Genomic DNA, 530,871 nt, shown 5'->3' with positions numbered 1-530,871 from the left:
AATAAATTACTGTTTAACCTTGTATGTCCAAAACGCAACCTAGATATAACTGTTTCCTCTTTTCTATTTCGTCCCGTTCTCCTCATTGCACCAACTTTTCTTTGAATACTGTACAGCCATCTACCAGTTCTATCTTCCTCCCACTGTCTCTGCCATCTTTCCTTAACCTTTTGTTTAATAATAGATTTGATTTCTTCTCTACTAAATGGAACTAATATATCAATATCACTATATTTTGAAGCTTGTTTTGCATATTTATCAGCCAACTCATTCCCTCTTATTCCTATATGTGATGGTATCCATGTAAATATAACTAATAACCCCATTGCTTGAATTCTATATGTTATTAACTGAATTTCTAATAAAAGATCCGGTCTACTAATAGCATGATTATTTTTTAATGAATATAATGAAGAACTTGAATCAGAGCATACTATGCTTCTTAATGGACGGACTTCCTCAATCCATCCTAAAGCTAAAATAATTCCCATCATCTCTCCAGTATAAACTGATACTCCATCAGTAATTCTTTTACAGTTTTTAACTTTGAATTCTGGAACAATGAAAGATACCCCATTACTGCTATTTGAGTTTTTAGATGCATCTGTAAAAACTTGGACATATCCATAGTACTTACTGTCTAAATATGAATAGGAAGATTTCTTCTGTGCTCAATCTTTTCTTGGTCACCAACGTGTCAGCGCCCCTAGCGGCCATGTGTAGAATTGCACGGACTAACTGAAATAACACTACAGAACTTATTACGATGAGAAATTAAAGATTCAAAATGAAAAAAAATGTTGGGGTGCCTATTTTCTTGCTTCTTGGTTTTATTTGCTAACTTGTTTTTCACCCCTCTACAGTAACTCTATGTTGCCTCCACAGCTATGTCATGAGTTCAGCCCTTCAGCTCTACCTTGACTGTGCTAATTACTCATTACCCTCACCTGCACTGTGCTGCTCCCTATTTAAACAGCTGCTCCTCACCAGCTCAGTGCGATATTGTCTGTTGCCACCGTCACAGCTTTCAAGCCTTGTTTCATGTTCTTAAGAGTTTTCTGATCCTTCCTGTTTTTTTGACCACAGATTTTTGCCTAGTCCTTCTGCTGTAGGAAAAGTTCTGACCTCTTGTTGCTGAACCCTGCCTGTCTCTGACCCTGCCTCCAGTCTTCTGATTACTGGATTTTTATTGCCTGAGACCCTCCCGTGCATGACCCTGAATGGATTCAACGACTCAGCCTCTGGTTGGTGGATTTTGTCCCTGCCGTCTGTTTGTCCCCCAAAGCCTCCCACTGTCCATTCACCCTACCCTCCCCAGGCTGGATTCCTGACTCCTGTGGATCCCTCATTCCTGACCTACCAGTGTGACCACACCCTGTAAAGCCCCTTCTACAACATCATTTTTGTAATAAAACGTTTGGTGAACCGTACACTTGTTTTTGGCTGCGTTTTGGGTTCTGGCTAATTTTGCTCTGTTGCAAGCTACAACATTTTTCTTGTACTTATTCTTCACATTCGTCTAACTTGTGATTGTCACCACATTTTGGATATCTCTGCTTCCCTTTACAAACTATGTGTCCATACCTTTGACATTTTGAAACAACTCAGTGGTGAAGTTGTTTATCTTCACCAATAAAGTGAAGATAAAGAAAGTTGTTCGCTAGTAAAACCTGACCGTGGGGATTTAATAGAATAGCAATCTCCATCCGCTCAAATTGGTCTCTTCTTTTTGAGGGTGAAAAAAAAAAGTCAAACACTGAACCTCACCAAATCCATGCTAGCTAGTATTTCTCTGCTGCTTCCCAGGTCAGATATAAGGTCTGACCTGAAACTGAGATAGCCTATTTTGATTTGTGGCAACTCTTTTTCTTCAAATTCAATGAGGATTGACAAACTTCCTACTTTTCCTCCATTTATTGTTTTTGACAATCTCTTCAAGATCTCCTCTGATGTTGCTTAGTACATCAAATTTTGAATGCAATTACCGCCATCTAGTGGACAGGAGGTTTCCCTCGTCCTATATCGCAATTTTCTATTTAATCGCTGTAGGCTCAATAGAAATAATAGAAAACCGTCTCATCTTGATCTACTCTGTCATATGTCTGACTCCTCCAACACACATCACTGTCTGGTGTTTCCCCATCATTTAGAAAGATGTGATAATGGAGCTTCTCATTATGCATCTTCTTTCTATATTTGTCCACTCACGATTGTTAATTTTTTTTTGAGAAACTGAATGATCTATGGAGGTATCTTCATATCACCTTTTTGAAGCTTTTTTTATGCTGTAATAGCTATGTTTTTTTTCGTACTTGTTCTGGGACCAATTTAAAAAAAACCTACTTGGCCTATGAAAGTAGTCAGATGATTTGTAGAAAATGGATGTATCATATTTCCAAAACTTAAAAAGGCGTTTGTCTGATCAAAAGGAAGATTTTTCAAACTTTTTTAGTCTCAATTGAAAAATAGAAACAAACTTAGTGTACTAGTATACTCAGCAATCAGAACAGGAGTTATGTCACACTTCCTTTGAAAATGCATGCTGTTTAAGACAATAATTAAAGGCAGATTTGGATGGTGTGGTTATTAACATGCCACCCAAATCGATAGTAATTTCTTGCTAATAGATTTTTGTCCTAATTCAAAATTTTTAAAATTGAATCAACTGCCTGTAAAGCACAGGGTATCAGACATTAAATTCTGAAGTCTCATTTTTAATAATAATATTCAAAATTACAATATAAGCTTGAAGTATTTCACTCTGTGTGTAAAAGTATTTGAGTTTGACTTTCTGACATGAGTGAAAAACAGAACTCTTTCCAAATATTTCAATTTTCTGAGATGTACTTGTTAAAAGGATGAGTGGAGAAATCTAGCAGGACATTCTTGGCAAGAATCAGAAGTTGAAATAAGTGTGGATTTCCAAGCAGGACAATATGCTGAAAACAAAGGCTAAGGAATTCCTAACTGGTAAGAAAGTAAAGTGCAAAAATTGCCCACTTGGTCACCTGGCTTGAATTGTAAGTCTATAAAAAAAGCAAAAATCAGAATGTATGAACCCCCAGAGCCTTCAAAAGTTGAAGACAGATTTTAAGATAGAATTGTTCAAACTCATGCCTGAGCAATCCAAGTGACTAACTCTAAATACAGAATATTTTGAAGTACTTATAAGAAAGGCTTTTTCACAAGGTATTTAGGAAATGCTGTTGTTGGTCAGAATCAGACATGCTGACAAAGAAACGGCATCGCTTCACCGTGACGCACCTCAACGCCCCGGTATGGCCTGCTCACTGTTTGCTCTCTGCTTCACCTTAACCTAACATTACTACCAGGCAGGTTCGCACTGCTGCTGACGGGATCTGGGCTGGAAGTGAGCCGCTCTGAATAAGTTACTACCTCTGAATGTCTGGATGGGCCTACCAGCAGCTAGTTTTCTTTGCCTTGATATATCTCAGTGTTATAATTTTACATCTCTCAGAGGTGCTAACATTGAAAAATTATGTAGAGTTAACCCGTCTGTGTCAAGACTCTGGGTTTTTGGGTTTGGTTTTATGTACTACCCTTGTAGTGTTTTCTAGTTATCTTATTTTGTTACTCTAGGTTTAGTTATTCTTTTATATCCGAGTCTACGTCTGTCCCTCGTAGTGTTTTCTAATTAGGTTTGTTTCTTTGTTTAGTCCTTTTGCTTATTCTAGTTTCTGTGTTTCTGAGTTCTAATTATTACTATTAGGTCAGCCTGGTTTCTGTTATAGTTTCCCCCTCATGTATTTGTCTCTTTCTAGTTCATCGTGTTTTTTTTTTACTCGTAGTGTTTCTTTAGTGTTAGAATTATTTCCAGCTTCCTTGTGTTTCCTCCCTCACTCTTTTCTGTTCTCCTTTGCATCTTCCCAGCTACCCTGTGCCACCTTCACCCCTCAGCCCGGCTCCTGATCCAACCACTCTTACCTGCAGTCAATTAGCTAATCAGCTCAGGTCTTTGTCTGGCGCTTAACCTCCCAGTACCCATCCTCTCCCACTACTCGTCCTGTCCTCATGTGACAGGACTATTCCTGTCACATGAGGAAGTGACAGGAGTAGTCCTGTCACTTCCTCATGTGTTGTCCTTGTGTTTTCTTCTTGCTGGTTTTCTTTCCTTGGTTTTGTTTTGCAGTTCTCCAATTGATCTTTGTAAGTTTCCTTTCTTTACCCTTCATTAAATCTCATAATTCACTGTCTGCCTCAGTTTCCTGCATTTGGATCCAACTCCAACCACCTACACAAAATTACACTGAACGTTTTTGATCTTTAAAGCAGTCTGCTATGGTGGTTAGACATTTTATTTAGCATTTTATTTTAAATAAAATTTTACTAAATAAAATAGCATAAAATTAGCTTATTTCATAACCAGCGACAACTACAGTCTCAGATCAGCACTCTCAGCAGTAGAAACAGCAAGTTTATCATTATACCCTTTTTAACTTTGAGCCCCTGCCCATTAAAAGGTCTTTGCACGGCCCTGCATTATCCTAATTAATCAGGCAGATATTTTCTCTGTTTCAACCATCCGACATACCAAAGTGAGTGAATAAATGTTCATGTTCATTTTTCAGCTAAGATTAGTAAAATTTACTCAGGAAAGTTCACCTAGACCATTTGGGACCAAATGTTTCTTGAAACGGCGTTGAAGTCAAAGTCCTACTTGTTTCGTTTTTTGTTTACGGCTTTTAAGCCATAAGCAAACAACAATCAACTTTGTGCATTGTGTTTGTTCTTCATTTCAGTGTTATTAACTTGTAGCCATAATGTTTAACTAATGAATTGGATAACTGCATCAAATAAGAGATAAAGCTGTAGCGCTTCTTCACGCATGCTCCTGATTCGTCCATGCTCAGGGCTTCTCTGTGGCAGCTGTCGTCATCACATCAGACGTGTCGTGGTTGCAGTCTGGTGATGACCTGAGCTTTGATTTGTGATTACTCATCAGGTAACCTGCATGTATATTAACCTACGAGGCCCATGCAGCTAAATTCTATCGAATAGTTCTCCTGATTTATTTCTACTGTTAAATTCTTTCAATTTGGGTTAAATTGATATAATTCCCATCTGATTGTGTACTTCTCGGTTTTATCTCATTCATCCATCCCTGCGATGCTAGTCTTCTGGTGAATAACTTAAGTCTTGGCTGCCATCCTGATGTGTTGCGTGCTTGTTGGTGTCGCCCTCAGACAGATGGGTGCTTTGGGTCGCGCCTGAGATGAGATAGCGTCCTCTCTGTCTCCGTCGAGCTGCTGCAGAAAGGCGCACGCAGGAAAGACGTGGGCACCTTACTACTGGAATTTCATAGCCTATTGTTTTTGGAGCCTTGCTAAAGGAAGTATTCTCCCTGTTCTTCCATCTAACACCATTTTTGGATGATGATTCCGCTGTTCTTCAAAGATGATGTGAGTTGAATCGGAAGGGAAGCTGCAGAGGAGCTGTCCGTCTCTCTAGGTGCTGATGCGGCTGTGACAGGAGCGAGTATGGCCGCCGGGAAGTTGTTGCTCTACACCGGGCTCTCCTTGTCTCTTTGTGCCTTGGGCATGCTCGCCGTGGCAATGTGCTCGGATCATTGGTACGAGACAGACGCCAGAAGGTACAAGGAGCGATGCCGAAGTTTCTCCAGCCGCCGTAAGGACCCGGGCTTTATCTATATCCCCAACAACAGCCTGCCGCTGCGGGCCAGCCGAGTCAGCATGCCTCGCTGGGAGGACAAGGTGCTATTGGCCCGAAACCGAAGGCAGCTGTTCGCCATGAGCGCCGCAGACGAATGCAGCAGGCAGTATAACTCCACCAACATGGGGCTGTGGAGGAAATGCCACCGGCTTGGCTTCGACCAGGTGATCGAAGATCACATTCGCAAAGGTAAGTGTATAAATTGGGAGAAAGTTGTGAAGAAACATGTTATTTCGGGTCGCTGCGCAGCATACGTGTGTTGCGACATTTAACATGTAAAAATAAATTAGGCCACCGTGTGGTGACTGGCCACTTGACCAAAGGGCGAGCAAGGGCATCAGCATGCGAATAGATGGCAGGAGGCTCTGGCTCTCTGAGCGGACAGTGGTTATCATTGAGTTTGACATGACGGGGAGCATTGCGTGTGAACTTTCAACGGATGCGATGTGACGCTTGCCTCAACCACACAGTGACATAATCATGGGATGCATGGGAGTGCTAGCTGAAGCTCTCTACGTAAAGCAGCGAGGTGCCTCCTAGGATGTGTGGTACATATGGAGGTCTGTAGCACATAGTACACACTAACTAGATAAAAGAAAGAAAATCAGATTTTGAGTTGAAATTGCCTTTACAACAAACTTTTACTTATAAAAACTCAAAAGCAAAACTGACACATCATTAATACCCCATTTGTTTACGTAGACATCCATGTTCTTTGTCAACTTGAAAAAGTCAAATTCCACACGAAAGTCAGCAACTACCCGTCTCTGAAATAAAACACAAGCATGATCTGTTTAAGTCCATTAATTTTGTTCTTTCTTGATGTTCATATTGCAAGTTGTACTATGAAACTTGTTACACCAAATAGAGGCACACATTTCAGCTGGGTGTTTTTTTCCCCTTTTTTGTCAGAGGTAAGGCATTTTGGCCTACACATGAATTAATATACCAATCATGTATTTTTTCAGATGTTGGTAAACTGTAACAGCAGACCATCTTCTGTGCATTCCTTCAGGTCCCAGAGCTGTCTCAATGTCCATCTTCACAGGGGGTTCACAACTTCAGAATATCCGGAGGCCTTTTCCTTTCTGGAGCACAGAACACGTGCTGAATGCACGGATGGCACATTCATTTAAAAAAAATGTATCTGATGTTGAAGTGCAGAAACACTGTGTACACCGTGTTCCAAATTATTATGCAAATTGGATTTAAGTGTCATAAAGATTACATTTTTTGTTGTGCTATTAAATTTATAGATGGTATTGTGTGTCAGGGCTCTTTGAATCTAATTTTAATATAATTAATTAATTTCAGAGAGCTCAATTAAAGGAAATCTACTTAAGAAGGATGTTCCACATTATTAAACAGGCCACAGGTTTCAAGCAATATGGGAAAGAGAAAAGATCTCTCTGCTGACAAAAATCATCAGATAGTATAGTGCCGTATGACAAGGTATGAAAACATTAGATATTTAACGAAAACTGAAGCGTTATCGTACTGTGAAGAGATTTGTGGCTGATTCAGAACAAAGATGGGTTTGTACAGATAAAGGCAGAATGAGGAAGGTTTCTGTTAGACAAATTCATCAGATTAAGAGAGCAGCTGTTAAAATGCCCTTACAAAGCAGCAAACAGTTATTTGAAGCTGCTGGTGCCTCTGGAACCTCAAGGTGGAGGATCCTCCAGAGGCTTGCGGTGCATGAACCTACTATTGGGCCCCTAACCAGAGCTCACAAGCAGAAACGGCCGCAGTGGGCCCAGATGTACATGAAGATTCATTTTCAAACAGACTTGTTCACTGATGACCACTGTACAATCCTGGATGGTCCAGATGGATGCAGTAGTGGATTGGTGGTGGATGGTCACCACGTCCCAACACGACTGTGACGTCAGCAAGGAGGTGGTGGAGTCATGCTTTGGGCCGAAATCATGGTGAGAGAGAGAGAGCTGGTTGGCCCCTTCAGAGTCCCCGAAGGTGTGAAAATGACCTCAACAAAGTAAATGGACTTTCTGACTGATCACTTTCTTTCATGTTCAAAAAGAAGAGCCAGACCTTCAGTATCAAAATCATCTTCATGCATGACAATGCAACCATCTCATGCTGCAAGGAATGCTACTGTGCCATTGGCTGCTATGGGCATAAAAGGGGAGAAACTCATGGTGTGGTCACCATCCTCCTCTGACCTCTGACCTCAACCCTATTGAGAACCTTTGGAGTTTCCTCAAGCAGAAGATCTGAGGGTGGAATGCAGTTCATATCAAACCAGCAGCTCTGGGAAGGTATTCTGACATCCTGCAAAGAAATTCAAGCAGAAACTTTCCACAAACTCACAAGTTCAATGGATGCAAGAATCCAATGTTAATTGATCCAATGGAACTCGGTCTGTTAAGATGTTTTGATTGAAATAGCTTTTGATTTTAGTACATGTGACCACTTAATGCTGCACATTCAAAGAATGACTGTTTGAAGTTCTATATAATCCATAAAATGTTTAGAAAATCTGCTGTGCATAATAATTTGGAAAAGTGCATTTTGAGCTTTTTATTTTTGAAAAAAATACTGTTCTCATGGGAAGCTTTGTTGAGTAAAATTTGATTTATACTGTAATAGTTCATGACTTGAAAATTATACTGACCATCATTTGCATTGACCATTTAAGAAAATCAGAGAAAATATCACTTGCATAATAATTTGGAACATGGTGTATATTACTGGTTTGAAGTTACTAAATATGTTTGATTATGATTCACCTAATTAGGTTCTAATGAAGTTGGATAAAGTTGTGTTCCTTCTAATCTGTGTAGTTCTAGTTTTAATCAAATTTCCCATGTTTCCACATACGAGTCACTAAAACGGATTGTTTGGGAGGAGTTCTGGTGCCACTCACAATGCAGACAGTGTCAGGGTTTGCGTTTTCTGTTTTATTTTGTTTTTCTTTTTGGTTTGAGTTTTTTCTTTCTGCCATTGGAACCGGCATTCCTCATGACATCCACCAGACGTCGCCAACATGCAGAGCTCCTGGGAAGCTGCTGAGTTCAACCCGTCTACACACCTGCAGCTTGTTTTGGAGGGCGTGAATTATGGATTTAAGCAGCAGCTCCTCTTCTTCTCATCGCCTGAGTGTTTGCTTACTTCGGTAACAACTCGTTCCAGAAATAGGCTCTCTGTGATCTGCTCCGCTCTAACCCTTTGTTGTCTTCCTCGTCAGATATCCTGCTGTTCTCTCGCGGTTCTGGCGAAGAACAGTCCTTCCCGAATTCCGTGTGAGTCTGTGCTTCCCTCGTTGTGGATTACCTACCTCCTGTGTCCTCCCTCGACGCTGTCGGTGCTACCGGTCAGACGCCACTCCTCGTGTGCTCACCTTTTCCTCTCGTCGATCCCTCTCCGGTGGATTCCCCTTCGGAAGCGTCCGGGCCAGGTGGTCCAAGCCCGAACCCAGTCGGAGAAAGTATACATCGAACCACAGTCTGAGCCATCCCGCCAGCGGTACATACCTGTCCGTTCTCCAACTAAAAGAACCCCGCCCAGGTCGCGGCTCAAGTCTCCATCCCCTTCCTTCCAAGTAAGACACACTCTGGATTATTCCTGAAAGATTCTCACCTTACTGTTCTAACCCTGCTTCTCCTGTTGGTAGCAAGACGACCCGGTCATCAGCTCCAGTATTCGCTTCCTGACCCCTCCCCTGACTTCAATAAAACTTATTATTGTGCACTTTATCGATCTCTTCTGCTCGTGTTCTTGCATGTGGGTTCGTAAACTGAAACTCATCATGACAGAACACTCAGGCCATGCTACGACCTCCGCAGACGCGATCAGAAGAGCGATATCAGACCAACAAGCCCTCATTCAGTCCCACGATGCAGCTCTGAGAGAGCTGGGAAATCGCCAAGCCGAAACTAACCGACGATTAACTGAACTCTCCAATTTCCTACAGAACTCAGTACCACAGGACGCAAACCAATCTTCTGTTTCCCCATCTGCTCCGTCATTAGTCCCGGATCTGCCCGTCCGCTCCGGGTTCTCTGAGGTCCGCCCGGCAACTCCAGATAAGTTTTCTGGTGACATCAAGAAGGTAAAAGGATTTGTCCTTCAATGCACCATTGTCTTTAACCATTCGCCACAGAGTTTTCCCAATGATGACCGTAAAATTTCTTATGTATTATCCTTGTTGACGGGCCGAGCCTTAGAGTGGGCCGAAGCCCGGTTTACCACAACAGCTAATTATGGATGTACCTACCCCGAGTTTCTAAATGAATTAAAACAGGTTTTCTGCCAGGAAACTGAAGGAACATCCTCTTCCAGAGACTTGCACTGGCTAAAGCAGGGTCAGAAAAGCGTTTCTGATTTCGCCATAGATTTTAGGATCAAAGCGGCCGCATCTGGCTGGAACGTTATAGCTCTCAAGAGCGCCTTTTTTCATGGTCTAAACAAGCAGATAAAGGACGAACTAGCCACGTTGGATGAACCAGAATCCTTGAACGATTTCATAAACCTAGCTATAAGATTGGACAACCGAATCTGTGCTAGAGCCAGGGAACGCACCCGTCGAGTCTCTTCTCCACGCGCTTTTCTAACCAGCAGTCGTCCTTCTGCTCAGCACTCACCTCCTCCCCCAGCCCCAGGTGTTGAACCCATGCAAATAGGAAACACGAGGCTCACACCCGAAGAGCGTCAACGGAGGCTACGCTCCCGGCTCTGCATTTACTGCGGTGAGCCGAACCATGTGATCGCTAACTGTCCTGTACGTTTAAACCCGCAGGTCCGGCAGTGAAAGTGGGGAGACTGCCGGCATCGTCCACTCCTAAACCCCGTCTCACCTTTCCTGTCACCCTATTCACCGACAATGACTCACTTTCAGTGTCAGTTCTCATTGACTCCGGTTGCGAACAAAATCTCATCAGTTCCGACATAATTCACCAGCTCTCCATGCCTACTGAACCGCTACCAGTTCCTCTCCGTGTCGCTGCCCTGGACGGGAAGGGTCTACCCCAGATAACCCACCGGACCAAGCCACTACGCCTGCTAATTTCTGGTAACCACACTGAAGAGATCATTTTCTATGTGTTTCCCACAACCAGTTCCCCCATAGTTCTAGGATTCAACTGGCTATTCACGCATAACCCCCAGATAGATTGGGTTGAGGGAAGGATTGGTTCCTGGTCTTCCAAGTGCCACACCACCTGTCTCCGTTCCGCTGTTCCTTTGCAGTCCACACGTTCTACGATGGATGAGGTTGATCCGCCCGACGTCACCTCCGTTCCTAGTGAGTACCATGAACTCATTACTGTTTTCAGTAAAGACAAGGCCCTCTCTCTACCACCTCACAGACCATATGATTGTGCCATCGACCTCCTGCCTGGGGCCCCTCTACCTAACAGTAGACTGTATAACATCTCCAGGGCCAAACGCCAGGCCATGGAGGATTACATAAATAAATCCCTCGCTGCAGGTATTATCCGTACCTCGTCTTCCCCTTTGGGTGCTGGTTTCTTCTTTGTGGGGAAGAAGGATGGTTCTCTTAGGCCCTGCATCGACTATAGAGGCCTAAATCAAATTACCATCAAGAACAAGTATCCTTTACCTCTGCTCTCCTCTGCCTTCGAACCTGTTCAGGGGGCAACCGTCTTTTCTAAACTGGATCTTAGAAACGCTTATCATTTACTCCGTATCAGGGAGGGTGACGAATGGAAGACCACTTTTAAGACCCCTATGGGGCACTACGAGTATCTGGTCATGCCTTTTGGTTTGTCTAACGCCCCCTCTTTCTTCCAGGCCCTTGTGAACGACGTCCTCCGAGATTTCATTAATGTGTTTGTCTTTGTCTACTTAGATGACATCCTCATCTACTCAAGGACCCTTGTTGAGCACCAAAGACACGTCCGTCTAGTTCTCCAGAGGTTACTAGAGAACAAATTGTATGCGAAAGCCGAAAAATGTGAGTTCCACCGCCCATCAGTAACTTTCCTGGGGTACGTCCTTGAGAGCGGACAGATCAGAGCGGCAGAAGACAAGATCAAAGCAGTTCTGGACTGGCCTCAGCCTGAAACGCGTAAACAACTCCAACGTTTCCTAGGCTTTGCCAACTTTTACAGAAGGTTCATCCGGAACTATAGCCAGATAGCTTCCCCCCTCACAGCTCTCACCTCCACAAAAAGGGTGTTTAGTTGGACTCCACAAGCCGAGGCCGCCTTCACTGAACTCAAGTCGCGGTTCTCCAAGGCCCCTGTCCTGGTTCAACCCGACCCAAGTAAGCAGTTTGTAGTGGAGGTTGATGCATCCGATATTGGGGTGGGGGCCGTTCTGTCCCAGATCACTGAGCAGGATCAGAGATTACACCCGTGCGCTTTTTTTTCCCGCAGACTCTCTCCAGCTGAGAGAAATTATAATGTGGGAGACAGAGAATTGCTGGCCATAAAACTGGCTTTGGAAGAGTGGCGTCACTGGCTGGAGGGAGCAGAACACCCCGTTCTAGTCTGGACCGATCACAAAAACCTGTCCTACCTCCAGTCAGCTAAAAGATCCAACCCACGCCAGTCTCGCTGGTCTCTGTTCTTCGCACGCTTTAACCTTTCCATTTCCTATCGTCCAGGTTCAAAGAACGTAAAGCCAGATGCCCTGTCCAGGATACACTCCCCTGACGATTCGGAGGAAAGCCTGGCTCCCATTCTCCCGCCTAGTTGCACGGTCGGAGTAGTAACGTGGGAGATGGAGGACATCATCCGCCAAGCGCACCAAACCGAGCCTCCTCCTGAAGCCTGCCCTCCAGGTAAACTCTACGTTCCCTCCGCTGTCCGTGCCCGCTTCCTACAATGGATTCATGCCTCCAAGTTCTCTGCTCACCCTGGAGTCAGTCGCACCATAGGGTTGGTCAATCGCAGGTTTTGGTGGGGATCGATACACAAGGACGTTAAGGAGTATGTCTCCACCTGCGCAGTCTGTGCACGCAACAAGTCGTCCAACCGACCCCCTGCGGGCCTCCTACAGCCGTTACCCATACCAAGACAACCATGGTCCCACATCGCTGTCGACTTCGTCACCGGACTCCCAAGGTCCAAAGGTATGACCACCATTCTCACAATCATCGACCGTTTTTCCAAAGCCTGTCATCTCGTTCCCCTACGCAAACTACCCACCGCTGCTCAGACAGCTAAGCTACTTATCAAGCATGTTTTCAAGCTGCATGGAATACCCCAGGAGATCCTCTCCGACCGCGGGCCCCAGTTTATCTCGCAGGTCTGGCGTCAGTTCTGCTCTGCCCTGGGAGCCAAGGTGTCTCTCAGCTCCGGGTATCATCCTCAAACCAACAGGCAGACTGAACGTATGAACCAGGAGCTGGAGGCCACCCTGCGATGTCTCACCTCTACCAACCCTGATGATTGGGCTCAACACCTTCCGTGGGTAGAGTATGCACATAACGGCCACACTTCTGCAGCTACTGGTCTCTCTCCTTTTGAAATAGTCCTGGGATACCAACCTCCTCTCCTCCTGTGTGACGAAAGCGACATCTCTGTCACGTCGGTCCAGCACCACATTCGCAGAAGTCACAAGATCTGGAAGGACACCATCTCCGCCCTCAACAACTCATCCGCTATTAATAAACGACTCGCTGACCGACGTAGGATCCCTGCCCCGACATACTCCATTGGTCAGAAGGTATGGTTGTCGACATGTGACGTTCCCCTCAAATCTATGTCCAGGAAGTTGTCCCCTAGATTCATCGGTCCATTCGAGATACTGGCGCTCGTTGGTCCCTCGGCTGTGCAACTCCGACTTCCTCCATCCTTGCGTATTCACCCGACCTTCCATGTGTCCCAAATTAAACCTGTTCTCTCCAGTGAACTTTGCCCTCCGGCCGAACCCCCTCCTCCCTCCCTGGACAGGCAGGGCCACACCATTTTTGCCGTCCGTCGGCTGGTTGCCTCCCGGCGGCGGGGTCGGGGCTACCAGTACCTCGTCGACTGGGAGGGCTACGGCCCTGAAGAACGATCCTGGGTCCCTGGATCATTTATTATGGATAACACCCTCATTAGGGAGTTTTGGGACTCTCAGCCCTCGTTCTCTGCTCGGCCGCCAGGTGGCGTCTGTTGAGGGGGGGGTACTGTCAGGGTCTGCGTTTTCTGTTTTATTTTGTTTTTCTTTTTGGTTTGAGTTTTTTCTTTCTGCCATTGGAACCGGCATTCCTCATGACATCCACCAGACGTCGCCAACATGCAGAGCTCCTGGGAAGCTGCTGAGTTCAACCCGTCTACACACCTGCAGCTTGTTTTGGAGGGCGTGGATTATGGATTTAAGCAGCAGCTCCTCTTCTTCTCATCGCCTGAGTGTTTGCTTACTGCGGTAACAACTCGTTCCAGAAATAGGCTCTCTGTGATCTGCTCCGCTCTAACCCTTTGTTGTCTTCCTCGTCAGATATCCTGCTGTTCTCTCGCGGTTCTGGCGAAGAACAGTCCTTCCCGAATTCCGTGTGAGTCTGTGCTTCCCTCGTTGTGGATTACCTACCTCCTGTGTCCTCCCTCGACGCTGTCGGTGCTACCGGTCAGACGCCACTCCTCGTGTGCTCACCTTTTCCTCTCGTCGATCCCTCTCCGGTGGATTCCCCTTCGGAAGCGTCCGGGCCAGGTGGTCCAAGCCCGAACCCAGTCGGAGAAAGTATACATCGAACCACAGTCTGAGCCATCCCGCCAGCGGTACATACCTGTCCGTTCTCCAACTAAAAGAACCCCGCCCAGGTCGCGGCTCAAGTCTCCATCCCCTTCCTTCCAAGTAAGACACACTCTGGATTATTCCTGAAAGATTCTCACCTTACTGTTCTAACCCTGCTTCTCCTGTTGGTAGCAAGACGACCCGGTCATCAGCTCCAGTATTCGCTTCCTGACCCCTCCCCTGACTTCAATAAAACTTATTATTGTGCACTTTATCGATCTCTTCTGCTTGTGTTCTTGCATGTGGGTTCGTAAACTGAAACTCATCATGACAGACAGAATCGTTCACCATGTCAGACAGCTGTTCCCTGAGATGTCTATGTCAACAGAGATGAGTAATCAAATGTTAAAGCACAAATATGTACACCAAAAACACAAGCATACTGTTGTGGAGAAGTTATACACTCCCAAATAATTACTTGAATTAACACAGTCATATTTACTTTATATGTACACAAACATGTTTATCATTGATAGACATACACAATAATAACTTGTGTAAATTGTAAATTGCATACATTTAAAGACACAAATCTAAATAATTACTTGCTTTGTAAGAATTAGACCTACACAGACAGGGCCGAGCAAACTAAGCAGCCACATAGGGCCCAAGGGCCACTAAGGGGCCCCCTCAGTGGAGCTGAATTGTTTTTTGTAAAAATTTCTATGTCATTATAATAACAAAAGCACACAATTTCATTATGAAGTGACTTGTTTTATAATAGTATATATTTGATAATGTATGTAGAAATCATTATTTTAAGTTAGCAAAACAATGTCGCAGAAAATGACTTATTCTTCAAGGAGAGAGAAAAGAAAGAGGAGGAATAGAAAAAAGCCAAGATAAAGGTATATTTTCATGCATCTTGGCAATGTAATGTTTGTCAAAAAAATTGTGCTTGATAGCAACCTTGAACGGTCCGAACATTTATGCTAGTGTCTTTGAGTTTGTGTGAAACTGAGTTTTGACTTTCAATGAGTTGATTGATGCTCTGTATATTTCTGAAGGGTTTTTTTTTTTTTTTTTTTTTTTTTTTTTACTTCAAAACAGCATATTTGATAAAGTTAGATAACAATAATTAAAACTTCTCAATGTTTGACATTGTCCAGCAAAACGTTTCTACATCAGGCTACATGATTACTATATTAATAAATCAATGAGCTTGTTGAAGTGAACAAGAACATCAATAATAAGATTCCACAGAGCTACTCTAAGCTGTAGTTGGAGATATGTTGTTTGTACCAAGTTTTTTTTGTCTGAAATATATAAATATAGCAAGAAAGTCACTGAGTTTGCCACAGTGGGGTGAATATTGTTAAATGTGCAGACATGACCTGGTGGGCCGGTCTGTTAGTCAAACCTCTCACTGCAGAGCAGAAGAGGACAGAAGCTGTTATTTAAACCTTTGCTGAGGAAGATAAGATCAGGGGATAAGATGGGCTTCACATGTAAGTATCGACCAATAACTGATCTCCCAAAATTAAGGAAATCAATGCCCATAAATCGACTGGCCAACAAATCGGCTGGCCTATAAATGTATATTATACATGCATATACTGTAAGATATAATGTAAACAATACTGTCAGAGATGCAATAAGTTTATAGTAGGTGTGGGAATGATCTAATCATCTGATTGCAGCAATCCACATTGTTAGCAGAGATAGTGGGCCCCAAAACCAGATTTCGCTTAGGGCCCCATGGAATCTTGGGCCGGCCCTGTACACAGACGTAAAGTCATTGAAAAAATGATATTACCCTAGTTTTTGTCAAGTTTCTTCATTTTAATGTCTGGTACTATATTTTCCATGTCACTGTGATTGTATATAAGCAACCATAAATTATAATACAAAGCAGAGTGTGTGATATACATGTACACTGCTCACCTTAACGCGTTGCTGATTGGATGACAGGAGTGGTTATTGAAGTTATGCAGTTGTGAGGGCTACTCAGCCGACTGCTTGAGGCCCTGCTCTGATTTGGAGTGCATCGGGTTCTAGAGGTTTTAACTGAAAAAGGTCATAACTCCTGGATCGTAGGTAGTTAAAGGCTAGTTGAGTCTCCTTTGACACCAGCTTAGACAGTTCATCTCTCCTAGACCTGCTTTACATTATATAGGACGTTAGACAGAGAGCTGGTCAGTAGTCAGCCCATGGGTGTTGTGAGGTTTAGGGCGGGGCTGGCTATTGTGTAACAATGGTCTGTGGATCTTGGAGTGCTAGAAAGATGGCCTGTGACACAGCTGTCCAAGGCTTTAGATTCTCTTTCTCTCAGCTACCTCAACAAATACAGCTCAGTCTTAGTTGATCCATCCAAAGCGTCTGAATATTACAGTTTCCTTATTATGTACAGAAAAGTCTGCACCTCATCGCTGCACCATAGCTGATAGCTTCAGAGGTGTCCCGAAAATGCAATCGGAAACCTACTTCAGCGGTCGCTTCGTCCAAACTATGTGTAATGGCGATTGTTTGTCAAACCAAACATCCAATAAAAGTTCCATCAGCCACTATAAGGCACTGGGGTCAAGATTCTTCACGCAGGCAAAAGAAGTTCAATGTCCAAACTTGTTGATTATCTTGGTTGCTTTTATTTTCCTTTTCAGCAAAAATTTACAACGTTCAAACTTTCCTTTGTTCTCCTGTCTACTTCTGTTGCTCTGTTGCTCTGGTAAAAACCAAGGGCCCCAAACCCAAATGCCTGCTGGTCCTTTACCAGGCGCCTACACTTATAGAAAGTGGATTGATCCACCTTACTTCCTGTCTTAGAAAGCAAATAAATAAGAACAAATAATAAAACAAAAGATAAATAGAATCAACAATTATTAACCTGCAAATAAACTCTGCAAATAATACAAAAACTAGAAATTTAAGAATAAACTAACAAAATTCAAATGGATAAAGAAATAAAGAATAAATAGCTCCAACACTATGAAAAGCCTGATGGTGGACCGCAGTGTCCATGAGAGCTGTTAACTGAAACATTCTGTCTGAGCGCCCACATAAAAAGTAATAGTCAGGAGTTATAGCATTATTTTCTAATAAAGTTGCTAAGTTTCAACGTCATGATAAATTGGTTGTAGGTCAGCATCTTTGTTGAGGCCAGTAGAGTAGATTTGAGGTATTTTCACATCCCTTGCATCATTAAGGTTCAAAGATAATATAAAACTACTCATAATCACACAAAAAAGATCCATAAAACAAGAAAATACAGCATCTTATCAGTTGTTTTGTTAAATTTCCTGTAACTCATTTAATTCAAGCTCTGATTTTATTTCATTTTTTTGCATCAGTTTTTAACGTATACCACAGTGGTCCTTAAGCCATCAGAAGTCCTTTGTCTCATTATTCATTTCACAGAGTCCACAAACAATTTTCTATTAGGGAAAAAATAATCTATATCTACATCCTGTTTTCCTTTTGTTACTTCCAAAAAACCTCTAATCTGTTCTAGACTGCAACCATTAGTAATCTGACCATCAGGAATAGAGGAATCAGAAAACACTCTATCCCCAGCAGAATCACCTTCTCTTCCACTCTTTTTGGTAACACTATTTGACGAGGTGTGCATAAGACTGACATGACACTGTCATAAACATGACATATCACTTGTCATGAACATGAAGGAGTCTTTATGAATGTCTATGTTGTCATGAAGTGTCAGTCAGTAAATAATGACACTTTTAATGCAAACTTGCTTTAAAAGTTGCATTAAAAGTACCAACTTTGCATGATTTAGCAAACAATGTCACTTTAGTGGAAAGTTGACCGTTTTAATGGACTTTCTATGCAACCTTTAGAGCAACTTTGCATTAAAAATGTCATTATTTACCGAATGACACTTCATGACAACAGTCGTAGAGATTCATAAAGACTCCTTCATGTTCATGACAAGTGTTATGTCATGTTTATGACAGTGTCATGTCAGTCTTATGCACACCCCGTCAAATAAAGTGTTACCCTCTTTTCTTTTTACTGCCTTTTTTTTAGGTTTTACCCCTTCAGTTTCTTAGGAATCGCCCTTTAGTCATTTCCCGAATCTGAAGTTGGTTTCCGATTGCAGCTTTGTGTCTCTTAGGATAATATCCTCATCTGAAACATCTCTAGACCATAAACATTGTAAATCGTACTCTATGTCTCTCGTCTAGAGTCCACTACCACTCTCGGAACTGCAGAAACTGTAAAAACAGCTTTTTCATCCAAGAAAGGCGTGCACAATTTTTCAAAAAAATTCTCAGGACCTCGAGAAAATAAGTCGGGATATTGAGAAACTAAGTCAGGATTGCTTCTTCTTTTTCCCTCCAGATCCCCTTACGGGCTCCGTAGCTTAGGTTTCACTCTGAGTATAATTATGTACACCAAGTACTTTCAAATAAGAAAACAACATTTCTTTCTTTCCTGATTTTCTTCAGAAAATGCTACATCTAGCTTTCACAAAGCAATAAAATAATAGAAAAACTTAAATCCTGTTGTCTGGATAATATGGCAGTTTTGAAGCCATATAAGCACTGAGTGATGGCTTTCTTTTCCTACTAGGGTTGTCTCAGTCGATGGAGTGATTGTTCCCACTGAAGTCAAAGTCATGCTGCTTTTTTTAAACATAAAAATAAGACAAAAATTTTTATCCAATATCATGTGCATTCAAAATTATGATTTCTGTACGATTCCTTGTAAAAAACAAATACTACTTGAAGCTAGACTAATCATCAGTATACTTAGGGATTTATTAACTTGAAATATGTTAGTTTGTGCTTAGTTTAGTTTAATTGTAATTAAATTGCAGAAAATCACAAATTGAAGTGAACTAAGTGTACTTTCACATGCGTTTTTGTAACAATTAAAGTTCTACTTTGCACACAGCTTTTTATGTAATATGAACATGCTTGATTAATATATCTTAAGTGTATTATTTTTGTGATCAAATTACATTGGGGGGGAACCGTCAGATAATGCTTCTGCATGTTGGTGTTCCCACTAAAGCCTCTTTTTTATAGGGGGGGGAGGGGGGGGGGCTCTGATTTTACCTTTACAAAAATCCTACAACGTCCTGCAGTGTGTGGTGTGTTACGTGGTGGTGTGTTGAATACGCCCGATCTAAAATCGGACGTATTCAACATTGTCTTGGCGCGATTGTCCCAGCCTGTGGGGTTTTCCCTGATTGGGAGCGAGAATCAGAAAGTGCGGTGACGTAAGAATCCTAAACAATTGACATGGCGCAACTGAGAGTCCGGTGGACATCGGAGGTGATATGTGGAAATGTTTATTTCTATATGTAAAGGTCATTTTTATACATGTTTATTATATGTGGTTATGTTTATTTAGTTAAAAATGTTAACTACAAACAAACATAACTGGCCTCCAAATCATAGTGCAGCAAATAGAGCGGCTGCTCCCGCCGTCTTTTATCAAACGCCTTTTCTTTTTTATCGCTTAAAATGAGTCCACAAACTGTCACTACTGCTTCTACATCGTCATGCGTGTTTGATTATTCTAAATTCATGTATAGTATTGTCATGATGGGTGCGTTTTTCAAGCCCACATGCAGAACACCACACAGGAGAGAAATGTGAAATAAAAGATAAATTTATTGAAAAAACACTGCTGGCAGGAATAGTTGGCTCGGGTCGGGTCCAGGGAGAGAGGCTGGTTCAGGGAATCAAACAGTTCACTAGAGAAGCAGAGGGAGGTGATGAGTTCAGGTTTGTAGGAAATGACAACGTTAAAGTGAAGGGGCTGATCTTACTTGTGATCGGCAGGTTAGAGAAGTGGGAGGGTAACTGCAGCGTCCGGGGTTTGTTCTCAGAGGTTCCAGGTGGTAGTTTGTCTGACAGCGGGGATCCAGGAGGCAATGGGAGTACGTCGGAGGGCGGACAGGTAGGCTCAGGATCAGCGGATGAAGAGGAGCCAGGAGGAAAACACCTGGAGGCAGGAGAAGCAACGAAGAAAAACTTTCACTAAGAGTGGGTCAACAAGGCAAAAACAGAAGCAAGCTTCTAGGGGCTCAGAGGTACCGTGACTGGCTAACACTCAGGCGCCGAAGGACTGGCAGTCAGCTCCTCTTGAACCTCACACTGATGAGCCAAACCCGCATCAGGTGTGGGATGACGTCATCCACGCCCTCCGACGGATGGTAAAGGCGCCATCTAGTGGTGGAGAAAAAGGAGTGCAGGCACAAAACTCCACAAAGGAGCTAAAAGACCCCGGAACATGACAGTACCCCCCCCTTAACGGTCGCCACTTGGCGGCCTAGAGGAACTGGAGGAACGGTAGTCCGTAATGAGGGATGGATCTAAGATAAAGGAACCCGGGACCCAGGAGCGTTCCTCCGGACCGTAGCCCTCCCAATCGACAAGGTACTGCCAGCCGCGCCCTCGCCGACGGGAGTCTACGATCCGGCGGACAGAATAAGCGGGATGGCCATCAACGTCACGGGGGGGTGAAGGGGGCTCGGCTGGAGGGCAGAGTGTGGTGGTCTGGACGGGCTTGACTTGAGAAACATGGAAGGTGGGATGGATGCGGAGGGAAGCAGGCAAACGGAGACGGACAGCGGAAGGATTGATGATGGTTTCGATTTCAAATGGACCAATGTAACGAGGAGAAAGTTTCTTGGACATGGATTTGAGGGGAATGTCTGGGGAGGATAACCACACTTGCTGACCGGGGGTGTAAGTGGGAGCAGGTCGCCTTCTTCGGTCAGCTTGACGCTTGATTTGAGCTGCAGTTAGGTTGAGGTTGTGGAGAGTTGTGTTCCAGATGCTGTGACAACGGCGGATGTGATGACGGACGGACGTAACAGAAATGTGTTCTTCATCAGATGGGAGTAATGGAGGTTGATAGCCAATAGATGCTTCAAAGGGAGACAGACCGGTAGCAGCTGAAACATGACTGTTGTGTGCGTACTCTACCCATGGGAGGAATTGGGACCAGTCGGAAGGGTTGGTGGATGTGTAACAGCGGAGCATGGATTCCAGATCTTGATTGAGGCGTTCAGTTTGACCGTTTGACTGTGGATGAAAACCAGATGTGAGTGAAACTTTGGCATTCAAAGCAGAGCAGAAATTTTTCCAAACCTGAGATGTAAATTGTGGTCCTCTGTCCGAAAGGATGTCTTGGGGAATGCCATGGAGACGGAAAACATGTTTCACCAGGAGCTGAGCTGTTTGAAATGCAGTGGGTAGTTTGCGGAGGGAAATGAGATGACAGGCTTTAGAAAAACGGTCTATAATGGAGAGTATAGTGGTCATGCCTTTGGAAAGTGGTAAACCGGTAACAAAATCTAATGCAATATGGGACCAAGGACGTTTTGGAATTGGGAGAGGCTGAAGAAGCCCAGAGGGAGGTTGATGGGATGACTTATTTCGGGAACAGGTGGTGCAGGCTAGAACAAACTCACGGACGTCTTTATGAACAGAGGGCCACCAGAATCTACGGTTTACCAGAAAATTGTGATGCATGGATCCATTGGAGAAATCGGGCTCGGACAGATAATGGAACAAAAACCTTATTGGGAGGACAGTTCTCTGGTGCGGGCTCGGACTGTTGTGCTTGCTTAATTATGTCTTCTATCTCCCAGGTGACTGCAGCGACAGTGCAGCTGGGAGGGAGGATGGTGGCAGGAACCTTCTCGGAGTCATCGGGAGAGTAAAGACGGGAAAGAGCATCAGGTTTAGTGTTGCGAGAGCCAGGGCGATAGGAGATGGACAGGTTGAAACGAGAGAAAAATAAGGACCAGCGTGACTGTCGCGGATTTAACCTTTTAGCAGATTGAAGGTAGGATAGGTTTTTATGATCAGTCCAGACCAGCACTGGGTGTTCTGCCCCCTCCAGCCAGTGTCTCCATTCCTCCAGAGCCAACTTAATAGCAAGGAGTTCCCGGTCTCCGACATCATAATTTCTTTCTGGAGGGGTTAATCTGCGTGAGAAAAAGGCACAAGGGTGAGTTTTATGGTCATGGGGTGAGATTTGTGATAGTATAGCCCCCACACCAGTGTCAGATGCATCTACTTCGACAATAAATTGTTTAGTGGGGTCAGGTTGAACTAATATGGGAGCGTGAGCGAAGAGGTGCTTGAGACGTGTGAATGCAGCGTCGGCCTCCGGGGTCCAGCTGAAAGGGATCTTTGAGGATGTTAAGGCGGTTAGCGGTAGTGCGGTCTGGCTGTAGTTCCGGATGAACCGGCGGTAGAAGTTAGCGAAACCCAGAAAACGTTGGAGCTGCTTGCGGGTTTCGGGTATTGGCCACTCCAGCACCGCCCGGATCTTCTCCTCAGCCGGCCTGACCTGTCCGCCCCCTAATACGAAACCCAGGAAGGAAACAGATGTCTGATGGAATTCACATTTTTCAGCTTTAACATAAAGTTTGTTCTCCAATAGTCGTTGCAACACCAGACGGACATGGTGTTTGTGCTCCTCAGGGGACTTTGAGTAAATCAGGATGTCATCGAGGTACACGAAAACGAAAATGTTTAAGAAATCTCTTAAAACATCATTAACTAGAGCCTGGAAAAAGGCTGGGGCATTAGATAGTCCGAAAGGCATGACCAGGTACTCGAAGTGGCCGATAGGCGTCTTAAAAGCAGTTTTCCACTCGTCTCCTTTGCGGATACGGAGGAGGTGGTACGCATTTCTCAGGTCGAGCTTGGAAAAGATGGTTGCACCGTGGACGGGTTCGAAGGCTGATGAGAGAAGCGGCAAAGGATACTTGTTTTTAACCGTGATGTTATTTAACCCTCTGTAATCAATGCAGGGCCTCAGAGATCCGTCCTTCTTCCCCACGAAGAAGAAACCCGCCCCCAGTGGCGACGAAGACGGACGGATAATACCGGCTGCTAATGATTCTTTGATGTATTTTTCCATAGTTTCTCTCTCAGGTCGGGATATGTTATATAAGCGGCTAGATGGCAGAGGGGCTCCGGGGAGAAGATCAATGGAACAGTCGTATGGGCGATGAGGTGGTAAAGAGAGAGCTTTAGTTTTACTGAAAACGGCAGAGAGTTCATGATATTCAGCTGGGATGGAGGACAGGTCGACAGGGTCCGCCTCCTGCTGCTCCGCCGGCGACGAGCCCGGGGGAACAGCGGAGCGGAGACAGGAGGAGTGGCAAAACGTGGACCAGGACGAGACATGCCTGTCTGACCAGTTTATTTGGGGGTTGTGTTGTTGCAACCATTGATAGCCGAGAATTATGGGAGAGTGGGAAGTGGGAAAAATAAAAAATGAAATCAACTCACTGTGATTGCCGGAAATGACCAGATGGAGTGGCTTGGTCCGGTGAGTGATCTGGGGTAGCATTTTACCGTCAATGGCGGTAACGCGCAGAGGAACTGGCAGAGATTCACATTCAATTGCCATTTGTTTGGCGAGGGTCTCGTCGATTAAGTTCTGCTCACAACCAGAATCTATGAGAGCGGATAGGGGAAATGACTGATTATTATAGAGGATCGTGGCTGGGAGTAACAAGCGAGGGGAATTATTTCTTGGGAAATGGTCCGCCAGCCCCTCTTGTTCTACTGGCGGACCAGAAGGTTTAAACGGATCGGACACTTGGCGAGATAATGACCTGGAGATCCGCAGTAGATACAAAGACGGGCGGAGATACGCCGCTGGCGCTCCTCGGGAGTGAGACGAGTACGACCCACCTGCATGGGCTCAGGCTCCGGAGGAACACTGGGTGGTGAGACCGCTGTAGCCGAGGCAGCGATCTCCCGATCTTCCCCTGGCGAGCTCCTCCGGTCCCTCTGTTTAGCGCGGGTGCGGAGTCGATTGTCTAGGCGGATGGTTAAACTGATTAATTGTTCCAGTGTTTCTGGTTCGTCTAGAGTCGAGAGCTCATCTTTAAGTGTGTCGTTTAAGGCGTTATAATACGCACTCTTTAAAGCGGCGGCATTCCAGCCTGTGGCAGCCGCCTGTATGCGGAAGTCGATGGCGAAATCCGCTGCAGTACGTTTACCCTGTTTTAAATTCCATATTTCACGGGAGTGGAACGATTTGTCGGAATCATGACTATACTTGTTTAAACTCCTTCAAGAAGTTATCAAAGGAACAGCCGTAATTGGAAGGATTAGGGAAACGGGTTTCTGCCCACATTAATGCTTTCCCAGACAACAGGGAAATGAAATAAGCGATCTTAGCTCCATCTTGTGAAAAACTTTGAGGTGAATGGTTGAAAATGATGGAGCATTGTAATATGAAGCCGTTACACTTATTTCGATCACCTGAGAATCTTTCAGGAGGAGGATGTCGGACATCCGAAAACAAGGGCTGGACAGCTGGAACCGGATCAGGAACGGGGACTGGAACTGGAGGCTGAGGAAGAGACTGTTGAAGGAGAGTGGTGAGATCTGCTAGACGTTGATTAGTTTCGGCATGGAGAGTGTGATGTTGCCTTAATGCGGTCTCATGGGTTTGAATTATGGATTGTTGTTCTGACAGTGTTCTCCTGATAGCGTCTGCTGGGCTGATTTGTTGGCCTGAGTGTTCTGTCATGATGGGTGCGTTTTTCAAGCCCACATGCAGAACACCACACAGGAGAGCAATGTGAAATAAAAGATAAATTTATTGAAAAAACACTGCTGGCAGGAATAGTTGGCTCGGGTCGGGTCCAGGGAGAGAGGCTGGTTCAGGGAATCAAACAGTTCACTAGAGAAGCAGAGGGAGGTGATGAGTTCAGGTTTGTAGGAAATGACAACGTTAAAGTGAAGGGGCTGATCTTACTTGTGATCGGCAGGTTAGAGAAGTGGGAGGGTAACTGCAGCGTCCGGGGTTTGTTCTCAGAGGTTCCAGGTGGTAGTCTTGTCTGACAGCGGGGATCCAGGAGGCAATGGGAGTACGTCGGAGGGCGGACAGGTAGGCTCAGGATCAGCGGATGAAGAGGAGCCAGGAGGAAAACACCTGGAGGCAGGAGAAGCAACGAAGAAAAACTTTCACTAAGAGTGGGTCAATAAGGCAAAAACAGAAGCAAGCTTCTAGGGGCTCAGAGGTACCGTGACTGGCTAACACTCAGGCGCCGAAGGACTGGCAGTCAGCTCCTCTTGAACCTCACACTGATGAGCCAAACCCGCATCAGGTGTGGGATGACGTCATCCACGCCCTCCGACGGATGGTAAAGGCGCCATCTAGTGGTGGAGAAAAAGGAGTGCAGGCACAAAACTCCACAAAGGAGCTAAAAGACCCCGGAACATGACAAGTATGTTGGGGGGTTTTACTGGATTTTCTTCTGGAATCGATTCTGTGGTGTGTTGCTCCTGCCGTGTGGCTGGACACACGAACCGATCGAACCTGTTGGACTTTTACCGGCTCGTGTCGTGTGTGGTCACAGAGGTTTGGAAAATCGGCCGACAATCCTTAAATCGTGCCGTGTGAACCAGACCTAAAACTCACAAGCTCTACTCCTCTCATCTCGTCTGGACCACTGTCCTAACGCTCTCTGACTCTGGTCACTATGGTAACGTTTACATATCCCTTCAAAATAAGATACAAAATACAGCTACGCCACAAAAACCAACATTTTACTTTAGAGAAAATTTTAACTGATAACGACTAAAGGGAACCCTGAGCTTGTTTCTCTGCAGCCAGAAGGTCCCATCTGGGAGTGATGAGAGACAATGACACCTGAAGTGTTGCTTATGCACAGGGTGCTTGGCAGTGTTGTATAAAGTACTGAAATCTCAGAGTCAAGTAAAAGTATAAGTACCTCTCCAAAATATGACTTTGGTAAAAGTCGAAGTCACTGACTGAAATGTTACTTGAGTTAAAGTCTTAAAGTATCTGAAACTTCTTGTACTTAAGTATGGAAATTACTGTAAAAATGGATGTACTCAAGTAATGTAATGAAAAGTACAAGTAAAAAGTAAAACAAAGCAAATGCAGTTTGAATGACATTTTTTATATTTTGGTAAACTTGTCAAATACACTTAAAATAATGTACCCAACCAAGTGCAGGCAAAATTAAACCTGCTAATAGATTGTTCCAGTTTTAAAGAGTAGCACATGTTAATGGTTTTGAACTTGCATGCCTTTCCTATGTTCGTTAAATTTAGTCTAAATTGCTATCGCTATGGCTTCTGCCCCCCCTTGAACAGAGGAGTCTATGTAGCCTGCTACAGTCAACATTAGGCCTAAGCTAAATACACCACGTGTGGAACTGAAACAATGCCAAACAAAGTTCATTTATACAGGTAACGTTATGCTCAAGATTTCTCAATAGTGCCTAGTGACCAAGCTATAGTTACTGACACAGGAAGATTATAACCATTTCATAAGAAGTTACCTCGATGTGTTTCTTCAAGTTGGATGGGGAGTTTTTGTAAGATAGAATTTCCACATCTTTGGGCAGGAATAACATAAACTGCATGCGGTACGACGAATCTTTAACACCCACGAAAGAGTATATTGTGTTTAAATAAGGCCATGGGCTCTCATCACCAGCTGGTGGTTCCCCTGGAGCCGTGTCTGACGTAGTTGCAGTCGTTGTGGTCTCCGTCTCCTCCTCCATGTGGCTGCTGCTGATTGTGAGACTTGCTTTGTGTTTAATGGGAGAAGCGAAACAGGTGTATCCTATTGGTGGTGATGAACAAGCCCAGGCAAGCAGGCTACGGACTTTGTTCGGTAGCCTACTTGCTACTTGCTAATCAGTAGGTGGGGTCAAAACATTTGCGTTTCTCTCTCTCGCTTTTTTGTAACGAGTAACTAAACCACACATTGAAAATGTATTGGAGTAAAAGTACGCAATTGAGTTTGGAAATATAGTGAAGTAAAAGTGAAAGTCATCAAAAATTTTCATACTTGAGGAAAGTATGAAGTACTCCAAATATACTTAAGTAAAGTAGTGAAGTATTTTTACTTCGTTACTATACAACACTGATTGCCAATATACCATCACAGAATTGTACAAATTGTCAATATATTCAAAGTTTAAGAAGACAACATGCTTAAGAAAATTAGCACAATATATGTACTGCACTGTATGTACTGCTCCTTTTGGGCTCCTTTAGTGACCCACATTTCATTTCCAGTTCTTGTTCAGTTGTGTTATCGTCTAGGTCAGACTAAGAGGTCTATTATCAAGGCCCTCTCTACTTTTAAGCCAACATTTCGCGAGTAAAAATGGTTAATTTGAAAAGCATTAACTGGGATAGGATGATGATAGGATTACTGCTGATCTGCTTGCACAATGTAGCCACTTTTTACATCCCTATACAGCTTAGTTTTGTGTTTAGTTTTGATTATTTTGGGGTTTTTCTTATTTCTGTTTGACCCCTCGTAACCCCCCTTTAGCATGCTCAAAAACTCACCGTTTGGATAACTAAAAATCGGCCATGCCTTATGAAGAGACTGACCAAGTTTGAAGCCGATTAATCGAAATCCCTAGAATTTCAATCAAATACGAAGGCTGTAAACGTCAAAAATGGGGTCAAAATTGGAACTTAAATCCAAAATGGCCGACTTCCTGTTGGGTTTAGACCATGGCTCCAAGAGACTTTTTTGTACGTCCTGACAAGATACACGTGTACCAAGTTTCGTAATTCTAGGTTAAAGCATGGCTTGGGGCTGATCATATAAAATATTCTAGGGGGCGCTATAGAGAAATTAGGACACGCCCACCAAATTTTATTATGGATTTCTGTCGGGGGGTGGATAAGGATGCATCCTAATGAGGTTGGAGCAGCTCGACCCGAAACTGTGGAATTCAGAGCCAAACGTATGACAACAGCGTTACAGGTCACTTCGCCACGCCACCACGCCCACCTGCTCCATCGAAGCTGGTCAGGGTTGGAATCCACAACACACCAACATGTGTTCTGTCTCTGGACACAGTTTCATGTTGATTAGGTCAAAGGGGTAAGATAGCGACCGTTCACAGTAAAACATGACACTTCCTGTTCTCAGGGGGCGTGGGCTAAGTGACGTCATTATTTGACCATTGGGTATTGTAGGACACCTAGTGTTGATCAATTACTGAAAGTTTGGTGCCTCTGTGTGTTTCTGTGTAGGAGATATAACAGTTTCTTTTTTCATAGCGAGTAGGTGAACTTTGACGAAATCGGCTGTGGGAGCAAAAATTAGAAAATGGAAGACACACAAGACCACTGATAATCTTCCTTAATCAAGGGGAACTACACGGGGGGATCTAGTGAAAGACCTGCTGGGACTAATATAAACTTTATCAGTGCAGTACTGATAAAGGCACTGCAGTTCCCCTGCTTAAGCCATTTCATATCAGGGTATCATATTGAGGTACATTTTGTCTTTGACCTATTGAAATAGGCACTTCTAGGCATTTTTCAATTTAATTCAAATTAAAATTCAAAAATACTTTATTAATCCAGAGAAATTAAATAATTAGACACAACTGTGATCCATAACCCCTGTGAAAATCAGGGTCTACTGTACTGTAGACTGACTGACTGGTTAGGAATTTGGTAAGGAATTTAAGGAACAGACTCATGCTAACTTTATCATTGATATGAATATTAATAAATTATGTCTTATCAGCAGATCAGTTTAAAGGTCTACTTCCCAGAAGTGGGAGCAACCGGGACAAACAAACTTCCCAGAAGTGGGAGCAACCAGGACGAACAAATCCATCCATCCATCCATCCATCCATCCATCCATCCATCCATCCATCCATCCATCCATCCATCCATCCATCCATCCAGTCATTCATTCATTCATTCATTCATTCATTGTAAAAAACAATTCTCTGCAACAAAATACACAACACAATGGGGTGCCTCTTTTTCTACATATTTTCAGCCCATGTTGATAATCCAGACTGCTGGCATATGTCAGCTCAGTTAGTAATGGTGTAACTGGGTAACATGTGTGATCTCCCGCTGTAGGAAGGGGCAGGCTATTCTCCTACTGTTTATCACAAGGCCACACAAATAGACTGATTAAAAAACCCCAGCAGGAGACAAAATGCTCTGAGACACTAGTAAAACAAAAAAAGAAAACGGGGGAAAAATGATAGGGATGGCTGTACAGAGCAGGATGTGAACGAGCAGAGGATTATATAGAGCGGGATGGGGGTAGGGGAATGAAGCCTCCTCTTGTACCATCTGTCGTTGTGTGAGCAGTAGTCCTGAGTTCTCATCAAGATATTTCCAATCCATCTCAAGCAGAAAAATCAGTGAGAGGCCTGGGATTGGTTTACCTCCCAGAGGCCCTGTATCATAGGAAGGGCTAGATTAGGGTCCCTGGGAGCCTTGGGGTTCCAGTCAATAAGCCAATTGACTAATAGAAAGTGATGGAGAACAAGCAGCATGCCACCTGCTCCGTGGAATTGGACGTTGAATGGTGCTGCAGCTAATCAAAAATTGTCAGCTAACTTATCCATCAACATTTTTACTGACTAGTTATTTAAAAGTGTTTAAATCCATCATCTGATAGTGCACCTTTTGATCTCAATATCAGCTAATTTTATGGAATCGTCGCAGTCTGCACCCCTGTGATTTTACGCTGATGCCTACAGTTTCAGTCAATTTGTACAATAAATCAAAATACTGAAATGTCAAACTTTAAAAATGTTAATTTCTTTCTGACATTTTTTTGCTTCTATTGATCAGTTTACACAAAATCGATCACATTTGGACTGGTAGAAATTAATGGATTATTCTACACTGAAGAGAGATTATTTGAAAGACTTTTACTGATTTGCAAATCTCTTACCCTATTTTTCAGACCAAAACAATTGCCACCTCTGTATTTAGTGCCATTAGTATCACTTTGGACACTTCTGTTGTTGACCTTCATTGCCCCACAAATACTGTTCTTGAAAACATTCCCATTTGAAATAGGCTTTTTCTAAATTCAAAATTTTTTGTTAGAATTTCTTCTTCTTCACTAGAAGCAAGTTTCTAGAAAATTTAGTAAAGGTATATACCCAACAGGCATGATGTGTATGATTCTGTGAAACTGAATCACTTACTGAAAAGGGTGTGTTAAATTAGTTCAGTTAGTGAGGTCATTGATTACTAATATCAATATTAATATTATCAATATCAAAATTAATATGATTATTAATGATTATTATCCATTCACCATTGTCATTTTGGGTTCCTGTTTTGCTCATTTCTGGCTTCCTATGTTTCCTGTGTTCTCCATGGTTTTTGACTGTAAGTCTTTTTGTTCTTCATTTGTTAATTAACTATTACAAAATCTACTCTGTGCCTTCATCTGCTGCATTTGTGTCCACCAACTAACTCTAGAAAGGGTATATGTTAATAAGTTTCTTGGTGTAATAATAGATGACAAAATCAGTTGGAAACCTCATATTAAACACTTACAGAACAAACTAAGTAGAAGCATATCCTGGCTAAGGCTAGACATATTTTGAATAATATATCACTTCATATTCTATTTAACTCTCTGATTATGCCATATTTAACATATTGTCCAGAAGTGTGGGGAATTAATTACAAATGCTCTTTACATCCTCTAAGTATCCTACATAAACGAGCCATTAGAATAATTCATAATGTTGGTTATTACGAGCATACAAACCTCTTATTCTTAAAAACAAGAATTCTTAAATTTCAAGAGCTGGTGGAATTTAAAATTGCTCAAATTATGTTTAAGGCATTTAATAAACTGTTACCTGAGCTCATACAGAACATGTTTTATGAAAGAGAAGCGGGATATAACTTAAGGGGTTACTCAAACTTAAGGATTCGTAGTTTACAAACAACAAGAAAGAGCTTTTGTATTTCAATTTATGGCAGGGGTCGGGAACGTATGGCTCGCGAGCCAGGTGTGGCTCTTTTGATGGTTGCATCTGGCTCGCAGATAAAACATAAAAAATTTAATTTGGATGGATTAAAACAAGTTTTTATCCATCCATCGATTTTCCACCGCTCATGTCCTGTTCAGGCTTGCTATTGGCTGCAGGAGCAGTCCATTATTTTAATTGGATGATAATAGTCTACATTGGCTGTTGCTGGGTAAACAGGTAAATGCCCCCTTTTGAATCAGTCTGCTCGGGCATTAGCGCAAAGCTAACCCTTCGACGAAGAACATGGCGAAAAGAGAAAAAGACGAGGAGTGTCGTACATTTCAGGACGAATGGACCGAAGAATTTGCCTTTGTGGAGAGAGCAGGTTCTGCGGTGTGTCTAATTTGCAATGACAAAATTGCGTCGATGAAACGGTCGAATGTAAAGCGGCACTTCGACACACGCCTTGCTACCTTTGCGTCAAAATACCCGGCGGGAGACAGCAGAAAGAAAGCGTGCCAAGAGCTACTGAGCAGCACCATGTTTGGATCTACGTATGCATGTGAGCAGTCATTCTCACATCTTAACATCAAGTCCAACCTACGATCACGTTTAACGGATGAAAGCCTCAACGCTTGCATGAAGCTTAACCTTACCAAGTACCAACCAGACTACAAAGTCATCAGCAAATTCATGCAGCACCAGAAGTCACATTAATGGTGAGTATTATAACAACATTATTTTAAAAAATTAATTCAGAGGCTTATTATACTCACATTTAGTTGAATTCAGTCTTAAAATATATTATATGGCTCTCACTGAAATAAATTTCCAAATATTTTGCTTTCATGGCTCTCTGAGTCAAAAAGGTTCCCGACCCCTGATTTATGGGGTAAAGTTATGGAACAAGTTAAATAAGGAGTCAAAATTTAATACAATTTAAAAGGAAATATAAGGAGGTCGGCTGTACAGTGGTGCAGTTAGTAGCACTGTTGCCTTGCAGTAAGAAGGTCCTAGGTTTGATTCCTGGCCAGGGGTCTTTCTGCTTGGAGTTTGCATGTTCTCCCTGTGCATGCTGGGTTCTCTCCAGGTACTCAGTCCAAAAACATGACTGTCAGGTTAATTGTTCTCTCTAAACTCTCCCTAGGTGTGAGTGTGTGTGTGCATGGTTGTTTGTCCTGTCTGTCTCTGTGTTGCCCTGCAACAGACTGGTGACCTGTCCAGGGTGAATCCCGCCTCTCGCCCAAAACGTTTGCTGGAGATGGGCACCAGCACCCCTCCTGACCCCACTAGGGACAAGGGTGTTAGAAAATGGATGGATGGATATAAGGAGGTCATTTTCACAAGATATAAAAATATGGGTGAGATAGCACTAATGTGTATGTGTAAATTGAGGCTAACGCATATGAGTGTGTAGGTATGAATGTATGGATGCATATACTTAGACATATGTAAACCCAGATAAAATTGAATTGTAATTAACTTGTTTAATTTTATTTTTGATTTGATATATTAATGAGGGTCCGTCTGAAAATATTATAAATTATAAATAAATATTCCTTTTCGAGCATGTTAAGATTACTGTGTTACAACAAAAATCTGTCTTTTGCATTCCTTATTCTTGTGCATGATTTTACACTACTATCATGTTCAAAATAAATAAAGGACTGAAAAAAGGAAAGACATTAACAAGACTAATCAAAAGAAACTAACACAAAATAATAATGAAACTAAAGTCAAATCAAACTGAAAAACAACTCAACAAGCCGGGATACTAACACCATCTGCTTTGAGTCTTTGACTCTCCAGCAATCCCTCAAACTTGCTGGTTCTGCCATGATAGTTGGAGCCTGTTTTTATCTGTCCCAACGCAACCAGACCAAGACAAACAGTTCACAACTGGCATTAATGGAGTCAAACTCAAATATTTTCATACTGTGGCTGAGACTTTCTGATGCTGTCAGGATGAAAACCAGGTTTCATTGGACATTTTTGCATGTTAGAATGCAGTTCTTCCAGCCCACCTCCAGAATCTGGTTTGTTTAATCAAGTAAAGAAAGTTCTACAGGTCTGTTAAAAGAGGCTACATCAATCAGACCCTTATTCTGCCTGCCCACAGAGTGCTCGTCTGTGAGGTTGGAGCGCAGATGAAGGGAGCTTTGTGGTCACAGCTGCCTCCCTCACAAGTAAGGTCTTTTTGTGGCTCAAGACTGCTGGATAATGCAAGAACTATGTTGTATAAAAGGTCTATTATAGTGCAAGATGGGCATCAAGGTCCTGACTGCATATTAAATAAAGGTGGTAATTGCCTTAAATTTGTACTCTCTCTTTGTTGATATCACTGCCACTCTATCACAAATGCTAATACACATAAGGGACTGAATGAGGGCATCATCATTCTCGTGTTTTTTCATAACAATGAAGAAATATGAAGCTCCTTTCCCTGGGTCCTGAATATTTCCCCTTCCAGCCCATTCCCCAGGCATGGACTGATTACACTCAGTCCATGCTTGACAACAGTCCAAGATTGACAGATGTGATTCAGGCAGACAAAGCCATTGGCTGAGCTAAGTGAAAGAGGGAGGAGATGAAGTGTTTTTCTAAATGTTAGGAGGTCAGACAGCACAGTTTCCTGTTCTGGCCAAACAAACAGAGACTGTGTTCTCCATAAACTCCACAGGCTGGGAGTGCTGGCCCTACCGTCCAAATAGGATATGAACAAGAGGTTGTTGATGTAATTCTTGTTGAACATAATTGATTTCAATTAGAATGGATTTGTTTTTTTCTAAATGGACAATGTGATTAGTGGATCTCTATTTTGTAGTCCCCTTTTTCAATCTATTGTAATGATTTAGGATTTAGTCTTGTAACTTAAAGGGATCCATGACTAGTTGTAACAATAGACTTTATTTGAGAAATATTTATTTCAGATGTAAAACAATACAGTAATAATACTGTAGGTTGTTTAGTTTTTATATTTTTTAATAAAATATTGTCACACAAATGCTGCCATGTTGTTCACACTGCAATGGATTCTCGGTAAACAGCTATGAGTAATGTCTTTAAGCCTTTTCAAATTGAACCGGAGCATGTTGAAATCAATGGCAATGTAGAAATCACAAGACGTAGTGAAGATGAGGGAGATCAAATTCAGGAAGACGACAGAGTTGACCATAGGAGCTGATGTTTTGCTGCTGTTGCCACCTTCAACTTCTGAAATGAACGAATGAATGACACATACCGCTGATTGGACTGTGTGATCCGGTAAGTATTTCTATAGCTCTGTTTACGGTTTGTTAACAGGGTCCATTATTTGTCTGAACTGTAAATGGTATGGCAGTAGTGCCACCAGTACTACTGTCGCAGAGCTCCGTTAGCATTTAAAAGATCTTACAGCGCTGCCTGTCTCTGATATTTCTTCCAGCAGTTTTCACTCTCTAGACGGCAGCAGCAGGATTCTTTGCGGATAAAAACTGTCAGCACTTCACTTGCTTTTAGCTTTTGAAGGTAATGATCATCTGTTGGAGCCCTTGTCAGTTTTGCTAGTACGGATGACTCAAAGTCTTCTGGATAGAAATGTTGAGGATACAAACAGGTCCTTTGGAAGTTATGTTCGACTCTCTCCCACTGTGCTCTTTTCTTTTTCCAGATGGGAAGCAAACCAGACTAACCTTACTCTTTTTTTTTTTTAAATCACACCCAACAGTAACGCAGTATGACATTATGTAAAATTACATCAGTCAAACACAACATGATAAACTGTTGTTTCTCATGGATGGATATCAGTGACGTGCGGTGAGGTTCATAGCTGGTGAGGCACTGACGTCATCAGAATCAGATTTGCAAATAGATGCATAGATTGACAGCAGTTTACAGGTTATGTTTCACTTCTGCATCCTTACACATACAAACTGTAGCTCACAAAATCTATCGCTGCACTTGACTTGCTTCCCGAATTGTTTAGCCTAGCTCGCTGTCACTTACTCGGCAGTTGAGGAGAGAACAAGACGAACGTCTGGGATCTTGAGCGCCCCCTGCCATGAGGCAAGAGAACTGCCTGCCTCACCTCGAACCTGTTCTCTGCCGTTTATAATCGCTCATTACACGAAACACGTTACACAAACACAGTTGGTGACAAAAAGCACTGTACATTATATACATAAGCTAAATTATTGGAAATAAGTTCACATATTAAATTTGTTTAAACCATTTTATTGACGCCGTACAGCAACATGCTCTCTCCGCTTAGCAGCCAGCGCAGAGCCAGGGGTTGCGCAATCCAAGGTGAGGCAGAGCTCGCTGCTGCCTCACCGGCATCGCTTCCAAGCATTTGAATGGGAAAATAAGAAAATTCAGCGATTTTGAACAAATAAAAATCGAAATTGGTGAAGCTACATGAAAATTAAATATTTTTTAGTACAAACCACCGGATGAATATAACAATTTAAATTACTTTATGATTATATATTTTCTTTCTTTCCATGATGGCTGGTGAGGCACTGCCTCACCTGCCTCCCCTGACCGCACGTCACTGATGGATATATACGTTACTCAGATAAAGTTAGCCTTGCTGTGTTTATGCTGTAGATTCCTATTACAGAATGGACTCAACAGCATCATCAACCCAGCAGGTTAAGTAGGTAACATTTTGTTATCCAAGTTTTCGTTTTGGCTTAATAAACAAAAAAAATTTTTTAAAAAAGGTAGTGTGTTTTTGTTTTTTCATTTTTTGTTTCAAACGAAAAAGACTAACTGCCTGAATATACCATGACCAAGATTCAAACAAAGCAGGGCTTTTAATTTTTCAGTACACTCACTTCAAACAATACATTCTACAGCAGACAACCAAGCGTGCAGGTAAAAACAAAACAAAACAATGTAGAACTAAGACTTGTGGTTCTTGAAAGCAGATAAAACTCAGGCCACTACCCCACAGCTGTCACAAATTACTGTCTACAGAGACAAAGTGACAGCTGAGGAGTTTCTGTGTGGTAGCATCAAAGCTTCTTCCAAAGATCAGAGAGCAGATTGCAAAAGAAACTGCAGGCGTTCTTCATGTGGGTCAACTCTGTGATGAACACTTGGGTTAGCATTTTGCTCAGGGCTGTCTTAGGTTGGCTCTTGCTGTCTAACTGTGGGGAGATTTGGAGGACCAATCTGTGAAACATGTTGGAAGTTTATTTTATGATAAATTACAAATTGACATCGGACCACTTTTTTCAGTAACGAGTAATCTAATGCGTTGCTATTTCATATCTAGTAGTTACTTATCAAAATCATTTTGCGTTACTATTTTGTTTTGGAATTTAATTTTATGTCCTCTACGCGTCTTGTTGAGTGATCGCCGTTTTTATGCGACAGTATCAGCAGCAACGGAAACGTAAATAATGGAGGGAAGAGGGAGATTTTGTTGGTAGAAAAACAAGAACTATTTTGAGTTTCTGTCGCCAAGTCCGATTATCATAAGCGGCTGTGAGCTGTTTTTTTTTTTTTTTTTAAGTCGCTAGCAAATTTAATGAGTCGAGGGTTGCGCTTTTTGGGCTCGTTTTTGAACGTGAAGTTGCTCATTTGGGCTTGGAAATAAGCAGACAGAAACCCCAGAATGTGTCTGACCTCCAATTACTTTTAGTCAGGCTCTCCCTGCCCATCATTTCCCGGATGATCTGTCCCGCTGTGTCTTTGTTAATGTCAAGTTAATATATTACCTGTGAATTATGTCGAGCTATACAGAACATTGGAAACATCGAGACTAATATGAACAGCGCAATAAACGTGAAAACAGCCACGAATGAACGAGTCCGTAAAGTTGTGCAACTAAACGGCATTATAATTATTAATATTAAGATAAGTGTCACAAATCTGTGCAGCAGCCATCTGAACTGTGGAGCCGCAGGAGGAGCGCTGTGTGCTGCGCTCTGACACCAAATGCAGGGCCATAACGCACAACCTGGAGGCTGGGTTAAAATCCTTCTTAGAGTTTTCCAGACAATAGTGGACCACACAAAAACATGCACAAATTACTAACGTTGGGTTTTTTTGTACTGTAACCATTAAAAAATCTCCCCTTCAGTTCAACCTTATAAGTGGAGACACATTGTCGATGTTATAAAATAGCTTACAATTAAGTACTGGCAAAGATCAATGTAATTTTCACAGCGTTGTTGTTAGCAGCTGCTGAAAGTAAAAAAGTTACTTTTAATGTAACTTAGTTACTTTTGTTAAGGAATCATGGCTATTTTTGATGGTTTAATATAGTTAAGCTAATGCCATGTGCGTATAAGTAGACCAACATTCCATTTGGACAAAAGCAGATGCAAGGCAGGAGTTCACAGATAAACATTCTTTTGGCAAGGCTGTAATTTAGACCAGCCATAAAACACAAAGCTCTTGAAAGGTTTTAAATTAGGAGGCCATAAAGAATATCTTCCCCGGCTCGCAGGTCAGAGGTCGGGGGTTTCTCAGGAGCTCAGAGTTGCATCTGGAGTTGACCACAACTTAGGAATCTTGGAAAACACTTAGTTTAATTTCTGATATACCTCTTAATATTAATAGCAATAGTGTGTTAGATTAAAATATATTACCCAAGTTACAAGTACTAATCTAGTTAAATGGAATGTATTTGAAAATGTACTAACTATGACAATATCGGAAACCAAAAGGGAATGGTTTGAATGTTATGTTTTACAGGATGAAAAAGACTTCTATCTCATTATTGTTTGTGATAAGGTAAAGATTCAAATCTTTGGAGAAGCTGACTGCAGAGGAGCAAGATAGGTTTTGTGAAAATAACTTATAATTTTAATAACTAAAATGACTCTTGATATTTGTCATTAAAACTCAGGGGAAGGTCTAAGTATTTGCCAAGGTAGCTCTTGGTTGGTCAAAACAGAGGTACGCCCTATTTGCATATATTAACAAAGAGAAACGCCTTCACTAGAAAAGGGAATGCTCAGTAATAAGAATTCAGACAACTGCCCTGTTTTGCTTTTAAGCATCAGCTGTCTCCAAAGGCGCCTTTGTTCTTTTTCTTTTAATTATTTTGTCTCAGGTAAAGAATGTACTTCTGTGTACTCTGAAGTTTTCTTGTTAAATTCATACGGTGTTTTCTATTGAATTAAACTCTGCATTTCTGTGACGTCATTGTGCCTCGCCGTCTCCTTGCCAGCCGTGACGACATCCGCTCGCGACCCGGCGAACAGGAGGGAAAGCAGAGCCATGCTGTTTCCAAAACTTAAGCTAACCAAATAACTTTCCTTCCTTAATACTATCCTTTAGGAATAAATCTGCTCTGCTAGTGAAATGCTCAGAGCAACAGAGACACTTTGCGGCTAGCAAAGCATGGCGGGCTGCCAGGCTTACAATAGACTGGGGGAAAACCTGTGGTTAATAATCTCACACAGTCTACTTTCCTCTCTCGGAGGACAAAACTGTTACAAATTGACACTTGTCTTTTTCTCTCTATATTTTTTTGAAAACCTGACTGTAATTTTTTTTGGCAGCGTAGTAACTTCCACAGCCATTCTTGTCTTCCACTGACTTCTGCTGAACACTGTCAAGTGTGCCAAGCAGGAACGAACCAATTCATGCAGGTCCAGGGGGTGTTCAGGGCAAATATGAACCTGTGCTTTTTGGTCTGGGAGTGGTAACATTTAATTTTTACTGCTAAAAACAATTTTTGAAAACACAATATGATTAATTTTGTAATTGACAGGGCCCCAATTTTTCTAAATTTCTATTTAAAACAAAAAACAAAACAATTTTATTGGGGGCCCCCTGTCGGTCAGATTACCCCGGTAAGAAGGAGAGGAAATGTTTATGAAGACGGAACGTTTCATGCAGGCAGGAGGGCAGGTGTGTGTAAGTGTGAGTCCGAGTAGGGGAATCCAACATTAAGCTAGCAGGCAGTCAGAAAAATACTGGGATAACACAGGAATGATGATGCCACGTGGTATTAATGAAGAACACGTTTTGAGATGTTTTTAGTAATAATTAGAAGAATTATGAATTTCAATATAAAACATAAAAAGTAAGGGGAAACAAATAGAACAAAAAACAGCCATTAATACATATATCTAAAAATGTTTTTAAAATGACTAGACACATCTTCAATAAATATTGGGGGAGTTGTAGCCAAAATGTAGAAGTGTTCAACATAGGAAATGATTGCAAGAATGCCAGGATTGTGTAGTTAAAGTTTGCTGTTAGTAATTACTTCAAATTAATTTAAGTTGGATGACCCTCCATGATGTAATGGAGAATTTAATCTAAATAAATACATGAACATTTGTATAAAATGTACTGTATAAAATCATGTGGATTTTATACAGTACATTAAACACTGTTGAGTTGTTTTTTATTAGCCTTTGTTGTTTGAAGTAGTAGTTATTACCTGTAGTAATTACAAGTAATTACAGCCCTGGTAATTACAAGTAATTACTACATGTTTATCCTGTTATGATAAACCCATATCACTCACTTGAAGTAAGCTAAAAGTTCTGAAGAAATCGAAGAATATGATCCTCATAGTTCTGCCTGCTCTGTCCAGATAAGTGGGTTTGTTAAACTGTGTAAACTGTTCAGTTTTGTTTGCTACAACTGTGTAGAGAAACAATTATTGTGTAAATGTTTTCAACAATAATGTGTTGAATCACTAGCACAAGAAATATGTCAAATTGAACAGAACATGTCACCCTTATATAGACATGTCACTTTTAAAAGAGTATGCTCCACTAATCTTAGACTTAGATTAGATTCAAAACTGCTGAAATAATGAGTTCCCTTAAATCAGTGCTTCTCAATTCCAGTCCTCAGGCCCCCCTGCTCTGCATGTTTTAGCTGTACCCCTATTTCAGAACAGCTGATCCAAATGATTGCATTACCTGTTCTGCAGGTATCAAGTACTGCAGAAGCCTGTTAATCACTCATAGATTCAATCCAGGTGTGTGGCAGCAGGGAAACACCTAAAACATGCAGGGCAGGTGGGCCTGAGGACCGGAATTGAGAAGCACTGCCTTAAATCAAGGTTAAAAACCCATCCATTTAGGGTTGCCTCTAAAAACTGAAAAATAATTGATTTAAGTCTGTATTCCAACTTTTCATTGCTTTCCTTTATTATGTCATTGCGATGTAATGTTTTTGTTTAATGTTTTCTTCATTTAAAGCTCTTTGAATTGCCTCGTTTGAAGCAATATCCTGGACATCCTGTTTGGTTCAGAGAGTTGTTTGTCTAACCTACAAACTTCCACATGTGTACAAGTTTTTCTAGCCATAGCTCAAACTACTCTGAGGGGCACATCTTTATGGGACCACCGTGGAAGCCTTGTTTTTCCAGCAAATCCTGCTACACATAACTTTTCAACAGACTTTTAGTGCCAAATTTGGGGAGTTTTGAAGTGTGGTCATGCCTCAAGCAAACAACTGTTGTTTTTTGTGTGGTTTTGTTTTATCTTGTTTTGGTCAGTGGCTAAAAACAGCCCTGGTTATAATTATAATTTGTTTATTCAATATAATTGCTTGAGTATGTTGAAATTGTAAATTAAAATGGGATATGACCATTTCCAAAGGATTCTGCTCAGCAGAAATAACTAAGTGTTTCATGTCTACTGTCTGTTGAAGTTGTCTTTCATAGTGGATTTCACATACATGTGATTCTGGATAATTTTCCATATTTTGTCATTTAATTTATTCACAGGTTCAATTGCAAGATGCTCCTACATCAAGTACCATTACTCGTCAGCTGCAATACCCAAAAATCTGTCCTACAACATCACCAAGACAATACGACAGGATGAATGGCACTCCTTACGTAAGTCTGCAGAAAGCTCTACTTTTCTTTTCTTAAAAACGTTTAAAAATGGACCTTTCTATGCCAAAGGTAAATCACTTTGCTAATGATTTAAGAAATAGGACTAATTGTTCTAAATCTTTTTTAAATTCAAGATATTAAGTGCTTTAACAACCAGTGATTGTTTCATTTGATCATTTTATTGTCAGGCATTTTTGACATTTTTGACATTCAGATCCTCCGGTTGTAAGAGCAGGGGATGGGGTAATTGGACAACTTGAAGGGGTGTAGGGAAGGGGGGGAGTTCATGATGCCCCCCACAAGATGCTGCCCCGGGCAGTTCCCCATGAGTCCCATATCAGAAGCTGCCACTGTAAATAAATAATGACATACAGTCTATGACTTAATTCTTAACATTGGGGCTAATCAACGTGGCATGGTGTGGAAGTTATTGAAGCCTGTTTCTGAGTTTTCTGAGTCAAATTAGTATATTAACTTGAATATTTGGCAATGTTATTTTTATGTTTGGAGATTCTACTGTATGCGACATGCTCTATTTGCAGGATAAATGCAATAATCATGAATAAAATTATAATCTGTTTAGGAAACTTTGCTTTGTCATAAATATAGGCGGGAGAATTTAATAAGATGTGCACACATAGACCTATGGCAGTTGGTAGTCTGGGGTGCTAAAATGTGTTTGGTACACATCATCATTGTCCAATAGGACTTTTACATACTAACTGTTTCTTTCAACAAACACAATGTTTCCAGTATCTCTGTATTTGGCCTAATACAGTGTGATGGCTTTCATGTGAACAGCTTTGCATGCTTTTATTTTAATGAACGCAAGAAGAAAAGGCTTGCTGGTTTCATGTTTGGAGTCCACCAGCCCAGTCCCTGATTCATAAATACTTTAAGTGACATTCCTCAAATTATAAAATAAAAAAGTCAGTAAACAGTAAACCTTGGTTCACATGGCAAAATTTAAAAATAAGGGGGGCGTGCCTTGGTGGCGTAGTGGTTAGCGCAACCCATGTTTGGAGGCCTTCAGTCCTCGACGCGGCCGTCGCGGGTTCGCCTCCGGACCCGACGATATTTGCCGCAGGTCTTCCCCCCTCCCCTTTCCTGTCAGCCTACTTTCATATAAGGGATACTAGAGCCCACAAAAAGACCCCCTGGAGGGGTAAAAAAAAAATTAAAAATTAAAAACAAGAACCACAGGGATGATACACAGCTCTATATTACAACCTTAACAGGTGACCATGAACCCATTGAAGCACTGAGTAAATAGAACAAAACAATGTGGGGAGGTGCCATAATTTTCTTCATTAAAAAAACCCCACTGAAGTCATTACCTTTGAGCCAAAAAAGGAGCCATCCAGAATCAGCACATCGTTTCAGTTATTACAGCTAGAACCTAGTAATCAGGCTAGGTTCTAGCTGAGCTGACTATGTTTATGACCAGATTAGGTTCAGGTCTGGTCATAGACTCAGACCTGAACCTTCAGAGACCCGCAGACAAATACAAACTTTACCTTCCATCACCCGAAGAACATTCCAAGAAATAAAACACTAAATACTTTTGCAGGTTTTATCACTGAATGTGAGGATTTGGTTTTCTGTGTGTCTGCCCCTTGATTGTTCACAGCTGTCCCTTGTTTCCCCTGATTAACTTCCCTGTTATTTAAACCCACCTGTGTCTCTTGTTCCCTGTCTGATCCTTGTCATTGTCTTTGCTGTCTTTTGTCGTCGTTGCCTCGTTCCAGTGCTACCAGTGTTGAGTTCCTTGCCTCTTAGTTCACCTGTGCTGCCTGGATTCCTGTTAATCTGTGAGAGCTTTGATTAAATCATCCTTTTTCACACCACAACCTGGGTCCTCCGCATGAATCCTCACCTCAACAAACTCGTATTTTGACAGAAGGACCTACAAGTACTATGGTGAGGATTCGTGGTCAGAGCACAAAATTAACATAGATCCAGCAGACCTGATTTTTGAAAGGGACTTCAATGACTTAAAGGCCACTATAAAGGATTATGTTGGAGCCATGGGCAAACCTTACTTCATCTGCAGACTTCTCGGGATTGCCATTAGAATGGTCTTAGAAGACTGGGCTCCGCACCTCCCTTCATTGGACTTGAGCTGTTGGAGGAGGCAATGTGGAAGCGAGAGGGAGCTCTGACCATAATGGCTGGAAAGCCGCTTCCATCTAAACTAGAGCTACTGGTCTCATCGTTTCCCGCTGTTCCAGTACCTACAGCTCCAGCCCCAGTTAGTGGCCCATTTGCTCCGCCCGAGCCCCCCAGTGCTTCTCCTAGTGCTCTTCCCAGTGAGTCTCCCCGCGCTCCATCCGAGTGTCCCTGTGCTTGACCAGGACTATCCGGCAGAGACCCAAAAGAAGAGGAAAGCCTACCGCCCTTTCAGAAAACTCCATTTCCAAACCCCGCTGCCAGTCAAGCTCTGTTTGTTTTTTGACGGTGAAACGGTCACATATAACAGCGCGGCGGACACCATGAAGGATCTGAAGAAGAGGGGTCTCGCTCCTGATTGCAGCAGCAACGATGGAGAAACTGGATAGACTGTCCTGGGAGATGGTGGAGGCCAAACAACGCACCTCCACAACTCTGGGCACGCACATGGAGAGAGAGTACGGAGAAAACTCAGCGGATTTTGTCATGAGGTTGGGGACGCAGCCTCCTCTCCAAGATAAGCGCCACTCGTTAAAACTCATGCGGTAAGATTTGCAATCACAGTGATCTGATCCAAAGAACCAAATATTTTCATAAAGAGACACTGTCAGACATTATTATAATAATCTCTCATTTACTCTTAGCTAATGTTAACAAGAAATACGTTACTGATTGTAAAAAAAAAAAAAAAAAAGACAATACCTGACCGATGTTGTGGGAGCCAGTTTAAAGGGTCCGATTGTCCACTGAGCTTATACTCATACCCAACCACAGTATGTCAGTTTGCATTGAAGATACCCCCATGAAAAACGTCTCACTGGATCTTTTCTCTTCACCCAGGACTCCCTAACGAGTCATTTTGTCTTGGAAGTCGTTCCTTTAGTACGTTTTCAAGTTACAAGTTCTTTGTTTTTTATTTTTACTTATATTTTAATAATAAGGTCTCCTTGGATACTCCTTGGAGTTAGAGGGATCTATTCATTTAAAGATTTATGTCCCAACAGCAATATAAATGTAGAACTATTAATGTTCACGGGTTACAAAATCCAATCAAAAAAGGAAAGCTCATAGCTAAGATGAAGAGAGAACAGCAACTCATCATCATCTGGCAAGAAACCCATTTAACAAAAGAGAACCATGAAAAATAATTTAAAAAAATGGGGTTTAAATAGACATTTTATTCTTCCCATCCAAATGGACAAACTAGGGGTGTGGCAATACTAATTGCAAATAATGTGGACTTCCGGGTATCCAAACAGATTACAGACAAAGAAGGCCGTTTTGTTTTGGTGAGGGGAACACTAAACTCAAATGAAGTAACTTTACTCAATTTATATAGACTTTCAGGACATGATAAAACATTTATTGATCAAATATTTGATCTCATATTGGCAGAAACCTCTGGTGTTTTGATATGTAAAGGGGACTGGAATGCACAGCTGCATCCTTCCCTGGATTCCTCAAACCCTTTAAAAAAAATCAACTCTGCATCACTGTATATAAGAAAAATGTCTAAAAAGATTGGCTTAATTGATGTCTGGAGGGAATGTCATTCATTGGCTAAGGAGTTCACCTTTTTCTCTCTCTCATGCCATTTACTCAAGAATTGACTATTCTTTTCCTATTTACAGTAGAGTAGACAGATACAGGGTCCTGGACTGTATTATTGGAACAAGGGATGTGTCACTCTGGGGTATACTTGAAATTATATTTAGATGCTCATCCTAAGACAACATGGAGATTTAACACAGCTCTGTTAAACAATAATAAATTTGAGGAATTCATTAAACAATTTATGAAATATGTAGAATTTAATAATGGCACAGAAATGTCTCCAAGTACATTATGAGATGCAGCAATAGCAGTACTGCATGGGAAACTTATAACGTGGGCATTAAGGAAGAAGAAAGAAAAATCTGAGCAATTCAATGACCTGAGTAAACAGCTAAACAAATTAGAGCAGAAGCATATTGAAACCAAAGACCCTACTGTACTACAGCAGATTGCTGCGATAAAAGTGGAACTAAATACGAAGCTCAACGACAAGGTTATACTTAATCTCAAATATATTAAACAAACTTATTATGAAAATGGACCTTGAGCAAAAAAAATATTGGCCCGACAACTAAAACAACTACCAGACAGATCCATCTTTAAAATTAGAAAAAACATTCCCAACCAGATGTGTTTCACACCAGACAAAACACATAAGTCATTTGAAATATATTATAGGAAATTATATAGTCAACCCTAATTAACTGAGCTTCCCTCAGTAAATCAGTTTCTAGACTCTTTGGCTCTCCCTTCAATTGTCATGGAGCAAAATAAAAGGATATCTGCAGATATAACACCAGCAGAGGTCAATAGGTAAGGCACCAGGAGGAGACGGATTACCAGCTGAAAGGTATAAAAGTTTTGGGAAGTTTATGACACCTTTGCTGTTAAAATGTTTTAACCATGTGCTTAAAGGAGGTGAGACTCCACCATCCTGGAAGTAAGCAATAAGCTCCATTATACCAAAACCGGGAAAAGATAAAAGTGAGTGCAGCTCATACTGGCCCATTTCAGTCTTGAACATTGATTATAAAATATTCACTTCAATAATTGTCAGTACACTATAAAATATTATCCCTGAACTGATAGATACAGACAAGACAGGACTTATTAAAAATAGACGTACACAGGATAATGTGAGGCGAGCGTTACACCTATTCGACATTATGAGCAGAAATAATTTGAAATCTTTAGCAATCAGTTTTGATGCTGAAAAAGTCTTTGATTCTGTACAATGGGAATATTTATATCTGGTTCTATAATGTTTTGGCTTTACTAATACAATCATAAGTTGTTTGAAATCAATATACAATCTGCCAGTAGCCCGGATCAAAATAAATTGCGGCCTTTCAGGCACAATCCCTCTGGAACAAGGATGCCCACTTAGCCCAATTCTCTTTACACTTTTTATAGAGCCACTTGCTCAAAAAATTAGGGAAGATACAGAAATTAAGGGGATCCTATTTAAAGGAAGTGAATACAAATCATGTCTATACTCTGAAGATGTTCTGGTGATCCTATCTGACCCAGATGCCACTCTCCTAACCTCATGTCCTGCCTCCACCAATTTAGACTTCACTCAGGTTATAAATTAAATATTGAAAAAAACTCAGACCCTGTGCTTTAACTAGTCACCCCGGGAGTCTACAAGTAATCGGTTCAAATTTAAATGGAAAACAAAAACAATTAAATATTGTCAGGTTTGACACCTATTAAAGACAAATTGAACAAACACAGAAAAGACGAGAGTTAGATTCTTTTTGATCTCGCGAGGAGAACGGACAGAGATGTGTTCACAGTTACAAATCTCCAACCGCTCTGAAACACATTTGTCCGCTCTCTTTTTATTACTTTCAGAGTCCCTATCACAGAGAACACTGCAACTCTAAAGGGTGGGGACAAAACATTTCATTACTTAGTTGCAGTGCTAATGACAATCACTGACTAAACACATGTTATCTTGCATTAAGACACAGAGTAAAAACAGAACAAGTCGTACATCTTCAAGGCGACGGTTCTACAGCTATCTAACAGTTCAAAGGAAGAAGCCGTTAATATTACTAAAAATCTAAACAAAAAATGCAAAGCAAATTATGGCACTATGACTATTAAAGTAAAAAATGACTTTGACAGATGGGCTGTCTTGACGCTCGATTTATACAACCAAATAGAAATCCTAAAAATGATATTTTATTTTTTTTTACCTCAACTGTTATTCCTTTTTCAATATTTCAGTAGAAATTCCTACCAAGCAGTTTAATGAGTGGAACCAGACCAACTCCAGGTTTACATGGCAGAATAAGAAACCAAAGGTATGATATAAAACATTACAATTACCAAGAGATAAAGGAGGAATGTCACTTTTATGTTGGGAAAATTATTATAGAGCAGTACAACTGCAGTATACAGTTTACTGGTGTGAAGAGGGGATGACGCAAAAAGGAAAGAACTAGGATTCAGTCAAATTGACATCTCCCTACAAGCTCTGCTGGATCACCTCAAGACTACATATTCAGATGAGTTGTGTGTTTCTACAAAAGTTCCTCTTGCATCTGGCTCAGAGAGTTCTGTAACCCTCTTTTAGAGAGGACAACACGATTATTAAGATGGATTGAGCACGATAGAGATTTTGTGCCAGCACAACTTGACTTAAGATTCAAAGAATTGACCAGAAAAGGTATTACATGACACTACGTATCATGTAATACACGTAGTGTATTGCAGGAAAAATTTAATCTTGACAAACGAGACTTTGTCAGATATTTGCAGCTCAGACATCACTTTAATAAAGACATTAAAATATTGGAAAAAATTATCAGGACCTCATTAATATCTGTATTGACACCAATAAAGGTAAATCTTAGAAGAAGAGGTTGTCCAGAATATATGTGTGCTTAGAAGCCAATAAAAAACATCAACATTATATATGAAATATATACTGAAAGGGAGACAAAAATATACGTGTGCTTAGAAGCCAATAAAAAAACATCATCATTATATATTAAAAATATATTGGGAAGGGAGACAAAAATAATGCTGACAGAGGATGAGTGGATAAACATTTGTCAAATTAACTCCACCACCACCAGTAGCTCAGGACATTGGAGGGAATTTTTGTGGTAGAATATTGTCAGTTTTTTTTATAACCCCCAACAGAACATACTCTCAGACTGGCAAAGTTGAAACTGGGCATTGTTGGGGATAATGTAACAATGTGATGGCTGACCACTTTCATATTTTCTGGCGCTGCCCATTGATTTATTCCTATTGGTTAAAGGTAGTCAAAGAGATAAGGGTAATTCTTGATTTTGAAATTGAGCACAAATTTCAAACTATATATTTATGTAATTTACCAAATTAATTCAACTTTCAGGATAAAAACCTTTTGAATATACTACTGATAGAAGGGAAGAAATTAATAAGAAAATGGCTTAGTGGGAGCTCACCAACACTGAGAAATTGGTCAGCCACTGTAGAAGAAATATGTGAAATGGAAATGCTTACCTCCATAAAAACAAAATCCAAAAATATTGGTTAAAATGGTTAATACATAAGAATTCGAAAGTAAGTTGAATCTGTATCTATTCTTTATTCAGGGTGGTAAATCTGGATTGCTGCTGGACAGAATGACAGGACTTGGTAAATCTGGAAAGAAATTCCCACCAGTTTGACTCTTCGTGGAACTTCATGAACAATTGTATCCCGATACATTGTAACCTGTTTGTCAAAAATCTGTCTGTTTAGTTTTACCTTTTTGTGATGCATTGCTGTTTCCCTCCTTTGGTGACCTATCTGTTCTGAGTGCCGCTTGTATCCGCGATCTCGTTCTTTCGGTCATGACCCAAAGCTCATGACCATAGATGAGGGTGGGAACGTAGATCGACTGGTAAATCAAGATCTTCGCTTTTAGGCTCAGCTCGCTCTTCACCACGACGGACCGGTACAGCGCCCGCTTGATGACAGACGCTGCGCCAATCCGCCTGTCGACCTCCCGCTCCCTTCTTCCCCCATTCGTGAACAAGATCCCGAGATACTTGAACTCCTGCGCTTGGGGCAGGACACCCCCCCTGACCCGGAGAAGGCACTCTACCCTTTTCCGGCTCAAGACCATGGCCTCGGATTTGGAGGCACTGATCCTCATCCGCTTCCGGCCGCTTCACACTCGCCTGCGAACCGCTCCAGCGAGAGCTGCAGATCACGACTCGATGAAGCCAGAAGGACCACATCGTCTGCAAAAAGCAGAGATGAGATCCCAAGGCCACCAAATCGGATCCCTTCAACACCTTGGCTGTGCCTAGAAATTCTGTCCATGAAAGTGATGAACAGAATCGGTGACAAAGGGCAGCCCTGGCGGAGTCCAACTTTCACCGGAAACGAGCCCCACTTACTGCCGGCAATGCGGACCAGACTCTGACACCGGTCATAGAGGGACCTGACAGCCCGTATCAAAGGGCCCGATACCCCATACTCCTGGAGAACCCCCCACAGTGCTCCCCGAGGGATACAGTTGAACGCCTTCTCCAAGTCCACAAAACGCATGTAGACTGGTTGGGCAAACTCCCATGCACCCTCCAGGACCCTGCCGAGGGTGTAGAGCTGGTCCAGTGTTCCACGACCAGGACGAAAACCACACTGCTCTTCCTGAATCCGAGGTTCGACTATCTGACGGACCCTCCTCTCCAGGACCCCTGAGTAGACCTTGCCAGGGAGGCTTAAGAGTGTGACCCCTCTATAATTGGAGCACACCCTCCGGTCCCCCTTTTTGAACAGGGGGACCACCACCCCAGTCTGCCAATCAAGGGGAACTGCCCCTGATGTCCATGCAATATTGCAGAGTTGCGTCAGCCAACACAACCCTACAACATCCAGAGCCTTAAGGAACTCCGGGCGGATCTCATCCACCCCCGGGGCCTTGCCACCGAGGAGCTTTTTAACCACCTTGGCGACCTCGTCCCCAGAGATTGGAGAGCTCAACCCAGAGTCCCCAGGCTCAGCTTCCTCAATGGAAGGCATGTTGGTGGGATTGAGGAGGTCTTCGAAGTATTCTGCCCACCGGCCCACAACGTCCCGAGTAGAGGTCAGCAGCACATCATCCCCACTATAAACAGTGTTGGTGCCGTACTGCTTCCCCCCCCCTGAGACGCCGGATGGTGGACCGGAATCACCTCGAAGCTGTACGGAAGTCTTTCTCCATGGCCTCTCCAAACTCCTCCCACGTCCAAGTTTTTGCCTCAGCAACCACCCGAGCCGCATGCCGCTTCGCCCGCCGGTACCCATCAGCTGCTTCCGGAGTCCCACAGGAAAAAAAGGCCTGATAAGACTCCTTCTTCAGCCTGACAGCATCCCTCACCAAAGGTGTCCACCAACGGGTTCAAGGGTTGCCGCCGCGACAGGCACCGACAACCTTGCGGCCACAGCTCCGATCGGCCGCCTCGACAATGGAGGCACGGAACACGGTCCACTCAGACTCCATGTCCCCCACCTCCCACGGGACGTGTTCGAAGTTTTGCCAGAGATGGGAGTTAAAGTTCCGTCTCACAGGGGATTCTGCCAGACGTTCCCAGCAGACCCTCACAACACGTTTGGGCCTGCCAGGCCTGACCGGCTTCCTCCCCCACCACCGGAGCCAACTCACCACCAGGTAGTGGTCAGCGGACAGCTCTGCACCTCTCTTCACCCGAGTATCCAAGACATACGGCCGCAGATCCGATGACAAAGTCGATCATCGAACTGCGGCCTAGGGTGTCCTGGTGCCAAGCGCACATATAGTGCTGCTTGAAAGTTTGTGAACCACCTGAACATGGTTATTGTGTTTTCTAAAGAAGAATTATTATAATCGTGTGACATGAACATCCAAATCTCAAATTGTAAACAGACCTTCCAAATAAAGGAAACAAAGAAAAAATATAAATGTTTTCATTATTTATTCAACAAAAGTATTTTATCCGTCAAAAAACAGCAAATCTGCCAAATGCAAAAGTATGTGAACTCTTTCAGTTAGTACCTTGTGGCAGTAACCACAAATGAGTGTCTCACATCTGCTTTATGGGATTTTTGTCCACTCTTCCTTGCAGAACTCTGCCAGTTGAGTGAGGTTGGCACGACATCTGGCATGTACTGCGCGTTTCAGATCTTGCTACAGCATTTCTATAGGTAGGATTGAGATCTGGACTTTGACTGGGCCAATCCAGAGAGCGAATCTTCTTTCTCTTAAGCCATTCTTTGGTACCGTTGCTGGAATGCTTTGGGTCGTTGTCTTGTTGCATAATCCATTTCCGTCCCAGCTTCAACTCCCTGACTGATGGCAGGAGATTCTGGTCAAGAATTTGTTGATAATCCTGGGAATTGATGGTTCCCTGGATTATATGGAGTCGTCCAGGTCCGGAGGCAGAAAAGCAGGCCTAGACTTTCACATTTCCACCACCATGCTTCACTGTTGGGAGGACGTTCTTTTCTTTAAACGCAGTGTTTGCTTTTCTCCAAACATGACGCCTGTGATTATGGCCAAACAATTCAATTTTGGGCTCATCCGTCCAGAGAATGGACTTCCAGAAAGCCTGTGGTTTGTCCAAGTGCGCTCTGGCAAAGTTTAAACAGGCGGCTTTGTTCTTTCTTGAGAGCAGAAGCTTCCTACTAGCAACTCTCCCATGAAAGCCATGTCTATTGATATTTCGCCTGATTGTACTGTACATTGGCAATGTACTCTTGAAAAATGTAAATATATTGAACACAAAGTAATTTTTTTTCAGTCGCAGTGTGCTGTATTCGATCCTTCTGTAAACTGATAGCAGTTTACAGAAGGATCTTCTGTAAACACACTACAGTACTGACATTGTGCCAAGTGCAGTACAGTACTTCAAACCAGTACACTACAGTACCTGTACACTACAGTACTGGTTTGCAGTACTGTAGTGTGTAGTGAAGCATGTAATGTACAAAGTAGCAATGCAGAATAATAAAAGACACTGACAAATAAGTAAATGGTGTACTTCATTAGCAATTATAGTAAACCAAAAGTTTAATTGGAGCATACTGTGATCACACTACTAATATTTAGTATATATAATGCTTATATTTAAAAGACATTTTAAGTATATTTTAAATGTCTGTTGCTCACAAAAATTGTACATTTAAGATATACGAATCAAGCATGTTTATATTATATGAAATGTGTTATACTTAAAGTATACTAAGTATCAGAGGTGTGACCAAGTCACTGTGTTGCAAGTCTCAAGTAAGTCTCAAGTCTTTGTCCTCAAGTCCGAGTCAAGTCTCAAGTAAAGACAGGCAAAAGTCGAGTCAAGTCTCAAGTCAGGAACCTTTAATTTCAAGTCATTTCGAGTCGTTTTTATTTTATTTTTTTTATAATTTGCAATTATACATAAAATTCAAATAATAGACCATTTGTTCATTTTAAAATATGTATTTATCTCAAATGATAGAACATGTGTAGCTGAACACAAAGTATAAAAAACATTTTTAAATTGGACCACTTTATTGCCCAGTTCTGTTAAACTTGATATTCAATAAAAAAAGACGAAAATGCTGACATTTCCACAGCACAATACAAAGAACCATAACAGCAGTTTTTTCCTCTTTTATCTGACCTGTCAAAACAATATATTGTCAATATAATTTCTCAACGTAGATGTCTTCAAATACATCAACCATCCTTAGATGATACTAGACCCGGCTCATCATCATGATGGGACAGAGAGACTCTGTTCCCTGTGTTCAGGTCCAGAATCTGCTTTCTGTTCCGGAGCCCCGCTCACTATCCACCGGCTTCCTGAGCTAATACGGTGCACATTATTTGTGGAGGCATTTGAAGGACCGGATTTATGGTAAATCATCACCAATTTAACCCGGAGTACACATGCTAACACGAAGTTAGCTAAAGTCAACTATCTTACAGCAAAAGAAAAGTGCCACCTACCGATCTTTGTGAAGCTTCAAATGCCGGACAAAGTTGGACGTCGTGGCATCTCCATCCGATATTCTCTTCTTGCATGTTTTACAAGTTGCACTTCGTTTTTTAGTCGAAAGTTCATAACCTACGTAGCCAAAAAAAATTACTCGCGGAAGCATATTCGACCGGTTATTTCGTATTTCGTTCCCTGAGCTCTGTAGCTTTGCCGCGTTTTTTTAAACGTCCAAATCCTGTTAATTTGATTGGTTGTGCTGCAGCTACATACACATACATAAGGAGAGAGGAAAACCATAGTGACGGTCTGCGCATATTGATACGGAATGAGTGAAATTAATTAATGACGCCACTTTATAAATAATGTGTTTTAAATTTTAAGACTTTGAGTAAAAAATATCAAGTCTTTTCAAGTAAACAGTTTCAAGTCGAGTCAAGTCCCAAGTCAATGGCATGAAAGTCAAAGTCAAGTCCGAGTCTTTGAGCATTTTTTCAAGTCAAGTCTCAAGTCGTGATTTTAACGACTCGAGTCTGACTCGAGTCCAAGTCATGTGATTCGAGTCCTCACCTCTGCTAAGTATACTTTTGGTAGCTCCAAAAAAAAGCATGTGATAGTACACTTAGTACACTTTAAATTGTGATTTTCTGCAATGTAATCACAATAAAAATACATTAAGCACAAACTAGTTGTTCCAAAATACATTCTTCAAGTAAAATAACCCTTAACAAACTTGAAGTATATTGATGATTAGTCTGGCTTCAAGTATGCTCAAGTATGCTAAGATTTAATATACATAGCATATATTTTTCACAAGGGTTCACCTGATCTGCAGAATCTTAACAGCACATCTGTAGTCAAGTGCTGCCTCATTTAAACTCAGCTTCAACATCTGAAAGTGTGCAAGGTTCTCGCTCTTCATCTTCAGTAATTGGTGTAAACACGTATTAACTATAGGAATTCCTCTCTGCTTGTGTCCCACCTCAGACCTGCGACGAATGACAGCTGGTTTCATGGGCATGGCAGTGGCCATCATTCTGTTTGGCTGGATCATTGGCTTGCTCGGCTGTTGTTGGGATAGAGGTCTCATGCAATATGTGGCTGGCCTGCTCTTCCTCATGGGAGGTGAGTGTAGAACAAAGTGCTAGTTCAAGTTAACTGTTTCAGTCTCTAGCAAAAGTGGTACCAGGCCATTGTTTTAACTAGACTAAAACATATTGTCATTTTTTATTTGACTATTTCAATTCATGGTAAGTTGATAGTTGTGGTTAGCATTAGCCTGACAGAAGCAACTACTAAAGATTAAACTTAAGCTTGTTTACATGGACATAAATAATAGGAATTAGTAGCTGATCAGATTAAAAATGCAAACAGCCCAATTGGAATATTATGGTCTGATTCAGTTCCATCAGAATGAAGTTGTAATCCAAACAAGAGGGTTGTTTTATGCCAATTGATAATTGAACTATGATCAGATCATATCTTTCTGACTGTGGAAAACTGACATGTGTGAGCCATGTCAACATAACATGCTCACACATGAATAACTTTAAAAGCAATTAGCAACATCCTATAACTGTTTTTAAATGTGTTTAAATAGCATACCCCAAGATTAATGAGACAACCAATCTCAAGTGAGCAAATCAACGCTGTTAAATTTTATTGTCAAGTGGCAGATTTTTTTAGTGATTACTTACCATATTAGTCGCTAAATTTTAGTGATTAATTTTTAAAAATGCCTTGTTTCATTATTATATTACAAAACACTGCCACACCTCAAAGTTTTGTGTGCAACAAGATATGTTACCAGGGCAAATGTGTATTTTCAATAGAACTTTACTAACTTGAAAATTCTGCTGAAACGGCATCCAGTTTTCATTTTTTACTGGAAAATTTAAAGTTCTAGTTTATATTCTGTTTCCTAGGAGGGTTCACAAAGGCTGTCTGAGTTTATACTTCACTTCTGAGCAGAAGTGAAGTATAAACATAGTGACAGTGCCAACGCCCCAAGTGTTGTGTAGCAGTGTGTCCCATTTATAGCATGGGCAGCCAGTGGAAGCTTCACACACAGCATAACAGCTCAGCTTGGCAAGAGGCAGCTGCACACTCAGCTATGATCAATCTTGGATTAAGGCTGTGCCCCTAGAGTTTTATAATGAATTAGCAATTAAAAGCCAATTATGTTTCTTGGCAATAAAAACATAGAAAATATGCTTAGTCACTCTGCAAGAGCCAAATCACAGTTAAGCAACACACGGGACCACAGCCAGTCCAAATTTAATATCTGTTTCTTCATCTGCTTTAGCCAAGAGTCCAAATAAGAGCTGATAATTAAAATGATGTATCAACAAATATATGTCAACAACATTTTAATGTAGCATGCTAAATTCCATAGCATGTAATGTTATCTTGTCTCAACTTTTGTGCATCATTAAATCTACTTAACATTTATGCCACAAAAATCTATGGATAGAAACTTAGCCGACAAAGAGTTACGCAATTCTTCATGTACAGCTGGTTTATCTGCTATAAATGATCTATAAACTGTCATTCCAGGTCAATGAGCTGTAAATGTGTGGGTTTTTTCCAAACATATCATTTTGGTTTGATTGTTTACCTTTCTTTACTTTTTATTGTGTGGAACTATGGACATTTGCAGATAGGAGAAGATGAAGAGGAGGGTTGTGAAAAATAATAAGATCAGAAAAAGGAAACAAAAAATCATCAAGCTTTCCCTTTCCTGGCCTTTTTATTCGTTTTTATCCTCCTCTCCCTTCACTCCTTCTTCTATACTTTGAATCCTTTTTTCTAGTAGTCCAAATCCCATTTGGGAATGTGCTGAAAATCTGGCCAATCAGATCAATCAGTGCAATTACCGCCCCCTACTGAACTAAATGCCAATCTATGCCGACTTCAAATCAGACTGGCATGGCTGGTGTAGAACTGAAATTATCAGTTCTACCCCAATTGAATAGAATAGAATAGAACTGCACCACAGGGACTAATGCAAAGACGCCAAACACGGGTTTAAATTCAGGTCAGCCCAGGGCCAGGCCCTGCAATACAAAAGCACCTTAAGATGATCAAACTTGTCCTTTAAAAACTCAAAATGTGAGGAGACATTGATTGTTAATCAATAACTGTGCTAAACATCAACTTTTGTTCTACTTCTGTTGTTACAGGAACTTTCTGCATTATCTCCCTCTGTACCTGTGTTGCTGGCATTAACTTTGAGCTTTCCCGTTACCCGCGGTACCTGTACGGCCTTCCTGACGACATTGGCCATGGCTATGGATGGTCTATGTTTTGCGCCTGGGGAGGTCTTGGCCTTACCCTCATCGCTGGTTTCTTCTGCACCCTGGCTCCCTCTGTTCAGCCAATGCCCAGATCCACTTGTCCCAAAGCCCGGCAAGAGAACGGCACCGTCTGCTAAAGCTGGAAAAAGTGAACAGACCAGCTACATCAGTTGATTAAAAAAATAGACAAACTGTCATATCATGTCATCTGCCTACTTATCATTGATCAGTTCTGGGTTCAGAGTTTTTAAATTGAGTGTGTGTTTGAAATGGGTATCTTGATAATCTGCTATCCTGATCATACAATGAGAAACTCAAGATCTTAGAAGAAATATTAAAAAAATAATTCTGTCTTTTGTTATTGTGGGACAGATGTGGAAATTGACCTTGGATAGGAAAATATTCCAAGGATTTAAAAAGGATTCAAGGAGAAAGTAACAGACTGATGTGTGGAGCCTGTCACCTGAATTTGGGCTGTAACTGTAAAAATGGACAGTAACAATTTGACAAAGATGTGTTCTCTCTACTTGCCTGGTGTAATGCAGTTGGTTTCTTTAGAATTCTCACAGGAACCGGATTGAACCATTTCAGGGTTATCGGCTGAGTAAACTTTTCTGTGCACCATGCAAAGTTACATGTAACAAATGAGCAGGATTAAGATACAAACTCTGCTGTTGTTAATTATTGTCTGGAATATTCCAAAAAAGTAACAGGAATTTTCATATTGGATTGCTTTTATTCTGTACAGGTGCATTCCTTTGCCTACAATGATCTTACATGCCATTAAGCATTTTGAACATACAATTTTTACTTAATTTTTTATTGATTCCCTCAAATTGTGAACAAACAGCAGTTTACTGTCAGAGCAAATGTCTTCTGTGCTTTTTTTTCATGAGTATGTATGAGTATGAGCATGTTAGAAAGAAGGTGATTTTACAGTCTATACAAAAAAATATTTTTATTTAATAAAGTAGATACATAGATTGAGTATGTAAAAAATCTATTTCTTTTAGTCTGAGTTACTGATGAATCAATTTAAAAGGGAGCATATTCACATTAATATGTTGCTGCCCTCAGAAGGAGTGAAAAAGCATGTAGGTTTTTTTAACTCATGCTTTGATGTTGATTTCCTGGACAACTGTCCACAATTTCCTCTCTCTATTGTGTTCCATGTCACAAGAAAGCACAAATGTATCCAGCTGACGTATTCTAGACCCAGGAGATCAATGTCATGTATCAGTAAAATCTTTACTCACCTTAGTCACCATCAATGAATTACACAGATTTGTCTGTGGTCAGTGGTATAAACAATAGGACTGATGAGTGCTTGTTAAATGCAGCCACTGGTTTTATACGATATGTTGTCTTAGAAAGCACAAAGCAGCAGCCAGGCCTTACTGACACCAGTATTGTCAGTAAGGCCTTTTTTCCACTGGCATCTCTACAGTGTGGCTCGACTTGGCTCAACTCTACATGGTTTAAGTGGTTTTCCATTACAACAGTTCTAACAGTGAAACTATCATGGTTGGATGGTACCAGAGTTTGAAATGTAGTGTGGCATGATGTTGTACAAACTGCTGCAGGTGTTGAAGCCATGCATGGTATTGGGGTAGAAGCAGTGGAACTTGGAGTCCTTAATTTTGACTCTCTCTTAATTTGGAGAGTTACGGAACTCTCCCTTAATTTGGACTCTCCAAATTAAGGGAAGTGGAGACATACCTCTCATAGAAAGAGCTTCTGGAAACACAAAACATACATAATGTGTAACTGCAATATATGAAAGAGACTGTGAATAATCCAAGCAGAGCACACATTGATAGCAAGTTAGTATTGCCTTGATTCAAGACACAACACCATAAGTTTCAGAATATCCTTGTTCATTCAAAGTAAGCTCACCACTGAGGGACAAGTTGCATAGAAGAGTCTTTAAGTCACAAAACCATCATCCATTATGGAATACAGTAATGATATGCTTAAGTTCAATCAACTCTACCTGTTACTGGTTGGTGTCTGTAAATGGCGTCTGTTCCGTTGAACCACTCCGGTCGTTGTGGTCCTTGTTGGTCCAGTAATCACTTTACAGGGTTCTAATCATCTTGCTGTGCACTGGTACCTGTAGGCAGCCATCAACAGAGTCACACATATCGCTGCAAATCAACAAGACAGTGAAAAGTGATTTACATAATAAAAACATAACACAATAAATATACAAAAGAAAAGAAACATATTACATTACAATCAGTAACAGATAATCTTCTGATGCTGCCTTCTTAGCCTGAGTTGGTACATTTGGAACTCCTGCAAAGTGAATCATAAAAATGGGACAGGTATTACTTAACTGTTACTACTGGGAATACCTTTATAATCGAGTAAAGTTAAATTGAGCCATACTGAGTAGGTGCCAGTGGAAAAGGGCAATATGGGTAATCTCATATGTGCATTCCATGCGCTCCAGAAAGCAAATCTTGAAAACTGATCAATGTTTTGGAATAGTCAATATTTGAAACATATTTATCAAGTGTTGGATTACTTAAAATTCTATTTGGGAGTAGAGAAATTGGTGTAGTTCCCTGTTAAGGTTTTCATGTGTAATAAATAAATTTGGGTAAGCAATTTAAACACTTAAACTTCTATTGCCCCTCTGAGATTTCTTTAGTCACAGTTCCATGTGGCACATTACTAAGAAAATTTTCTTATAAGGCTAAGACTACCTGGGTTAATGTGAAAATCTTTTAGCCTAGAGGCTCTTGAGTTTACTTAAAAACAAACAACAACAAAAATGGGGCAAATCTGTCATGGGGTCAATGTAGGGAACATCAACAACTCTTTTCAGAAATGCCGTTTTTGGAAGTCGTGAAAATAATACAGATGCTTGATTTTTTTTTTCCCTTTAGCTTTTATTTTCCTAGTACAAAGTAAAAAATGTAAATCATGAATGACTGGTATTAAGTCAGATTTGACTTAATACCAGTCAAACTTGACTGGTATTAAGGAGGAAGCACCTAAGAGCATGGGCATCACAATATTTTAAGGAGCCATTCATTGTTGTGCTCGAGTCCTACAATAGACTAAGAAGAACACATCCCTTTTGATTTGGTTTGAGATATTCTATTCTATTCAACCTCACGCCTAAAGTATTTACATTCTACAGGTGCAATTTGACTTTTAGTTTACTTATGTAAACAGTAAGCAGAACAACACACTTCACAGATTAAATTGTACATTAAAAGTCCCATGTTCAGACATTAATATTTATAAGAACCTGCCATAACTATTTTTTTGCTATCATAGATGCCATCTATAAGGCCTCCCACTCAACATGTCATCAGAACTGATCTAAAAACAATAATAAAAAGAATCAGCTCTCTTAAAAAAAAAACAGCATTTACTGTTTGCATCCTGATCACTTGAACATTTGTGTCTTAACTTGTTGGATTGTTGTATCAATGTCTGTGTTCCCCAATCTTAGAAAGTATTTTTGTTTATTTTTAAGGATTCATTGAATAAAAGACCCAAGATTTAAAAATTTGAATGACTCATTACTAAAATCTACAAGGGTGGTTTAATTATAAGATGGCTTAAGAGCCATCTATTGAAAGACAAAATAAAAGTAGAAATTGTCTGATTGTGCATCAGTTCAGTCATGTTCTATATTAAAATAAAGTAGAATTGTATTTAGTTCACAGTACCAGTTGTCTTTGTGGGTTTACTGGGAAGAGATCTCACAGCAGAATGTTTCAGGAAGTACATGAAGTGTCATGATGTTGGTTGTTGAAGATGGACCCAAATGCAGAGAAACAAAGGCAGCGGCTGAGTTCTTTGTTGATTTAATGATGAATGGTTGAAATAATGATGTGCACTTACAAAAATACAAAATCCAAAGTTGCAACAAAAATGAATCCAAGAGAACATCAAATCTAGAGACACAAGGAGAAAACTTAGTGATTTCTTTAGAATCACTAAAGAAAGATCTCACAGACGACTGAGGTAAGTGAACATGAGGATCTGACAAGGAGTGGAAGTGAATGAGAGGCTAAAATACTGGGAGGTAGAGAGCTAGACAAAACCAGGGCTGATGAGCTTAATTGATTGCAGGTGAGAGTGATAAGCAGGAGCCAAGCTGAGGGCAGGGAGAAAATGGCACAGAGAAACTACAAGGATCTACAGGGGAACACAAAAAAGTGGTAGAAGTAACAAGTGAGCTAGGAATAAATCTATTACAGAGAGACACTAAGATAGGGACAGTAAAATGACCAGAAAGCAAAAAGAACATGAGAGGAAAACTGAGGAAACCCAAAATAGAAATAAGGCTGATCTAAAGATAAGAACTAAGGAACACAGAGCTAGAGTAACTAGAAGATCTAAACAAAGAAATAACCTAACTAGAATCACTAAAGAAAGACAGACAAAAAGACTAACTAAACCTAAAGTGGCAAAATAAGAAAACTAGAAACACTACTAGACTAGACTAGAAGGACTTAATAACTTAACTGGAACCACCATTGAAGGTATACCTAGGCTCAGACATGTAAGAATAACCAGTGTTGTATAAAGTACTGAAATCTCAGAGTGAACTAAAAGTATAGGTACCTCTTCAAAATATGACTTTGGTAAAAGTCCAAGTCACTGACTGAAATGTTACTTGAGTTAAAGTCTTAAAGTATCTGAAACTTCTTGTACTTAAGTATGGAAATTACTGTAAAAATGGATGTACTCAAGTAATGTAATGAAAAGTATAAGTAAAAAGTAAAACAAGGCAAATGCAGTTTGAATGACATTTTTTATATTTTGGTAAACTTGTCAAATACACTTAAAATAATGTACACAACCAAGTGCAGGCAAAATTAAACCTGCTAATAGATTGTTCCAGTTTTAAAGAGCAGCACATGTTAATGGTTTTGAACTTGCATGCCTTTCCTATGTTCGTTAAATTTAGTCTAAATTGCTATCGCTATGGCTTCTGTCCCCCCTTGAACAGAGGAGTCTAGGTAGCCTGCTACAGTCAACATTAGGCCTAAGCTAAATACACCACGTGTGGAACTGAAACAATGCCAAACAAAGTTCATTTATACAGGTAACGTTATGCTCAAGATTTCTCAATAGTGCCTAGTGACCAAGCTATAGTTACTGAAACAGGAGGATTATAACCATTTCATAAGAAGTTACCTCGATGTGTTTCTTCAAGTTGGATGGGGAGTTTTTGTAAGATAGAATTTCCACATCTTTGGGCAGGAATAACATAAACTGCATGCGGTACGACGAATCTTTAACACCCACGAAAGAGTATATTGTGTTTAAATAAGGCCATGGGCTCTCATCACCAGCTGGTGGTTCCCCTGGAGCTGTGTTGTGGTCTCCGTCTCCTCCTCCATGTGGCTGCTGCTGATTGTGAGACTTGCTTTGTGTTTAATGGGAGAAGCGAAACAGGTGTATTCTATTGGAGGTGACGAACAAGCCCAGGCAAGTAGGCTACCGAGTTTGTTGCAGTCAATCAGTAGGTGGGGTCAAAACACTTGCGTTTCTCTCTCTCTCTCTCTCGCTTTTTTGTAACGAGTAACTAAACCACACATTGAAAATGTATCGGAGTAAAAGTATGCAATTAAGTTTGGAAATATAGTGAAGTAAAAGTGAAAGTCATCAAAAATTTTCATACTCGAGGAAAGTATGAAGTACTCCAAAATATACTTAAGTAAAGTAGTGAAGTGTTTTTACTTCGTTACTATACAACACTGAGAATAACTGAACCTATGGTGATGAAATAAACATTACTAGTGAGGCTGAAATAAGGAATAACTAAAAGGATAAAATAATAATCTAACTATAACCACTAAAGAAAGCTCGACATGGACTTAGACATACAAGAATAACATAACCTAAGACAACTAAAGAATAAAGCTAACTAGAAACACTATGAAGGTTGAAAATAAGGAAAGCAATAACAATACTAATAACACTCAATACCTCAAATAATAAAATCAAAAGGACCGTGAAGGCCAAACCTAAAGAAAACTAAGACATAATGATAAATAAGGTCAAAACCAAGTCCAAAAACCCAGAGTCTTGACATGATGCAGTTTCAGTCTCATCCATAAGAAATAAAAACATGAGAACAAATTACAGCACACATTTGTTTGATTATTCCCTCCCCAATTCTGATATCTGCTACACATATTGGCTACCTGACAGATCCGTACATTCTTTGAGTATAAATGTCATAAACAATGGTGTCAACACGTTAGGAAAACGTTGCTCTAACCCACTGGTGGGCAACTCCAGGCCTGGAGGGCCGGTCTCCTGCAACTTTTAGATGTATCTCTACTTCAACACACCTGAGTCAAATAATGAGGTCATTAGCAGAACTATGGAGAACTTGACTGCATTTAGGAGGTGATTCAGCTATTGGATTCATGTGTATTGGACCAGGGAGACATCTAAGTTGCAGGACACCAGCCCTCGACGACCAAGATTGCCTACCCCTGCTCTAACCTGACCTCTTGTAACAAGTGATCTAGCATGTTACTATTTATAATCCACTAATCAAATTAAAGTTACTCCAAGTCACTGTGTTACTATATTTTCATTTTATTTAATAAAAACATATTTTTTTTCTCTTTTTCCTTGGAGAGTTATGTCTCATGTGTAACACCAGTGACACAAAAATGAACAGTAGAGGGACAAGAGAGATGCACATCTTCCAGCTGTTACGACTGGCTCAAGGTCATAACAAAAACAAAAGACCATGCAGGAGTTAAAGTTCAGAAAAAGGAGTATTTATTAACAAAAACAACAATGGATTGTGGATGTCAGTATCAGTGGTGTAATGCAAATGCTGGGATGTGTTGTATGAGCGCATATGGAAGTGTTGAGGTGCAAAAGGAGGGGAGCTGAGGCCGACAACAGCGCACCACAAGCGTCAAGAGCAGGCAGAGTGGACACCAAAGGAGACACAGAAGTGGAGACAGCCAGGCTTAAATACTCTGTGCTCCAAATCAACCGGACCAGCAACACCTGCAAAGGGGAAGAGCACAAACAGACAAAAGCACCTGCAACCCAGTCCACAAGGCCTAGGGCCGTAACACTAGCTGATGGATTTTTCATTGAGTAATCACTTAGACTTAGACTGACTTTATTGTCATTTTGCATGCACAGGGTGTATACAGAACGAAATTTCGTTGCATACGGCTCAGGACAATGTTTGGAGCTTCCAATGTTGTGAGGTTACTCCAGAATAAAATAAAATACAGTATAAAATATGAATATAAATATAAATATAAAATATAAAGTGCAGGAATGACAGTAAAATATAAGTTATTTAGCTCTGTACATGTGCAAGGTATAAAGTGGAGACCAGTTTTTGAGTGCACTCCAGTTAAGAGTTCAGCAGTCTGATGGCAAGTGGGAAAAAGCTGTTTCGGAACCTGGTGGACCTGCACCGCATGCTGCGGAACCTCTTTCCAGAGGGCAGCAGGGAGAACAGTCCATGGTGGGGGTGTGAGGGGTCACTGATGATGTTTCGGCCTCGGGACACGCAGCACTGGGATGAAATGTCCTGAATGGAGGGAAGGGGGGCCCCGATGATCCTCTCTGCTGTCCGCACCACTCTCCTCACGTTCTTCCAGTCGGAGGCGCTGCAGCCTCCACACCACACAGAGAGGCAGCTGGTCAGAATGCTCTCTATGGTGCTTCTGTAGAACATCTTGAGGATGGGCGGGGGCAGGTGTGCTCTTCTCATCCTCCGTAGGAAATACAAACGTTTCTGTGCCCTCTTGACCAGAGACGTGGTGTTCACAGTCCAGGTGAGGTCGTTAGTGATGTGCACCCCCAGGAATTTGGTGCTGCTGACCACCTCCAGAGCCGAGCTGTTGATGAGCAGTGGAGCATGGCTGGGCCGGTCCTTCCTGAAGTCGACGATCATCTCCTTTGTCTTGTCAACGTTCAGGACCAGGCTGTTGTCTCTGCACCAGTCCACCAGCTGCTCCACCTCCTCTCTGTAGTCCAGGTCGTTGTCGTCTCTGATGAGGCCCACCACCGTTGTGTCGTCCGCGAACTTCACGATGTGGTTGGTGGCGAACCTGGGGACGCAGTCGTGTGTCATCAGAGTGAACAGCAGAGGGCTCAGGACGCAGCCCTGAGAGGAGCCTGTGCTGAGGGTGATGACATCGGAGGTGTGTTGTCCGATCCGGACTGACTGAGGTCTGTCGGTGAGGAAGTCTAGCAGCCAGTTGCGCAGGGGGGTGCTGAAGCCCATGTGTCCCAGTTTTCCTGCCAGATGCTGTGGGATGATTGTGTTAAACGCTGAGCTGAAGTCCAGGAACAACATCCGCACATGAGTGTTCTCATGTGCGGCGATCTGTGGGGGTTAGCGTTTAGCTTAGCTGTTAGTCCACTTCGACAGCCGCGCTTCCGCTGCCGGTCGCACCGCCTTCGCTTTCTCCTCCTCCGGCTAGTGCTGCTAGGCGAGTCCGCTGCGCTGTGGGCCACTGGGTCTTGCCTCCGTAGCACTCCGAGGTCACGTAAACACTCCAGAGTAGTCGTATTTATGAGTCCGAAATCACTTGATGATCGTAATTCCAGCTCACTTTATCATTTGCCTCACAACAAGCAAGATAAATGCTCTGGTAGCACATACAAGCTAGCTACCAGACTCTGATATATTTCATTGCTCAAAATACATTTGATTATTGGACAGAAATGCATTTACATAAGTTGACTGGCAATTGACCTGGTTCTGCCTCTTTCTAAAGTATAAAACAGATAGTAAAATAGAACTCAGCAGTTTTACACTCAATACAGCAGTTTGACCAACAAACGTAAAGTCTAAAAAACTGTTTTGTTCATCTTGAACAACTCTCTACATCAATGCAACAGTTTGCCCTACAAAAATAAATAAAAGCGTCGTTGGGCGACCCTAGCTCAGCGCCGCTCTGGCCTATTGGCGACCGCGGGGGTTCCAGTACCGCCACCCGCTCGCCACTGCAGACGCTCTCGCGCAGTTCCCGCGCCCGTCCGCCAGGCGACACACGTCGATGCGTTCGGCAGCGCTCCCCGACGACATACAAAAAATCTGGTGCAGATCAGCAAAATAAATGAGTCTGGCTGCCCTCAGTCTAATAATGACTGAGAGGATTCTCAGTTTCTCTGTCTCCATGTTGTTAAGACACCGGATCGATGGTGAGGAGGAAGGGGCGGAATCTGCGCCTTCTGTCACATTATAGGCAAGAATATATTTTTTCCCAACATACACTTGTTTGGTACAAATCCACTCTCTCTCTCACTCTCAATACAAACTTAGGTCTGATGTTGAAGTTAAAAAAAACTGTTTCTATTTATTTTTTCTTAATTGTCTTCGCAATAGCGGCCAAAAAAAATAAAAATAAAAATAACATTTAAAAAAAACCTCCTCGCCCCTAAACACAGAAATAGTTCGGCTGAAGAGAAAACTTCCGACTTTAATTTTATCAGGTTGCCCCAGTGCTGGACTAAATGCCTAGTTCGCTACAGGCAACTTGAGTCAGTCCCACCGACAGATATAAATAATGTCAGTTATCCTGATATAAAGACAGACATTCTTATTTCATATATCCTGGTATAAAGAAACCTTCGCACCCTGCAGACGGGATCTGGGCTGGAGGTGAGCGGCTGTGGATAGAAGTTACTGTAGAACCTCAATCTGCTAAAGAAAAGCTTCGGCCCATAGCATTTGTGTTGGAAACGGGTTTTGGCTCTTTGTGGGGATTTCCTGTTTGTCTGCTGCTTCCCTCGTCATTCACTAGATGGTGCCAAGAGGCTGCATTTACCTGGATGAGTGCCTGCTGTCTGGTTTCAGCGCATCTGTGATCAATCACCTCGTTATCTAAGAGTATATGAGGGGCCGTTTAGGACAAAAACTAGGGTTAGGGTTACCTAACTGACTGATGTTGGCCCCATTTTTGAGTCGGTATCCGTAGCCAGTCTTGTTGATAATTTGGCTGAGGGGGTTCAGGCCTATGCAGACAGACAGGGGACAGAGCATCTCCTTGGTATATGCCACATTTGATGGACACTTGTGCAAGTGGTTTGCAGTTGGCTTCAAGGGTGGTTTTCCACAGTTTCATCGAGGGTGAGTCCCACTTTGTAGCAGCTGGTTCATTTGGTCTGCCAGTCGCTCATGGAGGGCAGTGAGTTTCTTTAGCCAGTAGGCATGGATCATGTCAGGCCCTGGTGCTGTCCAGTTTTTCATACCTGAGACGCCTATCTCTTTAGGCGGCTGGCCAAGGCTTGGAGCCTCTGTTTGGCAGTTTCGAGTGCTTCAGGTATGGGCATCTGCCTGTACTTTCTGGGTACTGGTCTTCACATTCACATTCTCAATGATCTCTGATCATTGGCTTGTAGTTAAGTCCCCACAGTTCTGACATCCAGGTTCCTCCTTTTTGCCGTAGCATTTGTGTTGTATCTCGTCAATCTCAAGTTGTGATAGCAGTTGCCGTTTGCGGATGTTGGAACACTGAGCTACTAGTTGTTTAGCGCTTAGTGTTGACTGGGGATGTCGAAGTAACCATTCCTTCACCAGTCTTTGCAACCTCTCTGATTAGGGTTACTTGAGTAGTAGCATTCCAACAGATCCACATTTTCATCTCTCGCCCATTTCCGTCTTGTTCCAGTAGCCCATTTGTCATCAAGGTGCTCTGGTTCCCCAACACCTGACGCAGACCTTGTTTGGCCGGGCGACGTCTGAGCCGGCATGTTATGCATTTTTGTGTCTCTCATGGTATGAGGTAGGCAGTAGCTTGAAGGGTCTTGCCTAAGGACCCAGACTGGATTCGAACCCTGCCCTCTCGGGTGATATACCGATGCCTTATCTATTGAGCTATCCAGCCAGCTTGATATATATATTGTCAAGAAAATCCGAGCTCATCCCACTTCCCCATGCTGGAGATTTTAGTTTAACAGTAATAATAAATAAAGTTATCTTTAAAATGAATCACTCAAGTGACATCAAGGCCCAACAGTAGACTTAAGTGTCAATAAAGTTAGTTTAACAGTAATAATAAATAAAGTTATCTTTAAAATGAATCACTCAAGTGATATCTAGGCCCAACAGTAGACTTAAGTGTCAATAAAATAAATCTGGTTGTGTGTGTTGTTTTTGTCTCATGCAAACTTTGCTTTAATTCTACTTTTCTCTATTTAATCATAAGAAATCATAGTCAGTCAGAGAGAGTCATGAAGCAAGAAAAGCAGGTTTCCTGGAAAAAGAGGAAGTAAGTTCCACCCTGCAGATTTATAAAAAATAGCTGAGACTATTCCTTATTTTAAATCATGAAAGTTTAAAGGATGAAATCTAAACATTTTGGTAATTTGATAAGATTCAAAGTAAAATACTTATATTAATATTGGTTTACTTGTGATAATATTTACACGAACATTTGTGGGAACACTTACAAGAAAAACAAGTAACTGTAACTTTAGTATTAAATAATTAGAATCATGGATTATTCTTGGTTTCTTTTCAGAAAAACATCTGTAATAACTCACATTAAGATTATAATAAGTATAATTAATAAGTTATGGTTATAAAATCATAAATGAATGATAAATCAGAGAAGCTGAAGAAAATAAATGTGATATAAGTTATGGTTATAAAATTATAAATGAATGCTAAATCAGAGAAGCTAAAGAAAATAAATGTGATATAAATGTGATTTTGACATTGAACTTGAAATGGTGTAAAAGGTGTAACTGCAATTAAACATCACTGATATGTTGGAGGTAGAGAGTAGGTGAAAGGTGAAAGGCAAGGAACTAACAGGAGAGCAGAGATGATCAACGCCTTATTTAGAGGGTAGGTGAAAGGTTGTGCAGGCAATGGACATAGGAGGTTGAGCAACCCTGAGACATTAGCACAGACATCAGGAAATGTCTGTAAGACAGTGATGGATATGAGATCATCTGTCTAAGCAGTCAGAAACCCTATAAAAGGTGAGTGCAAAAGAGGAACCGTTCGTTGGATCCTCCGGGCAGCTTCGAGCCAAGAGATGGACAAAGAACTCTGCAGCTGAAGAAGAGCCGGGGCCACGGAGCCGAAGACTGTCCGGCCATGGGGACCAACCCGTCAGCCCCACAACCTGTGGCTTCAAATCGCACTTCTCTCATCGGCTGGGTTCAGACCCCAAAGACAAAGATGAAGACAAAGGCAAAGACAAAGAAGAAGAACTGGTGCCTTCCTTCCTGCCAGCACCAAGTCCTGTGTGACCTCACCATCCATGCGGAGAGGAGGCTCATCAGACCTACAGAGATTCCTGCCTTCGCTGATCAACATCTTCCTCCTGCTGCAACACCTTCTTCATCATCAGACCTGCGGAGATCCTGGCCTTCATCGATCGGCGTCTTCCTCCTGCTGCAACACCTTCTTCATCATCAGACCTGCGGAGATCCTGGCCTTCATCGATCGGCGTCTTCCTCCTGCTGCAGCACCTTCTTCATCATCAAGCCAGGTCTGGGGTTCGAAACGTCAAACTCCGTCCGTCTCTCTCAAAGGTTCCCTTTTTTTTTTTAGTTCTTAGTATCAGCAGTAGGGAAAGACAGACTAGATGATTGATTTTACTTATTTGATTATTTCTGCTACTGAATTAAGCTGTACTGACCCTTGCAAAACTGCCTTATTAATAAAATATTTAGCATAAAGAAAATCTAAAAGATGTTGTGGACATTCAGTTAATGAGTCACCTTAAAGTTCTTTGATGGTTGTAAAATAGCTGTGATGTTTGATTCTGGAGAGGAAAAAGTTTAAAATGTTTTTAAGTTGCTGGTAGCCCAAATTTAAAACAACATCCTTGGGACTCGCCCGAGTCACTAAAACCTACCTGGTTCAATAACAAATGCAAGTTGTAAAATAGAGAACGAGCGACCGTTAACAGGTGTGCTCTGTGAAACTAGTTGGCTGTAGGCTGCTCAGTCTGGCTAATTCACAGGGGGAAGAAGGGTGGGACACCTGGATGTAGGCCGTCAGAAAACCAGGCGAATCGTTTCTCGAAACCAGCTTAAACAGAGTTTACTTCAGTTCTGGATAGGGTAAATCCCGGCAGATTTAGGAAACTCAATTAACCCGTTAGATGGAGAGCTGGTAGCACATCTCCCCTCTCAGAAGAGGAAGCAGAGAGTGAGAGAGTAGAGACAGAAAGGAGGGGGGGGGTGTTGCGCAACAACAAGTGGCGCCCAACGTGGGGCCCAGACTAACGGAGTAGGAGGGCCCTATGCCAAGTCAGTAAAAACAGATGTGAGGATCTGAATAGCTCACTTGGTTTGTTAACTCTTAGGGAATAGAGTTAATGGTGACTGATAAGGCCGTCAGTCACAACCCTTGCAGTAACTGTATGGCATACAGGTGAGGGAAAGCTTCTACTGAGGATAAATGACCGGATCCAGACAGTGAAGCTAGTAGCCAACATAGTCTAGACCCATCCCTGCTCGAAGCGCAAAGAGAGGCTTTGGGGGATAGACAACTCGAACCGACAGAGAGACGGAGTGATGGATGATCACTTCGAGGAGGAAAATCTGGGGAAGAAACCGGAGGAAGCCGGCCGTCCAGATCGTTTGGAAAAGGAGGAGAACTCAACAGAACTGCATCAGCTTTCTGCACAGCTACTGTGACTCAGACCTGAAGCAAGGGGGGACGTTGGTTCCAAGAATGAGGAACTGAAACATCAACCCCTGACAAAGGAAAGTTGGCTCAGTCTTGCTGGAGTGGTTCGTGATGTAATGCTGACAAGAAAAGAAAAGACCAGCCAGCAAGCATGCACAAGAAACAGAGAAAAGTATCATCAGCTGACGATGGATGAGGAAGCACACCGCGTCCTCCACTGCAGCCATCGCGAAGACATCCGGCAACAGAGGAACAAACACCAGCAGCTGACATCATCACACAGACGCAGACATGGTTAAAGACATCCTGCTGGACCCGGAGCTTGAAATTGAGCCAGCACAACCCACCAGTAAGAAACGACCGCAAGCGACATCTGAGAAGCCAGGACAACTGGAAGGGGCAATCTACACCGATGGATCCAGAAAGGGGTCCGACCAGTCGGCATACTGGGGATTTATTCTGAAGCAAGATGGCAAAGAGAGATGCCGTCAGAAAGGAAAAGCTCCCGGTAGTGCTCAAGCCGGAGAAGTAACGGCAGTACTGGAAGGATTGCTGGAGCTGGTGAAAAGGAAAATCAAGAGTGCCAGACCCGAGAGAAGCAGCTTGAGAGTGCGAGAGGGAAACAAGTAGCTCATCACAACTTATGGAAGAAGAAAGCAGAACTGAGGCTCCGCCCGAAACTTGAGGTGCAGCGACAAGGCGCACACCTGAGAAGAAGCCCTATGGAGGGGCAAAGATGACGACCTTTCGTGCCACTAAGAAAGGTTGTCTCTGCTGGTGTCGAGGTGGGACAGAACACCTAAGGACAGGTGGTCCTAGAGTAGCACGGGGACCAGGTAGTACGGTGCGTGCATAAGGCCCTCGAATATGCAGGCGTGCTACACCCCCGTGAAGAACTGAGCAAGCAGGACTGCTGGATGTCCCTTCAGCCCATCCGATGCAGCTGTGTGACTTTGAGGTATGTGGTCGATACGCAGGGCACCCAGGGCAGCGGATGGAAGGTTTGTTCATCAAGAGCACAGTCCCATGGGGTTCAGTCTGCATGGATGTAGCAGAGCCAATGGGGATAACAGGAAAGAGAGGTGAGAAGTACCTCTTGGTGCTGATGGACACAGTGACAACTGCTAGAAGAGCAGGTCTTCCCCTGCAGAGGAACTCCGTTCACGTCACAGAAAGCAGGAAGGCGAAGACACTTCTCCTTTTTGCTCAGAGAAGGAAAAGGGAAGTTGCAGCTCAAAGTGTCACTGAAAACAGGGCAGAGAGTTTGGATTAAAGCTCAAGATCGGCCTGCAGCTACGGGGATCAAGCTGAGATTCAACGCCCAAGATTTTGTAAAGTAAGTACTGAACTTCAACACAGTACTACTGATGAAGAAAGGGGTCCATGAGGAAGCAGTGCTCAAGCCAGTTCTTAGCTACAGCAAACCAGAACATTACAAGAAGATGGCCAGAGAATCAAGCACCATGCCATCCTACAGTAGACTGGCCACTATTACAGGAAGGTTGCCGTTCAAAGAACAACTTCAAGGCTTTGGACTGGGAGGGCCGTGAAGAAATTGGACTATGCTAAAGAAGAACTCCTGTCACAACCTGATGGATTAAAATGGAAAAGGATCATGATTATGGATAAAGCGTCATGATGCTTATGCTTTTTGCTTTGCTCTGCTGAACAGCCAGAATTTGTTTTTTTGAGGCCTTCTGTTTCAGCCCATCTTCCCTTCCCTAAAGAACCATCCCACATCCTGAAGAACTGACAGTTCATCCAGCGAAGGTTCCTGTAGAAGAATCAGAGCGATCCAAGTTTTCTTCGACATTCATCACCTCGTGGGGGAAATCAAAACTCCAAGGAGGGGGTGTCAAGAGAAGTGGAGTTTTGATGACTACACTGAGCCCTCTGTGACAACTGCGGATGAAGAATCTGCATCTTCACATCCCAGACGAACATCTTCTCTTTCCAGGGGATGAGGACGGCGAACTGCAGGAGGGTGATGGACTCCCAGCATGTGAAAGGTCTGACCTCGTGGAGGGGGTGTCAAGAAAATCCGAGCTCATCCCACTTCCCCATGCTGGAGATTTTAGTTTAACAGTAATAATAAATAAAGTTATCTTTAAAATGAATCACTCAAGTGACATCAAGGCCCAACAGTAGACTTAAGTGTCAATAAAGTTAGTTTAACAGTAATAATAAATAAAGTTATCTTTAAAATGAATCACTCAAGTGATATCTAGGCCCAACAGTAGACTTAAGTGTCAATAAAATAAATCTGGTTGTGTGTGTTGTTTTTGTCTCATGCAAACTTTGCTTTAATTCTACTTTTCTCTATTTAATCATAAGAAATCATAGTCAGTCAGAGAGAGTCATGAAGCAAGAAAAGCAGGTTTCCTGGAAAAAGAGGAAGTAAGTTCCACCCTGCAGATTTATAAAAAATAGCTGAGACTATTCCTTATTTTAAATCATGAAAGTTTAAAGAATGAAATCTAAACATTTTGGTAATTTGATAAGATTCAAAGTAAAATACTTATATTAATATTGGTTTACTTGTAATAATATTTACACGAACATTTGTGGGAACACTTACAAGAAAAACAAGTAACTGTAACTTTAGTATTAAATAATTAGAATCATGGATTATTCTTGGTTTCTTTTCAGAAAAACATCTGTAATAACTCACATTAAGATTATAATAAGTATAATTAATAAGTTATGGTTATAAAATCATAAATGAATGATAAATCAGAGAAGCTGAAGAAAATAAATGTGATATAAGTTATGGTTATAAAATTATAAATGAATGCTAAATCAGAGAAGCTAAAGAAAATAAATGTGATATAAATGTGATTTTGACATTGAACTTGAAATGGTGTAAAAGGTGTAACTGCAATTAAACATCACTGATATGTTGGAGGTAGAGAGTAGGTGAAAGGTGAAAGGCAAGGAACTAACAGGAGAGCAGAGATGATCAACGCCTTATTTAGAGAGTAGGTGAAAGGTTGTGCAGGCAATGGACATAGGAGGTTGAGCAACCCTGAGACATTAGCACAGACATCAGGAAATGTCTGTAAGACAGTGATGGATATGAGATCATCTGTCTAAGCAGTCAGAAACCCTATAAAAGGTGAGTGCAAAAGAGGAACCGTTCGTTGGATCCTCCGGGCAGCTTCGAGCCAAGAGATGGACAAAGAACTCTGCAGCTGAAGAAGAGCCGGGGCCACGGAGCCGAAGACTGTCCGGCCATGGGGACCAACCCGTCAGCCCCACAACCTGTGGCTTCAAATCGCACTTCTCTCATCGGCTGGGTTCAGACCCCAAAGACAAAGATGAAGACAAAGGCAAAGACAAAGAAGAAGAACTGGTGCCTTCCTTCCTGCCAGCACCAAGTCCTGTGTGACCTCACCATCCATGCGGAGAGGAGGCTCATCAGACCTACAGAGATTCCTGCCTTCGCTGATCAACATCTTCCTCCTGCTGCAACACCTTCTTCATCATCAGACCTGCGGAGATCCTGGCCTTCATCGATCGGCGTCTTCCTCCTGCTGCAACACCTTCTTCATCATCAGACCTGCGGAGATCCTGGCCTTCATCGATCGGCGTCTTCCTCCTGCTGCAGCACCTTCTTCATCATCAAGCCAGGTCTGGGGTTCGAAACGTCAAACTCCGTCCGTCTCTCTCAAAGGTTCCCTTTTTTTTTTAGTTCTTAGTATCAGCAGTAGGGAAAGACAGACTAGATGATTGATTTTACTTATTTGATTATTTCTGCTACTGAATTAAGCTGTACTGACCCTTGCAAAACTGCCTTATTAATAAAATATTTAGCATAAAGAAAATCTAAAAGATGTTGTGGACATTCAGTTAATGAGTCACCTTAAAGTTCTTTGATGGTTGTAAAATAGCTGTGATGTTTGATTCTGGAGAGGAAAAAGTTTAAAATGTTTTTAAGTTGCTGGTAGCCCAAATTTAAAACAACATCCTTGGGACTCGCCCGAGTCACTAAAACCTACCTGGTTCAATAACAAATGCAAGTTGTAAAATAGAGAACGAGCGACCGTTAACAGGTGTGCTCTGTGAAACTAGTTGGCTGTAGGCTGCTCAGTCTGGCTAATTCACAGGGGGAAGAAGGGTGGGACACCTGGATGTAGGCCGTCAGAAAACCAGGCGAATCGTTTCTCGAAACCAGCTTAAACAGAGTTTACTTCAGTTCTGGACAGGGTAAATCCCGGCAGATTTAGGAAACTCAATTAACCCGTTAGATGGAGAGCTGGTAGCACATCTCCCCTCTCAGAAGAGGAAGCAGAGAGTGAGAGAGTAGAGACAGAAAGGAGGGGGGGGGTGTTGCGCAACAACAATATATATATATACACTGCCTGGCCAAAAAAAAAGTTGCCACCTGGATTTAACTAAGCAAATAGGTACAAGCCTCCTATTGGATAAGCAGTGTATATATTACAGTATATACACTGCCAATGTGAGAATTCACAAATAATTCTTACATTGTGTGTGAATTGTGAGACAGTTATTTTTTGTTTTTAAGCATATGCACTGACTGATGGCACCTTTTAAATTTCGTTGTTCTTGTGACAATGACAATAAAGATCTATCTATCTATCTATCTATCTATCTATCTATCTATCTATCTATCTATCTATCTATCTATCTATCTATCTATCTATCTATCTATCTATCTATCTATCTATCTATCTATCTATTAGGGTAAAATGGCAGCAATTTTACTTATTTCATTACTTCATAACCAGAGACTTTCTCTCTTCTGGTCTATTTAACAGCTACAGTCTCAGATCCACTCAGCCCTCTAGGACTGCCAGCAGCAGAAACAGAAACTTTATACTTGTTGGGGAAAATATAGACTACGTTTGCTTTGCATTTCCCCGCATGATGGCAATGATATAGTTAGGGTGACCATATTTTACTTTGGGAAAACCAGGACAACCTGCAGTGGCGGGGGGGGGGGGGGTTGGTAAAGCAGAACACAATGAGGAAGGGTGGGGGGTTACACCAGAACACCTTGGAATGGGGTGGGGGGGCGTTCTAAAAGCAGGGAAACTCCATAAATTTGTGCTTTGGCATGTTGTTGGCGTACTGACAGCCACGCTATCTATCTTCTGATTAAGAACATGGCTGCCCGCACTGACGCGGCTCAGGGAGTACGTCACACGCAGCGCCGTGCGCAGTGCCCTAGTGCCTGTAAATTTAATGGTCCAATTAAGGAAATTTAAAAAAACAGGACATTTCCTCACTTTCTGAAAAAAACCCGGGACGCCCGGGACAGGACGTGAAATACGGACATGTCCCGGGAAATACGGACGTTTGGTCACCCTAGATATAGTGGATCCAATTAGATTCTTGATTAATATGGGTTGTTGCTATGTTGTAGTATGGAGTTTTTGTTCAATGTGCCCCTTTTGTAAATTTGAGCCCCTGCCCCTCCATAGGTCTCTGCATGGCCCTGCATGTTGGGCCCATTATATTGAAACCACAAGGGCCCCATAAAGCGTTTACCATTTCTGTCCCATTCCCAGTTAGCCCACATAAAAAAGGACAAGGGCCTACATATCCATGCCCAGGTCCAACCCATGTACAGTCAACTCATGCTTATGTCATGTGGGTTCAATATGGTCAGCCCACATGGGCTTCTCATGTTGGGCCCATGATACTGAAACCACATGGGTCCCACATAGGGTTGCCCATTTCTGTCCCATTTCCAGTTAGTCCACATTACTGCTTAATAAGGCCAATACATTTAGCCCAAATTGGCCAGCCCATATGGGTTCCATTTTAGGTTAGCTATATGGGTCCCATGCAGTTAGCCCAGATAAAACCCATGTCCACTCATAACCCATGTAGCTCACAACAAACCCAAGTGGGGCCCACACATGCATGCTGTCTGGGGGGGATGAGACTTGTATTTTTCTGTGTGATTCGTATTTGTGAGAGACTCATTTTTTGTATGCGTGAGAGTTGTCACGGAAGAGGCGGGGCATAATTTGGAGATCAGATCATTCGTACGTTGATACCACAGCGAAGTTAGCTTCAAGTTGGATCCGATTTATGAACGCTAATTTCGGCCAGCCGTTCTCTGCCGCTCCCGTCTCAAGCGCTCAGAGGTTCACTCAGGGCTCTAACGCCCCTTACTCCGGCTCACTTAGAGCCTAAGTGAACCTCCGAGCGCTTGAGGAGGGAGCGGAGCGGAGCTCTAAAGCCGGAGTAAGGCAAAAATGAGTCTCTCACACAGAAAAATACAAGTCTCATTCCCATTCATTCATTCATTCATTCATTCATTCATTCATTCAGCCTAGTGTTAGTTCACACACACACACACACCCACACACACATACACACACACACACCACGCCCCCCCCTACACATACATTTTCGACCTATCATTCAGAATAGTATGTCTGTATGCTTTGTGTGTATGTGTGTGATATTTTAGTAGTGTATATGCGCATTTTTAGTATTTTGTGTACGCGTGTGAGAGAAAAATTGTATGTGTGTTTGACATTTTAATAGTATATATGTGCAATTTTAATATTTTGTGTGTGTCTGAGTCTTTAGTAGTGTGTGAGAGACAAAATATAGTTTTTGTCCTAAAAGGCTCCTCATAGAAGTAGCAGGGCTTATTTATTAAAATAGCAACAAATTTGCTTATTCATTCATGCTTCCTAACCACCACCCTTCATGGTCATGGAGGGCTGTGTTGTCTCAGATTAACACAGCCGTCTACCCTTGCAGCAGCATAAACAGCAACATTATACCTGTCAGGGAAAACATAAACTATATTTGCTTTGCATCGTCCCCACATGATGACAATGATACAGTATGTGCCAATTAAATATTAGCTTCTTGATTAATATGTGTTGTTGCTATGTTGTTGTACGGTGTTTTAAGATCTTGTTCAATGTGCCCCTATTTAATTTTGAGCCCCGGCCCCTCAAAAAATGGGTGTGTAGAAATGTAATGTTTGTAGAAATTGTAATTGTGTGTGTGTACTTTTATTTTGTATTCGTAATTTTTTAATATTTGTTTATGCATTTGTCCACATATTTACAAGTACTCGGAGTTACGCACAAATTTTCTTTTAACGGTTTAGAAATCATGTTTCACAGACACAACTATTCAAAGTTACACACAAAAATTCTTACACAGATTACAAATCCAGTATTAAACACTCAGATATTTTGAGGCTATTTTTACTCCATACAATTTTGACATCCAAAATGGTGGACCAGTCATTGTTTAGACATCTGTACTGCAAAAAACTGCAAAAAGCAATTGATTATAAATAAATAGTGTAAATATTTTTGCTTTCCATAGTCATTGCTCATTGGCTGTTTTAAATCTGTTGAAGTTACTTCAATACTTTACATTTGAAAATAATTTTTTTGGGACAGACATAGCTTGCTCTGTGAACTTTACCATATTTCCAATGGCAAACTTATGGTATGATGATCTTGTCAAAAAATATAAATAAATGAACTAACATTCAACTTAACAGTTCCTCCGGGGAATGACTCAGCTAATTAAAGGCTTGATTACATATTCAGCTGTTACTCAAACCGTCTCTGATTATGAATGGCTGTGATTTATAGACAAAAATGTAACAAGAAATTCATAAGGAATGTCAATTTGTCTCCCTTCTACCCTGAACAGAAAACATTTGTTTAAAAAAATTATCATATCTCTAGAGGAGAACCAAATCCTTCTTTTCCACTCCCCCCTAAAAATACTTCAAAATTATGCATGAACCTTATCCTTGCCATTTTCTACAAATGATATTCAATATAAATACAAATTCCTGTGTATTTTGTGACATGTATTGAGAACACTTTTTTTCAATTGCAATTTTATTTATGCTTTTTGAAAGACTTTAACAAGTGGATCTTGTATAACAAATTTATTCCACTTTTTAAAGTTTTGATATAATAAAATTGCTGTGGTATGGGGTAGCAGGAATCTGTATCATTGTCAAATGAAGTGTTGGGTCCTGCTGAAACTTAAGGTGGCAGCACATTTCTCAATAAGGTCTGACTCTGGGACTAGGATGGACAGAAACCAAGAAGAAGAGTCGTTCCGTTTTGTTTACTGTGTTAAAACGACAAGGCTAGTGACCCGTCTGCTTCGGTGAAATGCTGCCTCACTATTTAAACACCAGTGTTTAGTTCTCTTATTTTGAATGAAATGGTCGGAAGCTGTAAACTCACTCCCGGAAGTTTTTATTTTTCCTGTTTTCTGGGTGTAGAAAGAGAAAAAGTCGTGCAGACGTGCTTAGCTTAGGTTGATCGTATGTTCGAATAAAACCTGTAGGGCGGCCGAACTGACCTCACATGGACCCGAACCGAATTATCCAGGCTCTGAAGGGCACAATCGACCCGAATCTGAGGTTAGCGGCGGAGAATGAGCTTAATCAGGTAGGGGAAGCAGTGTTTATTTCTGCGTCTCTCTGCGTTACCAGGCCTGACAAAATAGTTGATGAAACTGACCCCAGGCAGCTGGAACAAAAGATTCCGAGCCATTCTGGCAGGCAGGTGGCCCCGCGGCGGTGAGCCCGAGTGTTCGTTGAGCTGCTGTTCCACAGCTGTCTGGCCTGCTGTATAAACATCTCAGTACAGTTAGCAGGAAAGACTCTCGGGAAGAAGTGTTTTAATATCAGCCAGACAGTGTAAGGATGCAATCAATGAACTAAAGGATATTCTTTCACTGCTGTCTAATTTCTATGTACGATGTAAGACAAAGCTTAGTTACCAAAATAATTTTGGTATAACGATATCCATGTGTATTAAAATAATCACTTTTGCCGATGTTGATGCGACTTTAGAACTTTAGTAATTCTCTTTGACATGCTGTCCGGGCTAAATCCTGATCAATGTTCTTCTCTTTTTTTGCATCTATTTTTGAAATCTGACCACCATTTATAAACAGGGTTAACATTTGGACCAGTAATCTGGTTTTTATTCCTTGTAATGTGTGCTTCATTATAATTTGGTGGTAATCCACAAATCAAATGAGATGGTTGCCCATAGATGTCTTTACCCCACTCTTTCTGCATGCTAATGTTGTTGGGCAGAATTGTGAGGGAGCCCATACTCTTGTAGGAGAAGTATTAAATACGGGATGCACTATCAACAGCACACAAGGCTAATTAATCACATTCATGTGGATGGTCAGTGTGTATGTGTGTATCACATACTTAGATATCACATGGCACATGCTATATACTACAGCACACCTTCATGGTTCTAATGGGCTCCATACTGCCAGGTGATCAGGGCTGTTTTAGTAGCAAAGGTGTTTTATAACTTAACTGTACTGTAAAGTTTTCCGCAACTTTCTCCATTACCTGTGCAGGGCTCCTTGTTCTTCACAATGTTGTTTGTTCTCTGATGTGCTGTAAGGCAAACTTCTGAAAGGAGACACAGAACAGCTTGATTTAGATTTTAGATTAAATTAAACACTAATGGACTATGTTTACTGAATCGACGAGTTTAGAATTGAGTTGGAGGGAATTTTATTCAGAGATCTAAATGTAAAGAGGGTGAATAAAGTAGGTGGCACATTTCTGTTTTTAACACATACATTTCTAACAAAACACAGTGAGATTTATGAAAATGTCTATGATAAGAAACACACTCCAAATATTTATACAAATTAATAATAATAATTTGCAATTACTTATTTAAAACAAGTCTTTATCGTGTGAAAGAACTGGTGAAGTTTCTCATCAATTTCTTTTCAAATTTGAGAGGACGTCTCCTTACTCAGGGTTTTCTGCCTCCCTGCCCTTTCCTGACCTTCTCTATAATGTAGCCAGGACTTTCAGTTTAACTTGACAAACTTGATTTTTACTGCCTTTCTGACAGTAATCATCTTTAAAAATGACCATGATAAACTTACAGAACCAGCTGGTAGAAGAGTAGCAGAATGTGCTAAGCAGGTTTTGGAAGAAAAGAAAGCTGGCTTCATATATAGGAGATATTTTCAACCAGATCAATACGACATTCTCATTTCTTACATTAAGGTTTGAAAGGATAAATGGTTTGTTTCATTCTTTGAAATATTAGATGGAAGATGGATAAAATGGTTCATTTTAAATCTGAGCTAAAAGTTCAAACAATCTTTCTTTCTGTGTTTCAGTCCTATAAGATCATCAACTTTGCTCCCACCCTGCTTCAGATCATTGTGTCAGAGCAGGTGGAGTTTCCTGTCCGCCAAGCAGGTATGACTTTAAACTCTTCAGCTGTCTTTGGGGTCAACTGTTTAATTTTTCTCCAGTATTGAAAAGGTTCAAACCTTCCCACTAGTGGAGAAATATTTGTTTTAACAAATTTTAATATGTTTTACTGACTACAGGTGGAAATTAGCTTTTGTAGCTGCAATGTGGCACAGCACATCTCTGGTTAATGTATGTTGTTCATTGTACCGTTTTTGAAAAATTCATTCACTGATTTTGTGCTCAATGGAAAGATATTTTTATTTCTATATTCTTTTTTTATGCGTTTCCATGGCAGAACGGACAGATGCAGCGGCTCGGAGCTCCTCTCTTTGTCAGTGTTTTTATGGTGCAAACAGTACGTAATTGAGGACTTTATACAAACGCACAACATAGTCACATAGTCCACAAGCCAGGCTTCTCATGACATTCATCCCAACGGGCAGGTGTAAGACACGGCGACATGAGAGAAAACAAAAGTGAGGATGCAGAGCTGGCGCCTTTTCACAGTTATGAGAGGGCCACACAAACTGCCTCTGGCCAGCATTTTTCTCTCAAATGCCCTCATAAATAAGATGGATGAGATGAAGCTTCAGTTGGCAGCAAACAGACTGGTAAACGACAGTTGCATTTTGCTAATCACAGAGACCTGGCTCCATTTATCCATTCTGGACACGGCTATCGAGCTGGCACAGCACATAGATATGTTCTGTTCCATTGTGTTCTGTTGCTGGCTTATTTGTCGGATGCGTTGGACACTTGACGTGTCAAATGCCCAAAACGCTCCAAACCACGCCGCAACGGGCCCTCAATATTCCACATAGACTTTGAATGTAAATCAGACGCGCCTGTGAACCCACCATTACAACTCAAGGATCTGAATGTCATCCATCTGGCCATCCATTTTTTTACACCCTTATTCCTGGTGGGGTTGGGAGGGCCTATCGCCAGCAAGACACTTCGGGTGAGAGGCGGGGTCACCCTGGAAAGGTCCCCAGTCCATCGCAACACAGAGACAAACAGGACAAACAACCATGTACACCCTCACAACTAAGGAGAATTTAGAGAGATCAGTCAACTTTACAGTCATGTTTTTGGACTGTGGGAGGAAGCTGGAGTACCTGGAGAGAACCCACTCATGCATAGGGAGAACATGAGAACTCCATGCAGAAAGACCCTGGGCCTGGAATCAAACCAGGACCTTCTTGCTACGAGGCAACAGTGCTACCAACTGTGCCATTGTGGAGCCTGAATCTGAATGTTAACAATACCTAATACATTATCACACCAACACCCCCTCCAATACCGTCTCTGTGAGTTTATTGTTGTCATGGTTACTGCTGTATACATTCCACCTGTTGCTAACTCCAGCACAGCTTTTACCCATTTGAATAATCCCCTCAGTCTGCAACAGAACAACCATCCAGAGTCAGTGTATGTGGTCGCGTGTGATTCTAACCATGCTGATTTGAAAGTTCTTCCTAAATTCCATCAGCACATTAAGGCCCTGTTTACACAACAACAATTTTGGGTGAAAACGGATGAGTTTTGTTGTGTTTGTAACGTCACGCAGTTGTGACGTTACAATGTGAAGAGTTGGATGTTGTCTTGATATATTTGTTATTTTTTATATATTTAGAAATAAATATGTTAAATAGTTTATTATTAAAAAACAACACACACAAAAGTACCAAAAATTGGTACCGTTAAGTACCAACACCGATTCCCAGGTACCGGATATTGGTACCGAATCGATTCAAATGTCATAGGTACCCACCCCTATGTCCAACAAACCGCAGAAGGTCGTTGGAGTCAAAAAAAACTTGTCTAAGCAACTTTTGTGTACATTTCTTTAAACAGCACAAACTGCAAAACTTAGCTAACCTGCCAATGTGTCACTAGTTCAGAATGTACCATACCATCATCTTTCCTCTGCCAAGAAAGTACAACATTAGCAGTCTCAGTGACTACCGTCCAGTGGCACTAAGCCATAATAAAGTGCTTTGAGAAACTTTTTCGTAGTCACATCACTTCTCATCTGCCACCCAAACTAGACCCACAAGAGTTTGCATACAGAACCAACCGGTCTACAGAGGATGCCATTGCTACTGCTCTGCACACCACATTGAGACATGTGGAACAGCAAAGGAACTATGCGACACTGCTCTTCCCGAACTTTAGCTTTACTTTTAACACCGTCATTCGAAGGAGACTAGTGAGGAAACTGCAGGACTTTGGTCTCCTCCATAACATCTGCTTCTGGATCATGGACTTCATGACAGAACGCTCCCAGAGGGTGAGTAAGATCCCACCTGTCCTCAGCGCTGAGTGTGTGCTAAGTCCCACAAGGCTGTGTGCTAAGCCTCCTATTCTAAAACCTCTACACCAGGGGTCTCAAACTCCAGTCCTCGAGGGCCGCAGTCCTGCAGCTTTTAGATGTGCCTCTGCTGCACCACACCTGAACAGAATAATTAGGTCATTAAGGCTCTGGAAAACTGATCTACACAAGGAGGAGGTCATTAAGTCATTTCATTCCAGTGTTTTGTACCTGTGGCACATCTAAAAACTGCAGGACTGCAGCCCTCGAGGCCTGGAGTTTGAGACCCCTGCTCTACACCCATGACTGTAGCTCCACCCAAACAACACCATCACAAAATTTTTTGATGATGATGCTACGGTGGGGCATATCTCTGGAGGAAATGAGACCGATGAGATGGAACAACTGTCAATTTTAGGAGGCACAAACCAGGCATTCAGCCCATCATTATAAATGGGTATAGGGTGAAGATGGTACCAGATCTCAGGTTCCTTGGCATCTACATCAGTTTATAATAAACTTGGGGAAACCCTGTGACATCTGCTATGCCCCAATGCTCTCTCCAAGTACATCCTCCTTGCAAGCAGGTGCAGTCATTCCACCATCATGGCCCCCTTCCCTCACTTCTATCCCATACCAGCCTCCTGACCCTACCTCCTTCTCCAAGGCAGCTTAGTAGCTCCTCTCATTTCTTTCCCTCCAAACAGCTTTTTTCACACTAAACAGCTGATCAGGTGAGGGCAGAATTGAGGAAGCTTCGACCCCAAAAAGCTGCAGGACTCCACAGAGTATCCCCTCGGTTTCTCAAGATCTGTGCTACAGAGCTCAGGGGACCATTACAACAAGTCTTCAGCCTGAGCCTGCAACTCGGGAGCGTGCTCACACTCTGGACGACATCATGCATCATTCCTGTCCCTAAGATCAGCAGGCCCAGTGAGCTGAATTACTGCAGACCGGTGGTACTCACATTACATCTGATGGAGACTCTGGTGAGGCTCTTCCTCAACCACCTCGCTAAAGAACGCTTGCAGTTTCCCTACCGGGCAGAGATCAGAGTGGAGGATGCCATTATCTACATCCTACATCGAGCCCACCTAAGATATGGGAAGTGGCAATGTCAGGATTCTCTTCCTGGATTTTTCAAGTGCTTTTAGTACAATTCAGCCCCTTGCACTTCTGGAAAAACTTACTAGAATGAGAATGGACTCCTGCCTGGTCATCTGAATTTCCAGCTACCTCACAGTCAGGATGAATAATATCATGTCTGACACTGTGGTCAGCAACACTGGAACCCCGCAGGGGACGATACTGTCACCCATCCTCTTCACCCTGTACACCTTAGACTTCTGTTATAACTCTGAAGCATGTTCAGAAGTATGCTGATCACACTGCCATCATGGGGTGCATCAAAGACAATGAAGTGGAGTACAGGAGCCTGGTGAGAAACTTTGTTGTCTGGTGCCATAAAACGGCCTACAGCTAAACACTTCCAAGATGAAGAAACTGGTTATTGAGTTCAGGAGACACAGATATAAATATCTTGGCCTGTGGCTGGTCAACAAGCTGGACTGGACAAGCTACACAAAGCAGCTCTATAAGAAGGCCCAGGAGGCTGAGACCCATTAACATCTCTGGAAAGCTGCTGGGGTTATTTTACCAGTCTGTTGTCACCAGCATCTTGTTGTAAGCTTTGGTGTGCTGTGGTGGCAGTGTCTTTTAAGACCTTTCCAAGTTGGAGAAACAAATTAGACTGGCTCAGTGGTCGATGCAAGGCTGGACTCTCTGGCAACAGTGGTAGAGAGGAAAACATTACAGAAACTCCAGGCTATTATAGACAATGCCAGCCACCCTCAACACACTGTCACCAGCAGCCAGGAAAGCAGGCTCAGTGGGAGATTGCTTCTTCCAAAGTGCAGGAGCAACAGACAGAGAAACTCCGTTGTCCCTCGTTCAATTAAACTTTTTAACTTCTCACTGGAGGTTGGAAGGAAGGCTAACAGGAGTACAACAGAAAGAGAGGGACTATGCGATTAAGCTGTTAATGTACTTTAGAAAAAAGTTCTATCCTTCTTATTCATGCACCATGACATTAAAAAGAATTTTGATGCTGGAACTGCTTTATACCAGATGGTTTTCTTTTAAAATGTGTACTTACTTTTTCTCCCTATCGTTGATGTCCATTTAAGTGTATCAGAACTTACTGCAAATTTAATGAACAGTCTTTACAGAGAGACAGTTCTCCAATGTTTTTGGTTGCTTTATTAAATCTCACTGTTTGTGTATTCTTAGCTGCCATCTACTTGAAGAATATGGTGAGTCAGTACTGGCAGGACAGGGAGCCATCTGTGGGAGAGGTGGTTTTTCCTTTCAACATTCATGAGAATGATCGACAGCAGATCCGAGACCACATAGTGGAGGGTATCATCCGTTGTCCAGAGTCCATACGGTACACATACACACACAACATCCCTGTTGTACTAAGTGCCTTCATAGCCCACACCATGACTTTAACCAGTACCAGTTCTATCCCTATCTTTAGCCAGGATTTCAGAAATGGAGTTCTGCCTCAATATGTAACACATATAGACAATGGACAAGAGGCCAAAATTTCACATTTTGGTCCATTTCAGGATAGCAAAGTCTATCCATGTTGTTTGAAAAGACACATGTCTCTAGATAATATTGTTACTATTGTTTGTCTGCTATTCAATTACTGCCACATTTATTTTAACCCAGCAGTAACACTAGAGGAATTAACAACTGTAATACTCAACACACTCTAAGGCAGTGGTCTCAAACTGCATTTCGCAAGGGCCAGATAAAGTTAAATAAAAACAAATGAATGCAAATATACTGTATAAGTTTAGAATTTTAAAAGTCAGTGAATTTGTATGACCAGTTATTTCAGTTTATAATTTTCAGTAGTCCCTTAGGATCTTCTGCATGACTGTCTCTTGCACTCTACTTAATGCTGCAGTATGTAATGTTTATAAAAAAGATATATTTATTTACTCATTTATTAAAAGTATCACTGTGTCCTGGCAGTATAAGACAGATAATCTGTGAAATAAATTGAGCTCGTCTGCCTTCTCCCTGTGGACCTGCTGTCATCTGAACAAATACATTGCTCTGTCAGACACAACCAATCCCTCGCCTTTGCTCTCTGCTACGCTACACCTCAATGGAGCCTACCATGAATGCTCAGGCCAGTTAGCATGTCCACCAATGACAGCAGAAAAACAGTTTTATTGGAACATTCTGTTTTTTTCTCCACCGCTAGCATATTTAGAAGCATAAACACGAGGTTGATTGACAGTACTAAGACCCCCCTTCTAACTATGGTTGTTTTTGACTGGGAGCAGTGTAATTCTTCAGACAGCTCACCTCCACCTTCAGGATGAGATGAGAGGTGAGAGAACTTAATTTTTATATAGATTGTCTAATATTACAGTATTGTGGCATGGTGTCAATTTTAACAAATATGTAAAACTATATTTTTTGCAAAAGTTAGCATGGAGAAGTGGCAGCATCCTGGGTGAAAAGGGTCTTTTGAGATGCTTGAGTAGGTAAGCTGAGTAGATGTCTTTAATTCTGGGAAAATGGCATCTGGGTCTGCTGTTGTACACTTGGAGTACCTACACTGTACAGCAGTAAGTCAGTGTACATACCACACCACCCCAGAGTTCTCAGAAAAAAAAAGAGTCTCTGCTGAGCTTGTCCTGCCCTTTGGAATATATATCTACCATTATTTCCATTCTAAAGAAACACTGTCCTATAGAAAACAACAATTATAGGTTGATGGCTATAACTTCTTTTGTCATAAAATACTTTGATAAATACAGGTGCTGGTCAAAGTATAAGAATATCATGAAAAAGTTTATTTAAATCAGAAATTCCATTCAAAAAGTAAAATTTCTATATTATATTAATTCGATACATATAGACTGATATATTTCAAATGATTATTTCTTTTAGTGTTGATGATTAGTACTGACACTTAATGAAAACTCCAAATTCAGTATCTCAGAAAATTTTAATATAGTGAAAAGGTTCAGTATTGAACCTTCATGAAAAGGTCCACTAAGGTTCCACACACTAATCAGCTAATGAACTCAAAACACCTGAAAAGGGCTTTAAATTGTCTTTCAGTCTCTGTAGGTTACACAATCACGGGGATGACTGCTGAGACTGAAACTGACCTTTGACACCTTGCACAAGAGGGCAAGACACAGAAGGTCATTGCTAAAGAAGCTAGCTGTGCACAGAGCTCTGTGTCCAAGCACATTCATAGAGAGGTGAAGTGAAGGAAAAGATGTGGTAGAAAAAAAAGTGTGCAAGCAATTGAGATAACATCATCCTGAGAATTGTGAAACAAAATCCATTTAAAAATGTGGGAAAAATTCAGAGAGTGGACTGCAACTGGAGTCGGGGCTTCAAGAACCACCACACACAGATGTATGCAGGACATGGGTTTCAACTGTCGCATTCCTTTTGTCAAGCCACTTCTGAACAAGAGACGGCATCGGAAGCATCTTGCCTCAGCTAAAGACAAAAATGACTCTGGACTGCTGCTGACTGTTCTCTGTTATGTTATGTTCTGTTATGTTCTCTGATGAAAGTAAATTTTGCATTTCCTTTGGAAATCAAGGTCCCAGAATCTGGAGGAAGAGAGGAGAGGCACAGAATCCATGTTGCTTGAGGTCCAGGCAAAGTTTCCATAGTCAGTGATGGTTTGGGTGCCATGTATTCTGCTGGTGTTGGTCCACTGTGTTTTCTGAGGTCCAAGGTCAACACAGCTGTCTACCAGGAAGTTTTAGAGCGCTTCATGCTTCCTGTTGCTGACCAACTTTAAGGGGATGGGTTAGGGTAAGGGTTAGGGTGGTTAGGGTTAAGGACCATGGTATCCCTGTTCTTAATTGGTCAGCGAACTCGCCTGACATTTTCTCCATAGAAAATCTATGGTGTATTGTGAAAAGGGAGATATGATACACCAGACCCAACAATTCAGAAGAGCTGAAGGTCACTATCAGAGCAACCTGGGCTCTCATAACACCTGAGCAGTGCCACAGACTGATGGAATCCATGCCACACTGCATTGCTGCAGTAATCTGGGCAAAAGGAGCCCCAACTAAGTACTGAGTGCTGTACATACTTTTCATGTTCATACTTTTCAGTGAGCCAACATTTCTAAAAATCCTTTTTTTGTATTGGTCTTAAGTAATATTCTAATTTTCTGAGATACAGAATTTGGGGGTTTCATTAGTTGTGAGTACTAACAAATGAATATAATATACAAGTCTCACTTTTTGAATGGAATTACTGATTTAAAAAAACTTTTTTATGATATTACAATTTTTTGACCAGCATCTGTACATGGTATCTGTCTTTAAATCTGAAATAAATCCAGAATTAGATCTACCAAAGTCTGCTTATAGGCAAATGCTGTAGCTGCTCTCCAATATATTTTGGAACTATATTAAACCGATTTTAGAAAATATTTCAAGAATACAGGTTCACAAGGTTTTTCATCATGGGCAAAGCTGAGGCTGTTATAGTTAACAGTCCTCATAATTCTGCATGAAAATCTCCTTTGGTTGACATATGGATGATATGGAAATTATTCAGACCCCTTTGAAATTTTTGTTCTCTTTCATTGCAGCCATTTGCTACAATCAATGAAGTTATTTTTTTCATGACTGTACATTCAGCATCCCATCTTGACAGAAAAAAACCCAGAAATGTAGAATTTTTTGTACATTTATTAAAAAAGAAAAACTGAAATATCACATGCTCGTTCAGACCCTTTGCACAGATTGAGTAGAAGCATCCTTTTGACGTAGTACAGCCATGAGTCTTTTTAGTAACAATGCAACAAGTTTTTCACACCTAGATTTGGGGATCCCCTGCCATTCTTTATTCAGATCCTTTCCAGTTCCATCAGGTTGGATGGTGAATGTTGGTGGAACCATTTTTTTAAAGGTTTTATTGGCTTTAGTGGTCTTTATTTGATAGTGAATTGACAGGAAAGTTTGTAATGAGAGAAGGGGGAAGACATTCGGCAAAGGTCACCGGGCCAGGAATCGAACCTGCAACAGCCACATTAAGGTATAAGGCCATTTTTTAAGGCCACTGTGCTCTTATGAACCTTAAGTGCTGCAGAAATTCTTTTGTAACCATGGCTAGATATATGCCTTGCCACAGTTCTGTCTCTGAGCTCCTTGGGCAGTTCCTTCAACCTCAAGATTCTCATTTGCTTTGACATGCTTTTATACATTCTGAACTAGTGACACTTTTGCAGGTTAGCTAAGTTTTGCACTTTGTGCTGTTTAAAGAAATGCGCTCTTGTACAAAAATTGTTTAAACAAGATTTTTTTGTATGTCCAACGAGCTTCTGTGGTTCGTTGGACATAGATGTGGGTACCTATGACATTTGAATCGATTCGGTACCAATATCTGGTACCTGGGAATCGGTGTTGGTACTTAACGGTACCAATTTTTGGTACTTTTGTGTGTGTTGTTTTTTAATAATAAACTGTTTAACATATTTATTTCTAAATATATAAAAAGTAACAAATATATCAAGACAACATCCTACTCTTCACATTGTAACGTCACAACTGTGTGACAAATTTCTTTAAAGTGAAACCTCTTCAGAGCGACTAACACTTCAGAGTGTTGTCTTATTGAACAAATTAAAATCCAACTCCATGAACTCCTATTTGTCATTTCCCCTCACTTGCATTGTAAATGTTGCTGTCGCCATCAATAAATGTATTAAACATTTGTTCGTCCATTGTTGCTTTTTACAGATGAAGAGTTGCTGACGGATGCAGGCATGCTAATGGAGGCTAAAATGAGTTGTAGGTCTGAGGCTGTCGAAAATTGTGCACTCTTCAGCCTTGAGAAAAATCTTGTGCTTAACCAGGTGCTTTCTCAAACTAGACTTAGACTGACTTTATTGTCATTTTGCATGCACAGGGTGTATACAGAACAAAATTTCGTTGCATACGGCTCAGGACAATGTTTTGAGCTTTCAATGTTGTGAGGTTACTCCAGAATAAAATACAGTATAAAATATGAATATAAATATAAATATAGAATATAAAGTGCAGGAATGGCAGTAAAATATAAGTTATTTAGCTCTGTACATGTGCAAGGTATAAAGTGGAGACCAGATTTTAAGTGCAGTCCAGTTAAGAGTTCAGCAGTCTGATGGCAAGTGGGAAAAAGCTGTTTCGGAACCTGGTGGACCTGCACCGGACGCTGTGGAACCTCTTTCCAGAGGGCAGCAGGGAGAACAGTCCATGGTGGGGGTGTGAGGGGTCACTGATGATGTTTCGGCCTCGGGACACGCAGTGCTGGGATGAAATGTCCTGGATGGAGGGAAGGGGGGTCCCGATGATCCTTTCTGCTGTCCGCACCACTCTCCTCACGTTCTTCCAGTCGGAGGCGCTGCAGCCTCCACACCACACAGAGAGGCAGCTGGTCAGAATGCTCTCTATGGTGCTTCTGTAGAACGTCTTGAGGATAGGCGGGGGCAGGTGTGCTCTTCTCATCCTCCGTAGGAAATACAAACGTTTCTGTGCCCTCTTGACCAGAGACGTGGTGTTCACAGTCCAGGTGAGGTCGTTAGTGATGTGCACCCCCAGGAATTTGGTGCTTCTGACCACCTCCACAGCCGAGCTGTTGATGAGCAGTGGAGAGTGGCTGGGCCGGTCCTTCCTGAAGTCGACGATCATCTCCTTCGTCTTGTCAACGTTCAGGATCAGGCTGTTGTCTCTGCACCAGTCCACCAGCTGCTCCACCTCCTCTCTGTAGTCCAGGTCGTTGTCGTCTCTGATGAGGCCCACCACCGTTGTGTCGTCCGCGAACTTCACGATGTGGTTGGTGGCGAACCTGGGGACGCAGTCGTGTGTCATCAGAGTGAACAGCAGAGGGCTCAGGACGCAGCCCTGAGAGGAGCCTGTGCTGAGGGTGATGACATCGGAGGTGTGTTGTCCGATCCGGACTGACTGAGGTCTGTCGGTGAGGAAGTCTAGCAGCCAGTTGCGCAGGGGGGTGCTGAAGCCCATGTGTCCCAGTTTTCCTGCCAGATGCTGTGGGATGATTGTGTTAAACGCTGAGCTGAAGTCCAGGAACAACATCCGCACACGAGTGTTCTTCTCCTCCAGGTGAGCCAGGCTCAGGTGTAGGGCGGAGGAGATGGCGTCCTCAGCGGAGCGGTTTCGGCGGTAGGCAAACTGGAACGGGTCGAATGTGGAGGGGAGTCTGGAGACGATGTGTTCTTTTACCAGCCTTTCAAAGCACTTCATCATGATGGGAGTCAGTGCCACAGGCCGGTAATCGTTGAAAGAGGTGACTTGAGGTTTCTTTGGCACCGGAATGATGGAGGCAGTTTTGAGACAGGCTGGCACTGTGGCTTGGTCCAGTGAGGTGTTAAAAATGTCTGTTAGGACACCAGCCAGCTGACCTGCGCATTCCCTGAACACCCGCCCAGGTATGTTGTCGGGGCCTGGGGCCTTCCGTGGGTTGACTCTTTTCAGAGTCTTCAACACATCGGCTCTGTCCAGGCAGAGTGCCTCCTCTTCCTGGTGGGGAACAGTTTTCTTTGCCGGAGTACTGTTCAGTGCCTCGAACCTCCCAAAGAAGTTATTGAGTCCATTTAGAAAGTCAGCATCAATTTCACCCACTGGGGGGGAGGATGGATTGTAGTCTGTGATCGCCTTTATGCCTTGCCACATACTTCTGGTGTTGCTGGTGTCGTGGAAGAACTCCTGTATTTTTCGACTGTGGGTTCGCTTTGCTAACCTGATAGCACGGTTCAAGTTGGCTCTCGCTGTCCTCAGTGCCTCCTTGTCGCCAGACTTGAAGGCTGAGTTCCGTGCTTTTAGCATTTCACGTACCTCCTTAGTCATCCAGGGTTTTTGGTTGGCCCGGGTGATAATGTTCAACTAGACATGTTTCTACCGCTGGCCTTGTACTTTGTGTCCCAAATATTGCAACGAGCACAATTTGCATTGCATTTTGAAAAGTGGAGCCATACCTTTGAGCATTTTCTACCTGTCATGCTTTCTTTGTTTACTGAACTAGTGGCTGCTGACATCATTACATTCTTGTGTGTGCTATGCTGCATTCAGGACAAGCATAAGAAATCCCCCACTCTTCCTCCATACTGTCACAATGATGCGTTTAGGTACCGAAACGTGGTACAGTCTGATTTTATGTGAATAGGTACTCGGTAGTACCGTATGATTTCGGTCAGTACTTATAAAAGTATTGAATTTGGTACCCATTCGTAGTTGGACATAGAACTGTGTAATTGTATCGATTCTATAATATTTATAGATATTTTTTTCCTCAAAGTATTGATTTTCATCCGTGAGTATCGATACATTAAATCCTACTTTGAGTTTTATGTCAAAACCACATGAATTAAATGACAGCTATCACACATGACATTTTTACCCAGTTGCACATCTACATTAAAAATGTAAATTATTCATAAAAATGAATAAGATAAAAAAGGTTCCTTTTCTGCATAACCAAATACACAAAGCCACACAATTAACATTTAAACAAAGCAAATATATAACAAATGTATAACAAAAACATTTATTACACCATTCAAATCCACCAAGTCTATGGAACAGACACAAAATGTCACCAAAATCAATCTGTCCCTCTAAAATCTTTCAGAAAATCTTAAAAATGCACCGAATCGTATCAAACTGTATTATTTGCTGAATATCGTGATGTATATCATATTGTGATCAGAGTACCAAATATTGTAGTGTATCGTGAGATTAGTGTATCTCTACAGTCATGGCCAAATGTTTTGAGAATGATTCAAATGTTAATATTTACAAAGTCTACTGCTTCAGTTTTTATAACGGCAATTTGCATATACTCCAGAATGTTATAAAGAGTGATCAGCGTAACAGCAATTAATTGCAAAGTCAATATTTGCCTAGAAAATGAACTTTATCCCCCAAAACACATTTCAACTTCATTGCAGCCCTGCCTTAAAAGGACCAGCTAACATTGTTTCAGTGATTGCTCCATTAACACAGGTGTGGGTGGTGATGAGGACAGGGCTGGAGATCAATCTGTCATGATTAAGTAAGAATGACACCACTCTTACTTAAGGACACTTTAAAAAGAGGCTGGTGCTTGGCATCATTGTTTCTCTACTGTGAACCATGGTTACCTCGAAAGAAACACGTGCAGTCATCATTGCACTGCACAAAAATGGCCTAACAGGAAAGAGAATCGCAGCTAGAAAGATTGCACCTCAGTCAACAATCTATCGCATCATCAAGAACTTCAAGGAGAGAGGTTCCATTGTTGCCAAAAAGGCTCCAGGGCGCCCAAGAAAGACCAGCAAGCGCCAGGACCGTCTCTTAAAAGTGTTTCAGCTGCTGGATCGGGTTACCAGCAGTGCAGAGCTTGCTCAGGAATGGCAGCAGGCAGGTGTGAGTGCATCTGCACGCACTGTGAGGCGGAGACTCTTGGAGCAAGGCCTGGTCTCCAGGAGGGCAGCAAAGAAGCCACTTCTCTCCAGGAAAAACATCAGGGACAGACTGATATTCTGCAAAAGGTACAGGGAGTGGACTGCTGAGGACTGGGGTAAAGTCATTTTCTCTGATGAATCCCCTTTCCGATTGTTTGGGACATCTGGAAAACAGCTTGTTCGGAGAAGACAAGGTGAGCGCTACCACCAGTCTTGTCTCATGCCAACTGTAAAGCATCCTGAAACCATTCATGTGTGGGGTTGCTTCTCAGCCAAGGGAGTTGGCTCTCTCACAGTCTTACCTAAAAACACAGCCATGAATAAAGAATGGTACCAGAATGTCCTCCGAGAGCAACTTCTCCCAACTGTCCAAGAGCAGTTTGGTGATGAACAATGCCTTTTCCAGCATGATGGAGCACCTTGCCATAAAGCAAAGGTGATATCTAACTGGCTCAGGGAACAAAACATAGAGATTTTGGGTCCATGGCCTGGAAACTCCCCTGATCTTGATCCCATTGAAAACTTGTGGTCAATCATCAAGAGACTGGTGGACAAACGAAAACCTAGGAATTCTGACAAAATGCAAGCATTGATTGTGCAAGAATGGACTGCTATCAGTCAGGATTTGGTCCAGAAATTGATTGAGAGCATGCCAGGGAGAATTGCAGAGGTCCTGAAGAAGAGGGGTCAACACTGCAAATATTGACTTGCTGCATTAACTCATTCTAACTGTCATTAAAAGCTTTTGTTACTCATAATATGATTGCAATTGTATTTCTGTATGTGATGACAACATCTGACATACACACATGAAAACCAGAGGGCAGCAGATCATGTGAAAATATAATATTTGTGTCATTCTCAATACTTTTGGCCATGACTGTACAGCCCTAGTTGGACATGGCAGTTTTTTTCCCCAGGTCTCAGTTTTGTACCATATGGAACTTCAGAAAGGTTAGATATCCTCAGGGTTTCCTCAAGAAAACTTGCTAAGCTCAGGGGTCAGGGCACCAGAGGCCCACCTTGTGTATGTATTAAAAGTCATTAAGTTGACAGGAAATGTAAAATATCTCTGAATAATTTTATGTTACAGGAAGACATTATTGGTGAAATGCTATTTAAACTCGCAACTATAGAGTCTTAAAAACAAGAAATCAAAAAAATACATTTAAAATAAATATCAGTTATTTGCACTTCTGCTAAATCCAAATTCAATTAACAGCTCCTTATTCCCCCCGTCTGGTGGCGGGGAGAAAGAATTCCATAGGAATGGTGGGAGGGGAGGGAAGGGTAGAGTAATACTGGAAACCAATATGGGACCACTGCAGAAAAAAGAGATAAAATATTAGATTCTTGATTAATATGGATTGTTGTATGGTGTATTAAGATTGTTATATGTGCCTTTTTTTAACTTTGAGCCCCTGCCCCTTTAAAGGTCTCTTCGTGACCCTTCTGCTTGACTGCAAGTAGGCAAAGCATTTGATATGGCACAGTTTGATGATTTGTTGCTGCAAAAATAATAATAAAAATTGTCATAATAAAAAAATAATAAAACTACAAGGCGAGCGTGACATCTCCACAGTCTGAACCACTGGTCCACTAAAATACCGGCCAACCGGGAATACATACATAAACTTTATCAGTGCAGACACAGAGTCACTGCTGGTCAGCTTGTGTGAGTTGTAAACACACACAATTATTTGTTCACAAATATACAGTGGAGAAAAAAAATATTTTGTCAGCCACCAATTGTGCAAGTTCTTCATATCATCGGTAGACTTCAACTATGAGAGACAAAATGAGAAAACATATCTAGAAAATCACATTGTCCGATTTTTTTAAAAATAATTTATTTGCAAATTATGGTGTAAAATAAGTATTTGGTCAATAACAAAAGTTCATCTCAATACTTTATATATCCTTTATTTGCAATGACAGAGGTCAAAGTTATTCTGAAAGTCTTTACAAGGTTTGCATACACTGTTGCTTGTATGTTGGCTCATTCCTCCATGCAGATCTCCTCTATAGCAGTGATGTTTTGGGGCTGTCGCTGGGCAACACAGACTTTCAACTTCCTCCGAAGGTTTTCTATGGGGACGAGATCTGGAGACGGGCTAGGCCACTCCAGGACCTTGAAATGCTTATTACAAAGACATTCCTTTGTTGCCCTGGTGGTGTGTTTGGGATCATTGTCATGCTGAAAGACCCAGCCACGTTTCATCTTCAATGCCTCTGCTAATGGAGGGAGGCTTGCACTCAAAATCCCAAGTTACATGGCCCCATTCATTCTTTTAAATGGGGCCGCATCATGTGCACTGATGTTGCCACCCCCATGCTTCACAGTAATTATTGTGTTCTTAGGATGCAACTCAGCATTCACTCTCCTCCAAGCACGACGAGTTGTGTTTCTACCAAACAGTTCTATTTTGGTTTCATCTGACCATATGACATTCTCCCAATGCTCTTCTGGAACATCCAAATGCTCTCTAGTAGACTTCAGACGGGCCCTGATATGAAATGGCTTAAGCAGGGGAACATATCTGGCACTGTTGTCAGTACTGCACAGATAAAGTTTGTTAGTTCCAGTCTTTCACTAGATAACCCCGTGTAGTTCCCCTTGATTAAGGAAGATTATCAGTGGTCTTGTGTGTCTTCCACTTACTAATTTTTGCTCCCACAGTTGATTTCTTCACACCAAGCTGCTTGCCTATTGCAGATCCAGTCTGCCCAGCCTGGTGCAGGCCTACAATTTTGTTTCTGGTGTCCTTGAAAAGCTCTTTGGTTTTCACCATAGTGGAGTTCTGAGTGTGACTGAGGTTGTGGACAGGTGTCTTTAATACTGATAAGTTCAAACAGATGCCATTACTACACTTTTTAAGTGTACAATTGGCTATTCCTTTCAATAATTTTGGACATTTGATGTAATGTCTTTGGAAGCTTCTCATAGTTTTATTGATAACATCTGAGTTAATTAGAGATGCACCTTAGGGTGTAATTTAAGGCACACCTTAAATGTACCTTAAATTCCCAAGATGTTCCTTGTGTAATCTCATGGGAAAGTCAAAAGGAATCAGTCAACATATCAGGAAGAAAATTGTGGACTTGCACAAATCTGGTTTGTATTTTTGTGCAATTTCTGGATGCCTGAAGGTGCCTCGTTCATCTGTACAAACAATTATTGCAAGTGCAAACAAGATGAGGTTGTCTATCCATTGTGCAGACACTGGTTCTGTGTCCCAGAGATGATGCCTGAAATATGCACATCATTTTTAGTGTACACCAAAAAATTTCATATTTATAAAACAATATATATATGCACACCAAGATACAATTTTCCTCCAAAAATTACAACTATACCTAAAGGTTTGTGCTCAATGTTCCGCCTCAAGTTCTTCCCTGAACACACAAACACTCAACCATTAGTGGTCAATCCATAGCACCTCGTGAACCACCTGATGGTTAACACTTCTAATTGAATAAAGATGGTGTGGTTCTGGTGGGCTGGTCTCTCCAATACTGGACCCAGTTCAGCTCATAGGGAATCTAAATCCCTAAAATTATAAGTCATCAGCATAGGTTAGAAGGCCTTGGTGATCCCTGAAAATGTGTTCCCTCCTGATTCTCCCCCTCAAAACAACATCCAGTAGCGCCAGTGCATTCATTGCACAGCATTTAGATATTTACAGCGACTAGTGTGAATACTTCACACCTTGTCAAAATTGTGTAGGATTCATACTAAAAATTCAGATTTGTAAAACTGAAAGGAATAAAACTATTGTAGGTCTCATCCTGTAGTCATTGGGGAGAAGAATGCAAAGAGGATGGATGGATGAATTGAATCGTATTGAATTGAATCTGACAAGGGTACTGTTTCTGCTGTGTACGTAATCTGATTTGGGCCTCTATCACAGACTAAATAGGACATCTTAGTTACCTCTTTGGTATTAATAATGTCCTTTTCTTTTCCTTTTCTCTATACGCCCCAAGAGCCCAGCTGACCATGTGTCTGAGAGCCATCATTAAGCACGACTTCCCAGGACGCTGGACCGCCATTGTAGACAAGCTCAGCATGTACCTGCAGTCTCAGAACAGCGGCACCTGGTACGGCAGCCTGCTGGCTCTCTACCAGCTTGTCAAAACATACGAGTGAGTAACCTGATTTAATGCAATAGTCAGTTTCCCCTAAACCCAGATCTCTTAAGGACAGCATAGGTCATTAGGACTACAGCATAGGTCATTAGCACTTTGGGAATCTCAAAGATTCCCACAGTGCTCTCTGAGAGCTCCTATGTTGGTCTAATAATCTCTCCAGGAAGTTCTGGTTTCAGAGTGTTTCATTCAGTTGCTAAGAGCAACTCTGAGCAAGGATCTGACAGAAATGTCCATCTTAGTGAGAAGGTGTGGTTGACCCCGTTGCTATGTGTGATGCTGTCTTCTATAGACTGGGATTTCTTCTTCTTCTTGTACTTGTTTAAAGGTGGTTGGCAAACAGCTAAATGCTGAATGGAGCATTATCACCACTAGGCAGAAGGGTGGACCAAATACTCCACCCCTTTCACCCTTCACACAGCATGAGCATGTTTGATCACATTTTATTTACTTCGTCATTATTGAGATTTGTTGTGGGTTCTCACATCTGGAGATTTTACTATGTCATCTATTTGATATCAATGTGGATGCTCGGCTGTCAATCATTGCGATTGTCAAGCATTTGTATTGGTCAGCTTGGACACAAAGCTACAAAGCGTACTCAATGTTGAGCTCAATTTTAATACTATCTCAGTTTAACCAATTTCAAAGATTATTTTGACATTAGCTGATATTGTCTACTTGGTAATGGGAGTTCAAGGGCTGGCCTGTGGAAAAGATACCTTGAAGGTGTGAACAAATTGCGCCAACAGGTCATGAGCCAATTATTGTACATGGTTAGAAATGCTGATCAGGTCATTTCTATTGTAAAGAAGGTAGTTCAGTTTAAAACTTGAACATTAAACTAACATTGACTTTTCATCACAATGTCCACTCATTCCTTCATTTAGTATTCAACAATAAATAATGTCCATTGAGGATTGAATTCAATGTGAGTCCATGAAGTTTAGCTCATGCATTTTTCATTTTCATCGCCCACTGGTTGCTTTAAAGCAGTGGTCTCCAACCTTTTTATCACCGCGGACCGGTGATAAAAAGGTCCACGGCAGCTGACGTGGCGCAACCAAGAGTCCGGTGGAAATCGGAGATATGTGGAAACTATCATCTGCTTAAGGCAATTTTGGTAAATAATAATAAATAATAATAAATAATGGATGTTTATTCAGTTAAAACTGTTAACTACGAAAAAAATAACTCACCTTCAAATCATAGTGCAGCAAATAGAACGGCTGCTCCCGCTGTCTTTTATCAAACGCCTTTTCTTTTTGTTTCGTCTTTTATCACTTAAAATGAGTCCACAAACTATCACTACTGTTTCTACATCGTCATCTGTGTTTGATTATTCTAAATTCACGTATGGTATGTTGGCGTTTTACTGGATTTTCTTCTGGAATCGGTTCTGTGGTGTGTTGCTCCTGCCGTGTGGCTGGACTCACGAATCGATCGAACCTGTTGGACTTTTACCGGCTCGTGTCGTGTGTGGTCACAGAGGTTTGGAAAATCAGCGACAATCCTTAAATTGTGCCGTGTGAACCAGACTTAAGACTCACAAGCTCTACTCCTCTCATCTCGACCGCTCCTAACGCTCTCAGACTCTGGTCGCTATGGTAACGTTTAAACATTCCTTCAAAATAAGATACAGATGCGCCACAAAAACGAACATTTTACTTTTATGAAAATTTTAACTCACGATAAAGACTAATGGGAACCCTGAGCTTGTTTCTCTGCAGCCAGACGGTCCGATCTGGGAGTGATGAGAGACAATGACACCTGAGGTGTTGCTTATGCACAGGGTGCTTGGTCTCTAGTGGCGAAGCAGTTTGAAGGCTTCATTCCCTCATTAGCGAGCCGGTCGCCGCATATTATGCAGAGCTTGGAATGTGGGAATCACCTACCGGGATAAATCCATTCTCCTGTCTCTTCTCTGGCCCTTTTCCCCTTCACAAAGAAACTTTCCAAAGACATCTGATCTGTTTCTTACTCATTTTGTTGCTTGTGGGCTCAATGTTGGCGCACAAGACGTAACCGAGAGAATCCGGTTAAAAGATTTTCAAAATAAAAGATCCTCAAGACTCAAATAATACATAAAACGGATATATTTAATTATTTCTTGTGCAGCCCGGTACCAATTGGCCCGGGGGTTGGTGACCACTGATTTAAAGAATCTTTATTTCTATATAGGTTTTCTGGATCACCTCATTACATCCAGTATTCCCATAAACTACAGCAAAGATGCATTTTAATCCAAGACTGAAATCAAAAAATCTGCCTGGGCTGCCAACCATCCATCTACTTAATGCTGATGGTGATTTTGTCATTCACCATTCATTCATTAATCAGGAAAACTATTAAAACAGTGCGTCGGCCCCTTGAGTTGACTTCCACATGTCTCGCCATCTCTCAGGTATTCTGAGGGAACGTCAATGAGTAGGGATTATGTTAGGGATGCTCTGATCAGGTTTTTTGCTGCCGATTCCGATACCGATCACCCATAAGGGCCGATCACTGTCGATCACCGATCATTGCCGATCACATGCATTGGCTGATCATTTTTCGCTTTAGGTATAAATGCTACTATATGGTCTGACAAAATAAAAAAATGATCTGGTAATAAATTCACCTAATTTAGACATAAAACATGTAAAATACTTGCAGTACAATACGGCAGCTATTCAGTCAAAAGGACAACTGAAAAACCTGCAATCAGTAAAATATTTAACAGTAAGGTTCTCTGTACCCTAAATTATACATGGGTCGAAAAAATCTCACAACACTACATACAGTATATCAAGTAATGTTAAGAAAAAAAAACATTCATTCAAAGTCAAATGCAGGTTGCATCAAAATAAACAATACTGAGTTACTGAATCAAGACTTCCTGAGGCCATGGCTAGCTGATTAATGCTGGTTCTGATTGGTTGTTTCTGACTGAGCAGAGTAATTCTGCAGGACACAGGAGGAGGGAGAGGAGTTTTTTTGTTTTTCAGAATTATCTGTCTTACGTTAGGACAACAAAAGTTTTTTGTTTAAGTTGCATGTCGCAGCTTTAAGCAGATGTTTCGTGTGAGAGTTCACTGCCAGGTGGAGCAGAAATGGCACTACGTCTGTGAAATATTGCTACCAGTATCGTGTAGTGGCGGTCCAACAGCGATAGTGGTCCAACAGCAACAGCGGTCTTACATTGCCAGCTCGAAGATGTAAATTATTTTTTGGGTTATTTGTTTAGCTTTCTGACCGTTATGCTCTTCCGAGTGAGTGTTGGTAGTTGTGCGCTGCTTTACCTTCTGCCTGGCTGATGCGGATGTTTATTTTCCTGCAGTGAGCCTCAATATAGACAAACTCCGTCAAGTTTTTGTTTTTTGCCATATTAAATTCGTCACAATGATGCATTTTGACATGCTTCACCCCTGAGGTAATTTTTCACCGCAACACGCAAACGTCCCCATTCACTCTCAGAGCATTATAATTGCACACGGCATTGCTTAGGATTTGTTGCTGTGCGCTCGCGCAGTGTGAAGGAAAGAGGAGATTAGCTGCACACACAGGCTGCGAAGTGAGATACAGGTGATCGGTTTGTGTGATCGGCAACAAGAGACCATGATCGGCAATGACTGATCATACACTTTTTCACAGAAATCGGCCGATTATGATCGGTGGCCGATCGATCGGCACACCTCTAGATTATGTAGCATCATTGTGTACGTATCAGAAGGATCTGACATATGGACGTAGTTTGTGCAGCTCAACAACCTTGGCTGAGATCAAGCGCCCCATTGTCCCAGTCAGGGATGGAGCCCCATCCGCTCATGGCCATGGGAAAGCAGGCCAACCGTAGCTCCATTAGCAATTCTGAGATCTCTTGTGTGAGATGTCTCATGACTTCAGGAGACCCTAATTTCTCTGAGTCTCCTTGAGGCCATGCATTATTGATGCTTCAGGAGCAGAGTTGTTAGGAGTTAATCGATCATACATCTCTGAACATACATGAGCTAATAAAGTTAGGTGATGGGGTAAAATCAGTTGGTCAAAACATTTTAAGATTAACTTGAGGCAATAACTTAATAAAAATAAATTGCCTGTTAGTAAAATGTTTTAAAAGCACAGCCATAGTGAGTAATAAACTATGTAAGACCAGTAATAAAGTGACTGCATTTATTTGATGGGAAGTAGCAGTTCCAGCAGGTGCCACCGCTGCCAATGCTTCAGATTTCAGAAGGAGTCTGAGGTTAACTGATGTCTCTGCTGTATATGTGGGCTTTAGGTACAGGAAGGCAGATGAGAGGGAGCCGCTACTGGCAGCCATGCAGATTTTTCTGCCTAGGATTCAACAGCTCATCAGCCAGCTGCTTTCTGATGCGACCATTTTTTCTGTCCTCATCCAGAAGCAGGTCCTCAAGATCTTCCATGCTCTTGTCCAGGTAGGATTATGTTGGTTTGTTTGTTCAGTCCAATGACATGGTCCACCTCAGAGCTCATGCTATCTCTAACATTACTTAGGGTGTTTTCACACCCGATAGTCCGGTAGACTCGGTTTGATTGGGGATCAGACTTGCAACATTTGTTACATTTTCAGGACTCTAGTTTGCATTCACACTACATTGTGTCAAACGACTCAAACTAACTGAAAAACCTGTTCCCCCCGCTGCCTGTGGTGGCGCTGCACCAAGAACTACCGAAGCAATCGACACAAAAACCTCTGAAGAAGACATAGAGTGGAGGCCCTTTTTGGTAGGACTCCACAATATGTTGCGGGCTGCTAATGGGTCTAGTGTTAAGAGTAGCATCTGGTTCATCATACCAAGCAAACTTGTCCTTCGCGTCTCCTGAACTTCAACTTGTCCTTAGCATGTCACGTATTTTGATGTATTGATGGCAAAGTCTTTTTTACCTTAGTGCGGTACTGTGCAAATGTATGAGGGAATCCCAGTGCCTCCATTTTCACACTTTTTAGCTTGAAGAAGTGTGTGGTTGCAAGTAGCTGTGATATATTTTCTTCTGACCATATTTGTATGAGGGCTTTTATCATACAAATATGATAAAAGCACCCCATGTCTGACTACGAGCTATTTTTTTCCACAAATGGTAAAAATGCTCGTTTGTTATGGTTGTATTGACACAGAATGCCCTGCGCTGTAGTTCACTTCCTGCGTTTGGAACCATTTCTAGTCAGGTGGCATTCAGATATATTTTCAATCATGCAAAAGTTCACTTCAACCGGATTGAGACCTAGATTTTTAGGCAGATCAGAGTTCATTTTTTTAGTCTGTTTTGGAATTCAAATTTGCATTCTCACCTCCCAAAGGAATCTGACTTTCTAGACAAACAAATTAGAGTCTGATTTAAGACGCTAATTCTGGGCTGGTATGAATGCACCCGTAATCCCCAGAAAAGTTAAACATTTTATCTGCGACAAAAAAACAATTACAACAGATTCATCTTTTCAGATTTTCATCAGATTTATAGCAATAATTTTAATAATAATGCATAATAATAGTGCACATGATGTCATCAGTTCTATTGTTGCTAGCATACAGATACAACACCCCAATTCTTTTGTGGCAATATCTGATTTTAATCATGCCTCACTGATTTTAATCATGCCTCACTCTCTTCAGCACTGCCAACATTTCACCAGTTTGTCAACTGCTCCACCCAAGAAAACAATGTATGTATGTGTATGTTTCCAGAAAAAGACCTCCTCTGGGGAAATCTGACCATAATCTTGTTTTTCTCTGCACTGAATACAAACCCCTGGTGAAGAGACTACGCATTAGGAAGATGGCTGTTAGGAAATGGTTATCGGAAGCACAAAAGGACCTCCAAGCTTTGAAGCAACCAATAGGCGTATGCCACATGGAGATGACATCAATATTATGACTGAATGTGACTGAGTGTGGTAACCCCTGGTGGCCGTAAGCCGCTGAGACTATATACACGCTTATAGTCGCAGCAGAGGAGAGAGGAGTAGAGAGAGACAGCAGAAACGGGCTGCAGGTCCGGTGTCATATTAAGGTTGAGGAAACAACCAAACAAGTCACCACTTCTGAGCCTAAATCTCTCCAATTCCAGATCTCTGGTGTGAAAGCGATCTTTCCTGCCAACAGCCATCACCATCTTCAAATTTTGAATAATCTGAATTAATGAACTACAACAACATTTAATTTCCCTTTGGTATTAATATAGTATTTTTGAATTGAATTTGAATTTGAAAGAACTCAGTTTGTGGAAAAAATGGTTTCAGTTTATTTTTACAAGATTCTTTTTACAGTAATTTGTCAAAAATAATTCATTAGATATTTTCAGTGGGATTAAACTGGAATGTCTGCTAGTAACTTATAAAAATGAATTACCTTTGGTACAGCAGAAAATTTGGGTTTTGTAATGAGGTACCAGTATTAACCTTGATGCTGTCCCACAGTACTCGCTGCCCCTTCAGCTGATCAACCACACTGTGATGACGCAGTGGATGGAAATTCTGCGATCCATTGTGGACAGAGACGTACCTGCAGTAAGACAAAGAAACAAGTTTAAGCTATCTCTTTAAATTGTAAATTATACTGTACAATAATTTATATTGGTGATACTTGACAAAATCACAGTAAATCTTCGTAATGATTGGTTGCGGTTGCAATGGAACAATGTGGAGTAGTTCAATGAGTGTGAATAAGGCACTGTAGAAGTTAAAAGTTAGTGTTACAGGAAAACCATGTTGTATTAAAGTAAGAACTCAAATATCTATTTTCATGTCAGTCACCTGTACAAAACTCTAAAGCAACTTGTTTTGTTAATGGTGTTTTGTTTTTTTTGCAACAGTACAACAGGACATTTGATCATGATTCTCTTACAAGAATAATTTTACATATAAACAGTCTTCATTCATTTTTGCTAGCTATGGCAGCAAAAACTCATGCAATGAAGAGTTTTTAGGTCTTCCATCTTGAACTTACAGTGGGCTGTGTTTGTTAGGAGACTTTGGAAGTTGATGAGGATGACCGTCCAGAGCTGGCTTGGTGGAAGTGTAAGAAGTGGACTTTGCACATCATCACTAGACTGTTTGAGCGGTAAATTTCAGAGCAGAAAAGCAGAGTTAGATTTCACACCAAATATGAAGCAACTGTCATCCTCACTTGTTTGATTTTAACCACAGGTATGGAAGCCCTGGCAATGTGACCAAGGAGTACCAGGAGTTTGCTGACTTTTTTCTGAAGACCTATGCAGTAGGCATACAACAGGTTAGCTTGTGTCACTGAGATGCTCTAACACATAATAGACCCTTGAGATATTTTGTGCCACAAGGTTTTTCATTTTCTACCATTTTTGCTGTGTTAAATAAACTATAATGGTTTTGGTTTTATCATGCAGGTCCTGCTGAAAGTGGTCGACCAGCACCGACGGGGTCAGTATGTTACTGCTCGGGTTTTGCAACAGTGCTTCACCTACCTCAACCAGGGTCTTTCACATTCACTGACATGGAAACAGATGAAGCCACATATGCAGGTACATGTACTTTACTCATAGGATGTTTTTTTTATTATATAATAGAATATACTTTATTGATGTAAATATTAGTAAATACAAATATAACCATAAGCAATATAAATGTATTTTTAAAAATATATATATGTGATATTGTAAATATTTTAAATATGATTAAGTATAAAATAAATAAATAAAATAATCACAAGAATGCCCATGGGAATATATTAATCTATAAATGAGTCTAGAGAAAGATTTGATTAAAGACACTCAGAGTTAGGCATTTTATAATATGATGGCTTCAGGCAGGAATGATTTTCTGTGGTGCTCTGCATTTTGGTGCTATCAGTCTTTGGATGAAGCTGTTACTATGTCCGGCGTGTGGTTGCTACAGGAACACCAGTGGTATTTAAAGGATTCTGAAAACTGAAAACATTTTACAGCTGATTGGCTAAGCCTCTGATACAGTCTGTATTGAATAACTGTTCTTGTTGTCAACAAGCTTACCTCATTGCACAATAAGGTAATCCAAACCAGCTCTCCATCTTCAAGGGTCCGGACTTCCAGGCCTGGGGAACCCTCACAAACAGAAACTACGATGTACCCCTCCTCTCGCCACTCAGGTCGCCAGACATGTTCCCAGACATGTTGCCAGTCCATCACAGGGCAACACATAGACAGACAGGACAAAAAAGCTTGATTCTTGCATAGGTTATCTGTCTCATGCTACACTGTCACAACATAGTGACAGTTTCAACAAATATGTAATAAAATATTTTTTATAAACGTTACAAACAGCAGCTTTAATTATGAAGCTATCAGGTACAGGACACAGTTTAATTCAGCAGCAGAAAGAAGATATTACACAAAACTTGAACTCACCAGTTATACTTAAATTCTGTCTTTTCCTAGAAACTGAGGTTGAGATACCTTTTCTGATGTAATACTTTTTTGACCAGGAGAAAGAGGAGTTCAAACCATCATGGTAATTACCTCCCAGGAGCCCATTAAATTGTGGATGGAAACCCAGGCTAATATTCTAATATTCCACCCTGGTGGGTGTAATTCCAGTAATCCAACAACGATTCTTGAAGTTGTCTTCAGCAAAAGCCCCAAAAAGTAATCCCACCGTGAACAGAATTTTGGAAATAATTCAAAATTCAAATCCTCAACAACTGGGAGCTTGGCTGTCCTCTTAACTAAGCAAAACTCTGCTCTGGCTTGTTTCAAAGAACTGCAAGATAAAATTCATCACAATGTTTGCTCCCAATGTTGACCAACATTCGGAGCAATGTTGACCAACCAATGTTGACCAACATTGGGAGCAAACATTGTCCAAAGAATGTGCCAGGGAACAAGCACTAGTACTTCCTCTGCTCACTCTTCTATACAACTTGTAGTATAAGGTTTGGCGTACATGACTTCTCTGTTTAAGTGTTGATATTCACAAACTGAGGGTAGTGACCTGTAATTATGCCTTTCTTTACTAGAATCAAACCCATTCTTCTGCTTTTGGTAATCCATGATTGCTCATTCTGGATTTCCCCCAGCCGTTTTTATGACTTCAATATTCCCCTCTCAGTCACATTGCCTTTTCTCAGCCTCTTTCCTTCACTATCCCTATCATAATACTTATAGACACATTGCAATGTGATGTCACACATGCAAGATTCTGCCATCCAGCTCCCTGCTGGAGAGCAAACAATAAGTCGCCGACAATGAGTACCATTGGTTGTAGTTGTCAAGTTGTCAACATAACACATTAAACATTCAATGTGTACGTTATTTATGAAAGAAAAAGGGACTTGGCGCTTTGGTACTAATTGTCAACACTACGACAACTAGGTAACAAGGTCCAAAGTAGTGTGGTGCATGTAGATTCTAAGCTAAAATGTGGCGGAAAGTTATTTGCAGCTGTCGTGTAGTTCCATGGGCCCCTACACGAAACGCCATGTCTCCAGTAACGGCCCTCAGTCTTGCAACCCTCTGGACATGTCCCATTAAACTAGGCTAATGTGATGTTAAGATTGAAGTAATTAAACATGGCAAAAACATGACCGATGGCAATGAGTACAAACATTCCAAATTCAATGTGATTCTGAATAACGCCAATCAATCATGATAAACACATTGCCAATTAAAAGAAAAAGAAGAAACAAAGAAGTAAAGTAGCACTTGTGAATTTGTTAATACTCATTTTAAGTAGATTCTGTCGTTTGTTTTGTAAAGACTTCCTGCCTTAGGAATTTTTCAGATTTCTAGTGTACTCCAAGTACATCTGTCCTGTTTTTTTATCCCCATTATAAAAAATAACTCCCAAGTATAAAAATGTATCAAAATTATTTTCCAAATTTCATTATGATTAATAGAATTTGAAGCATTTATTAATAATAAAAAAAAAATTCTAGGATTTTAAAACTTTTTTTGATGTTAATGTTGTAATGAAAAATCTTTAGTAAAATCCTTTTACTGTGCAGGCAGATGATTCTGCTAAAAATTTAATTTCATGTCAAAATATAATTCATTTTGGGGGGTGCTGAGGTGGCGCAGGGGTTAAGCACAACCCACATATGGAGGCCTTAGTCCTCGATGCGGCTGTCACAGGTTCGATTCCCAGCCTGGCGACCTTTGGTGCATGTTTTTCCCTTTCTCACTACCCACTTTCCTGTCAATTCGCTATCAAATAAAGGCCACCAGAGCCAATAAAAAATGTATATATATAATTCATTTAATTATTGGTATTTTAGAAATATTTTTGCAGTATCTCCTGTCTAAATAAATTTACCCAATGCAGCAGTATTCACTTTTAACCCAGAAAAGGAATTAGAACAAACTTAGAATCCAGAGAAACAACTTTAAACTGTGGATAACACACTATTTAGACCAATACTATACTTTTTAGATTATTCTAGTTTATCAGTATTTTTAGAAATTGTGGAATAATTTCCACAAAAAGAGTGAGCTAAAGGCTTTAGCTCACTCTTACTATTAGTAAGAGTAGTACTTACTATTTAGACCAGTATCATGCTTTTTAGATTACTTTTTAAATTACTATGCAGAGAGACTCCTATTCTTGCAACCCGAAAAAGGAATTAGACCAGAGGATACTTCCCTATAGTTATACTTTGGATCAACATTATTAGATTCTTCTTTTTTTATTTTCATCTTGTTTTGCTCTTTCCTTTGGTTTGTTATTTTGTTTGTATTTCCTTTTAATTCATGTAAACCACTTTGAATTGCCTTGTTGCTGAAAACCTGCTATATAAATAAAATTACCTTACCTATTAGCAGTTCCACAAATCGTTTTGATAAACATTAACTTAAGAGACATGAAAGCATACCTATATCTTGGCTTTTTTTTTCTATTCGTCATCTTTCTTTTCTCTGTCCTTGAAGGTTAAGTCCTTTTTTTGCTACATTGTTTTGCTAACTAATCTTCCACGGTTATGTGGAGGATTGGAAGTGTTCTGCACATTGAACGGCAGCTCATGTTACTGGTGAAGTGTGAGGTACCACAGCCACCAGTGGACCTCCAAAAGCAATTTGTTTTTAAATTTTTCTCTTTGTCCATAAAATAATGATTTCTACATACATTATCACAAATATATTACTGTAAAAACAAATCACAACTTCAAAATGAAATTGTGTGTTTTTGTTATAATGATGTAGAAATCTTTACTAAAAAAAATCAGCTCAATTTTGTTAATTTCTTCAAAGATTTTCTGTTTAATCAAGGATCACTTGAGATTTGAAATCTATAGAAATAAAAGGCATATTTTTAAGTTTCCTTATACTTATCCATATTTTGATTATAAACAAAACACTTGCTATCTCTACTTGCTTTGAAAATAGTAAAAAAATTACTACATTTATTAGCTATAGGTTAAACAATAATGACGTCAAACTTTTATAGCGCGATTCAAGACCATTAAGACACCCCATAATAAAATCAGTCATTCCCATTCACACACATTCACACTCTGATGGTAGTAAGCTGCTGGATTGCAACAACAGCTTCAGCTTGACAGAAACTGGTTGAAGGAAATTACATATTGTTGTAACTCATAAATTTAGATTCTTCAAAGAGTTATTGAAGATCATGATGGCTGTTGGCAGGAAAGATCTTGTGCAGTGGTCTGTACTGCACTGAATCTGAAGAAGCCTCTGAATGAAGATGCTCTACCTACCCAAGATAGTCTTGAAGAGGATGGTCGGTGTTATAAATAATTTTCTTGATCCTATTAAGAATACTCTTTCATCACTATTTCCAGAGATTCCACAGTCGTCCCTTGAACAGAACAAGCCTTCTTTATAGGCTGTTGAGCCTGTTTGGGTCTCTGGCTCTGACGCTGCTGCCCCAACAACGTACAGAAGAAGAGATGACACTCTCAACAACAGACTTACAGAAGATCTGCAGTATCTTGCTGCAAACCTTGAAGGATCTTAGCTTCCTCAAAGAAGTACAGTCTGCTCTGTCTCTTATAGATGCTTCACCGTTGTGTCTCCAGTATAGTCTGTTGTCCAGATGAACAGAGAGGTATTTATATTCCTCAACCACCTCCACTTCTTCTCCCATGATGGAAACAGGGTTTGATCTCCTGAAATCAACAATCATCTTCTTTGTTTTGCTCACTTTTAAGATGAGATGATTGTTCTCAACAACACAGATGTTGATTTGACATCCAATTTCACTTCAAGATTGTGACACTGGTCATCTCCCCAAAATGAAAATCTCAAAATATTTTTATAAGAGGTTACATTTTTTAAAACATGGTTACGTTCTTCCTTTTGAGCCTTATTTTAATTTTGAAACAACACTATATGCACATACAGTACAGTGTCCAAACTTTTAGTCTGTACTCAGTTCAGACCAAAAGTTTGGACACACCTTCTCATTGAATTCAATGAGAAGGTGTGTCCAAACTTTTTGGCTCAACTTTTTTTTTTCTTACTTTCAGACCTGGTACTGAATGCAGTGTTTAGTAAGGATCCATAACAACCTTTATCTTTTTCAGACTATATGCCATGAGGTCATCTTCCCTCTAATGTGCTACAGAGATGAGGATGAGAGGCTGTGGCAGGAAGACCCCTATGAGTATATTCGAATGAAGTTCAGTGAGTGTTCACTGAGACAGAGACTTACAGTCAAGTCTCTGTCTAGACTTGACTGTAAAAATATGATCTATTTAACACACAGATAAAATATGTTAAAATCTGATCATTTTGTTCATTGAAACCTACCATTAAGGTTAACTGATGGCATGTGATTATAGCATAATTTGGTTTCACCTCTGTATTTTATTCAATGAGCATATGCTGAGTCTCCATTTACAGCAAAACCAGTAATAATAATAATAATAATAATAGATTTTATTTATAATGGCCTTTAGATTTTTAGATCTCAAAGGGCAAAAACAAAACAAGCAATTGTAATGGATAAAATTGCCTCAATAAATGAATACATAAGAGATTATTATAAAATGAAAAAAAGTTGAAACCTCAGAAAATAAATGTGTTTTTGTAAAACTTTCAGTTTGATTTAATCCCGCTGCTCTGCTGCCTCTAGATGATCTGGTTGTTTTTTCTTGTGTATTTCTTTATTGCAGACATCTATGACGACCATTCCCTTCCAGCAACCGCTGCACAGAGTCTCCTGTGTAAAGCTGCTCGCAAGAGAAAAGAGGTCAGGAGGATTGTGGGCCTTTGGTGCAAATATTGCACAGTTCAGGTTGGCCTGGTAAAATAATTAACTCCATAGACATTTTCAGTTTTTTTAGATGAAGCTGAAGAGGCAATATTGAAAATGAAATTAAGTGCTGGAAAATAAAGATACACGATCAAAGAATGCTTGGATAAAGCTACAGTAAGTAACTTTTATGAAAAAAAATAAGTTTTTTACATATTTGATAAAGCGATCACTCTGAGAGTATGGTGAAAAACAGATCATCTATAAAAAAAATCAAGTTACTCTGCCTTTTCCCATTGCTCCCAGTACTAACTGCAGAAATACACCACTCTGTCAGATATGACCGATTACGGCCAGTAGTTGTTTTTCTGCCATTGGTCCATTAAGCAGCGTGCACACAGGATTGATTGTCAGCGTTAAGACCTTCCTCCTATCTCTGATTGGTTCTTTTTGACTGGCAGTTATGCCGCATTTTTGCAGATTGCAACAGTAGCAAGGTGGAGAGAAGGTGGAGCTTGACTTTTTTTTTCCAGAAATTATCTGTCTCATACCATACTTTCCCCACATAGTGACAGTTTTAGCAAATATGTAAAAAAACAATTTTTTGCTTGGATGATGGTGGTAGGAGTTTGTCCCTCAATTGGTGTGTTGTTAGTTCAGTTATCGCTTTGTCTGCCTCTCGTTGTGTCCTTGGGCAAGACACTTACCTGCTGGTGGTCAGAGGGCCCGGTAGCATGGTGCATGGCAACCATGCCTCTGTCAGACTGCCCCAGGATCGCTATCTATTTTCCCCAAATATTATCCTATTGATATGAAACCTATACCAGCAGTTCATAGAACATGTTTGATTATGTAGAAAAAGTTATTTCACTCTTAGCTTTTTATTTCTTCAAATTAGGAGGGGGACCCATTTTTTTGGCAAAGCTAATTATTAGGCTGCCAATATAGGCATCCCCTATCTATTTTTCCCACATATTGTTCTATTGGTATGAAACTCATACCCTTAGCTCAGAGAACAAGTGTGATTATTTAGAAAAGTTATTTCACTCTTAACTCTTTATTTGTGCAAGTTAGGAGGAGGATGCATTTTTTGGCACGGCTAATTATTACTATGCAAGCCGATATATGCCCTGTCTATTTCCCCCAAATATTATCCTATTGATATGAAACTCATACCAGGAGCTCAGAGAACAGGTGTGATTAGGCAGAAAAGCTTAGATCGTTCTTAGCCCTCTATTTGTCTGAGTTAGCAGGAGATGCATATTTGGCACAGCAAATTTAGCCTGCCGATATTTGCATGCCCTGTTTTTCAGCTCAAAAGGTGTCATACAGATATGAATGTCACAGATTATATGTGTCATTATCTAGAAAATTTCATATAACACATTACCATCCAATATTTTCACATTGCAGGACATGCATTCTGGAAAGGGACCTTTGGAGGCCCCCAATGACCTTCAGGGCATGCAATTCTCAGCAGGCGTGCATTTCTCGGCATAACACCGTTTATTTGCCATAATGTAAGCTCAAAGTGCAACAATTAGCATACCAAAGGACTGTGTTAAAAATAATAATGGATAAGTGGCTTAAAACCGGATCATTCAAAAGAAAAGCTGCAGATACTGGTGGAAAGAAAACAACTCCAGGACTATTTATATGATCAAAGGAAGCGAAGTCACAGCCGCTGAGTGTTGATGTGTCGTGTCGTTCACTAGCAATTTGTTCACTTCTCTATGCGATGAGCGGTAGGACTCGTCTCAGTTAGTGAGAACTGTTCTTTGTTTTTTAGGACTTTGCTTGCTCATGATGCTCTGCTTACACGTCAACAACTATTGTTATTTTTATTTAATAGATAAATACAATTGATAGACATGGGTTATTATTTTTGTATTTAATAGTGCAGAAAAAGATTCAAGTCTATTTTTCTTTAATTGTGGTTCTAAATCACAAATAGCCCTAAATGTTATTAATGCACACAACACTTGGTAGTAAGTTCTTTTCTATTTCCATGTGTTTGACGTCATTAGAAAACGTAAGACTCCACACTTTCAGAATCTGTGAATAACTCAAAATGCCCAAGTAGACCTGTTCATGTCTTTGTCGTGGCCAGTCACATTTGCTAAACAGTACCACTCTTTTAATTAGGATGAACAAAGAAAACAACAATACATGAGTTAAGAGAGTAGTATTTTAATATAAGGTTGCATCATATATTAAGATGTGTTATCGCAGGGCAATTTCAGGTTAGATGGTCCGCGAGTGTTTGTTAAATGGGAATTGTGGTCCTTGGACTGAAAAAGTTTGAGAAACACTGATGTGATGTAAGGGAAATACCTTGCATTTCATTACAGTTGAACTAATCGAAAGAGACATTTAAGTCAGAAATATGGTGGTCTTCCAACTTCTATTGTTGTCTCAAATTAGTGATAATCAATCTGAATAAAGTAAAACTTTACTCAGAAGCTGTATCCAAAGCAACACCTGTAGAGCTCCAGGCTCCATATCTTCCTCAACTTCTTTTCAACCCTATTCTTCATTCTTACTACTTTCTGTTGTAGTTTGGTTTTTCTACTCTTCCAGCCTGAAGCGACTGCTTTTTTCTGTTTAGGTTCAAGTTTATTTGAATCACAGATGCTGAGTTGTTGCTACAGCAAGTAAAAAAGAGGCAGAAACACAAAAACTAAAACATATTAAGGAATTATGCTTACCTGACATTTGAAATTGACAAATAACTGTCCATAAGGTTCCAGTGCTTGACTAACCAAAGGGCTTGAAAGCCAGCAGTCAGTGATCAAAAGAGAGTGATCATCTCTTTTCAAATCATCATATTAATGTTGAATAAAAGTGACTCAAGAATGTTGCCTTCAGGAACCCCAAGTCTAATCTGTCAAAATTTAGCACGAATAATTGAAAACAAACTTCCGGGGAAACTTTGTAGGCGGAACTCCTTTGTTTGTTTATCTGAGAAAATCCACAATAAATTTGAACTTGTACATTTAACTCTCTTTTTTTTTTTAAGTCATGTAAGTTGTATTCTACTTTGAAAAAGAGCAGTTGAACTCAATCATGAAAAGTACAAAATTAAACTACATTTATTTCTATAATGAATGGATACAGACTTTGGGCCTAATCCATAAATAAAGATGTTCAGAAAGGTTTGACTTTGCATGTTTTCAAAACATAACTTAAAGTTGATGGTTTCTGCTTGTCAGATTCTCCCTCAGATGATGGCGTTCTGCCACAAAATCCTGGCAGACCCCTCTACTGACCCCCGGAGTAAGGATGGAGCACTGCACTGCGTTGGAGCTCTTGCTGAGCTCTTACTAAAGGTATATGAGAGTCCAGTTCTGTTACTCATTTAGAAAATATGACTGAGTAAATCCTGATATACATATTTGAGGTATTGTGTGTTAAATCTCATCTCAAAGAAGAGAATATACAGGGAGCAGATGGAGTCAATGCTGCAAAACTATGTGTTTCCACTGCTCAATTCTCCAATGGGTTACCTTCGAGCCAGGGTGAGTAACGGTCCCATCCATTCACCCAGTTTTCCTTTTTTGGAAAAGCTGATCTTAGTCTTTCAAAAATACTGTGAGTGGATTATACAAACCTGGACATTTCTGCTGTGATCTACCAGTCATGTTGGGTGCTGCATTGCTTCAGCCCACTGTGTTTCCATAACGAGCTGGTACTTAGGAACGCAGTGGAGCTGGTCAGACAAGACCTTATAGACGACAAAGAGATGCCTGTTAAGGTGGAAGCAGCCATTGCTTTGCAGACACTTGTGAGCAACCAGGAGCAAGGTGCATTAACCAACATTTTGAATGTTATAAGTTTCATGATTAAAGGAAAAAGCACAATCCTTACACTGCAACCTCTGCTCTGTGTGTAGCCAAAATGTACATCAGGCCATGCATTCGCCAGGTGATGCAGGAGCTTCTACATGTGGTTAGAGAGACGGAGAATGATGACCTTACCAACGTCATTCAGAAGATGATTTGTGAATACAACCAAGAGATGGCTGCTATAGCAGTGGACATGACACAAAACTTGGTAGGAACAAGTTCTGTAAGTGTGTTAGACGTTGTCTAGCTCTACCAAACTCTTACTGCACTGCAAGTTTTGTTTGAAGTGCATCTGACCTCTAGTTGGTGGAGAAGCACCATTCAATTTGAGTCAATGGTTTTTCCACCATAATTCATTAAATAAAGCAAAACTAAGAACTCACAATTTATGGTGTATAAATGGGTGAACCAATATTTGATTCACTTTTTTTAGTTCAGTTAAAATTATAGAGTCAATTTTAAAACCTAAATGGGGAGAATGTAATTCCTTTATATTGTTATGGCTTCACAATAACTACCTCTTTCAAAAAAAACTGCTGCAGATTTTTCTGTGTTTATGAAAGTAGTAATATTGACTCTTTGAAACTATTTCACCTAATCATGTTGAGGTGCCATGATCGATGTCTGAGAAGTGAGGTATGAGGATGTCGACTGATTGTTTTCCCATGTTGTTTTATAGCCATGGCCTCTAGTTGTTCAACTCAAGCTAATTTGTCTGTGGAAGTAGCACACCTAGTTGGGGCTCATAGACAGCTGTATTTACAAACGCTGGAGATAGCCAATCCATACCCTCCCATAATGTCACTGTGTCGTAATGGTGTTTCTCCTTTCACTGGAGCAGACTTAACAGTATCCAAAATCATACATGGCTGGCTACCTAATGGCGAGGCATTTTCTGTGTAGTTACTAATGATTAGACATGTATCCTATCCATAATCCAATATTTGATGGCATCATACTAGTCTACCTTTCTTAGTAAGTATCTGAACGTTAATCTTCTTACCTTATAAAAAGTCTTTGTGTCAAATCCACAAATACACAGACGGGTGCGAGTTCTTACAAATGATGTCTACCTCCCTGTCATCTTTTCTTAACAAGAGGTATACGATAAAATGACAAATTTGTTTGCCTCCTTGTCCGTTTGTGAAGCTAACCGAGAAGCTCCTGATGAAAATTTTTACACTGAAATCAAATACATAAAAACATTATTAGGCTACCAGCTGTCTTGGTTTTTTGACAAGCTTCACAGAAGTTGACATCCGCATAAGTCGTCAACTCTGTCATGGCAGTGTGTGCCATTTTCTGAAGAGTGACATCACAATAGAGGGAGCTGAGCAGACACATGGGAGGAAAATTTTCTCTAACAGTGCAAACATGACTTTGTGTTTCCTGCCACCAGGCGGAGATTTTTACCAGAGTTCTGCAGAGTGAAGAGTATGAGGAGAATGAGGACAAGACTGTGATGGCTCTGGGCATCCTTAGCACAATAGACACCATTCTTACTGTCATGGAGGACCACAAAGAGGTATCTCCCACACGCTCATACACCCACCAATCCTCAGTAAAAAAACATAGAAAACATAAACTGTTTAGGGATATTCATCTTTGACACTAAACATTTTTTATTCACCAAACACATTTTCTGCAGCATAATTTGTTTCCATTTTCAAATTTACTGTTGAACTAATGCCTCTCTCTCTTCAATCAGACACTTGATGTGATTGACACTTATCTTTGGCTTTAAAGCCAGACTGAGTCCTGCTATTTCTGTTGTTTATCCTCAGGCTTTTTATTATTTTATGCCATTTACTTTTCTTTGGGATAAAGTTTACTTCAATTAAATTTTTTTTCTGTTAATTAGCCTGCAATATCTCGGGAAACACACTTTTATTCAGACTTGCCACTTAAATGTTACTTACTTTTTTGACATGATTTATAAATAATTAAGACTTTAGCTGTTTTAATAAACTAAATCTGTTCAAAATAACACAACTGAATGACCTGTATGCATGGTAATCTATGTATATAAAGCATTTGCATAATGCAATCTCAACACTGAAACTCTTTCTTCTCTAGATCACTCAGCAGCTGGAAGGGATCTGTTTGCAGGTGATTGGCCTGGTGCTGCAGAAGCCCATCATAGGTATGGCAGGTGTGTGTGCACAGGAGGTGTTGTGTTTTTTATTCTTTTCTTAAGAACATAGATCCAGTTCAGCATCAGGTTTACTCTCTGTTGAAGTGGAAAAATATGAAACTATTATTAATATTATATTTGTGACAATCCCACTACACTGAGTATTAAGCAACAGATTTGTGAGAGTAGGCAGCAACTTTCATACATAGTATAAATTGAGAGTAGGCAGCAACTTTCATATAGTATAAACAAATTATTCAGAATTTGTCTCAAGTCGACTATAGTCTTAATCTCACCCATGCTGGTTGATGCATAGTCTACTTGTGATAAATGGACCAATGTTGTGCTTATCTAGCTAACCTAGTCAGATTCATTTTTCAAAATACTTTTATACACAATCCACATTCACTCAGCCAATATCACTAATGTGCACACATTCAAACACTTGTACACAGATCAGTAGGCAACTTGGAGTTAGTGACTTGCCCAAATGTGACCAACTGGTAGAACTGAACCTAGGTTGGTTCGTCCGTAAAGCTAAGCATCTAAAGCACAGCCGACCACAGTGTTCAGTGTTGCTTCAGTGTTCCAGTGTTCCCACTTACCTGTATAAATTCACCTTCAGCACTCTTCTCCACCATTCACTCTGAACCTGCCACCAAGCAGCAGCTCCTAGAGGAGAAAAGACTACCGTACTTCAGGCATCGCGCCAGTCATTTTAAGGATGCTTATTGGTCCCCCGAAAAACGACAGAAACCCAGACATCAATCAATAAAATCCTCCCAGGCTGAGCTTTAAAATTAGACGTTATGCTGCTAACACTTAGCTTTTGTCAACAACTCATAGGTGTAAGAGACCGCTGCGCGACGCAAATAATAACCCGGCCGGAATTATTCGAGGAATCATTTCAGTCGTAAAAGATACACTTACTCAATATTCGATATAGGTATATGTCTATCTTTCTTTCTTCCAACAGTTTTTTTTTATGAGTCGTGTTGGCTGAGCCATCCATACCATTTTTTGTGTCATTACATTTTTAGTTTACTTTGGGTCACTTATCCTCTTCCATGGACATCGCCTAAGCATTCTCTCTCTCTAGCTCAGCTTTATTTAAGGTCCAAACTTCTTGTCTGCATCTTCACTGCGAATTATAAATTTGTGTTTCCTGTTCTTTGCAGAGTTCTATGAGGAAATCCTGTCTCTGGCCTTTGGCCTCACCTGTCAGACCATCTCTCCTCAGATGTGGCAACTGCTTGGTGTTCTTTACGAGGTCTTCCAGCACGATTGCTTTGACTACTTCACAGGTACTTGCTTATAAACCTAACAGCACGGAACAGATAGGAATGTATACTGCTTTCAAAATCTATTATAATTCCTTACAGGACAGTGATGTACTCCAAACCTTTAAACATGAAATTTTTTTTATTCTGAAATACTTTTAGGAGACTTGTTGACTTAGCTGTTAAATTTCAGACATAAGAGTTTAATTGATCCAAAAACTCTCATAAGAAAATGATTTCAATATCAAATTGGACTTGATTTTTTATTTAGATTAGATTAAACTAGGAGTACTAGGTTTTTGATTTCTCCCCAGACTTACTGAAACAGTGCCAAAAAAACCAACGACTCTGATGGCTCAAATTAGCATCCATTCTTCAATTGTAAATGTGGTCGTTGACCATCAGGCCAGAAGGTAGGAGTGTGAATAGTCCATGTTGGGGGTGGGTATCTATGATACCAACAGGAGATCAGATCTCCTGTAGGTAATGCTCTTCAGTCTAGTTTTGAAGCATACATGAAGTGTTTTTGCAGAGATGTGACCTTTTGCAGCTGATCCATGATGTTGTGCTTCATTATCCAGTCTAAGTCTAAGGAACAATTGTGCAACTGTGAGATGCGTTGAGGCCATTACCAGGGTACTTATAAGGTAATGGCCTTATTTACAGAACAAAAGCAATCCTTCAGGTCATTTGGCCTATCTCTAGACTGCATAGACTGCATGTCAAAATGGACTAACTCCAGCACTTCCAGTGTTAATTACAGAAAAATTCAGTTGTAAAGTTGAGCTATTTGTTAAAAAATTCTTGGACTTGGTTATAACAGCAGCCATCTACAAGTGCAGTGTCATTGACATCACTGTTTTTATTTCATTTTCAAAATAATTTGGTTACTTTTTTCTTTAATAGTGTTAAACCTTTTTGTTTTTTTTAATAGTTGATCAATTTTATTTGTGTTGCAGATATGATGCCTCTTTTGCACAACTATGTTACTGTGGACACAGATATGCTCCTGTCCAACCCAAAGCACTTAGAGGTCATCTACAGTATGTGCAAAAAGGTAAGACTGGAAAAACGTTTTGCTGCTGTGCATTGTGTTGGTCCCAGCCTGCCTGATGATGTTCAACATCGTCTCCATCCTAACATCCTGCAGGTGCTGACTCTGGACGCTGGTGATGATGCAGAGTGTCATGCTGCTAAACTTTTAGAAGTGATCATTCTGCAGTGCAGAGGCAGAGGCATTGAGCAGGTCAGAAGCAGCTCCATACCCATGTATTTATGTGGAGACATTTTAAAATGACATTTTATGCTGCTCCTCATTCTTTAATTTTAGAAACCACCATATTAAAGAATTTTTATATTATTTCCACACCATCAGCACTTCCACCTACTCTTTTTTCTTGATGTTTAGGAAAAGACCAAAGGTATGGTTAACATCCACGTTTGTGTATTTTCTGCTCTAGTGTATCCCTCTGTTTGTGGAGGCAGTGCTGGAACGTTTGATGCGGGGGGTGAAGTCCAGCGAGCTGAGGACCATGTGTCTGCAGGTGGTCATTGCTGCCCTGTATTACAACCCAGCTCTGCTCATTCAGACTTTGGACAACATGCACTTTCCTCACAGCCCACAGCCCATTACAGCCCACTTCATCAACCAGTGGATAAATGACACTGAATTCTTCCTGGGGTAAGGGTAGAATCAGCATGAAAGCATCACATCTTCTATGTCCTTATTTAATAAGTAGTATAAAAATGTTCACTAGATGCTTTTTTACCTATTGTGAATTATTCATTGCACAAGTTCAATTCCTATATTGGCCAGGTGAGTGCAGTAGAATACTACACTAATACATTTTATAATGGGAGTTGCTTAATTTTCAACAGCACACTACCTTGTGTAATGAGTTGAAAAGCAAATTTCATGTTCATTTAAAAGTATCTTTCTATTTGGGTTTATTATCTTTCACACACAGAGAACTTTATCTATGTGTATGCTTTTCAAACATTGGAAAGACATTTTACTCATTTTCCTTTTCAGTTGTGAACTGGCATGAATCTAGCTTGCCACAGCTGGATTCATGCTCATAATAAATGATCTGTACTTGTTCAAATCCAGAGAATCCCAAAGCGCCTCACACTGCATTCAGTCATTGACCCATTCACTTACAGATTCACATGTTGATGGTGGCAAGTTAGTGGAATGTAACCACTGCTCTTGGGCAGTCTTGACAGAAGTGAAACTGTCCTCCACTGGGCTCTCTGACCACCACAAGTAGACAAGGCAGGTGAAATCTCTTGCCCAACAGAGATCGACATAGTCAAGGCTGTAACCGGCACAGGATAAACTCCTACGGCCATTGACACCATTGCAGCATGACCAAAATTGTAATATGTGTTCTTTTTTAGAAAGGTTTCAAAGTTCTTTAGCTATGCCACATTCTTACTTATTATGTGATGCAGACCTATAGGTCTGGATGCTGCTACAGAAATCAGCAGTCTGATTCATCTAATCAGACTGCCTTCTTCCATCGCTCCATGGCTCTGGTTCAGTTGGTGCTTTCATCATCAAACATTGTTCTCTTGTACTCCTCGAGGCGCGAGTCAGTTTTAAGCTGCACAAACCTATATTTACTAGTGCTTTCTGTTCTGTCTTCTTCTGTTCTTTTCGCAGGTTTACAGTTTTTTTGTAGATTCTGTCAGGTGCAGACTGTCCACTGGCTGCACTCATTGACCTTTATCAAACCTACTCCAATATTTACTCCTTCTGATCTTTCTCCTCCTTTCTCCTCCTTTCAGCTCTCACAGGCTGTTTACTTGCTATCTAATACCACTGCCATGCCAGTGACATGCCCCTAGATACCCACACACACCCGACATTTATTGTTGAGCAGCCCAATTTGAAGTTTTTGCCCACTTCTCTCCTCAGATTCCATGACCGTAAGATGTGCATCATCGGTTTGACCATGTTGATGGAGCTCCCCAGCCGACCGACAGCGCTGGAAAGAGTAGCCGGTCAGATCATCCCTTCCATCCTGCTCCTTTTCCTGGGTCTCAAACACATGTATGCATCCCGTCTCATCAACAAGCCAGACCTGCTTGCCCATGCAGCGGCTCATGATGAAGATCAAAATGGTAAAAAAAAAAAAAAAAAAGACATAGCTGAGACTAAGCTATCCCTTAAACACATGAAGCGCCATTTTATTAAAACTTTTTTAATTTAAGTGCATGTTTCACTTGAGGATCCATGATGATGACTACAGTGAGTGATTCATTTTGTCTGTGAGCAGAAGAGATCCCCAGTGATGAAGATGAGGTGAATGAAAGCCAAAATACCATACATCATCAGTCCAGCATGGCAGCAGGCCAGGGAGGTGACAACGACGATAATGATGATGAGGATGACTACTGGGATGAAGATGCTTTTGAGGGAACACCCCTCGAGGAATACAGCACTCCTCTGGACTATGACAACGGAGAGGACGAGTACCAGGTCTTCACCTCCGCCCTGCTAAGTAAGTTATGATTCATAAGTAAGTCATGTTTGTGTCTGAATAAGACACAAGCAAAGGGACACACTTCCTTTTTTTATAAAACATCCCCACCATCTTTTTTTCACTGTTCTGCAATACCTAATAAATGAAAATGGATTGTCTCCCCTCCCAGGATATTTTTTAAATAAATACATATTCCAATCCCCTTATTTATATTTATATTTATATTGTATATATTTCTTACACTGTTTGCACTATTTTTGGAGTTGACTTTAATTTCATTGTGCATGTGCACAGTGACAAACAACTATAAGTTCAAGTAGAAAGATAACCAATCTCTAGCAATGCTTTAATGACTGTTGACATATACTGTGGATCCCAGAGAAGGTTCCTGCAGTCAAAATGCAAATGGCTGTTTGCTTGTGTCTTACTTTATAGGTTTCTTAATCCACACCTCTGTACTGTCTACTGTTCAACCTACAAAGAATTCCACATGTGATTCTATATAATATTAAATTACATTGACATAACTGGACAGTTATTCAAACAGTTTTGAATATTTCATGTGTCATTTAGCCAACTCCTTTACCTGAATAATCCACAGGCAGTAGTGACTGCCTGTGGGTTATTCAGGTAAAGATAGTGTAGATATGTACAGTATCTACTCTTTGGATAAATATCTAAGTAAACCAGTGATTCTAAACCTGTTTTTCACAAATCTCTCAGTAAATCCTAAGGTTTCTGAATACCACCATCCTTATATGCAGTAATACAACAGGAGTGTGTGTCTGTGTGGGGTGGGGGTGCATGTTTCAGGAATTCAGAACAGCAATGCTCCCTGGTACCAGTGTTTGATGGCTCCACTTAGTGACGATCAGAAAAAACAACTCCAGGAAATCTACAGCATCTCACAGCAGAGAAGGAGCACCGCTGCCAAGGGCCACTGGTGAGATAACCAAAGCAGAGGTGGATTCAGAGAAGAGCAGAGCTTCAGACTTCCTGTTAAAAAACTTGCTCTGTTATGATGTTCAGTGATTTTAATTTCTCTGCCACTATCAGGGCCTCTGGTCCTACAGCAGCTTTCTGAAAACCTCTCCTGGGCTTTGATTTCATTTATTTATTCCAAACAGGTTTTTCAAAACAAGAAAAAAACAATCAGTAGGACAGATTAAACATGTGCATACATAATCAAGAACAAAATTACTTGTTTACCGCTATTTTTCTGTTTGAAAAGGAGTATGAAGAAGCGAACACTTATTTAATCCTACCCTTATTCTCAATTACTTAGCAACAGGATGACAGAGTTCTTTTCTACTCTGTTGAGTTTGATCTTCCCATGAACTTTTGTGTTTTCAGAGCGCCGAGGAGACAAATGTCCTGCTGTATCAAAGCACTGGGTCAAAATAAAAAAATAAATAAATAAAAAAGAAGAGTAAAGAGAAGCTGACCTGACTTGAACTATGATTTCTGTTCAGTCTGCTGTTTAAGAACAGATCAACCCATATCAGATGAGCGGGATTCAAACAAAACCAGATTGGATGAGGCTGGACTTGGGAGAGTTAAGGACCTGATGCACTGCTGTAATCTTCCTAGCACCACAGGATTGCTGTTCTAACTGTATATGTGTGTGAGGACATCTATAAATCTAATTGTATGTGACCAGCAGAATCCCTGCAGATATTTTGTGTGTGTGGTCCCATTTTTTCTGTGGTGAAAGATCAGTCCTTGTGTCTGAGAACCTCTACAGCATGAAGTCATCTCACAATGTGTCTTGACACTGTGAGCTTGTCTTTGTCTCTGTTCCTGAACATGCATCATCTCATGAAGCAAAACGCCATTTCCAGCAGGACACTGTGTGTACTGTGTCCAGGACAAATGTTCACATTTGTCCTGGACAAATGTTTAAATGTTTGGAGACAGAAATATTTCAGGAGGCATTTTTCTCTTTGTTTTGTTTTTTTGTAAAATTCTTCAGTTAATTTGGCTAATCTGAGAAAATCCAAAAATTCTCGTAACACTCTGCTGACTTGGTTTGGTTGTGTTTGTACTCCTGCAACTATATTTTGCTCAATATTAAAATTAATTCATCAGTCCTAAATGTACAAAATGTGAGGGTCAAATAGTAAGCAAGAACAACTGTTCAAATATTTGTTTGCAGTCCTGGGAAAGATGGAATAAAATAAATTCATCTTTCGTAGGAGCATTATGTCACACTTGAAATATTTCTACACTTTCAACTTTTATTTTGTGTAACTCAGAATGGTTGGTTTATTTCTGCCACTAGAAGGTGCTACTAATACATGTTGATGGTTGTTTGACATTAATATGAGAGAACTTTGTGTTTTTAATATTAAACCATTAAATATTTGTCAGCATTTCCTTTGAACTGCATGACTTGGGGTTAAACGTTTTGGGCCTCCTTCCACAAGGTGCTCACAACTGTGAATATTATGTTCTTCAGTGAAGTGAAGTATATTTTTGACTTCATATTTCAGCAACAGGGCAGTTCAAAGTGCTTTACACATTAAAACTATAATACAGTAACCAATTATGAAACAAGCAATACATATGAGATTTTGTCAAAATGTGATATTGTGAAGAATAGCCATAATCAAACATGCAACAAATACATTGATCACTTCTAGTTATTATTAATCAGCCTGTTCCAGATTTGTGGGGTGTAAAAACTGAATGCTGCTTATCCTTGTTTGGTTCTGTGGGTACAGAGTAGACCTGAACCAGAAGAACTGAGTGGTCTGGAAGGTTTTTACAACATTGCATTTTGGTGCCAGGTCATTCAGTGATGTATAAACTAACAACACTATTTTAAAGTCTATTCTTTACTTCGTTTTAGTTAGGATGCTAGCTGCAGCGTTCTAAATCAGCTGACTTTATGCAGGTCTGTGAAGACACTGTTGAAGTAATCAACTCTACTGATAGGTATTTTTTCAAACCTACATTAAAAGAGAACCACAGACAACGTTTATTAACCAAGCTTCTGCAGAAGGAGAAAACATAGCAAACCACTTCTCCATGGTGTTTACCATGCGTTCTGACTCCCTGCAGCAGAGCCTGTCTTTTTATGAAGCAGTAGAAAGAAGGGAGTCGAGAGTGAAATTTGGGAGAGTGATAAATCAAAGAATGGCTATTCTGAAACAAGGAAGAACTACATTCTACACACAAGCAGTTTAAGGAGTAACCCAAGATAAGAAGCAGCTGCACCTTCAAGGTTTAGGGAAAAAGCAAGTTTTGTCTTTCACATGGTTTAACAAATTCCTCCTCTCTGGGGTGTGAATACTAAACCTATGAATGAAAAGCAAACGTAACTACTTATGTAAGAATGATAACAAAACATAATTATTCTAACATCTACTAAAGATAAACACATGGATGAGTTCCTCTAGATTTTTGGGACGTTAGTCCTTTAATCTTAGAAATGTTGTTAAGGGATTAGAAGGTCAACTTTGTAAGCAGTGTCCTGCCACTGAGAAGCCAGTGGCAGGACACTTTTGTGAGAGCATCACACTTAAAGTGAAACATGGTGATAGTTTGATTTTTTTTTTTAATGTTTTGCTTCCTTAAAACCTGGACAATTTATCATATTTAATGGAATCAAGAATTTTGCAGAAAAGGAGAGTGGACAAAAATCCTCAGTGGTGTTAAAAGACTCATTCCCAATTAATGCAAACTTTTTGTCAGTTGTTGCTGCTATGGCTGGAATAACTATAGATTCGGTGGGCCAAATTCTTCCAAAGGATCATGTTGGTTTGGATAATGTTTTTCTCCTAATAAAAAAGGGTTACATTTCTATATTTAAATATTTAATTGTCAGATGTAATACTCTACTCTTTCAAAAAAAAATGTCATGTTATGTTCTGGAAGATGAAAATTATTATGATTAACAGAAGCTAGAAAACATATGTCTGTGTATTTTATTTTATCTGTAACGTGTTCCACTTAGTGAATTGCGTGACTGAAATAAATGAACTTTTTACTGAAAAATCTAAAGCTAATTATATTAAAGTAAATGTAACTTATTTTTATAAGGGTGCATGTGGCTGTATGTATTTGTTCCTTCAGTTATTTGCAGTACAGACCCATTGAGTAAATTAGAATATTGAAAAGCCCATTTATTTTAGCTACTTTATTTATTTTAGCTACTTTGTCACTAAGTGAAACACATTCTAAATCCCCATGTCCACTCGAAGACTTCGTACTCCAGCGTGGAGAAACATAGGCTGATCATTTGTTCTGCTGTGTTGCTGCTCATGTGGAGTCGATAAGTTGGTGGCGCTCACACTGCCTGCTCTCAGCCCTCGCCCTCGGTATGCACAGACTTCTCTACAACTGCCGCAGTTCTCAAGCCAGGGGTAGCATATATTTGCGCATGCGTAAGAAAGTCTCGAGCTCAATGAAGATGACGCATTCAAGTGCTCCACTTTGGCTCGCAGAATTAACACTGTCACTTATACACAGCTTCCATCCAGCTCTCATCCCAATTCATCCACGTAAGGCAAGTGGCCTTATAGCTATACAGCAAAATCAACGTCATTCTGCTTTAGTTTATTAGCATTAACTTAAAACAAAGTTTTGTTTTCATATGCATTTTTACAACATTTCTCTGAATGGGGAATGAAAGCATGTAATACTAATAAACAAACGCCGATATTGGAATCAGTGGGTTATTGAACAAATACATGGAATTAAAATCATTAATAATTACTTCACATAATTAAAATGAGAACAGCCAATCAGCCACATTTAATTCAGGAAAAACTGAAAGGAGTAAGTTTTACATTTTCTAGTAGGAGTATACAGCACATGCCGGCGCTAATGTTCCAAATTGCCTACATTTTCGGACTGAACCTGAAGGCAGCACAACACATCCACACTGTCTGACCTCAGCAAACTCAGCCGCTGCCTGCCCGACGGTATGGTCGTATTTTCTGGCGTGTTTGACTTTCACCTCAGTCAAGCGGTGCCGCGGTGGAAACCAGGCCCGACATGACTGTTTCGGGGCGAGAGAAGAAAGGCCACCAGCAGGGGCGGCTGCTTCTCCAGTTGGAAGTGGCGTGGGCTGCAGCTTGCTACGTCGCACTGCTCGTTCTGTGCTCGCTGTGCTACAGCAACTCTCTCTACGGGGAGTTAGTGCACGATGATGTGTGGGCTATCGTAAACAATCCGGATGTCCGACCGGGCTCCAGTTTGCGGAACATCTTCAGGAACGATTTCTGGGGGAAAAGGATGGCGGACAACACTAGCCACAAGTCCTACCGACCTTTATGCATCCTTACCTTCAAGTAAGTTCTCACTCCAACCCCTCGCTTTGGGTTGTTGTCACTTACGTTGTGGCTGAATTTCGTCATGTTACTACTATACCACATTCCATATCAGTGTTTTAATAAACAATTGGGAACCATTTCTCAGCGGGGACCGTAAATGCGACATAAATTGGTTTCTAAAAACTCAGTAGGAACACCGTGAAACTTAAGGGACAAACTCCACATTCTTCCAAGCGAACACCCCAAACTCTGAGGCAGGGCCGGCCCAAGCCTGCATGGGGTCCTTAGGGAAATTTGGTTTTGGGGGTCTTCTATTTCTGCTGCTAATGTGGACAGGCTGCAATCAACAGTCAGATGATTAGATTATTCACACACGTGCTAAACATATTGCATCTCTGACTGTTGTGTTTACATCGTATCCTATATGCAATATAGGATGTATTTATTGGCCAGCCGATTTCCTTAACTTTTGGGGCTCGGTGATCAGCCGATATGTCCATGTAAACCTGATGTTGAAATCTCCCCCCTCAGCTCCGTTTCCAGATGGTATCGAGGGAGACTGCTGTCCATCGATTTGCAACAGTCTCATTTCCCAGGATATTGAAGGAGTGATGGATGTGGAGCCAATGTAACATAGTTAATGTATAGAATTCCACTTTTCATTACTTCCAAGTTTGGGTTCATGTGTAATGGTTGAAACAGCACCCCCTCCTGGTGGTTGGCAGTGTTAAATATAGTGAACACAGACATCTCGTTACCAGTTCATGAGAGATGGGCCCGAAGTAGGTGCACTGAGTTTAACGCTCGGTAAGATGTTATGTTAGTTTGATGCTAACATGAAATGCTATTCCTCGTAAGGTGCTGTACCCGCTGTGATGAACCTGATTCCTGATCAGTCCATATTCTGTTCCGTACAGATTATCAATGTTTCATCTAATTCTGTCTTCTGGCCCTTATTCACACAACGCAGAAGTGTTTGAATTGAGCTAGTACCCGATCACGATTATCGAGGTTACACCCACAATAACTTTGTTTCCAGCTTGAAGCCTTGAAGTTCATTTAAGTTTGTTTGGAAACTGTTTGCGCTTGCTGGCTATGTGCTTGTTCTTCTACAATCTTTGCTGGAACAGTGATCTCGTTGTTTATATTGTCCTGGGTTTGAGGCCCGGCATTAACAGTGTTGAAGAGATTAGCAGTGAAAACCATTTCCCAACTTGATTAAGAGCGGATCTGTCTTGTTTTAAGAGATAACACCCCCAAAAGATATTGTGGTTGTCAATGAAGGTCACTGAGCTGGCAAAGCTTTATTTAATAAACTACTTGTTAGTCATAAACAGTCTGTTGTAATTCTCATATTACAGCAGACTGTAATATGAGTCTGCTGTAATATGTAAAATAATAATATATTACTTAATATTATTAAGTAATATTAAGTAAATATTATTACTTAATATTTAATAAGTAATATTACTTATTAAAAGTAATATTAATAAAGTGTTACTTTATTAATACTTACTTAATAAAGTAAGTGTTATTTACTTTTGGTATTATTTACCAAAAGTAAATAATACTTTTGTTATTGGTTCACTGAAATCTTCATTTTCAGATTTGCAATTGCGCTTAGACAATGCTGAATGTCATTTTTCAGAATTTCTGATTTTTGTTTGGCCAGATTATTGGCTTTGCGGAAGACGGCCAGATTTATATGCCCCTAAAACTGCTAAATGGTAAAAATGACTGTATTAATAGAATGCTTAGCTGAAATTAGATCAGGGATGGACATACATTTTCTTCACCTCCATCATAGCAAAACTCAAATCATATTATTTGGTCAAAACATTTGTACTTAAAATCCAGACTCAATACTTGGTTCTTTACCTCCATTTTGTCAGACCTCTGCCAGAAATCTTGGTGTTATCTTTGATAGCTGTTTAAAATTTGTCAAACCAATTAGTTCCATTGTTAAATCAAGTTTTTACCTCCTGCGGATTTTAGCAAAGGTGAAATCTTATTTTGTTATAAGGATTTTGAAGGAATTGTCCATTCCTTTATTGCATTGCAATTGAATTATTGTAATTTATTATTACAATAATAATAAATTATTATTATCATTATAATAATTTATTATTATAAATTGATAAATTATATATGGATAAATCCCTGATGCAGCGTCTTCAAGTGATCCAGAATGCAGCAGCTCGGTGATTTTGAAGAAAAAATAATCAGAATTGGTTAAGCTAAATGAAAAATAGGTACTTTATAGTACAAACCACAGGGTGAACAATAGCAATATAAACTTTTATTATATATTAGGCCTGTCACGATAGCAAATTTTGCTGAGCGATTAATTGTCTCAAAAAATTATTGCGATAAACCATAATATTGTTTGAAGACCTTTTTACACTGATGTAATGTAAATGACGTAATAATGCATGCGATTTCCTGCCAAAGATAGATACACTTTATTTTCAGAAGAATATTTAACACTGGAACTGATAAACAAAATAAACAAAACAACCAAAAACAAAATGGATTCTCAGTCTCCATTAACAAAAAATGTACTTGATAAAAACTAAACAACATAAAGCCAAAGTGGAAATAAATACTGCATTCAACCAAAAGAGTGCAGATTATGAAGTCTGTATACTATGTTGCCCTTCAGTAATAATTAGATTTAAATAGAGAAGATGGGCACATCGACTACCTGATGCAATAGTTCACACTACATGATTTTTGCTCCTCTTACAACAATCTTAAAACGTTGGTCTTTCTAAGATTGTGTGGTGTGTTACGGTAGATTGTCGTTGCCGCTCCGATCTAAATCAGGGTTTTTTCCCGGACTGGGAGCTTTAACTACACCTGTTGAATGTGACAGGTAGCCAATCAGAAAGCCCGGATTCTCCTCCGCGCTTTCTGAGGGGAAATTACGGAAGGGAATCCCAAACAGCTGACACGGCGCAACCCGAAGTCCAGCTGACATTGGAGATGATATGTGGAAACAACATTAATGTTTATTCAACATGCAAAGAATATAGAAATGACAAGAGGAGGAGATGGAGCCAAATTGCTACTGCAGTTGATAAACCCGGTAACTTTTCAGCTGTTCTTCGTTAACGTGACCTAAATAGGTTCTAATGATTTTCATTCAGTCAGGACTTTACACTGATACTAGCCACATGCATTGCAGGTAGATTGTAGTAAAGCATTGATTAATGCCTGGTTTTAAAATTAGTTAACTGAACTTGTAGCCATTATTTTGTGCCCATTGTTGGACACCACACGGCAGGACCGAACCCGATCGAACCGTTATAGCTAGGATTTCTGTCGGCTAATGTTTGGTCTCTCAGGTTTTGAAAATGGGCCAACAATCGGCCGACAGCTCTAAGATCGTGTAGTGTCCGCTGGGCTTTACACTAAGGAAATGAGGAAGGGAGGGTCAGTGGAGAGCACCGGAGTTGAGCATTTTTTCATTCAGTGTCATTAACAGAAAGAGAAAAAGGCCGGAAGAGACGATAATGCCAATAATTGAAATGACGTCGATAGTTTTAATTTATCGTACGATTAATCGATTTATCGTTTATCGCGACAGGCCTATTATATATATATTATCTTTTCATTTTGACGGCGGAGGCAGAGCCTCACCTGCCTCCCCTCATCGCACGCGTATATATATATGTATATATATAGAGAGAGGCTCTGCCTCACCTGTCATAGTGAAAAGATAATATATGATAAAATAGTTTCTATTGCTATTTTTTATAATTATATATTATTTCTCCATGATGACAGGTGAGGCTCTGCCTCACTTGCCTCCCCTGACCGCACGTCACTGAGATGGATGGATGGATGTATGTATGTGTGTGTGTGGGTGGGCGTGTGTGTGTATGTATGTATGCAAAAGAAGATGAGAAAGTAAAGATATTTTCAAGAGTTATAACAATGCACACAATGCAATCATAAAGACAAAGTAATGACAAAAGAGAGATAAAGACAATAAAATAAACAGTATGGACTAGCTTACTTTCTGAGATAAAATAGTCTGCACATTCTTAATCACAATGGCATTTTCTGATATCTTTAATTAAAATTCAAAACTACTTTATAATTAAAAAATTAAATAAAGTAATCTAACTCATTAATTCAAAGTCTTCAAAGAATGTGTGGACTATCTGTCCAGAATAATAACATAATGCCAGAATAGTAAAGACTTATGAATGTAATAAACTGGTGAATTATGTGTAATAATAACCTGACATAAATACTGCCATGACCTTCATAATTCTTGCTATAATTACTGAACTCATCTTGACCTATCAAACAAAGGTCACTGCAGACCTTTCTTCAGCGTGTGTAGATCCACCAGCAGCCTTGCGTATACCAGGACGTTTTGAGAAGAATGTACTCCGAGCTCCCTCATGTGGATGTATTCCTAAAAAGCTAAATGCATGAAATGGATAAAATAGTTAATGAGGACTAATACTTTCTCCACAAGCAACTGTCTGTATTGAATTGTGAATGAGGCAGAGGAAAGGCCAAAGTCTGTTCTGTCCCTTTGGCTGTATGTGTGGCCACATAGGAGCCTTGTATAGTACTAATAATTGTGAGTTAGAGTTGAATGTAGCTCTCTATTAGGTTCCTATTAGAAGACATCTCATTAAGTTTTAAAATTGAAAAACAAACTTAAATAAATGCCTTAGTTAATGAGCATGATCTGAAAGAGCCCATGGAGCAAGATGGAACAGAATGCAGAAAAATTTTAGGGATAAAAAAATAATCAAGTCTGAGACTTAGACTGACTTTATTATCATTTTGCATGCACAGGGTGTATACAGAACGGAATTTCGTTGCATACGGCTCAGGACAATGTTTTGAGGTTCCAATGTTATGAGGTTACTCCAGAATAAAGTAAAATACAATATAAAATATAAATATAAGTATAAAATATAAAGTGCAGGAATGACAGTAAAATATAAGTTATTTAGCTCTGTACATGTGCAAGGTATAAAGTGGAGACCAGTTTTTGAGTGCAGTCCAGTTAAGAGTTCAGCAGTCTGATGGCAAGTGGGAAAAAGCTGTTTCGGAACCTGGTGGACCTGCACCGGATGCTGCGGAACCTCTTTCCAGAGGGCAGCAGGGAGAACAGTCCATGGTGGGAGTGTGAGGGGTCACTGACGATGTTTCGGCCTCGGGACACGCAGCGCTGGGATGAAATGTCCTGAATGGAGGGAAGGGGGGCCCGGATGATCCTCTCTGCTGTCCGCACCACTCTCCTCATGTTCTTCCAGTCGGAGGCGCTGCAGCCTCCACACCACACAAAGAGGCAGCTGGTCAGAATGCTCTCTATGGTGCTTCTGTAGAACGTCTTGAGGATGGGCGGGGGCAGGTGTGCTCTTCTCATCCTCCGTAGGAAATACAAACGTTTCTGTGCCCTCTTGACCAGAGACGTGGTGTTCACAGTCCAGGTGAGGTCGTTAGTGATGTGCACCCCCAGGAATTTGGTGCTGCTGACCACCTCCAGAGCCGAGCTGTTGATGAACAGTGGAGCGTGGCTGGGCCGGTCCTTCCTGAAGTCGATGATCATCTCCTTCGTCTTGTCAACGTTCAGGATCAGGCTGTTGTCTCTGCACCAGTCCACCAGCTGCTCCACCTCCTCTCTGTAGTCCAGGTCGTTGTCGTCTCTGATGAGGCCCACCACCGTTGTGTCGTCCGCGAACTTCACGATATGGTTGGTGGCGAACCTGGGGACGCAGTCGTGTGTCATCAGAGTGAACAGCAGAGGGCTCAGGACGCAGCCCTGAGGGGAGCCTGTGATGACATCGGAGGTGTGTTGTCCGATCCGGACTGACTGAGGTCTGTTGGTGAGGAAGTCTAGCAGCCAGTTGCGCAGGGGGGTGCTGAAGCCCAGGTGTCCCAGTTTTTCTGCCAGATGCTGTGGGATGATTGTGTTGAACGCTGAGCTGAAGTCCAGGAACAACATCCGCACATGAGTGTTCTTCTCCTCCAGGTGAGCCAGGCTCAGGTGTAGGGCGGAGGAGATGGCGTCCTCAGTGGAGCGGTTTCGGCGGTAGGCAAACTGGAACGGGTCGAATGTGGAGGGGAGTCTGGAGACGATGTGTTCTTTTACCAGCCTTTCAAAGCACTTCATCATGATGGGAGTCAGTGCCACAGGCCGGTAATCGTTGAAAGAGGTGACTTGAGGTTTCTTTGGCACCAGAATGATGGAGGCAGTTTTGAGACAGGCTGGCACTGTGGCTTGGTCCAGTGAGGTGTTAAAAATGTCTGTTAGGACACCAGCCAGCTGACCTGCGCATTCCCTGAACACCCGCCCAGGTATGTTGTCGGGGCCTGGGGCCTTCCGTGGGTTGACTCTTTTCAGAGTCTTCAACACATCGGCTGTGTCCAGGCAGAGTGCCTCCTCTTCCTGGTGGGGAACAGTTTTCTTTGCCGGAGTACTGTTCAGTGCCTCGAACCTCCCAAAGAAGTTATTGAGTCCATTTAGAAAGTCAGCATCAATTTCACCCACTGGGGGGGAGGATGGATTGTAGTCTGTGATCGCCTTTATGCCTTGCCACATACTTCTGGTGTTGCTGGTGTCGTGGAAGAACTCCTGTATTTTTTGACTGTAGGTTCGCTTTGCTAACCTGATAGCACGATTCAAGTTGGCTCTCGCTGTCCTCAGTGCCTCCTTGTCACCAGACTTGAAGGCTGAGTTCCGTGCTTTTAGCATTTCACGTACCTCCTTAGTCATCCAGGGTTGTTGGTTGGCCCGGGTGATAATGTTCTTAGTGATGCTGACGTCCTCTGTGCACTTGTTGATGTAGGCTGACACAGTCATGGTGTACTCATCGATGTTGATCTGGTCATTGTAAGTGGCTGCTGCCTTGAACATCTCCCAGTCAGAGCACTCAAAACAGTCCTGAAGTGCCTCCATGGCCCCCTCAGTCCACACTCTCACCTGCTTCACTGTAGGTTTTGTTCTGATCTGCAGGGGCTTGTATGCAGGAATTAGCATAACAGATAGGTGGTCTGAAGAGCCAAGGTGGGGGCGGGGGGCTGCTCTGAATGCTTCTTTGATGTTGGTGTAGCCAAGTCTAGAGTATTCACTCCCCTGGTTGGGAAATCCACATACTGGTTGGCCTGGTTAAAATCCCCAGCAATGATGAAAACGCCCTCTGTGTGTGAGGATTGCAAATCACTGATGGTCCGGTAGAGAACACTCATAGCCTCTTTAGTGTTAGCACTGGGGGGCACATATACGGCAGTGATGCTAACCACAGTAAACTCCCTGGGCAGGTAGAATGGTCTGCAGTTAACAGTCAGAAGCTCGATGTCCGGGGAGCAGTAACTGGCGACAGTCATGGCATTTTTACACCAGTTATTATTGATGTAAATACACAGCCCCCCTCCTCGGGTTTTACCGCTGAGAGCGCTGCTCCTGTCTGCGCGGAATGTAGCGAGCCCCTCCAGGCTAACAATGTTGTCCGGTATGGACGAGTTAAGTCATGTCTCCGTCAGAATGAGAGCGCAGCAGTTCCTCAACTCTCTCTTTGAAGACAGTTCTAGTTGCAGATGGTCTATTTTGTTGTCCAGAGTGCGGACGTTGGAGAGGAAGATGGACGGAAGCGGCGATCTGTGGGGGTTAGCGTTTAGCTTACCTGTTAGTCCACTTCGACAGCCGCGCTTCCGCTGCCGGTCGCACCGCCTTCGCTTTCTCCTCCTCCGACTAGTGCTGCTAGGCGAGTCCGCTGCGCTGTGGGCCGCTGGGTCTTGCCTCCGTAGCACTCCGAGGTCACGTAAACACTCCAGAGTAGTCGTATTTATGAGTGTCATATGCTAACTTACTGAGTGAATGCAAAGTTTGTAGCGTTTTAGGCGGCGTATTTTGCTCAAATACTCGCAAGTTGTCGAGAGCCCATGCAGCCGCAGCCATACAGGGCGCTGCCATCTTGGTTACCTACTACTTGGAGTTATGAGTATGTGGATAAAAAAAGAGTAGTCTTTTACTTCAGGATTCAGCAGACGCCACACATTGACCAGTAATTGTATCTGAACATAGTCCTTTAAGAACAACGCGGGCTTTGCGGTTGGATACATACACTGCTGAGGATTTATCCAATTCAGGATCAATTATGCAATTGAAATCACCTGCCAAGACTCCCAGGCCATTACAATATTGATTAAACAATAAACCTTTTTCGATTATAAAATTAAGTAAATCAGTATTAGGAGCATAGACATTGAGTAAAGTTATAAGATGACCAAGATTTTTTTTTTCTTTTTAAGGTTTTGTTGGCTCCATTGGTTTTGTTGGCATTTATTTGAAAGTGGTCACTTTCTAATTTAGGAAAAGGTGGCTGAGGTTCGTACAGATGTGAAGTGGATTAATAATCTGTTATTTTTAACTTCTCTATATGTTTAGTTGTGATTCATATGGTGTTGAAGTTACACTGAAAATGAATAAAGCTGTGTTCCTTCTAATCAGAGTTTTCCTCGTTTTGATCAAACCTTCCATGTTTTCACATTTTGGTCACCAGTTGTATTGATTGGGAGCTTAAACTCATAATATTCAAAGAAAAACTGCAAAAAAGAATCCAGTAATGGTTATAAGTACTGGACATATTTTCTCACTTTCTTACATTGAAGATTCTCCAGGAAGAAGCCAAACAGTGAGTGGATAGAATGATGTTGTACAAAGTACAAATTAACCAACTTGACTTGTATTTTGGGTTCCCCTTCTTCTGTTCACTGGGAGAAGTAATCAGATGTTATAGCACATAAATGTAGATTAAAAACACAAGCATACGAATGTGGAAGTTACATAAACAGAAGGAATTATTTAAAACAGACAAAATAGTTTATATGTATACCAACACTTTTTCTCATTTTTTTACCATTGAAACATACACAATTATAAATAACTTGAATAGTCATGTAAATTAAAGACAAAATGTAAGTACTTGTAAGTTTTAGACCTATGCAGACATTCAGCCATGGATAAAATACCACTCTTGTTTTCTTCAGGTTTATTGTTAATTTTCATGTCCTGTTGTTGGAGCTCTTATCAGAGGAAGAAAAAGAAAATGATTAACTTATTTGACAGAGAAGGGATCTGTGTGATAATTAACGATGTCTGATCCTGAAACTCCTCCTGCGTCTGAGGACATGTTAAAGGTGCGCGTTCTTTCGCGCAGAGGCAGACTGGGTGCCTGTACTAGAAAGATTAATGAAATCAAGACTTTGATGACGGATGCAGGAAATGTTGATGCAGTCAATGAATCAGTGCAAGCAGTTAAGGAACGCACACAGCACCTTATGAAAAGGTTTAAGAAGAATTTTTATTGATTAACTTATCTTTGCTAATGTATTAAGGTTACAGATCTAAATTGATAAAAACAATATATCTATTGTAACTTGTTTATTTATGTGTTTTGTTTAGACCCTCCTCCTTATCAGGTGGCCTCCTGCTGTGATTAAGCAGCGGAAGCAGCTGCTGCAGGGCATCTGATTGTTTGGTTAAGGAGCGAGGGGTGAAATAGTTTTTCCACCGTACCAAATAAAGGTTTCTGTTATTTTTGTACATTGAGAAAGTCACCGTTTGCCACCAGAAAACTTTCCGCGAGTGCTTTGTTTTGGATGAGTCGGAAAACCCTCCTCCTAGAAACTACTTTGGTCCTATTGAAGTAAAAAGGGGACGAGCTCAGGTGAAACGATGGGGAGTCATATTCACCTGCCTGGTGAGTCGAGCTGTCCACCTGGAGATGGCCAATTTCTTAACCACAGACTCGTGCATAAATGCTATACGCAGATTCATCTGCAGAAGAGGATCAATGATGAGCATCAGAACAGACTGCGGGACAAACTTTGTGGGAGCACAAAAGGAACTACAAGAAGCATTAAGAGAGCTAAATCATCAGAAAATCCAAAAGGCTCTTTTAGTAGAGGGAATAAAATGGATTTTTAACCCTCCTTATGGGGCTCACCACGGAGGAGTCTGGGAAAGACTAATACGTCTAATCAAAAAGACCCTCACATCTGTTCTAAAGGAACAAACACTGGACGATGAAACCCTGTCAACAGCACTATGTGAAGTAGAAGCCATCCTAAATGACAGGCCAATAACTTCAGTGTCAAATGACCCCAATGACTTAGAACCACTAACACCAAACCATTTACTCCAGCTGAAAGGGAAAGCAACCATACCACCAGGAGTCTTTGACAAAACAGATCAATATTCAAGAAGAAGATGGAGACAAGCACAGTATCTTGCAGATCTTTTCTGGAGACGTTGGATAAGGGAGTATCTCCCACTCATGCAAGAACGAAGCAAGTGGAACAGCAAAAAGAGGAACTTCAGCCCTGGAGATCTGGTTGTTATTGTGGATAACTCGGCACCAAGGAGCGCATGGACAATGGGCCGTGTTATGAGGACTTTTCCAGATGCCAAAGGCTTTGTTAGAAGTGTTTTGGTTAAAACCAAAGCCAATGTTATCCAGCGACCAATAGATAAGCTCTGTCTTTTAATGGAGGCAGCAGGATGAAATAAAAGACTTTCTAATATTTACTATGGACTGCTTTAAGCATTAGAAATGTTGAGAGGCTCTAGATAACATTTATAGACAAAAGGATTATGAACATTGATTTTTAAAGATCATAATTAAATTTCTGTCATGTTTTTGCTAGATACTAGGCTCCTATGAATATTATTTTTGTAAATTGTTACTTTGCTAAGGCTAACAATTTGGGGCCGGGATGTTGGAGCCTATTAAGGATTGGATTAACTTATCTTTGCTAATGTATTAAGGTTACAGATCTAAATTGATAAAAACAATATATCTATTGTAACTTGTTTATTTATGTGTTTTGTTTAGACCCTCCTCCTTATCAGGTGGCCTCCTGCTGTGATTAAGCAGCGGAAGCAGCTGCTGCAGGGCATCTGATTGTTTGGTTAAGGAGCGAGGGGTGAAATAGTTTTTCCACCGTACCAAATAAAGTTTAATTTTACATTTTTTGGAAAGTCAACTCGGAGAGTGTTTCTGTTATTTTTATACATTGAGAAAGTCACCGTTTGCCACCAGAAAACTTTCCGCGAGTGCTTTGTTTTGGATGAGTCGGAAAACCCTCCTCCTAGAAACTACTCTGGCACCTTTTGATTTTTGATTTTTGTTAAAATCCAAGAGTAGCCGTAACACCTGTATAGCAAAGAGTTCATAACATTTAATTAGAGAACTGATATCTATTTTATCTATTCTTAACCAATTATTCTTCTAAAAATATCCATTTTAGAAGAATAGAATATCGTATATCCAGCTTCCTCCCACAGTTCAAAAACATGACTGTCAGGTTAATTGGTCTCTCTAAATTCTCCATAGGTGTGAGTGTATATGTGCAGGATTGTTTGTCCCGTTTGTCTCTGTGTTGCCCTGCGATGGACTGGTGAACTGTCCAGGGTGACCTGTTGACCACTGGAGATAATCACCAGCATCCCTCCTAACCCCACTGGGATAAGGGGTTAGAAAATGGATGCATTGAGAATATCATATAGTAGAGATATGTTTTATTATCTGACAACAGGAGAAACTGTTCCTAAGGAATGTGCAACGGAGTAGGATACCCTCTGGTAGGCCTGTCGCGACAAACGGTAAATCAATTAATCAGATAAATTAAAACTATCGACGTCATTTTAATTATCGGCTCTTCTGGCCTTTTTCTGTTGATGACACCGAATGAAAAAAGGCTCAACTCCGGCGCTCTCTACTGACCCCGAAACCCCCTTCCTCATTTCCTTAGTGTAATGCACAGCCCACACGACAGGATCTTAGAGCTGTCGGCCCATTTTCAAAACCTGAGACCAAACATTACCCGACAGAAATCCTAGGTATAACGGTTCGATCGGTTCGTTCCTGCAGTGTGGTGTCCAACAATGGGCACAAAATAATGGCTACAAGTCCAGTGAACTAATTTTAAAACCAGGCATTAATCAATGCTTTACTACAATCTACCTGCAATGCATGTGGCTAGTGTCAGCGTAAAGTCCTGACTGAATGAAAATCATTAGAACCTATTTACGTCACGTTAACGAAGAACAGCTGAAAGTTACCGGGTTTATCAACTGCGGTAGCAATTTGGCTCCAACTCCTCCCTTTGTCATTTCTATATTCTTTGCATGTTAAATAAACATTAATGTTGTTTCCACATATCATCTCCGATGTCCGCTGGACTTCGGGTTGCGCTGTGTCAGCTGTTTGGGATTCCCCGACGTAATTTCCCCTCAGAAAGGTGGAGGAGAATCCGCTGATTGGTTACCTGTCACATTCAACAGGCTGAGTTAAAGCTCCCAGTCGGGAAAACCCCTGTGGTGTGTTACCTACCCTAACACACCACACACTCTTAGAAAGACCAACGTTCTAAGATTGTCGTAAGGGGAAAAATAGGAGCAAAAAATCATATAGTGTGAACTATATGCTGTGGTGGCGCAGGGGGTTAGCACGTCCCACATTTGGAGGCCTTAGACCCGCGGACGTCGCGGGTTCGACTCCCTGTCCCGACGACCTTTGCCACATGTCCTCTCAGCTGGCTGCCTGCAGATGCAGCTCCCGTCTCTGTGTGTGTTAATCTGTGTATAAAAAATTCTTGCTGTAACTGCGAAATAATTTCCCTGCTGGTATGAATAAAGTAATAGTGATGTGTCAGTCGCTAACGATCCGGCTCTAAGAGCCGGCTCTTTGAAGTGAACGATTGGAATCGGCTCCACAATGGGAGCCGTTTTAGGATCCTATTTGGGAGCCGGGTTTTTTTCTACAGTATATCGCTGTCTCTCCGCCTCCCTGTCGTTGTGCTTGTGCTCTGCAAGTGCCAGAGCCGATAGTTTTTCCCCACATCGTTTTTTTTTGTCCTGCGGTGCCTCGCTGTCTCTCCTCCCCCTTCTCCCTCTCCTTGCGCGTTTTGCTCTTCTGCCAGTGCTAGAGCGGAGAGTTTTTTTTCCCTCGGTCGGTCCACTGCCCTCATGTCAAGCGTGTGCTCCACACATCTGACCAATCACACATAACACTGAATATTATTTGATATTTGTATTGTGGCACCTTTTCTGTTATGAAGTTGCTTTGATACTTTTTCGTATTGTGGTGGGTGTTTGTATTTATATTTAACTGTTTAATTTATTTTAAGTTATTTTTGTGGAAGTGGTGCTATTTTGTGATAATTTAATTGGTTATAATAAAAGGTTTATTTATAAAGCATTGTTATGCGGCATTTTTACTCATCATAAGTGCTTAACAATGTCAATAATGAAACAAAATATTATAAAATTAGGTTTAAGCTATTAATTAATTAATAATGTCAAAAATATATATGGGGAGCCGAAAGAGCCGGCTCTCCACAGTAAGAAGAGCCATTAGAGCCGCATCTCGAAAAGGAGCCGAAAATCCCATCACTATAAAGTAATTCTTCTTCTTCTTCTTCTTCGTGTGAGAGGAGGGTGAGTGGAGAGCGGAAGAAGAGTGAGAGAGAGAGCGAGTGTTTACTTTTCTATCTTTGTTTTGTCTTACTGTTTTTTCACTGGGTGTTCATATTACTTGTTTAATTGTTACTTTGTGTTTAGTTCAGTCACGCTTTAAGGGGTTTTGTGGGTTTGGGGGTGGCCGTCAGGCCGGCGTCTTCAGACGCCATGGTGGTTGGTGATGGGAGTGTTTTGTCCTCCACGCTGACACGGAAGAACGGCGTCAAGGTGGGTGCCGGTTCTCCGTGCAGCGTGGAGGAAGTCTGTTTGGCGGTGGGTAAAGACATTGGGTATGGGGCAATTAAATCGGCGGCTAGGATGAACGGGGCGGTTGTTTTGTTTGTTGAAAAGGTGGAACAGGCTCAGCACTTGGTGGAGGTGGGCGTTTCTGTTAATGGCTTGTTTTTGCACGTTTCACCTTTAACTTTACCGGCGACTAAAATTACACTTTCAAACGTTCCTCCGTTCATTAGTGACGAGTTTTTAATTAAAGAACTGTCACGACACGGAAAAGTGGTGTCGCCGATTCGAAAGGTTTTATCTGGTTGTAAGTCACCTCTGCTTAAACATGTTGTGTCGCACAGACGACAGCTGTTTATGTTATTGAATAGGAGGGATGAGGAGCTAGATTTAAGGTTCCATGTTAATAAGGTTGATGGATTTGATTATATGTTGTTTGCTACTTCGTCACATATGAAGTGCTTTGGGTGCGGTCAGGAAGGCCACATTATAAAAATGTGTCCAGGCAGAGCCGAGCCGGCTCAGCCGGCTTCAGCAGAGCAGCAGCAGCCTGCTGCTGCTGAGCGGGAAAGAGAGCCACTGGGTGAGGCTACGGCGGCGGAGGATTCCGCTACTGACGCAGGTGGACCCGCGTTAGCGGAGGGGGAGCCCACTGCTGACGCGGAAGTACCTGCGGTGGTGGTAAGAGAGGATGTTGACAGCATTGTTGGGAATGATAGAACGGTAGAAATGAGTGTGTGTGAGAACATTAATGAGAGCAGTGTGTTGAGTGGTGACGGCGAGAATGGTGAGAAAGGTGAAGGAGTACAGAAAGATAGTGAGCAGAGAGAGCAGGAAAGGGTGAGGGGTGAGAAGGAACAGTTAGCGGGTGGAGCTCAGGGTGAACAGAGAGAAATGCAGGTAGATGAACAGGATGAAGGAAAGAGTAGTGTAGAGGGGGTGGAGGGAGATGTAGTGGAGAAAGAGAAAGGACTGACAGATGATGAGAGAGAGGTGGAAGCTTCTGCCCCAATAAAAAGAAGGAGCAAAAGAAAGAACGTGGTGGCTGCTGCACAAGCTAGCAAACAGGCCTGCAAGCTAACTGCAGAAAAAAAAGACGGGTCAGACAGCAGTGACGCTGAGAGCTGGTTTTCAGACACCAGCGATGTATCGGTTACTCAGTCAAGTACCAAAGAACCGAGATACCCTGTTGAGGCTTTTCGCATCTTTTTACGCCAAACGAAAGGCTTGAAAGGTGTTAAACTCGAGAGTTATTTTCCAAATCTGAGAATGTTTTATTTTTCTGCCCGATATCACATAAAGAACAGAGAGTTGTCCGGTTTTGCGGACACAGAAGTGTTTAGACTGAAAAAAATAATGTCTAAGGTCAGAAAACAATTCTGAGCATTATGATGTATGACAAGATTTCATTTTTTTCCTTAGTTTGTTGTGTGTTTTTTTTAACCCCCTACCCAGTATGGATTCTTTTAAAGTGGCATCTTTAAATCTTAATGGGGCGAGGGAGGCGGGAAAACGGGCATTAATTTATCAAATGATGAACCAGAAAAAGATTGACATCATTTATTTGCAAGAAACACATAGTAATTGTAATACTGAAACGGACTGGGGTAGAGAGTGGAGAGGAGAGGTGGTGTTGAGCCACGGCACCTCACAGAGTGCGGGAGTAGGCTTCCTCTTTTCCAAAGCTTTCACCCCGAATTCCATGGACATTGAACACGTTGTTCAGGGGAGGTGTCTTTTAGTTAGAGCTTGTTTTGATCATTTTAGCCAGGTTTTTATTAATGTTTATGCTCCCATTGTCAGTACAGAGAAAAGGCGTTTTTTTTGAGAAAATTGGGGAAAGGTTGGGAGATTGTGGGTCAGAGGATTATGTTTTTATAGGTGGGGATTTTAATTGCACTGAAAATGATGTTTTAGATCGAAACCATGCAGAGCCGCATCCGGCAGCCCAACACGTTTTGAGGCAGCTGGTCTCATCTCACGGCCTGGTGGATGTATGGAGAAGGATGCACGCAGGCTCCAGGCAGTACACATGGTCCCACATTAAAGATAACAGTATCGCTTTAGCTAGACTTTATCGTATTTATTGTTTTAAACATCATTTTAATGTGTTTAGAACATGTCAGATTGTGCCGGTGGCCTTCACAGATCATTCGTTGCTTCTAGGTGCTGTGTTTATTAGAAACATCTTACCTAGAAGCGCGTACTGGCATTTTAATTCGATTTTAACTCATGACTGTAGTTTTAAGGAAGTTTTATGTCATTTTTGGATTGGTTTTAGACAGAAAAAGTCTGATTTTACCTGTCTGAGACAATGGTGGGATTATGGGAAGGTCCAAATTAAGCTGCTGAGTCAACAACACACTGTTAATGCCACTCGAGACATCACCGGATCTATTAGAGATCTGGAGATGAATATTGTGGACTTAGAACGCCTTAGTGACTCCACTGGAAATCGAGAGTATATTGAAGCTCTTAAATCTAAAAGGCTAGTCTTAGCCAACCTGTTGGAGAATAAAGTCCAAGGCGCATTGGTCAGATCTCGGGTGCAGAACATCGCAGAGATGGATGCTCCCTCCAGCTTTTTCTTCGGCTTGGAGAGGAAACACGGGCAGAGGAAGCAGATACATTTGTTGATGTCGGACGCGGGGCAGCAACTGAGTGAGCCGGGACAGATCAGGAGGAGGGCGGTGGAGTTCTACAGTTCCCTATATCGTAGTGAGTACGAGGAAGATGAGGAATTGTATGAGGAGTTTTGTAGTGAACTGCCTCAGGTCTCTGAGGAGACTAACGCTGACCTGGAATGCCCTCTGGGGCTCCAGGAGCTCCACGCCGCTCTCCTTAGTATGCAGGGTCAGAGGTCCCCGGGTGTTGATGGGCTCACTGTAGAGTTTTACAAGGCCCACTGGGACCTTCTGGCCCAAGACTTGCTTGAGGTGTATACCGAAAGTCTGCAAACCGGCTCACTCCCCCTGTCGTGTCGCAGGGCGGTAATCACCCTGCTGCCCAAGAAGGGCAACTTGCAGGAAATAAAGAACTGGCGCCCCATGTCCCTCCTCTGCACCGACTATAAAATCCTCTCCAAGGCCCTGGCCACCAGGTTAGGGAAAGCTATGGAGCAGGTCATCCACCGGGATCAGACTTATTGCGTCCCCAGCAGGTCCATGGTAGATAACATTTACCTAATTCGGGATGTTTTGGAGGTCTCTGGTTCATTGGGTTTACAGACTGGCTTGATTTCATTGGATCAAGAAAAGGCGTTTGACCGCGTTGAACACGGCTTCCTCTGGAAAACCATGGGGAGGTTTGGGTTCGGCGAGGGTCTGATCGCCATGATCCAGGTGCTGTACAGTGGCATTGAAGGTGTGTTGAAGGTCAACGGTAGCCTGTGTGCTCCTTTTAGGGCGCGTAGAGGCGTCCGACAGGGCTGTGCGCTGTCGGGGATGCTCTATGCACTCTCCCTGGAACCCCTCCTCAGGAAAATTCGCTCAAATGTTCATGGTTTGGTTTTACCTGGTTTTATAAACAATAGAGTTTTATCTGCTTATGCTGATGATGTTGTTGTTTTTATTAGAGACCAACAGGATATCAGTGTTTTAACCAAGATTACGGACCAGTTCTCTGTTTTATCTGCTGTGAGGGTGAACTGGGGCAAGAGCGAAGCCCTGGCTATCGGTGAGTGGTCCACGGGGCTCCCGGTTCTCCCTCAAGGTCTGATATGGAAAAGAGATGGTTTTAAGTACCTTGGTGTATTTTTAGGCAGTAAAGAAATTGTAAAAAAGAACTGGGAAAACACTGAACAAAAAATACAAAACAAACTGTCAAAGTGGAAGTGGTTGCATTCGCAGTTATCATATCGAGGCAGAGTGCTTGTATTGAATAATCTTGTCGCTTCCCAGTTGTGGCATAAACTGGGGGTGTTGGACCCACCATCCGGCCTACTTATGAAGGTCCAGGCAGAGATGGTTAAGTTCTTCTGGAACGGTCTACACTGGGTGCCGCAATCTGTGTTGTTTTTACCGAGAGAGGAGGGGGGTCAGGGCCTTGTCCACCTGGCTAGTAGAACGGCGACATTTCGTTTGCAGTTTGTACAGAAGTATTTGACGAGATTTCCTGTGTGGAAAGATGTGGCCAGTTGCATTCTTAGACGTGTGAACTTTCTTGGGCTGGATGCTGCTTTGTTTTTTATTGATTTTAGTTTTTTAAAGTTAAAAGGGCTGCCCCAGTTTTATCAGAGTGTTTTTAAATCGTGTGCCTTTTTTAACTTACACAGATCAAACACGAATGATTCACTGTATTGGCTTTTAGAGGAGCCATTAGTGTGCGGCGCACGGCTGGATGTAGCAGACAGCACAGTGCCGGGTGTCGCTGGAATGCTGTCCAGGGCCGGAACAGTGACCCTGCAGCAACTCATACAGGTGGCTGGACCGGACTTTGAAAACGTCCAAGAGGTCGCTTCGACGCTGGGGGTCCGGTCTGCCAGATTTACGCGACGTTTTCTGGAAAGAGTGAGAGAGCGCCTGATGGCTGAGGAGAGACGACTCCTGCAGCGGTACGTCGCAGAGGAGTGTCACCCGGATCCGTCTGATTCTTTTCCAGATGTGCTTTTAGATCCGGACTTTGAAGAAGACGGCGGCCCCCTCCTTCGAGACTCGGGGGGGGGGGGGGGGGGACTGGATCTGTGTAAGACAGACTCGAAAGTACTGTACAGATGCTACATTAAGATTCTGAACAAAGGGACTCTGTACAGAAGGCCCGTTAGCGTGTGGACCGACAGACTCGGAGGATCTCGGCTACAATGGAGGACTTTGTACAAGCCTCCAATACGAAAAAGGACTGGCGATATGCAGTGGAGGATACTGCACGGTGCCATTGCCACAACCTCGTTTTTGGCGATCATCAGTCCCGGCGTGGTGAATGAGTGTCCTTTCTGCAGGTTATCTGAGAGTGTTTTTCATGTTTTTATAGATTGTGCACGATTACCTGTGTTTTTCACTGTGCTGTCGACATTTTTTAGTCTTTTTAGTGTAGTTCTCACCAGTTCTGTTTTTATTAATGGGTTTCCTCACAGTAAAGCCACAAGATTTAAGTCACGGATTTTAAATTATTTATTATCAGAAGCCAAGATGGCAATTTATTTAACTCGACGTGATAAGATGCAGGCTGGACCTCATTTGAGTATTATTGATGTGTGGAAGATTAACGTGAAAGCCAGACTGAGGCTGGAGTTTTGCTTTTACAAAGCTACCAGGAACCTCAAAGAGTTTGTGGACCTGTGGGGGTTTGAAAACAGACTGTGCTCCATTTCAGAACAGAACGAATTAGAATATAACAAATTATTATTATAAATGTCAATTATTGTGCTGCTGATTGTTTGATTTGATTTTTATTGTTTAATAAATGTTGTGTTAAAAATCAAAATCTTCTTCTTCTTCTTCTATTGCATCAGGTAGTCGATGTGCCCATCTTCTCTATTTAAATCTAATTATTACTGAAGGACAACATAATATACAGACTTCATAATCTGCACTCTTTTGATTGAATGCAGTATTTATTTCCACTTTGGGTTTATGTTGTTTAGTTGTTTTTTTTAATGTGAGCTTTTTGTTAATGGAGACTGAGAATCCATTTTATTTTTGTTTTTGGTTGTTTTGTTTATTTTATTTATCAGTTCCAGTGTTAAGTTTTCTTTTGAAAATAAAGTGTATTTACCTTTGGGAGGAAATCGCATGCATTATTACATCATTTCCATTAAATCAGTGTAAAAAGGTCTTCAAACAATATTATCGTTTATCGCAATAATTTTTGAGACAATTAATCATTGAGCAAAATTTGCTATCGTGACAGGCCTACCCTCTGGAGATGATTATGCAAAGAAGGATTCTTCATAGGATAAAGAAAATTATGGACAACACTGACCATCCTCTTCACACAACTGTCTTGGGAAGGCAGATCATCTTCAGTCAGAGGCTTCTTCAGATTCGGCTTCAGAAATCTTTCCTGCCAACAGCCATCATGCTCTTGAATAACTCTTTGAAAAATCCAAATTAATGAGTTACAGCATTTAATTTCCCTTTGGAATTAAGTATTTTTAAATTTGAATATAAATCAAACTCTGCTCAAGGCCCCAAACAACATTATTATTATTATTATTATTATTATTATTATTATTATTATTATTATTATTATTATTAATAATAATAATAAAACTCTGCTGTAAATTCAATCATATGCACTTGACTATTACTTTTGAAGTCCTTTAAATTTGTCTGCTTTTGTACCACTTAAAAAAAAAATAACTGTTCAATTTGATTATTATAAAAATCAATGTGATATTAATGCCCATGATGAGTGTATGCAAACTTTTTGCCTGTACTGTAAATGTCCAGCTGTGTGTGGATGTGTTACAGAAAGTGACCTGTTTGTGTCCCTGTATATTTGAAGTCTGTTAAAACATTTTACTACTTAATATAAACACTAATGTGTTGATTACGAACACAAACTAATGGGGGCTATTTTTATCCTACAAGCTAGTTTTATTGATTGACTGTTTTTATATCTGTTTTTCTTCTGATCAGGTTGAACATCCTCCTGGGTGGCATGACGCCTCTGTATTTCCATATCATAAATGTGTGCTTGCACTGTGCCGTTACCTGCCTGCTCATGTACACATGTGAACGTTGCGTGTTTGAGAACCCATGCCTGGCTTTCATCACGGCACTCCTCTTTGCTGTGCACCCTGTTCACACGGAGGCGGTGAGTACAGTTCAATACCTGTTCTCCATCTATCACACTCTGTAGAATTTTAATTAGTCGTTTTTGCAAAAAAGGGTTTTCTGATAAACAGAATTTCAAGCATTAGAATGTAACTGTTTTAAAAAATGAAAATGATTTACCTTTCAGCAGATGCTTATTCATTCAACTCTATTGTAGTTTTTAAGATGAAACTCATTAATAGGTATTTTGAAGGTCCTGGGTTCAAGACCCGGCCTGAGGTCTTTCTGTATGGAGTTTGCATGTTTTCCCTGTGCCATTGCTTCCTCTCACAGTCCAAAAAACATGACTGTTAGATTAATTGGTCTCTGTAAATTCTGTTTAGGTGTGAAGGGGTGAGTGTACATGGTTGTTTGTCTTTGTGTTGCCTTGAGATGGACTGGCTACCTGTCCAGGGTATACCCCGCTTCACAGCTCCCCTTGACTCCTTGCAAGTATAAGTGTATTAAACAATGGATGGGTGGGTAAATCACTATATTTAAATAAAAGTTTAGTCAGCTGTGTTAAAAGTTGACTAAACATGGTTTTCTCACTTTACTAAACTTAAAGGGGAACCTCTAAAGTTGTTGAATAGAAAGATGAAAAGAATAAAATATGTGAAACACTTAATCCCCATGAGCACAAAGATGCTCAGGGCTGCAGAATTTACTTTCTTCTTCTTGTCAACAAAGTGGACACTACTGTGATATGGCTCTCTGCTGTCAAGATGGTCTGCACTACATGGTGAAATATTGCTGTTAAGTGTGCTTCCGGTTCAGCTTTTTTCTTGTTGTAATGCAGGTGGTTATGGTTGCACCCAAAGGAATAATTCTGTAAAATCTGCCCAGAAGACCATCAGCTGCTCTCTGCCTTCTCTTGAAGAACTCCACAGTTCCTGCTGCCTCAAGAAAGCCAAGAACATTTTAAAAAACTCCTCACACCACAGTCACAATTTGTTCCAACTGCTACCATCTGGCTGCAGATACAGGAGCATTAAAGCAAGGACAAACAGACTAAAGAACAGTTTTATACCCGGTAGTCATAAAGGCACTATTTATCACCCAATTTCGTTATGATCCATATAACTTATTGCATGGTTTCTATAATGACAATAAAGACTATTATTATTATTAAAACATGGCCCATAAAGTGAAATAACTCAAGAATGTCATCCAAATCAGCCTTACCAATCTAAATATGATGCTTCAGTTGGCATTACGTCTTTTTCCATCATAATGGAAAAAGATCATTGCCATCAGTCATTTTTGGCTTAGAACTTGCAACACATTCTCCCTCCCGACTTGTCATATATTGACGAGTTGGGACGATTTCTGACCATGCGTTGCATATTGATGCAAAGGGTACCCCCTTCGCATCAATATGCGACGACTTGGGCAGGGTCCTTCGGCGTCACATGTTGATGATTTGGGTAGGTCATGTGTTTTACGTGGATTATTAACGCGAAGGGTTCTCGTAACTGCTGCCGAACCTTCAAAACCCGACGATTTGGTTAGGTTTAGGGCAAAAATTACGGTATGGGATAGGGTAAAACCCCTCACGTCACATATTGACGTGAAAGGGGTACCCCTTTCGCGTCAATATGTGACGAGGACGGACCGTCCCATGCGTCAATATATGACGACTTGGGAGTGAGAATAGGTTGGAACTTGATGCTGTTTCGAAATGTAAAGTCATTCACGGCTGAATGAGCACTATTAAGGTGAAACTTAAGGAGCTTGGGTTAGGTTAGGTTTAGATTAGTGTTTATTTCAAAGCACAATCGCATAAAGAGCACTTTATACCCCATTTTATGCCCTTTTTGGATTGTTTCATTTTCCTGTTCAAGGAAACTGTTTCATTTACAACTGGTTCTGCTTAAGGATGAATTTACCATCTTAGCACCACTTTAGGTATTAAGATGCAGTTAGTCAGCATGGGGCGCAGCTCTGATCACTGCCTGGTCACTGGCATATTGCACTCCGGATAGCCATAGACGTAGATCGAAATGTTATGTATTGTAATAGAGTTCAAAAACAAAAGTTCTGCAACCCTGAGAAACTTTCCACAGGTATCTACAGGTTTTCCTTTTAGTGGCTCGGTCTTGAGCCATTTATCCCTTAACTATTTTTAAACACAATCCTTTGGTAAGCTAACTGTAGCGTCGCACTTTCAGCTCATGTCACAATAAATCAACTGTTGTGTACATGTAATACCTCTTGGACCACTAGGGGCACCCGTGGACCACAGTTTGAGTAAGACAGAGATAGACGGAACACAGCAGCCTGCTGTATCTGACGCATAGTGCAAGTGTATCTTTACGGACAAACTGTAAAATTACATTTCTTATTGAAGATGACTACATAAACTAAAAACTAGAATATACACATTTGGTAAATGTCTTTGTGAGCCCCTGCTTTACTATTTTTATTGCTGAATTGAGTATAATTTTAGATTTTTGTGTATTTTATTCCCAGGAAAATGTATAAGGTCGTATGCACAAATCGAAAATTAAATATAGTAGCCATATTTTAATTTAGACCATAACTAATTAAAACTTTTAACAATATAACAGCAAGAAAGATAATGCAATAATTAATGAGGTCAAATTTTATTAATTTGAATGTGTTCTTTGGCTAACGTCTCTCTTCTGATTAAAATTGTAAATTGTGTATGATCAAATCAAGTTTTATTTGTAAAGCACCTTTCAGCAACAAGGCATTTCAAAGTGCTTTACAGTACATACAACACAGAAATACAAAGTCATAGAACACACAGTCAACAACATTACATTTGCACATCAGATTATTGTTTAATGTTTCATGATAAATATGAAACATTAATTCATTGATTGATTTCACATTAATCAATGAAATTTAATGTTTCATGATAAACATGAAACATTAAAAACTAGAGTATACACATTTAGTAAATGTTTTTGCAACTCTAAATAGCTGGGGTTTTAGTCTAGATTTAAAGGAACTCAGTGTTTCACCTGTTCTGCTGTTTGTTCCAAATTTGTGGTGCATAGAAGCTGAATGCTGCTTCTCCATGTTTAGTTCTGATTCTAGGGATGCAGAGCAGACCAGAACCAGAAGACCTGAGAGGTCTGGAAGGTTAATACAACATTAGCAGATCTTTAATATATTGTGGTGCTAAGCCGTTCAGTGATTTGTAAAGTTACAATAGGATTTTAAAGTCTATTCTCTGAGCTACGGTGAGCCAGCGGAGGGTGTTAAAACTGGTGTTATGTGGTCTATCTTCCTGGTTTTAGTGAGAACTCCAGCAGCAGTGTTCTGGATCAGCTGCAATTGTTTGATTTTTTTTTTTTTTGGCAGACCTGTGAAGACACTGTTGTAATACTGTTGGGAACCACTGCAATAATCAATGCGACTGAAGATAAACGCATTGATGAGTTTCTCTAGATCTTGCTGAGACATAAGTCCTCTAATCCTGGAAATTTTCTTTGGGTGATATAAGGCCGACTTTGAAACTCTCTTTACGTGGCTCTGAAGGTTCAGGTCAGAATCCATCACTATTCCCAGGTTTCGGGAATCGCTGGTTTTTAGCTGCAATAAATGAGACTGTGTATTGACTGTAGATTAGGGCTGTTGTAAACGAATATTTTAGTAATCGAGTAATCTATCGATTATTCTTACGATTAATGGAGTAATCTAATAAAAAAAGATCAAATAAAACATTGGTAAATCTAACATAACAGCAGTATTACTATCGCAACATCAGTCCAATTTTTCACATTTGAGCTTCCCTAACAATAACTTTTCTTCTGTAGTTTAGAAAATTAACCAGGGGGTGCTAGTGAGCAATGGAGAAGTAGGCAGCGTTTCCCTAGAGCCCCTGCAAATTTAGAAATATTTTTGGCGCTAACTTGACATTTGGACAATTTTACAATAGGTTGGGAGAGAGAAAAGTCTAGACTTCATTTAACTGCACCAGGACATGATGAAAGCAAATTTGAGGATGCATAACTCCAACAATGACAAGAAAGCGAAAGAACTGGGCCCAGCCACCCCGGTCTCGCCTGAAGGTAGCTATCCGATGGCTAATGCTACCATCCTAAAGGCTATAAACTCTCTCCGCACAGAACTACAAGTTACCAAGTTTGAAATTTGTCAGACAATAGACACTCGCATTGAAGAGGTGTCCGCCACTATCAGAGGAGAACTCCTTGTCCTCAAAACCGAGACTCAAAATGCCATTCACGTGCTGAAAACGTCCAACGACCAACATTGCGTATCCATTGCTGAACTACATCGAGCGGCCACACAGTCAGCAGATGCCATAACTGCGCGAGAGTTGGAGATAAAACGTCTACGGACAGAAACAAATCAGCTAACAGAAAAATACATGGATCTTGAAGGAAGGTCCAGACGACAAAATATACGGATTGCAATGTTAAGAGAAGGGGCAGAGAAAGGCGCAGAATTGAACGGATTCGTCTCGCAGCTCCTGAAAGACGTGCTGACTCTGGATGACTTACCGCTGGTGGACCGCGCTCATAGAGCTCTACGAAGGCGTCCAGCCAGAAGACACAGGACCTCCTCGGGCGTTGGTGGTGAGACTCCATTATTACCGCGAAGTTACAATGATCCTCCGGAAGGCCATGACTCAGAGGGACCTCGCCTACTGCGGGCAGAAGATCCACATCTGTCCTGACTTCACTCCCGAGATCGCGAAACGCAGAACTGCATACAACGGTGTCAGAGCACTTGTTCGGGACAAGCCGGGAGTTCGGTATGGACTTTTATATCCTGCAAAGCTGAGAGTGACTTTCAGAGGAACAGAAACAATGTTCACAGACGCGAAGGAAGCCCAAAGGTTCGCGGAGCTCCATTTTGGCACGGGTGGGGATGACGCGGGCGACGCAGTGGCGGACACCTGATGCAGATGTGGAGTGGCTGGATTCTGGTAGTACTCAATGTTGGACTGTCCTGTGATGTTTAATCAGCTTAATTTATATAATGTTTAGAATCTTCATCTTGGTTACATAATTAGATGCCTTAAGTTTCGTTGGCAATTTGAAGTGGGCTGATATTTATAAATAGTAGCTTATATAACCTGACATGTTTTTCAGACCATTTCTTTTCAGCCGCTCAGATGTTAGTTTGGTGCTTGAATTTTATATTTTTGCAGAGCCTTTTTCAACTTCTAATTAGGAGTTAATAGTAAGGGAAGTTGTTACTTGAGTAGGTTAATGTGTCTTTGTTGTGTGAGTGTTACTCTTAATTTATTTTTTCTGTTTATCCTTTTCTTTATAACTTCCTTAGAGGGGTCTCACCTTACTTTGCAGGTGGTTCTTAGTATAGGCAAGTCAGTAAGTATTTTGTTTGAAGGGGTGGGCTGGGACTTATTTATGATGTATAATCATCTCTTTCACACTTATGAGGACCTCTATATTCTTTTTCATTCTAATCTAAGTTATGGAGGTTAACACAACACAAACAAAGAAGGGCGACAAGTTACTTTGGTCACATGGAATGTTAAAGGTTTGAATAATCCTGTTAAGAGAGGTAAGATATTAGCACACCTAAAGACATTGTCCAGTGATGTAATTTTTCTTCAGGAAACCCACTTTAATAAGAATGAGCACATAAAACTGAGATGCAGGTGGACAGAACAAGCTTATCATTCTACTTGTGCAGTGAGAGCTAGAGGCGTGGCAATATTATTCAAGAAAGGTACACCTTTTACCCATAAATCAACCATATCCGACAGGGAAGGCAGATATTTAATATTAGTTGGAGAATTGTACTCTGTTCCTATAACTCTGGTTAATATATACAGCCCCAACGTAGACTCTCCACTTTTTACAAACATCTGACATTTACCCAAATACCTGACATTTCGCAGACTAATCTAATCATTGGAGGGGACCTGAATCTTGTTTTAGATCCATACTTAGACCGCTCATCAACACGTAGAGCACCGACCTCTAATGCTAGTATTTCCTTAAGGAATACCTAAATAACTCTAATTTATTTGATACCTGGAGGATTTTTAACCCACAGGGGAAAACCTATTCATTTCACTCAAATGTTCACAATGTGTACACACTAATCGATTATTTAATGATGAATGCAAAATTATTGCCCTATACTAGTGAAGTAAAATATCACAATATAGCTATTTCAGACCACGCCCCCCTTTCTCTGGATTTACATTTAGATAATTTGAACCAAACTGAAAGAACATGGAGGGACAACTGTTGAGGGAGCCAGAATTCTGTAAGTTTGTCAGAGAGCAGATACGTTTTTCTTTGAAATGAATGACCTTCCGGGAACGTCTCCTTCAATACTGTGTTAAACTATGAAAGCCTATTTAAGGGGAGGTATTATATCTTTTTGAGCAGCATGGAGGAAAAGGAATCGTGCAGAGTTGGTGGATTTAGAGCAGGTGTGCTGTCAGGTTTAAACACCTATTGAGACAGATTAAACAAACACAAGAAAGACAAGAGAGTTAGATTCTTTTGTACTCGCGAGAACAGCCAGAGATGTTTTCAGTCACATGTCTCTTCCGTTCTGAAAACATGTGTCCGTTCTCCCTTTTTATCACATAATTGCAACGCAAATGCTAGTCACTAACATAACACATGGTATCTACACACTAGATTATTCTGTTCCAGACACAGGGTACAACAGAGCAAGTTGTATGTCTTCATGGCGACAGTTTTATAGCTATCCAACAGGTCAAGGATGCAGAGGTTTCTGCTGAACGATAACCCTGTTGAAAACAGTTGTCTCTGCTCTTCCTCAGAGAGGCCTTCTGAGAAAGGAATCAAAGTAATTCTACAACACAGAAACTTTCTTTATGCTAAGATTGAAACAAATAAAGGCATACAAAGACAAGAACATTATAAAGGCACATGAAACAACAAATATTTGATAATAATAAATACAATTTACCTAACATGTGCCCAAAGTGGGTCCTCGAGGGCCGGCATCCTACTTGTTTTAGTTCTCTCCCTGGTTTAATGCACCTGGATCCAATGCTGGCTCTCCTTCTTAGAAGGCCTAAGATGAACACTGACATGCTGAAAAAGTTGTTACTACCACTAGGGAGAGAACTAAAACGTGCAGGATGCCGGCCCTCGAGGACCCACTTTGGGCACCCCTGATGTAGAGCAACAAATTAGGCGTCTGGACAAGGATAACGCTACACACCCCTTTACAGAAACTCGTAAAAAAATTCTTTCACTGAGGTACAAATATAATCAATTATTGTCAGACCACATTACTAGAGCTTTCATTTTTACTCAACAGAAATATTTTGAATTTGGGGAAAAACCTAATAAATTATTGGCTAGACAATTAAGGAAAATGGAAAGTGACTGTACAATTAACAAAATTAAATCAGAAAATGGGTACATTTTAACCTCACACAAAGGCATTAATCATAGATTTAAACAGTTTTATGAATCATTGTATTCCTCCAATGCTGCAAAAGATGATTTAATTATACAGCAGTCTTTAGATAGTTGTAATCTCCAAACTTTAACTGAGGAAGACAGGAGCTCTCTTAATTCAAATCTCTCATGCATATATATTCAGGTTGCTATTAAATCACTGAAAAGTGGGAAAACAGCTGGTCCTGATGGATATCCTGGGGAATTTTATAAAGAATTTAGTGAACTTTTATGACCATATTATTATTATTATTTTTTTTTTTCAAAAATCTGTTTATTGTCTTTTACATTTCAAAAGAGACACAGACAAATAACTCACAAGTGCACAAAACACCTAACAAAACCAAAAGAAAACACATTAACAACTTAAACATTCAAGGTGACAAACATTAGTTGATTGCAGTGAGACAGAGTACTTTAAGTTTGTTATCTCAGGGGTGTAATTTGAGACTTAGTCCAAGAGATTTAATCACAGTCCACAAGCTAAGTATGAGGTGATGGCATCGTCCTTCCTGGTTCTATCATCCTGACGTCAGTGTTTCCGTTTCATACATTTTTTGAGCAAGTGAGTACATTTGGAATTAACATAAAGATAACAGACTTACAGCCACTATAAGAATATAAGCATAAGCAAAATTAGCTAGAGTACATTCAGTCAATCATCATTATGAGTATTTATATTTTCCAAGAATAGCAAAAACTTTTCCCATATCTTTTTGAACACACAATATTTACCCTTAATCATATAGGTGAGTTTCTCCAAGGCAAGAGAGCTTGATAATGTAGACATCCAAGTCTTTAATTGGGGTCTGGTTACAGATTTCCAGGACCTGGCTATACTATATTTAGCCTGCACCAAACAATAAATTATAGATTTTTGATCAACCTTGCTTATTTGAGTTTGAGTGGGAAAAATTCCTAAGACACACAACCTAGGACAGGGATTGAGTTTAGTACCGACGATAAGTGAAATTTTATCCAAAACCTCCTTCCAAAAATTCTGAATATCAGGACATTCCCAAAGGCAGTGAATCAAATTGCCTTTATCTCCACATTTAGCACATGTGTCCGGAATGTTGGAATTAAATTTATTTAGTAATGTTGGAGTAACATATGTTCTCATCAACCATTTGTATTGGATTAACTTGAATTGAGTATTAATAGATTGTGTCTGTGCCTTCAGACAGGCTCTCTGCCATTCCTCTACTGATATATTGCATTTCAAGTCGTCACACCAGGCCAATCTTTTGTGTTCTGAGGATGTCTGGGAGCTGTCTTTGATGATGTTATAAAAACGGGATATTAGGCCCTTCTTCAAATGGCAATTTGTTGCCAATTCTTCTATAGAAGTAAGACTAGGTAATGGTAGAGACCTTTGAGTACCCAAGACAAAACTTCTGATTTGCATAAACTTAAAAAAAAGTTTAGTTGGAATGTCAAATTTCTGTTTCAAATCTTCAAAACTCATCATAATCCCTTTATCAAATAAATCTGAAATTTTGCATAAACCTTTAGCATACCATGTTTTAAAACCCATGTCTTTCCTACCTGGTTCAAATGTCATGTTGCCCCAGATCGGGGAGAATTGGGATAGTGTTGGTATTTCATTTTGTATTTATGTACATCATACCATACTCGGATAGTGTTTTTAACAAATGGGTTGGAAGTATTTTTTAATAACTTTTTGCATTTCCTTGAGTATAGATATGAATTTAGGGATAAGGGAGTGGTATTTATATTTTCTATATTTACCCACGACTGAACAGTTGCTGAAAACCAACAGGATGCACTAGAGATCTGAGCAGCCCAGTAATACCACTTGAAATTTGGCACACCTAGCCCTCCTCTGTCATATGGAAGATATAATAATGATAAGCGTAATCTGGCTCGTCTGTTGTTCCAAATGAAGTTATTTAGGATGGTCTGAATTTTTGTAAAAAAAAAACGTCGGGAGGATTAAGAGGGATAGCCTGGAAAAGATATAGGAATTTAAGGAGAACGTTCATTTTGAGAATATTTATACGGCCAATCATAGATATCGGTAAGGTAGACCATCTATCAAGTGATTCCATTGTTGAGTTAACCACCGGTGTGTAGTTTGCCTGAACCAGATCATCTATGTTTGGAGTAATTTTTATGCCTAAATAAGTAAGGCTGTCTTTTGCCACCTGAAATATTGTATGAATTGGAGGATTATTTCTTTCAGCCTGTTTTAAAAATAGGATGGTGGATTTAGATTTGTTAAGTTTATAACCGGAAATATAACTAAACTCATTGATAGTTTTAAGTAGTTGGGGGATTGAGCAACTTAGATTGGACAACATTAAAATAATATCGTTGGCAAATAGTCCAATTTTAGATTCAATATTTTGTATTCTGACACCATGTATGTTTTGATTATTCCTTATGGCAATAGCCAATGGCTCAATTCCCAGAACAAAGAGGAGGGTTGAGAGGGGACAGCCTTGACGCGTGCCCCTACCTAGAGTAAATGATTTAGATACAATGTTATTAGTTATAACTGAGGCAGAGGGTTTATTATAAAGTATTTTAATCCAGTTTATGAAATAATTACCAAAACCAAATTGAGAAAGAACTTTGTAGAGATAATTATGTTCCACTCTATCGAATGCTTTTTCTGCATCAAGTGAAAGCAAAGCTGTATCAGGGTGTTCATATTTAGCATGAATTATATTCAGTACACGACGGATACCATGGTGAGCTTGCCGCCCCTTTATAAATCCGTTCTGATCAGGGTCAGAAAGGGATGGTAAAAATTTCTCAAGTCTGATTGCTAGAACTTTATATATTATTTTGGCATCAGAGTTTATAAGTGAGATTGGTCAGAGGGATTCGCATCTAGTGGGAGATTTCCCAGATTTAGGTAGAACTGTTATGATCGCATTTCACAAGGAAGGAGGTAATTCTTTAATGGTATAACTTTCTAATAGCATATTATAGAGGGGCTGCAGTAGTTCATTTTTAAATATTTTATATAGGTCCAAAGGAATTCCATCTGGACCAGGTGATTTTCCTGATTTTAATTTATCTATTGCATTTGAGAGTTCATCTATAGATATTGGCATATCCAGTTCTGATTTAGCTGTTTCACTAAGTGTGGGGATGTTTACAGACTTAAGAAAGGAGTCTAGTGTTGCTTGTGGTATGTGCCCTTTAGACGTATATAATTTTGAGTAATAATCTTTAGAGATCATTAATTTTTTGAGGATCAGTAGTGTTTTCATTTGCAGTTGTAATTCATTTATTGCCCTCTCATTCTGCAAAGCTTTAATGTGCCACGCTAAAAGTTTTCCTGCCCTCTCTCCCTGATCGTAGTAGGATTGTTTCAATCTGAATATCTCTGATGAAGCTTTGTTAGTAGATAGTTTGTCATATTTTGCTCTCAATATTAGCAGTTCTTGTTGCCTTTCTTTAGAACCCTTTAGATTTATCTCAAGCTCAGTCACTTATTTGTTCTTCAAGTTTTAGCATCTCCATGATAGTTTTATTAGCTTTATTTCTTGTGTAGCTTATCATCTGACCCCGTATAAAAGCCTTAAAGGCTTCCCATTACGTAGCTGTGGTCTCAGATTTATTAAGGCTGAAGTAATCATTAATATTTATCTCAATATATTTCAGAAATTTGGGCATTTGCAACCAGTGGGGTTTTAATCGCCAAATAGGATTACGTTTAAACGCAATTAAGGGTGAAAATTTAAGCATGCGTAGTGAGTGGTCAGAGATCAATATGCTTTTGTAGGCACAACTTTTAATTCTGGTAACCAAGGAGTTTGAAATTAGGAAATAATCTATACGGCTATAGCTATTATGGGTAGTTGAGTGGCAAGAATATTCTTTCTTTGTTGGATTCTGTACTCTCCATATATCTCTTAAGTTTAGTTCAGACATAAAATGTTGTATAACCCATCTACTTTTAGGGTGTTACAAATCTAAACCCGATGATCGGTCGAGATTAGGATCTAAAGTACAGTTAAAATCTCCACCCAAGATTACATCACCGTGGAACGCTATAATAGAGAGAAACAAATTATTGTAGAAATCAGGGTCATCTATATTAGGACCATACAGGTTAACCAAAATTAAGTTTTGGTTCATCATTGAGGCTTGGATTATTATGAATCTCCCAACAGGATCTATGATAGTCTTTTTTATACAAATAGGTAAAGATTTATGAATAAGAATTGCCATGCCCCTAGCATGTGGAGAAAATGAGCTTGAAAATACTTGACCCGGCCATCTTCTTCTTAGTCGTGCAACTTCATATGTAAGTAAGTGTGTTTCTTGGATAAAAACCACTTTTGGATGGTATTGTTTAAGTCTATTCATTACTTTTTTGAGCTTGATCAATTTCCTAAGGCCTCTTACATTCCAGGAGATCACATCAACAATGGACTCAGTACTCATTTGCTTAATGTCCATATATCATCTCTTTCTGTTTTTTGTCTCAACTGTAGGAACTTGCAATTTACAACTTGAAGAACATTGCACCTTGATAACACTGAACATTTACAAACACAAAAGACTTTCCTGAGATTTCCCACCAGTGGGAATCTCCACCTCCCCTTCCCCTCTATTCTGTGACTTGGCTATGCTACCACAACCTTAAACTGCGAACCCCGACCATGGTATCTAAAAATTGTTCCCCACCGCTTAGTCGAAATGTGTATCGTCCAGGATCACCGATCAAATGGAGTATTGATCCTTATTAAACCTTGCTGGCGCCATCTAGCGTGTAAATGTGGTTACCTGTCAGTTTGTTGTCTTGTTTTCCGTATAAATTCCTCCACCTCCGTTGGCGTGTGGAAGAGGAAGCGATTATCATGGTGGAAAATCCTCATCTTTGCTGGGAATATCAGTCCAAAGTTTATATTCAGATTACGGAGCTGTTGTTTCACCCGGTCGTATTGTTTCCGTTGTTTCACCACATCCGCGGACAGGTCAGGGAAGAACATCACATGGCAACCGTTGTACATCACCTTTCCTTTCAGACGGGCTGCAGTCATCACCCTCATCTTGTCTTGATAGTTTAGGACTTTCATGATGATCACGCGTGGCGGGCCGCCAGGAGCTCTCTGGCCCTGCAGCCTGTGGGCCCGCTCGATAATGGGGGGGATGGAAACGCGTCCCGCCCCAGGACCTCCATCAGCCAGGTCTGCAGAAAAGCCACGATGTCCCCTTGCTCTGTTTTCTCGGGTAAACCCACAAGCCTCAGGTTGGATCTCCGGCTTCTGTTTTCAAGCTTGTCCACCTTCAAAGCGAGATCCTGGATTTTCTTTTGTATGGTTGCTTCTTTGCCTGTTAACGAGGCGACGCCGTCCTCCAGGTTGCTTATGCGGGATTCTGCAGAGGTAAGCCTCTCGAGGAATACTCCAATTGTGTCTTTAATTTCTTGATTCGAAGTTATAACCTCCCGTAGTTGCATGGTGAAGTGAGTTTTCAAAGCTTGAATTGCTTCCAGGAGGTTAGCTCCAGAAGTCTGGGAGCTAGTGTTAGCCTCCTCCATGTGCTCGGTTTCCACTTCGTTGCTAGCGTCTCCTTCGGATCCCTCTTTGCTGGTTGTTTTCGCTTTTAATTTGTGTTTACTCGGCATCTTGGCAGGTTGAATTGAATCCCAGAGAATTTGCTCGTACGAAAAATATCTTAGTGGTCTAGATATCTAAATGCAGGGTATATTGGTCGGAGCTCAGAGCCGAGCAGCTTCTCAGTAAGACGCCATAACCGGAAGTCTTTTATGACCTTATTTGCTACAAATGTACACCCAAGCAAACTCAGATATTATCCTACCGCCTACTATGAGAGAAGCCACTATTATACTAATACCAAAAAAGGATAAGGATCCTGAGGAAGTAGGTAATTACAGGCAAATAACACTGTTAGCCTATGATCAAAAGATACTAGCCAAAATTCTAGCTAATAGGTTGACTTTATTAATGGATAAATTAATTCATCCTGATCAGATGGGTTTTATACCAAACAGACACTCTTTCTTTAATTTGCGACGTCTTTATAATGTGATCTACTCTCAGAGTGAGGACACTTCTGATTTGGCTGTCCTTTCCCTCGATGCGGAAAAGGCCTTTGACCAAATAGAATGGTCCTACCTTTTTGCAACCCTGAGAAGATATGATCTTGGTGAACACTTTGAAAAATGGTTAAAAATTCTTTATCATACACCGTGTGCAAGAATTGTCACTAATAAGACACCATCTCCTGCATTTCAATTACATAGGGGCACCAGACAGGGCTGCTCGCTCTCACCCTTACTTTTGCCTTAGCCCTAGAACCCCTTGCACAATCAATTACAATTTGGCTAGATCGCAGTTTTACACAATCCAATTGGATCACAATGGAAAAAGAAGACTGCAGCCCTCATGAAATTGGTGCTCTTATTCTGTCACCCACAAGTATAGATACCTTGGCATACAACAATAACCACATCATCCACAGTACTATACGTATTTGGAAACAGATAAAATCACAGTTTGGTATTGAATCTATATCTACCTTATTACCAATAGCAAAGAATCCCTCATTTGTCATCTCTGCAGAGTATCACAATTTAGCACTCGTCTTCAGCAAAACTAAAGCACAGTCACTTCCCCCTCATCGACCTTTCGAGTGCGCCATAGACCTCCTCCCCGGAGCCCCACTGCCCTCCAGCCATCTCTATAACATTTCTCGACCCGAACAGGAAGCCATGGAGACTTACATTAAAGACTCCTTGGCGGCAGGAATCATCCGTCCCTCATTCTCTCCTTTAGGAGCGGGATTTTTTTTTGTTGGAAAAAGAGATGGATCACTGAGACCCTGCATTGATTACCGGGGTCTTAACCAGATTACCATTAAAATAAATACCCATTACCTCTTCTCTCCTCTGTTCTAGAACCAGTTCATGGCGCCACGTTTTTTTCTAAACTCGACCTACGCAACACTTATCATCTGCTCCGCATCCGCCAAGGGGATGAATGGAAAACAGCATTCAAAACTCCCTTAGGTCACTTTGAATATTTAGTTATACCTTTTGGTTTATCCAATGCCCCAACATTTTTCCAGGCCCTAGTAAACGACGTTCTCCGAGATTTCCTAAATATCTTTGCCTTTGTCTACTATACTAATTTATTCCAGAAACCTCACAGAACACAAGCAGCATGTCCGGATGGTCCTGCAACGTCGCTTAGAGAATAAGCTTTTTGTGAAGGCAGAGAAATGCGAGTTCCACCAACAATCTGTAACATTTTTAGGATTCATACTTGAGGGCGGGCAGGTCCGACCAACAACAGAAAAGATTAAGGCGGTTTTGGAGTAGCCGGTCCCGCAGACCCTTTAACAACTGCAACTTCTTGGCTTTTGCTAACTTCTACAGACGATTTATTCGTAACTAGAGCCAGACAGCCCTGCCCCTCACCACCCTCACTTCCACTAAAACACCGTTCCAACGGATCCCCGAAGCAGAGAAGGGGTTTCTCCACCTCAAGTCTCTGTTCGCTGATGCACCGGTTCTCATACAACCAGACCCTAATAAACAGTTTATTGTGGAGGTGAATGCCTCCGAGACGGGGGTAGGTGCTGTACTTTCTCAATTTTCCGCCTCCGACAACAAAACTCATCCCTGTGCATTCTTCTCTCGTAGACTCTCACCTGCGGAACGAAACTACAATGTGGGCGATCGTGAGTTGCTGGCCATCAAGCTGGCTCTGGAGAAGTGGCGGCATTGGTTGGAGGGCGCTGAACATCCAGTACTGGTCTGGATGGATCATAAGAACTTGTCTTACCTCCAATCTGCCAAACGACTCAACCCCCGTCAGACCCGTTGGTCTCTGTTCTTTTCAAGGTTAAATTTGTCCATTACATATTGCCCCGGTTCCAGAAATGTTAAACCAGACGCCTTGTAAAGATTGTACTCACCTGACGACTCTGAAAAGACCCCGACCACCATCCTTCCTACTAGCTGCACCGTTGCTTCCGTGACCTGGGAAATGGAGGACATAATCCATCAAGCTCAGCAAACTGAACCAGATCCTGGAACCGGTCTCACTAATTGGATCTTCGTACTGTCTGCTGTCCGAGCTCGTCTGATCCATTGGTTGCATACAGCTAAATTCGCTGCTCACCCCGGAATCAGTCGCACCACAGCCCTCATAAATCACCGTTTCTGGTGGCCCTCCTTACATAAGGATGTGAAGGAATATGTACTCGCCTGCTCCACCTGTGCCAGAAACAAGCCATCACATCAGCCACCAGCCGTTCTTCTTCAGCCCTTACCCATACCTAAACGTCCCTGGTCGGACATCTCCATTGACTTTGTTACTGGACTTCCCGTTTCCAGAGGTATGACCACCATCTTCACTAGTATTGATCGCTTTTCTAAATCCTGCCACCTCATCCCTCTCAGAAAACTCCCCACAGCCTCCCAGACAGCGCAACTCCTCATTAAACATGTTTTTCGACGTCATGGCATACCTCAGGAGATCCTGTCAGACCGTGGTCCCCAGTTCACGTCTCAAGTTTGGGAACAATTCTTGGCGCTAAAGCCAGCCTAACGTCAGGTTATCACCCACAATCTAATGGGTAAACCGAGAGACTGAATCAAGAGCTCGAATCTACCCTGAGATGCTTTACGTCTACCAATCCATCCGACTGGAGCCAGTTCCTGCCTTGGGTAGAATACTCACACAACACACACATCTCCGCAGCGGCAGGTCTTTCTCCGTTCGAAGTCTCCTTAGGATACCAGCCTCCAATGTTCCGTCCGATGAGAGAGAAATTTCTGTCACCTCCGTGCAGCACCATATCCGTCGCTGCAGAAACATCTGGGATAGAACTGTCTCCACCCTCAATCGCACTGCAGAACAGAATCGCCACTACGCCGACTGGAGAAGAAGACTCGCCCCACAGTACACTCCTGGACAGAAGGTTTGGCTCTCAGTTTGTGATATTTCCTTTAAATCCCTGTCTAAAAAACTCTCTCCAAGGTTCATTGGTCCTTATGAAATTGACTCCGGACTCAGTCCTACCGCTGTCTGTCTCCGCTTGCCGTCTTCTACGTATTCACCCCACATTCCATGTCTCCCAAGTTAAACCTGTCCAGACCAGTGTGTTGTGCCCTCCTTCCGAGCCCCCTCCTCCTGCCCGAGACATCGATGGGCATCCCGCCTTCACTGTCCGCTGGGTCGTGGACTCCCGTCGGCGAGGTCGCAGGTGGCAGTACCTCGTCGATTGTGAGGGCTACGGCCTGGAGGAGCGCTCTTGGGTACCCGGTTCTTTTATCCTGGATCCGGCTCTTATAACGGCGTATCGATCGTCTCTGTCTTCTGGGCTGTCAGGTGGCGGCCGTTGATGGGGGGGTACTGTTGGGTGCTGGAGTTTAGTCTGGTAGGGAGCTTTCTTTTCCACCAGGAGCCATGAGGTTGCGGTCTGTTGGAGGATCGGTTCCGTGCACCTGTGCGTAATCGGCGTCGTGATCTCCAGCATAAAGGAGCGGGCGGCCGGTTCTCCAGCACTTGAGTGTTAACCTTTAATGGTACTCTGAGCTAAGTCCCTATTGTTTCCCGTCTGCGTTTTCGAGCTACCTGAGTTATTCTGGTGTCTTCTTACAGGTTCTCCCCTCATGGTACCGTGGAGAAAAATCCCTGAAGAAACCCGCATACAGATCCAAGAACCTCCGTTGAAGACCGGTGGAAGGCCATCTACACTGGCCAAGATCCGCTCCAGGTTGTCTGCCTACCTACCTGCCCGCCCTCCAACGATTCTCCCATCAGAGACCGCAGGGAACCTCTTTCCAGAGGGCAGCAGGGAGAACAGTCCATGGTGGGGGTGTGAGGCGTCACTGATGATGTTTCGGCCTCGGGACACGCAGCGCTGGGATGAAATGTCCTGAATGGAGGGAAGGGGGGCCCCGATGATCCTCTCTGCTGTCCGCACCACTCTCCTCACGTTCTTCCAGTCGGAGGCGCTGCAGCCTCCACACCACACAGAGAGGCAGCTGGTCAGAATGCTCTCTATGGTGCTTCTGTAGAACGTCTTGAGGATGGGCGGGGGCAGGTGTGCTCTTCTCATCCTCCGCAGGAAGTACAAGCGTTTCTGTGCCCTCTTGACCAGAGACGTGGTGTTCACAGTCCAGGTGAGGTCGTTTGTGATGTGCACCCCCAGGAATTTAGTGCTGCTGACCACCTCCACAGCCAAGTTGTTTATGAGCAGTGGAGCGTGGCTGGGCCGGTTCTTCCTGAAGTCGACGATAATCTCCTTCGTCTTGTCAACGTTCAGGATCAGGCTGTTGTCTCTGCACCAGTCCACCAGCTGCTCCACCTCCTCTCTGTAGTCCAGGTCGTTGTCGTCTCTGATGAGGCCCACCACCGTTGTGTCGTCCGCGAACTTCACAATGTGATTGGTGGCGAACCTGGGGGCACAGTCGTGTGTCATCAGAGTGAACAGCAGAGGGCTCCGGACGCAGCCCTGAGGGGAGCCTGTGCTGAGGGTGATGACATCGGAGGTGTGTTGTCCGATCCGGACTGACTGAGGTCTGTTGGTGAGGAAGTCTAGCAGCCAGTTGCGCAGGGGGGTGCTGAAGCCCAGGTGTCCCAGTTTTTCTGCCAGATGCTGTGGGATGATTGTGTTGAACGCTGAGCTGAAGTCCAGGAACAACATCCGCACACGAGTGTTCTTCTCCTCCAGGTGAGCCAGGCTCAGGTGTAGGGCGGAGGAGATGGTTTCCTCAGTGGAGCGGTACTCTTATAAAAAATTTCTACAATCCAGCTTTTGGTTTATGTATTCATATTCAGTGAGTTTAATAGATGAACTCTCACCTTGACAGACATTTATAGCTTTTGTGTTTATGTTAGCGACGGGATTTGACACCTTTGTCACACACAGAAACACATCTACAGGGGCGCAACTACATACTTTCTGAAGTGTATGCAAACATGTTATCCCTCCCCCCCAACGACATAAACTTGTACAACTCATTTTTAATTAAAGTATCAATAATAATAAATGTACATATATGTGAATAAATTGCTGCCTACAGGGCAATTAAAAAAGAATGAAACAAAAAATGTTGCAATATTTCATCATTTAATATATTTGAGCCAAAGAGCCACTTCTGTTAGCCTGTGTCTAGAACCGCCTGTGGGCTGCAGGTCTGAGGCTTTTTGTTAGCATGTTTTCTATCATTCTTATATTTTGATAGGAAGCCTTATCCAAACTGACAACCCACATTAATAAAATGGTGAAATAATATTGACCACAAAACACTGTATTTATAAAAGATATCAATGTTTTTCCTACACAATCCTAACACGTTTTTAATGTTCTCCTCACAATATTTATTTATTTACTATTAATCTATTTGTATGAGTTGTTCTTTAAATAGCCATTTATATTATTTTTCGGTCTCAGGAAATGACTGAGGGATGAAGAGACTGATGTCTGGTTCTTTAGGTTCTGACGGGTCTGCGGTTCCTCTCCTGACCCATTCTGTCTGATATCAAACAACCCAGTGTGCGCCACTGAATATTGCCAACACATTTTTTAATGCCTGTGTCTTCCCACAGGCTAAACAGGAATATACACTGCTCAAAAAAATAAAGGGAACACTTAAACAACACAATATAACTCCAAGTAAATCAAACTTCTGTGAAATCAAACTGTCCACTTAGGAAGCAACACTGATTGACAATCAATTTCACCTGCTGTTGTGCAAATGGAATAGACAACAGGTGGAAATTATTGGCTATTAGCAAGACACACTCAATAAAGGAGTGGTTCTGCAGTTGGGACCTGTCAAGAAAATCCGAGCTCATCCCACTTCCCCATGCTGGAGATTTTAGTTTAACAGTAATAATAAATAAAGTTATCTTTAAAATGAATCATTCAAGTGACATCTAGGCCCAACAGTAGACTTAAGTGTCAATAAAATAAATCTGGTTGTGTGTGTTGTTTTTGTCTCATGCAAACTTTGCTTTAATTCTACTTTTTTCTATCTAATCATAAGAAATCATAGTCAGTCAGAGAGAGTCATTAAACAGGAAAAGCAGGTCTCCTGGAAAAAGAGGAAGTAAGTTTCCAGCCTGCAGATTTATAAAAATAGCTGAGACTATTCCTTATTTTAAATCATGAAAGTTTTAAAGAATGAAATCTAAACATTTGAGTAATTTGATAAGATTCAAAGTAAAATACTTATATTAATATTGGTTTACTTGTAATAATACTTACACTTATATTTGTGGGAACACTTACAAGAAAAACAAGTAACTGTAACTTTGGTATTAAATAATTAGAATCATGTATTATTCTTGGTTTCATTTCAGAAAAACATCTGTAATAACTCACATTAGGATTATAATGCGAGTGATTAATAAGTTATGGTTATAAAATCATAAATGAATACTAAATCAGAGAAGCTAAAGAAAATAAATGTGATATAAATGTGATTTTGACATTGAACTTGAAATGGTGTAAAAAGGTGTAACTGCAATTAAACATCACTGATATGTTGGAGGTAGATGGTAGGTGAAAGGAAGGGAAAAAGGGGAACTAACAGGAGAGCAGAGATGATCAACGCCTTATTTAGAGAAAAGGTCGTGCAGACAACGGACATAGGAGGTTGAGCAACCCTGAGACATTAGCACAGACATCAGGACATAATGTCTGAAGGACAGTGATGAATGTGAGGTCATCTGTCTAAGCAGACAGCCAATAAAAACGCCCCAAAAGGGTGGATAAACCCTATAAAAGGTGGGTGCAAAAGAGGAACCGTTCGTTGGATCCTCCGGGCAGCTTCGAGCCAAGATCGAGATGGACAAAGAACTCTGCAGCTGAAGAAGAGCCGGGGCCACAGAGCTGAAGACTGTCCTGCTCATGGGGACTAACCCGTCAGCCCCGCAACCTGTGGCTTCGAATCGCACTTTTCTCGTCAGCTGGGTTCAGACCCCAAAGACAAAGATGAAGACAAAGGCAAAGACAAAGAAGAAGAACTGGTGCCTTTTTTCCTGCCAGCACCAAGTCCTGTGTGACCTCACCATCCATGCGGAGAAGAAGCTCATCAGACCTACAGAGATCCCTGCCTTCGCCGATCAACATCTTCCTCCTGCTGCAACACCTTCTTCATCATCAGGCCAGGTCTGGGGTTCGAAACGTCAAACTCCGTCCGTCTCTCTCAAAGGTTCCCTTTTTAAGTCCTCAGTGTCAGCAATAGGGAAAGATAGACTAGATGATTGATTTTACTTATTTGATTATTTCTGCTACTGAATTAAGCTGTACTGACCCTTGCAAAACTGCCTTACTAATAAAATATTTAGCATAAAGAAAATCTAAAAGATGTTGTGGACATTCAGTTAATGAGTCACCTTAAAGTTCTTTGATGGTTGTAAAATAGCTCTGATGTTTGATTCTGAAGAGGAAGAAGTGGAAAATGTTTTTAGGTTGCTGGTAGCCCAAATGTAAAACGTCATCCTTGGGACTTGCCCGAGTCACTAAAACCTACCTGGTTCAATAACAAATGCAAGTTGTAAAATAGAGAACGAGCGACTGTTAACAGGTGTGCTCTGTGAAACTAGTTGGCTGTAGGCTGCTCAGTCTGGCTAATTCACAGGGGGAAGAAGGGTGGGACACCTGGATGTAGGCCGTCAGATAACCAGGCGAATCATTTCTCGAAACCAGCTTAAACAGAGTTTACTTCAGTTCTGGACAGGGTAAATCCCAGCAGATTTAGGAAACTCAATTAACCCATTAGAAGGAGAGCTGGTAGCACATCTCCCCTCTCAGAAGAGGAAGTAGAGAGTGAGAGAGTAGAGACAGAAAGGAGGGGGGGGGGGGTGTTGCGCAGCAACAGACCACAGACCACTTCTCAGTACCTATGCTGTCTGGCTGATGTTTTGGTCAGTTTTGAATGTTGGTGGTGCTTTCACACTCGTGGTAACATGAGACGGACTCCACAACCCACACAAGTGGCTCAGGTACTGCAGCTCATCCAGGATGGCACATCAATGTGAGCTGTGGCAAGAAGGTTTGCTGTGTCTGTAAGCGTAGTGTCCAGAGGCTGGAGGCGCTACCAGAAGACAGGCCAGTACACCAGGAGACGTGGAGGAGGCCGTAGGAGGGCAACAACCCAGCAGCAGGACCGCTACATCCGCCTTCGTGCAAGAAGGAACAGAAGGAGCACTGCCAGAGCCCTGCAAAATGACCTCCAGCAGGCCACAAATGTGCATGTGTCTGCACAAACGGTTAGAAACCGACTCCATGAGGATAGTATGAGGGCCCGACGTCCACAGATGGGGGTTGTGCTCACAGCCCAACACCATGCAGGATGCTTGGCATTTGCCAGAGAACACCAGGATTGGCAAATTCGCCACTGGCGCCTTGTGCTCTTCACAGATTAAAGCAGGTTCACACTGAGCACATGTGACAGACGTGACAGAGTCTGGAGACGCCATTGAGAGCGGTCTGCTGCCTGCAACATCCTTCAGCATGACCGGTTTGGCAGTGGGTCAGTAATGGTGTGGGGTGGCATTTCTTTGGAGGGCCGCACAGCCCTCCATGTGCTCACCAGAGGTAGCCTGACTGCCATTAGGTACCGAGATGAGATCCTCAGACCCCTTGTGAGACCATATGCTAGTGCGGTTGGCCCTGGATTCCTCCTAATGCAGGACAATGCTAGACCTCATGTGGCTGGAGTGTGTCAGCAGTTCCTGCAAGATGAAGGCATTGAAGCTATGGACTGGCCAGCCCGTTCCCCAGACCTGAATCCGATTGAGCACATCTGGGACATCATGTCTCGCTCCATCCACCAACGTCACGTTGCACCACAGACTGTCCAGGAGTTGGCGGATGCTTCAGTCCAATTCTGGGAGGAGATCCCTCAGGAGACCATCCGCCACCTCATCAGGAGCATGCCCAGGCGCTGTAGGGAGGTCATACAGGCACGTGGAGGCCACGCATAATACTGAGCCTCATTTTGACTTGTTTTAAGGACATTACATTAAAGTTGGATCAGTGTGTAGTGTTATTTCACTTTAATTTTGTGTGTGGCTCCAAATCCAGGCCTCCATTGGTTAATAAATTTGATTTCCATTGATGATTTTTGTGTGATTTTGTTGTCAGCACATTCAACTTTGTACAGAACAAAGTATTCAATGAGAATATTTCTTTCATTCAGATCTAGGATGTGTTATTTGAGTGTTCCCTTTATTTTTTTGAGCAGTGTATATCGTGTTCTTCCATTTTCTCTGCTGTAGCTCGCTAGCTTCGAGTTCAGAGATTTCTTCCGTTACGGGCAGCTCTTCGGTTCTGTCTTGCTTTTTATAGTTTTTCCGGCTTCTTCTCTTGCTTATCTCACTCATGCTCTAGATTTATCTATCGAGTTCCAATTTTGTTGTGGGCATTTTTACCCAACTCTGGAGAGCTAGCTGACTATGATCCTATTCCCTCCGCCATCTTGAATCCCACCTTTATTTGTTGTTTTTAAGACTCCGTAGTTGTGCATTACCATTTCACTGACAATGTCTTCTCATAACATATATAATTACCCAGTAATATTTTTACATTTCCTGTCAACTTAAGACAACCGGGCTTAGCAAGTTTTCTGGGGGAAACCCTGCTCTCTGTTAGTACCATTTTCCTGATTTTGTTAGCTCTAATCTGTTTATCCGTTTAGGAGTATAATAAAAGAAATAATGTGCTGTGGATTTTTTTTAATATACATAATAGCTTTGAATTTAGCAAATGATTAAAGTATTATTAAAGTATCCCCATTAATCCATGAAAGGTAATACCACTTACTGTTATCTATTGTTTTAAGTCCAAGAAAAGCATTTCTAAGTACATGCTGTTGGGTGATATATTTATTGAACAAAAATTGTGAGATTGAAGCATTCAATGGCTTAATGGAAGATAAAATACAATTTTTGGTATTAGACTTGCAAAGGTCATTGATCATCAATTCCAATCCCTGGATAATTGTTTTGTGTATGTCTAAGTATTATATTGGTAGTCTTTCTGACCTTCACATTATCAGTGCACAACTCTGTAATTGCAGTTTTTAGCTGAACTTGTAACATAGAGGGTGTTCTTTAAAATCTAGCAGTTTCTTCAGCAGCCTACTGTACTTTATTTCCCTCTACTTTAGCAGATTAACTCTTCTGAAATCTCTGCATGTATGTGTTGCAGGTGTCTGGCATTGTGGGCAGAGCTGATGTCTTGGCTTGTCTGCTGTTCCTGCTGACGTTCCACCTCTATATTAGGTAAGGCAACTCAGCGTCACAGTGTCCTCATTTACACAAGCTTATAAAGTTCCCCTTATTGGAACTTTGGACTGACACATCGCTAGATTCACCCATGCAGTTACTTCATTGGTATTAGGGATGCAAGTTATTGAATAATTCATCTAAAGTTGATGCATCAATTGACTAACGATTGATACGCAGCTTTTTCTCTTTTTTTCTAAAAAAAAAAAGTGTTTTCTCTTGTATCAAGGGAATTGACAATCTTTCATAACATGAACAGAAAACTTTTCATAATATGCTCAACTCTAAAAAAAAAAAAGCATCATTGTATTAAAAAGTGTTGTTAGCTGTATTAAAGTCTGAATAAACAGAAAATGTTGACCTCACACATATGAAATATAGTAAAACATGAGCCTATTAGGATGCCTACTAGAAAAAGAAAATAGATTCTTTTCATCATGGGAGATTAATAACAGTTCATCCCCAATGAACAGAGAAATATCAAGGACGGCATACTTTACTTGCCACGCCGTGTCAACAAAATGGACAGATACTGCTTGAGCTTATTGTGTGTTCATATTTTGTTGTTGCGCAACACCCACGCCCCTCCCTCCTCTACTCTCTCACTCTCTGCCTCCTCTTCTGAGAGGGGAGATGTGCTACCAGCTCTCCATCTAACAGGTGAATTGAGTTTCATTAAATCTGCTGGGATTTACCCTGTCCAGAACTGAAGTAAACTGTTTGAAGCTGGTGTCGAGAAAGACTCGCCTGGTTCCTGGCGACCTTCTTTCAGATGCCTCACCCTTCTTCCCCCTGTGAATCAGCCAGACTGAGCAGCCTGCAATCAACTAGTTTCACAGAAAACACCTGCTAACAGTCACTCTCTCTTTATTACAACTTGCATTTGTTATTGAACCAGGTTGGTTTTAGTGACTCGGGTGAGTCCCAGGACGTTGTTTTACATATAGTTTTGGGCTACAAGCAACCTATAAAACATTTTCCACCTTTTCCTCTCCAGAATCAAACATCATAGGTATTTTACAACCATCAAAGAACTTTGAGGTGAATCATTAATTGAATGTCCACAACATCTTTTAGATGTTCTTTATGCTAAATATTTTATTAAAGCCTATCTATCCCTAATGCTGACACTGAGAACTAAAAAGAGAACCTTTGAGAGAGACGGATGGAGTATGACTTTTCCAACCCCAGAACTGGCCTGACGATGAAGAAGGTGTTGCAGCAGGAGGAGGAGGTTGATTGACGAAGGCAGGGATCTCTGTTGGTCTGATGAGCTTTCGTCTCTGAATGTATGGTGAGGTCACACAGGACTTGGGTGCTGGCAAGAAGAGTACTGACTTAGAGCGGCAGGTCGTGGGTATTAGGATGACTTTCTCGTGTGTAGCGTTCCTCAGCTTCTTGTCTTGCAGCTCTGATGCTCCCTTCACCTTGTCTCATGATCTTTCTGGTCCTTTGAGATGTAGATACGCTGACCTCATGGAAGGAAGGCACCAGTTCTTCTTCTTTGCCTTTGTTCTTTGTCTTTGCCTTTAACTTTATCTTTGTCTTTGGGGTCTGAACCCAGCTGACGAGAAAAGTGCGATTTGAAGCCACATGTTGTGGGCCTGATGGGTTGGTCCCCATGCGCTGGACAGTCTTCGGCTCTGTGGCCCCGGCTCTTCTTCAGCTGCAGAGTTCTTTGTCCATCTCGATCTTGGCTCGATGCTACCTGGAGGATCCAATCAAAGGTTCCTCTTTTGCACTCACCCTATGTAGGGTTTATCCACCCTTTTGGTGCGTTTGCATTGGCTAGCACTGTTGCTGTGCTTGTTTCATTGGCTGACTGCTTGGATAGATGATCTCATATCCATCTTTGTGTCAGAGACATTATGTCCTAATGTCTGTTCTAATGACCCAGGGTTGCTCAACGGTCCTCCTATGTCTGTTGCCTACACAACCTTTTCTTTGAAAAGTTTAAGTTGTTCAACAATCTGTTTCCAAATAAGGCAATGATCATCTCTGCTCTCCTGTTAGTTCCCCTTTTTCCCTTAACCTTTCACCTACCATCTACCTCCAACACATCAGTGATCTTTAATTGCAGTTACACCTTTTACACTGTGGCAGGGTTCTATTATGACTTGGTCAAACATAAATGACTGGTCAAGGCCGGAGATCACGTTATTGAAATTTATTAAGCATTTCTTCAGGTGAACAAAGGTGGCAGGTGCAAAATATATACAAAGGACGTCCAAGGCAGATTAAAATCAGACAGACAGCAGTACATTCATTGTCAGAGTCCATCACCTTCAGTGTGACTTCTCAGGAGTCTAGCCACCGACTGCCTCCCTGTGGAGCAGAGCCCTGCTTTTAAAGCCACAGGCTCTGTCCACAGGAAGTCCAAACAAGCAAAAAAAAAACAAAAACGTCTTCTTACTCAAACTCTTAAAGTATACATAATAATAATAATAATAATAATAATGAGAGAAAAAAAACAAACAAACTTGTAAACAAAATACAATACTCAATTTAATAGAAAACACTCAGTACGTTTTGATGACATCACTAAGTCATCATGTGACTCCCTTCCATCACGCCACAATCCGGAAACAACCATGCTTGAAAATAGCACCGGGAAAATGTTTAAAGCTGAAAACAGGTTTGGATGAAGTAGTAGAAGTAGAGAAGTTACTACTCATAAGTGCTGCTGTGATACGAAAGAAATCTGTTTATTTTGAACTGGATAATGTGTATTCTGTTCTGGGATTTCTCCGGTTGTTTTTTTTGGATGGTTGATATCTGAACGAGTCAGTGGAGTTCCAGAAGGAGGGTCCCGCCGCCATATTTGTGATTCGGACTGAAGCTTGGAAAGACGAAGAGACTGGTCCTGCTGGAACTGGATATTTTGCTTGGACAACAGATAAGCTTATTGAACAAGAAAGGGGGCCCCCAATCCTTTAATTTTTTTATTCCACAAACTATTTGTTCATGAACATTTTCAAAACTGACAACTTATGTGCACATTGACGGAACTGACTGAACTGTTATATTGAAGCACTAACTGGAATATGTCATTTCTTTGTTGAAATGAGCTTTAAAGCGACTGCTTAGAAAACCTACCCTCAATTTTCTGAATATTAATTTGATATTTTTTATAAGGGTGGACAATTTAAGTTTTATTCCTTAATGTTATCAAGGTAATTAGTGTTACCTGAATTCTTTTTTTTGTGGGGAAAGAAAAATAAACTTGAGTTGTTAAAACTTATGTGCTTATTATCCTCCTGTGTGACCCTAGAACAAAAGTAACTTTCCTACTGAATTTATTGCTAATTAAATTAAGTAGTGGTTACATAAGTATTTTACTTTGAATCTTATCCAATTACTCAAAATGTTTAGACTTCATTCTTTAAAACTTTCTTGTTTTGAAGTAAGGAATAATCTCATCTGTTTTTATAAAACTGCAGGCTAGAAACTTACTTTCTCTTTTTCCATGAAACCTGCTCTTCCTGTCTCATGACTCTCTCTGTCTGACTTTGATGATTAGATAGAAGAAAGAATTAAAGCAAAGTTTGCAAGAGACAAAAACAACACACACACAACCAGATTGATTTTATTGAAGTTTAAGTCTACTATTGGGCCTAGATGTCACTTGTGTGATTAATCTTAAAGGTAACTTTATTTATTGTTACTGTTAAACTTGTCATGAAGTGGTGTGGTGAGGCAGACGCAGCGGACCCAGGTAAGATGAATAATGATTTTAATGAAAAGCACAGTCCAAATAACCGGCAGCACACACATTGACAACGAATTGACAAGGACCCGACGAGGAACAAGGAACACAGGTGGAGTTAAAAACACAGCGGGTAATCACAGAACGAGACACACCTGGGAACAATCAAGGGGAGGACAGGACAACGAAGAGACTCAAGGACACAGAAAACTCGAAATTAACACACAGAAAACACAGAACACGACAAAACTAAAATCTCTAGCATGGGGAAGTGGGATGATCTCAGGTTTTGTTGACAATTTCTAAACAGAACCACATAAAGCGCATTTTGCATTCCACAGACTATGTTTGGACTGTTTCACTGACCATCAGCGCCTTCTTTTGCATGGAGGCCAAACTATAATGTGGAAAGAATATATAAACAAACGCTCTTAGTTGATTGATTGGAACTCATTTTAATCTAATCCCATTAATTGACAGTTAATCCTAAATTGATTGTTTGCATCCCTACCTGGTATAAATAGCAAATGATCAAATCAATTACATACACTGGCAATACTGCATCACTGTGGTGCCAAAAAACAGAGACCTATTTGAAAAGCTTTATAAGCCTCCAGGAAGATGTTCAGGAAACATAAAGGTTCATACCTCACTGTGGTGTGGCCATGATCTCCTGATTTCTCATGCCAGGCACTCCTGCCCAGTGCACTATCGCCTCCAATCCAAATCCTGTGCTCCAAATGCACATTTGGAAGCTGAACATTTGGTCTGACTGTCATGAAAATAATCTTCTCGTCGCTGCATAAAAACACATTGTTTGATATTATCAGAACACACAAACCTCCCCCTATCTCGTGGGAGCACTAAAGGTCAAGCATGGATCAAGGATGGAGCATGCGAAAATGCATGAATATGCCCTGTTGTGATTCTATAAGCCCATTAGAATTGTGATAATTCATTTCATTTACCTTATTTTTCGGACTATAAAGCGCACCATACCAAAAGCCGCATCTACAAAGTTTAAAAAAACAAAAAGCAACTGGAAATGTACATATATAAGCCGCACTGGGCTATAAGCCGTTGTGGTAAACTGAGAGCGGTGGTTTAACACAAGGACGCAGCAGAGGGCTGAGGAGTCATTCTGGAACCCACTTGAATCTAAATTCAACTAGAATTGAATTTAGATTCAACAAGGCTGAAATGAGGAAGTTCTGAATGCGTCCTTGCTGATACTTGCAAGGTGTATGTGATAAAGTCCCTTGTGAATGTATGTAAGGTGTTGTGTGCATGGGAAACTCACTGTAAATGCTTTAAAAATGAGGTTGTATTAAAATGTGAATGTCATTGTATTCTCTGGTGTCACAGGAGTATTGATGAATGGGTCTCCGAAGACTCGTTCCCTTCCACTGTGTCTCCAGGGTCTCTGCTCATCAGCTTGTTTCTGGGTACCTGTGCAATGCTGGTCAAGGAAACAGGAATCACTGTGTTTGGAGTGTGTCTGCTCTATGATGCTCTGGTGCTGTGCCGCAAGCCTCTCACACAGTAAGCACAAAGTCCTTTTTTTGTTGTTAAGCCCAAGCAGCACAAGTGCTGTGAAGGCCTGTTCTATCCATACTATTATTATTCTGTCAAATAAATTAACTTTTTGGACGCTTAAACATATACAAAAATGCCCTGAATTGGTTGGATGCATCAGTCATTTGTAAAAATGACTGATTTTAGGGAATTCGAAAAAGTTGCAGCAGGAACAGCTTAACAGCTCCCCAGGCAAATTGCAAAATACCTTCTGCCTTGGCCTAACTTTATCATACAAGCATGAAACGGGACACATTTGTAAAACTCCTCAAAACCTTCAGAAAACTCTCTTGCACCCATTTAGTCCAAACAGAAGTCGGCCATCTTAGATTGGCTGACTTTTGGCCATTTATAGCCTCCACATTTGACTGAACTTCTCCGAGATTTTTTGCTCATCAGATAATGGGGATCTAAATTTATCAAATTAATGAAGTTTTGAGCATGTTAAAGGGGTGTGACCTCAAAATCTTGCCATAAAACATAAAATGTTATCTAGTACACCAAAACTCATTGAGATGCTGAACCTTCAGAGATTAATTCGTCATTAGGGCTGGGCCATATCATTCATAATAATACCAGTAAAAATATATATTGTGATATGCTAATTTCTTTGTGTAAATACGTACACTGGCTCCCCCTGACATCTGATTTGCCCCATCTGATTGATACCCCCCCCCACACACACACACACACCCTCCCCCCATGACTGACATGTAACAACACCAGGTTTATTCCTATACAGTATTTGGAATCATTCTAACCCACTAATATGCAAAGAAGAAAAAGAATAATAAATATATGAAAAGAAAATGTATAAAACTATATATAAGGCCATGTGATAATATATATAAATAGATTTATATCAGGCATGGACCCAGCCTGCAGTATTCTCGTACTCATAAAAGCAAGCCGTCCTGTTCTGCTGGATGTTCCTCTTGTGCTGCGCTGCGGTGCAACTCTAAGGTTAAAGCACACTTCATACCAGGTGATGGTAAAACACCAATAATTTATTTACTGATCCTCCACAAAAAAGACAGAAAAACAACTGAAGAAAGGAGAGGGGAGCGAAAATGTTTGTAGTTTGGAGCAGCGGTTGCGCTACATTTTTTCGTTGTCCATCATATGATAAGTTAATTGCATTTTATTTCCGTTATGTAGTCATCAACTTTTTCTCTGCAGTAAGATAAGAGCGTTTTTGAAATCAGTTAACATTTCATCAATTGAAGTGATCGGAATACAGCAAGACTCTGATTGTTACCTCATCCCGCACTCATCCCCCTCTGCAGGAGAAAAATCCTACAGAAGTGGATCAGCTGTGCTTTACACTCCAAAGTTGTTCTCTGTGCGTAAAGTTGAAACTGGCTGCGCACCAAATGGTTGGATGCGCGTTATCACAGTCTGGATAAAAAACAGCAGAAACTCTCTGTACTTATCAAAAGGAGGGTGAGGAGGGAATCCGACAAATTAATTTAGTTAAGTTTTTATTGGTTTTGTTTTTAGACCACCATTAGCGCAGTGTAACTACATGTTGTATATTTGGCGTTTGTCACCTGATGTGTGATTAATTGGAGAGTAACGGTGGAGATGCGTGCGCATTTACTGCGCTTGTTAGAGTCTAACGGACATCTGCACTTTCATTTCTTTCCTTCCTCAACAGTCAGCTGCTGCTCCTCTATTTAAACTACAATATGTAGATCAACACAACTTGATCGCGTTTTTTCTTTAGGCTTTCTTCATGTACTGCAGGCTAAATGCGCCAGAAGCCCAAGACCCATCAGGCAAATAGTTCTGATAATCCCGGAGCAGATTTCAGGTCGGATCTAAATTCTAGCAAAAAATGCATCTTTTAATTTGATAAACCATTTGAAGACTAAGCAATCTGTGTTGCTCCATTTGTGTTCTGTTAAAACAATCAGAGAAGAACCAACCTGTTCTAAATAATACACATTTGTCTTCAAAAGTTCTTGTGTGAAATATCAACTTGTTTAATTGGTGATGGTATCAGCAAGTACTTAGACCAGGGGTGTCCAAACTTTTTGCAAAGAGGGCCAGATTTGATAAAGTCAAGATGCCCGGGGGCCAATAGTTTGTTCGGACATTTTTTATCTACAAAAGTTTCACACACCGTTATAAAACAATTTTCATTGTCACAATTATCTTTATTTTTCAAATGACAAAATAACCAAATATAAGCCACTCAGGCAAATGAGAACAACTCTAAAAACACAAATTCTGCCTTTCATTCATATCTGGAGAGTCAAATAACATTGAACAAACTGTATGAAATACCTTAAATTTACATGAGTTTAAAAATATCTTTGCCTCAAGAACATTTTAAACAGGAGTTATAAGTAATGCAAAGTTGTCTGTTATTATTAAATCTTAAAACAAGTGAATTTTGCTCTTGTCATTTACAATATCTACAGGTTCATAACCAAATCTTACTCAAGAGTTTAATAAAAATAAGTGCCATAAATCCAGGTGCATAAATGTTTTTTGGCTCTTCACTGCTGATAGTGACAGACGTTGCCGTTCAAAACACTCAGTTTCATGTCCTCAGCTCTCAGTGCCACACTGTTACTGCCAGGCAAACATTTTTCTCAAAATCTTGCTTCTTCTCAGGGCAAAATGTTCTCCACCATTTTCATAACTCAGTCTTTGATAAATGTACCTTCAGTAGAAGGTTTGCCATGTTTAGCTATTAACATTAACTTCATAGCTTCTTTGGTATTTTCTTTTGACTCACAGGCCCAAAGAAATCGCTGTTGTGATGCCAGTCCAGCTTGGAGCTGCTTCAGTTTTTCAGCACGGTCACTTCCTGTTAGCTTGTTGTATGTGTTAGCATGTTTAGTCTGGTAGTGTCTCTTTACGTTGAAATCCTTAGACAAGGCAACCGTCTCATTACAAATTAGACAAGCACAATTGGCTTGATTTTCATTGAAGTATTATAATTCCCATCTCTCTTGAAAGCGGCGGCCTTCACTGTAAACTGGTTTTCTTTGCAGTGGCCATGGCAGAAATGAGTGGAGAGCGGTTCGCTGCACGGAGGCAGAGACTGATAGTATTAAAGTGGTGCTGCCACCATTTGGTGAAAGGAGGAATTACAGTTTCAAGTTTTATGATTTATTTATTCTGTTTCACGGTGCAGGCGGGCCATAAATAATACATTATAAGACCGAAGCTGCGGGCCGTATGAAATCTGACCGCGGGCCGTGATTGGCCCCCGGGCCGGACTTTGGACATGCCTGACTTAGACTGTAGACTTAGATTAGCAGAAGAAAGACTAGATCTTGATTGTCTTAATATGAATATGTGAACTGTTAACCGAATAGGTTTAAATATTCAGCAAAATTATTCAAAAACAGACTGTTGTAATCAATTTACTCTACATAGGCACACATAGGTATATATACACACACATACAGTACATGTGTGTACCAGAGGTTGCATTAACGGAATATTTTCCATATTTGACCTGTTATTTCCTTAAATGACCGGAAAATTTAAAGCCCGTTCATCATTTCGCAGGTTATAATTAACACCCTTGACTGGTGCACATGGGCAGACAAGTATAGTAAAGTGTAGACTTTACACAGGCAACTAAAATCAATTAATAAATAAAATCCTTTCTGAATATCATCTCATGGACACTGAACTAAATGCTTCTTCTGACCCAGAGCTGACAGCGTGTTGAAGAGTTATGGACCGGACGCTTTGGAGCGTCTGGTTCAGAAGTGCATTCCAAACCTTTGGTTGAAATGGCGCCTTTCATTCCGGTCTCCATTACATACAGAACAGAGAAAACTAAAGAGAATGCAACGTTGAGCTAATCCATTTATAGTCTAAACAGGAGCCGGCAGTTAATAAATAAATAAAGGTGCATCAGTTAGCTATGCGCAGTCCGCTGCACAACCAATGCGGAGGCGACTCCGACCCTGCGAAGAATTAAACTTAACTCACTCTGCGACAGTCTATCACTCAACAAAATGAGTCTTCTAGGTGCACGTTACCCTCCTGCACCCAGAAGAAGAGCGGCTCTCAGGAGGAGCATGGCAGATGTAACACCTGTCCATTTCGGGGAAGCGAAACCACGCAAAAAGATCCTGGTAAAAGCGCATGATCATTTATTAGAAGTTATTGGGGCAACAGTCAGTGGTTTGTGTCACTACGGAGAAAAGGTTAGATGAGTTCATCTGCAGATCCCATTGTGTGATGAATATTAACTAAACCACATAAAATGCGGTTAAATAGCCTATGTTAACATGATTATAATTTGACTGGTAAAAATAGTACATGACTGATTTTTTTAATGTTGTTGGTCGAAATGACTGATAACAAAAGTCTATCGCTTTGTTCTCTAGAAAAAAGAATCTAAAAACCCTCGGTTTCCTGTAGACGCTGCCAAACCCTGCAGCTCTACTATTTGAGTCTCCAAGTCCCTCAGAGATCTGGTTATGTCTCTAGTGACATTGCAAGTGAACTGTTGACACAACTGCTTAATTTGACATTTACCATAATCCCACCACTGTTGGACAGAAGAAAAATCTGATTTAGATTGTTTATGACTTACCCAGAAATATTCAAAAGCTGTTCTTGTCATGGTGAGTTTCAGTTTACGAACCCACATGCAAGAACACAAGCAGAAGAGATCGATAAAGTGCACAATAATACGTTTTATTGAAGTCAGGGGAGGGGTCAGGAAGCGAATACTGGAGCTGATGACCGGGTCGTCTTGCTACCAACAGGAGAAGCCGGGTTAGAATAGTAAGGTGAGAATCCTTCAGGAATGATTCAGAGTCTGTCTTACTTGAAAGGAAGGGGATTCCACCGGAGAGGGATCGACGAGAGGAAAAGGTGAGCACACGAGGAGTGGCGTCTGACCGGTAGCACCGACAGCGTCGAGGGAGGACACAGGAGGTAGGTAATCCACAATGAGGGAGGCACAGACTCACACGGAATTTGGGAAGGACTGTTCTTCGCCAGAACCGCGAGAGAACAGCAGGATATCTGGCGAGGAAGACAACAAAGGGTTAGAGCGGAGCAGATCTCAGAGAGCCTAGTTCTGGAACGAGTTGTTACCGAAGTAAGCAAACACTCAGGCGATGAGAAGAAGAGGAGCTGCTGCTTAAATCCATAATCCACGCCCTCCAAAACAAGCTGCAGGTGTGTAGACGGGTTGAACTCAGCAGCTTCCCAGGGGCTCTGCATGTTGGCGACATCTGGTGGATGTCATGAGGAATGCCGGTTCCAATGGCAGAAAAAAAAAAAAAAACTTAAACCAAAAATAAACAGAAAAGAACGCAGACCCTGACAGTACCCCCCCCTCAACGGACGCCACCTGGCGGCCGAGCAGAGGATGAGGGCTGAGAGTCCCAAAACTCCCTAATGAGGGTGTTATCCATAATAAACGATCCAGGGACCCAGGATCGTTCTTCAGGGCCGTAGCCCTCCCAGTCGACGAGGTACTGGTAGCCCCGACCCCGCCGCCGGGAGGCAACCAGCCGACGGACGGCAAAAACGGCGTGGCCCTGCCTGTCCAGGGAGGGAGGAGGGGGTTCGGCCGGAGGGCAAAGTTCACTGGAGAGAACAGGTTTAATTTGGGACACATGGAAGGTCGGGTGGATACGCAAGGATGGAGGGAGTCGGAGTCGCACAGCCGAGGGACCAACGAGCGCCAGTATCTCGAATGGACCGATGAATCTAGGGGACAGCTTCCTGGACATAGATTTGAGGGGAACGTCACGCGTCGACAACCATACCTTCTGACCAACGGAGTATGTCGGGGCAGGGATCCTACGTCGGTCAGCGAGTCGTTTATTAATAGCGGATGAGTTGTTGAGGGCAGAGATGGTGTCCTTCCAGATCTTGTGACTTCTGCGAATGTGGTGCTGGACCGACGTGACAGAGATGTCGCTTTCGTCACACGGGAGGAGAGGAGGTTGGTATCCCAGGACTATTTCAAAAGGAGAGAGACCAGTAGCTGCAGAAGTGTGGCAGTTATGTGCATACTCTACCCACGGAAGGTGTTGAGCCCAATCATCAGGGTTGGTAGAGGTGAGACATCGCAGGGTGGCCTCCAGCTCCTGGTTCATACGTTCAGTCTGCCCGTTGGTTTGGGGATGATACCCGGAGCTGAGAGACACCTTGGCTCCCAGGGCAGAGCAGAACTGACGCCAGACCTGCGAGATAAACTGGGGCCCGCGGTCGGAGAGGATCTCCTGGGGTATCCCATGCAGCTTGAAAACATGCTTGATAAGTAGCTTAGCTGTCTGAGCAGCGGTGGGTAGTTTGCGTAGGAGAACGAGATGACAGGCTTTGGAAAAACGGTCGATGATTGTGAGAATGGTGGTCATACCTTTGGACCTTGGGAGTCCGGTGACGAAGTCGACAGCGATGTGGGACCATGGTCGTCTTGGTATGGGTAGCGGCTGTAGGAGGCCCGCAGGGGGTCGGTTGGACGACTTGTTGCGTGCACAGACTGCGCAGGCGGAGACGTACTCCTTAACGTCCTTGTGTATCGATCCCCACCAAAACCTGCGATTGACCAACCCTATGGTGCGACTGACTCCAGGGTGAGCAGAGAACTTGGAGGCATGAATCCATTGTAGGAAGCGGGCACGGACAGCGGAGGGAACGTAGAGTTTACCTGGAGGGCAGGCTTCAGGGGGAGGCTCGGTTTGGTGCGCTTGGCGGATGATGTCCTCCATCTCCCACGTTACTACTCCGACCGTGCAACTAGGCGGGAGAATGGGAGCCAGGCTTTCCTCCGAATCGTCAGGGGAGTGTATCCTGGACAGGGCATCTGGCTTTACGTTCTTTGAACCTGGACGATAGGAAATGGAAAGGTTAAAGCGTGCGAAGAACAGAGACCAGCGAGACTGGCGTGGGTTGGATCTTTTACCTGACTGGAGGTAGGCCAGGTTTTTGTGATCGGTCCAGACTAGAACGGGGTGTTCTGCTCCCTCCAGCCAGTGACGCCACTCCTCCAAAGCCAGTTTTATGGCCAGCAATTCTCTGTCTCCCACATTATAATTTCTCTCAGCTGGAGAGAGTCTGCGGGAAAAAAAGGCGCACGGGTGTAATCTCTGATCCTGCTCAGTGATCTGGGACAGAACGGCCCCCACCCCAATATCGGATGCATCAACCTCCACTACAAACTGCTTACTTGGGTCGGGTTGAACCAGGACAGGGGCCTTGGAGAACCGCGACTTGAGTTCAGTGAAGGCGGCCTCGGCTTGTAGAGTCCAACTAAACACCCTTTTTGTGGAGGTGAGAGCTGTGAGGGGGGAAGCTATCTGGCTATAGTTCCGGATGAACCTTCTGTAAAAGTTGGCAAAGCCTAGGAAACGTTGGAGTTGTTTACGTGTTTCAGGCTGAGGCCAGTCCAGAACTGCTTTGATCTTGTCTTCTGCTGCTCTGACCTGTCCGCTCTCAAGGACGTACCCCAGGAAAGTTACTGATGGGCGGTGGAACTCACATTTTTCGGCTTTCACATACAATTTGTTCTCTAGTAACCTCTGGAGAACTAGACGGACGTGTCTTTGGTGCTCAACAAGGGTCCTTGAGTAGATGAGGATGTCATCTAAGTAGACAAAGACAAACACATTAATGAAATCTCGGAGGACGTCGTTCACAAGGGCCTGGAAGAAAGAGGGGGCGTTAGACAAACCAAAAGGCATGACCAGATACTCGTAGTGCCCCAAAGGGGTCTTAAAAGCGGTCTTCCACTCGTCACCCTCCCTGATACGGAGTAAATGATAAGCGTTTCTAAGATCCAGTTTAGAAAAGACGGTTGCCCCCTGGACAGGTTCGAAGGCAGAGGAGAGCAGGGGTAAAGGATACTTGTTCTTGATGGTAATTTGATTTAGGCCTCTATAGTCGATGCAGGGCCTAAGAGAACCATCCTTCTTCCCCACAAAGAAGAAACCAGCACCCAAAGGGGAAGACGAGGTACGGATAATACCTGCAGCGAGGGATTTATTTATGTAATCCTCCATGGCCTGGCGTTCGGCCCTGGAGATGTTATACAGTCTACTGTTAGGTAGAGGGGCCCCAGGCAGGAGGTCGATGGCACAATCATATGGTCTGTGAGGGGGTAGAGAGAGGGCCTTGTCTTTACTGAAAACAGTAATGAGTTCATGGTACTCACTAGGAACGGAGGTGACGTCGGGCGGATCAACCTCATCGATCGTAGAACGTGTGGACTGCAAAGGAACAGCGGAACGGAGACAGGTGGTGTGGCACTTGGAAGACCAGGAACCAATCCTTCCCTCAACCCAATCTATCTGGGGGTTATGCGTGAATAGCCAGTTGAATCCTAGGACTATGGGGGAACTGGTTGTGGGAAACACATAGAAAATGATCTCTTCAGTGTGGTTACCAGAAATTAGCAGGCGTAGTGGCTTGGTCCGGTGGGTTATCTGGGGTAGACCCTTCCCGTCCAGGGCAGCGACACGGAGAGGAACTGATAGTGGTTCAGTAGGCACGGAGAGCTGGTGAATGATGTCGGAACTGATGAGATTTTGTTCACAACCGGAGTCAATGAGAACTGACACTGAAAGTGAGTCATTGTCGGTGAATAGGGTGACAGGAAAGGTGAGACGGGGTTTAGGAGTGGACGATGCCGGCAGTCTCCCCGCTTTCACTGCCGGACCTGCGGGTTTAAACGTACAGGACAGTTAGCGATCACATGGTTCGGCTCACCGCAGTAAATACAGAGCCGGGAGCGTAGCCTCCGTTGGCGCTCTTCGGGTGTGAGCCTCGTGTTTCCTATTTGCATGGGTTCAACACCTGGGGCTGGGGGAGGAGGTGAGTGCTGAGCAGAAGAACGACTACTGGTTAGAAAAGCGCGTGGAGAAGAGACTCGACGGGTGCGTTCCCTGGCTCTAGCACGGATTCGGTTGTCCAATCTTATAGCTAGGTTTATGAAATCGTTCAAGGATTCTGGTTCATCCAACGTGGCTAGTTCGTCCTTTATCTGCTCGTTTAGACCATGAAAAAAGGCACTCTTGAGAGCTACAACGTTCCAGCCAGATGCGGCCGCCTTGATCCTAAAATCTATGGCGAAATCAGAAACGCTTTTCTGACCCTGCTTTAGCCCGTGCAGGTCTCTGGAAGAGGATGTTCCTTCAGTTTCCTGGCAGAAAACCTGTTTTAATTCATTTAGAAACTCGGGGTAGGTACATCCATAATTAGCTGTTGTGGTAAACCGGGCTTCGGCCCACTCTAAGGCTCGGCCCGTCAACAAGGATAATACATAAGAAATTTTACGGTCATCATCGGGAAAACTCTGTGGCGAATGGTTAAAGACAATGGTGCATTGGAGGATAAATCCTTTTACCTTCTTGATGTCACCAGAAAACTTATCTGGAGTTGCCGGGCGGACCTCAGAGAACCCGGAGCGGACGGGCGGATCCGGGACTAATGACGGAGCAGATGGGGAAACAGAAGATTGGTTTGCGTCCTGTGGTACTGAGTTCTGTAGGAAATTGGAGAGTTCAGTTAATCGTCGGTTAGTTTCGGCTTGGCGACTTCCCAGCTCTCTCAGAGCTGCATCGTGGGACTGAATGAGGGCTTGTTGGTCTGATATCGCTCTTCTGATCGCGTCTGCGGAGGTCGTAGCATGGCCTGAGTGTTCTGTCATGGTGAGTTTCAGTTTACGAACCCACATGCAAGAACACAAGCAGAAGAGATCGATAAAGTGCACAATAATACGTTTTATTGAAGTCAGGGGAGGGGTCAGGAAGCGAATACTGGAGCTGATGACCGGGTCGTCTTGCTACCAACAGGAGAAGCCGGGTTAGAATAGTAAGGTGAGAATCCTTCAGGAATGATTCAGAGTCTGTCTTACTTGAAAGGAAGGGGATTCCACCGGAGAGGGATCGACGAGAGGAAAAGGTGAGCACACGAGGAGTGGCGTCTGACCGGTAGCACCGACAGCGTCGAGGGAGGACACAGGAGGTAGGTAATCCACAATGAGGGAGGCACAGACTCACACGGAATTTGGGAAGGACTGTTCTTCGCCAGAACCGCGAGAGAACAGCAGGATATCTGGCGAGGAAGACAACAAAGGGTTAGAGCGGAGCAGATCTCAGAGAGCCTAGTTCTGGAACGAGTTGTTACCGAAGTAAGCAAACACTCAGGCGATGAGAAGAAGAGGAGCTGCTGCTTAAATCCATAATCCACGCCCTCCAAAACAAGCTGCAGGTGTGTAGACGGGTTGAACTCAGCAGCTTCCCAGGGGCTCTGCATGTTGGCGACATCTGGTGGATGTCATGAGGAATGCCGGTTCCAATGGCAGAAAAAAAAAAAAAAACTTAAACCAAAAATAAACAGAAAAGAACGCAGACCCTGACAGTTCTGAAAGCTCTATTGTTTAAAAGAGCTGTATTAAAATCCTAGTAGACACTCTGTATATGAACATTTTTAATAAACACAGAGCAACAACAGTGATCAGAAAAACTAACAGGAATAATTTGACAATTCTTAAATATATTCAAATGATGTTTAAATGCATATATACGATTCAATCTTGCCAAGGATAAAAGATTATCTTTAGAATGACTCCATGTATACTGTCTCTGATTCCTGTTGAACGCTCTCCACACATCAGAAAGGTCAGAGGTCGCAGGCAGCTGCCTGAGCCTCCGAGAGGATTCAGCCTAAGGCTCTAAGTGGTTCCTATCAAGTAAGGGATTTTCAGTGCAATTAAAATCTCCACATAAAAACAAATAATCATTATCACTACAATCATTTACAGTGTCCTCTAAAATATTCAATAGAAACATTCTATCCACCCCTTAGTTGGAGCATACACATTAAGAAAAACTAAATTCACATTTTCATATTTGGCTTTAACTTTCAATAAATTACCTTCGATTATTTCCTCTGCTTCACAAAAAATAGGCAAAACATTCATAAAAAAGCCAATCACCACACCGCCACTACAGTTGGACTTGTGACTAAAAACAACCTCCCTTCCACATTCCTTCTTCCAATCACTCTCATCAGCAGTGCTGTGTGTTTCTTGAATTAACATTATATCAATTTTCTATAAAGCTATAAATCTAAAAAAATTAGCCCTTTTCACTTCATCTCTGGCACCATTTAAATTTAATGTGCCTATTTTAAAATCACACATAGAAATGAAGAAACAAAAGAAAAGACACGGAAAAACATAAAATATTTCTCTAAATATCCTCATCTTCATCAGCAGTAATTGCTTGGGCTCTGACTTTCAAAATCAGTTTCTTTAAGCGATAAATTTCTTGATCTGTTAACACATCATCAACAAAATGTCCAGTTTTCTTTGTTAAAACCAAAGAGGATTCAACAAACATTTTTAAATCTGGAAAATATTCTTCTACATTAATCAGCCTAAGTCCTTTAGTTTTTTGTAAAATCTTCTTAATTTCAGCAGGAGGATACCGATTCTGCTAATCCTGGTTCAAAGGCAGGTTACTATCAGACTCCAAACTGCTCTCTGCTGCTTTGTTCGCTCTCTTAGCTCTAAGAGCTTTAGTGCTGCTGTTAGCAGGTCCAGAACTTTTCCTTTTCTGGGACAGTTTCAACAACTCCTCATCAAGCATGCTGTCATCCTCACAAAAGCTTTCACAAAAAACTTCATCAGTTCTTTTTTCCCCTGAATCTGCATCAAAACTACTCACAGATTGATCATGTTTCATCTCACTATCAGTGATATCAACTTCATTAGAACAATCACAATCTATAAAGGATCGCACTTCAGGCTGTTCCTCTGCAGCTACAACAGAAGGATCACCAGGAACCCCGGAACCAGCAACATCAAGACCCACACTGACTACCGTCAAACCACCAGTGGCCGCGTGGCCCGCATCGGCGGCACCGCGTGGCCCTCTCCGGCGGCACCGCGTGGCCCTCTCCGGCGGCACAGTGTGGCCCTCTCCGACAGCACTGTCACCATCACCAGCATTCACCAACTGTGTATTCCAAAGCTTTTCTGGACACGATCGAATTACAGTATATGACCTTCTGCAACCAAAACATTTCATGTTCTCTGAAGAGGCAAAAACCATATAATTAAACCATCTACTCTGAAATTAAAGTACAGGTTTAGCTCATTAGCTGTGTCCTTAAGGATCATAAATACCTGCCTTCTATGACACACCGCGTTTAAAAAGTGCATATTTACAACCTAAAGAAACCATCTTTATGGGTGAAACTAGCTGTCCATAGTGTGACAACTCCTTAACAAGGAGATCATTTTTAATAAAAGGGTGTGCATTTGAGATGATAATCTTTTTAGCTGGAGTAACCAGCGGGAGATCCGGTGTGAAAGTGTCATGAATGATGTCATGAAAGAAGACTCAAAAAACCACTCAGTCTAACACTCCATTCTCTTGCTCCAGTCACTCCGAACGAGAGACCGACCATTTGTTCCCCCCCCAAATTTAAAAGACTAGCTCCGCCACTGCCGACGTCTTCCCAAAAAATAAATAAATAACTAATAAATAAAAATAAATAAATAACTTGAAACATGGCACCACCAAGATATAAGAAACATAAATATTTTCTGATGGCCTTGTCAGCACCCGGTTGACTAGAGGCGTACGGTTACAGGACTACTCAGAAACATGGCAAAGAAACTTGCAAGCTTCAGCTGAACACATCTGTTAACTCGTAAACATTTAATTGAATCAGTTGAAGCGAGAGTTGAAAGTGCTTATTGCTCCGTGTCCCGAATCAGATATTTCTTTAGGAAAAATATGAAGCAAATTTCATTCATTGTTGGTAAAGCAATGAAAAGGCCCTTTCATCGCTTTGTCAAGCTTTCTAATGATGTCAAACACATAGAAATAAAAAAATGAAGATATAGCTATTTGAATGTTGGCATTCTGCAGACAAGATTAGGGAGAGAACATCCCTCAAACTTTCAAAATTGTTGCCAAGATCATCAAATCACCTGCCTGGAGATGTTAACAGAGGCTGTTCATTTACATTACTTTGCAATAATCCCAGCCCCAGCACTGACTGTAAACTGGTATGACTGGGAAGGTGTGCAGACAAAAGTTGGCTTTTGCTTGCACATCTCCAGACAAAAGTGAGCTCACTTAATTAGAAATATATAATTTTAGTGATAAGCTTTTGTCCCATTTTTCAATAACGTTTAGCTCCTGTCTTGTTGTTTGTGAATCCTGAACTTTAGCCTAAATACAGACTGGAGTGACTGTTTCGTGGCACTGGAATTCACTTAGAAGAGCTGGTCCAAGTGGATAGAGAGTTTTCGTAGCACATTTTTTACATCGAGAAACTCAGTAAATATAATCCTCTTAAAGCAGGGGTGTCTTACTCCAGTCCTCAAGGGCCCGTGTCCTGCAACGTTTAGATGTGACTCTGCTGCACCACACCTGAATAGAATAATTAGGTCATTAAGGCTCTGGAGAATTGATCTACATAAGGAGGAGGTAATAAAGCCATTTCATTCCAGTGTTTTGTACCTGTGGCACATCTAAAAACTGCAGGATAGCAGCCCTCGAGGCCTGGAGCTTGACACCTGTGACTTAAAGCAGTAAGGAATGGAGTAACACTTCTGTATTGGAACGCCCCAAACTAACCGCCCACAACCCTCCTTACCGGCCAGTAATAACTGACGAACAAACACACACATTACTGCATAAACATTCACCAAAGTCTACAGAAAACACACACACAATCAATTAAATAAACATAATGATATGATAATAATTAGTAAGAGAAATAAATAAATTGAAAAAGGGTTGGAGTGTCTCTACTCGACTTCCACATTCTGAGTATAGTCAAGAAACGTAGTATGCCTCAGAGGCATAATTTACCTTTGAGGAAAAATCTCAGCTTTAAATTGTAGAGTACCTACTAGACTCAGTAAATGTGATGGAGTAGAATTAACTGACGGACCAGAAGATTTTGCTGTTTCAAAACTTTGGACAGACCTGAAACACCAAAAATGGCTGACAATGGGTTAGGAACAATAAGCCAAGCTTATTTTGGCAAAAATATCAAACCAGTAAGTCGTCAGCTTTGTACATGACCAAATCATATTAACATGTTTGGTCAGAGATATGCTGCATCTACCACAAGCCTCACTGACAGGGTGGAACATTCGGTCTAGTCTGGCATAGGTATATGAATACTACATATAACTTTTCATTGGATCATTCTCACAGTTGACGTTTGGATCTTTTTTGTGCCCACAAAAAAGTCCATACTGATTTGCCAAATTAGAAAACAAAAGTTAAAATACAGATCAACTAGTTGCCAAAAAAATCAAAGTCACCTATCTAAGACTACTTTGGCTTTTAATAGGATAACCTGTTTTTGCTCCACAGTCACCTTTTGAGTTCTAGACCCAAGGACTTCCCCCACTTCTGCACTCCCTTCATTAAACGGGCTTGCCTTATCTCTGGCTATGTGAGTATTATTTTATAGTGATATTTCGTTTACTATTTTTGCATGTCTTAATCACTTTATGAGCACTGTTTGAACACATGATCGTCTTTTGATGTTTTACTTCAATAAAAATCAGTTAATTTATATAGTTGCGATTAACAAAGTTAATGTTAACTTATTTTACATACAGATCCAGTTAATATCCAGATATTGTCTAACTTCAGTTCAAATCAGTCAAATTAATTCCATCTCAATTATTTTACTCTTTCCTCCATTAAGACTCTGAAGACCATTATTCTTTGTCCAGAGGTTTAATGATGTAGAAAGTGTGAAACTGAAATGAAGTATAACAAGCAATACAATTACAACATGTACAATTGTAATCTTCCATGTACACTGTCTCTATAGTGCAACATAAACTACATTACTTTAGATGCAAGAAAAACCATGACTGCACTCTAAACATGTTGCTTCAACAATCTGAGAAAGTTAGAGAATAAAGTTATCTCATGTTGCAAAGAACTGGAAATAAGTAAAGAATAAACAATATAAATACAGATAAAACCAGAAAAGATGAAGGACGGAGGCAGATGCATGTGGATTACTGTCAATCGTCAAGCAACATGTATACATCCATAAACTTCCTGTGATGTCACTGTTGGACTATTCACAAAATCACTTTTAGGTGGTGCTAAAGATACACTTGCAACAACTCTAATGGCATAATCATATAGTTACAATCAGATTGCAGTATGTATAATCTAATGTCAACTAGTAAAACATTACTTTTCTAGGGAGCTGGAGGAGGGAGTCTGACTTTCCAGCAGTCCCTTTCCCTGAGTAAGCAAATGAAGAATGTGGAAAGTAACAGTTTCCTTTTAACTGGAAGACCCAGTATGACGCACCCTTTACTGTAAATATCTTATCCCTAAGCAGTCATGTGACTACTGGAGGATTCTGGGTTGCAAAAACTTAATTTTCAAAGTCTCTTTGTACTTGGGCAGCAAATGTGACCACTAACCTAATTTTGAAACCAAAATTTTTTTTGTTACCAAAAGTCATTTGGCAATCCTATTCCTCAGACATGGTCTATTTCACTTAGAGCTTTGGTTTGTCAAATATCACATCAATATTAGGAGGGCACCAAACACCAAACTGAGGCCCTGGCCCTCGTGCTCCTTTTTCCTGATGTTGCAGTCGCTACATCTACCACAACGGCTTTTCCTCTTTATCCACTACTCTAAGCATTGAGTCATAGGCTTTCTTGTAACACAGGTTTTCATTGTACCCTTTCATTGTACTCTGTTTCATTGTACAGTTGGCTCACTTCCCTCCTTGTTACCTTGATTTTAGCCTCTTATAGCCAAGGATCACTGACTGGGTGGGGACTTGTAGTTAAGTCCCCACAGTTCCTCCTTTTTGCCGTAGCATTTGTGTTGTATCTCGTCAATCACAAGTTGTTATGGCAGTTGCCATTTGCGGATGTTGGAACACTGAGCTACTAGTTGTTTAGCGCTTAGTGTTGACTGGGGATGTCGAAGTAACCATTCCTTCACCAGTCTTTGCAACCATTCCTTCACCAGTCTTTGCAACCTCTCTGATTAGGGTTACTTGAGTAGTAGCATTCCAACAGATCCACATTTTCATCTCTCGCTCATTTCCGTCTTGTTCCAGTAGCCCATTTGTCATCAAGGTGCTCTGGTTTCCCAACACCTGACGCAGACCTTGTTTGGCCGGGCGACGTCTGAGCCGGCATGTTATACATCTTAGTATCTCTCATGGTGTCTCGGGTGATATACTGATGCCTTATCTATTGAGCTATCCAGTCAGCTTATATAAAAAATAAAAAAAAAATTCCCTTCTCACCCACCGCGGGTGGTTCTTATCCTCTGAGCTTGGGTCCTCTACCAGAGGCCTGGGAGCTTGAGGGTTCTGCGCAGTATCTTGGCTGTGCCAAGGACTGCACATTTCTGGACTGAGATGTCTGATGTTGTTCCTGGGATCTGTTGTAGCCATTGGTCCAGTTTGGGGGTGACTGCCCCGAGGGCCCCGATGACCACAGGCACCACTGTGGTCTTCACCTTCCAGGCCCTCTCCAGTTCCTCCCTGAGGCCCTGGTATTTCTCTAGTTTCTCGTGCTCCTTTTTCCTGATGTTGCAGTCGCTTGGTATTGCTACATCTACCACAACGGCTTTCCTCTGTTGTTTATCCACTACGACAATGTCTGGCTGGTTCGCCATCACCATTTTGTCTGTCTGGATCTGGAAGTCCCACAGGATCTTAGCTCTGGCGTTCTCCGTCACCTTTGGGGGTGTTTCCCACTTTGATCTCGGGGTTTCCAGTCCATATTCTGCACAGATGTTTCTGTACACTATGCCTGCAACTTGGTTATGTCGTTCCATGTACGCTTTCCCTGCCAGTATCTTTCCCCCATGCTGTTATGTGCTGGACTGTCTCAGGGGCCTCCTTGCACAACCTACACCTTGGGTCTTGTCTGGTGTGGTATATCTGGGCCTCTATTGCTCTGGTGTTTAGGGCCTGTTCCTGGGCGGCCAGGATGAGGGCCTCTGTGCTGTCCTTGAGTCCAGCTTTTTCCAGCCATTGGTAGGATTTACTGATATGAGCCACTTGGGTTATTTGCTGGTGGTACATCCCATGTAGGGGCTTGTCCTCCCATGATGGTATCTCTGGCACCTCAACTTCCATTCCCTGTTGTCTGAGATATTCACTGAGCACATTGTCTGTTGAGGCTTTGTCCCTGATGTATTTATGGATCTTAGTTGTTTCGTCCTGGACTGTGGTTCTCACACTCACTAGTCCTCTGCCTCCTTCCTTGCGGCTCGTGTACAGTCTCAGGGTGCTGGATTTGGGATGGAACCCTCCATGCATTGTTAGTAGTTTTCTAGTCTTAATATCCGTGGCTTTTATCTCCTCCTTTGGCCAGCTAATTATTCCAGCAGGGTATCTGATTACTGGCAGGGCATAGCTGTTTATCGCACGGATTTTGTTCTTGCCATTGAGCTGGCTTCTCAGGACTTGCCTTATTCGTTGGAGGTATTTAGCTGTGGCTCCTTTCCTTGTGACCTCATCGAGGTTGCCATTTGCTTGTGGTATACCAGGTACTTGTAACTGTCCTCTATGTCTGCTATTGTTCCTTCTGGGAGTGAGACCCCTTCTGTGCGGATGACCTTCCCCCTCTTGGTGATCAGCCGACCACACTTCTCTAGTCCAAATGACATCCCAATGTCCGTGCTGTAGATCCTGGTGGTGTGGATCAGTGAGTCGATGTGTCGCTCACTCTTGGCATACAGCTTGATGTCATCCATGTAGAGAACGTGACTGATGTTGGCCCCATTTTTGAGTCGGTATCCGTAGCCAGTCTTGTTGATAATTTGGCTGAGGGGGTTCAGGCCTATGCAGAACAGTAGCGGGGACAGAGCATCTCCTTGGTATATGCCACATTTGATGGACACTTGTGTAAGTGGTTTGCAGTTGGCTTCAAGGGTGGTTTTCCACAGCCTCATCGAGTTTGCAATGAAGGCTCTCAGAGTCCTGTTGATGTTATACATCTCTAAGCATTCAATGATCCAAGTATGTGGCATTGAGTCATAGGCTTTCTTGTAATCAATCCAAGCCATGCACAGGTTGGTGTGTCGGGTTTTGCAGTCTCGGGCAGCTGTGCGGTCTACGAGGAGTTGGTGTTTGGCTCCTCTGCTATTTATACCGATACCTTTCTGTGCCGTGCTTATGTGTTTGTCCATGTGTTTGCTTATCTTGGCCGCTATGATGCCTGACATGAGCTTCCATGTTGTGGAGAGGCAGGTTATTGGTCGGTAGTTGGGTGGGACTGGACCCTTTGATGGATCCTTCTGGATTAGGATTGTCCGCCCTTCAGTTAACCATTCAGGGTGAGTTCCACTTTGTAGCAGCTGGTTCATTTGGCCTGCCAGTCGCTCATGGAGGGCAGTGAGTTTCTTTAGCCAGTAGGCATGGATCATGTCAGGCCCTGGTGCTGTCCAGTTTTTCATACCTGAGACTCTTTCTTGGACATCTGTCACAGTGATGGTTACCAAGGCTTGCTCAGGGAGGTTATTATGGTCCTCTCGTAGAGAGATCAACCACTGTGCATTGTTGTTGTGGGACGCCTCCCTTTCCCATATGCCTTTCCAGTATTGTTCAGTCTCCAGCCTTGGTGGGTCTACTCTGTTGTTATTACCCTGCCATTGAGAGTACACCTTAGCTGGTTGAGTGGAGAAGAGCCAGTTAATCCTTCTGGATTCATTCTCCCTTGTGTATCTCTTTAGGCGGCTGGCCAAGGCTTGGAGCCTCTGTTTGGCAGTTTTGAGTGCTTCAGGTATGGGCATCTGCCTGTACTTTCTGGGTACTGGTCTTTTCATTGTACCCTTGTGGAGCTCTGTCAATTGGCTCACTTCCCTCCTTGTTACCTTGATTTTAGCCTCTAACCGTCTTTTCCATGGTGGGTATTGGGTCTTATGGCTGCTCTTATAGCCAAGTGTCTCAAGGATCACTGATGCTGAGTTGTAGATCAGCTCATTGGTTTCTGTTATGGTGTTGGTAGGGATTGTTCTCAATGCTGCATTCACATTCTCAATGATCTCTGATGGTACTTCACTCAGCCAAAGGAGGAGCCGAGGAGGTCTGGTTGTCATTCGGGTCATGATTTTCTCTCTCAGGTCAGCAGCCGTCTCGTTCAGCTCTGATTCGCTCAATGGGGCCGTGTATCCCCTGACTGGGTGGGGACTTGTAGTTAAGTCCCCACAGTTCCTCCTTTTTGCCGTAGCATTTGTGTTGTATCTCGTCAATCTCAAGTTGTGATGGCAGTTGCCATTTGCGGATGTTGGAACACTGAGCTACTAGTTGTTTAGCGCTTAGTGTTGACTGGGGATGTCGAAGTAACCATTCCTTCACCAGTCTTTGCAACCATTCCTTCACCAGTCTTTGGTATATATATATATATATCAGTTAAGTATGAAAAATAAACATAGAACTGTTCAGAGAATTAATTTCCAAATACAGAATAATATGAATGAAAATGGCATGTACAGTAGTGGAGCCCATACAATTGCAGGAACTATACGCATTCAACCCCAATCCCAATGCCAGTCTTATCTGTTTTGTCTGTTTATAAATGGCCTAAGAACAGCTGTACTACTAATTTCGTACAATAAATCAAATCTAATCTATTTATCTAAGGAGAGTTTGAAAAAAGCAAACCCTCATTCCACTCAACCAATGCTTCCAAGCATGGAACCTAAGTCAACCACGTTGAGGACCATAGCATCATGACTTTCATTTTAATGGAGTAGACAGACGCATGGTGAGCGTGCTCCGGCCTTACTCTTACTTCTCTAAGCTCTTCAATCCTCATACTGTTCAGGCTATGCTCGCCCTGTAAGTGAAGCCTGAAAAATATAATGGGAAGGATATAATTCTCCTTCCCATTCTTTCCATTCAAGCTGACAAGGTAGATTCAAATTGCCATCTAAAGCACAGAAGGCTGCCAAAAAGGAGAACTCTAATGCACATACTTTTCAGAAGTCTGAAGATTTCTGGGTTAAGATATCCTTTTTTCATTATTTTAAATGTAATATTATGTCCTGAGAAAATATATCATTGTTTTTTTATGAACTCTAATCCATGACATTTCATTCTGTGTAAGGAATCTACATGATCTATGGGTTTCACTTTCTGAAAGTGATAGAAAATGTTGAGGGAGCAAGGATTTTTCAGGGGTGGCAGCATACATACATGATGCTGCCATCACTTGTTATATATACTGCTCAAAAAAATAAAGGGAACACTTAAACAACACAATATAACTCCAAGTAAATCAAACTTCTGTGAAATCAAACTGTCCACTTAGGAAGCAACACTGATTGACAATCAATTTCACCTGCTGTTGTGCAAATGGAACTTTGTACAGAACAAAGTATTCAATGAGAATATTTCTTTCATTCAGATCTAGGATGTGTTATTTGAGTGTTCCCTTTATTTTTTGAGCAGTGTATATATAACAAGTAAATCAAGTACATTAAGTCCAATGAGACATTATATACATATGTATTTATAATGTCTCATTCGCACATGTGTACATAAATATACTGTATATATATATATATATATATATACTGTATATATAGTGTCTCATTCTCACGTTTAGTGTACATAGACCTAACATTGGACTTAATTTACTTGTTGCAAAATATTTTTAACTTGCATTATTTCAAAATGAGCTTCGTGTAGCACTGATGATTAAATATAATTTCTTAATGTAGTATAGTTTTTAATCTTTACATCTTTCATACTGCTTCTAATTGATATGTATTACTGGATTGGACAGCGACAATTAGTCGCTATGTGATACATTGTGTCCATAAAACCATTCTATTCCAATGCAGGATGAGCAGAAATCTGTCACAAAAATATTAGTAGCGCCATCATTTTTTATCAGATATATCTATTAAATACGGCTTAAAATAAACCTGAGAAAACTGATGTTTGCTGCATGAATTCTGCCTGAAACAAACCTATAAACAGTTTGGTTTCTGTTAGTTCTGTCAAGATGCAAGAAAGGGCTATTGGGAAATCGTTTTATTTTAAATATGCTGTAGGAGCCGTAGTTTGATGACTGTTATTATCGCCACATTTTACGAACAAAGGAGGAAATTAGTTCAGTTTTTGTCGCTTGTTTAACTTTTAGGAATAGCAGCGGCTGCAGTGCGCCACAATAAAGGTACAATAAAGCTGATAAACAGGTGAAGAACAGAACTAGATAAAACCATTTATATTATGCTTTTTCTCGCTCTGTATGTCTGCTTTACCCTACACACACACACACACACACAAACACTGACCCGTTGCCATGACAACCGACAGACAACAGCTCAACGAGCAGAGAGAGCGGAAATACGCCAGTTTCATGCGCCAGCTGGGGTGGCAACAGGGGTGGTAAGGCTCTCAGTTGGGGTGGCAACTGCCACACCAGTAGATCCGCCCGTGACTATTGCTCTTAGTTTTTTTTAATGCACATCGCTATACTGTAGGTAATTGCCAGACCTTGGGATTGTTTTTAAAATGCTATCTGTCCTTCAGGTGGTGATGATAATGTCAGTTCGGCTGTGGCTCATGGGAGGATCCATGCCTCTTTTTTCAGAACAGGACAACCCTGCCTCCTTTTCACCTCATCTGCTTACCAGGTTAGTCCACACTCTCACAAACTATAATAAAATAACTTGACTGCATTCAGATCTGATGAGAAAAGATGGAAGGGTGACTTTTTCTTTTTAATTCATTTGGTTTTATACAATGCATGACCCCTTAAAAAACATGGCTCTTTATCTAAAACAGACAGAGCAACTGGTCTCTCTACCGCCCTCCGCCCTCCACCTCTCAGCATGTCAGACTGTTTTTACAAACATTTCTGAAAGAATGGGTCGCTCTCAGGAGCTCAGTGAATTCCAGTGTGGATCTGTGATAGGATGCCACCTGTGCAACAAATCCAGTCGTGAAATTTCCTCACTCCTAAATATTCCACAGTCAACTGTCAGCTGTATTATGAGAAGATGGAAGTGTTTGGGAACGACATCAACTCAGCCAGAAAGTGGTAGGCCACGTAAATTGTATCGGTCAAAAGTCGAAGGAACTGATTGTCGACTGTAGGAGGTGTAAACCAGACATTCAGCCCATCATTATAAATCGGGAGAGGGTGGAGATGGTGCCAAATTTCAGGTTCCTGGGCACCTACAACATGAGGGTTCTGAGAAAGAACCACCTGAGAACTGAGCTCTTGGTGTCCTTCTATCCCTGCTCTGTGGAGTTGGCGTTGAGTCATGGCATCTCACCGTGGTTCCCCAGCTGCACTGCAGCAGAGAGGAAGCAGCTCCAGAGGGTCATACACACTGCCCAGAGACTGATTGGCTGCCCTCTTTCGTCTCTGGAGGAGATGCACAGGACCTGCTACCTCCAGAGAGCCCGCAGCATCATCAATGACCCCTCACACCCTAGCCACCACCTCTACAAACTCCTGCCCTCAGGGAGGTGTTTCAGGGCAATAAAGTCAAGGACAAACAGATTGAAAACAGTTTCTACCCAAGAGCTGTTGTTGCTCTAAACACAGCAAATCCATCTAAAAAATGGTTTATTTTTTCTTAACATCCCAGTTGTTTGTGTTTTATTTTTATTTTATTTATTGAAATATACTTATTTTATTTATTTGACTTGCCTTTGAGAGTTACTTTTCAAAGTTGTGTTTTTTTTCTTGCACAATGACAATAAAAGGAGTTTTGATTCTGATTTAAATTAGTGTATGTGAGTAGATGTATTTAACCAGGGGAATCTAATTGTTGGGGCCTGCCATGCAAAGCAATGGCAGGAACCTATTACTATTCTCCCAATTCTTTATTTTTCATCCGTAACCGTTAATGCGGCTCATACCGCTGCGTGCACACCTACAAATGAGGTATCAAAACGTGCAGAAAATTCACGCCATTGGAGCTATTACTTTTGGTGGGATTCGGGGTTAACATGGCGACATAAAAACTATGAAAAAAACCCCATTATAAGTCAATGGGAAAAATCCTTCAAATACCCTATTTTTGAGGATTTTCTGTGTCGTCACAAATTCACGTAGAAATGCCATTCAAATTTCATTTTGTAGATACGGCCGCGATCTCTTCGAAAGTGAAGACGGCTCGTCGATACCAATTACGGTTTGTCCACAATTTGTCTCTAAGCGACCCAAAGTTTTTCATTTTTCCTAAAATTAGAGTGAGAGTCAGGGCCTTTAGATCTCGGCTAGAGTGAGAAATGAAGAGAATTTTTCACCCCAAAATAATTTTTAACTCGCCCTCACGCCCACAAATATCGCACGATTGGTATCAAAATCGGTCCTCACATTGATACGCATGTCTGCTCCGGTAAAATGTTTTCGAAATTTATCCAGACCGTACGGTTTTCTGTCACGGTGCTTCAGAGCAAAGTCATGCGACAGGATTTTCTGAGGCTGTCTCAGGCTCTCTCCCATATATTTCTCAAACATTTCAGATCTGGGCAAACCATTTCTTTCTCTCATCGCTGTAAATGCTCTGAGTGAGGTAGAGATATGAATCTCGGGACTATCGCAGAAGACACATAGCCCTCTCATACGCTTCAAACGGTTTTCGAATATGTATTACGGTTCCCGAATGGAAAGGAGTTGTTTCCAATGCTTTTTTTGGGTAAAACTGGCTGGCTCAAACAGAGAATTGTTTCCCCAAGCCTCTCTCACTAACAGTTCACACTTTGCTGAGAAAATTATTTACCATAGCAACGGAACTCAAGAGGCTATTGGCTGCTGATTAGGACTACAAATACGCATCACTGTAGTTCTAACTATAGTGGAACACTCAGTTGAAAGAGATCAGGACTGAACTGGCCTTTAGAACTACTTGCTGCTATGGGCTGTATATAACTGATTTAACTCAGTAACTGTTACACATGGGATTAGTTTGGAACTTTAAAATGAAGCATAATAATAATTTCAAAATAAAAGCCTTGAATATTTTTAAATCAGGTAATTGCTCTGTTGAGCATTCTATAACTGATTTAACCCAATGACTGTTATACATGGGATTAGTTTGGACCTTTGAAATGAAGCTCAACAAAAAAATTCAAAATAAAAGCCTTGACAATTTTTACATGAGATTATTGCTCTTTTGAGCATTATATAACTGATTTTATCCAATGACTGTTATACATGGGATTAGTTTGGCCCTTTCAAATGAAGCATACTGAAAATTTCAAATTAAAAGCCTTGAAATTTTTTAGATCAGGTATTTGCTCTTTCGGGCATTATGTGAATTTTTTATCCAAAGCACTGATACACATAGGATTAGATTGGTGCTTTGAAATGAAGCTTAACAAAAATTTCAAAATAAAAGCCTTTAATATTTTTACATCAACTACTTGTGTTTTGAGCATTATGTAACTGATTTAACCCAATGACTATTACACATGGGATTAGTTTGGCCCTTTGAAATGAAGTTTAACAAAAATTCCAAAATAAAAGCCTTGACAAATTTTAAATCATACTGAATGGTGCAGTCCACCTTACTTAACGTTCTTGTGATTCTCCACATGCTATTGATTACATTGCAGCGTTCTTTAGCATCGATGCTAATTTCTAGCATGACAACGCCGGGCCCATACCGACGGACATGCTTTGGCAGGCCCCGGTTAAATTTCTTCAGAAATTTTCTAGTTGTAAATGAAAACTCCAGTTCATATATTAATTGATTTGAATTGTTCACTTGTTGGGTAATAAACTTTTTTTCATTTCTTCTTAAACATCTCATTTGTCTCATAGCTGTGTGTCCTCTTCACCAAATAATTCACTCTATGCCCTCTACTGACAGGTTTCTTACCTACTCATACCTGCTGTCCTTTAATGCCTGGCTGCTGCTGGCTCCCGTTGTGCTGTGCTATGACTGGCAGGTGGGCAGCATTCCCCTTGTGGAATCTCTGGGTGATGTGCGCAACGCGGCCACCATACTGCTGGCTGCAGTGATGATTGCTCTCTGCTTGCACTGCCTCTTCTCACTAAAGGTAAGAGCCAGATTGTAACATGTGGTTGACAAGCGGTGTCTTAGTCCAACTTTCTTGTTACTTTACCAACGAGTAGTTGTTCCCAACTGTAGTTTGTCTAGAAGCTCTGGTTCATTTGGGGAGGTATGAATGCAAACTCTAATGCAGACCAAAAAAGCAAACTCTGGTACATCTAAAAACCTCGGTCTCGGTTGGGTTGAAGTGAACTCTGAATACATGTGAACACCAAGCGGACCGGCGACCGCTCCAAAAGTAGGAAGCGGACTATTGAGCAAGGCATTCTGGTCAATATATTACTCTCAGATAGCGGAGGCGTTGTATTGGTTTCCATGGCAACGAGTTTGCATGTAGAGTAAAGGCAACACAGAGAGTGAGGAAAAGCAGACTATAAGAGGGTTAAAGTTGTTTTACACCGGTGTTAATTTACTTTGTTGGGGTGCACTGCTGCCGCTGTAATTTTTAAGCTTTCATTAAACCACAAAAACTGGACTAATCTGCTTGTTTGTTTGTAGAACTTGGCATAGGAGCCATGGTTTAAATTTTAGCAAACTGATGTCAACAGCGATACAATTATGTAAAATTAATTTACTAACCAACATAAAAGAAAAATTTTCTTAGCCCTCTCTTTTATCTTGACAGAACTGACAGAAACTAAACTGTAGATTTATTTCCACAAATGGAATACATATTTTACATATCAAAGGTAAGGTAAGATCATTTTATTTATATAGCATATTTTCAGCAACAGCAATTCAAAGTTCTTTACATAAATTAGAAGGAAATACAAATAAAACAATAAACCAAAGGAAAAAACAAACAAAAAAAAGTATGTTAGTTCTCCATGTTTGGTAAGATTTGTGAGGCATAAAACTAAATGTTGGTTCTCCATGTTTGATTCTATAAAGTAGACGGTGCTAAATGTTGATGAGTAGTTTTTCTAGATAAGCTAATAGTAGTTTCTCTGGACTCTAAGTTAGTTCTACTTCCTGTTCTGGGTTGAGTGAAGTATATAAACTAAATGTTCCTGTTCTGGGTTGCTAGGCAGGCTAAGAATGGGTACACCAGGAGTTTCTCTTTTTAATCCTCTGAATCTTACTGTTCTAACTAATAGGTTTGATTCCTGTTCTAGGTTGATTGAAGTATGTAAACTGATAAGCTGTGAACTTTTTATTCTAAAAAACTTCATTCCTGTTCTGGGTTGAGTGAAAATATATACTAGATGCTCCTGTTGTAAGTATAAGTATTCCATAATTTATAAGCTAGAAGGAATTTCTATTGATAGACTAATAGCAGTTTCCCTGGATAATAATCTAAAAAGTATAAAGCTAAATATTGGTCTAAAGTAATGAGCACTTCACAATTTCTAAAAGTAATAATAAACTAGACAGAAAGTCAGGACAAGAAATGACGCATCAGGAGAAAGAAGCACAAATAGCAACATTCAAATAATACAAAGACATGAGCCGGTGTTCTGACTATCAGTGCTACCTCGTCAGATTTTCTTACCGTAGCACAGATAGATAGCTAAGTCTATCTGTCAGTGCTACGTGTTCAAAACTGCTACTGTCATGTTTACAAACAGAAAACTATAGCGGGTTGTGTTAATGTTAAATATATTAAATAACATTATTTGAGTGACTGAAGTGGAAGCTTAGGAGTTATGCTTAGCTTAGCATTGGAACAATTTATATATATGACGAAACCACAAGAAGATCACTTCCTTCATCTGAATATCCTACCCGTTTAAAATGAAAAGCTATAGATGTATTACCTAATCCTTTTACTAGAATATCCTACCTTTTAAAAAAATATTTTAAATACAGAGGTGTTTGTAAGAATAAAACACTATCAGACAGGGGAAACACGTTTTTATTGGAATTAAATTAAACACAGATCACTGCAGATCTTTTTTGTGCATTAATATGTTGTATGTCTGTTATTAGATGCACCACAGCCACAATGTCTCCATCGAACTGCGGAGGTCACTGAAATGATGGGATATGATTAATATATACTAATATTACACTGCTATTACACAGCTTCAATCCCATATAATATTGCAACAAACATCTATTTAGCAAAGTTTAATAATAAAAAAAGAGTGTAATTAAACTAAAATATTTTTAAAATATAGTTACAAAATAGCCCACAAAACAGTATTTTGTTCTGATTAACTGCCAAACATTGACTTGTTTATATTGGTAATAACTTTTGTCAAGAAAATCCGAGCTCATCCCACTTCCCCATGCTGGAGATTTAAGTTTAACAGTAATAATAAATAAAGTTATCTTTAAAATGAATCACTCAAGTGACATCAAGGCCCAACAGTAGACTTAAGTGTCAATAAAGTTAGTTTAACAGTAATAATAAATAAAGTTATCTTTAAAATGAATCACTCAAGTGACATCAAGGCCCAACAGTAGACTTAAGTGTCAATAAAGTTAGTTTAACAGTAATAATAAATAAAGTTATCTTTAAAATGAATCACTCAAGTGACATCTAGGCCCAACAGTAGACTTAAGTGTCAATAAAATAAATCTGGTTGTGTGTGTTGTTTTTGTCTCATGCAAACTTTGCTTTAATTCTACTTTTTTCTATCTAATCATAAGAAATCATAGTCAGTCAGAGAGAGTCATTAAACAGGAAAAGCAGGTTTCCTGGAAAAAGAGGAAGTAAGTTTCCAGCCTGCAGATTTATAAAAATAGCTGAGACTATTCCTTATTTTAAAGCATGAAAGTTTTAAAGAATGAAATCTAAAACATTTTGAGTAATTTGATAAGATTCAAAGTAAAATACTTATATTAATATTGGTTTACTTGTAATAATACTTACAGTTACATTTGTGGGAACAGTTACAAGAAAAACAAGTAACTGTAACTTTGGCATCAAATAATTAGAATCATGTATTATTCTTGGTTTCTTTTCAGAAAAACATCTGTAATAACTCACATTAGGATTATAATAAGTATAATTAATAAGTTATGGTTATAAAATCATAAATGAATGATAAATCAGAGAAGCTGAAGAAAATAAATGTGATATAAATGTGATTTTGACATTGAACTTGAAATGGTGTAAAAGGTGTAACTGCAATTAAACATCACTGATATGTTGGAGGTAGAGAGAAGGTGAAAGGTGAAAGGAAGGGGAAAAAGGGGAACTAACAGGAGAGCAGAGATGATCAACGCCTTATTTAGAGAAAAGGTGAAAGGCAACGGACATAGGAGGTTGAGCAACCCTGAGACATTAGCACAGACATCAGGACATAATGTCTGTAAGACAGTGATGGATATGAGATCATCTGTCTAAGCAGACAGCCAATGAAAACGCAACAAAAGGTGGATAAACCCTATAAAAGGTGGGTGCAAAAGAGGAACCGTTGGTTGGATCCTCCGGGCAGCTTCGAGCCAAGATCGAGATGGACAAAGAACTCTGCAGCTGAAGAAGAGCCGGGGCCACAGAGCTGAAGACTGTCCTGCTCATGGGGACCAACCCGTCAGCCCCGCAACCTGTGGCTTCGAATCGCACTTCTCTCATCGGCTGGGTTCAGACCCCAAAGACAAAGATGAAGACAAAGGCAAAGACAAAGAAGAAGAACTGGTGCCTTTTTTCCTGCCAGCACCAAGTCCTGTGTGACCTCACCATCCATGCGGAGAAGAAGCTCATCAGACCTACAGAGATTCCGGCCTTCGCCGATCAACATCTTCCTCCTGCTGCAACACCTTCTTCATCATCAAGCCAGGTCTGGGGTTCGAAACACCAAACTCCGTCCGTCTCTCTCAAAGGTTCCCTTTTTTAGTTCTCAGTGTCAGCAGTAGGGAAAGATAGACTAGATGATTGATTTTACTTATTTGATTATTTCTGCTACTGAATTAAGCTGTACTGACCCTTGCAAAAATGCCTTACTAATAAAATATTTAGCATAAAGAAAATCTAAAAGATGTTGTGGACATTCAGTTAATGAGTCACCTTAAAGTTCTTTGATGGTTGTAAAATAGCTCTGATGTTTGATTCTGAAGAGGAAGAAGTGGAAAATGTTTTTAGGTTGCTGGTAGCCCATATGTAAAAAACAACATCCTTGGGACTCGCCCGAGTCACTAAAACCTACCTGGTTCAATAACAAATGCAAGTTGTAAAATAGAGAACGAGCGACCGTTAACAGGTGTGCTCTGTGAAACTAGTTGGCTGTAGGCTGCTCAGTCTGGCTAATTCACAGGGGGAAGAAGGGTGGGACACCTGGATGTAGGCTGTTAAAAATCAGGTGAATCGTTTCTCGAAACCAGCTTAAACAGAGTTTACTTCAGTTCTGGACAGGGTAAATCCCAGCAGATTTAGGAAACTCAATTAACCCGTTAGAAGGAGAGCTGGTAGCACATCTCCCCTCTCAGAAGAGGAAGCAGAGAGTGAGAGAGTAGAGAAAGGAGGGGGGGAGGGGGTGTTGCGCAACAACACTTTGCAGATGGCAAAGTAAAGCCATTTACAAGCTGCCTGTCATGTAAAGTAAAAACATGAAGTAATACAGCAGCTTAATGAAAGCCAGGTATAAAATAAATTAAATAAAGCTTACCTTAATCTTTGACGAAATAAAACACATGAAATTAAACTTCCACAGGTAGGACGTATTTATAAGAAATTTGCTGAGTAAGCAGTATGTGATGTAGCACCGATGTGCTCATGCGCATTACCACAAGGTAGGACAGATTTACGGGTAGCACAGATAAACAGAACACCGGCAAAAACTGGTACAAGCATGCTATATATTTATACAGTATGTAGTACACTTAAAATTAGTATACTTAAAATGTACTTACACAAATGTAAGTATGTTTGAAATATACTAAAGTATTTTTTCACTAGGATTCAGTTAAAAACTATTAATTTCCTGTCCAATATCCTCAAAGTATTGTGGAGATCTGAAAAAACAACATCATGTGTCCACATGAGGGATTATCCATGGTGGAAGGAATACATGTTACAAAAGGACTCTTTGCTCTGGGTTGATCAAGAGTAACAAGTCACTGTCTCCAGACTTTGCTGAAGAGGGTGTGCAACATGGACATGGTCTTCCAAGTGACCAGTTGAGGTTGAGACTTGAATGTTGCCAATCAGGTATTTTCTGCACTGGCAAGATCCTCTTCAGTTGGAAAGCAGAAACAAAGCAAAAGTTTGAATGGTGCGCTACATGAATATCTTCTAAAGTCAGCATTCGTTTAAATGTTTGTTTCACCCTTGTTGTCTTGCACACATGACTCAATCAGTCATCACAGTAGCTACAACACTGACAGGTTTCTATATTATCAACAAAGCCTGAAAATGCTTTTTAAAAATACAGTTAAATACATCTGGCATTGTTTACTACTGTAAAATCAAACGCTAACCATCTCTAATTTGCCTTGGCAAGACTGTCTGAGTCTTTAGGTCCAAGCTTAAGATTGGTTCAACAGTGTAACCATACAGACATGACTCAGGAGGCTAGAACTTCAACCAGGCTACGTTGTCATTTCTGATTGAAAATTCAAAAGTTCTTAAACAGGTGTTTGCTGTTGACCGACATGATCTCTGCAACTGGACTAAAAACACAAACAAAAAACATCAAATGAAGACATGTTTTTCCAAGGAATTTTCTATCTTCGTCCTTCCGTCTTCCCTTATTCTGTTTTGCCTTCTAACTCCTCTGTCACAGCTTCACTCCTCTTCCTTTCCTTCTCTCTGGCTGTTGACCCCATTCATGACCTTGCCCTTTACTGTAGGATTTTTAACATTGTGTCATGCTCTGGCTAAATACACCATATGCTTGCCAACAGATGGTTTGTGAGATGCACTTCCAATCTATTTCAGAAAACTGGTTGAACGTTGGTTGAGCTAATGCTTCACACATTATTTGTTAGAAAAATTCAAGATTTACTTGGGAGCAATTTATCAATTCAGGACAGATTTAGAAAAAATATCTAATAGAAAGGTATAAAAATACTATTGACATTATGACAACTTGTTCAAGCCCTTTGCATGTTAACACTTAAATGATGGACTTATGCTTAAATGTTGTGGAGGTCAAGACAATTCAAAAAGGAGCAGTTTAATGCTTTTTGAACAACATGATTAAAGCAACTGAAAATATAGGAAAAATCAGAGAGGCATCCATAATCACTTGTATGATGTACAAAAGCATTTGGAACTTGCTCAATGGAACGAGAAACTGTTTTTTTATGTACACATGTGACACAATGATTTGAAGTTTGCACAAGTAGGAGAATTTAAATTATGTTCTGAGAAATGCACCCAAGCTACTGAGAAAAATTTAAAAATATTTAAGTTTTCCTTATCTTACAACCCCTCAACTGTCATAAAGACACCACTGTCCTTATGGACCTAGTGACTTAAATGTAGGTATTTTGGGGGTGACTGTTAAGAGGTTAAAGGAAAATGTTAAATATTGGAAGTACTACCAAGCTTTCAATTGACTTCTGAGTATTAAAGCACTGAAACAAAAGCTAAAGTGTTCTTCACAGTTTTAACTAGAACTGCTGGTTGTTGTATCTGTGCGGACTGGACATATAAAGAGAAAATGTTTCCAAAATGTGCAGATAGACAAAATGAATGAAACAGGAGAACTAACACTAGGCACACCATCAACTGAAGGAATGCTCCTGCTAGCTTAATGGTTCTGACTCCATAATGGAAGTAAAATAATTTCTTAAATAATTTTTGGATTTTTCATAAGGACATAATGACCATGACTATAATCATTTAATTTACTAATAGTTTTTAGATATACTGTTTAAAAACCATATGTGGAAGTAGGACAAGTGCTCCAAATTAGCTTACAGTAAGCACCATAATACAAGCATGGGACTGCTGTTTTATTTAGTTTGTCTGTCCCTGTCAAATAAACCTAATAAATAAATGATGTTGACTGAATGGTTGACTGAGGGGTTTTGAAACTCTATTACATTTTCCTCACAAGTGAGTGCTGTTCTACTTATGTTGATTGTGTTTTTGCTCTGATCATCCTCTTTTTTTCACCTACAGAGGCAGGAGAAAAAGGAGGTGTTGGTAGGAATTTTTTTTCTTGTATTTCCCTTCATTCCTGCCAGTAATCTTTTCTTCAGAGTGGGATTTGTTGTGGCTGAGAGAGTTCTCTACATGCCCAGGTGAGTGTGTTATATTTTTTTAGAATAGAAGTACTTTATTCATCCCAGCAGGGAAATTACTTCGCAGTTACAGCATAGAGACAAGACACAATAACAACTACCACTGAGTAGTAGTTGTAGATAAAATAAAAAATAAAATATAAAATGCTGTTAATATAAGAAACAACTTAAGAACAGTCCTTGCAAAGATTCAAAAAATGCAGATCTCCTGGGTTACTGACTACTTGACAGGCAGGCCACAGTTTGTCCGTCTGGACAGTGTCCTGTCTGATGTGGTGGTCAGTGACGTAGGAGCTCCACAGGGAACTGTGCTTTCTCCCTTTCTCTTCACCCTGTACACCACTGATTTCCAGTACAACTCTGAGTCATGTCACCTACAGAAGTTTTCTGATGACTCAGCGGTCGTCGGGTGTATAGGGGATGGAGGGGAGGGGGAGTACAGGACACTGGTGGACAGCTTTGTGGAGTGGTCTGACCAGAATCACCTGAGGCTCAACATTAATAAGACCAGAGAGATGGTGATTGACTTCAGAAGGAAGAAGATACCTTCACGGCCACTAAAGATCAAAGGGGAAGTGGTGGAGGAGGTGGAGGATTACAAATACCTGGGAGTTGTAATCGGCAACACATTGGACTGGGCATCTAACACTGACGCTGTGTGCAAGAAGGGGATGAGCAGACTCTATTTTTTAAGGAAGCTGAGATCCTTCAAAGTGTGCAGCAAGATGTTGGAGACCTTCTATCACAGTGTTGTTGCCGGTGCCATCTTCTTTGCTGCTGTGTGTTGGGGAAGCAGCATCAGAGCCAGCGACTCTAATAGACTAGACAAAATCATCAGGAAAGCTGGCTCTGTACTGGGACTAAGGCTGGAGTCCCTGGAAACTGTGGTGGAGAGGAGGACACTGAAGAACGTTCTGTCTATTATGGACAATAAACAGCAGCCTCTCCACCACATAGTGGACAGACAGCGGAGCACCTTCTCACATAGGCTGCTCCAGCTCCGCTATCATAGGGACAGATACAGGAAATCCTTCCTGCCACATGCCATCTCACTGTACAATAAAAGCTAAATCATTGTTCAATCAGTCGTTGACACCCATCCTCCGCAGCTTCTCACCCAGTAGCAGAGGCTGGATGGTGTTGAAGGCACTGGAGAAATCAAAGAATGTGATTCTCACAGTGTCTCCTCCACCATCCAGGTGAGACAGTGCTCGTTGCAGCAGGAAGATGATGGCATCGTCAACTCCTAAGTGGGGCTGGTAGGCAAATTGCAGGGGGTCTAGAAACGTCCTCACCCTAGGCCTCAGCTGGGCCAGGACCAGTCTTTCAATGACCTTCATCACATGAGATGTGAGAGCAACTGGTCTGTAGTCCTCTGGGTCGGATGGCCTTGGCTTCTTGGGAACAGGAACCACATGTGATGTCTTCCACCGCAGTGGGACTCTCTCCAGCCTCAAGCTCAAGTTGTACATGTGTGCCAGTACGGTGCACAGCTGGCCAGAGCAGGTCTTCAAGATCCGTGGTGTAATGCCATCAGGTCCTGCAGCCTTCCCCTGGTGTAATTGCTCCAACTGTCTCTCAACCTGGCCTGTAGTCACCGTTAACTGGGGGTAGGTGTTGTTGTCTGCAGTGGAAATGGGGGAGGAGGGAGGATGGAGGGCTGAAGGAGAGGTGGTGTGCAGGAGAATGCCCGTAGGTGGTTTGAACAACTTGGGGCAGTGTGGATGTGTGGGGGGATGGTGGTGGTAGGGGAGTAGCAGGAGGTGAGCTAAACCTGTTGAAAAACTGGTTAAACTGGTTTGCTCTATCCAGGCTCCCAGATGTCTGTGTGTCTTTCCCCTTCACCCCAGTGATGTGCTTCATTCCTTTCCACACATCTCTCACACTGTTCTGCTCGTGTTTGGACTCAAGCTTCCTCCTGTAGTTGTCCTTGCATGTCCTCAGTGTCTCTCTGAGTTCACGCTGGACTCTCCTCTGCTCCTCCTTATCTCCAGACCTGAAAGCCATCTTCTTTTTGTTTAGAAGTGCCTTCAGGTCACTGGTAATCCAGGGTTTGTTGTTGGAGAAGCAACGCACTGTCCGGGCTGGCACGACATTCTCCTCACAGAATCTGATGTAGTCCGTGATGCAGTCAGACATGTTGTCGATGTCCTCCCCATGAGGCCCACAGATCACATCCCAGTCTGTCGACCCAAAGCAGTCCTGCAGTGCCTCAGCTGCCTCCTGTGTCCACCTCCTCACTGTCCTGATGCGCACAGGCTGCCTACTCACTAGAGGAACATACTTGAGAGTCATCCTTACCAAGATGTGGTCTGACCTGCCAAGGGGGGGCAGGGCTGTGGTGCTGTATGCATCTTTGACATTAGCATACAGGAGATCCAGCATTTTGTTTTCCCTGGTGGGACAGTCAACATACTGCTGGAAGTTGTGTAGAGTTTTGTCCAATGAGGCATGGTTAAAGTCACCTGTGATGACCATGAAGGCGTCCGGGTGTTGAGTCTGGAGTTTGGCTGCGGTAGAGCTGATGACGTCACAGGCCACCGCTGCATCAGCTGATGGGGGAATGTAAACAGCGATCAAAATGGCGGACGTAAACTCCCTCGGTAAATAATACGGCCGCATTCCCACAGCCAGAAGTTCAATGTCCGGGCTACAAATCTGTTCCTTCACATTAACATGACCGGGATTACACCACCTCTCACTCACATAAAGTGCAATCCCGCCGCCCCTCTTCTTCCAACTCTTGGAAAAGTCCCTATCCCCCAACACCAAGGAAAATCCAGGGACCTCCACGCTGTAGTCCGGAATAAGCGAGTGTAGCCAGGTTTCCGTGAAGCAGAAGATACTGCACTCCCTGTACTCCTTCTGGGTCCTAACCAGCGCCGTGAGTTTGTCTGTCTTATTCCCCAAAGACCTCACGTTCCCCACAATAATCGCCAGTACCGCTGGTTTGTGCCGTCTCCTCTTCTCCCTCCGTTTAACTCCAGACCCGCAGCCCTGTCGTCTCCTCCGTAACTCCTCTGGGACCACAGGCCTGTCTCCGGGCAGCAGCAGAGGCTTACACAGCGCAATCAGCTGTTCACGCGAGTGAACAATGCCGCTACTCCGTTCGGTGAGGTTCTCCGTAACAAAGAGTATAAAAAGTAGCAGAAGAACGCGGAGAACAGCGACAGAACCACATCCAGCCATTGTGGAAAGCTTAACTAATGATCTATGGGTTCTTTAAGCACGGATCCTTAATCGGTTACAGCAAATATACACAGATTATCACACACGACGGGAGCTGCGTCTGCAAGCAGCCAGCTGTGCCGGTACCAAAAAATAACAAAAACTTGCTTAACAGCAATATCTGGGTAAGAGACGGTGCAGAACTTTTATAACTGTCCTTTTGTATCTATCAGAAACAAATATATATAAATTGATCTAATATAATATATATTACTGCTGCTGACAGAGGTGGAGGGAAGTGGAGGGCTGTCTTGATCTGAGACAACACAGCCCTCCATGACCATGAAGGGTTGTGGTTATAATTTCTTTATGTCAGAATATCTGATATAAAGGTATGGAGCCCTAAACAGTGTGTACAAAAACAAGCTCTTCCCTGATCTGTTTATAAAATAATATAAATGAAGATGTAAAATGAACACACTAGAGTCAAATATTCAGATCATTAGCAGGACTTTGGAGAACTTGACTGCACTGAGGAGATAATTCAGGCATTTAATTGAGGTGCTTTGAACCAGGGACACATCTAAAATTTTGAAAGAGATGATTTGCCAAAAAGCATTAAAAATTATTACCAACTAAACACAGCATAATCAGCTCATCCCAGAAAGCTACCATTGCTCAATTCAGGGATAACTGGAACAGGTTGATTGACATGCAAAGCCCCCTGAAATGTTGCTGTGTCTTCAGTCAGCAGTTTTCAAAACTTATTTTGAAGAGTTTCTTTTGTAAGCCAACTAATTGTCATGAAGTGCGGTGCGGTGTTGGTGGTGAGGCAGACGCAGCGGACCCAGGTAAGATGAATATGATGATTTAATGGATAAAGTCCAGAACAACACAGTCCAAACAACGAGCAGCAGGCACAAGGACACACTCACAACGAATAGCACAGAGATTGACGACGACAAGGACCCGACGAGGAACAAGGAACACAGGTGGAGTTAAATACATGGGAGGGTAATGACAGAAACAAGACACACCTGGGAACAATCAAGGGGAGGACAGGACAACGAAGAGACTTAAGGACACAGAACACTCTAAATAAACAAGGAAAGCCACAGATCCTGACACTAATATCTTCAATCATAGCAACCTATGTTACACAATGTTATCCTGAAACTTACCTGACTCCTTGTTTCCTCTGTCTTTTTCTTCTGCAGTATGGGGTATTGTATTCTTGTGGCTGCTGGTCTAGGCCGACTCTTTTCAGTTGCAGGCCGCTGGGGCACCACACTCCTCAGTGTCTTCATGTTGCTGCTGATCCTGCTCTTCTCCTGGAAAACCGTCCAACAGAACACCGTCTGGCTCTCCAGGGAAGCCCTCTTTCGGTGAGTGTGTCTCTCCGTTTCTGTGATTTATAATAGGTACAGTTTCTACACACAAAAATGGTTCTATTGCCGTCAGTCACTGATGTTGGGCCACTTTTTTTAGTAACGAGTAATCTAACGCGTTGCTATTTCAAATCCAGTAGTCAGACTACAGTTACTTATCGAAACCACTTTGAGTTACTGTGTGTTACTATTTTCTTTTGTAATTAAATTTTATTTCCTCTACGCGTCTTGGGGAGTAACCGCCATTTCTATGCGACAGTTATCAGCAGCGACAGAAACGTAAACAATGGAAGGAAGAGGGAGATGTGCATTTTGTTGCTTGAAAAACAGGAACTATTTTGAGTTTCGCTCGCCAAGTCCGATTATAATAAGCAGCTTTGGGTTTTTTTTTTTCTAAAGTCGCTTGCAGGTTTAATGAGTCGCAAGTTGCAGTTTTTGAGCTTGGAAATAAACAGACAAAAACCCCAGAATTTGTCTGACATTGAGTTAGTTTTAGTCAGACTCTCCCTGTCCTTCATTTCCCAGATAATCCGTCCCGCTGTGTCTTTGTTAATGTCAAGTTAATATGTCAAGGGGCTCTAAGTAATTACTATTTAGAGAAGTCATTTGCTAAGTAAAATATTTTTTCTTTGCAGTATTTCTCAAACCTTTTTAAGTCAAGGACCACTTGCCCCATTTAATAAACACTCATGGATCACTTAACTTAAAATTGCCCCTGCAATAACACAACATCTTAATATCTATAGCCTGAAATGAAAATATTAGTCTTTGTATATATATTTGTATACCGCTGTCTAAGAAAAGCACAACACATCACAAAGGACACTTCTCACCCCGGACATTCTCTGTTCACACTGCTGCCTTCAGGCAGAAGATACAGAGCAATCAGAACCAGAACCAACCGTCTCAGAGACAGTTTTTACCCGATAGCAATAACAAAACTAAATGCAATCAAAAACAACCATTAATCATCATAAATGATGTATGTGAAAATGTGGCTATTCTTATTTATTAGTTTTTTGGGTTTTTTTAACAGTTATTTGTTAATTCTTACATTGTGTGTGAATTGTGAGACAGTTATTTTTTGTTTTTAAGCATATGCACTGACTGATGGCACCTTTTAAATTTCGTTGTCCTTGTGACAATGACAATAAAGATTTATCTTATCTTATCTTATCTAATCTGAAGGGTGGTGCTGTTTTTAAATGTGAATGGCCACAATAAAACCATAAACAAGTATGCTCTGGTTGTTTTGAGTTATTTACAGGCTTTGAAAGGATACATTCTAAGCCCTCCAGTGATAGAAAACACATGGAAATTAAAAAAGTTCTTTATTACAAGTGTTGTGTGCACTAGTAACATTTTAGGGCTATTTGTAAATTACAAGCACAATATAAGGAAAATAGACTTGAGTTGCACTAGCAAAAATAAACATTTTTGTTCAGCCAGTAGATAGCCCAACATAACAAATTTTACATTAGGTGTTAAGATGCAGTTATTCAGTGTTGGGTCAGCTCTGTCCACCACCTCGTCACTTTCATATTGTATTCACCACAGCTGCAGACTGTGATTTATAATAGGTAAATCACAGTCTGCAGATGTAGCATGCTTTTTTGAAGCATGCTACATCTCGTTGCTTGTACTTGTGACAGTGCAATGACAATAAAGTTGAATTCTATTCTATTCTATTCTAATTTGTGGCATACTATGTATAGTAATATAACAGTGTTCAAAAACCAGAGTTCTGGAACTCACCCTGAGAAACCTTCCACCGGTGTCTGCAGGCTTTCTTTGTAGTGACCTGGCCTTTAGCCGTTTTTCCATTATTATTTTTAAATACAATCTTTTGGTAAGCTAACTGTAGTTGCACTTTGAGCTCACGTCACAGCACATAAAAGGTTGTTTACATGCAGTCTGCGGGTCTGACAGGGAGGATTCGATGGCCTCGGTCCAGCTGTCCGGTTGGCTGTCCAGGCAAATTAAGTTCTGCAGCAAAGCAGCCATAAAATCCGTTGTTGATCCGTCGGGGATACCGATCACACGTAGATTGTTCAGCATTATTGTTGTTTAAAGCATCACTAGTTCACAAAACAATCATACTCAAGTAAAAGACACAGATCGTTAATCTTTTTTTGAAGGATTCTTTTTATAAATCTTTCTTCTGCCATTTCAGCTCTGGTTTGAAGACTCTGCCTCACAATGCCAAAGTCCACTACAACTATGCCAACTTTCTGAAAGACAGCGCTCGACATGAAGAAGCTATTTACCACTACAACAAAGCCCTCAGGTGGGACTCTGTGTGAACTGAAATATTCCGTTAAGCTAGAATGAAGGCTATTTTGTATAAATCAAACTGAATTCTTTGTTAATTTAGATGTTATGTAGCAACAAACCTGAACAATGTCTTTTTCAATGTCTTTCAGCAATACTTTCAGCAAAGTCAAAGTTTTTAAACTTCTATATAGCTTCATACCATAGTTGTAATTATTTATTTCATTACAATTGTAAAACCAAAGGTAAACAGATTCTAAGAGTAGTGACTCCACATTTTTGCCAACGTTTGTGTTGAGTAGGGCCTATTGTCAACTGTACTGAACTATTTTTATTTATTTTTTGAGTTGGCTCTGCCAATAGCATGTGGTGGCACAAACTCGTAGCACATCACATGTCACATGTATCCTTGAACACTCTTATTAGTTAGGAACTTTTCACAGCTAAACATTTCACACTAACTGAGAAGAACATCGATTAATTTGTCACCATCAGTTTGGATGCTCACTATTTCTGTTTCTTTTTTTCCCCTGCTTTTCAATTCAGCAAAAATTACACATTTCTGCTGAGCAACAAATGCTTTTTTCACAGCAGTCATTAGTTTAAATGATATGCTGGGTTCTCATTTTCCTTCAGAAACCCTGGTTATGAGAACCATTGTTTACTTTAGCTAGCAGTTTAATTTGCTAACTTTCTAAGCCTGGTGACAGGAAACAGATGTTACTGGAAGACCTTGTTGACAATACTTAGTGTCTTAAAAACAACAAGGAAATAAAATTAAAATAACACTTTTTTTCATGTTTGTTAAATCCTATTTAAGTTTTCAGCAAGTGGATCTTAAAACATCATGTAATGCTGGTTACATATACAGACAATGCAAAGCATAAATAAACTAAGTAGCTGATTACTAACATTTTAACACAGGCCATACAACTGGAATTGTAACATTTGTTCATTGCGAATGACAATGCTGTTAAATTAGATTTAGTGATTTCAGTATATATAAATTAAAATATTTTAAATTGTTTAACATTTAAATTAAAAAATTTAAGGAGCTGGCAAGGTTAATTTGTAAAAGTGCAAAAAACAATCTTCATAGTTAGAATGTTGTTACCATAAAGCGCACAGAAAACTTGCTAAGCCTGGTGGTTGGGGCGCTCAGGTGGTCCACCAGTGGCCCACTGTGTTTTTATATTAAAAAATGTTGACAGGAAATGTAAAAATATTACATTGACAATATTTAAACACAACTAAAGAGTCTTAAAAACAACAAACAAAAAGTACACTTAAAATAATGAATTTTGTTTTATGTATTCTAATAAAGCAAGTGGATCAGCCAGTGAATCTAGAAACATTATGTAATGCTGGTCACATTTAGAGCCGTCCTAAAGCATAAATGAACTCAGCGACTGCTAAAGCCCCCCCCAGACCTGCAGGGGACCCCATAAATGCAAACATTTGAACACAGACCATAGAGCTAGAATTTTAACATTTGTTTACAGAGAATGACATTGCTGTTAAATTTCATTTAATGCTTTTATCAGGGATTAAATATTTTAAATTGTTTAAGATTTAAGTGTAAGATTCTTCATATTTAGGCCCGAGCAGCAAAGCGCTGCTAAGGCCTATTGTTTTCATACTGTTTCTTATTCTTATGATTCTGTCCCCCTCTTTGGGGGCCTTTTTGGGGGCTATATCATATTCAAAAACTCACCAAACTTGGCGGACACGTCAAACCTGTTTAAAAATTTCGTATTTTATGGTCGTCGCAAAAATCGCAAAAGAAACGACTCAACGGCGCCAGCTAGCAACTTTCAGAAGACCCTCTGCTATTTATTCCCTTACTTCATTGTAGAGACATGAAATTTGGTACACTTGTAGAGCTCCCCAAGACACTCAAAAATTACAATTAATGTCATAGTGCAAGTATCACAGGAAGTCAGCCATTTTGGATTGAAGTTCCAATTTTGACCCCATTTTTGACATATGCAGCCTTCGTATTTGATCGAACTCTTCCTAGGGATTTTGATTGATCGGCTTCAAACTTGGTCAGTTTGTTCATAAGGCATGGCTGATTAAAAGTTATCAAAATGGTGAGTTTTTGAGCATGCTGAAGGGGCGTTACCAGGGGTCAAAGTTGACCTACTCGGCTGGAAAAAATAAACTGTTGTATCTCCTACACAAATACTCACAGAAGCACCAAACTTTCAGTGACTGATTATCATCAGGTGTCCTACAATACCCAATGGTCAAATGATGACATCACTTAGGCCACGCACCCGGAGAACAGGAAGTGTCATGTTTTACTGTGAACGGTCACTATCTTACCCTTTTGACCTAATCAACATGAAACTGTGTCCAGAGACAGAACACATGTTGGTGTGTTGTGGATTCCAACCCCGACCAGCTTGGATGGAGCAGGTGGGCGTGGCGGCGTTGCAAAGTGACCTGTAACGCTGTTGTCATACGTTTGGCTCTGAATTCCACAGTTTTGGGTCGAGCTGCTCCAACCTCATTAGGATGCATCCTTATCCACCTGCCGATAGGAATCCATAACAAAATTTGGTGGGCGTGGCCTCATTTCTCTATAGTGCCCCCTAGAATATTTTATATGATCAGCCCCAAGCCATGCTTTAACCTAGAATTATGAAACTTGGTACACATGTGTATCTTGTGAGGACGTACAAAAAAGTCTCTTGGATCTATGCTCTAAACCCAACAGGAAGTCAGCCGTTTTGGATTGAAGTCGTCATTTTCTCTTTTTTATAGACGTATCTGATCGAACTCCTCCTACAGTTTTTCAGATACAGACTTCACAATCACTCAGCACACTCTTGAGAGATCAAAGGTAAAAAGTTATCAAAGGATTTCTCGTACATCAAAGCATGTGGGCGTAGCTAAGTGTCAAACTTTGACTATTTGCCATGAAACATCAAGGTACAATAACTTCCAAATGCAAGGTCACACTTTGTCATTGAATTCAATGAGAAAGTGTGACCAAACTTTTGGCAGGTACTGTATATCTCCTCACTACATCAGCCGATTTGCACCAGTTTTTTTGTGAGTCGTCGGGGAGCGCTGCCAAATGCATTCATGTGTATCGCTTGGTGGACGGGCGGGGAAAATGCGTGACAGTTTCTGCGGTGGCTGGCGGGTGGCGGTCCCGGAACCCCGCGGTGGCCAATAGGCCGGAACGCCGCTGAGCTGCGAGGGCCGCATGACGCTGCTGTGCGGCTTTAATTTGTTTTGTTGCTACAATCTGATGCTATGAGGATGATTTTTGTGTTTGATTTTTGTTCAAAAATACATCTCAGTAAATTACATTGATTAGTGACTGCTTCTAAGCTCGGCCAATTAAACTATACTCCCTGCCCCAGATTTCACTAAATCGATTTTGAAACTGTTAGTGGTGCTGATGTCCTTAACAGGAAGAGGGGCCCCTAAATAAATTCTGCTCAAGGCCATTTACAACATTGAACCAACCTTGCATGACAAACTGTAGCCACTGCGCTGCACAGCTCTGCTGGATTGATCTAAAGTTACATAGTGTTATGCCTTTGATCTCCTTGGAGCCTGAACATTCTTGGCAAAGTAAAACAATTTCACTAACATGTATGTGAGGCCACATGAAGTTAGATTGTAAGGTACAAAGCTAAAACAGAAGTCCTGTGTTTGCTGAATTCAAAGCTTTTATGTGTCACTTGTTATCTACCTTGTTCATCTCTGCTGCTTTTGAAGCAGCAGGGTAGCAAATGGAGCTATAGTTACAAAAGTAATCTTTCAGTGTAATTTTTCAATCCTGCCTAACATTCTACATAACCTGAACAACCTTTGCAGTATTCCTGTGGTTGTTCAGGAATCCTACAGTCTACCAGTCAGTAGTCTGTAGGATCACAGACTACTGACTGATCTGAACACAACTTTGCAGTGTGTTGGAAAAAGAACCATTTTTTTGTCTCCTGTTCCTTCTTATTTCAATAAATTACTGTTTGGGAAAACAAAACCTTGTTGTGTGTGTGATACACCATAAAGTTTATTCTCTTATAAAGTAGATTTTAATCATCACTTGTTTATATAGTCAAGAAAATCTGTTTAAGAGTATAAGCCACCACATAAATTATTAGTATTGCAATGCATTATATATGTGGTTTTTTTAGACTCAAATTGACCGAAATACCATGTCAAATCCAAAAGGAGAAAAAAAAGGAACCAAAATGAAGACAGTGTTTCAACAGGAGACCTAGAGTGAGGAGCCCCGGCCCCTCGCTCCTCAGATGGACCACCTTTTGTTACACATCTTTTTGTTGATGAGCCACTGTTGTATACACTACAGAGAGTGGAACCCCCAAATGTTTTTCAGATTTCTTGAGGAAGGTTTGTTCAGGATTTTCTGATAAAGGCAATTTTCCTTGAAAAAGTCTAAGCTCAAATCTTCACTCCTTGGCTCACAGGTTATACCCCCGTCACGCCAGTGCCATGAACAATCTGGGAACTCTGACTCGCAGCCCAGATGAGGCAGAGCGTTACTACAGGAAAGCCCTGCAGACCAACCCTCATCATAACCGGGCTCTTTTTAACCTGGGAAATCTTCTCAAGTAAGATTTAATCACAACAGAGATCACAATAAACAACATCTCCGGGGGAGGTAGGTGGAGGCGGGTCCTCGGGTGGGACAACCACAAGTCTGGAAAAAACTAATTTTGGAAGTCTTGCATGCTGCATTTTTGTTGAGCACATTAGAGCTGTTATTCCAACTTCAATACCATTTTGAATCTCAAGATCAGCTCATAGGATCAGCAGGTTTTGTGATGTGATATTAATTTTGGAACATCATCAGCAAATTTGACTGCAAGCTGAACAAGACAAGATGCCTTGTGACCCTTGACCCACACCACTCTGCCAGCATGTGCTTATAACTGCACTGAGTTGAATTTACATTCAATGAATAGTATTGCACAGCTTTACATAGTTCATATGCAGTGAGCTAAAGAGTGCATGATGTCAGACCCATTACAGTTGGGTGAAAGACCTCCACAAGTGCTCAGTTTTAAACTGTGGATGCCACTGCCTGCTGCTAAAAGAGCAGCTCAGAGCTCACACAGTGACATGTAGTGGTGAGCAATTTTGTCAATAGGGAAGCAAACAATTAATTGACTTACAATAAATTGTTGATTACTGGTTTATTATATTAAAATTAGTTTCTGTCGATTTACTAACATCATCCACTCAGACCTTCTTTCAGTGTTGTAGCTTGGGAACCATCCTGAAGAGAGCGCCATTAGTCATTCTTAAGTGGAGCCACTTGACACACTAATAAAGATGGTGGGGCTATACCAAAATGGGAAAGACAAACAGTCCAAACAGAGTCGAGAGTGAGATGCAAAATACACTTCATGCGGTTCTGTTTTGAAATATAAATACTTGACAAGCTCCTTAAGCACTCAGTCAGCTATGCTGCATGACAGAACACAGTCAAGTTTCCATTCAAAACTTTATTACAAAGGCGAGAGAATGTAAAGACAGAGGAAAAATTGACACATAATGGAAAGAAAACAGCCAATAGGGCAGTCAAGATTCATCCAATGATTTCAATATCTTATTATAATTCTTCAAGGCAAATTATCTGCCGCAAAGTGTTGTTAAATTATGTTTTACCATTTAGCATGCCGTGTTTCGGCCTGGTGATTATTTATGTTGCACAACTTTCTCACTTCTGCCTATGAATCCAAACAGACTCATAGCCATTGTTGACGAATGCTAAATACTAGCAGCATAAAGTCCAATTTTGAAGTTTGGTCCAAGTATTCCGGGGGGATTTCATTGATTGATTATGATGTCTGCATTTGTCATTTTTCGGAGGGGGTGAATATTCATCCTTAAATTGACTGGTCCGATAACATGGCTTTCTCTAAGCTGCTGCCTTGTGTCTATGTAGGAGCAAATGGTGGCGAAAAGCGAAGTGGGTATAAGCATACAGGTGGAGAAGAGACATGCTGATATAGACAGAACTAAGGCTGGCTGCAGGAACAAATTACACCGTGTTCCAAATTATTATGCAAGTGATATTTTCTCTGATTTTCTTAAATGGTCAATGTAAATGATGATCAGTATAATTTTCAAGTCATGAACTATTACAGTATAAATCAAATTTTACTCAACAAAGCTTCCCATGAGAACATTATTTTTTTCAAAAATAAAAAGCTCAAAATGCACTTTTCCAAATTATTATGCACAGCAGATTTTCTAAACATTTTATGGAATATATAGAACTTCAAACAGTCATGCTTTGAATGTGCAGCATTAAGTGGTCACATGTACTAAAATCAAAAGCTATTTCAATCAAAACATCTTAACAGACCGAGTTCCATTGGATCAATTAACATTGGATTCTTGCATCCATTGAACTTGTGAGTTTGTGGAAAGTTTCTGCTTGAATTTCTTTGCAGGATGTCAGAATACCTTCCCAGAGCTGCTGGTTTGATATGAACTGCATTCCACCCTCAGATCTTCTGCTTGAGGAAACTCCAAAGGTTCTCAATAGGGTTGAGGTCAGAGGTCAGAGGAGGATGGTGACCACACCATGAGTTTCTCCCCTTTTATGCCCATAGCAGCCAATGGCACAGTAGCATTCCTTGCAGCATGAGATGGTTGCATTGTCATGCATGAAGATGATTTTGATACTGAAGGTCTGGCTCTTCTTTTTGAACATGAAAGAAAGTGATCAGTCAAAAAGTCCATTTACTTTGCTGAGGTCATTTTCACACCTTCGGGGACTCTGAAGGGGCCAACCAGCTCTCTCTCTCTCACCATGATTTCGGCCCAAAGCATGACTCCACCACCTCCTTGCTGACGTCACAGTCGTGTTGGGACGTGGTGACCATCCACCACCAATCCACTACTGCATCCATCTGGACCATCCAGGATTGTACAGTGGTCATCAGTGAACAAGTCTGTTTGAAAATGAATGTTCATGTACATCTGGGCCCACTGCGGCCGTTTCTGCTTGTGAGCTCTGGTTAGGGCCCCAATAGTAGGTTCATGCACCGCAAGCCTCTGGAGGATCCTCCACCTTGAGGTTCCAGAGGCACCAGCAGCTTCAAATAACTGTTTGCTGCTTTGTAAGGGCATTTTAACAGCTGCTCTCTTAATCTGATGAATTTGTCTAACAGAAACCTTCCTCATTCTGCCTTTATCTGTACAAACCCATCTTTGTTCTGAATCAGCCACAAATCTTCACAGTACGATAACGCTTCAGTTTTCGTTAAATATCTAATGTTTTCATACCTTGTCATACGGCACTATACTATCTGATGATTTTTGTCAGCAGAGAGATCTTTTCTCTTTCCCATATTGCTTGAAACCTGTGGCCTGCTTAATAATGTGGAACATCCTTCTTAAGTAGATTTCCTTTAATTGAGCTCATTAGACAAACTAATCAACCCAGCTCTCTGAAATTAATTATATTAAAATTAGATTCAAAGAGCCCTGACACACAATACCATCTATAAATTTAATAGCACAACAAAAAATGTAATCTTTATGACACTTAAATCCAATTTGCATAATAATTTGGAACACGGTGTATAAGGTGGGCATCCCATTTTTTGAGGGTTTGTTTTTTCAGAACAAACATCTTTTTGACTTCAAGCTGAAAAGTGGTCATGTGACCACTCCTACAGTATTGAGGGGGAAAACAATCTCAAAATCCCAAAATATAGAAAATAATTAAAAACAAGGTTGAAATCAATATAATTACAAGCAATGATTCCGCAGATAATACAGATTGTATTCATCATCATGGTGAACAATAAATTCTCAACTTACTGAACCAAATCATATTTATGGGTTAATTTTACTGTCATAAGTCGAGAGCACACATTTTCAGTATGGTAGCAAGATTTCATGTATTTTGTTCTCAAAACTTTTAGTAAGGGAGGGCGGTGTATTGTGAGCCATTTTTTACATTTGTTTCCCTATAGGCAAGGTAAAATGATGTATCAGTAAAATGTAAACATTTCCTATTAATTTGGGATGTTTCCTAGCTATGGAAGTTATCAGAATATCGTCAAGACAAAGGACAATGAAAATATGATTGTTTTAAAAAAAGTGGTCCTGTGTCTCACTTTACCCCAGATCAGGGGTAAAGTTAGACAGACCAGAAAAATCAATGGGGAAAATTGAACCATTTGGGGGTAAGCTGATACTCTTACGTTTTCCACTTTAATACTACCATAACACATGTTGTAACAATTTGAATCCTGACTGACAACCTAACCTTCAAAAACAAAAAAATGTCAGACTAGGATCAGTGTTATGGAGATTGGTTAATTATAGTTAGCACTTGAAAGTAACCCAAAGTATTAAAATGTAAATCAAATACAACATAATATACTTCAAAATGTTTTAATTAACATTCACAGTGTGAGAATCATAACACAGGACCTTTAGCTAGTATCTGGGTGTCAAGAGCAAAGTACAAGCAGAACCAGCTAATGCACAGTCTGGGTCTCAGAACATGGACCCATAATCGGAACCAGCTAGAACACACTACAGACTGGGGCTCAGAAAATAGGATTATCATAACCAGCTAAAACAGCTCGGGACTAAGGACAGAGGCTGGACACACCTGGATTAGAACATCAGCCTCATACTCAATGACAATGCCTACTCTACATTCCAGCCCTGAAAGTTACAGGGAAAGGTGAAGAGTTGCTCTCTCCGTGTGGTTCCTCCAGGCCTATTAGGTTGAGGCAGCTTTTTCACAACATCACCTTTAGGAACATGTGCCACATCATTTTCTTTTATAACAAACGTGGGTCTCTCCCACTGTTTGTTTCCCTGGATTCTTCTGAGGAATTGTTTAAGGACTTCGTCATCCTCAACATTCTTAACCATGCCAACATAACGGAGACTCCTGTGTTTGGTGGAAAAGTTAACTAAGACAAAGTCACCCACACTCAAATCTGTGTTTTCAGGATCACTTCCCTCATCCTCAGAGCTCTCATCATCAAGTTGAACAGGGACATCACTTTCCTCAGAGCTGCTTTCCATAATATTCCTTTTGGGTGCTTTCTTTTTCAGTTTTCCCTTTTCTTTGCTATTTTTATTTTTCCGTGCAAGTTTCTTTTGCCTCTCTTCATAAGCCTTTTCTATTGCCTGCTTCTCCGGGGTATCTGTTAGGATGGCCGTCTTCACACGCTTTCTTTTGGTTTGTACTCTGGGGGGACATTTGGGAAATGGTAGAATTTCAGGAAGAGACACACATTCATGTCGGCTGGGAACATCTGAGTCTGCTGGCGAGGCACATCCATGTGGACCTCGTGGAGTGGATGGATTGGTATCAGTGACTGGGTCATCTTCAGGATGTGGACCATGCTGATCTTCTGAAGTGGATGAATCAGTAGGTGCAGGCTGCAGCTCAGGGTTTGGCCGGTCTGACATCATGGATGGTGCAAATGCTTCCTCAGGGAAAATGTCTCTTTTATACGGGAAAATCCCAGTCGATTTAAATCCTGAAATGATATTCCTTGGTGTTACTGCTGACAAGAAGGCCTCATTCACAAGTCCTGCAATCTGGTAGATGGAGACTGTTTTGCCAGGGTTAGATCTCATCCACCCATCAAGAGCTTGGTTGTACATGGTCTTGAAAGGGCCATACACGGTTACGTCAAGAGGTTGCATGTGATGGGATGTGTGAGGTGGAATGGTGAGCAGAACAATACCGTTGCTCTTTGCTTTTTGTACTGCCTTGAGTGAAATGTGAGCTTTGAGATTATCAAGGATTAGCAGAATGGGACGATCAGGAGTGCACTGAGTGTGCTGTATCAGGTGATCAAGAAACTCAGGCCAGGTGTCTTCATTCATCCATCCTGTTCTGGTGGAGGCACCTTTGGCTACTGGAGTTGCTCCTATCAGGAAGTCATCCTTAAACCTAACTCTGGGGAAGACAAACATAGGAGGTATGGCATTCCCAGCAGCATTCACTGCACACACCTCAGTCACTAGTTCTCCCCTCTCAGATGATGTGATAGAACCAACTTGCTTTTTTCCTTTCTCTGTCACAACCTGAATCAAGATAGAAAGTCTAGAATCAGGGACAAATGTACAATCAGTAGGTTGCTATTGGTCTAAAAGTACATTGTATTTAATTTCATTCCAGTCATTTTTCCAGCTCACAGGTTCACTGGTTATTATCACAATCCTCTCAATATCAGTATGGTGCTTTCTTGTGTATCATGTGTTGCTTACCTGTCGTGGCTTTTGAACTGTAAAGACGCCGGTTTCATCTACATTGTAAATCATGTGTGGAGGGAATGTGTGCCTGTGAAAGAGGAGAGGCAAAAAAAAACCTTATCAGAATTCAAAACAAATCTTACGGGTAAAGCTAACTTAAAACATTTGCAACTAAAAAAAGTGTCACCTGTCCATCACTACAGCCAGATTGTCGAAGAACTCCCCTACTGTAGTTTTATTGAAGGCTGTAGCCCTTCCCAGGGATGTTGCCTCTGGAGTTCGGACAGAGAGATGGCAACGTGCAAGAAACCTCCGAAACCACTCTATTCCTAGAGAGTAGATAATTTATTATTATAAGATTATTATTTAGCATTATTATTTAGCTTGTGATCACTTGCACACCCTAGCATACCTGCACATTGTTTCTCTGTCCAATTGGCTGGAACAGGGATATTGTTTCTCTTTGCGTATTCAAATGCCAGTTCACGGCACTTAACTGGAGGAAGGCCGTGGAACTGGTCAGCTAGTTGTTTCAAGTGTTTAGCAAGCTCCTCCTCCATCTCATCTGTGAATATTCTCTTTGCCTCAGCTACTGCACTCCAGGCTACTGATTTTACTTGCCCTTTCTCTTTTTTCTTTATGAATCTTTGTAGGGTTGTCTTGTCAATATTTCTGTCCCTTCCAGCTTTTCTTAAAGACTGCTTTCCTTGCCTGACCTCAGCAGCTGCACTCTCCAATTCTGCGAGGGGTGTTTGTCCCCAGGTTGTTTTCCTGGTGTACTTTCTTGGCATGATGGCTTTTCTACAATGGTTATGACATAAAAATTAAACAGATGTAATGTAATATTACACTAAATATGTTTAAGACTAAACTTAAATTGTACTTCATGATGGGGTAACGTAAGACAGTGTATCACATTACCCCACGGCATTTGTCTCATTTAACCCCACAGCCACCATTTTATAAAAAACAACATCTCTAGCAAGTCAGGCTAATCTTGAACTAGCATCAATCACATGGTTGTATATGTTGGAAGTTCATCAACATGCATGATATAAATTTTTCTACCTGAATTAATTTCCTTTGACACAATAGTTAATTACGTTTATAGCCAGAAAATTTACTTTCACGTGCAAAAAACACATTTTTATGAAAAAAACATACTTACCACAGGACAGCACCAACTTCACCTTCCTGGCAAGGGGAGAATGGGAGGGGCTTGTAAATATAATGGTCACATGACCATAATTTTGTTCCATTGCCTAGATATAAGGGGTGTCTCACATTACCCAATGTCTCACAATACCCCGCTCTCCCCTACTTGTCAGTTTGAAAATGTAGTTTTCAAAGTGAAAACTATATTTTCAGTTTGAAAGCAGGACTTCATATCTTTGTTCTCAAAACTTGTAACCCTTCTGCTCTCTTTCAAACAGAAAGCAGAAGGGTTTCTGTTTGAAACCCTTCTGCTAGACCTTTTTGTTGTAGGTCATTTTGACTGACAGTGTCAAAAACAGTCTGTCTGACAGGTGGGGGTGTGACCAGCACAAAAGAAACACTGTTGTCAACTTATTCACTTTGTTGCTATGTTTATTGACTATTCAGACTCCTCTGGAGACTTTTTTTCAAAACAATAAGTAATAATACTCTTATTCTGTGTTGTGTTGTGATAGGTGGCTCTAAAATTCTGGCTTGTTTATTATAGTTGTCATAGCAACCACTACCAACTGACATAGCAACTGTCATTACAGTTGGGTACAACTATATAGAACATGTAGAGAGTACACACTTTCAGTATTACGTTACACTATATGTTGTACTATTACCTGTACTATTAGCTTCTCCTGCTTTCCCAGCACTGCTACCAGTCTGACACAGTCATTCATTCAACACCAAACCTTCACTAAATAGTCAGGGCAGAGCAGGCCCATTTCACTTTGCCCACATTGCAAATAAATCACACATATGTAAAGCAGAGTAACCAATGCTTGCTAGTCGCCATGGCTACCTTTGTTACTTCAAATTCTGACGGGCAAGGGAACAGAGGTGGGGAGGGCACTTTGTGCTTTCATACCCGAACCGGGGCTATGACGAAGTTGTTGCTTCGTGATGTTCACAGTGTCTCTTCATGCAATGCTACACTTTAAATAGTTTTTTCTGTGCAGTAACAATAAGAGGGGTTGGTATTTTCTTGTAGGTATTGAGACAGAAGTCCAGTCAATCCTAACGCAGTTCAATAGTGTCACAACAAGGCCATCAAGGAGAAGATGTCTGCCTTTGCTGACTATGTTGTTGAGGACAACAAGACATCTGTAGATCGTAATGACGAAACAGAACTATGCAGGATTTATTATAGTTGCATTGACTCAGTTTGTGGGAAAATGAAAAATTGTTATAGAAACATAATTGTGACCTGATGGAAGCACTCAATGCCCTGGGTCTTGTGCAAGCCACTTTCTTGGATGTTAGCAAAGTGAAGACCTTCCTTTGCCGCACCAAGACACCTGATGTGGACTCTGAATCTGAGGTGGCATGCAACCTCCTTATGATACAAATGAAAGGGTTTTCTTCATCAGATGAGAATAGGCAATTAAGGCTGTAGGCAAAAGTTCAGTATTGATTTTATTGTGTTCGAAAACCTCAAAACTAAAAGCGCCTTTAAAATCATTAAGTAGCCTACTTTGTCATGGTCTAAAATAATCTGATATTTCTTAGTATCAAGCCTTCTTAAACTGTCAAACAGATCACATATGATTCAGCTCAGTAAGTAAAGAATTTATTGTTCACTATAATAAGGTTGCCTACAGTCTGTATTATCTGTGGAATCATTGTTTGTAATTATATTGATTGCAACCTTTTTTTCTTTTTTGTTTTTATTTTGGGATATTGAAATTTTTGTTGCCTTCACTGATTGGTTGAATTGTATGACTGACAAATGGAGATTGGGAAAATTGGCCAAACCGAAGTAAAAAAAAAAGAAAAGACAAAACTAAAATAGCTTCACATACAGGGTGGGCACAGCTGATTCTGTGGGTGGGCAATGCCCCCCCAATGCCTGCCTATGCTGCTGGGGCTGTCCTGACTCCTCTCTGTGTTTCTGTACACCAACAATCTCTTTACACACAGCTTCACCGCTGATTGGTTTGTTTGGAGGTTGCACAGCATGGTGAATAGGAGCTAATCTGGCTTTACTCAAAAGTGACATTAATAATGGAAGCTGAAAGGTCCAATCTCTATGCTGTGGAAAAAAACACACCAACCAAATCATGAGTCCTCCACTGCAGTACCTGGACAGCTACGTGTTCATGTATGTTTCTCATATTGTTTATGAAGCGTAATTAAAAATAAACAATGTTAAAGTGAGTATTGTTTGCAGTGGCTTCCGAAAAAACTCCCAAGTTAAAAATCAGGGAAAGAAAGATAAACCCTGCCTGATTACCTTGTGGGCTCACATTTGTCACTGCATTCTTCTCATCTAATTACATTTAATTTGACCAGAATAGAACAAAGTGAATGAGCAGACAGAGAACAGCAGTGTTATGCACGGCTCTGATGATGATGATGTGCTCAAGGTCCCAAGGAAAGGAGAAAGAAGCTGAGACACTGTTGAAAGAATCCATCCACTATGGTCCACATTTTGCTGATGCTTACTCCAGTTTGGCATCTCTATATGCTGAGCAGGTAAAACATCCCGAAAACAGTTTCCTCTATGTATGTATGCTTCTAAGCATGTATTTTACATTTGTTAGGCTTGTGTTCTACTAGAATGTACATTATTGTTGGTGGTCCTGTGCTCATTTCAGTTATATTGAATATAATATTATGTACAGTGAACCCTCACTATAACGCGGCTCACCTTTCACGGCCTCGCTGCTTCGCAGATTTTTTTGTGCAGTTTTTTTTTTTTTCACAGTGCATTGTGTTCTGCATCCTGATTGGCTAAACAGTCTCCACGCTACTTCTCTATATACCGTAATGTGCCAATAATGTTACGGTATTTAAATATACGTAATACAGCTTGGCAAATTTTGGCAAATATTTTTGCCCAGAAGAAAAAAGAGTGACAGCAACTACCAATAACTATGTTCTTCTCTCGAAAAAACACACCTGCACCACAGGCTTCAGAAGAAAAAGCCACTAGAGAGCGGAGTCAGGCCGCAGCGTCACAGTCAGAGGAACAGTGAAATACGCGAGTCACAATTTGTCCTACTGTACTTCGTATTGATGATTAAAATGATTATTTTACTATAGTTATTTGTAAGAAAGCGTTCTATTTGTTCAGAAAATGCTTGCAGTTTTTGTTCTTTGGTTTCAATGTAGAGTATTTAATTATGCTGTATAATAATTGTAAAAAATAAAGGTAACTACTTCACGGATTTCGCCTATTACTGGTTCTTTTCGGAACACAACCCCCGCGAAAAAACGAGGGTTCACTGTATATATGTGTGTGTGTGTGTGTGTGTGTAATATGCTGTTTAAGTGAAAGATTCAAACATACTTAACGAACTGATAAGAAAGGCTGGGTCAGTTGTGGTGATCAATCTGGCTGCACTTGAAGAGGTGATGAGAGACAGAATGCTGGAGAATTATCAAAGATAATGCCTTTCATCCCCCTTACAGCATGGTGGACAGCCTGAGGAGCAGACATAACCAAAATTACTGAAGCCCAGATGTGCTAAAGAACGCTACAGCAAGTCCTTTCTGTCTGAGGCTATCAAACTTTATAATACATACATAGTCTCTAGAGCTGTGCGTTTTAAATATTGAATATATATTTAGCAATAGGGGTGTGTCCTTACCATAATCACTGCTCATTGTTATATATTATTGTTGTGTGTGTTTATTCTCATTACTTAATTTATTTAAATTTTTATTGTGTCCTATGCTGTGACAAACAAAATTTCCACCATTAGAGGATCAATAAAGCATTATCTTATTCTGTCCTCTCACAGAAACGATTTGCTGAGGCAAACAAAGTGTATTTGAATGGCATAGAAAACTGCCCAGACAACTCCGACCTACATAACAACTATGGTGTTTTCTTGGTAGACACAGGTAAGTTATATGTTCTCCCAGTCTGATCCAGAGCACGGTGTGTGTACATGCACTGGTTAGCCATCCCTTTTTCCTTGCTTCACTGAAGCCCTGTAACTCCCAGTTTCTTCTTAAACAAGTTAACATGATAATAAATAAGAATCTCATTGAAAAGTTATTTTATTTCACTAATTCAAGTCAAAACATTAAATCGTTTTTAGTTTTATTACACAAAATTATGTAGTCCAAGCATTTAATTCGGTTCATTTTTGATAAATGTGGCTGACAACCTATGAAAACCCAAAGCTCTCTCTCAGAAAATTAGGGTTTCACATTAGACCAATAAAAAGGATTTTAATGCAGAAACGGGGTCCTACTGACAGTATGCCAATGCACTATACAGTACATGGGCTGTACATGGAGGTCATCAGCCTGTGGTTCTGCTCAGGGGTTCAGGAAGCCCACAGTGCTTTAGTGGGAAGCGGTCTTCAGCTCATCTGTGTTCTTGGTCCTTAGGTCTTTCACATTACTGAAAATAATAGTGAACAAGTGAAGATGAAAACAACTCACACTGTAACACAGTTTATTGTTCATAAAGGTCCCAAGACTTAAACAATGGATTACACTGATACCCGGCCAACATCCTCACCACTGTCTTTCTGGATATCTGAAATCTGATGTAGAAAGGGCCCCCCTCCAGTAAAACCCCCTAAGGTAAAACATTAGTTCTACACCTATCTTCTCCTAAAATGCGTCTGGCCCCTACACGGTAAAATACTGTAAGATCCATGAAACGCCATAACCAATAAAAATAAATGCAACAAAAAACCTGAACCTAAACTTGGATCTAACAATTCTTCAATGATTTGAGTGACCTATGTGTCATATGTACTGATTATGACTATTTTATCATTGTTGGAGATTTCAACATCCATGTTAACCTCCAAGACAGAGGGGGCAAAAAAAAAAATGTTAATACAAAACCATTGGCTTGAGACAGCATGTCAAACAACCAACCCACAACCCAGTACACACTCTGGAGTTCATTATCAGTAAGGTTCTATTTTTTTCTCCAATTGTGGTGGCACTTGTCTGTTCAAAAGCCTTAACACATTTAAATTCAATTCATATACAGTACAAACCAAAAGTTTGGACACACCTTTTAATTTCCTTTATTTTCATGACTATTGACATTGTAGATTCACACTGAAGGCATCAAAACTATGAATAACACATGTGGAAATATGCACTAAACAAAAAAGTGTAAAACAACTGAAAATACCCCTTATATTCTAGTTTCTTCAAAGTAGCAACCTTTTGCTGTGATTACTGCTTTGCACACACTCTGCACTTTCTTGATGAGCTTCAAGAGGTAGTCACCTGAAATGGTTTTCTCTTCATAGGTGTGCCCTGTCAGGTTAATAAGTGGGATTTCTTGCCTTATAAATAGTCATGAAAATAAAGAAAACCCATTGAATTAGAAGGTGTGTCCAAACTTTTGGTCTGTACTGTATATAGTACCAATTCACAACAAATGTCCAATTCACTTTACAAAAAATTATTTCAACTCAATTACACATGCATTCCAACTGATCCTAGATATGAAACACAACGGTGTTTCTAGCATATTGTCGTATTGAGCATACGACAATATGCTCAATTAATAATTGTTTAAAAAGTTTCTATATATATATATAAAAAAAAAAACAGCAGTTTACATCAAGCCATTGACTTGGAGCATTAACTCCTCCTGGACCTGCATTGTGTCATTGTATTGTGTCGTTGATTTTACAGCAGTCTCTCATACAGAACATGCATGTAGCAACAGTGGAGAAGAAAAACTCCCTTTTAACAGGACGTAATCGCCAGCAGAATCAGAACCTAGCTCAGTACACAAAAAGAAAAACAGATAAACTGATGTAGGATTATTTTCAAGTTTCATGAGGGTAAAAAGTTAATAGTAGGAGAGAGAATATGAAACCATTCTGATCTGATTCTAAAGATCATTATCGACTTCTTTTAAAGTTTTGATTTCTGCTTCTCCCCATCTTTCCCACATCCACATTTGCAACAAGTTTTCCCTTAAGTCATCCTTTAATTTCTCTCCTTTCACTTTTGACTATTTTTCTCCAGGAGAAGGGCATCTAGCCACTGCTCACTATCAGGAAGCAATACGACTTAAGCCAGCACATTATGTTGCTATGGTGAACCTGGGCCGTCTTCTTCGGTCATCCAATGAGAACAAGGAAGCTGAGATGTGGTACAAGAGGTGAAAAACAGCTTTACTTCAAGTGGAAGCTGCTGTGTGTGTTTACTTTATCTGTGCTAGAAAGGGAAATGAGGGATCAAACTTACGGTTTCTGAAGGGAGCTATCAGATCATGTTGTGGTGCTCTGAATGGCCGCTGTGTTTTCATTACAAAAAATAAAATAAAAAACAATAAAAGTATTTTGAAATGTTCAGTCACTATTAATAAAAAATAGTGTTGCACTGTTTCCAATGATGCCAAGTATTTACTAAATAGCTGATCAAATTGGAGCAACTTTGTACATTTAGACAAACTGGACAGACAGATTGGAGTAAAGTTAATTATGTTACCTATTGAGTGTCGATTTCAGCTGTCACATGGAGCTAGTGGAGTCAGAGTCTGTTGTAAACTACATAAAACCAAAGTGGTTGTCAGGATCTGTGTTTTTCTGTGTTTATTTAGAGTTTACTGTGTCCTTGAGTCTCTTCGTTGTCCTGTCCTCCCCTTGATTGTTCCCAGGTGTGTCTGATTTCTGTGATTACCCTCCCGTGTATTTAATGCCACCTGTGTGTCTGCGTCTCTGTCGGGTCCTCGTCGCGTGTTGTGTGATTTCTGTCTGCCTGTTCATCTGCCATGCTATCATTCTGTTGCTACCGGTGTGAGCCCTGGTTTCCGCTCAGCCGTGCCGCCAGAATCTTTGTGGACTGTTTTTGAACATTATTCAGTATTAAAATTACCATCTTTACCTCATCCTGGGTCTGCTGCGTCTGCCGCACCACATCCACCACACCAAGTTATGACAGTGGTGTGTGAAACAAAACTGAGATCATTCTATTCCAATGTTCTCCACAGTCACCAGACCTCAGTGCTTAATGTTATTCTTCATAAAGAAAGCAAAATGAGGGTTTTATCAGTTTTATTTATATTATCACTCACTGACCTGGACCAAACATGTCATCTCTGAGGAAAGGTCTTGCTTTCATTTTACTAGCTCATTCAGTTTTGAACCAGTTCAGCTTGACCTGTGTACGATTCATATGTTTGAGAATGATTTTCTAAAGTCTAAATGCAAATGGAAGAGTGACTGGTTAGTTACAGACTATGTAGTCACTATGTAGTAAAGCTAAAATGGTGACCTCTGACCTCTGCAGAGCTCTGATGGTCACCAGGAAAGTTGACATCCTGACTCCTCTTGGAGCGCTGTACTACAACACAGGCCGCTATGAGGAGGCACTCCATGTGTACAAAGAGGCTGCTACCTTGCAGTCAGACAGTACTGATATCTGGCTGGCTTTGGTAAAAAAAAAATGCACACAACCCATTTTTTGCTTATTCTTATTTACTTACATACAGAATTGACACATCTGTTATGTGTCCCAGGCTCAGGTCCTGGCCATGGCTGGGCGGAGCTCAGAGGCAGAGAAGATGACCTTGGACATCATCTCCAGAGAGCCCACCTGTATCGAATGTTACCGCCTGCTCTCTGCCATCTACAGCAAGCGTGGCAACTACACAGAGGTGTGTATATGTGCCTCTGTTAAGTCCCCAAGTCAGTCTAGGGATAAGGGTGGAGTGTAATAGTAAAATACCAGCGAATGAAGAGACAAAACTGTGAATAAAGATAAAAATAATCATTTATTTAAAAGTAAATTATGAGTTTTAACGAAGCACCTGAAAGAAAGTGGGGGGCAGGGTTAGGGTTGGAAGTTACAGCAGTGAGTTTTGCCAGCTGGGTTTTTCTCTCGTCATACGTCCAGCAACTTCAGCTCGTTCATCATTCTATGAATTGCAGCTCTGCAGTTGTTGTGTGACTGATCAATTCCGGTTGATCTGTCCATATTTCAGTATAATGAACAATTAAATTCTCCCCCAATTATGCGTGATCCTTTAAGGATCCTTTAAGGATCACGCATAATTGGGGGATCATTATAAGAATTACATTAAAACCATATTTATTAATTAAAATTAGAGGTTCTGACATGAAACAGCCTTTAAGTATTAGGTGCCTTCCTCTTCTGTCTTTAATGCTGTTTTAATTTGCACTGGGACTGATTCTTGTATTAGATCAGGGGCTTCAAACTCATTTTCACTTTGGGCCATATCAAAAATCAGAATGTTCTTAAAGGGCTGGTTGTGCCAGAATATATTGATAAAACCAGTGAAACTGTGAAAATATCATTAAATAGCTGTTCCTCTGGGATTTTGTGATCATTTTAGGGTTTTTTTTACAATCAAAATGACAGATTTTGTGGTGAACATTTAGAAATGTTTGTAAGGATTTTTTACAATATTTGTGGTAATGTATGATATTAAATGTTACTCACCTGTCGTATCAGTTACGGATTCAATGTTTTTGACCAATTTTAAGAAAATTTGCAGTGAAATCGGAAAAAGTTTGGAAATTTGTTGATTTTGTGTGAATTTTGCAGATTTGTGAAAAACTGGAAGGACTTATTGATGTAATTTAGAGTCTAGAGGGCCACATAAAAAGCTGCGGCAGGCCACATTTGGCCCCCAGGCTTTGAGTTTGACGCCTGTGTATTAGTCATAGCCCCTCTAGAATGAAAGATAAGCAGTACCATACAAATATCGACCCTCCACCTCCTCCTTATCCTTAAATTGTTCTCATAGAGAAGATGCATTTCCTGAAGAAACACAATTTTAGAGTCAATTTCTTTTAATCTATTCATGATTAGTTTTGGCTTTTTGGAGGCAGTAAAGACCTCTGCAGTTCCATGAAATAAAATTACATTTTATGCTATGAGGCATATAATAAAAAAACTAGTGGACTGCTCAATATTACAGCAATTGGATGTTAGAACACATAGGAACACAAACTTTTCCCTTCTTCCAAGTCACTTCCCTAAACTGGGAGAGTCCCACTCACAATAACTACTGTACTGTATGTCTCAGATTATTGCCAGGAACCAATCCACACCAAGTGAGGATCAGTAGAGCCACTTTTAGCCTAAGCTGCAAGAAATATCACTGTTACTGCCAGTAGCGATTCTAGCCCTGTTTTAGTGGTGCTCTAGCACCACTTAAACTGTATCTCAGCACGCCTGAATCAGGTTGCCACCAGTCCCATAAAAAACGGAGTCGTCCCATATTTGCCCGTTAAATGTTCGTCCCGTATTGAACCGATAACTGTCTGATAGAAATGCCTATCATACACACATCAACACTAAGTTTAACAATAATGACCAAAATAAAACACAGGAAATATTAAGGTCAGCTAAATCCTCCTGGCGGGAGCTAAAGGACCCCAGAACGCTACAGACCGAAGCTGCCATCACGGTTGCCTAGAGACGGACACTACGCAGCCGCGGTCAGCTGCTATCAACTCGCATCTTTTTTAAAACGTCCTCGACCCGATTCCATGTCCTTAGAAGCAAAAACGCTTTCAAAAATACAGACGTGAGTGAAAAGACGAACAATTTCAGAGAGGATGAATATTGTGTACATCTGTCGACAAAACAAATGTGTCCATTGTGGCGCAGTGTGCTGCTGTATGATAGAGAGAATGGATCAGGAGAGGAACTGCAGACCCGTTAGAACCTTAAGAACCAGAAATCGTCTCTTCATCCTCAATCATCTCCTGAGGCTGATATGGTACAGAACATTTAGTTATGATTGATTCAGTTTCTTATTGTGATTTTAGCTGACTATTGTGGTTTGATTCTTTGCTTAGAATGTTGAGTTTGGATGATATTTAATAAATAATGGCATTAGCCAAAACAAGTGGCCATTTAAAAAACAAATCATACTATAATAGATTAACAGTAAATACATAAATATTTCCTACATTACATTACTTTCTGTGTGTTTTATTCAAAAATGTTGATATATTATCAATAATTGTCCTGTGGTCATTTAATGTATTATTTCACAAATATTTTATTAATGTGGTTTACCAGTTTGGATAATCTCACCACCTATCAATGAAGAAAAAACATGCTAAGCAAAAATACACCAGACCTGCAGGCCAGGGCCGGTTCTAGATGGGGGCTAAGAGGGGTTCTAATGAAATTATACTAAATAAATGTCTTTTTTAAATATTCAGTGGTAGATATTTTTTCTTCACAATTTTCTTTTTAAGGTATTATTAAAAATACATTAAAATTATTTTGTATAAAAATTAATTTAATGAATTAAAAATGATGGTACTGCCCTTTTAGCTGCTGTATGGAGATAGGATCACACTTTCCATCTACTAAATCAGGATCTGCAACCTGAATCTCTGGAGACACAAGTGGCTCTTTGTTCACATTATTAAATGATAAAATATTGCTCTGTGTTTGTTTAATTCTTTTTTAAGTGTCTCCATAAAAACACTGTCTGCACGGGCCCCTGTGGTAAATTTGGCCTAGAACCAGGCTCTAAAGAAAACAGTAAAGACCATCATATAGATTTTTTTTAACCAGCTATAAAGGGTCAGACTTGTATCATCAGCACCTTTATTCAGATGACAATTTGCAATGCAAAATATTATGCTTAATGATTTTTTGCAATTTTCAGTGGCAATGCTGTACTTAATTTATAATTATATTTATATTTATGAATGAAATTGTGTACAGTATTGGCTTTATTTATTTGAAGAGTATTTTGTAGTTCAGAACAAAATTGTGTATATGTGCAAAATATTTGGATAAATAATGAGTTAGTCTGATCCTGGTCCTTAACCTTGTTAATTACTCTTATTGGTCTTTTTTGAAGTTTTATTAGTGACTGTTGTGTTTTGTAATTAATTCCCTAAACCTCTCTGGAGTCACTTAAATAAGATAAAACTAAAGAACAGGTCTTCCTGAATCCGAGGTTCGACTATCCGACAGACCCTCCTCTCCAGGACCCCTGAGTAGACCTTGCCAGGGAGGCTTAAGAGTGTGACCCCTCTATAATTGGAGCACACCCTCCGGTCCCCCTTTTTGAACAGGGGGACCACCACCCCAGTCTGCCAATCCAGGGGAACTGCCCCTGATGTCCATGCAATATTGCAGAGTTGCAGCCAAGGTGTTGAAGGGATCCGATTTGGTGGCCTTAGGATCTCATCTCTGCTTTTTGCAGATGATGTGGTCCTTCTGTCTTCATCAGGTCGTGATCTGCAACTCTCACTGGAGCGGTTCGCAGCCGAGTGTGAAGCGGCCGGGATGAGGATCAGTGCTTCCAAATCCAAGGCCATGGTCTTGAGCCGGAAAAGGGTAGAGTGCCTTCTCCGGGTCAGGGGGGGGTGTCCTGCCCCAAGTGGAGGAGTTCAAGTATCTCGGGATCTTGTTCACGAATGGGGGAAGAAGGGAGCGGGAGATCGACAGGCAGATTGGCGCAGCGTCTGCCGTCAAGCGGGCGCTGTACCGGTCCGTCGTGGTGAAGAGAGAGCTGAGCCAAAAAGCAAAGCTCTCGATTTACCGGTCAATCTACGTTCCCACCCTCATCTATGGTCATGAGCTTTGGGTCATGACTGAAAGAACGAGATCGCAGATACAAGCGGCCGAAATGGGTTTTCTCCGTAGGGTGGCTGGGCTCTCCCTTAGAGATAGGGTGAGAAGCTCAGTCATCCGGGAGGGACTCAGAGTAGAGCCACTGCTCCTTCACATCGCGAGGAGCCAGTTGAGGTGGCTCGGGCATCTGGTCAGGATGCCTCCTGGACGCCTCCCTGGTGAGGTGTTCCGGGCACGTCCCACCGGGAGGAGGCCCCGGGGAAGACCCAGGACACACTGGAGGGACTATGTCTCTCGGCTGGCCTGGGAACGCCTTGGGATTCCCCCGGAAGAGCAGGAAGAAGTGGCCGGGGAGAGGGAAGTCTGGGCCTCCCTTCTGAAGCTGCTACCCCCGCGACCCAACCCCGGGTAAGCGGAAGAAGATGGATGGATAAATGGATAGATAAAGAACAGCCCAGAATGTTTGGGTTGGGCTGTTTCTGTGGGAACAGAAAGGTGTTTGGTATTGAAACTATGATTGTCTCACTTCATAAACTGTGAACTAAAATATTAAAACCTTGACTCATAATGTCTACTTTTCCATAGATGGACATATAACGTTCAGATAAAAATAAGGGTAATACAATTTCTAAATATGATTTTGAAATAAAGTTCAGATTAATGACTCATTTTCACTAGTCATTAACCTGAACTTCTACCTTGATAATAAACTGGTGTTAGGTTTATTAACCCTATAAAAAGTAAAATGTTCTTCAAATGACTTTAAATGCATAGTTTTAGGTAGATTTTATTTTCATTTCTGGGAGAGCAGACCACACTAGGACTGAGTCACTCCACAGCTGCTTGTGTCTCATTAATGTTAGCAGATGTTGGCAGGTATAATGTGGTCTAGAGATTCTGTTTCAAACTGAGTTTATACAGCTCTGGAAAAAATTTTAAGTTTCTCTGATTTTACTCTTTATAAGTATATGTTTGAGTAAAATGAACATTGTTCTTTTGTTCTGTGAATTACTGACATGTCTCTTAATTTTGTTTGTGAATGTATGTATATAATCAGTTAGATTTAGAAAACCGCACCAACGAATATCTCCTCATGGGTCTTAGCCCTGCTGGGGGCTAAGCACCCCTAAAGGTCAGATCCTAGAATCACCCTGGTTACTACTAAACATTTTTTAACTCCAGCCCACTAATACTGAATAACAATTGAAAGGGCAACTTCACACTTAAGTGGTTATTGTTACATATTTTTGTTTAGGAACAAATATATAACAAACTGAATCAAATGCACAGCAAACTGGAAAGTGTTGAATAAGGATTTTGTTTATTTACGGACCTTACCCAATCTGAGGCATCATGCTTTACTTAGCGCTCTGTGTGTGCCATGCTCTCTTGGATTTCCTTGACAAACTCACTTGCTTCCCAAGGTGTTTTTAATGTTAGTGTTTTGCTTTCATAAGTCACTAGTAGCATTGTAGGGTGAGTTACTTCATTACGAATGCCCAGTTTATTGCAGCTCCTTCCGGATCGGATCGAACCTTTTCCTCAGCTGGTGCACTCCCGTGGCCAGGTCAGGGATGAAGCGGACTGGTTGCTCCCTGTAGTAGATGTCTTTTTTTTTTATCTTGTGCAGCTCAAATGACAGTATGCTTTTCTCTGTAGTTGAGGAACTTCATTATTAGGGTCCTTGGGTGGGAGGCGCTGTCCACTCTCGAATCAATTCTTTGAGCTCTTTCTAAACTCATGGAGGGCTGCAGCATTTCACTCCTCAATACTTTGGGTATCCACTTCTCCAAAAAAGCACATAAGTCTGGTCCCTCGGCGCCTTCTGGCAAATTCACAAGCCTTAAGTTACTCAAGTGAGACCTTGTTTCCAAGTCTGAGTTTGTCTTCCATCTATTTGTTTTTAGCTTATAGGTTAGCCACCTCGTCTTCTGCGGTAGCAATACGGCCCTCTGTTCGTGACATAGGTTCATTATAGCCTTTCATCTCCTGTTTCACATCTTGTAGTGTCACCATCACTACAAGATCAAGTTTCGAGGAAAACTTGTAACTTAAGGACTCCAGGGTGGCCAGAACTTGATTAGACTTATTATTTTCTGACTCGTTTTTTCCTTCTTGCAGAGCCATATTTTCGTTAGCTTACTAACAAAAACAATGAAAACCTTTCCCTAAGTTTGGATGCCTTGTTCAGCCCAAACCTTTTCCCTTTCAGACCAAACCTTTTATCTTTATGTGTTTTAGTCAAGTTATGCATTATACATTAAATTATCCCTTTTTCCCCATAATTTTTACATGAACAGCAATTTCATTTTGTCCTTATCCCAACAGCAACAGCAGAGCGAGGTTCAGCACGTCTTCCTACCTGGCCACCATAACCAGAAGTCACTTAATTTTATTTTCAGTGATTTTGTGATTGTTGCAGAGCACCTTGGTCAGCTGAGGTTGTTGTAAATGTGCTATGTAAATAAACTTTGACTTGACTGCATGTCAAGTACAGTGGTTCAGTTGTTTCACAGCGTTTGTGATTTCTGTCACAAACAATCAACTCTCAACAGTAATTGGGTTCTGTTCCTGCAGTTTCCATGGAAACAGTCAAGTTATATCATATCAGCAACCAACTGTTATAGAGCAGTTGCCACTCATCCTGTTCCTCTGCTTTCACGCATTCTATTTCATAAAAATCACCAGTGATCATTTTAAAAGGCATTTTTGCTGCTCATCATGATAAAATTTGATTTATGTTTCTGCTGGAACTATGATGGACATACATAGTCCTAGACATGCATGAAAATGGTCAACCAGTTTGCTGTAACGTGCTTTGAACAGTTCAGCAGAACTAATAAAGAAGATGGAGTCTGTGCTTGTGCTTATTAAGTTTCTTTGTCTTTTTAGCCTTGCAATGACAGATCTGACTTTTATCGCTTCTTTTTGTTTCTCGCTCCTTTGACAAACTTTCTGGTAAATGTAGCAGAAATGTAACCTTATTCATTGTTTTGTGTGTGTGTGTATGTGTGTGCGTGTATGTGTGTCAGGCTCTATTGGCTCTGGACTTGGCCCTGCAGCAGAATCCCAGTGATCTGACAGTGAGGGCAGAATTGCATTTCTCTAAAGGAAACCAGCTGAGAGAGATGAACCAGCTGGATGAAGCCTTTGAGGTAATGTCTATTCCCTCTGGGGTTTTTTTTCAAATTTGTCTTTCCCATGTTTTTTCCCCATGTTTCCCTGCTGTTTTGGTGTCAATTTTGGTGTCCCCCCATAAATGGGGTATAAATCAAATTTAAGTTTTTGCATTTCAGAACACAGTAAGAGAGCCAGTACTCTCACCACAAGCACTTCTGTTCTGATTTTGTATCATTGCCAAAATTATTAAAATTTAAAAAAAGGTGCTTCTCTTCCTCCCCTCTCCTTGCAGACACCACATTTGCTGCAGCTCACAGTGTCGAAGTTAGACACTCCATCACCTGATGGATAGCAACAGCAGTATGGGTGTAATGGACAGGGGTACACATGGGACATGTCTCAGAACCTTCCCATAGCTGTGGCTTCTGTCCACCATATTTTTTTTCAGCTGTTGCAACTGCTTAATCTATTGGAAATATGTGGCAACATGTTTTTCTGAGGTATATTTAAATATAAGTATGCGTGTGTAATACATGCTAATTGTGAATCACTGAGGGGAGACGTGTTACTGAACAATGCTGCACAGTGTGTCAGAATCATGTTCATCAAACCAACCAGAGCCAATAAAAGGTGAAAAAAACTTTGTATAGTCCTTTCCAAACAAACTGTGCAAGTTGAGTAATGTTGTTCCATGCAGATAATGCTAGCTAAATGAAAACTATTTAATCCATGCCAGTATGTCATGTTAAGGTAGTCAAAAAGAATACTAATTTTAATTCCTGTGTTATATAACTTGCTAGTTAGTTGATGCCAGAAATAAACCCAATCCTTTTTAATTTCTGTACAGAAGTTGTGCTCACTTTCCACTTTTTAAAATTAATCTTTATTGCACAATAGAAAGAGCAAAGTCAGAAAGGACACATTAGACCAGAGGGAATAATCCGGAGGCAAGATCATTTTGAAGGCGCACGTGTTTAGGTTTATCCACCCAGAAGCCATATCAGTGATGCATGATAAAAAGACTATTGCAGAGAGAAACCAGGCAGATATCAGGACAGAGTTTTCAAAATTACCATCATTCACATTCAAAATATTTGTAGCCTGTATTATATTTAGCATAGAGAAAAGATAGCGATTACTTTATGTGTAGATATTTATTTTTTCCATTTAATATTATTTGACTTCTGTATTCCTTGTGTTTGTAAAGGCAATAGGTATAGGTCACCCAGTATTTCTTTCTTAATTATTTTGCACATCTGTGTTGTCACATTTGACTAAATGCATTTCATGTTACTTTCTATGTTCATGCCATTAAATTAAATCATGTGACTTATCACCCTGTTACCTTATCACTCCCATTTTTTGCGTTAAGTAATAATTTGCTCACAGGATTGGTGTTTTACTGAACAGTTTTGTTTGGTTCATTGTTGCCATTTGACTTAAAGATCTACTTACTCTTTTAAATGTTCAAGTGTAACTGTGTCAACTCTACCAGAGTTTGGCAGCTAAAACTTTAGATTTTTATTACAAAATATGAAAGTGTGCATGTGCCAAAGTGTATGCAGTCTGTTGAAGTTACTGTTTAGTGCAGGGGTGTCCAAACTTTTTGCAAAGAGGGCCAGATTTGATAAAGTCAAGATGCCCGGGGGCCAATAGTTTGTTCGGACATTTTTTAACTACAAAAGTTTCATGCAAATACACAAAAACAATTTTCATTGTCACAATTATCTTTATTTTTCAAATGACAAAATAACCAAATATAAGCCACTCAGGCAACTCTAAAAGCAGAAATTCTGCTTTTCTTTCATATCTGGAGAGTCAGATAACATTGAACAAACTGTATAAAATACCTTAAATTTACAGGAGTTTAAAAATATCTTTGCCTCAAGAACATTTTAAACAGGAGTTATAAGTAATGCAAAATTGTCTGTTATTATTAAATTTTAAAACAAGTGAATTTTGCTCTTGTCATTTACAATATCTTTCAGAAAGTAATAGTTTGTATCACATCTACAGGTTCATAACCAAATCTTACTCAAGAGTTTAATAAAAATAAGTGCCATAAATCCAGGTGCATAAATGTTCTTTTGGCTTTTCACTGCTGATAGTGACAGACGTTATCGTTCAAAACACTCAGTTTTATGTCCTCAACTCTCAGTGCCACACTGTTACTGCCAGGCAAACATTCGCAAATTCTTGCTTCTTCTCAGGGCAAATGTTCTCCACCATTTTCATAACACAGTTTTGATAAATGTATCTTCAGTAGAAGGTTTGCCATGTTTAGCTATTAACATTAACATCGTAGCTTGCTTTGGTGGTATTTTCTTTTGACCCAGGCCCAAAGAAATCGCTGTTGTGATGCCAGGGCAGCTTGGAGCTGCTTCAGTTTTTCAGCACGGTGACTCTTAGCTTGTTGTATGTGTTAGCATGTTTAGTCTGGTAGTGTCTCTTTACGTCAAAATCCTTAAACAAGGCAACCGTCTCATTACAAATTAGACAAGCACAATTGCCTTGATTTTCAGAAAAGAAGTATTGTAATTCCCATCTCTCTTGAAAGCGGCGGCCCTCACTGTAAACTTTCCTCGTTTTCTTTGCAGTGGCCATGGCAGAAATGAGTGGAGAGGGGTTCGCTGCACGGAGGCAGAGACTGATAGTATTAAAGTGGTGCTGCCACCATTTGGTGAAAGGAGGAATTACAGTTTCAAGTTTTATGATTTATTTATTCTGTTTCACAGTGCAGGCGGGCCATAAATAATACATTATAAGACCGAAGCTGCGGGCCGTATGAAATCTGACCGCGGGCCGTGATTGGCCCCCGGGCCGGACTTTGGACATGCCTGGTTTAGTGGATTATTTTACAACATTAAATCCTTTTCCCACTTTACTAGAGGCTCATTTTCAAAAATGTTGACTAAGAAAGTCAGAATCTTTTTCTTCGCTGTAGAGTTATTGATCTAAATACAGCAGAAGAGTTTTTTGGAAAGTTAACCCTTCAGAAATTGTCCAAAGAGAGTTCCACACAACTAGAAAGACCTATAACTATGGAAGAGCTCGTTAAAACCATTAAAGTCTCACCCAATGGGAAAACCCCGGGCCTGGACAGTATTCCTAACAAGTTTTATAAATTTACATCTGAACTGGGTACAGAAATATTAAAAACCTTTAATTCATCTATTGAATCGCATCGGCTCCCCACATCAATGAAGGAATTGTTAATTACTGTCATTCTGAAAAAAAGGAAAGACCTTTTGGAATATTTAAGCTACAGGCCAATAAGCTTATTGTGCTGTGAAGCAAAATTATTCACAAAAATATTATGATTGCAGATTAATAAGGTCATAACATCAATTATACACCCGGACCAAACAGGCTTCGTCAAGGGCAGAACCCCCTCTGATAGTCTAAGACGATTACTACATCTGATTTGGAAGGCCCAACATTTAAATTTTCCTGTAGCGGCCTTGTCACCCGACGTGGAAAAAGCGTTCGACAGGGTCAGCTGGAGTTATCTATACTATACACTTGAAACATTTGGGTTTCGACACTCTGTCCTAGAAATAATCAAAATGATATACACGGACTCAAAAGCGACTGTAACAACCAATGGATCAAGATCAACTCAATTCTTAATCGAACGCGGGACTAAACAGGGAGACCCATTATCACCCCTGCTCTTTATTATTGCGCTCAAACCCTTAGACCAAGCCATCAGACAAAACAAAATAATAAAAGGTATAACAATGGGTGGACTAGACAACAAAATGTAGATATTTGCAGATGATGTACTGCTTCTACTGTCGAATCCTGAGGAATCATTACCTCCTCTACTCGATTTGATCAACAATTTTTCTGAATTATCCAGATACAAGATTTACTGGTCTAAATGCCCCTGTCAAAGTTTTGTTATAAAAGCCATATACATAAGTGGAAATTTCAGTGGGTACCTAAAACCTTAAATACTTAGGCATACTGCTGAACCCAGGCCTGGAAGACATTATTCTGGACAACTTTGAACCTGTGATAAATAAGATAAGTTTGCTTTTAAAGGGGTGGGACAAGCTACAGCAGGGGTGGGCAACTCCAGGCCTGTAGGGCCGGTCTCCTGCAACTTTTAGATGTATCTCTTCTTCAACACAGCTGAGTCAAATAATGAGGTCATTAGCAGAACTCTGGAGAACTTGACTGCATTTAGGAGGTGATTCAGCTATTTGACTCAGATATGTTGGACCAGGGAGACATCTAAGAGTTGCAGGACACCGGCCCTCGAGGACCAGGATTGCCCACCCCTGAGCTACAGATATCACTGTGGGGTAGAGTCCAGGCCATTAAAATGATTATTACACCGAAATTAAATTACCTATTCAATTTATTACCTCTCAAAATCCCACACCCTATATTTGAGACCTTGGACAAAATGATAAACAACTTTATTTGGGAGGGGAAAAAGCCTAAAATGTCTGTCTTAAAACTCCAAACTAAAATAGAATACGGAGGATTACGACTACCCGATATGAAACTTTATCAGGAAGCTTTTATAAACGCACAAATAACATCACTTATGTTAAACAACCACAATAGTCTGATCTGGGTGAACTTGGAAGGTGAAGTAAATGCTCAATTTAAAGCTTTTGATTATCTATCCCAACATCCAAATGATGGAGTTAAATCCAATCCAATTACGACTCACATTAAAAACGTTTGGCAGCATTTACATAAAAAAGCAAACACCTGTCCCTTCACTCAAGGAACAGCCTCTGTGTGGAATAACCCAAAAATAAAAATAGAGGGGAAAATGATCTTTTGGAGGAATTGGCATATAAAAGGGATTGACAGTATAAACTGCTTCTTACAAAATGGTACCTTACTGTCATTTAAACAATTTCAAGAATTATACAATCTAAAGATTTCTGGAAGTTCCTACAAATTAGGGACTGTCTCACAAAATTAAAGAAACCTGAGGTAAGCATACCCACGGAATCACCAATATATACCATGTTTAATAAATTAAAAGACTCCCCAAGACCAGTAAGTCATATTTATAACTACCTGATTGAGAACACTTGCAACATTAATACAGGACTTAAAAAGGTATGGGAATCAGAACTAAACAAAAAGTTCACAGAGGAACAGTGGAGTGCAATAGTAAAACAAATGTTAAAACCCATGAGAGATGCGCGCTCCAAAATGATACAGTTCAAAATTCTGAATCGATTATATTGGACACCAATTAAATTATTTAGAGCTAGAATAAGTAACTCTGATATTTGCTGGCATGTAAACAAAGTCTGTGAGACATGCTTCATATGTTCCTTATGTGTCTGAATCTAATTTCTTATTGGCAGGAGGTTATGGGAAAAATGAACAGCACCTTAACTCCAACTTACTCTTGACACCTACATTGGGACTTCTTAACTTCTTAGATTATAAGGTCAAAATAGGAACAAAAAAAGCACAATGGTTAAAAATTGCCCTCACCACGGCAAGGCGAGTTATATTAAGACACTGGAAAGGTCAAAATATCCCTACCTATACAGAATGGTATGCGGCACTTCAAAGACCGCCTCTTACGAACGACTCATCCACAAGATAAACGGTCAGATTGAGGCGTATCAGAGTACGGGAAACGTTCTTAAAACCAGAGAGGAAAGGCTCAAACACTTTTGGTCCAGAATAAAAGATACAGTGTGTGTGAACTTTTTATTTACATTTTATTTTTATTTTACTATATTTTCTTTTGCTTTAACTCCTTCTGCTTGCTGAGGGGGTTACAGGAGGATCGGGAGGGGTTCAGGGGACAAAATGTTAAAAACTCAAAATCCTTCTCTATATGACTACTTAATGTTGTATACTTTACAGCAGTGGTCCTCAACCCCCGGGCCGTGGACCAATTGGTACCGGGCTGTGCAAGAAATAATTAAATATTTCCGTTTTATGTATTATTTGAGTCTGGAGGATCTTTTATTTTGAAAATCCTTTAACTGGATTCTCTTGGTTATGTCTTGCACGCCAACATTGAGCCCACAAGCAGCAAAATGAGTAAGAAACAGATCAGATGTCTTTGGAAAGTTTCTTTGTGAAGGAAAAAGGCCCAGAGAAGAGACAGGAGAATGGATTTATCCCGGTAGGTGATTCCCACATTCCAAGCTCTGCATGATATGATATGATATGATACGATATGATATGGTGACCGGCTCGTTAATGAAGCATTGAAGCCTTCAAACTGCTTCGCCACGTAGAGACCAAGCACCCTGTGCATAAGCAACACTTCGGGTGTCATTGTCTCTCATCACTTCTGACCTTCTGGCTGCAGAGAAACAAGCTCAGGGTTCCCATTAGTCTTTATCGTGAGTTAAAATTTTCATAAAAGTAAAATGTTCGTTTTTGTGGTGCATCTGTATCTTATTTTGAAGGGATATGTAAACGTTACTATAGCAACCAGACTCAGGGAGCGTGAGGGCAGAGCCTGTGACTCTTAAGTCTGGTTCACACGGCACGATTTAAGGATTGTCGGCCGATTTTCCAAACCTCTGTGACCACACATGACACGAGCCGGTAAAAGTCCAACAGGTTCGATCGGTTCGTGTGTCCAGCCACACGGCAGGAGCAACACACCACAGAACCGATTCCAGAAGAAAATCCAGTAAAACCCCAACATACTATACGTGAATTTAGAATAATCAAACACGGATGACGATGTAGAAGCAGTAGTGACAGTTTGTGGACTAATTTTAAGTGATAAAAGACGAAACAAAAAGAAAAGGCGTTTGATAAGAGATGGCGGGAGCAGCCGCTCTATTTGCTGCACTATGATTTGGAGGTGAGTTATTTTAATTTTTTTTGTAGTTAACAGTTTTAACTGAATAAACATAAGCACATAAACATATATAAAAATGACCTTTACATATAGTAATAAACATTTCCACATATCACCTCCGATGTCCACCGGACTCTCAGTTGCCATGTCAGCTGTTTGGGATTCCCCTCCGTTCTTACGTCACCGCGCTTTCTGATTGGCTTCCTGTCACATTCAACAGACTGCGTTCTCGCCCCCAGTTGGGAAAAACTCCACAGGCTGCAATAATCGGGCCAAGACAATGGCCACCACCAAGTAACACACCAATCACTGCAGGACGTTGTAAGATTGTCGTAAAATTGCCAAGTCTTGACCGGTCCGTGGTAATAAAAAGGTTGCGGACCACTGCTTTACAGCACTGATATTGTCAACATCGGTTTCACTGTATGTTTAATTGTTGAAGGATTTAATAAACATTGAAAATTGGAAAAAAAAATACTACTGTTTATCGTTTCAAAAGTAATACTGAACTCCTAAGGCAGATACGTATGTCATACTGGTAAATTTTATGATCATCTGATCACATTTGTGAATGTATACGGTCCCAACGTGAACAATGAACAATTTATAGTTTTATTGCTATCAAAAATACCTGATATAGACTCTCATCAACTGATAATTGGTGGAGATTTTAATTTTGTTCTGCACTGTGTACTTAATAAATTGTTACATAGACCACCAACTCGTTCTAAAATGGCAAAAAAAAAAAGTTCAGAAATGTATGGACAGCTACAAAATATTAGCTCCATGGAGATCGCTGTTCTGTTACACACAGCAATACTCTTATTTCCAGTTCACCAAGCATATTGGAGGATTGATGGTTTTTTTATTAGACAGAAAACTTTTACAGCTGGTGAAATATTGCAACTATGAAGCACTAACGCTGTCAGATCACAGTCTGTTAATGCTACATCTAGCTTTAGAATATAACAAAACATAAAAAAGTGGAGGTTTTATTATAGAATTCTGTCAAACATAAATGGAAGAGATTAAAAATCACATAAATATACATTGTCAATCAATGACACTCCATATACTACAAGAACCACCTTGTGGGAGGCACTAAAGCCATATGATAGAAGACAAATACAGTGATAATCCGCTATAACGCGGTTCACCTTCACGGCCTCCCTGGTTCATGGAGTTTTTTGTGCAGTTTTTTTTTTTCACAGTGCTTTGTGTTCTGCATCCTGATTGGCTAAACAGTCTCCGCGCTTCTTCTCTACCTGTGTGCCAATAACGTTAAGGTTTTTAAATATACAGTTTGGTAGATTTTGGCAAATATTTCTGCCCAGAAGAAAAAAGAGTGACAACAGCTACCAATAACTATGTTCTTCTCTCAAAAAAAACACACCTGCACCACAGGCTTCAGAAGAAAAAGCCACTAGAGAGCGGAGTCAGGCCGCAGCGTCAGTCAGAGGAACAGTGAAATACGCGAGTTACAATTTGTCCTACTGTACTTCGTATTGATGATTAAAATGATTATTTTACTGCAGTTATATGTAAGAAAGCATTCTATTTGTTAAAAAAATGCTTAGGCCTGAAAACAGGTTTTGTTCTTTGGTTTCAATGTAGAGTATTTAATTATGCTGTATAAAAATTGTAAAAAAAAATAAAGGTAACTTCACGGATTTCGCCTATTACTGGTTCTTTTCGGAACACAACCCCTGCGAAAAACGAGGGTTCACTGTAATCCCACAGAAAAGCCGAAAAAAAGAAGCTCTGGAAAAAATAAACTAGACTTAAGAAGTAAATTACAGAAAGAGACTACATGCCATTAGTCCATCAGTAACTCTACATTGGAAAAAACTGTTTCTACAGACATAACTTGAATTCATGTACACAAGAACTGTTAATTGAATATTCTGCATAAAGTTCTGTCATTCCAATCAAAAATTGATGTATCCCGATCTGAATAACTAAGGCATTTTTTAATATAGCTAGACTATCATAACATATTTAATTTACAAGAAAATCCAAAAAATTATTCTTGCAAAGATCACCTGGTCAATAGGAGTACTGTACCTTGTGTTTGTTCAATGTTGTTCTGGATGTCCGCTCTTTCAAATCCGTTATTAGATTCTGCTCTTTCTATTTATAATCAAAAGATTAAGAATTCAGTAGTTTCTCATTCAGTTAAAATCTTGTCACAAATAAGAAAACATTATGGATGGACAGTCACATCAGTTCTTAGTCCATTGATAAATAACCACACATTCCCTCTATCAGCCCTAAATGTATTTCTTAATCAGTGGAAACATAAAGGGATTCAATGTACAACATATGTATTTTTTGAAAAGGCTTTTACATTTACATTTTAACAATTACATAGCAAATTTAATATGGAAAGTAAAGATTTAAAAAAAAAATACTTACAGACTCAAGAACAGATTTCCAACCCTTCCTAGTCAAACCCCATCCTCTTCTGTGGAGACAATCCTTCTGCTTGATCCAGTAAGAAAGGGTTTAATAACAAGGATCCATAATTGAAGACTCAGTGCCTACATTAGACCACCTGAAAAGGATGGTCAGGAAGATCTATGAGTGATTATTACAGATAGCCAGTGGCCCAAAGTCCAAAAATATGTTAATTCTACTTCTATTTGTATTAGGCATGGTATCTCTCAATTCAAGGTATTACACAGATTGCACTTATCTAAATTGAAATTGTCAAACATGTTTCCTCTGTTGATTCATCCTGTGACAGATGCACAAAAGGACCGGACTTCTTGTGCAACCTTGCTAAATGTACCGTACTCGGGTACTATCTCAGCTCGGTTCAAGTAATAATTCAGTTCTGTGTTGTGTAAATAATGGCCAGAAGACAGGATGAGATGAAACACAGTTCATCTGCACAAAACAGAATATCTACTGGTCAGGACTCAGGTTCATCACACCGGAAACAGCATCTTACGAGATGATAGCAGCCAGGATGCTAACGTTCACAGTGAGTGATAAGAACCTTAGTGAAAATGACAGAAAAAAATAGAGTTTTCATTGAAATATGGTTGTGTTTGTTACAACATCAAATATGAAGTTGATACTGGAGTGTTATTTACTTAAAACTGTGTCCCTATATATGCCGCTGACATGGAACGCAGATTAGCCATTGTGCAACAGCATATAAGATCACAAGAATTTTCTTGATAAAACGGGAGGCCACAGTTACATTCTTTCTGTTTGTTTTATTGCCAATAAGGTGCCGCATTTTTTCAAAATGTCAATAACATCAATTATTCTTCACCTTAAACTTAGATTGCTGTTATATTGGACTGTTTGACTCTATCCAGCCTGATGCCAAATGTTGTTGGAGCTTTCTGATTTGTTTATTGATTCATTCAGTCTCTTCATTGTCTGTTTTCTCTCCTACTAGAATTACAAGTTGGCTGTTGATCTGAAGCCTGACCAGTCTCAGGCCTGGATGAACATGGGAGGGATTCAGCACATCAAGGTGATAATGTATATAAAAAATTTAATTACGTTCACATGCCATGCATGGCTGCACTCTAGCTATGGATGGCATGTAAAAGAATAGCCTTTTTGCTCTCCAGTGTTGTGCACCTGCACAAAATTTCTGGATGAAAACAATAACATATTAAGTGCCTTTGGGCCAGGGGTCTCAAACTCCAGTCCTCGAGGGCCGCAGTCCTACAGCTTTTAGATGTGCCACAAGTACAAAACACTGGAATGAAATGGCTTAATTACCTCCTCCTTGTGTAGATCAGTTCTCCAGAGCCTTAATGAACTAATTATTCTATTCAGGTGTGGTGCAGCAGAGGCACATCTAAAAGTTGCAGGACTGCGGCCCTCGAGGACTGGAGTTTGAGACCCCTGCTTTGGGCCCTCGAGGGCCCAAACTGAGTCCTCGAGGGCCGGCATCCTGTGTGTTTTAGTTCTCTCCCTGGTTTAACGCACCTGGATCCAATGATGTCTCATTAGAGGCCTAAGAAGAACACTGACATGCTGAAATAGTTGTTACTCCCACCAGGGAGAGAACTAAAACGTGCAGGATGCCGACCCTCGAGGTCCATTGGAGTAAGGCCCACTTTGGGCCCTCGAGAACCCAAAGTGGGTCTTACTCCAATGGACTGTACAATATTATAGCATAGAAATACTCTAAAGTTGTCAGACGTTGAAAAATTTAACCCAAGGCTCAGAAATAGTAGAAATAGCAAGGGTGATCACTGAACGGCATGCGGAGATCATTCATATGTTGCAACATGCAGAACTTGAATCAGTTCTTTTAAAATAACTGGATTATTTGAATTAAACCAGAATTAAAGACTAATGATTATCATATTTAGATCTGTTTATTACTATTCAGTGATTTGGAGGCGACAAATGCCCAGATTATGATTAAGTAGAGCAGATCTGTGTGCTCCTTCCTTCAATACAAGCGCAAGACTTAATATTTCTTTAGTTTACAGTAATTGTACTATCTTGCATCTTTATTTGAATATAGTACATGTGTTAACATGTCTGGACACAGGGAAACTATGCAACTGCCAGGATGTACTATGAGTGGGCCCTGCATCTGAATCCTGGCTCCAAACTTCTCAAGGAAAATCTGGCAAAGCTGGACCGGCTGGAGAAGAGACTGACAGGTGGAGCATAATGTGGCAGACGTGAAAATTGTCCTGAATAGAGGTCAGCAGCTCGCTCTGGGAGAGGACATTTGCCAGGTCATTTCATCAGTCCAACCTGTTCACAGACAGAGCAGGAGAGAAGGCTTACTGGTACATCTGTGTGCAGCAGAGTGAAATGGAGAATAACACAGAAGACCACTAGAAGTTCTGTGACTTCACAAGCTTTGTTTATTGTGATTTAATTTATTAGTGTCGCCTACTTAGATGCAGAGTTATTTTCTAAATAAGTATATTCACCAATTGTAATTCAGTCCTCTGCTTTCAGGCATCATTCCCATATTTATTAGTTCAAGAAAGTGAAAAGAATCAGAAAAGGTTCTGACCTGTAGAGAACGTGCCTGAGAGCTTCTTAGAAATCAAAAGGACATTCTGAAACAAAGGTTTGTGTGCAAGAGAATGGTGTTGATGTCAGTGATGGACACATGGTGGTCGGAGATCGTCCCTCAATTGTTGGGTTCTCGCTCCGTCCACCTCTGTTGTGTTGTCGGGTAAGATGTCACCCACCTTGCCTGCTGGTGGCGGTCACAGGGCCTGGCTAGTGTTTTGTAGCCTCGCCTCTGTCACAGTGTGGCCCAGGGCAGCTGTGGCTAGTGGCTACTATCCAGTAACTAGTGTGTAAATGGGTGAATGACTGAATGTAGTGTAAAAGCGTAATAGGATCTTCTGAAATTGATAAAGCACTATACAAGTTCACCTTTGTACAATAGAATGAGAGTTGCATTCTATTGAACTCTCAGAGAATTCTTTCAGGCTGTAGCTGAAACTTACCACTGAATGCATAGTTTGTCTCTCTTCTCACTGGTGGCAAAACTCCACACCACCAAGTCAGAGGAATGCAGTGCTTACCCAAGCTTTATTTTATCCTTAAGTCATGAATCAATCACAAGGGTTGTGTTTGAGTGTGTAAACCAGGGGTGCCCAATACGTAGACTGCAATCAACCTGAATTTATTTTTTTCACAGACACATCCTGATGGAGAACTGGATGTAGGAATAAAGTTTCTCAGGTAATGAGCAAAAATGTTAATATAGCAAAAAATATATATTTTTATGTGTAGCTATGAATTGATGCAACTGAAGAAATTATTTTCAAAATTGATACAAAAGGATGCCCGCCAGAGCTCAGGGCCATGACCATCACAGCCTTGTTGTCCGACTCTTAAAGGGTGAGGCTTACACAGCAGCGGTTTGCTTTATTTATGCTGATTTTTTGTAAAGGACAGATCAAGAAAACCATCACTCATACACTCCAATAAGAGATAACTTTTGCCTATAAATAAGTCAATAGAGTTTCATTTACAATTTTTACATGTGGTAGTTCTCAGCCTCCTGATGAGAGAAAAAGTAACTCTTGGTCTCAAATCACTTGGGCACCCTTCGTGTAAACAGTCAACTCAAATAAGACGTTCGTTCATCTAGCTGCTGTTCTTTATGACCCATGAAATAGGCTTTTATTTCCTTTTTCTCTATAAGTTCCACTTATGTCATCAGGATATGATTTAGGTTTTTGGTCTACAATTTACTCATCTATTCTGGATGGACTTTAGCATAAGGGAATCATTTAGATTAAATACCAGCTGACATAAACAATCAGGTTGCCTGAATTAAACTAGGATTCAGATTTATGACTTGTTGTCCGCTTTGCTCTTCCAAAGATGAACCTTTACCATGAGAGAGCAAAACACCTGACTAAGGGTTCATTGTCTGTACAAGACTGTGAATCTGCTCCTGTTGAATAAACCTTTGATATGCCATGGTCAGTCCCAGAAGTGGACCTTCAGATTTAGTAATTTTTTTGTCACAAAAGAGAAGGGATTGCAATCTGTTGCACCTCTCAAGTGCTGAGTATCAATCAGTAGAACAAAGGCTACAAGGGTAAAATTTTCTTTTTGTAGCTCAGAAAGTGAAATGCCACAGATAAATGCTACATCCCTTGGAGAGGAGCTGACTTTGAGCCTATGGTCCCAGATCATCTGCAGCTTTAATAAGGAGCTGTGTTTTTTTTCCAGTTCATCTTGTGGCTTTGTACTTTAAAACCTCAGTAGTTTGCTGTTTGAATGCTTGTTATTTTTGTGAACACTGATTTGAATGTGATTGAATGTTGTGATGTGATTGTGAGATGTAAAGGAAGTGACCAGGACAATGATGTAATTGCTCCAAAAAAATAAAAATAAAGTATATCTTTTACTACATCATGTCTGGTGTGTTTCTACTTAAAGGTATTGCACTGTACAGTACATGTCCCTCGTAAAGGGAAAGGTTTCCTACACAAAACCCTGAGAGAATTTATGTCCATATTGAAGTATAGTAATGTGGCAGTATTATGAGCCTGGCCAAAGAAATTGAAAATGTTTTCTAAACCTGTTGTAGACTTTTAGATGATCAAAACTGTCAGTGATTTGTATTATTATAGCTCAACTTGGTTGTTCATCTGTTTTCTCTACATGCTGGTTTTGAGACAGGCATGTGGAACTGTAATTTTTGATTGGTAGCAGCACTGTAAAAAACCCAGAGTAAAACTTACGATAAAAAATTGTAAGACACCGACAGTTACAAACTGTAACATCCAAAGCATTTATATTACTGTAGAAAATAAATGGCAGTGAAGAAACATAAATATCACTTAATTTTTACAGTTATGAAATGTAGAAAACATATATATATTGTGGAAGTCTTAGACATTGTAAAATTTATAGAAAAATGCTGTAATATTGCCAACAATTAATAACCCTAAAATGAAGAGTACTTATCAACCAAAATTACACATTTTGCCAATATTTATATCTACAATGTAAAACCGTAGACTAGACTGCAAAAGTGATTTCTACAAAGAATCCAATGCTTGTATGATAATTTTTTATTTTATTTTTTAATAAAAATATTTATTCATAATGCCCTTCATCTATCAAATTGAAATCTCAAAGGCAGATCAATTGCAGGGAAAATTCCTACAGCCAAACGCTGTTAAAAAGGTAGCAATAGCAAAACCCATCCATCCATCCATCCATCCATCCATCCATCCATCTTCTTCCGCTTATCCGAGGTCGGGTCGCGGGGGTAGCAGCTTCAGAAGGGAGGCCCAGACTTCCCTCTCGCCAGCCACTTCTTCCAGCTCTTCCGGGGGAATCCCGAGGCGTTCCCAGGCCAGCCGAGAGACATAGTCCCTCCAGCGTGTCCTGGGTCTTCCCCGGGGCCTCCTCCCGGTGGGACGTGCCCGGAACACCTCACCAGGGAGGCGTCCAGTAAGCATCCTGACCAGATGCCTGAGCCACCTCAACTGGCTCCTCTCGATGTGAAGGAGCAGCGGCTCTACTCTGAGTCCCTCCCGGATGACTGAGCTTCTCACCCTATCTCGGCCGCTTGTATCCGCGATCTCATTCTTTTGGTCATGACACAAAGCTCATGACCATAGATGAGGGTGGGAACGTAGATCGACTGGTAAATCGAGAGCTTTGCTTTTTGGCTCAGCTCTCTCTTCACCACGACGGACCGGTACAGCGCCCGCTTGATGACTGACGCTGCGCCAATCTGCCTGTCGATCTCCCGCTCCCTTCTTCCCCCATTTGTGAACAAGATCCCGAGATACTTGAACTCCTCCACTTGGGGCAGGACACCCCCCCTGACCCGGAGAAGGCACTCTACCCTTTTCCGGCTCAAGACCATGGCCTCAGATTTGGAGGCACTGATCCCCATCCCGGTCGCTTCACACTCTGCTGCGAACCGCTCCAGTGAGAGTTCCAGATCACGACCTGATGAAGCCCATAGGACCAGATCGTCTGCAAAAAGCAGAGATGAGATCCCAAGGCCACCAAATTGGATCCCCTCAACACCTTGGCTGCGTCTAGAAATTCTGTCCATGAAAGTGATGAACAGAATCGGTGACAAAGGGCAGCCCTGGCGAAGTCCAACTCTCACCAGAAACGAGCCCCACTTACTGCCGGCAATGCGGACCAGACTCTGACACCGGTCATACAGGGACCTGACAGCCCGTATCAAAGGGCCCGATACCCCATACTCCCGGAGAAACCCTCACAGGGCTCCCCGAGGGACACGGTCGAACGCCTTCTCCAAGTCCACAAAACACATATAGACTGGTTAGGCAAACTCCCATGCACCCTCCAGGACCCTGCCGAGGGTGTAGAGCTGGTCCAGTGTTCCACGACCAGGACGAAAACCACACTGCTCTTCCTGAATCCGAGGTTCGACTATCCGACGGACCCTCCTCTCCAGGACCCCTGAATAGACCTTGCCAGGGAGGCTTAAGAGTGTGACCCCTCTATAATTGGAGCACACCCTGCAGTCCCCCTTTTTGAACAGGGGGACCACCACCCCAGTCTGCCAATCCAGGGGAACTGCCCTGATGTCCATGCGATATTGCAGAGTCGCGTCAGCCAACACAACCCTACAACATCCAGAGCCTTAAGGAACTCCGGGCGGATCTCATCCACCCCCGGAGCCTTGCCACTGAGGAGCTTTTTAACCACCTTGGCGACCTCGTCCCCAGAGATTGGAGAGCCCAACCCAGAGTCCCCAGGCTCAGCTTCCCCAATGGAAGGCATGTTGGTGGGATTGAGGAGGTCTTCGAAGTATTCTGCCCACCGACCCACAATGTCCCGAGTAGAAGTCAGCAGCACACCATCCCCACTATAAACAGTGTTGATGCCGTACTGCTTCCCCTCCCCCCCCCCCCCCCCCAAGATGCCAGATGGTGGACCAGAATCGCCTCGAAGCCGTATGGAAGTCTTTCTCCATGGCCTCCCCAAACTCCTTCCACGCCCGAGTTTTTGCCTCAGCAACCATCCGAGCCGCATGCCGCTTCGCCCGCCGGTACCCATCAGCTGCTTCCGGAGTCCCACAGGCCAAAAAGGCCCGATAGGACTCCTTCTTCAGCCTGACGGCATCCCTCACCAAAGGTGTCCACCAACGGGTTCGAGGGTTGCCGCCGCGACAGGCACCGACAACCTTGTGGCCACAGCTCCGATCGGCCGCCTCGACAATGGAGGCACGGAACACGGTCCACTCAGACTCCATGTCCCCCACCTCCCCCGGGACGTGTTCGAAGTTTTGCTGGAGATGGGAGTTAAAGCTCCGCCTCACAGGGGATTCTGCCAGACGTTCCCAGCAGACCCTCACAACACGTTTGGGCCTGCCAGGCCTGACCGGCTTCCTCCCCCACCACCGGAGCCAACTCACCACCAGGTAGTGGTCAGTGGACAGCTCCGCACCTCTCTTCACCCGAGTGTCCAAGACATACAGCCGCAGATCCGATGAAACGATGACAAAGTCAATCATCGAACTGCGGTCAAGGTTGTCCTGGTGCCAAGTGCACATATGGACACCCTTATGCTTGAACATGATGTTCATTATGGACAATCCATGATGAGCACAGAAGTCCAGCAACAGAACACCGCTCGAGTTCAGATCAGGGGGTCGTTCCTCCCAACCGCGGCCCTCCAGGTCTCACTGTCATTGCCCACGTGAGCGCTGAAGTCCCCCAGCAGAACAAGGGAGTCCCCAGGAGGAGCACTCTCCAGTACCCCCTCTAAGGACTCTAAAAAGGGTGGGTAATCTGAACTGTCGTTCGGCCCGTAAGCACAAATGACAGTCAGGACCTGTCCCCCCACCCATAGGCGGAGGGAGGCTACCCTCTCGTTCACCGGGATAAACCCCAATGTACAGGCTCCAAGACGGGGAGCAACAAGTATGCCCACTCCTGCCCGACGCCTCTCACCTTGGGCACCTCCAGAGTGGAAGTATGTCCAGCCCCTCTCAAGGAGACTGGTTCCAGAACTAGAGCCATGCGTCGAGGTGAGACCGACTATTTCTAGCCGGAACCTCTCGACCTCACACACTAGCTCCGGCTCCTTCCCCACCAGAGAGGTGACAATCCACGTCCCAAGAGCTTCTGCAACCGAGGATCGGACCGCCAGGGTCCCCTCCCTCGGCCGCCACCCATCACACAATGCACCCGACCCCTTTGGCCCCTCTCACGGGTGGTGGGCCCATGGGAGGGGGGGCCCATGTTTCCTGTTCGTTCTGAGCCCGGCCGGGCTCCATGGGTAAAAGCCCGGCCACCAGGCACTCGCCATCGTGCCCCCACTCCAGGCCTGGCTCCAGAGTGGGGCCCCAGTGACCCAGGTCCGGGCGAGGGAACACAAAATCCAATGGTGCCGTTCATCATTGGGGTCTTCGGGTTGCGCTTTGTCTAGTCCCTCACCTAGGACCTGTCTGCCTTGGGTGACCCTACCAGGGGCATGAAGCCCCAGACAGCATAGCTCCTAGGATCATTGGGGCACTCAAACCCCTCCACTACGATAAGGTGGCAGCCCAAGGAGAGGGCAATAGCAAAACTCTAGAATAAATAAACAAATAAACCTGGTCTTGTGTGTTGTTATTATTAATCTCCAGGAGAGTCAGTCTTTTTCCAACTTTTGTTATGTTCTCTTTAGCCTGACAAATACAAGTCAGTCACCAAACACTGTTTTCCAACACATTGTGTTTATCATTTATAATTGCTGATATAAACATAAAATAATAGCTGATATCAGGACCCGAAAACTTAGACTTTCTGAAAAGATGAGAGTGTAGGCTTTCTGGAAAATCCCGTTCTCCTGTAAAATATGACAGATTACTGGATGAAAAATATTTCAAGTTGCTAATCTTTTTTTAATCGATAGTCATTTATTGGTCTAAAATAATAAGTTCCAGCATTTATATTAAATGCATTTAAGTATTTCTCTGTGAAGATCTGAGATACATGAGAACATAATTCCTCTCTTTTCAAAGAAGGAAAAAATGCTTTTAGAAACATCAGAGAGGAATGCAACTCCTGAAGCCTGAAGCTCACCTTGTAATCCTTGCTACCCCATTGGACAGGGACCAACCATTTCGGAGACATACAGCTCCGAAAAAAATTAAAAGACTACTTAAAATAATCCGTTTCTCTGATTTTACTTTTTACAGGTACAGTATATGTTTGAGTAAAAATAACATTGTTCTTTCATTCTATGAACTACGGACATGTGTCCAAAATTTCATGTAAAAATTTAGTATTTATTTCAGAAATGAGAAATCCCAAGATCCTGACTTATTTTCTTAGGATCTTGAGAAAGTAAGTCTGAATTTCTTTGTCTTTTATTTTCTCCATGTCCCCTTAGGGCCCAGGTGTCAAATTCCAGTCCTCAAGGGCCGCTGTCCTGCAGATTTTAGATGTGCCACAGATACAAAACACTGGAATGAAATGGCTTAGTGACCTCCTCCTTGTGTAGATCAATTCTCCAGAGCCTTAATTACCTAATTATTCTATTCAGGTGTGGTGCAGCAGAGGCACATCTAAAAGTTGCAGGACACGGGCCCTTGAGGACTGGAGTTTGACACCCCCGGCTTAGGGGCTCCATACCTTTATATCAGATATTCTGACATAAAGAAACGGTACCATCATAACCATGACCCTTCATGGTCATGGAGGGCTGTGTTGTCTCAGATCAAGACAGCCCTCCACCTCCCTCCACCTTTGTCAGCAGCAGAAACAGCAACTCTATACCTGTTGGTGAAAACATAGACTATGTTTTGCATTGTCCCCACATGATGACAATGATACAGTGTGATCTGATTAAGTAGATTCTTGATTAATATGCGTTGTTCAATGTGCCCCTTTTTAACTTTGAGCCCCTGGCCCTCCAAAGGTCTCTGCACGGCCCTGCCCGCTATCACCTAGCTTCCAACAAAAAGCAATTAGAAATTATGAATACACACAATGTGTTGGAGAACAGTGTTTGGTGACTGACTTTTGTTTGTCAGGCTAAAGTGAACATAACAAAAGTTGAAAAAAGACTGATTCTCTTGGAGATTAAAAATAGCACAAAACTTAAACTCCGCCTCTCTGGCTGCAGTCAGAGCTCCAGACAAGGGGAACAGACTTCCCCAGGGACACAGAGTTTTGCACAAGATGGCCATGACGTGGCGCACTGCTCCAAAAATCCATTTGCAAGCTGACCAGAAGAAGTGTACGTCTGTGCACAGATTCCAAAGCAGTAGTAGAAAGTATTAAGGGAGAAGGAAACGATAGAAAAAATTTAGTATTAGAAATTCATCATATTTTATTTAGATTATATAGGGGTGGCATTGATGTTTGGTTTTGTTGGGTGCCAGCACATGAAGGCGTAAAAGGCAATGAAAAGGCAGATAAATTAGCTAAAAGGGTTTTAGAGGGGGAAATAACAATTTCAATTCCTTTTGGGAAAGGGGAAGGGAAATCACTTATTAAAAGTAAAGAAATGGGGAAATGGCAAAAAATGTGGAATGAAGATAAAAAAGGAAGATTATATGAAGTACAAAAGTCAGTTCGAATTCGAAGCATTAATGAAAGAAACAGAAGAGAAGAAATAATAATTAGTAAATTAAGAGTAGGTCATACCTACTTAAATGACATGCTTTATACAATAAGGAGGAAAAATAATGATAAATGTGAGAGATGTGGAGAGAAAGAAAATGTAGAACACATATTGATGAACTGTAAGTCATATGAACTCGAAAGGGAAGAATTAAAGAGAATGGAATGAATGGAATCTTAAAGGTATATTAGGAAATGAAGGAAACATAACAGATATTCACAAATTAAGGAAAGCATTGTTTATTTATCTTTGGACTACAAAATTAAAAAATAGAATTTAATAGATGTGAAGTAATGCTGCTACACACTCATGTACAGTAGGTGGCGGTATGCACCTAAAGTTGCTTGTGATCCGCCATAATAGAAAAGAAGAAGAAGAAGGAGTGCACGTCACACACGGAAGTGTCAACATGGAGGACGGTAAAGAAGTTTCCACGAATTCGCTTCTGAAAGATGGTGAGCTTTTCTTTTTTAACTAAACACACAAACTAACAATAAAAACAACAACAATAAAAAACGATACCTGACAATAAAAAATGGACAAGGTTGCTGTGCTACAAGGCTAACTTTGTCAGCTCCTGTACATTTAATCATCCTTCTCTTTCCGAGTAAGTGGAGCTTGTAGCGTTTGGAATGTGTTTAGTAATTTGCCCTAATAAACACTCTCGTTCTTTTAATGCAGTGACCCACAGAAACTACTCAGTTTTCTGACAGTCCACCCGGGTCCTATCACTGGTCTGCTGGATGCTGGTGGGAGACTGTAACGACCTTCTGCTCTGTTTGCAGAGTGCTATTCGGATTTCCTGGACGAAGATTTTGACGTGAAGACGTACACAGCACAGGCTATCCATCAGGCCGTCATCGCTGAGCAGTTGGCCAAGCTGGCACAGGGCATCAGCCAGCTCGACAAAGAACTGCACAGCCAGGTACGAACATCCGCTTCATTCAAAGCAGTCAGAAACCAGCTTTGATACTGCATCTGTTAAAACCATTTGAAAACAAGTGCACAGGTAGGGTCTATTAGCAACATTCACAAAGGACTTGTAAGTCATTACAAACGGTTTCATCTCATAGAGCATCAAATAAAGTTTGAAATAACACAAAGCTCATTCATGCAGGTTCCAAAATAACAGGCTTCACCTAAAAGCAGCAAGTGGTGTTCTGGGTATCTGTACATTACGCTAGTCTTTAAAACTTCTCAAAAGTGCTACCCATTAATAAAAAGCAGTTTTTGAGTGGGTGGGTCACTAATCAAGCAACTGGGAAGAAACGGCATAGAATGTCGTGCTTAACCTTTTTAAACATGACAGATGTCATGAATGTATGACATATGAATGTCTCTACATTCATATTCTTAAATCTCACTTGATTTTTATGTTTCACAGTCTTGATGCCTATAACTCATTTACTAATTATCTGTTGACCATTTGGAAAAGATATGCATTTTCACTCACTTATTGACCTGACCTTAAATAATGAAATACTGTTGACTGACTTCTTCTGTAGGAACACAAAACAGTCTGTTGCTGTGTGGCAAATACAGTTTTGGCTTCAGTTTCATATCTCACTGGTACTTCTGAGTTACAGCTGTGAAAATGGTTTTATAATCCCTGTTAAAAATCTGCCATAAAGCTTCTCTTGGAGGAGGATCAGTCAGTTGTTTTACTTAGAGTGAAATCAGATATGAGAAATAACTAAATATGCTATCAATCAACCGATTGATCGATAATTCTCAATATATCAACAAACGATACAATCTTTGTGTATGAGTTTAGTAAAAACCACATAAAGGTATTTTGATGTGAAAATGTGGATTTTCTTGTCATTCTTTAATTTTGTGCTGGCTTCAGAATTCCACTTCTATCCATGAAGCTTGTATACTTTTCCTTTATGGCTTTTTATTTGTTTAAGTTTACACAAGTCAGTTTGTGTGTGTTGTGTGTTGGAGAGGTCAGAACCAGTTCAAATAAAACTCAGCAGCTCAAAGAAACTCAGACATCTGTTTTGGTCAGGACTGATCACTTCAGTTTTGTGCATCTCTTTTTCTATAATGTGCCACTGACTGCTTCAATGTGATTTAGTTTATGAATTTATGTTTTTCAAACTTGGAATTTTTGTCATTTAGATACATTCTTATACTTAAATGACTAAACATTCTTCATGCTTAGAAATTCCATGATTTTAAGGTGGCGTTCCTAAGCCTGATTTGCATGGATTGCTTCATCCTAAAATCAATCTCCTTCACAACAAACTAAATACCCTTTGGGTATTAGCTACTCCTTAGTTTTGCATTTCATCACTCTATGGAAATCGACACTAAATTTCAATCAAGCTTTGTAGATTGTGTGTTTTTTTCTTTCTTTCCAGGTTGTGGCAAGGCATGAAGACTTGTTGGCTCAGGCTACAGGGATTGAGTCTCTTGAAGGTATTTACCAACGTTTTTTTATTCTGCATTTTGCTTTTGGTTCCTGTAATTGTGAGATGGGTTCCCTCTCCCCAGTCCAAGTGGCTAGGGAGAGGGAAGGGTGGGTCTCCATGCTTAGGCTACTGCTCCGGCGAACCGATCCTAGTTAAACCGAAGATGATAGATATCTAAATAACTAAGGAAGTATAGAGGTTAGTTGTTGTTGCTGACTAGAGGTGTGCTGATCAATCATAAATTTTAATATATTAGATATTTAGCATTCAAATTGAAAAATACTATACTGATCCCAAAAGGAAATCAAATGTTGATGTAACTGATATTAATTCAAGATTGTTTGTGTGTGTAAAAAAGGGAATGTAGAAAATATTTAAAAATATTGCAGCACTTTAGTTATATTGCATGCCTACAAAATAGATTTGAAAAAACATCTCTACAAAACTGTGAGCCTTGATTGGTACCACCAGATGGAGGTAGTGCATTCTAATAAGCAAGCTCTTTAAATCTAATATTCTGAAAGACAAATCTTGTGTTATTTTCAGGGGTTCTTCAGATGATGCAGACGAGGATTAGTGCACTGCAGGCCGCTGTTGAGAGGTAAATAATCAACTGAATGATCAGGGTGTCTTAGATGGAATTTGGCTGTTGATCCATTAGAACTGAGTTGAATCTCAAGGTTAAATGATCCCAGGAACTTGAAAGAACACACTAGCTCAGGGGTGGACAACTCCAGGCCTCGAGGGCCGGTCTCCTGCAACTTTTAGATGTATCTCTACTTCAACACACCTGAGTCAAATAATGAGGTCATTAGCAGGACTCTGGAGAACTTGACTGCACTTAGGAGGTGAGTCAGCTGTTGGATCCAAGAGTGTTTCAAGGGAGACATCTAAGAGTAGCAGGACACCGGCCCTCGAGGACCAGGATTGCCCACCCCTGCACTAGCTGAACCAGAAACCACCAGGATCTAGATAAAGTCAGCTATTGAGACTGTTTCAGATGCTGGAACACTATTGATGAAAATAATACATGTTTATATGCTACAGTTTGTGATCATTGAAGATCACAATGTCTCTGTTGTGTTAATGAGTTTTTTCAATATTTGTGTACATTTTTTGTTCACATGCAATGACCCGGTGGAGTCTGTAGCTGACAGGTTCTTTAGAAATCAAGAAGCCATTTCTGCTTAGTGTAGAAAATATTCTACGGCCATACTACCTAGAGTAGTCTTTAACTTCAGGGTTTTAAGTGCCACAAAGTTTCTCCACTTCATACCTGGATGCCCAGTCCAAATCTAAATGTTACTTCAAAAGGTAAAAGTTTCTCAGAGTTGAGTTAGAGCCTCGGGTTCCAAGTGTACTTTGTTGTCTTCAAGTGTTTGTTTTTTTAATATTTATTTTCTTTTATAGCATTTACCTTTCTGCTGCATAATTATGAAAACACTAGATAGGTTCTCTGTTTATTGGAGAAGTTCCTGAGGTGGAAAACACCTGGATGATGGTCAGTTATAACATTTTTTTTCTTTCCAGAATGAGGGCAAAGATTGTTGATCCCTATAACAAGATTGTGGGCAGAATCACTCAGCTAGCCAGACTGCAGGTAAGTTTAAATGTAATCTATCTGATTGTGAATTATGTTTTACAATTCTGGTAAAAAGTTGTTTTTCTGTTCCAAAGATTAGTAAAAGTCATTAGGTTCTTACTATGCCTTGGATCAAATAAATATATCAGAACATGTGACAACGTTAACAAAATTAAGTTGAATTCCCGAAGCAGTCTATGTCATAATCAAGAGACAAAACACATTGATCAAATATAATTGATTGATGTAACCTTCATCTCTTTTGTGTCCTGGAGATAGGTATTTCTCAGTTCAAGTAGCTTTCTTGGCATTTGCCACTCATGCTTTTATTGGCCATCTTGTTTCCACACTATAAAACAATCAGGACAGGATGTGGACTTGGATGGATTTGGTATATCACTATATTTTGTGCAAGACTTGAATAATGAGGTTTACATGCAACCCAGAAGTTGTAATCTACTAAATGTCTGCAGGGTGGCATAAAATCAATTGCTACATAACAAAAGGCTGTTGATTTGTTCTGTGTTCCCTGGTTCGGATACCAGACATAAGTATTAAGCCAGGGGAAGACAGTTAATATGTGGATGAAGACATAAAGAACAAATAGTGCTGGGGTTGGACAGAGAGTGGGTAGCGCAGTTTGATTGACCCCGACTTCTTTAATTTTGGTTGATCAGTGATTGATCTTACATGTCAAACCGATCTATCCACCCATCTTTTCTACTTCCAAAAGGAGGGATGGGAATTGATAATTTATTGATACCAATTCCATTATCGATCTCACTTATTGATTTGATTTCTTCTCATTTTCATTGAGTTGGGTCATAAACTCTTCAAACCATGGGTCATGTATTCAATTCAAACAAAATTAAAACTGGCTTTAAAAAATCAAATGAACATTTAAACATGAAATGCACATCAACAGTTTTTGTGCAGACAAAACTGCATGTTTGCCTTTTCAGGGAGGATCTTTCAAGACTTTAGGTGTGTTCAACTGTGGAAAACACGCCTTAAGTCTCTCAGATGTTATTTCATATGAGAGGAAACAGCAATCCTTTCAGATCCCTACAATCTTGTTATAGTTATCAACAATTTTCACCTGTGAAATTTTACTCCTACTTGCCTTTATGACAGACGTAACTTCAAAAGGTGCTTTTAGCCTAACAAATGAGCCTCATTGGAAACTAGATTCAAATATTTTGACTATGACTGTAATTGTTGATGGAGATTATTTATAAAGTGTGCCGCTAACATTACTACAATAACCATTTCCATAAGGATCACTGGGACACTCAAACCCCTCCACCACGATAAGGTGGCAGCCCACGGAGAGGATGTGCCAAGTTGAAATGACAAAGGACAAATATGTGCTAGTAATTTTGATATTGCCTCAGTTACTTTCTTAGCCAAAAACAAATCTATTCCATTACAATCTGCAAATGTTTTATCACTATATGTTTTTTTTGCTATATTTATAATTTCATTTGCCTCAACAGCATTTAGAAACCTTGAGTGGGGATTCCGTTCTATTAATACTTTGTACTCTTCATCTGAGATAAGTAGTACTGTTTCGTTTTAAAGTCCTTGTGCTGACATACAGAGCATTACGTGGCCAGGCTCCTGATCATCTGTGTCAGCTTTTAACTAAATATTCTGCTGCTCCTGGTCTTCGTTCGCAAACTCTGAATCTGTTGGTTGTTCCACGTACATGGTTAAATACCAAAGGGTGCTGAGTCCTTGGTATTTTAGCTAGCTTTACCTTTTTAACTAATTTTAGCTTTTATGTGGGGTTTTTCACATTTTATGGGGTATTTTACTGTTAGTATTAGCATGTCAACTGGCTTTAGCTTTTTAGCTAATTTTACCAGAAGAAAATAAAAGTCTGCAAAACATGCACAGAAAAAGAAGAGGTGTGAAAATGTTCACTTAATGCAAAAATCCCACCAAAAGACTATTAGAAATCAGTGCAGAACACTGCCTACAAAGTTAAACTGAAATGTCACAGCAGCTTATGAGCTGGTTTTGTCTATTTCTTACATTTCTGCAAGACTTCTGCAGTTGACTTGAAATGCTTCTTCAATTTTCACAAAAATAAATTCATCTTACAGCTTTCACACTACGTTTTCACAGGAAATGCAAATTTTTCTAGTTTTGATTTATTCTTCTTTGTAGACTTTTGTTTATAATTGTTCTGGTTAACACATCATGTTTCGACAATTATTCCCTTTGTTTCTGGATTCTGTGCAGCTGAAAGGATTTTTGCTCTTACTGTTTTACTTATGGACAGTTGTCACAACACAATACCTGAACTATGACCCTTAATCCAAAAGCAGATGGAAAGGAGGCTTCATGGAAGCAGAGCAGGACCAAATAGCAGTGAGAGATGGAGAAAGTTCAAACCATTTTGTATAGTTTTGGCTTAATTACTGCTCTTAGTAACAGCTTTTTCTTAGTCTTTATATTCAGTTAACAATTAATTGATTACTAAATTAGTTGATGATCATTTTAATAATCAATTCATGATTTATCACGATTAATCTGTTTTTTTGCTTCAGCCATAAATATGTTATGGCAAAAATACATTTTTCTTTGGCATATATAGTATTTTTGAATTGAACTGAAGACCTGCAGATGAAACATCAGGGGCTGAATACAAATGCACACCACACTGAAGTTATTTGTATAGAAAAATGTTTGAAACCATGCATCATTTTAATAATTTGCCAGCATTTATATCCTCTTATTGATAAATGTTAAGCTGACCTAAATGTGCAAATAGATTTGCAGTATTTATATCAATGTCCTGGGTCCCTATTGACATTGGTAATTATATCTATTGACTCCAGCTCACAGCATGTCTTTCTCTGCTCCAGGTGGCCTGTGACCTGCTTCGGAGGATCATACGCATCTTGTACCTGAGCAAGAGGCTGCAGGGCCAGCTGCAGGGTGGCAGCAGGGAGATCACTAAGGCTGCTCAGAGCATCAATGAACTGGGTAAGGCCTTTTCTTTATTCGTTTTTGCACTTCACTTCTGTCAGGCAGCAGTGTGTGATTTTCAAATCTACAGAAAATCCTTTAGGCTAAAAGTGCAGTATGTAACTTTTGTAACAAAAATATTTTTTTACATAATGTTCACACATCTGTTGTTGTGGATTTTGGCCTATAAGCTGGGCAAAGCATAGCAGCTGGTGTCAGCCTTTTGAAGAGCTTGCAGCCTTCTCTCAGGTCACCTGTTGCAGAGCCTTGTGATGAGAGAGGTCTGGTTTGTATCCTGTAATAAAATCCTATCTAGAGTAGGTGTCATGCTTTATCATGCAATCCCTTCACCAGTCACCATTTGGTTTTCTACAAGCTGGCTGCCTGCCCAGCATGTTGATCTTGGAGCAGCTTATGGTAGGTTGCTGCTGGACCTTCTAGTACAGCATGAGTTCTTTCACAGCCTAAGCAGGTCTGCCATCTTAACTTGTGGCCAGTGCACCATGTTCTGATCTAATGCATTCTTTTACTTGTGCTTGTGGTATGTTTCATCTGTAGGTTTTGTTGCAGTTTTATTTTCATTTGTTCATGGATATCATTAGAATATTTGATGCACTCTGTTTATCCCAACTTTAAAATATCTGCTTATATTCAATCAGCCTCTTATAATCATTAGAAAACTGTGTGCATGACATTATGTGTGAGGTTGTGCTCTAGATCACAGAAGCACTTTGATTCTCCCTAAAATTGAAAAAGTGAGAAAAAAAGTATTTGAACACCCTGCGACTTTGCAAGTTCTCCCACTTAGAAATCATGGAAGGGTTTGAAATGTTCATCTTAGCTGCATGTCCACTGTGAGAGACATACGGTAATCAAAAAAATAATAATCCGGAAATTGTGGTGTGTGATTTCTTAAAATAATTTATTTGTGTGTTACTGGTCCAAATAAGTATTTGAACATTTGTGAAAATCAACGTCAATATTTGATACAGTAGCCTTTGTTTGCAATTACAGAGGTCAATTGTTTCCTGTAGTTTTCCACCAGGTTTGCACTGCAGCAGGGATTTTGGCCCATTACTCCACACAGATCTTTTCTAGATCAACCAGGTTTCTGGGAAGTCACTGAGAAACATGGAGTTTGAGCTCCTCCAAACATTTTCTATGGGGTTTGGGTCTGGAGACTGGCTAGGCCACTCCAGAACCTTGCTATGCTTCTTATGGAGCCACTCCTTGGTTATCCCGGCTATGTGCTTCAGGTCATTGTCATGTTGGAAGACCCAGCTATGACATGAAAGGTTAGAGCATCTTCAATGCTTTAACCAGCAAAAATTCTGGCTCTCAAAGATCTGCTAGCCCACCTCTAAAAGGTTCACCTCCAGTCCACTTATTATTTTAAATTAAAAACACCTATTTGAGGTCATTAGCTGGATATAGAATCCTGTCCACCCCACACAGTCGGTAAGACTCCAAATATTAAAATTTTTAAGACCAAAGAGCTGTCCAAAGACATCAGAGACAAAATGGTAGAGCTCTACAAGGATAGAAAAGGTTACGAGGCAACTGCCAAGCATTAGAAATAGGTTCTAATGTAAGAAGCTAAACATGATTGTCAATCTTCTTCGCAAGATCGCCTTGGAAGATCTCACCTCATGGCGTATCAATGATCCTAAGAAAGGTTAGCAGTTGTTCAAATGCTTATTTACAGCAGTAACACACAAATAAATTATTTAAAAAATCATACATTGTGATTTCTGGATTTTTTTGTTTTTGATTATGTCTCTCATAGTGGGCATGCACCTAAGATGAAAATTTCAAACCCCTCCATGATTTCTAAGTGGGAGAACTTGCAAAGTCAAAGGGTGTTCAAATACTTATTTTCCTCACTGTACTTCAAGGTTTAATGTTCTGCTCATGCACATATGTAGATCAGAGATGATTTTTACCTAAAGCTCTGTAATGCTCTCTTAAAAATTGTTAGAAAGATTCTTCATGGATCTAAGCAATATTTAAAACATTCTTGGTCTTTAACACTGATTAACTACATGTGGTGTATGTTTTTGTGCAACCTTCACAGTCAGTGGAGGAAAAGTGTTAATGATAAAGCAGGACACCAACTCTAGATCAAATTTTATTGCAGAAATTGGACGATGATGGCAACAGTGGCTATTGTCTCTTTGGTAGTCAGAGGGCCCAGCATCCTCACGTCTGTCAGACTGAACAGCTGTGGCTACTATGCAGTAATTTACCACCATGAGCATGTGAATGTGTTTTGTGAATGACTGAATGTAGCTTGGAGGGCTTTGTGGTCTTATGGACTTGAAAAAGTGCTATACAAGTGTAGGTCTTTTTTTCAAGTCTGTGCTGTTGGTTATCTATTTAACACACTAGTCTTACTTATTAGAAGTAAAATAATCAGTTCACAAGCTCCAGTGTTTCCTGAGGCCTGCAACCAAATGTCATAGTGGATACAGAAATGCAGTTGCATTGGATGTAATTTGGTAGATACAGAACAAAGAAGTTCTAATACAGAAATGTTATTCTACTAGACCACAAACATGAGCAGTATGTTGGTGGTCTAGATAGTATATGCACTCTGTAATTCATCTGAACTTCTTTTCCTTGATTTACGGCATTCTTACAGCATGGTATGAAGGAAATCAGCCTGTGGTTCTGCTGAGATTCTGCAGAGGTGTTGAAGAAGCCCAGATAACTTTAATAATCAAAATTGACTTCTGGTCCTTTTTGAGATGGACCATCTCAAAAAGATGGACCATCTCTAATGAGATGAGATGACAAGGATCTCATGTATCCTGTAATATTATTTTGTTTAGAACTCATGCAGAAAATACTGACATTATGGTTTAAAAACAAAACAACAACAACAAAAAAAAACATTGTGGGATATAGATGAAACTGAATGACTGAAAAATATTATCCAAGCTTAATATAACGATATCTATCCAGCACTGGGAGAGACTAAATTCAACTTTTCTGAATTTTTCTGAGGCTTCAAGTACACAAAGTGTATTTGAGCTAAAAATGTGCATTTTCCAAGTTCTATACCTTGTTACTGGAAACTGGCCCATTCCTTAAGAGACCTTAAAGAAGCACACTGCCACAGTTCCTACAGGAGTCTCTAGTACAGTGGTTCTTAACCTGGGTTCGATCGAACCCCAGGGGTTCGATGAGTCGGTCTCAGGGGTTCGGCGGAGCCTCTGCTGCGGAGGTAAAGACACACTTCTGTAAAGTCGTGATGACACGCCCCGCTTGGCCGTCACTTGCTGCAGAGGATCATGTTGCATTGCTCGGCCAATCAGTGCTGCGGGGAATTTAGTGCGCGCAGTATCAGCGGCTGCCGTAGTTGTACGTCGCGTGGTTTCTTTCTTAATATTTTAATCCATACTAAATATGTCGAGCAAAAAAAGAAGAAAATGAACAGACTTTGCTCTGAAGATGCAATTGCTAAGGTGAAGCCACGCCTCTCTGAACTGGTCTCCCAAAAACAACAACAGAAGTCACACTGATTTGCAGATATGTCATTTGTGCAATACTTTATTCTGGCCCCAAAAAAGTATTTTGTGGATTCAAAATGACAAAAAACAAATTAAATTTAAAATAAAAAAAATTAAGTCATTAAAAAAATTTTAATTCTTTGAAAAAATCCAAATTTATTTTTAATTAGTAAAATAGTAAAAAAATATTTGGGGGGCTGAAATTCTTTCATGGGGCCGAAATATTTTTTGGGGGCCCAGAATAAAGTAATACTGTAACTTGCTGTGAGTTCATGGTTTTGTTCTTTGAGCAAGGTGAGGTTCATGCACGGCTCATTTTGTGCACCAGCAAAAAAAACATATACCTATGTCTTGAATTTGGAAAAAAAATATTTATTTTATTTATCACTAAAGAAGGGTTCGGTGGGCGTGCCGTGGTGGCGTAGCGGTTAGTGCGACCCGTATTTGGAGGCCTTGAGTCCTCGACGCGGCCGTCGCGGGTTCGACTCCCGGACCCGACGACATTTGCCGCATGTCTTCCCCCTCTCCTTCCCCGTTTCCTGTCAGTCTACTATCATATAAGGGACACTAGAGCCCACAAAAAGACCCCCTGGAGGGGTAAAAAAAAAAACAAAAAAGAAGGGTTCGATGACTGCGCATATGAAACTGATGGGTTTGGTACCTCAAAAAAGGACCTCTCAAAAAGAGGTTAAGAACCACTGCTCTAGTAGCTGTAACAAGTGTCCAAACTTCCTGCATCTTGAAAGACTATCAATTACCATCTGTCAGTTTCACAATGCTTTCATATTATGGAATCTTCTCATAATTAGGCTCAGCTACCCAATGTTTAAATAATTAAACAAAAATAAAAAGATAAGAACAAAGTAGATGTTGTACAGAACGTTTTAATGCTTATTTGTCTGATGCATTGTCACTTTGAGTCAGGAAGAAACGGTAGACAATGCGATCCTGACAAATACTGTGCCCTTGGGTATTTATTACAAATGGTGACAAACCAAGTGGTGTGTGACTCTTTGTCTCACACTGTATTACATTGAACAACAGGAGCTTCTGATTGATACAGTTTTTCAACAATAACTTCCTTTATTTCAGTCTCTGGGAGTCTACAATAAATAGCATTAAGTTAGTATAACCCATGTCTCTTTCTCAGAGAAAAGCTTTAACAAGTGTTATCTCAAGTTTCATCTTATAAAGATGAAACTTTGTTCATGTCATAACAATTTATTTATTCTCAATGATACCATCATGTTAGCATTCATCCTACATACAGTATGTCAATCTGATTTTCAGCTTCATCTAAAAATTTTTGTCTGATTTTTGCTTCTCACTCTTTTCCACCATTTTCTGCTTTCTGCTCCTCATCCACATGTTTTAGTTCATTCACTTTTCTGTGTGCTTTCTTGACATATTTACATGAGTTCAGTCTGTCACTCTACTTCCTCTGAGCAAAGACACTTTTGTCTGGCCTCAGTCTCCTTGAACGTGACCTTTTTGTTTCTCCTGGGGTCAATCCAGGAGTTATGGATGACCACATTGTTTGGTGTTGGTTCTGCTTCCACTATAGACACCACCCTCTTTTTCATCTTACTTTTGAGAACTTTCTGGAACTTTTGCCGAGTGAAGGCATATAGGAGGGGATGAAAGATGGTGGTTCCGTATGCCATTACCAGAAAACCAAGCCGAAGGCGTACAGTCAGGTCACTGGGACCTTTACTGAGTATGATTGTGTTAAGGACAGTTATTGGGGTCCAGCACAGAAGGAATGTAGAGATGATCAGAAGAGACATCTTAAAAACTCGTTTCTGTCTTTCCCTTCTCTCTCGATGGCGCTTCACCGCTCTTCTTAGTGCAATTATGACAGATACAGATGTCCGCATGCCTAAAGGTGCATTTCCACTGCCCTTGCCTGCGGTGCTGCTCTGTGAAGCTTCTGTAGACTCTGCTTGTGTGGCAGTGCTCAAAGATATGTTGTTTTTGCACTTTTGCTTTTTCTTGGGTAAATTGTGTTGAAAGCGTGTTCCAATCCGAATGTTAAGTGCCTGAAGAATCTTGTAGTAAGTTACCAGCATTACCACAGCTGTGAAAAAGAATATGGGGATCTGTGCTAGCAGGTGGTAGTATAAACCTAGCTCTGAGTAATATTCATTCATCTGAGAGACTTTCACTATTGCAGTCTGGTTTACAAAATCTGTACCAGATCTGATGAAGAAACCCACTTCCATGAACGGAACCAAAAAACTGAAAAAGGATAGAGCCCAGATGGATCCCAGCAGAGCCACAGCTCGACCCATTGTTAGCACACGGTTTGCTGGTCGAACTGAGATATCATAACGGTCCACAGTGATGGCCAGGACATTTGCAGCAGTGGCCACACTTGCAAATGACACACAGGCCTCATGGAAGCAGCTGATCAAGACCGTGTCTGTTTCCAAAGGAAGTAGGATGACCACAGTTGTCAGCGGAATGCAGCCTACACACACCTAGAATATTAAAGGAATTCATGTTACATTCTGAATATAACAATTTTTTAATCTCAGGTTTGTTAAAAACAGTGGTACTGGAAATAACAACAAATAGTAAATGCCAGCAATTGTATAGCGCTTTATGAAGTCCTAGGACTTTTAAAGTGCCTTACTGTACTCTACCATCTGTCATGCACTCATTCATGCACACATTCACATGCTGATAGTGGTAGGTTACATTGTATCCACAGGGGCAGACTGACAGAAAAGAAGTGTCTGACCGGCACCTGCAGGTGAGGTGTCTTGCCAAAGGTTTGAATGAGCAACCCACTAATTACACAACGAAATCTGACATCCTGAGCCAAAACTGAACAATAAGAGGGGCTTTGGAAGAAATTAAACTAACTGGAAAGGTTATCAGTTTTATGCTAATCATTGTATTTCGCTGGTGCTCAGCTAACTGTACATAAGCAGTAAAGGTTGGATAAACTAGATTCCTGTATTACAGAAACAGTCAATCAGAATTGTCCACTTTTCCCATCATTGGCCTAAATCAGTGATCATCAGGTCTATTCTCCCCACTCTGTTTCATAAAAAAATATCCATACTGTCACTGATGAATGAATTTAAAAAACGATAAACGAATAGATTGTGAAGCTGCTTTCCTCCTATTTATAGCTTAATTTCCAGTTGTATGTTTCTCTTCAATGAATCAGGTTCAATTGCCTTTTCAGCCATTTTACATGATTGGTATGACTAATGAGTTTGGTATTTGTCCAAAGAAACATGCATTCCTCAGCCAATTCATTGGGTACACCTTTCTAGTATGAGGTTCATATTGATGATAATACTCAGGTAAGCCATGGGGTTTAAAAAATGCTCACTTAGCGCTTTAGGCTTTAGGCTAAGAAGCCAAAAGTGCACCAGTAGAATATCCCTCTCACAATGTAGGATGGATCCATGCTTTCATCTTTTTTGAATTCTAATTTTTGAATTTCTAATTCTGACAGGTTATAGCATTGGTAGCCTTTGCCTTGCGATGTGAGTGGATTGCTTTGCTTTCCACTTTTGCTTCTCATGCAATGCCTGGAATTCACCTATTGTTCTAAACGTAATAAGGTTTAGAACAATAAACCTTAATATATATATATATATATATATATATATATATATATATATATATATATATATATATATATATATATATATATATATATATATACACAGTACAGACCAAAAGTTTGGACACACCTTTTAATTCAATGAGTTTCCTTTATTTTCATGACTATTGACATTGTAGATTCACACTGAAGGCATCAAAACTATGAATAACACATATGGAAATATGCACTTAACAAAAAAGTGTAAAACAACTGAAAATACCCCTTATATTCTAGTTTCTTCAAAGTAGCAACCTTTTGCTGTGATTACTGCTTTGCACACACTCTGCACTTTCTTGATGAGCTTCAAGAGGTAGTCACCTGAAATGGTTTTCTCTTCATAGGTGTGCCCTGTCAGGTTAATAAGTGGGATTTCTTGCCTTATAAATAGTCATGAAAATAAAGAAAACCCACTGAATTAGAAGGTGTGTCCAAACTTTTGGTCTGTACTGTATATATATTTATATTTATATATATTTATATAAATAATATATATTTATTTATATATTTAAATTTTCCGTTATTGTTAATGTGGCCTGAACTGTAGCGCGCACTCCCATGATACAAATATCAAAAATTGCGGCTCAATCTCGGCATCTGGACCATTACTTCAGATACCGTTTTTGACTTACTTTGTACTTTGTAGAGGCAATGGTGGCAAAGGTGGTAGGAGTTTGTCCTGTAGTTGGTGGGTTGCCAGTTCAAGTCCACGCTTTGTCTGTCTTTGTCTTTGTTGTGCTGGGCAAGACACTTCAACTACCTTGCCTGCTGGTAGTGGTCATCGTAACTGTGCTTACAATCTTGTAACTTCCCAGCATCAGTGTGTGAACGATGCTGCGTGAATGAGAATGACTGATTTCATTGTAAAGCTTATTTGAGTGTCCAGAAATACACTATATAAGTGTTATGTGATTACTTGAACAAGTTGTCTTTAACATGTGTGGACAGGCAACCCTAATTAAGTGGATGGTAAATACATTTGGGTATATCTCTACAGTAGGATTTGAAGGAAACTTAAGTTTGCACTAAATTCAAAAGTTTATGTAACATAACTGATGAGATGGAGAGATGATTTGACAATGTAATATAGAAGGAAATGATAATGATTTTGTTGTGAAGGGGGATAGGTTAGCAGCTGAAATTTTAATCTTCAACCATTGAGGTTAATGCAAAAAATAAAAAGTATAAACTAGTGGAAGTGAGAACTCACCAACACATCCACCACATGCAGGTTCATAGTGATGACATTGGAAACGGAGCTGATGAGGTTCTGTTTCATGCAGTAGAGGACCAGCACCGTGAGATTGGAGCTTAGGCCCAACACGACTTCCAAAACCAAAAAGCTTGTCAAGGAAACCTTTCAATAGAAATCACAGAAATGTTGTTGTGCTGTGAAAAAGTACAGTATTCAATTTTTCTATGACTGTGTTATCTGAGCAGTCTCATGCTATTATGGACATTGTTTCCTGAGAAAAGGCTTAAAGGAGAACTGAAAAGCGTTTTTAAACATAAGGTTAAAGAAAATCATAAGATATTCTTGTAAAGTTAAAATCTACTGTACTTTATAATACTGAATTGCATTTTATAATACTGTATTTTCTGTGATGCCAGACAATGAGATGAAACAACAAGGGGCTTTATATGTGATAGCGTGATACGTGTTTTTTGGTCCATATAGGTTTGGGCTGCATACAATTGTCAGAACAGAAATTTCTATAAATGCACTAAATCCATGAATTGTACTTGCAAGCCAAAGCAGTGTTGATAACCAGAATCCCAATCTGAAGCGTTTTCATTCAATTCTGGACATCCAGTTCAAGTTCAGGTTCATACTGCTATGGTTGTATATCATTTACTCCCATAAAGTCTTCTGGCATTTCTTCATTTTAAAAAAATGCCTCTTCTACCATTTCCACTAACTAATAACCAAACAGTAACTTTAGTGACTAGCCACGGCAAAGTGGATGTCATGAACCCAGGACAGAAGCAAACATAACGGTGAGCCAGAATCATCCCACTTTGGCATTTTTTGACAAAAAATGCTAAAAAATAAGTTAAGTTTTAAAGAACTTATTTTTCAACATCCTTGGAATGTTTTATTGAAGTGTTTCACTAAATAATATTCATGCAATATCAACATTTTGAGATTTAATTTAATTTCCCCTTCAACTCTATTGCATTAGCCAAGCTAAAAGAATACCTGGAAGCTGATCGGATGAATGGCCTCAGACGAAGTTTGGTCAAGGTCATGGAGGTTAGGTGTGTCGTGCACAGTCATGTTGCTCATTGTAGCGACAGAGATCAGGACTGCAGCTGTGTGCATTGTCCTGCCAGTAAGAAGTCACCTGGAGAGAGGTTTGCACACAAATAATGCTTTGATTAGATGTGGAAAAACTTCACACCACATTTTTTCTCTGGTGATCTTGTAGCATGTAGTGTGCCAGGGTTGCAGCTACTTGTATTAAACTAGTTATCGTTCCTTTTCCTAACATAACTATAGCTCCTTAGCTTAAAGAGTGAATCAGTGTTGTGTCCCCACTTCATAACCTATGTTAAATTGGCTCTTCAGGTTATTTCACAAAGTTATCATTGCTCCTATTTCATTAGTTTTCCCTCCATAAATGTAATTGTGTCGAAAACCCAAAAAGTTGTAAGCTGTTCTTATAGCGGCGAAAAATCACGTATCTCTCTGGGCATGTTTTACTAGATACTTTTTTTCTATTTTCTTAAACCATACCTTTCACATAATTTTTATCAGTTAGATGTTTTAGATGTGATGCTGTCAGCTATGGCTGATGCATTTTTGTGTATTTCTATCCAACAATGCCTTATAATTGTACAGTCCCAGCATATATGCCAGTGGTTGGGTTCTGTATTTCCACATTGCCTTCAGCATTTAGGCTCCCCCCTGGTACAAGAAATGTTCTGTTTCGGTGTTCTAAAAAATCTAAGCAGGCATTTCCATTTAAATTCTCTCCATGAGTACGAATTGGTACATCTACAAACTGTCATGCAGTAACTGTTCCATTCTTCTTCTGTGATTTCTATTTTACTTTCCTTTTCCCATTTTGTTTTCACATATAAAGTTCAATGTGTTTCAATACCTTTTTTAGATTTTGCCTGATATTCAGCTAATGGTCATTTTAACAGTTCAATGACTGCAATCAATGACTGTAAAACAGCTGAAACACTGACTTCTTTTAAATCTCAACTAAAAACCCACCTGTTTAGAATTGTATTTGAAATGTAATCAATTACAAATTTATTGATGGAACTTGACTTAATGATTGATTCTACAGTATATTGCTTTGTGTTTCTGTGTTTGTAATGATGTAAAGCACTTTGAAATGCCTTGCTGCTGAAATGTGCTATACAAATAAAACAAAAATAACAGGCAAAGGTCTAGCTACTTTGGAGGAAAAACATAAAGAAATGAAAAGTGGTTTAAAGATTTTCTTTAGAAATGTACTTTGCATAATTTAAAAGAGAGATCCGTTTAGGTACAAATTCAGATTTAAAAGCATACCAACGTTTGCATGTTGTTGGAGACAGACTTTTTAAGCTTTAAAGTTAAATTCTTTTCAAAACTAATAAAGAACACTAGCTTTGATTCTAGCTTCCTCCCATGCCACCACATGTTTAGTGTCACAGTTCAGATTTGGACTCCACTGTCCAAATCTGGACAACACAGTCCAAAGTACCATCTATAGAAATAGAGGGAGCTATGCAAAGGCAAAATGGCATTCCTTTCCAGGTATAATTACCTATTTTGAATGCTTCCTGGTTTTGGGTTACAGCAGGGTAACTATTCTGTGACATTGGCCTGCAGACAGTTCATGCACACAAACAAAGCATGTAGTTTAACTACATCTAAGACTGTGTTCAGGATTACAGGCCTGGGTTACAGTTAGGTTTGGGAGTAGAGCTGCACAATATCATTGTATGCAATACAGTAGATATGTATTGCAAGAAATGCCTTGGCTGCCTGTATCCAGATACTATGGGAGTGAAATTCTAAACGTTTGTGTTGATCATCAGGTTTGCGTATGATAAGAAGTTTGTTCCGGTTTTCATACACACAAAGACAAGATTACATAGCAAAATCAGGAGAATCGCAAGTGCAATGTATTGATTTATATTTGATGTATTTTTTGGTATGTTTTATTGTTTTTTTAACTAAGATATTTTGTCTTTTAGTTTTTATACTTGCTGTAACATCAATTGACCATTTGGGACACGAATAAATATGAATCTGAATCAATAAATTTAGCATGTCTGCCTTCATGAATATGTAAAATATTTGCTGATCACCAAAAGGCGCAAAATACTAGGTGGAGGAAATGCAAATGTATTGACTTAGTAACCTTAAAGTGATTTATTAAACCTGAACCAGATTGCCAAATGCTGTTTTTGCATCTATATTTAACATTTTGAAAAGTAGGCCATCGTTTCTACGGTTGTTTTACCACAGTGCATACTAATTTAAATTAATATTATTATTATAGTATCATCATTCCGTTTGCTTGTGATACCTTCCTTCAGGGGGACATCAGCTAAGATAATGCTGCCATTAGCTGATTGTTCTATCTCCTGCTATTAACTTTGATGACGGCCATCAAAATTAATCAAAAATAATTCTGCAGCATTTTATCTGTTTCTTCTGCATTCTTGTTGTTTTGTCTTCTCAATCCCCCAGTGAGTGAATGCTGCAAGCCTACAACTTAATGCAATTTACTAGATTTCCTAAGACTGAAACTTTTTAATAACTGGTAACTAGGATCAATTGGAATTTATGTGTGATTGAACTGAAATTATTTTTTTGTAAAGTGCCTTGAAATGACATTTGTTGAGTTGTCACTGTATAAACTAATTTAATTGAATTATTATTGTCCCATTATTATTAAGACCTTCTACTTTATTTTTTTGCTCTCTGACACTCTTCATGATGGCAGCCAGTGCCACACCAAAATGGTCAATTAAATAGGCTGATCCTCTCCACTGTTGCTCCTATAATCAATTACGCAGTCAGTCTTTGTAGATCATGACTGACTGATCTACAAAGACTGTAGACACGTCCACTTTCTTCATGCACTTTGCCGCTCCTTATTTGTAACCTTTGTAGCTCAAACACCATATTTCTGGAATATATTTAGTTTTAAGATCCACTGGGTAATCAGGATTTAACAGATGTGCAAAAAAGTTATATTTATTTTAGTTGTATCTTTTTGGTTTGTTGTTCTTAAGACTATAGTTTTATGTTTAAGCATTGCTGGCAATGTCTTATGGTAACATATAATTACTCAGTGATATTTTACATTTCCTGTCAACTTAACATCTTTTAATCCAGAAACATGGTGGCCCGCTGATGGACCGCCTCAGATCATTTGGCTTAGCAAGTTTTCTGAACTTTGTTTTCAATGTTTGTTGCTATGGCATTTTAAAAAACACATATGTGGGTCTAAATATGAGGAAATATAATGAGATTTTGTGTAATGTTAAGTTATGTCACATTTTTAAAGTGTGCATATGGAAATTTATTTTACCCCTATTTTGTGATGAAGGATGTAATGTTCAGTTTTGGGTGTGTTTGGATGAAGTGCGTGTCCTGACTTCACAATCTTTTATCATATTCACTTGTTGTTTCAGCTTTAGGTAACTCATTTTGAGTTCAAACTTAATACCCTGAGGGCTACATGTGTTCAGATAAGAATTAGCTCAATCGGAAATCAGGTCAGGCTACTGACCGTACAACAGTTCCTTCCAGGGCTGACAGGGTGTCTACATTGTACCCAGGATTAAGTAATATCAGTGGGTAGTGGTGTTGGGCAAAAACAATTTCCGTTTAATTATTGTCTAAAACATTACAATAATGACAATAAAGACAGCGTTTATAATGTAATATGACAGATGTGACATATCGGACAATATTTGGAAGCACCAATTAACTGTTTATACAACCCCTGGCAAAAAGTATGGACTCACCAGTCTTGGATGAGCACTCATTCAGACATTTCATGCTGTAAAACAAACTCAGATCAAAAACATGATACAATATTAAGGTCGTTCCAAAGTGCAACTTGTTGGCCTTCAGGAACACTCAAAGAAATGAAGAGAAAACATTGTGGAAGTCAGTGAATGATACTTTAATTGACCAAACACAGGGAAATAAATATGGAATCACTCAATTCTGAGGAAAAAAGTATGGAATCATGAAAAACGCATAAACAAAAGACCATTCAAAATACATCACTAGTATTTAGTTGCACCACCTTTGGCTTTTATAACAGCTTTCAGTCTGTGAGGCATGGACTTGATGAGTGACAAACAGTATTCTGCATCAATTTGGTGCCAACTCTCTTTGATAGCAGTTGCCAGATCAGCTTTGCTGGTTGGACCCTTCTTGTGGACCATTTTTTTCAATCTCCACCACAGGTTTTCAATTGGGTTGAGATCTGGACTATTTGCAGGCCATGACATCGACTGAATGTGTCTTTCTTCAAGGAATGCCTTCACTGTTTTTGCCCGATGGCACGATGCATTGTCATCTTGGAAAATTACTTCATCATCACCAAACATCTGTTCAATTGAAGGGATGAGAAAACTGTCCAAAATGTCAATGTAAACTTGTGCATTGATAGAAGAATTAACCACAGTCATCTCCCCAGTGCCTTTGCCTGACATGCAGCCCCATATCATCAAGGACTGTGGAAATTTGGTTGTTTTCTTCAGGCAGGCCTCTTCATAAATCTCACTGGAACGGCACCAAACAAAAGTTCCAGCATCATCACCTTGTCCAATGCAGATTCTTGACTCATCACTGAAGACAACTTTCATCCAGTCATCCACAGTCCATGATTGCCTCTCCTTAGCCCATTGGAGTCTCGTTCTTTTATGTTTAGGTGTCAATGCTGGTTTTCGTTTAGCTTTCCTGTATTGAAATCCCATCTCCTTTAGGCGATTTCTTACGGTTCGGTCACATACATTGACTCCAACTTCCTCCCATTTATGCTTCATCTGTTTAGTTGTACTTTTTCGGTTTTCAAGACAAATGGCCTTAAGTTGTTTGTCTTGACGCTTTGATGTCTTTCTTGGTCTACCAGTACGCTTGGCTTTAACAACCATTCCATGCTGTTTGTATTTGGTCCATATCTTGGATACAGCTGACTGTGACCAGCCCACATCTTTAGCAACCATGCGTGAAGGGTTACCTTCCTCAAGAAGTTTCACAATCCTCTCTTTTGTTTCAAGGGACATTTCTCTTGTTGGAGCCATGGTTCTCACCACTCCACTTCGTCCAGCAGCCCTCCAAGGTGTCATGACTGCAGGTGTTTTGAACTGCACACTAACGGGCACATCTAATCTGGGGCAGGTGTCCATTTAGGGAAAGGAAATAGACTGGGTGTGTCCTTTTTTTTCTACCTCCAATTTGAGTGATTCCACACTTTTTTCCTCAGAATTGAGTGATTCCATATTTATTTCCCTGTGCTTGGTCAATAACAGTATCATTCACTGACTCCCACAATAGTTTCTCTTCATTTCTTTGAGTGTTCCTGAAAGCCAACAAGTTGCACTTTGGAACGACCTTAATATTGTATCATGTTTTTGATCTGAGTTTGTTTTACAGCATGAAATGTCTGAATGAGTGCTCATCCAAGACTGGTGAGTCCATACTTTTTGCCAGGGGTTGTAGCAACCAGTAGATCAGTTGTACAAGTCAAAGAAGCTGCACCCAGTGTTCTAAATGCTGTTTGAATTATGTTTTACTTAAGTTGAAAAATACTTTTGTAGTCTTACTAAAATGAATTCAGTATGTATGGCACTATTAAGACCTTTTCTTGTTTCCTCATAATTCCTTATATCTGATAAAGGAAATGTATGTATTTAGTTTATAGTTGCATATCTTGATAGTTATAGATTATTTTAAATGGGTCCTTCAGTTTTGTAATCTGAATTGTTCATATAAAATTGTATTGTGATAATTATTGAAATTGTTCACGAAACATCTAAAAAATCCATGGCAGCCTGGTTTTGCTTTTGCTCCTCTTTTGTATGCTTAGTGTCCATTTTATAAGAAAAATGAATTTGAAGTGTTGTTTACTTAATGTTGATTATTGAAGGTTATCCTGCAATAGTCAGCCCCGCCCACTCCTCACTACTCCACAGGGCTGCCTACTGACCAGTTCTCTGTCTAACAGGTCCGGAAAATCTCTGAGACCTGGGTATTACCCTAAAAGTACTCTATAAGAGATAATCTATTTAAACTGGTGGCGAAAGTGATTCGTCTAGCTCTAATCTGATGTTTAATGCAGGCAAGATATCCACTTGATAAGTTTCCCACACAACTCCATCTCAAAAACCATCCACATAATGCATTAATAACATCAAATTTTTGAGTTGCTATAACAATAGGTACAAAAGTAAGTCTTTGAAAGCAATATTTAGTCACAAGACAAGTGTCATATGTCATGTGTCTACAATTAAACACCAAAAATCATTAATCTTTTTTTTTTTTTATTTTACCAACATGTTATTTTCTAACAGGGAGACTTCAGTCTAATGTAGAAGCTGTGAAGGGACCTAAAGACTCAAGTGATGGCAGGGAGGTCTTCCAACCTGCTAGTTGGAGCTCATCACCAAACATTTAGAGCAGGGGTGCCCAAAGTGGGTCCTCGAGGGCCGGCATCCTGCGTGTTTTAGTTCTCTCCCTGGTTTAACGCACCTGGATCAAATGATGGCTCATTAGAGGCCTAAGAAGAACACTGACATGATGAGAAGGCTGTTTCTACCACCTGGGAGAGAACTAAAACATGCAGGATGCCGGCCCTCGAGGACCAACTTTGGACCCCCCTGATCTAGAGTAAACAGTAAAAAAGCCAGTCCACCAGGGATATGAATAAATTTGGGTTAACCTGTCTAAAGAAAACTTCGAAGAATTTGAATCGGGGTGTAGACTTTGACTTCTGAAAAAACAAAGGGTTGTTCCATATTAATTTGAAATTTAATTTTAAACCTTTTCATGCATCAGAAATATTCTCCATCACATTTTGACCCCTTATACTTGGAAAATGTGAACAATACTTATTATTATTATTATTATTATTATTATTATTATTATTATTATTATTATTATTATTATTATAAAGTTTGACATCTTTACACTGTCCTGGTTTTTCTGTTGAATCAGTACAGAACACTCTGAGGAAATCTTGGTTCCCTTGTGGTTTGGACTGAAGACAAGTAAACACAGGTGTGATATCAGGCTTTGACTCACCGCTCCCTCCCATTACTGTCCTCTCGGCTCAGCTGTCACAGTTGCCACAAGGATCCTACTGGAGCATGTCACGTCATCCCACTATGTTGTGACTTTATGAGGTCACTTCCCATCATGCCCCTTGGATTTACAATGGCCTTTCTTTATCAACTTAATATAATTACTAAAAAATACAGAAGTGTTTTTAGTGATCTTTACATTTGGGGATAATAGATATTCAAGTGTAAGCAGAAGCAGCACACACACACCGCTCATGTGCCTTGCAGCATCAGTGTGGTGCACTAAGATCAATGGCTTCTTTCATACAAAGCTCAATCTTGTCATTGTGCCTTTGTGCTTGAACTGTTGTCATCTCCCGGGGAAAATAATGACAGTTTCATAACAGTCCTTCTTTGCTCTACCAATAACTATTATCCTTTCAGAGTTGTCTATCTGGACATCCTTATATTTACCTCTTTCAAGTGTAAAAAATTCTAGAGAACATCAAAGAGAAAAAAAATTACAAGGAAAACTACCACCAAGAGGGAATGCAACTTTGTGTGGTTTCTCCAATGAGCTCAAAGCAATTTCCTCTTCAGATCCCTTAAGTCCAGACATGGAACCAAAGGCTAGATATCCTGATGTACGTCATGGCAAGACCTTTTAGAACATTCAAGTCTCCAGTGCCCTTCATTCTGGACATCCTTAATACTTTATAAATGGTTGAAGTGGCTGTGAGGAAGGCAGCGAACAGGCATGTTCCCCAGTCATCACTTCCCCTGAGATTATCTTCTGCTCCCATTCAGATTCTGTGGAGACGAGGAAAGAAAGAAATCTTTGGGTCACCTTGAAATAGATTATTATCCCGTGGTCTGGCTGTTGGATCACATGTGTATAGTCCAATTAAAGCTCAGCCATCATTCCCTGATACTTAGATGCCTGACTGTGAGTGATTACAGAGTTGTTTGTGTGTATGGAGAGTGTCCGTTTAATCAGTTTTAGTTGCCCTGCTCTGAGTCTTTGATGCTTCTCATCATATGTTGTTCAGCAAATGAGCAGCGAAAACTGTGAACTACTTGTCTGCAGACTGTCTCAGAGGAATGTATTATACATTTACTGACTAACTTAAACATTTAAATGTGATTTTTTTTTATTGTTCAGAATTACTACTTATACATTTTGTTCTATTTTTAAGCATTTACTACATTTCCTAATAAAAATGTGGGTATAAAGTATAAACTGGAATAAATGTGAAAATCAGAAATATTTCTTTCTTTTGGGGTGACCTAATAAATCTTTTATTTAAATGACTTTGAATGCATTCCAAAGCAATCTGTCAAAATGTTTTAATAGGTGTAGGATTTGAATTGTGTAGCATCTCAGCTTGTGTGGCCCATAGTTTCCATCCTATATCTAAGTTATCCCAGGTAGTGAGAATGAGGACGGCCATCTCTGGGCTAGGATTCTCTCTCCCAAGTTCAGGTTGTGGGAGACAGAAGAATGGGACAAGTGGAGGTAAGCAGCTGGAATTCGACCCACAAGACCTCATATCCAGGGAAGCTTTAACACAGTTAGCTGCTACGGAGCCAATACTAGGCCTACCTAACATTTTGTGGCTAATAAATTGAATACTCAATGAGAAAAAAAACCCCAACTAGTGCAGTCAATAGGGCACTTTCCCTACCATTGGCATTTAACCTAGCTTTTAGTTAAACTTATCTTTAATGTAACTTTTTTTAATGTTGCACAGTGTGTGACAGTAAAAGTGAATCAAAGTCCATGCTATTGGTTGATGAATAAAAATGATGGGGATTCTTTGTTTTGAGGCATTTAATAGAACTTCAGAAAAAAGCTCACTTTTACAGCAGCCAGTGTTTGAACTCTAAACTGAAATTGAAGCACTAGTTTCTCCAGCTGTTGGAGAATTATTATTTTTGACACAAAGCATTTGTTTAGCTCACCAGCAGTAAGAACTACTTCAGCCTGTTTAGTTTCTAGCAGTGTGAGTGGTCCAAGTCCGAGAGGTTGTCTCTGTGAGACTTGACTGTTCTGGGAATTATCTTGTTCAGTTGCTCTTTTTTAAATAATCATTGTGTAAAAACCTGGTTCAAATGTTCAACCTGCCAACATGTGTTTTTGATTAACGTATATTTTTGCAATGGCTTCTTGCCGCACATGCAAACCAGCAACAGCGTTCTTGTAATTGACAAGTGTTAGTTTACCTGAGAAGTACGATCTTTCTGTGTGAAGCTTTGTCATCTGTCACCAAAGATATCCTGCTGCCCACAGGTAATGCTGAGCTTTAGCTTGTTTCCCCATCAATGAATCGTCTGAGTACGCTGTTGAATCCCTTCAGAATGTAAAATTAAAGAGCAGAAAGCATACAGCAAGAGAGGCTAGAGCACACAATAAAGACGCTGCTGCTGTTCCTCTCCTCTCCTCTCCTTTCCTCTCTGTGCCGTGTTTCTTTCTGTCTGTCTCTCTGTCATGCTTTTCCTGCCTCCAGCAGCACTCCCCACTCATCTATCACCTCCACCTCCTCCTCCTCCATTGGCTGTTTGTAGCGATCTTTTTCTGTTTTCTCCTCTATACCTAAACGCTTGACTATTTGGTCTCAGAGCAGATTTAGCTCATTTTTATACTCCTATAAATTTTTTATTCAGGGCTTTCTGTGTCGTCTTCATCACTGCATCCAATCCACCCATTGTTTTTTGGTTTTTCCATAGTAATATCAAATTACATTTTTATGACTTGATTTAAAACATCTGACATAAATGTTCTCTATGGCAATTGTAATGACCATATGCATTCTGTCAGGACTTTGGCCACTCCTTCACTGTTTGTGTTTGCATAGCACCTGCCGGATGGTGCTTGCCTGATTGCTCCAATCTCGCTACCATTTGAGCTGTTAAAGTTGTCCTTATTGCTTGCCGAGTGTATCTGGAGTGAAGCTTGTCAGTGGACTAATTAGGGGTGCTTGGCAGTGGCATGGCAACAATGGCACAGCCAGGCTAAGCAAACACAGACTGAAAGATCAGGATTTAGATTCTGTTGTCCTCCACAATTCATTTTTCTCTGTGTGCAAAAAACAGGAAAATAAATTGTTCAGGTGCTTACAATAAATACATACAGATTAAATTGTTCAAAGAAATTAATATTATAAGTAGTTTATTCAACATTCTGTGACATTTCATTGCATCTTAAAAATATAGCTGAGTCCCAGAATTCATACATTTACACATTCATAAATTTAAGTCTACTGAAACTGGTTAACTGAAGAGCGTCACTGCTACTCTTAAGCCAATCTTCTTTTTAGATTATTTTTTTTCAGCACTAGAGACCTTTATTAGCAGTTGCCATCTGGGAAATGGGTGGCAAGAAAATCAGGAAAGAGATGCAACAAAGATCCTAGAGTCAGGAATTGAACTCAGGATGGTGGCGTCAAGAACCACAGACTCTGCATGTGGGGCACTCGCTCTGCCTCTCATCTTAAGCCACTCTTGAATAATTTTATGATGTCGTATTTTCTGCTTTTGTTAGTCTTAGTTGTAGTATTTAATTCTATGTATATTCTGATTTAATTTATGTTGCATATTATTCTGTTCTTCAGTCTTGAGAATGACAAAGTGGAATCAGGAGGTCAGACCTCAAAGAAAAGCAGCAATTGATCATCGCATCTCTCGTCTCAGCAGACTGTTCAGTGTCTTTCCTCATTTCTGACTAGTTTTTGCAAAATGTTACTCTGGGTTCCAAAATCTGTAAATATCAATTATATGAAGCATCAGTCAAGGAACCATCTCACAATTTGGTACTACAACATTCTTCATAGGAGTGGAGTGTGTTATGATTGGAACTTTGATGGTGGCAGATGGAAGATCTACAGTACTGAGAATACTGAGTGGGTTGTATAACACATTATTGGTATATTACTAACCTATCATACAAATTGGGTTACTACAACCAAATGTGTCATTTGCAGTTCTTAATGTTAGCAAACGCCTTAAGTTAAGTTTATTATTTTCTACTCACTTTTTTAAATGTCTTTTGGATTTTTTAGCCATCGTGCCACTGATTGTTGTTCCCCTGCTTAGTTCAGTGCTTTCTTGGAAAAGTGGGATTATTTCTTGCTAAGTGTAGAATTGTCCTCTTTTGGACCACAAGGCAAACTACACTTTGGCTTGTGGCAAAGTGTGAACATTCAGCTGTTCAGAGATTTGTGCCCTTTGGTTGACTGATAACTAATAATGCTACTAAAAATAATTTTATTTATTTTTTATATTAACATTTTTATTGAGAAAGGACATTACATCACAATGATATAATTATATTGATTTCATTCTCATTTTTACACTCAGTTTTCATACTTTTTTCCTTGACAGAAAAATAACAACAAAAAGACAAAACCAACAAAAAACGACCACTAAAAAATAATTTTACCACCAAGATTATCCTGCAGGTGGACAAGAACTTTCTTTCTCTCCTGCTAATTTGAAGCATGCCAGTGTATATGGGAGGCTGAGATTATTGGTAATCTGAGTCACTGCATTCTCAATTCATTACCTTACTACATAGAGTAAGGCACATCTGTGCCAGAGCTCTGCCTATGCCCTGGGAAATGTCTCCTCATAACCAAAGGTCTGTGTCGTCTCCTTTTGGCATGCATGACTATGCACAGCATTGTGAGCAGTGAGCACATTATGACACAAATCAGAAAAGACCAACTCACACAAAGACTTCTTCACAGAGCTCAGCTGTCCCATCTTTATATCTGCTAGGCTTGGTAAATAGCCAGTAGCTTTGGACAGATTGCTTTTGAATATGTGGTGTCTGCACAATACTTCAGCCTTCACCTGTATAAGAATAGTATATCTTTCTTCCTTTGTGTTAGGTGTACTATAGACCTGAAATGTAAAAAGAATCGATTCAGATGCTACAATTAGCAGAAAAAAACATCATCAAACTATTTAATGCAAGACAACTTTAGGGTTTTTTGTTGTCTTTTCATTCTGAATTATTTGTGGTGGCCAATTTGTTCATCTTCTGATGAGCTTTATGGAGATGTTGATTTCATTTTACAGAAGGTTTAGGTACCAACCCATAGTGCCAAAAGTACTAGTGCCTGCTTTAGTCACCATGGTAATGCCAGCAAACTGGGTTGACCTAAACCACACAGAGAATCTCAGGGCTGTTGTCAAGTAGTCCATTGGCCAGAGGCCAAAGTTTCACTTTTTGGTCCACTTCAGGAGGAAAATGAGACATCAGAACCAACAGTTCAGACGAGCTGAAGACTGTAATTAAATAACATAGTCTTCCTGAATGCCCCAGCAGAACCACAGGCTGGTCTGTTCCATGCCACATTGGATTGATGCAAGAATTGATGCATATGAAGCCTTTCACAAGTGCTAAGTGCAGCTATTGTACAATACATGGAGGACTCGGTGTTACTAAGAACATTTCATTTTTATTGGTCTGTTATATTTTCTGAGAAACAAAATTTGGAGTTTTCATTAGCTGTAAGTCTGAATCATCAAAATAAAAGTAAATGCTTGGGCACATAACTGTATGGAAGGAATCTTTAATGAGTGTAACGTTCTTGGAAAAAAAATTTCTGAAACAACATTTGCATGCTATTCTGAGCTAAGATCTATAAGCTGCTTTCTGTGTATTTCTTTGTTAGAATTTCAACTTTCTCTGTCTCAGTGTCACACAGACATATACACAACACTTTCACCTGTAGCCAAGTGGTGTAGGACACACTCAGTGGGACCTTAATGTTTTAGCTGCTCACAGCTCTAGCTGGAACCTGACCGGTTTTGGGCCGAACCTTTGAAATAACCAGATTTATCTTGTAAGTTGTTTTGAAGTTTGGTTTTGAACCTATTATTTCTGGTAGTTTCCATTTGAATTAGTATTTGTTTGTTAGTTTAAAATTTGAATTAAGACACATACAAGAAAGTTGTCCTAATATTTAACTAATCAACCATCATTTTGTGTTGATGTCAGATCTTCTGTAGTTTACTTATTAAGTTGGAAAGTTGGAACATGAATTGAATGGCTACAAATTTCAACGTTTTATAAATGTCAACATTTTACAGCAGTGAGATATTATTCTTTTTACATGTATATCATAAAGTTGTTGAAAACAAAGTTAGTTAAAATTCTTGGCTACTCATGTCAGTGAGGATTGACTTACATAATATATATATATATATATATATATATATATATATATATATATATATATATATATATATATATATATATATATATATATATATATATATCGTTCTCAATGCTGCATTCAGTAAATCAGTAAAGTGAATTTTTTTTTTAAATATAAAATTCCCTTCTCACCCACCGCGGGTGGTTCTTATCCTCTGAGCTCGGGTCCTCTACCAGAGGCCTGGGAGCTTGAGGGTTCTGCGCAGTATCTTGGCTGTGCCAAGGACTGCACATTTTTGGACTGAGATGTCTGATGTTGTTCCTGGGATCTGTTGTAGCCATTGGTCCAGTTTGGGGGTGACTGTCCCGAGGGCCCCGATGACCACAGGCACCACTGTGGTCTTCACCTTCCAGGCCCTCTCCAGTTCCTCCCTGAGGCCCTGGTATTTCTCTAGTTTCTCGTGCTCCTTTTTCCTGATGTTGCAGTCGCTTGGTATTGCTACATCTACCACAACGGCTTTCCTCTGTTGTTTATCCACTACGACAATGTCTGGTTGGTTCGCCATCACCATTTTGTCTGTCTGGATCTGGAAGTCCCACAGGATCTTAGCTCTGGCATTCTCCGTCACCTTTGGGGGTGTTTCCCACTTTGATCTCGGGGTTTCCAGTCCATATTCTGCACAGATGTTTCTGTACACTATGCCTGCAACTTGGTTATGTCGTTCCATGTACGCTTTCCCTGCCAGTATCTTGCACCCTGCTGTTATGTGCTGGAGGGGCCTCCTTGCACAGCCTACACCTTGGGTCTTGTCTGGTGTGGTAGATCTGGGCCTCTATTGCTCTGGTGTTTAGGGCCTGTTCCTGGGCGGCCAGGATGAGGGCCTCTGTGCTGTCCTTGAGTCCAGCTTTTTCCAGCCATTGGTAGGATTTACTGATATCAGCCACTTGGGTTATTTGCTGGTGGTACATCCCATGTAGGGGCTTGTCCTCCCATGATGGTATCTCTGGCACCTCAACCTCCGTATATATATATATATATATATATATACACTGCTCAAATAAATAAAGGGAACACTTAAACAACACAATATAACTCCAAGTAAATCAAACTTCTGTGAAATCAAACTGTCCACTTCGGAAGCAACACTGATTGACAATCAATTTCACCTGCTGTTGTGCAAATGGAATAGACAACAGGTGGAAATTAATGGCAATTAGCAAGACACACTCAATAAAGGAGTGGGACCACAGACCACTTCTCAGTACCTATGCTGTCTGGCTGATGTTTTGGTCAGTTTTGAATGTTGGTGGTGCTTTCACACTTGTGGTAGCATGAGACGGACTCCACAACCCACACAAGTGGCTCAGGTACTGCAGCTCAACCAGGATGGCACATCAATGCGAGCTGTGGCAAGAAGGTTTGCTGTGTCTGTCAGCGTAGTGTCCAGAGGCTGGAGGCGCTACCAGGAGACAGGCCAGTACACCAGGAGACATGGAGGAGGCCGTAGGAGGGCAACAACCCAGCAGCAGGACCGCTACCTCCGCCTTTGTGCAAGAAGGAACAGGAGGAGCACTGCCAGAGCCCTGCAAAATGACCTCCAGCAGGCCACAAATGTGCATGCGTCTGCACAAACGGTTAGAAACCGACTCCATGAGGATGGTATGAGGGCCCGACGTCCACAGATGGGGGTTGTGCTCACAGCCCAACACCGTGCAGGATGCTTGGCATTTGCCAGAGAACACCAGGATTGATAAATTCGCCACTGGCGCCTCGTGCTCTTCACAGATTAAAGCCGGTTCACACTGAGCACATGTGACAGACGTGACAGAGTCTGGAGACGCCGTGGAGAGCGGTCTGCTGCCTGCAACATCCTTCAGCATGACCGGTTTGGCAGTGGGTCAGTAATGGTGTGGGGTGGCATTTCTTTGGAGGGCCGCACAGCCCTCCATGTGCTCCCCAGAGGTAGCCTGACTGCCATTAGGTACCGAGATGAGATCCTCAGACCCCTTGTGAGACCATATGCTGGTGCGGTTGGCCCTGGGTTCCTCCTAATGCAGGACAATGCTAGACCTCATGTGGCTGGAGTGTGTCAGCAGTTCCTGCAAGATGAAGGCATTGAAGCTATGGACTGGCCAGCCCGTTCCCCAGACCTGAATCCGATTGAGCACATCTGGGACATCATGTCTCGCTCCATCCACCAACGTCACGTTGCACCACAGACTGTCCAGGAGTTGGCGGATGCTTTAGTCCAGGTCTGGGAGGAGATCCCTCAGGAGACCATCCGCCACCTCATCAGGAGCATGCCCAGGCGTTGTAGGGAGGTCATACAGGCACGTGGAGGCCACACACAATACTGAGCCTCATTTTGACTTGTTTTAAGGACATTACATTAAAGTTGGATCAGCGTGTAGTGTTATTTCACTTTAATTTTGTGTGTGGCTCCAAATCCAGGCCTCCATTGGTTAATAAATTTGATTTCCATTGATGATTTTTGTGTGATTTTGTTGTCAGCACATTCAACTTTGTACAGAACAAAGTATTCAATGAGAATATTTCTTTCATTCAGATCTAGGATGTGTTATTTGAGTGTTCCCTTTATTTTTTTGAGCAGTGTATATATATATTTATATATATATATATATTACATGGACAGATCATTTATTAAGTGAAAACTTCAAACATATTTTCTTTTTGATCATCATGATAGGAGGTTGTACGGGTTCTGTACAATTCTCCCATTATTAATTTTTTTAATCATGTCTATTGTTCATATTAAAACTGACATTGCTTTAGTTTTAAGTCCTGTGCTGGATATTACTTTTGCACGCCAGAGCTTTGCTTCTGTGTATTTCCAACCTCTTGTTTTTTTACTTGACTTGCAGTGCAGGGAAGTATACTGTCAAACATTTTCAGATGAGAGAGGAGTGATCCCCTTTTTGAGGTTCATTTGCATTTTCTTGTGAAATTCTGTGCTATGATGCTACCAAAGAGCACCAGTCATCTTAATGCAGCAAAGTTTAATCTGAGTCAGTTTTCTACTTTAATTTCAGCCATGTGACCTGCTGAAACCTCAAATTATTTTATTTTATCTAACCTTTATTTAACCAGGTGAGTTATTAAGAACAAATTCTTAGTTGCAATAGTGACCTGGTGTAGAGGAAAGAACAAAGGTGTTTGTGTAGCAACCAGACTGTACTTTAAGCCAGAAGTGGGAGTGTACAGTATACTTAGAAATATCAGTATACAGCCAAACCAGTTCCATGATTGACTCGGCTCCCTTCAGTTTCTTTTCTATTAACCCACAACAAACATCATCTCAAACCGCTATTGCAGTTGAAAAAAATCAATCATGCAAACAGACCCAAAGTCACTGATGACCCCAGAGTCCACGTTTGACATCATAGCTGGACCCCTTTGTAATGGACAGAGTAGTGGTATTGCTAAACCATATCAGCTGCGAGTTTAGTCTACTACTCCAACATCAAAAATAGGCCCGATTAGGGCATGGAAGTGGTGCAGGGATAAAGCGTGACCCATGTAAGGAGGCCTTAGTCTTCAATGTGGCTGCCGCAGGTTTGAGTCCCGGCCTGATGATCTTTACCGCATGTCTTCCCCTTCCTTCATAACTCACTTTTCTGTCTGACAACTTTCAAATAAATAACTCTTGTAAAAAAAAAAAAAAAAGCTAAAAGGTTGTAGATTACCGTAGTAATACTCACCGGCTTGTTGCTTAGTGTCTGTTATTCACATTGTAATAGTGTGTCCATGTTCTGGTCTGCCTGGCCTGCTGTCCTCACACACACCACCTCATGTATTGCTACATGAACATTCAGGTTTCTCTCTTTTCTGGTTAAAGTTCTAATAGCATAATGTTTGTTAGTTAACAACAGCATCAATGTTAATTTTAGCAGTTTGTCTATGATGCTACATTTTCAGATGCTCATTGTTTAATAGACATTGTTTAATAGGCTCATTATACTGGTGGAATACAATCAACTGATTGTCCACTGCATCATTTTCCTGCGAGTTAGGCCAGTATATATGGGCCAGTTTATACCATTCCAGATGGCATAAAGCTAGAGTGACAGTAGGTGGAGAAACAATGCAGGGGAAAAGGCAGTTGAAATGTTTAACAGGCTGTCAGAAGTGCTATGTGCTTCTTTGAAATAAGTGTTGTTGACAAATCTGTCAAGCTGACTTGTCCTGCTGTCATCTTCTCTGTCAGTAGGATGAAATATGATAATTTAATCACAAAGAAGACATGTTGATAAAGTACCAGAGTATCATTTGAACAATAGTTGACTAAACATTTTTGTACAAGTACACTTTACAGTTTGAAGATGTAAATGCCTGGTTCTCAAATTGTCCCTCTACAAATCTGGGTCAAGTTTGTTTTTGTTTTTTTCTTGAAAGGGTTAAACACTATCGATGCATAAAAAAGTGCATTTTTTTATGCATTTTTATGAAAGATCATTTATTTATATCTGGCCTCCAAAAGGTTCCTAATTTAAGCAAGGCCTGAAGTATAGAAAACATAGGCTGCTCAGTTGAAGGTTTCTTTCTGTGAAAAGGAAGCTAGTTCTTCCCACCGTCATCTTATTCTTCTTTAGGAGGAGGAATTGCTCCACAGACAATGACTGGCTGATATCAACTGGCCATATCAACTGGACCTTCTTCCTTATTTATTTATAAAGCCCCATTCAAACACAAAGCAAGGAAAAGAGCTTTAGAGGAAATTGAACAAAAGACTTAAAGAGTTTTAATAGGTGTACCGTCCTAGTGTCTGTTTGGGTGCATCTTGCTTGCAGAACTGCCTTAATTCTGTATCATATAGATTCAACCAAAGTGTCAGGCATATTCCTCAGACATCTTGCTCCATATATTAACGTAATATTGTCTCACAGTTGCTGATCTGTCTTCTGTGCATTCGTGATGTAGTCCCACTCCCACTACATCCCAAATCCAGATTCTTGGACTTGGATCTGGTGAGTGTGGAGAACACTGGACTACAGTGATCTCACTGTTGTGTACTACAGTAGATATGATCAGAACTTTGTGACATGTTGCATTGTCCTACTGGAATTAAGCATCAGAAGATAGGTCCATAGTGGTCATAAACTGATGGGCACAGCAATGATACTCAGGTAGGCTCTGGCAGGGTTAAACGATGCATAGTTGGTACTAATGAGTCTAGAGTCTGCCATGAAGATACTGTTTCCACCACCAGCTTGAACTGTTGATAGAAGATTGGATTGATCCATGTCTTCATGTTGTTTACACCAGATTCCACATAACAGCAATGATTTTTCCAACCTGCTGTTGGTGAGCCTGTTTGAATTTTAGTCTCAGCTTCCTGTTCTTTTCTGACAGCAGTGGTACCAGGGGCCTCATGTATAAAAGAGTCTGCAGTTTTCACAATAAAACTTGGCGTACGGAAAAATTTAGGAAAGTGCAGCGCACAAAAAAAATTGGATGTATAAAGAAGAAGAAATTTTGTAATAAAAAATTGCCCCACAGATGCATTTCATTCGCTTCGGCACACAGACCAATGCGTTACATCTTTATGAGACAAAAACTGAGGAAAATTATTATTTACATTCGAGTGAGGTCTTCACATCCTTTGATTTTTATTTTCTTTATTTTGTGTGCTTGTTAGCTTATTGTCTGAGGATAAATGCGGTTCAGTTTCATCATTTACATTGAAAAAATAAAATATTAAAATCATGAAAAAACATTGGGTTTGATGCTTCTTGGTCTAAAAAACACTGAATGTAGTCAGATTTCAGTGTATTTAAGTGAGTTTTGACGCTTTATAGTTTGTTATTGTCCACAGAAAAGGTTTGCGTGGCTGCCACACGTTTTCACAGCAGGTCAAAAGCTTGCGTATATTCATGGTTCCACGTGTTCTACCTTCACAGAGTATTCTGCATATCGTTGTTGTTGCCAGTTTGAACTACAGTTGCCAATGTATATCATCTTTACCCAGTCTGTCCACTCTCTTACCTCTGACATTACCATCCACACAGCTGCTGCTCGCTGGATGTTATTTTCTGTTTCAGAACATTCTTTGTTAACCTGAAAAATGACTTTGAGTGAAAGTCCGAGCAGTTCAGCTGGTTCTAAAGAACTCAGATCAGTCTATGTGGCACCAACAACTATTGAAAGTCAAATAAACATACTTACAGTACTTCCTCATTAATTCTGATGCTCGCTTTGAACTTCAACAAGCTGTTTTCACCATACCGTGCAGATGGGGCCTAAAAATCAGAGCCTGATCTGACCCAACTAAAGAGCTTTGACTATAGGCCTGAGTCCGAAGTAAACCTGATAATATTTTAATCAAGATTTTACTGTTTTGTGGAGCGTGCCGTGGTGGCGCAGGGGGTTAGTACGCCCCATGTTTGGAGGCCTTAGTCCTCGACGCGGACGTTGCGGGTTTGACTCCCAGTCCCAGCAACCTTTGCTGAATGTCCTCCCCCCTCTCCTCGCCCCCTTTTTTGTCTGACTACTGTCGCAAAAAATAGGAGCCACTAGGGCCGCAACAACTCTTCGGAGAAAAAAAAGATTTTATTACTTTGGTTTTCAGACCACCATTAGAGTAAGAGCTTCCATCTCCTTTTTGTTATAACTGTAAATCTTCAGGGATGTGTGATTGATAGATTGAATCAGGGCTGTGTACAAATTAGTTGTGCAGGTTGCTGCACTTGTTATAGTCTAATTAACTTTTGCATCTTTCTTTCCTCTCTCTATTAAATCCAAATTCTGCTTCACCACATTTAGACGCCAAAATGTACAAATTAATCACCATTTTCTTTTTTCTATTCCAGACTACTTGTCTCAAGGTGTGGATCTGAGCGGTATAGAGGTGATCGAGAATGATCTGCTGCTGATCAGCAGAGCTAGGCTGGAGGTAGAGAACCAAGCCAAGAGACTACTGGAGCAGGGCATGGAGATCCAGGTACTTTATAAAGTGCTACTCCACTAAGAAGTTCAATGTCTAAAGGATGAAAGAATCCACCAATAATGTGTTTGTTAAAGTAGGTGAAGAAAACATCAAAAAACAATTAAATCGTCTTGTGACTTGCTTACTTTGTGAACTGATGAATACTAACGAGAGTGAACTCCCACATGTAAATGCACAAGCCAACCTAATCACCCCAGCAGCCCTGTCGTCCCACCCAGCTGCTGTCTCTACTCTCTGGGTGTGAAGGCTTCTACTCGACTCCTTCAGCTGATTCATTCAAACTAAAATTCTCATAGGCTTGGTTCATATTTGAAAATATTAAAGGAAATAAAAGTTAGCTGTTGCAAAGAATATTTTTAATGAAATGTCTGTGTATTTTATTGCTTAAAGCAAAAGAACACCATGGGCTCCTTGGTGCGCTGTAATATAAATGTACAATAGAGCTTTTATGTGGATTTCCTTCACTTTCCCATGAAGGAAAGTGTGTATGTTTGACAGGCTGTTTAATGTTCATGTTGCTGCTGACATGCTGTGCTTTTGTCCTCCAGTCTCTGTGTAGGTGTTGAGCAGGTCCACATTCAGCGATATTAACATTTAGAAAATAAAAGCAAATGTAATGGAAAACATTTCAATACATCTACTTATCTATCTCCTTCCAATGAGTCTTTCAAAGTGAGGGTTTTAATTTATTGGTTAAGATTAGGAATGTGCGATATACAGTATATGGCCTGCAATAGAGATGTGTAGTCTACCAGCTAACCGAGGTCATTTGCATCAAAACAGAGCAATCGGGAAGCACAAGCCAACTGAGAGCTCGTTAAAAAGGCTGGTACCAAACATAAATGATCACGACCTGGTTCAAGTTATTAAATTAATTTTTAAATTGTGCTGTAGGTATGTGCATAGGTGAGGGAGATGGGGGCTTGAGGTCCTGCCCCTTTCATCTTTGATGTCCTAAGTGACCTTTTTTTGATTTTTTTGTTCTTACTTTTTTAGCAAGAATAGTAATTTAGCAAATTAAATTGATCTGACTGCCCTCAGTCAAATAATGTTTATTAACCAATTTTTATCCTTGACATGCTTCTGCCTTCAGTTGTCCCAGATCCACTGTAGGGAGAAGTGTGCATACAGAATGGGTTCCTGCAACTACCAAATTATGGACAAAAATTTTCTTTCCACATTGAAGTTACAAAAAAACTTTCATTTATTTACTTTCCTAATGGTCTTAGCAGTAGTAGGGAAAACCCCTCCTCGCAAACACAGAAATGGTTTAACTGCAGAGAAAACGTCTGACGTAGAGTTAATCAGGCTGCCCTAGTTCTGTACTAAATCCCAGTTGCGCTACAGGCAAGTCAGGGAAAAAGTTCTGCTCTGGGTCTGCTCTGATATGAGAAAACGGTACTGTGACTGTCGCTGCGACACTAGTCAAAACTCACGTATCGCCCAATTAAAATATTATAGTAATACACAAGTCAAACTCTCAGAACATTTCACAGTATCCCTTTTGTCTTAGGAGTGTATGATCATAAAATAAATATGACCATGTGGTCATATTTAGGAGAGTATGACCATAAAAAGTAACTTATTCAAAAAAGTCTTGAAGAAATTGAGAGGGAAATTGAGAATATCAAGGAGTGGACAAAGGACAAGGCATCCACTTGTGTGTGTTTTTACTGTGCGTCAAATTCTGCTAAATAGTAAAAATATTGATACTTCTTTTTTGATTGACTTTTCTTTATCCACTGGGAACTCCAACCTCAGATACCTGAATCACAGAGAAGACTTTGTGATTCAGGAGTGTCTCTGTCATGTTTATTCAGATATGACACTTCAGATAAACACATGCATATACAGTATGTAGAGCATACACACAGAGACTACTTTTCCCATTAGTCAAGGGACTTCTTTGAGTATCTTATGTAAGCATTTGGGTTGTGTCTCTGTGAGGATTAGTTTCACCTCAGTGCTCTGCTGTTTCCAGCACAAACCCTGTAGGCCATCTGTTGATGGGGGTCCAGGTGACCCAGAAATCCAAATCTTGCTTGTTTGTTGTCATCTCCATACATTTAGACCCACCCCATCTGTCAAAAACAAACAAAAACCAAACTGTAGTTTTAGGTAGTAACAATAGAGGAAATGTTCTTCCTTAGCCTAGCCATTCCCTAACCCTAACCCTAATCCTATGGCCAACTTGAAATCTGTACCATTTCAGGCCAAAGTCATATATTTAATGGTTGGTTTCGGGCTTCTGTGGTGCATTTTAAATTAGCCTACAATAAATCCAGCATAGAGAAAGGTGAACAAGAATACACAATATAAAGATTGGTTAATGTAGATATTATAGTCTAAATAGGAGGTACAGTAGTTTACCCTGTTGAGGAAAGAAAGTAAAGTGCAGAAGTTAGACTGTAACAAGCATAGCACAGTGCTGAATCAATGTGCATGTGACTCCACTCTGCTCCCATCAATCATGCAACCCTGAATATTCACACTTGACTCACCCTGCAGTTAAAACAAGTGACAAAATGGAGCTGGAAGATGTTAAACTAAAGCTAAAAATGAGAGAAGTTACACTTCCAAGCCAGCAGAGAGCAAAGTCAGAGGTCTTGACATATTTTAAACTGGTAGCAGTTTAAAATATGTCGAGATTACTTTGATCAAAGGTCTCTAATCAGAGTTAACGAGTCAGGTTAGATCAGGCTTGGACAAGGTGTACATGTGCTCTGGCCATGTTGAATTTTTTTAGGCCTCATCTTAAAAAGAAAAAACAAAACAGAACAAAAAGCACAGCCAAGGCCTAGAAAAAATATGGCCAACTGTTGGAAAATGATTAGTTTTCAAAGAGTTTGACAGCATTAGATTTAGAAGACTTAGCTATCAGATATAAGGCACAAAATAGAACTGGTTGGCCGGCATTCAGTATATGAAGGACCAGCTGATGGCTTCGGAAAATTCCAAAAGCTTCAATTGGAGACCTACTTTAGCGCTTCGTCCAAACTATGAAAAGCCTAATGGTGGACCTCCGTGTCCATGAGAGCTGTTAACTGAAACACATTCTGTCTGAGCGCCCACATAAAAAGTAATAGTCAGGAGTTATAGCAATATTTTCTAATAAAGTTGCTAAGTTTCAACTTTATGATAAACTGGTTGTAGGTCAGCATCTTTGTTGAGGCCAGTAGAGTAGATTTGAGGTATGCTTGGCGGGCCATGCATTTGGGACGTAGGCCTTCAGTGGAGATTTACCAATTTAATCCACCACTATAACACTACACTGTTAAAAAAGAAGTCTCTAATTCATGGTAAAATGCCAGCAGCTGTGGTTGCCAGAATTTTACCATATTTAGGCCTGTCACGATAACAAATATTGCTGAACGATTAATTGTCTCAAAAATTATTGTGATAAACGATAATATTGTTTACACTGATTGACTTAATAATGCATGCGATTTCCTGCCAAAGATAGATACACTTTGTTTTCAAAAGAACACTTAACACTGGAACTGATAAACAAAATAAACCCTAACCCTAACCCTGGACTTGTAGCCATTATTTTGTGCCCATTGTTGGACACCACAAGGCAGGAACGAACCCGATCGAACAGTTATATTTCTGTCGGCTAATGTGTGATCTGTCAGGTTTTGAAAATGGGCCGACAATCGGCCAACAGCTCTAAGATCGTGTCGTGCGCCGCTGGGCATTACACTAAGGAAATGAGGAAGGGGGGGTTCAGTGGAGAGCACCGAAGTTGAGCCTTTTTTCATTCAGTGTCATTAACAGAAAAAGAAAAAGGCCGGAAGAGACGATAATGCCTATAATTAAAATGACATCGATAGTTTTAATTTATCGTACGATTAATTGATTTATCGTTTATCGCGACAGGCCTAGTGATAAACGATAATATTGTTTGAAGACCATTTTAATCTGATATAATGGTAATGACATAATAATGCAAGCACATCCTGCCAAAAATAAATACACTTTATTTTCAAAAGAACACTTAACACTGGAACTGGTAAACAAAATAAACAAAACAACCAAAATTAAAAATAATATGGACTCTTAGTCTCCATTAACAAAGAAATGCGCTTGAATAAAAACTAAACCACATAAAACCAAAGTGGAAATAAAAACTACATTCAACCAAAAGAGATCAGATTATGAAGTCTGTATACTATATTGCCCTCCAATAATCATTAGATTTAGATAGAGAAATCCATATCCAACTACCTGATGCAATAGTTCACTCCTCTGTTACACTAAGGAAATAAGGAAGGGAGGGATTAGTGGAGTTTACCAGAGTTGAGCCTTTTTTCATCCAGTGTCCATAGAGAAAAAGACAGAAAGAAACTATAAAGCCGACAAATTAAAATGAGGTTAATAATTTTCATTTATCATGCGATTAATTGATTTTTTTGCTTACTGCGGCAGGCCTTGCTGTATTTATACTTAGTTGTTTTTTTTACAGGGTACAATTATATAAGCCTCCAATAAGTCTCACCCTAAGTAAACAACAAAAATGCAATATAACAAGGTCTGGTATTACAAAGGTTTGTTCATCAACAACTGTATTGGAGTGATTGGATTTCAGGCCCACTACTCGATATGCGCCATTTAGACCACACACACTCACACCTATGGAGAATTTAGAGAGACCAATTAACTTGACAGTCATGTTTTTGGGCTGTGGGAGGAAGCCGGAGAACCCGGAGAGAACCCAGCATGCACAGGGAGAGAATATGCAAACTCCATGCAGAAAGACCCCGGGCCGGGAATCGAACCCAGGACCTTCTTGCTGCACGGCAACAGTGCTACCAACTGCGCCACTGTACAGCCCTTAACTGCATTATGTCCAAATAAACACAGAAAAAAGACAGCTAAGATCTTATTACGGAGATTTTCAGAAGAAAATCTCCGTAATATATATATATATATATAGAGAGAGAGAGAGAGAGAGAGAGAGACAAAATGGTGATGGCGAACCAACCAGACATTGTCGTAGTGGATAAACAACAGAGGAAAGCCGTTGTGGTAGATGTAGCAATACCAAGCGACTGCAACATCAGGAAAAAGGAGCACGAGAAACTAGAGAAATACCAGGGCCTCAGGGAGGAACTGGAGAGGGCCTGGAAGGTGAAGACCACAGTGGTGCCTGTGGTCATCGGGGCCCTCGGGGCAGTCACCCCCAAACTGGACCAATGGCAACAACAGATCCCAGGAACAACATCAGACATCTCAGTCCAGAAATGTGCAGTCCTTGGCACAGCCAAGATACTGCGCAGAACCCTCAAGCTCCCAGGCCTCTGGTAGAGGACCCGAGCTCAGAGGATAAGAACCACCCGCGGTGGGTGAGAAGGGAATTTTTTTTTTTTTTTATATATATATACAGTCATGGCCAAAAGTATTGAGATGACACAAATATTATATTTTCACATGATTTGCTGCCCTCTGGTTTTCATGTGTGTATGTCAGATGTTGTCATCACATACAGAAATACAATTGCAATCATATTATGAGTAACAAAAGCTTTTAATGACAGTTAGAATGAGTTAATGCAGCAAGTCAATATTTGCAGTGTTGACCCCTCTTCTTCAGGACCTCTGCAATTCTCCCTGGCATGCTCTCAATCAATTTCTGGACCAAATCCTGACTGATAGCAGTCCATTCTTGCACAATCAATGCTTGCATTTTGTCAGAATTCCTAGGTCTTCGTTTGTCCACCCGTCTCTTGATGATTGACCACAAGTTTTCAATGGGATCAAGATCAGGGGAGTTTCCAGGCCATGGACCCAAAATCTCTATGTTTTGTTCCCTGAGCCAGTTAGATATCACCTTTGCTTTATGGCAAGGTGCTCCATCATGCTGGAAAAGGCATTGTTCATCACCAAACTGCTCTTGGACGGTTGGGAGAAGTTGCTCTCGGAGGACATTCTGGTACCATTCTTTATTCATGGCTGTGTTTTTAGGTAAGACTGTGAGAGAGCCGACTCCCTTGGCTGAGAAGCAACCCCACACATGAATGGTTTCAGGATGCTTTACAGTTGGCATGAGACAAGACTGGTGGTAGCGCTCACCTTGTCTTCTCCGAACAAGCTGTTTTCCAGATGTCCCAAACAATCGGAAAGGGGATTCATCAGAGAAAATGACTTTACCCCAGTCCTCAGCAGTCCACTCCCTGCACCTTTTGCAGAATATCAGTCTGTCCCTGATGTTTTTCCTGGAGAGAAGTGGCTTCTTTGCTGCCCTCCTGGAGACCAGGCCTTGCTCCAAGAGTCTCCGCCTCACAGTGCGTGCAGATGCACTCACACCTGCCTGCTGCCATTCCTGAGCAAGCTCTGCACTGCTGGTAGCCCGATCCCGCAGCTGAAACACTTTTAAGAGACGGTCCTGGCGCTTGCTGGTCTTTCTTGGGTGCCCTGGAGCCTTTTTGGCAACAATGGAACCTCTCTCCTTGAAGTTCTTGATGATGCGATAGATTGTTGACTGAGGTGCAATCTTTCTAGCTGCGATTCTCTTTCCTGTTAGGCCATTTTTGTGCAGTGCAATGATGACTGCACGTGTTTCTTTCGAGGTAACCATGGTTCACAGAAGAGAAACAATGATGCCAAGCACCAGCCTCTTTTTAAAGTGTCCAGTGGTGTCATTCTTACTTAATCATGACAGATTGATCTCCAGCCCTGTCCTCATCACCACCCACACCTGTGTTAATGGAGCAATCACTGAAACAATGTTATCTGGTCCTTTTAAGGCAGGGCTGCAATGAAGTTGAAATGTGTTTTGGGGGATAAAGTTCATTTTCTAGGCAAATATTGACTTTGCAATTAATTGCTGTTACGCTGATCACTCTTTATAACATTCTGGAGTATATGCAAATTGCCGTTATAAAAACTGAAGCAGTAGACTTTGTAAATATTAACATTTGAATCATTCTCAAAACATTTGGTCATGACTGTATATATATATATATATATATATATATATATATATATATATATATATGCATACACTTTCTGGCCAAAAAAAAGTCGCCACCAAAAAATGGTCACACTCTCTAATATTTTGTTGGACCGCCTTTAGCTTTGATTACAGCCCACATTCGCTGTGGCATTGTTTCAATAAGCTTCTGCAGTGTCACAAGATTTATTTCCATCCAGTGTTGCATTAATCTTTCACCAAGATCTTGTATTGATGATGGGAGAGTCTGACCACTGCTCAAAGCCTTCTCCAGCACATCCCAAAGATTCTCAATGGGGTTAAGATCTGGACTCTGTGGTGGCCAATCCATGTGTGAAAAAGATGTCTCATGCTCCCTGAACCACTCTTTCACAATGTGAGCCTGATGAATCCTGGCATTGTCATCTTGGAATATGCCCATTCCATTTAGGAAGACAAAATCCATTGATGGAATAACCTGGTCATTCAGTATATTCAGGTAGTCAGCTGACCTCATTCTATGGGCACACAATGTTGCTGAACCTAGACCTGACCCACTGCAGCAACCCCAGATCATAGCACTGCCCCCACAGGCTTGTACAGTAGGCACTAGGCATGATGGGTGCATCACTTCACCTGCCTCTCTTCTTACCCTGATGCGCCCATCACTCTGGAACAGGGTAAATCTGGACTCATCAGACCACATGACCCTCTTCCATTCCTCCAGAGTCCAATCTTTATGCTCCCTAGCAAACTGAAGCCTTTTTTTCTGGTTAGCCTTACTGATTAGAGGTTTCCTTTCGGCTACACAGCTGTTCAATCCCAACCCGTTGAGGTGTCAAACTCCAGACCTCAAGGGCCCGTGTCCTGCAACTTTTAGATGTGCCTCTGCTGCACCACACCTGAATAGAATAATTAGGTCATTAAGGCTCTGGAGAACTGATCTACACAAGGAGGAGGTAATTAAGCCATTTCATTCCAGTGTTTTGTATCTGTGGCACATCTAAAAACTGCAGGACAGTGGCCCTTGAGGACTGGAGTTTGACACCCCTGCCTTAGATGTTTTCTCTGCTTGATGCATGCCAATGATTTGACCCTTCTTAAACAGACTAACGTCTTTTCCACGACCACAGGATGTGTCTTTTGCCATGGTTGTTTAAGAAATGAGGAGTTACTCATTGCATCAGCTGGGGTTAAATAACTTGTTGCCAGCTGAAAGATAATCGCCTATGCAGTACTTATCCAATAGGAGGCTTGTACCTATTTGCTTAGTTAAATCCAGGTGGCGACTTTTTTTTTGGCCAGGCAGTGTATATACAGTATATATATATATATACATATATATATATGTTCTTTATATCATCACCTTGCCATTATACTTCAACAGGATGTTTATGAGGCTCACAGAGAGCAGGTGGGGGTAGCAAGCGAGAAGGTGACAAAATTTACACAGCGTTTTTTTTATTATTATTGCAAAGTAATGTTAATTCACACCCACAGGATTGGGGACAATTCTTCTAAAACTCTTGCATTCCAGATTTAGCTTCCAGAGCGCCAACATTCCATACCTTCTTTATTCTTAGTGATCCTTAGTGATTTTTTTCATGCAGGCAGAACTTTGGTTTTTATAGGGGCAATTTTATTCATAAGCTTCATAGTGTTTAGATTGAAGTTACCTTCCAGAAGTTACCTAACCCCTAACCCTAACAAAAGGATACCAGACTATTGGTCAGAGTTCAGTGATAATAAGAAGCGTTGTATATAGCAGCGCTAACTTTGTATACCTTATTACTTTCAGTCACCACAGGAATTTGTAACCAGTTTCTTATCTGAAATATTATTCATACTTTGAAACATTATCATTTTAATGCTCCGTATAGTAATAAAAAGCAAAGAATTATTTGTATTTTCATCCTTACATTCCGCTTCAGGCCTTGGTATAGTTGGTTTGGTGCAGAACAGTCATACAACAGTCATATCCTGTTCTGCAGGAGTTTGTTCCACAGCTGCTCTGTAGGTACTAAAAACCTGCCAGGTTTGCACTACTGTAGATCAGAATTAGTGCTTTAACTGGTCCCACACGTGTTTGATTGGGGGAGGAATGGGGTTAGGCCAATGAATGAAGAACATCAAAATTACATGAGCATTTTCTCACAGTTTACATTTTATTCCTTAATATTTTTCCTCTTTTTTCTCTTTGCTCAGAACCCAACCCAGGTTGGAACAGCTTTGCAAGTTTTTTATAACTTGGGCAGTTTAAGAGAGACTATCACCTCTGTGGTAGGGGGTTATCAGACCACCATAAAGGATAATGTCTCGAAAGCCCTTGACATCAAGGGTTTGACACAACCAACTAACCCCAGAGGTAAGAATCAACCAATAACTGGTTCAATTACTATAGAAGTTGGACTTAAGCACAGTTAAATTTCAGAAAGATAAAAGACAATGGCACTTTCTGGGTCGGCCCAGTTCATAAGTTGGCTGGATCCCAAATAGAATATTATACCATGGCCATAGAGAATAGTTTGTTGAATCCAGGGAAAAATTTGATCTTCACACTAATGTGATATCCACTACTGTTCTAGTTTTTCAAATGTGCAGTCAGACATGATAAAATGCATGATAAAAGTCTTTGTTGATATTTAAGTTAATAAATAGTAAAATAATTTTTCTGATCCTGTCAGAAACTAACCTTATACAATGAATCAGAGCTAAAGCTGCATAGAGAGCATCCTACATACAAGTAGAAGTTGGATCAATCCCAGGCCTAGATAGACTACCCTGCTGCCAAAAATACTGAGCTAAGTGTTCAAAAATAGTCCATGGCAACAACAGTATCTTATCTTTGCTCTTCTGTGGAACACTACTTCACAGGTGTTTCAACACCCAAATGATTTTTCTAAATTCTTGTTCTTTTATTTTAAAGGTTTTCATTTAGCCAAAACTAGTTCACACTTGTCTCATCACCATTACCTCAGTGTGCTTATTAGGATTTCAGGACATGTGCAAAGTAAAACTGACATTTCAAGCATGTTTTGGGCTATGTATAAGGGAATTTTGACTCTGATCTGAATGATTTTAAAAACAGAAATGCTGCTTGTCCTCCTTCCAGGAGCTCCTGGGAGAGCAGTGATGCCTACACCAGGCAACACGGCAGCATTCCGTGCTGCTCTATGGACCAACCTGGAGAAACTGATGGACCAGATATGTGCTGCATGCAGACAGGTACACACACACCCAAACTGGCTCCACATTCACTTTATTAGATCAATCCTAAAAAACGACTCATCATTCTGAATGGTCGGTTGCAAACGTTTCGGCTCTTTGAAGTGAATGACAGGAGCCGGCTCCTCACTGAGAGCCATTTTTCATTATAAGGTAGGAGATACAAAAACAGCAGCAGGAGTGAGAGAGAGAGAGAGAGAGATCTCCCCACTTTTTTCCCTTTCACTGCTCAGCTCTCACTCTTTCAGTGGCTCCACTGAGCAGAGTCCACTTTGCTCATGGCGGAACTTTGCTTTGATTTAGTACGGCAGCCTTGTGGCCATTCATGTGTGAGAATATGGGATCATACCATTATGTTAAAACAGTGGGTGGGGGGACAGACATGACAGTCAGGTGAGTCCGTCCCCTCAGTCAAGACAGTGGTGAGGAGGAGAGTGTGCCGCAAAACCCATAAATATAAGCGACACCTGTAGAAGAGAAGCAGGATCTGGCTGAAAACTAAAGATATTATAGAATAATAAATTATTACTATGAATCTGTTCAGTAAATTTGTTTGCAGTATTTTGTTAGTTTATTTTTGTTAAAAATTAAAAGTTTGACTAAAATATTACACAAAAGTAAGAATGTCTGCTTTCATAACAGAACAAATACATAAAATTAAGCAAGTACAAGACTTATCTTATAGGGAACATTGAATGCAAAAAGATTTATCAAAAAAAAATCTATTTGTCTAGTTATGTTTATATATGGGGCTGCAGATGATCTTAAATCAAGAGCCATTTGGGAACCAAAAGAGATGGCTTTTTTGTGAGCCAAGCCACAAAAGCCAGCTCTCTGAAAAGAGCTGAAATTCCCATCACACTGTATAGTGATGGGAATTTCAGCATAATTTGTGTCATGACTGACGTATGTTAAAAATCCTACAGGTGCAGCACCTACAGAAAGTACTGATGAAGAAAAGAGACCCTGTCAGCCATGTGTGCTTTATTGATGAGATCATCAAGGTAAGTGGGCTTAAGTGTTTTGCTTATGGTTTCGATCTATATGTCTGCTTAATGTTTGGACCTTAAGGGAATATCAATTCTGCTCAACTTATTCAAACTTCTATAATTCACAGTAGATGTGATCTCATAGTTCTTTAACCCCTTAACCCTCGCCCCCTGTGAGGGTTAAGGGGTTAAAAATGCCTGAAATACCATTTTTAATGCCTGAAAAGGTATACCCAAATTAAATCAGCTGCTATTCTTGAACAATTTGGAGTACATGCAAAAGCTTGATCTCTTTATGAAGATGACAAGCAAAATGTTCTATTTTTGCAGTCAAAAATACTGTAACTATAAGTAGTTTGTAGCTATTACGTTTGTAACACAAAAGAAATTGAAAAATTTTGCCTCACCCAGAATTTTTATTTTTATTTCTTGTAAATACACATTGAATGTTGAATGTATGGACTGGGAAATACAATAAATCTGTAGAATAAAGTATTCTGCTCATGGATTTCAAGACTGATCAAGATAGCACAAAAAGAAATGTCATTTTGGACATGTTTATTTTTGAGGATGTACAAAAATAAACATTGCACACTTTGGAGTCCAAATGGCACTCCAAAGTGTGCCATTTGGAGTCTCCATTTGGTGCCTCCAAATGGCACACTTGGACAACATCTGATATACAAACTTCAAATGACTGTAACTCCTCAGTGCTTCAACATACAGTCAGAGGATCAGATTCCTCTGATCATTATCAGAAGAATCTTATAGTGGAAATTACTTGTAATTATATAAATAAAATAGCATATCTGGGGGGGGGGGGGGGGGGGGGGTTAGCATACAGTCAGACCTCCTCCCTCTTCTTGCAATACGCTGTCCGTCCGTCCGCCCGCCCCCATCCATCCGTATGTCTTCTGATTACCAATTTTTCTTTTTGGTAAACAAAAATCTAAATCACTCTGATGTTACACAGTTACACTACAAATACCTGCATTGCTATAACTATTTTTTATTTATTTTTAAGGAATAATTATTGCTTTAAAATCTTTGGAGAACAGGTGTGATCAGATGGTCTTTCAAGCTTAATGCTATTAATATCAAGTCAGTATAACAAGTTTGAGCTAGAAAAGTTATGCACACCAATCTGGCCCTTTGGGAAAATATTATCACAACTTAACTCCTAAAAGCGTCTGTATTGTTGGAATTTATATTTTTACTATTTTGTCAATGAGTGCATCACTAAATTCGAAAATATCATTAAATGAAGTTACTTTTCCAGTTCAGTGACAAACTCACTCCACTTTGTGAAACTAATGTGCTGAGCAAGCCTGCTTATGGCAGCAGTTGCTCAGGAGGTAGGAGTTCACCATGTCATTGGTGGGTTGCCAGTTCACAACACAGCTCTGTCTGTATCAGTCATTTTGTCCTTTGGCAAGATGCTCTACATCCCTCCCTGGCCTGCTGCTGGTGGTCAGAGGGCTTGGTGGTGTCAGACTGCCCCAGGTCAGCTGTGGCTACAGTGCGGCTTACCAGCATCAGCGTTTGAATGACTGTATTAATGGAAGAATGACAGATTGATAGAGTAAAGCTCTTTGGAGTCTCATATAGTAACACCTCATGTCACAATGTAAAGAAATTCATAACAGATTAGAAACAATATCACTGACAATCTGTAAAGGGTTACAATTTCTAAGGCTTTGGGAATCCATAGAACCACAATGAGAATCATTACCCACACATGGAACAGTGAGAACATTCTCACGAGTGATTGGCCTACCAAAATTTCTCCAAGTAATTGATCATTTATTTTAGAGGAGTTTAGAGAAGAAGCAGAGTTAGAATTCCTTATAATGTCAATATGCACGGATAAAGCACAACGAAAATTTAAAAAACAACAACTTTGGAAGAAACACAAGAAACTGGGATGTTAAGAATAAATAAATCAATGAAGATGAGGTTTTAGATGGATTTGCTGTGTTCAGAGCAACAACAGCTCTTGGGTAGAAACTGTTTTTAATTTGTTTGTCGACTTTATTGCCCTGAAACACCTCCCTGAGGGCAGGAGTTTGTAGAGGTGGTGGCTAGAGTGTGAGGGGTCATTGATGATGCTGCGGGCTCTCTGGAGGCAGCAGGTCCTGTGCATCTCCTCCAGAGATGAAAGAGGGCAGCCAATCAGTCTCTGGGCAGTGTGTATGACCCTCTGGAGCTGTTGGAAAACCAAAGTGAGATACCATGACTCAACACAAACTCCACAGAGCAGGGATAGAAGGACACCAAGAGCTCAGTTCTCCGAGAATCCTCAGGAAGTACGGTCTTCTTCAGGACTGACGTGGAGTTAGCTTTTCAGGTCAGGTCTTCACTGATCTAGATGCCAAGGAACCTGAATTTTGGCACCATCTCCACCCTCTCCCTATTTATAATGATCTGCTGAATGTCTGGTTTACACATCCTATGGTCGACAATTATTCCATCTCCATTCTGTATGCGATCTCATCTCCTCGAGAGATGTGCCCTACCACCATGGTATCATCAGCAAACTTTATGATTTATTTGGATGGGTAGGGCTACAGTCATGGGTGTAGAGGCTGTAGAATAGGGGGCTTAGCACACAGCTTTGTGGAGAACCGGTGCTGAGGACAGGTGGGATCCTACTCTCACCCTCTGTCAGGAAGTCCATGATCCAGCAGCAGATGTTGTGTGAGAGACTCATGTCCCCCAGTTTCCAGAACATCTAAACTTCTGCCGATCTTATTTGGCTCGGCTAAGGTCAAAGTTCATGATTCAACAACAGGTACCCTAAGGATAAAACCTTAAGGGTACCTTTAAAAGCCAAATATGCTGAAAATCCCTCCAATGGTGTTCAATTACAACAATTATGCAAAACAAATTTGCCAAAAATTCCTTCACAGTGATGTAATGAACTGTGTACCAGTTATCGCAAACTTGAGGGCAATTATTCCTGGCTAGGGAGGGACAACCAATTTGATCCAATCAGGTTATGTTTGTCTGATTTTCACAAGCAGTTGTTTGATGATCTGAAAAAGAAGAATAGACAGATTTTGTGAAAGATATACTTATTGCAGTCACTGAAAATAATAGAATAAAATATCCAGCAGAAGGAAGCTCAACCATCTGTCTTGATCATTACCGAGGGGAGAGAATTTCTCAATGACACAAGCTTACGCACAAATACTTGGTTATTACTGTAGTCATGTCTTCATTATACAGTACGTACTTACCAAAAAGTCTAATATAAGTTGATTTTTATCAATTTTTAGATAAAAATCACAAAAGAGAAACTACAAAAGAGATCTCTTTGACTGTGTCATTTATCTCACAAAATTGCAAACCAAACAAGACATGTTGCAAAAAAACGTCCCTTCTATCAGTATACCAACAAAGGAGCACTAAAGGTTTTGAGGTTACAAAAAATTATGTTTTAATATGCTGAACATGAACTGTTGATTAGGAAAGAATGATAGTTGTAAAGAAAAGGAGAGAAATGTCACCTTTTTCAGTTACAGTTCTAATAGTTTCAGTAGTAACCATAGCAGTCTCTCTGTGGTCATCATCAGCGTTTCCCTTTTCCCTTTCTACAAAACCTAGTAGTAGAAATCAGACTGGGAGACTGTTACCATGGCAACAAAGCTCTCACCAATTACCCATAGATGGAGGTGTGATTTGAGACCTAATGACATGTGTAAATGCAAAGCTCCACAGCAGTGCAGCTGCACCGCCCTTTTCCCTGTCCTTTACATGAGCCTGTGTGTTTTTTTCCACTAAGGTGTAAACATGTCGGCTCACAGCAGCTTGCAGAAATTGTTCAACAGTATTTATTGCAAACATGTTTTGATCCCTTGCCTGAAACTCAGAAGCCATGTGTCAAATCCAGACTGAGCTGCAAATGAGCTGCAGCTCCCACTCTCTTTTGTTGTTCAGAAAACACTGAAGGAGTCCATGTCTCATTCTTGTTTTCCACTTGGTCTTTTACGTCTCCAGCTGAGAAGCTGAAAAAGATTGACTTGACAAAAAAAACATTTTTTTTTCCATAAAAATCCTGGCTAATGAACTGGATAACATTACAGATCACACTTGATTGGCAACACATTAGAAACATCTAATGATTAATCAAGAAATTATTTATAGGTTAACATATTTGGGTGTGCATGTTAATTAAGACGTTTGAATTACTTATATCAGTCAGTGAGAGACAAAGAGAGTCTATCTTGGAATGAATTCAGACCTGAAGAAGAATCTCTTCACATAACAGTAAATGATCACTGACACATTTATTTCTAATCAAGTTTGAGAATTTATAGCCCAACTTTACAGCTGAATTATTATTGAATAACTTCTTACTTCAACTACTGGTATGCATATAAACCAGGCTACTTATATGGCAAAGTTGAATATTAAAATGAGAATCAAATCAGATTAATAAAGAAACTATGACAAAGTGAAATAGAATATTGAAAAACAACTTCTAAACTACCTAACTAATTAAACAAAAATAAATAAAGGAAAAATCAGATTTACAGAATCATAAATGCAGCACAACAGTCTTGTAGAACAGAGTAACCCCTCTAAGACCCAAACAAAAAGGGCAGGAGGTTAAGTCACTGTCCAGACTCAGACTGGCCCACCGTCTTTCAACAATAGGTCATAAAACTCTGCATGTTGAGGGCTAACTCAGCATGCACAAAGAAAATGTGGTCTTAGGCTTTGTACGACTGCACAGTAGATATGAATTAGGAAATCAAAAAAGGAAGAGAAGTGGGAACAAGAGGGAGAAAATGGAACAGTCTCACTCTGAGCCGATCGTCAGTTTGGATAAAGCAATGTCCAAAGATCCAAAAATTGATGGAACAGAAAAACTCTCTCCAGGCAGCAGACGTAAACTGCTGGAGTTTCTTAGCAGAACCTCTGGTACTTTGGGTTGACTAAACCAAAGAAAGTACCTTTCGTGTTCAGGAATGGAGAGGTTGCCACAGCAGGCCTATGCAGGCAGACGCATCAAGAGACTTTGACGTCTCTATGGGAACGCAGAAACGTGATGTACGCAGACTGCTGCCTAGAAGTTCTCCAGTGAACACTTTGAAGGTTTTGAAATAAATCGTCTTCCTGGGCAGCAGGATAGAAGAAAAAGGTTCAGAGCTCTTGTCTCTTGGAGGTTGACTCCAACAAGACTTTGGGATTGAGGTCTTGCTTCTGTAGTGGGGATCAGTTCTTATCTGAACAGCAATGAGTTTTATTGCAGGGGGGAGTTTTGGCAGTGATGTCTCCAGCAGTGATGTCTCCAACACAAGGAATGCTTAGGAATTAAATCTGATCAGTTTGTGAGTAAAAATGGATCACAACACAGGTCTCGGGTCATTCGCTGCATGCCTCCCCTCTCTCTCTCCTCCCTATGTTTTGTTCAAGAAAAAAAAGAGGAGATATCAGGGTCTCACTTATTTTGTCTGATAGCAGGATGGTCAGCCAGATATCCTCTACACCTTCTGGACAGATGTAACCGGTACACTCAGTGAGGACTTTCATCGAGCAACGGAAGGTATGACTGGTCTGTTTTTTCAGAACTTTTACATAAATTGTGTCACTGCTGGATTTCCACCCATGGTCTTGAACTCAAATTTAGTCACAACCAACAAGAATAGTTAACTGATCTGTAAGCTGTTTCTCTGTGTGGTCAGCACATTATGTTGATTATAATATAGTGTAATTTCATTTTAGCTGGATTATGTAACCATGTCAACGTGCTTGTTCATTTATAAAAGGTAGAAGCAACTGTCGTATGCTTTTCATCTATCTTCCTTTGCTGTCTGATGATCCAGAAGTATGCTGATCTGTGTTCTCGTTTTTATATGTGATTTTGATTTAAGATATTTATGTGAAGTCAAACCAGACCAGAATTCAATTTTTAGTTTACTATTTGTCATCTTTGAACTTATTCAGGCTCCAGACCTCAATAAGAGGGTTAGTAACCTTCAAATATCCTCCAAAAACTGGATGATTATGATATTCATAATGACAATGTGTCGTCATAAACATTATTATGCTAACAGGCTTACTTTGACTTGTTTACTCTGTTTTGAAATGATTCATCATTGTACTCTTTAATTGTAGATCCAGTCAGCAAGATGCAGACAAAAATTATACAAAGATTTTATAACAAATTTTTCAGTTCTCTGCACAAATCTCTCTTTTACACTTATGGGCCCAGCATGGTTGAGCCGATGTGCCAAAATAGGTTCTCATTGTCACAGTTGCCTGGTGAAAATCCCAACATTTTGTTCTCAGCTTCACGTCGTTCACTCCTCCTTGTCACAACCCCCGGCAAACATTTCACCCCGTCTGTATTCAAAACTATTGTGTGATTGGTCTGAATTTCAGGAATATGTTTTATTTTCTCCTCCATCTCCTCTCTGTTGTCATTCCTCTCTACCATTATCAATGGGTTTGCTGTACTGTTGTAAACCACAAATTACATCTTACTGCAGTGGGAGGGGATTTTACAGCAGAGTGTGACTTGTTTACCTGGAATGGTGTTTACAAAAACCTCAACTGTTTGGCTGTGGTCTGACCATGCAGGGCCCTTAACCGCTGTCCTGGAATATCTGAGCACAGCAACAGAGTAAGAAAAGCAGCCACAATGTCCGATACATTCTCTTTCTGTGAATGTCTTTGAAAATTGTAAAAAGAAAAACTAATAATAAGATTAACAACCTAATGTACACAACCTACAGTTTAGCAAATTGTGTACTGAAGAACTGACCATGATTTTTAAAGCTCAGATGTGCTAGACAGCTCATTAAGTGTGACTGATATAAAATCAGGCTGCACAACAGAACAACAGGTACCAGGAGTCAACGCTGATCACTTTGTTGATCATTGAAAATGATTTGATCAGGACCCTTAATTGATATGAAATGAACATAAATTTAAAGCCTTGCTACATGTATACAGTACCTCACAACCAAAAGTCAATGTTAATGTGATGGTTTTAGCTATATATCTATGAGTGATCATTTTATATTGCAATATATGAATAAAGTTTACATGTTGACTAGAATTTGCATCATTTCCTCCTCCAAAAAGGCCCACGTAAATCAGCTGTGGTTGACTTAACTTTATTGGTTACAGATCATTAAACTTAGAGGACAGACATGCACAGCAGAGTCACTCATGCAGTCCTGTGTGAACAGGATAAAAATTAAGGAAATAAAGGTGCATTATTTTGCAAAATCACTTTTTGTTTTGACTTTGTATTATGTCATAATGTTATTCCCTCATCAAAAACACATCTGGAACACATCTGCTTGGATTCCTTCATGCGTTCTTAAGGAATCCTTGACTTTTCCATGGCAACTGAATCACTGCCTTTTCACACAACTCTTTCTCGAAGGTGCAGTCCCCAAGCTGAGCTTCTCCCTCACAGAGCAGCACTCTTCCACAACTCCCCCACTTAGCTCCTTCAGACTAGTGCCAGCAGCAAATAGAAAAACACCTGGTGGAACTGCATATCTGCTGATCTTATCATACAAGCTACCTCTCACTCCATGCTGGTAAAAATGGTAAAGGCTTAATGGAGAGATGTTTTTGTGATGATGTGGCTGAAGGCGCAGTGTCTGAAAGAGCAGAACCTTCTTAAAATGTGACTAACACCCGTCTGAAAGCAAAACCTTGCCCCTGACAAATTTGGAATAATTCCAGAAAAGTGGGCGGAGCCAAAATACACTGCATGTGAGGATGAGCGGATAGGGTAAGAGAGGCTGTGTTAAAGACAAAAGAAGAACTGCTTTCACTTTGTTGCTATATTTATTGATTTTTCAGACTCCTGTAGTGACTTTTTTCAAAACAATAGCGAGTGCTATCTTGCTCTTTCTTTGTTGTTGGAGACTTTTATTGCGTATCACTGTACAGCTCTACTGCAGCCTGTCTGTCCTGAGCGAGCAGCAAGAGCAGCCATTAGCCTCCATTAGCTTCTCCTCCTTCCTCAGTCTGACAGTCATCTACTCAACACCAAACCTTCAACCACAGTCAGAGCAGAGCAGACCCATACCACTCTGTGTTCACATTCCAAATGTTGCCATTGGAGATGGAGTAGCATCACCTGCTACTCCATCTCCATCTTATTTGACCAACAAATTCTAGTTTGTTCATGTAAATAAAAAATCTTCACACTCCAGGGCAGGACCAGCAAACCTACAGCTGTCCAGCTGCAATAGGAAAAGTCAACTGCTTAAGAATCGTTTGAACAAATAAGGATAGTATTGATACAGTTTTAGGCAAAATAACACCAAATTAAACAAATTGCACAAAAATGTCAGAATTTGCACCGAAACATAATGTTAGAACCACAAATAATCTATTTCAACATTTTATCAACAAAAAATTTGATTTGTGGATTAATTTAATTTAAGGTGTTAAATTGCAAATTCAAATTTCTTTTAAGTCATATTTGATATACATTGGATTTTTATAATAATTGTAGGTTACTTGATTGTGCTATAAAATGGCATTGTGTGACTGAAAAATACATAATACTGCCCCTGTGAATTTTTATTATACACATAATAAAAAACATGACATTGCAACTAAAAGCACAAAAGTCGCAGTTTAAGTAAAATTTTGTGAACTCATCTGATTTAGAGGCAATTTAGAGTATATTTAATTAAACATGAAAACATTGTGCTGACACAGTCTGCACGTAGCTTACGTCAAAGCAACAATATAGCTTCTGTGATTGAATAAATGCATTCATAGCTCAGTTGTTTTAGCAGCAACACCATGTTTGTAAAATTATTGTTACTGTTTGTATCTGCTTCCCTAAATATGTGGATTTTAATATGATGGTTTGTTTAAAGAAAGTGCCTGAGTTCATAATGATTCTTTCATTGTAGTCATCACTTAAACTGAATAAATTCTCCCTTCAGAAAAGTACAATGATGAGTATCTTTTTTTTAAATCACTGAAATATAAAGTGCAGGTAGTGGATGGGTGCTTAATTGGGTGTATGTTTGAATATTTGTAAGACACAGACTAAGAAGAAGACTTAATTATTCCAACAACAGCATTCATTCTTTATCGCTCACATTCACACTCACTCTCTCCCGGATTACATGGAGGCGTTCAGCAAAGCGTTGTCTGATTACAGAGAATACCAAAGTGAGAATAGGAGAGGCGGTTTTGGCTGCTTGCTTTTGTACTTGGCTTCAGTCTAACTTTGTTAAAACCTGTTGTATCTCATAGGTTGTGTCTGAAAATATTCTTAGGCAGAAATAAGGAAAAAAAGTGTATTGTATTTAATTAACATGGAACTTGTGTAGAGACATTTTTGTTATAACAGTTTGTTTTTCATAATCAAAAGAAGCAAAGGATTACTGGCAATCAACATAATGAGTGTCTTTATACCAAAAGGCCTCATAGTTGCCTCAAACTGGTCAGGCACATCAGGTGTGATCAGAGTATAGCAGATTATGAACTAAATTGTTCTGGTTAAATCAAAGAGAATATAATAGATGTAGATTAATTTCATGACAAAATCTTTGGTTCTTTCTTTTGTGGAAGAATTTTCTCTGCTTGTGCATTGCATACCTAGTTACACTCATTTATTGATTAGAACTGTTCAGTTTACTTAAATTAATTTGTGAAAAACTGCTCAATCCCTCAAGCTTTACAAAAAATATAGGTCAAACTCATGTCCAGTTATAAGTACTGTAAGATATTCTGGTTTAATCCGAATCTACCTGTAATTCTGTCAGGTTTGACACCTATTAAAGACAAATTAAACAAACACAGAAAAGACTAGAGAGTTAGATTCTTTTTATCTTGCGAGGAGAACGGATAGAGATGTGTTTCCAGTCACAAATCTCTGACCGCTCTGAAAACACATTTGTCCGCTCCTTTCTTTTTAATACTTTCGGAGTCCCTATCGCAGAGAACACTGCAGCTCTAAGGGGTGGGGGCAAAACACTTCATCACTTAGTTGCAGTGCTAATGACAATCACTAACTAAAACACATGGTATCTACACACTAGATTATTCTGTTCCAGACACAGGGTAGAACAGAGCAAGTTGTACATCTTCACGGTGACGGTTTTATAGCTATCTAACAGGCCAAGGATGCAGAGGTTTCTGCTGAGCGATAACCCTGTTGAAAACGGTTCTTCTCTTCCTCAGAGAGAAAGGAACCAAAGTAATTCAACAACACAGAAACATCCTTTATGCTGAAATAAAAGAAACCAATAAAGGCAAATAAGACAAGAACATTATATAAGTAAAACTATAAAGCTACATGAAACATCAAATATTTGATAACAATATATACATTTTACCTAACAAATTCCCAAGGTGATTAACAGAAAAACTTGGACTCTGGTAGCACAACATCTGTTCTTTTTGCCATTTGTTGTGGTTGGTGCCATACAAATAAAGTAAATTAAATGCAAACAGTGGTTATATTAGTAAGGTGTGCTGTAATTGTGCAAATCACTGGAGCAGTGAATGAAACTAGCTGAAAATTTCTCTTTCCTATGCACAATCCATTCTTGGTTTGGCTTGTGATGGTCTAGCTCCAGTACAGCAAGAAAGTTGGGTTCCTCACAACAAAATATTATTTTGTCTTAGTTTCTAAAGTTAAAAAGTGGTATACAGTTTGTCATTTGTTTTGTGCAGAAAACATTTTTGCTACTGCAGTTAATTCTTATGTATAAGAACACAGGAGGAATGTTTGACAGTCAGAATTTAATTATTTGGAAAACAAACAATAAAAAGCCCATCTCCTACAACAATTATAATGGAGATTGTGTGATTTTTAGCAAACAAGCTGAATGAATACATAGTTCCCACAAATCTGAACTAGAAGTGATCTGCACCATCTTAGTAGGCAACCGCATGCTCAGTGCATTGCAGACCCATGGCTTCCAGACCAGCTAAAAGAAAATATGTGGACAGTCTTGGCCACTGTGCCAAGAAAGATACATGAACAAAGTCACTGCTGACCCGTATGAGACGGAGAAGGAAAATATGTCAGACGATAAGGTCAAGCTGCCTCCGATCCGATCTCTGATTTAACAGGACATTTTTCCCCATGTTAATTTACCTGCCAATAGAACAAGTATGTTTTCATCAATATTAAGGAATTATTTACTTAAAACAAGTCTCTATACCTTGCTGAAAAGTTACTCTTAAGTTTGTTTATCTGCTTGCTTGTTTTCTTTTCCAGCCTCCTCTTTCCTCAAGCAAGCTTTTGAAGGAGAGTACCCGAAACTTTTACGACTGTACAATGAGCTGTGGCGCCGTCTGCAGCAGTACAGCGCAAGCCTGCAGGGGGCTCTGACGAGCAGTGGAGGGTTTGACACCCCTCTGGACCTCACTAATGCAGAAATAGAGAGCCAGGACCTGTTCACACATGGAAAACAGGACTACAAGTGAGTAAATCCAAATTAACCAACTAAACCAATTAAATCCACTTTCATTTTGTCTGGAGTGAAGCTGGGTGGCAAAGCATTTTTCAGAGTATTAATTTCTCACTGTTTGGTGCTAACACTCTTTAATACCAAAATGATCAGTTGTACAGCAACAGTAAAAACACAGCTGCCTACACTGTCCCTGTTTAATAGCAACAGCCTAGTCCGTCGTTTACGTACAGTACAGACCAAAAGTTTGGACACCTTCTAATTCAGTGGGTTTTCTTTATTTTCATGATAAGGCAAGAAATCCCACTTATTAACCTGACAGGGCATGCATTACGCTGAACACGGGGGCTAGTGACATGACACAAAAACGTTTGAAATTGTTTAACTTTTCCAGGGAGTGGAACAGTTGGAAAATCCATCCACCCGCCCACCAGCCTGCTCTCTGTGTGTAGAGCCGTTACTAAAGAAATGAGAGGGGAGGCTTAGCTTGATGCACCACAGTGAAACTTTCTGTCATTGGTTGGAAGAGGGAGACGTGACAAAAACAAAGGATTATTTTCCCCTCCCTTTATTATTGAGCCCATTTTAATTTATTGTGTGAATAATTGAGTTATTGTTTATCATGACAGGTCCTCTAACACATGACATGGACAGACGCTGGCCTTTGAATTTTTCTGTGGATATCAGTCTGAACAGTTCCTTTCTTCCTTGTCCCAAAGGACATGAAGTCCATGATTTCCAAAAATGTGGACTCATCAGACTACAGGACACTATTCCACTTTGCATCAGTCCATCTCAGATGAGCTTAAGCCCAGAGAAACCTTTGGTGTTAAAGGGTTTTCACTTTGTATTTTAGAGTTTTAACTTGCACTTGCAGATGTAGCATCAAACTATGTTGGTACCGTGGTTTTATGTGGTAATATCTGTTACAGAATGATGTTGGTTTTTACTTCATTGCCGCCTGAGAGATTGAATGTCTGTGACATTATTTGATCCGGTGTCTTTGTGCGTTTATGCAGTCCAGAAAAGGCCTTGAAGGACTCTCTGCAGCCGTATGAGGCAGCATACCTCTCCAAGTCCTTGTCCCGTCTGTTTGATCCCATCAACCTGGTGTTCCCCATGGGGGGGCGTAACCCACCCTCCAGTGATGAGCTGGAAAGCATCATTAAAACCATCAGCAGGTGAGTTCACTACATGCCAGCTGACTGTCTGCACACATGTACTTGAAGTTTCAATGTTTCAGGTGTGAAAAAAATCAAACTTTATTTTTTATTTTAAATGTAATAGAAAGAAGAACATTCTTGATTAACTGATAGCTTGAAATTTCTCACACAGCTTAAAGCATGTTTTTCTAAAATGCAAAAATAAATGTAAGATAAATTGACTGACCTTTGTATTCTACTAGTTCCATGTAACTTTTGAGTGCTTTCAGATGACATGTTCTAAATCGATATGATATGAAAAAAAAAACTGAATTTGTTTTTGTTACAAAAACACAAATATCCAAAAGAATCAGAGTCTCTGAGAGAGGAAGGTCTTCCTCTGTTAGAATGTCTTCCTCTGTTAGAAGGTCTTCCTCTGTTAGAATGTCTTCCTCTGTTAGAATGTCTTCCTCTGTTAGAAGGTCTTCCTCTGCTAGAAGGTCTTCCTCTGTTAGAAGGTCTTCCTCTGTTAGAAGGTCTTCCTCTGTTAGAAGGTCTTCCTCTGTTAGAATGTCTTCCTCTGTTAGAAGGTCTTCCTCTGTTAGAATGTCTTCCTCTGTTAGAAGGTCTTCCTCTGTTAGAAGGTCTTCCTCTGTTAGAAGATCTTCCTCTGTTAGAAGGTCTTCCTCTGTTAGAAGATCTTCCTCTGTTAGAAGGTCTTCCTCTGTTAGAAGATCTTCCTCTGTTAGAAGGTCTTCCTCTGTTAGAAGGTCTTCCTCTGTTAGAATGTCTTCCTCTGTTAGAAGGTCTTCCTCTGTTAGAAGATCTTCCTCTGTTAGAAGGTCTTCCTCTGTTAGAAGGTCTTCCTCTGTTAGAAGGTCTTCCTCTGTTAGAAGGTCTTCCTCTGTTAGAAGGTCTTCCTCTGTTAGAAGGTCTTCCTCTGTTAGAATGTCTTCCTCTGTTAGAAGGTCTTCCTCTGTTAGAAGGTCTTCCTCTGTTAGAATGTCTTCCTCTGTTAGAAGGTCTTCCTCTGTTAGAATGTCTTCCTCTGTTAGAAGGTCTTCCTCTGTTAGAAGGTCTTCCTGTGTTAGAAGGTCTTCCTCTGTTAGAATGTCTTCCTCTGTTAGAAGGTCTTCCTCTGTTAGAAGGTCTTCCTGTGTTAGAAGGTCTTCCTCTGTTAGAATGTCTTCCTCTGTTAGAATGTCTTCCTCTGTTAGAAGGTCTTCCTCTGTTAGAATGTCTTCCTCTGTTAGAAGGTCTTCCTCTGTTAGAAGGTCTTCCTCTGTTAGAAGGTCTTCCTGTGTTAGAAGGTCTTCCTCTGTTAGAATGTCTTCCTCTGTTAGAATGTCTTCCTCTGTTAGAAGGTCTTCCTCTGTTAGAAGGTCTTCCTGTGTTAGAAGGTCTTCCTGTGTTAGAAGGTCTTCCTCTGTTAGAAGGTCTTCCTGTGTTAGAAGGTCTTCCTCTGTTAGAAGGTCTTCCTGTGTTAGAAGGTCTTCCTCTGTTAGAAGGTCTTCCTCTGTTAGAAGGTCTTCCTCTGTTAGAAGGTCTTCCTCTGTTAGAAGGTCTTCCTGTGTTAGAAGGTCTTCCTGTGTTAGAAGGTCTTCCTGTGTTAGAAGGTCTTCCTCTGTTAGAAGGTCTTCCTCTGTTAGAAGGTCTTCCTCTGTTAGAAGGTCTTCCTGTGTTAGAAGGTCTTCCTCTGTTAGAATGTCTTCCTCTGTTAGAAGGTCTTCCTCTGTTAGAAGGTCTTCCTGTGTTAGAAGGTCTTCCTGTGTTAGAAGAACTTCCTGTGTTAGAAGGTCTTCCTCTGTTAGAAGGTCTTCCTCTGTTAGAAGGTCTTCCTGTGTTAGAAGGTCTTCCTCTGCTAGAAGGTCTTCCTCTGTTAGAAGGTCTTCCTCTGTTAGAAGGTCTTCCTGTGTTAGAAGGTCTTCCTCTGTTAGAAGGTCTTCCTGTGTTAGAAGGTCTTCCTGTGTTAGAAGGTCTTCCTGTGTTAGAAGGTCTTCCTCTGCTAGAAGGTCTTCCTGTGTTAGAAGGTGTGATTCTGTTCCAAAAAGGTGACTTTTCTCCCAGCAGGTTCAGTAAAAGTCTTGATTGGATAAACGTGTTGTAACTTTTGTCGCCACTATTAAAGTCAGTGTGTGGCAGAGTTAAAAAAAAGAAGTGCTTTTAATTTTTCTAACTTTCCTGAACTTTTGGCTCTGTTAACATTTACTGTTTCTTCTCTATCATCAATGGGCTCATTTTTAGTTGAAAATTCAGGTGTATTTTTGTCACTTATTTTGTTTATATGTAAAATAGCAGCACTCTCTCTTCTCGAATGTAAATGTCAAGAATAATACTGATTTGAGACATCAATATTCTGAGCTCATACGAAATGTTGGGTTGTTTCCTTAGAAAATATGTTTTCAGAAAAGTTATATGTACGAGTTATTTATTAAAAGCATTTTTATTACATCAGTCCATATTTCTGCATTACTAAGCTACATTTGACTGAGACTGTTTTATTTCCAGTGAGCTGAATGTGGCATCAGTGGATCCAAACCTCTCTCTTGCTGTGGCCAAGAATGCTGCAAAAACCATCCAACTCTTCTGTGTAAAGTCTGAGCAGCTGGTATGTACAGCAGCCTGTTGTACCTCAAACACAGTACAGTGTCTTATACCTTATGTACACTCATGTATGTGAGAAATTGTTAGCTCTAAGCTTTTACATCTTAGCATGTCAGAAATAAGCACCAGTTTTTCAAGCCTGTTACAGCTTCTGATAAGGTGACATTTGCTGTGAGCCAACAAAAATTAGGCCCAAGTGCAGAGGCATTGAGTGTGGGAAACAAAATTATGAAACTTAAACATTAGCAGTAAACTACAACCAAATTACTTGTAGTAGGTAATTTAGGTTATCTACCTTTTGTTAGTTTTTGACAACTACAAAAAATGGTTCTTTTGGGATATTTTATTTCTACAATGGTACAGGTAAAATATAACTTGTTGCCCAATTGCTAGAGCATAGGGAGACATTTGGGGAATTATTTCTAACATTTGCTGATTATGTCTTCGGTCTGTTAAACTTAACTTTGCACTCTGTAACTTATTGAACCCTTTGTGTCCTTCCCGTCCACAGCTCTGTACTCAAGGAGATGCCAGTCAGGTGATTGGACCATTGACAGAGGGGCAAAGAAGAAATGTTACTGTGGTCAACTCTCTGTACCGCCTACAACAGGCTGTTGCTAAGGTAACAGAGGAGAATTTCCAATTAACTTACTGAATTACACCAACTGTTTGTGTTCGTAGTGTGGTAGTTCTGACTTGCTGTTTCAGTTCATGTGACAGCTGTAAGCTTCTTTGACTGTAAGGTTGCCTGTAAGCCTGTACGGTTGATGAAAATGAATGCTGAAATCTTGGACAAGGGTGCATAAAAACATAATTCTATTTCTAGAATTATGCTAATGCAGCACGTTAGCTCTGTTACTTTCATTGAGATTTTTTCTTTATTCAAACTTTCATTCCTGCCTCTCAGGAAATTTTTTTCTGTTTTCTTTGGACAAGTATTTCTTCTTGATTAGGATGCTGTGCAGATGGACTGTTTTTTTTTTTTTTTTTTTGCTCTTTTGTTACAATGTGTAACCATATCAACAGGGTGGCATTACAAAGGGGAGTAGCTGATTAATATTGCAAAAGCTGAAATAATACCACAACTGAAGCCAGGAATCCCAGAGGAGTTGAAAAGGAGGCGTCATGGATGCAGAGGAGGAGCAAAGAGGACAGAGAGAAGGAAGAAGTTCAAACCATCTCTACATCAATTATAATGTCTAGTTCAAACTTTTACTTTTTGCAGTTTTCATGCTCTGTACTTTCATAGAGATTTTTTTTTTTTGCTATTATTTATTTTTCAAACTGGCAGAAACGCAGCGTTTTTGATGCAGTTTTTTGGATGATATGTGACTTTTTCTAATCTCGCATCAATACCATCACCTGCATCTTTCAGTAACTTCCCACCATGCATCTGCAAAAACTACAGTATATCTGAAACTCAGCTGCCCTGCACTCACTCCAGGGACCACATCACCTCAGTTCTTAAAAATCTCCTGATTCAACACCTATTTTGTATTGTATTGTAATCCAATCCAAAATATTCCTCATGCCTACAAAACACTCAATAAGCTTACTGCTTAATTTGATTTGATTTGACTGATTTATTCCAGACATGTCACAACCACTGTGTGGAACATATCCACAGTAATTCTAGTATGAATCTGTCCATACACACACACAATTTTTAAAAGAAACAAAAACCTTATAAAATGCATTTATATCAATTGATACATCTACTTTAATGGAATGCACACAAGAATAAATCTGTAAAGTAAGTATGGAGACATGTCTCCACATTTATTCATACTTGTGTGTAGCTGTGGAAAGGAATAAGAGATCACTTAAAATGATCAGTTTTTCGGATTTTACTGTCTGTCTGAATAAAATTGACATTGTTCTGTCAATAGTTTCATGAACTACTGACAACAAGTCTGAAATTCCTAAGTAAGAATTTAGTATTTAGTAATTATTTGTTTTAGTATTTTGTATTTATTTGCAGGAAAATGATAAATGGTCAAAACAACAAAAAAGATGCAGTGCTCTCAGAGGTTAGATAATGCAAAGAAAACAGGTTTATATTCATTCAGAAACAATGATACTAATGTTTTAACTCAGGAAGAGTTCAGAAATCAATATTTGGTGGGATAACTGAGGTTTTCAGTGGAGTTCAGTGCAGTGGTCTCTAATTTTTTTCCAGAGATGCATGTATGTGTATGTTATTTATTTTTCTCTTATTTTATTTTATAAGATAAAATGTCGCTGCTGATGCATTTGGTGTCATATGATTTGACATGACAAATGCTTTCAGGCAGAGTTGCAGTGCACGGCCACGTGTATATCAGAAAACCCGTCCCTAAAACTCGGGACAAGCAAAGCACTTTCTGTGGCGCTTATCAAAAATCTCAACAGATGCAAAATGGAAGAGCTTCTAAAGCCACATAAATTAAATCTCCCCGTTTGTCCCTGTTTATCTGTGCAGTTTAGTAGAGTTAGGTCGTCATGCAGGGCCAATCCAAGGTTGTATGAGGCCTTGAGTAGAATAAGAACATCATTACCACTAACAGCATTTCAACAAGGAATTAGAGAAATCTGGGACAGAGGCCTAGTTAAATTGGCCGCCCTTAAATGCAATCAGTGATAATTGTAGTTTACTGAGATGTATTTGTGAACAAAGAGCTCAAACTCAAAGACTAAAACTTTTAGCATCAGACTGTAGCTATTGTAACCAAACATAGCTATAATGTTCAAAGATTGTTCTTTGAACTTTTACAAAGTAAACTTGTCAGGTCCTTAAAATTTTACATTTAAATGTCAAACAATTTAAAATTGAACTTAACAGCTTTGATTTTGTCAATAAACACATGTTATAGTTCTGTATCTGTGGTTTGTGTTAAAATATTAGTGTTTATGGGGCCCTCAAGGCCTAGGGGCCCTTAGGCAGCTGCTTAGTCTATTTACCATTAAACTAAGCAGCTCTAAATGTGATCAGCATTACATTGTGTTTTTAGATCCACTAACTGATGACTTAATTTGGATTTAATAAAAGTGCAAATAATTTATATTTATTTTAATTGTATTTTTTTTATTATTTGTTGTTTTTAAAAATTCTATAGTTGTGGGTTTATAGTATTGACAGCAATGTTCTCCAATAACATAATTACCAAGTAATATTTTTCCGTTTCCTGTCAACTTAACATCTTTTAATACAAAAACACAGTGGGCTGCATCAGTGCCACTGGGCTTAGCAAGTTTTCTGGGGGAAATTCTGTATACACCTGTAATATAATTCAGAAAATAATCTGGTATTATCCCAGTGCTAAATTTTACAGTTGTAAATTCACATCCAACTACACACAAATACTCATATATTCACAGTCACAGTGAGAGAGTCCCTGCTCTCTCACTAAACAGCAGTTATCGGACCAGACACGTCCAATGTTCTGACGATTTGTGCTACCTCGTCAGATTTTTGTACCAGCTATGTCTATTGGTCAGTGCTGCCTTTCGAAAACATGACCAAAGGTGATTGATGCCAAGCAATGGGATCGCTCTTGTTTACAGTATAGTAACAACATTCCAGACGCCAAACTAAAACCATTTATGTTTACAAGCTGCCTGTCATGAAGTAATACAGCAGGTATAAAATAAATGAAATAAAGCTTACCTTAATCTTTGATGAAATAAAAGAGACGAAACAAAACTTCCACATGTAGGACGTATTGATAAGAAATCTGCTGAGTAAGAAGTGCGTGACGTAGCATCGATGTGCTCATGTACATTACCACAAGGAGGTAGGACGGATTGATGGCTAGCACAGATGCTGCTAGGGTTGGGGTTAGCACACAGTCCGACCTGAGATACGTGTCATTCTTTGTTTCATTTGAAGGCAGCAGCAGCAGCTCCTCTATTTGCTTCTGCTCATCTTCATTAGCTCTTGTGATTTCAATGAGCTGCGGTTTATAGCATTGCTGACAATTCTATAAACCCACAAAGTAACTTAATTATCACTGTTTTGGCTGGACAGCTTGTGCAGTTGGACCCTAGACATCATTTACCCAGAATGCATTGCAGCGTGAACAACATGGCGGCGTTCGTGTGACAATATTTTGTTAAAATTTATAAAAACTTAACCTACAGTATCATAATGCAATACAGTAATTGTTATTACTGTATTGTTTTTACTTCTAAAATAAACATTTCTCAATTAAAGTTTATTGTTACAAAGGGATCATCGATCCCTTTAAATCATTTCTGCCCTAATTGTTCCAGCCAGTTGCAATCTCAGAATCAAATGTCAGAGAACCTCAGGCTTTGCTCAAATATTAGTTTATGTGCTAATATAAATTAATATTAGCACATAATCTTCAATCTGACAGGCTTATCAGACTTGATAAAACATTTGAAAAGAGTTTTAATGTTATATTTATTTTGTTCATTCTGGTAATTTAACCTCAAAATCATGTTTTTTGCCTGCAGGCTTTGATGAGAAGCTTTAGCACTTTCTCCTCAAAGTGACAGTCTTCCTGGTGAACATGTGCTGTTCTGGACTATTTTTGCCCTCGCTAACAGATGTTTTTTTTTCATTTGCAGATTATTTCTGCTTTGGGAGCATGTCCACCAGCTGCGGTAGATGCCCTCTTGTCTTCTTTGGAGGTATCAAACTTCTCTCATGATTCAACTATGAATCATATCTACAGTGGGACAAAAAAGTATTTAGTCAGCCACCAATTGTGCAAGTTCTCCCACTTAAAAAGATGAGAGAGGCCTGTAATTTTCATCATAGATATACCTCAACTATGAGAGACAAAAGGAGAAAAAAAATCCAGAAAATCACATTGTCTGATTTTTAAAGAATTTATTTGCAAAATATGGTGGAAAATAAGTATTTGGTCAATAACAAAAGTTCATCTCAATACTTTGTTATATACGCTTTGGTGGCAATGACAGAGATCAAACGTTTTCTGTAAGTCTTCACAAGGTTTTCACACACTGTTGCTTGTATGTTGGCTCATTCCTCCATGCAGATCTCCTGTCCACAACCTCAAACAGTCACACTCTAAACTCCACCATGGCCAAAACTAGAGAGCTGTCAAAGGACATCCGAAACAAAATTATAGACCTGCACCAGGCTGGGAAGACTGAATCTGCAATAGTGTGAAGAAATCAACTGTGGGATCAATTATTAGAAAATGGAACACATACAAGACCACTGATAATCTCCCTCGATCAGGGGCTCCACGCAAGATCTCACCCCGTGGGGTCAAAATGATCACAAGAATGGTGAGCAAAAATCCCAGAACCACACGGGGGAACCTAGTGAATGACCTGCAGAGAGCTGGGACCAAAGTAACAAAGGCTACCATCAGTAACACACTACGCCGCCAGGGACTCAAATCCTGCAGTGCCAGACGTGTCCCCCTGCTTAAGCCAGTACATGTCAAGGCCCGTCTCAAGTTTGCTAGAGAGCATTTGGATGATCCAGAAGATGACTGGGAGAAGATCATATGGTCAGATGAAACCAAAATAGAACTTTTTGGTACAAACTCTACTTGTCGTGTTTGGAGGAGAGAGAATGCTGAGTTGCATCCAAAGAACACCATACCTACTGTAAAGCATGGGGGTGGAAACATCATGCTTTGGGGCTATTTTTCTGCTAAGGGACCAGGACGACTGATCCGTGTAAAGGAAAGAATGAATGGGGCCATGTATTGTCAAATTTTGAGTGAAAATCTCCTTCCATCAGCAAGGAGGATGAAACATGGCTGGGTCTTTCAGCATGACAATGATCCCAAACACACCACCAGGGCAACAAAGGAATGTCTTTGTAATAAGCATTTCAAGGTCCTGGAGTGGCCTAGCCCGTCTCCAGATCTCAACCCCATAGAAAACCTTTGGAGGGAGTTGAAAGTCTGTGTTGCCCAGCGACAGCCCCAAAACATCACTGCTATAGACCACTGCTAAAGACCTATCAGTCTTTTATACTGATAACGGGTTCAAACAGGTGCCATTAATACAGGTAACGAGTGGAGGACAGAGGAGCCTCTTACAGAAGAAGTTACAGGTCTGTGAGAGCCAGAAATCTTGCTTGTTTGTTATTGACCAAATACTTATTTTCCACCATATTTTGCAAATAAATTCTTTAAAAATCAGACAATGTGATTTTCTGGATTTTTTTTTCTCCTTTTGTCTCTCATAGTTGAGGTACAGTATATCTATGATGAAAATTACAGGCCTCTCTCATCTTTTTAAGTGGAAGAACTTGCACAATTGGTGGCTGACTTTTTTTGCCCCACTGTAGATATAGACCTGATTTTATGTGGTTTTCAATTCAGGTCAAATCAGTCTTTTTCTTTCTAAAATGTTACCTCAAAGAACTTTATGGCGCACAGCTTCAAGGTCAGTTTCTTTTTGTTTAATTCAAAACAGTACTTAAGATCTTTAAATATAAGTAATTTAAAGATTACTTATCTGTGTTTTAAATGGTTTTGAAACCATTTAAAACACAAATAGAGATCTACCATCAATGTTTCTCTAAGATCTACAGAGATCTAAACGCTGGACTTAGAAGCTCAGAAGCTGCTCCTATGTCAGTGTGTCTGTTTAACTGTTGACCTGATTTGACCTCAGGGAGTTCAGGCCCTGATGAGCAGCGCAGTGCAGCCTCTGCTGCAGTCTGTGAGCGACTCTATTGAGGCCATCATCATCACACTTCACCAAGAAGACTTCTCAGGGTGAGACATTTACTTTGTTTTTGTTCCTCTGTAAAATAAGAAAGATGCAAGACGATGTCAGTCACAGGCTGAGAGTGTTCTGACTGGATCTTTGAAACATGCCAAGCATGCCAAGCATGTTTCAAATATATGTTGGTATATAACATTTAATACATGTTGGTATAACATGCCAAGTTATACATAGTTGGAAGTTGTTTTGTTTTTCATGCTGTATTGAAGTTAAAGTTTGTCTGGCCTCCACTTTTATCTAGAGGCACAAACTTCTATTTGAACCCAGTGAGGTGGTTGGGTTGAAATGAATATTTAGGAAATAGTTTAACTAATTTTGTACAAAATCAAGTTTTGATGGTCACTGTTAACATTAAATTTACTTAACAGCAAGAGCAAAAGTTGACAATTTAAAAGTTGACCATTCTTTTTGAACTTTTGTCACCAACACATAATATCAGAAGAGACACATTGTGTCTGAATGACGCCTCAGAGAGATGATTAGATTAGCTCTCATTTCAAATTCTCAATTAACTCAAGAAAATAAAAGTGGTTTAACTCAAAGCAGCTGGAGATTTGCACAAATGTTGAGTTTTCCAAGTTCTCCTTCTCCCAACTAAAAAATATTAGCTTTATGCTAATATTAAATATTCTTGTTTGTAACATCATCTCCTCATCGTCTTTTGTGTGTTTTCCAGGACTCTGTCCAGCCCTGATAAGCCAGATGTTCCATGCTCCCTGTACATGAAGGAGCTGCAGGGCTTCATCTCCAGAGTAATGACCGACTACTTCAAACATTTCCAGTGTTTGGACTTCGTCTATGACAACACGGAGTCCATCGCCCAGAGAGCCATTGAGCTGTTCCTTCGCCATGCGAGCCTGCTGCGCCCACTGGGGGAAGGAGGCAAAATGAGGCTGGCTGCTGACTTTGCACAGGTAAGGATCTGCTGAAATGTGGGGCTTGGACAGTTCAGAATCCAGTTCAGAATCCAGTTCAGAGTCCAAGCCCTTCCAGACTGTGTTGTCTGTAATAGTGCATGCTGCATTATTACTGTGTGAATCTGTGTGTCAGATGGAGATGGCTGTAGCCCCTCTGTGCAGGAGAGTGTCCGATTTGGGGAAGCCGTACAGGATGTTGCGCTCTTTCAGGTCTGTGCCCTCTGACTGCAAATTACTCTCTTATTTATGTGGTTATAACCAAGAACCAAACTGGGTTATTTTAGTAATTAGTTGGCTCACATGTGTACAGAATGTAGTAAATGCCAGCCATGAAACCTGTGACTGAGCTTTTATGGAAACATAGCCTTAATGTTTGCTGAGTGGTTTCAAGACATTACAAATAAAAATCCTCCCAGCCACCGGAGCTGAGGGTCTGCGGTGGATGAGGGTCTGTCGCCTCAGTCTTTGACGCCACCATCACAAGTTTGAGTCCCGCCGGGGGGAAGACCCCAAAGAAACCAAAAATCTTTAAAAAGAAAATCCTCCCATATTTGCAATTTAGGTCAGCTGAGACTATTTGTTGGTCCTTCTCATGCCCCCTTTTTATGAGCTGAAATGAAAAATAGACACTATTTGTGTGATCAATAAAAAGCTGAAGAGATGCTGCTCTGTTCCTTCCAGTCATGTTTTTATTTCTTCAGACCTTTCAGCTTTTCATTAAGGTTTTCATTGGTGAACGTTTTGGACACTGTGTGTGTGCAATAAGAAACGTTGTGTGTGCTGTGTTTCAGACCTCTGCTGTTTCAGACCAGTGAACTGATCGCCAGCAGTCCTGCAGTAGGTGACCTGATCCCCTACAGCACCGTGCTTCACTTTCTCTTCACCAGAGCCCCATCTGAGCTCAGATCACCTCATCAGGTCTATACAAACACAAACACACACACACACACACACACACACAGTTTGGGATGATACAGAACTTTGCTTGCCCCTCCACAGAGAGCAGAGTGGTCCATTGCACGTTATTCCCAGTGGCTGGATGATCACCCCTCTGAGAGAGACAGACTCGCCCTCATCAGGTGGTTCTCCTCTCTTCTCCCACCTTTTCAGTCTCAGTAGGATTGTATTTGTGGGCAGTGATGACCTCTAGTGGTCATCATTTGACTTTAACTAGTAGTTTGTGGAGACTGAAGGAGGCACTTCAGACGTTTGCAGAGTTCCTCCTCACTCTGCAAAGGTCTGGATTTTAGAACTCTTTATTTTCTGTTTAAATATTCTATTCATTCACTGCTTCAGTCCAAACTGGACTCATTCTGGCAGTTTTCCAGACTAACCAGTGAGGAACTCCTCTGGTCAAATTCTCAACAAATTTCCAACAAATCCACCTTGTGCAACTTGTCTGATTTCCAACATTTGCTGTGTCTGTGCATGCTGCCATGGTAACCCGCAACTGGATCTTACTAAAAACCCAGTCAGTCCCCATTCCCCCCTTAACAGTTTTACTCTAATAAAGTCCTTTGCCAGGTGCAGTCAGACAGGAACTCCTCTGCTCCCATCAATTGTGTGACTGTGTGTTATGTGTGTGTGTCCTCTCCACAGGGGGGCCCTGGAGGCCTACGTGCAGTTGGTGAGAACTCGGCAGGGAAAAGAGTTTGCTTCCATCTATCCCATCATGCTGCAGCTGTTACAGAGGGCCACCAGTGCTGCTCAAGGGACCAAAGCCTGAAGGATACCACAGTGGTGCTGCTGTCAGAAGCAGAATTTCTTACTGTTACTACAGTAACAACAGTATACTGTTGTATACATTTTCTGGATCCTGTGCAGGAACAGGCGCTGATGTACAACTTTGTTAACTTTGAGAATAAAGGAACTAATGTTTCTTCTAGAGTTTTCTTTATTAGAAGCAGAACTCATTTCACAGCAACACAACTCATTTCAGATGGGCCACTTCCACTGGTTGGGTGGAGCCTCCTCCACCAGTGGCTCCCATGGTTTCCAGTCAGCCATCTTCCTGGACAGACTCAGCTCACACTCCGCCTGCAACACAGAACACCATCCGTCAGCAGAGTAACAATCTTAGTTTGCTGTTGCATTAAAACCCACTGAATTGTTCAAAACAATCTTCCTCCTCCAACATTTCTAAGCTTGTTCTGATTATCATCTCATCATTTTAGATTATCATATCATTTTAGTCACTTCTAAATTATTCCACTTTTGTTCCTTGTGTACTAAAAACCTTTTAAATTAAATAAAAGCTGTTAAAGCTGTAGCGATACACTATTCCCACGATACAATATCACAATATTCAGCAAGCGGTACGATTTAAAAATGTATTTTTAAAATGTTGTGAATGATTATTTTAGAGGGACAGAGTGATTTTGGTGACATTTTGACTGTTCCATAGACTTGAATTAAAGTAATTGAACTGATAGTGTAATACTGGTGTAATAATATTTTTGTTAAACATTTACTTTGATTAAGTAAATTAATTGATTAAGTATTATGTATAGGGTAAGGTACCTTTTTTGTCTTATTCACTTAGATAAATGAATGAATGAATAAATGAATTTATCAATTTCATTTCATTATTTAATTAATTGTAATTATTTCGTTACATTATTTTTAATGTACATGTGCAAGTTGGAACATCAGGGATTTGAGTAGGATTTAATGTCTGTACTCGCGGATGGAAAATTGATACTTTACGAGAAAAAAAGATCGATAAATATCGTAGAATTGATAACATTATACATTAGAATTGATAACATGTGTGAGATACAGCATGTATCTCACACATCCATGCTGGATTTTAAAAAAACAAGTAGACCCTAACCCTAACCAAAAAATTTCCAGAATTATAAACCAAATCGATACATTTGGTTCATGTTTTGAACATACTTCCTGTATGCAGCGTACCTTTCCAGAGGAAAAGATTTGCTGTGTTGATCATTCCAATAGCTTTTCTGACTTTTTTTCTTTTCAAGCTTTGAGTTTCAGTCTTGCATGTTTGACATCTTGAAACCAATATTTGGTTTGAACTTGCTCCTTGTTTAAGCCCACAGTCTGGAACAGCCAGCGTCTTTTGCTGTCAGTTACTCCTGTTTCCTACCTGGAAGATGACTTCTTCAATCTGTCCACCATTTATTTTCTTCTCTAGCTTCACAACATCTGGCTCCTGTCAACAGAAAGCAAATCAAAGCTTCATCTTTAAATTGAAGCTTTGCTGAGTGACATGGTGAACTGGGTCTGCTGACCGTTTTCACATGGTCTAAGCGCTCGTTAACCAGCTGCTCCGTGTACTTCCTGTATGCGGCGTCCTGTGGCATGGTCTGCAGTGATGTCAAGATCTTTGCATAAAGAATTCGTAGACGCTGAGAAAGAGGAAAATCTTTGAGTGAATAGCTTCAGCTGGAAAATTCCAAACTGCACCCTGCTCACCTCATGAGGATTCTGGGAGACAGCAAGGCCAACAAGGCCGGTGGTCTGGAAGGGAACAGGAATAGGGAACAGCTGTAAGTTCAGGTTCTACAAACTCCCACTTTCTCCTGCGATCAGGTCAGCTTTCACTGAGCAGCGAGTAAAAGAACAAAGTCTTAAACAACTCTTGGGCAAGCTGAGCCCAGGAGTTATCCAGTTTGACTATTTTTGTCTAAGTACTGGAAGTAATGAAAAGAGAAAACGAAAGAACAGGGAAAAATGTTAAGTGAAATCAATTCAAACTGAAGTTTTTTTTGTTTGTGTGTTTTAATAACACCGTTTTTCTGACTTTTTTTCTTTTCAAGCTTTGAGTTTCAGTCTTGCCGTTGATAAAGCAAACTGGACAAATTTCAGTTTCCCTGATATAAAAGTTGTCTATCAAACAGAAATGTAACATATGTAACAATTTATTGTTCGATTAAAGCTATCATTCATAGATAGATAGATAGATAGATAGATAGATAGATAGATATTTTAATATAGGTTTGATAGGTTTATCAAACTGCCTGAGGAATGTTAGCTTACGGCTAACATTAGGGCTCGTTCGCGTTGCTGTAGCTTCATGACATTCTGCTGCCTTCATCCCTAACAAACTAAAAGGAACAAGAACATGAGAACATGACCTCTACACGTACCTTCTTTAGTAACCCGGCCATCTTTCACTGCCAATACAGTAGGACTTCCGGCAATCAGTTATGACGTCAGCGTCAGTCAGCATATCATCTCTGGTCTTTTTAAAGGTTTATCCAAAAATAGAAAAAGTACACAGTAAGTGAATCTTAAAAAAACTACCTCTCAGTCTATATTTAAGACAATTTTTGGCTACGAAATTTGTTTTTTGAAATACAGTTTCAAAAAAGAAACTATTTTGTAAGTATTTCACACAGTTTGGCCGTTTTTCAATATGCGTACTTGCGGAAATGTCATGGACGTTGGTTTTATTTTTTATTTTAATTAATTAATTTTATTTATTTTATGTATGTGTTTATTTTATTTTAAATCAACATGTGCAAACTTCATGAATATTACATTATTCATGAATATTACAATATTACATTCTTCAGAATGGAAAAATATCCATTTATTCAAGAATACTTAAAAATAAAAATATAAAAAGAGATAAAGTAATAATAGTTTAATGCTGGAGAAAGTGTATAAATAGCATGTCAGCCCAAAAATTATTTTCCCTTTTTAATTTTTCCCACAACTTTGTACAAATCGATTTGTAGTAAAATTTTGCCAGACACAAAATAACGTTGATACAGAGTTTTTGTTTTTTGTCTTTTTATAACAAACCAAAAACATCAAACTTACTGTTAAACCAGCAAATCAATCAAAAAGTTCTTAATGATTGCGCAGATAAAAGAACAGTGGATCAGTTGTTTCAATATCGCGTTCACAAAATGTGCACGTTTTGTGATAATTTGTGATAATCTCAGAAATAGGATCTCTTATTCATCATTATAGGACTTTTCCTATAACTCCTATTTTGAAGTCAGTCTTTGAAGAATAGATCTTATTTTAGTGATCTATGCTCTAGGAATTTATTTAGAATATTATTTTTTTACCCTAGGAAATAAATGGTTAAACAATATCACATTTTTTAATCAAAGAACTGGAGCCCATGGATCAACAACGAGGGTAATTGCGATAATGAGAATATATTTCTCTAAAATAGGTGTTTTCTGATATAAAAATGTTAGAATTCTTACTTGCTCAAAGAAAGAATCTGAGGACAAACATCCCAAAATTCAGCTCTGTTCAATAGAGGCATACCTCGCCTCCAAAGTAACTCAAATATCCTCATCATGGTTGGTGATGCTGTGCAGGATCTCTGATAGCAGTCAGTCAAAATGTCTCTGAAGACTGTTGCTGCATTTTCTGTTTCTCCCTTCAGAACAAATTGCAGCTTGAAGAATTCTTGTTTTTCAATAATCAATTTTGATCAGGTCACAAGGAGTTGACCCGATGCCAGCTTGATTTTAGTCTTCCCCAGGAACTCTGTCCAGTTGGACAGGCCAGGTAAAACCAAAATACTTTATGAAATAAAAATAAAACAGGCCTTGCTAGTTTTGATGCCAAGCAAAACATTTTGGGTTTTGTGGCATTCTGTAGGACCCGACCTACATCAAGCTACCAGAAGCTGAGCAGTCCCTAAACTGCTCAGCTTCATCTCTCTCATCTCAGAGATGCATTTCATCTCTGCACCTCTCTACAGATGCAGTTCATTTGTCTTTAGTTCATATTCTGAATTAACGCTGCTGCAATAAGAACAAAGAAATCACTGTCTGTTATTTGAACATAAACAACATGAGCTCATTTTGAGACTTTTATTAAAAAGATTTGCATCAGCTACATGGGAGTACAAAAAGTGTATAAAAATATATTACAAATCTTATATATTTACAACTGCCTCTACAGATGCAGTTCATCTGTTTTTCACTCTAGCTGTGTTACCTAAAACAAGCAACATGCTTTCTACAAACTGCACCTAATAATACTGGTGGCCAAAAAAAGCCAAGGAGACAATTACTAAATTCCTAAGATCCTCTTTGATGAAGAGGAAACTTCACATGGAGCTGAGCAGAAATGTCTTCCCCTGGTATTTCAGCAAAGTTGAATTCATCAGAAGAACATCCTGTGGAGAAAAACAGGCACCAAAAAAGATTTAAAAAAATTATTTTCAATGTTTTTTGCAATGTAATTTCATGTTCACCCTTGCCTGTAAATGTTGGGGGCCAGGAGGACAGCTGTGTCTGTCGGCAGCTTGGACAGATGAACCACCTTGGTCTTCAGCTGCAGTCTGTCGCTCTCATTCACCCACACATCAGGCAGTCTGATGCACACAGGAACACTTTAACGTCACTGAGTGGAAACTGACCAGTTTGACAAATGACCAGTTATGACAACAGTGGAGTTTCTGGGAGGTTCAGGAAGTTAAGGACTTACATGTCTTCAGGTGTCCAGTGGAGCAGCACCTTCACTTTCCCAGAATCCTCTTTCCTCCTGGCTATCACCTGGAAACCAAAAGAGAGCAGAGGTGGGTTCCTGCTGTGGTATCCTGCTCTGAGACAGAGAGAGAACTAACCGTGCTGTGGAAGACCACACTGTGTCCGTTGCCCTGGCTCTCAATGTGTGTTGCCAGGTTGAGACATATGGCTCGATGCCGGATGGCCTCCATGGTTTGTGCATCAAAGAAGTCATGAGGTCGAGCTGGAAACAGGTGAAGAATTTCACTGTGAGATTGACTGATATCTCATCTATTAGATATCTATTAGACTGAATTCATAATCATGTGTGTGTATCACTCATACGCAGTGAGCGTCTATATTTGTTCCTGAGTTTCCTCCTCTTGATCAGACCAGCCTTGGATGGAGATTCCTCCTTCACTTTGCCCTGACTGGATGTTTTGGAAGAACCTTGGGAACTAAAGTGGGTGGGGACGTGGCGTGCCAGCCCCCCCTGTGAGGCAAAAGTGGCATTGCAGCCGCCAACCACACACTGCAAGAGAATGGACAGTTAGTTGGAGGGGGAACATTAACCTGATGCGGAAGCTGCAGATGTGTGATGTTACCTTGAAGGGCTTGTCTCCGCTGTGGGTCAGCATGTGTCTCTGCAGCCAGCTCTGACTGGTGGACGGAGTGTTGTACACCTTGCAGTTCTTCCACAGGCACACAAACACCTGGGTCACAGAGAGCTGCAGCAGTCAGCATTGGTAGAGTCTGAAGCACACACCATGTTCAGACATCCTCTGAAACTGTGCACCAACAATCACTTTATGCTGTGGTCAGCTGTCATGTTCTACCAGTTAATGAAACCCATAAACCCTGTTTATGGGTTTTTTTTCACTGCAAAGTGAAAACTGACCTCTACTAAATAATGACAAAAATACTCCACCAACAATAAGTGACAGACGTGTGGAAACAATCAGATTGAAAACTATAATTGATGTATGTCTAAAATATGAGGACCGACTGTCCTAAATCTACTTTGTAACGCAGAAGGTAGACAGACCAGATACTCTCATCTTGCACTGACTGACTACAGTTTTCTGGCCGATTACAATTTTTAACAACTTGATGTAGCAATTCCAATTTTGGCCAATACTGATTTTTTTCTGAAATGTAGCAAGAATGTCACATAGTTGGTGGATCTCTCATGGGAGAACAAAAAAGGACAATCTCCCAAAAGAAAGGAAATGGGGGCCGATTTACTGGTGAAATTATAATCAACAAAATTTGGCCTTTTTATACTAAACAATTTACAAAAAAAACACTGCAAAGTGAAAACTGACTTCTGCTAAATAATGACAAAAATACTGCACCAACAATAAGTGACACAATTGTTCATTGTATTGAACAGAAAGTACCTTCAAAACTAAACTTAATCTGGGACTCTATCATGATTGGGTTAGAATCATGTTAGAATACAGAACAAAAATGTTGATTTTTTTTTAATCCAGCATAGCCAATTTCTCTCATTGTGAACTGCTCACGCTGTATAGGCCTGGCGGGCCACCATGCTTTATTTGCTAAGGTTTTTTATATACCAGGAAGAGTGACAGAAAAGAGAGATTAAGTTAGGTGTGTGTACTGGCCCGTTTGCTTTACACACAAACAGGTAAGTTTGGAAAAATTATGACGCCTGATCATACCACCACAGTTTTTTGTAACTATAGGGTTAGGGTAACTGCCCTGTGGACTGTGGACTGCTGTGGACTGCCCTAACGCTGACGGTGTGAGCTACCAAGAACCAGCAGCATCCAAGTCAAACAGACTGACCCCTCCTCTCTGTCCGTCCACATGCATGGCTCGGATGTGTTCAGCCAGGTCAGGGCTGCTGGAGAACAGCAGCTGGCAGTCATCCCAGCAGCAGGTGTAGTTCAGAGATTTGCTCACAGCAGGTCCAGAGCCTGCTACTGACGCTGCCCCCCCACTGTGACCATTGAGCATGGCAGGAGTCGAACGACCGCTGGATGCAGTGCTCTCTATGTCCATCAGGGTGGAGCAGAAACTGGAACAGATACAGGAAACCATAACAGAAGCAACAAAGAATGGTCTGAACTAAAAATTTTATCATGATGTTTTGGATCGCATCCATTGACAATGCTTGTCAATAACACTTGACAAGACAATTACTGTTCAGGAAGTTAGCAAGATTGCATGTTGCCAATTGATTGTGTATATAATCCAGATTCAGATGATCATCTTGTACAGAGGTGAAAAAATGCTAATCCTACATTAATGTTTCACAGCTACAAATAATTTCATTTTATTGAAGGAAAAAACAAAAAATTAAACAGCTATTCAAACCAACTTTGTCCCGGAGGCGGGAAATCAATCACCACTAATTAACTTCACTAATTAGCCACATTTCTATGAAGCCTCAGTTGTTTCTAGACCCAGACCACTGATATCAGATCTTTCAGTATTTTAATTCTTGTCATTTTGATAATAGCTGTTATTATCAGCTAGATAAGAAAAACCCAAAATGCAGAGACTCAAAATTAGAATGTTGTGAAAAATACCAACACACTCATGTTGTCACAATGATCTCTCATCAACCAGTCACTGGCTGCCTCCACAGCTGCTGAAGAAGCTGGTTGCTTACATGGTGCTGAAACCATAGCTGGTTCCATAGCAACCAGCTATGGAAAACTGAGTGGAGGGAAAAAGTGTGATAGGAGAATGTCCATTAAAAAGTTTGGGGGAACCAGGGTCAGAAAAATGCAGTTATTTTTCTGTTGCTCAAACAGAACTTTTTGGATGAAAATAAATTCTGCATTTAATTTGGAAATCAAAGTGTCAGTCTGGAGGAAGAGTGGAGAGGCACAGATTGCATGTTGCCAGAGTTAAGTTTCCAGATGTCCTCTGCTGGTTCTGGTTCACTGGGCTTTCTGAGGTCACAGTCAATGCAGCCAACTATCATGAAATTCTAGAACACTTCATGTATCAATGGCATGGAGATGATTTAATTTCCCAATGGGCCATGGTACCAACCTTAAGGTACCAAAAGCTGCTCCACTGACCATGTGCCTTGATTAGCTCAAGGGCCAAACCAGAACTTCGAGTATCAAGAGGAAGATGAGAAACCACATCCAACATGCAACCTGGGCTTTCTGCTCACCAAAGCAGAAACGATAAGTATTGAGTATTCAGACTTCTGAATATGCTTTCCTGTAATTTCTGTTTAGAGTATCCTGTTTTGTTTTTATATAGTATAATTTTCTGAGATACTGAATATTGGATTTTCATAATGGGTTATCAAAATTTCAAGAAAAAAAAGTAACCATAGCTTCATTTTCTGAAATGAGTAACAAATTTTCTTTTGATTTTCTCAGTTGTATTAGAACATTTCAGAAAATCTGATGTTTTTCTCAGACATCAAGACATTTCTAGACGACATTGGTTATGATTGCCTGTGAGAAGAACTTTCTCCGGATCTGTGACTGCTGCTTACTTTCTACATCAATTCACACTAGTTAAAAGAGCAATCCGAGTGTTACTGCGGATTTAAAGGCGTAATCACATGGTACATGTTATCACTACATGTGCTTCACATGGTACGCCATGCCATGCGTTATGATACTACGCGATCATTATACTTAAGAAATAATTTCTTATAAGCTCTAGGAAACACACAGTCACCCTAAAAACTTTATTAAACGCTTTACGTGGTGAACTTGGACCGTGTGGTCGTGTCTCTCTGAAACTCAAGTGAGCGGCCTTCTGCCTCCTTCTCCGGCTTTTACCAACCTGTCCTCAGAGTCCATGCGGCTGAGCGGCTCTCCTTCCACGGAGTTCAACTCCACACCGACCCACCTCCTGGCCGCGTGTTCGGCCTTTCCCGCGGGCTTTGTGCAGCCGCGAGGCGCTGAGCTGCACACGTTCTCCGCTTCTCTTTGTTCTGCTTTCATCACTCGCGAGCCCTCTTGTGCGGAGTCTATGCTGCTCGCTAGACTACCCTGCGCAGGGCTTTCTCCAGGTTCGCCGAGTTTAAAGCCACCTTCCACATCGTTGTTGCCCGGCTTGCTGTGAGGCGACGTACCTTCCCCGTCCATGTCAGAAAAGGGCGGCGGGTTGTGCCCGGGCCCCACTGCCGTACAACTGCCGCAGTCCTCGGCTGGTTTGTCCTCGTTGTTGACACCCGGTTCCCGTTTGGGGTCTTCCACGGCTTGTCCCTTCAAGCTGGTCCAAGAGTCGCTTTGTTTGGATTCAGACTGATATGAACCGTGTTCAGTCCCTTCAGCCCTCATCTGAGCCATTTAGCACAGCACACGCGCTGTTTTTGTAATGTTTCGCGAGAAAAGTTCACCCCGTGCTTCTCTAAGCTTCAAATGTAAAGCAAAGCTGAGGGTGGCGTGACGTCATAAAAATCGTGGCGAAAAAGCTGCTCTAGTTCGGAAGATGTTTCACTCGGTTTGTAAAGAAATTAGCTATTAAACAACTACCCACAACAAATTCAAAACGTTAAGAAAAAAGCGTTTCAAAGCAAGTATTCTCACTACCTCCAACTGACTGCTTCTAAGCAGCAGAATCCCTTACATTTCAGTTTGTTGCTTTCAGTTTGTTGCTTAAGGTCCTACTTATCTTATTAGACAGGGACTTAGTAATGGTGTCCCATTTACAACAAAAATGTCAATTTTGACTTTTCTAACAAACAAAAAAAACAAAACAAAAAAATCCATTTTCCTTTACACATTCAGTGTACATTACCAAGTACAGTGAACTTTTGAGCGAGTGAAGCATCTTCGCTCACTTTAACGTTCTATTCTCTCATTTCCACGTGTTTCAACAAACAGATAAACGAACCGAACTAGAGGAGTGAACGCGGTGATGTGATGAGCCTATTTATCGAGTGTTTGGTTGGCTGTTACTTTCTAGGGGTGTTGCTGCAGCGCTCCCTGGTCCCACGAGAACAAAACAAGGATGTTCTGAGTACAAACAAAATTGAAGCAATTCTCTTTGAGCTTCAGAGGAACCATCAAAAGTCAGCACACTACGGAGCCCTCTAGGTGACATGGGGAAATTGTATTCTTTTGCGTTCTCTCGCAATAATTATGCGGCATAATTGAAGCCTTTCTTACTGAGACCATCGTACTTTCTACTATATGGAGTGTTCGTGAGGTTTTTCCACGTATGAAATACCTGAAGTTTGATATCTTTTTATTTATTATAGAAATGCACCACAAACCTATGATATAAACACAAATTTTCCATTAGTAGGAAAGAAAGAAACAAAATACATTCAACTATGTCGAGTTATAAGTAATCTGACCGTTTTGATTTGTGTCTATTTTGTGTTGGTAATCCGAATGGTTTAAAGCGCCGTTCCATCTCAGCCTTACACAAACAGACATGCAGTGAATAAATCGATTTTCAATCATTTTTTTCCACCAAAGAATAAACACGTTTTCACTTAGGCTCTTTATATGTGTATATATTTAAAATTTTAAATTGACATTTGTGAAACTAGACCAGCAAATATTGCAGTAAGCACATTGCGAGGGAACGCAAAAGAAAAAAAAAATCCCTATTTCCCCTAGAGCCCAACCTTTTTATTACCGCGGACCGGTCAAGACTTGGCTGCGGCCCGGGGGGGCGGACTGGAGGGGCTGGGGGTCAGATAATGCTTCTGCATTTTGATGTGAAGCTTTTTTTTTTTTCGTTTTGCTCCGATATTCCCTTTACGACAGGGGTGTCCAAACTTTTTGCAAAGAGGGCCAGATTTGATAAAGTCAAGATGCCCGGGGGCCAATAGTTTGTTCGGACATTTTTTAACTACAAAAGTTTCATGGAAATACACAAAAACAATTTTCATTGTCACAATTATCTTTATTTTTCAAATGACAAAATAACCAAATATAAGCCACTCAGGCAACTCTAAAAGCAGAAATTCTGCTTTTCTTTCATATCTGGAGAGTCAGATAACATTGAACAAACTGTATAAAATACCTTAAATTTACAGGAGTTTAAAAATATCTTTGCCTCAAGAACATTTTAAACAGGAGTTATAAGTAATGCAAAATTGTCTGTTATTATTAAATTTTAAAACAAGTGAATTTTGCTCTTGTCATTTACAATATCTTTCAGAAAGTAATAGTTTGTATCACATCTACAGGTTCATAACCAAATCTTACTCAAGAGTTTAATAAAAATAAGTGCCATAAATCCAGGTGCATAAATGTTCTTTTGGCTTTTCACTGCTGATAGTGACAGACGTTATCGTTCAAAACACTCAGTTTTATGTCCTCAACTCTCAGTGCCACACTGTTACTGCCAGGCAAACATTCGCAAATTCTTGCTTCTTCTCAGGGCAAATGTTCTCCACCATTTTCATAACACAGTTTTGATAAATGTATCTTCAGTAGAAGGTTTGCCATGTTTAGCTATTAACATTAACATCGTAGCTTGCTTTGGTGGTATTTTCTTTTGACTCACAGGCCCGCGTGAAGAATCGCTGCTTCACTTTTTCAGCACGGTCACTTCCTGTTAGCATGTTTAGTCTGGTAGTGTCTCTTTACGTTGAAATCCTTAAACAAGGCAACCGTCTCATTACAAATTAGACAAGCACAATTGCCTTGATTTTCAGTGAAGAAGTATTTGTAATTCCCATCTCTCTTGAAAGCGGCAGCCCTCAAGTTTACAAACTTGTTTTCTTTGCAGTGGCCATGGCAGAAATGAGTGGAGAGGGGTTCGCTGCACGAAGGCAGTGCTGCCACCATTTGGTGAAAGGAGGAATTACAGTTTCAAGTTTTATGATACCGGGTAGTCCTTAGTTGTACAATATTTGTACAAAAACACTAAAACATTGTTTTTTTACTATGTTTTTGTGTAGGCACTCCCAATTTTACTGTTCTTGTTTTGAAGGTTTGCAAGAAGCTTTAATGAGGTTAGCAGTGTTTTATTTTTCAAACTTTAAAATGGTTTAGTTGCTATGGCTGTCAAATATTATTTACATAGCACTTTAAAACATTAACAACATACATGGACCATGGCTGATGATATGCATTAGACAGAAGCAAGGTCTACAGCTCAGATGTTAGGGTCAGACTCGTGGCTGTCCAGATACTGTGATTCTCCTTTTTAGAATAATTCACAGACATGATTGAGCTCTTTCTCAGTGTCGAACATTTCCTTTCTTTTTAAGCTTCTCAACCAGCCGTCACCGAACGCCCCAAAACTTCTTCTCAAACCTTTTCCCATCCGGGGAAAGGTTTCTCACAGTAAAACATCGCCTTTCAAAATAAAACGTTTTATATTTTAGTTTTCCATCCATCCTTCTCTCCATTTTCTACCACCCTTGTCCCTAGTGGGGTCGGTAGGTGCTGGTGGATTGACTTTTTATACAAGATCAGACATTAAAAGATGCTAAGAGTCAATCACACAAAGTCACACAACTGAAGCTGTACGGAGCCCTCTAGGGTAGTGGTCCCCAACCACCGGGTCGCGAGCGGTACCGGTCCGTGGACCAATTGGTACCGGGCCGTGCAAGAAATAATTAAATATTTCCGTTTTATGTAGGGAAATTATCATCCATTAAAGAAAATAGACTGAACAACTTTAGGAACATCAACATTTATTTCACATGATATAAAACAGATGGGGTATGAACCTTTTGCATATTGACCCTTATAATAACAATGTCTTTAATATTCACTCTTTTTCAGGTTGTAGATAAATTATGCTTCTTTTTAGAATTAGTTTTACAGTTTATACATGTCTAAAATTTATTCGTCCTGAAGCGCCAAAGTCTGCCTTATTGCTTCATACGTGTGCTATTCTCCTATGTATCACCATCTAGGACAGAATCACAAACTGTTTGCTACCTAAGCAAACCAAAGTGAGAGAGGAAAACAGAAGACAAAAGCTGCAAAAACAGACAAAAATCAGAAGCATTCTAATACTTTGCATGCTCAACCAAGACTTAAATCACCCAATCCAAATAAATATTTCAAAAAGAGTTAGTTCTCTACAAAAGAAGAGAAAAACAGCAGCATGAAGGAAAATTTTGAAGGAAAATTGGCTGTTTATGATAAATTTATGATATACTTTATCTGCATATATGTCAAAGGACAAGTTGTATTTTTATGAAAACAGGAAGTCTTTAGCAGAGACAAGACAGAAATCAAAATGAGTTTAAAATCAGTACACTTTAGTGGTCACTTGGGGCTGAAGTTAAGCACTGCAAATGGATGTACACTCGCCTTCAGCAGCTCATAAACAGCAGACATATAGCAAGAATTCCCACGCTATTTCTTATTCAGATTAATAGCTCTGTACTTTAACATCTATGTGTTTAGCAACAAAATTCTAATGACCCCAGGAACAAGCTCCACATTGTGTCAGCACTGTGAAATGGTTTGCACTTATTCAGCAGCTCTGATTGTACAGTGGCTCTAAGATGGCCAGAAGTGTTTGCTTGGGGCCTTGTTGAGAAACAATTACAGAAAAGACTTACTCGAACACTTTACAGAACACTTTAACATTTTTGTGTCTCATTCTAAAATGTGAGTTTCTATTGGGGCAGCGATAGCCTGCTTCTTGTTCTACAGTTTACTTCATCCAGAAGGTCTGCTTTCTGGTTTTGCTCAGAGGTCTTAAACGTTTGTATAAAATGTGCCAGTTGGACACTAAGAAGCTTACTGGAAATTGCCTGCTCTGTAAACAACCATCCTCCACTGTGAAGAGAGCTGTTAAAGTTAAACGGCTGTTAAAGTTAATTCAATAAGCTGCCGACATGGACTGAACTTGATGATGATCATGGTTACTGATTAAACTTTAAAAATTATGTAGCTTTATGTTATTAAAGGTAAAGTTTAATCAGTAATACTTTTATAACAAATTTATGTCAGATCATGATTAATCATGATTCTTGGTTAATGTCAAGTTGTCATAAAGAAGACATTTTGAATAATGTAAAAGTGTCATGATTTACTGAATGACACTTTATGACAACAGTCATAAATATTCATGAAGACGTACTCATGTTCATGTCATGAGACAGTGTCATGACAGTCTTATTTACAACCCGTCAAATAAAGTGTTACCCAGAAAATCATCCTTAACCATCCTTAAAACTTCTCTTTCTGTTTGCTGATTGGGCTAGTAGAAATTCTACTAGAGGGAATCAAAGTCAGTGGGAGAAAGCCCAGACTGAGCTTTGAAGTCAGATTTGAATCGAGTGGAATAGCGTAGGAAGGAGAGGACTAGGCTAGGTCCAAGGCCAGGCTTCCATATGTCTGGGACTCAACTTGTATTTGCGTTGGATTTTTGCCACACAGTTTTCTTACCTGGTGCTATGCATAGAAGAAGCAGGTGTAGGTGATACAAAGGTTTGAGGGAACAGTTACTGTCAAGGAAAGCTGGGGGCCAAATCCTAGTGGCCAGGATTTGTTTTTGACCTGATGCTATGGCTTTCCAATGGCATCAATCAAATATTTTTAACCAGATTGAAGATTGGATGATGACACAAAATGTGAAACATCATTCAGTTCACTGTAAAGTGAGGCATAGTAGACCAGTAGACCATTTGGTTTTTGACACTTTGGAAGAGCCACGTGAAAGTACTTATAACAAACATGGTCCACAAGCTTCAGTGGACCAATCTGCATAATTGTGATGTAATTGTAAATTATTATTTCTAAAAAGAAAAACAAACAAACAAAAAACCCCAGTAAAAAACATGTTTTTAAAAAGTTAGAGGTGCTTTGGGTTCAGTCCCCTTACTCTGATCCCTCTAAATAAAGTCCAGAGAAGCCTTATGCTGGAAAGGAAAGGGAAGCTGATAAGAGTTAATGGGAGGATGGATGGAGCTAAATCCAAAACAATCCTTATTTCTCTGTTGTTTCCTTCATGCTCACTGGCATGAAGGATGCCAGTGAGCTGTCATCATTTCTTCAATTTCAAACAAGCAATTTAAACATGTCTGAAAATGATTCACGAGTCAGAAATCTTCATTATATGTTTAACTTGCCATATTTTCTAGAATACTCCTAAGAGTAATGGACAGAAACAGTAAAGGTGTCTGATAAGAAAAGCACAAGGATTGCCATCAGTGGTCCTAATCAAGCATGTTCTATTAGTCTAACATTGCTGTTATTATAGCAATGTAATAACAGCAATGTATGATTCTCAACTTAAATGTTGTTTTCTTTAGATCTAAGCAGAAACTTATAATTAACAAAAATAAAGTCTAAAACAACAAGATGTGATATTTAATTGATATATGTTTTATTTACTGAATAGAGTCACTGAAATTAGACTTTTGTTCCCTTTTGATCCATCTCAGGGTTTGCCATTGGTAAAAACATAATCTATAACCAGTTCACAATCTTTTTTATGCAAACATGTTTAGGGGATAAAAAGGAGCTTCTCAGTTTGAAAAATGTCTAAAATGTACTAATGAATAACAAGCTCTGTCTGTGCCAGGATTCAAAGACTTCCCACCAGCCATTGATTGCTACTACCGAGTGTCAATCTCTGTGCAGGCATGTAGTTCTGTCAGGAACGCAGAAAGCCATGGAAAAATGCTCTGTGCTGGTTGGCTACATTTGGGCTTCATGGGATGTTGTTTTGGACTCTGAGGCTGACCATGCTCACGTGTCGCTGCTAACCAAGGTAAACGTCTGCACTGCAGGGAGGAGAAAGGACAGAGGAAAGCATGTTAGTCATGTCTCGCACTGTTTTACTCTGGAAAGTTACCGTAATAAAAAAAGATCATGTCTCAAAAAAGTCTCAAAAAATAAAATGTCCATTTTCTGTACACCTTTGTCCCTGGTGGAGTCAGGTGTACAGCTATCTCTAGCTGTACAGCTAGGTGTACAGCTAGGTGCCCATCTCCAGCTAACGTTTCGGGCGAGAGGCGAGGTTCACCCTGGACAGGTCACCAGTCTGTTGCAGGGCAACACAAAGACAGACGGGACACACAACCATGCACACACACACCTAGGGAGAGTTTAGAAAGACCAAATAACCTAACAGTCATGTTTTTGGACTGTGGGAGGAAGCCGGAGAACCCGGAGAGAACCCACCAAGCACAGGGAGAACATGCAAACTCCATGCAGAAAGACCCCGGGACGGGAATCGAACCCAGGACCTTCTTGCTGCAAGGCAACAGTGCTACCAATTGCACCACTGTGCAAATAAAATGTATGGTGGCTAAACAGTTAACCCAATTATAAGTGGTTTATTAAACATACAACCTTTCTCCTTTTTTTGCAAGTAGTTTTAAATTTGTGCCTGTACTATGACGAAAATAGTCAGTGACTCATTGTGTGAACCAAAACAAATAAAATCATAATATTTTACTGTACTGTAGGGTCACTGTATGGATAACACAGAGAGTAGATGCCCTTCACAATGTGGAAAAATATATACATTATGGAAAGTAATTAGTTTACGTTAATTACGTTAATTCAAAGACATTAGTTTGTAATCACAATTTGTCTAATTTGTACCTTACAAAACCCAAATTATTACTTGAATTTGTTTGAGTAAAATTAGTCAGTTACATTTGAAACCATTAATGAGTAAAATTATAACATGAGAAAACACCAGAAAAAACAGCACTGATCTTTCAGCTGGGTTTGTATTAAGATCTCAGACAGAGGAACAAAACCCATCAAGTTTAGTTCAAGTAAACTTCTGAGAAAAAGAAAAGCCCTTGCTGAATTTAATGTATCAGTTTACAGTAATACGCAGCAGCTTTAGCATACATTGTAAGCTTGAATAGTATTTTAACAACAAATGGAAATGTCAATTTGATTGACCTGATAAGACTGACATTTTTTTAATCTTATCTGAAGGAATCCGTGTTTGGATAAATGTGAGCAAAGAATCTTTCTTACCAGACATGTTGCTGTTGATGTTGTGCGTGTTGCTGTCTCCAGGCAGCTGTTTGCATGAATCAAGACTCTTCCCAAGGTGCTCCTCCTGGCTGGGAGTTAGGCTTTCCTCTGTTTCCTGTTCCTTAGGCTCAGGGCTTGATGGCTGAAAACTGCATTGAGCAGAAGGAAAACACATCACATTCATAAAAGCTCAACATGTAGTATATTTCAAAAAGTTTCTAAATGCAATGCCACCACCTCTGTGAAACAGTGGTTTTGACTATAGCTCATAATGTCTGTCATTTTACCATGATGACATTAGCTTTGTTAAGTTGTCTGTATTAAACAAAAATAAATTCAAGTTCAGTTTGTTTTGGGATGTTTGTCATGGTCTCACTTTCCACAGAACTATGATTATCCTGTTTAAAATATATTACACTCTCCACACACAGACCTGTTTTCAGTTAAGGTGTTTGTAGGAGAGCTGGTCAGATCTTGACCTTTGCTCTCATCATCCTCAAAGGGCTGAAAGTTTACGATCTCCACACGCTTTGGTTCTGTGCCGAGGTCCACAATGATCACCCTCTGGCTCTCACACAGCTAAAGCAAATAAATAATACTTTCAGAAGAAAACATAAAATGTAACATTCAGTAACATAAAATGTCAGGACAATGTTTGAACAATTTAGTAAAATTCCAGTTTTTCAATTTTAAGTGCCTTTCTTAGCTGTGCGATTAAATAACATCATAATCACATTTTTTAGATTATTATCTTTATTCTGCCTTTTTAAAAATAAGCTTTCTTTATTTTTTGTTAAAATGGTCACTATGAACCAGTCAAAAACAACCAGCGTAGGACTGTCAGTCAGACTTGTGTAGACGCTACTCACACCCTCCCCTGCTGTAATGTGAAGGCTACACTGAAAAAAATAACACTTTGGATGAACATAAAAAAAAATTATGGAAAGGATTTCCACCTGATTACTTTGCTTTATTTCAGCACCATTGGTTATTCTAATTTAAAGCAAATGTGTTGGCTCAATTTAATTTATTAAGGTTGATTCAACTCATTTACTATAGTTGGACCCAATGTAATTTAAAAGAGCCAGCCCAACTAATTTGCAATGCTTTGGACCAAATAATTTACTTTACTTGATTAAGATTAATGCAAATTTAGAAAATTGCATTAGTTGAAACCAACATTGTTTTTTTCCAATTTTTTTCTCCGAAGAGTTTTTGCGGCGCTAGTGGCTCGTATTTTTTTTGCGACAGTAGGCAGACAGGAAAGAGGGCGAGGACATGCGGCAAAGGTCGCCGGGACCGGGAGTCGAACCAGCGACGTCCGCATCGAGGACTAAGGACTCCAAATGTGGGGCGCGCTAACCCCCTGCGCCACGCACAAAAAAACAGCTTATGTTGTATGTTACAATGGTACCATACAACTACTACATTCACACTACTTAATTAAGTTGATCCAACTCATGAAAATAAAGTTAGCTCAACAAACATGCTTCATGCTGAAAGAAAGCTATTTAATCGTGTGGAAATCCTTTCCATGATTTAATTACGTTAATTCAAAGACATTTTTTTAAGTTACATTACAATAAGTGTTTTAAGACAGGACTGGGTGAAAGGGTAGAAAGAACACTCAACAATTAGAAAAGGTACAACAGAACTGTATTTTCATGCTGTAGTTTTTACAGCATTTGTTACAGTGCAGTTCTTAAATGCAGAGAAAAACAAATATCTATAATTTAATGTAAAACCGCTTTGAAGTTTTCCCAGGCGCAAAACAGTTATGGCACGTGATCTTCCATAATCTCGCGTGATCCCCTGATCTCGCTAGACCCTCCTCGGAGGGAGATCAATCTGACTATAATGAATCATGTTATCTCAACATGATTACATTTCATAAACGTTAAGTTGTTGAATTTCTTGTTTATCCAACATGATTTTATCACGTTTTCATTTGAAACACGAAATTATTTAGTTAAAAGTACATGATATTCTCTTGTTAATGTAAGTTCATTTTTTTCAGTGTAGTAAGAATGGTCACTGATTATGATGAGCAGTGAGGAGCTAAAGTGACATTTTTAAGAAATACGTTAAAAAAAAGAGGTGCAGTTGGTAGCAAGAAGGTCCTGGGTTCGAATCCCGGCCCCAGGTCTTTCTGCATGGAGTTTGCATGTTCTTCCTGTGCATGCTGGATTCTCTCTGGATCTCCGGCTTCCTCCCACAGTCCAAAAACATGACTGTCAGGTTGACTGGTCTCTCTAAATTCTCCTTTATGTGAGTGGTTGTTTGTCCTGTCTGTCTCTGTGTTGTCCTGTGACGGATTGGCGACCTGCCCATGGTGACCCCGCCTCTCAGCCGTTGACCGCTGGAGATAGGCACCAGCTGCCCACGTGACCGCATTAGGGATAAGTGTGTTAGAAATGAATGGATGAATGGATGTAAAAAAGAAACATTTTTAAATAAAAGTTACATACTGCAAACTTTAAATCACACAAGAAACTTTTCAAAGCTGAAACATTTCTCTAATTTTTCAAACAGCACAAACTTGGTTGGTTAGGATTGTTTTAATTTGTGTCCTGGAACACAGATGAGCTAAATAAAATAAAACAAACGAGCGACGACCGACCAACCCATTGGATCGATCGATCCAAGTGGTCATGGCAGATGGCTGCTCACTGAGTCAGTTTCTGGTTCTGCTAGAAGTTTCTTCCTGTTAAACAGCAGTTTTCCTTTCCACTCTCACAGAGCATAGTGATTATGCTCTGTTTCAGGGATTTCCCCAAAGTCAATGACACAATGCAAGCAACAGTAAGGTTTCTGCAATGGAAACACATCATTAGCAGGGGCGTAAATCACATCTCATTATTGGGCGGGACCATAAACAGGAAAATTTCTTAAGAGCAATTTTGGGGGGGTCGGTAAGGTTCCAGTGAAATGTAATGTAAAATGTAGTTTAAAAAGTTTTTAAACCACATTCAAACTGCAGGACCAAAAATTACTGGTAATGCATATCAAGTGATTTTCTCAGTAAACAAACTATTGAGAAATAAAACTAAAATTCAAATGTTGCTTCTATATGAGTTTTGTTCAGTCTCACTGATCTAATCTCTGCTACACCTTTACAAAAATGTAAGGTTCTAAATAAAAAAGCTTTAATGAGCAACTGCTCTCAATAAAATTCCCCATAAACATTGATTTATTGAAATGGCTCCCAATAGAAGTTATGGGCTGTTTAAATTATAACTCGTTAAGTTGCTTTATTTTTAAGCCTTTTTAGTTTTGTCATGTCCAGGGAGACTGAGAACCAACAGGTAGATAGAAATGAATATCTGGGGAGTATCATAACTTAAACGTAACATTTAAAGCACCAGGTTTATATAGAAAAATATTCAGATTTTATTTTGTGGTTTTAAAGGCTCTACATTGAAGACAGTGAGAAATAAAGGCATAGCTTTCTTTTTTCTATCTGTTCTCTTCTGTTCTTAGCTCCCTCACACAGAACTGTTGGTCACTTGCTCAGCCCCTCCCTCTTTTCCAAGATTGGGGGGTACGGGACCCCCCGACTCCCCGGGATTTATGCCTATGACCTTTAATAAAGCCTGTTTACCGACCAGCTACTCACATTACCAGTGGTAGAACATTTTTTTCTTAACCAACTTCTGATAAACACTTAAACTGTGATTACCAGTTTTGTCTATTTTCCACTAATATCTTCAAGAACTTGACTGTACCTCCTCTGTCTGGTTTCTGATCAGCAGGTTCATGGCCTTTTCCTGCTGCACCTCTTCATGCTGGGAATCCTTCACACGATCAGTTCTCTGTACTTTCTGCAAATTAGTACAAAGTTTCTCATTACATATACTGAAATCCACAAATGGTTTCCCTGTGTAAAAAAGCATTATATATTACATCTCGTCAAATCTTAAAATTAATCAAATGGGCAAAAGAGAGTGGAAAGAAACTAACTTTGAAATGAACTCAAACTAGTTTTACATCTAAGATTGATCTTAGATCAATCTTTTAATGGAACTTTTAATGTTCCATTATATGTTCCATTATACTTTTAATGCAAAGTATAATGGTTGTGACTAGGGGTGCCCCACTCTGATATTGATATTGGAAATTAGTCTGATATCAGCCAAAAAATGAGTATCAGATTATATTGGCCTACATATAATATCTTCAATATAAACACATACCCACTGACTAATAATAGTCACTTTTTCTTGCTGTTTTCTGTTTTAGTAATATCACTTGATCAAGCCTATTTTAACATTTTACACTACAAAATAAGTAATGAAAATATATATGACTCATGGGTCACGTTAGCTGAATACTATCTTTTTTTTTTCTTTAAATAATGAAAAAATCTCAAGCCCATCTGTCATTTTGACAGATTACATTCTTGGTGCAGACATTTTCGACTTTTTGCAGAGCATACATTTTGGAGGCAACTAAAAGCAACAAATGAAAATAAAAAACACCCCCTTTGGAAATCATCTCTGACACTGAACTAGTTGCATCTCATTCATTGGAAGCTGACAGCGTGTTATGGACAGAACGTCTGGCTCAGAAGTGCATTCAGAATATTGGCTAAAGGGGAGTTTTTAAGAAACTCGCAGTACATATAGAACAAAGAAAACTACAGAGAATGTTGTTGTGTTAATCCATTAAAAGTTTAAATAGAGTAGATGAGGAAAGAAAGAAAGTAAGGTGCAGAAGTTAATTAGACTGTAACAAGCTCAGTGTAAGCTTGTCCTGCTATGCTCAAGCAGGAGTGCAGTTACATGTGACAAAATGGAGTTCGAAGATGTTAAACAAAAGCTAAAAACAGGAGACGTAACACTACTTACTCGAAAGGTGGTCTACAAACAAAAGAAGCACAAGCTTACTTAAAATATGTCAGGTTCACTTCAGGCTCAGCCCTTTAATTAAAGTTGGGTTGGATCGGGCTCAGAGACGATGTCTATGGACTCGGTCCCAGCCAGGTTGAATTTTTTAGGTCCATCTGAACTCTAGAGTAGATTTCTCCTCCAGAGGCGGACCAAGAGGAAGTTGTGGTGATGTGTGTTCGCAACTCCTGTGCAGCTTAAAACTGTGCAGATTTAAATGCGGTTGTTAAACTTCCTTGTTCATATGTAGTTATTGGGGCCACAGTCAGTAGGTTTTGTCACTGCAGAGACAAAAATTAGATGTGTTCACCTACTTTATATGTGATGAGATCTAATTTTCCTGCACAACTTGTTGAATATTAATTCAATTGCATAAAAACTAAAGGCCACTAAATAACCTATGTCTATATCATTAACCCTAAGCTTTTTTCACCTTGTGTGGTCCAGGGCATTCCACTGACTTCCATGTGCATTTTAAGAGTTTTTTTGTGTGTGTGTGATTTTGGGAACTGAAAGGCTGACAGGATACCCCATCGCTTCCCCGTCGTCCGACTGTGCCATCTGTCATTCTCCATCTCAACACAGCGCTAAGATTGCAGGAGGCTTAAAAATTGACGGGTAAAAATAGAATATGACTAGAAACTACAAAAGTCAAAATTACAAGATTAGTCAAAATGACTAGTCTAGCGCAACCTCTGGTATGACTCATGCTTATATCGCATTGAGTCAATTGGTATTGGCAAGTACTCAAAACTGCGATATCGGTATCACATTGAAAAAACCCCCAACTTGTGTCAGAACACCCCTTGTTGAAACTGACTGCTTGGAAATGTCTCCATCATTTGAAATGTGGCATTTAATTTAGAGCACAACATGCAACATGGAGTGTGAGACGAACCTGTGGTGAGATCGGTGGCCCATCTACAGTGTTAGCTCCTGATGTTGCTTCAGTCTGTTCCTTATGAGCAACTTTTAGTTGCAGCAACGCTGTCTCAAGCTCCACAGAGTTCAGACAGGCCATTTCTGTCTGCGCCCGACGCTGAAGACAAACATTGACACCCACACAAACACAAATACTATGAATGGCTACAAATATCCTGTGGTATATTCACTTGAATTAAATTTCACATACGACATAGTTGTCAGGTTTTGAGGAAAAGATAAACATGAATACAAGTATTTAACCAAAGGCATTCTGCTGCAGACTTACATGCCTGCAGCTAAATCCCTGTATTTGTAGGCAGAATCACCTGCAAGTGGAGGAGGGGGTTGTCTTTGTTGAAAGAAGATGAGCGTGACAGTGTTTCTCTTCTCTTCTCTCGGAGTGAAGATGCCTCCTGGTTTCTCCTCATTCTCTCCAGCTGCTCCTCAACACTCATCCTTGTTCTGATGAAATCTCGCTCCCCAAATCCCATCTGATCCACAGCACTCCTTGGACGATCCTGAGGAAGACTAGACTCAGTGTTGTGCTTTAATGCTCTGGTAACCTGTGTGAAAATCACTGCACGTAGACTAGAGTGAACCTTGAAAATAAGGAATAGTAGTTTCAATGAAATGGATCTTGAATACATAGAAGGAAATTTTAAGTGATCCTTTATTTCAGTGACTGATCAATAGACTACGAACCAAAAGGTTAACTTGATAATTTAACCAAACATTTCTTTCCCAAAATAATATATTTATTTTCTTCTTCACTTCTGATTTTCATTATGAACTAGTTGTTTAGACACAAACCAGATTTTAGGGATCGATCCCAACAGGATCAATTTTGTTAATGTATATTCCTCTTGTACATTGGTCAAGAGTGTCAATATACTTTCTTTTTATTGTTCAAAGCCATGTTTGCTTTGCAGTATGCTTGCCTACCAAGATGGCACGGATCACTTCTGGTTCAGACTTCTGGTAGTTATGCATTAGTGAAGGTTTGGTGTTCAACTGATGACTGTCAGATTGACTGCAGTGTGCTGAGGAAGGAGAAGCTCATGGCTAATGGCCGCTCTCACTGCTCGCTCATGACAGACAGGTTACAGCTGAGTTGCAAAGTGTTGTCACCATTAAAGTTTCCAACAAAATCACTTCCGGTTAAATTAAGCAGGTGGGGTATAGAAGAAGCTGCGGTGCTTGTCAGGGAAGAAAGTGTCTTCCACTTGCTAGCCAGCAGCTGGTTTAAGTACTTTTGGGATAAAAACTGTTGCATGGCATTTGGCTTTAGCTTGCAACCACCTGTTAGCTCGTACAAATGACTCAAAGTCTTCTGGAGAGAAATATTGAGAGGACAAAAAAGAATCCTTTGGAAGTGTCGCTCTTCTTTTTTCATGTAGAAAGTAATGAAGACTCACCTCATTAATTTTTTTTTATTACAGCCAACAGTTATACAGTGTGACACTGTCTAAATTTACACCAGTCAAAAGCAATATAATAAACAACTCAGGTAATATTAGCCTTCCTGTGTTTACACTGTAGATTCCAGTACAGAATGTACCAAACCACAAAAACCATCATAAACAAAACAAAACAAAAAAAAGTGACCTCCATGGAGTGAAAAATAGAATAGATATACAATTTTTGAAATAATTGAGTTTTTATGTATCACAACATTTTTTTTAGTTAATAGGATTATTACAACATATTTAGGTCAACATGTTCAGCTAATCATGGCTCCCTTTTAAGGGGAGTTTTTTTCTTCACTGTCACTCATGAGCATTCATGAGGTAAGGTTGCATAGTCAATGACACAGTGTCACAATAGTCCACTGCAGCTACATGTCTGTCCAGGAAGAATGAATATTGCAAGTTAGTATATGTTTCTAAGTTTCCTTAGAAAGAAAACTTTTTATCTAATTTGAATGAAAAGCTGATCTTGACTGCATTGTTTGATAACTAAGATTGAATTGGAATGTCAAAGTAAGTAACTTGAAATCTGTCAGATTGAGTTTATATTTTTTGTAAAGTGCCTTGAGATGGGATTTGTTGTGAAGTGGTATTTACAACAAATCCCATTAAATATATAAATACATTTAATTGAATCTGTGAAAGCCCTGCCTAACCTACTCTCTAATTGGTGAGTTACTCTTCTGACACACACTGCTGCACAGGACCATAGGTCTGCCACATGAGTGAAACAGTATGGCTTCTTTTCATGATTGAGGGTTTGGTGTTTCTGTTGATGCAGAAGAAGTTGATGTTGACACTTACACATCTAGATTCAGGTTTTTTGGTTTTCCTCAGGGTGACGTAGGAGGCGATAGTGGAAGACTCAGGGGGGCTCATGGGAGATTTAGTCCTGGGAGCAACAATACCCACTGGGTAGGGGGGCACTGTAAAGGAAAAAAAACATGTCACTTACCCTTTAGAGAGCAAAAAGCAGTGAAGCTGCTTCATGTTGTGGCAAAACACTGAACTATGCTACAAATACAAAATAAAGAGATGGAAAAGAAAAGAGACATGAAAACGGGAAAGTATTATGTAAAATCAACTTGTTTTTAGCTTTACACAATGTCATGTGTAAAGTTTATCAAAAACATATCTGGAGTGTTTTGATCCTTTCATGTGCGTTTGAGAAATCCTTTAATGTGCTGTGGCAACCTAGCCCAGCCATCATCTTTCTGTGCAACTCCGCAGCTCGAAAAATGTTGTCACCTCCAGCACAGTCTGGGCTTTCTCCCCTTGACTTTGTATATTTTTAATTTCTTATAAAATTTTCCAGTATTTTTACAACAACTGAAGGTAAAAGTTTCTTGATTGTGCTATAAATAACACTATCTGAATGGAAAACAAATAATATTGCCCTTTTAAGGAAATCATCACAATACGTACCATTACTTAGGTTCGAGTGCTCATTTAGTGAATGTGCATTAACTTGTAGTATGCAACTTTTATACATTTTCCTTACATATTTGGTGAAACCATCACTATGCTGTGACAGAATGAAATGAGACAGATAATCCCAGCACTGATTAGAAGCAACGAATCAGAGCCAGGGGGAGGGTCTTAGTGCTGTCCATCATGGTAAATGGCTTGTACTTGCTTTATAAAGCTCACTGGACTCCAAAGCACTTCACACTACATTCACCCACTCATGCATATTCACAAGCTGATAGCCACAGCTGCTCTGGGGCAGTCTGGACCATGCCGGCAATACCGGACTTTCTGACCACCACCATCAGGCAATGCGGGAGAAGTGTCTTGCCCAAGCACACAACGACAGAGGATGGAGCGGAAACCCATTGATTGCAATTTACCATGTTAAATTGTTTCTCCACCATTTATCAGCGTGTACATGAGCATGACCGATGGCGCCAAGACCCTCCTCCTGGCTCAGATTGGTTGTTTTTGGTCAGCAGTGGTGCATTTCTTCAGAGAGCAATAGCAGCTCAGAGAAGAGTTGGAGAAGGTTGATTACAGACCCTATATCGCCATTTGTATCATAAATGATACATAAGTTTCTGTGGTCTCTATCTTTTATACCATGATCAATACTTACCCAAAAACCTATTGTGTACAATTTGAGCCTTGTATTCTGCCATCTACTGGATTATCATTGCACTGCAGGCAGAGAAAGCATTTTTTCCCCTCTTTTTAAAATGTCGTCTCACATGAGATTGGTCATACGCGTTTTCCAGGAAAGTCTTTGCCAATTTTAGACAGCTTACAGTAAAAATAATATACACATTGTTATTCACTTTTTTTAAAGTAATGTTTTATGTTTTGAAATAATGCACAATTATTTCAAAACCCTAACCCTAACCCCAACCCTTTTTGTTATATTACATTTAAATCGTGTTAAAATGTGTGTATCATATTTGATACTCCAGGTATTTAAGGTGCTTTATCACTGAACATTAATGTCATATTTTTATGACTGGTGGCTGGTATGACATTCTAATCAATGTCATACCAGCCATAATTCAGCCACAAGCTTTTGTTTACTCAATAATCATCATTAAATGTAATTTCAAAATTATTTATTTACATTTTTTCACAATAGTGCTTATTCTAAAACCATAATGTTTATGGTGTATTGAGTAGTTATTTATATATATTTTAGATTTTAGAAAAGAGTAGAGGAAGAAGAGAGAGAAAGAAAATACTTTGAATAGTCATCAACATATAATGTGAGACAATTCAAGCTATATAGAGAAGATGGAGTAAGGAGAAGATGAGGAGGACTGGACTCCCCCAGCCATGCATAATAAAATATATTCAGATACCAACTATGATGATCAAAGTGTAAACCAGACCAATATGGCAATTGAGGTCCAAACAATCACCCTGGACACAGTCAGAAATGAATCAGTGAAGACTAATGTGAAAAACAAATAATACAAATTTAGAAAATACTGTCAAGTTCCATACGTTGATATCATTGCTAGGGTTGAGGAAGGCTCAAAGAACAGGTGTTACATGACTCCATGCGACTTTGACTCCATGCGACTAATTCGACTTTGTAGTTTTATACTCACTGGTAATTTTACTATTTGTGGTATTTTTCCCCTCGCTTCTATTTTTATGCAGTTTTATTGATTTTATTCAAGCACTTGGTCACTGATGAAATGCTCCAGAGGATTGCAGAGCATTTTCCACTGGTTCAATGCCAACAAAGGAAGAAATAGGTCCACTGCCTGTCATACTAGATCACAATTAGGTTGTTGTCCTGGTTCACTCTGAAGTCCATTCACCCTTTTCCACTCTTCAATTCATTTCCATTCCTCATGAAGCAGTCTTCCATCCACTCCAAAACTCATATAATGGTTTTCAGGCCAGCCATTGTTGAATCACATGAGTTCATGGAAGGTGTTACTCTTCTTGATATATTATCATGCACCATCTTTCCCAAAGATGGTCACTGTTACAGTCTCCATCATCAATGCTTGAAACCTCTACAGAAGAGGTTAGCTGAAGCTACAACCTAAAATGCTTTAGTTGGTACTCCTCCTACAAGTGCAAGAAAGGTCCAAATCAAGTATGGTAGACAACTTTCCTCTCCTGAAGCAACTTCAACAGCACCCTGTAGCTGCAGTGTACCTCTTGATGTGAGAAAGAATGACATTAATCGTTTTCCAACATGGGAAGCCCAACAGAGATGCAAGTACTGTTCTTGAAATCATTTTGCACACATCTACGTACTGTAAAAAGTGTGAGGTACAGCTTTGCCTGAACAAGGACAGAAACTCTTTTAGTTCCTACCACGATGTGAAATAAATGCCTATAAAAAGTTGTTGATGGAAAAAAAAACTAAGAAAAACTTTCTCAAATGTTCCATATTTTCCAAATGTTATAGGCAACATTTGTTTTTGCATCTAAAACTCACATTGTTGTGAGCCAAAAGTCCTAAGAAAAGCCTGCCGTATCAAATCTGATACAAAAATATATCATAAAATAAATGACATGGCAAAAAAACTTTTTTTAGATTTTGCTTCAAGGCTTCATGAAGATCCACGTTTTAAAAAAATCTGAATTTTCTGACTATTTTTTGATGGGTCAGGCTTTTACAGATTATAATTACAGATTTCTCTGTCTATAAAGTAACAATTTTAACAAATATGTGTAGTCTCTGACCACACAAAGCGACATTCTAGAATGCTCGGGAAACAGTCCGATCAAAGGTCACCAGACATTAAGTTTAAAAAAAGCTGTACTTAGTGACTTGTTTAGAAGTTTTTGTGTCGTTTACTTCAGTAGTTCTAGGTGCGGCGCCACCAGAGGCGCGAGAGGAACAGGTTTTCCAAAGGGTTTGGATTATGTAACACAGTGCAGAGTGAAAGAGAACTGAAGTAGTTGAAAATGTAACAAATGTTGCAACTTTACTCCCAAATGGAACTGAATCTACTGTACTATCAGATATGAAAACACCAAAAGCCTCTTTAATATTAGAAAAGGTAGACATTCAAGAACAAACCATGCAGGGTTCACTGAGTGGCCATGACTTTTCAAGATTGGCTTTAACATGGCCACTCAGTGATCTGTATACATTAGTGTGAAAACACAAAGAAACTAAAATGTATCATTTTCATATTTTTGCTTTAAAATGCACTATATTCCTGAAGGTATTGGCTTACCTGCCTCAACTCACATATGAGCTTAAGTGACATCACATTCCTATCCGTATGACTTTGGTCCATCCTCTGTAGCTAGAACAGTTTCTACTCTTCTGGGACGGTTGTCCACAAGCTTTAGTGTCCACAAGTGTTTATGGGTATACTGTGGGATTTTTGACCATTCTTCCAGAAGTGCATTTGAGTCAAATACTGATGTTGGGCAAGAAGGCCTGGCTCTCAGTCTCAGCGCTAATTCATCCCAAAGGTTTATCTATCACCTGATAGATAAACCTTAGGTTCTATATTCTATCAGGTTGAGGTCAGGACTCTGTGCAGGTCAGTCAAGTTCATCCACACCAGACTCTGCCATCCATGTCTTTATGGACCTTGCTTTGTGCTCTGGTCCATAACTCATATTAAGGCCCAGTAAGGGCCCAGCTCCAAACTGTTCCCACAAAGTTGGAACAAGGAATTATCCAAAATGTCTTGGTATGCTGAATCATTCAGAGTTCCTTTCACTGGAACTAAGGGGCCAAGCCCAGTTCCTGAAAACCAACCCCAAACTTTATATTTCACACTATGTGCTTCAGCATCCGATGACTCCGCTCCATCAGTTTACGTGTCCTACAATTTCTTGGCTGAGTTGCTATTGTTCCCAAACACTTCCATCTTCTTACAATACAGCTGACAGTTCACTGTGGAATATTTAGGAGTGAGGAAATTTTATAACTGGATTTGTTTGACAGGTGGCATCCTATCACAGTTCCATGCTGGAATTCACTCTGCTCCGTTCTTTCACAAATGTTTGTAAAAACAGTCTGCATGCTTAGATGTTTAATTTTATACACCTGTGGCCATGGAAGTGATTGTAACTCCTGATTCTGATCATTTGAATGGGTGAGCAAATACTTTTGGCAATATATAGTTGCCAAAAGTAACATTCTTTAATTTTATAGGGAAATGGTGAAGGGACCACCTGCAGCCTGGGTGCACTGTGTTCTTGGCAAAACAGCCTATTTCTCCAAAATGTACAATTTAAACCAGTTTATCTGATGCATCACATTTTCTCACAATATCACAAGAAGAAACCTCAGTGGTCCATCCTCTGTAGCTAGAACATCATTATCCTGCTGTCGGTCAGTAAACACAGAGTCTGACTGTACCTTTGGATGGTGGGGTGTTTTTACTTTCAGTAGATGTCTCAGTCTTGTCCTTATCATCACCGTTGGCCTCGTCTCCTTCCTCCTTCACAGTTGTGAGCTCAGGCTCGCTCTTATACAGCCGGTAGTCTGGAGCTTGCTATGAGATCAAGGTGAAGTGATCCATGGTTAGAATACACAGTCAGTAGAGGTTTAAGAAAAATATTCATACCCCGCTGAGGTTTTTAGGATTTTCTCAATTTTCATATCCAGAGTAAATGGTAAGCGGCCTGTACCATTTACAAAGTCCAGAGGACCCCAAAATACTTGAGTCATTCACACACACACACACACACACACACACACACACACACACACACACACACACACACACACACACACACACACACACACACACACACACACACACACACACACACACACACACTCCCATTCTGATGGTGGTAAGCTACTGGTTGCTCCTATGCACTGGTGCCACCAGGACCTGCGACCCCCACCGGCAGACAGGTGGGGATCTTGCCCAAAGGATACAACAGCAGAGATGGAGAACTGGAAACCCACCGATTGTACGATAAACACCTACAACTGTCACCACAATCCTCCCTAGTGTACACTGGATTTCTGTTCCTGACCGAGTACACAAACACTATGTGCTGAGGTTCTAAGGGTGACTAGCTTACCTCCGCTTGGAGTCATTGTAGGTTCCCACATGTTAGCAGACAGTCTGAGAAGAAGGGATAAATTCTATTTTCTGAATGAAGAGGATACAGAAGTTCCTTTGCTGATGTCATGGTGTCCTGGCTCTAGTCCTTTGTTACACATCAGGTCATCTCACACATAGAGTACTTACTCTACCAGTCATCAGAACCTTGTTATTCACCTGGAGGGTTTGTACATCCATTACAAATCCATTTAAACAATGATTATATGCGTCTATGGATTTCAGGTCGTGAAGCTCCTCTGTGGATTTCAGAGGAAACATGCATTCTTCATGTTTCCTAAGTACTGAACTACTGTATATCATAGAAGGAGATCAGAGGTAGCTTGTCCACTTCATCTGACATGTTTTCATTGTCTATCTCATATTTTTCAATCCTGACATCAGTGATTTTGTCCATTCTCTCTCCATGTCCAGATGATGGAAGGATCAGACCTCTGGAAGATGTTCAGAGAATCCATCTCTGCTTTAGACTGAAGGCAGTTAGTAGCACCAAATTTTGTCCAGCGGTATCAGCGTAAAGTGGAGTATATTCAAGGTCACACCACACCACAAACTTTATTGAATGAAATTTAATTCAAAGAAACTGAAAATATTAAGAATCACTTGCACTTCACAATGAAGCTCCGAGTTGTGTTTGATGAAATATGGAAATGTTTAGGGGTATGAATATTCTTGCAAAAAGTTATACTGTACACACTCTCCTGTATAAAGGTCACAGAGCAAAAAGTCATATTAAAGAGCCTGATACATCACTATTATTATGTCTAAATTTAAATAAGTGGTTGCAAAACAGCTCAGAAGGTTTACTGGAGGACAACACAATGTTTTAAAGTCCAAAGGTAAGGTGAAGGACAGACACAACAGGAAAAATCTGACTACAATGATGAAACTCAGGATGAACCATGATGGGTTGAATATCATGATGTGTCTGGTGTAGAAACGTAGGGCGGATGGAGGTGGGTAAGTTACTGGGAGGAACTTCTCATTCTGTAAATATTTGAAGGTGAGGCTGAAAATGAGGTCAGATGAAGTGGCTCTGTGTGTTCATTGATGATGGAGGTTAGAGTGGAGCATGGAGACTTTAAACAGGTCTTACGCTGTGTGCTCCATTCCTGGAGCTGGCCTTGCGCTCTTCAGGGCGGTGAGCGTGGAGGGTTCGGCTGCCGGGTTGTGAGTGGTGGGGGAGGGTGTGAGGGATGCACTCTGAGTCATAGCACTGAGGGAGGGGCGGGCGAGCGGGCACCTTGCTGCCCTCTTTAAGTGGGCTGGGTGGCACTGCCTGTTGACAGTTAAACAGCACAGCTCAGAACCAAGACAGGACCACACTCACACCGTCACACTGAGGACGAGCTTACTGGTGAAGACAGGATAAGCTCAGTGGCGTGCTCACATCACACACATTATGCACAAGCTGGAACAAAGATGCATGTTCACATGTCCAAACTGCTGTCTGTAGACTTCAGAAACACGCCTACCCAACATGCAGCAGGGACATGTTGGCTACAGACAACTCTTCACTAAACTGGCTGTGCTGGAATTTGAATTTTAAACTGTTGGACTGCTCCGTGAGTCATCTTCTGTTGTGAAGTATTTAAAAAAAAATTCAGTACAATAAAGAAGTTCATGTGTTTCATGAATTCATCTCAAAAAGTGAAACTCAAATATTACTTGTATTCATTCCACACAGAGTGATATCAACCAGTTTCTCATGATTTTTGGCTCACAGTTAAGGAAAACTCAAAAATTTGTTCAGAAACAAATTTTTGATTATTAATGATCAAAACATCTTCAAGATTCCTAATAATCAGAGAAATAACAAAGGATTTTAATTCAGAAATGTTATATGTTATGTTACACCCACATAACCATGGGAAAGAATGCTGACTTTACAGTTGTCAAGCAACTGGTTCAAGCAACCAGCTTTGAGGGTGCTTAACAACTGTCACAGAATCCAAACCACAATGATAATTTCATTTTCCAACATGCTTTGGTCAAACATACCAATACCTATTTTAATAACCATGGTAACACTAGCAAACTGGCCTGACCTAAATCCCACAGAGAATCTGAGAGACACCAGTTGACCCAAAGCCTGCTATTAAGGAAAATGACCTGTACTTGTATAGCGCTTTATCAAGTCAGAGGACTCCAAAGCACTTCACAGATGAAGTCAGTCACCCATTGGTATACTGACAGTGATGAGTTACATTGTAGCATCAGCTGCAAGGCTGCCATGCACTGGTACCATCAGGCCCTCAGCCATGGTGGATGAAGTGTCATCTCCAAGGACACAACAACAGAAATACAGTGGGGCAAAAAAGTATTTAGTCAGCCACCAATTGTGCAAGTTCTCACACTTAAAAAGATGAGAGAGGCCTGTAATTTTCATCATAGATATACCTCAAGTATGGGAGACAAAGGGAGAAAAAAAATCCAGAAAATCACATTGTCTGATTTTTAAAGAATTTATTTGCAAAATATGGTGGAAAATAAGTATTTGGTCAATAACAAAAGTTCATCTCAATACTTTGTTATATACGCTTTGTTGGCAATGACAGAGATCAAACGTTTTCTGTAAGTCTTCACAAGGTTTTCACACACTGTTGCTTGTATGTTGGCTCATTCCTCCATGCAGATCTCCTCTATAGCAGTGATGTTTTGGGGCTGTCGCTGGGCAACACAGACTTTCAACTCCCTCCAAAGGTACCATTACTTAGGTTCGAGTGCTCATTTAGTGAATGTGCATTAACTTGTAGTATGCAACTTTTATACATTTTCCTTAAGATATTTGGTGAAACCATCACTATGCTGTGACAGAATGAAATGAGACAGATAATCCCAGCACTGATTAGAAGCAACGAATCAGAACCAGGGGGAGGGTCTTAGTGCTGTCCATCATGGTAAATGGCTTGTACTTGCTTTATAAAGCTCACTGGACTCCAAAGCACTTCACACTACATTCACCTGTAACCAATTCATTGGTTACAGAATGAACTCCTGCCTCCTCAACATCCTGAATACCTGAGCAGAACCACAGACTGATGTCCTCCATACCACACCTCATTGATCCAGTGATTGAAAAGGAGCCAAACCAAGTACGCCAAGTAATGCTAGCAGATACTGCACAGTACATGGACATTTTGTTCAGTACTTAATCTGTGTGTGTGGTTGAATCCATCACATAGAAGTTTAACTTTCTGAATTGAATCACTGGAATAAGTATTTCTGATTATATTTTAATTACTAAAGTATCTTGAACTGACTTAAAATGAATTTTACAGATATATCAGAAATATTTAAATCTTGTCTTTTAATAATAAAAACATTTTCAAAAGGGCAGTGTTTCCCAACCCTGGTCCTCAAGGCACACTGCCCTGCATGTTTTTAGATGTTTCTCTGCTTTAATACACCTGATTCAGATGATTGCAGTTCAGCAAAACCTAGCAACTAAAATCACCTGGGCTGAATAAAGGCAACACCTAAAACATGCAGGGCAGTGTGCCTTGAGGCCCAGGAATACTGCAATATACTGTAGTATAAACAGATGTCACTCAGATGTTCAAGCTAAGAGATTTTGGGGATGAAAGCAGCAAAACCTCTGATAAATAATGGGTGCCAATGCTGCTGTGGCCTAAATGAGCAAATAATATTTGGTCAAATACTTGGAGAGTATTTTATTAAGACCAAAGGTTATGATTTAATTTATGTAATAGATGTAATGTGTGGGCTTTACCTCATTTTTCTGCTGACTGGAAAGAGGCGTTGAACCAGGAAAACCTGCAAAATATAACAAAAAGAGTAGAAATATCTGGAGGAACCACTAAGTCAGACCAAAATCTTCAAAACCAACTAAATGCAGCCAGGAACATGGCTGCCTGAGCATAAGAAGCCATCGCTGAGCTAACTGCCTGTTTGGATAAACAGGAACAAACATTTTAGAGTAAAATCATCTTCAATCAATTTAGTGTAATAAATTAGAGAACTATTGAAAAGCCCATTTATTTTAGAAACTTTATCACTAAGTGAATCAAATTATATAGATTAATTCCACACAGATAAATGTTTGAAAGCTTTTATTTCTATTATAATTTTAATAATATAAAACTTGACATTTAAAATATAATTTTTACATCACACCAACAAAAAGTTATTTTTCAAAACAGGAATGTGGGCTTGTCAAATCATGTTTCATACCTATTTAATGGTTATTTTCATAAGGCATTTTTAATCTGACAAATGAGACTCATTGAAATATATATAGCTTATTGAATATGACTGTATTACAGTATAAAAAAATTTGGATGCCAAGGTTGCAGAAAAGTTTTGGAAGTGATTCGTTTCATAAACTCACCACACTCTGTTCTCTGGTGAGGTTTAGTTTTAGACAGAGCCTCCATCACGTCCTGGATCCTCCAAAGCTCCTTCTGGATCTGGATGTGCCGCTGACTTGGAGGTTCTGTCTAAGACATACACACAAAAGAAACATATAGTAAGAGAAGAATGTCATTAAGGCACGAGCCACCAATAAAGAATGTGTTTGTGAGTGGGTCTGGGTCTGTCTGCTACCTGTGGGCTGCCCAGGGCCTCCAGCTGCTCCAGCAGTTTGGTCCTGGCTAGAGTTACATCTGCCTCTAGCTGCTCATACTCCTTCAACGATCGCTCCAACTCCTGGGAACAACAATGACACACAGTGTGTGCAGATGTGTGTGTCCATATGCTGTGCATGTGAGTCTTAGACCTGCATTTAGTAATAGGTAGGGGTGTGAATGTGTGGTCACCAAGGTTTTCACATTGGTGACTCTGCCTTTATGCAATTAGAATCTAAGAAATTCCTTTACAAACATATTCAAAAACTTTATAACTAATATTATTTATAAAAAAAAAAAAAATTCCCTTCTCACCCACTGCGGGTGGTTCTTATCCTCTGAGCTCGGGTCCTCTACCAGAGGCCTGGGAGCTTGAGGGTTCTGCGCAGTATCTTGGCTGTGCCAAGGACTGCACATTTTTGGACTGAGATGTCTGATGTTGTTCCTGGGATCTGTTGTTGCCATTGGTCCAGTTTGGGGGTGACTGCCCCGAGGGCCCCGATGACCACAGGCACCACTGTGGTCTTCACCTTCCAGGCCCTCTCCAGTTCCTCCCTGAGGCCCTGGTATTTCTCTAGTTTCTCGTGCTCCTTTTTCCTGATGTTGCAGTCGCTTGGTATTGCTACATCTACCACAACGGCTTTCCTCTGTTGTTTATCCACTACGACAATGTCTGGTTGGTTCTCCATTACCATTTTGTCTGTCTGGATCTGGAAGTCCCACAGGATCTTAGCTCTGGCGTTCTCCGTCACCTTTGGGGGTGTTTCCCACTTTGATCTCGGGGTTTCCAGTCCATATTCTGCACAGATGTTTCTGTACACTATGCCTGCAACTTGGTTATGTCATTCCATGTACGCTTTCCCTGCCAGTATCTTGCACCCTGCTGTTATGTGCTGGAGGGGCCTCCTTGCACAACCTACACCTTGGGTCATGTCTGGTGTGGTAGATCTGGGCCTCTATTGCTCTGGTGTTTAGGGCCTGTTCCTGGGCGGCCAGGATGAGGGCCTCTGTGCTGTCCTTGAGTCCAGCTTTTTCCAGCCATTGGTAGGATTTACTGATATCAGCCACTTGGGTTATTTGCTGGTGGTACATCCCATGTAGGGGCTTGTCCTCCCATGATGGTATCTCTGGCACCTCAACTTCCGTTCCCTGTTGTCTGAGATATTCACTGAGCACATTGTCTGTTGAGGCTTTGTCCCTGATGTATTTATGGATCTTAGTTGTTTCATCCTGGACTGTGGTTCTCACACTCACTAGTCCTCTGCCTCCTTCCTTGCGGCTCATGTACAGTCTCAGGGTGCTGGATTTGGGATGGAATCCTCCATGCATTGTTAGTAGTTATATATATATATATATATATATATATATATATATATATATATGTATATATATATATATATATATACACACAGTATACACAGTATAGATAGATAGATAGATAGATAGATAGATAGATAGATAGATAGATAGATAGATAGATAGATAGATAGATAGATAGATAGATAGATAGATAGATAGATAGATAGATAGATAGATAGATAGATAGATAGATAGATAGATAGATAGATAGATAGATAGATAGATAGATAGATAGATAGATGATAAGGATAAGCATGGGCTCCTTTCTTAATAAAAAGTATATATTAAATAAGCACCAGTTCAGCTTACAGTGTGTGTTCATTGATTTCATTGATCTATTTGACACCATTGACCATGTACCACTATTGGGAAAATGTGAACAATATAGCCTACATATGTCTACATATGTGCATACATGCATATTTGAATATAAATGTGTGTATGTGTGCTTATGTATGTTCGTATATGGACAATATCTTTCATTTTCGTCGACTGCTGAGTCTATGACTAAGATAGGCGAGTATAAGCCTTGGCTTCAGGCTGTTTTTTTTTTGGCAAGTTATTGTTTTGTAAAGTAGCATTTTATTTTGTTTCTGTGGTTATGCTGCAATAGACTTTGGCTACTGAAGGGCAAACTGACCTCTTTTTCTCACTTTCTTCTTCCACTCCTTCTATTCGATGTTATTTTAACTGTTAACTTTTTGTTTTCTCTGAATAATTTTTCTCTTCTTGGAAGCTACATCAGGTCCGTTGTTCTGATTGGCTGATTCCTTCCCGGAGGAGGGAATCAGCTGAGATAATGCTGCCATCAACATTATCTTACCAAGATAAAGTCATCTGACTCTGAGTCTGAACTTACGACGGTGACTCTGGACAACTCCCTGCAGGTGCTAAGCAAGCCGCTCTGCAGAACATCTCTTTGTTGGACCAGGCTCTGCATGGCCGCCGTGTTGGAGCCGCTCTGCTCACCCAGCTCCTGACTGGCTGACAGCAGCACCGTCTCCAGAGTGTGCTGCCACAAAACAACAGGAGTTCCTTACTGCATACCTGAGACTAATCTCCAAGTGGAAAGGTGAGCTTGCTCTGCTCAGGGCAGTACCTTTTCCCTGTGCAGCTGCTGCAGCTTCTCTTCCTGCATCCTCAGCACCTTGTCCTTCTCACACAGTCTGCTCAGCTTAGTCTGATGTGAATAAACACCGAGATCAGCTGTGCAGTTCATGAGCTGCTCAGCATTTTACTGACAGCAAAGCTTTCTTACCTCTACATCAGCCTTGTCAATGGACTGGTTTAAAGAGCTGTCTTTAAAATCTTCTGGAGTGATCTGAAAGAGGAGAAACACTCAGATTGGACCAGTGGGGGACGCCAACGCCATCAGCTAAGATCAAATGAAAACCAGTTTCTCTTCACTGAGACTGTGCAATGATATTCCTTAGATGCCCTTCTATGCCGGTAAGGAAAGAGATCTGCACACTTATTCACAAATCATCAAGCTGGCAGTTGATCAAGATGTAAACTTACCAATGATTTACATTTTATACAAGCATATATTATGCTTTTGGGGTTGAGAGGCATATCACATGAAATTGGGAATATCCTGGAGTCCCATTATGTATGTAGTGGAAGACTCAGTGGCTTTTATAAAAATGCTGTTGAAAACTGTTTTGCAGCTCAGACAGAGAGCTTACAGAGTGTAAGGAAGAACTGCCAGTAAAACAATGCAAACATCTCAAAAATTCATTTCAAAAGAGTTATTTCATATGGAATACACAACAGCTTTCTCTCTGTTAGCCGAGGTTAAATGTTGGAGAAAAGGAACAAAACAAAAATCTTGTAGAAGGGGAGCATAGAGGTAGATAAAGGTAAATGCTGAAGCTCCTCAGCACAAGATTAAGAATATTATGGAAAAAAATGCCAAAAAACCCTAAACAAAACAAAAGACTAAACTATAAACATGAGCTGAAACAGGAGGTGATGTTTGTGAGGGAACTGATGAAGAAGAGAATGTTTACTCATTGAGGCTAAATATCAGACAAACAAAACAAAATAAGGAGTCAGGTGAGATCCTTATTTTTTGTCATGGAGGACAGGATGAAAGTTTTCATTGACAGACCACTAATCACTGGAAGGAGAAGATGCAGGAATGTTTACTTTAGTGATTTTTCTACCAAACATGCAGAAACAACTGAGAAGCCCTACAGCACATTTTCACAGGCAGTGGTGACGTGGGGCTGCATGTCACAGCACATAAACATGACCAGGCTCTGTAGGAGGATCCTGACATGGGTCCATCCTGCAGGGCTAACCTCTTAACTACTGCATGAAACAGAGAGAATCTCAATGATGATGACTGTTGCTTTCTTACATAGTAAAGTGAGAAGGACTTCTGGTTGGACTCAAGAAAGCTCTGCTAATCTGAGCAAACCTGATTCACACAAGCTGTCCTTCTATACAGACCTCAATCAGCCTTTCATAAAGGGTAGAAGTCATTTTTTCATGAAGAAATTCATTTTCAACACAGCCAAAGAATATCTGAAAAATACATCTTTAGAAAAACTCATCTTGACATGTACATATATGTCGTACACACCAAACTATGGAGGATGAAGACAGGTGTGACTGTCTGTGTGACAGTACATGTCCCATGCTTCAGTTTGGCCCATTTCCAATAAAGGAAAGCATCTCAAATGGCAGGTGCTGAATCACAGACATCTTACAGACATCAGTTGTTATATCTGGGAAGGATCCAGTGACTGGTGTTGAATGGTTCACTGCATCAATGTGGTGAAACTGGGGCTTGATGGTGGAGATGTGGATACACAACAACTGGGCAACCACAGCAAAGTTTTGGCTGGAGTCTGCTGTACTTCAAGTCATTTTGAAACATTGGAGCTTTGCTGGAAACAAAGTAAAGCTGAAGGGCAAACTCAAGTTTATTCCTAGGTACTCAGATAAAAAGTAAAGTCTTCAAAGGATTGATTGTTTCTTTTGAGAAATAACTCCTCAATTTCCAGGTTGCTTTTTGGGAACTTTCCATTTAAACCAACCTGATTCAGCTCTTACCTTGATGCTCTAATGTGTAACCATGAAACTAAGGTGAGTTAGCAGTTGTGTATGGGGAAATGTTTCTGCCATAATCCAAGAGCACACATTTTCAGTCTGAAAACAAGATTTCATATCTTTTGTTCTCAAAACTTTTAATAATTCTCTTAGCATTTTTATGTTGAAAGCAGGACTTCTTATCTTTCTTCTCAAAACTTGTAATGATTGTACTCAAAACTTCTCCTTGCGCTCATAATCTCTGCTCAGAGCAAATCTTCGCTTGCAAAACTCTCTGCTGGTTTGGTGGAATTTTCCTGCCATAATCCAAGAGCACACATTTTCAGTCTGAAAACAGGATTTCATGCCTTTTATTCTCAAAACTTTTAATACTTTTGCTTACATTTTCATTTTGAAAGCCGGACTTTATGTATTTCTTCTCAAAACGTGTAATGCTTGTACTCAAAACTTCTCGTCGTGCTCATACTAAGTCAATGCTTGGACTCTCTGCTCACTTACAAAACCTGGAACTGCCTTAGATAGATATCATGTCGTGACTATATTGTCTTTTGTTGGGTGAACAAAATCGTGCCTAAGATCAAAAGGCTGTTAGTAATCAGTAGCACACTGCTGGCGGCTGTTTAGTGTACTACAGAGCAGAAAGCTGACGTCGTTGTTTCCCCCTACATCCAGTGGGTGGTGCAGGTTGCTACAATCGATAGTAGACACACAGGCACACCCGCTAGAAGGAAACAAATGCACCCAGTAAAATACTTTCATTCGATTGGTTGAGAGGTTGCCAGGCGACTGTGTCGAAAGCCAGTTCTATGTTTCGTAAGCGAGCAAAGAGTCCGCACACAAAGTGTGAGTGTGAGCAGAACTTTTGAGTACAAGCATTATGTGTTTTGAGAAGAAATACATGAAGTTATGCATGTATTTCTTTGAAAGTGAAAACATTTCACTTTCAAAATGAAAATGTAAGCAAAAGTATTAAAAATTTTGAGAACAAAAGGCATGAAATCCTGTTTTCAGACTGAAAATGTGTGCTCTTGGATTATGGCAGGAAAATTCCACCAAGCGAGCAGAAAGTTTTGCAAAAGAAGATTTACTCTGAGGACAGACTAAGTGTGAGTGTGAAGAGACATTCTGAGTACAATCATTAAACATTTTGAGAACAAAAGATATGAAATGCTGCTTTCAGACTGAAAATGTGTGCTCTTGGATTATGGCAGAAACATTTCCCAAAAAGCTGTGAAGCTAAAACTCCATGACAAAGTTGTGACCCAGCCAAAACTCTCGGCAGATGGCTGGATGGGCTCTGTGCCGATTCAAGTGAGCAACTCCCAAAAACCTTACTTGCTGGTAGAGTTGCGGCCTTGGCGCCGAGTTCTCAATCATAGTGTGAATCATGAAGATAAGAGGCTCATTCTCCTTCGTCTAGCATCAGTGCCGGGAAGAAGAGGATACAGTGGTGTAATAACACAGCTGGTAAGAGAGACTAAGATATCAAATGCTGTTTAGCTGACAATAAATAAAAGAAGAAAAAGAGCGGCTCAAAAATTATGGTTTTATTTTCAACTGCAGTCTGAAACCTATAAACTCATGTACAGTGCAGTGTAGAAAATAAGTGCCTAAGAACCAGACCTATGCTATAACCAACATACAGAAAGACATCAAAGTAAGTGAGTCTATAAATTAAAATACATACTAAAGTGAAATGACACATTCCTGAACAGATGAAGAAAATGAACTGTTAAAAGTCACAGAAAGCCATAGAAACCTGCTGAAACATTTGGGGGAAACATTTCAGCAGAAAACAGACCTGCTCTCATCAATGCAATTTAACAACAGCTGGATATTAAAAAGTTTTATCATTAAAAGGGATTTACAGAAGAAGCCTATCATAATGGGTAAAAGTAAAAACCTCTCTCAAGATATTGCTGTAGCAAAATATATATGTAACTTGAAACTTCTTAGATTTTGTGGTTAGCCCCTTTTGGACCAAACTACTATAAACCAGTCACAAATAGGTGTTTTAGTTAGAGTTCTGAGAGAGGAGACAAAATAATACTTGAATGAGTTTTTCAAGAGCCAAGGATCTCTTACAAAGTTTCAGGAAGATTTAGAAATTGCAGGTACAGTCTTTCAATGAAAACTATGAGTCATGCATCTATCTAACATAGATTATATAAACATATTTCTCCGCTGCTGAAGAGAAAAAAATATGGAAGCTTATTTCAAGGTTGCTATAGAAAACTTTGACAAGCCAGTGAATTACTGGAATAATGCTCCAGTCAGACAAGAGCAAATTTGAACTATTTTCACGGAAGGATGGAAAACAGCACATCTGCAAACAATAAGGTTTGTAGGCAAGATTAGCATGGTGTGTCTGTCTTTCAGCATAGAGAAGTCTTCATATAACTCAAAGAACAATGAATGAAGAAATGTAACTGAACATTCTTGCAAGTAATCTGCAGGTGAAATGAAGTTGGATTTTTCAATAATAAAATGAAAATGACTCCAACAAACAGCCCAAAAAACTCTTAGCTAGTTTAAGAGAAATCAAAGAATGCAAAACTGGTCCAGCCAATCACCTGACATGTAACTGAAAGAGAATCTATGGAGGGAGCTGAAGACCAGAGAGCATCCTCACTGAAAACCATCCTCACTTTGTGCGGAAGAATTTTCCAAAATGCCATTTCAATGTCACTTTCTGCTAATAGCAATTGTGGCCAACATCTATTTAATGGATATAACAGATAGACTTGTTTGCTTTGATTTCTCTGTGTAGATTACGTTGTAGTTTACAGATATCTAATGAAACTGAGCCGACGTTAGCATGGCCATGCTGGCCTAACCCAGTTAGCAGCTATGAACTGTGTGCTCCAACACTCTTATTTTATAACCAGTAATAACGTCTTGAGCAATTTGACCTGGATTAACTTGTCTGTTGCATCAGACAACTTGGGCACCCATGACTCCTGTTGCTGGGTTGCCATTGTTGCTTTTCTGGACAGCTTTTAACAGAAGACTACTGCTGATCACCAACATCCCACATGACTTGCTATTAAAAGATGCTCTGACCCGGTTTTCTAAACATCACAGTTTGGGTGTCATCAACTTTGCTCAAATACACTATATATTTCTTCTGCTTCTATTACAGCACCTTTGTGGGCAAAATGTCAACCTGTTGCCTCATATATTCTAGTCACTGTCAGGGGCTATGATGAAGAGAATTTACTATCAGTGTGTTTTTATTATATTTCATATGCCACTCAAAAATACCTGATTTTGCTCCATCTTAGCTACAGCAAAGAGGTGAAATGTTGCCAGAAATGAGATCAGAGCAACTTCTGGTTCACCTAAAACCTACTGTACTCAGTGTAGCTGTGAACACTAATAAGAGCTAGAGACGTTTCAAAAACAAAGGTTTCATTTCCAATTCAGAGATCACAAATACGTTGCCTGCGCCAGAACCAAAGTTCTCACCTGCTTGTCCAGGTAAGTAAGGTTCCTCTGAAGATGGTGGGAGAGAACATCAGTCTATAGCAGTCAAAGACGATAAAAAAGAAGGAGCAGGAAAATGAAAGCAATATTTTTTGTGAAATCACAGACATATGGGTAAAGGAGGGGAAAAGCCAGATAAATTAAAATGGAATAAACAGCTGGTGTTAGATCTGAAATAAGAAGAAAAGGAAATTTACTACAGCGCATTTTTAATAAGTTCAAACTTATTAAACAACCCTATAATTTGCAGGTCAAGAAAAAATGTGTATTCAGTTCTTTCCCTAATTAACGATAATAATAATAATAATAATAGATCACATGCTGTATGTACCAAAAACAAGCAGAATGAAATCATCTGAAAATCAGTTCTTTGGAAAACAAAATATCCTCTTTGAACTTTTATTATCAAGATGAAATCAGCAACAACACTAAGTGGTGCTGCTCTGTGGTGCCAGCACAGTTAAAATGCTGTGCTGCCAATTCATCTGAATGGAAGTGATCAAGTGACTATGTTATTATTTTTTTAAATGGACAGTATTATGTAAAATTTGCTTTTTTGATAATTACGTCATGTTATAATGTTATTCCCGCATCAAAAATATGCCTTGATTCTTTATGGCTCTGGTTCTGCTCTGCATCCCCGGAATCAGAACCAAACATGGAGAAGCAGCATTCAACTTCTATGCACCACAAATCTGAAACACACTTAAAGAAGACTGCAAAACTGCTGAAATACTGAGTTCCTTTAAAACAAGGCTGAAAACAACCTGTGTAGAGTTGCTTTTGAACCATAATAAATGTAACATTGACCAGCTCATTTGATGTATATCAATGATTTTAGTGATGTAACTCATCAAAACGTAATCTTTGTAAATAGTTTCTCAATTATGGTTTTTTATGACTGTATGTTTCTGTTTCTATGTTGTGAAGCCGTTGAACTGCCTTTTTGCTTAAATATGCTAAACAAAGAAATCTGATTGATTTATTGGTTGATTTCATGCAGGTTTGAGAAATCCTTTAATCTCCCGTGGCAACCAGTCAGCTGTGCAAAACTCCTTAGTGAACCTAGTGCTGCCTTCAAGGCGCAGTTCCTCCTCACAGCTGCAGTTTCCACTCCTCCACTCATCTGCTTCAGACTAGCCAGCAGCAATTAGCAAACACCTGGTGGAACTGCACATCTGGGAGGCGTGTAGATGGGCATGATTGACAGCGCTACAACCCTGTTCCTGGCTCTGATTGGTAGTTTCTAGTTAGCACTGGGAGAAGGCAGAAAAGCTTTATTTTTTTCACATGTTATTGGTCTCATATGATACAGTTGTGACATAGTGACAGTTTCAACAATTATGTAAAAGAACCCATAAAATATATTTTATAAAAGCTATGTACTGCAGCTTTAAGTATATTTGATATACACATAATTTTTATAACAACTGAAGTTAAAATAGTTCTGTGATTGTGCTGTAAAATGGCACTATGCTCCTGGAAAACACATAATACTGCCCCTTTAGTAACTTGCACATATTATTTATGGATCTTAGTTTGTGGAATGTGTTCACACTGTGCTTCTATAGAACATTTTCTTAATCCAATTCTAAGGACTCACCCAGGGTATGCTGCTGGCATTGCCTGTCTACTCAACTATAGCAGCTGACCTCTTTTAATTCTGCAAAAAGTTCAAACCCACCGTGCCAGAGCTTTCATTTGACCTGACTTTTGGGTGTTTGCTCCTTCTTCTGCTTCACAAGGTCACAAGACTTGATTCTTGATTATGCACATAGTGTTTCTCTAACTTTTCAGGCTGAGGAAAACATAACCCATTTCACAAACACTCAGGGACCACCAGATTCTGAAAGTGTGGATTCTAAGATTTCCAATTATGTTAAACATATGAAAATCAAAAAAGAAGTTGTTCTTTACTACCAAGTGATGTGTGTATTAATATAAATGTAGCCTTGTCAAAATGCAAAATTATTGCTGGGGCAGTTAATTGTTCCAAAAATTGTGATTAACAATAATGTTATTATTTTGAGACCATTGTTAAGTAATAGCATGAAAACATCATAATAATGTAAAGATCAATAAACTAATTTCTAAGGAACCTTTAGCACTGGAACTGGAAGATGTATCAAATATCTAAAATACATAATGTTGTATTCCATTTTTGTTCAGGGACTATCTGAACTGTATGTCCACACATTCCTTGTGCTGGAGACATCACTGCTGGAGACATCACTGCCAAAACTCCCCCCTGCAATAAAACTCATTGCTGTTCAGATAAGAACTGATCCCCACTACAGAAGCAAGACCTCAATCCCAAAGTCTTGTTGGAGTCAACCTCCAAGAGACAAGAGCTCTGAACCTTTTTCTTCTATCCTGCTGCCCAGGAAGACGATTTATTTCAAAACCTTCAAAGTGTTCACTGGAGAACTTCTAGGCAGCAGTCTGCGTACATCACGTTTCTGCGTTCCCATAGAGACGTCAAAGTCTCTTGATGCGTCTGCCTGCATAGGCCTGCTGTGGCAACCTCTCCATTCCTGAACACGAAAGGTACTTTCTTTGGTTTAGTCAACCCAAAGTACCAGAGGTTCTGCTAAGAAACTCCAGCAGTTTACGTCTGCTGCCTGGAGAGAGTTTTTCTGTTCCATCAATTTTTGGATCTTTGGACATTGCTTTATCCAAACTGACGATCGGCTCAGAGTGAGACTGTTCCATTTTCTCCCTCTTGTTCCCACTTCTCTTCCTTTTTTGATTTCCTAATTCATATCTACTGTGCAGTCGTACAAAGCCTAAGACCACATTTTCTTTGTGCATGCTGAGTTAGCCCTCAACATGCAGAGTTTTATGACCTATTGTTGAAAGACGGTGGGCCAGTCTGAGTCTGGACAGTGACTTAACCTCCTGCCCTTTTTGTTTGGGTCTTAGAGGGGTTACTCTGTTCTACAAGACTGTTGTGCTGCATTTATGATTCTGTAAATCTGATTTTTCCTTTATTTATTTTTGTTTAATTAGTTAGGTAGTTTAGAAGTTGTTTTTCAATATTCTATTTCACTTTGTCATAGTTTCTTTATTAATCTGATTTGATTCTCATTTTAATATTCAACTTTGCCATATAAGTAGCCTGGTTTATATGCATACCAGTAGTTGAAGTAAGAAGTTATTCAATAATAATTCAGCTGTAAAGTTGAGCTATAAATTCTCAAACTTGATTAGAAATAAATGTGTCAGTGATCATTTACTGTTATGTGAAGAGATTCTTCTTCAGGTCTGAATTCATTCCAAGAGAGAGAGAGTTTAGCTTATGACCACAGAAATTCTGGATGGTTTCCCGAATCACCTAAAGAATTGTAATTTAATTAATAATTTGAATGATAATAAATTATTAATTATTAATAATTATGTAAGCCAAACATCAAAGCAAGTTCTGATTCCCAACAATTTGGGTGACTGTGTGAAGTTGCTACAACATTTTTGATTTCCAGAGTTCTGATTCCTAAATAATAAACCATAAATGAATAAAATGCATTAATTGCATTAATAAAATGTGTTAATTCTCTGTAAACAAACTTACCCTAAAAAATATTTTCATAATTTTTCTCAGACAGGGAAAACTGCCAACACTGTCAGTTATGACATTTGTGGTGGGGGGGTACAGATGTAGTACTAGGTGTCAAATGTTTGCAGCATGTTTTGAAATGCTTTTCAATTACATTAAAGGCTCTTTTGCAATTAAGCAAACTGTCTTAGTGTTCACAATTTTGCACTGGCCTTTTAACAACTTGTCAATTAAACACCCCAGTGAGTGTGGACTGTCAGTCCATTGGGATTGGATTGCTTGTTCCTCCTCACAGCGTTTTCATGCTACACTCAGTGTTAGGAGACCAGGAGCCTGGCAGGTAACAGAGTTCATTCTTCCTTATGGACTCGACACACAGGACGCAGCGCCGCTCCCTCTCTCTCTCTCTCTCCAATTCTATTGAACTTGTGCAGTGAGGTGAAATTTATGCATGTGAATTTTGAGCTCGTACACGTAGATATGCAGTGAGCTAGTGAGGCGACACAAGAAAGTCGAAAATTTGCTGCTGTCGTCACTATGGCGTCCTGTGCGTCGGGTTCACCCTGACTGGTGGAATATTGATGCTTTTTTGCTGCTGTTGCTCCCTGTGTGTTGGGAACATTTCTCTATGGAACCAAGAGGGGAAAAGAAACTCGATGCACTGGAGAGACATGACGAAAACAAGCAAAGCATGCACCTGGAAGCTGCATGGTACTTCATGAATCCACGGGATATTATCCTTTCATAATTACAAACCAGCTAAAGCAAGTCATACATTAATATTTCATGAAAGGTTTTGATAAACTTCATGACAGGTATACAGTTGAGTTTTTACTAGTTTAGTAACAGCTTTAAAAGGTCTTACCATTTTCACTGGTACAAAATACTCCAAATAAATTTTTAACAAAGTTCTCAGGCATGCATCAGTTAAAAGAAGTTTTTACTGGACAAGCTTCCATATGAGACTGAAACACAAAACAGTGACTGATTGGAAAGAAACAACCACCAAAGCACAGAAGTCCTTAAATAGCATGCAGGGGAGCAGCACCTCTACCAACACTGCACTGACACACATGCAGAACACAAACCCAAGGAAGCAGCTGCCACCATCTAAAATCACAAACTTATCCATCAGTGCCCAGATTTACTGGTGGACAACAAATTGAATTTGGTGTGTTAACAGAGACACATGAATAAATACCTTCAAGCTGGCTGAGAATCCAGTGTATTTCTGTATCCTTAATTTTGGCCTAAAGTTTACACATTTTAGAAACATCTTAAATCACACAATAGTTATTACAACAATGTAATATCACAGAGCCCTGCTTAGACCTGGTTGTGGAATGAATGATTTCTAAGTTTTGGCCAATGTTCCTATGCAGGTCGCTATGACAATATAAACCCTAATAATGGTTGAAAGCCTGCTCATTTAAACACAAAGCTAAACTAGTTAGTTTAACCCAGTAGCATTTTAATGTTTCTGTGAAGTGGAAGATATTCAATGTGAGATCAGAAAAATGCTAATGATAGAACGTTGGCCCAATGCTAAAAAGATGAGGGATCATCGATTATACAGTCATGTTGTTTGTAAAAATGCATATTTTTTGTCTTTTTTTGGTAAATAACCTTTAAGCGCACACCAAATTCAATTTAAATGTTTATGTTTTAAATTAAATGTTACCAAGATAAGCATGAACTCACACATGGTTAGAAAACATTCAATGGCAGTCAGACACAAAACAACTGAATCTGCAAAATGTTTGCTATATCAAAAGAGAGAAACTACCAGCACACACCTGAATCACTTCATGGATTTCTCAAAGACACAGAGAATCACAAAGAACCAATGTGTGCATGCGCACTCGGGGCTGACCTTGGGGTTGGGCCCTTCTATTCCCAGAGCCATTAGCTGAGCTACTGTATGTTCCCGCAGGCTGTTGATTTCTGCCTGCTGCCGGCGGAGCTTGATGAGCAGCAGTGTCAGCTCCTCAGGCTGCACACAGCAACACAAAGAGGAGAAGAAACAACTAATATTGACTTTTGTATTTTTGTCAGCATATTGCTTCTTAAACAAGAGGATTACTTTCTTATTGCATTTATTTCAAACAAAACTCTGCATCACTTTTCTGGGCCTCCAGTCATGTCTGATGCAGATGAATGTCTTGCCGAAGTTTAACAGCTGCAACATGACCAGCACACACCTGAATCACTTCATGGATTTCTCAAAGACACAATGAACCAATGTGCAACATGACCAGCACATGATCAGCACATGACACACACAGCATTTTATTTGGTTATTGTGTGTCTGTGACGGCATCCCTGTCTCACAGATAGAGCAGATGGAGGGTTTAATTTTGAACTCTGCCTCACTGTCTAGAGTTTGCATGAGTGGACTGTCTCAAAAAAATCCATTAATGAGCAACACTGAATTTCTGTACATGAGTCCTCTAAGTACCTCACCTAAAAGGCAAAAAGGGATAACAGCTCATCAAAAATGATAATGTGTTGGTGCACATGCTCTTTTTTCAATGAGGCTTGTATGTAAGGTAATGTTAATCATTGCATGCTAAACCTAATGCTACATTCACAGAGCAGGCAATTCCCATTTCTGGCTGAAATTTGTTTTTCCTTTTATCCTCCATCATCCTTTATACCCTGAAAGATGCAAACTAAATAAGACTTCTGTGTAAACGATCCATAAAATCCCAGAGCGGCCCACAAGAGCAGAAGAAAAAGGTAGATGACCAGTGACAAATCTAATCTTTTTGTCTGTGTCATTGGAGAATTTTATGGGGACAACACTGCTGCTGCTCTGCTCTGTCCTGTGTGATAACCAAGTTGCTGTGGTGAGCCCCATATCACTTCTTAAGCACTGCAGTCAGTCTTACACAGTGGTCCATCCTGCAGCCTGTCATTATCAGCAGTCAGAGAAGAAGAAGTCAGAGCACAGGAGCCCCGTTCTACTTCATGTCCACGCAAACATGAGAAAAGCTACCAATTAATGCTTGCGATTCCAAATCCAGATCACCGCTGGAGTGCGTGTCTGAGTGAAATGGTTTTATATCCCAATGTGTGACTTAAAGGACCTCTGTAAACAATAAAATAATTCAACTGCAAGATGGAACAGATTTTAAGCATATAGATCAACATTTAATAATAATACATTTTATTTGTACCGCACCTTACATTTCAAAGAAATCTCAAAGTGCTACAGAGACAAAAATAGATTATAAAACGTACAATAAAACATACAATAATACATCTCACACCAAATGGTAACAAATTAAAAGTTACAATTTAAAAAAGCTAACAGATCTAAAAAGCCTGTTTAAAAAGGTGTGTCTTAAGACCTTTTTTAAAGGCCTCCACACCTTGTGGGGCTCTCAGAGACTCTGGGAGGACATTCCAAAGCTGCGGAGCTACTGCCTGGAAGGCCCCGTCTCCCATGGTCCCATTTGATATTGGTTAGGGTGAATGTTCAAACATGTTCTTTTTTATTCTTTATAATAAAGGAATTAGTATAATGATAATTTTAACCTTTAATAATTCTCTTTTCTTAAAAAAGATCATAACAAAAAAGAACATTTTAAATTTTCAAAGTGAAAGTTGTAATCAATATATATATATATATATACTGTATATATATAAATTCTCCTTTGAAAAAAAAAAAAAGAAAAGATAAATTAAAAAAACGTGCCCTCTTGAACCCCGCATCTCGCCAGAAATGTCTTGCTGGAGATAGGCACCAGCACCTCACCAATTCAAACAGTTCAACAGCAAAAATAAAAAATTCTTTTGGCCATTAGTTATACTTTAAATTGTTGAGGTAACCCAACAGAGTTAAAATTCCCACCAATTTAATATCAAGAGTGACACAGAAGTTGGTACTGCTGCTTTGCAGTAAACTCTGCCCTCTGACCTCAAGGCAGCCTGTCCTTAGATACGAGTGTGAGTGGAGAGTTGCTGGTTTTGTGTCCTGACTGCTGGAGATGAGCACCAGACCCCACAGACTGTATGCCTGTTAATTCTTGCAGGGTTGCAGTGCAAATGGTGGATGGGTGTCATTGGGTAATTTACTCTTATTTCAGAAACAGATATAAAACTGGGCTTTGTGACAAAGTGTGCTGAGAACCTTAGACTCCTTGCATGTTAGTGTTTACATCTGGAAGTTTTGCACATGTGCTCAACATTAGATATTTTTACGAGTAATTGAATAGATTTTCTTTAATTTACATCAACTTTTTATTTGAAAATAAGGGTTTATGGAGGGTCGAAGCTGACATAATTAAAAATAAAAGCAGAAATATATATATTTTGTCAATAAATGTATATATTTTCTTTTGGCTTATATTGCACTGGGCTACAGTGGTTGTCAGTTGCACACCACTTTATGTTTCAGGATTCAACACCAAAAAAACACTTCCACACAACGAACAGAAAATTCAATTTGTTCCAGTTTTATGTTTTTAGTCTTTATGTTTATTTTGTGATTACTATTGAGTGATTGCTTTGGTAGATTAGCTATTAGAAGAAGAAGAATTACTTTATTCCCCAGCAGGGAAATTATTTCGCAGTTACAGCAAGAATTTTTTATACACAGATTAACACACACACGACAGGAGCTGCGTCTGCAGGCAGCCAGCTGAGCCGGCGCCATTTTTTTTTTTTTTGAAGGAGGACATGCGGCAAAGGTCGTCGGGACCGGGAGTCGAACCCGCGACGTCCGCGGGTCTAAGGCGTCCTCTGGGTGTGGGGCGTGCTAGCCCCCTGCGCCACCACAGCACGCCCCAAATTAGCTTATCTTGATGGGTGATTAGCTAAATTAAACACCTGCTCTATTCATGATCCATCAGAGTTGTTGTGTAGGTCGTCCTTTTGATTTGTTTCTGAACCGAAACACGTTGAATTCCACATCACATTTACATGCTACGATTGGCAAAGTTAAGCAAGAATAACTGACCTATTTCCCTCTCCCTCATGGAGTTAGTATTAAAGCTCTACATCCCTTTTTCTTTTATATATCAGGCAGTACATTTAAGATTTAACGTGTTATACTAATAACGTAACAGTTTAAACCAATAGTTGTCAATGTCAACCAGCAGGGAAATGTGGGCGGGATCTTCCGCATGTGATGTCACGCTGCAAGGAGTCCAAAAAGGTAATTAAATCTGCATTGTGATCTGAGCAATATGTGATAGTTAATAGTTGCAATACTTTGGAATTTTAGCTAATAAAATAAAAACTATTTCCCATAAAAAAATTGCTATGAAACCTTGAATATGTTTAAATTAAAAACACCATTTCTACACTGAAACCATTTGAAATATTTGTCTAAATATTGCAACAGTATATTTCCTTTTGATATTCTAACAACATATTTTGAGGCTATGTTATTCTTGTCTGTTTAGAAATGTAAAATTGCAAAAAATTATGCCACCAATAATAAGAGAGGTGTGAAAAGGAACAAAACAGGCCACCATGACTCAAAATTGATACACGTTAGTGTTTGTTTTATTTATTTGTAGTAAAGGAGGTAAAGGAAGGTGCAGAGCAGAAGTGAACACTCACCGTCTTGCCCTGCAGAGTCTGTGGTGTGATTGTTTCAGGAGAGACACAGGCTGCCACAGACCGTCGGTCTGATGGACATCCATACTGTGAGAGATGGAAAATAGATTGAACAGTCCTGGTACAGATATGGAACAAGCCTTAAATATGTCCTTCCATTATTCCAGCAGCACAAAAAAATTGAAAAATTCAACCTCTAATTTGAGAACCTTTATTTATTATTTAATTTCCCTTTGGGATTAATAAAGTATTTTTGAACTTGAATTGGATTGAACTTATTTAGTGGTGAAGAAAAAATATGCAAAGAAATATTTTACCATAATTACTATGATTCTAGAGTTGAGCGGCTCAAGGTGCAGCATGTTGGGGTAGATTTGCTACTTCTATTCTAATTAATCTACTTAAAGAAGTTGCCCCCCTGCTCCCCGCTCCCTCTTCTGGCTAAAATATTTTTTTGGGGGGAAATTACTCACTCTAGTTTTGAATGTTTACAGCTGGAAGGTTTTTAAAGGCACTTGCTTACTCTTTGTCATTTGTTATGATGAATAGCCATAGAAGCAATGTGATATTTTACAACCGGGTGCAGATGATGAACATCTCAAAGACTCACATATTACCTAAACTACAGCCCCAAACCTCAGACGAGTTCAAAGGAGGCACTGTGAGTGTGAAGCAGGAGGAAACAGGTGAGAGAAAAGAGGACGTTCTAATCGTGTGTTTCATGAATTCATGATGAGCAAAGTAAGATCTTAAGTTGTATGAACTCCAAACCCTATAAAGGACCTAGCCTGAGTAGTGATTGCAGTATTATGTGCTTACAGAAACATGTTTGCAGGATTATATTCCCAAAGCCAGCATCTGTCTACATGGATTTATATCATAGGCTTTAAGCAGAAGATCAGCCAGACAGCTACACAGAATCAATGAAATGAAGACATTATTCAACAGATTTAGTTCAGGGACAAGCTCAACATCCTACACAGACATCCCACTCTCAACTTTTCTGCCAAACCTCAAATGTTTTATTCTCCACCTCAGTCATGGACTCTTCAGCTTCTACATGTTTGTCTTCTGAATTGGGAGATGCTGCTGCTCATTCTGCTTTGTTTAGCTACCACAGAAAAGTCACCCATCAATCATCGATGACTACAGTATAAACCTGTTGCCTTGACATCCCACATCATGAAGGTTCTGGAGAAACTCCTTTTGGCGACCCGAGTAAGCAGATATCGCATGTCAGGACCTCCTGCAGTTTGCTTATCACTATGGAGCTGGAGTTGAAGATGCCATCATACACCTGCTTCAACAAACCCACTGTGATCTGGACAAAACAGGCAGCATGATTCCAGATCCAACAAGAACATCCTTTATAAAGGGAGAGGGCAAACCTGGAACATTTTAAATGAATAAACTTCTGTGTTTTTCCTGATTTTCTTTCTTCTACATAAAAAGGTTTGAGTTTTAAAGAGATTTCTTTATGGCACTTTTGCTGTCTCCCTTCGTCACCTAATATATTCAAACTTTATGATCCATACCAGAAACTCTTAACTGCTTCCAACAAAAGCCTTAATCCCACTTTTGAGTGGAATATGAATTTACAGCAACCAGCAGTGGCTGTTCCTGCAAACTACAGCAGTCCATCTGTCCATAAAATCCAAAGGGAGATGTACTCAGGTGTAAATCCTACCCACCCCTGTTTCCCAGCCAAACTCATCCATAACGATTGTTCAAACAAACTTCTCAGGAGGCTGTAAAAACTGTAGGTTGTTTGGATAAAAACAATCTGATCTGAGATCTACTACATTAGGCAGAAAAATGACATGCCAAAGGCAAACACCATGCTGTGGACAGCAGTGTGTGAATATGATATAGCAGTGCCCAATGCTCCAAAAAATATGTTTTACATGACTTGGCCTTCAAATGCCATGCACTTACTTTGCTGAGGTGAGACCTTTGCCGGCGATCCAACGTCCCATCCCCTCTGAGGACAGGTGAGGACACCTCAGAGAGTGAGCTGCTTGGGTTAGGAACAGCCTGCTGGTGAGGGGGGGAGAAGCTGCTGTAGAGCGCCAGGTTGCCATGAGACGGGGAGGTGGAGATGGAGCGTGCCACAGCATGCTCAGAGATGTTTCCCATGGTCTTTGTGCTGGGCAGGGTGCCGTACTGACCCACAGCTAAGAACATGGCAACCACAAGTTACAGCAAATTCAGAATTTCTGATTAAATTACAAAATAAAGTTGACTGTTATAAATGCTAATTGAAAAAAACAAACAGCTGAGATGTGTCTCTAAGGCTACATTCACACTGCAGGCTTCAACACTCAATTCTAAATTTTTGTGAAATCAAAATTTTTTGCATTCACAGTTCTTGTGTGTGATCTACTGAGTGAACTGCCAACGACCTGAGGGCAGCAACATAGAGGGTGCAGTAATGCCACACGTAGTGAGCACGCTCAGTGTTTTGGCAACCGCCATAAAACTGAAGAAGTGCTTAGTGTTTGCAGAAGTAAACATAGAGGCTAATGGTGGAGAATACCTTATGATTTTAAAGTTGTTATCCAACCGGAGCCAGGCTGTTAACAACTAAATGCTCAATATGTTTGTTTTTCTACTGTTCAATTGTTGTTTGTTTTCTGCTGGAGATTTTAATTTTGAAGTTTTAAAAATTACAGCAGCTGCAGTGCACCGCAAAGGAAAATAACACCGAGGTCCAAATCAACTTTAAAGTTTTTAGATGGACCAGAGATCACTTTTTTGGTCCGCCTTAGAGTGTGATTGTGTATTCACACCTCCTCAAACGAACCGAACCTTCTGGACAAATGAGCTACAGTTTGATTAAAGTGGAAGTAGACTAAACAGGCCGGTGTGAATGCATGTCAAATTTTTAAATTCAGCTTGTAAAAAATGTTAAAACCATTATTCCTTTCAGTTTCACAATAATGCACATGAAATCTCACTAAATATAACAAAGTTTGTGCTTGAAAAGTGACACAAAGCAAAAATAATTGGAGCAGTATGAACAATTGCTAGGGCATGAGGCAGACCTGCTGGTTGTGCCAAGCTCTGCCTGGAGAAGGCCTGCCTCTGCTGCCACTCATACAGCTGCCACATGGTGTCGTCTCTCATTGATCGCCTTTTTTCTGCTGTGCCGATAGTGGAGGAGACTGGCTGGAGGGCCCGATCGTAAACAGAGCCTGTTACGCTGCAGATGCTATCAGGCCTCATCATGCTGTTGCGGGGCAGTGTGCGGTAACCCTCAGGGAAGCAGGGGACGATCTGTGTCCTGTGACTGGGCATGTTCCTGGGCAATGTCTGGTATGACATAACACTGAAAGAGACAACAGGGAGGATGTTTGGATTTTTGTTTTTGCTAATCTCTCCAGAGTAAAACTCTTAATGTCTTAAAAGACTGGGTAACTCAGTAGCAGGCTACTTGAAATACATGTGGAAGACGTTCAAGGGTAAACATGCTTTCAGCTTCCAGTTCTGCTGTTAAAGCGTTACCCTCTAACTCTGGGAGTTTATGCACATCTTTTTTTATGGCTATTTCAGGTCAACCAGTCCTTGCCTTTATTTTGTCCAAGAAAACATGCTGAACTAGAACATTTCTAACAAAAGTGTCCTTTCTAAGTTTAGCCTAAACAAAGATGCTGAGAGTGAGGTTTGGCCAACCTGATGGAAAAAAACAAACAACTTTACAACCATACTTTGATTAATCAATAGGCCTCATATAATTCACGCATACAAACAAATCAAACCACATTTGTAGTTTTGGACCCATGAAGAAAAGCAGCTGCAAAAAGTCATGGAAAACTAAGAAACCAGGTGAAATCTGTCAACATTTAGAAAGCAATCCTGTGTCTGATCAGCTGCTGAAACCCAAGCACCTCTTTATGACAGCCCCCCTCTCCATGCAAACTTATTGTTTAGCTGAATTTCTTGGGTGTGTTTTTTATGCAGGAAACAGAGCTACTCAACTTCCATGAGCCGCAGTTCTAACGATTTCTGCAAGGTAGCACAGATAGTCAGAACAGCAATTTTTCAGTCAGTCAGAGAGCAAATTTTGAGTAGCAATTGTTTGAGGCCATGAGTAATAATGAAATATTAAATTCCTGCCCGTTAGAGCAGATGTTGGCCTCCTGGCCCATGTCCAGGATGAAAGGTTGAGGTTGAAAGATATGTTCACTTCCTGTAGCCTTCTCTTAACATTTAGGTGGGCCTAAAACACAGAATATAGCCTCAATACAGATTAAAGTGATTTGAACCTTATTTTTGTTCAGATTGTAGTAGTTCTCTTTTCAGCCCCAAACACAGCAGTTTCTTGACACGATTAAAAAAGGGAGAAAACTGTTTTACTGTTTAATTAGAGAAGAGAAGAAGTAGTTTAGTTTTGCTTACTTGACTTAACCCAGCTGTATGTAAATGTAAATGTACTGTGGAATTCAGTATGTTTTGGTTAAAAAAATAAAAGTTAAAAAATAAAAAAGGCGAGTTACACACCAACTCTGACTGATCATCAGTAGAGCAGGTGTTTAAATTAGCTAATCTATAACCTGTATTAGATTATAACACTGTACACTGTATAGTGTACAGTGATCACTTATTAATAATTGTAAACAAACATAAAGCCTAAAAACATTAAACTGTAACGGACTGAAATTTTTGATCAGATTTGATCGTCCATATACACCCTTATTTTCAAATAAAAAAATACATTTGATTAGCTGTTTTTATAGTCAGTAGTGCAAGAAAAGTATTTTTCCATCTTCAGCACAAGCTTTCAGTCGATGTCATTTTATGCTACAATTTGCTTAAGACAAACAGTTCAAAACTTTAAAAATGCATGTATAAAGTCTCAATAATGTATAAAGACACCATTTAAAAGCCTTACCTTCGCAAGTCATCATCCAGTTCTCTTGTTCGGTGAACTCGAACCCTCGGCTCCAGGTGTTGCATGGAACTGGAGCTGGGTATGCCAAAGTCTGGCTCATGAACTGGAGCTGGGGCCTGCAGAGGAACCCTGGCCACAGTGTTCTCTGCTTTTATCTGACCGCAGTCCCCAGGCTGTTCTCCAGACCTGTTAACTTGCAGAGGTTTTTGGACGTTGACATTTGCCTGGTTCTGGCGCGATACTGACACTGCAGCTGCAATGGCAGCTGCTTGAGCAGGCTGAAGCTTAATGCTGTTGATATTATTTAAAGACCTTTCTGAACTTGGATCTCTCTGGTAGTAATACTTTTCCCCAGCACGAATTGTAGCATACTTCTCTGCGTCTGTAACAGCAGCATATTTATTCCCCTCTCGTAGTGTGCTGTACTTCCTTACTTCCTTTAGATTGCCGTATTTATCCACAATTTGTATGGTACCATATTTGTTTCCGGTGTCTTTCATGGCGCTGTATCTTTCTGTTTCCTTTAATGATAACTGTCTCTTTACAGGAGCATAAATTTGCCCGTCTTTCTGGAGCATGTGTCTGTCTCCAACTTTCTGCAGAGCATACTTTTCTCCATCTTTTGCAAGTAGAAACTTTTCACCATCTTTGGAAGGAGCATATTTATCTTCTGTTGGTGTCACTGTATATTTATTATTCACTTTTTGAACAGCATAATTCTCCACATCTTTCTGCAGTGAGTATTTCTCCCCATCCTTTCGCAGCAGGTATCGCTCTCCGTCTTTGTGAAGGAGATATCTATCTCCGTCCTTCTGAAGCATGTAGCTAATTCCATCTTTCTTTAATGAGTACTTTTCTCCATCTCTTTGTAGGGTGTAATACTCTCTCTCCTTCTGGCTATTCTGTTTTTCAATGTCTTTCAAGCGTTTTTCATCGGCCCGTGAAAGTGAATGTTGTCGTACAGGTTCTCTGTTCCGTTCGTTGTTCTGGATCTCAGGCTGTGTAAGGGCAGTGTGGTTCAACAAGTTGTTCCATTGCTGAGGTGTCTGCTGCTCCACGTTCAGCTTGTCTAGCCTGTGTTCAACAAGCAGAGTTAGTTTCCAATATAAGGCGAGAAAAACTGAGGCAAAATAAAGTGACAAGATTTCTAGCAGATCCCTGTCTTAATTTGTTTGTAATGCTATCTTGAGATAACTTGGGTAGATAGTCAGGTTAAGGAGATCATATTATGAACAATTTGAGTTTTAAAAAATGGCATAGCAGAAAAATCTAAGATTTTTGAGGTGAGAAGAAAAGATAAATTGTTGTGAGGGACTTATTATGCAATTGGTCAACTTGGTCAATTTAAAAATACTTGAATAATCCCAAAGGACATTAAATGTTGTTGTAACTCATTTTATCTAAGGTTCTTCAAAGATTTATTGTAGATGCTGGTGGCTGTGGGCAGCAAGGATCTCCTGTAACAGTCTGTATTACTGCAGTTCTGAAGAACCCTCTGAATGAAGACACTGTTGTTGTATGACAGTCTCATGAGGAAGATTCATGAAGAGGATGGCTGGGGTTATCCATGAATTTCTTGATTTTATGTAACATCCTTTTTTGCATCATCATTTCCAGAGGTTCTACAGTCGTCCCCAGAACAGAACCAGAACAGAATCAGAACAGAACCAGCCTTCTTTATCAGGCTGTTAAACCTTTTTAAGTTCCTGGTTCTGATGCTGCTGGCCCAACAGATGACAGCAGAAGAGATGATGCTCAACAACAGACTGATAGAAGATACACAGCATCTTATAATTATTTCTATTTGACTTGGATTTTATAAAATTGATTGCAGTTGGAGTGTTGATTGACTGTAAAAACTGTTACATTTCTCTATGAGTTTTAGATCAATAAACAATCTAAACTATCTAACTCTTGCTTTAAACACTGAAAGTTGTTTTATTCTTTAAGAAGTCCAGTCTGCTCTGTCCCTTTTTGTCAAAGCTTCATTGTTGCGTCTCCAGTCCAGTCTGTCGTCCATGTGAACATTAATGTCTTTATATTTCTGTACTTTCTCTCCCATGATGCAAATACACCTTGGCATAAAGAAGTTATGATCTTCACAGGAAAAAACTTTGAATAGAAACTTGCTGAGAACGGATCAAAGCTCCTCCAAGCATAAAGCAAAGCGGGCTGGTTACTGACCTTTTGACCGGCTCAGCGTGGACGAGTGCAGCATCTGTCATGACTTTCATCCAGGACTCCATCTCCTTTGAGGTGTCTGTGCAGAAGTAATATGTCCGCATGTTGGGGTGAGTGGCCTGACAGTGGCAGAAAGAGCAAAGAGTAGATGGTTATAAGCAGACTCTGAGGCAATGTTGGCTGAAAAGAGTTTCTGTGTTTTCTTCACTCCATAGAAGTTCTTCAGATGGGAAAATAGGAAATAGAATAGTCAAGTAGAAATGTCTACTTTCCTTCTGAAAAACACAGAAGGAAAGCTTAGACGAGCTTAGATGAAAAACAGTATGATGAGGATCAGATAATTCAAGAGTTGTAGATGGTAGATATTCGGCTTTATATTTCTGGCCAAAGTTTGTCAATGAGGAGTTATCCATGAGGAGTTCTGCTCTAGTTGGAAAGGCAGAAGCAAATTGTGACAACCCCTAAGACAGTGGTAGAGTTAATATTCATGTCTGCTTGGTGAAGAATAAGATTCTCAGTTGTCCTTAGCAGGAGCAATCCTGAGTGGGTAAACAGAAAACAACTGGACTTGATTTTGCTTATCAGTACCAGATTTGTAAATGTAGCCAGATCATTTACTCTGATATGGTGTATTGTAATACTAAGAGAATTTCTTAGTATCCTATTTTCTGTTATTTTACTACCCCCTTGTGGCAGGATTTAAGGTAGGTTTTGTTTTCCTTAAAATTCAGTCTAACGTTTTCTGCTTGCAACGTGGTAGAGCGACAGTCTGTTTCAAGCCTCAAGTATCTTTGTCCGTAAGTAGTGTTATTGTGCTCAAATGTTGTCTGACATAACTTTGTCTGCTAGTTTTTGTTTCATTTTAACCTTGTTAAACGTGTCCAGCCTTCGTGGCACTACGTGTTAAACATTCTGTCTTTCATATATCAATGTCTGTACTTGAGACGTGCAAACTGTTCATGTATATTTTCTTTATGCTTGTTTTTCAGTTTTACAAAAAAAAGAACTAATTAAAGCTCAGACGGCTCAACGTTTGGAATTTTTTTGTTCGCTGTTCGCTATCTGTCTAACGCAGTTCAGCACACCTGTGTAAGGACAGAATATATGGTCATATAGTCAATAATATCAATTTTCATCTGCATACTGATGTCAGACACATTGGAAACTGTATGAAAAGAAGCAGCAATTAATACTTTACTGGTAATTAACATTCAAATTATCCCACCACTGCTCTGTCAGTGGTGGCAGATGGCCCCTTCCACTGAGTCAGGCTTTGGTCCTGCTGGAGGTTTCTTCCTGTTAAAGGGGAGTTTTTCCTCCCCACTGTCGCTACATTCATGTTTGGTATGAGGAATTGCTGCAAAGTCAAAAACGCAATGCATGCAATTTTCGCTACATACTTGTCCAGTGAATAGTGCAATCAATGACTTGATGCATTGACTTACAAGAGTTTCCTTGCAAGCAAACCCATCAAGAATCTAGCTTTGACAGAAAACTTTTTAAACCAATGTCAATAATGAGCTAGTCTTACTATTTAATAATTAGGAATAACTGGAATCCATGTGTATTTGAATTGAAATTACATTTCTGTAAAGTCCCTCCAGATCACATTTGTTGTGAAATGGAAGTACATAAATCAACTAAATTGAAATGTTTCACTTACACAGATGTTAATGAAAAAGTGAATTGAAATGTTTGTTTTTCAGTTAGTTGCATAATATTTAGGCAAAATAATAGTTGGCCAATAGATATTCATAGATATTCTCCTGAAAAGGTTAAGACCTCACTTTTACTTTCTAAGACATTCAGGTTTGAGATTTATTAACATTTTGGATCAAACAACATTTAGAAGGATTTACCTTGAAGGCATATTTCTTACTGATGTGATCGTCCACAGACAGCATGGAAATGTGAAAACTGGGCAGCAGGATACTTCCCAGAATGCTGTCCTCCTTTTCATCTGCAGAAATGACAAAGGAAAGTTTGACATAATTCATCAAGACATTCAAACATGAAGTGACTGTCTAAACCTGAACCTCTCTGAAGTGGTTTGTCTATCAAACATGAAGGCTGAGGTGTGTAAATGTTGGCTTTAGATGTCAGTGATTAATGATTTCCTCCTTTTTGGTTGTATAATATTTGCATATTTAAACATGTCTGTTTTTGACCTGGGTAGTTATAAATATTATACAGCATATTGCTGATGGCTTAGTGAAATGCATGCCTTTCAAATTGTTTTAAAAGTATTCATAAAAACAGAATGGCCATGCTTTATTACACCAACGACTTCCTGCCTGCCCGCCTGCTTCAGGACATGATGTCACCCAGACCACCCTTCACTGTGGATACCCCCCATTGGCCGTTACTGGAATTTTCTCAACAGATGCAAATCTTTATCAAGCATGGAATAAAGAGAGCAGCCCCTTTAATATCTTCTTTCTTCCTCAGTCCTTTCCTCAAACAACCAGACTCACCAATGCAGCAAAGGAAAAAATTTCCTGAAACCTGGTGCTTTAAAGAAAACAATGCAGCAGTATAACCAGATGCAGCTTCTGTTTGATGATTGTAAAATAACCAGCAAGGTGGTGGAGTTACTGCCTGATGTTTGGAAGAAATACAAAGCAGCAAACAAAGAAAACATTTGGGAACTTGTTTTTCTTTTAGAACAAACTTAACAACCTGATACAGAAGTCTGGTTTGGTTCTGGTTCTGGGGAAGACTGTGGCACCTCTGGAGATTTTCATGAAATCAAGAAAATGATGGGAAACCCTGATCATCCTCTTCATCATAGTGTCTTCAGTCAGAAGCCCAGACCGTAATACAGACTGCTTTAGGAGATCCATCATGTTCACAGCCAGCAGTCTCTACAACAATGCATTAAAGAACCTTGAATAATACGACATACAACATTTAATTTTGGGATCAAAAAAGGATGATGTGAATTCAAATGAATGTTCATATTCATATTCCTTTATTTAATCAGGCAAACCCCGTTGAGATCTAGATCTCATTTTCAAGAGGGACCTGAGCAAAAAATTTGCAATACATAGCAACCTGGTTACAAGATAAAAACAATTAATACATACAATGTTACGCTCTGGTCCGTGTTCTTTAAATCAGGACTCAAGGGGATAATCCAGAGTTTGCTGCTTTGATTTTAACTCTTTACAGTAGAGTTGTTTTTAAAGACTTTCAACTATAATTTTCAAGAATAAACAGCCTGTAAAAAATACAAAGGCAGAACTCAATGTTTAGACTTAATGCACCGACTGCAGTAAACAATCCATTTATTCTCAATATGACCTCCAGATGCAGATGGATTCAAATATATGATCCAAGCTGTTTCTGTCATGTTCTGTGTTTTCTTATTTAGAGTTTTCTGTGTCCCCGAGTCTTTGTGTTGTCCTGTCTTCCCCTTGATTGTTTCCCAGCTGTGTCTCGTTTCTGTGATTACCCTCCCGTGTATTTAATGTCACCTGTGTCTCAGCATCTCTGTCGGGTCCTCGTCTAATGTGCGTTCAGCCCTTCGTGTTGTCCAGTCGTTTTAACAGTTGCTACCGGCGTCGAGCCCTGGCCTCCGCTCAGCCGTGCTGCCCGTTGCTTGGACTGTGTTTTCATCATTAAAAGATCATTTATTCATCTTACCTGGGTCTACAGCGTCTGCCCCACCACCTCAACACACCGCAATTCATGACAGAATGACCAGACCGAGGTGAGATAGCGGCAATCATGGCACAGATCGAACGCGAGGAATGGATTCAGCAGCAGCTGGAATTGGCGCAAAGGGATCTTTACAATGACGTAGAGATCCTGCCTTCTCTGCTGCTGCTGGAGGAGAGGGGTTTGGAGTCGGACTACGACCTGGCTAAGAGCCAGAAGCACACCCTGACAGCCCCATCATTTCCAATTAACATTTTCGAAATAAATTCAGAAGAGGACTTTTCTTACCTGTTTGATCAGTTCAAAAGAGATTCAATCATATTGGAGATGGTTTTTGAACTATACAACGAGTTTCTTCAGAAGAGAAGATCCGTTCCAGCCGGCGCACCCGAGCCCGAATCAGCCGGCGTTGTTCCAGCCGGCGCTCCAGCCGGCTTTCCCGAGCCTCATGTCCCCGCTCCAGAGACTGCTCCAGGCCGACAGTCGGCCCCAGTTAGTGGGTTCTCGGCCCCTCCAGGGCTTCCTAGTTCAGTCCCTCCAGAGCTTCCTAGTTCCAGTGCTCCTCCCGACACCCCGCCTCTCAGTGTTCGTCGCCGCCTCAGGGCGGCCCCGGAGACTCGTCGTCGTCGTCGCCGCCTCAGGGCGGCCCCAGAGACTCTTCGTCGCCACCTCCAGCGCCGCGGGCGACCACCGGACCACCTCCGTGGTTCCCGCCTCCTTTGCCTCGGCCCACCTTGTGGGTAGTTTTTTGTTGTTTCTGGACTCTGGCCCCCGTCCAGAGCCCCTCCGCGCATCCTTCTTGTGTTTTTTGTTTTTTGGGCGTCTGGTAGCCGCCCTTGAGGGGGGGGATACTGTCATGTTCTGTGTTTTCTTATTTAGAGTTTTCTGTGTCCCCGAGTCTTCGTGTTGTCCTGTCTTCCCCTTGATTGTTTCCCAGCTGTGTCTCGTTTCTGTGATTACCCTCCCTTGTATTTAATGTCACCTGTGTCTCAGCATCTCTGTCGGGTCCTCGTCTAATGTGCGTTCAGTCCTTCGTGTTGTCCAGTCGTTTTAACAGTTGCTACCGATGTCGAGCCCTGGCCTCCGCTCAGCCGTGCTGCCCGTTGCTTGAACTGTGTTTTAATCAGTAAAAGATCATTTATTCATCTTACCTGGGTCTACAGCGTCTGCCCCACCACCTCAACACACCGCAATTCATGACAGTTTCATTGTTATGATGGGCAGGAACAGAGAAACTCTGAGCCCTGAGCTCAGCTACAGATCCTGCTTTCTGACACAGACCCCCACTCTCACCAAATACGAAGTCTTTTCAAGGTTCAAGTTATTCTTCCACAGCTTCATGCCTGTGCTGTCCTAAAGGAGTCAAACGTTGAACATGGTCAGATAGTTAAAGTTTAGAAATTACTCCAACACCCACAAAGGTTCAAGGTTCAAGTCCCAAGTCATTTGTGTAAAAGTTCAAGTCAAGTCAAAATTCTCTGAAAATGTGTTCAAGTCTAAAGTCATAATAATGGTGACCCATGTCTGACTTAAGTCCAAGTCCCGAGTTCCCACCTCTGTGACATACTATATACTGTTTTAAATCTGACTTAGTTTTTATTGAGGTAATCAGACAGTGACAGTCTGCTCTGGACTGACCTTCCTAAAACTGAAGCTCCATGTGGAACCTGCTGGAATATGTGTATCAAACTTCAGCAGGACGCATGCTTAGAACTTTGATAAATGGCTTTAGTTGTTCAAATGCCAGGTTTGATCACCAGTGCATCATCTCACTTTGCTAGAGTGCATGTAAATCTAGTTTTTGATTTTAACGAGAAGAGGTTTTCTGTGGCAGGGACGCTCATCGTCTTCCCCCGAGGCCAGGAATAAATGCAGAGGCTCCAAATTCTGCTGGCATCTCTTAGAACCAAGTGATCCAACAAGTAGGAGAAAAATGAAAATAAGAGGTGGTTCATTATTAGGTAGACAAGGATGCTGTTCTTCTTGAAGGTGTTTCACCTCTCGCTTCTCTAGCTGGTAAAACCAATAAACACCCAATTCCTCTCTGTGTTTATCATCAAAATGGCAGCTGATTGCATTCTGGGAGCAACTAATTTGTCACTTTAGAAAGATGGAAAATCTCCTTTTAAGTGTTTAGTAGAAATGAAGGATGGACAGATACGCTTTGTGAAGAGAAGGTTCTTCAATTAGTGTGGCCCTGCAGCATGGGAACGATTCCTTAAACTGTAATAGTCCTTGTTAGAATGACCTGAGTTTAGTAATAAAAACACTATTTTCATTCTAGTGAGAAAATGTCCCATTTTGTTATCTTGTTACATTGACGCATTAAATCCAACCATTGGACTGCAGCTGGGGCAAAGCTTAGAATTTGTTAAAAATCCATCCATCTTCTTCCGCTTATCCGGGGTCGGGTCACGGGGGTAGCAGCTTCAGAAGGGAGGCCCAGACTTCCCTCTCCCCGGCCACTTCTTCTAGCTCTTCCGGGGGAATCCCAAGGCGTTCCCAGGCCAGCCGAGAGACATAGTCCCTCCAGCGTGTCCTGGGTCTTCCCCGGGGCCTTCTCCCGGTGGGACGTGCCCAGAACACCTCACCAGGTAGGCGTCCAGGAGGCATCCTGACCAGATGCCCGAGCCACCTCAACCGGCTCCTCTCGATGTGAAGGAGCAGCGGCTCTACTCTGAGTCCCTCCCGGATGACTGAGCTTCTCATCCTATCTCTAAGGGAGAGCCCAGCCACACTATGGAGAAAACCCATTTTGGCTGCGATCTCATTCTTTTGGTCATGACCCAAAGCTCATGACCATAGATGAGGGTGGGAACGTAGATCGACCGGTAAATCGAGAGCTTTGCTTTTTGGCTCAGCTCTCTCTTCACCACGACGGACCGGTACAGCGCCCGCTTGATGACCGACGCTGCGCCAATCTGCCTGTCGATCTCCCGCTCCCTTCTTCCCCCATTCGTGAACAAGATCCCGAGATACTTGAACTCCTCCACTTGGGGCAGGACACCCCCCCTGACCCGGAGAAGGCACTCTACCCTTTTCCGGCTCAAGACCATGGCCTCGGATTTGGAGGCACTCATCCTCATCCCGGCTGCTTCACACTCGGCTGCGAACCGCTCCAGCGAGAGCTGCAGATCACGATCTGATGAAGCCAGAAGGACCACATCGTCTGCAAAAAGCAGAGATGAGATCCTAAGGCCACCAAATCGGATCCCCTCAACACCTTGGCTGCGCCTAGAAATTCTGTCCATGAAAGTGATGAACAGAATCGGTGACAAAGGGCAGCCCTGGCAGAGTCCAACTCTCACTGGAAACGAGCCCCACTTACTGCCGGCAATGCGGACCAGACTCTGACTCCGGTCATACAGGGACCTGACAGCCCGTATCAAAGGGCCCGGTACCCCATACTCCCGGAGAACCCCCCTAAGTGCTCCCCGAGGGACATGGTCGAACGCCTTCTCCAAGTCCACAAAACGCATGTAGACCGGTTGGGCAAACTCCCATGCACCCTCCAGGACCCTGCCGAGGGTGTAGAGCTGGTCCAGTGTTCCACGACCAGGACAAAAACCACACTGCTCTTCCTGAATCCGAGGTTCGACTATCCGACGGACCCTCCTCTCCAGGACCCCTGAATAGACCTTGCCAGGGAGGCTTAAGAGTGTGACCCCTCTATAATTGGAGCACACCCTCCGGTCCCCCTTTTTGAACAGGGGGACCACCACCCCAGTCTGCCAATCCAGGGGAACTGCCCCCGATGTCCATGCGATATTGCAGAGTCGCGTCAGCCAACACAACCCTACAACATCCAGAGCCTTAAGGAACTCTGGGCGGATCTCATCCACCCCCGGAGCCTTGCCACTGAGGAGCTTTTTAACCACCTCGGCGACCTCGTCCCCAGAGATTGGAGAGCCCAACCCAGAGTCCCCAGGCTCAGCTTCCTCAATGGAAGGCATGTTGGTGGGATTGAGGAGGTCTTCGAAGTACTCTGCCCACCGGCCCACAATGTCCCGAGTAGTTGTTAAAAAATCATTAACACATTTTGCACCTTATTAGTATTGTATGTGGCAGCATAAAGTAGTGCATAATAGTAAGCAGGATGGAAAATAACATGGTTTTCAGCCCTTCTTCACAAATAATCTGCAAAGTATGGTGTGTATTTCTATGCTTCTGTTACCACCATGTATCACTACTGGAGATCTTGGTGAAGAACGTAACCCTGCTTTAAACTTTTCCACAACGTCTGAAAATGTGATGGGTCCCTTGGTCTCTAATGTTCTCCAACAAACTTCTGAGACCAGAACCAGAACAGCTGAATTCAGATCCAGATCACATTATACAGCTGGACTCTGTGTTAAAACCATTAAAACACAGTGTGTGGTTATAACATGACAAAATGTTAACACACTTAAGGTGTCTCTGCATGACACAGCAGCCTCTTCCAGCATTCTGTGTGTGTGGGGGGGTGGCCTTGTATTTGTATAAGGCTCATTTTTCCAACAACGTTGTGAGGACTGACTGCTCCTTCAGGCTCCATAAGAGGAAGTGCTATTTTTGTTATGGTGTGAATAAAAATTTAGGTTATACATAAGTTTAGGCTACAAAAAAGAATGGAAATCAATCCCAAGTTCCTGGCTGTGAAGACAGAAAGACATACTGTGTGTGCGTGTGTGTTCTCACCACGGTAGTAGAAGAGGCACATGTCAGACAGCACAAACCACCTCTTTTTCCACAGCTTCATGCCTGTGCTATCCTGAAGGAGTCAAAGGTTGTACAAGATAAGATAGTTAAAGTTTAGAAATAACTCCAACACCCACAAACACACACCATTTATCTTTCTGCACGCTGTGTCCATTCTGATGGGTTTTACTTAGCAATTTCCCTCTCATCCTCCTTTATTTTGTTTGCGTGGAGCTGAGGACCTGATCCTCTGCTGCTGTGGTACACCTGTCACTACAGCAACAGGTATTTACCAAGAGTCACACTCAGCCATTAGGGGCTCTGGGTAAATCCTCCTGACATTTCAATATGGGATTTTACCTGTGGGTGGAGGTAAGTTAGGGATGCTTTGAAGTGAATTGAGTGCCACCTCAGAGGAAAATTAGGGACAGTAATGGAACCCCTGAAGCTGAGGCAATGACTGCATATATAGTTGGAGCAAGTTGAATAGTGTTCTGTAAGGCTGTCCTTAGGGAAGCAAGTTGCTGAAACAGTGGACTGGAAATATCTTACTGTGACAGGGTGGAAAGGTAGCAAGACTATAAACCAATGAACAGTCTAGCCAAGTAGTTTAACAACAGAACTCTGGATTCAGTATGTTCAGTATGGACTCTATATACAGAACTGAACCAAGCTCTTGTGACTTTCCTCACTCTTTCTTTTCAACTTCATGTAAAAGGCGTTACATGTTTAAGTTTGTTACATTTTACGCTGTTTATGTTGAAAAACCATTACCTGTTTATAAAGCCAGTTTCTCTTGACCACAGGGGCATTAAGGTTCCGCTTGATGGAGTTGGATCTCTTGCCGAAATTGTGGACTTTTTTGGATGACCTAGAAGGCTTCCAAAGCACAAAAATGAAAGTGAATAATTAATACATACATGTTCTTACAGACTAAAAAGTTTAAGGCCAAAAATGACTGAAACTGAGATTAAGATTTCTGTAGTTGACTGTGCTCACAAACAGGGTCAGGCTTGAGTGTAAACTCCTTAAGGTTCTTAATAATATGTCAGACTTAGACTCTCCCAGAATAATTCACATCATAACAGAAAGTGGACAGCAAGAAAGATTTCACTTCCTCACTTTTTTAAGTTAAAGTCTCATAATTCCCTGCAGCTTGAAAAAATTCTCCTTCTAAAGATTCATATTCATATTCTACTTTTTAAAAAAGAACATGTTTTCACTATTCAGATAGAGGGAGGTGAGGGGAGGTTCTCTACCACCTTTACTTCCTCATTTCATGTCATCATCAAGTGTCCATAAGAAGCAGAACATATGAACCTTTTTTAATGGGTGAGCTTACATCAAAGTAAAGTTACAATTTAATGTGATGTAATGTTGGTCTCATGAATTAAATATACTGAGTTGTAACACCAGCAAATCCATGAAGTGTTTGAAGTAAAGTTACAACCCAAAGTAGCTTTTATAGCTAATAAAAAGCACCAACAGAGACAGATAAATGTGTCACTTCAAAGGAAAAATATTCTACATCTTTCCTGTATGACAGTTTACTCATGCAGGTGACAGGAGCAGATGTGCTTTGACTAAACTGAGATAAAAGGAAATTGTGAATCCCATTTTATTTAACACATCACCATGTACTGAGGATCTGTTGTACTGTTCAGTTTCTGTTCTATTGTTTTAGTCTTAACAGTAACTCACTCTTAGCAACAGATAAGAGACAAACTCAGAGATGACCCAGTTACCCCCTCTCTTCTACTGTCATCCAGCTTTGTTCATGACAGATATTACAGAAATTGATAACACTGACATTCCAAGAAAATCCAGGGACTATGATCAAAACTATTGGTTTATTTAAGCCAAGATTAGGTTAGAAATGCTAAATTAACTTCTTCTAAGTGCTGCAAATACTGCAGAGTAAATATTGTGTGAAAGGCACTTACCCTCGTAGATGAGGTGGTGGTGACAGTAGTGACAGTGGTAGCTGGGCTGCCAGGGAAGGTGCTGTAATCTGAGCCACCAGTATAGTTAGAGGCCTCACTCATGATGCTCATGGGACGCTCTTTCTTGTCAGTGCTGCTTTCCTGCTCTGCTGAAGCCTTTGGAGCTGGTCTGAAAAGAGGCACAAGACAGAAAGTGTATTTGAACATGTTCTGAAAGAATATTGAAAATATATCCTACATACTGACAATTAGTAGTATTGTGGTTGATAAAGTTATCATTTGTCAAATGTTATGTGAGGAAAGCAAGCATAGAAAAATAAATAATAATTATAGTAGCTTCAGATCACAGTTATCCTTGAGTTCAAGGCAAGTTTGAAAATATGTACATGCCACGTCTTTTAAACAAAGAACGTTGTTCGCTAAGATTCAGATTGAGCTTACAGATCTAAACATGCATTTTTTTTTATTTGCTTATAAAACACGGATCTTTGGAACTGTGTGAGATTGAATATACAAAAATAAAGTTGGGCTCAAATGGTGAAAATAAATTCAGATGTTCTAAGGACAAGTTCTGTTTTCTGTTGTGTTCTAATATGTCCATATATAGTCTAATTTTATTATTCAAACAGATTAGACTAAAGACTGACATAAAGCCAGATGGTAGTCCTGCTGTCTATTGAGCATCTCTAGCCATTGATGCAAAATTAATAATAATAATAATAGGGGAGAGCGGGATATTGTGAGACATTGGGTAATGTGAGACACCCCTTATATCTAGGCAATGGAACAAAATTATGGTCATGTGACCATTATATTTACAAGCCCCTCCCATTCTCCCCTTGCCAGGAAGGTGAAGTTGGTGCTGTCCTGTGGTAAGTATGTTTTTTTCATAAAAATGTGTTTTTTGCACATGAAAGTAAATTTTCTAGCTATAAACGTAATTAACTATTGTGTCAAAGGAAATTAATTCAGGTAGAAAAATTTATATCATGCATGTTGATGAACTTCCAACATATACAACCATGTGATTGATGCTAGTTCAAGATTAGCCTGACTTGCTAGAGATGTTGTTTTTTATAAAATGGTGGCTGTGGGGTTAAATGAGACAAATGCCGTGGGGTAATGTGATACACTGTCTTACGTTACCCCATCATGAAGTACAATTTAAGTTTAGTCTTAAACATATTTAGTGTAATATTACATTACATCTGTTTAATTTTTATGTCATAACCATTGTAGAAAAGCCATCATGCCAAGAAAGTACACCAGGAAAACAACCTGGGGACAAACACCCCTCGCAGAATTGGAGAGTGCAGCTGCTGAGGTCAGGCAAGGAAAGCAGTCTTTAAGAAAAGCTGGAAGGGACAGAAATATTGACAAGACAACCCTACAAAGATTCATAAAGAAAAAAGAGAAAGGGCAAGTAAAATCAGTAGCCTGGAGTGCAGTAGCTGAGGCAAAGAGAATATTCACAGATGAGATGGAGGAGGAGCTTGCTAAACACTTGAAACAACTAGCTGACCAGTTCCACGGCCTTCCTCCAGTTAAGTGCCGTGAACTGGCATTTGAATACGCAAAGAGAAACAATATCTCTGTTCCAGCCAATTGGACAGAGAAACAATGTGCAGGTATGCTAGGGTGTGCAAGTGATCACAAGCTAAATAATAATGCTAAATAATAATCTTATAATAATAAATTATCTACTCTCTAGGAATAGAGTGGTTTCGGAGGTTTCTTGCACGTTGCCATCTCTCTGTCCGAACTCCAGAGGCAACATCCCTGGGAAGGGCTACAGCCTTCAATAAAACTACAGTAGGGGAGTTCTTCGACAATCTGGCTGTAGTGATGGACAGGTGACACTTTTTTAGTTGCAAATGTTTTAAGTTAGCTTTACCCGTAAGATTTGTTTTGAATTCTGATAAGGTTTTTTTTTGCCTCTCCTCTTTCACAGGCACACATTCCCTCCACACATGATTTACAATGTAGATGAAACCGGCGTCTTTACAGTTCAAAAGCCACGACAGGTAAGCAACACATGATACACAAGAAAGCACCATACTGATATTGAGAGGATTGTGATAATAACCAGTGAACCTGTGAGCTGGAAAAATGACTGGAATGAAATTAAATACAATGTACTTTTAGACCAATAGCAACCTACTGATTGTACATTTGTCCCTGATTCTAGACTTTCTATCTTGATTCAGGTTGTGACAGAGAAAGGAAAAAAGCAAGTTGGTTCTATCACATCATCTGAGAAAGAAAATGATGTGGCACATGTTCCTAAAGGTGATGTTGTGAAAAAGCTGCCTCAACCTAATAGGCCTGGAGGAACCACACGGAGAGAGCAACTCTTCACCTTTCCCTGTAACTTTCAGGGCTGGAATGTAGAGTAGGCATTGTCATTGAGTATGAGGCTGATGTTCTAATCCAGGTGTGTCCAGCCTCTGTCCTTAGTCCCGAGCTGTTTTAGCTGGTTATGATAATCCTATTTTCTGAGCCCCAGTCTGTAGTGTGTTCTAGCTGGTTCCGATTATGGGTCCATGTTCTGAGACCCAGACTGTGCATTAGCTGGTTCTGCTTGTACTTTGCTCTTGACACCCAGATACTAGCTAAAGGTCCTGTGTTATGATTCTCACACTGTGAATGTTAATTAAAACATTTTGAAGTATATTATGTTGTATTTGATTTACATTTTAATACTTTGGGTTACTTTCAAGTGCTAACTATAATTAACCAATCTCCATAACACTGATCCTAGTCTGACATTTTTTTGTTTTTGAAGGTTAGGTTGTCAGTCAGGATTCAAATTGTTACAACATGTGTTATGGTAGTATTAAAGTGGAAAACGTAAGAGTATCAGCTTACCCCCAAATGGTTCAATTTACCCCATTGATTTTTCTGGTCTGTCTAACTTTACCCCTGATCTGGGGTAAAGTGAGACACAGGACCACTTTTTTTAAAACAATCATATTTTCATTGTCCTTTGTCTTGACGATATTCTGATAACTTCCATAGCTTGGAAACATCCCAAATTAATAGGAAATGTTTACATTTTACTGATACATCATTTTACCTTGCCTATAGGGAAACAAATGTAAAAAATGGCTCACATTAACCCACTCTCCCCTAATACTTTATTGATCCCCTGAAGGGGGACTGTTACTGACACATTTCTATCACAACATGAATCACCTTTTTTTTAGAAGTTCTAGCTACACTGATTCTTTAATGGGACTGGACAACATGAACCAGTCTTCCCACATTAGATACTTGGGTAAGATGTGGTTGACCAGGACTCTTTGTTTCATTCTCTGATTTCCCATTCTTTACCCATTTAGTGCCGCTTCTTATTGATAAAGATCTAAATACTTTTTGTTTGTTGCTTTTTTGCTTCCCACCCTTTAGCATCATAGATACAGGATTTATTTGCTATTTAATATAACCTGGTTACCATCAGGTGACACAGAAACAAAATAATCAAGATCAGCTTTACGATTATTTAGAGCTCATAAAGCTATGGCTGACTGGTGTTTCTGCTGTGTAGTGACTGGTCGCACTACCAAGTTGACAGGAGTGTTGCCAATCTTTAAGTCTTCATTTGCCTGCAAAATAGCCAAGGACTGTTGTAAACCAAATACCCAGCACCTTCACCTCATCACAAAGGGCCCTGCTTCATTCTCTTAATGAAATTCTCACTGCTGGGGCCATTTAAAAGTAAGCTGAGGAAAGTGAAAGACAAGGACGACTGGTGTGAACAAACATGAACAAAGATGCACGTGCCAGAGGGATAAGCTATAAATAGAAATAAAGAAAGCAGAAATCTGGAGTGGAGGACAGAGATGGTGCCTGAATCCAGCTATTATTCTCTGATTGATGACTCAGACATATGCTTCCATTTTTAATTAATTACTTTTCAACACGGTCTGACAAACTACGAAAAATCAATTGCTTTTCGGCCCTAATTGGGTAGAGGGATAATGTTTGAAAAAGACAATACAAGGCGCCTAATGGGATTAAAACAACCAAGTGACAGCTTCGTCTACCAGCTCGAGGTCAACGGAATTTAGGCAGATTGCATCAACAACAAGAGCAAACAGTGGCTTCAATCTGTCTCATTAGTATTATAAATGTTACTTCACTTGATTAGTTCAAATTGATAATATGAATCAGTTTTTTCTTTTCATTGTTCATTATATACAGTATATATTGTATATCTTTATTCATTATTATAAGGATAAAAGTAAGAACATGTTGGACCATTCTTAATACCAAACGTTGATCTATATGTGTGTTCCCAGTCATATTTTCGCAGATGCTCCTGCTCGTCTTCTGATAGGTTCATGTGTGAGCCAAGACAAAAGACTTTAAATGTGCTTAGCATTAAAGATGTTGCCTGCTGCAGGTTGGAGATTATTGGTGAGAGCGAGAAAGAGTTAAAGCATCAAGGCTGCTACAAGCTGGAGCTGCAGCAGAACTTTCAGTCAGCTAAAGAATTACCTGATGAATCTTTCAGTGTAATGGTGAACAAACTTTCCTATATTCAGACTGGAGGTAGGGTAAGGAGGGAGAGATAAACAAAAATCATATGAATCAGTTGGTGACTACTGGAAACAGACACACACATTACATGAAATATTTAAGTACAAATTGACATTCTTTTGAACAGAGGTCTGCGATGGACTGGCAACCTGTCCAGGGTGACCATGCCTCTCACCCTTTGATTGCTGGAGATGGGCACCTGCACACCTCCTGACCCCACTGGGGACAGGGGTGTAAGAAAATGGATGGATGAACAGAGGTGTTTTTATGTTTTCCTGCAAATGTCCACATTATTCATTTAAAGTGAAGGTAATCATCTGTTTGCTTTCCCAGACATGACCTGAACTTTCCACCAACCACACTCTGCAGCAGCCGATCTTTTACTTTTCTGCACAATTCATGAGTCATTGTTTCTCCAAAGTGGACCATCATGTTGCCTGGCTTTTCAGTTGTACACATGAAAGGAAGATCTGTTAATAATAAGACAAAGGCAATACAAAACAAAGGGAAAAAACTGGTTTATCTGGCCTCCAAACCTCTTTGGATTGGGTACAGAAATTACATCCACTACAAAACTGAACACAAATTTATCAACGTATATAATAAATTAGAGATAGACATAGGCTATGTTAACATTGCAGCCTGAAGGGACCCAAATCCATTTTTTTTGCTCTTATGTGATCTGTATCTGTACGACCAGGCCGCATTCCTCTGACCTAAACATCAACAAACATCACTATTCTATCCTGGTACGCACAAGAAGGAAGAAAAACAACAGTCATGGTGGACCATAATGAGCATTAAGTTGTTAAAGTGCTGGCTAACTCATTCTCAGCTCCTCTTTGCTGATCCTCCCATTTGATCCAGTCAAATTCCATTTAACCCGTTACATTCCATCTCTTCCCTGGTTTACCTTGCTGGCTTTTTCCATTGGATTTGTTTTTGCTCTGCTCTGGTTCTCTGTGATCTTTTATTAGTTTTTGTTTATCATTTTCATTAAACTTTTGGCGCCATGCTTTGCTGCTGCCTCTCTGCAACTGGATCCTCTTTAAAACTACACTAACATTACAAGAAAACAATTTATCTGCAGTCATCGGTGGCCATGCTTACCAGTCCACTCATTCATAGCAGGCTCTGCTGTGGGTGAATAGCAGCACAAAGCAACTTGGGAAATAATACAGTTACAAAGAATTTAATTCTACTTTACTGACCTTTGGTCTATGAAGTCCCAAAGCCTTAGTTTGACAGATGTCTGATGTTTTCTCATTTGATTTTATTTTTAGATTGGGGGACGATATGAGGTCTTACATCATCACTTTGGATTATCAGACAAGTTGTATTTAAGTAGTTTCTTGATACGTCAGGTTTGACAGCAAGATCACCCTGGTGAAAAATATACTATGTTAAATTTTAACATACTTGAGCATACTTTAAGTCACACTAATCATGAGTATATTTCAAGTTCACTTAGGATTAGTTAACGTAAAGTGACATTTTGGAACAACTAATTTTGTGCTTAGTTTACTTTAATAGAATTTAAATTGTATTAAGGCACAATTTAAAGTTTACTAAGTGTACTTCAACATACGTTTTTGGACAACTTATGTTAGTAGACTTCAAGTATTTTGCTTTTTATGTAATATAAACGTGCTTGATTAGTATATTTTTTATATTAGTAGTGTGATTACAGTATGCTACAATTACACTTTTGGTTTACTATAATTCCTAATGAAGTACAATTTTTAGTTACTTAATGTCTTATTATTCTGCTTTGCCACTTTGTACTTTACATGCTTCATTCACACTACAGTACTGCAAACACATCAGGTTACCAGAAAACAGAAGGATCAATTACAACACACTTTCCAGGTGAAACTAATGACATTGTGCTTTCAATATATTACCATTTTGGTGACGTTTATTTGATGGGGTGTGCATAAGACTGACATAACACTTGTTGTTGCAGGTCTCGGGTGGAGGGACAGGCAAACAGATGCAGATAACCTGTTTTAACAGGAAAAGAACAAATGAGCCACAGGAGACGGTGTTGCTGTGCTGGTAGCTCTCATCCGAATGGAAGGGAGCTTCCTCGACACCGCAATGATGCACCGTCAGTCCCGCAAGAGCCCGCTTCTGCCATCTAGCGGCGCACCCGTGTTACTGCGTGACATTGCTCCCCAAAACCTCAAAACAACTAAGATCACAATTTAATCCACCAAATGTGACCACACTTTGTGGGGGTCACACACTCCCCGACAAAGAAATTGACTCCTAGCATTAAAGAAAACATAAAACTTTCAGTCTTGAACTTAAACCCCCCTACAAATATTACATTTTGAACTTAGGGGTTGGGGCGTTGGGGGCTACTTTTTTTATTTATTTTTTTTATATATAGATATATTCATAGGTGTATTAGTATTTGTTTCAATATGTGAAGGAAGGGACAGTGTATGGAATCATGACAGGATAAGATAGTGATGTGTATGGTGTATGACAGGGTATGTAATGTGTTGCTGGGACAGAGGGTATTCCCCATGGTAGAAATGCTGGTGTCCCACAAAGTCCAATAGTGTTCACTGACCCCTGAGGCTGGTAAGATGGCTGGCCAAGGTACTCATATGTCAACGTTGTTGGGGGCCTCCTCTCTCGCGCTGATCGCCTGGCCGATTGACACTGGGGTGAGGTAGGTCGGTCGTCATTGGCGTCCCATATGGCTGGGCCATCTTCCTCTCCAGTGTCCGCTTCATCATCATCTTTTGCTACTTGTACATAGTCATTGCCACCTGCCCATTCCAGCTCCTGCTCACTGGACTGATTTTCCTTCCTCATCACAGGCTCCTCTGCTGTGGGCGTAGGCTGCAGTCTGGCTCCCCCTGGTGGTGTAGTTTCCTGAGTCGATTTGCCCGGGGATGGGGAAATCACTGCTTGTCTCTGGGGCATGTGGGGAATCATGGTGGGAGATCTGTGTGATTCAGCTGATCTGGACACTCTTAGCCAGTATTGTGTTCTGGAAATACCATCATCAGAGTCAGACGAGTCACTTTGTTGGCATGGTTCTCTCCTTCCATGCTGTTCTGTTTGACTCTTTCTCCTGCGTCTCCCTCTGGTTGCTGCTTTGTTTGGTAGCTGTTCATGTATGCCCACAGGCAAATCATTTACAAGGTGGAGGAGATTTCTGTGAAGGGTACGTGTTTTACTGCAACCCGTTTCGGGACATACTTTGTAAGCGGGGCTTTCATTCACCTGTTCTTTGACGACATGCACTGTTTGTTCCCAATAGGACCTCAGCTTTCCTGGCCCTCCTCTTTCACCCATGTTACAAACCAAGACCCTGTCACCGGGCTGCAGAACGACTCCCTTCACATGACGGTCATACTGCCTCTTGCCTCGTGCGCTGGACTGCTGGCTGTTCTGACCTGCTATTCTGTAGGCCTCTCTCATCCTCGCAGCCCATTTGTCTGCATATTCTTGGGGTGTTTCTGGCTTCTTTTCTGGGAACAGACCAAAAAGCAGATCTACTGGAAGGCGAGGGTGGCGCCCAAACATGAGGTAATGGGGTGAGAAACCTGTAGCCTCGTGTCTAGTGCAGTTGTATGCATGCACAATCTGTGGTAGGTGTTCCTTCCAATTACTCTTTTCTTCCTCCTGCAGTGTTCTCAACATCTGGAGCAGCGTCCTGTTGAATCTCTCAGCTGGGTTGCCCTGTGGATGGTACGGGGTCGTTCTGGAGTGGTTCACACCTGTCTGCTTCTGCAGAGTTGCAAACAGGGCATTTTCAAATTCCCGCTCCTGGTCATGGTGCAGTTTACCTGGGAACCCAAACCGCGGGATAAAGTCATTAAATATTTTTTCTGCAGCTGTCCGTCCTGATTTATTTCGTGTTGCATACACCTGAGCAAACCTACTGAAGTGGTCTACACATACAAGTATGTAGTCGTACCCTCCTCTACTCTGCTCCAGGTGCATGAAATCTATGGACACAAGTTCAAGTGGTGCACTGGTCACAATGCTCCCCATCGGTGCTCTGTCATGAGTCACAGGTTTCTTTTGCTTTATGCAAGGGCACTGTCTGGTAACATAGGCCTCAATGTCTTTTTTCATGTAGGGCCAATAGAAGCGTTCTCTTGCTAATCCAATGACTCTCTCTGCTCCTAAATGACCCATGTCATTGTGTAGGTGTTTAAGCACAAGAGGTCGATACTCTGCGGGTAAGACTAGCTGTTTCCGCCCCCCTGCTCTCCTGTACAGCAAATCAGACTCTATGTGCAACTTTCCCCACTCATGCATCAATCTTCTCACAGGGGTACTGACTTTCTTCCTGTCTTCTTCTGTGAGCACTGCTTTTGACTGTTTCAGTTTTATAATCTCTTTTATGATCTCATCTCGCCTCTGGGCTCTCACCAGTTCATTTTGACTAATGGTAGGTAATGTCGAACCCGTTGAGTCTGGATCTTGGGCCAGGTTGAGAGAAGCAACGTAGGCAACATCATGCTTTTTGGCAGCCTCACTTCCTTCCCACACAGAATGGATGGCATCCCTGTTGAGTTCCTCAGTGCATTCCTCTACATAGTTGTTGATGTCAAGTGGGAGACGAGAAAGAGTGTCAGCATCTGCGTTGACTTTTCCTGGTCTGTATTTTATACTGAACCTGAAGTCAGCAAGCTCCCCCACCCACCTGTGGCCAGCTGCATTCAGTTTTGCTGTGCCCATCACATAAGTAAGTGGATTATTGTCCGTATACACAGTAAAGTGGGGTGCATAGAACAAATAATCCCTGAATTTTTCGCATACCGCCCATTTTAACGCCAGGAACTCCAGCTTCCCAGAGTGGAGGTTGTAGTTCCTTTCAGCGGGAGTCAATGTCCTCGAGCCATATGAAATGACTTTTAGTTTTCCACTCTGTCGCTGGTATAAGACTGCACCAAGTCCCTGTTGACTGGCATCTGTGTGCAGGACAAAGGGCAGCTCAAAATCAGGATAAGACAATACAGGTGGATGTGAAAGGATATCGATCAGCTGCTCGAGGGTGGTCTTGTGAGCATCGCTCCACTGGATGGGGTTTTTTGATGACAGCTGTGCTCCGTTACCCTTTTTCCCTTTCCTCTGTGGAGTATCTGGGAGTCCTTTAACTTGTAGCAGCTCATACAGTGGCTTGGCAATTCTGGAGAAGTCTTGAATATAGGTTCGATAATAACTCAAGAACCCCAGTAACTGCCGTACCTCTCCCACTGTGGTAGGTTTTTTTTTCCTTGAGAGATACTACAGCCTGTATGTCTCGCGGGTCCACCCTCACACCCTCAGCTGAGACTAACCTTCCTAGGTATCTGACCTCTTTCTTGAACAGCTCACATTTTGTAGGCCGCAGTTTAACTCCATGGTGTTGCAGAGCTCTCAGAACACGACGTGCTGCATCAACATGTTCACTGAAAGATTGAGAATAACACAGAATGTCATCAAGATAAGGAATACAACATTCGTCACGTAATGTGGTGAGCATCTCCTCCATGCTGTGCTGGAATGCAGCAGGGGCATTGCTGAGGCCAAACGGTATCCGCACCCATTCATATAGTCCCCAAGGAGATATGAAAGCTGTCATGTGGCAGGACCCTTCAGCCATGTAGCCTTGGTGGTATGCCTTCCCCTGATCGAGAATAGTAAACCAACTCTGGCCTCCAAGGGTGTCCAAGAGGTCCTGGATTCGAGGCAGTGGGTGTCGATCAGGTACCGTTTTCTGGTTCAACAACCTGTAATCAATGCACAGTCTGAGTGTCCCGTCTCGTTTCCTGACACAGACTACTGGTGCTGCATAGGGCGACCTTGACTTAACGATCCAGCCTTTGGCAAGAAGATCTTGGATGTACTGCTTGACCTCTTGGTAGAGTGGCTTGGGGATGGAGGTGTAGGACTTCTGGACAGGAACCTCATCTTTGAGATTGATGACCATTTGGAGACTAGGTATGTCACCAATGTCATTATCATTTTGAGTAAAAGCCCCTGATTCCTCCCACAGCATCTTTTTCACCTCTTCTTGTTGCTCATCTGTTAGGTGGCTGACATCCACCAGTGGGTGCCACAGTGGTGTGGAAGGTGGAGCCTGCTGTTGGTTGTTTACTAACCGGGGATTAATAGTGTTTACATAGGTGAAGTTCTCACCACTTTTAGGACAATCTGTCTCTACGACCTTAACAATCGCTTCAATGCTGCCTAGGACGGTTCGCCCTGGCAAGGTCACATCATGTTTGGAGTGATTTGCAATAGGTACTTTGATGAAGGGTCTGTCTGTTTTGTGAGTCACCACTAATCCTGCCCCAATACTCAAGCTCTCTAACCTCACACTGTTAAGTGCGGGCTCAAAAAGCACAAATGGCTCCGGGGGGTTAATGTCTGCTGGCACACGGAATGTAATGTAAGCTACATGGCCTGCTGCAATGGTGACTTTCTTAAAGCCCATTTTCACTGTAGCATTTTCTTCTTTTGGAACCTTCTGAGTCTGAATAAAATTGACTATAGTCTCTACACTGCCGTTATCAATCTCCATTGCACCAGCAAGGAGGGTAGACAGAGTGGACATAAGCTTAGGTTGACTCTCATTATTTTTAATGAGCACCTGGATGGCATTAAAGCCAATTATCGGCCTATCTAACACTAGGCGACTAACTAAAAATGGCACCCGAATGGATAAGTCTGGATCATTATTACCTTGCAGGTTCACCACCACTTCCACCCACCCATCATATGGAATGTCATCACCAGTGACTGCAGAAACATGCAGAGGGTCATCCAGTAGTTCACTGAGAGGTCGAACATCTTCACCCGGTAAGTACTTTTCCTTCCAGGCACGGTCGAGTAGGCTCACATTAGCTCCTGTGTCCAGTAGGACGGTGGCAGCAAAGCCAGCTATACTGCATTTTAACAGAGATTTGTGGCCAATGAGGGGGGCTGTTAACTTGCATGGCTGTGCCATGTTGTTGGTCTTAACTATATGGCTTTCATTAGATTTATCTTGTGCTGTTGTTGTGTTTTGGTTGGGTTGGGACGTTTGTTCGTACCCGGTCAGAGGTTGTCCCTCTGCCTCGACCGGGTCCCGTTTCCCGACTGCTTTGTTCTCTTCAAACAACCAACAGCTCGGTGGCCTTCCTCCCCACAAATGAAGCAGTGACTGCAATCACGATTAGCCAGTGTGACACATTTAGGACAACCATATGACTTTTGTGTTTTTCTCAAGGGCCTGGGTTGGTCAGATTGACCGTGATGAGTGGGGGAGGCATGTTGCTCCAGTTTTTGGGCCTGTGTCACTAACAGTTTCAAGGATTCCATTGCCTGGGTTAGGGCTTCAACTTGTGTACTCAGTCTCTGTATTTTATCGTCACTATTGTTCACAGTCGTGTTAACTTGGGCTTCAACTTGTGATCTCTGGCTAGGATCAGTCTGGGCGCTGTGTGCTTGAGTTACTTTGCGTGTCGTGGTGCGACCCAACCTGCGCCTTCTCTCACTTTCCTCAGTTGTAGTCTTGATTACTTGTCGCAGCAGAGCCTCATCAGATACGGTAGGTTTGGAAAGGAGTGACTTGAGCTCCTGTCTAACATGCTCATATTTCTCCCCAATTCCCTGACATATTGTGTTTAAGAATATGCATTGTATTGTAGATGCGTCATATTTGACCGCTGCAGCTGTATGTTTAACTGTGAACATTATTCTTTGTTTGAGCCCAACCATCCTATATAAAAATTGCTGTGGTGTTTCGTTTTCATGTTGTTTAGCACACATTAGATCTTGAAAAAGTTCTGTTCCGCTCTTTTCACCAAGATGGGACTGGAGGAAGCTTTTCAGCTCCGTGATGGTGAGGTCATCTTTGTTTGTCAACATATCTCTGAAGTTGCCAGGTTTGATTGCACGGAGAACCCCTCTTATGACCTCGCCCTCAGTATGTTTCTCTTTGAGGCCTTCGTCAATTTGTTTACATATGCAGTTATATGTGATGTCAGAGGTAGTGTCACTTACTTGGCCTCCATGTATCCTGAACTCTTTCCGCTGGAGATAGGCCAGATCTTGTAGGGAGACCAACCTCTCTGGCGTATGGTGTGGTGGGAGATTGACAGGACTCTGATGATGAGGCAGACTACTGGGCTGGGTCCCTGAAGGGTCTCCAACCTGATGGCGATCTAGTAGGCCAGTTTCCACAGATGTCGCCACCGTGACAGTACATTCTTGTATCTTCTTGCCCAGCTCTTCATACATCAGTTGTAGCTGTTCCATATTTGGCGTGGTCCTGTGAGTGTGTGAGCTGGGATTTTGCGATTTTGTAGTGAAATGTGTTGATGCGATGTGTACTGTCGAGGTGGATCTTTGCAAATCATTATCTGAAATGATAGGCATTTCAGCTGAATCATCCTTTTCCATCACACTCAAAACAACATCATTCAATGACAACAAATGACCCAAACCCTCATCCTCAGACTTGGCCAAGTCCTCAGACTGCATAAATGTAAGGATATAATCTATGCAGCTTTCTTAATCAGCTGAACTCAGCTCGTCAGCTCCAGGCTGGTCTGTTCCCAACGTCCTGGCAACCTCATAGGCTTGAGAACCAGACAGCTGGAATAGATTCTTTTTGATGCCCCAGATCAGTTTCTTGTGTGTTACTGACATGGTGTTCGTTAACGTGCAGCCCCGGATACCAGTTTGGTTCCCTTGAAGATCAAGACCCTCTTCCTCTGGTCCTCTTCCCTGGACACCAAATGGCCCACCCCTTAGCAGCAGTCGCGTCACCTTGCTTCTGTGGTCACACACTGGATGGCACCTCACTACAGCCGTAGGTGGATATACTGGTCCCGGTGTTCATGTATCACTGGATCAGCAGCCGGTACATCTAAAGCAGTGGCGCCGATCCCGGACGAGCCCCCATGAATCTGTTGCAGGTCTCGGGTGGAGGGACAGGCAAACAGATGCAGATAACCTGTTTTAACAGGAAAAGAACAAATGAGCCACAGGAGACGGTGTTGCTGTGCTGGTAGCTCTCATCCGAATGGAAGGGAGCTTCCTCGACACCGCAATGATGCACCGTCAGTCCCGCAAGAGCCCGCTTCTGCCATCTAGCGGCGCACCCGTGTTACTGCGTGACATTGCTCCCCAAAACCTCAAAACAACTAAGATCACAATTTAATCCACCAAATGTGACCACACTTTGTGGGGGTCACATTGTCATTCAACTTTTAAAGCAACTTCTCATTAAAAGTGTCATTATTTACTGAATGAAACTTCATTACACCTGTTAGTTTGTTCCTAACAGGTGTTATGTCATGTTTATGACAATATCATGTCAGTCTTATTCACACCCCGTCAAATAAAGTGTTACCCACATTTATCAAGAATACATTGCCAATATACTATCAGAGAATTGTACAAATTGTCAATATATTCAAAGTTTACAGATAACATGGTCACAAAATTAGCACAATAAAACAATAGGTACACTTTAGAGGAAATGTGAAAAACATTTCACCAAGGACAGAGTATTGTTTTAATTCAATGTCACAGTATTCCTGGATTACTACAGAAAAACTGACATTTCTCCTTTCTAACAGTGAGGATCAACGACAGAACATTCCCATTCACTGGACCACTGCACTTCACAGAAACCTACAAAAAAAGAATAAAACAATTAAACAGAGAAAGTTTTTGTATTTAAAAGAGTACAGAAAAACAGCAAAGAAAAAAGTACGGCTTACAATTTTAAGAGGTTGTGGACTCACTATGTATGTGGCATCATTAGAACTGATAATGATTGGGACCGGATGCCTGGAGTGAAAAAACATTTCTGGGTGACTTCTTTGAAGTGGAAAAAATAGTCAGCAATATCATAAAATCAGATGATGTTGGCATTGACTATGAAGCTGTTTAAAGTGTGGACTTAAAGGGAGACAATCTACCTTAAAATCTTTCCATCCATGATCTGAACATGCTGATCCTTGCAGGGTGGTGATTGGGGCTGGTGGTGCCCATCTCCAGCAGTCATCAGATGAGAGGCGGGGTTCACCCTGGACAGGTCACCAGTCCATCACAGAGCCCTGAAAGCTAACAATGAATATAATGTATGAAAGAGAAATGGTAGATTAACAAGAGGAATAAATACTGTCCAATTATTTTTTAATCAAATCATGTCTAGTGTCAGTGTCAGTAACACACCAGTTTTTGCTGTTAAAAATGTGGCCAGCTGCTCAGTAAAAAAATGTTTTAAAAAAGCCTTCCACCATGAAGACGATGTGGAGGTTCATCCTCAGAACTGGTTGGTGATCTGGTGAAGCCAGAGCCTCTTCTGAGACAGGAAAGTCTTTAGGTTTTCTAATCGATGATCCCTGGCTTCCTCTTTCATCTTCATTTGCTTAGACTGCAAAAATATGTTGACGATAAAAACTATAATGAACGAGTTATAACAGCCTTACAATATTAAAGTCTCTTTGGCATCTGAGCTTAATTAAAACCAGGTTAAGTTTATGAAGAAAACTATATTAAAGTCGCAACAAACAGCCTCCATGCAATTATAATATGAAGCTGAATGATTGTTATAATAATAATCATAAAAGCCGCAATAAAGTTAATAAAGTAATTATTTCTGAAACTAACGTAAGTTTGTTTATATCTTTATTGCACTCTTTATAATAAACAAAGATAATTAGCATTTGGAAGCAAACTTACCAGAAGCTAGCAACACGTTAGCAGGCTTTGTCCCTCCGGGCTCCTTTCGTGACCCACATTTAATTTCCATCGGTTCTTGTTCTGTTGTGTTGTCGTTTAACTCGGGCTAGGACGTCACCAGCTTTAATTTACCAAAACTATCAAGGCTCTCTCTACTTTTAAGGCAATATTATGCGAGTAAAAATGGCGAATTTGAACAGCGTGTGTTATCTTCTCTGGCTTCTTGGCTTTTCTTCTTTTTATGGCGCTTTTCAAAAAAACTGAAAATGTGCAATAGCGCCACCATCTGGTCTGGAGTGTGAACTGGCACTAATGCCTTTCACTAATAGATCTTACATTATACATCTGAAAATGGATTGGGTAAAAACAGCTTCCGTGTTTTAGTTAAAAAACTGAAAACAACAGATCATATTCGGAGAGATATAGAACTAAAGATACCTGCTACATTTAGGTTTAAGGACAAGTTTTGTTTTTGTTGTAGAACTGCTGTCACTAAACTGTCAATTTTTGATATTTTGGCATGAACACAGTATTTACTTTGTTAAACAACACTACATCAAGTATAAATTTTATCATTTTTTTATTCTTTGCCATTTTAACAAAAATAGTAAAAGATTATTAAGGCACCTAAAAAGGCATACTTTATTAACCTATAATCAATCAATCAATCTTTATTTCAGACACAAAAGAGGTCCATAGTAAAACAAAAAGAAAAGAAAAAAAACAAAAAGAGACATGACAGTCACTGAGCCACAAATAAATGATGACGCCAATGTTTCCACAATCTTGAGAAAAATCTCGCTGTACTAAAAACAGGGTTTACTAAAATTGCTATTATATTATTGTATGATACGGGTAATCTACACATACATTTATACATGAGATTCCTGAGTGCAGCTGCACATGTGGGAACAGCGTTATGTGCAAACATGTGGCTGGCACTGCTCCATCTAGGCACTTTGAGTAGGAGCCTCAGGCCATCATTGTATGCCACATAAAGTTTGTGCAGGCTACTTTTTTTATATCTTCGCCATAGATGGGCTGTGTAAAATGAAGTACAAAAAACTTTAAAAAGAGCTACCTTCACAGAGGATGAACACATACCAAACTTTCTAATCAAAATATTAGCCTGTGCATACATCATGCAATACTGCCTACAAATGTCACGATCATCAGATAGGTCATCAGTTATGTAATGTCCCAGATATTTAATTTCATTGCATATATTGAGGACAATGCCAGATAAAGAGAAGTCAGGGGTTATCAGATGCTTATCTGCTCTACTTCTAACAATCATGACATTGCTTTTCTTAGCGTTATATTTGACATCAAAATCACATCCATATTGGGAGCAGACCCTTAGTAATTGTTGAAGGCCAGCACTATATGGGCATAAGATTACCAAATCATCCGCATACATTATGTGATTGATTGTGCGGTCACCAACTACACAGCCTGTTTTACAACAATTCAGGCGCTTTGATAGTTCATCCATATAGATGTTAAAAAGGTAAGGGGACAATACACTTCCCTGCCTTACTCCGTTACCAACATTAAACGAGTCAGACAATGAGTTACCCCATTTGACATACAGTAGTTGATGACCATACCAATAGACCATTATTCTAATTAGATATTTGGGTACACCTCTGCTTTCTAACTTGCAGAACAATTTTTGATGATTCACGCGATCAAATGCTTTAGAAGCATCAATAAAACACATAAATACTGTGGTGTTGCGCAAATTATACAAATCTAAAATCTCCTGTAGCACAAAAATACACATGTCTGTACCATGTTTGGGTTTAAAACCGAATTGATTATCAGAGGTCAAGAGAAACTTTTCCAGCCTATTTAGAAGGACTCTTTCAAAAACTTTCGACAAACTACTAGCTAAAGCTATGGGTCGGTAATTCTCCAAGGAGCTAATCTTACCCGCTTTGTCTTTAATAATGGGTACCAGAATGACAGATAACACTGATTTAGGTAGCAGACCATGTACTAGACAGCCAGTGAAACACATAGAGAGTAATGCACAGAGTTTTTTACTTGCATTTTTCAAATGCTCAGTGGATATGTTATCCATCCCACAGGCCTTATTGTCTTTCAGTGTCATAATTATATGATATATTTCTTGTGGGGATACAATCACATTCTCATTACTGTGAATGCTTCCTATGTCAGAAATGTCACTTTTGACACAATTAAACAGCGCACTGTAGTGCTCTTTCCATAACTGAGTGATTTCTTTTACACCAGTAACACCATCAATAGTAGATGGAAGTGACGTTTTACAGTTATTTACTTTCTTTATTTCTTTCCAAAAGTCCTTAACATTATTATTTCCAGTGACGTGCGGTCAGGGGAGGCAGGTGAGGCAGTGCCTCACCAGCCATCATGGAAAGAAAGAAAATATATAATCATAAAGCAATTTAAATTGTTATATTCATCCGGTGGTTTGTACTAAAAAATATTTATTTTTCATGTAGCTTCACCAATTTCGATTTTTATTTGTTCAAAATCGCAGAATTTTCTTATTTTCCCATTCAAATGCTTGGAAGCGATGCCGGTGAGGCAGCAGCGAGCTCTGCCTCACCTTGGATTGCGCAACCCCTGGCTCTGCGCTGGCTGCTAAGCGGAGAGAGCATGTTGCTGTACGGCGTCAATAAAATGGTTTAAACAAATTTAATATGTGAACTTATTTCCAATAATTTAGCTTATGTATATAATGTACAGTGCTTTTTGTCACCAACTGTGTTTGTGTAACGTGTTTCGTGTAATGAGCGATTATAAACGGCAGAGAACAGGTTCGAGGTGAGGCAGGCAGTTCTCTTGCCTCATGGCAGGGGGCGCTCAAGATCCCAGACGTTCGTCTTGTTCACTCCTCAACTGCCGAGTAAGTGACAGCGAGCTAGGCTAAACGATTCGGGAAGCAAGTCAAGTGCAGCGATAGATTTTGTGAGCTACAGTTTGTATGTGTAAGGATGCAGAAGTGAAACATAACCTGTAAACTGCTGTCAATCTATGCATCTATTTGCAAATCTGATTCTGATGACGTCAGTGCCTCACCAGCTATGAACCTCACCGCACGTCACTGATTATTTCCTAACTTTCTAGCAAGAGAGTCAGACCTCATAGTATTTTCACGTCTCCTTATGAATCTTAAAAAATGTTTAAAATTAGCATTTGCTTGTTTTTTGTATTCAAACAAGGGGCCATGTCTCTGTTTACCTGCATCGGCCCATGCTTTAAGAGCCCTTCTGGCCTCTGCATGATGTTCTTTTACATAGTCGTTCCAACCCGGCTTGGTGCTATGCAAGATGGTTTTATGCAGTGGCTTGCTTGAGATAAGGAGGGATTTCACAACATTCTCATACAGAGTACATAACTCAATACCATGTTGAGGGTCTTTACAATTCATATCACGGCATGAGATTGCTCCCTTTGGTAAGTATGTATTGCTGAACATGTCATCAGTTTGATAGCAATAATCTGATAGATCTTTTTCAGTCAAGTTATCCCATGCTATTTTTCCTGTACTTATGTTATAGTCTACAGGCAAAACAGAAGGTATGCAATTCATGTTTACACATAAGGAGAATGGTATATGGTCAGTGGTGGCAAGGTCATAGTTGACACGAATTCCCAGAATGGAATCATGAGCATCAGCTGTACAGATACAATGATCTAACCAGGAAGTTGTATGCCATGATTCACTAATATAGGTGTAACTGTTGTTAGGCAAAAGTGCCTTACTAGAAAGAATTAAGGCATTACTGTGACAGAATTGCATTAAATGCGTAGCAAATGTAGAATGTTTATCTGTAACATCTGCATTTAAATCCCCCACAATAAAAAAACAAGTGGATAGATTATCTTGCATAAAAGACATAATAAAAGACAGTCTATTAAGAAATTCGTCTTCGTTTTGAGGACATTCATAAGGTGTGTATATGTTTAAAACAATAAAATGTTTGTCTCCGCAAGTAAATTTTAGCCCTATGGCCCAATCCACACCCAGTCTAATCACATCAACCAGTTGATCATATTTTTTGTGCCATAATATTGCAACACCACCGGCTATCCTTCCCCGAATTATTCTGGTGCTAAGGTCGGTAGTGGATTCACCAGCGCCGTAAAAGTCTTTGTGTATGCAATTCAGCTTCTCCAGGTCCTGTTTAGCTAAGAATGTCTCCTGCACACACAGTATATCACAAGTCTCCAGTAATTTGTCCACCACAAGGCGACGCGCTCTGTCTGTTTCACTGTGTCCAACACGCAGACCTCGCGCATTATATGACACAATATTAATATCAGTCATTTATTTATCAGGATCTGCGTGGCCGTTGCTCATTTGCGGTGCTACAGATGCAGATACGTTGTCTTGCTGCAGTATACCAGTCTCTGACATATAATATACACTGAGATGTAATTTAAAACATACTGAAATTAATAATTTAAAGTAAGCGTTAAATTAATTTTAACATTTCTTATTTTGAGCATATATTTTAAAATATACACAGATAATCAGAGCTGCATGGCTTATAGATGAAAAAACATTAGAGGTGTGGTGTGTAATCACAGATTTATTCTATTTTGTTTCACTCACTGTAGCTAGAACAGCTTCTACTCTTCTGGGACGGCTGTCCACAAGCTTTAGGAATGTGTTTATGGGAATTTTTGACCATTTTTCCAAAAGTGTATTTGTGAGGTCACATACTGATGTTGGACGAGAAGGCCTGGCTCTCAGTCTCACTCTAATTCAGGGATCCCCAAAGTCAGTCCTCGAGGACCGGCATCCGCACCTGGATCAAATGATGGCTCGTTAGAGGCCTAAGAAGAGCATTGACTTGCTGTAATGGTTGTCGGTACCACCAGGGAGAGAACTAAAACATGCAGGATGCCGGTCCTCGAGGACCGACTTTGGGGACCCCTGCTAATTCATTCCCAAAGGTGTTCCAGTGGGTTGCGGTCAGGACTCTGTGCAGGTCAGTCAAGTTCATCCACACCAGACTCTGCCATCCATGTCTTTATGAACCTTGCTTTATGCTCTGGTACACAACTCATGTTCAGCCCAGCTCCAAACTGTTCCCACAAAGTTAGCATCCTGGAATTATCCAAAATGTCTTGGTATGCTAAAGCATTCAGAGTTCTTTTCACTGGAACTAAAGGGCCAAGCCCAGCTTCTGAAAACCAACCCCCTCCACCAAACTTTACACTTGGCACAATGCAGTCAGACATGTACTGTTCTCTTAGCAACCACTAAACCCAAACGTGTTCATCAGTGTTTTATCTTTTAACCCACTTATACAAACAGCAACCATCACAAAACGTTCTCTCACTGAAAACACAGCAGAAACTTTTAATCAAATCTACTCTTCTTCCTCACCATTAAGCTGTAATGATGTAGATAAGTTGGTAAATGATTTTCAGTCTAAGGTCTCAGATTATTGATTCCATTGCCCCAATTAAAATGAAGGTTGTGTCTGCTAGGAAGAAATCTACATGGAGAAATACACAAACAGTTAGATCTGCAAGACAACTCTGCCGTAGGGCAGAATGAAAATGGCGTAAAACTCAACTCCACGTTCATTGTGACATCTATAAAGAAAGACTACGTAACTATCATTTAACACTAAAACATGCAAGAGAGGCTTTCTTTGCAGATGTCATAAATAAAAACATTAACAATGCTCGAGCTTTATTTGCAACAGTTGACAGAATCACAAACCCTCCTGTGACGTTACCGCCTGAATTCCAATGTATTGCTGCCTGCAACCAGTTTTCCAGCTTCTTTTCAGAGAAAATTCAAAAAATCAGAGGATTAAACTGCACATCCACTATAAAGTCAGTACCAATGTTGTGCCCAAACAAAACAAATACAGGAAAAATGACCCAATTCCAACTACTTAATTATAAAACCCTAAAGCTTCAGTTATTGTAACTAAAAACCAGCGATCAGGCCCAAAACCTGGGAGTAGTGATGGACTCTGACCTGAACCTCCAGAGCCACATAAAGACAGTTACAAAGTCGGCCTTCTATCACCTGAAGAACATTTCCAGGATTAAAGGACTAATGTCTCAGCCAGATCTAGAGAAACTCATCCATGCGTTCATCTTCAGTCATATTGATTATTGCAACAGCGTCTTCACAGGTCTGTCCAACAAATCAATCAAACAGCTGCAGCTGATCCAGAATGCTGCTGCTCACGTTCTCACTAACACCAGGAAGATAGAGCACATAACACCAGTTTTAAAGTCCCTCCACTGGCTTCCTGTAGCTCAAAGAATAGACTTTAACATACTGTTGTTAGTTTACAAATCACTGAACGGCTTAGCACCACAATACATTAAAGATCTGCTGTTGTTGTATCAACCTTCCAGACCTCTCAGGTCTTCTGGTTCTGGTCTGCATCCCCAGAACCAGAACCAAACGAGGAGAAGCAGCTTTCAGCATCTATGCACCACAAATTTGGAACAAACTTCCAGAAAACTGTAAAACAGATGAAACACTGACTTCTTTTAAATCGCAACTAAAAACCCACATGTTTAGGATTGTATTTGAAATGTAATCAATTACAAATTTATTGATGGAACTTGACTTAATGTCATGTTTTGATTGTTGATTCTATGTTGAAATTGCACAAAAATCCGTGAGGGACGACGGAGTCCCAGAGCGAAATTCCGTGAAGGAGGTGTACAGAGCCTTGTGCCAGAAGTCTATTAAAATGCTGTCTACATTGTTTTAAACTGTGTGATTGTGAGCATGAGTGGGAATAAAAATAGCAATAGGTATTTTGTTCCATATAACACAGTAGGAGTGTAACAGGTAAACCTTTTATGGATGCAAACTCGACTAAAAACCCACCTGTTTAGGATTGTATTTGAAATGTAATCAATTACAAATTTATTGATGGAACTTGACTTAATGTCGTGTTTTGATTGTTGATTCTATGTTGTATTGTGTTTCTGTGTTTGATATGATGTTAAGCACTTTGAAATGCCTTGCTGCTGAAATGTGCTATACAAATAAAATTTAGTTGATTTGATTTTAGTGATTGACTGCAGAAAGTTGACGACCTCTTCACACTACGCGCTTCAGAATTCGATGACCCCGCTCCGTCGTTTACATGGCCTACCACTTTGTGGCTGAGTTGCTATCGTTCCCAAATACTTCCATCTTTCTATAATACAGCTGACAGTTGACTGTGGAATATTTAGGAGTGAGGAAATTTCACGACAGGTGGCATCCTATCACAGTTCCACGCTGGAATTCACTGCGCTCCTGAGAGCGACCCGTTCTTTCACAAATGTTTGCAAAACAGTCGGCATGCCAAGGTGCTTAATTTTATACACCTGTGGCCATGGAAGTGATTGGGACTCCTGATTCTGATCATTTGATGGGTGAGCAAATACTTTTGGTAATATATAGTGTAGATTTTCTTTGAATCTATATCTATACTAGATAGAGGTTCAATAACTGAAAGGATACCATTCAGCAGTGAGTCATTTTACTGATGATGAAATTAAGCATATTAAAGATGCAGCAAACAACTTAAAAAGAGAACCACAGTTACAATTGGACAGACCAAAAAACCAGCAAAATCAAAGATATGACCTAATATTTAGCTGGAGCAATAACTTGGGATTTTTTTATGCAATACAAGTAAAGTGTAAGAATTGGAGTAGCGTAGTTGAGGATTGTTTTGTAGGGGTGTGCCGATTTATCAACCTGCCAACGTATCGATGCTGATTTCCTTAATTTTGGGAGAACGGTGATCGGCCGATACTTACATGTGAAACTGATCTTACCTCTCTAAGCAAAGGTCTAAAAATCACCCACTGTCCTCTTCTGCTCTGCTGTGGAAAGGTTTGAATAATAGACCGGCCCACTGGGTCATATCTGCACATTTGCAGTTATCAATAGTCACATCACTGTTGCCAACTCAGTGACTTTCTTGCTATATTTAACAACATTTCAAACAAAAATAATTGGTATCGGCCAAAATCGGAATCAGAATGTCAGGATTTTTAAAGATCGGTAATTGCCGATCAGATAGAAAACCGTAATCTGAGTTTTTATTGAATTTTCTCCTTCTTTGGCACATTATGGCAATCTCTAAAGTCATTTCTTGTCACTGCTATACAGATGATGTTTAGTCACACACCTCTTTTCACCCAAATTAAATGTTTAAACTTCATAGTTTAAGGAACTTAGCCTGTTAATGAATGGTAGACGTTGTTCTTCAATCAAATGAAGACAAAACTGATGGAAATAATTATATTTGCACCACCAAAAATGTCTTGGATATAGGAGAATTGTGTCATTCGGGTTTGGCAGAATGCTGGAATAGCTCTGTATTTTCATTCAGAATTTATTCTTTTTCAGACTTTCATTCCAGCGTGATTGTCTTAAAAAATTGCTTTTTTTTAAGAATCAATCTGTCTTGTTTTGGATACTGTATAGTTGGACTGATTTTTCTTTTACATGCTCTGACCATCCTCTATGCTTTCTCTAAAGTTTTCAAAGCTCACATTATGTTAACTTGTATTAGCTACTTTTGGCCAGTTTTTGGGCAAAACATAACAGGTGATGTTGTGATAAGAATTCAGAGTAAATCTTACAAAATCATATAGGCTTAAAGTCAAAAGCATTTGTATTAATTAAAAATTAAATTAACAAAAAATGCCCATCTTTACAGAAACGTCTGCAAACAATTCTGTAACTAAGAATAACAGTAACTGGAACAGAGTTAAGCATGGTTTTATGATTGTCCACAGGAAAAGAGAAGTTAAGCCCAAATAAAACACACAGTGCATTTTTGCTGCACAGCTTCATTCCACACATCCAACAGTTATATACAAAATAAATCAGTTCATTAGTTTGTGTTGGACATTTCAGTCCAGAGCAGAACAGAGGGGCACACAACACTATCTGGGTGTGTCATGGTGCAAAGAGACTTACTGTTCATTTACAACAAAGATGCAGTTGTCTTGTGATGGGATGCCTGACACTGGGTGCTTGCAGGTCACTTTTCTTTCATTGTGGCTGTTAAAAAAACAGAGAAATACAAAATTTGAATGTTAGGACATGTTAGGTTAATGACAAAAAAGTTGCAATCTTTCTACAGAACTGGAAGTTAAAACTGAAATCAGAACTAGTTCTGCAACATAAAAGTAGCTTAGCTTCCTACTGACATCGTAAAGCATAATACTGCAAACCTTATCATCAATGAGCACACCCATACACACCATGTGCCATGTGTGACTCTGAATTTAAGCATTATGTTCCTGTTACAATGTTACAGCAGATATCCCGCATCCACAGCTTCCAAAAACCCAGAATATTTAAGTGTCCCAGTCTGAAGAAGCCTGCCTCTGAGAATTCCTCAGCAGCCTGTGCAGGTTAGTGAGGACAACATCACAACATCCTCCAGCTCTGTCTGCCAATCTGAAAAACTTCCTGTCCTCCTTTCCCTTTGCTTTCGTCTGGTCTGTTTCAGTCCTGTTCTTGGCTTGTCTCTGTTTTAACTGTGACTGGTGTGGGAGGCAGTGTTTTGTTTTCTTCATGTTTTTATGTTCTACTTCTATTGGTCAGATGCTGCATCACGAGAAAACTGCTGAGTCTCTCATTCTTTTCACAAACACATGAGGCTTCTTATCAACTCTAGAAAGTTCATAGGCAATGATACAAACAACAGAAAGTTTGACCTGAATGATGCTGGGCCCCTTAGTCTGCAATAGTGATTTTTTATGTTTAAACACTGGGGAACATTGTTGTCCTGGCTTCATGGTTTTTAAAATTTCTCTCCCCTGAACTCGTAATGTGCTTTATTCCAAAAATTAAAAAAATATATGTGCTCTGGAATTTGAAAACATCCATTGTGTTGGACTTCAAAAATATAGAAATTTTGCTCTCCTGATACTGTATTCTAACTTTGGAATTATTCTTATTCTTGTCAATAGCTAAAACTTCACCACAGATGCCAAATTTTATTTAACTAAAAGTTTACAAATAGCCAAGTAAATTAGCGATTTAGAATTTATCCAGAAAATATATTTTAGGTGTCTTTATCCACAGCGGAACATGTCCTGTGTCCACATGGACTGAAAGGCCCCTCAGCAAGGAAGAAGCCATTACTCCAAAAGAAAAAGCCAGACTGCAGTTTGCAAATGTCATGGATAAAGACCTTCATTTATGGAGACATGTCCTCTGCTCTAATAAAACTAAAGTGGAATTGTTTGACCACAATAACAATTATTACATTTGGAGGAAAAACTGGGACAGTTGTACCATGCTAACTTAAGGTATGCCAGTGGCAGCATCATGTCGTGGGGCTTTTTGGCTGCAGGGGGAGCATTTATAAAACAGATGGCATTATGACAAAAGAACATTAAGTGGACATATTGAAGCAACATCTAAAAACATCAGCCAGGATGTAAAGACTTGGGCACAGATTTACTCTTCCAAATGCACATTAATCCAAAGAGTAAAGTCAGACTATTTATAAAGTGGCTCAAGGACAACAAAGTCAATGTTTTGGTGTGGCCATCAAAAAACCCTGACCTGAATCCTGTGGAGAAGTTGCAGGTAGACCTGACATGACTCAGGTCTACCAGTGCTGCCAGGAGGAAACAACTGTGAGAAACTTGTGGAAGGAAACCTGAAAGGTTTTACCCAGTCATACAGTTTAAAAGACAGTCATCACTGATGCTGACCAAGATGAATGTAAACTTCTGAATTCAAAGAAAGTTACAAAGAAACAATAAAAAGATTTTTTAGTTTTGTGGCATTTAGACCAGATCTGCTAATGGAAAATGAATCTGGTCGGATGGACCAGGCCGGGACCGGACCGGTTAGAGGTGATGTAGAACTTTAGTACCTACATCATCATTTAAACACAAAAGTGTTGCTGCTCAACATATCCAGTCCTTTAAGGTCATAGAGTACTTATCATCTGATGCCTGCTTCCAGTCGTCAGATGGAAGCAGACATCTATGTACAAAAGACTGTTAATTATTTGTTTTCAGCTCTCTAGTTTAGGTTTTCTTCATCAAAGTATTTTAGATGCAGTATTTTATTTCAGCCACTGGGTGGCTTCATGTTCATATTTGTTACATCTTGTTTATGAATCTGAGTAGAGTGATGCGGTTCTCAAGGCTGACGTCGTTCATAACCTCTTTCTATTGTGTGCGTCCATTGAATGTAAGTAATACTGTTGTTGATTTAGTTCGGTTTCGTAAATATCTAAGAGCTGTAGTTGTGCTTTGTCCCGTTGAATATTATGGTCGTTTGGTGTATTTTACTTGTATTGTTGAGAGCTAAAAGTTAGCCATTTAGCATTAAGTTATTAAGCTCGGTTAATTAGTTGCAGCTGTTATTTGTGTTACCATTTCCAATTGAAATGCCTTATTTCTCTTGTATGTTTTATCGTGTGATACTATTATTTGCAGGGTTTATTATTACTATTTATGTATAATTATTATTTACATTCTCATAGCCAGACATTAACACATTTATTCATTTGTGGAAATTAGGTTTATTTGTGAAAGGGTTTACAGACAAATTCTCATAATTTGTATTTGTTTATCTTTATAGGAAACCACACACACACACGCACACGCACACACACACACACACACACACACACACATATGCCCTTACATGTATGGCTGAACCTCCAGAGCTAATTAAAAACAAGTAAAGCTCAATTCTGGACTCAGACATTCTCTTCTTTCACTAACTCACCTGAACATGTACAGTATATCAGCTGTTCTAACCCGACACCCTGGAGTGATTGTTTATTCACAACTGAACCAGCTTCAGTCTTCATTACAATCTGCTTTAAACTAGTTCCTGGGACATGCCAACTTCATGATACCATTGGCCTCCACAGTCTACAAACCTCAATCCAAGAGATCACATTCATCAGAACTGATCATGGATGTTCAGTCAATAAATCTCCAAGATGTGTGTAATGTTATCATGAAAAGAATAAGGAAAGAAATCTCTCAGGAATGTTTCTAATTACATGAAGAATAAAGGCAGTTCTGAACACTGAAGTAGGTACTAGAAAAATATACCTAATGAAGTGGCCAGTGAGTATATTTTGTGTGGCTTAATTTCTCTTACTTATCCATCTAGTGAATTTAAAGTTTAAGCTTTTAGAGTCCTCTATTCGATGTGTTCAAAGTTCTACTCTGATACGAACAAACCTGACTGAAATATTGTAGTAACAACCCTGAACATCACACAGTCCTTCACATTCAACTAAGTCAAGAACATGACCTCAACAAAGAAATGAGTGAAAGACAGAACATGTTTAGTTTTCCACTCTCAAGAACAGACAGTGAAATTTGATGCAATATTTAAAATGCCACAAATAAAGAAGTCTGTGTAAAAATAGAATTTTAAACTCATGTTTCTTCTCCAGCAGGAGCATGAAACAGCAGAGTTTTTTCCTCTTTCCCAGCATGCCACACATACTTCAAGGCTGCAAATTGAGGACATGAGCAACAGAGTTTGTTGTTGTTACAGTTTTGATGTGACACTTACACACATAGAAGGACACACCTTGGTAACTAATCCACACACACACACATTTATATGACTGCACAATCTTTAATGAGTATCGCATTTGTTTTCATGTGTGAGAAATGTCAGCTAATATTTAATGTCAGAAGCTAACACTGTATTTTGCTTTAAATGCCACTTAAAAGATGCCCAGTGTTTAAAACCGGGGAGCAGACATGTGTGTGCTCTGCCCTCTTCCCTGTGAAGCTCCTGCCATTCAGCTCCATTCTCCATCTATCCAGACTGATAACCTTTCAGAAAGGCCACAGAACAGACTATTCTTTTCCTTCCTCTGAATTTTCTTCTCATATTGTTTCATTCTTTATTCTTCCCCTCAACTGACCTTTTTCTTTACAATCTCTCAGCTATAGTTTCAGTTCGGTCTCTCCCCGTCTTTCAGCCACTAAAATCTTCCACCCTCAAGCATAGAGGCATAGTGACCATAGTGGCTCTCTGCTTAGTCTGCTCTATGCAGTAATGTCTGCTCTGTCTCGTAACACAGCTGACTAATTTTTGTTTTAATTAATCTGTTCTGAGGAAGGGAAAGAAAAACCCTACAAAAGAAATGAAATGCAGTCTCCTCCTTATGAAGTCCCATATGCTAAATGTATTGCTAGAAATTTTATAAACTTGTTTTAAACAGGTCATGTTTGTCCCTGTGATTGAAACCATTTCAGAAAGAAGTAAGGCTTTTATTAAACACATTACTGAAGTTCAGCTTTATACAGAAACATTGATGAATCTGTTAGATTTGGAACCTGTTGAGGATCCAAATGTAAATGGGCAAATGCATGATGGAGATAGAGTTACATGAAGGACTTACAGAACACAAGAACCAGGGCTGGAGCAACAGCAGCATCCAGCTACTTATTACAGACGTGATCTATAATAAGAACACTATCTGAGTTCGATCAATACAATGCAGAACTGCTGGAGGAGACCATAAACGGAGGGAAGGATGAACAATGGACTCAGGAGAAACTGAAAGGAAACACAGAGGATCCAAACCAAAGCTAAGGACTAATACCAACAAAGAACCCAAACCCAAATGCACAGAACAAACTACAAAAAGAAACTCAAGACAAAGACATGAACTAATAGATAGCAGCAACACTAAAATAATCCCCACCTATTCATACATTTTTTTGGAACATGACTCCAAATCATTGGTGGAAAATTAAAATATCCCATAATTTGGTTTGTAGAATATTTGAAAGAAAATGTAGTTCAGAAAACTACCTATCAAGAGCAACGCTACCTGACACATTCTTTGCTGCTGTTTGCAAAGCAGCCAATCCGGGAATGCCATTAATTTTGTTTGATGCTGGTTGAGACAAGGAAGATGTTAGCTTCTGTAGTTAGTGCCAAGACAATATCCACTGGTCAGAGCCTGGTGAGTGGGGAGTCCATAAAGACCCATATCGTATGATTTACGTAATCTTTAACTCAATTATTTTTAATGGGTATTAAGGCCCATTTGGTGTTTTAACTATTAGAATAGAAATGTATCAACAGATTTAGATGGAGTCTCAGGTATCTGCGTTCCCTAACTTCCAGAGCTCCAATGTAAATACCATCACAAGACAGAACCTCAGCACAGGCAGCTGAGGGTCATGACAGGCTTTGATTCTACTTCCTGATGACCCTGTTGGAACAGCTGGGAAAGAGTGAGGCACATCCTATACTGGATGCTCATGTTCAGCACTGTTCTTAGGTTTGTACTGTGTGCACAGATGAGCAATGACATAAAGAGGCCACACAAGCAGTCTGCTTTTCCCTGCATCACTAAACTGAGCCATGCACTAAATGAAGCTGTCCTCAGAGCCGGGCAGTCAGTGCAGTCAAACAGAGGCAGAGAGACCTTCCCCTTCAGTGGACTCTATTGCAGACCACCTACCTGCCATCTGACTATCTTGAGCCCCCTTGCCACCTCCCATCACACCAATCTTCTGCATGTCTTTCTTCACTACATTTAGGAACCTTCTCTTCGGTCTTCCTGTGCACCAGATGCCTGGCAACACCAGATTTCACATCTTTTTCCCTACATGCCTTCTGTTCCATTTCTGTATGTCCAAACCTTGCGAGCCTTGCTTTTCTGTTTGCTCTAACTGAGCTGTCCTCTGTTATAAAGGTGCAGTGAATAAATCTCACTGAGCATTTGTGGGATGTGCAAGGCAAACAGGTCCAATCCATGTTGCTCTCTGCAGGACTTAAAGGATTGGATGCTAACGTCTTAGAGCTACATCCTATAACACACACTACATGAGTGTTTCGCCCATTAGTATGTTGACCACCTGCCCAACATACTACTGGGCAGGTGGTCATAATATTATGCCTAATAGTATGCCTGTATATAGCTGAATAAGATGACATTTTACCACTATTTAATCCAAATGGAACTGTTGCTGGTTTTGGGGATGCAGTGATCAAGCTTCTTCTTGGCTAATATTTTTCTTAGTTTTCTTTCAGGTCTAATCTGCTGACTCAGATATTTACTCGTTCTTTTTTCTAATGATTCTGAGATGTAAAGTAAAAAAATCTAAACTATGTTCAGCAAATGCAGGCTTTCTGTCAGAAGTAGCAGCTTTGAATAACATGAACATTTCAAACAAAATACTAAATATTGATGTCCCTTTACTCACATGAAAAATAAACATAATAGCATTGTAATTTTAATTTTTGCATATAGAAATTTATTATATAAACAATTTTCAATGTTCTGTGAAAACGGCTTAGAGCATTAATCTCAGAGGAAAATAAAACTAGTATCATTTGCTCCAGCTGATGAGGGAAATCTGGTTCTGCTTTATGATGAACAACTGGCTCTAAGTAAAGATTCTGTCCACACACTGGAAACCAGGCACAGCAAGAGCAGCAGAGGTCATTTTTTAACGTGCATTTAGGAAATGACACCTTTAAATGAGCCAGATGAAAGCGAACACAAACAGCTCTGAGTTACGCTGGAGCAGCTCTTTGATTCACCTTGTTTTTTCCTGACTGAAAGCCGAGGCAGCAGCTCGGCTCCTTCCTTCCTCATATTCTACTATGCCAGCGATGGAGCTCTCAGCAAATGCCACCATGAGAGAATTCACAGTGTCAGTGTTTGCCCAGACTCACAGCCAAAAACACACAATGCCAATAAAGTCCACAGCTGGTTGACTTGACTCACCACAGGAGTAGTGTATATGGTTAAGGAGGCAGGCAGGCAAGCAGGAGGACGGCTGTCTCTGTCCACTGGCTTTTCTCAGACATCAACGCTTCTTGTGTGAGTGCTGCTTAACAGCCTTCCCTCCCTCGTTTTGCCTCTCCTGGGCTGCCTGCGCCGCTTCTGTTCCACTACTATCAGACAGACGTGTCAACGTAGAGCCGGGACACGGGAGAAAAAAATACCCAACAAGGATGTGAAGGCAGCCAACTGAAGAAAATAGAACGGATAACATTTCCTAAGCTTTATTCATGCACTGACCACAGTGGGGCAGCACTGTCTCTAAATGGAAACCATGTACTAAGACATACTAGATTATCTACAAGATCTATAGAAACTCAACCATATATTTATTTTTAATTGCATTGCAACAGTGTCTTCACTGATCTGCCTAAAAATCAATCCTCCAGCTGCAGCTGATCCAGAAAGCTGCTGGAGTTCTGACTAAAACCAGGAAGATAGAGAACATCACCCAGTTCTACAGTCCTTCACTGAGAGAAGAGACTTTAAAATACGGTTAGTTTATAAATCAGTGAATGGCTTTTCACCACAATACATTAAAGATCTGCTGTTGGAAGGTATCAACCTTCCAGACCTCTCAGGTTCTGCATCCAGAACCAGAACCAAACATGGAGAAGCAGGATTCAGTTTTCATATTCCTCTAATCAGGAACAAACTTCAAGTAAGCCTAGCAGGCTTATAATACACTTTAATTTATCTATGCTGAAACCATGAAATCAAATTTTACAGCATTTATATTCATAATAATAAACACGTTACATTTCTATATTTGTGGTTTGTGTTAAAACGTTACCATTTATGGGGCCCTGAAGGTCTAAGGGCCTTAAGCAGCAGTTTAGTTCATGTATGCCTTGGGCCGGCTCTAAATGTGATCAGCATTACATTGTGTTTTAAGATCCACTAACTGATGGCTTCATTTGGATTTAATAAAAGCGCAAATAATTGATACTTATTTTAATTGTATTTTTCGATTTGTTGTGTTTAAGACTCCAGTTGTGGGTTTTTTATGTATTGTCAGTAATGTCTTGCAGTAACATAATTACCCAGTAATATTTTACATTCCTTGTAAACTTAACCTCTTTTTATATAAAAACACTGTGGGCCGCCTCGGTGCCCTGACCACCAAGCTGAGCAAGTTTTCTGGGGGAAATCCTGAAACTGCAATACTGCTTAAATACTGAATTCATTTAATTTAAAGCTAAAACTCCATTTTCTTACAGTTGTCTTGATTAATAATAAGAATAGTTTAATTCTGGTCTGGATTAGAACTTTTCATTCCTCCTCTTTATTCTTCCACTGTAATGTAATGTAGTATTTATTTTTTTTGTTCATTATGTCATGTTTTAATTATGTAAAGCATTCTGAACTGTCCTGATGTTGAATTCCCAAATAAACTTGAATTTATGACACATTTTGTCAGAAGACTTGTAACTAGACAGTTGTCATTTCAGAATGGTATTGATGCCCTCCACAAGCAGGCTAAGGAACAAAAGGTTTTTGTTAAAGCTGTATCTAGACAATGGAAAGTCTAGTGGAAGGGAAAAGTAGGTCTGGAAAAAGATGTTCTCCCACACCTGCTATTAACTTTTTACTTTTCCTTAGCATATAAATTACCCCTGGTTCAATTTTTCTATTTCTTTTTCTGTCTGCTCTGTCTTCTGAAACAATCGTGTTGTCCAGTTAGTAATGACAGATGGCCACTTGTACTCAGCCACGTTTTGGTTCTGCTGGAAGTTTCATCCTGTTAAAGATGAGCTTTTCCTCTCCACTCTTGCTACATTCATGCTTGGTATAAGAAATTGTTGTAAAGTCAACAACACGATGCAGCATCCACTCCTGCTGCGATGACTTGCAGCAGTCAATGATTTCATGCAATTTGCTGAAATTCTTAAATAGAAACTTTTTATACTATTTTGAATAATGAGCTCAACTTTATAGACTGTTTGATAGTTATCAAACAGTCAGGTTGAAATGAATGTACTGTATGTGTGACTGAATTGAAATGACGTTTTTGTAAAGCTTTTGAAACAATTGTTATGAATTGGTGCTGTAGGACTATAGCCCACCTCTCTGTCAGAAGGAGGAGAATTAAATACAAATTAAATAGAAGAATAATAGGAATGATAACCAAAGAGCCCAGAACAACCTCTAAAGAAATTAAAGGTGAGCTCCAAGGTCAAGGTACATCAGTGCCACATTGCACCAGCTGTTGTTGTTTTAGCCAAATATGACTTAATGAGAGTTTACCACAAAGCCCACCACTGCAAGCAAATCCTAAAAGCCAGACTGAAATTTGTCACAGTGTGTAATGACAAGCCACAAAGCTTCCTGGGTAATGTTCTCTGTACAGATGAGACAAAACTGAAACTCTTTGGCAAGGCACATCAGCTCTATGTTCACGGACCAAAAAATGAGGGGAGGCAAGAGAAGAGGAAGGTCCCAACTTTGAAGCATGTAGGCTTGGCTGTGCTTTGGGCTGCATCTGACCCAAAGTTTCTTGAATCTGTGCAAGATACGATGAAATCTCAAAACTATCAATGCATTCTGGAGAGAAATGGGCTGCCTAGGGTCAGAAAGCTTGGTCTCAGTCACAGGCCTTGGGTCTTCCAAAAGGATAATGACCCAAAACACACAGCTAGAAACATCCAAGAATTGCTAAGATCAAAATATTGGACAATTCTGAACTAGCCTTCTATAAGCCCTGATCTAAATCCTGTTGAACATCTGTGGAAGGAGATGAAATACTTTGTCTGGAGAAGGCACCTTTAAAGCTGAGACAACTGGAGCAGTTTGCCTGTGAGGAGCAGGCCAGGATACTTGTGAACAGGTACAGAAGCCTCACTGTGAGTTTTGATTGCAGTTATTGCCTCAAAAAGTTGTGCAGCAAATCGTTAAGTTACATGTCCCATCACTTTTGTTGGGGCTTCTTTCATTAGATAGTTTCTTAAACTTAAAAGCAATACATGTTATCATTCTCAGTATTTTTGAAACTAAAAATGTACTTTTTAGTCTCAAAACGGGAAATCAAGTTCCGCTTGCCGTGTTCCAGCAGCTAATTGTCCATGAGGAAGCTGTTCCAACATCCTCCAGGGTGCACTGGTAGATGGCTAATTAGATGCCAATAAGCTCAGTGCAGTTACACACATTCTTTATCTCTTCTGTGAAAAACCAATAACAATGTTTCACCCTGTGTTGCTTGGCAACTATAGTAAAAATGAGAAAAAGGACATGTTTGAGAGCTTTATACCCTGGCCACTTGACTGGATGAGTACTAGAGGCTGTCGCCTCATTGCACAAGATTCATAGGAAATAAATGAAGGCAGACATTTCTACATGAACGTTTAAAACAAAATGACTTCCTAATACAGAAACATGGAAAACTGAGAATCTTCAGACAGGTTTGGTTTGAGAAAATTTTCATTAGCAATTTTTGGAAACATGCATATGATGGCGGTTTTTACATGGTCTATGTGGGCAGTTGCCCTGGCCGGCATCAGTAAGGGGTGGGGCACCAAGAATTAGGAAATAGTATAGATTTAATTTGTCAGTTGTATCCTGAAGAAGTCTGCTAATACCTGTATGAATCTGTAGTGGACTAAGTTTCCCTTGGTTGCTGTGGTATACTGCGAGAATACAGTACCTCCTTTGTGCTGCAAAAATAATAATAATAATAATAATAATAATAAAATGCCTGCATTTTAACCGTCTGGAGTGCAACAAGAGCAGCTTTCCCAAGACACCATTACTGCACCATAACAACTGTGGCACATTTATATTTCAAGTTTTCAGAGTTAGGCATTGTGATTAATCATGATATGTATATACCTTCATGTTTTAAAAAGACGTATCTCTAGTGCTACGGTGTTTGTATAGAATCATTCCTCACAATAAGTCAAAGCAGGCATTCTTTCTGACGATAAACTAAAATTGGACGAAATTATGCAGAAAATCTAGAAGCCTTTTCATTCATCTGCCAAATAAAAAGATGCCAAGAGGATACAGCAAGCATGACTAGCTCTTTATTGAACTGTACACACACTGATGCACTCAGATCAGGAGCGTGGACAGTATTCATATAGATCTGGGCTGGAATATGAGAAGAACAACTTATCTGTGAATCTTCCTCCACACAGAAAAAGAATTGTACAAAGCAGGCACGGCGCCGTGTCTGCCACTAGCGGTCTAACTTCAAGCTGCTGTTGTCATGGTTACCCATCTCCACACATCCTCTGTCTGCACAACCACAGAGCCAGCGAGACATACTCTGTGTGCATGCCAATAAGCTGAGAGAAAGCAGGAAAGGGAACAAGGATGGGAGATATGACCAATGTAGGGAAGGTGATGGAGGGATCGGAGGAAGACAAACTGCCCCTTTGTTCATCTCCTCATCCCGCCTTCAAATTGTCTCCCTGAATCCATCAGATTCCAGGCAATCTACACACACACACACACACACACACACACACACACACACACACACACACACACACACACACACACACACACTCTGTTTACTCAGAGAAGTGAAGAGGATATCTGAGCTGTGATTTAGGCTGACATTCAGCTGTTTTAAGAGCTCATGACTTATGCAATAAATTTTCCCAGAAAAATGTACCTCTGGTTACTGAAAGGATGCTCCAGTGTCACACACACACACACACCCCCCCCCACACACACACACACCCCCACACACACACACACACACGCCCACACACGCACACACACACACACACGCGCGCGCACACACACACAGAAAATAAGAAAGCAGGCCGAACAAAACGAAGCATCTGTGTAATCTAAAGTCACCATGTCTCTCCCAGGATGTAACAGGGTGGAGGGGAGCGCCGGAGGGTTGAAACTAAACGACAGGGTGCGGGCACACAGGAAAACAAGAGCAGAGAGAAAGTTGATTTCTATAGCACAATTCATGCACAGTTAAAGTGCTTTACAGGAAAACATAGAAGCACAGTTACAGAAAATTCATTGTGGAAAATGACAAAAAGAAAAAAATCCACCCATCCATTGTCTAGACCCACCCTAGCGGGGTTCTAGTGCCTGGTCTCCAGCAGTCATTGGGTGAAAGCTGAGCATTCAAGGCAGGTTGACAGTCCAACAAAAGACGACACAGGTATTGATACACAATTCAGATTTCTGCTGAAATTGGATTTTTTTTGTTGTTGTTCATTCTATTAATGAGACTTCTGTTTGAAGTCCCCAAAGCAACTGCATGTAATAATCAATGTAGTTGTTTATGGATAGATTTTAAAGTTTATTCAGCATTGAGAAACTGCATTCTGGTCACAAGATCTTAAAAGGAAAGCACAGTTAATAGCAATGGAACGTCTGTAGAGAAGACTGCTTGGATGTGTAGTCAGAGCCACTTCAGTGATAGAGATGTCTTTCATAATTCAGTAATTATAATTTTCAGTCATTGCTTACATTTAGATTTACCGTATCCAGCTTCTAATGGTGTTTAATTATGACACGTCTCAAATCAATGGCAAAAGATGGATAAAATGTGACATGACCCTTAGGTTGCAGATGTTTTGAAAACAATCAGATACCTATCCGTATTAGAACCACATATGGAAGTGGCACAGATCAGATTTTTGTAGGGTGAAAGATCAGCGTTGGGCTGATCACACCGTCATGAGAAAGCCAGATAGAGGTTGGATAAAAGCAAAACAGGCAAATTAGGGTTGCATTTTTCTGCTGTGTGAACATAGCCAGAGACAGACAACATGCACACACACACACTCACCTAAGGACAGTTTAAAGAGACCAATAAAGCTAACAATTGTATTTTTGGATTGTGTTAGTTAGCCAGAGAAAAAAACCCTGTAAAAGTCCAATTTTATCTCAGTTAACAGCTTTTACATGACACAAATAACATCAAGTTGTAAAGTTTATAGGAAAGTTACAGGAAAGAGTAAAAACCAACAAATTGAGAACATCTGAAGTTTTCAGGAAGCTTGTTCCACTGCTTTAGGGACAGAAACTAAATCTGCTTCATCAGCTTTGGCAATACTGGATCTGACACTCGACATGAGAAGAGAACTTCTCTTCTGGCAGAGAAGCTGGCAGAACTTATTGCTGCGGGGAAAAAAACGGTTGCCACATGTTGGAAACCTCCACACTCACTCTCTTCCTGAAATATTTGGGCATTGTTCATATAGAAATGTCAGTAGCCAGAGTTCATGGAGCCAAAGAATTGAAGGCATGAAGTTCACTTCTAGCAATTCTCTGTGGATTTCAGGTAAAGTATGTGAGGGGAATTGAAGCTCTTGGATCCAGGCTGCGTTTTATTCAGGGCTTTTTTCTTTGTTTAGTCTCATATAATTATATATAAGCATATGTGCAGGTATGCAGATTAGAAGTGTATCAATGTTTACATTCTGAGGTTATGAAGTGACTTTATTCACAGATCTACTGGAGTTCTAACATGGAGTGCTTTTGTGCTGCTGTATGTTGAAATCCTGAATGTGCCAACCAGTTCATTCATTTTTTTTTATTATAAGTAATATAAAAAGTTATAGTGTAAAATGATAAATGATATATGGACAACCAAAAAGCTCCATGAGATACAGAACTTTCTGATGAAACTAAAACAAATATTACTGCCAGTGAACAGAGCCAGTGATGTACTGTGTATAAATCTAATCCATATCCAGCTGAACTATGGAACCTAAAACCACCCATATGTGCCACGAGTGCTATGATGAGTGCAGACTCAGTAAGGGTTATTAAAATAACTTAAAAGAAAATATCAGTTTACACAAAACTTTGTAACTTTAGAACCCGTACTGGCCTCATACCAACCAGGCAGCTAGGCTGGTAGCAATATTTGGGGCTTGCTGGTAGCTATAACAGACTTGCATATGTCTACAGTGATTAAAACTCTGGCTGGAGTTAAGGTGCTTGCTGACAGCAGATCATTCACTACCCCAGCCTCAACACTATGCGTGTCTATATAAAATCGAGGTTCAGGATAGAGGCAAGCAAAGCAGAAGGAAGGTACAGTACCCACTATGCCAGCAGGGTACATTGTTTCACACCCCACATCTTTTCTTGTATGGTGCTGTGTCTGTTAGGAAGGAGAGCATAGATCCTAAAGCTTTGATACAAAGTCCCCTCTATGGGCCAGCTCATCCTGCACTCATCACCAGAGCAGAGACTGTGGTTAGAGACCCTCGAGAAATGTGTGATGTCAGACAGAAGCTACTGCAGAATGGCCATCGTACCGGTGCAGGAGAACTCAGGTCAGAAAAGCAACCTGGCCAGAAGCATAGGACCTAGAGACCCCATGGACCAGCCAGGACCACAGGAGTAAGTCATGGTTAGTCCAACCAACCCCTCCAACAAAACATTACCAACCAGCACCCATAAAACCTTATTTCACCCCCACCCAACCAAGCCCTAATCACCACAACTACCAGTCCAACTGCCAGATTAGGAACAATCAGGAAGTACCCAGCCCTGTAACTGCTTTACTTTAAATAGGAAACAAAAGTTATTCCTAATGCAGTGAAAATAAAATGTTGACTGTTACATTATTAACAGTTACACTATTAACAGTCAATTCCAGACACAGACTGGAACCAGTCTGTGTCTGTCTGGAGAAATGTAGAAACAGCTCCGCCAGATGTCCTCAGGCCCACTGTCCTGCATGTTTTAAGTGTTTCCCTGCAGCTGCACACCTGGATTAAATGAATGGGTGACTAACAGGCTTCTGGAGCAATTGGAGGCAAGCAAATGAGGTAATGCAATCATTTGAGTCAGCTGTGCAGGGAGACTGAGTAGGGAGACATTTAAAACATGCAGGACAGTGGGCCCGGAGGACCAGAGTTGGACCACTGATCTACGCTGTATAGTCTGAATAAAAGATACACACTTCAGCATTAAGATTTAAAAGAGACACAGATGTCACATATGTCACATATCCAACCATATAGAAACACAAAAATCCCATGAATCAAAATATCTGCTGTCTTTATAAGTCCAAAAGGAAGAAGAAGAATCTTCTTAGTTTTGGACTCATTTTGTGGCTGTTGTCTGGTGTCGGTGTGTCTCTCTGATTTAGAGCCCACTGTGACACAGCTTCACCAGTTCAGAAGAGCCTTGTCTCCCTCTTGTGGCCAGTGAAAATGTTAACCACTGACTTATAAATGATAATATACATGAAATGTCAGAGCAGAGCGATTACACATTCTAATACGGCAAATTCTAAGCCCTGTCATTTTCTGGTATAATTAAGTAAACACTTATACGCCATTTCACTCCCTCATCATGTACAAGCTTTAAGTAGAGGTAAAACTTGCTGAGGAAGGTTCCTGAGGAACAAACACCTAGCAGAACAAAATGTAGAAACCCAGCAGTAAAAGTTTCAGATCCTTTTACCTGCAGATTCAATTAAATGAAGTTCAAAACTAATAGATATTAGCTTTTAAAGTTACTTTTACCACAATATACTGACTCAATAAGACATTAGTGTTTCACCTATCAAGACATAATGAAAAAGAGCCACCAACATCACTTTAATATGACCTCAGCTTTATGAAAACAAAAAACTGAAATGGAAAAGCTGTGTGAGGAAAAAAGAACAACCTTGTTGTTTTCATAGAGTTGACAGGGGAAGCAGCAGGCAGAAGCTGTTAGTTAAATCTATTTGACTGACCACTCATCAATTTTGTGTTACATTTTCAAAATTCATTTCAGTCATGTTTCTGTTGTCTTACAGCTGACAAGTGGGTAAGGTCAGAATTCCTGTTTTTGACCTTCTTGGCCTAGATGCACAATATGTTTTGGTGGAGGCAGCATCATGCTGTGGAGATGCTGTTCTATAGCAGAAACAGGGAAGCTAGTCAGAGCTGATGGGAAGATGGATGGAGCTAAATCCAGAACAATCCTGGAAGAAAACCTGTGAGAGGTTAAAGAGGACTCTAGGCTGGGTTGGAGATTCATCTTGGAGCAGGACAAGCACTGAAACCTCCAAATAGATTCATGCCACACCTTTCAGATATCTAAAAACAATGCAGAAAAGAGAGGATGATTTTGCACCACTTTATCCCCAATTTTTGTCTTCTAAGCTAGCCTCCAAGAGGAGCTCAACTGCTTCCACTATTTCCACAAAAAGGTATTCTAAGGAAAGCAGGGCTAGTAGCAGCTAAATGTCAGACATTCTTTAAACTAGCAGGTCTCATTTCACTGTAGCCACTGACAGAACTGCTGGTCCTGCGGTAAGGATTCTTTGTTTTACATGGTTGGCCAAATGTAAAATAAACTTCATAATTCGCTCAAGAAATTTGAATGCCAGCTCTTTCTGAAAAGATTAGAACAAACCAAGATGAGAACAGGACCAGGAGTAGTCATCCATCCAGCTGAAAGCCTTCAGTTTCAAAGTTCCAAAGAGGAGCTTTGGGTGGAGGTCACAGAGAGGGCTCAGCATATTTACAGGAGGGGAACAGGGGAGGGGGCAAATTTTTCTTTGCCTATGAGCGTCTGATGTGTTTCAGCCAAGTGTACAGACTCCATTATGAGTCCATAATTAAAATGAGGGAAAAGAGGAACAGGGTCTAACAGTGCTGACAACTTCCCAGGAGAGCTACGGGATCAAAGCCTGATCCGCTGCAGACACCAAGCACCACCAGCAACCGAATCAGCCAACGGCTCCACCCAGCCTTCCTCCAGATCACTGTGATTAGTGTGAGGAGGAGCGTGGGGGAGACCAGAGGCCCGGGAGCTGCAGGAAGGAAACACAAGTCAGACAAAACTCAGTAAGGTTTGATTTCTGTTGAAAGTTTAAAGGGATAGTTCTTCCTTGTGATTCCTTGTAAAGCACATGATTCATTACAACTGGAATGTGATCATTACAGTCTTGAAGCAATAAGAGTTTAATAAGAAAAAGATCATCTCTCTGCATCTCAGTTGAGGAACATGTCATGCTTTTCTGATATGTTGATATGTGAAACATGTTTCTTCTCGAAACCTCTGCAACCTGCACAGTTAAAAGGCTCTACTGGAAAGAGTACATACTGGGAATTAATTCTTTGTTTCAGAGCATTATGATCACTTGCCTACCTTTGGTCCCCAAAGTAGTCAGAGCTACTTTAGCTTTTATGTGGCTAAAGTAGCTCTGACTTATGGAGATATGGACTCATATCTGGACTCCTGAAGCTGTGCACAGTTATCTGCCACCAGATGTTCCCAGTCGATCCTTTAAGTTCTGGAAGTAGTAGTGTCTCCATGGATTATATTTGTTTGCTATTAAACATCAAATTCTCATTGTCCTCATCCTTCCTACTTCAAACACATCAGATTTACAGACAAAATGTTCACTGAAGTTGAATATATCAGGTGTGATAATAAAGAGATAGTAATTTATGTCCCCCGTCTGCAGTCATAATACTGTGCCTGGTGTGTTAGCATGCCTGAACCTCATATAGTTAGCTGTGGGCACCTATGCAGAGCTGTTGTTCTTTTGTCTAATTCAATTTGTAGTCATAAGACCATATGTCTTGTGAGGTTCATTCATAACTTCCATCTGAAAATGCTAACTGTTTAAATAATTAATTGTTGCTCCAATGAAGAGACCCGTCACTAATATCAGGGCTGCTGCCTCCACTTCTTACTTTCTCTGCTTCCATAAAATACAGTAGTAGTAGTAGTAGTTCATAAAGTCATCTGCAGTGAAACGTACAGTCTGTGCAACAACAAAAACAAATGTGACAATTGATTGAATGTGCCAAATTTGTAAAGTGCTGAATGATTAAACGGAGGCACCTGCTTGATTCAATCAGAGTGAATCTACAGTCAGTGTCGGCCCATGTGCTGAAATAGTCTCTCATTGTTGTAGATGTGTGATGAAATGTGTGTCATTTTGTTCTCAACCTTATGTCTTAGATGTTTATGTGAAAAATAGTCCCAACTACTTATCATCTAGAAGCTGTTTTTTCTGCTATAGAGCAGAATGGATAGTATTGAAGAGCAACTGACCGAGGCAGCTAGGAAGTATGCATTGTTGGACCAAAACACTGAACTCCCCCTCCACTTTGGTCAGATGCAGCAGGCGAACATCCCACCGATGCTTTCTGGGGGTTTTTCTCCAGATAAGATGGGGGAAAAAAAGAGATGTTGCAGCTCATCAGTCGTTGATTCCTCTTCCTCTGAATTTATGAACTCAAAACAGTCACTCCCCTCTGCTGTAAACCACACATATGACAAAACACCAGGTGGGGTTTTACAGGAGCTCGGCTCAATGGGTCCTGTGGACCTTGCAGGCTGTGTGCTAAAACAAAAGTCCTGAAACCACGTGAGCGCACGGCCCGCACATCTGGGTTAATGTTGACAGCTGGAAGAACTCAGATCAGACTCAGGAGTCATTAGACCTGTATTGCAAACAAAAACTAACCAACTGAAAAATATACTGTCCATTCATGAAGAGCAGTGATATCTGAACCTCATGGCTTCACTGGTAAGATATTTGAACTATACAGCCTGCTATGGTCAAGTGACAGCAGAGGAAAGGCAGCAAACTTTGTATCTGTAACAAAGTCCATTTGTAATTTTTTTTACTGATGGTGTCGATCCCTAAATGATGCTTATAAATGTCTGCAAGCCTTTCTGTTAGAGTGCAGAATTTGGGGATTTAAATGAATCTCTGTTGCTGGTTTACTAAGCTGTGCAGCACAATGTTGGCTGCCAGCTGCACCATTTATTGCTGGCAAGAAAAAGCATTTGGTTTATTGCCACGGTTGTGATTTTTGTTGTGCAGCAAAACCCTTGGATGTAACAAGACATTGACAGGAAGATGGAGAATGAAAGAAGAAACCACTCCTTTATAGAGGTGTTATTGCAATGCACCAACATTAGAATGGCTTACAAGTCATTTCATTCTTAATAAGAATCATGCAATTCCCTCTGGAACCTCCAGCTAGAGCACCTTCCGAATTACCCAGTTTGAATAAAAAATAGCATGCGCGATCCGCACCAAAAATATCAAAATATCAAACTCAAAATATCAAATCAATAAAATTTTTACAAACACATATGATCATGTTGTTGTGCATCTTTGCCAATATTCACAACTCAAACCCTGAAAGAAGAGAAGAAATGGTGCCGCTCTCACAGCGGCGTGTCCAGAAATCATTCTGTCTTCTCTTTCACAGTTTTCTGTTTGAGCTCCACCTCAGAGCGAATGCTGCTCTTCGTCGCTTTCTGTAAGACCCATGTGCTCAGATGGATCAGACTTCAGACTTGGTCAAGCAACTTCAGAGTTGCATGAGCACACAGACACTGCAGCCAACATGCAGGGAGCTGACGGTGGGATAGGGTGTGCCCGGCCTCAAGCCCATGTCATTGCAGAAAGTATAAACCTGTCTTTGCCATCACTGTTACTGGTGTATAAAAAACCTATTTAAAGTAAAACCTGTCAACCTGCCACGCTTATAATACACTAGGGAAACCCTGATTAGGATAGTTGGCATTCTCATTCTTGCACCTACTCTAATGTTGGGGCACAAATAATAGAACAGGGAAACTGCTTTATATCAGAAAGATGATACATAGACATGGCAGAACCAATGTCACCAATAAGAGCAGAGATGTGGAGCTGTGTTTGTATCTACCAGCTGGTACACACATAACCTAGTGATAGACAGCCACTGCTCCCATTATCTAGAGTCATCGTTATGCAGGCCGTACTATCTGCCAAGAGAGACACCTGCAGCCATCTTGACGGCTATTTACATTGCTCCAGATCCCAACATCAGCTTAGCATCGGCTCATCTCTACCAAACCAGAACTAAACAGTAGAAAAAGCCTTAGAATCCACTTTGTGAATTATTCTTGCCCTTTCAACACCATCATCCCACACATCCTAATCAACCAAATGTTGACTGTCTGCAAACTGTGGCTGGATTAAAGACTTTCTGAGCAACCGTCTTCAGCCTGTCAGAGTCGGCGCTGATGTTTCTTCCTCTATTCCAATCAGAACAAGCTCACAGGGCTGTGTGCCGACTCACCTCCTTTACTCACTCTACACTGTACTCCAACATTTCCATCAAATTATTAAGTTTGCAGATGACACTACTGTGGTTGGACTCATCACAGCAAATGACAAACTGTTAAAAAGGCACAACAATGTCTCCACTCCCTGAGAATTCTCATAAAAAAAAAACTAAACATCTGAATCAAAAGCTGCTGCTTTAAAAGACAGTTGAAAGTATTCTGGCTTATTGCATTGCTGCCTGGTTTGCTGGATGTTCTACTGCACATAAGAAATCCCTTGAGAGAATCATTAAGACTGCAAAAAAAATGATTGGCTGTCCCCTCCCTTCTCTGCTACACATTGTTAGAATGTGTAGCAGAGAAGGGAGACCTGAGGATGACTTTCCCCAAGTGTCCCTGAGGAAAGTCAAGGACACTTAAGGTTAACATCTCCTTCACCTGGGATGTAAACAGGTGATAACATCTCAGTTATCACCTGTTTGAACTGTTACCTCTGGTAAGCGCTACAGGTCTAACAAATCCTTAATGTTCAGACTCACCAAGACCTTTTCCCATAGGCCATAACAGTATGAAATAGTCATTTGCACTAATCTCAGCCCCTCTGTTTTAAACCATGTATTTGAATTACAGTAAGGGTATTTTATCTTATTTATGTCCTTATTCCTAATGTTAATGCTTAATTCCATTTTGATTCTTCTTATCACCTTCAGTTACATCCTACATTTTGCTCTGATGTTTCAGTTGAATGACAATAAAGGCTTTCATTCATTCAGAAATATAGTATCCTCTTATTATGGCAGACTTATATTTAGCGCTAACAGTTAAAACAGTATAAAATATAACTTTAAAAGTCCATTGGCATGTTTACATTATGGGCTGGTTTCCCACACACAGATTAAGCCCAGACATAGATTTAAATTGCCATTTAATGTAATCAGCTTTAGGATACTGCCTAATAGACTGGGCCAACATTTGTCCTCATGGTTGGTAAAAAAAAACAACTGTGTTGGTCATTGCTTTCAGAACAGCAATGACAGATTTAGAGATGGACTCAGCCCGACTCCTGATGGCGTGCAAGGTCTAGTAGCAAAATGTTATCACTAGGTTTGCATTAAAGAACACTAACATATATGAAAGGTTTATGATGGTATCTTTTTATTGGTTGCTTCTGTGTTTTATTTTGTGGTGCAACTTTACTGAGAAAAAACAGTAGTTTTGTTTTGCATCTTTAATATTACTTTGATTTTTAAAAAAACTTGAAACTTTAAATGCAATTAAAAACCTAAATTACATGATGTAAAATTTTTCAGAGGTCTGTTGTGAGAGTTCTTTTCCTCTTATGTCTCCTTAGCGCGCACTGCGCTGCGTGTCACGTAATCCCTGAGCAGCGTCAGTGCGGGCAGCCCTGTTCTTAATCAGAAGATGGCTGTCAGTACGCCAACAACATGCGAAAGCGCAAATGTATGTAGTTTTCCCGCTTTTAGACTTTCTGTCCTGCACCCCCCCCCCCCCCCCACCCCGCTGCAGGTTATCCTGGCTTTCTCAGCACCCCCCACCCTCCACCCCCGCTTCAAGGTGTTCTGGTTTCACCAACACCGCACCCCCTCCCCCCCACCCCCGCTGCAGGTTGTCCGGGTTTTCCCAAAATAAAATATGGTCACCCTAGTTTAATGCCCTATACCTGTTGTCTTTACAAACACAAATAATGCAAAAGTCAAATACCTCGACATAAAAATACTCATAAACAAACATGTCCTTTGCTACATATAATACAGATGAGAATTTTTTAGAGTGTGAATGAGAGGAAGGCAGTGGAACAAATTATACTTCGGCTTTAAAAAAAACATCGTTACATCTTTACATTACCTCTGTGGTATTAATAAGATGTGTGTATTATGATGTTATATTCTTGCTTTGGACTAAACTGGGACCTTCTCTTGGATTTCCAAATAAACACAAATTATGCAGCTTGGAGATTCTGACCACTGAGGCGTTGCAGTAATTTACCAACTGATTCCACTCCAATTGAGATGAAGCTGTTCATCTTCACTTTTTCCTCTTATGCAACACGCTAAAAGCTTAACTAGCTGAAGGCTGGCAGAAATTCCTCTGGAGTCCAGTGGGGCTTTTTCCTTTAAAGTGTACACTTTTAATGCACAACCCACTTTAACAAATAATAAAAGGAAATGTTTCGTTTTAAAAACAGCTGATTAATTCAAAATGAATGTTAAAAATGTTATTGGATAAGCTTCCGCCTGAGCTCAGTTCATAAAACATTTTTTAAATTTGTGAATATTAACTCTAGAGGCTCTGACTGCCAGAACAGAGCAAAATACAAATAAAATCATTTATCTGTCATTCATTAAAAAAGGACAAGCCACAGCTTTAATACAAGGAGGTTTGTCTCACTTATTTCAATGTTCAGCCCACTACAATGTTAGCTAGTGAAGTAGGCTGCAGCTCACCACACAACCCCAGGACATCAGTGATGTCTGCTTCTAGACTAATTCTTCACATTTCTACTGTACGCTTTTGTCCCAGCTGTTAGTTTGTTGACATTTCTTCTCACCTTCAGCTGGGAGCAGTAAAAGCAGTGACAGATGTAGATTTGGACAGAAAAGCAAGCATTATAAAAAACAATGCATTATTACAGGTTGAATCGGTCAGGACTACTGCTCACGGTTCCTGGTGTTGGGCGGAAGCTCTAAGGCATCACCAAGCTGTGATGACACTTTGTAACATTACATCTGTGTATTTTATTGGGATCTTGATGTAAAACTAGCAAAAGACATGCACAATTGAAGAGAACATCTGTTTTCAGGTCTTACAAAATATTTCCAGTTGGGTTTATGTCAAGACATTCTAACACGTGAATATTTTTTTGGATGCATGTTTAGGGTCATTGTCCAGCAGGACAATGAACCTCCACTCCTGTGTCACGTCATTTAGAGCCTCTAACATGTTTTCTTCCAGTGTTGTCCTGCATTTAGCTCCATCTATCTTCCCAACCACTCCAACTTGTCATGGTTATTTTAAAGGTGGACTTAAACGTCTAGACATATTTAAACTAGCATAACAAAGAATAATAAGAGACAAGAAATAAACTAGAATCACTACACCGTGTTCCAAATTATTATGCAAGTGATATTTTCTTAAATGGTCAATGTAAATGATGATCAGTATAATTTTCAAGTCATGAACTATTACAGTATAAATCAAATTTTACTCAACAAAGCTTCCCATGAGAACAGTATTTTTTTCAAAAATAAAAAGCTCAAAATGCACTTTTCCAAATTATTATGCACAGCAGATTTTCTAAACATTTTATGGATTATATAGAACTTCAAACAGTCATTCTTTGAATGTGCAGCATTAAGTGGTCACATGTACTAAAATCAAAAGCTATTTCAATCAAAACATCTTAACAGACCGAGTTCCATTGGATCAATTAACATTGGATTCTTGCATCCATTGAACTTGTGAGTTTGTGGAAAGTTTCTGCTTGAATTTCTTTGCAGGATGTCAGAATACCTTCCCAGAGCTGCTGGTTTGATATGAACTGCATTCCACCCTCAGATCTTCTGCTTGAGGAAACTCCAAAGGTTCTCAATAGGGTTGAGGTCAGAGGTCAGAGGAGGATGGTGACCACACCATGAGTTTCTCCCCTTTTATGCCCATAGCAGCAAATGGCACAGTAGCATTCCTTGCAGCATGAGATGGTTGCATTGTCATGCATGAAGATGATTTTGATACTGAAGGTCTGGCTCTTCTTTTTGAACATGAAAGAAAGTGATCAGTCAGAAAGTCCATTTACTTTGTTGAGGTCATTTTCACACCTTCGGGGACTCTGAAGGGGCCAACCAGCTCTCTCTCTCTCACCATGATTTCGGCCCAAAGCATGACTCCACCACCTCCTTGCTGACGTCACAGTCGTGTTGGGACGTGGTGACCATCCACCACCAATCCACTACTGCATCCATCTGGACCATCCAGGATTGTACAGTGGTCATCAGTGAACAAGTCTGTTTGAAAATGAATCTTCATGTACATCTGGGCCCACTGCGGCCGTTTCTGCTTGTGAGCTCTGGTTAGGGCCCCAATAGTAGGTTCATGCACCGCAAGCCTCTGGAGGATCCTCCACCTTGAGGTTCCAGAGGCACCAGCAGCTTCAAATAACTGTTTGCTGCTTTGTAAGGGCATTTTAACAGCTGCTCTCTTAATCCCATGAATTTGTCTAACAGAAACCTTCCTCATTCTGCCTTTATCTGTACAAACCCATCTTTGTTCTGAATCAGCCACAAATCTCTTCACAGTACGATAACGCTTCAGTTTTCGTTAAATATCTAATGTTTTCATACCTTGTCATACGGCACTATACTATCTGATGATTTTTGTCAGCAGAGAGATCTTTTCTCTTTCCCATATTGCTTGAAACCTGTGGCCTGTTTAATAATGTGGAACATCCTTCTTAAGTAGATTTCCTTTAATTGAGCTCATCAGACAAACTAATCAACCCAGCTCTCTGAAATTAATTATATTAAAATTAGATTCAAAGAGCCCTGACACACAATACCATCTATAAATTTAATAGCACAACAAAAAATGTAATCTTTATGACACTTAAATCCAATTTGCATAATAATTTGGAACACAGTGTAAGAAGGTCTGAACTAAAATAAAAATAAAACAATACTGATCAAAGAAAGAAACTGAATAACACAAAATACTAAACAAACCTAAGAACAACTCAGGATCCAAACATAACTTCTGGATGCCTTTCAGACAAAAGGCAACCACACATTATGGCACCACCATCGTGTTTTATAGAGGTTATCATGTCATTAGGGTGACATGTAATGTTATGTTTCCTGTCACAAATTTATTTTTGCATAAAAACAAAAACTTTAATTTTGGCAGAACACTTTCCGCAAGATTACATTTTAGAGTACAAGAGCTGCCGGTCAATAGATTCCCTCACTTTAGCTGTAGATCTCTGCACCTCCTCCAGAGTTAACAATTAGTAAATAATTAATGCTCTCCTTGCCCTGTTTGTCAGCCTAATTAAGCAACCCTTAGGTCTTGTTCACATATAGCCTTAGAAACTGAATAGATTTTTATGCGATTTGGCCTTTCATCCACACTTATCCTTCATTTAATAAGGATAAGTGTTATCAGCTAAAATTACTGATAACAAAAACTCTGTCCAAAGTGAAGATTTGTGAATTGTCTTGATGAAGGTGAATTCTATTTTATTTACAAACCCAACTGCTAAAATATGTTGAGTTGCAAAGGAGAAAGAGCTCTTGGAGGTCTGCTGTTCCAGTTATCCTTCCTGATCACGGCACAATGCCAATTAATCTCCTGGCATCAAGTTTAATTCCTGACAAGAATTTGTGATTGCTTTGAAGGATTTTGATTGACTGACATACATTTTAAATTTTCCCTACAATTTTCCCTAAACATTCTAATCCCTATGGGTTTAGCATGTTTAAATCAATGCTCAATGGTGAAATTCAATGGGTTTGTTTGGATGAAAACTTTTCTTAAACCAGGTGTGGGTGTGATTATTTTATAGAAATGAATATCTCTGCTAAATTGTTTTAGAAAAAAGAGGAAAAGCCTGGTAATGTGTGTACTAGACCTTAAAGGTAATTGTTTGAAGTGCTTGTATCAGAGTGAAGAGAACTAAGAGAAATGTGAAAACCAGATTTTCACATTTCCATTTCCATTTAACGTTATATTATTTGCTGATGACTCAACCATCTTTGGCACGGGTGAAGATTTAAGAAAGATGTTGTTTGAAATGAATCAAGACTTATGTAAACTGAAGGAGTGGTTTAATATTAACAAATTGTCACTAAATTTAGATAAAACAAAGTTTATGCTGTTCGGTAAGTGTAAAGAGAAGAGTGATTTAATAATACAAATTGATAATATGATTGTGGAGAGAGTGACTGAAATTAGGTTTTTGGGAGTATTGATTCAAAACAAGATCTGTTGGAAACCTCATATAAGATATGTCCAATCTAAATTGGTAAGAAGTATTGCAGTCCTTGCTAATGCTAGAAAATATTTAAACTCCTCTGCCCTATACATTCTGTACTGCTCACTTATTTTACCTTACCTAAGTTACTGTGTGGAAATTTGGGGCAACACTTACAGAATGTTACTACAACCATTATGTACATTACAAAAAAGAGCCATTCGCTTAGTTCATAAGGTTGATTTTTACTGTCATACCCACAATCTATTTATAGATTCTTATTTATTGAAATTCACTGATTTAGTAGAGTTTCAAACTGCACAGATTATGTTTAAAGTCAGAAATAAAATATTGCCAGAAAAGATTCAACAATTATTTTCCGATAGAGTGGGGGGATATGACTATAGAGAAAACCTTAACTTCAGAACCTTGAAGGCTCGTACAACAATGAAAACATTGTGCATTTCGGGGATTGGTGTGAGGATCTGGAACAAACTCTCTAAAGAGCTGAAGCAAAGTCCAAGTATGAAACATTTTAAGAAAGGTCTCAAGGCAGCTATTATTCAAAGTTATAAGGAAGAACAAGGGGGATAATTCTGGTTGGGAACCAAAACTTTAGGTAGGATGTCATCAAGTAGGTGGCATGTCGGCGCAGGTGTGGGTAAATATATAAAGGTATGAAAATAACAGTGTATTTTGTCTATAAGCAGATGGGTGTGTATATGGGTGTATGTACGTATATATGTTTGTGTATGTAAATATATATATATGCATGTGTACAGATGTGCATGTGTGTGTATGCACTATTTTCATCTAGCTGAGGAAATCTTATACTTATTATTTCCTTTGTCAGAAAGGATATCGGACATTGAAAATACTGTGATAAAATACAGCTGGAAAAGGGGTATGACCACATAAGTTATACTTCAGCATACTCCTTTTCAGACTCATAATCACCGATGTGATGTGTTTTGTTTTTTTATTGTTTTTGGGTTTTTTTAAAAAAAGAAATATATTATGTACTTTGTGTCGTTTACACTGTCGGTGAAAGGTTTGTCTGAAATAAACTAAACTAAAAAAAACTAAACATGTTTAAAGTTTAAACCATAGCCATTAACCATATGGCTCTGGTTAACAGCCATAGACGTAGAATTACCTTCTTCCAAAATCATATGGAAGGGCATATAATTTTCCTTTCATTTCACAAAAAATGCTTTTTGTTGGTCTTGTCATAAACTGAGGTGTGAGGTAGTGAGGCAGCAAGCAGTAGACCCAGGATGAGAGGAATAAATGTGATTTTAATGATGAGTAATCCAAAACAAACAGTCCAAAACGCCAGGCAGCACTGCTGAGCGGAAGCCAGATACACAGGTAGCAACTGGAACGTAGACGAAGGACTGAACCACACACACGACAAGGACCCGATAGAGACACAGGTGACACTAAATACACAAGAGGTAATCAGGGAACGAGACACACCTGGGAACAATCAAAGGGAGACAGGACAACACAGAGACTCAGACACAGAAAACTCGAAATAAATACACAGAAAAACACGGATCCTGACAGGTCTGTCACATCAAATCTCAATAAAACCCTGAAAATTCAGGGCAATAAAGAGACAAACTGAGGAAAAGTTCACAGGGTGTGAGAACTTACCCAATCATCATAAGATTTGATATTGCTACCATTTTTCAAGCTTCAGCTGGAGAGTGACACTTTCACATATTTTACATGTTGCAAAACTTTCATGATACTCTAATGATACTCTAACAATATAAATCTATTTTCATGCAATACTACATCATGGGAAAAATTTTTACACTCAGGAGAAGTTTTTTTTTCACATGTCAAGTATCCACATCATTCTTTCAGTTGGATGACTCACTCAAACAACCCTTTCCTCTATGTTGCTATGGTAACATGTGCATGTGTGATTACATATACATCCAAGAGACACTGTTGGCTTCCAGTAGAGGAAGAGGGAGTGTAATCAGGATTCTGAGGAAAAAAGCTCTTTCCTGTAATTATCTCTAGTATTTTAGCCAGAGGTCTGATAAAACCTCTGGCTTATCAGACCAAACAACCAAACAATCAAAAATCAATGGTTTTGATTGTTGATTCTATCTTGCATTGTGTTTCTGTGTTTGATATGATGTAAAGCACTTTGAAATGCCTTGCTGCTGAAATGTGCTATACAAATAAAATTTGTTTGATTGATTGAAAACTGTTCTGTGTGAGCCCATGTGTCTGTTAGGGAGAGCAGGATTAGATGTTTAAACCACTAGGTAGTGAGAGGCAAAGTGTGTGACCTCTTTCCCAAAAAAACCACCACCAGAGATGAAAACCTCAGTGTAAACAGAAACACCACTGTGCAGTTAGGGGAGGTGTGTGTGACATATTTAGTTTTTCTGATCGGACATAAATGTGCAGTGAAAAAGTGTAGGGTGTAGCAGAAAGTCCCATGCCTCACTGATAGGGGGCAGTGCTGAGCCCTATAGTCACAGACAACAAGTGCTCTTCTTCTATGAATTGAAAAGACTGAAAACAATTAGAAAAGTAGAGAAAATCCAGTTACAATATAACCATTCAAAGCCACTCTCCTCTTTGGCTTTTTAAAAATAAACAGAAAATGGGAGCCAAACAAGAACAATTTTTACAACAGAGTGACAGAATGCTTAATGTTCAACATGTCAACAATAAATTAAGATATTCCTTTGTGTCATTCAACATAACATGAGTTCAGTGACTGCAGGGCCACCGTACAAGAGGGAAGCACTGCTGAAGAAAACTACTATGCTTAGTAGTTCACAAACCAGCTGAATAAACTGTAAAATAACCAGATGAAAAAGGTATTTCTCTGTCTCTCAGAAACCAACTGCCTGGGCGTGCCGTGGTGGCGTAGGTTGTAGCGCGACCCACGTTTGGAGGCCTTGATGCGGGTTCAATTCCCGGACCCGGTGATATTCGCCGCATGTCTTCCCCCCTCTCCTTCCCCTTTCCTGTCAGCCTAGTTTCATATAAGGGACACTAGAGTCCACAAAAAGACCCCCTGGAGGGGAGAAAACAAAAAACAACCGCCTGACATTTCAAGTCACTTAAGTCCTTTTGATCTATCTGCAGATATGAAAATGAGAGGAAAACAGTAGGTTGTCGTTTTAGTGGACTCCAGCTCCTCCCTTTTTAGCCCCCAAATAATCTGTTTTCAGCCTAAGCTGCATGTTTTAGGGCAATTATCACATTTTATAGGCAGAAGTACTGATTGTATGAAACACATCATAATCAGCCTATCCATTATTTTTCAAAGTAGATCATTTAAAAGAACTTGGTCACATTAAAGCAGCATGGCGTTCAGGAAAGCATCAACAACATAACCACACCATGCACACACACACACACACACACTCAGGGAGAATTTAGAGAGGCCAATTAACTTGACAGTCATGTTTTTGGATTGTGGGAGGAAGCCGAAGAACCCAGAGAGAACCCAGCATGCACAGGGAGAGAACATGCAAACTCCATGCAGAAAGACCCCAGGCTGGGAATCGAACCCAGGACCTTCTTGCTGCAAGGCAGCAGTGCTACCAACTGTGCCACTGTGCAGCCCATGAACCCAACCTGTTTTCTAGATTTAAAAAGACTTTTTATGATAGAATTATATCGCTGGATAAGTGGTGACAGGGAGTGAGAAGACCATCTAAACAGGAAATTCAGCTTTGTTTTTCTTCATGTCTGAGCCAAGTGAAAAAGACAGTGGTTAACTGCAGCTCTAGTTTGATTATATATCAGGATTCTTCCCAGCCACCAATCACTCTAACATTACCTGGAAATGACTTTTCCAGGTAATGTCAGTCAGCAAAGAGGTCTGTTTTAACCAGACCCCAAGTAAAGCATGTGTTGGAGATCAGAAAAAGCCACAGGCTGCTTAAGTTTCCTACAGGTAACCAAAAACTTTCCTAAGATGTTTTTACTTGAAGTTTTTCCTCTCTGACATTATTTCTTACTCCATTATTTGCTCAGTTTTGACTCCGTTTGCTGTGTGCTGCTTCATTTTAACAGCCGGTTTCCTGCCAAGCCCTTTCAGGTATTCTCTGTTTTATTTCTTGTGAATTTTTCACCATTTGAAGCAGTCTTGTTTGTAAATTAACACCAGCCAGACATTTCAGTCAGTGTGCTGCTCAGTCACCTAAAGGGATGCAGCCTAATTTAAGCTTGGATGAAACTGCCTCAGCAGCTGTGCCTTTGTATGTCTGTGCTAAGAGCAACACTGACATGCCATGTGTTGCTTTGCTAAATTCTTCAGTAGTTATGTGTTTGATTAATCTGTGGATGGTTGAGTTAGCAACGCTGCTAGTTTTAGACTTATTATAAATATTTGAATACCATCAGGTTCCATGATGGCTGGGTGAAGTGCAGGTTCTGTACTGCTCACCCTGCTGCTGTCTCTGTCCATGTATGGATGCAAGTCTAACTAGACACTTGAGCTTTGATGAACGACTTAAACACTGAGAGCAGTGACATCAGCCAGAGGATAATAGAAGAGACCAAGTCCACTGACAGAGGAGCCAAAGCCAGGGAAGGATATGACATATAAAATAAAAAATTAAGGAGAGCTGAAAAGACTGTAAACTATCTGATCATAGTTCAACATAGGCAGTTTATATATATCAAATCTAATTCTCGTATGAGAAATTCAACGATTTCTCAAACATACCTGAAAGAGTCAGGGCAACATTTCAGTTATATTTATAACCAGTGGTGGGAAGTAACGAAGTACAAGTACTTCGTTACTGTACTTAAGTACAATTTTCGTGTATCTGTACTTTACTTAAGTAGATTTAATAATGGATACTTTCTACTTTTACTCCACTACATTTAACAGTAAGTATCTGTACTTTCTACTTCACTAGATTTCTATATAGCGTTTCGTTACTCGTTACATCCAAGACGCATTTCAGTTTTTTGATTTGTTCGTTAGTTTGAAAGTATCCAATGGCGAGAGCAGAATCAGTCCGCTGAACCAATCCAAAGCGGGAAAAAACCATTAGGCCCTCCCTCAAGAAGAGCAGCACAGTACGCAGGACCTGCAGAATCATTAACTCCCAGAATGGAGTCCAAGGATAGTCATCCTCCAGAAGACCTGCCCCACCCATGGCCTTATTTAAAAGATTTCTTTGAAATAACTGGGTCAAAAAACGCTTCCTGGAGATTCCAATGCCGCCTTTGCCTTCCCCGAAAGCATGAAATTCTATCTTTCAAAAATTCACCATCAAATTTGAAAAAGCATATTGAGGTAAGTTAAGTTGCTAAACGCTATCGATGTTAAATTAATTTGTGTTAGTGAAGTTTTATGTAATCTTAGCAAGCTTTTTGTTGAACTCGACTGCAGTAAATAAATACGATTACTGTATATTGTTATAAGCTAGCATGAACTTGCAAGTAACAGTGATTACTGCGGTCGTGATCACGTCTCCCGCCATGAATGTTACATATAAGTTGACGCTAAACTCCTTCACGTCCTGGTTATTGAATAAATGTTAGCGCCATTAAAATAATCTCCATGTAACAGTTACAGTTATATTCAATAAATTGGAATATGGGTTCCAATGAGACGCAATTGTCGCAAGTCCGGCGACATTGGCGGACATTCCTGCCCACAGAGTCAGCCGTACCCCCCCTGCCTGGAAGGTGTTTATTGTCAGCCCCTTTCTGTTAACAGTTCTCTCAAAATAGCTGGCAAAAAAAGTTAAGTTCATGTTTTGTTAGGACGAAAGACTAGATGTTTCCAAATCGCTTGATGTTTGTTAGGTCAGTTTAAAGTCCCTTTTTTCAGGGAAACAATTTTCTTTTGAACGTGTTTATTTTGAATTAAATACAACATTTCAAAGGTATAATAATTTCTCTCATTTTGCCTAATTACATGTAACCCTGCAGGTCATCCCTGGAATTCTGATGCATAGAATAAAATATCTAAATCTAAACTGTCACAGGGGGTAAACACAATAAAAACATGCTTTATCTGCAGCATTGCTCATTAAAATGGTACATTACTGATTTATTAAAACTAAATACGATAGGTACACTTAATGACATTATATAAGCCGTTAGGTATTATGGTCGGCAAGTACTTTTACTTTTAATACTTAAGTAGTTTTAAAAGCTTGTACTTTCTTACTTTTACTTAAGTAAAATAATAATGTGGTACTTTGACTTTTACTTGAGTAAATTTTTGTCTGTGTATTTGTACTTTTACTTAAGTACATTGTATGAGTACTTTCTCCACCACTGTTTATAACATTATAACTTGAAGTACAACTAAAAGAAAGTACATTTTACATAACAAAGCCCCTTCGGCTTAATGTGAAAAGCTTCTGCAGAATTTACACATTGTATGGTTTTATTAATAGGTTCCTCCCAATTAGTCGCTCTTAAGGAACAATTATAGGGTTATGATTATATAGGTAGCCAAAAATTGAACTCAAGTAGGAGTAGCACTACTTCAACATATTTTTGTTCAAGCACATCTAAGAAGTATCTGTCCAATAAATACTCAAGTAGGAGTGAAAAAGTATTTCATGAAAATACTACTTATGTACTGAGTAATTAATCAGATCATCTGACTTAATATTTTAAAATATCAGACAGACAAAATATAAAAAGTACAAATTCTGGTCATTTAAAGACTAAAAAGAAAAAACGGCATAAAAAAATGACATGATTATAAAATGACAGATTCAGGCAGAAGAATCTTGCTTTTTATTCATTGTTATGAGTACCAAAAGGAACATAAAGGAAAATACAGTTAAACATGGAGCATTATTATATTTTGAGTTGCTTTTCTTTGAAAGAGTTAGTCACCTTCCAGATATTAGCCATTGGAAATCCATTATCATTCAGAGACAGAGCTACCCCGACTGAGCTACAGCAGAGACAATACTGACTGTGTGCAAACAACAATAACAAAACTAAAGCTGAGAAATAAAGGAGAGAAGAAACAAGCCCTGAGTGTTTCCTCCTTTTATCAAATTAACCTTTAACACAAATATAGGGAGATGTGAGTGGATCACAAAATCTCACATAAAGACAAATTACTATCACTGTCAACAAACTGCTGTTCAACATTTCTATGTGGTCTGTAAACTAAACATCAATATTTCCCAGAAGCTATATAAAAACTGGATTCAAATATTTGACTACAGAACCTGATGAGTCCCTCCAATGACAGGGAGGAACAGTGATCCCTGTGCTTACTCATAATCAAAGGCTTAAAAGCACAGTTAACTAAATAGATTCAGCTAGACAGCTGTAGACATACAAGCACATTCACACACCCACACACACTCTTCTTAAGGTACCATTTTTACTAAACTGATGTTCACACTGAAAACAGATTAAGCTCGTCCTTGTCTTTGTTCTCGTCCTTGTGTGCTCTGTGCAAAGTCACGAGCCGCCACAGCCAATGAAGAGGGAGGAGGAGGGGTCTGCGTCTTCTCAGGCCAGAAACATCCTGCTGTATTAACTCACACGACTTTAATGCAGTCACACTGGTGCATTTCACCAAACTGGTGCTTCTCTGGTACTGAGCATGTAACTAACTCTGAGCAACAAGCCAAGGGCAGATCTGGTTAATGAGGTAGAGTCTGAGCTAGCCTGATTTAGCCTGATTTAGCATTTTGTCTGGAGGGAAGGAGAACGCCCTCCTCCTGTTTTCTGTGTGCAGATGATGTAACAGCTTGACATGATTACTCTTAACTGACTGATGCATAATCAGCATAGCAGAGTATTTGACAAAGAAACACATTGAGTTATACAGACAGAAAAAAATACTGGAACTGTCTCAAGCTGGGGTTTTAAAAAGCTCTTACAGGCTCACAGGTAAACCTTCAGATTCAGATTTCAACCAGTGTTTTTACACAAGACTGCAGCCTTATAAAGTGAAAGGCTAGAAGATGAGCTGTGAGAACAAAATGACTGCAACTGTGTGCGCATTTGCACCAAACAGTCAGGGTGAGTGAATTGTAATCCGTCAAAATAATAAACAGCCTTCAGATCTTTCCATTATTTAAAAAATGGTAAAATACTCAAAATATTCCGCTAACAGAACCCCTGCTTTTAGATCTTATTTAATAACTACTTATTGGAAGTAAAGTCAGGACAGAGACCTTTTCTCCATGGCTAACAGAACCATGGCAGTTTTTCAATGCTACTTACACTTCAACTAAATCTTTGACTGGAGATTTGAAGTCTGGGACTTCTGTATTTCTGGAGAGAAATACACCAGGTTTGGTTTGGTGTGAAGCAAATTATTAACATAGTAAATGAACTCATGGTCACTGTCAAAGATGGTGGAAGATCTGTGATGCTGTGGAATTTTTCTCTTACAAAGGTCGGATTAAAATTGCTAGTTTTCAACATCATATAAAAAAAATGTACACAAACAAACATTTTCAAGTAAGGCTGAATAAACTGACATAGTGAAAACAATCAAATCAACTTGAACTTCACGCACTGTGGTCCATGGTGTCAAGTAGGACAGTTGTAAAGGATTATTTTAGTAAATCTAGTAATCTATAAATTATTCTGACGGTTAATCGAGTAATCGAACATAACAGATAACAGCAGTATTAACATTGGCCCAAATTTCCCTATCCCTAACAATTACTTTTCTATAGTTCAGAAAATTAACGTAAAAAAACTCATTTTTTATTTCATTCACGACAAAAATTGCACAAAGACTCTGGTAAAAAGAGAAACCTTCAGTTTTTTGTTTCTGTGTTCATCTTCAGTCATTTCAATAGATAAACTCTGACTTTGCACAGCCGTTTATTGCTTTTGTATCCATGTGAACAAGAGATTTTTGTCACCTTCGACATACGCAGAAACATCAGCCAGCTACAGGATGTGTTCCGTCACCCAGTTATTATGACCAGGATGGTAGGAAAATTATTTTCTGGTTCGTCTGCAAAGCTACACTGAAGCTGAGCTCCAGCTACGGTGCTGGAGCGCAGCCCGCTGCGTTCCGTCTGTCTGCTTGTGCCTTAGCAGGCTGTGCCTCCGCTCCACCTGTATTCATACACCCGTCATTCTCTCCAAACCAGCTGTTCAGTAGACAGGGTCCATTTCAGGATGCCCCGAAAAACGTCAAAAACCCGGACATGTCCAGGGAAAAGATGACACTTGGTCACAATATGTTATGCTATTAGCACTTAGCATTCGTCAACAACTTATTGGCAGAAGTGAGTGTTGCAAAAAAATAATCGTCTGGCCGAAACACATGGCTTTAAATAGTAAAACAAGCTAGTGAAGCTTCGAGGCAGATCATTTGCCTCAAGGAATTTTTATACTTAATACACCCTAATCATTTGATGAATCATTACAGCCCTAAAAAAGTCCACTAAAGACTGGATGCAAACCTTTCTGTGGGAAACCCATGTTCAAAGCCATCAACAATCCTAGAAAATAGAACTGTCCTTGTCCCATGATATGAAATCAATATCAAACAAAATTTACATGAAACTGATTACAGTAGCACTCTTACCTGTGGAGGAAAGATGAAGAAGATGTTCAGCAGAAAGCCATGAAAAGAAAGCAGAGGGAAAATTTGTTAGAAATTCAGTGAAAAACACACTGTTATGATGAAGAAAAAAACCTGATTTCTAAGCTTTGCCTAATATTTGGCCTTATATCTATGGATTATATGTATGGTTTAAGTAATGTTTTAATTTAACATTAGAGATACAGTTACAAATTTGTTGGCAATCCATGTTAACATGTTCTTGAATAACAAAACCCCCACTCTACTGTAATCAGTTGCAGCACAATCTGACACTGAAACATTTATTTAAAAATTCAAAACTTCAGTCAGATAAAATTCGAAGTTATTCACTATGAAAAAGCTGTTATAGCATGATCACTACCGCCACAGTTTGGGTTAATTCAAGTTTTAATAAACTTTTCATTTATAATTGTTAAAAAAGAGGTAATTTAACGTTAACTTTGGACAAAACGTTTGGCTCTTTCCTCTTTAATTTTCCCGGGATCCTCAGCGAGCGGCGGCGTGCTCTAAAGTGAAAGCAACAACAAAGCGCGTTGACGTCACAGATCACAGAGTTTAATCTCATACAAAGCAATCAACAACAAAGCTGCAGAGGAACAGAGATATGCATTTTTCTCATAAAAATAAAGACAGACAAGGGGAAGACAGACAAACACAAACAAAGACAAACAAAAAGCAAAAAGCAAAGACGTCTTTGGAGAGAGAGCCAATGCAAAAAGGCAAAATGGTGGCCGCTCTCTGCATTTTCTCTCCCGACGCGAAATCTTATACTAAAGAGGTGTTTCTCTATTTAATTTATGCACTCAAGGTGTTCCTCTTGTTGACCAACTGGAAACTCCCTTAAGCACTCAGAGAAACTTGGAAACTCCCCCTGATCTACGCAAAGATCAAAGGACCATCTGCCTTCTACCGAGACAAAGAAGCGGATCGCTGGCCCTGACCCCCTGTGGCTCCCACGGTCATTCTGAGTACAGAACGATCCTGAGATAAGACCTCACAGATACCTGAGAAATCTAAAGTCTCTGTCTCCCAAGGAAAATGCTAATTTTATGGCTTCGCCTGTGGCCCGGCCTCACAGTGGGGAGGCTCCATTGAGTGATCTGCATTTTGGCCCCTGCTTGTCTGAATGCCTGCTCATCTGGCTCAATCCCAAATGCTCGACACAAAACTGTTCCAAATAAGAGTGTTCCATATACCTTTGTTTTTTTTTTTTTTATTTATATTTTTATAAAAAAAAAAGTACAATGTAAGGTACATAAAAATACGGTAACATGAATTAAATTTGCTTTATCTTTTAACAACCCGACCCCACCCACCCACATTCCATATACCTTTTAAGATTAACTGTATCAAGCACTAAAAATAATCAGTTTTCCTTAACATAATCCATGGTTGCCTGTTTCCCAGGGGTATAAATATGGTGTGACACAAGGACACATTTCTCTCATTCTCTCGCAACTAGGCTGGATATGGACCTGAGGTCTTCTTTCCAGCCATGTTATAATTGTCCAAAACATAAGAATTGACGTTAAAGCTGCCTGACAGCCTTTAATGAATACAATGGGGTTGAAAGATACCGGAGCCTGGATTTTCCAGTAACACAATGCAGGAAAGCCCTCAACCAGCAAATTCTGAAAAAAAAAAAAAAAACATCCTGGAACTCTCTTCAATTGCCATTTCAGTCTTCAGATTTAAATTTGATAGTCATTTTTAAGTAGATTTAAATGCAGATGCAGCATTTAAGCCATCAACTGTCATTGAGCTGGAGGCTTTTGTACAATAATGGGCAAACACTCTGATCAAGAAGTAAGAGTCTTATCAGTGCGTATGGAAAATATGTGTTCTAAGTGATTAAAGCCAGTTGGTGTTCCAGTGATCCCTCTATCTTGGCCATATCAGTAAAAAGGCGAAAACAAACTGATTTGGCTGGGAGATTAAACTGGATATGAACACAGATTAAAAGTGAATAAATACAATAATCACAACTTTTTTCTAACCAAGGCTGGTTAAATTCATATCGGCTCCTTCTGGTTCTGTGTTTCCCTCTCTTCTTCTTTTATCTGACTTAAAACTAACCAGCACTCAGTCACCAAACAGTGATGTAATCAAGAGCCAAAATAGATGGGTTTATTTTTAGTCACATTGATTACTGCAACAGTGTCTTCACGGGTCTGTCTAAAGAATCAATCCTCCTGCTGCAGCTGATCCACAATGCTGCTGCTGGAGTTCTGACTAAAACCAGGAAGATAGAGAACATCACCCAGTTCTGCAGTCCTTCACTGAGAGAAGAGACTTTAAAATACTGTTAGTTTGTAAATCACTGAACGGCTTAGCACCACAATACATTAAAGATCTGCTGCTGTATCAACCTTCCAGACCTCTCAGGTCTTCTGGTTCTGGTTCTGATCTGCATCAACCATGGAGAAGCAGCATTCAGCTTCTATGCACCACAAATCTGGAATATACTTCCAGAAAACTGTAAAACAGCTGAAACACTGAGTTCCTTTAAATCAAGGCTAAAAACCCAACTGTTCAGAGTTACTTTTGAAACATAACCAATAAAACATTAATCAACATTGTGATGTGTAACAATGACACTTGACAAAATGTAATGCTTCATTTGTTGACCGTGTGTTCTATGACTTTGTATTTTTGTGTATTTATGAAGTGAAGCACTTTGAACGGGCTTGTTGCTTAAATATGCTATACAAATAAACTTAATTGATTGATGTGTTTAGTGCAGACTATTACGCCAGAAAAGTTTTTTTATTTCAAAAGTTTTTGTTAACATTTTCAGATTAGTTTCTTACATAAGATCAGAAAACCCAGAGAGGAACAAGAGTACTAAACTGTGTATTTAGTCTAGCAGTTATTAAATTCTGAACAGCACAATAAGATCATGTATTGATCAGTTAGCAGCTGCTAGAATCTTTCAAAACCATGAAGAATATCAAACTAAAATCTAAAAACATGAGTTGTACTTTTTAATCTCTTACAGCAGTGCTGCCAACAGTCACCTGTTTGAATGGAAGCTAATTGACCGCCTGCCTGCCACACAGCTAACACCTCAGACAAAGAAAACCTCCTGTGTTGCTGCTGTTAACCTCATAGGAGTGCATCAGCTCCTGGCTCACAGCAGTCTTCAGAGGATACTTGGCAGAGAGGAGATTCCACTGAGCCAAGCCTGCCTTTATACACCCCAAACATTCAGGCACACACACACCACATCAAAGAGTTGCCTGCTGCACAAAACAGCTAATGCATTCAGGTTTTGCAGTGTGTGCAGCCCATGCACAGCACAATGAATGGTGAGCAAAGTGAGAACACAACCTACATGTGGGAACTCTCCTCTCTCTCATAAAACACATCACTCACAAAACACAAAAAAAAGTCACTACATTCTTATAATAAATGAAAATATTGTGTTTGTGAATTCAATTGTGCTGATATACACATCAATATTTAACACACAGGCTGGCGTTTGCAAAGCAGCGAGTCCAGGAATGGCATTTCGCTCTACGCAAAGAGCGAAGTTAATGAAGAAAATAAATGCTAGCTTTGGTGGTAGAGCCAAGAAAATTTCCACTTTACATGTTAATAGAAATTAATGCAGACTTGGTGCTTAAACTATAACAACAGGCAGTTATAAGCGCTTTTACAGGTAGTCTGAAGTACTTGCAGCTAGTTGTGGTCCTCAACCAAACCAAAAATCAAGTATAAGTCAGCTTGTTTACATATATGACATATTAGATTGTAAAACAAAGCAACCAGATGTAAAATATGTTAAGTGAAACACACTGATGGTCAATTTTAGTGTCCATAAGTAAAAACTGAATGATCTATAGAAACTGCTAATGCTCATCTTAGAACTGCCCACTCACAGATTTAACATGTCACACAAAGTCGTCAGTGCAGGTGCTTTATTCAATTCACATGAACAATGTCCCCACTCAGAGATTTACCAGGCCATGTCAACTCATCAGTAAAGATCTTACTCTCAGTGCTCAAACACCCACACTGAAGCCAGCCTGAGAGGAATACGTTACAGCAATCAGACATAAAGGAGCATGGAGGAGGATAAAGATATGTGTAAAGGGATGGATTACAATGGAGAGAGGGATTCACAGAGTGATGACAGGAGAAGATAGAGGAGGAGAGAAAGAGAGAGAGAGACTGCTGGCACTAAGCTGACAGAGGAGAACATTATCTTGCTGTTCCACGGGCACATTTTACCACTAAACCCAGAAGCTCTTCTTTGCAACCAGAATCCCTTTTCTTCGCTTCCATTATTCCTCCTCCTCCTGATGATAAATCCCTAGCTTTCTTTCTCTAAATTTATATTTCCCCTCCATAATTGTCTATGTTTGGGTGTAACGTGTCTGGTTATCATGATGTCTTTTTAGCGAAATTAACAGAACATGCGATGATGAACCAAGAAACAGTGCACTGATAGTCAGCATTAAGTCTGAGTTGTAGCTTTGTGCCGGCTGGTGTAAAACACCTGAACTATATAACATTAGCTTGCAGTGATATGTACGTTATTGTTTTTTGTTGGCTCAAGTGGTCTTTACTTGAGAGTGGTCAGACAGAAAAGTAGGTAAAGAGAGAGGGGGAAGACATGCAGAAAAGATCATCAGGCCGGTACTCAAAGCTGCGACGGCCGCGTGGTGGACTAAGGCCTACTTATTTGGGTTGTGTTGTATCCCTTAGCACTTTAGGACCCTGGCTTTTTCTTTTCAATAATATTTATGTGTGAGTATTGGAGCATATCTTTTGAATAAATTACCTAAATCCAAAGGTTGCCCATTTAAAGGGGCGGTATTATAGAAAATCAACTTTTTTGAGCTTTATATCATGATATAAAGTTATTCTGTCATTAAGAATACAGTATACCTGGAGTGTTGCCTTGATTCTGTCATGCAAGACTGAGAAATTCCATAATCTCCCATGGCAACATGTTGTGAAAACTGGTGTGAGGAGGTGAGATCATTACAGGTTAATGCAGAAAACAGATCATAAAGGCCTGAGAGAAATAAGTGAATGTTGTATTTTTCATTTATTGATGATTAAAGAAGAGTTGATTATGAAATAGGATGAATTAAAAATAATAAAATCAAAAGCAAACAATTACTAAAAGGAGTAATGTACAGTCAAGGCCAAATGTTTTGAGAATGATTCAAATGTTAATATTTACAAAGTCTACTGCTTCAGTTTTTATAACGGCAATTTGCATATACTCCAGAATGTTATAAAGAGTGATCAGCGTAACAGCAATTAATTGCAAAGTCAATATTTGCCTAGAAAATGAACTTTATCCCCCAAAACACATTTCAACTTCATTGCAGCCCTGCCTTAAAAGGACCAGCTAACATTGTTTCAGTGATTGCTCCATTAACACAGGTGTGGGTGGTGATGAGGACAGGGCTGGAGATCAATCTGTCATCATTAAGTAAGAATGACACCACTGGACACTTTAAAAAGAGGCTGGTGCTTGGCATCATTGTTTCTCTACTGTGAACCATGGTTACCTCGAAAGAAACACGTGCAGTCATCATTGCACTGCACAAAAATGGCCTAACAGGAAAGAGAATCGCAGCTAGAAAGATTGCACCTCAGTCAACAATCTATAGCATCATCAAGAACTTCAAGGAGAGAGGTTCCATTGTTGCCAAAAAGGCTCCAGGGAGCCCAAGAAAGACCAGCAAGCGCCAGGACCGTCTCTTAAAAGTGTTTCAGCTGCGGGATCGGGCTACCAGCAGTGCAGAGCTTGCTCAGGAATGGCAGCAGGCAGGTGTGAGTGCATCTGCACGCACTGTGAGGCGGAGACTCTTGGAGCAAGGCCTGGTCTCCAGGAGGGCAGCAAAGAAGCCACTTCTCTCCAGGAAAAACATCAGGGACAGACTGATATTCTGCAAAAGGTACAGGGAGTGGACTGCTGAGGACTGGGGTAAAGTCATTTTCTCTGATGAATCCCCTTTCCGATTGTTTGGGACATCTGGAAAACAGCTTGTTCGGAGAAGACAAGGTGAGCGCTACCACCAGTCTTGTCTCATGCCAACTGTAAAGCATCCTGAAACCATTCATGTGTGGGGTTGTTTCTTAGCCAAGGGAGTTGGCTCTCTCACAGTCTTACCTAAAAACACAGCCATGAATAAAGAATGGTACCAGTATGTCCTCCGAGAGCAACTTCTCCCAACCGTCCAAGAGCAGTTTGGTGATGAACAATGCCTTTTCCAGCATGATGGAGCACCTTGCCATAAAGCAAAGGTGATATCTAACTGGCTCAGGGAACAAAACATAGAGATTTTGGGTCCATGGCCTGGAAACTCCCCTGACCTTAATCCTATTGAAAACTTGTGGTCAATCATCAAGAGACGGGTGGACAAACGAAAACCTAGGAATTCTGACAAAATGCAAGCATTGATTGTGCAAGAATGGACTGCTATCAGTCAGGATTTGGTCCAGAAATTGATTGAGAGCATGCCAGGGAGAATTGCAGAGGTCCTGAAGAAGAGGGGTCAACACTGCAAATATTGACTTGCTGCATTAACTCATTCTAACTGTCATTAAAAGCTTTTGTTACTCATAATATGATTGCAATTGTATTTCTGTATGTGATGACAACATCTGACATACACACATGAAAACCAGAGGGCAGCAGATCATGTGAAAATATAATATTTGTGTCATTCTCAATACTTTTGGCCATGATTGTATGCAAGAATGCATTAAAGAATGTTGTGTTTAATGGTTATGATAATCATACAGCATATATAAAAATGTAATTGAAATAATCAAACAATGTGTTAGGTACAGAGGCAGGGAAGAGTCAAGTCTGAACATGTCTGGACTTGCCTCAGACTGTGTTCTAAATAAGGATCTGAAACCAGATGGACAGAACGAGGAAGTGAGTAAGGGTGTTGACCAAATGTGGGGATGATGAGGACTTTCCATGAAGTAGTTGAATGCTTGAGAAGTCACGTATGCCATATACTCTAGAGCACAGGTGTCAAACTCCAGTCCTCGAGGGCCGCTGTCCTACAGCTTTTAGATGTGCCACAGGTACAAAACACTGGAATAAAATGGCTTAATTACCTCCTCCTTGTGTAGATCAGTTCTCCCAGCCTTGCTAATGACCTAATTATTCTATTCAGGTGTGGTGCAGCAGAGGCACATCTAAAAGTTGGAGGACACCGGCCCTTGAGGACTGGAGTTTGACACCCCTGCTCTAGAGTCATGGGTTGAGAGATTATACAACAGTGGTCCCCAACCTTTTCGCATATTTGCTGCGGACCGGAGGAGGTGGGGGGAGGGGGTCGAGACGAACCGACACCTATGCTGTTGCTGCTATTTCTAACTCACTCTGCTGCTTGTGGGATCAATTTTGGCACACAAGACGTAACCGACAGAATCCGGTTAAAGGATTTTCAAAATAAAAGATCCTCCAGACTCAACACATAAAACGGAAGTATTTAATTATTTCTTGCACGGCCCGGTACCAATTGGTCCGTGGACCGGTACCGGTCCGCGGCCCGGGGTTTGGGGACCACTGGTATATAAGACCAGGAAGAACAAGAAGAGATGTTCTTTGTCTCCGGTGCAGAAGTTAGCAACACAAGGATGCAGAGAGAAGATCAGCAGAGGACCGCGTCCTGGAACCACAGGGAAGCAACAACTCTACACTGCTATAAAGAGACAAGATCCATCAATCCTAAATCCCTGGTTCCTGATTCGACCGACTGCTCTGCGCTCAACACAAAGATTTCAAAGCTGTTGCAACGGACTTGGGGATTAGACAAATTATCACAGTAGTGATGAAGAACTGAGTGTTTGGAAGACAACAACTGGTTCTACTTTGCCTCTATTCTAAGTGGGATTTTGCTGTATGAAGACAAACCTCAAACCAAGGACATTGGAACCTTCCGTTGCTGAGATCATTTTCCATCTGGGTATGAGTTGAACTGCCTCCCAAAGCCTCTTTCAGTAAATTAATGACAGTTTAGGGAAAAAAAGTTAGGAAATTATTAAGGTGATTATATTCAAATTGATTTTTACTTTTATTTTGTAATCATTGATAATTAAACTGTCTGTCATTTACCCCTGCTAAACGCTTGCTTAATAAAGATGCATCAAAATTCTAATAAGGATTGTGGACATTGAAATTAATTGAGTCAGTTGTCATTTTATGATTCTTCTAGTCAATGTAAAATCCAGAAATGTGGTGGCTTCAAAAATTCCTTTAGTGTTGATAAAATAATTACCTTAGGGCTCATGCCGAGCCACTGAAAATTGACTAGTCTGTAACAAGTGCATGTTGTTGATAGAGGGAGAGCTACCGTCAACAGGAGTGGTTATTGAAGTTATGCAGTTGTGAGGGCTACTCAGCTGACTGCTTCTTAACTGAAAAAGGTCATAACTCCTGGATCGTAGGTAGTTAGAGGCTAGTTGAGTCTCCTTCGACACCAGCTTAGACAGATAATCTCTCCTAGACCTGCTTCAGGGTAACACTCGAAGGTTGAGAGGTTTTCCGGACTCGTTAGACGGAGAGCTGGTCAGTATTCAGCCCATGGGTGTTGTGAGGTTTAAGGCGGTACTGGCTATTGTGTAACAACAAACCATTCAGGTTGCCTAAACGCTGCTCTCACCAAGAACCGGATTTTCCCCCCAGCTCCTCTTCAGGGCTTTAGTCTCCACGCCGGGGTTCACCTCACAGAGCAGCCCTCCTGTGTGACTCCCCCACTCGGTTCCTTCTGACTAGTGGCAGCAACAATAGAATAGAATAGAATAGAATAGAATAGAAGTACTTTATTCATCCCAGCAGGGAAATTACTTCGCAGTTACAGCATAGAGACAAGACACAATAACAACTACCACTGAGTAGTAGTTGTAGATAAAATAAAAAATAAAATATAAAATGCTGTTAATATAAGAAACAACTTAAGAGCAGTCCTTGCTAAGATTCAAAAAATGCAGATATGTATATGTAAATATATGTACAGCAAGTGTGCCACAGTGCAGTTGTGCAAAATCGGACTGTTTAGTGCAGAACAATGATTTAGTTTTTATTGTACAGTGAGATGGCATGTGGCAGGAAGGATTTCCTGTATCTGTCCCTACGACAGCGGAGCTGGAGCAGCCTATGTGAGAAGGTGCTCCGCTGTCTGTCCACTATGTGGTGGAGAGGGTGCTGTTTATTGTCCATAATAGACAGAACCTTCTTCAGTGTCCTCCTCTCCACCACAGTTTCCAGGGACTCCAGCCTTAGTCCCAGTACAGAGCCAGCTTTCCTGATGATTTTGTCCAGTCTATTAGAGTCGCTGGCTCTGATGCTGCTTCCCCAACACACAGCAGCAAAGAAGATGGCACCGGCAACAACACTGTGATAGAAGGTCTCCAACATCTTGCTGCACACATTGAAGGATCTCAGCTTCCTTAAAAAATAGAGTCTGCTCATCCCCTTCTTGCACACAGCATCAGTGTTAGATGCCCAGTCCAGTCTGTTGCCGATTACAACTCCCAGGTATTTGTAATCCTCCACCTCCTCCACCACTTCCCCTTTGACCTTTAGTGGCCGTGAAGGTATCTTCTTCCTTCTGAAGTCAATCACCATCTCTCTGGTCTTACTAATGTTGAGCCTCAGGTGATTCTGCTCAGACCACTCCACAAAGTCGTCCACCAGTGTCCTGTACTCCCCCTCCCCTCCATTCCCTATACACCCGACAACCGCTGAGTCATCAGAAAACTTCTGTAGGTGACATGACTCAGAGTTGTACTGGAAATCAGTGGTGTACAGGGTGAAGAGAAAGGGAGAAAGCACAGTTCCCTGTGGAGCTCCTACGTCACTGACCACCACATCAGACAGGACACTGCCCAGACGGACAAACTGTGGCCTGCCTGTCAAGTAGTCAGTAACCCAGGAGATCACTGAGTCGTTGACACCCATCCTCCGCAGCTTCTCACCCAGTAGCAGAGGCTGGATGCTGTTGAAGGCACTGGAGAAATCAAAGAATGTGATTCTCACAGTGTCTCCTCCACCATCCAGGTGAGACAGTGCTCGTTGCAGCAGGAAGATGATGGCATCTTCAACTCCTAAGTGGGGCTGGTAGGCAAATTGCAGGGGGTCTAGAAATGTCCTCACCCTAGGCCTCAGCTGAGCCAGGACCAGTCTCTCCATGACCTTCATCACATGAGATGTGAGAGCAACTGGTCTGTAGTCCTCTGGGTCGGATGGCCTTGGCTTCTTGGGAACAGGAACCACATGTGATGTCTTCCACCGCAGCGGGACTCTCTCCAGCCTCAAGCTCAAGTTGTACATGTGTGCCAGTACGGTGCACAGCTGGCCAGAGCAGGTCTTCAGGATCCGTGGTGTAATGCCATCAGGTCCTGCAGCCTTCCCCTGGTGTAATCGCTCCAACTGTCTCTTAACCTGGCCTGTAGTCACCGTTAACTGGGGGTAGGTGTTGTTGTCTGCAGTGGAGATGGGGGAGGAGGGAGGATGGAGGGCTGAAGGAGAGGTGGTGTGCAGGAGAATGCCGGTAGGTGGTTTGAACAACTTGGGGCAGTGTGGATGTGTGGGGGGATGGTGGTGGTAGGGGAGTAGCAGGAGGTGAGATAAACCTGTTGAAAAACTGGTTAAACTGGTTTGCTCTATCCAGGCTCCCAGATGTCTGTGTGTCCTTCCCCTTCATCCCAGTGATGTGCTTCATTCCTTTCCACACATCTCTCACACTGTTCTGCTCGAGTTTGGACTCAAGCTTCCTCCTGTAGTTGTCCTTGCATGTCCTCAGTGTCTCTCTGAGTTCACGCTGGACTCTCCTCTGCTCCTCCTTATCTCCAGACCTGAAAGCCATCTTCTTTTTGTTTAGAAATGCCTTCAGGTCACTTCTAACTGGTAATCCAGGGTTTGTTGTTGGAGAAGCAACGCACGGTCCGGGCTGGCATGACAGTCTCCTCACAGAATCTGATGTAGTCCGTGATGCAGTCAGACATGTTGTCGATGTCCTCCCCATGAGGCCCACAGATCACATCCCAGTCTGTCGACCCAAAGCAGTCCTGCAGTGCCTCAGCTGCCTCCTGTGTCCACCTCCTCACCGTCCTGATGCGCACAGGCTGCCTACTCACTAGAGGAACATACTTGGGAGTCATCCTTACCAAGATGTGGTCCGACCTGCCAAGGGGGGGCATGGCTGTGGTGCTGTATGCATCTTTGGCATTAGCATACAGGAGATCCAGCATTTTGTTTTCCCTGGTGGGACAGTCAACATACTGCTGGAAGTTGTGTAGAGTTTTGTCCAATGAGGCATGGTTAAAGTCACCTGTGATGACCATGAAGGCGTCCGGGTGTTGAGTCTGGAGTTTGGCTGCGGTAGAGCTGATGACGTCACAGGCCACCGCTGCATCAGCTGATGGGGGAATGTAAACAGCGATCAAAATGGCGGATGTAAACTCCCTCGGTAAATAATACGGCCGCATTCCCACAGCCAGAAGTTCAATGTCCGGGCTACAAATCTGTTCCTTCACGTTAACATGACCGGGATTACACCACCTCTCACTCACATAAAGTGCAATCCCGCCGCCCTTCTTCTTCCGACTCTTGGAAAAGTCCCTGTCCCCCCGCACCAAGGAAAATCCAGGGACCTCCACGCTGTAGTCCGGAATAAGCGAGTGTAGCCAGGTGTCCGTGAAGCAGAAGATACTGCACTCCCTGTACTCCTTCTGGGTCCTAACCAGCGCCGTGAGCTCGTCTGTCTTATTCCCCAAAGACCTCACGTTCCCCACAATAATCGCCAGTACCGCTGGTTTGTGCCGTCTCCTCTTCTCCCTCCGTTTAACTCCAGACCCGCAGCCCTGTCGTCTCCTCCGTAACTCCTCTGGGACCACAGGCCTGTCTCCGGGCAGCAGCAGAGGCTTACACAGCGCAATCAGCTGTTCACGTGCGTAAACAATGCCGCTACTCCGTTCGGCGAGGTTCTCCGTAACAAAGAGTAGAAAAAGTAGCAGAAGAACGCAGAGAACAGCGACAGAACCACATCCAGCCATTGTGGAAAGCTTAACTGATGATCTATAGGTTCTTTAAGCACGGATCCTTAATCGGTTACAGCAAATATACACAGATTAACACACACGACGGGAGCTGCGTCTGCAAGCAGCCAGCTGTGCCGGCGCCAAAAAATGAAACCAGGCCACTTTGTTCTTTTATATGGCTGGCATGACACCATCTGTTCACCAGAGGAAGGGGGAAATTGTTTGTTTCTTTAGTTTTTCTTCTCTTTTGGCAGTGAGTTCTATTGCTATTTGTTGTATTTAAAAATTACTTATAGTATTACTTTGACTTTGTTAATTAAGGTTTGTATGTCAGTTTGTTATTTACCCCTTGTGTGTCAGCAGTATTCTAATCAGCCACGTTTTAAGTAAACTTGCTTTCTGTTAGTAAAGCAAGCTTGTGACCTCACAAGCACAAAATTTGTAGGGTCAGTTTTGTGCTTGAGTTCTTTTGTTACTACATCTGTTGAAGTCTGTTATGTTGACCTCTGTTTGGGCCAAATTCATCATTTTTGATGTTTCAAATATTTAAATCAAGTGAAACAGTAATACAATTATCATCACATAAACAAAGTCTTCAAATAGGCAATTACAAAGTCATAATTTTACCTTTCCTGTCAACGTAGTATTTTTTAATACAAAAAAAAATGGTGGCCGGCTAGTGGGCGGCCCTGGAGATCCGACCACTGGACTTAGCAAGATTTGTGTTGGAAACCCTGAGAAGGCAACAGTTAAGTATAATACCCCCTTTAATGCAACTTAATTCTGACCCCAAAATGATGCTCAATCACATTAGAATTTTCCAAATGAAGAATCCTCAGAAATAACAGTTTTTCATCCTTCAAAAAGCCAATTTCTGCTGCCATATTTTGCTTTAATACTATAATCATAAACAGAACATAAGCCCCCAGCTGACTTCAGAGCACTAGTTAATCTCACAAATCCTATTCATGTTGTCCTCTGTGTTTGTTTCAAACACACACACAATAAAGTGGAGTGTCAGGTTGAGCTCAGCTGGTAAAACCCTGATTGTTGACATCAGTGAAAGAGGCTTGGCAGCTTTCACACAAACTGGGTTCATATTCTTGTCATCACAGTGATCCTGTGTAGCCTCACTAGAAAACATTTTCATCCAAATCTGGCTCTGCTGGGTCACTTCACAACAAGGAGACAGAGGCAAGTGGCTCAATTCATTCATCAATTATTAGTAGCATCTATTTTAGTACAAAAAAAACAGTCTTATGCACATATTGTCATTTTTAAAGAAATTAGAAATCCACTTAGACAACTTAAAAAGTTTGAAAATGGCTCTTAATTCAACCGTGATATTGTGCCAGAAAAATGAAACAGTTCCACACACCCTATCTCAGAAGGAAGCATCAGAAAGTAGACAAAACACAAATCTTTACACATAGCTATTAGTCATGCACCCATGGGGATGGGTGTAAATCTCCAGCAGTCGATGGGTAAGATGCAGACACCCTGGATGAGTGCCATTCCAGAAACACAAGAACAGTCTTGTACGCACAGACACACACCCAAGAGCAGCTTGGAGAGGCTAATTAGCCTTACAAGTGTGTTTTGGACTCAGAGAACCCAAAGAAAACCTATGTTTACAGTGAAAAAACACACCAAAAGGTCCTGGTCAGGCACAGTGAAATCCTGCATGATTACTGTGATCAATAGAAATGCACAACATACCAAATCATTACGCAATATTAATGCCTAAAGAAGACTGCTGGGATGCAATATGTGGTTAAGTGCTAAAGTTTAAGTTCTATCAATGTAAATGCTGGTATGCATTAAAATATCTGGTCACTTGCATGGATTTCACTGTTCTTTATACCCACATCTAATATAGATGTTAAAAACATTTTGTCTCTATGGTGCATTATAAAGAGCATACATGCTCTGACTCGTACACAGATTTCTCAACTTCAGTTGTGATTCTGAATAAACAAGTACGTTTTAAACATTAAGACCTAGACAACTCATCTCTATATTTAAATTATTGTCAGTACCCCAGGGAAGCTGGTTGTTATGCCAACACTTCTGATAAGCAAGGAGTTCACTGGAAATCACAACTTTCTTTGGGTTGCCTTGTAGTGCCACCTGTGGGAACACACTTCAGGTTATGTAAATAACCTGTTAGTAAAGCACAGCATTGGTCCATGGATAATGCTCAAACACAAGCACACATCCTAAAGAAACCTCAAATATCTCCTAAAACTTTTTAAAGTCAAGGACTTTATACAGCGATTATCAGTTGACGTTACGCAGAAAGCAGGCAAAATTATTCTATTTAAACTATTTGACAAATAAAATAATTTATAAACTCCCGACCAGCGCAGATCACCTCTCTTCGTCCTGCATTCGTCCTTTGTGATGTCTGCAGTTGTCAGAGGTTTTATTTTTAGATTTTCAGCACAATGTCTCTCAACCTCCGGTTCAAACCTGCTGAACTTTTGATTCCAGATAGCTTAGTTTACTGCTTGCCTGCTGCAACTGCATATTAATTTTCCTGCTAAATGTGACTACTATAGGAAGAAATTAGTGTATTTTATCTGTCCATTGCATGCTACATAGAAATTTTGATGTGTTTTTGTTTGTATTTGGGTTTTTTATGAAAACTTACATTTTAGGGAAACCTATCCCGGCACCCTTGTTCACCATGGATTTGTTTGCAATAAAAATGATCAAAAGCTTGCTAAAGGAATGCTGTTACTGTATTTTAGACAAAAATGGTTATTTCTTATTTAATGTATTCTAATATTGTATAAAAGAGGCCTACGTGTTAAATGAAAAATCTGCAGAATGTGTCAATTATTTTATCTGATTAATCAAATAATCATCATAATAACTGATAATTTACACCGTGTTCCAAATTATTATGCAAGTGATATTTTCTCTGATTTTCTTAAATGGTCAATGTAAATGATGGTCAGTATAATTTTCAAGTCATGAACTATTACAGTATAAATCAAATTTTACTCAACAAAGCTTCCCATGAGAACAGTATTTTTTTCAAAAATAAAAAGCTCAAAATGCACTTTTCCAAATTATTATGCACAGCAGATTTTCTAAACATTTTATGGATTATATAGAACTTCAAACAGTCATTCTTTGAATGTGCAGCATTAAGTGGTCACATGTACTAAAATCAAAAGCTATTTCAATCAAAACATCTTAACAGACCGAGTTCCATTGGATCAATTAACATTGGATTCTTGCATCCATTGAACTTGTGAGTTTGTGGAAAGTTTCTGCTTGAATTTCTTTGCAGGATGTCAGAATACCTTCCCAGAGCTGCTGGTTTGATATGAACTGCATTCCACCCTCAGATCTTCTGCTTGAGGAAACTCCAAAGGTTCTCAATAGGGTTGAGGTCAGAGGTCAGAGGAGGATGGTGACCACACCATGAGTTTCTCCCCTTTTATGCCCATAGCAGCAAATGGCACAGTAGCATTCCTTGCAGCATGAGATGGTTGCATTGTCATGCATAAAGATGATTTTGATACTGAAGGTCTGGCTCTTCTTTTTGAACATGAAAGAAAGTGATCAGTCAGAAAGTCCATTTACTTTGTTGAGGTCATTTTCACACCTTCGGGGACTCTGAAGGGGCCAACCAGCTCTCTCTCTCTCACCATGATTTCGGCCCCAAGCATGACTCCACCACCTCCTTGCTGACGTCACAGTCGTGTTGGGACGTGGTGACCATCCACCACCAATCCACTACTGCATCCATCTGGACCATCCAGGATTGTACAGTGGTCATCAGTGAACAAGTTTGTTTGAAAATGAATCTTCATGTACATCTGGGCCCACTGCGGCCGTTTCTGCTTGTGAGCTCTGGTTAGGGGCCCAATAGTAGGTTCATGCACCGCAAGCCTCTGGAGGATCCTCCACCTTGAGGTTCCAGAGGCACCAGCAGCTTCAAATAACTGTTTGCTGCTTTGTAAGGGCATTTTAACAGCTGCTCTCTTAATCCCATGAATTTGTCTAACAGAAACCTTCCTCATTCTGCCTTTATCTGTACAAACCCATCTTTGTTCTGAATCAGCCACAAATCTCTTCACAGTACGATAACGCTTCAGTTTTCGTTAAATATCTAATGTTTTCATATCTTGTCATACAGCACTACAGTCATGGCCAAATGTTTTGAGAATGATTCAAATGTTAATATTTACAAAGTCTACTGCTTCAGTTTTTATAACGGCAATTTGCATATACTCCAGAATGTTATAAAGAGTAATCAGCGTAACAGCAATTAATTGCAAAGTCAATATTTGCCTAGAAAATGAACTTTATCCCCCAAAACACATTTCAACTTCATTGCAGCCCTGCCTTAAAAGGACCAGCTAACATTGTTTCAGTGATTGCTCCATTAACACAGGTGTGGGTGGTGATGAGGACAGGGCTGGAGATCAATCTGTCATCATTAAGTAAGAATGACACCACTGGACACTTTAAAAAGAGGCTGGTGCTTGGCATCATTGTTTCTCTACTGTGAACCATGGTTACCTCGAAAGAAACATGTGCAGTCATCATTGCACTGCACAAAAATGGCCTAACAGGAAAGAGAATCGCAGCTAGAAAGATTGCACCTCAGTCAACAATCTATAGCATCATCAAGAACTTCAAGGAGAGAGGTTCCATTGTTGCCAAAAAGGCTCCAGGGCGCCCAAGAAAGACCAGCAAGCGCCAGGACCGTCTCTTAAAAGTGTTTCAGCTGCTGGATCGGGTTACCAGCAGTGCAGAGCTTGCTCAGGAATGGCAGCAGGCAGGTGTGAGTGCATCTGCACGCACTGTGAGGTGGAGACTCTTGGAGCAAGGCCTGGTCTCCAGGAGGGCAGCAAAGAAGCCACTTCTCTCCAGGAAAAACATCAGGGACAGACTGATATTCTGCAAAAGGTACAGGGAGTGGACTGCTGAGGACTGGGGTAAAGTCATTTTCTCTGATGAATCCCCTTTCCGATTGTTTGGGACATCTGGAAAACAGCTTGTTCGGAGAAGACAAGGTGAGCGCTACCACCAGTCTTGTCTCATGCCAACTGTAAAGCATCCTGAAACCATTCATGTGTGGGGTTGCTTCTCAGCCAAGGGAGTCGGCTCTCTCACAGTCTTACCTAAAAACACAGCCATGAATAAAGAATGGTACCAGTATGTCCTCCGAGAGCAACTTCTCCCAACCGTCCAAGAGCAGTTTGGTGATGAACAATGCCTTTTCCAGCATGATGGAGCACCTTGCCATAAAGCAAAGGTGATATCTAACTGGCTCAGGGAACAAAACATAGAGATTTTGGGTCCATGGCCTGGAAACTCCCCTGATCTTGATCCCATTGAAAACTTGTGGTCAATCATCAAGAGACGGGTGGACAAACGAAAACCTAGGAATTCTGACAAAATGCAAGCATTGATTGTGCAAGAATGGACTGCTATCAGTCAGGATTTGGTCCAGAAATTGATTGAGAGCATGCCAGGGAGAATTGCAGAGGTCCTGAAGAAGAGGGGTCAACACTGCAAATATTGACTTGCTGCATTAACTCATTCTAACTGTCATTAAAAGCTTTTGTTACTCATAATATGATTGCAATTGTATTTCTGTATGTGATGACAACATCTGACATACACACATAAAAACCAGAGGGCAGCAGATCATGTGAAAATATAATATTTGTGTCATTCTCAATACTTTTGGCCATGACTGTATACTATCTGATGATTTTTGTCAGCAGAGAGATCTTTTCTCTTTCCCATATTGCTTGAAACCTGTGGCCTGCTTAATAATGTGGAACATCCTTATATAATATATATATAATAACCCTTAAGTAGATTTCCTTTAATTGAGCTCATCAGACAAACTAATCAACCCAGCTCTCTGAAATTAACTATATTAAAATTAGATTCAAAGAGCCCTGACACACAATACCATCTATAAATTTAATAGCACAACAAAAAATGTAATCTTTATGACACTTAAATCCAATTTCCATAATAATTTGGAACACGGTGTGTTCGATTACTAAAATAATGTTAGCTTCAATCCTAGTTCATTCCCAGCAGAGATGTTATTTAAACAGCGGAAAATTGGGACGTTGCAGTGGCACAGGGGTAAAGCGTGCGTTTATGTGGCCGTCACAGGTTCGAGTCCCGGCCTGTTGACCTCTGCTGGACAATCCGCTCCACTTGGTTGTGGCGCAAAATGAATTGTGATGTTAAGTCAAGCAGCCAATGCAAACATATTTAAATCCTAAATGATCCAGCTAATCATCTGTCTCCTTAAGTGTCTGCTCCAAGACTGACAAAACTCATGCAGACTTTGGAAAAAAAAAATCTAGTTAGGCTCCTCAGGTGAGAGCCAATAAAGTAAGCTTAGCCTAAATGCACTTTATTTTCAAAGTTAGGATTTTAACTTGTAGAAAACCAGACAGTGAAACAATTGTTGCCATACTTAATTGTTGGCTATATTCCTAATCAGTCAGTGTTGTGATCACAGGGCTGTGCAGCAGATTTTTAAAGGTACCACGGCAGATAGAGTTGAGGCATGGCTCTCAGATACAGTAGATCAGACGACAGCAGGGGAGAAACGACTGAACACACAGTGAGGATAATCTGGTCTTCATGATATTTCTTTCCGACGATACTTGCAGCATGTCTTTCCCCTTTCCTGTCAGCCTACTTTAATATAAGGGACACTAGAGCCCACAAAAAGACCCCTGGAGCGGTAAAAAAAACTTAACAAGACCGACTGATTTTAGTGACATAGTGGGTGCAAAATATTGAATAAAATGTTCTGCTACATGACTGGCTTTATTTTCACTCTTACATTTAACTTTATGACACACAAAATTACAAGTGGACCGTCCATATTGTCTCCAAGTGTATTCTTGGAGACAATATGTGACAAGCTTTACCCAGTTTTACGGCTGGATAAAGCTTGTCACCAGCCGTCCACCAACGTCATCATCAGTCACTTGGCAACAGATGGCAAACTGCTATCTAGAAATAGCTAGAGCATTTCTACGGACTAAGTTAACATGAGGGGAGCTCCATGTGTGGCACCCGAGTGTTAGGGACTGCAGGGATTGTGGACAGAGTTTTAAGACCAATAAAATTTACAATAATTCATTTTTAAAAAGATGTGTCACTTTAAAAAAAGATGTAGGGCAGTAATGAGCGGCAGAGTCAATGGCTAAGTCTGTATAAGGAAGAATGGACTCTTAGCTAGCCCAAGGGGGGGCGCGGTCCTCTCCGGCGCTCAGTCCTTCTTGTCACCAGCCGACCGATCCTCCACGGCCATGACGAATCTCGGCGACAATCCGACCACTCGTTCTCCAACACCCGGCAGTCCGTTCCTCGACGGCGATCAGCTGGATGAACCTCCGCGGCAACCAGTACACCAGTCCTCCATTCCACCAGTTCCGCCGCTCTGCTGCTCCTACTCCTGTGATCTGTCCGGCTCCGTCTGCTTTTTGCTTCAACTGCACAGCTACCTCTTTATTACCGGCGTCCCGGTCTGCACGCTCCTCGGCTAATTGAGAACACCTGTGCCACTGCAGGTAGGAGGGTAACGTCACCTCAAAAGCAAAACAAAATCAGAAAAACATGCAACACAACAAACCAAGAATCTAACCCAAACTAAATCCAATAAAAAAAGTTAATAACTTCAAAATATAACAAGCAAATCCAAAACAGCAATGTAAGAGACATGAAATTAGGGTGACCAGACGTCCTCTTTTTCCCGGACATGTCCTACTTTTCAGACCTAAAAAGATGTCCGAGGGGAATTTAAAAATCATCCTGGATTTTGGTCAACTGCCTCAAAACACATTACATAGCTTACAGTGCACTGTAGGGCACTGCGCACGGCGCTGCGTGTCACGTAATCCCTGAGCCGCGTCAGTGCGGGCAGCCCCCCACGCCCTGCTCCAAGGTGTTCTGGTTTCACCAACCCCCCGCCCCCGCTGCAGGTTGTCCGGGTTTTCCCAAAGTAAAATATGGTCACCCTACATGAAATGAACTCAAAAAAAGAAAAAACGAGGCCACATTACCACACATGAAGCGGCAAAGTGAAAAGGATGGAAAAAAGAGAGCAAGGAAAAGCCCAAAACTGGACGCATATTTTGTTCCTCGTCTTGGAGATGAACCGGAGTTTTTTGTTGGCAGCGATTCAGACCCGCCAAAACTGGCAACGCATCGAAGGAACCGGACTAGTTACAGGTGGCAACTCTGACATTATTCACAAAGTGAGTTAACTGTAGACTGACTGTAAACTGGATCAGCCCAGCCGCCTAGTTTACATCCTCTTTTCTCTCTGTCGGTGACGTCAGGGACTGAAGGCTGAGTTCTAGTCGCTTTCCACAGTTCGGGTTGAGCGTTTTTGAGCCAAGACAGCAGGATGGCGTTTATAGTTAAGGTTTCCATTGGAGTCGCCTGGAAGACAATCTTCCAGATCGTCCAATTTGTGTGAACGGCGGCGCGCGCGATTCACACCGACTTACAAAGATCCAGAGGTGCACGAGGTGCTGCGACTTACACTAAAATGTTTTCAGGCCTAATATTGAAAAATTAAATAAGTTTACATAAAAATATCACAATTTTAGATTAGATTAGATTAGATAGCATTTATTGTCATTGAACAGAATTCAACGAAATTTCCATTGCAGCTCCCGTGCAAAAGGTCAAATATATACAGTAAAAATAAGCTAACACACAATAATAATAATAACAATATATACAACTAAATTAACTAAAGGCACTCAACCACACCAAAGAAGTAGCAGCAGGTCCAATTATGGCAAAGTACAGATGATGTGACAGTGCAAAGTGCAGAACAATATGATTGTGTGGGGATGGGGGATATGTATGTGTGACTGCGAGGTTATGATATGTGTGGGGGGGGGGGAGTAATGGCTCTGACGGCTGTGGGGAAGAAACTGTTTCTCAGTCTGTTTGTTGTAGTCCGTATATTCCTGTACCGCTTGCCTGATGGGAGCGGCACAAACAGTCTGTGGCCCAGGTGGCTGGAATCCATGGCTATGGATCCAGCTCTCTTCTTGACCCGGTCTGTGTAAATGGAGTCCAGGTCTGGGAGGGGGCATCCCACAATGCCTTGTGCTGTTCTCACCACCCGTGTCAGTTGTTTCCTCTCCAATGCTGTGCAGCTGCCATACCACACAGTCATGTTGAGGCAGAGGATGCTCTCGATCATCGCCCTGTAAAAGTTCACGAGCAGCCGTGAGGAAAGTCCAGCCTGTCTCAGTTTCCTGAGGAAGAAGAGCCTTTGTTGTGCTTTCTTCACCAGGTGGGAGGTGTTTGTGTTCCAGGAGAGGTCAGATGTGATGTGGAGGCCCAGGAACTTGATGTTGTCCACACATTCCACCACTTCTCCATCTATGAGAAGGGGAGTGTGATCCGTCTTCCTGGACCTTCTGTAGTCCACAATGACCTCCTTGGTCTTCCCTGTGTTCAGCACCAAGTTGTTGGCTGAACACCACTGAGTGAGCTGCAGAATCTCCTCTCTGTAGTGGGTCTCGTTGTTGTCTGAAATGAGACCCACTACTGTTGTGTCGTCCGCGTACTTCACGACTGTGTTGGTGGGGTGGATGGCCATGCAGTCGTGTGTAAACAGGGTGAAGAGAGCTGGGCTGAGCACACAGCCCTGCGGCGTGCCTGTGTTGAGGACCAGTGGGGACGATGTTGAGCCACTTATTCTCACCACCTGAGGCCTGTTGGTGAGGAAGTTTCTGATCCAGTGGCACAGTGAAGCGGGCAGCCCCACCTCGAGTAGTTTCAGCACCAGCTTGTCTGGGATGACGGTGTTAAATGCTGAGCTGAAGTCTACAAATAGCATCCTAACGTAGGTGTTGGGATGCTGCAGATGGGCCAGGGCTGTGTGCAGAGTGATGGAGACAGCAACCTCTGTTGACCGGTTCGCTCTGTAGGCGAACTGAAGGCTGTCCAGGTTTGCGGGGATAAAGTCTCTGATGTACCTCAGAAGAATCCTCTCAAAGCACTTCATGATCACCGGGGTCAGAGCGACGGGCCGGTAATCGTTCAGGCTGGTGATGGACATCTTCTTCGGTACAGGGATGATGGTGGAAGACTTGAGACACTCAGGAACCATGGCGAGCTGCAGGGACAGATTGAAAATGTCCAGAAACACTCCTGCCAGCTGGTCGGCGCAGGTTTTCAGCGTCTGGCCTGACACCTTGTCCGGTCCTGTAGCTTTGTGGGTGTTGATCCTCCTCAGGGTGGACGTCACCTGATGCTTCTGTAGGACGAGGGGCTGGTGCTGCTCTTCCAGTTGGGGTAAATGTACGGCTTCTCTGCTGCCCGCCGTGTCAAAGCGGGCAAAGAAACTGTTTAAGGTGTCAGGCAGGGTGGGGTCGCGGCTGGTCAGCTGAGTGCTGTGTTTGTAGTCCGTCATGGTTCTTATGCCTCTCCACATGCTTCGGGGGTTGTTGTTGATGAAGTGTTCCTCAATCTGCTGTTTGTACTGGAGCTTGGCCTGCTTAATACCTTTTTTCAGTTCTGACCGGGCCCTGCTATAAGCCAACCTGTCTCCAGACCTGTAGGCAGCATCCCGGGCTTTCAGCAGGGCCCGTACTGTGCTGTCCAGCCATGGTTTCTGGTTTGGAAACACTTTTATGGTCTTAACAGGGAGGACAGCGTCGGTGCAGAACTGAACATAGGACAGAACGGACGATGAGTATTCCTCCAAGTCTGCGCCGTCCCTGAACACACTCCAGTCTGTATGCTCAAAGCAGTCCTGAAGTGCAGAGGAGGTCTCCTCAGTCCAGACCTGAACTATTCTGGTGGTCGGCTTAGTTCTGCAGGCCAGAGGCTTGTAGACAGGAATCAGCTCCACTGAGATGTGGTCAGACATGCCCAGATGTGGAGCTGCTACAGCCTTGTAGGCTCCGGGGATATTGCAGTAGACCTGGTCCAAAATGTTATTGTCTCTGGTGGGAAAGTTTATGGATTTGTGGAATTTGGGAAACACAGCCTTCAGTTCCACGTGATTGAAGTCCCCCGCCACAATCACGGCCGCCTCCGGGCTGGAGTTCATCTGCATGCTGATCAGGCAGTACAGCTCCTCTAATGCTAACTTAGCATTAGCCCTCGGTGGTATGTAGACAGCCACAATCACAATGGACGAGAGTTCTCTCACCAACTTGAAGGGTCTGCATTTCACCACCAGATATTCCAAGTCAGGAGAGCAGAATGTGCCGACAGAGTGTGTGGCTGTACACCAGGCATTGTGTACATACAATGCCAAACCTCCGCCTCTGCCCTTACCCGAAGCTGCAGTCCGATCCGCCCGGAACAGAGCGCGCCCCATTATCTCCACCGCTGCATCCGGGATGTTGTCATCCAGCCAGGTCTCTGTGACAACAGTCACACAGCTGTCCATCCGGCGAGAAGTAATCCGGAGTCGCATCTCGTCGATTTTGTTGACGAGGGACCTGGCATTGGCGAGGAAGAGGCTGGGGAGGGCCGGTCTGTGAGGGCTAGCTTGTAGCGTAGCACGCACGCCGGCTCTCTTACCCCTCTTTTGTTTGCGCTGCCTCCTCCGTCGCCTTGGCAGCATGGGGGGAATGATCATAGTCCCAGGTGTTCGTAGCAGCTCTGGAGGAATAAAGTCCAGCTTGGTGGGTGTGTGAAGTCCAAACTGTGTTCCTATGTCCCACAGTTCTAATCTGCTGTAAGTTGTAACGGCTTCCAGTAGTGTGTTGAGCGAAGACATCAATAAAAACAGGCTAACAAAAACGAAAACACGGGAGCTTCGAGCCGCAGCGTCTACACGCGCCGCCATTTATGATCGCTCTACGGTGTAAATCAATTTACACCGTAACAAATAGGGATGGGTAAAAACATCTACAGTATTAATCAATACAAAGGAATGTTTTTCCTAATTCAATATTGATTCAGGAAACCCTGTGAATTGATTAGATTCCCTGCTTAGTTGGTTCACACGATATTGTGAGCAACACTTTTGCCCAGGTCCCTCTTGAAAATGAGATCTAGATCTCAAGGGGGTTTACCTGGTTAAATAAAGGAATAATGAAATGAAAACTTTTGTTAGCCACACACACTGTCCATAGGCATTTGAGATTTCACAGTTGATCATTTCATATTTAAAATTGTCATCCATTGTTTACATCCAGATTTACAGCACCAAAGGAGATGCTTCAGAACCTCTCTGAGGACATCCTGGAAGGCCAAGACTGGAATCTGAGTTGAAATCTCTGAAGAGATCTGAAGACGGCTGACAGACGCCTACCATACAACAGTGTTGTATAAAGTACTGAAATCTCAGAGTCAAGTAAAAGTATAAGTACCTCTCCAAAATATGACTTTGGTAAAAGTCGAAGTCACTGACTGAAATGTTACTTGAGTTAAAGTCTTAAAGTATCTGAAACTTCTTGTACTTAAGTATGGAAATTACGGTAAAAATGGATGTACTCAAGTAATGTAATGAAAAGTACAAGTAAAAAGTAAAACAAAGCAAATGCAGTTTGAATGACATTTTTTATATTTTGGTAAACTTGTCAAATACACTTAAAATAATGTACCCAACCAAGTGCAGGCAAAATGAAACCTGCTAATAGATAAACCTGCAGGCATCATTTAGTTAAGAAAATTAGGTGCTTTACCTATAGCACAAGGTTAACTTAACCTGCTTTACAACTGAACCAGCTTCTTAGTATACCCTCCAGGACAGAAAATACAAAGTTTTTGTAAGCCTTAAGTTCAAGTAAGGTCAGTGCTGAAAATGAGAAAAATAAATAGTACAGAAAATGCGGCCAACATGAAGAAAAAGAGCTGTTACGATTACTCTACTTCACAAATCAGTGAATCAGTCAATGCTACAGTCAGTAGGTGGTGCACACAACTGGTCATTATGCAAAAGAAAAAAAGAATTGGGAGGGAAATGCAGCTTATTGGCATCTGTAAACCTGGTTTTGAATTTGCATGCCTTTCCTATGTTCGTTAAATTTAGTCTAAATTGCTATCGCTATCCCTCCGCCTACGGGTGGGGGGACGGGTTCTGACTGTCGTTTGTGCTTACGGGCCGAACGACAGTTCAGATTACCCACCCTTTTTGGAGTCCTTAGAGGGGGTACTGGAGAGTGCTCCTCCTGGGGACTCCCTTGTTCTGCTGGGGGACTTCAACGCTCACGTGGGCAACGACAGTGAGACCTGGAGGGGCGTGGTTGGGAGGAACGGCCCGCCCGACCTGAACTCGAGCGGTGTTCTGTTGCTGGACTTCTGTGCTCGCCATGGATTGTCCATAACGAACACTATGTTCAAGCATAAGGGTGTCCATATGTGCACTTGGCACCAGGACACCCTAGGCCGCAGTTCGATGATCGACTTTGTCATCGTTTCATCGGATCTGCGGCCGTATGTCTTGGACACTCGGGTGAAGAGAGGTGCGGAGCTGTCCACTGACCACTACCTGGTGGTGAGTTGGCTCCGGTGGTGGGGGCGAAAGCCGGTCAGACCTGGCAGGCCCAAACGTGTTGTGAGGGTCTGCTGGGAACGTCTGGCGGAATCCCCTGTGAGACGGAGCTTTAACTCCCATCTCCGGCAAAACTTCGAACACGTCCCGGGGGAGGTGGGGGACATGGAGGCTGAGTGGACCGTGTTCCGTGCCTCCATTGTCGAGGCGGCCGATCGGAGCTGTGGCCGCAGGGTTGTCGGTGCCTGTCGCGGCGGCAACCCTCGAACCCGTTGGTGGACACCTTCGGTGAGGGATGCCGTCAGGCTGAAGAAGGAGTCCTATCGGGCCTTTTTGGCCTGTGGGACTCCGGAAGCATCTGATGGGTACCGGCGGGCGAAGCGGCATGCGGCTTGGGCGGTTGCTGAGGCAAAAACTCGGGCGTGGGAGGAGTTTGGAGAGGCCATGGAGAAAGACTTCCGCACGGCTTCGAGGCGATTCTGGTCCACCATCCGGCGTCTCAGGGGGGGGAAGCGGTGCAGCACCAACACTGTTTATAGTGGGGATGGTGTGCTGCTGACCTCTACTCGGGACGTTGTGGGTCGGTGGGCAGAGTACTTCGAAGACCTCCTCAATCCCACCAACATGCCTTCCACTGAGGAAGCGGAGCCTGGGGACTCTGGGTTGGGCTCTCCAATCTCTGGGGGCGAGGTCGCCGAGGTGGTTAAAAAGCTCCTCGGTGGCAGGGCTCCGGGGGTGGATGAGATCCGCCCGGAGTTCCTTAAGGCTCTGGATGTTGTAGGGTTGTGTTGGTTGACGCGACTCTGCAATATCGCATGGACATCGGGGGCAGTTCCCCTGGATTGGCAGACTGGGGTGGTGGTCCCCCTGTTCAAAAAGGGGGACCGGAGGGTGTGCTCCAATTATAGAGGGGTCACACTCTTAAGCCTCCCTGGCAAGGTCTATTCAGGGGTCCTGGAGAGGAGGGTCCGTCGGATAGTCGAACCTCGGATTCAGGAAGAGCAGTGTGGCTTTCATCCTGGTCGTGGAACACTGGACCAGCTCTACACCCTCGGCAGGGTCCTGGAGGGTGCATGGGAGTTCGCCCAACCAGTCTACATGTGTTTTGTGGACTTGGAGAAGGCGTTCGACCATGTCCCTCGGGGAGCCCTGTGGGGGGTTCTCCGGGAGTATGGGGTACCGGGCCCTTTGATACGGGCTGTCAGGTCCCTGTATGACCGGTGTCAGAGTCTGGTTCGCATTGCCGGCAGTAAGTCGGGCTCGTTTCCGTGAGAGTTGGACTCCGCCAGGGCTGCTCTTTGTCACCGATTCTGTTCATCACTTTCATGGACAGAATTTCTAGGCGCAGCCAAGGTGTTGAGGGGATCCGATTTGGTGGCCTTAGGATCTCATCTCTGCTTTTCGCAGACGATGTGGTCCTTTTGGCTTCATCAGATCGTGATCTGCAGCTCTCGCTGGAGCGGTTCGCAGCCGAGTGTGAAGCGGCCGGGATGGGGATCAGTGCCTCCAAATCCGAGGCCATGGTCTTGAGCCGGAAAAGGGTAGAGTGCCTTCTCCGGGTCAGGGGGGGTGTCCTGCCCCAAGTGGAGGAGTTTAAGTATCTCGGGATCTTGTTCACGAATGGGGGAAGAAGGGAGCGGGAGATCGACAGGCGGATTGGCGCAGCGTCTGCCGTCAAGCGGGCGCTGTACCGGTCCGTCGTGGTGAAGAGAGAGCTGAGCCAAAAAGCGAAGCTCTCGATTTACCGGTCGATCTACGTTCCCACCGTCATCTATGGTCATGAGCTTTGGGTCATGACCGAAAGAACGAGATCGCGGATACAAGCGGCCGAAATGGGTTTTCTCCGTAGGGTGGCTGGGCTCTCCCTTAGAGATAGGGTGAGAAGCTCAGTCATCCGGGAGGGACTCAGAGTAGAGCCGCTGCTCCTTCACATCGAGAGGAGCCAGTTGAGGTGGCTTGGGCATCTGGTCAGGATGCCTCCTGGACGCCTCCCTGGTGAGGTGTTCCAGGCACGTCCCACCGAGAGGAGGCCCTGGGGAAGACCCAGGACACGCTGGAGAGACTATGTCTCTCAGCTGGCCTGGGAACGCCTCGGGATTCCCCCGGAAGAGCTGGAAGAAGTGGCCGGGGAGAGGGAAGTCTGGGCCTCCCTTCTGAAGCTGCTACCCCCGCGACCCGACCTCGGATAAGCGGAAGAAGATGGATGGATGGATGGATGGATGGATGGATGGATGGATGGATGCTATCGCTATGGCTTCTGTCCCCCCTTGAACAGAGGAGTCTAGGTAGCCTGCTACAGTCAACATTAGGCCTAAGCTAAATACACCACGTGTGGAACTGAAACAATGCCAAACAAAGTTCATTTATGGTCAACGTTTCACAATACAGTAGTGTCTAGTGACCAAGCTATAGTTACTGAAACAGGAGGATTATAACCATTTCATAAGACGTTACCTCGATGTGTTTCTTCAAGTTGGACAGGGAGTTTTTGTAAGATAGAATTTCCACATCTTTGGGCAGGAATAACATAAACTGCATGTGGTTCGACGAATCTTTAACACCCACGAAAGAGTATATTGTGTTTAAATAAGGCCATGGGTTCTCATCACCAGCTGGTGGTTCCCCTGGAGCCGTGTCCGACGTAGTTCCGTCTCCTCCTCCATGTGGCTGCTGCTGATTGCGAGACTTGCTTTGTGTTTAATGGGAGAAGCGAAACAGGTGTATTCTATTGGAGGTGATGAACAAGCCCAGGCAAGCAGGCTACGGACTTTGTTCGGTAGCCTGGGGTCAAAACATTTGCGTTTCTCTCTCTCGCTTTTTTGTAACGAGTAACTAAACCACACATTGAAAATGTATCGGAGTAAAAGTACGCAATTAAGTTCGGAAATATAGTGAAGTAAAAGTGAAAGTCATCAAAAATTTTCATACTTGAAGAAAGTATGAAGTACTCCAAAATATACTTAAGTAAAGTAGTGAAGTATTTTTACTTCGTTACTATACAACACTGCCATCCAACCTGATGGATTTTACTAAAACTTTATTTGAAAAGGGACAATGTACAGCTCATACATAAATGTCGCTATTTGATGCACTGCATCAGATTATAGCATAAGCTAATTCGCATCGCAGTCACTTAACAGGTTATAAAAATAGATATACAATATAGTAATACTTTCCAGGTGAGGTATAATGGATTATATGGAAGTAAAAAAGGTAAAAAAAAATTCTGTTTTATTCACAATCAATGTATGGCTGGACGGCTAACATTTATGAGAACGTATATTGGTAAAGGTCAAATGTATTTATAAAGCATGTTACATTCTAAAACAGCTCCTGTAGAGACAGTAGCTGCTGCATAACTACAGATTAATTGTGTAGATGATTTTTGGGAGGTGTATTGTGTCATGGAGAACAAATCATATGCAGAAATATTTAGAATGTGGGAAGTATTTGGATTATACATTATAGGCTGAATGAATATCCTGGCAGAGTCAAATAGAATTATGATTTAATAAGCATTAGCTTCTTCCTATGTTTCAAACTGAATAAATGTTTTTATTTTGATGTTTGATTATCCTTCCCATTTTTATTTTTGTATTCTTTTATTTGGGGCCTGCCATGCAAAGCAATGGCAGGAACCTATTGCTATTCTCCCAAGAAAAGTTTCTTTATTATTATTATTCTTTATTTTTCATCCGTAACCGTTAATGCGGCTCATACCGCTGCGTGCACACCTACAAAAGAGGTATCAAAACGTGCAGAAAATTCACGCCATTCCAGCTATTACTTTTGGTGGGATTCGGGATTAACATGGCGACATAATTCGCAAAAAACTACGAAAAAAACCCCATTATAACTCAATGGGAAAAATCCTAGAAATACCCTATTTTTGAGGATTTGCTGTGTCGTCACAAATTCACCTAGAAATGCCATTCAAATTTCATTTTGTAGATACGTCTGTGATCTCTTCGAAAGTGAAGACGGCTCGTCGATACCAGTTATGGTTTGTCCACAATTTGCCTCTAAGCGACCCAAAGTTTCTCATTTTTGCTCATATTAGAGTGACAGCCGACCTCGGTTCATATCTGGGCACAACATTTCTTTCTCTCATCACTGTAAATGCTCTGAGTGAGGTACAGATATGAATCTCGGGACTATCGCAGAAGACACATTGAACTGTCATACGCTTAAAACGCTTTTCGAATATGTATTACGGTTCCCGAACAAGAAGGATTTGTTTCCAATGCTTTTTTTCAGTAAAGTGTGTTTGCTCAAACACACTTGTGTGTTTGAGAGCTCACAGCTCAGAGCTCACACCTGCTGAGACCATTATTTGCCATAGCAACGGAACTCAAGAGGCTATTGGCTGCTGGTTAGGACTACGAATACGCATCGTTGTAGTTCTATCTATCCTCAGTTGAAACAGATCAGGACTGAGAACTGGCCTTTACAACTACTTGCTGCTTTGGGCTGTATATAACTGATTTAACTCAGTAACTGTTACACATGGGATTAGTTTTACACTTTAAAATTAAGCATATTGAAAATTTCACAATAAAAGCCCTGAATATTTTTACATGACGTAATTGCTCTTTTTTGGCTTTATTTGACTTTTTCATCCAAAGCACTGTTACACATGGTATTAGTTTGGCCCTTTAAAATGAAGCTTAACAAAAATTTCAAAATAAAAGCCTTGAATATTTTTACATCAGCTACTTGTGTTTTGAGCATTATATAACTATTTTAACCGAAGGACTATTACGCATGGGATTAGTTTGGCCCTTTGAAATGAAGCATCCTGCAAATTTCAAAATAAAAGCCTTGAATATTTTTACATGACGTAATTGCTCTTTTTGGCTTTATTTGACTTTTTCATCCAAAGCACTGTTACACATGGTATTAGTTTGGCCCTTTGAAATGAATATTAACAAAAATTTCAAAATTAAAGCCTTGAATATTTTTACATCATGTAATTGCTCTTTTTGGCTTTATTTGACTTTTTCATCCAAAGCACTGTTACACGTGGTATTAGTTTGGCCCTTTGAAATGAAGCTTAACAAAAGTTTCAAAATAAAAGCCTTGAATATTTTTACATGACGTAATTGCTCTTTTTGGCTTTATTTGACTTTTTCATCCAAAGCACTCTTACACGTGGTATTAGTTCAGAACTTTAAAATGAAGCATACTGAAAATTTCAAAATAAAAGCCTTGAATATTTTACATGAAGTAATTGCTCTTTTTGGCCGTATATGACTTTTTCATCCAAAGCAATGTTACACATGGGATTAGTTCGGAACTTTAAAATGGAGCATAATAATAATTTCAAAATAAAAGCCTTGAATATTTTTACATCAGGTAATTGCTGTTTTTGGCTTTATTTGACGTTTTCATCCAAAGCACTGTTACACATGGGATTACTTTGGAACTTTGAAATGAAGCATACTGAAAATTTCAAAATAAAAGCCTTGAATATTTTTACATCAGGTAATTGCTGTTTTTGGCTTTATATGACTTTTTCATCCAAAGCACTGTTACACATGGGATTAGTTTGGAACTTTAAAATGGAGCATAATAATAATTTCAAAATAAAAGCCTTGAATATTTTTACATCAGGTAATTGCTCTTTTTGGCTTTATTTGACTTTTTCATCCAAAGCACTGTTACACGTGGTATTAGTTTGGCCCTTTGAAATGAAGCATTCTGAAAATTTCAAAATAAAAGCCTTGAATAATTTTACATGACGTAATTGCTCTTTTTGGCTTTATTTGACTTTTTCATCCAAAGCACTGTTACACGTGGTATTAGTTTGGCCCTTTGAAATGAAGCATACTGAAAATTTCAAAATAAAAGCCTTGAATATTTTTACATCAGCTACTTGTGTTTTGAGCATTATATAACTATTTTAACCCAAGGACTATTACGCATGGGATTAGTTTGGCCCTTTGAAATGAAGGTTAACAAAACTTCCAAAATAAAAGCCTTGACAACATTTTAAATCGTACCGAACGGTGCACGTCCGCCTCGCTTAACGTTCTTGCGGTTCTCCGCGTGCCACTGATCACGTCGCGGCGTCCTTTGGCGTCGACGCCGATTTGTGGCGCGACGACGCCGGGCCCATGCCCGACGGGCGCGCCTTGGCAGGCCCCGGCTAAATTTCTTCCGAAATTTTCTAGTTCTCTGCTGACATTCATTGCTTACATGTTTAAAATAAATATTGCACCACCATAATCAACAACCCTGAAATGAAAGGGGCTTATGGTTTGCTGTGTATTCTGACATTTCTTTGAAAATGACAACAACTTATTCAGTCACAGAAACCCGTCTGTTTAATCGGAGCACACGGGCCAACCTTCATACCAGACATGCACTTATCAGTCTTGGTGACCTATGACCCTGTGGCTGATTTACCAATGTTTTTTCCTCACACTACTGTATTGCAGATGGTCAACCAACAAGCTGCAAATTTGCAAAAGTTTCTGACCCAGTCAAAATCCTTACACTGTCCATTCCTCGTCCTTCTAATACATCAACTTTGAAGACTAAATGTTCAAGTAATCACAAACACATCCCACCTGATTGAAAGGTCAAAGGTCAAGAACAATAATGGACAGTGTCACATATAAACTCAGCAGAATCTATTTCAAGTTTGAAGACGGAGTGGTTTGCACTAATCTAGACACTGTCGCAAGACTTCTAAGTTCCAAAACCTAAATTTTCCAAGAAAGGCTGTGAGTATGGAAGTAATTGCAACCATGTACAAATAATGACACTGAATTTTTTTTTCATGTACAAATAATGACACTGAATTTTTTTTAGGTTAAAAATATATTCTGAATTTATTTTAACACTGAAAAAATAAGCACTAATATACAACATTCAAATTTCAGAGGCATTTTTTATTCAAATTCTTATGGTACATATTTACTTCCATATGTGAGCAGCAACAAGTGTTTTGTTTGATTGTTTGAAAAAATATACGTAGCTTATTTCTTGCAAAAATATGGATGAAATTAAATCTAAAAATCTCTTACAACTCAGATTAAAACTGAAGCTAACATAATCTAATGTTTCAACTTCAAAAATTGGTCAATAAGTTATTTTACCAAAAACTCACATGGTCACACGGACATTTGACAAACAAAAGACTTCCACCACGCCTCCTGGTGTGTTCTTAATCTTTTAAATTAATTCAAATTCAAAAATACTTTATTAATCCCAAAGGGAAATTAAATGGGAGGTGGGCCTAAAAATTACCAAAGTAATCAAAACATTTCCAAATATGAAAGTTACGTAATTACAGATTTTAGTTCCAATCTAACTTATGTATATTTTAACTAACACACAAAATGGTTCAGTGCTCACTGCTTTTCCATCTGAATGGATCGTACAGAGGAAGAGTTCACTGGTTGCTAGGCAACAGCGGAAATAAAAGGGTGAAAGATTGCAGGATCAGAGTTTCATCATGTTACTACAGCCGAACAGAGGACCACAAACTATAGGTGATGTTCAAATATGTCCCTGGCCACGACAAAACCAGGAACCAGCCTTTTCAGTTATTTACAGATTCTTAAAGTGTGGATTCTAATGATGTCAAATGCTTAGAAATAATAGTAAAAAAAGATTATACGGTCGTTTGAATATTGGCATTCTGCAAACAAGAACAAGGAGAAAACAGATCTCAAAGTTTGAAAAGTATTGTTGTCCCCAAACCTGATCAGGTGCCTGGGTGTGACAGGATGTGTCTATTCAATTGATGCGAATAGACTTCTGGTTTTAATGGGATGTTAGGGATTCTCATGATGTTGCCACTGTTTGAGGGTGAGTAAAATATAGATGAAGTAGTGGCTACAAAGTAAACTAAAGTGAAACAAACTAGTGGTGAGGTGTGGATCTTACCATGTGTTGCTTGCAATCACAATGTGCATACTAGTAGTAATTTAAAATCTTTTAATGTATGTATGCTGAAACCATGAAATCAAATTTCACAGCATTTATATTCATAATAAACACGTTACATTTCTATATTTGTGGTTTGTGTTAAAACATTACCATTTATGGGGCCCTGAAGGTCTAAGGGCCTTAAGCAGCAGTTTAGTTCATGTATGCCTTGGGCCGGCTCTAAATGTGATCAGCATTACATTGTGTTTTAAGATCCACTAACTGATGGCTTCATTTGGATTTAATAAAAGCGCAAATAATTGATACTTATTTTAATTGTATTTTTCCATTTGTTGTGTTTAAGACTCCAGTTGTGGGTTTTTTATGTATTGTCAGTAATGTCTTCCAATAACATATTTTTACCATTCCTGTCAATTTAATATCTTTTAATACAAAAACACCTTGGTGCCCTGATCACCAGGCTGAGCAAGTTTTCAGGGGGAAACCCTGCAATCAGTAACTTTTGAAAAAAAAAAAATGCATTTGGATTTTTTCCATTTCTAAAAAACTGTCACTGTGTCCCGACTGTATGAGACAAATAATCTGCGAAAAAAATATAGCTCCTCTGCTTTCTCCCTGTGGTTGTACAGCCATCTGCAGAAATGCACTGCTGCCAGTCAGAAGAAATATCTCATAGGCATGAGGCAGATCTCAGCACGGTGTGTATGTTCTGCTCAAGATTGCCAGTTTGCTGCAGCTGTGCAAATGGCAGAAAAACAACTCACCATAGGAGGACAACTGTTCATCCACCATGTGGAGAAGGAGCTATAGCACAGGACAGAGTAAGGGGCAGGGTGTGAGCAGTGCAGCACATACAGGAGAATGATTGACAGCGCTGAGACCCTCTTCGTTCCAATTGGTTGTTTCTGACCAGGGGTGGTGTATTTCTATAAATGGCAGTAGGATCACTGGGAGGCAGCAGAGTTTTTTGGGGTTTTTTTCAAAATAATTTATCTCATATAATTCAGTCAGGACATAATGACAGTTTTAACAAAAGTTACCTACTGCAGCTTGAAGTCTCATTAAATTACATCCTGGCTTGATGACTTCAAGCATCAACTGTTCATTTTCAAATTGTGTGACTAAGAGTTAACAAGCTGTTTCTGAAAGGGTGAGGAAAACAAAGTGTGATAATCCTGGAATCTGGAGATGTTTTTACCACAAATGGCACAGCTCATTTCCCCTGGCTACTTTTAGCACTGCTTTGAAAGAGAATTGATTTCCTAATTAAGCCTTCACTATGCTGTGCAGGACTTTTAAGAGTTAACAGCAGTGGAATTAAAGTTCCCAGACAGTTTTCTGTGAAACAATTGCGTGTTGTGTTTGAAAGTGTGTATGTTATGTGCTTTGGGCACATTATAATTATTTTTGCTTATTTTTTTCTTTCTAGATTGTTTTGTACTGACTTTAGTTGAATGACTTTTGTTTAATAGACTTTGGAGTTTGGATAATTCCTTCTTGTAATGTAATTGGTCTTGTTAATTTGTGGCGCTCTTGGACTGCCTATAAATAGGCTGGGTTTCGACATGTTTGGGAGTCGGCCCTTCCGCTCGCTCCAACACCACCACCAGGATGCGTCCTGACGCAGCGCGCTCGTCCCCAGTAGCTATCGGCCGCAGCTGACGTCTCCAGCCTGCCATGTGGTATTTTTGTTAGCCTTTGTTTGTTTGCCATTTTTTGTTGTGATTTTGCCTGGTGGGACCGGTTGTCCTGTTTTCGATTCTTTCTTTTGCAGTAGATTCCTTTTGGCCATAGTCCGGTACTAGTAGGGGCTTCGACGGCCCTGTATGGTCGGCCCCCTGCTGTACCGTTTTGTTCTTTTTGATCGGCTCACCAGATCCACCTTTCTGTTAATACTTTTGGGATTTTTGTTTTCCTTTTTTTTTGGGACACAGGAAACAGGATATTTACAGTGGGGCAAAAAAGCATTTAGTCAGCCACCAATTGTGCAAGTTTTCCCACTTAAAAAGATGAGAGAGGCCTGTAATTTTCATCATAGATATACTGTACCTCAACTATGAGAGACAAAAGGAGAAAAAAAAATCCAGAAAATCACATTGTCTGATTTTTAAAGAATTTATTTGCAAAATATGGTGGAAAATAAGTATTTGGTCAATAACAAAAGTTCATCTCAATACTTTGTTATATACGCTTTGGTGGCAATGACAGAGATCAAACGTTTTCTGTAAGTCTTCACAAGGTTTTCACACACTGTTGCTTGTATGTTGGCTCATTCCTCCATGCAGATCTCCTCTATAGCAGTGATGTTTTGGGGCTGTCGCTGGGCAACACAGACTTTCAACTCCCTCCAAAGGTTTTCTATGGGGTTGAGATCTGGAGACGGGCTAGGCCACTCCAGGACCTTGAAATGCTTATTACAAAGACATTCCTTTGTTGCCCTGGTGGTGTGTTTGGGATCATTGTCATGCTGAAAGACCCAGCCATGTTTCATCCTCCTTGCTGATGGAAGGAGATTTTCACTCAAAATTTGACAATACATGGCCCCATTCATTCTTTCCTTTACACGGATCAGTCGTCCTGGTCCCTTAGCAGAAAAATAGCCCCAAAGCATGATGTTTCCACCCCCATGCTTTACAGTAGGTATGGTGTTCTTTGGATGCAACTCAGCATTCTCTCTCCTCCAAACACGACAAGTAGAGTTTGTACCAAAAAGTTCTATTTTGGTTTCATCTGACCATATGATCTTCTCCCAGTCATCTTCTGGATCATCCAAATGCTCTCTAGCAAACTTGAGACGGGCCTTGACATGTACTGGCTTAAGCAGGGGGACACGTCTGGCACTGCAGGATTTGAGTCCCTGGCGGCGTAGTGTGTTACTGATGGTAGCCTTTGTTACTTTGGTCCCAGCTCTCTGCAGGTCATTCACTAGGTTCCCCCGTGTGGTTCTGGGATTTTTGCTCACCATTCTTGTGATCATTTTGACCCCACGGGGTGAGATCTTGCGTGGAGCCCCTGATCGAGGGAGATTATCAGTGGTCTTGTATGTGTTCCATTTTCTAATAATTGATCCCACAGTTGATTTCTTCACACTATTGCAGATTCAGTCTTCCCAGCCTGGTGCAGGTCTATAATTTTGTTTCGGATGTCCTTTGACAGCTCTCTAGTTTTGGCCATGGTGGAGTTTAGACTGTGACTGTTTGAGGTTGTGGACAGGTGTCTTTTATACTGATAACGGGTTCAAACAGGTGCCATTAATACAGGTAACGAGTGGAGGACAGAGGAGCCTCTTACAGAAGAAGTTACAGGTCTGTGAGAGCCAGAAATCTTGCTTGTTTGTTATTGACCAAATACTTATTTTCCACCATATTTTGCAAATAAATTCTTTAAAAATCAGACAATGTGATTTTCTGGATTTTTTTTTCTCCTTTTGTCTCTCATAGTTGAGGTACAGTATATCTATGATGAAAATTACAGGCCTCTCTCATCTTTTTAAGTGGGAGAACTTGCACAATTGGTGGCTGACTAAATGCTTTTTTTTGCCCCACTGTAACTCTCTTTTTATCTCCACAGAAAATTAAAGCAGCTGAACCAAAAGAAAAGTTCAAGAGAGTTTTGAAATAAAATAATTTTTTGAACCCTCAGTTTTGTCTACGTGTCCTCAAATATGTTGTGGCCTTGTTGGACCTAACAGTGTACATGGAGTTGTCTTTCAGGTAGGTAGATTTCTTAAGATGTATACTGTGATGAATTTCCTAGGAACTGAGTGCCTGCAAAGTGTAACAGCAGACATGCATGCATGAACACAATGAAGCAGCCCTCAAAGCTGCAGGACAGACGTGACTCCCAGCTCCTTCCTTTGCAGTGTCATTTCTAGGTCTTGCAGCCTGATTCCTTTTTTATTTTATTCCTCCCTCCATCTGTGATTGATGTTTTATTTATCTGTGGATTTGCAGACAGTGAAGTGCCATGGCCCAGTAAGGCTTTGAACACTTTTTTCATCTTTATATGCTCCAAGTCGAATGACAACCAGGTCAAGCTTGTTAACTGTTCCGCAGGTGATCAAAGGTCAGCTTCATGTCCGACATATTCAAATCAAATTACAGATGGAACGATGGTGAACCTGTCCCCTGTTTAACTCACCTTTTGCCTTAAATACAATTAGTCCAAACCTTTGCTCTACAGATGCACCGGTTCGACAATACAGATCTCAAATTTTCTTAAGAGGTCTGAACTGCCAATTTATATTTTTACCAACACGACATCGCATACACAAAAGCTCAGTGAGAGACCAAACATTCAGGGACTGGTCCGCTACAATATCAATGGCTAAATCATGACATCACTTAAGCCACAACCCCTGACAACAGGAAGTATAATGATTTCATCTGACCCTCTTGACCTAAACAACATGACCCTGTGTCAGAAGACAGATAACCTGTCTTCTTTCACTTGCTGTAAAGCACCAGAACGTTCCAGTGGAGGGCATGGCTACGATGAAGTCTGACGTCAAGCCGCTGCCAAACATTTGGTTCTCAATTCCACAGAGTCAAACTCACTATGATCACAACTAATCCACAAGATTCCTGACAGAAATCCAGTCCAATATTTGCATCATCCAGTTTGCATCATTGTGTATGAGTGACCTCGACATAGGACAATAGGATGTTTCCTCATTTGAACTTTGTAATGGACAGTAAATTACAATTAATTATTATGAATAAACTATTCAAAATGAATTGTGTAAATTATCCATCCATCCATTTTCTTACACCCTTGTCCCTAGTGGGGTCAGGAGTGTGTACATTATTTAAATAACTAATTTCTAAATTGTGGAGATTGTTTATAAATGTTGGTTTTGATTGACACTGTGTTGGTTGTTTGTAAATATTTTGTTTTGATTTAATATTTGCAGTTTTCAATGAGATTTTTTTGTGTAGTTTGTACCTCACACGATGCCATAGTCAATAAGGGCAGGCCTTATAAAAGGTGTCAGCAATTGCTATGCTGGAGGCATTACAACAATAATATTAAAAATAATACAATTCCCTTAAATTAGTAACATTTACCGTTATTTTTACTGCTGAGCTAGCAAAATTAGCTTAGCTAATGTAACTTTTATCAGCAAGCTAAGGCTATGTACACATTGCAACCCAAAATCAAGAAAAGCCTAGAGTTCGATGCTCTTTGAGTTAAATAATAATTAATGGAGTCATGTTTCAGTGGATTTAAGTGAGTTTTGGCGATTTGTAGTTTGCTATTGTCCACAGAAAAACTTTGTGTGACTGCTGCACATTTTTTATGTTGCGGGTAAAATAATTGTGTATATCTCCACAAACTTCCACACCACGTTCATTTTTACACATACCGACTTGTGCGTAAAATATGGTGCTGCACATTTTTTATGTGTATGCAGCTTTATACTAACTGAGATCTGTAGCATCTTGTTTTGGACATCAACTCCTGGGACAATTGACAACTATCCTAATTAGTTGCACTTGTAAATAAAATTTTGTGCTGTCAAACAATGGCCTTTAAATAGATCAGAAATGGCTACGTAACCATTCTGAAGCTGATTCTCCAAGCTTTGTGCAAGACAAACATTTTTTCCTGCTGTTAGAGGTGGTTAAACCTGTTGCATTTGATTAGCAGCATTTTTTGTTGTGTATGAAAGAAAAAATTCCAAAATTTGTGGAGGAGTCAAACCCAGATAGTGGAGGTCTCAGATGAACAGACGCCTCATTCTGCATAGCTGATGAACATGTGTGCGTGTGTGAGGGTGTGTGTGCGTGTGTGAAATGCAATGCTCAGAGAAACTGCACAAATTCCAGGAGATGCTGCAGGTCCTGGTCTTCTAATGTGAAAAATAAGTGAGTGCAGCATTATAGAAGTTTGGGACATGATTCACATTCAGCTCAAGTTTCCATAATGTCACTAATAAAGAAGAGCAGAAGAAATGAGAATGACCACTGTGAAATCTAACACACACAAAGAGAGAGACAAATGACACTTGCAGAGGTAGAATGTAAGAATAACAATGTGAAAGTTCTGATCCATCACAGGAATCCACGATCACTGAGAAAAGCCAACAGAAGCAAATTCAGAGGACAGGTCAAGCTGAAAGCACACTGCAGAAAGGCACACACACACACCCCTTCATTGGACTGCTTTATGTGAAAAGTAAGCCAAAATACAGATACACACTTTCACAATTACAGACACATTCTTAGACATGGGAGCTGGGAAAGTCTTCAGGGAATACTCAGTGAAGCATGGAGCAAACATCAAACAACTCCAGCCAGGAAACAGAAGCGCACACACAAACACACACACAAGCCACGGTGAGACACAGACGGATATGTCAGAGAACAAGCAGCTGACAGAATCCTGCAGGGATTTGATATTTGAGGAGCAGAGCAGAGAGCCTTCTGCCTCCCACTGAGCAGGGAGGGTCTCCACAGAAACAGTGGCAGAGTTGGGTGGGACGTCAAAACGAATCCACTTCTTCATTGGTCATTCATATATAAACAAAATCCACTGTGGTCAACAGTAAAGTTGACCACATCCTGCTATATTGAGTGCAGGCTGTAAAAGAGCTCCTATCTGAAGCTCAGCTGTGCGGCTTCTAAAACAAAGAAATCCAAAGAAATATTAGGAGACTGACAGAAACTGACTTGGGCTCAGAAAACAGGCAGTATGGGATTTTTTTTCTTCTGTTTTTTTTTTTTTGTTGTTTTTTTTACAGTGCGGCACTAATACGTTCACACTCATCAATATCCCCACGTTTTATCACATCTATAAACTAAGCTGCTCACAAATCTGTCTAGTTTGTCACAACTGCAAACTTCAGGCCCTTTTATTGGGAATGAATGTGGTGGCCCAACACCAAGTCGTGTTCAGTGTGAAGTAGAAGGAAAACCATAAATGACTTGAAAAACAAATCACAGAGAAAAATCATTAAACATGATGTGCATACGTTTTCAGATCAGTCAATACTGAGTAGAACCGGCTTTCTCTGCAGATACAGATGCAGGTCTTTAGCGGTACATGTCTAGCAGGGTGGTCAGAATGATAACATTTCAAACTAAATGCTAATATTTTTAACATGTCATTTTATCAGTAATATCTGATATCTAATCACCATTAGGTGGCGCTGCCCAGGAGGATCACTGTTTCACTGCTGCAGACCTTTCTAAAACAGAGTTGGTCTTTCAGAGGATTGTTTGCTACCCGACTCTCCAGCTCTTCTGTTCATCAGCCTCAAAAGCAAAATACCTTTTCACACTGCTTTTGCTTTTTCAAATGAAGATTAAAAATGCTTCTTCTCCAAGTATGCTATGAGTATCTTTAAATAATATACTGATTCTTTTTGGCTTACAGACTAACAGTATTAGTCTCTATCAGCTTTGTATTTCATGACAATAAATGTTGGGTTCCTCTAATGTTTTCTTAAACTTCCATGGCCAGAAAAAGAACAGCAGGGATTCAGCTCTAGATTCACCTACTTGACTTCTGAAGCCAATCTTTTGCAGTGGGTTTTAAGTAGGGTGTTAATGTAAAGGGGACTGAATACATCTGGTTGAGACACTTCAGAAAAACCAGCTTTTCTTCCATTTCACAGTAATGTTCTACTTCTGCCATACTGCCACACAAGAATAATAAAAAGCATACACATGAGTGTTATGGCTTCGGCACCTTTCTGTTATGTACCAAATAATTTATTCAGTTTTGAAAGCTTTAGTATTTAGTAAAATATCTGAAAGTTTTCCAAGAGGAGCAGAGCATCAGTATCAGAGCCGTCTGATGACATTCCAAGTCTGTCATTCATCCTCACAGTGTGAATAACAGTATTAAATCTTTCATACTCAGAGTTCCCCTTCTTTATGTGGGTGGTCTGACAGCATTAAGCAACTTCTTCACTCAATGTTTTCAAAATCTATCTGGTTTGAAAACATTGAAGAGAAGTCTCTGAACATTTCAGTTCATACGAGTGAGGGCCATGTTGTGCCTGAACTCTCCAGAGTCACATGTTAAAGGAGGAACAGCATCATCATGTGATGCATAATCATTCTAAGGTTAAAGCATGTTCAATCTTTATAAGTCATACAATCTGGAACTTGACACACCTGATGAATTATCTAGAAATCAAGAAATTTTTACTGCAAGTGTTTATTTCTTGTTACAGAGGCTAAACTGAACAGCACAAATTCAATGTTGATTTGTTTTAGGCCAAAGATCTTTAAAGAACTGATCTGCACACTTATGTTATTATTTGTGTTAAATCTGTTATCATTCAACCAACCGATCAACAACATAAAAATGATCCACCAGAGAGAGAGAGACAACACATCAGGATAGTATCCACTGTGCTTCACTTTTTCTGCATGTTGTATTATAACCTCATTCCAACTAGTATTAATGTCTTTTGTCAAAATGTCCACCACTGTTAGCAGCTATTACAGCATCAAGTCTTTTTGAATATGAAGCCACAAACTTAGCTTACCTATCTTTAGGCATTTGACTCAATCTCAAAATTTCCATTGATCATCCTTGAGGTGTTTCTACAGTTTAAATGGAATCCATCTGTGGTAAATTCAGTTGATTGAACTTTATCTGGAAAGATTCACACTTGTCTCTATAAGGTCCCACAGTTGACAGTGCAGGTCAGAGGTCAAACACCAAGCATGAAATCAAATGAATTATCTGTAGACCTCAGAGTCAGGTCAAATGTGAGGAAGGATCCAGAAACATTTCTGTTGCTCTCAGGGTCTCTGAGTTCAGTGGGAGGAGTTTGGACCCCTGGAGCCGTTCGGCCGTCTCAACTGACAAATCAGGAGAGACTGAAGAGAGCCGGGAATTACTGCCAAAGACGGATCAGCAAAGCTCTTGGGTTTCCTATTTTTACAAATTTGCACAAATCTTAAAAATATTTTTTTTTATTGTCATAATAGTTCAAAGACCTACACAAAGTGAACTACCTGTACCAGTACCACACATACAAAATATGCAGAAACAAAATAACAACACACAAATTACTCCAAAAAGCACTATGTATATTGGAAATGTTTTAAAAACTATGTAGCAAGGAGATGATTTTGTTCTGGATGATTACCCCTAATCAGTTCATAAAAACAAATATGGGGGACATTTTAAAGAAAAACATAAGTATTAAAGTTTGCTGGAAATTTACTTTACTGGAAACAAAACGCATTCCTCACACAAGACCAAGGAGCTCATGAGGCATGCTGCAAAAATATTCAACCAGTCAGACATTCCAGACATAACAAGGAGCTCTTTGTGGAAATATCACACTATGTTAGGATTCAATTTAGTTCATGCAGCTCAAATTGTGATGTTAGCAAAGGTCAGAGATGAAAAGGTTCTAGTCCTGATTCTGGTCAAAAGTATTTTTAAATTGAATTTGAATTGAATATTAATAATTGAAACGACAGATAAACTATAATATGCAATAATACGCACAGTAGAAACCGGCTTAGCACTACCACAGAAGCTAACATCCAGGGGGTTGTTTATCTCTGCTCTACAGCCAAAACTGTAGTTTTGTACACAAATCACACATAACTCTATAGGATAATATATTATGCATGTTCATGTTCCCCCAGAAAACTTGCTAGGCCCAGTAGTCCACCAGTGGACCACCATGTTTTTGTATTAAAAAATGTAAAACTATTACTTGTTGACAGTACTACAACTATAGTCTAAGGATCCACTATTATGCAAAATTTACTTGTTGCATGTTTCTGTACTTCCATTCGGGCATCTCCATCTTCTAGAAACTGTGCAAGAACAAAAAAAGAAAAAGCACCCAGCTGTTTTTTGGAAATAAGTAAATATTTTGCTGCTTCAAAAACCTCTAAATTGTTGGTCACAATTTTTTACCTCACATCCCCAAGTCCAGCCCCTCACCTGGCAAGCCAAGTGGAGCTCCACCCACTTCATTACAAGTTACTGCTGCACAATGGCTGCTGGAAAAGGGAAATATTTTGCTGTCAACTGTAACACAGAGCATGAGTCCATGCATTGTCTCTCAGTCACAGAGAACAGAGCTGTGTGGCTTCATTTTATTTTTGCTTGCAAAAGAAAGTTGAAGTTTAATAGGTGCAGATCATTTTAGGAAGGAGTCTTCTGAAAACTACCAACAGGAAAAGGCAGGATTTGTCAAAGTGCTATGACTGACAGAAATTCAGTCCCTACTGTTCATGGCAAATCTGCAGATGATGGCGATGTAAGTAAATACTTACATATACAAACACACAGGACATACAAAACGATGTCTTGTGTGTTTGGTATTATTTGGCATGAACATGATTTATCATTTAGCACAAGCTAACGTTGAATGCTACCTTCTGCTAGAACCGATCGAGTGGAAATCTCAATATCTGAGAATTAATTTGTGTTTTAAATGTAAAGATCATGTTTTGTTTAACCCACAGATCTATTCCATGGCTTGTTCAAGGAAGCGCCACAGTGGACCTTTGAGAAAAACAAATCAAAAACAAGAAAAAAAATCTAATTAAAATAAATATGAAATTTTTTGCACATCTGTTAAATCCTAAATAAGTTAGCCAGTGGACGTTCAAACAGTATGTGATGCTGGTCACATTTAGAGGTGAACCTAGGCATAAATGAATGAAGCTGCTCATTAAATCTAATGTTTCCAATGTCTGAAGTTTATTTCTATAAATGCAAAATCAATCTATCAACTAAGAGTAGCAATAATATTACTCAACTAAAAGAAAAAATAGAGTGCAGCACAACTAATTTTATAAGTACCTTTTTTCACATAAAGTTACTCAAGTGAATGTAACCAGTACTACCCACTTTCGAACATAGACAACAAATTAGTAGCCTATACTTGTTAACAAGTTTAATGTTATATTGGCATTGGTTGGTCGTCATTTAGGTAACATTATCTACATCCAACAGCATTACTAATTTACTCTGTTAGCTTGGGGGAAAAGCTGTGCAAAGTTCTTTGTGTTTTGCTGCCATTATTCTAACACACACCCGCGCAGCAGGTCTTTGTTGGTGCAGCACAGGTACAACCGACGATTTGTCGACGTAACAGGGGAAACAGTATCTGATGGGGAAACGCAAATCAAAGTAACATTGGCACAAGCATCTTAGCGCTTAGCATCAATGGCGGCTCAGAGAAACTTCTTACAACACGTTATTAACAGATTTTAATAACTGAAACGCCTGGACAAAGTTTGGGGGACAGAGAGAACCACTTCTCTCTCCAACTCAAATGGCAAAATGTATAATCTGGGTTAAAGGAGAAGGGAAGGTTGGGTCCAGCAGGACAGAGATTTCATTGGATTAACCATTGGAATGCCCTTCAAGAAAATCAACCAATGATGAGATATGAATAATTTTGGGAGTTACTGAACTTCTGAAAGAGCTGTTTTTTAATCACATCTTAAGATGCTTCTGTTGACTAAACAGTGTTGGTGTGGATTTCATGGCAGTAGCCCCATTAGGAATATATTTATTGTGAAAAATGTTGACTAGTTGGTAATTATTTTTCCACAATATTCACTGCCCAAATCTCTGACCAACAGAAGAGCCTACAAAGATATTTAAAAAGTTTGCTCAGGTACAAATAAACTTTTTTGGAGATTAAATCCTTAGAAGTCCATTTTATTTGAAACTACCTAAAACAGTGAGTCGGAGAGCTGCTATATATTTTTGCTCACTGTTGATTTTCTTTCAGCATATATTGATACAACATAATCTTCTGTAAGGTTGACTGAATTTTTATGCCACTTCTCTAGTCATACTGATGAATCAAAGCACTTTACCCTGGAGCCGCATTCTCCCAACCCCCCTCACTAATGCACCTGGGTGAGGTTAAAGGCTTTTCCCCCGGCATCGTCATTCAGAACGTTGAAATAGGTAATGTCAGAAGATTTAGGAAAATTTGTTAACATTTTACTTATTACAAATTGTTCTTTGGTTTCTAAGATAGTTTCTGCTTCAATACAAACTTTTAAATTGGAAAAAAACTTTGAAAAATAAACATTGTGATATTTTTCGGCAATATGACTTGACTCTTATTGTTGGTGAAGTAAAACAAGACAGGGGAAAGCAGCTAAGAAAAAGATGAAAAATGTCTAAAGTTTGGCACCAGTTACTGAAGCATACAGCTCCAGTTACTTGTTTAAATGGATTTTTTTGACTTCTTCTAGTTTGTTTGGATGTTTTTGTACTTTGTAGTTTTCCCAACATTATCAATTCATTTTCTTCTTCGTCTGATACTGTGTGGAGTTTATGGTAGTTGGTTTTGTACATCTGGTTGTTAAAAAAAGCAGCAACTTCCATTTAATTTTCATTTCATGGCCCATAAAGTAGCTTATTTAGTTAATGGATCCAGTCCACCAAATGCATCCAACATGATGTAATGTTAAATGTTATCATTTTGGAAGAAATCTATAGAATTGCTGATTGAGATAGAAACCACTAAGGAATATACTTTAATTCTCGCAATATTTAGAATCTGTTTAAACGCTCATTTTGTTGCTCATTTCCCCCTTCAACAGTTTGTTCCTTAATAGTTTTCGGTCTTCTGGTATCTGGAGGCTCCCACAAGATGCTTCAAGCTCAATTCCTACCTGCTAGAATGTTTATTACCCTCCTACAAAGTAGTTTTCTATACTGTAAATACAGATTCATCTAAAGAAAGAGTTATTTGAATGTAATAAATTACATTTACTAGTGGTGTGTTATCCAATTACTTTGACACTAATATGTTGAATAATCCCAGTGAAATAATCTCATGCTGTTGTAAACTACAGTGAAATGACTGAAGCTGACTTCAATTAGCTGTGCAGGATTTCTCATCATGATACATTTTACTGGATTGTTTCTCTTTGTTGGGTCATTTATATGATGAGAACCTGCAGAATAAAGAACACTTGTTTGGATCAGTGGACATCAGAGCCCTCCCAGTACCTGATGACTGATAGTTGAAATGTTGCAAAAATCCTTCAACCACCCATCAGTAGCAATGTGAATACACCCTTATAGTCCGCTTTAATCCAACTCCAGTGTGTTTACCTAGAAAGTCCGGTTTGTTAGTGAATCCATTTCAAACTCTGATGAAGACCAAAAAAAGTGGACCCTCCTCCGCCTATAAACCAGGTCTGAGTTCACTTAAAGGGAAGTCAGACCACATGTGGTTTGAATGTACATGTAAAAGCCAAGCAGACCGGAGACCGCTCCAAAAGCAGAAAATAATGCAGGGCATTCTGGGTAAATGCAACCAAACCAAAACCTCCTGTCTATCCCTAACGGGAGAAATGGATCCTGGTCTTTTACCAAAGAAAGATAAAAGAAATCCTACAACCGCTAAAATCTGACACCATTCCATTTTTGTTTACATTTCATGAAGGATAAGTTGCAGTCAGTGTCTTCTCCAGATGTTTTCATTTCATTTCCTTAAATGGTTCTTGGTGCAGGTTAAAAAAACATAAGTGTATAGTATAAAAGTTTACCTCCAATATTTTTGTTAATAAAGGGAATAGATGTCAGGTGATAGCAACAACAGATCTTTGGCTGTGCTCCTCCACTGTCCTCAATTCTTTTTTTTAACTGCCCTGTATTCCATCAGGCCTCCCACTATAAGAGGACTGCTTCATCCTTAGTTCTAGCTTGTGACTCATAGAAGCCACGATGTCTTTGCAGAATTCTCCAGGGACAATATCTTTACATGCATGTCCATGTGTTCATCCTTAAAATGGACCACAGCATGTATGTGTATTAGCACATAAGCAAGGAAGGCAGCGTTCATACATTGGAAGCAGCGGTGGTTTGAGGTTATTTATAGAGTGGCTATATTAGCAGAGCGTATGTGTCAGCTGCTGCTCTGAGAAACGACCACAGACAACACAAGAAACAGCAGCAAAACAACGTGGGAAAGTGAGAAGAACAAATCAAAGTACCAGCTCTCAGAACGTGTGTAGAACAGTTCAGGGTGTGTACGGCGCTGAAAGCTGCAGGGCTTTTTTGTTGTCAGACAGGTCCACAGAATGTTCATGTACACAATGATACACACACACATTCAGCACTAAAACAAGAAAAGGCTGTTAAGAAGAGCAGCACAACTTCTGAAAATGATTCCTGAATACTGGATATCTGGAGAGGGAAGAACAGAGGTGGGATCATCGGCTCGTGACAAATGAATTCAAACGTCAGCAGCTACTGGCTGTGCATACCAGTCAATGAACCCATCTTTGTATTATAGATCAAACTTTGCGAGACTGGATGGTAAACACCAGCTTTGAAATCTTTCTACATATTCCAAATTGGATTTAGGCCAGAACTTTGACTAGCCCATTCTAACACATAAATATGCTTTGATCTAAACCAGGGGTCTCCAGTCCGGTTCCTCTCTAGATTTACTGTCCTGCAGGTTTTAGATGCAACACTGTTCCAACACACCTGAATGGAATAAATGGCTCTCTACCAGACCTTTGCCAAACTTGTAAATCAATCATTTGATTCGGGTGTGTGGGATCAGGGATGCATTCAAAACCTGCAGGACAGCAGATCTAGAGGAACCGAATCTCCTGATTTAATCCATTCCATTGCAGCTCTGGCTGCATGTTTTGGTCTCTGTCCTGTTAGAACCTTCACCTCATTCTCAAATCTTTTGGTAAAATAAATTAATGAAACCAAGATTAACGAGAACCAAATCATGGATCATTTCCTTCCCTTTCATAAATATTTCAGACTTTCAGTTTTTCTGTCAAATAAAATCCCACAAAATCCATTGAGCTGTGTGGCTGTTTCATGATCAGATGCTGAAAAGTTAAAGGGGTATAAATATGTTTACAAGGTGCAACGATCTACTCAGCTTGTCTCTGTCTCTATTTTCTGTAAAAGCCTCATAATGACATTTATGTGTTGAAGCAGGGAAACATTTCAAACATGCAGGACACAGGACTTGATGAGCAGAAGTGCCCACCCCTGATTACCCTTCCTGTCTCCTGTGACCCCTGTGCCATGTTCCTGTTCAGGCATGGAGCAGAGAGGAGGCATGGTGGAGGAGGAGAGTCTCCTCTCATCCACAGACATTCCTACTCACTTGATGAAGCAGCGAGCGCCCTCAAACGTGTATCCTTCCTCCCATCCTGTTGGTAAATCTGAGGACACAAAGCCACACACAGGACAGAAGGAACATGAGTGCTGGAGCTCGTCTCATAACAATGTAGCTTCTGGACCTCATATTGTGTTTGTGCATCATTATAAAGCCATCCGTCCCTCTGAAGGTTCAACACCTTCATTCCTCATGGTGCTACATGACCCAGAAGGAGGACGGGGAGGTGGAGCTGGCCGTGCAAACATTGTAATCGGGCTAGAAGGAAACGGTGACGGCTTGGTCAGGACGTGATTTACACCGATCAGATGTGCAGATCCATGAAAAGGCTTCAGATTCATCAGCTCTCTTCTGCAGGACTTCAGCAACCCGCGACTTAAATGTCGCTGCGGGGATCGGATCCAAACATCGGCTCATACCGATGTCCATGGCTACGTGACGGAAGTTTTAAGAAGTCTGTCGCAAACTGTCCAGGTGGAGGAACCAACCGTGTGGGGGGGAGATGGGGGGGGCGGTGTGTGTGTGTGTGTGTGTGTGGTTTTGTTTAGCAGAGGAGGTTGTTGCTCTGCTGCAGCGAAAAGACCCCCCACCCCTCGCCCCTTCCTTCGTCTTCCACGGATCTTTGCGCAACTTGTCGCCTTTTTTTCCAACACAACTCCGAGACAACCATGCGCGCCTGCAGAGGGAAATGAAGCCATCCTGGTGATTTACCTGGAGTTTTCCTGTGGCCTGTGATCACAGCCTCTCCAGTAACAGGATGCAGCCAGGTTGTACTCTTTGCTTCTTCGCTGGTGGAAGGAAAAAATGTGAGGCGATGAAGCCAACAATAGGACAAGTAAGGAAATGACACATGCCCGATTGTCTGCGTCATATTTACTTAATGAAGAATATGCGTCCATCCCGAGTCACTCCATAACTCCAAGAAGAGGGAAGACAGCAGAGCCAGTCCGGCTTTGGATCCGCCGCCATGTCTAGCTGAGAGCTCCACTGGAGTGCGCGTACCCGAGACAAGCGCGCTCCAACATAGCCACGCACACTTTACAGCTCCAGGAACGCGCAGAGAATCTTCAAAAGTTAATAGACTCAAATGTTCTGTAATTTTTGCAACCTCACTGTTGCTGACACTGTTTTTAGATCAGATCAGTCATGAAGCCATATTGAGGTTTAACCTGAAAATACAGTCGTAAAAAACGGGAAAAAAAGAAAAACAGTCAGCAGGAAAAATACATTTATTAAGTATGTTCAATTTTAGCATACTGGAAGCCATAATCATCAATATACTTCAAGCCAGCTAAGGATTAGTTAACTTGAAGTATTCTATTTTGGAACAACTAATTTTGTGCTTACTGTATTTTAATAGCAATTCAATTGTAGAAAATCACAATTTAAATTGTACTAAGTGTACTATCACATGCTGTTTTTGGAACAACTAAAGTTATACTTTGTACACAGCTTTTTATGTACTATAAACGTGCTTGATTAATATATCTTAAGTGTACTACTTTTGTGATCAAATTACATTTAAAATGTATTTAAAATATCTTCTAAGTATATAAGCATTACATATTTTATGTATTAATAGTGTGATCATAGTATGCTAAAATTACACGTTTGGTTTACTATAATTCCTAAAGAAGTACACTTTTTAGTTATTTAATGTATTTTATTATTCTGCTTTGCCACTTTGTACTTTACATGCTTCATTCACACTACAGTACTGCAAACACATCAGGTTACCAGAAAACAGAAGGATCAATTACAACACACTTTCTGGCTGAAAATCTTACATTGTGTATTCAATATATTCACATTTACCAAGAATACATTGCCAATATACTATCAGAGAATTGTACAAATTGTCAATATATTCAAAGTTTACAGATAACATGGTCACAAAATTAGCACAATAAAACAATAGGTACACTTTAGAGGAAATGTGAAAAACATTTCACCAAGGACAGAGTATTGTTTTAATTCAATGTCACAGTATTCCTGGATTACTACAGAAAAACTGACATTTCTCCTTTCTAACAGTGAGGATCAACGACAGAACATTCCCATTCACTGGACCACTGCACTTCACAGAAACCTACAAAAAAAGAATAAAACAATTAAACAGAGAAAGTTTTTGTATTTAAAAGAGTACAGAAAAACAGCAAAGAAAAAAGTACGGCTTACAATTTTAAGAGGTTGTGGACTCACTATGTATGTGGCATCATTAGAACTGATAATGATTGGGACCGGATGCCTGGAGTGAAAAAACATTTCTGGGTGACTTCTTTGAAGTGGAAAAAATAGTCAGCAATATCATAAAATCAGATGATGTTGGCATTGACTATGAAGCTGTTTAAAGTGTGGACTTAAAGGGAGACAATCTACCTTAAAATCTTTCCATCCATGATCTGAACATGCTGATCCTTGCAGGGTGGTGATTGGGGCTGGTGGTGCCCATCTCCAGCAGTCATCAGATGAGAGGCGGGGTTCACCCTGGACAGGTCACCAGTCCATCACAGAGCCCTGAAAGCTAACAATGAATATAATGTATGAAAGAGAAATGGTAGATTAACAAGAGGAATAAATACTGTCCAATTATTTTTTTAATCAAATCATGTTTATTAATATGTAGAACACTTAATACTTAGTATTCTTAAAAAGTACTTCCGCAAATGTAAGTATGTTTGAAATATACTACAGTATTTTTTTTCACCTGGGTTGATCAGTGCAGTTGTTGACTCTAGATCAGTATCTTAAATGCCAGTCCTCCTGTGTCTTGCAGTGTCTTAGTTGTTTCAACATGCCTGCTTCAATATTAGCTCATTAGCAAAGCACTCTAGAGCTGGACTGCATGCTAGTGAGGCAATTTTACCATTTAGTTCAGATGTGTAAGCCCAGGGACACATTGACAAATTGCAGGATTCTGTAATGCATTTTGAGACCACAGCTCTAGATGAAGATCTAGATAAAATTTTAAAAATTGATGTTGGTGCAAAAGTGAGTCATTTGAAGAAACTGTGAAAAACAATTCATAAAATCCTTGTTCATCACTTGTCTTTCCTCAGTCTACATGTTTGCCTTCTTTTCCAGCTCAAAAACCTGCATCTTGTCAGCATCATTCTCAGTATTTAAGCCTTTCTGTTTCTGCTGGGTTCTCCTGTTTCATGGCTCATCGCTGGTCAGCTACCATTTGTGAAATGCATCCCCACATCATGATGCTGCCACAACTGGACAAATGGTGTTTTCAGAATGATTATTTTGCTGCCACATGTTGTTTTTTCATGTAATCCATAAATTTCAGATTTGCTCTCCTCTATGAAGAACACATGCTTCTGTGTATTTGGTATAAACTGGCAAAGGACATTATATGAATTTCTAGCTACAGTTTAAACAAAAAGCCAGATTTGGGGAGTACATAACTAATAGTTGTGCTGTGGCACAATGTTAACACAGCTGTATGCTTCACTCTAGAAAACTGACTAAACTTAGTTTTATAAGTTATCCTAATTTAAATATGTTCACTTTGAGTTAAAACAGTAAAAGGCCCAATCGGGCCAAACTGCTTTTTACTTTGAATGTATTCACAGCAGTTTACATTTCTCCCATGACAGAAAATTCTCTCCTACATTTTAAAAAGTTTAATTAAAATGTTTTGTTTTCTACAATTGGTTTTTAAGCAATCACAATGTAAATCTAAACATTTCTTTATTTTTAAGAAAAATGTCCTTTCTTCAGCAATATCAGCATGAAGTGAGCAGTGCTGTGAGCTGTCAACATTTCCAAGAAGAGCTGATGAATGATGCATTTGAGTACTTGCACCAGCAGCAGACAGGTCCGCTGTGATTGGCTGTGAGCTTCAGGAACAAAAGGTCACCTGGTGGAGACACCAAAACTGGGTTGAATGCACGGAACACATTAGTTTCCATTGCACTGGTATAAATTAGAGTTTGGACTCAGTGAGAGCGACTGGCTTGTGGAAAGATGCGCCTGGTGGTCCTCGCTGTGGTGTGCGTGCTGTTCGTTGCGGATGATGATGGGAGTGTGGGAGCAGCTCCATTTGGACTTGATCCTGTACAGAAAACTCATGGAACAGGTGGGCTACCTGACAAAATCCATTTTATTTTAAACAGATGTATCTAGCTACAGCGTGACAAACTGCGAACGCACATGTTTTTACAGTGCACATTTTTGCTTCTTTTAATTCTTAGATTTTGAAGTTGCTAAATGTCCAGGAACATATCTTTGTGATAAACCTTCTATTTAAGACATAATTTCTGCCTTAAATAGAAGGCAGAAATTCTTCTATTTCTAGTTCATATTGTATTATAGCTTAAAATCTGTCATTTTGCATATGATTATTGTGATTACCCTGAAATAACCTATACTTATTTGCAGGTGACTAGACTTTTCTTTGTGAATTTTGTCTTCAGAACTACTTGCATTGCTAATTTGAATTAGTTTTACTAAAATGACAGATTTTGACAGTGAGGAGAACATACAGCTGTCCAGTAACATCAAAATGCTCAGGGAATATAAAAAGAGTATGTATATATTTCCAACAAGAAGAAAAGGAAAACAACTATTTGTTAATAGTTACTGCTTTTACATTGTTATCCTCACTGGTGATGCCTCTATATTTAAAAGACAAAGAAGAAGAAAGTGTCACTTTGAAGACTGATATGGATGGGATGAGATTCAAAAACAACTGTCCTGTTAATTCCAACATATGAACTGGACAAAAGGACAGATTACTTTTCAACAGCACAGTTGTATTTAAAAAATATTTTAAATTAAAGACAGACCATATGAGACAAGATATACGAGATAAAAAAGAATAAAATCTAAAGAGTATATAATCTGGAGAGTTTGGAATGATAATACAGGAAAAGAGATGTGAAAATAATCTTGGTGTGGCTCGCCACAAAAAGCAGTTTTACTTGAGCATGCTGCCATAGTAGAACTTTAAAATATAATATAAAAAATCAGTACAAAGTATTCACATCTCTTTACTTTTTCTAGATTTTGCCCAGCCCTATTATTCATCGATCTCAGAACAGTTTTTGAAATAAATTATAGAAAATAGTCCATAAGAAAAACACATTGTCAGGTATTTTTGTAAACGCATCGACAATGTATCCACCAAGGGTACAGATACAAATAAATACTCGTAAACTCAGGTCAATCTGCTCTCCACTGATCATCCTTAGGAGGTTCCTACTGCCTGATCAGTTTGTTTAAGATAAAGTCACATATTTTTTCAAAGTCTCACAGTCCTTTTCATGCTCCACAGCAAGAACTATGGAACATTAAATCCACATGTTCCCCTTGTGACACACATAAGGGTGTGTCAACAAAACAACAACTGGTTTGTTTATGTACGTACAAAAAGTTTCTGTCCCAAACAGATAAGATTGTTTAAATACTGATATTACAAAATGTGGACAAGTCAAACATTGTCTAGGTGGGACAAAACCAACCAACCAGGTGACCTTAATTCTGTATGCGATCTTTTGGTTATTTAAAAGATTTATTTAAAAAAATATAATTTAATCATTTAATTCATATGTAAACAAAGTCTTAAGTACATAAGGACGTAGTGTCTGGTGTGGGTGGTTATTTTTATTTTAGTGTTTTCTTGACGGTGTGTTTTCCTCTCAGCCCTCAGGAGAAGACGTGCAGGTGACTTCCTGGCAGAAGATCCCAACCTGTGTCTCTCCCTGAGGCAGGATGAGGAGCAACAGCAGCTCCTGTGCAACGACCGCCGCAGTAAATTCAACTACAACCCATTTGGCCTCCGATTTGGGAAACGCTACAACAACTATGTGTTCAGAAGAGCTGTGAAAAGAGCCAGAACAAGAGGCTTTTTACCGCTGTCCCTTTTCTCCAGAGAGCTGGAGGTGTCCACCTAAAGAAATGTTGTGTCTTCAGGCAAGAAGTTGTGAAATTTGTGTTCGGAAGTCACAAATTAAAAATCTTACCTGTAATAAAAATGTTTCCTTGACTGAAAGTTTGATACCATTTTATAATCTACATTCATTTTCAGACCTAATATGAGTCTAGTATGTAAACAAGTACAAGTGGTGGAACTGAGAAAACATAAAGTGATGTATGCTGTTGTTTGCTGGAATAAAAAACTGACTGAGTTCATAGGACAGATGTCTAACATTATTTACCACGTTAAACCTGGTAAACAGACATTTGCCATCAAAAGTGATGGAAAGTGGAAATCAAGCTACCAACTTTTTTCATCTGACAGGTAATCATACAACTCCTCCTTCTAAAATATAGCTGCCCACCTTGGGGACGTCCACTTCACAAGGAGGAAAAACATCTGAAACTTTCCATCCCATCTTAGTGGCGTCATATAATTAGGTAATTAGCAAGACTCTGTAGAGCTTGAGTGAATGAGGAGGAAATTCAGTCCTTTGACTCTGGTGTGTTGGACATGGGACACCAGCACTGATTTAACTGAATAGTGAGCAACAATTTACTACCTCAAAGAGTCCACAAGATGGCAGTGCAGTGCATGGAGGAGATCATCCAGCATCTGGATAGTGAGGAACTTTCTTAGAAAATCAATTACCTTTAAGAGTAGTTTCACAATGATGTACTTTTTAATTTTGAGTACTTTTATTATGAAGTACTGATGGTCTTACTAGTACATTTATGGATCATCTACCTATTATGAGTAACTTTGGTTAATTTTTGGTTAAAAATTCACCAGACATCTGCAGTTTTTGTTAGTTTCTAAGTTTTACTTTAAAGAAACTGATCGGAAAAATCTTGTTTTGTAATTATTTTATATGGATTATTTTCCAAAAATTCCAGACATCTTTATATTTTGGTAGATATGATGTAATTTTGAAATATTAAATGATTGCTCAGTTTCTCAGTGCTTGAGTCACCTTTTTACCAAATTCATTTTTACTCTTTATTTCTTGGACCTTTCATGGATATTTTTACTTGAGTAAAAATATATTGTAGTAGTTCTTGTACTCTTACTTGAGTACAAGTTTTGGCTGCTCTACCAGCCAGTCTGTCAGATAGTGAGAAAGAGGAATTAGTCATATAAAACAATATTTTTGACCCTGCAGGTTTTAGGCATTCCTCTGCTTCAGCACATGATTTCAGCTGATGGCTGATTAACAGGGTTTTGCTAAATTGCAATCATCTGAATGGGGTGTGTTGAAGAGGAACATCTGAAACATGTAGGTCAGTGTGCCTTGAGGATCAGGGTTGGGAAACACTAATCTAAAGCATATTGAACAGAAATAAAAACTTGGCCTAAAAGTCAAGTCTTCTGTAGTCTCCAAGCGGCTGTGAAACGTGGCATCAGCAGCGTGGCTTTTCTCCTGGCTGTGGAGCAGAGCTGCAGCTAGCAGAGCAGGCAGTTTGACCCACACGTTTATCTGGAGGAAGAAAACAAGATTGCTTCTAAAGATGCTTTGTGAGGTGCCAGAGAAATACAGGGTTCCTCCTAAGGATCACCTGAGGGATATCTGCATTCTCACCAACTGAAGCCGTCCACCTGCAGGAACCTCAGGGGAAAACTGTCTGCTTGTGCTAGCAAGTATGAACTGTAAAAATCAGCATGCAGCCATCATTCCTCAACATCAGAAGAATATTGAAAATGAAAGAAATGTTTTCTGGATCATTAAGTGAAAACGTTCAGCAGCAGAGGAGGACAGCCAAGGGTTGAAGCAAACAGCTGCAGGAGGATCGTGCTGCAGGAGGATCGTGCTGCAGGAGGATCGTGCTGCAGAGTGGCGTTCCCACCGGCGCAGAGCTTGCTCAACATGGCCAGCAGTCCAACTGCAGCTTTCCGCTCTGCCCCTGTTCCAACACACCTGGTTTGTTGGACCAGATAGAACAAGAAAAGAAGCAAAGACATTGTTCTTTGTGACCAAATTTATTATTCCAACATGTCATTACACAGCAGTGTTCTGAGCGGCCTCTCCAGCAGATGGTTTCCAATCACTAACATTCCCAGGTGACTGTTACCGGTGGCAACCTGTGAACTTACAGTTGAGTTTAATGAAAAGGCCAGAGCATCACCTAAAGTTGGAGTTATGGATCTTTCAAGTCAGTTTGAGCTCTCTATGGAAATCCCTGCAGCTAAAGGAGCCAAGTGAAGCCAGTAGGAACAGAAATGAATCCCTACTGAGAAAACGGAGAGAAGTCAGCTTCTATCTTCCAACACAAACACAGGAAAAGCAACCAACAAGCTGTTTGGAATGAGCATCTTACTTTAGGAATCATAGCAGAGGATTTTAGAGCAAAAAGACAGGAGACAGGTTTTAACAGAATGCTGGACAGAAGTTTAAATTCTCCCTGAGAGCTGTGTGTGACAGCTCTAAACACACCTGTAGCTTCCTACAGTAACAGAATGAAAGTCTGAGAACAGGACAACAGAGGAGGAGTGCTGGGAGACGACAGGGTTCTCTGCACTGCGAGGGGCTAGAAGGGAGGTGTTCACAGGTCCTTCAGGTCCTTCTGGATGCCCCACAGTGTGTCGGCGCTCTTCTTCAGCTGGGAAACCTCTGCGTCCGTCAGGGTCATGTTAACCACGCTGCCGACGCCGCTGCCGTTCAGGACGCAGGGCAGGGACAGGAAGACCTCGCCGTCGATGCCGTACATGCCCTGGAACACAGCGAGAAGGAAAACAGTCAGGCCCTAAACCTCACACTTCACTTCTCAGCTATACTCAGTTTACCTACAGCTGGATCTTAGGAACTTAGAATATGATTGGAGAGTTTAAGAACATATTTATTACATGGATTAAAATCCACAGGAGGAGGTGCTTCGGTTCATTTTGGTGATTCTGGCTTACAAAAAATACTAAAAATCTAATTCAGTTTCTCTGCAAGTTAAAATATTACATCAGATCAACAAACATGGGTCTACTGTACCGTACAGTTTCTGCACTCAGTACTTTGACTTTGCTTGTTTTTATCACTGCAGCCATACAACATGCTAAGCATGGGGTTAGCCGGTGGTTCTGCTGAGGTTCAGGAAGTCCAGGTTGCCATGGCAGCTGAAGGCCATTGGATCTATGGAGGTTTAGGTCAGGCTAGTTTCATGTGGTTACCATGGTGATGGCAGTGTGGGTCAGTACCAAATGTTCTGTTGGGAAAGGAAGCATGCAGGCTGTAGAATGTTCTGGACCAGCAGCTCCAGCAGCTTGGATCCTCCTGCTCCTAACACTGTAGCCCAGGTCCTGTGTGTGTGTGTGTGTGTGTGTGCGCGTTGTGGGTCTAGAACAGGGGCGGGCAAACTTTTTGACTTGCGGGCCAGAATGGGTTCTAAAATTTGACAGAGGGGCCGGGCCAGGAGCATTTGGACAAGCAATGTAATTTATTAAACCTGGGGATTGAAATGTATTTAAAAAAATTTAAAGAAATCAACATTTAGTGGGAAAAAAAATCAATGGAATCACTTTCAACATTCAGAACATATTATTACCCAACGAAAGGAAGGGGTCTTTAAAATGAGAGCGATGTGCGGCATGTTAATTAAGCTACTGTATACCGCTGCTGTGGGTAAATGCGCAAGTTGCTATTTTTTTCATAACACAGTAGAAAAACTCACATTTCAGTGGGAACAGTGTTGTTGTTCTCCTTTTTTTGCCAGTGCATCAAAGTCTGGAGTTAGTTTCGTTGTGGCAATTCTCAGAATAGATCTGAGGTGTTGGTCAGTTAACCGGGATCTGTCTGGGGCTTTGTTGATGTTCATGACGCTGAAAGTCTGCTCACACACGTAGGTCGAGCCAAACAATGCCAGCATCTTCTGTGCCGTCCTCCGGAGGTTTGGAAATGTGGCTTCGTTAAGTGAAGCGTAAAAGTCATTCAGTTTAAGAGATCGGAACTTCTCTTTTGAGATGGAGTCAGACTGAAGATCAATCAGCTCCAATTGCAGCTCATGCGGTGCTGTTTCGGGGTCTTGTGACAGGGGACAGGACACCAGCTGAAGTGACTTTTCAATTTTTTCAAAATCAGTGAACCGACGGCAGAATTCTCTGTGCATGTCGTCCAGTGATTTGCAGTATTTCTTCACGTTTCGGGTGGCCTTCTGCATGGCCAGTGTGGGAAAATGAGCGAAAGATTTGTTTGACATTTGCCTGGAGAATAAAATCAGCTTGGATTTGAAGGCTCTCACATTTGTGTACATATCGTGCACAAACTGATCTTTCCCCTGCAGCTTAACGTTCAGCTCATTCATGTGTGACAATATGTCCACAGCAAACGCAAAGTCACAAAGCCAGTCCTCATCGCTCAGCTCAGGGAATTCGTCGGATTTCCCCATTAGCTCCAAAAACGAACGAATCTCCTCTTTGAGCTCCCACACTCGTTGGCACACTTTCCCCAAACTTAACCAGCGGACACGAGAGTGGTAAAGTAAGTCCTGGTGATCCGCATCGGTTTCCTCTAGGAACGCAATGAACTGACGGTGATTAAGTCCCCTTGCTCGTATGAAGTTAACAAGTTTTACAACTGGATCCACAACATGATTAAGCTGCAATACAGACTTACACAGAGATTCTTGATGAATGATGCAGTGAAGAAAAATAACATCCTGGTCAGGGTTTTCTTCTTTCACTTTATCTTGGATTCTCTTCAGCAACCCGATGTTTTTTCCAGTTAAATTTGGCGATCCATCCGTGGTGACACCGGCAAGTTTACTCCAAGGCAGCTTCATTCTCTCGATGACAGCAGACACCTGTTCATATAAGTCCTCTCCTCGCGTTTTCCCCTTCAGCGATTCCATGCTCAAAAGCTCCTCCGTTATCTCAAAACTGTCATTTATCCCTCGGATAAAAATTAGGAGCTGAACAGTGTCTTTCATGTCGTTGCTTTCATCCAGTGCTAGTGAATATAAATTAAAGGACTCCGCTTTTTTGTTTAACTCGCTGACTATATCTTCGTCAATCAGTTCCACACGCCGAGTCACTGTCCTGCGTGACAAGCTGATTTTTTCAAACTTGCCTTTGCTTTCCGGACACAAGAGATCTGCTGTGTCTACTATGCATTCTTTCAAAAACTCGCCTTTGGATAAAGGCTTGCTAGCCTTTGCTAACTTGAATGCCAGCAAAAAACTTGCCTTGGTACTTGACTCCTGGATCGCAGTTTGTCGGTGAAAAAAATTCTGCTGAGTCTGTAAATTAGCTGCCAACCTCTGAGCAGTAGCCGCCCGTTCTTGTGTTGACAGCTTGCTAGCGTAGTTAGCATGCTTGGTGGCAAAGTGACGGCTGATATTGTACTCTTTGAAAACTGCAACCGTTTCTTGGCATGTCAGACATACAGCCGTTGATCGGACATCAGTAAAAAAAATATTTTGTTGTCCACTCCTTTTTAAACAATCGGCACTCAGTGTCCACTTTTCTTTTCTTTTCTTTGGTCCGCTCATGTTTACCGAAGGGGGGAAATGTCAGCTGGAAAGTGTGTCTAGACTAGTGCGCCGTCTATCGGGGAAACGAGGGTATTGCAGGGGAAAGGGAAATGAAACAGGATTTTACACATCCATGGGTTTTTACGATAATTTGGACAAGTTCGGCGGGCCGGATTAAAAAGCCTAACGGGCCGTATACGGCCCGGGGGCCGTAGTTTGCCCATGTCTGGTCTAGAAGCTCTGAGTCCAGCTACAGCCCACAGCTAGTGAACCTCTGACTGAACTTTGCTTCACAATCTTATCAAGGCTACAGTTATTCCTTAGCTTCTATTAAATGTTTTCCTTTCACTCTACTTTGAATAAACAGCTTTAGGTAAAAGGGTTGTGTGAACAGCCAGATACTTAAAAAACAAAAGACACCAAGAAATATTCTAGTCGTATTAGAAGCTGAATTTTGGGTTTCCGTTCACCAGAATGACCACAGATAACAGAAAAACATGTGAATTTAAGCATGATTTGTGTGACGCCCAGTGTGTGACGGTGTGTGAGAGCATGGCTGACCTTCACCATGGTGGAGACAGGGTGGACGCGGCTCAGGTTCTTCACGATGCTCTCAGTCAGGTCGGCCACGCTGAAGCCAATGGCCCAGTTGGTGTAACCCTTCAGCTTGATCACTTCATAGGCACTGGAACAGAGTGTGTCCTGTTAACACCAGCCCTCAGTAAGGAAGCATCAGTAAGGTCCATTTCTCCAACACACACGCACACACACACATATATGGGCAGCGACTAATGATTCATTTATCAAATCAAATCTTATTTGTATAGCACATTTCAGCAGCAAGGCATTTCAAAGTGCTTTACATCATATCAAACACAGAAACACAATGCAACATAGAATCAACAATCAAAACACGACATTAAGTCAAGTTCCATCAATAAATTTGTAATTGATTACATTTCAAATACAATCCTAAACAGGTGGGTTTTTAGTTGAGATTTAAAAGAAGTCAGTGTTTCATCTGTTTTACAGTTTTCTGGAAGTTTGTTCCAAATTTGTGGTGCATAGATGCTGAAAGCTGCTTCTCCTCGTTTGGTTCTGGTTCTGGGGATGCAGACCAGAACCAGAAGACCTGAGAGGTCTGGAAGGTTGATACAACAACAGCAGATCTTTAATGTATTGTGGTGCTAAGCCGTTCAGTGATTTGTAAACTAACAACAGTATGTTAAAGTCTATTCTTTGAGCTACAGGGAGCCAGTGGAGGGACTTTAAAACTGGTGTTATGTGCTCTATCTTCCTGGTGTTAGTGAGAACGCGAGCAGCAGCATTCTGGATCAGCTGCAGCTGTTTGATTGATTTGTTGGACAGGCCTGTGAAGACGCTGTTGCAATAATCAATACGACTGAAGATGAACACATGGATGAGTTTCTCTAGATCTGGCTGAGACATTAGTCCTTTAATCCTGGAAATGTTCTTCAGGTGATAGAAGGCCGACTTTGTAACTGACTTTATGTGGCTCTGGAGGTTCAGGTCAGAGTCCATCACTACTCCCAGGTTTTGGGCTGATCGCTGGTTTTCAGTTGTAATAACTGAAGCTGTGCATTGACTCTAGATCTGTAACTCTAGATCTATAACTCTAGATCTACAACTCTAGATCGTTCCTCTTTAGGTCCAAAAATAATAACTACAGTTTTGTTTCTGTTCAGTTGGAGAAAGTTTTGGCACATCCACACATTTATCTGTTTTAAGCATATGTTCAGTGATTGGTTGGGCTTTGAGTCACCTGGTGACATCATAATGTAGAGCTGTGTGTCATCTGCATAGTTATGGTAGCTAATATTATTTCCTGTTATAACCTGAGCTGGTGGGAGCACATAAATATTGAATAAAAGGGGTCCTAGGATTGAACCTTGGGTAATCTATAATCCATTATTCTAACAAATAATCAGATAAGTTGACACATTTTGAATATTTTGCATTTATACACTTAAGACCATTTTATACAATGTTAATGCATAAGAAAATGAAGACAATTAAATTCACCTTTTAATAGGAAAATGAACATTACTTAAATGCAATAACAGCATTTATTTAGCATTTGATCTTTTGCAGAGGATGGATCTGGAGCTAACAACATGTGAAGGAAGAGCTCAGTAGGGCTGATCAAGGGATTATTTTTTCAGTAAGCAGATTAATATATTTATATATTCTTAATATATCTGTCTCTATAACCCTCAGCAGGTGATACTTGCAGCAACAGTATCAGTGTCTCAGGTTCTGCTCCCCCAGGACTCATCTGTAATTAGAAACCCACTTCCACCTCAGCACACCAAGTCACTGTTCATGTTCCTAATTATGAGTCCTTCATGTTCCCAGCTGACAGGAGGAAAACCACAGTGATCAGACCAACCTGTCCACCACAGCCTTATGTGTTGCCTTCCACTGCTCCTTGTCTGCATCGGTGCCGATCTCAGGGTTCAGCTTCTGCAGGTTGACTCCTGCGACGTTTGCACCGCTCCACACAGGAACTGTGATGGCAGCACATCAGGTCAGTTTGGCTTCAGTGTGTGGAGAGCAGCTGCAGCAAAGAAACACTCACCGCTGGTGTCTCCGTGCTCACCCAGCACCCAGCCGTTGAAGGAGCTGGCGTGAATGCCGAGGCGTTCGGCCATCAGGTGACGGAAGCGAGCCGAGTCCAGGTTGGTGCCGCTGCCAATGATGCGGTGCTTTGGCAGACCGCTCAGCTTCCAGGTCACATAGGTCAGCACATCAACTGGAATTTAAAAGGATAAGACAGAAAAATAAGGAGGACAGAGTGAATCCAGCAGGACTCCATGGAAACTTGTTGCTCTGACACAAAGTCGCTCTCACCTGGGTTTGAAACGACCAGGATTGTACAGTTGGGGCTGTACTTTATGATCTGTGGGATGATGGCCTTGAAGACATTGACGTTCCTTTGGACCAGATTGAGGCGGCTCTCACCCTCCTGTTGTCGAACGCCAGCCGTCACCACCACCAAACGGGAGTTTGCAGTCACGGCGTAGTCTGACAGGAGAGACAGAAGCAGACTTGTTGGCGCTCATCTGGAGAGAGGCGGGCACCAGAGTGACCTCAGTGCAGCCGCTCACCTTTATCAGCAACCACCTTGGATGTCTTCAGGAACAGCAGGCCGTGCTGCAGGTCCATCATCTCTCCTTTCAGTCGGTCCTCCATCACATCCACTAGAGCCAGCTCATCACATAGGTCCTGGCCACAAAGGGACAAAAAAAAAAAAAAAGAATGAGCCAACATTAGCAGCTCCTTGTTCACATGGAGGGGGAGAGTCTTACCCGCAGCAGGATGCTAACGGCACACGCCATGCCGACCTGGCCCACGCCAACCACGGTCACCTTGTTCCTGGGAGGCTCAGCGGAGGAGCTGGCCAGTGGGGTGATCAACTTCTGCAGGACTGAGGACATTCTTGATGCTGAAGAGACACAGGTCACATGTCCAATGAGACAACTTTACCCAGTTGGTAAAAACCAACACTTAATGTCATCCATAATCCACCGTTCTCTGGTCTCTTCACTGATATCTTCCTACTTCTCAGACGAGGTAGATGTCCTCCTTCCTGACCACAGAGCTACAGTGCAGGGCTGATACATTTAACACTTTCTACTTTTATAATCCAGATATGGATTAAAATGAGGGCTGAGCGATATGACTGAAAAACATATCACAATATAAGCCTTTCATATCACTTGATCATTATGTATTTATTTATTTTAAATATCTGAAATACTGACAACTGGTTACATTTTCTGTTTTATTTACAGTTTCCTCTCTAGCTTGCTGTTGCTCAACAGGTTGTTGCTAGGTAACCAATAAGTGATCTTAGCTGGCTGTGACAGGGTGAGCAGCTAAGGCCTTCCCCCTGCCTACAACACCCAGAATGCCATGCAGTTTCGAATCACATTTTAATGAAATTACACATAGTTCCTAAAAGTCTAGAGCAGAAGTGATCTGCTCCATCTTAGGCAAGCGCAGCACAAGGCATAGCGGACCCATAAAAAAAGAAAAGTAAGTTGACACTCCTGACCAATGTGTGAGAGAAATATACATGAACAAAATCGCTGCTGTCCAGATCGACCCGTATCAGACGGAGAAGGAAAACAACAATGTTGCGCACGATTTAGAATCATAAAAGAATCATTATTCTGGTGTTAACAACCCGTGAGGACGACTCACGAAAGAAAACGACAACAAAGTAACACATAAGAATTAATTCTTATACTTTATATCTAACGGTTAATGACTGATCACAGAAAATAAGCATTTAAACTAAACAGACCTTGTGAGCTGACGTCTAGGAGGGGCTATGCTGGTTACAGCAGTAATTAGTTTTAACTCTGGTGTCTGACTCTTTCAGAAACTTTACTGAGATCTGGTCACCTCAGTGAAGACCCAAATACACCCTGGTGGAGTATCTGCAGCACAACCACTGAATGCTGGGAAATGTGCCACATCAAGGCTGTTGTGGAACGTTTCTGTAATTACCATCTGACTTCGACTTCAAACCTCTCAGCTGACCACGGGAAGCAGGGGATACATTCTGAGCTGGCCTGGCTATTCCGATGCTGTTCGCTCGATTCAAATCTTGCTGCACAGCTCTGTATGGGCTTTCTCCCATTGACTTTGATACCCTCCGATAACATTTCTACTTGGCCAATCAGTGAACACAACATTTTTTGGATGATGAAGATTTTCTGCTGTTTTAGAATTGTAGTGTGCTTGTAGTTTTAGTGATGGCAGCAGAGAAAGTGAACAAAGCGATTCAGTCCGTGTTGATCACGCTTCCAAATATTGAATTCATATTGACAGCCACCTTATTTGGATCGGCTCTTCTGTCTTTGCAGGGGAGAAAGGTTGTTTACACCACAGGCAATTTCCAGAGTTTTATAGCGTCAAACTGAGCAAATGTTAGCCACTGACTATAAAGCTTGAAGAGAGTCCACACCTTCAGAAAACAATCGTTTCTCAACAGCTGAGAGTCCAGACTATCCGGACAAAGTGAAGTGTAGAACAAGATGGTTTTTATCAGGATCATTCTGAGGCAAAGACGGGGAGAAACAGACACCATGAGGCTGAAAGTATGTCAAATCTGCAAAGGTTACAGATCTGCTCCTGCAGAAACATCCGAGTTTTAGAATGTAGATCTAAAGCTATCTGATGTAATGTCCAACTGATTCTAGAAAAACAATTCTATCAAAAATTGCAATTCCTATTCCTGGGAATTCTGAATTGATACAAATGCTCAAAAGTCTATTATAAAATGCATTTAAGTTGTACGTCTTCCCTATTGCAGCATATTTTCGAGTATGCTGCAATATTGCATTATATGTCCACTCACACACCGGGTGAATGATTCTTTGATATTATTTCACTTAAGAAAAAGGCAGACAGCTAAGCTAACATAATAGATAGAATATATTATCTGTTTGTATAAACGGCTTAAGATAATTTAACTCCCACAATTTTATGCACAAACTTATTTTTGCTTAAGTATAAACTGATGAAATTTGATACAGTATGAAACCTTAGAGAACTGTTTTGAATAAATGTTCTATTTGTTTCCAGTTTTTTCCTCTCAGTCACATAATGTAAACAGGATCTCTACAGCGTTTGGTTTCTGAATTAAAAATTAGTACTTAGTCTGGCTACATCAGACTAAGTACTGCACTGTCAGCCAAGTAAAGCTCTATGGATGACTGAGCAGAAAGTTTGCGATCCTGATGCAGGGCTTAGTTGCTTAGCTGTTATTATTCCAGTTCTTTTTGTTACTGCAGAAAAAGTCAAACCTCAACTGCATCGAAAAGTCAAAGTCCAACATTAACTGTGTGAAAATGTTTCTTATTTCTGCAGTTAACAGAACCCCATCAATAAACTGAGTCTCTGTCATCACTCTCACTCTCTTAGGCAATATTCTGTACTACACTGCACAATCAATACTGCTAGAGCACTTTTGTTTCAACATGGATCAACAAGTTTTGCAATAAAAGTCAAAGGGTCATCCAACAGCAGGCTGGGTACAGAAATAAAACAGTTAAGAGAATCAAATCCACCACAGCAAATGTGCTTTAATAGAAGACCCATGTTAAATCTTACAGTTAAAAAGCTACTATAATTTAAACCACAAATGACATCCAAACTTCCTAAATGTCTTTTGGTTACTCATGGGATTTACATATTCTGCAAATAGGGAGTGAAAATATCAGTGTGAAAATCTTACTACTCCTATTAAAAAATGAAAAAAATCTTTTATTGCTGTTAAACTCAGACAGCATTATTACAGTTATAATACATTTCTTCTAAGCAAAATAAAGATGAAGTGGCTTTTTCCCCCCTCACAGTCAACTGACTGAAGGTTCACAGCAACTAGCTGGAGGGGAGCAGCCTGTGTCGGGTTCTGGGAAGATGTTCCCTAGTCTGTGTTAGTTGGGTCAGCATGCAGAGCGAGGCAGCACAATAATCTGTTGGTGTGAGATGAGATGAGGAGCAGCATCTGCAAGTGTATGAGGAGAATCGAGGTCGCAGTCAAACAAACATGCTTGACTTTTTTATTGTCGGCTGTGGATGTAGGTGAACTGCTAACGGGCCCATGGATACTTGGCAGAACAATGAGAATCTGGTTTTGATCGCTTTAAAGGGAAAAAGTAAACATGATGGAAAAGAAAACTTCATAGCTACAAGACTCATTCAGGTCCTCAGTCCTGATACACATTTAAGCTCCTGGTCTAAAATATTCTGCATGTTAGCTCAGGTTGCTAACAGGCATGTCAAGGTCAAATGAACAGTGGCCCTCAGGGGGGTAAGTGCCATGTCCATACAGGGAAACACACCTCTGTGTGTCCTTAGCTGTCCAGCTCCATGTGTGTCTGACAATAGCCTGTAGGACACAAAGGCCTGCTGAACCTCGGGTTCATGTTACATAAGCAGTCCTTCACTCATATTATTTTAAAACTATCTCTGTGAGCGCCAGCAGCCTGCTGAACACTTGGACTTGTTTCAAGGCAGACATGTTGGTTCTGCTGCCTTGTGATGTGGAACTTCAGAGGACGCTGTCGAGTCCTTCCGTCGACCTTCATGCTGAACCGAAACCGGTTACTAACAAAATGGAGGCTCCAATCAAACAAACAAACTGTGTATTTTGTAGGCTGGGCTATTTTTATTATTCCTAGGTCATACTAGTCACTTTCAACTAAATAAACGTAAAACTAATTGAACCGTATTCTACAGAGTTCAAATGCTAAACAGTATTTCCGCTTTAAGCTTTTAAAAGTAAAGCAATTCTATTTCTTCTGTTTCAAGCTGACATGATGAGTTAGCATCTCTTAATTACGTTCAAAGCCCGAAGAGGTACCGATAAAAGCTCATTGACTAGCTGTAGTCTGTCATTCACTGTGACCCAACATGCTGTCTGCCTGTCGGAGGAGCATCCATTGCTGCTGCTGCCTTCAGCACGCATGACGGAGCCGCGGCCCACACACGGACTAACATCAGCAGCAAGGTTAGCTATACATCACAAAAAACTGAATTGAAAAGAAAAACATGTTGCAAACACTCACAGATTTAAAGAAAAAGCTGATATCAGAGACCGTGTGAAGTCTGTTGGAGCGACGAGACGGCCAGCTAAAATGAGGCTGAACGACCTGAAGTAGGAAGAGAAGAAGGGAAGAGAAGGATGGGGCAGGACTCCGGCGGAGGGAGGCAGGGCTCCGGCGGAGGGAGGGAGGCAGGGCTCCGGCGGAGGGAGGGAGGGCTTCGGCGGAGGGAGGCAGGACTCCGGCGGAGGGAGGCAGGGCTCCGGCGGAGGGAGGGAGGGCTTCGGCGGAGGGAGGCAGGGCTCCGGCGGAGGGAGGCAGGACTCCGGCGGAGGGAGGGAGGCAGGGCTCCGGCGGAGGGAGGGAGGGCTTCGGCGGAGGGAGGCAGGACTCCGGCGGAGGGAGGGAGGCAGGGCTCCGGCGGAGGGAGGAAGGGCTCCGGCGGAGGGAGGCAGGGCCCCGGCGGAGGGAGGCAGGGCCCCGGCGGAGGGAGGCAGGGCCCCGGCGGAGGGAGGCAGGGCCCCGGCGGAGGGGCTGAACAGGATGTCCGGACGCTGGTAGTTGCATCACCGGATCACTTTGTCACACAGTTTAGATTTTTTATTCTTCTTTCGTAATAAACGCTTTTATTTAAAAACTGCATTTTGCGTTTCCTTGTTTTGTATTGACTATTTAAATTATTTTCATGTTCGGAAACACTGAAGTGTGACAAACATGCAAAACAAATAATACAAATAAGGATATCAGGAGAGGGCAAACACTTTTTCACATAGAATACGATAGACAGGCAGATAGGTAGAGTTGTCCATAATTATCTTAATTTATGTCAAATCCTTCTTTGTGTAATCATCTCGAGAGGTTCCACAGTCAGAACCAGCCTTCAGAACCAGCCTTCTTTATCAGGCTGTTGAACCTTTTTAAGTTCATGGTTCTGATGCTGCTGGCCCAACAGATGACAGCAGAAGAGATGATGCTCAACAACAGACTGATAGACCAGTGGATCCAGGCCTATTTACAGTTTAGTATTTGCAGATTTATTTGTGGACAATTTGTTTATTTGCAGAAATGCAACTCAGGAAACTGAAATACCTGAGTGCAGCACTACTTGACATCCTGATGGCTGGCATCTACATAGCAGTCAGTCCAGGAGGGACATGCATTTTTCGTTGGTGCTAATTTATATCCATGAGCAGAGATAAGGAAGACTGTGTAGATATTAATGCTAAGACAGCTTGTACTGTCCATATTAATGCAAAGTATATTTGGTGTTTGAACTGTTAGCATAGGCAGTTACAAACACCTTCAGTATTTTGGGATTTTAACTTTTCACAGAGAACTGTGGTCTCTAATCCCTATGAATGGCAGGGCTCCACATGAATATTACAAGTTGTATCAAAGCTGTTCTGATGATGCTCTAGTTGTATGTTTAGGAAGGTCAACCCAAACCCCAATCTCTAGACTTCTGAAACAACTAAAACGCTTGTCCTCCAAGATATCCTATGGGTTCGGGAGGCAGGACTCCCATCTACCAAATGTAAATGGGTTCTAACCTATTTACCTTGGTAGTGACATTCCAACATACACATACACAACATGTACTGTTATGTTTCAGAGAAGATTGAATGGAAGTAGTGGTGTGAATAAAAACAGTAGTTGAGGTCCCACAAAGGGTAAATTCATGTGTAGGAACAAAAAGTTCATAAGTGTTAAAAACAATAAATCAAAAACAAGCCTAACAATAACAACAACAATAATAATGCGCTGTTTTCACAACACGTGATTATGTTGACAGCCAGCAAACAACTAATAAATGTCTCCATGCAAGGTTTGCTTTTTTTTTTAAAACTGAAGGTCTTAAATAGATTTTTTTTCTTTGTAACTAAAATACAACAGAAGGAAAAATACATAACCAGATAATAAACTATATTAACTGTACACTCGAAACGTTTTTGTAACTGAATTATAACAGAAAGGAAAATGCATTACTAATACATTTATCTAAATGCTGTGCTCAAAAATGATGTACTGTTCCACATTTGATGA

General features: G+C 40.6%; 10 protein-coding genes across 31 annotated transcripts; 4 read left to right on the top strand and 6 right to left on the bottom strand.

Annotated features, from left to right (window-relative positions):
- Window positions 1-4,895: 4,895 nt before the first annotated feature.
- tmem178b (transmembrane protein 178B) lies at window positions 4,896-59,441 on the top strand. 2 transcript variants are annotated; one of them, XM_023350069.1, is made up of 5 exons: window positions 4,896-4,963; window positions 5,209-5,880; window positions 40,792-40,905; window positions 53,538-53,675; window positions 55,733-59,441. In XM_023350069.1, the coding sequence occupies exons 2-5, from the start codon at window positions 5,499-5,501 to the stop codon at window positions 55,981-55,983; spliced, it is 885 nt and encodes a 294-aa protein (XP_023205837.1). In that variant the 5' UTR covers window positions 4,896-4,963; window positions 5,209-5,498; the 3' UTR covers window positions 55,984-59,441. The 2 variants fall into 2 exon arrangements, with proteins under 2 accessions (XP_023205837.1, XP_023205836.1); XM_023350068.1 differs by having other exon boundaries at window positions 4,902-4,963; window positions 5,205-5,880.
- Window positions 59,442-77,536: 18,095 nt separating this feature from the next.
- On the top strand, window positions 77,537-122,947 carry ipo8 (importin 8). 5 transcript variants are annotated; one of them, XM_023350028.1, is made up of 25 exons: window positions 77,537-77,890; window positions 79,614-79,695; window positions 84,296-84,452; window positions 96,504-96,662; window positions 100,927-101,083; window positions 103,084-103,173; window positions 103,632-103,726; window positions 103,813-103,897; window positions 104,028-104,162; window positions 109,157-109,256; window positions 109,748-109,824; window positions 113,040-113,156; window positions 113,259-113,345; window positions 113,465-113,630; window positions 113,720-113,880; window positions 115,072-115,197; window positions 115,749-115,824; window positions 116,985-117,110; window positions 118,046-118,143; window positions 118,237-118,332; window positions 118,547-118,767; window positions 120,007-120,212; window positions 120,368-120,592; window positions 121,388-121,517; window positions 121,928-122,947. In XM_023350028.1, coding segments are annotated over exons 1-25 (3,057 nt in total). In that variant the 5' UTR covers window positions 77,537-77,806; the 3' UTR covers window positions 121,929-122,947. The 5 variants fall into 5 exon arrangements, with proteins under 5 accessions (XP_023205796.1, XP_023205798.1, XP_023205797.1 ...); XM_023350030.1 differs by having other exon boundaries at window positions 77,538-77,890; window positions 96,504-96,617; window positions 113,256-113,345; XM_023350029.1 differs by having other exon boundaries at window positions 77,538-77,890; window positions 113,256-113,345; window positions 115,749-115,815.
- Window positions 122,948-125,431: 2,484 nt separating this feature from the next.
- Window positions 125,432-254,039, top strand: tmtc1 (transmembrane and tetratricopeptide repeat containing 1). 4 transcript variants are annotated; one of them, XM_023349871.1, is made up of 19 exons: window positions 125,432-125,871; window positions 146,167-146,344; window positions 169,944-170,017; window positions 175,092-175,268; window positions 189,644-189,725; window positions 196,818-196,921; window positions 200,117-200,306; window positions 207,336-207,457; window positions 211,843-212,010; window positions 214,187-214,300; window positions 218,736-218,879; window positions 228,087-228,195; window positions 229,467-229,569; window positions 231,682-231,817; window positions 232,948-233,092; window positions 233,177-233,314; window positions 240,264-240,386; window positions 250,578-250,655; window positions 251,667-251,751. In XM_023349871.1, exons 1-19 carry the CDS (start codon window positions 125,576-125,578, stop codon window positions 251,676-251,678), a joined length of 2,493 nt encoding a protein of 830 aa, XP_023205639.1. In that variant the 5' UTR covers window positions 125,432-125,575; the 3' UTR covers window positions 251,679-251,751. The 4 variants fall into 4 exon arrangements, with proteins under 4 accessions (XP_023205639.1, XP_023205640.1, XP_023205638.1 ...); XM_023349870.1 differs by having other exon boundaries at window positions 125,434-125,871; window positions 251,694-254,039; XM_023349872.1 differs by lacking the exons at window positions 250,578-250,655; window positions 251,667-251,751 and adding an exon at window positions 240,644-241,927.
- A 6,570-nt stretch (window positions 254,040-260,609) lies between these two features.
- On the top strand, window positions 260,610-332,554 carry cog5 (component of oligomeric golgi complex 5). Of its 2 annotated transcripts, none has more exons than XM_023350382.1 (22): window positions 260,610-260,697; window positions 261,028-261,167; window positions 262,609-262,666; window positions 263,206-263,260; window positions 264,190-264,259; window positions 267,115-267,235; window positions 296,592-296,722; window positions 305,864-306,023; window positions 306,771-306,883; window positions 307,810-307,887; window positions 313,342-313,423; window positions 319,097-319,301; window positions 320,309-320,470; window positions 322,940-323,039; window positions 323,547-323,657; window positions 327,608-327,670; window positions 329,645-329,748; window positions 330,435-330,672; window positions 330,809-330,885; window positions 331,467-331,593; window positions 331,675-331,754; window positions 332,275-332,554. In XM_023350382.1, exons 1-22 carry the CDS (start codon window positions 260,652-260,654, stop codon window positions 332,399-332,401), a joined length of 2,448 nt encoding a protein of 815 aa, XP_023206150.1. In that variant the 5' UTR covers window positions 260,610-260,651; the 3' UTR covers window positions 332,402-332,554. The 2 variants fall into 2 exon arrangements, with proteins under 2 accessions (XP_023206150.1, XP_023206149.1); XM_023350381.1 differs by having other exon boundaries at window positions 313,339-313,423.
- Window positions 271,598-286,098, bottom strand: LOC102231111 (probable G-protein coupled receptor 22). 2 transcript variants are annotated; one of them, XM_005811924.2, is made up of 5 exons: window positions 285,824-286,097; window positions 283,623-284,410; window positions 276,552-276,696; window positions 275,562-275,708; window positions 271,598-273,209 (listed from the first exon to the last, which is right to left on the bottom strand). In XM_005811924.2, the coding sequence occupies exons 3-5, from the start codon at window positions 276,672-276,674 to the stop codon at window positions 272,157-272,159; spliced, it is 1,323 nt and encodes a 440-aa protein (XP_005811981.1). In that variant the 5' UTR covers window positions 276,675-276,696; window positions 283,623-284,410; window positions 285,824-286,097; the 3' UTR covers window positions 271,598-272,156. The 2 variants fall into 2 exon arrangements, with proteins under 2 accessions (XP_005811981.1, XP_023206151.1); XM_023350383.1 differs by lacking the exon at window positions 275,562-275,708 and having other exon boundaries at window positions 285,824-286,098.
- ndufa5 (NADH:ubiquinone oxidoreductase subunit A5) lies at window positions 332,552-334,861 on the bottom strand. The gene is made up of 5 exons (XM_005805434.2): window positions 334,788-334,861; window positions 334,114-334,158; window positions 333,930-334,046; window positions 333,785-333,850; window positions 332,552-332,712 (listed from the first exon to the last, which is right to left on the bottom strand). The coding sequence occupies exons 1-5, from the start codon at window positions 334,806-334,808 to the stop codon at window positions 332,611-332,613; spliced, it is 351 nt and encodes a 116-aa protein (XP_005805491.1). The 5' UTR covers window positions 334,809-334,861; the 3' UTR covers window positions 332,552-332,610.
- Window positions 334,862-336,468: 1,607 nt separating this feature from the next.
- Window positions 336,469-341,662, bottom strand: LOC102225373 (zinc finger protein AEBP2). The gene is made up of 8 exons (XM_023350458.1): window positions 340,908-341,662; window positions 338,934-339,165; window positions 337,727-337,834; window positions 337,467-337,653; window positions 337,241-337,365; window positions 337,102-337,169; window positions 336,875-336,988; window positions 336,469-336,790 (listed from the first exon to the last, which is right to left on the bottom strand). The coding sequence occupies exons 1-8, from the start codon at window positions 341,414-341,416 to the stop codon at window positions 336,778-336,780; spliced, it is 1,356 nt and encodes a 451-aa protein (XP_023206226.1). The 5' UTR covers window positions 341,417-341,662; the 3' UTR covers window positions 336,469-336,777.
- A 5,700-nt stretch (window positions 341,663-347,362) lies between these two features.
- Window positions 347,363-511,330, bottom strand: plekha5 (pleckstrin homology domain containing A5). Of its 12 annotated transcripts, XM_023350000.1 has the most exons (32): window positions 510,747-511,310; window positions 510,581-510,657; window positions 509,858-509,915; window positions 425,967-426,050; window positions 406,265-406,312; window positions 401,765-401,933; window positions 400,596-400,700; window positions 399,822-399,894; window positions 393,344-393,444; window positions 391,488-391,603; window positions 389,304-390,377; window positions 387,457-387,740; window positions 386,348-386,586; window positions 384,416-384,499; window positions 380,718-380,837; window positions 375,274-375,327; window positions 373,141-373,221; window positions 370,007-370,069; window positions 369,848-369,928; window positions 369,608-369,760; window positions 367,370-367,471; window positions 367,155-367,263; window positions 366,537-366,580; window positions 363,900-364,082; window positions 362,086-362,221; window positions 357,081-357,202; window positions 355,137-355,328; window positions 354,785-354,925; window positions 352,726-352,821; window positions 349,434-349,579; window positions 349,001-349,149; window positions 347,363-347,784 (listed from the first exon to the last, which is right to left on the bottom strand). In XM_023350000.1, exons 1-32 carry the CDS (start codon window positions 510,836-510,838, stop codon window positions 347,750-347,752), a joined length of 4,611 nt encoding a protein of 1,536 aa, XP_023205768.1. In that variant the 5' UTR covers window positions 510,839-511,310; the 3' UTR covers window positions 347,363-347,749. The 12 variants fall into 12 exon arrangements, 11 of the variants coding, with proteins under 11 accessions (XP_023205768.1, XP_023205771.1, XP_023205770.1 ...); XM_023350003.1 differs by lacking the exon at window positions 373,141-373,221; XM_023350002.1 differs by lacking the exon at window positions 406,265-406,312 and having other exon boundaries at window positions 510,747-511,309.
- On the bottom strand, window positions 408,181-411,020 carry LOC111611815. The gene is made up of 2 exons (XM_023350012.1): window positions 408,888-411,020; window positions 408,181-408,310 (listed from the first exon to the last, which is right to left on the bottom strand). Exons 1-2 carry the CDS (start codon window positions 411,014-411,016, stop codon window positions 408,199-408,201), a joined length of 2,241 nt encoding a protein of 746 aa, XP_023205780.1. The 5' UTR covers window positions 411,017-411,020; the 3' UTR covers window positions 408,181-408,198.
- Window positions 511,331-517,756: 6,426 nt separating the features above from the next.
- Window positions 517,757-528,961, bottom strand: LOC102217686 (L-lactate dehydrogenase B chain). The gene is made up of 8 exons (XM_005805432.2): window positions 528,853-528,961; window positions 524,578-524,714; window positions 524,377-524,494; window positions 524,120-524,293; window positions 523,848-524,021; window positions 523,659-523,776; window positions 521,810-521,933; window positions 517,757-518,503 (listed from the first exon to the last, which is right to left on the bottom strand). The coding sequence occupies exons 2-8, from the start codon at window positions 524,704-524,706 to the stop codon at window positions 518,336-518,338; spliced, it is 1,005 nt and encodes a 334-aa protein (XP_005805489.1). The 5' UTR covers window positions 524,707-524,714; window positions 528,853-528,961; the 3' UTR covers window positions 517,757-518,335.
- Between the last annotated feature and the right edge of the window lie 1,910 nt (window positions 528,962-530,871).

The sequence above is a fragment of the Xiphophorus maculatus genome, chromosome 17 (genome assembly GCF_002775205.1).
Source record: "Xiphophorus maculatus strain JP 163 A chromosome 17, X_maculatus-5.0-male, whole genome shotgun sequence".
NCBI lineage: Eukaryota > Metazoa > Chordata > Actinopteri > Cyprinodontiformes > Poeciliidae > Xiphophorus > Xiphophorus maculatus.
Note: the sequence above shows the minus strand (reverse complement) of the source record. Positions and strands in the feature narration are given on the sequence as shown.

Coding starts and splice junctions, on each gene's coding strand:
- ipo8 (XM_023350027.1), top strand. CDS start 77,807: ATGGACCCGAACCGAATTATCCAGGCTCTGAAGGGCACAATCGACCCG. Junction 103,174..103,631: donor TGGACAGAGACGTACCTGCA/GTAAGACAAAGA, acceptor TGTGTTTGTTAG/GAGACTTTGGAAGTTGATGA. Junction 113,881..115,071: donor TGGACATGACACAAAACTTG/GTAGGAACAAGT, acceptor TCCTGCCACCAG/GCGGAGATTTTTACCAGAGT.
- tmtc1 (XM_023349870.1), top strand. CDS start 125,576: ATGACTGTTTCGGGGCGAGAGAAGAAAGGCCACCAGCAGGGGCGGCTG. Junction 125,872..146,166: donor TTATGCATCCTTACCTTCAA/GTAAGTTCTCAC, acceptor TCTTCTGATCAG/GTTGAACATCCTCCTGGGTG. Junction 207,458..211,842: donor AGAGTTCTCTACATGCCCAG/GTGAGTGTGTTA, acceptor TTTCTTCTGCAG/TATGGGGTATTGTATTCTTG.
- LOC102225373 (XM_023350458.1), bottom strand. CDS start 341,416: ATGGCTCAGATGAGGGCTGAAGGGACTGAACACGGTTCATATCAGTCT. Junction 339,166..340,907: donor CGCATGGACTCTGAGGACAG/GTTGGTAAAAGC, acceptor TATCTGTTCCAG/TTTCTGCTCCACCCTGATGG. Junction 337,835..338,933: donor TGGACGGACAGAGAGGAGGG/GTCAGTCTGTTT, acceptor TCTGTGACCCAG/GTGTTTGTGTGCCTGTGGAA.
- LOC111611815 (XM_023350012.1), bottom strand. CDS start 411,016: ATGGGCACAGCAAAACTGAATGCAGCTGGCCACAGGTGGGTGGGGGAG. Junction 408,311..408,887: donor CCATCTTACCAGCCTCAGGG/GTCAGTGAACAC, acceptor CTGTTAAAACAG/GTTATCTGCATCTGTTTGCC.
- LOC102217686 (XM_005805432.2), bottom strand. CDS start 524,706: ATGTCCTCAGTCCTGCAGAAGTTGATCACCCCACTGGCCAGCTCCTCC. Junction 524,495..524,577: donor CCGTTAGCATCCTGCTGCGG/GTAAGACTCTCC, acceptor CTTTGTGGCCAG/GACCTATGTGATGAGCTGGC. Junction 524,294..524,376: donor CAAGGTGGTTGCTGATAAAG/GTGAGCGGCTGC, acceptor CTCTCCTGTCAG/ACTACGCCGTGACTGCAAAC.
- cog5 (XM_023350381.1), top strand. CDS start 260,652: ATGGAGGACGGTAAAGAAGTTTCCACGAATTCGCTTCTGAAAGATG. Junction 262,667..263,205: donor AGGGATTGAGTCTCTTGAAG/GTATTTACCAAC, acceptor TGTTATTTTCAG/GGGTTCTTCAGATGATGCAG. Junction 323,040..323,546: donor GTGTAAAGTCTGAGCAGCTG/GTATGTACAGCA, acceptor TCCCGTCCACAG/CTCTGTACTCAAGGAGATGC.
- LOC102231111 (XM_005811924.2), bottom strand. CDS start 276,674: ATGCACACAGCTGCAGTCCTGATCTCTGTCGCTACAATGAGCAACATG. Junction 275,709..276,551: donor TTCATCCGATCAGCTTCCAG/GTATTCTTTTAG, acceptor TTCTATTGAAAG/GTTTCCTTGACAAGCTTTTT. Junction 273,210..275,561: donor TGCATGTGGTGGATGTGTTG/GTGAGTTCTCAC, acceptor TTAATATTCTAG/GTGTGTGTAGGCTGCATTCC.
- plekha5 (XM_023350000.1), bottom strand. CDS start 510,838: ATGGCGGCGGATCCAAAGCCGGACTGGCTCTGCTGTCTTCCCTCTTCT. Junction 386,587..387,456: donor GAGCTTGGCACAACCAGCAG/GTCTGCCTCATG, acceptor CCATGTTCTTAG/CTGTGGGTCAGTACGGCACC. Junction 362,222..363,899: donor CCAGGAATGGAGCACACAGC/GTAAGACCTGTT, acceptor TTGATCTCATAG/CAAGCTCCAGACTACCGGCT.
- ndufa5 (XM_005805434.2), bottom strand. CDS start 334,808: ATGGCCGGGTTACTAAAGAAG. Junction 334,047..334,113: donor TCTCCCAGAATCCTCATGAG/GTGAGCAGGGTG, acceptor CCTCTTTCTCAG/CGTCTACGAATTCTTTATGC. Junction 332,713..333,784: donor TTGAAGAAGTCATCTTCCAG/GTAGGAAACAGG, acceptor TCTGTGTTGCAG/GCGGAGTGTGAGCTGAGTCT.
- tmem178b (XM_023350069.1), top strand. CDS start 5,499: ATGGCCGCCGGGAAGTTGTTGCTCTACACCGGGCTCTCCTTGTCTCTT. Junction 40,906..53,537: donor GGATGAATGGCACTCCTTAC/GTAAGTCTGCAG, acceptor GTCCCACCTCAG/ACCTGCGACGAATGACAGCT. Junction 53,676..55,732: donor CCTGCTCTTCCTCATGGGAG/GTGAGTGTAGAA, acceptor CTGTTGTTACAG/GAACTTTCTGCATTATCTCC.